Raw genomic sequence first — 494,530 nt, 5'->3', positions numbered from 1 at the left:
GGCCACAAGTCTGGTTCGAATCCATGGTACTATATATGGGCCCCTGAACATCACCTGATCTCTAAACCCCCAGACACACACACACACACACACACACACACACACACACACACACAACTAAATCATTCTTGGGATTGCTGTGGTAAATTGTATATAGTTTGGGCTTTTGTTGTGATATGACTAGGCCTTCTGATTTGTAATCAACTAAGAAAGCATTGACAGTTACTAAGCGCCTATGGTATTCTGCTACCAACCGAGTCACCGTGCAAAAAAAGTCTTATTCTCTCGAAAGGCTCCCATTTCACATGTTGACATTTCCAAACTCTGGGAGAAAGACTATTTATCAGCACATCATCAGTGTTGCCTGAATTGGTTGCAATTTACAATTGCTATCCTGGGTACTTTTTAATTATGAATTATTGTCAGCTTAGCTTTATCATTATCAGTTTATTTTGTTGTGGGTTGCTTGGTTAACCCTACAGAATATACTAAAACTCATTTGCATCAGTAGTATCCTGGGGCTATAATTTTCCAATAAGTAGACTCTGAGACATGTGTACATTGTGGTTCAACTCTGAGTCATCCATACTCCAGTGCTAGAGCAGATGTATACATAATCCCCTGCCCTGCACAAATTATCACTAATTTATTTTTCCACTGGAAAATAAGATTGGATGGAGTCAGTAAGTCAAGCAATTTTGCCCTAAGACTGATCAAAAATAATTTGAGATTCCTGCCTATAATACAGCCTCACTTCAAGAATCCTACCTACACTGAATATCCTACATAGGCAAGAAGCTGTATCTTAGCTGAAGCTAATATGCACGCACTCTTCCCCCCATCAATCTCACTTAGCTCTATTGGAAAAGTCAAGCGTTGCTGTGGATACTGAAACAAGAGCACTGCATTGACATGTGATGGCTGGGTACTAGGTGAACTCACTAGCTCAGATCCCTGCATCCACGCAAATCTACTTCGTCCCAGTAGATTCTGCTCTCAGCAGAAGACAGGCAAGTGGGTAGGAGTTGCTCACTGTCATAATTACAAAAACCAAATATCTGCAAACTGAAAAATTTAAGCTTAGACTAGCTCTAAAATTTGCTCGGGCCTCCTGCTTTCCTATTGTGTGTGTGTGTGTGTGCTCACGTGTGTGTGTGCATGTGTTTGTGCCATGTGTGCATGTGTTTCTGATGACAGCAAGCCTATTGTAAGTGTGCTCTAGGCAGGCTGAGCATTCCATACTCTATGCCAGAAGATCTTAAGGATTTCAGACATCTCAAATAGGAAGTCACCAGTTGATGTAACTCTGAAAATTTATGTTCTGCAGGATGTAAATATATGTTAGGTGAAAAACCATCACCATTAAATGAAGTTAGAAAATGTGAGACTGATGGGAATTAAATTTGCTGTCTTGGGCATTACTTTTCTTTATTTTCTAATGGGACTCCATGTTAGGGTTTCCTCACCTGATGCCTATTACAACTCTCAAAGGGAGACAAAAGACGACCAGTCCCAGTTGAGTTGAGCCATGGAAACTATTTGCTCCCTGAGAAAATTGCTGATTGAGTCCTGGGGAAGCTGTTCAGCCATTGAGCCTTTTGGCCATAAAGATTACAGGTATGGCCTGATTGAGTCTACAGCATGGTGGAGGGGCTGCACCCACAGGCAAGTGAGGCTCAGCACAGAGCTCATAGTCCAGTGATAAAAACCCTTGGAAAAATAAGCAAAATGTGTAGTGACTGCTGTAGAGAAGTGTAAAACACTCTAAAGAAGCTTAGATGTCATTTAGAAGTTTAGGTCAAGAGAGGTCTCTTGGCAAAGTGACATTTCATTTATTGTAGGGGTGGGACCGGGGTGGGAAGGGAAGGGGGGGGTCACATAAACAGTGCTCAGGGTAATTCTTGGCTCTGTGCTCAGGAACGACACCTAGTGGTGCTCAGGGAAACAGATGCCCTGCGTGAGATTAGAACCAGGGTCATCAGGATGCAAGGCAAGCACCTTAACCCTTATATTATTTCTCCAACTCTGGCAGAGCAACATTTTCTGTGACACCTGAATCATGAAGTGTCTCAAGTCAAGACTTGACTACCTTTACCTGGAGTGGGATGAAAGAGAAGGAAGCAGACAAGCCCCTGAGGGGCTAACCAGAGTACAGAGAGTGGGGAGAAGAGTGCTCAGAGCAGGCGCTAAGCACCTTAACGTTTATAAGGAAGATCCCCCTCGTCTGAGAGGGGAGATAGAGGAGAAGATGCCAAAATATGGAGGTCAGAGACTACACTTCCAGGTGCAGAGCAGGAGGGAAAAGAAGACTGGGTGCATCAACTTTTGTGTAGTAAAGGGGTGTGCACTGTTAGCTGGAAAGATACCTGACGGGAACCAGAGTTCCCAACCTTCTCGGCACACAGGAGCCCACCATCTTGCCACACCATGAAATGCTGTCCTCCAGGGTGCCCTCTGAGGGAGGGCCAAGGGAAAAACTTGCAGAGTGAAGGAGATTATTTCCTTTCCCAATTCACACAATTTATCTTGAACTGCAATGGCTGCAGTTCTGACTCCATTCTGTAAAGCCTACCAAAAAGTGGGGGTGGTGGGGGTTGGTGAGGATGCTTCACAGTTGGTGTCTTAGAATTATTTTGTATATGATGGAATGTTATTTGCACTGGGGTAGAAGGCAGTTGAAATGCCAGAAACTCTCAGAAATATTTGGGATTTGGGAAATCTTAGAAAGCCCCTCTAGGTTGGAAATCAGCTCCATAGGTGTCTTCCCCAGATGGGCTTTTTTTTTTTAATTTTTCCTTTGCAGAGTCCCCTAGTCTGACCAATCTGAAATCTTGTCTGAAGTTGTCACACTCCATCACCCCCCAACCCTGCCCCACGCAGGTCTTCTGCACCAGGTGGGCACCCGTTTTGGTGCTAGCATTTTAAAGGGCACTTAGGAAATTCTGAGAAGCTCCAATGATTAAGATAAATGATATTTTATCAGTAAAATGGACTTTTCATTTCTTCCTATCGATTTTCATGTTTTCACATCTTCAGACATGATTTGTTAGCCCAGGGCAACATTCCAAGACACACAAACGTCATTACAGCAGCCGCTTTAAAGAGTGCCATGTTTTATTGGGGTGGACAGGACAATAGATAAATATTTAATCTGTGACACGTTTGCTCCATATGGGAGCCAGGGTTGAGGCTGCCTGGTGCTCAGGCTATGCTGTATCTTCCCGTAAAGGCAGACAAGAGCTTCCCCACCTGCCCAGAAAAACACAGGGCCTGCCCATAGTAAACCTTTGCTAGCAGTTCTGAAAAGCACTTTCTGGAGGCCTTTTTCCACTCATGCTTCAGAAGTTACCCCATCTCCCCACTGTTTGCCATACTACTGGAGAATACAAACATTTGTGGAACTGGGTACATTTTATTTAAAACAATGAACAGTAAGAGAGCAACCCCTGAGCCACTGCTAATGAAGTTTCTGAGACCATGGGTCCCTCAGCCCTCGTTGGACACTTTGGGAAAGAGGGGAAGGCGGTCTTGGCTCCTCAACTGAGCCTGCACATCCTGTATCCTTGGTTTTCCCAGCCGGTTCCCAGGGTGTCCTCCCATCCCTGGAGTGGAATGACAAGGTACCCAGATCATGAGCCAGCTTGGCGTTGCTCGTGGGAGCCCAAGCTCCTCACCACACACAGCTGCAGTTCGGAAGTCCAAAAGGTTTACCGTCATTTATAAAACTGCCTGCTGCATGTTTTTGTGTATACATTGAATGTGTTCCTTTTTTTTCCGTTTTATTTTGGATCCACTCCTGGCAATGCTCAGGGCTTATTCTCAATTCAGTGACTCCCAGAGATGCTTGGGGGACCGTTCGGTGTCAAACCAAAGCCTCCCACAAATGCTCAACCTGCACTTCGCCCGTTGAGCTGTCTCTCCAGCCCTGGGTGGCTTTCTGATGGTGATGATGGGTCAATAAGAGGCAGAACTTTCTCTCCTGCTCTTTTCATGGTGGTTCCAGTTCCAGCAAGAAGAGACCCCATCCACACACCCACACACATTTAACAGCAGATGCTGCTAGGACACGTGGGATGAGACAGCAAACACAGTGGGACTGGAAGAATCCCAGGCAGCTCCTGGGTGAGGCCCCAAACCACCCCTAATTGGAATGCAAACAGGTTGGGGAGTATTTGTGGATGCTTGCTCTGGGTTCAACATCATTCTACATAAAATGGAATCAGAAAGTGCCAGGTTTCCCCTCCACCCCCACTTCCCACCAAATGCAATTTTGCATCCTGATGGGGGTGACAGATGCAGTGCCTCTGAGTCATGATCAGAGAGCACTGGACACCCTTGAAGACCTTTGCTCAATTCTCCCAAAGATCCCAACCCCTGCAGTCATGTAAACTTCAGGGCCCATGTCATGTCCCTAGGAGCAGTTCATGTTCCAGACCTGGACTGACACCAGAGCCCTGTAACTCACCCTACAGCCCCATGAAACCTTGACATGATTTTTTTCTAAAGTCTTTCTTGTTGCTCATAACTTTACTCAACAAGTTCCAAGTGGATGAACAGAACCTTAAGGTTGGGGCTCCCTTGCCAACCATTTTGACCCTTTCCACACACACTCAAAACTTCCCTGTCTTATTCAGTCACCCCTTGGACATCTCTACCCTTCCTTCCCTGTTCCCCAGGAAGGAAGTCAGAGAAAGGACCCACAGATTGGGTGCTCGATCATGGCTACCTAGTGGATGCTTGATCCTGTCTATCTATTGGTCATCCAAGAACTTGATTACCAAGATTTCAGACATATCCCATTCTTCTGCTTCTCTCCCTCTCTCTGCAGCTGCTGTCTATACCTTCTTGGTGGGGTCTTTTCCAATTCACCAACCCGTGTGTAAATGCTCACTGGAGGTGTTCCTCATTCCTCTCACCCTACTGCTCTCTCTAGTTCCTTTCTTGTGGCACTTGTGTTCCACAACATCCCCTTGGATGGATTGCTCTGGATTCAACCTACTGTGCTCCCATGGAATAATGGGGGGGGGGGGGGGCAGGGATTGAACCCAGGGCCTGGCATGTGCCAGGCATCTGCTGTATCACTTCAGTCTCCTCCGTCATCAGACATCCTTTGTCTCTCATAGAAGCACCATCCCTTTCACAGGCGCCCAGGGATCTGAAACTTTCTGCTCTTTCCTCACTCCCCCTCCAACACAGCTAGTTAAGACTACAGATTGCCTTTTTTGTGAACCAGCTGTTTTGCACGGCACCCCTCCTCCTTTAGGCCCTTAATTATTTCCCCAATTGAGGCCTCCTCCTCTCAGGCCAAGGTATCGCAATTTTCAAATTCCTTGAGGGGGCTAGTCCAACCTGTACAAATTTCCTTCTTGTTTTTGTTGAAACCCAGTTCAGACCATCTCCCATCTCTCAAATCATACCAACAGGCATGCTTACTGAGCACTTACACGGATTATCTCACCTTCTCACCAACCTGACCAGCAAGGTACTATTCCCATCCTCATTTCACAGATGGAGAAAAGCAGGTTGAATCTCAGCAGTTTTTCACAGGCCTGTTGGTCCATGACCAAGCAGGACTCTGAGCCCAGGCAGCCTAGTAGCCGGTGTGTCCTGAACATGGTTCCATCTTCCGTAGAACCTGCAGTAGCTCGGACTGACCACCCGCAGCCTCTCTTTGCTTTGGCCTCTAGAATCCATTTCCTTCTTGCCTGACCAATCACTCCTCCTTTCCCTCCAAACAGATCCGTCTGTTTGCCAGAGAACCTCGTTTCCTGCCAGCAGCTGTTCTCCTCTTGCCTTGTTTTTAAGAGGAATTCCTGACACAACCAGGCTCTGCCTGATAAGGCTGTCACTCATTCATCTATCCTTCGGAGGTTCTGTCAATATTTAAACGTGGCTCCCTGTGCTGGGTGCACAAGAATACCACCAAGGACAAAGCCACCCTACTCACGTGACCTCCTGGTCCTGTTACTTTACTCTGTATCCCCAATCCAAACCCCTCATTGGAGCCAGGCTGTACCTCCTCCCATGCTCCCACTCTCTTCTTCCACAGCAGTCTCTACTGGCTCCCACTTACCCCCTCATCGCTAAGATCCAATACCACTTGGTGGTGCCACCTATAGCCTACTAAGGGCATTGCAAGGGGGCAGGGACTGACCTCAGGAAAGCTTGGGTCCAAGTCCCATTTGTTTTGGTTTTTTGGGTTTTTGGGTTTGTTTTTTTTTTTGCTTTTTGGGTCACACCTGGCGATGTACAGGGGTTACTCCTGGCTCTGCACTCAGGAAATACTCCTGGCAGTGCTCAGGGGACCATATGGGATGCTGGAAATCAAACCCGGGTCAGCTGCATGCAAGGCAAACGTCCTACCTGCTGTGCTATAGCTCCAGCCCCCCAAGTCCCATTTGTGCTGCAGGCTGTGGACAAGTCATGAGATCTGGGGCACAGACAGATCTCAGACAAACTCAACTGGAATCACCCTGTCCTACCTTGCCGTCTAAGCTCTGGCTTTGCTTACCTGCATTTCACAGGAGAAAAGAGCTTCAAAGCATTTCGCCAGCTGGGCACTCACCCAGACCAGCTCTGACTCTGAAGTCTTCAATCTCCCCACAATCCCTGCTCCCTTCCTGTTCTGTAATTCTGGGATGGGGTAGGGGCTGGGCGGGAGTGTGTGTGTGGAGGGGGGGGGCACAAGACACAGAGACGGGGGATACACTAGTGATGTGGGTTAAGAGCAAGGTCAAAGAGGGTTTTGTGTCAGACTGTGACTCAGCGCCTTGTCACATCTCAGGCCAGAGAATATAGCGGATAGGGCATTTGCTTTGCACACAATTTGATTCTTGGCATATAGTCCCCAAACCCCAGCAAAGAGTGATTCTGCCTGAACCAAGAATCAGGAATAAGCCCTGAGCACTGCTGGGTGTGACCATAAAACGAAACAAAGAAACAAATTTCACGTCTCCACTTTTGTGCTTGCTCTTGACTTTATATATTTATCTGTTTACCTAGACAGTTGGCAGCAGAGGGGATGGCAAGGCTCTCCTTAATTGCAGGAAACGCTGACCCGGCATGATAAAAAAAAGGTCTGACCAACATCCAAATGGGGTTCTTTTGAAGGGATGGTCTGTGTCATTTCCTGCTACTCAATGGTATGGGGGTGATCAGAGAAAGGACACAGGTATGAATTCCTGAGGGAACCTCACTTCCTCTCCCTGAGGGAAGTATCCTGTCATGGCCTGCTGGCGGGGATTTTGGGGAGGGGAGTGCTGTCCAACTTTGAACAAAAACAAGAATGCTGCAGACTAGAGAAGGGGGAGGCGACCGGGGCTGAGGCTGGGCAGGTACCCAGCTGGCACCCGCAGGGCCCAGGGAAAGCTGCCCACACTGTGGACGCCACATGGGGGAGGGACACTCAGGCCATGCACAGTCCAGGCAGGCACTCAGGGAGTGAGTTTGGGGAGGACAGTGCAGCAGGAGGAACTCAGCTGGGGCAGCAAGCCATAGGGGTACGGGGGGAGGGGGGCGGAGCGGGGTACCACCTCAGAACAAGGACCAGCCAGACCAGTGCTCTCCTTTAGTGTGTTTTGGGTGGGCACATCCAGGGGTGCTCAGAAAACATGGGGTGCATGGGACTCCCCTGATAGTATACAATCCAATCCTCTGAGTGCCTCTGGAGCCCTTGGTGAATGTAGGGGACATTGAGGCAGGAACTCAGCTCGTGAGTGGGTGGGAGGGCCTGCCCTCAGGTTCAGATGCTCCCACACACGTAGCCACCAGAGTTCTGCAACCTGAGTCACTGCTTTCCCATGAACCCTTCCCCCATTTTCCCCCTGAGCTCCCAGTCAAAGGTTTTGTTCCTGAGTCTGCCCCTGGGGATGTTGGTGGGCCCAGAAGTGGAGACTTAAAGGAACCAGCTTTGCTCGTCTGACTCCAGCCCAGGCCAGCCCGGCCCAGCTCCCTTGCGCCAAGCTCACAGCCCCACTTTTATGACCCAAGCCATGTGGAAATGGACCGATGCCATGTGTCTGCCTCCCGCACACACAGCCCAAGGGTGACTCACACTCGCATCTGCAGAAATGCTGCTTGGAATGCCACACTGGTGCATACTGACAGATCTAGCAGGAGGAGGAAAACACTGCAACCATTTTTTCCCAAATTCCCCTATGCATCCGGCAGTCCATTTATACCATCACAAACCCACCCAGGTTAGATGCAGAAAGACAGACATAAGCACATGTTCTAAGTATAGCCAGAATCCCTGGACATTTCTATCTGGAGCAAAAGACCTGAGTTCCAGGCCTGATGCCTGCAGTTGTGTGTTATCAGACAAGTTACTTTATCTCTCTGAGCCTTTTTGACTGCACTGGGGTGACAGGGGACCTTGCCATTTGTTGAACAGGGCTGCATTCTGCTTGTCTGACTCAGGAAGTATTTCCTATCCACCCCCCTCTTCAGTCAGTCTCCTTTGGAGCTGGGCTCCAATTGCCATCCCAGCATAAACCATCCCAGATCATCAGGACCTTTCTAGAGCCCAGAATTGGTTAAGATGATTAGATGATAAAAATGACTGTAGAGATTATAGGCCTGGGGGCAGGGTTTGAGAGATAGTACAGTTTACAGCGGCCGACTCAAGCTTCATATGGTCCAGGACTAATTCCTGAGTACAAAGCCAGGAGTAATCCCTGAGCACCTGAGCACTGCCAGGTGTGCCCCAAATGAGAGAGAGAGAGAGAGAGAAGAGGAAAGGGAAAGGGGGGAGGGAAGAAATGACAGAGGGAGGGAGGGAGAGAGAGAAAGAGGAAGAGGAAGACAGGGAGACCAGAGACCAGGGGACCCAGAGCATTGCTACAAGTCTCAGGCTGGGCCAAGAGTCACACTCTTACTCCATTCCTAATACACACCATAGCAGACATGACTAATCAACAATTCAGCACCCCTCATCCCCCGCCTCCAACAGATATACACACATAGACTAGTAATGTCTGCTGTGAGTGGGAGGGAGGCAAGGTTAGAGAAAGGAAAGCAGGTCACAGCTGTGACACTGCAGAGACCCTGTAGCCTACTGCCCCTCACATAATTAGAGCAGGGCTTCATTTTAGTTTGGGGGCCACACCTGGCTGAGCTCAGAGATAACTCCTGGAGGTGTTTGGGGGACTATATGTGATGCCAGGGATCCAACTTGGGTCAGCCACATAGAAGGCAAATGCCTTAACCCCTGTGCTATATCTCTGGCAGGGATTCTTCAACTCTTTCCTTCAGCCACAACTTTCCACCTGAGAAATGCAACCGAAGCAGGCACTACCAGAAGCATCTTGAATTCATAATGCATTTGAATTTATTTCTCAGTTGTTGTGTTTTCAGACACCTCTTAACTGTTGCCAGTTTTTTTTTTTGCAACCCTCACATTGAGTGACATGATCACATGTGTGATTACAACTCAGAAATGGGGCTTAATTAACACAAACTGCAGAGCCAGCACCAATGTGTGAAGAAGCTAGAGCATAGGGTATCAATATAGGGTCAAAATCAATGCCCAAATATGTGAACATTGCCCATTTGGGTCAGATTCCCACTCTGAGGCCAATTCTCTGTTGAGAGTGGGGATGGAGACAGTGGGAGCAATCCATCAAAAGATGGCCATTACCCTTCAAATGTGAGAAATTCTAATTCCCTGCTAGCAGAGAAAAAATAAGGTTCTACTCAGATAACACTATTGTCTGTGGTCGAAAACCAACACCTGAGTTCTGGAAGTTTGACAGGCCATGTGGGAGATGAGCAAGCCCAAAGATGTTGAAAGACACGGCCAAGATGACACTCTTGAGAGAACTGGAACCATCAGCGTCAGCCCTTCCCCCTTGGGCACTCAGTCAGATTCTAAGGACTTACACATTCCCCATATGTGATGCTAGGGATCCAACCAGGTCCACCCGCCAACCCCAAATGCCCGCAGACCCAGAACAGGGCAGTCCTGTAAGATAAGCCAGGACCCTTTGGCCAGCTTCTAAGAGCAGAGAAGCAACCACAGTGAAATCCAGAAGGCCCTTCAGTGAAGCCCGCGGTTTGGGAACAACGCTGCTCAGTCCTAAATGCTTGGAAGTCCTTCCCTTTTGCCTTCAGAATTGCTGGCAGCCCATCCGTGGATGAGCACTCAGTGACAGACCTGGGTTCTCCTGTGCTGGGGAAACCAATAGACCAAGTCCCTCCTCTAGAAAAGTCCACAGAAGAGAACACCTCAGACCCGTCCACCCCCCACCCCTGATCCCATAGCAATCCCCACTCCACCATCAACACAGTCAAAGAAGCTAGGGCCCCTACCCCCACCCCTGGGGACCCCATGTGCACTCAAAGGCTGGTACCTTGCTGCCATGCAGTCGTCATGTGGGCTCCCTCTCCCAGCACTCAGGGGGGCCCTGGAGACCCCTGGAGACCCCGTCCCACAGTTCAGCTCCTCTCCGCTCTTACACCTGCTCCTGCCAGATGCTTTCCCTCATCTATGGTGCCCACTTCCTGTGCTCCCCACAGGTGTGTGGTTTCTCCCCCAGATGCTCCTGCTTCTCTGGAAGTCTCCTGCACCTGCGTCTCAGAGCTTCCTTCCTAGGAACGGGACGGAGGGGTGCGGGGTCTAAATCAGCATTTCTCCACCAATAGTTTTGTGGCACCCCTGGGCACTGTGGACCCACGGGATATTCCAGGGGAGCTACAGGTGAAAGATGTGGAAATAATTAGGAGTCAATCAGTAGGGCAGTGGCGGGGGTGAGGGGGGGGGGGGGTACTGTTGAAAAAAAAAAAGTGAAGAACCACCAGGTCGAAGCTTCGAGGATTGATTCATCCAGTCCCCTCAGCTCCCAGCTGGAAGCGGCTTGTCCAAAGCTGCAGAGCAGAAGGCTAGTAAAGCTGGCCCCCTTGCCTCTGACCCCAGGGCCCTCCCAGTTTGTGGGACGATGCTAAAATCGCTGACATGTTTGGATGCCTCCTTTGTGCATAAGCATTTCCCTAAGTCTTCAGCGCACAGCTGTTATGAATGATCTGCCTGAGGTCCCACAGCTTGGACATGCTGGAGGCAGAGTCCCACCCCACTCCAAGCCGCTCACAAGCCAGAGCTCTTTTGCACTGTCCATCACTGAGCCTCTGGCTGAGGAGACCCCAGGGAATATGGGGCTTTGAAGGGTTGATGAGGCATGCCAGACCCTGTGAGTTCTGTCCCCCGCTTCCTCTGGGTAAGGTCCCACGGGAAGGCCCCATGTGGAGGACGGGTGTGCTCCCAGGGTCCAAGTGGCCCATGTGGAGAGTGGCCCCCTCCCTCACTCATTTTTGCAGCAGGAATTCCCGCTCATTCCTCACGGCAACCCCGGCCAGCTTTCCAGCTGAGGAATGCCTGAGACTGCAGAATCAAGACTTACACCAAATGGCCTGCTTGCTCTTCAGGGATTTCCTTCACAATGACAGAATGTGGCACCCTGGTTTCTGTGGAGTGGGTCAGATCATCGTGACTGGGAGCAGTGGGAGTCTCCCAGGATGATTTGAGCATAAGAGGTTCATTATGTATCAGCCAGGGAGGAAGAGGAATAACCTCTTCCTAAGCAGAGAAGGAGCTCCAAACCTTCTGGGAAACAGCATGGGAATGTCAGAAAGGACAGAGGCTCACCGCGCAGTCAGGAACACCATGGTGCCCGCTCGAGCAAATCTATGAACAACGGGAGGACAGTCTTACAGTGCTACTGATGAAGACCAAGCAGACGGTTCAAAAGGGTTCTACTATTCAGTCTTCACTGGCTGATCCCAGCTGGGCAGCAGCCTGGTGTTCTTATCAGTGGTTCTGTTTTTGCCCAATCAGAGCCAGTAGAATGTAAAGAAGCTTCTCCCTAAGAGAGGCAATCACACCCTCCAAACTACAAGCCTCAGGCCAGCCTGTCTTTGATTTTCTTAACCCCAGAAGATTCTTCTCAGTTTTCAGCAGGGGATGGTGGGGGCGGGGGAGGGAGGAAGAGGCAAAATTGTGTATAAAGGACTTTGTCTTTTTTTTTTTTAATTTAATTCTTATCCGAGAGTTATGTTCCTTCTATTCCCATTTTGCCGGTAGAAAAACTGAGATTACAAGAAGTAATGGGATTCAGCCAAATCTGTAGCACAGCATTTGATGACCAGGATCAAATGCAGGATTTCTGCCACTGGTCTTCCTAGCACCCTTTGCTGTCTCTTAGGGCTCTATAGGGCTCTTCTTGATGACTTTTCAGAGTTCCTCAGGGAAGAGCACCAAGGCAGAACATTCTAGTTTGCAGACTCTTTCTGCATTTCCCACACAGGCAGTTCCCCCCCACCCTCCCTCCCTCCCCCTCGCTGTCCATATTCCTGTTTCCTGGAATTGGAGTGAGAGAATCAACTCAGACAAGCCTACAAAGTAACACACCCCAGAAGTCATCTTCATCTGGAAAGAAAACAAATGTTCTATGTGAGAAGCCCAGACCAGAATGAAACTCATCTTCTATTGAGATTCCCTATCTGGACTTGGGAGAATACAGTAGCTCCATCACATCCCCCTTGGGCCCCAAAGCTTCCCAGTCCCCTACATGGATTTGGGATGGTGCCTCCATTCTAGACATTCCAAGCAGCCTCAATGAAAGGAAACAGAGAGAGCTGTGTCCCCCAACTCCTCATCCTGACCCCCAGTGTCTTCTTCCTCCTGTTTGAAACAAAAGACACCTTTCCTGTGACATTCCAGCATGTCTCCTTGGTCTGGCCTGAGTTTCCCAGCCACCCTTAAGCCAATCACAGCTGGAGAGGATGAAATCACCAAAGGGACCACCCTGTAATTCTAACATTTATCCCTGAATGACAGACACTGACCTGAAGACTTAAAATCAACCAGGGATCTTCCAGCAGGGGGGAGAGTGCTGGGGGTTGGGAAGAGCTGACCATCTTGGGTTTCTGTAGATGCTGTTTTCTCCACCCTAAAACTGAAAACAAATAAAACAGAGATGGACAAGAACTGAATGATTTGAATACTTATCTGGTGGACTTTCCCTAGTCTCTTGCTCACTGCCGTAACTCCAGGAGTATCCAAAACAATGTTTGATGCGAGCATAGTGCTCAAGAAAGCAGCTCAGAATCAGGGAGATAGTACGTAGGTTACAGTGCTTACCTTGGACACAGGGGGCTCTGGTTTTATTCCAGAAATCCTATATGGCACCTTCAAAGCCTACCAGGAGTGATCTCTGAGGGCAGAGTCAGGAGTAGTTCCTGAGCACTGCCAGGTGTGGTTGCTGGCTTTCTCTCCCCAAATAGCAGCTGAGTTGAACACAACAAATATTTAACTGTTACCTGCTATATCCAGCAATTTGGTGAGTTCTGGGGCAGAATGAGACAGTCTTCATCTTGAGTTTATAATCTGATACTTTTTGGTTATTATTATTATTTCATTATATTATTATATAGTATTCATTTGCTGGGCTGGAGCGATAGCACAGCAGGTAGGGCATTTGCCTTGCACGCAGCCAACATGGCCAACCCGAGTTCGATTCCTCCCCCCTCTCGGAGAGCCCCGCAAGCTACCAAGAGTATCTCGCCCGCACGGCAGAGCCTGGAAAGCTACCTGTGACATATTCAATATGCCAAACACAGTAACGGCAGAGCCTGGCAAGCTACCTGTGACGTATTCAATATGCCAAACACAGTAACAAGTCTCATGAAGGAGCCGTTACTGGGCCCGCTCGAGCAAATCGATGAACAACGGGAGGACCATGATTCATTTGCTGAACACCCATAATGGACTAGACATTTCAGAAAACTTTAGTGTTCATTAAATATAATTTTTTTGGTATAGGTTTTTTTTTTTTTGGTGGGGGGGTGGAGATATCAGCATGGTGTTTTGAGGCTACTCCCAAAGGTACTGGTGACACCATTCTGTGCTCATAATCTAGCCCAGGCCTTCCTCCTGCCCTTCAAAGTTGTCTCCTGAGTTCCAGGATGACTTTTTATAACCCATTTGGAAGATAGGAAAATAATGTTTAAGGACAAGAAGCATTTTGCCCAAAATTACATAATTCTTGAGTTTTAGATCTAGGAACAAACTGGGGTCTGTGTAATCAAGGCCCCTCCTTACTCAAAGTGCCATATTCTCCGTGACTTCCCCTCCTCTTTGCCCCCATTATTCCTTCTTCCACCTTACAAATAAAAACTATGAACTGCGGAGCCAGTGTATGGACGTAGAGGTCTCAAAACTTATTGTCACAAAAACAATTTTTGTTCGTCTCCCCTTGTCTTATTTGCTCTACTCAATGAAGATTATCCTCACACTCCCAACAGACCCAAAGTTCAGTGGTTTCATCATTTTCTTGTGGCTCTTGGCTATCTGAATGCCTCACATTATGTTTGCAACAAAATATGTCAAAGATGAAAATGTCTGTCTACTCCTAATCAGTGACTTCTGCCAGGGAGAGAAGAGGGTGTGGGGTTCTTCTTCTGACTTCACTTGTTTGTTTGTTTGTTTGTTTGTTTTGGCAGGGGTTATACCCAGCAGTGCTCAGAAATTACTCTTGTCTCTGTGCTCAGGGATCACTCCTGGCATTGCTTGGGGGACCATAGATGGTGAAAGGGATGGAACCAGATCAACTGTATGCAAGGCAAATGCCTTACTTGCTATACAGTCTCTCTGGCCCTCTCGTTACTTTTTAAATTTATTTATTTATTTATTTATTTTTGCTTCTTGGATCATACCCGGTGATGCACAGGGGTTACTCCTGGCTCTGCATTCAGGAATTACTCCTGGTGGTGCTCAGGGGACCATATGGGATGCTGGGAATAGAACCCAGGTCAGCTGCGTGCAAGGTAAATGCTCTACCCACTGTGCTATCGCTCCAGCCTCCTTTCATTACTTTTTAGATAATGACTTTTCCTCTGCTCAAAATCACTCTTGATATCTGGTATACAGAAGAGTCACCCCTCTGACACCAGATGTCTGATGGGACCTGACGCCATGATCTGATGAGAAGGACATTTGCTGAGGGACCACAAGTGCAGATGAGATATTTGCTGGACAGCTTTGCCCAGAAGTGCCTTTCAGAGTGTCACAGGGTGTAGGCTCTAACAGGCTTCAGGGTGAACACAGACCCTTCTTCAACAACACAAACTGCTAGACTCTGCTTATGTCTGTCCTCAGAATCCATCTCCCTCTCTGGGTTGAGGATGTCCTCACACTGGTCTGCTTTCATTCTGTTGGCAAATCCCAACAAGTGGGGATATAGGCTGTGAACTAGCCCTTTGGAAGCCTATTTGAAAGGAAATTCCGTAAACACCCCTTCTTAAATCCCAAGGATTCACACTTCTGGTCTCTCAGTGCCCCAGGCCATTGTGTCGGGATTCTGAAGCCCTTAAGAACACATTTCTCAACCAGAGGTCATATGGCCCCTTGTGAACCCTTGCCCCTCCACAGGATGTTCCAAGAGGGGTCACAGGTGAAATTTGTGTAAATGGGAAACCATGGCACAAGAGTAAGGGACCTAACAACAAGATCGGGAGGAAACAAGAAAGCAAACAAGGTCAGAAGGGGTCCAGAGTTGGAAAAAGTTGAGAAACACAGCCTTAGAGCAGATATTCTTCTACCTGAGTATATCCAATGAACCTTTCCTCCCTCATGTGGGAGAGGTCGTTTCTGAACACCTTAGTCTCATGCTGCTTGTAGGAAGATCTTAAAGACCTTCTGGGGGAAACTGAGCTAATAACCCTCTTCTGGACTTCTGGGATTCCACAGGTCTAACACAATCTGCTCAATGTGAGCATTACTCTCTCCGTTCCCTAGATCTTTTGCTGTCTGGGTCTGTCTCCTCCACGCTGTCCCATTAATTCTCCTCATCTCAGTCTCTTCTCCTGAAGGTTGGTTCTTACTTCCAGTAAAAACTGTCGCATGCTGGGAACTGAAATCTGTGAGTCAACCTTGGTCCAGTTCACTGCATGTCCTTCTTTCTCAGAACAAAGATTTATACAGAGCCTTACAACTGAGGGGTATTAGGGCAGAGACTCAAGCTCTCCAAGACCCAGTTTTCTCCTCTGTAAAATAGAAAGTTATGGACAGAATAGTTGAGATCTTTTGTGTAGGGGTCCGGCATAAAATAGACTGGCATGTTGTTGGATGTAAATCTATGATAGTGTCAGACCATGCAACCCACCGAAAATAAATAGGCTCAGAAGGCTTAGCCTGTGGTTCTTGCATTAACCTGAAATAAACATCTTCTGTATTTCTGGCTGCACTGAAAAGGTTTCCTTCACCACACCATATCAGTTGGAAAAAAAAAAAAACCCAGAAGCTTGGAAGTTGGGGGGGAATGGATTGAGGGCAGTGAAGTCAGCCGGATGCTAGAAGTCCAGATTGCCTTTGGCTTGGTCTAGATTTGAGGGAAACCTGGAATTACTGCGATTTCATCACAGCAGCTGGTCCAAGATAAACCTGCCAGAACCACTCAGAGGCCAGATCTGGATTGCAGTGATAGCTGGGGCCTGCTGAGCAGCAAGGAGAAACTATTTATCTGACATTTTTTTCAACCCCGACCAAGAATTTTCTTTGGCTCAAAATGTCGTTGGGATGAGTTTTCATCTGCATGGCACTCATTGAAGGATCCATGCCCCCGAGAGCAGAGCCTTCTTAGAAAGACCTCCATTCCTCAGCCTCCTTTCCATGTGTGCCTCCTCATGATTTGGAAAGAGTTGTTCATCCTGGAAGACTAATCCTCAAGCCTCCTTGGTGCTTGGACAGTGCCAGAAACTCACAAAGAAGATCTCTCTGAATCCACTTCGCACTCAGGCCCTGCAGGCCCGGGCAGCAGCAAAGATGGCCACCAAGGAACAGTTGCCCTCCTTCCAAATTGGCAGCCTTCATCTCATTGAACCCATGTTAACCAATGTGGCACATTTTAATACATTTCACTGTTTCAAGCTGTGGCAGTAAATTAGAGTGTGAATCTTCTAAACAGCTGCTTCTAGAGTGGCTATCTGGAATCTCTGAATACTTAACTTTTGGGTGCATACTAAAGGGGAAGTTATCTATTTTATATTCTTGGAGGGACCTCAGGACAGTCTTGACTGAACTAAAATATCACCATCTTCTAATATGATCACATAAACTCTCCACTTTTCAAGCAGGTAGCATTTGGGGCTAGTATGAACATTCAAGGAATAGAAAATACTATATGGGGGCAATAATCTAGAAGGTTTCCTGTCATACCAGTTTTATCTGCTTCTCATCAGTCACCTGGAATAAGGTGTGACCTTAAGAGTCAGTTTGTTGTATTTCTTTGGCTTATTGTTCTTAAACTGTTAAAGTTAAGCACAAAGATGGTTTTTGCTAGAAAGCTGTCAAGGCCAAAGACTAGAAATCATTTTTGTTTGTTTTGTTTTGTTAATGTTTGTTTGAGCCTCTCAAATGCTTCTCAGGAAGTCCAGAGACCCTACTGGTGACTCTCGGCCAATTGGGTTGGTGTTTAGTTGTGAAGGGCCTGAGGATATGATGCTGTTCAGGGGTCTTCAGGTCTTCACCCTGTGAATGCTTTGGAGACCATGTGGTACAGGGAATCCAACTATTCAACTATCTCCTAGACCCATAATTGTCGTTTTTGTTGTTTGTTTTGTTTGCTCAGGGGTTATTCCTGGCTCTGCACTCAGGTATTACTCCTGGAATTGCTCTAGGAACTATAAAGGATGTCTGGTATCAAACCTGGGTTGGCCATATACAAAGCAAGTGTCCTACCCATTGAACTATCACTCTGGCCCCTTTTGATTATTTTTGAATCCCACACAGTGGTGCTCTGAAATACTTATAACTCTGTTCTCAGAATGTACTCTTGAGGTAAAAGAATTAAAACCTAATGTCTTTCAGGTGAAGCATGCATTTATCTCACTGAGCTTTTTCTCTGACTGAGAAACAATTTAAGTGTTCATCAATAGGGGACTGACTAAATCAATTATGACAGATCCAGTCAGTGGGATGTCATGTAATCATTTTAAAAAGAATGAAGCATTAAGAATTAACAATAAGTATTGTTAAAAAGCAATCCCAAGAACAGAAAATGGAAACAGACGGAGTGTAGAGGAAGGAAGGCACTTTCTTTACAATGTGGCAGCAGTTGTGAGCCTTCTTCAAATCCCTGGCACCACATATTGTCCACTGGGCATTGCCAGGGTCATTCCTAAGCACAAAGCCAAAAATAGCCTCTGAGTATTGGCAGGTGTAGCCCCAAGTCTCCTACCCCCAAGTAAAATATAGAGGACTCAGCGGCAGAGCACTTGTCTTATAAGTATAGACCTGGTTCATTCTTGACATGCCCCTCCCCCCACAAATAAACAAATAAATAAATGAGTGAACAAATAGAAAGCCTAGAAGTTTAGAAGATGCTGGTCATATTGGTTATCTGCATGTAAGAGATATAGTAGTATAAAATTTGGAGAAAGAGGGGGCAAGCGATATTACAACTGGTAGAACATTTGCCTTGCACGCAGTTGATCTGGGTTTGATCCCCAGAATCCCATATGGTCTTCTGAGCACTTCCAGGAGTAATTCCTGAGTGCAGAGCCAGGAGTAACCCCCGAGCATTGCCAGGTGTGACCCCAAAAGCAAAAATCAAACAAACAAAAACACCCCCAAAAAACAAATTTGGAGAAAGAATGCATTTTTGTATTATCTATTTTTGCATGTTTTGAATTTGTAGAAACTGTATTACCATGTATGCAATAATAAAATGATTGATTTGTTCAACTGCAGAGTTTATCCCAAGAAAAGATGTCTGCCCCAGTCATTTGATTCACACCTAAGAGCTCTTATTTGCTAAATAATTTACTCTGCAGTAGCCTTCATGTGAGACAACTCCCAATACCTCTCCTTTGATTTTCCCGTCACAACAATCCTAGGAAGTATGTTTTACTATCTTCATTTTAGAAACAAGAATACCATGACTCCAAGAGTTTAGAAAATTTGCCTGAAGTTATATAAGGCTAACTTGGAATCCAAGTTCAGTGGACAATAACTTTTCCACTGCTCCTTGGGGTCCTCTTTTGGTCCAACACTCCCTCATCACTGTTCCCAGGACCTTGGCAGAGAGTCTGGCACCCAGGAGGTGTCTAATACAAGCTGGATGAATGATAAACAGAAAATCAAGCAAGGAGAACAAGACTACGCCAAGAATTCCCTACAAGGCATTTTATACATGTTCAAGCATCTTGGAATTGCAGGATACCATCCCACTGAGATTACTTGCAAGACAGCGACCTTAATTTCTGATTGCTATATTCTGTTGCATTTGTTTTGAAAGAGAAAAATAGTCATACTGTTTTGACTTACACCTCACAAAGCCTCTCTTTGCTTCAGAATACATTTCTGGGGGAAGACGATTTCATAACAAGGAGAACGAGGAAATGTGGTTTTCATTAGACTACCTTTAAAAATAACTTTCTTCCGGGTGAGAGCATATGATAAAATAGGATCTCTTTTGTCTGATCTTCTGTTTTTCTTCACAATCATTAAAAAAGCCCAAAAAACTTGGCCATTCCTTTCAGGGTGCATTTGGGCCCCAAACAGTTAAACAAGCAGCCAGTTTCGCTTCCTTGCTGCCTCCCAGCCAAGGAGATGAATGGAATGTTCATGAGGTCGTTTGGCAGGCTTCCACATTCCTATGGGAACGTTGCAGCAGCTAGAGCTTTGGGACACTCAGGCGAATGTGTGGGAGTTCTGGGGGCAAGCAGCAAATGATCCAAAGTCTCAGAAAAATGCACGGAGGGCATTGGGCCCGAAGATGCTTTGCACGACCAGCAAAGTCTCTACCCTTGCTCCAACGGATGACAGGGGCAGGAATCAGCATTGTCCAGTTCTTCCTGACAGCAGCCCCAACCTTGGATGGGGTCTAGTGCCATTGTGGATGGGGATTCATTCAAAGAATCCCACCAAAGCATCCTGCTTTGTCAGCGGAGCTGTAGGCTTATTTCTCTATTGTTCATTGAAAGAAAAGATGCCCAATTTCTCCTCACCATGCCCACCTTCCCTGCAACTTGCTTGTCCACCTCCCCGAAGAAGGTCTCAAACCCAGGGGCATTTTCATTTCCCTCAAGTGTTTCCTTGTTTAGTTTAAAATGTTCTGCACAGAATTGGTTGGGATGGGAGATGTGTGCTGAAAGTAGACAATGGACCAAACATGATGACCTCTCAGTATCTGTATGGCAAACCATAATGCCCAAAAGTAGAGAGAGAGTATGGGGAATATTGTCTGCCATGGAGGGTAAGGAAGGGCGGTATACTGGTGAGATTGGTGGTGGGAAATGTGCACTGGTGGAGGGTGGGTTGTTTGATCATTGTGTGATTATAACCCAAACATGAAAGCTTGTAACTATCTCAATGATTCAATAAAATAAAATTAATTAATTAATTTAATTAAATGTTCGCCACAGACCAGGTGAGCTCATCTAAATTCCTCCTCATAATTCGCTCTAAGTTTTAGAAAAGGCCACATCTGGGCAATGATGATGGAGGACATATGATTTTCCATTTAAAAGCAGAAACTGTAATCTTCACATCTCTCATCCACCCCAAGAGCAGCTCATAAGAAAATGTGTTGCCACTACATTAAAAAGAAGCTTAGAACATAGAATCAGAGACTTCTGGGTGTATCCCAAAGATCTCCTCTGCCTCTGACCCTGAAAGAAGAGGAAGACATTTGTATTCATCTCCCTTCCCATGTGGTTGCCATGTTAAGCCTGTGGAAGAGTTCTGTGTGCTGACTTGGGCTGTCAAGGCAAGTGTCTTACCTTCTATACTATCTCCCCGGCCCCAACTTGGTCTGTCAAGAGAAAACTTTGATTCAGACTTAACAGCTAAACTTGGTGAAAACTCTGGTGGTGTCCCAAGGGAAAGGAAAGAGTGTGAGGAATGAAGAGAGGGGTCTTTCTGTCTGAGAAAGCACTAGAACTTGAGTGCTGTGTGTGGAGAGTATTGAACACTCCACATGTGTTTAATCTCCTAACGTTAAGTTAGCTATGTAGCTAAGTCCCTGAAATTTCATAACATGATAAATCAATGATAAAACAGAGTTTAAAAGACTACTATACTCATTAGGCTAGAGTATGAAGGGAGTGGAGGAGGGAGGCATTAGGAGGTAAGGGGTTTCTTTCTTCTTTAGCTCTTATCCCTGGGGGTTACAAAAAGACATTCTCCATCCCTTTTTCAAAGGCTAAAAGATAAACAAAGGTCACTGGCTGTTCCCTAGTTGGTAATTAATGCCCTGGAAGGAAAAAAGGCTGTCTCTCCCAGCAAACTAGGAGAAGCTTACAAGAAAAGAACTATTTGAGTGGAGAAAGAGTTTTTAGGTAAGGTAGCACCTTGGCTTTGTTGGTACCATAAGACATCCAACGTTGAGGACCATTTTAGACGAGAACAAGAAGAATAAAGTAATTAAGACAACAGGAAATGAGATTAACAAACTATAGAGATGGAGTCTTCTACCCAACCCAGGTTCTATTCTTCGAAACAAACTTCAACTCTGAATCTAAGCCACAAATATGGCCCCCAGCTATTGCTACAACCTCATCTGGACATGTGCCCCACTCCCTGCCCCCCAACTCACTGAACACAAGTGGACATCTGGCCCAGATTGAATGAGATGCTCCTTTCCAGGAATTAAGATTTAGGATGCGAGCATGATGGTTGTCCTTTTGATACTAAAGAGATATCATTTGGGACTGGAGAAATACCCCCACAGGCCCAGGACCACATGGCTCCTCCACCATGTCCAGCAGAGCACTACATCACCAGGGCGAAGCAAATTGCTGTGTACCTTGGGGACCCCCAAATAAAGAAGCCTGAAACACTCTCTGTAAAGGGAGTAGAGGAATGAAGTGATCAGGTAAACAGAAAAGGGAAAGACCACATGGGCCAGGCAGATCCTAGAAGACCCCAATCCTCACTGCTAAGGGCATTTTTGCTCATACTTGGTAATACCTTGGATCCTGGTGTGTGTGTGTGTGTGTGTGTGTGTGTGTGTGTGTGTGTGTTGGCAGGGACTGAACCCAGGGCATGAACTTTATCACTGAACCACATCCCTAACCCCACACGTTTGTTCTCATAATCTCCCACCTTCTCATTTCTTGAAACCATTATGTTTGCTATTACTTATAATATGAAGGAAAGTTGTCTACTGGGTCTCAGGATGGGATTGTGATTGTCCTCATCTGGTCTGGACCATCTTCTCTCACAAGCCCTGTAGGGTTCTTTATAAGATGACCCCTATATTGGAGATGTTAAAAGATGAAATGAGGGGTCGGAGCAATAGTTCAGAGGTTGGGGTGTTTTCCTTGCATGAAACCAAACCAGGTTTGATTCCCAGCTCTCCTCATGGTCCCCAAAACCATCAGGAGTGATCCCAGAACACACAGCCAGGAGGAGGCCCCGAGCACTGCTGATGTGGCCCCCAAACAAACAAATGAATAAAAAATGAAGAAAAAGAGGGAAAAAATAAAATGAGACACTATGGTTTTTGGGTGTCTTTCAAATGCTTTTCTTGGATTTCCACATGTCCATAGTTTTTTTGGTTTTGTTTTGTTGAACCATTGTGAGATACAGTTACAAAGCTGTTCATGATCAGGTTTCAGTCATACAATGTTCCAACACCCATAGCCCACCAGTATACATTTCACACCACCAATGTCCCCAGTTTTCTTCTCTCTCTCTCTCTCTCTCTCTCTCTCTCTCTCTCTCTCTCTCTCTCTCTCTCTCTCTCTCTCCTTTTGGGAATTATGAGGTTTGCAGTATGGATACTGAGAGGTTATCATGTTTGTTCCTTTCCCTATTTTCAGCACACACACAGTTTTTATCCAGAGTGATCATTTCCAACTATCTTTGTCATAGTGTCACCTTCACTATCCCAACTGCCTTCTCCCCCCAGCACTTGAGTCAGGTTTCCAAATGTGGACCAATCCTCCTGGCCCTAATGTCTATTGTTCTTGGGTATTAGTCTCATCCCACTTCTGGGTCTATAACCGTAGGACACAAAAGCACACAGCAGAAATGCCATCTGCAATTCTATGGTCATTGCAGCACTATTCACAATAGCCAGAATCTGGAAACAACTCTAGTGTCCAAGGATAGATGACTGGATAAAGAAACTATGGTACAAATAGGAGAAATATTACTTTATTGTTTATTTCATTTATATATACTGAAATAATGGATCATGACATTCTTTTCCACTATCAGCCTTTTTTAGTTATTAATTTTACTGCTATTATTTCTGTGATGTTATCAATCTTTAAAGGGAAAACATATGTTCAAAGCCTACTGTTATTATTTATTAATCATTGTTTATGAATGTTTAATTATATAATTATATTTTAATATTAATTCATATTAATATAATTTAACCAATTAAACGTAATTTAAAGAGGGAGGAAAATAAACAAATCATTTTTAAAAACGAAGTGGGGTAAAAGAAACATTATGTAGAAGGAAAATCTTGATAGCTCATTTTATTTATTTTATTTTTTTCATTTTTTATAATTATATTTATTGAATCACTGTGAGAACAGTTACAAAGCTTTCAGGTTTAAGTCTTGGTCATAAAATGAAACACCCGTACCTTCACCAGTGTCCATTCTCCACCACCAAAAACCCTAGTATACCCCCATCCCACTCCCGCCCCATACATGTGGGGCAGATGATTTCCACATTACTCTCTCTCTACTTTGATTACATTCAATATTTTGACACCAGACCCACCATTATTATTTGGGATTTTGCCCCAACACACAGATCTGCTGAAAAGGCAACAGTAGACAATTTGTTTTCTATTGCTGGTTATGAATAACATATGATGTCACGCAGCTGCAGTAGTGGCCGCGCGATTTTGAAATTCCAAAATTTTAACAATTAAATCTGGAGGGATTTCTGCCAAAACCTGCTGGGTTCCGAGATTTGTTCCTGAGTCTCTGGGATCATGCCCATTAAGCAGCTTGATCAGGAGCCTGAGAGGTCATTCTTGGGGGGTGACTTGGGGTCTCGTTGGGGTGGGGAGGAAAGAGCTGGCTCCAACCCCATTCCATGAGGCCTCGTGTGTCTCATCACTGCGGGTCCAAACCTGACTATCCAATGGCCTCTGGAGGATGACGGCCACTGAGCAGCCAAGGGGCAGGAACAACACCCTTTTCCCCCTGGGGTGGCCCTGGCAACAGTAACCTACTTCAGGGTCCAGACACATTTCTGCCAAAAGCTGCTGGGTTTCAAGATTTGTTTCTGAGTCTCTAGGATCATGGCCGTTAAGCAGCTTGATCAGGAGCCAGAGAGGCCATTCGTGGGCGGCGATTTGGGGTCTCATTGGGACAGGGAGGAAAGGGCTGGCTCCACCCCCATCCCGTGAGACCCAACGTGTCTCGTCACTGCAGGCCCAAACCTGACTGTCCAGTGGCCTCTGGCAGATGGCGGCCACTAGGTTGCCAGGGGGAACAGGCCAAACCACAAAACCTATTCTCACTGGGGTGGCCCGGCGCCAGTAACCTACTGCAGGGACTGGATGCATTTCTGCCAAAAGCCATTGGGTTCCGAAATTTGTTTCTGAGTCTCTGGGATCATGGCTGTTAAGCAGTTTGATCAGGAACCAGAGAGGCCATGCCTCCAATTATATAGCTGAGCTGGAGGTGGTTTGTGGGTGTGTCTCCCACATACCTAACTTTTGGCCGTTTACTTTTTTGGTAAAGTTTGCCCCAAGTTTTTGGGGTCTGGCCAAAGGCACAGCAGCAATTTTGGGGTATCTGGAAGTCTGAAGGCGCCATCAGGCTGCTGATGCACTCACCTCACAGGTATAGATTGACCTGCTGGCGGCACCATACCCCCGATAGCTCATTTTATTCTATCAAATACTTGCAAGGGCTTTTTTATGTGTCAACAACCATCCAGTTCTTTACAATGACTAATTCATTTAGCTTCATAACAATCTTATAAATATGGGTATACTACGACTCCAATTTTAGAAATGAAGAAACTGGTCCTTGGTATTAAGCTTGCCACAAGAGGAGGGGGTAGGGCAGTTAGGACAGAGAAGGGACCACTATGACTATGATAGTTGGAAATGATTACTCTGGAAAAGAACTGAGTGCTGAGAAGAGATAAAGGGAGATACATGATAACCTTTCAGTACCTGTATTACAAACCATAGTGCCCAAAAGAGGAGAGAAAGAAAGAGACAGAGACAGAGAGAGACAGAGAGAGAGTGTGTGAGGGGCAGCTGTCTGCTATACTGCCATAGAGGCAGGCTGGGGAGGTGGTGGGAAGAAAACTGGGGACAATGGTGGTGATAAACGTACACTGGTGAAAGGAGGGGTATTAGAACATTGTATGAGTAAAACCCAATCATGAACAACTTTGTAACTGTCTATCTCATGATGATTCAACTAAAAAAAAAATTAAAAAAAAAAGAAGAAAAGAAGAAAAAAGAAATGAGGAAACTAAGGGAGCTGAGAGTAAGGTCAAACAGCAAGAGTTCCTGGAAGAAGAGGACAGGTGAGTTCAGACTTAACTGAGTGTTTTCACGGGCCCTGCCCTTGCCCTGATGCTTGTTGCATTCCCGGGAGTAACTAACATTCAGCATACAGCAATGAGATTGTTCTGACTCCGAATACTACAACATTAATATGCAGAAAGTGGACAACTTTCAGAACAAATGTGAGATTATTTATTTCCTGGCATCACCCAAACCAAACCAAACAAAAACCCAAATTTTTGATTATTATTCATGACTCATTAAGAATCTCAATGGTGTCATTGAATCCATGGAGATGGGCCTTGGATGGGAATATGGTGACAGAGGACATGCTTTTATTCAAAGAGACAACACTATGTGAAGGGGGCAGGAATGGAATGTGGGTCACTCGATTGAGAATAAAAGAGCTTGAAGAAAGTGGACCACCTGTGGGACTTGGTGGTAGGCCATCTGGCCATGTGGAGACATTGAATAGTGACATCTGACCCAACAGACAGAAAGGGCACAAATAGCCCACACAATCCTCACAGGAAGTCATCTGCCGGACCCTCTCTTCAAATCTTAGCATCAGTGCAAGCAGAATGATTGGCAGACAAAGTTTTAGAATAATTTCATCTTCACAAACCCTAAAATCACCCGAGAAAATTCAACTATTTCTTACTTTGATCAATGAGGAGAAATGGACTAATTGAATAGGATTGGGGGAAAGTTGTATTACACATAAACATATTAATGAGTCTATAAATGTGACTTGATCAAGTGACATTACCACTCTTCACTAGATGTGACAGTAGTTTGGTGTGTATCCTAAAATTCAGGGTGAAATATTCTATATGTAAACAAATATTTATATAGGTATGAATTCATGAGTTGAGACTAAAAAAGAAAATAATATAGTAAGGTTAAGAAGAAAGGAGGGAGACAAATGACATTAATTATGTATTAACAAGGCCCTGTGCTTTACCTTATAAGTGTTGATTCAGGAATTCATTAAGACAATAAAAGAAAGCCTAGAAATACATTCTCCCTTTATAAAAATTTAGTATAATAGCCAGCACACTGAAGAATAGTGATAGAAACAGTAGGTCTCCACTTAAAAAGCAACCAATTTGGGGCTGGAGCGATAGCACAGCGGGTAGGGCGTTTGCCTTGCACGTGGCCGACCTGGGTTCGATTCCCAGCATCCCTTATGGTCCCCTGAGCACTGCCAGGACTGATTCCTGAGTGCAGAGCCAGGAATAACCCCTGAGAATCACCGGGTGTGACCCAAAAAAGAAAAAAATATCAACCAGTTTACAAATCCAAACAGGTTATATGAAACATAGAATAAAACCTAAAAACAAAAGAATTGGGCTGAAGAGAGAGTAAAGTGAGCAGGGTGCTTGCCTTACATGGACTAGACGTGGTTTTGATCTCTGGCACCACATATGGTGCCCCCAGTCCTACCTGGAGTGATCTCTGAGCCCTGAGCACTGCTGGGTCTGCCATAAAAACAAACAAGAAACAAAGCAAAAACCAAAACACCTAAAAGAGTTAGAAGAAAAAAATAGCATATTTTATCATTCAGGGTGGGGAAAACACAAAACTCATGTTTGAAATTACTAAAATTGATAAATCTGATTATAAAAAGTTTAAAATGTTTAAATTTGGGATTTGGGGACTAACCACAGCAGTGCTCAAGATCTGTTTCTGGCTTTGTGCTTAGGAATGACCACTGGCAATGCTCAGGGAACCATATGGAACTCCAGCAATCCAAATGGGCTTGACCACTTCAAGGCAAGCACCTCACCTCCCGTGCTGTCTCTCTGACCCCATCACTTTCCTCCCACTGTCCATCGATTTGCTCAAGCGGGCCCAGGAATGTCTTCAGCGTGAGACTTGTTGTTACTGTGTTTGGCATATTTAATGCGTCATGGCTAGCTTGCCAGGCTTTGCTGTGCAGGCGAGATACTCTCAGTAGCTTGCCGGGCTTTCCGAGAGGGGGAGAGGAATCGAACCCGGCTTGGCAGGCCAGATGCGCAGAAGGCAAACGCCCTACCGCTGTTCTATCGCTCCAGGTGCATGGCCGTTCTTAGTTGGTGGAGCGATTTGTCTGGTTAATTCCGATAACGAACTCTGGCATTCTAACTATGTGACCCCAGAGCAGTTGGAGTCCCCCTCTCTGACCCTAAAATTTTTTAAAGTTAACAACATTACTATAGGGACTGGAGCAACAGTACAGTGGGTAGGGAATTTGCCTTGCACACCTTGGACCTGGGTTCGATTCCCAGCATCCCGTATGGTCCCCCGAGCACTACCAGGAGTAATTCCTGAGTGCAAAGCCAGGAGTAACCCCTATATATCTCCGGGTATGACCCAAAAAAGAAAGAAAAATTATTATAATTTAAATACCATGATTACACGAGTTAATGTTTATGGTATTGATGTACAAAGTTACTGTACAACACCAAGAGAAAAGTATCTATGAACCTCCACCACTGTATAGTTCTTAAAACCTTTTGGGGAGAGGGGGGTTGAGGGGCACACCCTAGTCAGGGCTTACTCCTGGCTATGCACTCATTAATTACACCTGGCAGTGCTTGGGGGTCCATGTGGAATGTTGGGTATCTACCAGGGTCAGCCATGGGCAAGGCAAACACCTTACCAGCTGTGCTATCACTCCAGCCCTTGATTTTGTTTTTTTAGACCACACCTGGAAGTGCTCAGGGCTTTCCCCTGGCTTTGCTCTCAGGGATCACTCCTGGTGGGCCTTGAGGGAAACCAGTGGAGCAATAGGGATCAAACGTGTGTCGACCACATGCAAAGCAAGCACCCAATCTACTATACTATCTTTTCAGCCCCTATTCTGTTGCTTATTATTTGCAGCAGTTCTATAAAGATTATATAAACACTTATTAGTGAATACTAAATTATTTTTGCTGAAAGAAATATAGGGTAAGATTTTATACAATCCTTCAGTCATGACATTTTTAACTACTGATCAATATATATCTTGCTTTATGTGTATCTCTGTTTAAAGACACCTCATTTAGTAGATTGTTAACTCATTTATGTTGAACTCATGGCCAAAGAACTATCACTCAGTCCTGAGCAAAGCTTATCTAACACACATATTTCTTTGTAAGGTACATCATAACCTTCTTGTGCTTGAGAACACTAGACAGCTCTTCAGCAATGTACTTGGGGGCCATTTCAAACAGTGAAATCATCAACAAATAGCACAGAAATGTGAAAAATGGGACACTAAATAGGCCACAAAAGGGACACTTGTTTATAGTACTAGAGCTGAAAGAAGGCAGAGCGTCGCCTTGGTCAACCTTAGCTGAGAATATGCACTTGTCAGGCAACTTGAGATTGTCACCACTCTTGTGTGTCTACAAACAACAACAAAGACATTGTGAGCATTTATTGGCAGTAATAAAACAAAATTTAACAAGTAGATGAATGTGAAAATATAGATCTGTGAATAATAAGGATAGCCTCTGGTTAGATTCATAACTCACATTGCAAACTAAGAAAAATTCCAAGGGGCCAAAGAATTATTTTAGAGTGTAAAATAAAACAATCATATAGTAGTAGAGAAATTAGTGGACAATTATCTATATGATGTTGGACTGGGGGAAGACTTTTCAAAATAATACAATCTGGGCTGAATAGCTCACTCAGTGAGCTAGAGCACATGCTTTGCATGCAGGCGGTCCACATTATGGCACCAGGACTGGAGTGATAGTACAGCAGGTAGGCTGATTACCTTGCATACAGCAGACCTAGCTTTGATTCCCAACATCCTATCTGGTTCTTCAAGCACCACCAGGAGTAATTCCTGAGTGCAAAGCCAGGAGTAACCCCTGAGCAATGCTACATGTGACCCACCCCTCCCCAAAAAAGGAATCCTGGCACCACATATTGTCTTCTGAGCCTTACCAGGAGTGATCCCTGAGCACCAATCCAACAATATTCCCTGAGCCCAGCCAGATATGGCTTAAAGTCCAAATTCAAAACAAAATGGGTGGAGATATAGTACAGGGCCTAAGACACTTGTGTACCAACTCTGGTTGACTTCCTGGCACCTGGCACCTCAGCATCTCTGGGTACAGTCCTGGGCACCCTGAGCACTGTAGGGTGGGGATGGGCAGGGTGGGTTTAAGAATGCTGGGTTATCTGCAACACCACAACCTCTGACTATCACATTGAATTGCTGGTCTGGTTGCCTGAGAATCCTGAGAATTGCCAAGATTGGTTCCTTGAAACTTCTGGCAGATTGGGAGCTCCCATCCCTGAAAGAAAGTCTAAATGCCACCATATAAAAGTTGCTAAACTTGATTAAAGTAGAACAAGCATACAACAATTTTTAAGGTTAAAAAAAAGAACTACTCATTGCAGCACTCTTTACAATAGCCAGAATCTGGAAAAAAACCTGAGTGCCCGAGAACAGATGACTGGTTAAAGAAACTTTGGTACATTTACACAATGGAGTACTATGTAGCTGTTAGAAAAGAGGAAGTCATGAAATTTACATACAAGTGGTACTACATGGTAAGCATGCTAAGCAAAATGAGTCAGAAAGAGAGGGATAGACATAGAAAGATTGCATTCATCTGGGGAACATAAAGTAACAAAATAGGAGACTAACACCCAAGAATGACTGAGATTAGTACCAGGAATTTTGCTCCATGGCTTGTATGCCAGACACACTTGCTAGGGGAAAAGGGAGCTCAGATAGAGAAGGGAACATCAAATAAAGGGTGTTGGGAGAATCCTCCCAGGATGGGAGAAGCATGCTGAAAGTAGACTATAGACAAAACATGATTGCCACTCATTGCCTCTTTTGCAAACCACAGCACCCAAAAGGAGAGAGAGAACAAAAGGGAATGCCCTGCCACAGAGGCAGGGTGGGATGGGGGGGTGAGGGGTGGGAGGGATACTGGGATCTGTGGTGGTGGGAAATGGGCACTGGTGGAGGGATGGGTATTTGATCATTGTATAATTGAAACCCAAGCACAAAAATTTGTAAGTCTACAACTGTACCTCATGGTATCTCACTAATAAAAATTTTAAAAAATAAAAATAAAAAAAATTAAATTAAATTAAAATTTAAAAAAAGAACTACTGTAGCCAAGGTAAAATTTAACTTACTAAATAATCAAAAAAAAAAAAACCAGATGAATGACAAGGAGGAAACTGTAATATATATGAGGGCAGAAGACTAATCTTCCTAGAATCTAAAGTGCATTAAATGTAAACAAACAACAACAAAAAATCTAAAGACCTCTGCATTCTCTGCAGGTCCACAACCAGACCTCACACCAATTACTTGTTCTTTCATCTTCAAGACCCATATTCACACTTTGCACCCATGATTCTGGTCACCTTTTCTTTTACCTTGAAACACATCATAGTTCTATTCGTTGTATCTCATACTGCACACACTTAAACCTCCAGTCACTGTGTGAAAACCAATAGGGAAGTAAAAGAGCAACACTCATCCTAATCGGTCAAAGAGCTCCCACAGGGGAGAACTACAAAGATTCACCCTCAGAGCACAGCAGAAGCCCACTGAGCTCAGTGAGTGAAGATAATAGCACAGAGATCTCTACCAGTACCAACCAGCTCTGTAACCTCTCAGATAATGACCATAGAGACACCAGGTTGAGGATGTTTAATGACTTCAAAGAAACAATGGTAAAGATAGTTATCCAATCAAAAAAAAGCATAAGAGCAGATGAGAAAGATACAATTGTAAGAGACAAAACTAAAGAATGTGGTAGGTGAAACAAAAATCTCAACACAAGGCCTCAGCAACAGAGTAAAAAACTGAGAAAAAAAAATCATTGGGTTCCAAGATAAGATGGAGGAAACCTCTAAAAGAGAAAAAAAAGAAAAGAAAAAAAACAGAAGGTGGAGAAAAGACTGGGGGGAAAAATTACTAACACTCAAAAGAGAGCAATAAAATGAGTTCAGAAAGATCAATACAAGATTGAAAAACTGATCAGAGTCCCTGAGGAACAAGAATGTGAACTCAATAGAAAAACAACACCAGTCAAGGAAATCATAGATAAGAATTTTCCAGAGCTGGGCTGGAACAATAGCACAGCGGGTAGGGCATTTGCCTTGCACGCGACTGACCCGGGTTCGATTCCCAGCATCCTACATGGTTCCCTGAGCACCGCCAGAAGTAATTCCTGAGTGCAGAGCCAGGAGTAACCCCTATGTATTGCTGGGTGTGATCCAAAAGGCAAAAAAAAAAAAAAAAACCAATTTTCCAGAGTTGAGGAGTGCTGGCACTCAAATTCAAGAGGCCTGAAGGGTCCCAGAAAAACTAGACCCAACTAGAAGAAGTCCAGGTCACACTGTACTTAGAAGGACAAAAAGTCAAAGACAGATACAGAATATTGAATGTAACAAAGAAGGAACCTACATGCAGAGGAACTACCATAAGATTCACAGAACCATGCTACTGTCCAGAAAAGAATAGTAGGATGTATTTAAAACAACAAGAAAAAACAACTCAGTGAAGTGAACATCTCATCAAGAATATCCTATCCAGCTAGACTATCATTCAGATTTGAAAGAAAGATACACATCTTCATGAACAAGCAATGGCTTAGGCAATTCATAGCCTTGAAACAAATTTCACAAGAAATACTAAAGGAGTTCTTTAAGAGATAAGATAAATGTCGCAACACTTCATCATTAAGTATGGCATTTGCTCAGGGCACTTATGGTTGCCCCCTACTAGATTAAGAAAGGTCTGTTTATTCCTAGCTTACTGAGGGTTTTATACTTTTTAAACAATAAATCAATGTTTTGTTTATTTTGAATGTTCATTCTACATCTATTCAAGTGATGTTTTACATCTATAGAGAATTTGTCCTTTTACTTATTAAATTTTTTAACATAAATCCAACATTACCTTTTCTTTTTATCACCGTGAGGTACAGTTACAGACTTACAAATTTTCGTGTTTATGTTTCAGTCACACAATGATCGAGTACCTATCCCTCCACCAGTGCCCATTCTGTACCACCAATGATCCCAGTATCCCTCCCACCACCCACCATCCCTCCCACCACCGCCTCTGTGGCAAGCGCATTCACTTTTGCTCTCTCTCTCCTTTTGGGTGTTGTGGTTTGCAATACAGGTATTAAGTGACCATCACGCTCAGTCTATAGTCCACTTTCAGCATGCATCTCCCATCCCAAGCGGGATCTTCAAGCATCCTTTACTTGGTGTTCTCTTCTCTATCTGAACTGCCTTTTCCCCCAGCATGTGAGGCCAGCTTCCAAGCCAGGGAGCAACCCTCCTGGACCTTATTACTACTATCCTTGGGTGTTAGTCTCCCATTTTGTTACTTTATATTCCACAAATGAGTGCAATCCTATGTCTGTCCCTCTCTTTCTGACTCATTTCACTTAGCATGATACTCTCGATGTTGATCCACTTATATGCAAATTTCATGACTTTATCTCTTCTAATAGCTGCATAGTATTCCATTGTGTAGATGCACCAAAGTTTCTTTAACCAATCGTGTGTTCTCAGACTCTAGGGTTTTTTCCAGATTCTAGCTATTGTAAATAGTGATGCAATGAAAATACAAGTGCTGGAAATACATGGGTAGGATTAGAGTAGAACTAAGATTAGAATATGCAGGGGGAAAAGGACTAGTGAAACCGAAGTTGGAATGATAAAAGCCATCCCACAAAGCCACAAAGTAAGAGTTAATTTTCTTTTTCTAATTTTTTTTTAAATTTTCACTTTCCTTGTTGCTGTTGTTGTTTTGTTGTTGCTGCTATTGTTTTTTCATGACCTGCAGTGACACCCTCTTGGCTGGCTGCTCACATGACGCCTAATGCAATGCTCATGGGAGTTTGCACACTTTGGTTGTGGTGCTCAGAAGATCACACTTCATTGTAACCAGCTGTCACAAATGACTGCAGTTGCGCTTGCAGGATACTTCCAGGGACCAAACCTGCAGGGCAGGTGATACACCACTAAGCCCTACCCAGGCCCTCACTATAGATTTATAGTGAGCAATGGGCAGATTACCATTAAATCCAACAATTCCACTCTGCCATATATACCCAAGAAAAAGTAAAATATATAGCCACTCAAAGACTTCATGTGAATGTTCACAGCAGCTTGATTCATAATAGTCCCACATTGGAAGCAACCTATGTGTCTATCCAGTGATAGATAAAATCTATGAATGGTTAGGCAAAATGCAGCATAACATATAGCAGAACACTATTCATCAGGAAAAAAGGAATAAACTACTAATATATGCCATGTCATAGAAAAACATTAAAAACATGCTAAATGAAAGACATATGAGACTATGTGTTATGTAGAGCTGGAGAAATAGCATAGCGATAGGGCGTTTGCCTTGCACACAGCCGGCCAGGTGAGCTGGGTTTGATTCCTTCGGCCCTCTCAAAGAGCCTGGCAAGCTACCGAGAGTATCTCGCCTGCACGGCATAGCCTGGCAAGCTACCGGTGACATATTCAATATGCCAAACACAGTAACAACAAGTCTCACGATGGAGACGTTACTGGGCCCACTCGAGCAAATCGATGAACAACAGGAGGACAGTGCTACAGTGCAGTGCTATGTTATGTAATTTCATTTATATGAATTGTCCAGAAAATTTAAAGATAGCAAACAAATTATCTTTTTGGGGCTGGGTAGGGGGTTAATTGTCATTAGGCAAGAGGGATATTATTGGAGGAAGGAAAAAATTCTAAATATAACTAAAAGTGGTGATTGCACTACTCAGTAATGTTACTAAAAATCATTGAAATGCACAATTGTTATGGGTAAGTTTTACAGTATTATAATACTTATCTCAATAAAGTTTATACATATTTTAAAATAATAGATTTCTGATATGTAAACAATAATTAGGAAATATGTGATAGAGGAAAAGATTACATTCAAGACCATAGAAAATCATAAATTATCCAGAAATAATATAGCAAGAAATGTTTGGCACTTACACAACACTACAAAATTCTACAAAAAAAAGAAAAACCAATACCACATCTGAGTAAATGAAGATAAATACCTTGTTTTTCTTAAAAGTAAATTTTTCCTAACTCAAACCATAAATCCAATGTATTCATAATTAAAATTCCATCAGGATTTCTTTAGAAGAGAGAACTTAAACAAAATAATTCCTAACTTCATCCAAAATTATAAACATATGAAAATAGCCAGGAAAAATCCTTTAAAAAATAAGAAAGAAAAAGCCAGAATGAGCATATCCTTAAAACATTAGTATCATAAAACTACAATCCTAGAATAGTACCTTTAAATTTATAGGCATATCACTATCTATAAAGTTACAATAAAAGTTAGTAAATTATCAAATAAATATTGAAATTCAATATATTACAAGTAAAATTACAAAACAAAGAAAAATATGGAACAGTAAAAAATATATGGTTTTTGGACCCAAGTCAAGTCATTTGGAAAAACATAAAGCATTATTCTGACCTCACTTCATGTGCCAAAATAAAATCCAGATGGATGCTATTTTTATAATAACTGAATGGAGAGAACATTGCTAAGCAGTTCACGAAGATCAGTGACTGGAGAAAAAGATAAGTAGCTGCAGTGTAGCTAGTAGTACCTGAGACTCTGTACCAGGCAGTTTTCTTACCATTTTACAAGTAACCATGTAAACAAACCACACAACAACCTAATGATGAGGGTGTTAGCACTAGGTACCTCCCTAAACTGGCCTATTGGATTTCCATCTTTTCATCAAATGTCTCTCACCTATCTCTGGATTCTTAGTCACTCGCTCTGTGCTTCCCCAACCACTTCTGCCGAAGCACTCAGTACAGACTCTTATATTTCTGTTGCCTGAGACTGGTAGACCAGCAGTACCTGGAGTGTCTGGCTCCCTCCCACATCCTCTAGCATTGGATGAAATGCTGATTAACAGATACGGGATCTGTTTGCCAACTGCAACTAGAAAGTTTAATAGTGCAACTCATAAGTGAGGAAAAATTAGCATCCACTAGGGCAAATGTTCACTAGTAAACACCAGGAAGTGGGAAGGTAAAATTTTTGCTTCATTCTTTTATTCATTGACAGTTCTGAGACTGGTTCTATCTATCTACAGTTCTATCTGGAGGCATCTTGCATCCGTCATATAAAGCAATAGCATTTAACCCAGGCCCATATCCTTTTATTAAGGCATCTAGTATAGAAGATCCTTTTCTTTCTGGTGAAAACACAAACTCACAGAGAAATAGGATAACTTGCCAAAGGCCATCCAGCTGGTTACCCTCATAGCATTTGTCACAATGCCAAAAAAACTGGAAACAAGACAAATGTTCATCAGTAGTCCAGTGGAAAAACAAATTCATTTCTATCCATGCAATGGAATATTACCTATCAGGGAAAGTCAATGAACTGCAACTACGTGCAGAACATGAATGAATTATATCACAATATTGAATTAGCCACAGAAAAATGCACTCAAATTTCTTTTATATGAAGTTCAAGATAATTGAGACTAAACAAATCATTTAGTCATACACAGATATAAGATACAAGTATGAAAGAAAGCAGGACACTGATTGTCACAAAAATCAAGGTTATGTTTCCTAAGGAAACTGAGAAGTGCTTGTGATCATTTGGGAACACAGAGAGCTTTTAGGACCAGGCAGTTTATTATGTCTTGAGGTTTCACACATACACTTAATTATAGTTTATCAAAATGCATGCATAATTTACATAATCTTCCCTGTGTGATAACCTATTTGGGAAAGGCAGGTACACCCAGCAGTGCCCAGAGGCTACTCTCAACTGTACTCAGAAGGACTCTATGATACAGGATATCAAACCTGGGTTGACTACATTTAGGGCAAACACCTTACCACTTTACTCTCTTTTTTGGTCCTAACATTATTTTTTTAAATAAAAAAATAAAGATTCAGAAAATATGGTCTCATTTATTTTTCACATTTAAACCTATTTTCAATGTTAAATAGACAAAAGTAGAAAAACTCTAGAACATTACATCAACTTCCTAATTTACAGTGGTAAAATTACAGGGGACTTGGATTGTGAATTTATAAGAATTTCATGGCCTGTGTTATGTTCATTTTATAAAACGCATATATTTTAAAACACCCAGGAAAAAATATCAGATTGTGTGAAGCTAGTCAACTTTCACCCAAATAAGTAAATTGAACATTTTCAAATTTTTCCATATTGCTTACTACTTTGTTGGGATTACTGAGAATTGGATTTCAAAGTTCTTAAATTAAGATCCCCAAGGAACACCTATTATGAGTACAGCCAAAATCCAGGTGCTGACAGTAACTCTATCCGCAGTTCCCCCAATCATATTCTATCAGTTAGCTGACCTGTTATAAATAATTCCTGGCTTCTCCAGACACATCCCAGAGCTTTTTCCAAATATAACAAGAACCAAAAACATTCCAAAATTTACAGAGCCTTGTAACTTTCCAGTCATCAACAACCAGTCAGTAGCAGACAGTGGCAAGATAATGTAGAAAGTGTAAAATTTGTAAACATAGATTAAAATCCATGTAACCGCCAAATTTAATCAGCTCTTGAGAAAGAATCCCGTCACTCTATCTATAACTCCAATGAGATTTTTCTAGTCCCTAGTGTGTTTTTTACAAAATTGAGTTGTCACTCATAATATCTAATTTCAATTTCATAGATGACTTCATATTTTTTCCTTTTTACTAAAAAAATACTCCAATCATTTCCATTTGTAAAATATGAGACCCCAGTCCTCAGTCCCTTAATTGTTTGCTATCCCAAATAATAGAGGCAAGTAACCACAGGTGACCATAGTTTCAATCACTGCTGGGGTTTTTTGTTGTTGTTGCTGTTGGTTGGGGTTTTTTTTTTTTGCTTTTGACATTTGCCTCTGACCCTTGCCCCCTTTCCCAGAAAGTAAGAGAGGTTGCAGGCTGATCTGAGGAGTTTCCTGATTTCCATGGTATAAACACTCCACAAAGAACCTTTTCAAGCTACCTGCCAAACATCACTGACCACTGACTTGGGAAGAAATACACAGTTGCTCTTCACTACAGAGACTTTCTCTTCTTGAGTTTCAGTAGACATAAACCTCTTAAGAACACAGATAACAGCAAAATGTAGCAAAATAAATAGGAAGTGATGAGGAAGATTGCTTTATTTTTAGCATAATTACAAGAACCAGTTTATCACATTTGATTTTTAATCATGACTTTCAGTTTTTCTGACTTTTGTGTCAAATGTGTTCATCAGTTCTTTGTCAAGGTGTAAAAGACCATGTCCTTAAACAAACAAACAAACAAACAAACAAAAAAACATTCTTTCTCCAATCTCTTCATACTACACTGTTCCCTGCACTTTACCATTACTATGCTAACAATACTTTTTCTTGGCCAGATACTTTTTTCAGGATGCAAAACAAGCACAGGTTGTGAGAATTAATGGCTTCTGGATATATGTGGAGTGGAATTTATGGAAATGGTAAGACCACTTCCATCAAGTCTAGCAGATCTCCAAATGCATATGATTTGTTGATATTTGGAGTCAGTTTAGAGTACTAACAAAGAAAGCACTTCTGTGTTTTCAAAAGAAAAGTGTAATTTGGGATGTGTATTTTTATCAGCAGTGCAGCTGGAAGAAATTCCTGCTCAGACTTTGGCATATGGTCTCTTTAGCTTTTAGCATTACACTTTTTGCATATCTTCATGGATATATCAATGGGAACAGATAACAGGCAACATATGGGGTCCTGCTAATAAGCTACCAGAATAACAAGCAGAGTGTTTACTATGTTCTAGGCACTGTAACCTAATCTCTTACACATACTGCCTCATATTTAATCCTTGTAATACTACTGTGCTATAAGCATTGGGAGCAACCTCCAACTTCATCTTTTCATGAGGCTGGATCTCCATGGGAGCAAAACTCTTGAATGCTCTTGTTCATCCCCTCCTGCTTCCTGGGGGGGATTCACTCATACCATTGGAGAGTTGGGAAAAGCGCTGGACATGCTTGGCTCAATCACACACAAAACCATTCTTTGATCTGCCTTCCTAGAGAGAGAGGACGCATTTTGTTCTGTTTGCTGAACCTCATAGAAGCTTAGTGGAGCAGAGCTACCCTTAGAGAAAAAAACTAGAGTTCCCATTTCTGCCTGTGCCTGGTATGTTAAATATTGAGGTGCAGGATTAGAAAGGCCATTATTTCTAAACATACTTTTTTAAAAAATACAATTTTGTTGGGCTGAAGCTATAGCACAGCAGGTAGGGCACTTGCCTTGCACGCAGGTGACCAGGATTTGATTCCTCCATCCCTCTCGGAGAGCCCAGCAAGCTACCAAGAGTATCCCGCCCACACAGCAAAGTCTGGCAAGCTCCCCATGGTGTATTCGATATGCCAAAAACAGTAACAACAAGTCTCACAATGGAGACGTACCGTTACGGTGCCCGCTCGAGCAAATTGATGAACAACAGGAGGACAGCACTACAGTGTTACAATTTGGTTAGTAGTAAAGCAACATTTTGTTATCTATCTAAAGTCTACCTTTTTAATTCATTTGAAAATTCTATGGGAAATTATTTGCTGATCTTTTACAATCATCAAAGTAGTATGTTAGTATCTCCAGTTGAAGTTAAACAAATACAAGCAATGAGTCAACTTATTCAAGGTTTCCTCCTGCTCATCAAAGACAGAGCCTGGAATTCTCACTCAGCTATGTCTAACCCAAGACCAAATAGTTCACCATCATGCCTCACTAATCCCCATCATTTCACTACTCCTGTGGCTGGTCTTCAAAAGTTCCTCCATACCTTTTAGACTCAATGATAACACCATCTGAGAAAAACCCATCCTCTCCTAGTGCTACTTTCCCAATCCTCCTGGACAGTTAGTGAGTCCAGCCTTTGTGCTCTTTGTATAGTTTCCTATCAGAGAGTGTGCATTCATGTAGTTTATGATTAATTAATTTATTTTTCTAACCCTTATGTCAAGAACAAAGTGGGTTCCAGTTTGATTTTCATTAAATTATCCACATACAAATTATCCACAAACAAACAAAATTAATGCAAAATTTTCCACATCCCTGTGATAACAAGATCTATACAGACTCAAATATGGACTTCACTGCACATCTGAAATTATGGGTCCTCCCTTTGCTACATTTGGTTTGGTAGAGGGGAGGGGGTGTAATTTAATTTTATTTGTAGATTTTTGGGGGCCACACCTACAGTGTCAGTAGCTACTCCCAACTCTGTGCTTCGGACTAGTCCCTGGCGGTGCTAGGGATATGTGATGCAGGGAATTTGGTTCAAGGTCATAGCATGCAAGACAAGTCTTCATCCCCATACTATATCTCTTAACTTGAGGGGGTTATTTTTTAATTTGTTCAAGTACCTTCTTGCTCTTACTTTGGGAAGATGTTGTGAGGGCTAGATGAATAGCACAGGGGTCAGGGGCCCTTTCTTTGCATGAGGGAAACTCCTGTCTGATTGTGTTGGCTTTACATGGCCCCTGCCCTAATGCTCCAGGGGGTGACCTTGGTGGTCTACCACACCAGAGGGACAAGCAGTGCTGGTGCAGTGCCTGAGCTGTGCCCAATCTTCAGGCTTTCAAAGTGAGCCCATTAATTAAGTATCACCAGGAGCGGCCTCTGAACTCCTTCAGCACAGCTTGCCCTCCTCCACTCTGGCCCAAGGGGAGAGGGCTAGAGAGATAGTGAGGCGGTTCTGGCAATTACCTTGCACATATAGGCTCTGGTTTGAATCCCCTGAGTGCTGCCAGGAGTAATCCCTGAGCATAGAGCCAGGAGTATGCCCTGAGCAATACCAGAGTGGCTGCCCAAAATAGACAAAAAAGGCAGAGGGAGAAAAGAAGATAATGTGCTCAATGGCAACAAATTGGAATACACAATGTCCATTAACACAGTTTTATTGAATTTGGTTTAATGTTACCCTGAGTTACTACATACAGGGACTCAAAATAATTACAACCTTGATAGAACACGAAAATAGTCTGAATAAGTATGACCACTGACCAAGCACCTTTCAGGTGCAAAGCCCCATGGTAAGTAGTTCATACTGTTCATGTTGGAATGCTGTGAGGTTAAAGGTTTCTGTGTGTGTGTGTGAGAGAGAGAGAGAGAGAGAGAGAGAGAGAGAGAGAGAGAGAGAGAAGAGAGAGAGAGAGATTAAGTATTCCTAGGTCCATTTTACAGATGGAAAAACTGAGGTTCAGCAAGATAAAGATGTTAGTCCACTGCCACATACCAGTAAGTAACAGCAAAAATTGAATCAGAGTTGTCTGTCTCTGGGGCTGGTCTCTTTCCTAATCCTGTGCCCTCTGGAACATATAGCCCTATTGTAATGATTGGAAAAAAGATAATGGGGGCTGGAGCGATAGCACAGTGGGTAGGGCGTTTGCCTTGCACACAGCCAACATGGCCAACTAGGGTTCGATTCCCAGCGTCCCATATGGTCCTCCGAGCACCACCAGGAGTAATTCCTGAGTGCATGAGCCAGGAGTAACCCCTGAGCATCACCGGGTGTGACCCAAAAAAAGCCAAAAAAAAAAAAAAGATAATGGATGGGCAAGGGCTTGGAAAACCCCACTAAGAACTAAGCATGCAAGTGATTATGAAGATTTGTTGAGAGCAAAGGCACTGTGATAATAGCTCTGGGGAGGGGGAACAAACTGATCTGGCTGGAATTCAGGGATATGTCCTATTATGTAATTGCTCCAAATTCAGTGTTTTATTTTGTTTTTTTAACAGTGGAGAGGCAGACCCTCCTTTTTTTGTGAAATAGTCTTCCTATCTGGGAACAAAAACAGGAGAGGTTGGTTTGGTTTAAACCAGTTATTTCCTCTCAAGACAAACAAAAGGACCGGGTGGAGTGGTACTGTTGTCCACTTGCTTTTGGGTCCAAGACATTGATTGATTCCGGACCCTACTCAGAGTGAGAGCAGAAACTTACAACACATGCTCAATGTTTTTCCATTTAAAATACATTTCCAAAACACAATAGGGCATGCATGTTTATTCTCTGAAATATCGCACAGCAGAACGCACAGATTGTTACATATGTTCTGAATGTTTCACCAGACTCAGAGGCAGAGAAAAGTCTTTTGTTCTTTCACCCAATAAACATTTATTGAATGATTTCTATATGGCAAGAATTGTGCTAGGCATTAACTAAAGAACAAGACTGGACCCCAATTTTCAGAAAACAAAAATTGGATCAAAGACATAGACCTACATACTAGTTTAATGTTATTATGCAACAAAAAGGCAACACGTTAACATTTACTGCTGTGCCAGTTTAAAAAAACTGAATGAGGGAGTATGGTACCACCAGCAGGTCAATCTGTATCTGTGAGGCGAGTGCATCAGCAGCCTGATGGCGCCTTCAAACTTCCAAATACCCCAAAATTGCTGCTGTGCCTTTGGCCAGACCCCAAAAATTTGGGGCAAAGTTTACCAAGAAAGTAAATGTCCAAAAGTTAGTTATATGGGAGACACACCCACAAACCACCTCCGGCTCAGCTATATGATTGGAGGCATGGCCTCTCTGATTCCTGATCAAACTGCGTAATGGCCATGATCCCAGAGACTCAGAAACAAATCTAGAAACCCAGCGGCTTTTGGCAGAAATGCTTCCAGTCCCTGCAGTAGGTTACTGGTGCTGGGCCATCCCAGGTGGGAATAGGTTTCGTGCCTTGGCCTGTCCAGAGGCCACTGGACAGTCAGGTTTGGGCCCGCAGTGACAAGACACGTGGGGCCTCACAAGATGGGGGTGGAGCTGGCCCTTTCTTCCCTGTCCCAACAAGACCCTGGGTCATCGCCCACGAATGGGCTCTCTGGCTCCTGATCAAGCTGCTTAATGGCCATGATCCCAGAGATTTAGAAACAAACCTTGAAACCCAGCGGCTTTTGGCAGAAATGTGTCCAGACCCCACAGTAGGTTACTGTCGCCGGGCCACCTCAGGAGAGAAAGAGTGCTGTCCCTCTGCCTGCTCCTCCTTGGTAGCTCAGTGTACGCCCATCCACCAGAGGCCATTGGACAGTCAGGTTTGTGCCCACAGTGACGAGACATGCGGGGCCTCATGGGATGGGGGTGGAGCTGGCCCATTCCTCCCTGTCCCAACAAGACCCAAGTTGTCGCCCACGAACGGCCTCTCTGGCTCCTGATCAAGCTGCTTAACAGCCATGATCCCAGAGACTCAGAAACAAATCTCAAAACACAACAGCTTTTGGCAGAAACGCATCCGGACCCTGCAGTAGGTTACTGTCGCCGGGTCACCCCAGTGGGGAAAGGGTGCTGTCCCTCTGCCTGCTCTCCCTTGGCGGCTCAGTGGCCACCATCCATCAGAGGCCATGAGACAGTCAGGTTTGGGCCCGCAGTGATGAAACACGCGGGGCCTCATGGGATGGGGGTGGAGCCGACCCTTTCCTCCCTGTCCCAACGAGACCCTGAGTTGTTGCCCACAAGCGGCCTCTCTAGCTCCTGATCAAGCTGCTTAACGGCCATGACCCCAGAGACTCAGAAACAAATCTCGGAACCCAGTGGCTTTTGGCAGAAATGCGTTTGGACCCCACAATAGGTTACTGTCGCCAGGCCATTCCAGGAACAAATCTCGGAATCCAGCAGGTTATGGCAGAAATCCCTCCAGATTTAATTGTTAAAATTTCAGAATTTCAAAATCGCGTGGCCACTACTGCAGCCATGCAACAACATATGTTATTCATAACCAGCAATAGAACATAAATTGTCTACTGTTGCTTTTTCAGCAGATCCTGGTATTGGGGTATGGGTCTGGTGTCAAAATATTGAATGTGTTCAAAGTAGAGAGAGAGAGTGATGTGGAAATCATCTGCCCCACAGGTAGGGGGAGGGTGTGAGATGGGGGTATACTGGGGTTTTTGGGTGTGGAGAATGGGCACTAGTGAAGGTACGGATGTTTCATTGTATGACCGAGACTTAAATCCGAAAGCTTTGTAACTGCTCTCACAGTGATCAGCTTTGTAACATGGGGATAAATAAAATTATAAAAAATGGGGGGAAAAAAGTAAGTGGAGTTTATGCCCAATTCAATCAGCTAATCAGTGGCTGAATAAATAGCAGTATTCCTACATAAAAAAATAAAGAAATAAACAAAAATAAATAAATAAAAGAACTGAATGAAAATGACACTTCTTATCTATAGTGGCTCCTTCCAAGAGATGACTCTTGTGCTGATTTCTGATGACCAAACAGGAATGTTACACCCAACCCCTGTTATGTGTTTTGTCACTCATACTCTGCATATATCTCATGCTTAGACATACTCTGAATATTATTTATTTTAATAATTATTAAGTACGTAGTATACAGAACACTGTGTAAATACTTTTAGGTATGTTTCTATCAAAACACATTATATTGAAGAAAACAAGATACATTCAAAGTACTTTTAAATAAACAATAGTGGGGGAAATATGTGTACAATACTATCTATAAAAGGCCAAGAATAAGTATAAAGTCTGAATGTAATAGAAAATGAGGTCACGATCTACCTTAAGAAGATGGAGGGAAAGAACAAATTAAACCCTACATATATGGAAGGAAAGAAATAATAAAATCAAGATCAGAAAACAACAAACTTAAAAATGGACCCCAAAATGGGTTATAAATGTGTTCATAAGTAAAACCACAAAAATTCATCCTCTGAAATGATTCATAGAATTGTAAAAACTCAAAGCTGGAGCAATAGTACAGTGGGTAAGGCACTTACCTTGCATGTGGCCATCCAAGGTTCCACCCTCAGCAACACATATGGTTCCCCAAGGTCTTATAAAGGTACTAAGGGAGGATCATGAGCACCATCTGGTGTGGCCCCAAAACAAACAAACAAAAAAATTAAAAAAAAATTTTTAGCTGACTTTCTCAGGAGTAAGAGGGAGTAGACACACAATGCCAACCCAGAAATGAATGAGGAGGGGCTGGCTTGTTCCTCAGGCCCATGCTCTTCCTCAAACATGTATCCCCATGTTTCTCACTTGCCTATTGCTGTCTCCTTACTTTCCCGTTTCCACATTCTCTCTCTCTCTCTCTTTCTCTCTCTCTCTCTCTCTCTCTCTCTCTCTCTCTCTCTCTCTCTCTCTCTCCATCTCTCCCTCCTCTAGTTTTATTTAGCAAATTCTTTTTTTTTAACCTGTGGTGGAGAGTAAAAGTCTGTTCTCAGCTGGGACCCTGCAGGGTCTACCCCAGAGCCTCATTTATTTGACCCTGTCCTAGGGCTGTTTAAATGCAGTTATAATCGGAGGCATTCCATTTAACTATTAATGAGTATATTCTATTCTAGACCTCCTTGGCAAGGGTAAATAAAAAACAAATGATAGACTATTAATAGTATTTTTAATTTATCAGTTACCCAGATTCTTTGAAGTAAACAAATTATTTTGTTTCATTTTTATTTTTGGGCTACACCTGGCAATACTCAGGAGTTACTCCTGGCTCTGCACTACACTCAGGAATTACTCCTATTGGTGCTCAGGGGATTGTATGGGATACTGGGAATCGAATCCAAACTGGTTGGATGCATGTGAAGCAAATGTCCTACCTGTTGTATTATCTCTCCAGCTTCACCTGTTTTCTCTTGAATGTACACTTCTCTCTTTCTCTCACCTTATAGCTTTCTAAATGAGTTTCAATAAAAGTTTTAAAAATGAATTGAGGGGCTGTCTATATAAGATGCTTCACACATTAAAATGACAATTAGGAAATATTATGAAGAACCATGATGCTGACAAATTTGAAACTGATGAAATGGAAAAATTCCTGAAGAACTGCAATTTACCAAAGTCAACTGAAGAAGAAATAGCTAATATAAATAGATCCATATTTTCTCTTACAAAATATATCTTGTTTTTCATTTCTTATTTGTCTATTGGGATTGTCTTTGTTTTGTTTTGGGATCATATCCAGAGGTGCTCAGGCTTCTTTCTGTCTCTGTGCTCAGGGATCACTCCTGGGATGATGCTGCCAAGGATTAAACCAAGCTCTGCTGCATTAACCACTATACTATCACTGGACTACAGAATTTATTTTGTAACTGAACACTCCCATGGATGTGTGTATCTTCCCAGAGCTCATATATTAATGACTAACCCCAATAAAATGGTATTAGAAGGTGGGAGTATTGAGAGGTGATTAGGCCATGAAGGTGAAGCCCTTGTGAATAGGATTAATTATAAGGTCTTATAAGAGGAGTGAGATACCCCTCAGCTCTGTGAAGACAAAGTAAGAAGACACCTATCTATGAACCAGGAAGCACCTTCACTAGACATTTAATCTGCATAATGACCTTGGACTTCCCATTCTTGAGAAGCATGAGAAAGAAATATTTCCAGTCTTAAACAGTCTGAGACTAACAACTTATACAAAAAAAATTCTATGACTCTGACTCTCTGAGTTAATATTCACACACTCAAAGAAAAAAATAGTACAAATTCTAAGCAAACTCAGAAAATAGAAAATGAGGCCGGCATGTCCTGATACTCAAATATGACAAAGACATTACCAAAATAGGAAGCTTTAGATAATTGCTCTTTATGAAAATGGATATAATATCCTTCAGAAATAACTCTCAAGGGCCTGGGAGGTAGCTCAATGGACTGAGTAATCGTCTTGCATGAGGAACCCCAGTTTTCATAACAATACCAACACTGCAGGGTTCCCCAAACACCACCAGGAGCAACCCCTAAGCACTGAACTGGGAGTTGGTAGGTGTAGCCTGAAAAAATATGTATATATATATATAAATTTCTATTTTATTTTAAAGGAATATTTTAAAAGGGTAGATAATCATAGGGATTCCTAGAATTCAAGATTGATTAAGTATTTATAAATCATAATTTTATCACATTGATAGGATATCATGCATTTCAATATCTCTAGAGAAAGTCACTTGATCATTTGATGAGTTGACATCCCATTACTCATCTATTTGCTCGAGCAGGCGCCAATAAAGTCTCCATTCGTCCCTGTTGTGTGCTAGCGTAGCCCAATGGCATCTGCTTGCTCCAGGAACACAAAGAGCCTCAAAATGTTCCTTAAGGGTCTTGACGAAGAAGTCTGACCATCTTGTAGGTGGATAGTCAAGCAATCTTTTGATGTCCCGTGGAATCCAGTCGGTAATGGCTCTAGTCCAGCGGTCGTCTCAAAATCGCATTACATGTCCAGCCCATCTGATTTTTGATGCCTTGGCAAACGAGACAGCATCCTTGATTCTTCACCATCGATGGAGGTCAGAACTCCGGATTCTTTCTCTCACTTGAGTAAAGTGTGATACTCCAAGCATAGCTCCTTCGATTCCTCTTTGGGAGACCTGAATAGCATTCTCATCCTATTTTTGTAGAGCCCAGGTCTCTGAGGCATATGTTAAAGTAGGAAGAACAGTGAAGTCGAAGAGATGTGCCCGGAGCTGGAGGTTCTTTATCCTCTTAGCTATTTCTTCGACGCTCTTGAAGGCGTTCCATGCTGCTCTCTTCCTCCTGCACAACTCAGGTTCCAGGTCGTTCATCATGTTGAGTTCTCGACCTAGGTACACATAACTGCTGCATTTGGAGATGTTCGTCCCATTGAGAGTGAATGGTATGTCTGGAACAAATCCATTTCTCATGAACATTGTCTCCGTGAGATTCAGCTGCAGTCTGACCTTTCCACACTCACAGTTGAAGTCAGTTAGCATTTATGCTGCTTGGCTAATGTTTAGTGTTATTAGAATGATGTCATCAGCAAAACGGAGGTGGTGTCGTTACCAACCATCTATCTTCACTCCCATTCCTTCCCATTCCAGTCATCGCATGACATTCTCGAGAGTGGCACTGAAAAGTTTCAGTGAAATGGTATCACCCTGCCAAACCCCTCTCTTGACGTCGATGATCACTTCCTTGTAAAATGGTGAGATCCTGGTAGTGAATCCGTAATACAGTTCATGGAGGATCCTAATGTATTGAATTTGAACATCCTGTTTGGCTATGGCTTCGATGACCGCTTCAGTCTCAACAGAATCAAAGGCCTTCTTTAAATCAATGAACAGAGCGGAATCTTGAACTCTCAAGAAACCTCAATGAGCTTGGCTACCATGTGGATATGGTCAATCATGCTGAATCCTTTTTGGAACCTGGCTTGCTCGCATGGTTGTCCTTCATCTAGTGTTCTGCCAATCCTATTCAGGATGACTCGAGTAGACAATGTACAACAGGCAGATCAGGCGATAGTTGCCAATGTCATGGATGTCTCCCTTCTTGTATAGTAGAACGGTCCTGCTGGTTTTCCATTGGGACAGAAGTTTGCATTCAGACATGTAGCGTGTGAAGAACTGATCCAGTGTATTGATGAGTACTGATGGCAGATTCTTCAGGTGTTTGGGTCTGACCTTGTCTGGGTAGGGTGCTGTTCGCTTCTTCACCAATGAAATTGTGTGTTGGATTTTGGAAGAGAGAATGTTGGGAATTACATATCCATCCTGCAGAATTTGGTATGTGGGCAGGTGGATGTGGCTATCAAAGAGATCTGAGTAGAAGTCATGGATAATCTTCTCCATTGCCCTTCTGGAAGATGTGATAGATCCATCACGACATTGGAAGGCAGTCATCTTGGTCTTGTAGTTGGTGAAGGACAGGCGGGAGTTGTGAATGCTTTTCCTAGATTCTGCTGCATTGGCTAGCATGGCTGCTCTTCTCTCTTTAAGGTCTTCCTTTATCACTTCTCTACACTGCTTTGTGAGTTCATTCGTTAGCCTGAGGTTTGTGCCCAGCCATGTTGGCAAATGAGCTTAAGACTACTAGTAGTAGTAGTCCTCCACTAGAAAAAGTATTTGGAAAATTTCAATGAACATCCATGGCAAAACAAACTTTGAACAAATTAAATATAGAGAAAAATTTCTCCAGCCAAAAGCAGTATTACTTGCAAAACAGTAAGTGTAAAATAATGCTGAAAGTAAAGAAAATCTAAATAGAGAGATATATTTTCCATGATTGTAAAAGTCAATATTGTTAACATATCAATTCTTTCCAAATCAATAGGTTTAATTCTATGCCTATAAAAATCTGAGCAAAATACTTTTAGATATTAATAAGGTTATCCCCAAATTTTCAAAGGATAGAGAAGATTTAAACAATTTTGAAAAAGAACTATCTTAAAGAACTTACATTAAGATATACTAAAAGCTAAAATTATCAAGACACTATGGATTATGCCTCTAGAATACATGCAGTTGCACAAATATATTATCTCATATTTTAAAAAGATAGTATGTGGGAGCAGAGCGATAGAACAGCAGGTAAGGCATTTGCTTTGCATACGGCTAACCTGGGTTTGATTCCGGCATCCCATATGGTCCCCCATAAACTGCCAGGAGTGATTCCTGAGTTCAGAGCCAGAAGTAACCCTGAGCATCGCTGGGTGTGACGCAAAAAGCAAAAAAAAATTAAAAAGATAGTATGAGAACTAGATAGTATGTGACCAGTACAATAAATGCTTGTCTAGTATGCAGCCAACCCAGATCTATCCCTGATTATCCCATATCTATCCTATGGTCCCCAAACCTCACCAGGGGTGATCCCTAAGTAGGGAGAAGGAAGGAAGCCCTGAGTACTGCTGGGTGTGGGCTAAGAATAAAAATAAAATAATATGGTATGGTTTTGGTGGGGGTTGCTCCCTATCAGTGATGAGAGGTCCTGGGGGCCACTCTGAGGAATAAGTGATGTAGCTATCATTGGTGTAGAAGGCCAGACAATTCAGTGCTTCCGACACTTGGAGCCACCAAGTACTTGGACTAGCAGTGCTTGGAGTGGCATGCAGTCCTGGGAATCAGATGGGCCTCCCACACACTCCAGGCCTCTGAGCTCCTCTTCCTATTGTCCTGGTCAATTTGCTTTTAAAAGTGTTGTCAAAGTAATTCAGTGAGAAAGAAATAGCCATTTCAACTAATATTGTTAGAATGACTATTTGTAAAACCACAATCTTGACTCTTCCCTTAGACACAAAAATCAGTTAAAAAATTGTGCTAGTGGGAACTACAGTTATAGTATAGGGAATAGGCCCCTTGCCTCCCCAGCATCCCATATAGTCCCTGAGCACTGCCAGGATTAATTCCTGAGTACAGAGTCAGGAGTAAGTTGTGAGCACTGCTGGGTGTGTTCCCAAAACAAACCAAACATTTTCCTCATAATTATTAAATAATATTAAAATAAACAATATCAAGGATTTTAATATTGACTTTAATATTATATAGCAAAATGTGTATTATATAATACATTTTATATTTTATACTGGCGCAGAGTCCAGTGGCATGGTTATGGAAGCCTCATTTTATGCTCCCAGGCTCCACACCAGGCTGTTTTCACTCGGGGCACCCCAGAAGGGGTTGGTGAGAGAGAGAGAGAGAGAGCCCTTCCTGCCCCAAGGGACCAGCCCGACAGCTGACCTCCACAACTCAATCACCGCCACTCTCCAGGTCACTTTCCACACACTCGGGCTGAGTCTCATGCATGAGTAAAGTCCCATGGAACCCAGGTAATATAAAACTTTGTGACGTTGGGCTCTGGGCTCAACGGGATCGGGGAGCAGAGATCCTCTGCCTGCTTCCTCCATACTCTGGCAACCCAGGAGTCATGCCCATAAGTCACTTCCTGCGGCTCCAAATAATCTCCTGATCAGCCACCATCCAGAACCCATGGCTGCTTCTCCTGGAAGGGAGCATAAAATGAGGCTCCCTTAAACGTGCCACCAGACTTTGCACCAGGTTGTTTTCACTTGGGGTGCCCCAGAGGGGGGGCAGTTGAGAGCCTTCCCCACCCCAAAGGACCTGGCCCCGGCAGCCAACCTCCACAACCCAACTACCACCATACTCTAGGCCACTTTCCACATGTTCAGGCTGAGCCTCACATATGACTGACACATTCCTGGACCACGCGGCCACTTTTGTTGCTACATGGCACATCAAAAGACACTCCCTACTCATTTCCATAATTACCATACCATATTTAATGGGGATCAGACAGTAGGCAACAAATCACAGAAGGAAATATGTATATATGCCTATATGCATATTTTCAGAGAACACTATAAAGGCAATTAGAGGCTACCCCCAAAGCCTCCATCCCCCTCAGAGTCAACTAGCTACCAAGGGTATCCAGCCCGCATGGCAGAGCCTGGCAAGCTACCCGTGGCATATCGATATGCCAAAAAGAGTAACAATAATGGGCCTCAACGGTCTAATGCTCTTCGTGTTCCTGGAGCGAGTAGACGCCGTTAGGCTACATAGCAAGTGACAGGGATGAATGGAGACATTACTGGTGTCTGCTTGAGCAAATCAATGGGCAACGGGATGACAGTGGTACAGTGATATTTTATACTATAAAATAATTTTTATTTTATTTTTATTCATTTAATTTCACTTACTTTTATTTTAAGTATTTACAAAATGTTTATATTTTATATTATAATGTTATATATTATAAATTATGTGTAGCACTGTTGTTCATTGATTTGCTCAAGTGGGCCCAGTAACATTGTGAGACTTGTTGTTACTGTGTTTGGCATATTGAATACATCACGGGTAGCTAGCCAGGCTTTGCCGTGCGGGAGAGAAACTCTTGGTAGCTAGCTGAGCTCTCCGAGACGGGTGGAGGAATCGAAATCAGAGGAATTGAACTGGGTCAGTCTTATGCAAGGCAAATGTCCTACCCACTGTGCTATCACTCCAGCCCATAAATTACATGTAATAGATTTTATTATATAATAATATTTTATATTATGACATCTTTCATAATTTTGAACTTTGAAATTTGTATAGCTCTTAAAAATTAAATATTTTGCATATATTAAAATATTTAACATTCAAATAAAATAATATCAAAGTGTGATTATTTCTTGATAATTAATTATTAATAATTAATATTTAATTATTAATCTTCTAAACTTTTAAGAAAATATTTTCAAACCAGAGACAAAGACCAAATAAATGCTAAGCACAAAGAGTAAAATTAAAAGTTATACTTCACTCTGAAGATCTAGTACAGGGGGTTAGGTGCCTGACTTGCATAGAACTGTCCTAGATTTGATCCCAGGTATCATATATGGTCCCTTAAGCACTTCCTAGAGTGATCCCTGAGCATACAGCCAGGAATAAGTCCTAAGAAAGTTGGGTGTGGCCCCAAAACACTTTATACATATAACATATATCACACTGTCACACTGCCGTCGCATTGTTGTCCTGTTGTTCATCAATTTGCTTAAGCGGACACTGGTAACGTCTCCATTGTGAGACTTCTTGTTACTGTTTTTGACATATCAAATACACCACAGGGAGCTTGCTAGACTCGGCCATGCCAGCGGGATACTCTTGGTAGCTTGCCGAGTTCTCCGAGAGGGATGGAGGAATCGAAACCGGTCAGCTGCATGCAAGGCAAACGCCCTACCCACTGTGCTATCGCTCCAGCCCATAACATATATACTTAATCAAAATAAATAGCCATTGCTGCCTTTTTACAGGAATCATTAGATGCATATTAATATATAGGATTATATTCATTCTTACATAGTATGTCTGTAACTATATATCCAAACATAAACACACACAAGTACATCTGATAAGAAATTTGCATTCAGAATGTATAAGGAACTCCTCTACTACTCATTCATAAAATGATCAATGATCCAATTTTTTTAAATTGGGAAAATATTTGAACAATAAACTTACAAAAAAGAATATATGAAAAGAAAAGCTATTAAAATAATATGATTAAGTTTCAGACAGAGTGGTTCAAATTAAAATCATGAGATGACCTTACCCGTGAATGAAAATAAAATTAAAAATACTGGCAATACTAAGTGTTGTCAGGGATGCAGAACATCAAAACTCTAACAATGCTGATGAGAATGTAAAATGTTACAATTTGAGAAACTGTTTGTATGACTCTTAAAATTAAACATTTTACATACAACCTATCAATTCCATTCATAGTTATTTGCACAAAATAAAAAAATATTAAATCAAAGAAGTGCATACAAAAGCTTTTTGAAGCACTTTTTCATAATAGGTCAAAACAAAATGCCACACCAAAGTCTATCAAAAGGGATAGTGAATTAATAAGTTGTTGTATATTTACATAATAGATCACTACTCAGTGGCAAAAAGAAACAAACTATTGATATATGCAACAACATGGATAAATCTTGATAGCATTATGCTGAGCCAAAAAACCAAGACCTAAAGTGTGTATATTACATGGTTCTATTTATATAAAGTTCTAGATGAGGCAAAAAATAATATACCATGACAGAAGTAGGTAGTAGTTATGTGAGATTGGAGTGAAGTGGATCCCAAAGTGGTACAGGAAACCATTAATGATAATGAAAATAGTTTTTAATTTGATTGTGGTGGCAGAGGTATATACATATGTGTCAAAACTCATCAAACTATCCATAAAAAATATGGAAATTTTTTTTATCTATCTAGAATTGGCTTAAAAACAACTTGTCAGGGAGGAGGCAGGGAGCTAGTACAGTGGGTAAAGTATTTGCCTTGTACACAACTTTTATCTCCATCAGTACCCCATAGGGTCCCACATAAATCACTCCTAGTCTGCCAGGAGTGATCCCTGGGCAGAGAAGTAGGAATAAGTATGAATAAAATCAGGTGTGGCCCAAGCATTCTTCTCACTGCCTCTAGTCTCCTCAAAAAATATATAGGACCAGGGATATGGCTTAAATAGAAGTCACATGCCTTGCAATGTAGAAAGCTCTGAGTTCAATCTCAAGCACCACATGGTAAAATATGGCCTTCCAAGCAACATCAAATGGGCTCCATAGCAATCATCATTCAGAAAAGAGAAACATTTCAAGCAAAGATGATATGGGACACATATCATAGACTGGTTGTCAGAAAAATAGCAGTCAGGGGCCAGAATAATAATACAGCAGGTAAGGCACTTTCCTGGCATGCAACTAGTTCGGGTTTGATCGCTGGCATCCAATGTGGTCCCCTGGGCACTTCCAGGAGTGATTTCTGAGTGCAGGGCCAGAAATAACCCTGAGCACCACAGGGTACCCCCCTCCCCCCCAAAAAATGGCAGTCAGATTTCAGCTCTTGATTCCCAAGATGTAACAGTAGATAAATCACTTTATCTCTTAAGTCCTCAGTATCTATATAGTGGAATCATTGGTACTTATATCAAATAGTCACATGAGGAGTAAATGTACTTCTATCAATTTATGCATATTTACATGTGCTAAGAAAATGATATGCCAAAGTGCTCGATAATGCAAAGTCTCCTCATGTTAGCCTCCACCGAGGAGATAAAAGAGGCTGTGGTATTTCTTAGTGACATTTAGTCCGCCCTTCGGAACCAAACAGTTCCTAAGTAATTATGGCCAGGAGTCACAGAACAGGCCAGCAGACTCTACTTTCTTCCCTGGATCATAAGACAAAACACAGGAAATTGTGGCTTGGCAGTAGTTCATAGATAAAAGGAAAGTCTAAGGAACGGAACTGTAGACGGAGCAAAAGATGGGTAAGAAGTAGGGAATGGAGAAACAAACCCGACTGTGGATAACAAGGCTTTTCCTACCTGCTGTGATTCCCAGTCTTTTCTTCAATTCCATGACCGAAAATCTCTAGGTAGCCAAGAGTGTTTTTAGGGCAGTATCACCTGATGGAAGGCAAACATCCATGGAAGTTTCAGTTTTTGGCCTGAAGGACAAATTTTCCCTTCCATGAGTGCTATGATCCTTGGTAAGAGAGAGGGTCTCTGGTCCATAATCTCCTCATCCCTAAAATGAGGATAATAAAAGAACAGAGCTGATCAGAGTGCTCTGCAGATTAGAAAGCACAGGCTTCCCTGGAGATGTGTTAGAAACTGGATGAGAGAGACAAGAGTTGGTGTGAATGTTGGCCAGGTATTAGGCATGGTGTATACAGGCCCTTCCAGGGGCAGATCCAGATTGGACCAGAATGTTCCCTCTGCTGCTTGGTGAAACAACCCAACCTCCCCACCCCAGTCTTTTTTTTTTTTTTTTTTTTGCATTCTGGGTCATACCCAGCCGTGCTCAAGGGTTACTCCTGGCTCTGCACTCAGAAATTACTCCTGGTGGGGCTCAGGGGACCATATAGGTTGCCAGGGATGAAACCTGGGCTGGACGCATGCAAGGCAAATTCCCTACCTGCTGTACTATCGCTCCGGTCCCCTCACCCTGGTCTTCTATATACTCCTTAAGATGTCTATGAGTCATGAAGGCCTTCATCCTCCTTGACCTTGGCCCATTGCCACTTTTCTCCTGCAGATTCTTGCTCAGTTCTATCTGACTGTTCCTCCTCTTGGCTGCAAACCCCCCCAGCAGAATGTGGGTGTGTCCCCCCTGGGAAGCATTGCCTCACATGCTGGGTGTTCTGAGAAATGTTTGTCCTGTATGGACTTACTAAATAACCCTGGGGGGCGCCAAGGCTGGCTGTCCCACTTGGCACAGGAAGGTCCCATGGTGGCCAGCCACTAGGGAGAGCCTGCCTCTAATGCCCCTGGGAGTTGGAAAACTATTGAGCCTTCCTGGTTGGAGAAAAATCTTGCAGCAGCCTAGGCCAGTGCCTGGAACATTGCATACTAGAGGACCTGGATTTGGAAAGTGCTTTGAGAAAGGACATTTGTGCACACCGAAGGAAAAATAATTGCCAATATCCTGTTTTCTCCTTTCTCATCAGCACGTTGATGTTTTTCTTTGCCTTTCCAGTATATGCTTTGAGATTTGCTTTAGGATCTGTAGTTGAGGGAAGATGGTTGTGAACTGAAGACTGCTCTCTCGTAATCATGAGAACTCGGATAAGTCTCTGCTTTTCTGAGCCTTGTTTATTAATACCATTTTTACTATTCATTGGCTGTGTTTTCCCATGCCACAGTGCCAGCGTTTTTTTTAATTGAATCCTTGCAATAATTGTATGAAGGAAGTTCTTAAGAGGCCTAAGAAGAAATTTGCCAGAGATCTCCTCCCTTCCGTCTAATCCCAGCAGCCTCCACATCTGACCTCTGCCATATTAACAGGCTCATGCCATAGCTCCTGAAGTTTATGACTGCATGTGCAGCCAAGGAACGGATTTACTCCTAAATTTCACACTGTTTCTGATTATACACAGTGTCATTGGGTGAAGATGGACAGAGTAAGAAAAAAAGCAACTCTGAGACTAAACCTTCAGAGCCTTACAAGCGATCTAACTACAAAGGCTTTCTTTGCACAGTAAGAAAACTGAAAAACCCATGGGAAGACACATATAAACCCACAAGGTTCGGTGAGCAAAAGCAATAACATTGAAGGCACAATCAACTCCAACCAGTCAACCCTCAGAAAATTACTTTAGTGACACCATGGTCGGCCTCTCCTTTCTCATCCTTCTCAGTGCTGCCATGTCGGTGAAGCCTTCAGGGTCAGGTGAATGAGACCAGTTGTAGTTACTGGTTTTGGCATATCGAATACACAGCGGATAGCTTGCCAGGCTCTTCCGTGCGGGCGGAATACTCTCGGTAGCTTGCCAGTCTTTCCGAGAGGTATAGAGGCTTTTGGGGTGACCTCTAATCCCCCTTGTAGGTGTTACCATATTTGAACCCTATCAAATATGGTACGACAATTCCAGAAGACAGGTATTTAGTGTCTTATGATGTGTCGCGCGGCCGCTTGCGGGTCTGGAAAGCGTCCTGGAGTGTGGCGACGGCTGGGTAGTGGAAGTAGTGTCGAGAGTGGAAGTCTGCCAGTGGGGTATTTATCTGGGTAGGGTGGGTCTCCTGTGCACAATTCGATCCCTGGGTGGTTGATGGAAGCAGACAGGGCAGGGTAGGGTGGGGCTCCTGATTAGAATCCCTTTGTCACCTGTGGTGGTGGGAGCAAGCAGAGAAGCTCTGTCCCTGGGTCCGGCGAGCCTGGAGTCCAAGGTCTCAGAGAGTTCCGCTTACCTTGTTCTGTGGGTCTTCAGTTGTGCGTCTGAAATGATCGTCTGTACTTTCAATGCACGTACGCTAGCATCAGATGCATCCATCGAGGACCTGATGGTACAAGCGCGAATGATCAAGTACGACATCATTGGTCTGACCGAGACAAGAAGGCACGAATCTCACCATGCCGTTTTCGACACTGGAGAAGAATTGTTCCTCGGAACATGCGATAAAAGAGGTGTTGGAGGCGTTGGTGTCCTTGTCAACACAAACTTGGCCAAGAGCATTGATTCATTCGAATGCCTAACAACCCGAATCGGACGTTTACATTTGAATAGATGTGGCTCACTGCCTGCAGTTTCTATCTTCGTTGTCTACGCACCAACATCTCATTATGATGAAAGAGAAATCGAGAAGTTCTACATGGAGCTAGAGAAGTTCTATAAAGAAGACCACACCTTCTACAAGATCATTGTGGGTGATTTTAATGCCAAGATAGGACCGAGAAGATCAGCTGAAGAACTTCACATCGGAACCCATGGCCTAGAATGGAACGAACAGGGTGAGAGACTGTCTGAGTTCATCATGTCGACCAAGACCATTCATGGTAACTCACAGTTCCAGAAGGCAGAATCTAAACGATGGACATGGGAGTCTCCCGGTGGACGATTCCACAACGAAATAGACCACATCATATTCAATCGACGGTTTTGCCTGACTGATGTCGCTGTTGTCCCAAAATTTCGAACGGGATCGGACCACCGTCTCCTTCGTGCAAAATTCTACTTCACAGAGCGGGGAGAAAGGGCTGCAAAGTTCAAAAAGAGAACTCCCAGAACGACCACCAACTGGGAACTCTTTGGTACTATTGCGGCAACATGGGAAGATGCCATTGTTGACAACATTGACGAGGAATACGATCGACTGGTTCAGCACCTCCATGAATGTGCGAGGAACGCCAAGAGAGAGATAGCCACAAAAAGTCGCCTATCTTCGAAAACTCTTGAGCTAATTCGCCAGCGTGGTTTGGTGCATGCCTCAGGCAACCGCAAGCTAACGTCCGAGCTTGCAAAGCAGTGCAGAGATGCGATCAAGGAAGACCTCAAAGAGAGAAGAGCAGAAGTACTGGTAGATGCGGCAGAAGCTGGGAAAAGTATTCGTAACGCCCGCCTGTCCTTCGCCAACTATAAGACCAAGATGACTGCCCTCCGACGTCCTGATGGATCCATCACATCCTCCAGAACGGCAATGGAGAAGATTATCCATGACTTCTACTCAAATCTCTTCGATAGCCATGTCCACTTGCCGACATACCAAATTCCACAGGATGGGTATGTCGTTCCCAACGTTCTCCCTTCCGAAATCCGACACGCCATTTCGTCAGTAAAGAAGCAAACAGCACCCGGCCCAGACAAGGTCAGACCTGAACACCTGAAGAACCTGCCGTCAGTACTCATCAATACACTGGCTCGGCTCTTCACTCGCTACCTGTCTGAATGCAAGGTTCCATCTCAATGGAAAACCAGCAGGACCGTACTACTGTTCAAGAAGGGAGACATCCATGACATTGGCAACTATCGCCCGATCTGCCTATTGTCTGTCATCTACAAGTTGTTCACTCGAGTCATCCTGAATAGGATTGGCAGAACACTAGATGAAGGACAACCATGTGAGCAAGCAGGGTTCCGCAAAGGATTCAGCACCATCGACCATATCCACACGATAACCAAGCTCATTGAGGTTTCTCGGGAGTTCAAGATGCCGCTCTGCTTAACGTTCATTGATTTAAAGAAGGCCTTTGATTCTGTTGAGACGGAAGCGGTCATTGAAGCCCTAGCCAATCAGGGCATTCAAGCCCAATACATCAGGATCCTCCGTGAGCTGTATTGCGGATTCACTACCAGGATCTCACCATTCTACAAAGAAGTGATCGTTGATGTCAAGAGAGGGGTGCGGCAGGGTGATACCATTTCACCAAAACTCTTCAGTGCCACCCTCGAGAACATCATGCGACGACTGGAATGGGAAGGAATGGGAGTGAAGATAGATGGTCGGCAACTACACCACCTCCGCTTTGCTGATGACATTGTTTTAATAACACCAAACATCAGCCAAGCGGCACAAATGCTGGCCGACTTTGACCATGAGTGTGGAAAGGTAGGACTACAGCTGAATCTTACGAAGACAATGTTTATGAGAAACAGCCTTGTTCCTGACGCCCCATTCGCTCTCAATGGAACGACCATCTCCGAATGCAACAGCTATGTGTACCTAGGTCGAGAGGTCAACATGACAAATGACCTGGCACCCGAGCTGCGCAGGAGGAAGAGAGCGGCTTGGAACGCCTTCAAGAACGTCGAAGAAATAGCTAAGAGGACGAAGAACCTCCGGCTCCGGGCACATCTCTTTGATTCCACTGTTCTTCCTGCATTAACATATGCCTCAGAGACCTGGGCCCTACGCAAACAAGATGAGAACGCCATTCAGGTCTCCCAAAGAAGAATAGAAAGAGCTATGCTTGGAATATCACGTTTCACTCAAATGAGAGAACGAATCCGGAGTTCTGACATCCGTCGACGATCAAGGATCAGGGACGCTGTCTCATTTGCCAAGGTGTCAAAAATCAGATGGGCTGGTCACGTAATGAGATTTAAAGACGACCGTTGGACTAGAGCTGTTACTGATTGGATTCCATGGGATGTCAAGAGACTGCGTGGCCGCCCACCTACCAGATGGTCAGACTTCTTTGTCAAGATCATGAACGATCGGTTTGAGGCCCTCCACGTTCCCGGAGCGAAGAGATGCCATTGGGCTACACTAGCACGCGACAGGGACAAATGGAGACGTTACTGGCGCCCGCTCGAGCAAATCGACGACTAACGGGAAGTTAAGTGATTAAGTGATTAAGTGACACCATGGTCAGCAAAACACAAGAAAATATGAGATTCAGAATGAGAAAAAGACAAGTATAAATGACAAAAATCAAGAGCATGGTAGGTGATAAAAAGAATATGTTAGGAGCTCTGAGCAGCAGCAGAATAATGACAGTTAAGTAAAAGATTGATAAATTCCAAGATGAAATGGAAAAAACCTTTTGAAAGTCTGAAAAGAGATGAATAGCACACCATAGTACTACGGGATAAGCTCAAGAGGAACATTATATGAACCATCAGACTTCCTGAGGATCAGAAAGGTGAATTTAATTAAGAAACAATAGTTAGGACTGAAGAAATAGTATAGGGGTAGGTATTTGCCTTGCACAGAACTGACCCTGGTTCCAACCCTGGCACTACAGATGGTCTCCTGAGCCCTGCAAGGAATGATCCCTGAGCGCAGAACCAGGGTAAGCCCTGAACAGTGGGCAGGTGTGGTCCAAAACCAATCAACCAACCAAACAAACAAACAAACAAAAATGAAGCTTCCTTTAAAGGACAGGATGGATTTCCCAGCATGTGGCATTGAATATGGCAGTTTTGGTGTTAATGACTGCCCTCTATTAAGTGGGTTTTTGTTTGTTTGTTTTTTGGGTCACACCCAGAGATGCTCAAGGGTTAGTCCTGGCTCTGCACTTAGGAATTACTTCTGGCAATGCTTGGGGAACCATATGGGATGCCAGAGATGGAACCTGGGTTGGCCGCTTACAAGGCAAATGCCCAACCCGCTGTACTATTCTCCAGCCCTGCCCTCTACTAGATTAAGAAAACTTGCTAAGGGGCTAGAGCAATAGTTTGTCAAGTAGGGCGTTTGCCTTGCATGCAGCTGACTTGGGTTCGATCCTCGGCATCCCATATGGTTTCCTGAGCACTGCAAGGAGTGATCCCTGAGCGCAGAGCCAAGAGTAACCCTTGAGCATCGCTGGGTGTGACCAAAAAAGAAAAAAAAAAGGACTTTATACTTGATCACTTGATATCCCGTTACTCAACAATTTGCTCAAGCGGGCGGCAGTAACTTCTCCATTCATCCCTGTTGCATGTCAGTGTAGCCCAATGGCATCTGCTCATTCTAGGAACACAAAGAGCCTCAAACCAATCGTTCAGGGTCTTAACGAAGAAGTCTGACCATCTCATAGGTGGGCAGCCATGCGATCTTTTGATGTCCCGTGGAGTGGAATCCAGTCAGTAATAGCTCTAGTCCAGCGGTCATCTCTAAATCTCATTATGTGTCCAGCCCATCTGATTTTCGACACCTTGGCAAATGAGACAGAGTCCCTGATTCTTGAGCAACGATAGAGGTCAGGACTCCAGATTCTTTCTCTCATTTGAATGAAGCATGATTCTCCAAGCATAGCTCTTTCGATTCCCTTTTGAGAGACCCGAATAGCATTCTCATCCTGTTTTTTCAGGGCCCAGGTCTCTGAGGCATATGTTAATGCAGGAAGAACAGTGGAATCAAAGAGATGTGTCTGTGTTCTTCGTCCTCTTAGATATTTCTTTGACGCTCTTAAAGGCATTTTATGCTGCTCTCTTCCTCCTGCGCAACTCAGGCACCAGGTCATTCGTCATGTTGACTTCTCAACCTAGGTACACATAACTGTTGCATTCGGAGATGGTCACTCCTTTGAGAGTGAATGGAACATCAGGAACAAGACTGCTTCTCATGAACATTGTCTTTGTGAGATTCAGCTGTAATCCAACCTTTCCACACTCACGGTTGAAGTCGGTCAGCATTTGTGCCGCTTGGCTAATGTTTGGTATTATTAGAATGATGTCCTCAGCAAAGCGGAGGTGGTGTAGTTGCCGACCATCTATTTTCACTCCCATTTCTTCGCATTCCAGTCATCACATGACGTTCTCGAGGGTGGCACTGAAGAGTTTCGGTGAAATAGTATCACCGTGCCAAACCCTCTATTGACATCGATGATCACTTCTTTGTAGAATGGTGAGATCCTGATAGTGAATCCATAATACAGCTCACGGAGGATCCTGCTGTATTGAGTTTGAGCGCCCTGATTGGTTAGGGCTTCGATGACCGCTTCTGTCTCAACAGAATCAAAGACCTTCTTTAAATCAATGAACATTAGACAGAGCGGCATCTTGAACTCCTGAGAAACCTCAATGAGCTTGGTTATCATGTGGATATGGTCGATGGTGCTGAATCCTTTGCGGAATCTGGCTTGCTCGCATGGTTGTCCTTCATCTAGTGTTCTGCCAATCCTATTCAGGATGACTCGAGTGAAAAGCTTGTAGATGACAGACAATAGGCAATGTTGTGGATGTCTCCCTTGTTGTACAGTAGAACAGTCCTGCCAGTTTTCCACTGGGACTGAACCTTGCATTCAGACAGGTAGCATGTGAAGAGCCGAGCCAGTGTATCGATGAGTACTTATGGTAGGTTCTTCAGATGTTCAGGTATGACCTTGTTTGGGCAAGGTGCTCTTCATTTCTTTACCGATGAGGTGGCGTGTCAGATTTCAGAAGGGAGAATGTTGGGAACGACATATCCATCTTGTGGAATGTGGTATGTGGGCAGCTGGACGTGGTTATCAAAGAGATCTGAGTAGAAGTCATGAATAATCTTCTCCATTGCCCTTCTGGAAGATGTGGTATATCCATCAGGACGTCTGAGGGCAGTCATCTTGGTCTTTTAGTTGTTGAAGGACAGGTGGGTGTTGTGAGTGCTTTTCCCGGTTTCTGCTGCATCTACCAGCACTGCTGCTCTTCTCTCTTTGAGGTCTTCCTTGATCGCTTCTCTGCACTGCTTTGCAAGCTCGGACGTTCACTTGCGGTTGCCTGAGGCTTGCGCCAAGCCACGTTGGTGAATAAGCACAAGAGTTTTCAAAGACAGGCATTTTTTTGTGGTTATCTCTCTCTTGACATTCCTCGCACAATCATGGAGGTGCTGAACCATGATTATGCGAGGAACGCCAAGAGAGAGATAACCACAAAAAAGTCAATCGTATTTCTTGTCAATATTTTCAACAACGGCATCTTCCCATGTTGCTGCAACAGAGCCAAAGAGCTCCCAGTTGATGGTTGTTCTGGGAGTTCTCTTCTTAAACTTTGCAGTCCTTTCTCCCTGCTCTATGAAGCAGAATTTTGCACGGAGACAGTGATTCAATCCCGTTTGGAATTTTGGGACAACAGCGACATCAGTCAGGCAAAACTGTCAATTGAATATGATGTGGTCAATTTCGTTGTGGAACCATCCACCAGAAGACTTCCATGTCCAACGTTTAGATTCGGCCTTCTGGAACTGTGAGTTACCACATGAATGGTCTTGGTAGACATGATGAACTCAGTCTCCCACCCTGTTCATTCCATTCTAGGGCATGGGTTCCAATGTGGAGTTCTTTGGCTGATCTTCTCAGTCCTATCTTGGCATTAAAATCACCAACAATGTGGTGGGAATGCCGACTGGTTCAACCCTTTTGGAAAACAGTATGGATGATTCTCAAAAAATTAGAAATTGAGCTCCCATTTGACCCAGCAATACCACTCCTGGGAATATATCCCAGAGAGGCAAAAAAGTATAGTCGATGTGACATCTGCACTTGTTTGTTCATTGCAGCACTCTTTACAATAGCCAGAAACTGGAAGAAACCTGAGTGCCCAAGAACAGATGACTGGTTAAAGAAACTTTGGTACATCTACACAATGGAGTACTATGTAGCTGTTAGAAAAGACGCAGTCATGAAATTTACATACAAGTGGTACAACATGGAAAGTATCATGCTAAGCGAAATGAGTCAGAAAGAGAGGGATAGATGTAGAAAGATTGCATTCATCTGGGGGATATAAAGTAACAAGATAGGAGATTAATACCCAAGAATAGCTGAGATCAGCACCAGGAAGATTACTCCATAGCTTAGAGGCCAGCCCGGCATTCTAGGGGAAAGGGCAGCTCAGTTAGAGAATGGAGCACCAAATAAAGTGTGTTTGGAGGATCCTTCCAGGAGGGGAGATGCATGTTGAAAGTAGACTATGGACTGAACATGTTTGCCACTCAATGCCTCTTTTGCAGACCACAGCACCCAGGGGGAGAGAGAGAACAGAAGGGAATGCCCTGCCACAGAGGGAGGGTGGGATGGGGAGGGGTGGGAGGGATATTATCCATGGTTGTGGAAAATGGGCACTGATGGAGGGATGGGTATTTGATCATTGTATAATCGAAACCCAAGCACAAAAAATTGTAAATCTAAAAAAAATAATGAATGTGATCAAAATAGAGAGAAAGTTAAGTGGAAATCATCTGCCTCACAGGCATGGGGAGGGGTGGGGTGGGGGGTGTATATTGGGCTTCTTGGTGGTGGAAAATATGTACTGGTGAAGGGACGGGTGTTTGATCATTGTATGACTGAGACTTAAACTTGAAAGTTTTGTAACTGTTCTCATGGTGATTCAACAAATAAATTTTAAAAAAAGATTCTAAAACTGAAAAAAAACCTTCAGAGCATTATTATACTTATTTGCAATAAAAATAAATCTCAAAAAGTAAGTAAAGTAAAGTAAAGGCCCTCCCGTTGATCGCCGATGGGCCCAGTAACGTCTCCATTGGAGACTTTGTTGTTACTGTGTTTGGCATATCGAATACTCTCGGTAGCTTGCCGGGCTCTCCGAGAGGGGCAGAGGAATCGAACTCGGGTCGGCCATGTTGGCCGCTTGTAAGGCGAACGCCCTACCGCTGTGCTATCACTCCAGCCCTTAAAAAAAATAAAATCACCAACAATGATCTTATAGAAGGTGTGGTGTTCTTTATAGAACTTCTCCAGCTCCATGTAGAACTTCTCAATTTCTCCTTTATCATAATTGGATGTTAGTGAGTAGACAACCAAGATAGAAACTCCCTGCAGTGAGCCACATCTATTCAAGTGTAATCATCTAATTCGGGTTGTTAGGCATTCAAATGAATCAATGCTCATGGCTAAGTTCGTGTTGACAAGGACACCGACACCACCGATGCCTCTTTTGTCATATGTTCCAAGGAACAGTTCTTCTCCAGTGTCAAAAACGGCATGATGTGATTGATGTCTTCTCGTCTCGGTCAGACCAATGATGTCAATTTAATCTTTTGTGCTTGTACCATCAGGTCCTCGATGGATGCATCTGATGCCAGTGTATGTGCGTTGAAAGTACAGACAGTCATTTTTGTTTTCCTTCGTTTTGGCAGTCTAGTTCGGCTTTGAGATTTTTTCAGCCTCTCCTTCCACATCCTTCTCAATGCTGCCATATTGATGGCTCCTTCAGGGTCAAGAGAATGAGACCCATTGTGTTTACAGGATTTGGCATATCGAATATGCCATGGATAGCTTGCCAGGCTCTGCCGTGAGGGTGGGATACTCTCGATAGCCTAAAAACACAAATAAACTTTACAGGTGTTCCTATTCAGGCATATGTGCTGGTATGATACTCTCAGTAGCCTGCCGGGTTCTCTGAGAGCGAGAACTAGAGAATAAGAAGTCACTTCTGGGAGCTTGGTGTTATAGTCTCTTTTTACATTTTCAATAATTGCTAAGGAATTTTATACATTTTCAATAATTAACATCTCATTTATATTGAATATTCTATGTTTAGTTTTTTTCTATTAATCTATTCTATGATTAGTTTTTTTACATCCAGAGAGATTTTTATTAAAATATTTATATATTAAGTAAACAGTAATATCTATAATATTTAATATTAATCCAGTATTTTCATTCTTAAGATAAAATACACTTTCTACTTTTACAGGCTTATTCATATTTTCCCTTTAAATTTCTTAATTATATTCACTCTTATTAAATTTTACATTTATAAGATTATCCATGATATGGTTTCTTTAGATTATCACTGTTACTGTCCTCCCATTGTTCATCGATTTGCTCGAGCGGGCCCAGTAATGTCTCCATTGTGACACTTGATACTGTGTTTGGCATATTGAATACGTCACAGGTAGCTTGCCAGGCTTTGCTGTGTGGGCGAGATACTCTCGGTAGCTTGCCGGGCTCTCCAAGAAGGGCGAAGGAATCGAATCTCGGTCTGCCAGGTCGGCTGCATGCAAGGCAAATGCCCTACTCTCTGTGCTATTGCTCCAACACTCTTTAGATTATATACCTAAAAAATAAGATTTTGAAAAAAATGTTTTATTTACAATTTTGTGGAATTTTAGGACATTCCAGAGAGCCCGGCAAGCTACCGAGAGTATTCGATATGCCAGACACAGTAACACCAAAGTCTCCAATGGAGATGTTACTGGGCCGGCTCGAGCAAATCGATGATCAACGGGAGGGCCTTTACTTTACTTTACTTTACTTGGGACATTAGCTCTATGTATTTATATATATGTAAGTGTTACCACCTACACACACACACACACACACACACATGCATAAAAATCTCTCTCCCACAGGTGGGGAGAAAGAACATATTAAGAAATCAACATTTGGGGGCTGGAGCAATAGCACAGCAGGTAGGGCATTTGCCTTGCATACGGCTGACCCAGGTTTGATTCCCAGCATCCCATATGGTCCCCCAAGCACTGCCAGGAGCAATTCCTGAGTGCATGAGTCAGGAGGCCAGGAGTAGCCCCTGTGCATTGCCAGGTGTGACCTAAAAAGAAAAAAAAAATCAACAATTGATCAAAGTCATCAAAACTGAAGATTTTTGTCTATCAAACTGACTTACATGGGGATAGGGGGAGTGCACTTTGGAAGGGGTCCTTGGGACACTGATGGAGGATGGAGGGAAGCAGCTCCCTGGTGATGGGTCTGGTGCTGGAATGATGTCTGTATAAAAAGTGTGATTAACAGTAATGTAAATCCTGGTTCCTCGATAAAAATGGAGGAGGAGGTGAAGGAGGAGGAAGAGGAGGAGGAGGAGGAGGAGGAGGAGGAGGAGGAGGAGGAGGAGGAGGAGGAGGAGGAGGTGGTGGGAGATGAAGATGAAGAGGAAAAAGAAGATGAGAATGACGACAACAATGACAATGACCGGAGTTTCATCAAGCACAAGGACCTGAGTTTCATGCAGCTGAGTTTCATGTGCCTTAGTCCGTGGCCCCTAAGCATCATGCTTCACCTGGCCAAACATTAAACCTTCCCACCTGACTACCAACATGGGTTGGCTCCTTAAGCTCCGCATGTCAGATAATGCTGAAACTCTCTTCTATTCCAATGTACTCTTACATTCAAAAGTCATACTATTAACCATGCCTTCTGCCAATTTCCTTTTTCCCTTCCCACGGTTTGCCTAGGGTCACACATTCAGTTGCATGCCAGCACAGTTGGTTGCAGTAGCCAAGCAGAAGTCAAACTGGGAGATGAGGTGAGATGGTGTCGGGGACTGAGTTTCTGACCCTGGCCATCCAATGCTGTCCTATAACACTAAGCATCACACCTGGGCCCTTACCTATTTTGAGTTTGGTTGGATTTTGAGTTTGGTCTGGGAGACCACACTTTGCGATGTTCAGGGACTACTCTTAGGTCTGTGCTCAGGGATTACTAGTAGTGGGGCTCAGGGGACTATATATGCTGCCAGGGCTCACACCAGGATTTACTGTGTGCAAGGGAAACACTTTAAGCCCTATATTGTTATATCTCCGGGCTGGAGCGATAGCACAGCGGGTAGGGCGTTCGCCTTACAAGCGGCCAACATGGCCGACCCGAGTTCGATTCCTCCGCCCCTCTCGGAGAGCCTGGCAAGCTACCGAGAGTATTCGATATGCCAGACACAGTAACAACAAAGTCTCCAATGGAGACGTTACTGGGCCCGCTCGAGCAAATCGACGATCAACGGGAGGGCCTTTACCTTTTACCTTTTATTGTTATATCTCCAGCCCTCACATATTTTTTTGTTTTTGTTTTGGGGCCACACCTAGTGGTATTCAAATCCTGGATTTGAGCTCAGAGATCATTGCTGGTGGGCTTTTGGGGAGCATATGATGTGCCAGGTATCAAACCAGGGATCAAACCCATGTTGACCATGTGCAAGACAAGCATCTTGCCACTGTACTATAGCTTCAGCCCTGATTTAGTTTTTATTTTATTTATTTATTTTTGGGTTTTTGGGTCAGCGATGCTCAGGAGTTATTCCTGGCTCTGCACACAGGAATTACTCCTGGCAGTGCCCAGGGGATCATATGGGATGCTGAGGATCTAACCCAATCACCCTACCCACTGTACTACCACTTCCGCGCAAGACCTCACATAGTTTGCCTGTTAAAATTTAAAGTTATTCAAATAATCATAGAGAAAATTTATATTCAAGATTGAATTCAAGGTCACAGAATGACCATCTTAAGATGCTTTGCTGTAAGACTCCCTCCAGGGAGGACTCTGAGTAGGAGAAGCATGGTGAGCCTAAGGGCAAGGTCCCATGAGGGTTCAGCTCGGGGAGGACACATGTCAGGGCTTCCCTTATCCTGCCTGGAGTGAAGTCTGTAGTACAGCCCCTTTTCTTTCTGACCACGCCTGTACCCCTGGGCAAGGCCTCCTTGCTCAAAGAGCCTGATGAAATAGTCTCCACTTCTTGACTCAGCTGTGTAGACTCCAATCCCTTACCATAACCCTTTCATATATCCAAATTTTTCTCCCTTCTCTTTCTCTCCACAGGCCCTGAGGCTGCATAATTTATAACAGGTAAAATCTGGAGCCACAGAGTGATAGTCAATTGTGCTATATCCTTATTATGTTCATTGTCACTTAAATTTCAATAGTCTTGAAAAATATATACAACTCAGGACTGGAACAATGGTACAGTGGATAAAATGCTTGCCTTATAAGTTGCTGACCTTAATTTGACCTGTGGCATCCCAGATAGTCCCCTGAGTCCACTGGGAGTGATCCCTGAGTGCAGAGCCAGGAGTAAGTCCTGAACATCATCAGGTGTGGCCCCAAAAGGAAATTAATTAAACTGAAATAAATAAAACTCAAACTGCCTGCCACTGTTCACATGATTGAAAGGCTCAAGGACTTAAGACTTCAGGTCCAATGAGATCCAAGTATTCTATAATGTGATCAGGCACCTGCCTACTTCCAGCACTTTCCTCCGCATATGCTTCATTCTCAGTCAGTAAAGATGGCCAGGAGTTGATTTGAGCTTTCTGATGGATTCATTACCCCCCAAAAGCAAGCAGTTTCTTATGGATGAGTTTGGTCTATGGCTCCCTATTTCTGTGATTCAAATGGGCCAAGTCAAAGGATAGCTAGGGCCTAGGACCTAAGAGATCGTTCAGTGGATAAGGCAATTACCTTTGCAGGTTGCTGATCCAGGCTTGATCCTGCACCCTGCATATGGTTTCCTCTCACACTTCTCCTCAGCATTGCTAAGTACCTGAGCACAGAGCCAGGAGTAAGTCCTGAATACCTCTAGATGTGGCACAAAATTACAAACAAAATCCTGTGGTTTAAAAATATTTATAAAAATATTTATAAAGAAAGGACAAAACTCAGAGAAGATGATAGATGTTGCTTAAATTGTAGAATGTCTGCCACTGTTTGAAAAAAATAAAGGATGTATAGGGCCAGAGCAATAGTTCAGCAGGCAGAACATTTGCATTGCATACAGTCAACCTGGGTTCTAACCCCATTATGGTACCTTGAGTCAGCCAGGAGTGACCCTTGAGAGCAGAGGCAGGAGTAAGCACTGAGCAACTCTGGGTATATCCCCGAAACAAACAAACAAACAAACAAACAAACACCAGGTAGTGCAGGAGTTCAGGAGGAGTTCAGGCATTTGCCTTACATTCTGCTGACCTTAGTTTGACCCCCCCCCCCAGCACTGCATATGGGACCCCTAGCATCACCAGGAGTGATTCCTGAGCACAGAGTCAGAAAGAATCCCTGAACACAGTTTGGTGTACCCACCCCCCAATAAACACTGTAGCACTGTCCTCCCATTGTTCATCGATTCGCTCGAGCAGGCACCAGTAACATCTCCATTGTGAGACTTGTTACTGTTTTTGGCATATCGAATATGACATGATAGCTTGCCAGGCTTTGCTGTGCGGGCAGGATACTCTCGGTAGCTTGCTGGACTCTCCGAGAGGGATGGAGGAATCAAACCTGGGTCGACCGTGTGCAAGGCAAATGCCCTAACCGCTGTGCTATTGCACCTCCCTGCCCCCCAAAAAGGACTTATATAAATGTAAAATGATTTTGGGAAAAGGAATTCTGCCTTTATTTATTTATTTATTTATTTATTTATTTTTGTAGGAGTACTGCTATTTATTCAGCCACTGATTCGCTGATGGAATTGGGCATGAACTCCACCTTAATTTTTTTTAATTTTTTCTGCCTTTTTTAATGCTGCATTTCCATCACCTAGAATAATGTACAATCAATATTTGTTGAATGATAAATCTCCAAAGCACACTTTTAATTAAAAAAAAAAATGTTATGTACAGATTACTTCCGGGCTGGAGCAAGAGCACAGCGGGTAGGGCATTTGCCTTGCACAAGGTAAACCTGGGTGGATTCCTCCATCCCTCTCGGAGAGGCCGGCAAGCTACCGAGAGTATCCTGCCCACCCGGCAGAGCCTGGCATGCTCCTTGTGGAATATTCGATATGCCAAAAACAGTAACAACAAGTCTCACAATGCAGACATTACTGGTGCCCGCTTGAATAAATTGATGAACAGTTGGAGGACAGTGCTACAGTGCTACAGATTACTTCCATTCATGTAAAACAGAGTCCTCTGTACATAGTACAAATGTAGAGAAACAAGATTAGAAGGAGTACAGAGAGATGATTTTACTTTTCACTTTTTATACTTATATAGATGCTAGATATTTTTCCCCTAAAATAAGAAAAACTAAAGTCCTAAGGCCAGTATTATTTCAGGGTCTGGTTTTTAGCTTCCAAGTCACGTGTTCCTGGAGCAGAATAGCCACACCTCATGTGGGAATCACTCTGCCCCTCAAGCCCATTTTAGTTTTACTGGTGATTAAGTTTTGCACATTTTACTCCGTTTTAATAACTGGGCTTCTCACTTTTGACCCAGCACCTTTGACATGAGAAATTTAATGTTGAGCTTTTAATTAGTCATTCCACAAAATGCCATCTCTTTAGTCCTTCCATTTCCATCCCTGGAGGAGTGGTGCATCAATTTCTTGCTGACTTGGTTTCATTGGTCGTTCTGTCCCCATCCAGGTAGTTCTGCAGAACAGCAGACTGGCTTCTGGGTTGAAGACCACAGGAAACCTTCAAGCCACTGGAGTTATATAAGACACAAGAACAAGAGAAAAATTATCACATGTTCAGCATGTTTGCTGTTTGAGCCACTATGACCAGAGTAAAAATTCTTTATTATTTTCTCTCTTTTATTATTTTTTGTAGCCTAGAAGGGAAATGAATAAAGACATACCTTCAACCCAATAATCTCCCCAAGACCTTGTCTTCATGTCCCAAAGTTTAATTATCAGAACAGTATTATTTTCATTTTAATGAAAGGAAATAGCTGTGAATAAGGTGTCTGAGGTCACACAGCTAGGGAGTGGCTTTGGCTCACACTGAAGTCTCCTTGGCTAAAGTTTATTCACGCTTGTTCAACTATAGCAAGCAGCTTCCAGGAGATATAAATTGCTTACCTCAAACTCACCATATCAACTTCGAACTAAAAAAATTCACCCACAGAAGGAAGTTTCTCCTCTAATCTTATTGCCTCTGCAGATCCCATAGATGATTATGCTTCCAGAGAATTAGGTCCTAAATATCCCAAAGCAAAAATAAACATTTTTTAAAATAATAAAAAATATAGCTCAAGATAACTTTCTTAAAGGTTTAAAACTACATATTGAAATGGCACATACTGCCCTTAAAGCAATGAACTTCTTATAATCTGCAATCTGTCCCAAGTCAATCTTATTCAAAACTGTAAATCAGAGGGCCAGAGCAATAATACAGTGGGTAGGATGTTTGTCTTGTATGCGACCATCCCCAGAAGCCCATATGGACACTCAAATACCACCAGGAGTAATTCCTGAGTGCAGAGGGAGGAGTGACCCCTGAGCATCATAGGGGTCACCCAAAAAGCCAAATAAAATAAAATAAAATAAAAACTGTACAGCAGCTGGGCTAGAGTGATAGTATAGCTGGTAGGGCGAGTATTTGCTTGCATGCCACTGACCTGAGTTCAATCCCAGAATCCCAAATGACCCATCAAGAGTCATCAGAAGTAATCCCTAGCACAGAGACAGGACTAGGCTCTTCACACTGCCACATGTGTCTGGGGGGCAGGGAGAGCTAAAAGGACTCATACTTATGGTTTGCATACACAAAGCCTGAGTTCTGCATGGTACCCCAAGCACTACTGGAAACAATCCCGAAGGTCCAATCTGGGAATAAACCGTGAGTACCCCTAGGAGTGGCCCAAAACTAGACCAAAACAAAACACCAAGCAGGAAATGCAGCTGAATGGTAAAGAGCATGCCTCACATGTATGACTCTCTGGGTTTTATCCCTTGTGCTACACACACTCACATAAGAATCTAGTAATAAGTATAATGTAAACTCTGTATGATTTCACTGAAAACCACAGAGTGTTATTGAGAGAAATGAAAATAAAAAATCTAAATAAATGGAAGTTATACCATTTTCATAAATGAAACATTTCATATTTTAAAGAGAGCAATACCTTCCAAAATGATCTATAAATCACATACAATCTTGGTAAAAGCATCAGCAGTGATTTTTATTGGAAGGTGGGAGAGAATAGACAAGCCATTTTAAAATTCATATGAAAATGTAAAAGCTGAAAAAGGTCAACATAAAGTTGAAAATGAAGCATAGTTGGAAGAACTAAACAATCAGTAACCAAAAAAGTTATGTAAGTAAAGGGGGACTGAGGAGACAGCTCAGGTGGCAGAAGAAAAAGACCCAGCATCTATGAAATCCTGAATCCTAACCCCAGCATACCCCGCCCCCACACACATTGTACATGTATAATAAATTACATGGCAATTGAATTTTAAAGCAGATATAAAATGTAAATGTGGGGGCTGGAGCAATCATACAGAGGGTAGAGTGCTCGCCTTGCACGAGGCCGAACTGGGTTCGATCCTGGCATCCATATGGTCTCCCGAGAACCTCCAGAAGTGATTCCTGAGTGCAGAGCCAGAACTAACCTCTGATTATCATTGGGTATTACCCAAAAACCAAAATCAATGAATGAATGAATGAATGAATAAATCACTGTATCACTGTCACTGTAATCCCATTGTTCATTGATTTACTCGAGAGAGTGCCAGTAGTGTCTCCATTCGTGTCAGCCCTGAGATTTTAGCAACCTCTCCTTACTCTTCTTTCCCAGCACTGCCGTATTGGAGGCTCTTTCAGGGTCAGGGGAATTGTTACTGTTTTTGGCACATCGAATATGCCATGGGTAGCTTGCCAGGCTTTGCTGTGAAATAAATAAATAAATAAATAAACAAAAAAACAAACAAAATCTGTGTACAAGGAGTCAGATAGGCAGATCACTTTCAGAGGATGCACGTCTGGATTTTATTTCTATTAAGTGAGGGTAAATGAGCTCTTCAAGGAAAATTTGTTGAACTGACTTTAGTAAGCCAGTTCCTTTTGTAATTTAAAAAATAATAGGCACTACATAATCAAAAGAACAAATGCCTTTCTGTAAATGTCCATTAATGATTTGGAAAAGTCATAAGAGATCATATATTAAACTTGAATATTAGATATTTGATATTGGGTGAGTCAGTTTTCAATGAAGGCTTTTCCCCAATCTAATGGTGTGTGGTCCAAGACAATGGAACTAATTCTGTACTTCAGCTGTTACCTAGGAAGCACCTGAGTTTCAATAATTTCCTCAGGTTAGGTATATATTTCACATGTTCCCTTTATCTATACAAATGGCCCTGGGACCTCACTCCATTGTGATTCTGCAAACAGTACAGCCAGTGATCTGAAATCAGCTGAATATACTAATAGCAGCTCCATTAGACCTTATCTTTCTATTGTGCTCTTAAAATTAGTATTTCTTTCCATTATAATGAAAAAACCTCCATTGATTGCAAAAGCAATGCCTGATATTACAGCATGATTACCTTTGGAATAAATTGAATACTGTATTGTCCAGAATAATTATCATTTTAAAGATATTTCAGTCTGCAAGATAGGAAAAAAATCCTGTCAATTAGATAATATCCAATAAACCAATAACTAAGCTGTACCAGTGCATTAAACATAATTAGCCTTAGATTTTAAAAACTATTCCAAGGCAAAGTAAAGTCATTCCCAGGGAAGATGTTATGATTGCCAAGTGCAGCTCTAAGTCATTCTTGTGCTTGAGACAGACTAAGATCCAAAGGAGAACTTGATGTTTAAGACTATTGCACAGATAATGCTTTTGCTTTTCATTTGTTTGAGAGCCTCATCCAGTACTACTCAGGGTTTATTCCTAACTCTATATTAAGTGATAACTCCTGGTGGAACTCATGGGAGTCATGGGACCTAATGCAATGCCAGAGATGAAATTAGGGCCACCTGAGTGCAAGACAGACACCTTAATCCCTGTATTATCTCTAGGGTCCAATGTTTTTACTTTTTATTGCCCTCTGTGCCCACTATTAAGCTTAGTTCATATTGCTGTCACTTAATAGATGTGTCTTTGTCCATTTGGGTAGTTACAATAAAATGCCACACATTACATGGCTGATAAACAACAGAAATCTCCCTCATTGTTCAGGAAGCTGAACGTTTGAGATCAGGATGCCTGCAGGATGAGATTCTGTGTCTGCTGAGAATTCAGTCCCCAGCTCTTAAATGGTCATTTTTTTGCTGTGTCTTTGTATGGTCAAAGGATCTAGGGAACCCTGTGGGGTCTTCTTTACAAGAACTAATCCCATTCATGAGGGCTGTGCCTTTATTATCAAAGAACTTTCTGAAGTCCTCACCACCCATTCTCATTGCATGAAACATTCGGTTTTGATTGGAATTGGGGGCTGGAGGGGACATAAGTAGTTATTAACAACACGTTTCTCCCTATAGGCTGTATCTCTACCCATCCATGCTACCATCAAATCCCACCACAATCAAATCATTTTTATTTTTATTTTTTATTATTTATTTATTTATTTATTGAATCACCGTGGGAAAGGTTACAAAGCTTTCAGGTTTAGGTCTCAGTCATGCAAATATCAAACACATTTCCCTTTACCAATACTTATTTTTTACCATGAAGAACCCCAATAGAACCCCACCCCCCACCCCTCCCAGTCCCTGTGGGGCAGATGAATTCTAGTTAACACTCTATCTGCTTTGATTGGATTCATTGTTTCAATAAAAGATTCACCACTATTATTTAGAGTTTACCCCCCCCCCCCACAAATCAGACATGCTGAAAAAGCATTGTGAAGTGATTTGCTTTCTACAGCTGGGTTCAAGAATTAAATGTTGGTTTTGGATTTCTGCTATTTTACTTATTGGCCCTGGAAGTATTTCTACTGAAAGTCAGATAGTTAAGAAATTGGTTTCTGTGCTCTGGAGTCGTGGCCGTGCTGGAGAGCCGCTAGTGGGGGGCAACTGGTGGCCTCGGTAGGGCGTGAAGGGTGGACCGAAACGCCCCCCTTCCCATGAGGTTTTAGTCGCCCCCACTCCCCCGGCTCATACCTGCTGTCCACAAGATTCCCATGCAGCCGCCATCTTTCTTTCCAGAGAGGAGAAGGCGACTGGGGCAACACCCTTTCCCCTCTGGACAGACATGATGGCCTGGATTAACGCATAGTCCGTTCACTTTTCTGCTCCAAGCTGCCGGGTTCTGCATTAAGTCCTTGTGCTTCTGGGGCCGTGGCCGTGCTGGAGAGCCGCTCGCGGGGGGCAACTGGTGACCTCGGTAGGGCGTGAAGGATGGACCGGAATGCCCCCCTTCCCATGAGGTTTTAGTCGCCCCCACACCCCCGGCTCATACCTGCGGTCCACAAGGCTCCCATGTGGCTGCCATCTTTCTTTCCAGAGGGAGGAAGGCAGAAGGGACCAACACCCTTTCCCCTCCGGGCAGACATGATGGCCTGGATTAACGCATAGTCCTTTCACTTTTCTGCTCCAAGCTGCTGGGTTCTGCATTAAGTCCTTGTGCTTCTGGGGCCGTGGCCGTGCTGGAGAGCCGCTCGTGGGGGGCAACTGGTGACCTCGGTAGGGCGTGAAGGACGGACCGGAATGCCCCCCTACCCATGAGGTTTTAGTCGTCCCCACACCCCCGGCTCATGCCTGCTGTCCACAAGGCTCCCATGTGGCCGCCATCTTTCTTTCCAGAGGGAGGAGGGCGGAAGGGACCAACACCCTTTCCCCTCCGGGCAGACATGATGGCCTGGATTAACGCATAGTCCTTTCACTTTTCTGCTCCAAGCTGCTGGGTTCTGCATTAAGTCCTTGTGCTTCTGGGGCTGTGGCCATGCTGGAGAGCCGCTTGTGGGGGGCAACTGGTAACCTCGGTAGGGCGTGAAGGACGGACCGGAATGCCCCCCTACCCATGAGGTTTTAGTCGTCCCCACACCCCCGGCTCATGCCTGCTGTCCACAAGGCTCCCATGTGGCCGCCATTTTTCTTTCCAGAGAGGAGAGGGCGAATGGGGCAACACCCTTTCCCCTCCAGCAGACTTGATGGCCTGGATTAACGCATAGTCCTTTCACTTTTCTGCTCCAAGATGCTGGGTTATGCATTAAGTCCTTTTGTTTCTGGGCTGTGGCCGTGCTCCAAACTTAACTCTGATTTTCAGGGAGAAACGTTGGGTGGTTTACTTCCCATGGTTCACTTTGTATATAGAGAGATGTCGCGCGGCCGCGTAAGTCGCGTAAGCGGCCGCGCGGTTTTGAGGAAAAGTCCTAGTTCCCGCATACTCGAGCTGTGCTTGTAGAGGATTCTGGTCACCGGGGTTCCATCTGGGGGAGGCGGGATGCGGTACCTACCCCATCTGGGACTTCCCGATGATTTCGGCTCTTTTTGGAACATGGTTTTTTTTTTTTTCCCTTCGGGATCTGTGGATCCCGCCCTCCATGTAGTCCTTCTCTTCGACTGAATGCTTTAAAGATGGCGCTGGGGGGCGGGCTGTGGGCGTGACTTCCGGAATCTGAGGTTACCTGGGAGTTGTAGTCCCGGCAGATTTGAGGCAAAGTCCTAGTTCCCGCATACTCGAGCTGTGCTTGCAGAGGCTTCTGGTCACCGGGGTTCCATCTGGGGGAGGCGGGAATCAAATCATTTTTAAAAAGCATAACGGGCCATCCTTTTCCAACCTAGTGTCTCTGGCTTCGTCAAAGGTTGATTAGTAAGGGATTCAACATCTGCAGATTTTTGTGGAGATATTTAACATTCCAAGTTGATTTTGCTTTGGTTTAGTTAGGTTTGATTTTGGTTTTATTTTTTTGATCAACCCACTCGTGATGGTGCTCTGGCCTTAGTGTTGACTCTGTGCTCAGGATTACCCCTGTCAGTGCTCAGGGGACCATATGGGGAGCCAGGGATCAAACCCAGTCAGCCACATGCAAGGCAAGTGTCCTACCTACAGTCTTATCTCTCCAGTCCTGAATGGAATTTTTAACAGCACATCAATCCAGTGGCTTTGAATGATTTTTTTGGGTTCATATAGCACAGCAGGTAGGGCATCTGCCTTGCACGCAGCCAACATGGCAGACCCGAGTTCGATTCCTCCACCCCTCTCGGAGAGCCCGGCAAGCTACCAAGAGTATTCGATATGCCAGACACAGTAACAACAAAGTCTCCAATGGAGACGTTACTGGGCCCGCTCGAGCAAATTGATGATTAACGGGAGGGCCTTTACTTTACTTTACTTTACATATTTTTTACATTTCAACAAAAAAAATAATGGCTTCAGCATACTCATGGCTATAGTTTTTTAATACATATTAAATTAGCAATAAAGCATTTAAATAATAAATTTCTAATTTTCTTGATTTTTCTCCCTAGAAAATTTAAGTTTTGTTAGTAGTTCCAACACTAGCTGTACATTTACTCTGCTTAATATATAATGTACATGAGCCATACACGTATCATATGAAGACATTATTCTACTATCTTGTATTCATGTGTCCAATTTCACATTATTAAACCCTTGCAGCAATTGTAAAAGCACATATTATCAATCAGATATGTTCATGATCAAGAATAATATACATAGGGGCCTGGTCGACAGGGTGCTTACCTTGCACACAGCCAACCCAGGCACAAATCCTTGCCATCCTATATGTTGTCCCGTGAGAGCCAGGAGTAAGTCCTGAGCAAGGGAGGGAGGGAGGGAGGGAGGGAAGGGAGGAAAAGAGGAAGTAATGGAGGAAAGGGAGGAAAAGAGGAAGTAAGGGAGGGAGGGAGGGGGGAGGGAGGGAGGAAGGAAGGATAATCTATATAAATTTATCCTCAGAAACTCAAATATTTTGACGAAGACATAATTAAAAGAGGAAAGAAATATCTGAAGTGGCTTATTATTTCACCATCCTGATCGAAACCTTTTAAACTTTGTTACCTGTTCAGACTCAAATTCTCATTTTTGATTTGTTAAATATGACTAGCTCTATACCAAACATTCAAAATTCCCTTTCTTCTTCAAGAATGTAGAGTTGCCACTAGGAAATAGTTTACTAGCTCTGATTGCAACCAAAGATAATGAATGGAATGTGAACAGTTCTTTTTATATTATTATTGTTGCTGTTGTCATACTTATAAAGCCTGTGAATATGGGATGGTTATAGAAAAATATTGGACAAACAATTTTTGACTGCTCACAAAATTTCTGTAAGATTATTTTATTATCCCCATTTTATGAATGAACAAGCTGAGGGTCAGAGTGATTAAGTAATGTAGTAAGTCAAAGGGATAATACTCTATTATAGAAAGTCTAATTCTAAAGTCCACAATTTTTTTTTTTTTTTTTTTGCTTTTTGGGTCACACCCAGCGATGCTTAGAGGTTACTTCTGGCTTTGCACTCAGGAATTACTCCTGGCGGTGCTTGGGGAACCATATGGGATGCCGGCGATCGAACCCGAGTCAGCCGCATGCAACGCAAACTCCCTACCCACTGTACTACCACTCCAGCCCCTAAAGTTCACAATTTTGACCAGCACATGATCCTTTTGTCTTTGGCCAGGATCTTAAAAAAGCAAGTAGGATAAAGTTTTATTTACTACCAAAAAAAGAAAAATAAGAGGCAAATAGTGCTCCTCTAGCCCAGGGGATGGCACAGTTATACAAGTATAAGAATCTGGGTTTCTGATTAGCCACAGGGAAGAAAGTTGCCTATTAACCATGCTCTGTTACACCATGTTTCTTTAGGGTCTGATGGGTCAATATAAGAGATACATGCAACAGGTGTTTATGCTGGTAGATTAGATATCTCAAAGTGCCAGGGAGGATGCTAAATATAAATTTCATGCTGAAAATACATGCTCAGCTTGGCTTTTACAGAAAAACCCCTCTTGCAGCTGGAGAAATAATACCGTGGGTCGGGCACATGAGGAAAGAAGGAAGGAAGGAAGGAAGGAAGGAAGGAAGGAAGGAAGGAAGGAAGGAAGGAAGGAAGGGAGGGAGGGAGGGAGGGAGGGAAGGAGGGAGGGAGGGAAGCCCACCATGCAGCAGTTAGATTCTAACAGAATCTCAGGCACACCCTCTTCTATTGGCAGAGTATCTTTGGAACTTCCACCTGGAATTGCATCTCACTCTTTGATCATGGATCCTTTTGGCTAAGCGTCATAAAACTTGTCATCTTTTTTTCACCCCTTTGGGGTAAAAATGCATCTTTACTGTTTATGACTGTGGTCTGATTTTCTCTCTTTTCAAGCATTGTATTTGAGAATAGCTAATGAAATTCTCTCTCCAGATAGCTCTTGCTGGAAAGTGCCATTTTTGAAGAAACATTTTTTTGGATCATGGAGCCTTGGGAAATACCAACTTGCATAGGGCCTACATAGTTTAGTATGTATTGAGTAAAAAATACTTGTTCCTGACGTTCCATTCGCTCTCAACGGAACGACCATCTCCGAATGCAACAGTTATGTGTACCTAGGTCGAGAAGTCAACATAACGAATGACCTGGCACCTGAGTTGTGCAGGAGGAAGAGAGTGGCTTGGAATGCCTTCAAGAGCATCAAAGAAATATCTAAGAGGACGAAGAACCTCCAGCTCCAGACACATCTCTTCGATTCCACTGTTCTTCCTGCATTAACATATGCCTCAGAGACCTGGGCCCTACAAAAACAGGATGAGAACACTATTCAGGTCTCTCAAATAGGAATTGAAAGAGCTATGCTTGGAGTATCACGTTTCACTCAAATGAGAGAAAGAATCCAGAGTCCCAACCTCCGTCAATGCTCAAGAATCAGGGACCTGTCTCGTTTGCCAAGGTGTCAAAAATCAGATGGGTTGAACACGTAATGAGATATGGAGATGACCGCTGGACTAGAGCCATTACCGACTGGATTCCATGGGACGTCAAAAGATCGCGTGGCCGCCCACCCATGAGATGGTCAGACTTCTTCGTCAAGACCCTGAACTATCGGTTTGAGGCTCTTCGTGTTCCTAGAAGGAACAGATGCCATTGGGCTACGCTAGCACGCAACAGGGATGAATGGAGACGTTACTGGCGTCCGCTTGAATAAATCAATGAGTAATGGGACATCAAGTGATCAAGTGAGTTAAAAAGAAATAAGCTGTTGTGGGTCTTCATGTTCCAACAGTAATAAGCTGAGCCTTGAAGTATGGGAAAGAATTGAAGTGCAGGGAGGGAAAGGGTTATTTCTACTTGAAGAAACAAAAGGCGAGGTTGCCAGCCTTATGGGAGACATATGAAGCATATGTCTAGCAAAGGAGACTGAAACTGTCAGTGAAACGTTTCAGAATATGAGAAACCACACTGCAGTTTTAGAACTCAAAATAGATTTAAGACTCTAGTTTATCATTGCCCAAGATCAATTATTTAGTATGATAGTATAATTCTAATTATTAATAATTTTATCTCAATTCAAAATATTAGGAGAACCTGTGGTTAGATAATCTGTTTTGTGAATATCATCAAAGTACTTTTACATAAAGCTGTCTCAAAGACTTCATTAAGTGAATATACAATATAAATTTCCAAAGAATAATGCAGTATACAAATTTTTCCTATCTTAGTGATTAATGTTCTGCTCTCAAATATATTACAGCAACACAATCAAGATAGAATGTTCTAGGAAATAGAGGTTATAAAATGCTGCTCTAGGGACAGAGCCCTGGTGGGCTAGGGCAGGGTATTTGCTTTGCACATGACTGCCGTGGTTTCTATCCCAGCCTTCTATATGCTGGGATTGAAACTCAGAGTACCACCAGGAGGAATTTCTGAGTTCTGAGCCAGGAGTAACCCCTAAGACCCTCTGGTGTTCCCACCACAAAAATGAAGACAGAAAAAAATGAAAAGAAAAAGGATGTTAGGAAACAGTTGAAAATGAGCTTTATAGTCTGATCTGATCTGGCACAGGAGTCCTGGTGTCAAGAGAAAGAGCAGGACTACAAGCGGAGATGTTGAGTTCTCAAGATCCATGGAATCCAGAGATACTGCCTAACAATATGAAGGGAAGGTAGGAACTCTTTCTATATCGGTTTACTATTCCCCTATTATGTTCCAACAGGCGGTCTGAGAGCCTCATCAGCTTGTGGAAACTTCCAGCGAAGAGGACCTTGTATCTTGCAAGGCTGACTCATTGCCAGTCTCCCACTGTTATTTACCTTGTTGACCTTCCAGATTTAAGAAAAATGGAAAAGAGCTTCTGAGATCTATGAGATGCTATCAAGTGTATAAATATTATAATTATGGGAGTGCCAAAAGGAAAGGAAAGAAAGAGGTAGAAAGAATAGTTGAAGAAATAATTACTCAAAATCCCCAAACATTTATGGGAAAAAATTTATCTCAAATAATTACTCAAAATCCCCAAACATTTATGGGAAAAAATTTATCTCTCTGAGGAACTCTGCAAGTACCAATCAAGTAAATCTAAAGAGAGTCCTACCTCTGGTATCAAACTTTCAAAAGATGAAAACAGATGGCTAATCTCCAAAGGATGCCAAATCACACCATCTCACAAGTAGACCAGACTCTGGGCTGAAAACTCTGTTTTCTTGGGATGAGGGCAGGCTGAGTCCTTGTCCTGCCAAAAGATTCAGTGCCACACCCGTACCTGACATCCCCTGTCTTATAAACAAACGGCGCAGCTCCACAACTTATCTCAGAAATGCCAAGTGGCTGAATCATCCAGTTCCCCTCCAAATTTCACAGTGCGGACGGCCTATAGAAGAACAACAAATTTGATACAGATATTTATATTTGAGAGTTGTGTAGAAGACACTAAGTTCCATGAGGAAAACCAATAACATAGAAGGCTCAATTAGCACCAACCTGTTCAGTAAATCCTCAGTCACTTTAGTAACACCATTGTGAGATATAACAATTTTCACGAACTTTCTTTTACTGAACTATTTTTTGATAATACCATTTGCTATTTTGTTGTAACAAGCAATAAAATGTAAGTTATTTTGTGTCTGCTAAGGGGTTAGGTGGGAAACTGGGAACACTAGTGGAGGGAAGGTCACACTGTGTGGGACATTGTTGGAACACTGAGTGCTTGAAACAACTGTACTATGAACAACTTTGTACACCATGGTGTTTAAGTAAACTTTAAGAAAACAACAAAAAGACAAAAACAGAATCTTAAAAACAGCAATAAGTAACCCTTTATCTGCAAGCAATCTTTAATAAGATTAACAGTTTATTTCTCAACAAAAAGATCAGAAGACAGGAGGAAATGTGATAAAATATTCAAATACTGGAAAAAAAAGATTCTCATCTGAGATTTCTATATCTAGGAAAACTTTGCTTTATAAATGAAGGAGAAAATAGGACATTTCTTTTTTTTTTGTTCTTCTTTTGTTTTGTTTTGTTTTGTTTTGTTTTTTCTTTTTTTATTAGTGAAACACCATGAGGTACAGTTATAGGCTTGGGTTTCAGTTATACAATGATCAAGTGCCCATCCCTCCACCAGTGCCCGTCATCCATCACCACGGGTCCCAGCATCCCCCCCACCCCCCATACCCCCCCGTCCCATCCTGCCTCTGTGGCAGGGTATTCCCCCTTGTTCTCTCTCTCTTCTTTTGGGTACTGTGTTTTGCAAGAGAGGCTTTGAGTGGCAATCATGTTTGGTCTATAGACTACTTTTGGTATGCTTCTCCCACCCTGGGAGGGTCCTCACAACACCCTTCATTTGGTGCTCTCTTCTCTATCTGAGCTTCCTTTTCACCTAGAACATGTGGCTGGCCTTCCATTCATGGAGCAAAATTCCTGGTACTAATCTCAGCCATTCCTGGGTGTTAATCTCCCTTTTTGTTGCTTTATGTTCCCCAGAACTTTTTTTTTTTTTATAGGAGTACTGCTATTTATTCAGCCACTGATTAGCTGATTGAATTGGGCATGAATACCACCTTATTTTTTTTTTAAATTTTTATATTTATTTATGGAATCACTGTGGGAAAAGTTACTAAGCCACGATTTTGGATTACTGCAAAGAGCCAGATAATTATGAGATTGGTTTTTGTGTGTTTGGTGTTATGGCCGTGCCGGAGAGCCGTTTGTGGGGGGCAACTCATGACCTCAGTAGGGCGTGAAGGACCTACCGGTACAGCCCCCCGTCGGCTCGTACCTGGCTTTCCCATAAGCTCTGAGGCAGCAGCCACCTTGCCTCTGGAGCCTTGGCCGTGCCAGAGAGCTGCTTGTAGGGGGCAACTCATGACCTCTATAGGGCGTGAAGGATGAGCCGGTACCGTCCCCCTTCCCAGGAGACTGCAGTTGCCCCTTCACCGCCGGTTCATACCTGGCTTTCCAATAAGCTCTGAGGTGGCAGCTACCTTGCTGCCAGGGGAGGAAAAGGCGGAAGGGAGCAACACCCTTTCCCTCCTGGGAAGGTATGGCACCGTAGTTTAATGCATGGTCCATTCACTTTCCTTTTGCAAGCTGCTGGGCTCTGGACTAAGTCCTTTTGCCTCTGGAGCCATGGCCATGCCAGAGAGCTGTTTGTGGGGAGGCAACTCGTGACCTCAGTAGGGCATGAAGGATGAGCCGGTACCACCCTCCTTCCCATGAGACTGCAGTTGCCCCATCACCGTCGGCTCATACCTGGCTTTCCCATAAGCTCTGAGGTGGCAGCCACCTTGTATGCAGTCCAGATGCATTTCTGCCAAAAACCGCTGGGTTTCAAGATTTGTTTCTGAGTCTCCAGTATCATGGTTATTAATCAGCTTGATCAGGAGCCAGAGAGGCCGTTTGTAGGCGGCGACTCCCGGTCTCGCTGGGATGGGGAGAAAGAGTCGGCTCCACCCCCATGTGGTGGGGCCCCGTGTGTCTCGTCACTGCAGGCCCAAACCTGACTGTCCAGTGGCCTCTGAAGGATGGCGGTCACCAGGCCGCCAGGGGGAACAGGCCAAGGCACGAAACCTATTCCCACCTGGAGTGGCCCAGCGCCAGTAACCTACTGCAGGAACAGGATGCATTTCTGCCAAAAGCCACTGGGTTCCAAGATTCGTTTCTGAGACTCTGGGATCATGGCCATTAAGCAGTTCGATCAGGAACCAGAGAGGCCATGCCTCCAATTATATAGCTGAGCCGGAGGTGGTTTGTGGGTGTGTCTCCCACATAACTAGCTTTTGGCCGTTTACTTTCTTGGTAAACTTTGCCCCAAGTTTTTGGGGTCTGGCCAAAGGCACAGCAGCAATTTTGGTGTATCTGAAAGTCTGACTTTGCCATCAGGCTGCTGATGCACTCACCTCACAGGTATAGATTGACCTGGTGGCGGCACCATACCCCTGAAAATAGGACATTTCAATGAAAACTTTTTAAAAAGTGAATGGGCTTTGTCATTAAAATCACTATCACTATCACTAACCAAGTGTGCCACGGTTAGCTTGTCAGGCTTTGCCGTGCCGGCGGGATACTCTCAGTAGCTTGCTGGGCTCTCCGAGAGGGATGGAAGCTTTTGGGGCAGCATCTAATCCCCTTTACAGATGTTCCTAGTCAGGCATATAGGCGGGTATGATACTTTCAGTAGCCTGCCAGGTTCTCTGAGAGTGAGAACTAGAGAATAAGAGGTGATGCGGCCGTGAATGAGGCCCCACACTTCCAGGAGCTTAGTTTTAGAGTCTCTGGATCCTGGCCATTGATGGAGTTACACGGCAGTTGGTGGGTGTAACTGTCTAGCTATTGGAAGCGGGGAGCTGGGTGGAGGAGGCCCAGTCCCGAACCGAGCAGGCTTGGAGATCTCAGCCCCAGGTCCCGCACACCTGGGTTCCTTTGCCCATTCCTCGTCCAAGAGTGTGGAATGTGATCTCAGCATGGCTTTGGTTGGATCCCGGAGATCTTCAGCTGTCGGGGCTCTGCTGAGGGCGGAGAGGAAAACTCAAACCACCCTCTTTCAAGGGGCCCCGCTGAGGACAGCCAGGCACAGGGGCAGGAGACTCTGCCTTGTTCTCTTCTGGGAGCTTGATTTTTTGTTTTTTGTTTTTAATAAAATAAAAATGTTGAAATTAAAGGATACCAAACATTAATATTATACAAAACAGTAATAAATATACATTTCTGGTAAAGATAACAACATGGTTCAATATCAAAGATAATGTAAATATGCTTTTGCTTATTCTTCTTCTTTGAGAGTCATAAAACAATAATTTTGAATTTATATTGATAGTTATGCAATATATAAAGATGTAATTTACATAAAAATAATAGCACAAATTGAGGGTATGTAATAAAATAAGAGTAAAGTTTTTGTATACTATTGCAATTAGTAGTAATAAAATTATAATTATGAATTAAAAACTAATTTTAATGCCTATAATATCACTAAAAATGCAAAAATAGTGGTTAAATAAAAGTACAAAAATTGCATAGGACCATGTTAAAAGTGAATAAAGTGTAAGTCTTTCTGTCAATTCCTTCCTATTTGAAATTCTGCTACTTCAACAGCTAAACATGGGTTGGGACTATCTAATACGTAAACCAATTTGGGGACACCAGGTATACCCATTCTTTTTTTTTTTTTTTTTTTTTTTGCTTTTTTGGGTCACACCCAGTGATTCACAGGGGTTACTCCTGACTCATGCACTCAGGAATTACTCCTGGCAGTGCTCGGGGGACCAAATGGGATGCTGGGAATCAAACCCGGGTCAGACGCGTGCAAGGCAGATGCCCTACCTGCTGTGCTATTGCTCCAGCCCCATCTACCCATTCTTTAAATGTTAGTAAAATTCATCTTTTTAAATAAGAATAAAAAATAATGCATAGGACCTGTGCAAAACAAAATCTTGGGTATAAATCTAACCTTACCAGTAGTAATATGTAGGATAACATTGGTTTGTCCTTTCTCCCTTGCCACGGAGAGCTTAGGTTTATTGGTTACACCCATCACAGTCACTTCCATTCCTCTGTATTTATCTGTAAATTCTTTGTGCTCTCCTCCCCAACCAATTAATCACCTTTCCCCCATAATCAGATTCTGTTAACTTGTAAGAACAGATCTTTCTAAGGAGACTGAACTTGTATTGTAAGTTATGTATTTTACAGTTTACCTTTAAAAAATGTCCTTTCTGTATGGACATAGGAATATAGTTAATATTATGCTTTGTAACTTGGGAGTTGATTGTTTTTGGCATATCGAATATGGTTAGCTTGTCAGGCTTTGCCGTGGGGGCACGATACTCTCGGTAGCTTTCCGGGCTCTCTGAGAGGGGTGGAGGAGTCGAACCGGAGTCAGCCCGGGTCAGCTGCATGCAAGGCAAGTGCCTTGGGAACTCAATTTATAGTTTTTGTAGGAATGTGCATATTGTCTTCCAAAAAGGCTGGACCAGTTGGCATTCCCATCACCACTGAATAAGAGTCCCTTTCTCCCTGCATCCACACCAGCACTGGTTGTTCTTGTTCTTTTTGATGTGTGACAATTTCTGTGGGGTTAGATGATATCTCATTGCTGTTTTGATTTGTATTTCCCTGATATGATGAAGAGTACTTTTTTTATGTGCCATTTAGTCATTTGAATTTCTTTTTTGAGGAAATTTCTGTTCTTCTCCCCATTTTTTGATGGGGTTGGAGGTTTTTTCTTGTAAAGTTCTACCAGTATCTTGTATATCTTGGATATTAAGGCCATATCTGTTGGATATCTAGTGGATAACTAGAATAAAACTCTTTTTAACAAATACTCTGAGACCAGCATTAACAATAACATTGACAAAGAAATTAAAAGATATAAAATTGTATTATTTACGAATATGGAAGCAAAAATCCTAAACAAATATTGGCAAGTCAAATCCAGTATCCTATAAGAAGACTTATACATTGTGACAAAATGGATTGGTAATTCAATTGTTTCAACATATAAAACTTGTTTCAACATATAAAAATTAATATAGCATACCATATTAATAATATGAGGATGAAACATTATCATCTGAATAGATGAAAACAATCCTGAGAAAAGTAAAAGCACGAGATACATTCTTCTTGATTTTCAAATTTACTACAAAGCTACAATAATCAAAATAGTGTGGTACAGCATTAGCATAGACATACATATGAATGGAAACAGATTGAGAACACAGATACAAACCCATAAGTCTACTTCCAATTAATTTATTTTTGTTTGTTTTAGAAGCTATACCCAGTGGTGCTCAGGGCTACTCTTGGCTCAATGCTCAGGAAATTGCTCAGGGTGATGCTCAGGAGACAATACAGACCTCCAGCATTCAAAGAAAGCACACTAGCCCTTTGAACTATTTCCACAGCTCCCAATTACTTTTTGACCCCTGTACCAAGACCATTCAGTGAGTAACAAAAAGTTTTTAACAAATGGTGTGGGACAATTGGCTATTTACATGCAAAAAAATAAAACTGACTCTTTACCGCACATTGAATATAAAAATTAACTTAATATAGAAAAAAAAATTTCTTCTCCTATGTTTATTGCAACACTGCCCACAACAGCCAGAATCTGGAAAAAACTCAAATGCCCAAGAACAGTTAAGTGAATGAAGAAACTGATACATCAACATAATGAAATATTATGCAGCTGTTATGATATATGAGGTCATAAAATTTGCTTATTCATGGATGTACATGAAGAGAATCATGCTGAGTGAAATGAGTCAGAGTGGGAGGATAGGCTTAGAATGATCACTCTCATTTGTGAGACATAAAAAATATATATAATATAAAAATAATACCCAAAGGGACAGAAGGTCTGGTCCATGGTTGGAAGCTTGCCACAAAGGGGGTGGGGTGGGCTGGGAGTGGAGTTAGAACAGAGAAAGGATCACTGTGACAATGATAGTTGAAAATGATCACTCTGCTTTTTGGGTCATTCCCGGCGATGTTCAGAGGTTACTCTTGGCGGAGCTCGGGGGACCAGATGGGATGCTGGAAATTGAACCTGGGTCGGCCGCATGCAAGATAAACACCCTACCCACTGTGCTATTGCTCCAGCCCCAGAAAATGATCACTCTGGACAAAAACTGGATACTGAAAGGAGGGAAAGTTATTGCATGATAACCCTTCAATAACATATTGCAAACCACAGAGCTAAAAGTCAGAGAGAGTGAGAGAAAAAGAAAGAGGGAGAGAGAGAGAGAGAAAGAGAGAGAGAGAGAGAGAGAGAGAGAGAGAGAGAGAGAGAAGTGTCTGTTATAGAACCAGGTTTGCAGGAGGAAAGGTGGGAGAGAAACTGGGGGCATTGGTGGCAGGAAATGTACACTGGTGAAGGGGGGGTATTGGGACATTGTATGACTGAAATTCAATTATGAAGAACTTTGTAACTGTGTATCTCACAGTGATTCAAAAGAATTTTCTATTCTATCGCTAGCGGGTAGGGCGGGTAGGGCGTCTGCCTTGCACGCAGCCAACATGGCCGACCCGAGTTCGATTCCTCCGCACCTCTCGGAGAGCCCGGCAAGCTACCGAGAGTATTCGATATCCCAGACACAGTAACAACAAAGTCTCCAATGGAGACGTTACTGGGCCCGCTCGAGCAAATCCACGATCAACGGGAGGGCCTTTACCTTTACCTTTTATAGTCAAAGTGACATCTGCACTTGTGTGTTTATTGCAGCACACTTTACAATAGCCAGAATCTGGAAAAAACCTGAGTGCCCGAGAACAGATGACTGGTTAAAGAAACTTTGGTACACAATGTACACAATGTACACAATGGAGTACTATGTAGCTGTTAGAAAAGATAAAGTCATGAAACTTACATACAAGTGGTACTACATGGAAAGTATCATGTTAAGCGAAATGAGTCAGAAAGAGCGGGATAGACACAGAAAGATTGCATTCATCTGGGGAACATAAAGTAACAAAATAGGAGACTAACACCCAAGAATGGCTGAGATTAGTACCAGGAATTTTGCTCCATGGCTTAGAAGCCAGCCACACATGCTAGGGGAAAAGGGAGCTCAGATAGAAAAGGGAGCACCAAATAAAGGGTATTGAGAGGATCCTCCCAGGAAGGGAGAAGCATGCTGAAAGTAGACTATAGACCAAACATGATTGCCACTCAATGCCTCTTTTGCAAACCACAACACCCAAAAAGAGAGAGAGAACAAAAGGGAATGCCCTGCCACAGAGGCAGGATGGGATAGGGGGAATGGGGGGTTGGAGACATACTGGGATCCATGGTGGTGGGAAATGGGCACTGGTGGAAGGATGGGTATTTGATCATTGTATAATTGAAACCCAAGCACAAAAATTTGTAAGTCTACAATTGTACCTCATGGTGTCTCACTAATAAAAATTTAAAAATTAAAAAAAATCATAGACCCACAATTTAAAAAAAATTTTTTATTTAATTTTTTGGTTTGGGGCCACACCCACCAGTGAGTGCTCAGGGGTTACTCCTCATGTGCTAAGGACCCACTCCTGGCAGGCTCAGGGGACTAATTAGGTGCCAGAGATCAAACTCAGGTGTGTCACATACAAGCAAGCACTCTACCCACTGTACAGTCTCTCCAGCCCCAACTACAAATTTATTATATAATTCAATCCCAGTCATTCTATTCTAGGTAACTATGCAAAAGAATTGAAAATGTATGTTTACATGAAAACTTAGGTGCCTTGTTGGAACATTTAATGCCTGAAACAACTGTATTACGAACTTGGTAAATCATAGTGTTATAGCACAGCGGTAGGGCGTTTGCCTTGCATGCAGCCAACATGGCCGACCTGAGTTCGATTCCTCCGCCCCTCTCAGAGAGCCCGGCAAGCTACGAGAGATTGCCGGGCTCTCTACCGAGAGAGAGAGTATCTCGCCCGCACGGCAGAGCCTGGCAATCTCCCCGTGATGTATCCGATATGCCAAACACAGTAACAACAAAGTCTCCAATGGAGACGTTACTGGGCCCGCTCGAGCAAATAATAATAAAATTAAAAAAAAAAAACTTGGATCCTTATAGAACCCTACTTATAATAGCCAAAAAAAAAAAAAAGTAGAAACTGAAACATCCATCAATTGATAAATAAATAACAAATGGGTAATTCATATCAAGGGATATTTTTGGTTCATAAAAAGAAATGAAATACTTATTTGTGCTACAAGATGGGTGAACATTAACATTATGCAAATTTTTAAAAAGGCAGACACAGAGGTCCACAAACTAAACAATCCCATTTATATTAAATGGACAGAAAAGGCAAATCCATAGAAATACAAAATAGATCAGTGGTTGCCGGTGTCTGAAGGACAGAGGAGCAAGGAGTGGCCGATCATGAGAAATGAGATTCTCTTTGGAGTGATGAAAATTAAATAGCTTTGTAGTGGTCATAGTGGCATTTTATTGTGATTATGCTAAAATAAAAGCACTGAATTACAGACTTCAAAAGGAGAATTTCATGGATTTTTTTCTCAATATAAAATAAACAAAAACTCAGAAGGCATGCTCACCCCTTGAAGAGAATATTCCAGCAATGTAGCTAAGGGCAAAGGAATATAGTTGTCTAAGCACCTTATTTCCTCTTTTGACAATTAGACATGGTACCATTACCCCTGCAGGCTTGTGGCCCAGCCAGCACAGGTGCTACTTCAAGCCTGGAGCCTTTCTCTCTGTAAGGACTCTCTTCTGAATAGAAATCTCTGTGCATGGAGCATTGCCTTCTGTCCAATCTGGACGTGTTGAACCACCAGATGTTTTTCAGGTTGCTTGCTGTGGTTTGTTTTCTTTCTATGCCCTCTCCTTGATCAAAGTCCTGTGCTAGAGGAGAAAAATAACATTTATGGAAGACTGATTGCATGTTAGATTCTGCTCTAAAACATCTTATTCAATTTACATCTCAAAAAAAAAACTGTCTTGAGATTGGTGTGTTTATTTCCACTTTAAAGGAAGAGAAGCTGTTGCCTGGTTTACCAACGCTCTCCAAGTCATGCCATTAGGAAAAACAGGGATCAAGTGTTGGAGAACATATGGAGAAACAGAAATTCTTGAGCACTGAGGGTAGAATTTAATGGAATCAATTCTTTTGGGAAATGCTCTGGAAGCTTCCTTAAGGAGTTAAAGAGAGGGGCCAAGGAGGTAGCTCAAAGGACTGTAGCACCTGTCTTGCATGTGCAAAGCCTTGATCTGAGTCTCTTGCACCATTCTTGCCCCACTCCAAGCACTGTGTGGTTTAGCCCTAGAGACCTGCAAGCATCACAGAGATTGCCCTGGTGTCCCAGCCTCTCTGGGTGGGAGCAGAATTACATCACTAGAGCTGAGCATTGAACTGTCTAAGCGAGTTGGATAAGTATTAGCAGAAGTGATCCCCCCACCCCAGGCCTCCTGAGCATTGCTTGGGAGGTCCTTCCCCCACAAAAGCTAGAGATAAAACCACTACCATAGGATTTAGTGATCTCACATTTGTCTAGTTATTCAAAAAATACAAAAACATTAACACAAAAAGTTAGATCCCCTCCCCCCCCCAAAAAAAAGTTAGATCCATCCCAGTGTTTATTTTGGCACCATATATGACAACAGTAGTGTGTAAGCAACGGAAATGCCTAGTCGCAGATGGATAAAGAAGCTGAGGGAAGGGGCTGTAGCTATGGTAAAGTGGATAAGGTCCTTGCCTTGCAAATGACCCACCTGGGATCGATTCCCAATGTCATTTATGGTTCTCTGAGTCTGCTAGGAGTGATCCCTGAGCAGAGCAAGGAGTAAACCCTGAGAACTACTGTGTGTAGCCGAAACTTTTTTTAAAAGGAGGTGGTACATTTATACAATGGAACATTATTCATCTTTTTTTATTAAAGTGAAATTTTGTCATTCTCAATAAATTGTAAGAATCTCAAGGGAATTGTGCAAAGAAAAATAACTAAGAAGGAAAAAGACAGGTATTGGATAACTACTTGTGTGTGAAATATAAAATTGATGAACAAATAAAATGGAATTAAAATAAAATCCAGTTGACATTGATAACAGAACTAAATTTACTGAGGAGGGAGAAAAAAGAAAAGAAAAAAAAGGAAAACAAAAGTACAAGTAATACTGGGAATCAGAAGTTTAGTATTTAAGAATATGTGGTAAGGGGGGCTGGAGCAATAGCACAGTGGGTAGGGTGTTTGCCTTACACGCAGCCAACCCGGGTTCAATTCATCCCATATGGTCCCCTGAGCACCACCAGGGGTAATTCCTGAGTGCAGAGCCAGGAGTAACCCCTGTGCATCACCTGGTATGACCTAAAAAGCCAAAAAAAAAATGTGTTAAGTGGTAAATAGTGGGATGAAAATAAATAAATATATAGACATTGTATTAGTGCTCAGGGTGAGCATTATGTGGCTTAAATTACTAACTTTAGGCATAGAAAAGGTAAGGACTTGGATTAAAATAGGTCTAGTTCAAAAATACCCTAAATAACATTGATGATATTTCTCATAAGTTTCCTAAATCATAAATCCACTTACAAAATATTTATTTAGCAGTTGCGGGCACACCCACTGATGCTTAGGGGATACTTCCAGCTCGCTGCTGCATGGGTGGTAGGGGCAGGTCAAGGACCTGAGGGTTCATATTTAGTGTCAGTGATAAAACCAGGTTTGGCCATATGCAAGGCGAGCACTTTAAGCCTTGTGCTATCTCTCTGGTCCTTCATTCCCTTCATCTGTAAATGAGAGAAAATGCCTTTGTGGTGGAGAGTTTTTCAGAATCAAGTAAGATACAGAAGATGCCCTGGCTACAGATCCAGCTTCCTTCCTCACTCCTTGTTTTCTGCAGTTGGGTCCCCAATATCACAGGATAAAAGGAATGAGAGAGAATGGCAGGATCTGCAGTCCCAATGCATCACAGGCAAGAGGCATGTACTCTCACACTGAACCACACCCTTAAGCCCAAGATTAATATTCTTGTTTTTGTTTGGGGACCTCCCAGCTGTGCTTAGGGCTTACTCCAGCCTCTATGCTCAGGATCAGTCCTGGTGATGCTCAGGCAACCATATGTGGTGCTGGGGGTCAAATCTAGGTCAGCTACATGCAAGGTAAGCACTTCACTCACAATACTATCTCTCCAGCCCAACCCTTGCTATCTTGTTTTATTATTTTAGGGGCCACACCTGGTTTGGGGCCACACCTGGCTATATTCAGGGCTTAGTCCTGGCTCTGCATTCATAGCTCAGTCCTGGCAGGGCTGGGGGAACCATATGTGGTGACGGGGATCAAACCCAGTTTGGCCCTTGTTCAAGGTGAGCACCCTACCCACTGCACTATTGCTCCAGCCCTAATGTTTGCTATCTAAAAGAAGCAGTAGCTATACTTGGAGTGGAAGATAAAGAGATCTTTGGTATTCTAAATCCTCCCCTCCCTTAGCCCTCCCACTTCTCTTCTCTGAACCTGTCCAAGCTACTTAATATCAACTTTATCAAGAGTATGTATTGAAATGTAAATCCGCAAGGAGCAGGACTGAAAACAAATGATCAGTCTTGGGGTTGATGTGATAGTACAGTGGATAGGGTGTTTTGCCTTGCATGCCACAGACCCAAGAACAAAACAAACAAAAAGCATACCCATTTCTGTACATACTTGTCAATCACAGCATTTAACTTGCTCACTGGGTGCTCCTGATACATGTAAGTTCATACAGTTGCTCATCAGGCACTCCTCTCTTCTCTTTTTCTTTCTCTTTGTGTCTTCTCTGTGTCTGTCTGTCTCTCTCTCTCTCTCTCTCTCTCTCTCTCTCTCTCTCTCTCTCTCTTTCACACACACACACACACACACACACACACACTCACTCACTCATTCACTCACATGCTTTTCTTGCTGTTTCTGAGTAGTCAGCCCTAATGGCTTCATGGAAAAAATGGAAGGGGCTTCATCCGGACTTCTGCTAGAAGATTTCCCCTCCCCGCCCCTCATCCCCTGCCCCCAGCCCAATCTCTCTTCTCTGTTCTTTCATGAAAACCTCACTGACAGGCCAGAGACTTCACCCAGCCCTGACAGAGGGACAGAGACAGAAAACGGTAGAAACAGGAGAAGTTTGTTGGGTCGTGCTCCTAAGAGGACCCTGCTGGCCCCAGGCAAGGCTGGAGTAGAGCTGCACCCTGGGGGAAGCTAAGCGGGATTTTCTTGGGCAGGAAAGGTGACAAGACTAGTTGGAGTGGTACAACTGGTAAGGCTGGGATACAGCCTGGGCTTGGGATGGGCCATAAACCCTATCTTAGAGGACGGGAGAGGGCAGGGTGATAGTTGATTCTGGGAATATTCATGTTGCAGCAGTCAGCCACCATTTGGTCCCAAGCACACCTTACACTCAACAATAAATAAAAAATCCTGCTCAAATCTCTCCACCCCCTCTGGGTCTTCTCATAACTGGCTTTAGCTCGCATCCCAGCTACATCTGGTCGCAATGGAATGTGTTTATCAGTCTTGCTGCAGGGGAATGAGGTCAAACAGCCTGGTGCCCTGGTGGCTGAGGAGGCTTGTACAAGCTTGTGACATGTCACCCACAAGTGGTTGACATGATATTTCAATTTTTTATCTTCTGGTGACTCCTATCAGAGTCAGAATTCCTTTGCATAAGCCCCACCTTCCAAATTCCTGCTTCTCTTAATCATCTCAATCCTTTCTTTTCAGGTCAGTTTATTAAGTTCTGCATTTAGCCTCACCTTTATAAAATAAGGTTGCTAATTTTTTAAAATTTTATTTGGTTTTGGAACCATACCCAGCTATGCTTAGGATTTACTTCTGGTTCTATGCTCAGGGATTGCTCCTGGCAATGCATGGGGATCAAGACCAGGTCAGTCACATGCAAGGAAACATCTTTAACATCTGTACTATCTCTACATCATTCCCTCGGGTTTTTTTTTTTTTTGGCTTTTTGGATCATATCTGGCAACACTCACAGGTTTATCCTGTCTCTGCGCTCAAGGGTTACTCCTGGTGGTGCTCAGGGGACCATATGGGATGTAGGGGATTGAACCCAGGTCCGCAGCATAGAAGACAAATGCCCTACCCACTGTACTATCACTCTGGCCACTCATTACTAACTTTTGACATTAAAGCTCACAGTAATCACTGGTCCAGTTGGGCTCCCTGGTACAGCTCAGGAAAAGGATGTGCCATTCCCTGGGAGACTGCATCGCATGGCTGAGGAAAGAGAAAAGCTTTCTTGCTAGAGAAGTTGAGTATTACCCTTCACTCAAATTTTCTTTTTTTTTTTAAATCTGTGTAAAAGCTAGCTATTAATATCCACCTAGCATTGATAAGAAATAAATAAAGAAACACAATAGGTATCATAGTAGTTAGACACACTGTCATTGTCGTCATTGTGGTCATTCTCAGGATGGCAAGGACCAGCTGAGGAGGAGCTCACTTCAAAGCACATTGCTATTCTGCTGTTAAAAAAATTAACTACAAGCTGTCTAAACCTCAAGAGTGTATGCACCCTTTATATACATCCACTCAACCTCTGGAATTTGAGTTTAAAGAAATAATCCTGGGGGCCAGAGTGCTTGCCTTGCATGAGGTCAACAGGTTTGAACCCTGGCATCCAATATGGTCCCCCATCCCTGCCAGGAATGGCCTCTGAGTGTAGAGCCAGGAGTAAGCCCTGAGCACTGTGAGGTATGGCCCCAAACAAAACAAAACAAAAAGATTAAACTTGAATGTAGAATAAAAAAGGTAAAGGCCCTCCCGTTGATCGTCGATTTGCTCGAGCGGGCCCAGTAACGTCTCCATTGGAGACTTTGTTGTTACTGTGTCTGGCATATCGAATACTCTCGTAGCTTGCCAGGCTCTCCGAGAGGGGCGGAGGAATCGAACTCGGGTCGGCCATGTTGGCTGCGTGTAAGGCGAACGCCCTACCCGCTGTGCTATCGCTCCAGCCCATAAAGAATAAAGTTGCTCAAACTGAGATGATTCACTAGTTTTTCCTTTCACCTTTGTGAATTGACTTTTCATTAAACTCTTTTCAGTGCAGGGGTTGGGGAATGGGGGTAGATGTCAAGATAGAATTAAGTGTGCAAAGATTTTAGTTGAACAAAGAGGTACAACCAAATCCTGGGAGGACAGTCATGAGACCATAAGTACCAGAGACCTAAATGCTGGAGTGATGGAGCTGAATGAGGGTAAAAGCATCGAGACTATGATGCAGTTTATGAAAGCTATGGCAAAGCCATCGGAAATCTCTGAGCCAAGATCAGTTGTCACTGTTGATCTGCAACTCCCAAGAATGGATGTGCCTAAGTGCCCTTGCCATGTGCTGTAATTGCTAGGAGCAGCTCACAGAGACCGAGTCCAGTTACAAACACAGTGATAGACTTGATCGCTCAGAAGTTGAACCCTGGGCTGGTGACCTGCCCTGTACTTGGAGTTCTGGTAGGTGCACTCTTGGATCCACCACACCAGGATAGGGACTGTGGGGGAAGAGGAAAGCATCAGTCAGTGGACATGGTGGCTACCGACATGCTCACTTTTCGGCAAATAATCCAACTTCATCCATCTTTCCTTCTTAGATATTCAGCAAGCATCAAACTCCACTGGCAAATGAATCTGAGTTGCTGAGAGAGTGAGCAACATTAGTGAGTAATACCTAGAAGGCTTTGGTGAGAACATGAGTCTTAGGTTTAGATGCCTGAGGGAATCTAGAGTTGTTAATGATTTGATGCTACTTTTGCCCAATGAATTTGGTTAATGGGTTGGAGAGCAGAAAGGGAAGAAAGAAAGAGATGTTGTATTGTAGACCATGAGGACCTTCTCAGACTCAGGATCCCACATTACAAAAATACCTCCCCAAACAGAGAAGTCCAAGGCCCTTGATATCTTTAACTTTTTTCTTTCACCAGAGCTATTTGTCTTATCCCATCATGAAATGAAGCGTAACTAAAAGTAATTTGTATCAGTATTTTTCCATAGGAACTTTAGAGGGAAGCTGACATGCATTCATTATTCACATAAGTGAATTAGGGCCAGAGAGGTATAGGGTGTGCTTGCCTTGCTCACAACCAACCCAGGTTCAATCTCTGCCATCTCATAGGGTTCCTCAAGGCTCCCAGGAGTAATCCCTGAGCACAGAACTAAGATTAACCCCCAAGAAAGGTTGGGCGTTCCTCCCCATAAACTAAAAAATGCCTAAGTGAATTTGTGAATTTAGTGCATACTTGTGCATGCGTATATGCATGTGCGCCGGAGCGCACGCGCGCGCGCGCGCACACACACACACACACACACACACACACAGTGCCAAGGATGTAAGTACTCCTATGTAGTCAGTCACAGTATAATCTGGGATTATACAATGCAATCTGGGGAAGAAGGAGCCTATGGGTCCACAGGTCAGATTAAACACCATAACAACCAAATCACTGAAGCTTGCTGAGTCAGGCAGCAATTTCTGCTTAATAGACCCTTTAAGTCTCAATCATTGCTTTGAAATACACACATCAGCATGTGATACTCACAGCTGGAAAAGCCAGGAATCCAGCTGCGGGAGCATAAATGGCTGTCTGTCCTGTGCACTTTCAGGATGTGAATAAAAAGGCCACTGGCCTCCTTAGCATCTGTAAAGTATGAGGCTGAAATAATCTTGTTTGTCTGTTTGGGAGCAATACCTGGTGCTGTTCAGGGACTATTCCTTGGCTCTGTGCTTAGGAGTGAACAGAGTTATGCTGATGCACTGTATGTATTGCTGGGGATTCAAACCAGACACCACCTGCTACCTGAATGTCACCCAAAAGGCAGCTTCTTGGATAAATAAGAGGGTAAGAAAGGACAGTGAGAGGTTTTTTTTTTGGTCTGTTTTTGGTTTTTTTTTTGTTTGTTTGTTTTAGAGTTTTGAGGGCCATAGAACCTGGTATCTTGCTATCCAAAGAGTTGGCCATATGGATGCCAGGTTTCTGGGGCAGCTCTCGATCATGCAGATTCTGGTCCTAATCCCACAAACACATCCATGCTTGTCAGACCTTGTGTCTCTAGATGGGGTGTGGAAAATAGGGACGCAAATCTCATTACACGTGCCATTTTTTGGCTCACACCCCCCAGCCAGGAATAGTAAGGCAGGTCATAGGGGACATTTGGGACGTGCCTGTAAAAAGAGTAGCCAGAGCCCAGGGCCTTGTCTGCTAGGCTAAATAACTTGAGGAGGAGTAGGGGAGAACCCAGGCAACCAGGGCTGTGGATTTTATTTTCCCCTCTTGGAGGGATGAACAGTCTCTGTTAAGGACACCCTGATAAAGGTTCCTATCAGAGCTGTTGCACTATTGAAACCCAGGCCTCCCTTCTACCCAGTGATAGTCCCACACAGCTGAGTCCTTAGGAGCCTGACTTCTTATCTGTCATTTCCTCCCAGTTCTGCCCTGGGCATTTTCACAGGCTTGCAGTAGTCCTTAGCTTCTAGCAGATCATAGTCTCCAGTTTCCCTGCTCGCTTTCTTCATGCAGAACTGGTGGCTTGCAGGCCTTCCCTGGGATTTTGATGTACGAATAGAAGTAGAAAAATATCAGCCTGCTTCCCACGCTTTGAGTTAATTTGGATTTTGGGGGCCAAGGCACACGAAAGGCTCTCTAGCTCAGCTTTCCTGTGGCAATGGCTCTACATCACAATCAATTCACAATCACACAACCATCCTGTTATTCGTCGATTGCCCCTAGCAAGCCCCAGTAACGTCTCTTCGTCCCAGCCCTGAGATTTATTCAAGGCTCTTTCAGAGTTAGGAGAATGAGACCCTTCATTGTTACTGGTATTTGGCATATTGGGTACGCCACGGGGAGTTTGCCAGACTCTGCCGTGTGGGCAGGTTATTCGGTAGCCTGCCAGTTTATCTAAAGTAGGAATGAGATAATAAGATGTCATAATAAGATGTCGCACGGCCGCATTCGGTTCCGGGAGCTGGGTTTTATAGTCTCTGAGTCTTGGCTGTTGATGGGATTACACGGTGCCAGGGGGCCAGTTGGTGGGTGTGACCCCCGCCTACTGGAATTCGGAGGATCTGGGTGGAGGATGCTCAGCCCCGATCCGAGTAGGCTTGGAGATCTCCAGGCTCTACATCAGCCCCTTGTAAATCCATATACAGAGTAACCATGTTATTCAAACAAACTCAATCAGGACATCTAACAAAGCAGAAGTGTCTCTGATTTTATGACTTCAGAACTTTTCATAAAGGTAAGGAATTATTTAGAAAGTTTCTTTTCAGTGGAGTGGATTTAATGTATTATAAATAATACATTAAAAATCATTCTTAATCTTTGTCTTTCTGGAAATGTCATGACCTCTTATCTAGTAAACAAATTTATCCATGTTGCTTAAGAAGCAAAAGTGAGAATGTGGGTTCATTGAATTTCTGTGCAAAATAAGTTTTTAGAAAAATTTCCAGACCCCACCTCCCAACAACTTTACTTTCTTTCTAGAAATCCCTACAAGACCATAGATCTCGTTGACCTCAAAGCCCCAAACTGTGATTGTATTGTTTAATGGTTCTGTTTCAATGGGCCAAATAGAGCATCTGGTAGGTCCTCTGTGTTTGATGGAATGAAAGAACCACTGTGCATTGGTCATTGCTCTGCCTACACACCCATTGGAAAATGAAAATAAAATAAAATATCTGAAGAAATATCACATTTTATTTTAATGGTCTCCAGTCTAAAAGTTCTCAACCCATTAACTATACTCCATTTGATACTAATTTCCTTTTTTTTATTATTCTCCTATCTATCCATTCATTTGATAAATGCCTACACTGGGTCAAGTACTTTGATAATCAAATATCTAACATACATGGGCCAGGTGATGGTGATCTCTGAGCACAGAACCAGGAGTAAGCCCTGGATACTACAATATGTGGGACCCAAAACAAAACAAAACAAAACAAAAGACAATAACTAAGATACAACATGCATTATGAAGATAGAACTGAGCTTAACATGCTTAAGGAACTGAGAAGTAGGTGAGACAATTATGCCAATGGGAAGAATAACAAAGAAATTACTTCAAACTGAAGTAAGGGAAACCAGACTAAAATTCCTGATTAGGGGCTGGAATACAGCAGGTAAGGCACTTACCTTGCACGTGGCTGACCTGGGTTCAATCCCTGGCATCTCACATAATCCCCCAAGCACCACCAGGGGTGATTCCTGAGTGCAAAGCCAGAAATAACTCTTGAGCACTGCCCTGAGCACTGCCAGGTGTGCCCCCCCCAAATAAGATAAAATTCCTGATTAGAAACTTTAGATTTTATTTTATACTTAGTAAACAATCATCACGTTTATAAATTTCTTTTTTGTTTGTTTTTTGGACCACATCTAGCAGTGCTTAGGGCTTACTCCTGGCTCTGTGCTCAAGGATCACTCCCAGCAATGCTCAGTGGACCTTGTATGGTGCTGAGCTTGGCATCTACTAGGCAAATGCCCTATCTGTAAGACTATCGCATCATCCCTTGGATTTGTTTTAGTTAGAGAGGAGGTAGTTTTCTTTTTTAAAAATGATTGTTTTGAAAGAAATTCCATTTAAACCAAATAGGTACCAAGTACATTTCATTCTTATAAATTTTGATTTATTTATGGCTTCTACTCTTATTGATTCTATAATTTAGGATTTATTCATGGCTTCTACTATTATTGATCCAACAAGTTAGGAAACTTTCAATATATTTCAATATATTTTTTAAGTTTAATCTATGCACAAGATCTTCTCACTTGTTCTAGAGATGGTGAAGTAAATAGTTGATCATCTTTAATTACTGTTCAAATAATAGGATAATTTGTTTTCAACCAATCATACTCCTTTAAGATTCTTTTCACAAGACCTTTTCCCTAAGTTTTAATCATACTGCTTTTTCTCATATTATTTTCATTTGATTCATCGATGTTTTAAGAGCACTCTAAACAACTACAACTCTCCTATAAGTGCTTAAGTAATCTGAGTTTTACAGAATGATTGTCTTTTTAATATACTTACCTACAATGTAGTTTGTGTTTAAAAAAAACATTTCTTAAAGTCATGTAATACACTATTCTAGAGGCAACTTCCTAGAAGCCAAATTAAAAATATATATGTATATATATATATATATATATATATATACACTCATCCTTGAAAATCTGGGAGAATGTCTATATGCACAATACTTACCAGTAGAAAGGAGAATTAGAGCAGAAAACTCCACATGATCAGTTCCTGCTGAATGTGCTGCAAGAACGTGGACATTCTGAATTATTATGGAAGACTCAAAAACATAAATATTTAAGAGCCCTCCCCGTTGATCATCGATTTGCTCGAGCGGGCCCAGTAACGTCTCCATTGGAGACTTTGTTGTTACTGTGTCTGGGGGCCTTTTGGCTAAGATCAAGTGTAGTATTTAAGAGCAAATGGTAAAAAAAATAACTAGCCAAGAAGGATTAAAAGGATTTGATAAATAAATCACTTGTGCTGTCCAAAGAGTAATCCTTAGTTAGACAGGTTGAAAAATTAAAACAAGGGGCCAGAGAGAAGTACAACAGATAAAGGCCCTTGTCTTACATGTGGCCTAGCCAGGTTCAATCCTTGGCACTGCATATGATCTCCTGAGCACTGCCAGGAGTGATTCCTCAGCACAGAGCCAAGAGTAAGCCCAGAGTACAGCAAGGTGTGACACAAAGACAAAAGAAGAAAACAGAATCTCAGAGAAGCCTGGGACATCATCAAGTGCATTATCCTATATGGAATGGAATTATTAAGAGGAGAGGAAAAAGAGGACAACCTCCCAAAATCTTTTTTAATTGATATATGAAAATTTCCAAAATATAATGACAAACATTAATCTATGCGTAACAGAAGGTCATTTAACAAACCCCAATTAGAAAAAATATTGAGAAGCATATCTGGACATATGAAAATCAAAATGTTAAAGGACACTGAATATTTTAAAAACGGGCTGGAGCGATAGCACAGCGGGTAGGGCGTTCGCCTTACAAGTGGCCAACATGGCCGACCCGAGTTCGATTTCTCCGCCCCTCTCGGAGAGCCCGGCAAGCTACCGAGAGTATTCGATATGCCAGACACAATAACAACAACAACAAAAAGTCTCCAATGGAGACGTTACTGGGCCCGCTTGAGCAAATCGAGGATCAATGGGAGGGCCTTTACCAAAAACAGGAAAATTTTAAAAAATCTATTTCTCTATCATTTAAAAATGAAGACATTTTCAGTGGCTGTAGTGATAGTTCAGTGGGTAGGGAGCTTGTCTTGCATGTGGCCCACCCAGATTCTATTCTTGGTATCGTATATGTTCCCCTGAGCCCCACCAGGAGTGATTCCTGAGTGCAGGAGTAACTCCTGAGCACTGTTGTATATGTACACCCCTTTGCCCCTCCCACCAAAACCAAAAATGAAGACATTTCCATATAAATAAAACCTAAGGGCATTCGTTGTTGGCAGATGTAAGAATTCCTATGAATTACCATCTGAAAAGTTCATCGATTCATCAATTTGCTCCAGCGGGCCCAGTAACGTCTCCATTGGAGACTTTGTTGTTACTGTGTCTGGCATATCATACGTCACGGGGAGCTTGCCAGGCTCTGCCGTGCGGGCGAGATACTCTCGGTAGCTTGCTGGGCTCTCTGAGAGGGGCGGAGGAATCGAACTTGGGTCGGCCATGTTGGCTGCGTGCAAGGCAAACACCCTACCGCTGTGTTATCGCTCCGGTAGGGCGTTTGCCTTGCACGCAGCCAACCTGGCCGACCATCTGAAAAGTAACCATGAAAATGACTTCCTGAAGCTCATGGTACTGGTCTCAATTTTTCTTAAAGGAGAAATAAGCCAATGTGATTTTATGCAGGCAGAATCTCCTGCCCCCGCGCCAGGCTGTCTTCAGTGGGGCCCCCTCAGAGGGAGGTGGGTTGAGTTTTCCTCTCCGCCCCAAGCAGAGTCCTGGCAGCCAAAAACCTCCAGAACGCAGCCGCAGCCATGCTCAAGACCACTTTCCACATGCTTGGATGAGCCTCACGCAGGAAGGAACGAACAGAGGAACCCATGTATGCCGGACCCGTGGCTGAAATCTCCAAGCCTGCTCAGATAGGGACTGGGCCTCCTCCACCCAGATCCCCTGTTTTCCAGTAGCTTGGAAGTCACACCCACAAACTGCCCCCAGTGCGCCAAGATCCAGAGACTATAAAACAAAACTCCCAGAAGAGAGGAATGCAATTTTTCCTGGAGCAACTTCTTATACTTTAGCCCACTGATGTACTTAAAGCAGCACAAAGGTGTTTGGTTTTTAACATTCTTGCTTGTATTCTCTTACATACCAGCTTAAAGATTAGAGGTCGCCCCCAAAGCCTCCGTCCCTCTTGGAGAGCCCGACAAGCTACTGAGAGTATCCAGCCCTTACAGCAGAGCCTGGCAAGCTACCCTTAGCATATTTGATATGCCAAGAACAGTAACAATAAAGGGTCTCATTCCCCTGACCCTGAAAGAGCCCCCAACACGGCAGCTTTGGGAAGGACGAGTAAGAATGAGACAAGGATGAATGGAGACATTATTGGCACCCGCTCGAGCAAATCGATGAACAACGGGATGACAAGTGATACAAGTGATACAAGTGATTTTATGCAAAATGGTGGAGTAGGCAGCTAATAGAGTTGCTCCTTGGATCAAAGCAGTCTATGAATAGGGAATTACTATTTGAATAAATTCCTTTGGGACTTAGGGTTTGGTTTTGTTGTTGTTTTGAGATAGCAATAATATATTTGTTTTAGAGAAACACTTTTACAACTCTTCAAAGTATCTATTACCACACCACAACCACTAGCAATGTCCCAATATCATTCCAACACAGTCCAGTAGATTTTCAACTTCCTCTGGGAACCACAGCAGTCATGGTTTATGAATTTCTTTCCATTTATTTTTCCTGTTCTGTACTTTGCTTGTCCAAAACCCACATATGAATAGGATCATCAGTATTTTTCTCTTTCTCCTTCTGACTTTGAATAAACTATTTTGGAATTCCATAACCAGATTACTACTGATGGTCACAGAGTGCATACTTGAATTGATATTTTAAAAATATGAACAAGTTTATGATAATAAAATTTAAATAAAATCATCAAGATAACTATATTACCAAAATTTATTCTGAAATAGAAAACCTGCATAAACCAAAAGCTACTGAAAATATTGTATTAGTAGTTAAATGCGCCTTCCCTTTAGAAAGCAAAGCCCTGTGTGCCATGAGTGAGAGTTATCAAGCTATTTAACTTTCTTGTTTGTTTGTTGTTGCTGTTGTTTTTGACTTTTTTTGGTCAAACCAGGCAATGCTCAGGGGTTACTCCTGGCTCTGCATTCAGGAAATCACTCCTGGCAGTAGGAAGCCTAAAACTTGATCACTTGACATCCTGTTACTCGTTGATTTGCTTGAGTGGGCACCAGTAACATCTCATTCATCCCGTGAACATCTCAGCATCTCATTCATCTTCGTGCTAGTGTAGCCCAATGGCATCTGCTCGCTCCAGGAACACAAAGAGCCTCAAACAGATCGCTCAGGGTCTTGACAAAGAAGTCTGACCATCTTGTAGGTGGGCAGCCACGCGATCTTTTGATGTCCCATGGAATCCAGTTAGTAATGACTCTGGTCCAGTGGTCGTCTCCATATCTCATTACGTGTCCTGCCCATCTGATTTTCAACACCTTGGCAAATGAGACAGCATCCCTGATTCTCGATCTTTGATGGAGGTCAGAACTCTGGATTCTTTCTCTCACTTGAGTAAAGCATGATACTCCAAGCATAGCTCTTTCCTCTTTGAGAGACCCGAATAGTGTTCTCATCCTGTTTTTGTAGGGCCCTGGTCTCTGAGGCATATATTAATGCAGAAAGAACAGTGGAGTCAAAGAGATGTGCCTGGAGCTGGAGGTTCTTCATCCTCTTAGCTATTTCTTCAATGCTCTTGAAGACGTTCCATGCCGCTCTCTTCCTCCTGAGCAACTCAGGTGCCAGATCATTCGTCATGTTGACTTCTCGACCTAGGTACACATAACTGCTGCATTCGAAGATGTTTGTTCCATTAAGAGTGAATGGAATGTGAGGAACGAGTCCGTTTCTCATGAACATTGTCTTCGTGAGATTCAGCTGCAGTCTAACCTTTCCACACTCATGGTCGAAGTTGGCCAGCATTTGTGCCACTTGGCTAATGTTTGGTGTTATTAGAATGATGTCATGAGCAAAGCAGAGGTGGTATAGTTGCCGACTGTCTACCTTCACTCCCATTCTTTCCCATTCCAGTCATCGTATGTCATTCTCCGGAGTGGCACTGAAGAGTTTCGGTGAAATGGTATCACCCTGCTGAGCCCTTCTCTTGAAAGAGAATTGGAATTGGAAGCCCATATTTTTTTTAAAAAAAAGACTGAAAAAGAAGAAACTCAACTTTCATGAGTCCAATTAAACACTGGTACCTAGTCAAGAGTGGTATAGGAAAAAAAATTAATGGATCTATCTCTCCAGTAAACTCAAAAGTCCTTCAACAGTTGATAAATAGAATACACTATCATAGCACTGCACTGTCATAGCACTGTCATCCCATTGTTCATTAATTTGCTCCAGTAGGCACCAGTAACATCTCCATTGTGAGACTTGTTGTTACTATTTTTGGCATATCAAACACGCCACAGGTAACCTGCCAGGCTCTGCCTTGTGGGTGGGATACTCTAGGTAGCTTGCCAGGCTCTCTGAGAGGGAAGGAGGAATTGAACCCAGCTTGGCCATGTGCAAGGCAAACGACGTACCCGCTATGCTATGGCTCCGTCTATGCTATCATATTTAGAATTTATTCAAGAATATAGGGATCAAAGATATAGCAGAGGGCTTAAGGGACTGGCCTAACAAGTGTCTGTAGCCTGACTTATTTGAATTCTGGTATCACATATGGTCCTCAGAGCACTGTCACGAGTGGTCTCTGACTATAGAGTGAGATGGCTCCTGAGCACAGCCCCAAACACTGCAGTGTCTTCCTCCACTCCACCCCGACCCCCCCCCCCCAAAAAAAAAGGGAGTTAGTTTAAAGGGCTAAAGACGTGCCTGACACGCTGAGGTTGTGGTTTACTTCCTGCTACCACATAGTCCCCTCCACACTGCTTGGAGTGGTCTCCAGGTGCCCTGAAACTCCTGAGATTACCTTCCCAAAGGATGCATATATAATTTCAAATTAAACCTCTTTTAGGGAGTCAGAGTGTCAGTACAGCGGGTAGGGTGTTTGCCTTGCAAACGGCTGACCCAGGTTCTATCCCATATGGTCCCCAGAGCATTGTCAGGAGTAATTCCTGAGTGCAGAGCCAGGAGTAATCCCTGAGCATCACCAGGTGTGAACCCCCCCCCCAAAAAAGAGAAAACCTCTTTTAATTAGTTTACAAGATTGATATTTTTTTAAAAATTTTATTTATTTTTTTTATTAGTGAAACGCCATGAGGTACAGTTATAGACTTATAAGTTTTTGTGCTTGGGTTTCAATTATACAATGATCAAGTACCCATCCCTCCACCAGCACCCATCCTCCACCACCATGGGTCCCAGCATCCCTCCCACCCCCCATCCTCCCCATCCCACCCTGCCTCTGTGGCAGGGCATTCCCTTTTGTTCTCTCTCTCTCTCCTTTTGGGTCCTGTGGTTTTCAAGAGAGACATTGAGTGGCAATCATGTTTGGTCTATAGTCTACTTTCAGCATGCTTCTCCCATCTTGGGAGGATCCTCCCAACACCCTTTATTTGGTGTTCCCTTCTCTATCTAAACTTCCTTTTCCCCTAGCACGTGTGGCTGGCCTCCAAGTCATGGAGCAAAATTCCTGGTACTAATCTCGGCCACTCCTGGGTGTTAGTCTCCCATTTTGTTGCTTTATGTTCCCCAGATGAATGCAATCTTTCTGTGTCTATCCCGCTCTTTCTGACTCATTTTGCTTAACATGATACTTTCCATGTAGTACCACTTGTATATAAGTTTCATGACTTCATCTTTTCTAACAGCTACATAGTACTCCATTGTGTACATGTACCAAAGTTTCTTTAACCAGTCCTCTGTTCTCAGGCATTCAGGTTTTTTCCAGATTCTGGCTATTGTAAAAAGTGCTGCAATGAACAAACAAGTGCAGATGTCACTTCGACTATACTTTTTTGCCTCTCTGAGATATATTCGCAGGAGTGGTATTGCCTGGATTCCTATCATCTCACAAAGCTGAATCAAGAAGATATAGAGTACCTGAATAGACCTATTCACATTAAGGAAATTGAAACTGTAATCAAAAGTCTTCCCAAAAACAAAAGCCCAGGTCCAGATGGATTCACTAGCAAATTTTTCCAAACATTTAAAGAGGACCTATTGCCAGTTCTTCTCAAGCTTTTCCAGGAAATTGAAAAAAAACAGAAACTCTCCCAAACAGTTTCTATGAAGCCCATATCTCTCTAATACCAAAAGGAAACAAAGACACCACAAGAAAAGAAAACTACAGGCCCATATCCCTGATGAACACGGATGCGAAGGTTCTCAACAAAATACTAGCAAATAGAATTCAACAACTCATCAAAAAGATCAATAAAAGAAAAGTTAAAAATCATATGATCATATCAATAGATGCAGAGAAAGCATTTGACAAGATCCAGCACCCATTTATGATGAAAACCCTCGCCAAAATGGGAATATAGGGGACTTTCCTCAATATAGCTAAAGCCATCTACCACAAGCCTACAGCAAGCATCATCCTCAATGGGGAAAAACTGAGATTCTTCCCTCTAAGATCAGGGACGAGACAAGGATGTCCACTCTCTCCACTGCTGTTCAATATAGTACTGGAAGTACTTGCAATAGTGATTAGGCAAGAAAAAGATAGTAAGGGCATCCAGGTAGGGAAGGAAGAAATCAAGCTCTCACTATTCACAGATGATATGATACTTAGAGAACCCTAAAACCTCTACCAAGAAACTCCTAGAAACAATAGACTTGTATAGTAAAGTGGTAGGCTATAAAATCAATACCCAAAAATCCATAGCTTTCCTATAGGCATATAGTGAAAGAGAAGAAAGTGACATGAAGAAAACAATCACAATTGTGCCCCAGAAAAATCAAGTACCTGGGAATCAGCTTAACTAAGGAAGTAAAGGACCTGTACAAAAAAACTACAAAACGCTACTTCAGGAAATAAAAGAGGACACAAGGAAATGGAAAAATATCCCCTGCTCATGGATGGGAAGAATTAACATTGTCAAAATGGCAATACTTCCCAAAGCACTGTACAAATTCCATGCGATCCCTATTACGATACCCATGACATTCTTCAAAGAAATGGAGCAAACACTCCTGAAATTTATATAGAACAATAAGCCCCCATGAATAGCTAAAGCAATTCTTGGGAAAAAGAAAATGGGAGGAATCAATCTCCCTAACTTCAAGCTCTACTACAAAGCAGTAATAATTAAAACAGCATGGTACTGGAACAAAGGCAGAGTTGCAGACCAATGGAACAAAGTTGAATATACTGACATCTCCTCCCAAACATATGATCATCTAATCTTCGATAAGGGGGCAAGAAAAGTGAAATGGAGCAGGGAAAGCCTCTTTAATAAATTGTGCTGGCAAAACTGGATAGCTACATGCAAAAAAGTGGGCTCAGATCTCTGCCTAACGCCATGCACAAAAATAAGATCAAAATGGATTAATAGATTTTTAGAAATTATTACTAAATTCTAGTTTGACACATACAAAAAACACATGTTTGTTGCAACAAATATGATCGAACTTTAAAAAACATTTAATCAAAAATTTTTTAAATAGTGACCATATACATTGCATATTACTTTAACCATTTTATGGGTACAGTTCAATAATATTAACCATCCTCATATACACGATCATCACGATCACGACCACCCTGTTGTTCGTCGATTGCCTCGAGCAAGTGCCAGTAACGTCTTCTTCGTCCTAGCCCTGAGATTTTTTTTAAAAGTACCATATTCAAGGCTTTTTCAGGGTTAGGAGAATGAGACCCATCATTGTTACTGGTATTTGGCATATTTGAGTATACCACGGGGAGTTTGCCAGACTCTGCCGTGTGGGCAGGTTACATTTGGTAGCCTGCCAGTTTGTCCAAAGTAGGAATGAGATGATAAGATGTCACTTCCGGGAGCTGAGTGTGATAATCTCTGGATCCTGGCCGTTGTTGGAGTTATACGGCAGTTGGTGGGTGTAACTGTCTAGTTACTGGCAGGTCCAGTCTCAAACCGTGCAGGCTTGGAAATCTCAGCCCTGGGTCCCACACACCTGGGTTCTTCTGCCAGTTCTTTTATGCGTGAGGCTCATCCAAGTGTGTGGAGAGTGGTCCCAGCATGGCCTTGGCTGGGCCCCGGTGGTCTTCAGCTGTTGGGCCCTGGTGGAGACAGTCAGGCATAGGGTAGGAGACTCTGCCTTGTTCTCTCCCAGGAGCTGAGTGTGATAATCTCTGGATCCTGGCCGTTGTTGGAGTTATACGGCAGTTGGTGGGTGTAACTGTCTAGTTACTGGCAGGTCCAGTCTCAAACCGTGCAGGCTTGGAGATCTCAGCCCCGGGTCCCACACACCTGGGTTCCTCTGCCAGTTCTTTTATGCGTGAGGCTCATCCAAGTGTGTGGAGAGTGGTCCCAGCATGGCCTTGGCTGGGCCCCGGTGGTCTTCAGCTGTTGGGCCCTGGTGGAGACAGTCAGGCACAGGGTAGGAGATTCATATTATTGTATAAAAAATATATTGTATATATTGTATAAAAAATCTCCAGAATTCTTTTAATCTTGCAAATCTGTAACTGTATTCATTAAATAATGACTCTTTACTCTCCTTCCCCCAGTTACTGGAAACTACGATTTTACTTTTGGTCTCTATTGATTTGACTAATCTAGGTAAGTCCTAGAAGTAGAATCATATCAAATTAGTCTCTCCTTGACTGGATTATTTTACTTAGCAAAATGTACTCAAGGTCTATTTATATTTTAACTCATGTCAGATATTTTCCTTTTTAAGAGAAAATAGTAGAAATAAATAGAAGAGAAGTAAAGGACACAGTGAGAAAATTTAAGACACATATAATTGGAATCCCAAAAGTAGATGAGAAAATATACAAAAAGCACAATTTAACAATATCGTAATCCTAAATTCTAGTCTTCATGAAATATATCAAACCACAATATATAGTCCTATAACCTCCAAGTTGATTAAATGCTATTTTCTGGTTATTGTTTTTCAGTTTGGGGGCCACACCTGGTAGTGCTCAGGGATTACTCCTGGTAGTGTCTCTGCATTACAGGTCACTCCTGAAGGGCTCAGAGAACCATATGTGGTACCAGGGATTGAACACAAGTCAGCCACATACAAGGCAAGCAAGCTACCTGCTATACTATCATGGTGCCCCCTGGATAAATACTTTTTGAAAAAAACTATCCCTAGTAATATTATTGCCAAACTGCTGAATTATAATCTCAGCAGAGCTAAATACTTACAAAAGTCACACTGCATAAAATAAAACATGGAAGAGTAATGTATAAGCAAATAAAGAACTTAACGTACCTTACCCTCAAAATAAAAAAGTAAAACCTAGTAAACTTTTTTTCAATCAACAGAAAATATGTAAGTTAGAAGAGAATTTAATGAAAGCTTTAAAATATTTTATTTTAAATTTCAAAAATCTGGGAGGCCACTCCTGGCTCTGTGTTCAGGGGTTACACCAGGATTTGAATCATTGTCATAGCTACAGCTCCAAGCAAGGCAAGTATCTTAACCTCTGTACTATTTCTCCAGCATCTGATGTATTTAATGGTAAAGAAATATTCTAGTTCATGCTCTAGTGACAGTACAAAGATCGTGGGACTTCTTTAACTTGCACACAGATAAATCCAAACCCCATACAGTCCCTTCAGTCCTGCGAGGAGTAAGTGGTGAACACAGCTGGGTATGTTCCAAAAACAAACTAGCAAAAAATACATTAAATACAAGTGGATGAAATGATCAATTAAAAGATGCTGGGGTCTTGCAATGGCTGAATGAGAAAAGCAAAATTAAGAAAGATTCTTACTTTTGAAGCTAAAGAAGAACATGAACTCAACAAAAATAGCAAAGAAGACAATTGCAGATCAGAAGTCAATAAAATGGAAAGCAAACAGAGAGAAACATAAAGCCTAAAGTTCTTTGAAAAGCTGTTTATTGGAAACCATTAATAAGTCCATGGAAAGACTGATGATAAAAAGAAGGCATAATTATTTGGATTTTAAGAATACTTCAGATCCTATCTTATAAAGATAAGAAGTCATTAGGGATGAGATTACAGTAATATCTTTGATGACTAATACAGTTCTTAATAAACAAAAATTTAAAAATGAAAGGGAAAATTAAAACAGTTTCACCAAGTGTATAATTTCATTTGAATTTTAAAACTTTCCAGGGAAAATCCCAATTTAAATGTTTCACTTTTGAATTCTTCTAAATAATTAATATAGAAATGTTGCTAATTTTACAAAACCTCTGAGCTCATAAAAATTTCTAATTCATCTCATAAGTTATCACATATACATTTTTTATTTTGGGACACATCTAGGGGTGCTCAGGGATCACTCCTAGTTGGACTTGAGAGACCATATGTGATGTCAAAGAACAACCAAAGTCAGCTGCATGGAGATAAGGCAAGCACCTTATTCACTGTACTGTCTGTCTGGCTGCATGTCAGCTTAATTTTGATACCAGATCCTGAAAAGGGATTTGCAAGAATAGAAAATTACAGATTACCCTCTCTCATGAAATCAAACACATAATCATAAATAACAGTAGCAAATTGAATAAAAATATGTTAAAATAGGAAAATGATCAATTAGACTTTTTCTAGGTGTACAAGTGTATCGGTTCTCTTTTGTTTCATGAAAGTGAATCAATACTTCATGGCTAAAATTAAATGAACTTATTATCTCACAGGACTTTGAGGATGGCTCAGAGTTCCTGCCTTGCATGTGTAGGTCACAAGTACAATTCATGGCACCATCCCCATACACCAAGAGCAATCTGGGCAACATTGCCATTTGGCGTATCGGGCGCCATAACAAAATTTGCCAGCTCAGGTTATATGTAATCAAGTGTATTACCTAACTGGGCATCGTAACTGAAGTGTACAAGCATCCCAGTTAGGTCTGTGCCACTGGGCAATCCATTTAACCCAAAAGTGAGCAAGCAGCACAGCGGAAGTGTGCTACCCCTCCAAAGTACCTGTGACACACCAAAAGTCTGTGAGCCCCAAAGAGCATCACCATAACACCAAACACGTGTGCTTTTCCCTTGGTTATCACATCAACCAGGACAAATGAAGGGAAGGGGAATAAATAGCATTTTAAAATAAAGTAAAAATAAAATTTATATTGAAAACAGGGTTTGAGAATTGCTCAGGTGGGTGGCGTTTTCTGCTCAGCATCTTTCATGAGGCTGCAGACAGTATGTCAGGTGAGGTGACAGATATCTGGAGGTTTAAGAGCAACCAGATGATAAACTACTTCCAAGCAGATCACTCGGAGGGATGTTGGCAGGAGAACTTGCCACATAAGAGGGAACACAAAAAGACACAGATTTGATGTTTCCATTACCAAAGAATTTCTAGAAATAGCAAAATTTTACAAAGCACTTCAAAGCTTGTCTAGAGACTAGAATTGTGAGGATGAACTGCAAGGAGAACAAGAAAACTTTTGGGGTAGTAGTTTGTGAAGGTATCTTTTCAATTATATTATTATATTATTCAAAAACCCAATAAACTGTACATTCAAAATTGGTGCATTTGAGGTATATAAATTGTTTTTCCCATTTGATCACTTATTCCTCTTTCTCATTCTTCACGTCATTCTAAAATCCATTGAATAAAAACTGCCTTGCTTCACTTAAAAAAAAAAGAAGTACATCCACCATCCATTAATTTGTTGAATCAGTTATATTAACCAATATAATTAAGGACATGAATAAAATATCTAAGAATTAGACATGTATCTTAATAAATGTAAAAAAGTTTTCGATAATATACAATAGAATATAAAGTATAAAATATTACAGCAGGGACTGAAGAGAGAGTGCAGTGGGTAGGGCACTTGCTTCGCACACACCAATCCTGGATCAGTATCTAGCAGGTTCCCAAGTCCCACCGGAAGTGGTCCCTGAGCGCAGAGCCACAAGTAACTCCTGAGCACAGCTGGGTATGGCCACTCAGCACCCAAAAGGAGAGAGAGAACAAAAGGGAATGCCCTGCCACAGAGGCAGGGTGGGATGGGGGAGATAGCAGTGGGAGGAATACTGGAATCAGTGGTGATGGAGAATCGGCACTGGTGGAGTACTCGATCTTTGAAAACTGAAACCAAGCACAAAAATGTGTAAGTATACAACTGTACCTCATGGTGTTTCACTAATAAAAATGAAAAAAAAAATCTCATCTGGGGGATCAATACTCGAGATTACCAGGAAATCTGCTCCAGAGTGGGATTCCATCTAAGGGCATACTGCTTTCTCCCCTACTTAGCTAGTAATCCATTTAAACAACCGTATTAAATTTATTTCTTAGTAATATTTCTAGTCATTAGGTAGGAACACAGCAAAAGATATATTAAGTTTAAAGGGTGGCTCTTCCTGGGGACATCTCGCTATATATCTCAGACTACAGTGCTCAGGTCAGGTCAGTCTTTCCTAACCACAGCAGTGTCCTTTTTCAGTTACATCTTTTTGGGTCATGACAGTTTGTTTCATGACCGTGCTCTTAACTTATTATACTTATGATGCTTAGTGTGTCCCTTTTAATGTCAGGGTAGCTTACTGCTTGCCTGGGTCCATCCAAGTCCCTCGCCAGGACCCTTCTTTTGAGGGGTATTAGGAAGTAAGGGCAACTGAGGCTTAAGTCAAGTAAATATGATGGATAAAGGTAAAGGTAAAGGCCCTCCCGTTGATCGTCGAGTTGCTCGAGCAGGCCCAGTAACGTCTCCATTGGAGACTTTGTTGTTACTGTGTCTGGCATATCGAATACTCTCCGTAGCTTGCCGGGCTCTCCGAGAGGGGCGGAGGAATCGAACTCGGGTCGGCCATGTTGGCCGCTTGTAAGGCGAACGCCCTACCCGCTGTGCTATCACTCCAGCCCAAATATATGATGGATACACAGGAGTAAATATTATTGAGTCAATTAACTCCCATGTTACAAAAGCATAACATTACTGTCTTCCTATGTCTATACAAAAAGGACATTGCTAAATCATACAAAGAACATAAGGCAAAGAGAAAAGTAATATAGGATTATTAGTTCCTGGTGGAATTGGGTGTGCCTCAGGAGCACTGTGGTGGGAGTAATTCAACAAACCTAAGCTCCCTGCAGGAGATGCAAGGACAAACCAATGTCATCCAACATTTTAGGCTACACCTGGCAGTGTTCAGGGCTTACTTCTGGCTCTACACTCAGGAATCACTCCTGGCAGACTTAGTAGACCATATGGAATGCCTCTGATACAACCTGGGATGGCCACAACAAGGCAAGTGTCCTACCACTGTACTATCTCTCTGGCCCTGTATATGTAATGTTTAAACAGGCAAAACTAAAGCTGGGACAGATCTCAGAATAATAATTATTTATAATCATGTAGGAGGTAAAGAAGAGAAAATATAAGGTTTTAGGTCACTTACTCACTTGATCACTTGACATCCCGTTTATTCATCGATTTGCTCAAGCGGGCACCGGTAACGTCTCCATTTGTCCCTGTCGCATGCTAGTGTGGCCCAATGGCGTCTGCTCGTTCTAGGAACACAAAGAGCCTCAAACCGATCGTTCAGGGCCTTGACGAAGAAGTCTGACCATCTCGTAGGTGGGCTGCCACGCGATCTTTTGACGTCTCGTGGAATCCAGTCGGTAACGTCTCTAGTCCAGCGGTCATCTCCAAATCGCATTACGTGTACAGCCCATCTGATTTTCGACACTTTGGCAAATGAGACAGCGTCCCTGATTCTTGACCATCGATAGGAACTCCGGATTCTTTCTCTCATTTGAGTGAAACGTGATACTCCAAGAATAGCTCTTTCGATTCCTCTTTGGGAGACCTGAATAGCGTTCTCATCCTGTTTTCGTAGGGCCCTGGTCTCTGAGGCATATGTTAATGCAGGAAGAACAGTGGAATCGAAGAGATGTGCTTGGAGCTGGAGGTTCTTCATCCTCTTAGATATTTTTTTGGCGCTCTTGAAGGCATTCCAAGCCGCTCTCTTCCTCCTGTGCAACTCAAGTGCCAGGTCATTCGTCATGTTGACTTCTCGACCTACATACACATAACTGTTGCATTTGGAGATGAATGCAAGGTCTTAGGTAAATATAGAAAAGTTTCATACCTTGAATAGGGTACTGGACATATAAGTATTTAAAAATTTGATTACATGCATAGTAACTACATCTTTCCATATGTAAATTGTAGTTGCTTAAAAACACTTTGAAAATGAACACTTACTACATTCACAAGCATAATTAAGAGTATTGTTTTTATTCTTTCTTATTTCTTGGACTGGCCTCTGAATTTATAGTGGCAGGTTTTAATAATTTGTGGGAGGGCTAAGGGATATTTTTATGAGGTCCTGAAGTGTGATCAGGGAGCTCAGTAGCCATTTCCAGTGTCTAGTGATACTTGGACTGCCCCTGAAGCTAGAAGACTTATTGTTGGTTTCAGGAGGCAGTGCTGTTTGGTCCTGGGTGTACTGGGGTCTACAGGGTCATCCCAGTAAAGCTGCGCAGGTGGTGGTTAGTGCTGGAGACTAAGATTGGGGTCTTGTACATACCAGACATGCATTTCAGATCTTTGAGGTATATCTCCAACCTAAGGTATATTTTTTAAATTGTTTAAAAACATTTTAAATTGACTTTGCCCATTGGGAAAAAAATCTATGGTTAAAATTCTACTCAGAGGTGAAATACTGAAAGTTTTTCCATCTATTTCTACATGAAAATATGACAAAGGTGTCCACTATCAATATTGATTCAGTTTTATACTAACGATCCCAGTCAGTGCAATAAAGAAAGAAAATAAAAGAGTAAAAAGAATAAAAATCATCGCTAGTCACAAAACATAAGCATATAAAAAAACTAGAATCTGGAGAAAATAGAATTTGGAGCCGGAGCAATAGTACAGTGGTGAGGGGGTTTGCCAGCTAACCTGGGTTAGATACCCAGCATCCCATATGGTCCCCTACGCACTGCCAGGAGTAATTTCTGCGTGCAGAGCCAGGAGTAACCTCTCAGTATCCCACGGTGTGACCCAAAACCCCTCCCAAAAAAAGAAAAAACAGAATCTTCAGAAAATTTATTAAAATTATTAAGTAAATTTAGTATGTGACTAGATTTTTAAAATCTATATGTAAAACACATCTTTTTACTTATCAACAAGTAATTTTTATTTAGAAATGCAATTTATATTCAATGTTATCAAATACATAAAAATGTGTAGGAAAAGAGATTGAAATCTCTGCTGCCGACTGAAAAATACTGTGAAAAAAATTTAAGACATGAATACTGATTTTCTTTTAAAAATGTAATACAAAATAAAATATGTCAAAGATAAAACCACATGATCATATCAATTGATACATATAAAGTGTCAAAATGTATTTACTTTTTGAAATAAAAAAACTAATAATTAAGGATTTTTTCCTCATCTTGATCAAGAGCATATATGACAAACCTGTATATCTAATACCAGACTTAGAAGTGAGAAACTGTATATACTAAGAAGGAACAAATAGAAACTTAAAAAAGTAGAAAAGTAGAAAAAAGTAGAAAATTAAAAAAAAAGATGTCTATCACAATCATTCATATGAAAAATATAATAAATTAAAGCTCATTAAAATAAAATATTTCCTATCAAAATCAAGCAGCAGGCAGGAAAAAAAGATGTTTACAGAGTTACAAAATTCCATACAGAATATATTCAAGAAAATTACCAAGCAAAAGTTAGATCATATCCATAAAAAGACCTAATATTTACTTATATATTTATTTAATGGGGCATGGGAGTTATTGGGCCACATCTGGCAGTGTTTCGGGCTTACACCTGGCTCTGCGCTGGAGGAACCCTATGTGATGCAGGGGATGGAACTGTGGCCAGTGGCCAGCATGGCAAGTGTCTTAACTCCAGTTAACTACTTCTCCAGCTCCCAGCTAAATTTAAAGAAAAACACCGCAAAATTAGATGATCAAATCACTAAGAAATGGATAAAGGTTATATAATATCATCAATAATCAGTAAAATCAAATCAAAATTAGAATCAAATACCACCACAATCTTCTTAAAGGATAGAGAAAAGAGCTGGATGAGATCAGAGAGTGGGCGGGGCACTTGCTTTGCGTATCACTGATGCAGGTTCTATCTCTGGCACCACATATGGTCTCCTGAGCCCTGCCAGGAGTGATCCCTAAGTGCAGAGCCAGGAGTAATTCCTGAGCATCATTGGGAGAGAGGGAGAAATGAGGGAAAGAGGACAGACCAAAAACAAAAAAAAGTGTCAATATTAATGTGAAAGAATTTTCATACATCATTGAACAAATTTCAATTTATATAACCACTATAAATTGAAGTTATTTAAAATTATTTATTAGAGATTGTTTGAAATTATTTATTGCAGCTGAAATATATATATCTGTGACCTGGCAATTCAACCCTCAAATTCATACCCTACAGAAATAATTGTTTGAGGCTGGAGCTATAGTACAGCGGGTAAGGCGTCTTGCACGTGGACAACCCAGGTTCCATCCCCAGCATCCCATATGGTCCCCTGAGCACTGCCAGGAGTAATTCCTGAGTGCACAGCCAGGAGTAACCCCTGTGCATTGCCGGGTTCATTGGTGGTGGAGAATGGGCACTGGTGGAGGAATTGGGTACTTGATCATTGTATAACTGAAACCCAAACACAAAAATATGTAAGTCTAAAAATGTACCTCATGGTGTCTCACTAATTAAAGAAAAAAAAACAGAAATACATTTAATTGTAGGGGAATTCGTATTATAAAATGACATTTGCCTGGGGCTGGAGAGATAGCACAGCGGGTAGGGCGTTTGCCTTGCACGCGGCCGACCCAGGTTTGATTCCCAGCATCCCACATGGTCCCCTGAGCACCGCCAGGAGTAACTCCTGAGTGCAGAGCCAGGAGTAACCCCTGTGCATTGCCAGGTGTGACCCAAAAAGCAAAAAAATAAATAAATAAAGGGAACATCTTAATATTTCAAATAAATCATTTAAAAAATGACATTTGCCTATCTAAAGGCAAGAACAAAACTGTTACTAGGACAGCAAAGCGGTCATGGAGGGTTCGGGAAGGGGGTAAGATGATTTGAATGTTTGCTTTATATACTGAATACATTTTGGAAAGATTAAATGTTTAAGTTTAATTGCTAAAATGTTGTGGGTCAGTGGCTGGAGCGATAGCACAGTGAGTAGAGCGTTTGCCTTGCACGCGGCCAACCCGGGTTCAATTCCCAATATCCCATATGGTTCCCCCTGAGCACCGGCAGGAGTAATTCCTGAGTGCAGAGCCAGGAGTAACCCCTGTGCATCACTGGGTGTGACTCAAAAAGAAAAAAAAATTGTGGGTCAGAGTATGGCAAGCAGGGTACTTGCTTTGCACATGGCCAACTTGGGTTCAATCCCCAGCACCCTATATGGTCCTCTGAGCCCACCAGGAGTGATTTCTGAGTGCAAAGCCAGGAGTAATCCCTTAGCAGCACCAGGGGTGGCCCCTAATCCGATCACTATCACTGTCGATTGCCTCGAGCAGGCACCAGTAACGTCTCCTTGGTCCTAGCCCTGAGATTTTAAAAACTGCCATATTCAGGAACGCCCTACCCGCTGTGCTATCGCTCCAGCCCATATTCAAGGCTCTTTCAGGGTTAGGAGAATGAGACCCATCATTGTTACTGGTATCTGGCATATTGGGTATGCCACGGGGAGTTTGCCAGACTCTGCCGTGTGGGCAGGCTACCGAATGTAGCCAGGTTGTCCAAAGTAAGAATGAGATAATAAGATGTGGCACAGCCATAAGCTCCCGGGAGCTGGGTTTTATAGTCTCTGGGTCTTGGCTGTTGATGGGATTACACGGCGCTGGCACTGGGAGGCAGTTGGTGGGTGTGACCCCTGCTTACTGGAAGATGGAGGATCTGGGTGGAGGATGCTCAGCCCCGATCCGAGCAGGCTTGAAGATCTCAGCCCTGGGACCCGCATGCCATTGTTCCTCCGCTGGTACCTTCATGCGAGTGGAGAGTGGTTTCAGCATGGTAGTGGCTGGTTCTGGAGATCTTCGGCTGCCAGAGCTCTGCTCGGGGTGGGGAGGAAAACTCAACCCGCCCCCCTCCAAGGGGCCCTGGCAAGGACAGCCAGGCACGGGGGCAGGAGACTCTACCCCTAAAACAAACAAACAAATAAATAAATAAATCTCCCCAAACTAAAAAATATTTGTAAGAAACAATAGGAAAACCCTTTTAAAATGTGATATAAAACACAAAAGCCACAAAAGACTAATACATTTTTATCACTGAAGATAAGAATTGATTATCTCAATGAAAACATCATTAAGTCAAAAGAAAAGTAAATGAGAGAAAACGTATTTGTACCTGTTTTGGAAGGGTCAGGCCCAGAATGTAGATCAGTGTTAAAGTGCTTGCTTTACACATGCTGACCTGGGTTTGATCCCCTGTACCCTGTGTGGTCCCCCCTGAGCCTGCCAGGAGTGATCCCTGAATGCAGATCCAGGAGTAACCGTTGAGCACTGTTGGGAGTGGCCCCAAAACAAACAAAACAAACAGAAACAAAATGGAGTAACTTTACAGTGGAGAAGCATTGAAACACCTTCTAAACAAGGAATGAGCTTAAATACCATCACCAATAACAGAACAAATTGAAGGCATGCATGACATGACAGGATTGAGAAGAATAGACAGCACTACTCTTGCGATCTGCCTGCCAAAGATGGGTGATCGAGTCTAATCATGAGCCAAACCAGTTGGAATTATTTAATATTGCTGTGTAATTGCACAGAAAAGACTAAAGAAAAGGCCATCTATAATCTATAGTATTTGGGTACTGTATTTGCTGCAGTATATTCTCATGTTTTCTTTGTGCATTCATGGAAGTCACACATACTTTAAATTATAAATTATTAACTTATCATAGGCTTTACAATTTTATCATAAATCTTCCTTCAGACTAATAACATTCTTCTTTACATAAAAAGAGATTACTTACTGCTTACATCAAGTCAGCAATAAGGCGGAGGTCCAGGCCAAGTTTTGTTTGATCCCAAAGCCTGTGCTATTTCTTCCTGTGCCACCCTCACTCCCTGCCCCCAAACAGGAAATAAAAACAACAGATTTTCTTTTCTCACCCACCAACATGTACCAATAATGCCACTGATGCTTGCCAGCTGTGCTGCTCTTTGCAGTTGCCGGTTACACATTCACACCCACGTTTCCAGACTTTTCCAAAGACATGAATTATTTTTTAATGCACCACCTTCATCCTCAGGGCATTTACATGGCTCATGCTGTCACGGTTGCCATTTTGAAATATTCTTTTCAGGAGGTTTATTTCAAAGGGTGCTGTAAGGTTTATACCACTGGCCCCTTTTAAAGTGATGACAGGATGTGTCAGTCTTTAACTCCATCAACCAACATTGGATTCTGCATCTAAAGACTCTTGGGAGTGCAACGATGTGAATACTAATTTTTTGCTGGGAAGCACTCTGAAATTCAACGAAGAGAAGATAAATATTCACACAACAACACATAGGTACACAGGTCAGTCTGGGCGCAGCAATGGGAGTCCATCCAACAGGACGACTTTTTGTCAGAAAGATTTCCTGGAGAAGGAGAGACGTGGGCTCAGTCCCCAACAACAACAACGGAAAGGATGTGTGGAGATATTTCTGGCAAGAGAAAGGATTTCGATAAAGGTGGAGGGACAGAAATGATGTAGATATGTGCAGTATTTCAAGGGAAGAGATGAGTATGATAGAGATGACAAATAAATGTTAACAATTAGACCAGCAACTGATTTCGGGAGCCTTGAATGCCATCCCATGACCAGTTTTATAAAATGAGAAGTACTTGGGTAGGATGAAAGGTAGGTCCAGTGTGAGAAATCAAAGCAGTCTCCAGGGTCCATTGGCAGGAGAAGAAGGGGAAGGTGGAACGGCCTAAAGGGTCTACTAAGTTTATTAACAGCTTGGGGAAGCTTTGCTTAGTTGAGGGCTTAGGAGACAGTGCTGATAGAGAGAGTTGGATGGAAAGTACGGGGAGAGAATAATTAGCAAAGCAAGTTGCCCAGTGAGCTAAAGGGCATTGGAATAAAATAAAACATCAATAATTTTTGTTTTCTTTTGCATTTGTTTTAGGCTACACTCAGTGGTGCTCAGGGCTTACTCCTAGCTCTGTGCTCAAGGATCACTCCTAGTGGGGCTTGGGGGATCATTTGTGTGGGGGGGCGCACTGGTGAGGAGGGAAATGGAGGGATGGAAACTGGAAAGGGGCAAAGCCAAGAGAGGGTGAGAGCTATTGATTTGGGTTCAACACCTTCGGGGCAGCAGTGAAGGAGTGGTATGGTTCAGAGAATGGCGTTGCTTATGTGAAGTGATGTTGATGAGTCAGAGGGTAGTTGGAGAAGGGGCTAAAAGATGAGAAGCATCCACATGAGATCCAAGTCCTTTCTGGAGCCTCAGGATTAGGGATCACCTACCACAAGTGAATCGGGGATTTCTCTACCCTCTCTCAGAAGCTGTACTCCAATCCTCCCTTTTGTCTTCTTCCGAGGCAGCTCTCTAGAACTAGGGTTCTCTATGTGTCTGGCGCTACTGATGAGTTGAGTTTTCCATAAAGATACAAATATCCTATATAGACACTTTTCCTTATGGTCAATATGGTCACCACTATCACATGTGACTTTGGGACACATGAAAAGTGAGCAGTGAAATTAATAGACTGGCTGAATTTTTTTTTTTCAGTTTTGGAGGTACACCCAGCATTGCTCAAGGTTTACTCCTGGTAGTACTCTGGGGACCATACATAGTGCTTAGGATCAAACCTGGGTCAGATGCATGCAAAATAAGAACTTTTCCTACCTTTCCAGTTCCAGGATTTTAATTTTTTATTGAATTAATAGCCAGAAATGATCAACAGCCATGTCACTAGACAGAGCAGTTATTGAATTGTCCCCTTATCTTAAGAAAAGGAGTAGAAGAATGTAGGGGTCAGCAAGAAGAGTTTGTTATTAAAAGACAAAAGCTTTCCAGTGATTACTCTGGCTGACATCCCAAAAGTAGGTTTGTAGCTTCAAAAGCTCCACATCCTCTTTATTTTTTTTTTTAACGGGAGATGGGATATGGGATATGGGTCATAGCTAGCAGTGCTCTCGGAACCATATGTAATGCCAGGAATTGAACCGGGGCCAACCATATGCCAGGCAAGCATCTTAAGCCCTGTACTACCTCTCAACCTAAGGATCTGTTATTTTAACTTTTAAAAATTTTGTTACTAGATTTGGTGAAAGTTCTCATCTATGGATAGATAGTGCAGGCCTTGAATTCACACACCTGGGAAGTCAACTGAACCATCTAAGAGCAAACGTGGAGATACAGGGACTATCTCATTCAGAATAACTCCTATGCCTCTTGTATGGTCCTGAGGTGGAGATATAAAGTCCTAAAAATAGTTCCACCTTAGCATCAGAGATACCTGGATTCAAAGTTTGTTTCTTGAACAAGTGCAACAACTTTATCTATAAAAATGGAAAGAAATATATTTACCTATAATGATGTTTGCAAGTATTACATATAATAACATATTTATTATCCCACAGGTTCAACGGGTAATGGGAATAAAAAATAAAAAATAAAGCAAAACAGGTATAATTTTTGTTCCGCTAACTTATGTTCTAATGTAGAAAGACAGACATTAATTAAACAATAACAGATAGATGCTATATCTTTGTACACTGTATCTTTATAACATAATTATATTATGTAAAATCATAGACTGTGATAATTCAGGAATGAAGCAAGTAGGTGGGTAATTTAAAATACAAACAACAAGTCTCACAATGGAGACATTACTGATGCCCGCTCCAGCAAATCAATGAACAACAAGGGGACAGTGACAGTGCTACAGTGTCTTAGAGACTGAGGCTAGAGTGATAGTATAGCAAGTAAGGAGCTTGCCTTGCAAGCAGGTAACCTGGGTTCAATTCCTGGCATCCCATATAGTTTCCCACACTCAGCCAGGAGGGCTGGAGCGATAGCACAGCGGTAGGGTGTTTGCCTTACAAGCGGCCAACATGGCCCACCCGAGTTCGATTCCTCCGCCCCTCTCGGAGAGCCTGGCAAGCTACTGAGAGTATCTCGCCTGCACGGCAGGGCCTGGCAAGCTCCCCTTGACGTACTTGATATGCCAAACACAGTAACAAGAAGTCTCACGATGGAGACGTTACTGGGCCCGCTAGAGCAAATCGATGAACAACGGGAGGACCGTGACCGTGACTGTGACTCAGCCAGGACTAACTCCTGAGTACAGAGTCAAGAATAATCCCTGAGCACCATCAGGTGTTCTTTTCCTACTCCACCCCCCAAAAGCCCAACAACAACAACAAAAATATATGTTTTGGGGGGAAATAATGAGATGAACTGTAAATAATATAAGGACACTGACTGAGAGTTGTGGACACGCTAATAGTTAAACATTTTTTAAAAGCTGAGTTTGATAGGGGCTGGAGCAATAGCACAGTGGGTACGGTGTTTGCCTTGCATGCAGCTGACCTGGGTTCGATTCCCAGCATCCCATATGGTCCCCTGAGTACCGCCAGAAGTAACTCATGAGTGCATGAACCAGGAGTGACCCCTGTGCATCATTGGGTGTGACCCAAAAAGAAAAAAAAAACTGAGTTTGATAAGGAGATGAATGGGGATGGGTATGGACTTTGGGTCATCAACGGAAGGACACTGATAGTGGGTCTGGAGGGGAGCTTTGTATGCTTAAAACTCCATTAACAGATTGTAAATCATTGCCCAAATAAAAATGAACAAACATTAAATAAAAATGAAAACACGCTAGTAAATTTTTGGAGGGTATTCTCCATTAAAGGACAGAAGTATATGGGTTAATCCCAGTGACCTGCTTCTAACAAGTAGAACATCACAGAAGTGATGCTATGTGGCTTCTGGGGTTGGCTCTTGGGAAAGATGCAGCCTCTCTGTGTTTCTCTCAGTCCACTACCTTTTGGTTTTGTGTTTGAGTCCCCACGGTGTGAAGAAGCCCAAGAAATATGGAGAAGCCCATATAGGGAGAAACTGAATCTTGTTAGTATGAACGAATATCCTTAACATAGAAACTCCAAGCCCAGCTAAATCTTCAGATAGCTTCATTCCTGATTAACAGTTGACTGTAATCTTGAGAGAAACTTCAAGCCAGAATTGCCAAGTGAAGCCATTTTCAAATATCTGATCCACAAAAATCTGGGATAAAAAGTAATTCCTACTATTTTAAGACATCACACTTTAAATAATTAAATAAATTTGTTAACTAGCATGAAATAATTAATTCTATCATGTTACTGGCCTTTGCCTTGCTCACAGCCATTCAATTCCTCCACCCCTCTTAGAGAAACTGACAAGTTACTGAGAGTATCTCGCCCGCAAGGCAAAGTCTGGCAAGCTACCCGTGACATATTCAATGTGCCAAACACAGTAACTAGTGCCACAATGGAAATATTGGGCCTGCTCAAGCAAACTTGATGAACAACGGGAGGATTGTGACAGTGACAGTGACTGGTAGTTTGGTAAAGTGGAGCTCAATGGAGAAAAGAGTGCTTCCACCTCTGCTCCACCCACCTCAGCCACTTGCTCTTGAGGAAATGTCTTGCTTGAGTCAAGACTGTAAAACCTGTGGCAAACACCTACTATTCAACACAGATGCTCGGTCCCCACAGCCCCACCAGGCAGCCTTCAAGCTGTGCTTGAAGTCCAATCGTTGTGCAGAGCAGGGAGGTGTTCCCTGCCACTAGGTTACTCAGGAAGCCATGGGCTCAGGTTGGAATGAGGAATTGCTCTTTGCAGAAAAGGAAAGTCAGGTCTTGGTAGAGGCATTTATCACTTTCTCTCACAGAAAAGAATTTCAGAAGAAGGTGAAACAGTGAAGCACGATAGTTTTTTTTGTGTGTGTGTGGGGGGGAGGGTTCACACCCGGAGTTGCACAGGGGTTACTCCTGGCACTGCACTCAGAAATTACTCCTGGTGATGCTTGGGGAACCATAGGGGATACTGGGAATCGAACCACAGTCGCCTGCGTACAAATCAAATGCCCTGCCCACTGTGCTATCGTTCCAGCACCAAGGATCTCTTTATTTTTTTCTTTTTGTGTCACACCCAGCGATGCTCAGGGGTTACTCCTGACTCATGCACTCAGGAATTACTCCAGGCGGTGCTCAGGGGACCATATGGGATGCTGAGAATCGAACCCAGGTTGTCCGCATGCAAGGCAAACGTCCTACCCGCTGGAAGCACGATAGCTTTCAGTGAATGGAAATTAGAAACATGGGGATTTGAGCGTGGGGAGGGGTGGAGGAGGAAGTGGTGGTTCTGGGCCCCAGGAGTAGGAAGGGGCCGCAGCTGCAGCCTGGAGTAGAGGGCTGAACCATCACCTGAGTCATGGCCCAGGACTCCTGTTAGACGTGGAGTTTGGTTCCCAGGCGGTCAACATAGGGGGAAGACAGTGAAGATTTGGGACACAGCCCTGCTGGTGTATGACATCACCAGCCTACAATTCCCTGGCTGCCTGGCTGACAGATGCTGCATACGCTGACCACAGACCCCAATGTCGTGGTCATTCTCTGCAGCAACAACAAGGACATGGCCCCAGAGCGTGAGGTCACTTTCCTGGAGGCCTCCCGTGTCGCCTAGGAGAAGGAGCTTGTGTTCCTAGAATCAGTGCTCGCACCTGCGGAAACCTGGATGAAGACTTCCTGAAGCGTGCCTGTCCTATCCTGAACAAGATGGACTCAGGAGAGCTGGATCCGAGAGGATGGGTTCCGGCACCCAGTCTGGGGACTGTCCCTGTGCCAGCTGCTGTAGCCTCAGAGGGTACAGCCATTGAGATCTGGGAACCGGCTCTCTTTATCCCAAGGAGTAGCCTTGCCTTCTGGCTGGGACCTGTACACAGGCCCCAGAGGCCTTGCCCCTGCTTGCCTCCCTTTTCCTGCCCGGGGACAAGCTGTGCCCCCACCTGCACACCTTTCCTGGTCTCGTGAGGCCTGGCTGAGGGGCAAAACTGAGCCACAAGGTTGCGGATGGAGGAACCCCATACCTGCTGTTACTCCCTCTGTCTTGGCTGACCCCTGCCTCCCCTGAACTCCTAACCATACAAGAGTTCCCCAAGAGGGAAAAAAAAATTCTCCATGAATGGGGCCTTGCAAATAGGGAGCTTACCTTTCACATAGGTTCAATCCCCAGCATTGCATATGATATGCTAAGCCCTGCCAGAAATGATCCCTGAGCATAAAGTCAAAAGAAAGACCTGAGCACCTCTGAGAGTAGCCCCCCCCCCCCCAAAAAAAAGGAAGTTCCCCAAGCCTGATATCAGGCTTGGTAAGATCCCAGCCCTCCGCCTGCCCTGTCACTGAGGGGTATATGTTCAGGAAGCCTGTCCAACCCCTCACTACTGCCCACATGAAGCATTGTTTATACCAAGGAAGAAAAAAGAAAGAAAGGAAGAAAGAAAGAAAGAAAGAAAGAAAGAAAGAAAGAAAGAAAGAAAGAGAAAAAGAGTGAGAGAGAAAGTGAGAGAGAAAGAGTGAGAGAAAGAAAGAAAGGAAGGAAGGAAGGAAGAAAGGAAGGGAGGGAGGGAGGGAGGGAGGGAGGAAGGAAGGAAGGAAGGAGAGAAGAAAGAAGAGAAGAAAGAAGGAGAGAAGAAAGGAGGGAAGGAAGAGAGAGAGAGAAAGAGAGGAGAGTAGAAGAGAAGAACACATATTCAAGAAAGAACATGAGATTCTCTGGAGTGGAAACAGCCTGTTTTTTGTTTTGTTTTGTTTTGTAACTTGGTTTTTACAAAAAAACAAGGACTAGGTATATTACTTCCTAAAAGTGGATAGCTTTTAGGAGGAAGTTATACACAATTCCTCCAAATGTTTTTTTTTTCCTGGAATTTTCTGCATACATAGAAATTAATATGGGCATTGCCACAGAAAAGCCTTGTACTGTTGATGGTTTTTAAAAAATAATCTCATCCTTTGCACATTGATCAATCTTTTCCGAATCTTCTGCAGCTTGTCCTTTCCTGAAGGATCCACCCTTTCCTGGGTGTGGGTTTTAGATTTCAGCATCTGGGTGGTGCCTCAGTTTTTTTTCTTCAATGACCTAAGGATTTGCATACAGGCTTTTGGTCTACTTTCGGAGTTGGGGGGAGTAAATAATACTCACTTATTAAGTAATAATATTTAATAAGTAAGTATTATTACTTCTTAAAAAGCAACAATAGGAAATCACATGATAACATTAGAAAAGACCTACTTACCTGATGAAATAACACCTGAGCTAATAAAGTGAGAAGAATTAGTCTGGATAAAGAAGAGGGAAAGGCTTTCCCCGGAGGGAACAACTACAAGCAGGGCCTGAAGGTAAGTGATAAATGTGAGGAACTTAGAGTTAGCCAGGGGAAGTGATGCAAGATGCCTGATAAGTTAGAGAGGGGTTGGGTCATGAGGAGTTCATAGATTGGCTTTTCCTAAATCTGGTAGAACACTCAGTCCATGGGAATGTATCAAAGTCAGCATCTAGGTTTCTGGTGCATTCTCTGGAGTTGCTAAAACCCAACGAGGTTCCTGTTTCCACCAGAAATTTATGGTTTTAGTTAAGTTGTTTGACATACTTTTGAAATACCCAGATGATATTATCAATCAAGTGATTAGATATATACCTCTAGAGTCCTCAGAGAGGTATGGACTATACTGTACATGTTTGGAAGACAACAGCAAATAGGAATTGAAACCAAGGGAATCAAATTAGCCAGAGTTCACTGGAGATGAGATATAAAAGTGAAAATAGAAGAAAACCTAGATTCCAGAACTACCAGGTTCCATTTATTTATTATTTAGGGGTCCACACCCAGCAGTGTGGACTACTATAGTGAGAGCAACTGCCAGCTCAGTGCTTGGGTGGGGGTGGGGGGTGTTGCTCCTAGAGCTGTTTTGGCTCAGTTGTGTTAGGGATAGAATCCAGGGAGAGTGCACAATCCACCGAGCCTACCCATTTCACAGACAACTAAAGGAGAATGTAATAAAATAGTCAGATTAAAGAGGGAGAAAAACAGGAAACTGAAAAAGGGAGATTGATATAGGGAGCCCAACTTTGTCAAATGATACAAAATGCCAGGGACAAAAGACCCTGTGAAAGCCCCACGGAGCTCCAAGTGCTAGGAGGACACCAGCTTTGATTGACTGAGGCTGAAGTGTGGGAGACAAGATAGGGAGGCTCTGACAATTCATTTCAATTGTTTAATTGTGTCAGGGAAGAGAGAGGATAGTGGCTAGGGCTAGTGATAGGGCTAGTAGATGACATTTTGGTGTTGTTTTAGAGCTGGAAGTGGCCTCCCTATGCTTAAAAATCAATGGAAAGTGCCCAACTGAGAGTAGAGTTGGAGATCAGGGAGAGAAGAATGAAGCTTACTGAAAGGATGACTAAAATGCAAGAAGGGCTGGAGTGATAGCACAGAGGGTAGCGCATTTTCTTTGCATGTGGCTGACCTAGGTTCGATTCCCAGCATCCCATATAGTCCCCCGATCACCGCCAGGAGTAATTGCTGAGTGCATGAGCCAGGAGGAACCCCTGTGAATTGCCAGGTGTGACCTCCCCCCCAAAAAAAAGAAAAAGAAAAAAAATGCAAGAAGGAATAGGAATCAGATCAGATCAAAACAGGGTAGGTGGGGCTGGAGCAATAGCACAGCGGGTAGGGCGTTTGCCTTGCATGCGGCAGACCCAGGTTTGATTCCCAGCATCCCATATGGTCCCCTGAGCACCGCCAGGAGTAATTCCTGAGTGTAGAGCCAGGAGTAACCCCTGTGCAACGCCAGGTGTGACCCAAAAAAGCAAATAAAATAAAATAAACAAAAACAAAAGAGGGTAGGCATTTGACTACTGGGGGCTCTCCTTGAACATTTATTTTTAACTTAAATATTTTAATTTAATATATATAGAAAAGAATGCTTAAACAAACTTGTAACTCAATGCATTTATATTGAATATTCATATAAACCAGAGAAGAATATCACTTTGCCAGTCTTCCACCATGGATTTGTTGGTAATTACTTTATGTCCTTCACAGCTAGCATTTTTTGGTTTAGTTCTTCCATCGCTCTTTATGTCCTCAATATTATTAAATTTTGCAGGTTTTTTTAATAAAATTTTATACAAACATAATTATATCAAAGACTCTCCTACACCCAGCAGTGCATAGGGTTTACTCCTGGCTCTGTGTGCAGGCATTTCTGCTAGAGGATTCAGGGGACCATAAGTAGTGCTGGGAATCAAACCTGGGTTCGAGGCAAGGGTTTTATCCCCTTTTCTCTCTCTCCAGACCCCCAAGATTATTTCATGCTTTTACTCAGGTACATATATGTTTTAATTTGGGGGAACACACGCAATTGTGCTCAAGGCTTACTCCTGGTTCTGAATTCAGGGATCACTTTTGGCAGGGCTCAGGGAACCATACTGGATTCTGGGGACCAAACCTGGGTCAGCTGCATGCAAGACAAGAGCCCTATCCACTCTACTTATGCCCAGTCCCTATATATATATATATATATATATATATATATATATATATGATTCAGCCATGTTTTGCTGTACTTCAATCATTTTTAATCCTGTAAAATATTCCATAGAAAGTACATATCACTCTTCATGTATCCTTTCTACCATTAGTGGATATTCGAGATGTTTCTTGTTTAGAGTTATTACAAAAATGCCCAGTGAACATTCCTGTACGTTCTGGTGCACATGTACATAAATTTCTCTTGGGAACACTACAAACTGAATATTTGGGCCATAGAGTATGTGTACCTTCTGCTTCCATAGGTGATACCAAACTTTTCTAAAGTGGGTGCACTATTTTTTGTTGCTGTAAAACAAAATGCTCAACTTTATTAGAACTGAGATTTAAAAGCATCGTCATTTTTAATATGTCACAGCACTATCTTACTGAAGCAAGGTCTATTTTTAGAGGTAAAGTCTTAACTGCCCCGTTTTGGGCTGCTTCAGAGTTTCTTTCTCAGCATGATTTGTTACCAGTAGATTGCTATTTCGTTTATTTTATGTATTTATGTATTTCTTTATTTATTGTTTTTTGGGTCATGCCCAACGGGGCTCAGGGCTTGCTCCTGGTTCTGGATTCAGGGATCAATCCTGGTGGGGCTCAGAGGACCATATACGGGGGTGCCGAGGATCAAACCCACATTGTCATGTGCAAGGCAAGTGCCCTGCCTGCTGTGCTATCACTCTGCTCCCTCGCTTATATATCTTGGCTAATAAAAATTGTTTTAGTTGAAATATATTTAGAGAGGGGTTTGATCCCTCTGTATACTCTTTCCAAATTTTCTAACTTTTTTCTAACTAAGTTAGAAATAGTTTTTCTATTTCCAGAAAACAATTCTAAGGTGATGGGAGTTATTACTGTGATTCTCATTGTAGTTTCTTCTCCTCCACCCCATCTTTCTTTCTTGAGTGGGGGCACACCCAGCGGTGCTGGGGCTAACTCTTCGCTCTGTACTCAGGGAGCACTACTGGAAAGGCTCAGGGGACCGTATGTAGTGGCAGGGACTAAACCCATGTCAGTTGTGTGCAAATGCTTTTTCCACTGTATTACTTTTTTGCTGCTTCTTCCTCTTTCTTTTCCTTCTCCTTTTCTTCCTCTTCTATGCTTGACTGTGTTCAGGGATCACTCCAGGTAGGGCTGAAGGGACATATGGGGTGCTGGGAACCCAGCCAGGGTTGGCCACATGTGAGGCAAGCACGTTACCTGCAGTACCATCTTTGGTCCCATGCGATTTTGTATTATTTATTGCATGCAAACTAAGGTTAAATGTGTTAGTACCTGATGGTGAAAAAAACTGCATAAAACTAAATATAGACTCAGAAAAATGCGTTTAAGACTATGGAAATGTGAGTAAATGAAATCTGTGGATGGTATTGTCCTCTCCAGATTGTGATATTTGTGTTTGTGTGTGTGCGCGTGTGTTTGTGTGGGGGTGTTAGTTGATTTTTGTTTTAGGGTCACACCTGGCCCTGGTCAGGGTTCACTCCTGGCACTCTGCTCAGAGATCACTCCTGGTGGGACTCCAACCTGAGCTGGCCCTGGGCAAGGCAAGTGCAAGGCAAGTGCCTAACCCCAGGACTATCTCTCTGTGATGACACTGAAGTTTTGGAAGAGATTACCACAGGGGAGAAACTGAAAAATGTTAACAAAGAATTTCTCTGTATCGTTCCTTTTAAAACTGCAGGTGAGACTCCAACTCAACAAAAATTGCGCTAAAAATACATTAGTGTAAGTTGTTTTTAGAAAATGTACTATAGAAAGTCACATTGGAGATCCCCCAGTCATTCATATTGAGCAAACCCCCGTCCCGCGCCACACCTGATACTCTGATGGAAATGAAATCGCAGATTTCAGTGATCCCAGAGTTAAGACTGTTGTCCCCTACATAGAGTCAACTTTTCTCAGCTAATTTCTTTCTTTCTTTTTTTTTTTTTTTGGTTTCTGGGCCACACCTGGCGATGATGCTCAGGGCTTACTTCTGGCTCTGCACTCAGGAATCAATTCTGGTGGTGCTGGGGTGAGGAGGGCGGGCACACTCCATGGGATGCCCAGGATTGAACCTAGGTTGGCTGCGTGCAAGACAACCACCTTATCACCCGCTGTACTATTGCTCTGGCCCTCAGCTAACGTCTGATTTACCCACTAGGTCTACTACTGTCCATTTCTATCGGTACCTCCGAAGAGAATATTAGTCATTCTTTTATTCCAGGCGGGCGGACACACACACACACACACACACGCATACAGAGTGAGTGACGCGAAGAAACATTTTAAAACTTAGGGAGTTAGGGAGCTTTCCATTTTTCTCGAAAAGTGCACGCCGCGGGGAGGCGTGCATCGAACTTCTCCGGCGCTCAGGGCAGGGTAGTTCCGAGTCCCGTAGCCACCCTTTCTTTGCTCGGCTGAAGGTTTTCCTGGCCCGCCAAAGGGCCGACTGGGACCGAACTTCGACTCAAGTGGGAAGAGAAGCGAAAGACAGGCGGCGGGCTGGGGAAGCCGGAGAAGGCGTCCGCCGCGCGGGATGAGCCACTACCTGAATTTGGAGAAAAGAAACTTCCCCGCGCCCCGCTTCGCGCGTTTCGCGAGTCCCGGAGCAGAGAAGCGCAGCGCCCGAAGCCCGGGGCTCGCCGAGTCCTCGGCGCGGGCGCCGCCACCTCCGAGCCGCCCTCCCGCCGCCCGCCCCGCCCAGCTCGGGACAAAGCCCGGAGCCCGAGCCGGGAGGCGGGAGGGCGGCGCCCGCGCGCGCCCCGCTCCCCCGTGGGCGCCCGGACTCCGCCCCGCCGGCCGTCCGCGGGGAGCCCGCGCCCCAACGGCGAGGCCGAGCGCGCGCGGCCCGCCCCGAATCCCCATGACGTCACCGGCGGCGGCAGGCCCCGCCCCCGGCCTCGGGCGGCAGGCCGCATGACGTCACCGAGGCCCCACCCCTCCGGAGCGAGTTCGGTCCTGGCGTTCATTTCATTCCTGTCCTCATTCCGAACATTCTTAGCATCGCTCGCGCCGCGCCGCGCCGCCCGAGCCGAGCCGAGCCTCTGCCGCCGCCGCCGCGGCCCCGCCGCCCGCCGCGGGCGCCCACCAAAGCACTTTGCAGACTCGCTTCCACCCTGCGGGCCAGTCCGCGCGGCGGGGCCCGGGCCCGGGGCGGCCGCGTTCCGGGGACAGGCCATGCAGTGAAGCCCCCGCTCCCCCCGCAGCCCCCCGCGCCCCACCGCCCCGTCCACCTTTGCCCAGAGCCGCGGGCAGCAGCCCCGCGCGGCGCCTCGCCGGTCCCGGGGCAGGAGCGGTTCTAGGCAGGGTGGGGTGGCCCAGCCCGGGGACCGGGAGCCGGGGAGGGCGCCGGGCACCGAGCGCAGGGCGGGGGAAAGCGGCGCCGAAGTTTGCCGCGGACTCGCCGGGCGCCGCGGCCGCTGTCTTCGCCGAGGTAAGTTGGCGCGCGGGGCTGCTGGTGGGGGGGGGGGGGTCCCGGGGGTGCCGGGGGGCGGGGGGCCGGCAGCGCGTCGACTTCGGGCCGCTCTTTCTCCCGCGGCGTGGCTTTGTGTGCGGCGGGCGGGCGGGCACGCGGAGGGGCCGGGGCCGGGCACCCCCCGCTCCCGCCTCCCCGCGCCCCCTTCAAGGTGAGCGGCCCGGCGCGGCCGCGCGAGTTTCCCCGCACGCCAAGTTGGGCCGCGCGCTGCGGAGCCCGCGCGGCAACAGGCGGCCCCCGCCGGCGGCCCGGGAGGCGCCCCCCGCGCGCGCCGCCGCACGCACCCCCGTCGCTCCCTCGCACCCCCCGGCCACTTTGCACGGGGTTTTCTCGGACTGGTCTGAAGTTCGGAGCCAGCGCGGGCGGGGAGAGCCGCGCCCGCCGCCTCGGAGCCCGCAGCCGGCCAGACCTCCTTTCCCGCCCCCTATAACCTCCCTCCACCCGCCCAAAACTGCGCCTCTCCGACCGCCGCGGCGCCCGGGGTCCCCCGAGGCCGGCTGGGGGTCTGCGCCGACTTGTGCTGCTGGCGGGGGCTTAGCTCCTTCTGCTCCAAGATGAAAGGAGGCACGGCGGTCTTTGCCGCTTCTCCAGGACTGTTGCTGCTGCCGCCGCCGCCGCCGCCGCCGCCGCCGCTTCATTGCACATTCAAGTGGAAAATTTTTAGGAGTCAGCAGAAACATTGTGTCCAAAAAAGACTGACTCGCTCTTACCACTAAACCTTGGAGGAGACTCTCCCTGGAAAACTTCCCTTCGGTAGGAAATACTGGGGGATTTGTTTGTTTATTGGAAGAGAAATGATCCCCAGGAGAGGGGAAAAATCAGGGTGCACTTCTAGTCTTTGTTCCTATCTGCAACACTTGTTTTCAAAAACTCCAAAGGCCCGCTTTAAAGAAGTTCAACTTCCATGATTTTTTTTAAAAAAGTGTATTTTTCTTAATTAAAGCAACATTTTTAATAAATTGAAAACAATGGGAGGCTCACACCTCCCTTATTCTCACCCCACGAAAAATAAATAAAATCCAGATCTTAATTTTCTTTGCTTTTTAATTGTCTTTCTTTTTAAAGATTTATTTAAAGTTGAGTGGTGTCACTGTATAAAAATATTTATGAAACAATGAAATGCCAGCCACCAGCATTTCTCAGGAGGCTTGTTAACTTCTCAGAAGCAAGTGGCTGCCTGTGATTTGCAGAAATGAAAATTGACCTCAGTAAGCACTGGAAACTTAGGGACAGATGATGTTCCAGGAGTAGGTAGTGTAAAAAGCCCGTGTTTTTAAAACACTGCCTTAGAGAACCCAGAGCCCCGAACAGATTAAGTCTGCAAAACTATCAGGCTTCAGAATAGTAAGAAAAGATGTTTAAAATGCTATAGACACTGCAGAAAAATAGAAGGCATTCCATCTTGGACAAGCCACCCAACGTGTTTTTAATTTCTCATCCTACACCTGTATTGCTTAGCGACATTTGCAGTGGTCTGATGGCTCATGGTGTGCCTGGGGCCTGCAGGTTAGATACCTGGATGTCTCCTCACCAGGTATCATACCCCCATATTGGGCATTGTCAGAGGCGGGAGTGCTCCCTTTCCTCTGCAGCACCCTGCAGTAGATCTTACTGGTCTCTCCTTCTCAGTAGCTTTTTCCCCCCTGGGGTAGTACCAGAGGCAGTGGTTGGGATACTGAATTCAGGCTGGCCTAGTGTTTTATCCTGACAGGGTCAGATTGGTGGTGCCGGGTGAGCAGGAGGGTCTTGGGGCTCATGCACATCTGAATACATAGAAGGGCTAGACTTAGATCCAACTTTGGTAAGGCTCTTTCCTCTTTAGAAGGAAATAGTAGAACTAATAACAGGGTGACTCGGGAAAGACAGATGGATTAGTTGAACCTTTGTCAACATCGAGGTTTGGGATTGTTGATTTTTTTTTTCAGGGAAAGGCTTATTTTTCTAATCTCACTATTTCCATAAATGGTCACAGATATTTTTGTTTAGTATTTCTTTGTACAGCTCCGTGTTGAACTCTCAGGTTTCAGATTTTAAACAAGAGTTTACAATTCTTTTATTTGCTGTTGGTGTACAAAAAAAAAAGAAAAGAAAAAGAAAAACCTGATAAGTGATATCCATTTACTGGTTCTTGCTGATGGTATAAAAGTACCAGTGTAAAACCATTTTATTTATATTTTAATAATAATAAGTATCTTATCCTCAGAGTTAGCAGTACATTAGAATACCATTTCTTTTTCATTTTCCCAAGTTTGAAACAAGGAAATCAGTGTGCCACTTTGCCTTTTACACTTTGTAAAAATCTAGAAAGGAATCTCCCATAGATTTCTTCCTCTGTGTGATCTCTTTAAAGTGAGAAGTAGGACTCTATCCAGAAAACATGCCTGAGAGAGATATTGGAAGTTAATTTTTTTTCCCTTTTCCCAAAACATAAACTAGGACTCACCACAACGTATATCGAATGAAATTTAATTTAAAGAGGGAGGGCAACTAAAGTGAATTTAAGCCAAATAGAAATGAATTTCTCACCAAGAGGTGGTACTTCCTTGGATTGTGGTACAGTTTGTGCCCCAGCAGCAAACTAATTACAAGTAAGGGTGTGTGTGTGTGTGTATGTGTGTGTGTGTATGTGTGTGTGTGTGTGTGTGTGTGTGACACACGTGTGCATGCGGGGAGGGGATACAGCCTGGAAAGTCAGCTTCCTTCTCTCTCTCTCTTCATTTCCCCTGTTTTGCAAGAATTATATATTCATTACTTACTCACTTATTTGGAGGACTGGAAAAAAGGAAAAGCAAGTCATCAGAAAGATGTTTTTGTTGTTGTTTGAGCTTCAGTCTTTAATAAATTTTGAATTTTGCTGGTTCTGACCATGTAAACCAGCAAGTGTAAGTTAAAGGACTTTTTCCTAATGAGAAAATTGGAGAAAATCTACTTGTAGTTTATCATTGGTGTCTAGATTACATTTGTAGTTAAAATTTCAGTAGAAAAAGATGCAACAGAGATACAGAATGTATAGCCCAGTTGCTTGATAGGCCTTAGAGAAATGAGCTGTGCCATTAATGATACTTGAAATGGATTAATTTACAGATCCATGGCAGTTAGTTGTATTAAGAACCTGTGTATCTGTGGGATTACTCCTCTTTAATCTCATGTGCTAATATGTGTTAATTGTGAGCATAATTATACTGCCTGCAAATGAATATTGTGTTTTATTGCTTAAAATGTTGGTGCAAATAACTGCATGTGTGATACATATATGTAAAACATGTAAAACAGCCATCTACAGAAGGCAGAAGATAGCACATTTAAGCTTATTTTAGGCATGTTATGTCGTTCCCAATAGATTATAAAAGAGGAAAAAAATTGCTGGGTGCAAGCATCACTTAGAGGTAGGATCTATTTAGAGATGAAACTTTTTGAGTGTTTTCTTAAAATACTGAAGAAAACTGGCCAGAGCAAGTGTCCAAGTCTCTCCGTATTACTGCAAGAAAATCAGGGACTCATCTCTCTGTTGATAAATGCTTCCTTCCCTTTGAGGATTCGGTGACTGAAACTGAAGAGTCCTGTCTTGCTCTGAACTCTGCAAGAGAAGTGTATGGTTAGCTTACTCTCCTTTGACAAACTTAGACCCTGCTCTTGGCAGCTACTTAGGGCTGACCCATGGCTGGAGTAATCTTTTAGAGCTGCGGGGCGCCTTTTAAAATTTTATCTGTAGAAGCCGCAGATTATCTTGTGGTATTTAAATTAGATCCCAAATCATGTTTGAGCAATTCAGTGATGTCTTACATTCTTTCATATTCACAAGGGTGATACAATCAAGTAATTCAGGTCCATCCCTGGTACTTCAGGGTTGGCTTTTAAAAATACCCAATTAAAATACCAATTTTAGAACCTGTTGTTTTTCAGTTAATAACTTTATATTTTTGAATCTGGGAAATTCAGAATCATTTTCTTGGATAGTTTTGGATATGCTAGAATGTATGAATCTAAATATCTGGAGAATTTGGATATGTGTTTTGTTTTAAAGCTATTTAAAACAAAGTATTTAATTTATTTTTTTAATTTGTGAATTATTGAGAGTCTTCAATTTGAAAAGTCTTCTCATCAGAAATGTCTTTGATTCTGATCCATATTTGAACTGATATCTGAAATGCAACCATTTTTACAGATATAGCTGAGCTTTCTGATGGGGGAGGGTAAGGGAATTTGAATGGGTGTATTTTTATTTCAGGTATAGCAGATAGCATGCCCCAAAGAGTGCGTTTCTAGAATGATATTTCTTATAGAATGGGTCACCTGGAACTTTGAAATTTGCCCTTTGCCCACTGACTTTTAGCATGTTTGGGAGGGTTCTTAAAACATTGTTTTCCATAGTCTCAGAGCATTGGCTAAATGAAACCCTCAGTGTCTTGTTTCTGATTGGATTGGGACAGGCAAGGGAGTATCTTTTCCACTTTTCTAGCAGGTTGAAGAATGAATCCATCCTGACTATATTGTTTCCACTCCCCCCCCCCCCCCAGTTATTTAAAATAAATATTTTCTATATGGATGCAGTGCTTTCTACTCCAGTTGTAGTTTGAAGGTTAGAGCTTAGTACAGGAAAATGGGTATAAAAGAAAAGAGAATTTAAGGAACTAGACAGATAGTTCAATCAATAAAGCGCTTGCCTTGTATGTGGCCAACCTGGGTTTTATCTTTGGCATCCCATATGATCCCCTGAGCACTGCCAGTAATGATTTCTGTGTGCACAACCAGGAGTAACCTCTGAGAATTGTCAGGTGTTTCTCCCCCCCCCCACAAAAAAAAAGAAAAGAGAATTTATTAATGAACCTGATAAAACACCCATCATCTCCAGTGAGAAATTTTGGCTTCTGACATTTGACAGGTTTTGATACAAGTCTAAAGTGAATGAAATGCCACTCACTGGGAACTATACAACAATGACGTGTGCTGTTGTTTCTACTGATATATAAACTGAAAAACTGCTGCTAATGGTGGGAAATGTTAATTATGTGAGAACATATTGAACTTATATTCTTTGGCATGAACTTTTTAAAAAAATGCATGAACTATGCTGCTTTTTTTACAGGCACAGCTTTCTAATTATCATAATTCAGTTCAGCTCCACTCTTGGATGGAGTCCAAGTGCAATCGCAATTTAACTTGAAAGGAGGTTTGGGATTTTTTTTTTTTTTTGGTACTGAGAATGTTTAAGAAAATTTGAAAAGTTCATCCAAGAATGTTGTCTGCTTAGGTGTGGATAATTGGGGGGAGGAAATGACTGCCTCACAATAATAGTTAACTAGATCTGAGTATTAGGAAAATGGCAACTTTCCCCCCCTGCTCTGCACTATATCCAGACCATCTTCATTTTGCACATTTTCACATAACCAGATGCTGCATGTTGCTGAGTTCTCTTTTAAAATTGGTGTCTTTTACCTGGTCTCCACCCCCCCACCCCAATAAATGAATATTTTGTTACCATCAGTGATTCAATATCTGTATAGATAGGAAACTCAAGACAATAGAAGGAAATGCAAAAATCTCATGAGTGTATTTGGTAAATCACCATAATTTTTTTTTATACCAACTAACCCTGTAGGAAGTGTTACCTTTCTACCTATACCTTGATGGCATTTTAGGGAGAGGTCATCTTTGACAATCTTCCTAACTGGGTCTAGTATCCTTAACATTTCCTGTGATCTAAGTGTCTTTTTCAAAGTTAATGAAGTCCAGACACCAAATCCTCTGTGAAGTCAGTTTTAATTGGAAGAAAGAACAACTTTTAACTGGACCTTCCGACTTCTCGTCCAGTCTGTCTTCTCCTGCTAAAATGCAAAGGGAACCCGTGGAAACCAAATGACTTCATTTGCTCTGGCACTTCAGAGCCGAATTCACTTCCATGGTGGTGAAATAAAAGGAGCCAAGTGTTTTAAATAGCCACTCCCCAAGGCCGCCCGGCCTGAGTGTTTTGAGAAAAGGGCATTGTCTGCCTGCAGCTCGAACTGGGAGCCTGCCGGGGCTCACCCTCCCCCACCAGGCAGCTCCGTTTCTGAAGTTGACATCTGGTTTTCTCTCTGTGCACCTGATGTGTACCCACACACGTGCACACACGCGGTGTGCCCGCATGTGTTCTGCCACTGACGTGTGCTTTTGAACACTTCAGTGTGTGTGTGTGTGTGTGTGTGTGTGTGTGTTTCAAGCTCTTCTGGATAGGGGAGGCAGGCATAAGCTAAGAGCACAAAATAAAAATGTAAACACAGGAGCCACCCCACATGCCACTGCTGCCGGATTTCTCTCCAATGGCGCTCTCTGGGAAGGCGTGCCTATTGTTGTGGCAGCAACAGGCCGCAGAAGTTGGGGCACCATATGGCGGATGTGGCCTCAGATAAGCTGTCTGCTAATTTAGCTTATCAATAGCATTTTGATATGCTTCATTTTCAGATCACCCTCACTGTGCTGGGGGTATCTCGGGGGCTGACTGACTGATTTGAGACCATTGTGAAGTGATGCGTCCTTTGGTGGAATCTCTTTCAACCCTTTTCCACTGTCTTTTCATCTCAAAGCCTCTGGGAGACAATGGTGGTTGGAGTTTGAAAGAGCTCCATCAGCTGAGGAAACCTTCAGCATCCTCTTGAAATCTGGGACACTGATCAGGTATTTCCACTGAAATATAGAGAGAAGTTACTGAATGGCATTTTATATTGTAAGGGCAAAAAAAAAAACCAGCCCAAAATTTGCTTTTGTTTTAAATACTAGCGATAAGGCTCATATTCATTATGATTTTGAGGTTAGCTATAAGTTTAAAATATAATATAATTTCCTTTCATCATTGAGTTTTATTTTAATCAAAAAATGTAAACATGCTTACCATCTGTATAACTGAAAATCAGGGTAGGTGTTTCCAATTTGGAGGTAAGAAGGTGCTTCCTTTAAGACTAGAAATTGTTAAAGAGGGACATGTTTATAGAATACCTCTGCTCAGATTCAGTGAAGCTGAAATCAAAATGTAAAATCTCTTGTGCTGGGGAAGTTGACAGGGAACTCTTGCCTGAGGTGGTGAAGCAAATATTGGGCGTCTCCACGCATGAGGTGGCTCAGTGGACATTTGGTGAAGTGTGTCACTGTGTTTTTTAGCCAGGGGAATCTCATTCCACAAACATTTGTGTTCCTAATGTGTGCCAGGCATTGGAGATGCCAAGAAAAAACTGTCCCTTGTCACCCCGTCCCTATCTATAAGCTTTCAACCACCTTCTGCCACATTTTGACATTGGTATTTGACATTGGTACATGGATCCTCTTACATGAAAAATTCAGAATGACTTTTTTTTTTTTTTGAGCCACACCAGGTAATGCTCAGGGGTTACTCCTAGCTCTGTGCTCAGGAATTACTCCTGGAAGTGCTTGGGGGACCGTGTGGGATACCCAGATTAAACCTAAATTGGTAGGGTAGGCGGTGCCATACCCACTGCCTTATCCATTTGGCCCCTCAGAATGACTCATGACTCAGCCCCATGGATTCTTTTTCCCATTTTGGAAGACCTTTCTACCCAGGCTTCTTAAACTTTCCCTATCCCTTCTTGCCCCTCAGAAATGCACCACAGGTGGTTGAGCACTTGTAAGGAACACCTCAGATTAATGAGGTGGTTGAGTTTGAATTAATGTTTTGTTTTTGCACATTTAGAATCCTTCCATTGTCTCCACATTTCTTGAGAACCCCTCCATGTGTGTTTATGCAAACCCATCTGGGGTCATGACCCCAGAATTTAAGAAGCCAGTCTCTAGCCTACCCATAGGTCTTACCTAGCATGTGTATTACAGCCTCCAAGAAACTTCCCAGGCCTGATCATTGCCCCAGGAGATCAAGAGGATTAGGGAAGGTGAAAGGCTTCTGCATTTCTAAGAGACTCCACAGTGGTGTCTGCCTCTGACTGAGAACCATTGACTTAACTATTATAATTTTTATCCTCAGATCGAATCAGACTGAATTGGCCAGCACACCTAACTCAGAATGGGGCTTTTCTCTCCTGCGATTTGTAAGACTGTCTACCTTGAATACTTTATGAAGTATTTATAAATATTCAGCCTTTATGAAGGTCACTGAGATGTTCTTGATCTGTTTTTAAAAGCACACCGTGCAAAACTAAGGTCACATCTTTCTAAGCTTGGAGAAGCAGTAAAATGAACACAGCTTCCGTGTCCACCCGTGCTGGGCTCTCATCATTTACCCGCTGGGCATGTAGACGCTGTTCGTAGATGGGATTCCAGAAGGGGTTTGGCTTTCATCACTGGGAGTATAAGGGCTGATTCTCCTTTGGCTGCTTGCAGAGGTTATTCTACTCTGTGATACTCTGTGAATAGTGAGGGCACTCTTGGAGCCCCTCATTTGAGCTTCCCTTGCCCATGCAGCGTGAGAGGACCCTTTCACGTGGCGGGGTGGGGGGTGGGGCGGAGGGCGTGGCGGGGAATGTCAGCAGCAGTCAGGAACTGATCCTGCGGCCCATACACCATATGGAGCTTTTTGTCCTGACATCTTTCCCCTCCATCTTGAGCATTTGGAAATCCAGATGCTCCCAGTTTTTGCAAGAAACTGCTGCTTGTCCCTGGACATTGAGGCATTGATGGTACTTCTGTATGCAAGGAATTTGAAGTTGACAGTTTAGCTGGGGGAAACAGTGTGCAGAGAGATCATCGTAATGTGGTAAAGTGTCACTTATGTTTCATCAGTTCCAAGAACCGATTTGCCCCCATATTTGATCATTTTTAAGGCTGACGTGTGTCCTACAAGCATGGTGATCATGCCTCGTGATGAGGTTGCTCAGACTCATCAATACCAGAGAATGAACGTGGAGAAGAAAAGCCTGATTGTAGATGCAGGAATCTCTAACTATGCTCTTACTGTCACCAATAGGATTGTTTTGTTCTGACTGGGGTGTGTGTGGTGAAAGTGGGGGTGGGCCACACCTGTAGGTGATCAGGTGACCAGTGGCTGTGCCTGACTCTGAACTCAGAAGTCACTACTGGCTTCTGATTAGGGAACTCTATGTAGTCCTGGGATCAAATTTGGGTTGGCTGCATGCAAGGCAAGCACCTTAACACAAGCACAATTTCTCAGGCCCCCAGTATTTCCAGTGAAGAGGCAAGTAATTTGTGGAAACTTTCCATGCATTTGCTTTTTAGGTATATATTACCCAATTTATTTTGCTTCTATTTTTCTCTGTGTATGTGCAAGATTGACACATGAGTGAAAAAAAAAGTTCAATATGTATACAGTATGATTTCCAAGTGATAAGAAAGCATTCTGGTATGGTTTGTTTTGCAATCGTATTTCTTAGAAATAAAACCATGCTGCATCTAAGAAGCAGTCAGTTTCTTAGAGATGGTGAGATTTTGATGAAGCATGCTTGTATCTCTATCCAAGAGGACCCAGGAGACAACTTTCCCTCTCTCCCACCCCACACTCCCCCATGTTGGGGATGGAACCCTAGCTTCACACATGCAAAGCATATGCTCCAGTTCTGATCTGAGATTTTACATAGTTGACAGGGTTGTTTTGTGGGAGTGGACTTTCAAGTGGGAGAGGCTTCATCTTCTTACACATTTGTATTATTTTGGAGCATGAATTCTCTTGTACACTATACAAATAAAGGGGAAATTTACTTCATGGGAGAAATGCTCATGAAGTCTCCAAGAACTGTGATGTTAGAGTTTGAAGGAAAAGGATTTTATTCTCTCTCTCTCTCTCTCTCTCTCTCTCTCTCTCTCTCTCTCTCCCTCTCCCTGTACTATTATTTTGGAGCGATAGCAACAAAACAGTAGGACGTTTGCCTTGCACGCAGCGGACCCTGGCTGACCCGGGTTCGATTCCTTCGCCTCTCGGAGAGCCTGGCGAGCCACACAGAGTATCGCGCCCGCAGGGCAAAGCCTGGCAAGCTACCCGTGAGGTATCTGATATGCCAAAAACAGTAACAACAAGTCTCACAATAGAGACTTTACTTGTTCCCTCTCTAGCAGATCAATGAACAACGGGAGGACAGTGCTACAGTGCTACTGTTTTGGAAATTGAATGAAGTTGTTTCATTGTTTTATCTGTAAAGAACAACAACAATCCTCCCCCCACCCCAAAATCCTGTCTAGAATAAAGAACTCAACCCTTCAGTAGTAGCAGAGGTTTATTGCCTGTCACAGATCCACACTCCCTTTTGAGGAGCAGGAGAGAGGGAGGGTGGGAACGAGTTAACTGGGGAGTGGGAAGTTTCCCAGTACTGGTTTGGGAAAAGACAATTCAATCACATTGGTTTTAAAACCCAGGTTTAGAGTTGGACAGACCCTCGTCAAAGCACTTACTGGTTAGACTTGGACAGATTACTTCCTCTCTGAGCTTTTGTTTCCCCCATCTGTAAATATCAGCTAAATGCCTCCTATCTGCCACACACATAGTAAGTGCTTGGTAAACAGCAACTTCATGGGTTATCTTGCCTCCCAGGTCTTCACGAATTTCCTGCCAAGTTAGCTTGGACAGTGAGTGCCCCTAAAATACTCAGGGTTGGGACAGTTACTTAGTAATGCTGGACTTCTGGTCTCATGCAGAGATTGAAATTCCAGAGACAGACATCCCATAAAGTCCTTGGCCATTAATCGCTTTGAACCATACTTCCCCTATTAAAATGGAGGAAATCCATCAGTAAATGCATAGTATTTGAGGTCATTCCTTTGGCAAACGTGTTGGCGTAGCTGCACAAATTAAGTGGAACTATTTCACAAAGTGGGTCACATATTGTGCCTTTGCCCACCCAAAAGACAACCTCCTCTATAGATTTTTGCTTGAAAGCCACACTCTTAAATTTGAATTGGTTTTGAAAAGTCTTCTTTAAAATAGTTACAAGGAATTTATCGTGTGTGTGTGTGTGTGTGTGTGTGTCTGTCTGTCTGTCTGTCTGTCTGTGAAGTTGGATATGGGCCACACCTGGCAGAGCTCAGTAGCTCTGTGTTCACAGGTTGCTACCGATGGTGCTCAAGGGACCATATGTAGGTGGTGCCAGAGATCAGACTAGGATTGACTATTTCCTTACATGCTGTACTATCTCTCAAAATCTTAGAACTTATCTTTTCATAGAGAAACAATGTGTAGCGCCCTGCACCCACCATCAAAGCCACGGTGGACTCTATACACTGGGGCATCAAGTTTCAGGGAAAAGAGAACAAGAGGCACAGAAATACCCTTTACTTTGATGCCCCATTGCACTTAAAAATTTATAAATTTTTATTTGGTTATTGTTTTTGGGCTACACGCAGGTCTTACTTCTGGCTCTGTGCTCAGGGATTACTCCTGGAAGTGCGCAGGGACCATATGCAGTGCTGGGTAGTTAGTTAACTGTGTGCAAGAGAAGCACAACTTCCCTGCTCCTTGAACTTCTGATATGTTCATAGGGCAATAGGACAGGCCTCATGACTTTCCTGTGTCTTCTGTTTTTGCTTCTGGAACTTGGGGCTGATGTTTTGTTGAAGGGAGGTGGCAAGATTTAATAGAGGTAACCTAGGTCTTCAGGTGTGACTGCTGTTAAAAGGCAGGTCTGGAATTCAACTTTTCCTCTCTCACCAGACTTTTCTGGACTTTCAGTGTAACCCAAGTAATAATTCACACTTACGTGTGAATGGCAGCTTGTGCCTTTGCCAATGTAGCCTCATATTTAAGGGTATGTTTGTGAATCTAGAATGTGTGTCTACTTGTCCGTAGGCTCTTGGTGGGTAGCTAAATCCTTTGTAGATGCTATAGCATAGAACAAAGGCGGATGCCCTAAAGTGGTTCAATTTAGTGCAGCTCCCTCCTTAGGCTTTGGATTGTGCTGGTGTGCTCATGATTATAGGCTGGAGCATTCCTGGAGAATAATCTCAACTGTTACCATAGCTTTATGTGAGCAGGAATGGAGATCGCTTGCATTTTATTGATTTCTCCTATTGCCTCTTAATCAGGGCTTATAGAACTGCGTTTTAGCTAATGAGTTTCCCACTCTTTAAATTAAAGATTAACATTGAAATTGTTGAGGGAGATGAGTAGTTTTCTTGGTAATGGAGAGGCAGGCAGACCGTTGAAGAGAGTAGGTGGGAAAATTTAAGCACTCTGATTTACAAACCCTAGTTTGCTAAAAGACAGTGAGTTATGGACTTAAAGAGGGCGATTTTTATGGTGTGTGGAGAATATGACAGACAAAATAAGATACCGACTCTGAACAGTGTCACAGTGCACTCAGGGCATCCCCAGCATACTTTGCCATGTGTGTGTATTTGTTTTTCTGGTTAAGTTATGAAGATAAATAGTTGAGAGTAATAGTCTTATGAGTTTACATTTCAGCTAGCTGCCTGGATAGCAGTGAGGGACCCAAGAAGTATCTTTTTATTTTTTTAGAAAGAATAATGTCAGCCATGAAATGCCTTCTGATAAAGGTTGGCTGTGTTAACCACCACAGAGCTTTAAACTGCGCAAGAAAGAAACTATAAGGGAGAAGCCGCAAAGCTTCTGCTGGCAGAAGCTCCCATGTATGGCCCCCAAACAAATGATACTAAAACAAACACACAACAACAACTACAACAGCAACAGCAATAACAAAATCCCCTCCCAAAACTAAACCCAAACCCAAATCACCACCAACCCAAACTCAGACCAATAATACAATAGACAGAAAACCCCAAATGGGTATGAGAACTTAATCTTAAAGAATATAAACTAGGAGGAGATCTTAAGGAAGAGAAACCAGGAGGTCACAAGTTAGTTACTGAATTTAATTTTTTTTTTTTTTTGGATTTTTAGGGTCAGACCTGGCAGTGTTCAGGACTTACTCCTGGCTCAGAGCTCATGGATCACTCCTGGCAGGCTTGAGGAACCATATGGGGTGCCAAAGAGCTGTACTCGCTCTTTCTCACTCTGTGAATCTGATTTGTAAATTGATTTAAAGTGGGGACAAAATAGTGTAGGAGGGAAGGTGCTTGTCTTGCACACAGCTGATGCAGATTTAATCCCCTATGGGGATTACATATGGTTTCCCGAGTTTTATCAGGGGTCACTTCTGAGCACAGAACCAGGAGTACTATTAGATGTGGTATAACCCCCCACAACCCTAATATAAATAAAATGAAGAGAAAGTCAGATTGCTTTACACTCCAAGTTTCATACATACTCTGTTCTGCCCGGCTCTCTTAATTGCAGCTTGCTCTTATTCCTGTGTTCTACTTAAAATATTTTTTATTGATGAAATTCTCTGGTTTACAATACCACACCCATCACCTTATTCCTGTGTTCTTCCACCATTTGCTGACTGCCTTCCTCATATTCTTTGTGCCTATTCTTATCCATTTGGGTTTTCCAAAAGGCTTGTCCTTTACTGTCCCTTGTAGTGTTTGTTTACTGGGTACAGTACTGCCCATTTGGGTGCAATCCTTGATGGCATCCTCTTCTACTCTAAATATGTACAGGTTTGGACAATAAACTGTTTGGTCCCATTAATAGGAAACTGTTGAGAAAACTGATAACTTTTAATTGAGCATGAGTGAAAAATCCCAGGCAGGTTGGCTGCCTTAGTGGTATTGAGCTTATGACACTATTATTCTTGAAGGTGTGTCCAGGCTGTGTTTGAGACCAGAGCTACAATGAGAGTGAATTTCAGTAAACCACTTTTCTTGTGAACCTGTACTAGTTTCAGACTGTTTTAAACAAACTGTCTGCCATTCTCTGGATCAGCTAATAATATTTTTAAAGGGTTCTCATAATTCATAGGCATGATTCAGTGCTGGTTCATTTCCTTATAGACAAGCAAAGCTTAATTTAAATAGCTTTCCCCAGGGGAATCCTGAAACTTTTATACTATGTGAAATTTGGGGATTAAAGATTGTATTTTATAACCTGTGCCTTTTTAAAAAAAATTAAGTGTCTTTATTCACCTTCCTTATGTTGGTGTCAGTATAGGGAGTGTACACCTGATTCTCAGGGCTTACTCTGACTCACTTCTGGTGGGGCTTCAGGGACCATAAGCAGTGCCCTATAGGGACTGAGCCCTGGTTGGTTGCTTGCAAGGCAAGTGCCTTTCTCTCTAGCCTCACAACCTGTGCTCTTGATACTTGTGATGTTAGTAGGTTTCAGACTCACTTATCTTTGTTCTATTGACTGTGTGTGTGTTTGTATTTAAATATAAAAGGCAGGGGCAATTGAGTGGAATTTCAGAAACTTAAGACATTTTAGCATTTGTCCCAAACCAAAAGAAACTGTAGCGACAACACTGTCTTTGATTGCCAGTGACTGTGTTTGATCCCACTGACTGTCAGTAGCTTTGTCTAACAGCATTTTCCAGATCTGGTTGAAGCAGTGGTGTCTGGGTTTCTTGGACTCCCTTCCTGATGAGAAATGGATGTTTCTTTGTTAGAATAGTTCCTGGGGATGGGTTATTTGAGGGTCCTCCCTGGGCTGTTGTCTTAGTTCCTCCATATCCAGCTGGAAGATACCTGGACTGGACACCCCCAGCTGTTAACTCCCCCCACCCTCCACCTTGGGCAAGTTACTTAGAAATCTTTGGGTTTTTTTGGGGGGGGGAAGATAAGGCTGGGCCACCTGCCTCTGTCTCCTGCTTTAGTATTTAGCTTTAGATTAAAGAGATAAAATGAGTGTGCCCTTGCCTTTGGGTGAAAGGTCCTAAAGCACCTGTCATTTGAGTCATTCTCCCCTCCCTAAACCAGGTTTGTGGAGGAGGTGCCTAACTTCTGACAGACCTCTTTTAGTTGTGCTAATTCCTGGCAGAGAGAATTTGGATAAGAAAGGAAAGCTGACAGTTCTGCAACCCATTCTTATATTGCTGCCTCATTTAAACATGATCTCCCTTTGTAGTAGAAGAAAGTAAAGCTCAGAGAGGCCGTAATCTCTCCAAGATCACACATCCATCCAGTTGATGAGAGCCAGTGTTTGGAGCCAGTTCTTAGATCTGTGACACTATAGCTGCTAGCTGCTACATGACTGCGTACAAAACCACAAGATTGCATATTAAGTCACACAAACTACAAGTCATACAGGCTACAGGACAGCATATTAAATCACTTTTCATGGGGACATTGAAGCAGAGATGAACTTCCCCCTGTGTGTTGGCCCATGAAGGAGGCATGCCCTGTTCTGCTCAATGTCCTTGTTGGCCACAAAACGTTTCTCTCTGCCTTCAGAGCAAACATGTGACTAAGGCCCCCACATGTTGGGCTTGATCCAGGCAAGTGTTTCCTAGTCGAATTGTCCCAGCCTGTTCATTTGTGGTAGTGAGAGGAGGCAAGATTCATGTTTCCTTTTGGTTTCAGTTCTCAACCTTTCACCTCTCAGACTGGTTCTACGAGGCATTGATACTGAGGGCAATGCCGCTGAATGTGGGGTGGATCAACGTGGCTCTATAGGTGTGCTTGTGAGTGTGTGTGGAGTAGGGGGAGTAGGGGGCGAGGAGTGGGTGTTGATGTGGTTTGGAAACTTGAGCCAGACCTGCCAGTTTATCTGGTTTTCCTTTGGAATGTGCTCTCTTGGCAGGCAGTCAGAGTTAAGTTAGCCCCCTCCACCACCCTGCAGGCCTGGATATGGAAATGGCCTGGCCCTGGGTTTCGGGAGATGACCTTGACTTCACTCCTTGTCAGTGGGAGTTCTCCAGAATCTGGGAGATGGGGTGGATTTCTCCCCTTGGCACCCAGGGGAGTGGCTGGAAAGTATGTCTCACACTCATAGATGGTGTGCAGTGGCAGGGGTGGAGGGTGCAGGCAGTTAGCCAGGCTGTCCTTCATCATCGGGCAAAGACCTTAGGGGCTTTGGAACAGGCGTGCTGTCTCTCTGACATCCTGGTTGGCTGCTGTGAGAGTAGACTGGTGGATGCAGTCTTTTCCTCCTGTGTTCCTTGTTGTAGTGACTGGGCAGAGGGGTCAGCACTTTCTGCGTCATTTGCTCTTGTCTTCTCACCCACTTCTCAGTACCCACTATCTCCTTTTTTAGTCCCATTAAGTCTTTGACATTTCCAGGTGCTGTTCTCATATTTCTAGTGGTCCTCATTTTGTTGTATTCGCTCTAGTGGCCTAATATTCCCAGTTCTGCTGTGATCTTGGGTAAGTTACTTTATATCTCTGGGCTTTAGTTTCCCCATCTGATAAATGAGAAAGATACTAACGCTCCCCTGGGTATGAGTTTTAATTGAAATATGATGAGTTATGAGTATGAATCGTCCACCATGAGACTCTCCAGTGGTTTCCCCAGTCCATTCTGAGTTTTGTTGTTGTCTTACTTAGGGGGTCGGGAGCCATACCTGGTGTTGCTTGGGGTCGACTCCCGGTTTTGTGCTGCCAGGAGTGTTGAGGCTGAAGCCAGAGTCAGCTGCATGAAAGCAAGGACTTAGACCTGTATTGTCTCCCCCATCCCGGTCTCTTCTGAAGTTTCCTGCCGCATCTGCTGTCTATTTCTCTGTCCAAGATCCTGAGGGTTTTGTCCTGACTTGAATGCTCCAGTCTGACAGGAGCTCATTTATTTGCCCATTTTCCTCCTTTGGGTTTAGTTTTAAGCATTCCCCCAGATTGCCTTCTTGCTGGATTTCCTTCTGTATTGTTTTTCTCTTCCCTCAGACAATTACCCCTTTGCTTTCATACTTTCTGTTCTCATACTGGGAACGTACACACACAGACACACACACATACACACAAATCCCGTACATACACACGTATACACACATAATGCATACACCAGACATGTATACACACATAATACACATATCACACACACCCATATATACCCACATACATACACATATATTACACACATCACAATCACATATACACATAATACACATATACACACACCATACGCATATCCCACACACATAATACACACCACTCACACCCCCCCACACATAATACACACACCACACACATCACATACATACATATATGCACACATACATAATTCACACATCACACTCATACACACAGCATACATACACACATACACAGCATACATACACACATATACACACACCATATACACACCACATCCCCCATACATACACACACATAATACACACACCACACACACACACACATACACACACACATCCCTTTTTCTTTTCCCATTGCTTTGAGGTCTCAGAGACTCTGTCCCTGCAGTTCCTCGGGTTTCACCAAAAATGGTCATCAGAAAAGCACCACTTCTGTTCTGCTATCTTTAACACTGGAGAGTATTGAATCTTTTGGCTTCTAGAGTTAACAGAGTTAGTAAGATTGTTACTATTTTGAAAAGACTTAACTCATTCTAAGTCTTATTCTTTCACTTCTTCCACATCTCTGTGACCTTGATCAACCTCTTTAAATGTGAACTCCTTTTTTACTTCCTGGTGAACTCCATTTTCCTTACTTGTGAAATGGGCATTTTACGGATATGCCTTCCCACTGGCTTTTAGTGAGGCTTGACTACAGATTAGCACAACACTTGGCAGCAAGTCAGTGTCCTATAAAAAGGAGCTGCTGATTATAATTAGGATTGTCATCACTGTCACTCAGTAGACACAGATTAGAGTGCCAAGTACTTCTTCCCATAGCATCTCCATTTGTTTATTTATTTATTGGTTTTAGGACCACACCAGGTGGTGCTCAGGGCTTATTCCTGGCTCTGTGCTCTGTGGTCATTCCTGGCAGTGCTCAGGGGATCATATGCAGTGTGGGGGATGGCAGGCCACCTGCAAGGCAGCTGCCTTACCCTTTACGCTCTCTGACCCTCTTTCTCTTTAAGGGAGTGAAAAGGCAAAGTGTCTTTGCTTTAGAGTTTCAATTTTTTTTGTGGTGTGGTGGAAAAACTCATTTCAGCAGAGGCCAATGAACCCCTTATAGTATCGTTTCTTAACAATAATCATCACCTCACAGCTGTCCCCCAGACCCAAGGCTCATCTCCTACCTCGTGATTTTGAAGCAATCTGAAATGTTGTACTACTTCATCTGTAAAGAGTCTTGCATGTGTCTTTATTTTTTTAATTTATTTTCTAAAAATTTTTATTAGTGAAACATCATGAGGTGCAGTTGTAGGCTTACAAATTTGTGTGCTTGGATTTCAGTTGTACAATGATCAAATACCCATCCCTCCACCAGTGCCCATTTTCCACCACCACAGGTTCCAGTATTTCCCTCCTAACCCCCATGCCCCCCATCCCACCCTGCCTCTGTGGCAGGGCATTCCCTTTTGTTCTCTCTTTCCTTTTGGGTGTTGTGGTTTGCAAAAGAGGCAATCATGTTTGGTCTATAGTCTACTTTCAACATTGCATGTGTCTTTAAAATAGAACGCCAAGTACAATACTGATGGAGGAGCAATGATGGTGAGTCTCTCTGCTCATCAGTGGTTCTTCAATATTTTTTCTTTCTTTTGCTCTATTGGCCACACCTGGCGATGCTCAGGAATTATAATTAGGATTGTCATCACTGTCACTCAGTAGACATGGATTAGAGTGCCAAGTACTTCTTCTCATGGCATCTCCATTTGTTTATTTATTGGTTTTAGGGCCAATAAATAAACAAATTTCGCTCTGCTTAGAAATTACTCCTGGTAATGCTTGGTGGACCATATGGGATGCCAGGGATCAAACCCTGGTTGGTCGCAGGCAAAGCAAGCCCTACCTGTTGTATTACCTCTCTGACTTTTACCTGTTTTCAAGAAAATATTGAGTAATAACAGTGATCAGACTTTGGGTTAGAAAATAGGAAACTTTATTGGGAAATAGAAAAGAAAGAAACTCCCCAGCTGGAGAAGAACATACTATATGGCTAAGTTAAAAGGGGATTTTGTGTAGTTCCTTTTAAATGAAAATTAGGTTCTTTGCATTTTGTATTGGATTACAAGTGTGTCACAGAGAATGCACTGATTTTTACAGATCACAGATCACAGATCATCCTGTTATTCGTTGATTGCCTCGAGCAGGCCCCAGTAACGTCTCCTCCATCCTAGCCCTGAGATTATATTCAAGGCTCTTTAGGAGAATGAGACCCATCATTGTTACTGGTATTTGGCATATTGGGTACGACACAGGGAGTTTGCCAGACTCTGCCGTGTGGGCAGGTTACATTCGGGAGCTTGCCAGTTTGTCAAAGTAGGAATGAGATGTCATAATAAGATGTCACGCAGCCGCATTCGCGGCCGCGCGGTTCTGGGATCTGGTTTTTATAGTCTCTGAGTCTTGGCCGCTGATGGGATTACACGGCGCCAGGGGGCCAGTTGGTGGGTGTGACCCCCGCCTACTGGAATTTGGAGGATCTGGGTGGAGGATGCTTGACTCCAATCCGATTTTTACAGAGTGGACTATTTAGTTTAGGGTCTTTTTGGTTTGCTTAGGTATTGCCGATTATCTCTTAGTCTCCAGTAGACCTAAGTTCTGGACCAGAATTTATGATGTTGGGAAATTGTTAACTTCCCTTCCCAGAAAGAGATCAAGATTTTATAAGGAATGTTTAAAATGTAGACAGATATAGGATGGGATCTTGGGGATGAAGAGTGTTATGATGATGAGGACAGCTAAAATGGAACTTCTGGCAAGAAGAAATGGAGGTTCCCTCCTGTAATACCATGGTCAGTCCATATGTTAATACAAATTCCTTAATAGCAAATATCTAATCACTGAACAGAATCCTTATTGCCCATATCCATGGTTAGTTTGTTCAGATCAGAGTACATATGAGAGCAGCAAATTGTATTTAGTTTTTCTGCTTTTTAATTTTGGGGGATGAGGGCCTCCCAGATTGTGTTCAGGAAGCCCAGGGGCGTCCTGGTTTTCAGTAAGCCTGGCTAGTGTTCAGTGCAAAGACCTGAGAAAAGATTTTCTCTGGTGGTTATGTTTCTTAAAGCTTTTTAAAGATATCTCTTTCTCCTTTCATCTTACTATGAAAGCTTCATGGTTTCTCATGCAGAGTTTCCCTCAGTCTGGATTTCGCACTTGCTTTTTTGGGGTGCTATTTGTCCAGTTCTGCTGTCCTTTGTATTTCCAATAAGTGGGAATTTAGATCTAGAACCTTGAATTCAGATTTTTTTGGACAAGAATATTTCATAACTAGTATTGTGTGAGAAAGTACATTATACCCAGTGGACTTTCTCTTCATGATATTAGCAGCCATTGTTTATGATCTCTACCTGTATCTATAATTGCATGTACTCTGATAATATTTTAGGTTTGTTTTTGAAAGAAAAAACAACTCTGGCAATGCTCATGGGTTACTGGCTTTGTCTCAGGAATCACCACTGGCAGTGCTTGGGGACCATATGGGATGTCAGGGATCAAACTCTGGTTGACTGTGTGCAAGGCAAATGCCTTACCTGTAGTACTATCTCTACAGCCTGTTCCAGTTTTTTTTTTATTACATTTTTATTAGCTAAACTACTATTATGAAGGAAAACCATCATAAATTGTTTGGCTTACTTGATACATAGTTTGTACAGGAAAGACAAGTTTCTGGTTTTCTTTTTTCAGTGATAGACTTTAAACTATTTAATTCTTTGTAGTTCTATTTCTCACTGATGCTTAAATTGTACTCTCTTTAAGCTTTTTTCTCTAGTTACCTTCTGCGTTCTTTTGAATTGATCCCAACAGTTTTTAATTGCTATTTATCTTGCATGATTTTTGGTTTTAGCCTGACCCATCCCCCAACCCCTTTTATTGCGGAGTTTTAGATTCTTTTAGTGATAGGTCTTATTTTAGGCCATATATGGGGGCTGGAGTCCCAACTTTATTTACCCCAACCCATTCCTTTAAAATTGGATTTCATTTACCATGTCAGTTTTGGTTGAATCTAGTCAAAAACTTTGCATACCTGCTTGTCTAATGGTGACCCCTTTGATTCTTATTTGCCATTTCTATAATTGTGCTTGCCTTCTTGTCATTTTCTCCCTTAATAAAAAGGGCAGAGAAATAATCTATGGACAGTGCATGGTTAGACTCTACATGGAAAGCCAAAACTTTGTACAGTAAGTAGGCTTCACAGGAGACCTGAATCATTGCTTTCATGCTTGCCTACTGGATAGTTGGTCCTACCCCTGTGTAAATTAACTGGAAGTGAGAGATTCCTCATGAGTAGCTCAGAGTGGTAATAATCCACTCTGAGCCATTCAGACAGCAGGCGGTATTTCTATGCGCTGTTGGAGTCATTTATAGACTTGTTTGAATAAATTGCTGGTTGAGTTCAGTTTTATGTCTCTCCTTAAGTATTTAAAATAGAACATAGTTAATCTACCAGCCATTAAAGAAATGCATCACTAATAACATTCTTTCATAAGCTAAAACAGTTTTAGAGCTTTGTTGTTTTAGACAGATTTATATGCACTGGGACCCAGATAGAAAGAACACAGCCATTGTTGTGCTGTTGGGAATAGGACAGTAAGCTTATAAGTCTAAAATGAGTGTTTTTTGTTGTGTTGTTTAACCAGTCTGCTATTAAACTTATTTTTAGTAATTCCTATCTTTGTTTCTTGGAAAACTGTTTTATGCCTGTGTTGGTGCATCACAGAATATGTACTTAGAAGGGAAAAAAAAAAGCTCATGTTACTCATGTTTATGACAGGCCGAAAATCTCTTTTGAGAGGTCCCATTCAGGCCTGGAGTTTCAGCTTCAGGAATACATTTTTGTTTTGTTGGTGAAATAAAATTGTGTGCGTTCATTGTTTATGGTCTCCAGGGCCTCACCACAGAGTGAATGCATGGTCTTGAAATAAGCCTCATTCATGACATCCCTGAGAAATTACCTAGTGTCCTAATGTGTGAAATTTGGGAGACTCATTTGAAAACCACTCTTCCCTCCCTCCTTTCCTTCCTTCCTTCTCTCTCTTTCGGCAGCAGGCTTCATGTAATAGAGCCTCTGTATGAAGAAAAGTACAGTATTGAAGGCTTCTCCCCTCCCTTTTCCTCCTTGGGCCCAGAGCAAAGGGTGAGGAGCCCTGTAATTCACAAGGCAGACCTCTGTAACCCGAGGTAGACTTCGTTTCATAAAAGGAATTTATTCCATTGTGGCCCCGCGGCTTCCTAGCATAGGGGAGGCTGGAGGAGGCAAGTGGTAAAAGCTACCAAAGAAGAAGCTGGACTGCTGCCACTGACGTCATGTCCGTAAATCTGTTGGAGGAGCCCAGCCTGCCTGCCGGTCCCTGCACTTTGGCCTTGCCTGGTAAACTGTCCTCACAGCTTCCTCTATCCCCTGCCCCCAAACCAGCTTACTTTGTTGTTATTTTTGCCACCCCCGCTGGTGCTCAGGGACAGCTCCTGACACCGTGGCATGTTCCTGGGGGACTGCTCCTAGTGGTGTTCAGGGGACTCTGGGAACAGGGGACCCAACCTGGGCCTTCTGGATGCAAAGCTTGTGCACTAGTCCTCTGAATCATCTTCCCAGCTTCCACGTTTGTTTGTTTGTTTTCTCTGCCTCCTTTCTCTCTCTGCAGCTTGGCTTGTTTTGAAACCTGCACACATTTTCATACCTAGTCCTGAAACCAGCTCGTACCCGTATGGAAGGGCAGAAAAAACTCCCATCCTCCATGGGCCGGGGAGGATTGAAAACTCTTCCCCAGTGGGACTTCTCTGTGATGAATGAATCTCTGGGAATGTCATGGAAGCAGCTAGCAGAGTTGAGCTACTCCCAACTCTGTTCTTTTGGAGTGTTCTGCTCTTCAGGATACTGAGAATGGGATGGAGTGGGGTGGGCAGAGATCGGAAGAGTAGGAAGCAGAGATTGAGAAGGGAATGTATTCAGAAAGAGAAGCTGGGTGCTCATGGGGTGCTCATATTAAATTGTGATCTTCCATGAGGTTAGTTTAAGAGAATACATTCTACTAGGAGTTCACCATTAGCCTTTGTTATTCATTGGGCAGCTAATCTTGAACTCTTCCCTACTTTGCATCTGTGAAATATAAGCTACATGTTTCTTTACATCTTGGGTATTTAGAGTCACAATCCCAGATGTGTCTGAATTAAAATATGGCTGTGCTAGATCTATTTTTACATCTAGGGGAATGGTGTTTAAAAATAAACTGCATCCCACCTGTTATCCACTTGGGGAAGTTTTGGACGCTGTCAAGTCACGGCCCACAGATCAGGCTTTTGATTCTAACTTCAAATGCGATTTCCTGCCCTGGGTGTGGTGTTTTCAGTGTTCCAGAGACCACGCTCTCCCTTGTTTCATTTCGCTGTGAATATCCATTTGCAAATAAGAACGAAATACAGGTTCAGATTGGTTTTGAAGTTACTGAATCTTAGGGTCAGAAACACACTAAAAGCAGTATCTTATCCATGAATCATTTGATGAGTCAGTTCCTGAAACCACTACAAGCCTCATAGTTCTTGGCTACAAGCAAAAGCAGGAAATCCAGGCTTCAATAACTTCCTTTCCCAGTCCTGGCTGTAGCCGCGTTGGTGGTTAGGTTCTGCTGCTTGCCTTTGTAAGCAGTAGGAAGATGTCTGTCTGAGAAACAAAGGTGCTCGAGTCAATTTACTGAAACTGTTTATAATTTGTGGTCTTGCTCTAAGTATCAGGCCGCACTGGTAGATGCAGCTCAGCCATGCAGCCCTGTTGAGCCCCACCAGGAATGGGGTAGGCTCTTTCCTCTGAAGGGCCTCAAGAAGTGCATGGCAAATATTTCAAGGAGCTTTAGTGTACCAGTGAGTCTAAAATCTTGTGGGCATGCAGCAGACATGAGGCTGAAAGCTCTGGATTCCATATGTATAGCTGGAAGTATCAACTTCTTTTGTTTTGTTCTTCTAATTGAGAGACAGAGAGAGGGAGGGCTCGGCTTGCCAGTCCACCGGAGCTCTGGTCTGTCTCTTGCTTTTGCTTGCAGTTCATTTCCTTCATATATAGGGTCTTGTGTGTGTGTGTGTGTGTGTGTGTGTGTGATTTTTGCAGTTTTCAGGGACGGTCTTACTGACTTTAAAGTCCATTTGAAATAATTTTATTCAATATTTTATATATACGTTATATATGTATTTTTTGTTGTTGTTGTTACCATTTTTTTGGGGGGAGCCATATCCATGGCCATACCCAGGATTACTTCTGGCAGTGCTGGGTATCAAACCAGAGTGAGCTGCATGTATGGCGAGTGCATTAATTCCTATCTTTCTGGCCCTTTTATTTAGTATTTTAAAATGTAAGGAAGAAATAATAGGTGATTGCCTCTCAGAGTAATGATTCTCCTTGTCCTTATGAATAGTGTTCACTTCACCTGGTATCCTTTTTTTTTTTCTTTTTGGGTCACACCCGGCGATGCACAGGGGTTATTCCTGGCTCTGCACTCAAGAATTATTCCTGCCGGTGCTTGGGGGACCATATGGGATGCTGGGAATCGAACCCGGGTCGGCCGTGTGCCAGGCAAACACCCTACCCACTGTACTATCGCTCCAGCCCCCCACCTGGTATTCTTAAGTCTGGGCCCACTCGGGGGACGTCCTCGCTGTGTGGGGTTGATACTCACTGCTACTTGATGCTTTGCTTGTGAATTCATTGACTTTCAGTTTGGAAAAAAAATAAAATCGAGTGTGATGCGTTTTCATTTATCAACTCCTCTGTTCATTTCCTACACTAATTGGTGTTGGCTAGCTGTGGGAACTGAGAAAATGGGACTGAAAGTTCACTTCATTTTCCACTCTAGATTTGTATGGAGTCACTGGAAGTTCTGATAGGAGTCTAAAAATAGAGTGGGGAGCCAGGCCCCATGAAAAGACAAGGAAAGGCAGAGCAAAAAAGAAACTTTGTGCAGTCATATATTGATGTTGTCTTTTAAATTGAGTTTGTTTCCAAATCATAACTGGCAATAGCTCAGAAAGGTCACATTTTATTTCAGCCCTTGAAAAGGATAAAATAAAAGCAAATGCAAAAGTTTGCCTGCCTTGTTAATGAGGCACGGCTGATTCAGAGCACAGCCGGCCCCGTGAGTGCCACTTTGTTCTGTCATTGGTATTTTGTATTTGGGTGATTTTCTGTTCAACTTCAGTCTAGGCTAATAAGCTGTTGAGAAAGTTGTGCTCATTTTTGATTTTTAAAGGATTGTCGAAGAGTTATAATAGCGAACATTGGCTTTCCACATTTCAGCTTTGTACAAAACAAACAAGCAACCCTTAGTTCTAAGTGAGTTTGTTAGGAAATCACTAGAAATATATTCCTCTCATTAAAATAAGAAGAGTGATGGTCTAAACTCGGGGGAGATTTTCCCTTATGTCGTGAGAGAGAGCCAAACCCAATTATTTTTATTTGTCTTGTATTGATCTGAGAGGTAACTTCTTTTAATGTAGATTTCAGGCTGGGAGTACAGACTGAATCTTGAATTGCTTACCATTTCTGGACCAACATGTTCGAGGCCAGGGATTGATTCATTAATTAAAATCAATGTAAATGGATTTGTAAGCCTCCTATAACAGATTATCTTATTAGCAACCACACAGAGCCACTCATGATCGGTGAGGAATGTTTGTTGCCCGAGGTGAAATAGACCTCAGCTGATGGACTCTGGGGCTACCTGATGAAAATCCCATTGGCTTTTGTAAGGAGAAGTCTTGCTCATAACCGTCAGCGGAGCAGTGTCTTCCTATGGAGAACTATAGGGAAGACATTTATTAACTGCCCCCAAGTCTTCTGTTCTGCGTGTGTCCCTCATGGTTGCATCCCTCACTTCTGCACAAAGTCTCGAGAACATTTTGCTATATTTACCAGGTTCTGCTTGTTTCTAGGTAAAATGCTTGCTAAGAATCCTCCCTTAAAGAAAGGAGGGAAAATTCGGGGTGGGGGGTGGGAAGGGAGGGAGTCCTATTTGATAACAACGAAATGCTTTGCTCTCTGACCTAAGTCACTAACAAGCAAGCTACAGAGAAGACATTTATCTGCTATTTGAAGATATGGCTGTATAGCTGTGCCTCCTTGGAGGGATGCTAAGAATACAAGATGGTACCTTGGGAAAATCTTGTGACTTTTAGCAAAGGTCAGAGTTCAGTATGCGGTTGTCATTTGTATTTTTTGTTATCGTGCGAGACGGGTAGGTATCATCTGCCGTTGGAGCAGCTCACCCTCCTTCTCTCTGATGTCTGGATCAAAGGGACCTCTGAACTAAGCTGAGTTAAACTCTGTCTCCTGAATATTTTGGGATTGACACAGCAATCCTCATCTATCTTTGATGCTCACACTCTAATTTTGGAGAAAGCTAGCTGGGGAGTAGTTGTTTGACCCATGTGTGCAGAGCAGCATGGAATAAAGTGGCTTTGTAGAGAGTGAAGAACAAAGCAGTTATGAGAGGAAGAGAGGAGAGTCTGTGGGAGTAGTCTTAGTTCTGGATGGTTTTCCATAGGCTTTAAAAAATTTTCCCTTGCAGGTTTGCTGCAGTTCCTGATTTCAGGTCTCCTGATGGACCCTTTGACATTTTATTGAACTCACATTCTCTTGGCTCCTCCCCCATAACATAGGTTAGTGGGAGTGGGTTTCTTTTAATTGAAACCTACTGTTCACCAGCCAATTCGTGTGCTTTGAAATAAGCTGTGTGTGGTGTTCTGGATAGGCTCCACTCCCTGAAGGCAGCGTGGCAATGGGTGGCATCTGCTTGGTTGGTCCTGCAGGGCTGCGTTTCCTGACCCCACTCTCCATTATGGATTAAATCCCAGGGTGCATCATTTGGATGTTTAGCTAACTGGGTGGAAAGATTATGGGTTATTCCCTCTCCTGCATTTCAGACGGGAGTCATGCAAGGCTTCCATCAGGCCTTTCTGCTGCCTGGTGTGCTTTGTGGACAGAAACTGTGTGGAGGGCTGGAGCGATAGTACAGCAGGTAGGGTGTTTGCCTTGCACGTGGCCGACCTGGGTTCCTGGGATCCCTGGCATCCCATGTCATCCCCCCAGCACTGCCAGGAGTAATTCCTGAGTGCAGAGCCAGGAGTAACCCCTGAGCATCGCTGGGTGTGACCCCAAAAGAAAAAACAAACTAGAAGCTGTATGGGGCTTGGTTCAAACGTGGCAGGTGAGGAATTTCCCCAGTCCTGCCCTGGGGTGCTGAGCAGTTCTGGTTGGCTGAGCACCCGAAAGGAGGCAAGCCAGGTGTGTCATTAGACCTCAGCATCCTGCTTGTTGGTGCCTCCTCTCTCTCTCCCTCCTGTCTCTGAGCAATATGAAAGGCATGCTCTCTTTGGCAAATGCTTTCTGATGGTCAACCCAATGTATTTATTGTGCACGTGCTTCAAGCTCCTTCAGGGAACCTTCCATGTTCTGTGGATTCTATTAGCAGATAGATTAAGTAGCGTATGCCTCTCACCAGTAAGAATGATGCCAGAATTGACATGCCTGCTCCCTTCACTGTTTCCTAGGTGGTAGTGGCTGTTTATTTACTTTTGACAGGGGTGGAGTGGGAGTTGGGGGGTGAGGTTTGGGGCCACACCCTGCAGTGTTCAAAGCTTACTCCTAGGGGTCGCTTCTGTCAGCTCTGTGGGGACCAAAGGTGGTTATCCAGGTGGTTATCCAGGTGGTGCCAGGGATTGACCTGGTTGGCTACAGACAAAACAAGCTGGAAGGAAAATTTAGATGAAACTTAAAATTGAGAGTTAATGAGGTAGTTGATTTGAAGAAGGTAGGGTTTTCCCACATACGTATGGATAAGTAATCTCTGATAATGGAGCCAAATTCATACAAAGGAGAAAGGAAAGCGTCTTCAAAAAAATAGTACAGTGAGAACTGGGCACAAATGTGCCAAAAAATGAAACTTTCTCTCTGTTTAGCACCACCAAAAAAATGAATTCAAGGTAGATTATAACATGGGTATTAAACATAAAGCCATGTCATACATAGAAGAAAATGTAAGCAATAGCCTCTAGGAGGACCCTATTAGAGATTGTTTGGAGGGTCTGTTACACTGGCAAGGGAAACAGGAGCAAGAATAAACAAATGGAGCTACATCAAGTTGAAAAGACCCCATACCACAGAACAAACACCCACAGAAAGCAAAAAGGCAGCTGAACAATTGGGAGAAGATACTTGTGTGTCATCATGCTAACAGGGGACTGATATCCAAAATGTATAAAGAACTCAACACAGCTACATCTTATGAAAGTGTCACTGTAGCACTGTCCTTCCGTTGTTCATTGATTTGCTCTAGCGGGAACCAGTAACTCACAACAAATTGTGAGACTTGTTGTTGCTGTTTTTTGGCATATTGAATACATCACCGGTATCTTGCCAGGTTTTGCTGTGTGGGCGAGGTACTCTTGGTAGCTTGCCGGGCTCTCCGAGAGGGAGAATGAGTCAAACCTGGGTCGGCCCCATACAAGGCAAATGCCCTACCCGCTGCACTATTGCTCCAGCCCATCATAAAAGTGAGCAACCCAATTTTAAAAATTGGCAAAAGAGCTAATCAGAAACTTCACCATAGAATCTGTACAGGTGTTCCATGGACACAGGACAAAAATGGTCAACATCACTTTTTAGAGAAATGTGAATCAAACCATATGAGATGTTGCCCCATAACAGTGAGAATAGCCTTTATGAAAAATATTGGAAATAGTGAATGTTAGTGTAGATGGCAGTTGTTGGGAATATAAGATGGGGTAGCAGCTGTGGAAAATGGTATGAAGGTTCCTTAAAGAGTGAAAATAGAAATGTCATATGGCACAGTGATACACTCCAAGACATCACCTGAAGGATATGAAAACTCTTATTTATATTCAGAGATTATTTATCCATACGTATGTGGGAAAACCCTACCTTCTTCAAATCAACTACCTCATTAACTCTCAATTTTAAGAGGTGGTTATGAAAGCATTATCCGTAATAGACAAGAAATCCACCTAAATACCCATTGAGCCATTGAGGGAGAATTGGAGAAGAAAACTGTGCGCTCTCTCTCTCTCTCTCTCTCTCTCTCTCTCTCTCTCTGTATATATATGCTCTCTCTCTGTATATATATGTATGTATATCCACTCAATGGAATATTATGTTGCCATCAAAAAGATGAAACTATGTCCTTTGGGATGGAGTGGATGACCCTTAATATGATTATGTTAAGTACTGTAAACAAAGAAGGCTGTTACTGAGTGGTTTTGCTCATATGAGCTAAAGTGAAGCAAATGAACTGGCAGAAAACAGCTAACTCCTAGAGTCAGTGAAAACTAGTGGTTACTGGAACAGAAGGAAGTGGTGGAGGGATTATATAGGGACCTTTTTGGTCATGGCTGGCACAGGAACTTTGGTGGCACAAGTGGTGAATTCCAGACACACGTTAAGCTCTACCTCTGAATTTCTTTGCTATTGTCAGCCAAAGAAAACTCATTTTTAAAAAGGGAGTAGGGGAAGAAAGATTTGTTTTGGAAAATCCTTGTCATGTGGCATAGCAGACAAATATACATAGATAGGAAGTGTTTTTCAGTTAAAGCTGTATATGACATTACACCTTACCTGTTTCTTTCTTTCTTTCTTTCTTTCTTTCTTTCTTTCTTTCTTTCTTTCTTTCTTTTTTTTTTCTTTTTGGGTCACACCTGGCGATGCTCAGGGGTTACTCCTGGCTCTGCACTCAGGAGTAACTCCTGGCAGTGCTCAGGGGACCATATGGGATGCTGGGAATTGAACCCAGGTCAGCTGCATGCAAGGCAAACGCCCTACCGCTGTGCTATCACTCCAGCCCCCTGACCTTACCTGTTTTATTCATCAGATTTAGTTGGTATATTTAGAAAATAGAAACCTGGATTAAGTTTTTTTCTTTACATGAGGAATGCGTGGGAAAGGGGCAATAAAAATGATCAGGATGTAGATTTCTGATAGTAGCTTGTGCGTCTCAGTGTCATATATCTACACATACATGTATATACATGCACATATAATGATATAATGATCACGATCACGACCATCCTGTTATTCGTTGATTGCCTCGAGCAGGCCCCAGTAACATCTCCCTCGTCCTAGCCCTGAGATTTTTAAAAAGTGCCATATTCAAGGCTCTTTCAGAGTTAGGAGAATGAGACCCATCATTGTTACTGGTATTTGGCATATTGGGTACGCCACGGGGACTTTGCCAGACTCTGCCGTGTGGGCAGGTTATATTCGGTAGCCTGCCAGTTTGTCCAAAGTAGGAATGAGATATTAAGACGTCGCGCAGCCGCGAATGCTATAATGAATGATATAATGAAAAGTATAAAAATGATGTTCATATGGTACTTTATTATTATAATACACATAGTCCTTTTTTTTTTTTTTTGCTTTTTGGGTCACACCCGGCGATGCACAGGGGTTACTCCTGGCTCTGCACTCAGGAATTACTCCTGGCGGTGCTCAGGGGATGCTGGGAATCGAACCTGGGTCATCCACGTGCATGGCAAACGCCCTACCCGCTGTGCTATCATTCCAGCCCCCACATAGTCCTTTTGATAGATTAGCACCTTTATTCTTTATAACAGTTTGGTTATTGTAAGGAGGAAGTGAAGTCTAAGATTAGGAGGCTGGTTCAGCATCACACAACCAGTAAGTGGTTAAAAAATGAGTGAGTGGATAAGCCATAACTGAACACCACTTCAACCTGCTCTGTGGACCTCTGCTCAGCTTTCTCCCCTGTGTCAGCCTTATTGTGGGAGGAGAATGTTTTGAACAGGATTCAGAAAGGTGATGTGTGTGTGTGGGGAGGTTAAGCTACCACAGTTCTCTCTGCAGTCGGTACTCACCATTCACTCAAAGTTCATAATTCTCTCTGCAGTATACAGATACCAGAAGGAGCAGGAAAGAACTCATATGATCTTGTCTATGAGTGTTATCAAAGAATTGGAACCTGCATTTTAAAAAGATTCCAAGTGCCAAATGAGTAGTATTCATATTAAGATTTGAGAAGCACCACTCATATCTCAGGGAAACCTCATGATACTACATAGTAGGAAATCACACGTTTCTTTTTTCTGGGTTTATCATTTACCTTTAGACTTCCTTAGTCATACATTTTCCATGTTGAAATGAATTTTAAAATCAGAAGTGTCAATCTGTATAGTAAAGCACACAACCCCTGGTGGGCACTGCAACTGTTATGGGGGCAATACAGCTGGATGTGAGACCTCGCCATGCACTGTAATCTACTGTACAAGCACCACAGCCAAGTGTGATGCAACCCCTCTGGCCTCCCCCAGCCATCACAGCAGCAAGCAAGTGAAGGGTGGGGGGTAGGGAGTCAACCACATAAAATACATTAGGGTTGATTCTGTCCATACATTTATTTGTAATAGTATGAAGAGGAAGTGAGGATCCAGGCCTTTTAGTGTTATACTTGTCCCATAATATATCCTAATGTTTTAATTATGACCATTTTGTCATATATGTGGGTTTTGGAGTTTGTTTTTGGTATACTTTGCTGTTTTCATTTGGTGTAATTTTATAGTTTCACATGGTTGAATTGGTACCTTTTTATGCAACTCAGTGTCTGCTTGGTGACAAGTTTTATATCTTACACACTCATCTCAGTTCTCATCATTTCCTTTATTTATTTATTTATTTATTTATTTATTTTTTGTTGTAGGATCTCACCCGTGAGGTGAGTGCTCTAATGCAGAGCCACATCCCCAGCCCTCCCTGGGTTTTTCCAACAGATTTATTGATCTGTTCATGTAATTTGAGAAGATACCTTCTCGACCTCCACATGGTTTTCAGAAACTGTTTTCATTGGCCTTCCGTTAAGTTTAGAGTTTAGTTTGTTTTGCACTATTTAAAAACAAACAAAAAAACAAAAAAACAACTTTGTCTTTCCTGAGTAACATACTAGTAATGAGAACATTTCCCAGTTGTAGTTACACCCGCCTAATAATAGCAGGAATTCATAAGACTGTTTCTTCCTTGAAGTTTTATCTTTGGAAGCACATTCCCTCAACAAACCATCATAACCAGTAGGTTCGTGTCCCCTCACCTCCTGACCCCAGCTCTTTTTTTTTAAAAATTGATTTATTTATTAGTGAAGCACCATGAGGTACAGTTGTAGACTTACAACCTTTCATGCTTGGGTTTCAGTTGTATGATGATCGTACCGGTGCCCATTCTCCACCACCAATGACTCTAGTAGCCCCCTCACCCCTTCCCCCCATTCCCCCACCCCGCCCCACTTCTGTCGTAGGATCAGCCCAGCTCTTGCTGTAGGTTTTGCTTATAATTATCCCTCCCAGTGAAGTACTGGTGTCAAATGTAGGGCCACACATGAGATATGTACTCTATAGTTTGGCACATCCTGGCCCTCTCTAAGCATTCTTTTTTTTTTTTTTTTGAGGGATACATCCAGTGGTGCGTGGGGGCCCATGTGGTGCTGGGAATTGAACTGGGCCTCTCATAATTAGTCATTTAAGACATTGCTGCTTTCACTCCTTACTTACTTTCTTACTTTCTAAAGGCTGAGCAGAGGCTGAGCCTTTTGGGATATCTCTTTAGCCCTTCTACTAGCATTCTTAATTTTTTTGAGGGAGAAGGGAAATAGGGGCACACATGGGTGTGCTCAGGCTTGCTCCTGGCTTGCATATGACTCCTGGAGGTGCTCATGGGAACATATGCTGTTGGAGGGACCAGCCTGGGATCAGCTGCATTCAGATAAGCACCTTAACATTACCCTGTACTATGTCTCCAAGTCTCTGCTAACATTTTATTTTATTTTGGATTTGGGGCTCAGCACTTACTCCTGGCCTCATTCTTTATTAAGGACTGAGTCCTTAGTCAGAGATCAGTCCTGGTGGGCTCAAGGGACCATATGGGTGCCTGGGATTGAACCTGGGTGGGGCACATGCAAGGTAAATGCCCACTCCATTGTACTGTCACTCTGATCCTGAGAACATTATTTTAGGTTTCGGATTATGGGCCATACCTAGCACTTCTCAGGGCTATGCCTGGCTCCCAGCTCAGAGATAACTCCTGTCTGTGCTTGGGGGACGATATGGAACACCAGGGACTGAACCCAGGCTGGCTCTGTGCAATTCTCTTTAATATCTCTCTGTCTCCTTTTGCTAACATTCTTAATAGCCATAGTGATCTTTAAAAGCTTTTCCTTATATGATGGAAGAATTTCTCGAAATCATATTATTTGATTTTTCAATTATTTTTCTTAACACAGAGACAGTAAATGTGACCTCTTTGATCAGTCATTTAAGACACTGCTGCTTTCACTCCTTACTTTCTGATTACGGGTCTATCTTTGGAACAAAACAAAACTCTTATTTGTGAAGTCTTTCACATACTTGGTGCCGAGGGACTTGGTTTTGTAGATTATAAATATTTGGTTGATTTTTCTTTCTTCCTTTCTCCCCCTCTCTCTCGCTTTCTTTCTTTCTTTTTTTAAAAGTGAAACAAGATAGTTTTTAATTGAACGAAACTTGCTTAGAAAGATGTAAGAGGAGAGAAGGAGGGGAAACGTATTCAACAGGCACAGTCTTCTCCAGGATGGAAATAAGCGAATAAAGAGACAAGCAAGTGAGGTACATATTCAAGGGAGAACACAAGCCTGGAGGACAACCTCAGTTGATTTGTTTTCAATCTGAATTATTTTGGAAACAACCTAGTCGCCCCATCGTGTGATTCTGTCGTGGGCTCCAGGGGATGGTTGAAGAGAGCAAGGCCTAGGTGAGCAGTGGCCCGAGCAGGTTTCCTGGAGAGGTCAGCATCTGAGCAGAACCAAAGCCAGTCACGCTGGCTCCCTGTTGTCTCTCTCACCCACTTTGGGGTTGTGTTTGCTTCTGTGTATGCACAGTGGACACTATTTGAAGAGCCGGTATAAGCCTGTTGTATTTTCTTTAATAAAACTGCATTTATCCTTGTGTAGACAGATTGTGTTCTTAGGATCTAAAATTTTTCGAACACACTGCAAACTGTTTACTTAGATTTTTCCCCCCGTTTCTTTAAATAAAGGCTTCCTTCAGTTTATCAACTTGAAAACTGTTGGAAGTCAGCTGAAAAACTTGGCCAAAGGGAGAAGGTATTATCTTAAAGTGTTTGTAATTTGGTGACTGTATTTTGAAGGGATAAGGCTTTATTGTTTTCCAAAAACTGTCACAAACCATATTTTAAATAAAACACAAACTGAGATTTCTCACCTAAATTTGCCCCTTAAAAGAAAAATCTGGGGAACAGGTTTGGGAAAAAAATCACCACAGTATGATCAACTAAATGAGATGTTGATATGTTGAAAATCTCTGTGCATGAGGAGGAAAGTTATGTACAAATGATGCTGAAGCAACACAAGGTTTGTGGGTCCATTTATAAAGAATCTTTTGCATCTGCACTTCATTCTGTTACCACAGATTCAGTCAACCATCATCCACAGGAGTATGTATCTGTGCATGTAGAACCTGTGAATTCTGAGGGATTACTCTAGGTTATATGTGGGTTTTCCGTTGTGTGGGAGCTGGTATCCCCAAATCCTTCCTACTTCCAGAGTCAGTGGTAATTGTAACAGTTCATGCTTGTGTGTTCTCATGTTTGGGAGATGTTCAAGGATGATGTGAAATTTCAGTGTCTGTGTTTTGCCCAAGTCTGTATGTGTGTCAGTGATGAGGATTCACATAAGAATATAAACTCTGGGCCAGTTCAAGGAACTGAAGGAATGCTAGGCTGGAAACAAAAAGGGTTTGATTCATTAGGAGAGTGTTCCAGTCTTCTGTAGTAAGTGATGTGGTAGTGAGGCAAGGATTCTGCCAAAAAGGTGACAGCCAGAGAGGCTGAGGTCCATTTGAAGCTAAAATAAAGGCGGTGGCGGGGGCGGGGGGAACCTTGGAAATTTACATTGGAAATGTGAGTTGCTGATCTTTATGGTCTCCTCAATTATGTATGCTGCAGTACAAATACAAAGGATAGATTTCTGTAAGAAACCCTAGCTAAGAAGTGATCAGGTAATGCAGCAACTGTCCACAAACATTTGGTTGTAGGAGGGAGTATGGTGGAGGGCTGCCTGGTGCAGCCCTTGAGAGTTAGCTTTCCCCTCGCCCATCTCTCTCTCTGGCTGGCCCCAGAACCCTTCTTTTGATCTGCTCACAGACTTTGTAAGTGGAGAGTGAGCAGGAGGAGGTATAAATCAGCAGGTTTTGTTTTTTTCTGGATTTCTTTATCCCTGGTGTGCTACGGAATGGGGAACTCTGATGTCAGTGTCAGGGTGTGTGTGTGTGTGTGTGTGGTGAGGTTAGGGGGGTTTTGCCTCCTGGTCTACCCCTTGTCCCAGACTCTTCATGCTTTCTATTATCAGTGCAATGACAACTACAGGTATTGGTGATACTGGCTGGGACCTGCCTGCAACTGGGCAGTGTGGATGTTGATCTTCATGTCTTGGAACTTTGTGAACAAGGATTCATAAACTCTATTTCCCTGCACTCATTTTCCAGACAGGTTCCTGCCATAATTTCCTCTTTCACTTCATGCATTCTGTTTTATATAGTGAAGACAAATCCTATTTGATTCTTTAAGTAGAGGGAGTAGGGGTTGCTTGGCCATTTTAGAGATGGAAAGGTTGAGGTTCAGTCAAGCGCCCCGGGATATGTAAGGAGCAGCGTCCAGTAAGGAATCTTTGCCCAGTGCTTTTGTGACTCAGTGACCACTCCAGCAGCATGACCTTTTACTTTCTTAGGCTGTGAGCTGCTGTGAAACTTCTTTCTCCCCTTCTTGCTGTTTCTCATCTCTGAAATTGTTTACTTCCTATTTCTCCTGAAGCTACTGGCTTCTCCACTAGTCTTCTCTGAGACAATGACCCAACCCCAGTGTGTTTTATGTGGCTCACTTAGTAGCTGTATCATCGTTCACATTCATTATTCAATAATATTTCTATAGCAGTGCTTAAGGGCTGGCATCTTTGTTGTTCACTTGTATGAAATTAGTATTATCCTTCCCATTTAATGAGTGGGGAAGTGGAGGCACTGAGAAATTAAGTATCTTGTCCAGAATCACACAGTTTGCAGGTGTCAAAGTTGGGATGCAGACTCGGATTAGCTTGTTCTAAGGATCAGATCTTAGACTCCCATACTCAAAGCCTCTTCTACAACTATCTGCTTCATCACCCACCCAGTGAATGCCTTGTCCCGAACATGATAGAAGATCTTCCCCCTAATACTCCTTCCCCCCATCCCACTCCTCCAGTGTGGTTCCGGTTTATCTTTCTACATTTTCACTCTGTAAAGTGTCCTTCCTACAAATTGGACTCTTGTCGGTTCTTTGCAGTTTCCTGTACTGACTTCCTGGTAATAGAGAATAAGAGCTTTGGCCACAAATTTTGCAAATTGGGCATGCTGGAATTCAGTTATTGCATGCTTTGAGGAATTTAGTGACCATTGCCCAATGGTCTGTATATGGGCTAGTAAATATGCACAACCATCTTCTAAGCAGATTGGCCAGTACCCCCAATCTTGGGGCTGGAAGGATGGCTGATGCGAGTTTGAATCATGGCACTACATATGATCTCCAGAGTCCTTTCAGGAGTGACCCCTGAGCATAGAGCCAGAAATAAGCCCTAAAATACCTTCCCCATCCCAAATCCCTTGGAAGCGACTGACCCTTGATATGTTCTTTTATAAAACTGCATGGCTTTTGTGTCATGAAGTGGGTTAGGTTTGCAGAACTTGACTGTTGCTAAGTCAGAGAAATATATTTATGGCTTAGGACTGAGTTGGCCTTGTGATCTGTTGTTTGGGGAGCTTCCCTCCATGTCGCTAGGCCAGAGGAAGATGACACATAACCAGGTAAGTCTTCGCCAAACCTAGTGAGAATGTGGTAGACTACTCAGTGTGGGATATGGAGTTTGTTGTAGGAGACACTTTTGTCCCTTGAGAATTTACAGATAAATGTGAGACCTGATGAACCCAGTCACAGTCCGTCTACTGATGAGAGAGTCATAGTTCCCTCTTCTTACCTCCTGGCCAACCACTTCCAGCCAAGAGTCCTGTTTCAGTCACACTCAAGCAATCTGTTGGAAACACATGCCTTTGCCTCTACCCACCTGCATCTACATGCGACATCACTTTTGCCATTGTCCAGCTCTTGGCTTATGTCTGAAGAGCTGAATGTACAAAGTTTCATAGAAGCCTTCCCAATCTGACAATGTTTAACTAAACCAGCCTATCATTTAGTCCCCTCATAATGTCACTGTTTTAGCATTAATCACATTGTTCCATTTGTGTTGGTCTTACCTCTTTCTCTCCCTCTGAGCCCCTTGAGGGCAGGAACTTGATCTTATCTTTGTATCTTGCTTGGCTCACAGCATGCTTGCACAAGCCTGGGTATTTGGATATTGTCGTACTGGCTGATATTTACCAAGTGCTGTAACTTATATTAACAGAAGTAAGTCTTGGTTAAGGGATAGGTCACTCATTCTTGTTATTGGTAACTCTTTGGTATCTGTAAGAGTCTTGCAGAACTTCACAAAAGGAAGATATAGTTAATGCTAATCAGGATCTGGGCCAGAGAGATAGCACTGTGGGTCAGGTGCTTGCCTCACACTTGACTGACCTGGGTTCAAACCCTGGTAGCCCATATGGTCTCTTGATCCCCAAGAGTGATCCCCTGACAACAGAGCCAGGTGTAAACCCTGAGCATCAGTGGGTGTGGCTCAAAAAACTAACAAAAATGCTAATGAAGACCAGCACCATATATGTGCCAGCCTTTTGCCTTGCAGGTTAGATCGCTAGTGGATGGATATCTGTGGCATGACCAGCTTAATGAATGAGTCAGTAAATGGATGAACTCCATCTTCTGGGAAAGAATGAATGGACCAAATTTATACACTGTTCTGAGATTGAATTTGTTGGGTGGCTAAAAGGAGGGTGGAGACGAGAGCTGTGAGCCGACAGACGCTCTCTGGGAATCCATGTCTTTCCTTTCTAGTTATTTCCATGTTTGAGAACCAGCAGGTCTTTTCTCACAGTTTCCAGGCTTCAAGTTTTGACCCTTTTTTTCCGAATTGTAGAATTCTGCCACCATGTACCAGTGCAAGCTGGAAAATGCATTCCTGGCTTCAATGTTTGCATTTCACCAGCCTCTCTGAGTGTTCATTGTAGAGGCGCGGCAAAGAACCTGGAATGTGCCCCTGAGTTCATGAATGCCCCACCACAATTGCTCCTACTTTGAAGGTCCACCCTGATGGAGCTGTGATGCTGCGGCTGCCAGCTTTCTGTTTTCAGTTGCACATTTATCCTGGTAAACACAAGAAAATCAGTTCTTTTAAACACTTGACACTGAATTGAAGAAAATTTTTGTGTTGTGAAAGCAATAGTCACAAACTTTGCATAAATGCTTGTTTGTATACGAACTGTTAGTCAAAAATAGCTGTGTTGTATATGATAAATTGTGCTTATTAAGTAGAGAACCTTTTAGATGATACTTACTATACATGTAATTTACAATGTGTTTGTTATACTATGATGTCTTTATTTTTAAGAACTATGTGTCATATGGATAAGAGTTCTTAGAAATTTACCTTTTCATACCCTAGTTTGGTTTGCAACTCAAGGAAAGGTTAATCTACAAGTATTTCAACTGTGATCATAAGTCATTTATTGTAATTATAATTATTAATATTATTTTGCACTGACTCACAAAGAATCTCCATTGCCTGAATATCTCAGGTATAATCTATCTGGTTGTCATGGGTTATGCATCTGGCTAAGGCATTTAAAAATAAATTGAATGAGCCCTGTTAGGCAATATGGGCTTGTGTTCTCACTATGCTTATTTACGGAGGCTGGTAGAGTGGCAATGATGAAATTGAAACTTAGCTTGAACTTAACATTTGAAACAAAATAAATTTGACTCTTTTGAAATTTTGCATAACTGTCTGTCAGAACCTGGTACAAAAGTATCTGGAGATTTTTAGAGCTGACCTCACTGAAAACTGAATTATGTTCTGTTATATTTGAACAATATTTTCTTCCAGAAAAAAATTCTTCAACTAGTCAATGAAATGACTTTTCAATTCCCTCAAAATTGAACATTCTTAATAATAAATACTGTTTAATTTGGAATAAAATTTTTCTATTATACTATCTCAGATTTCTAAGTTTCTTTGAATGGACTTCTGAAACTGCAAGAAACAGTTTAACTAGGTGCTATTTGCAAGTATGTGTGAATTGGGATTTTCTGTATATTCTAGGCAAAACGAAAGGATGCTTCTTTTGTGATTTAAATTTATATTCATGAGAATAGTTTCACTGATATTTCTATTAAGTACACATTGTAACAATATGAATTCTAATACCACTTTTAATCTGTTTTATATAGCTTATATATTGAGGTCATATATGGGTGAAAATTTTCTTTGACAGAAAATGACTTACTGATAACAATACACACACCATATATTTTTTTGTTGCACTCCTAAATAGTGCCCAGGGGCACCCTCCTGATTCTTTTGTGCCAGATGGTTCAATGCTTTAGCCCAGTGGTGCTGGGGGCCGCCGGGACAACCCAGGTTGTGCTTGGGGAATAATAGCGATTTTGTAAGTGGAGCTTCTGGGTTGCGCCTGGAAAGTTTATGGAACCTCTTGTTGGATTCTTCGGATCTTCAGGCGTCAGGTATGGCTGCGCTAGATGTGACATCCCTCATGCCACGTGTCCTGCCTGACTGAATACTCCCAGCTGGAGTGGAGGGTCAGCCTGGCTGGCCCCCATCCGGCACTGTGGCTATGCCACAGCTCACATTCTTCACGTGAGAGATTTCTCAAGGAGGGGTTTTTCTTCTTGGAGAAGTGCTAATGTCATTTTCACTTTCCACTGGTCGAAAACCTAGCTGAGGGCATGTGACTGGTCCAGGGGCACCTCTTTCCCTTGGTCCCAGCACTCTGTTTGTCCTGCAGCATGGCCCTGCAAGATCTTGGATGCCGTGCCTAGGAGGAGTGTTCTGTTCCGTACAAGTTTCTCCAAATTGTTGACTAGCTGGAGGTCTTCCAGAGAGCTTAAGTCAGGGGAAGCAATAATGTTTGTGATAGTCTTTTTAGCCCCAGCAGAATGCCAGCAGACTTGTTTACTTGTGGTGCAGTACTTGTGTGACTGGGTGTTTGTCTCACTCCATGTAAAGCAGTGGATGTGTTTTTTGAAAACACGGGACCCAAGACCTAGGATCACCCTGCCACTCCTCGTGCTTTCTGCTTTGGCAGGCTGCCTCTGTGTGTCAGAAACAAAATCCCTCCTCCCCAGGATGGGCTCGAGCTATCTGTAAGCTAAGGAAGGCACATGCTGTGATGGAACGATGGAGCTTGAATTCACTCTCACCAAGTCTGCGCTCCAGAACTCAACCACTTCACTCTCCTGGCGACCTTCTCACTTAGTTCCATCACGCGGAGATGATTCTTTCAGTGCTCTGCCTACTTATTCTTGGTAGATTTCTACTCTCCTAACCTGCCTAAGTTCTGCTCACCATATATGACAATCATTTATGTATTTATGTCCCCACCGTATAGGGACAATCATTTATGGCTCTATGGCAGAGAGGAATATCTGCTAGAGAGAGGATGGTAGCCTATGATGTGGGAGGAATTAAGCACAATTATAGGCACAAGTGAAAGCAGATTAAATCGAGGTTCTTTAGACCCCATAGTCTTGTTATTTCAAGATAGCCACACTCATCTAGCACAGGGAGAGGTCAGGCTTTCAGAATTCAACTGTATCCTTAAGTAATATGCTTCTTTGTAGTGAAGTCCTTAAGAAAATGTGGGAGAGTTCTTCTGAAGAACCTAGTTTTCCCCAAATTAAAGTTTTGATGCTGTAAGTGTTGGTTGGCATTCACACCGAGCATAAGTAAACAGCAGCTTTTCCTTCCTAAAGGAGACAGGCGGCCTGAAATCTTATGCTTGACTGTCGGCAGAGGGTTTTATCTTAAGAAACTTTTAAAATCTATTGTGAAAACATACTCTTGGCATCAGCTGTGCTCATGCAGTTCCCAAAGTCCCAGGACAAGAATGATGAGGACACATACCCCAGCTGTAACATGGCTCTTTCCTGAGTGGCGAGTGGGTTCCGTCTCTGTCTGCCGATGAGGGGCCACTGATGAGTGCTTTGCTTTATGGTCAAAGCCTGAACTCCAACACTTGTCTGTGGACCAGCCAGTCTTTTTTATTCAGATCTCTGCCATTAGGGACCCACTGGCATAGCCTAGAGTCGACCCTGGCAAGGCTCTTGAACCTGCATCAGGGATACAAATATGCCTGCTTTTCTTGAAGACAGAATTGGTGAGGTGAGAGTGAATGAATGCCAAGGACATATTTGTGGGTCCGACTTTGTTCTATTGAAGGTCTGAACTCCATTCATCTATGGAGGAAGTAAGGGGTCGGCGGGGTGGGGGAGGGAAGGAATTTATTTGCCATTGGCAGGGGTCTGGTCGCGTAGCTTTTCTGGGGCGCATTTTGATATTGGGATTACAGGGATTACAGTGCCAGGTACTCATACTGGGCCCCAGAGTTCTGTACCATCGAATCTGTCTGTACAAGGAGGTGCTCCCCCTCCTTTGGTGCGGCCACACCACCTGGTAGTGCATAGGGGTTCCTTTTGGCAGTGTTGGGGGGCCAGGTGATATGGGTCAGGATCAGACCCAAGCTGAATGCATGGAAAATTTACATTTTGAGTTCTCTGTTGCTATTGAGGGAACATTAAAACATTAACCAAAGAATATTTAAATAAATTCCAGTTAGCCCACATTATAAAGCTGTTGGAAATTAGGTTAACATATATATTATTTTTCCTTCTCATTTTGGGATGCACTGAGCTATGCTTAGGGCTTATTCCTGCCCCTGAACTCATGAATCTCTCCTGGTGGTGATGAGGATGCTGGGAATCGAACCCAGGTCAGCCTCATGGGAGGCATGCCCTCTACCTCCTGTACTATAACTCTGGCTCATCATGGGCCTTCTTAAACAAAAAGTATCTGGCTGGTTTAGTTACTGAAACATTTCTGGTTTTCGTTTTTGAAAAGCAGCTTTTCTATATTTTAATGTATAGTAATGCAACATACTTCTTCCTAAAACTTAAGTGGCAGGCATCTTTGGGCATGGACCATGTGCTGGGTTCTGGAGATATAAGGATGTATGAGAACCACTAATGGTTCAGAAAGCTCACAGGGAAGTGAGCTGTGCAGTTTTTATTATTCATTTATTTATTTTTCCAGGTGAATGACTTCAGCTTGGTGAGGGTTGGCTGAGAGAGGGCAGGCAGCACATATACTGGGCATCAGTCAGCCAGGCAGTTCATTTCTTTTTTTTTTTTGCTTTTTTGGGTAACAACACCCGGTGATGCACAGGGGTTACTCCTGGCTCTGCACTCAGGAATTACTCCTGGCTGTGCTCAGGGGGACCATATGGGATACTGGGAATCAAACCTGGGTTGGCCGCGTGCAAGACAAATGATTTACCCGCTGTGCTATCGCTGCAGCCCCAGTTCATTTCTTTTTTTTTTTTTTTAATTTATTTTAATTTGGGCTGGAGCAATAGCACAGTAGGTAGGGCATTTGTCTTGCACGTGGATGAAGTGACCGACCCGGCCGACCTGAGTTCGATTCCTCCGCCCCTCTCGGAGAGCCCAGCAAGCTACAGAGAGTATCTCGACCACACAGCAAAGCCTGGCAAGCTACCTGTGATGTATTCGATATGCCAAACACAGTAACAACAAGTCTCACAATGGAGACGTTAGTGGACCCGCTCGAACAAATAGATGAACGATGGGAGGTCAGTGCTATGGTACTATTTTAATTTAATTTTTATACAGTAGTTCACAATATTTGATTGCATTTAATATTCCAACACAAAACCCACCACCATTATACCTTCCCACCACCATATTTTGAATGTTTCCATCCCAAACCCTTCCCCAAAGCAGAACTGAAATATTATTTTATTTATTATATAATTTATATATTGTTATATAATATATTATTATATAATATATATTATTTTGTACTGTTTGTTATGAATAAACCGCAGAAAATGCTCCAAAAACCTTTCCTGAGAGGAGAGCGTGTGAAGATTGTTGTATTTCACTTAGGGGCCATTAAGCCCTTAGCAGTGCATTTCTTTGTTAAGACTAAGCACCTGTCTCACCAGGCACTGTCATGGGCCTAGGCAGAGAGCCTCCAGCAAGGCTGCTGAGGTCTGTTCTCTCAGAGTGTATATGTCAGAGAAAGGACCAGCATATCACAAGTGATCTGTGCAGTGAGGGTGTTAGGAAGGCAGTGGTGGTATAACCATGACTTAGAGAGCAGTAGCCGTTGGGGAGGATTTGATATGCCAAGGAGATGACAAGTATTAGTGGCAGGAAGAGATGGAGTTCCATTCCAGGAAGAGGGTCTAGCTGGTCCTAAGGTAGAACCTCCTCTCTTTCTTTCTTTCTTTCTTTCTTTCTTTCTTTCTTTCTTTCTTTCTTTCATTTTGCTTTTTGGGTCACACCTGGAGATGCACAGGCTCTACCCTCAGGAATCACTCCTGGCAGTGCTCAGGGTACCATATGGAAAGCTGGGAACCGAACCGGGGTCGGCCACACGCAAGGTAAATGCCCTACCTGCTGTACTATGGCTCCAGCCCCAAGGTAGAGCCTCTGAGCGAGTGTGTGGGTTATTTCTGGGAACCTACTGCCCTTGTGGGTAGCCAGTGTATTTGGAATGGTGTTTCACAGACTCCACTGCAAAAGCCATGTCTAGGGCTGTAGATTCTATTGGTGAACGGCTGGCCTGCAGGACTTGAAAATTGGGAAGAGAGATGATTGGGTTGATGGCTTAAAAATTCCCTCTGACTTTGTGGCTGCTTTCACAGGGAAAGAGCAGGGTGGGTGGGTGAGGGCATCCAGGTGGGTATGTGTGTTTGGTGATGGAACACGGTGTGCATGAAACCCTATCATTAACAGCATCGTAAATCACCATGCCTCAGATTTAGAAACTGCAGTGGGGGGGGGGGAGAGACCGGAGTATCAGGGGGAGATTACTGGGGAGACCCTGCGTGGGAGGAAGAAATGAATCGCAGAATCTGAGACCAGTGATGACAGCAGCTCAAAGTCTGGCCAGGAGTTGGCAGGTTCTGTAGTTGTGAAATAGGATTTGTTCATGAGGTTTGTCTGATGCCCCCTGACAGTTTGCGGGTGGCCTCATTCGGGAGTGAGCTCAGTTCAGATTTTCCCCAGCTCACATACTACAGACCATAAGGGTCTTTAGGATTGCCGTGGACAGTGTGCCGGCGCCTAGGCTGGCAGGAACCCTGAGGCTGGTCAAGTCCCCTTCCCGGCTGCCGGTCGCCACTTTCGCCCGTTGGCAGCCTTTGTATTGGGGGGAGGGGCTCTCTTACCTATCCCCTGAAGTCTGCAAACAGGTCCTTTGACCTTTCAGCCTTTACTGAGAATCACTACAAGGAAGCTGATAAAGAAGCAAAGGTAACAAAGTAACAAAGGTAAAGTAGCTTAAGTGGCAGGGTAACAAATTAACAAGGTAACAATGGCAGTGGGGCTTGGGGTCCCAGAGCTCTTTCAAAGGCATTGTCCTGAGCCTTGCTCCTAACTTCTGGGGCTCTGGCTTCCCAGTCATTTCTGTTATTCTCTGGGTTGACAGTGCCAGACCTTCTCCCCTCCCCAGCCATTCTCCAGGTGTCCTAACTGCCTTCTCCAGGAACGTGCAGTCAGCCCTGTGCTGGGCGTTAGGTGTAGTAAGGCCCTCTGGGCTCCATGGGAAGTGTTCATTTCTGGGTCAGTTTAGTTTGCACCTTTTGAGGGACCCTTAGTGCACTAGTCCTGTAGGACAGCTTTGATTTTTTTTTTTTTTTTTTTTTTTTTTTGCTTTTTGAGTCACACCCGGCAATGCACAGGGGTTACTCCTGGCTCATGCACTCAGGAATTACTCCTGGTGGTGCTTGGGGGACCATATGGGATGCTGGGAATTGAACTTGGATCAGCTGCATACAAGCCAAATGCCCTACCCGCTGTGCTATCACTCCAGCCCCAACTTTGATATTTCTTTGGGGGAATTTTGTTCCTCTTCTGCCCAGAGATAATATAGAGGTTGAGGCACTTGCCTTGCATTTGGCTGTGGCCCTTACAGTGGTTTGAATTGTGACACTGAATATTGTCCCGGGAGTACAGAGCTAGGAGTGGTTTCCAAATCTCTGGTTATATGCCCATTCACCGGCTAGAGCACCCCCGCTTCCTACCCTCCCTTCCTTCGTGGAACACTGTTCATATCTCTCTTGACATAAAAATGTCAAGGGCCCTCAGATCTCCTCCCACACGCGGTTCTCAGGATAACCGTGGCTGGTACTGTCTGCTCCCTTGAGGCCTTTTTCGCTTTTCTGCACTCCCAGAGCTGTAGTCAGTGCTTATGTGCAGATCACTCTCCGCTTAGTTCTGCTGTTCACCTGTGTAGTCCTGGGCAAGTGGTCAAACTATTTCATTGTCCCCACTTGGCAAAATAGGAAAAACAGCATACTTGATCTCAGAGATTGATTAGCGATGACATTTAAATGTTACATGTAAAGTACTTGGCACATTGGCTGGACTGTATTAGGTGCTAAAATGGTACCACCAATGTACCAAGTCTCACAACTCGTGCATTGCTGTTGCTCCTGTGCTTTCTGCCCTGGAGAAATACATTCATCTGGGGTTACAGGGGGAAAAGTCAAATAGGAGATCAGTTTTTTTTTTTAATCTTGGTGAGAACAAATCTAATCCATTGGCTTGGGGTTGATTGTGCAATTTTAACTTGACAACAATCAAGGGGCACCATCTGGGAAGGCTTCCTGGGGGGACGTCAAGTCTTAAATAGCACTTGGACCTGAGCTGACAGAGAGAAACATCAAACTGGGACCCCAACTGAATTGGAAAGGCCTCTGGCCTTCTGTCTAGTCGGAGACATCTCAAATAGAGGGCCAGATTTTTCTTAGGGATGGGGAAAGGAACTCTGCAGTCTACACGAAGAGTCTCCAAACCCATATGCACAGGAAGCATTGTCTGCTTCGTGCAGACAGATCAGGCGGCGGGAGGGTTTTCAGACCTTGAGTGAGATGTCTGCTATGCAGACTTCAGAATTTCAAAGTCATGGTGGGTTATTGGCTCTGGGTCCTTGGATATTAAGACAAGGACTGCTATTAATGTTGGTAAGGTGTATTAAAAGTGTTCTGATGCTCATTGTATTTACTATTATTTATACTTTGGGGGAGCCACACCCAGCAGTTCTTGGGGAACTCCGTCTTTTGGCTTTGAGCTCAGGGTGTCACTCCTGACAGCGCTCAGGAGGCCTCGTAGTGCTGGTTGTGGCTGCATGCAAGGCAAGCGCCTTAACCGCTACACTCTCTCTGCGGTCCCTATTTTGTTGTTAAAGGGGATTCCCAAGTTTAAAAAACACTGTGGAACATAGATTTTTGCCTCTTGGAACTAGAAAGCTAATATGGGCAGCTTTGCAGATCGCGCAGGGTAGCTGAAAGCTTTCGGCTGCAAGTGACAGACAAACCAGCGCAAACTGAACTGGGAGTGTGAGCTCTTCTTTTCTCTCACAGGACGAGATGTGCTGTGCTGTGCTGTGCTGTGGTGGGGGATGGGGGGGTCAGTGCGGTGGGTGTGTGATGGCTCCATCACGGGCCTCCGAGTTCCTCCTCTCCTGGCCAATGAAGCAAAGACAGTAGAACAGCTTTTAGCATCACACCTTACACCACGGCCGAGAATTATGTTCCTTGAGTCTCTTCTGTTGACAATGAAAACCTTTCCAGTTGTTGGCCAACTCTCAGCTGCCCTTCAAACATCACTGGGCGTAACGACGGAATAGCTCATTCCCAGCTAGGAGGAGATTGTGGGGAGTGGAATTATTACAGCGGTCAGGATCAGGGGCGCCCTTGGGTGGGGGAACACATGAACTGCCTCAGGACTCTGCCTGTGGAAGAGTGGAGGGGTGAAGTGTTTGCGCAGGTAATATTGCTGATCTCAGACAAGAAAATGCCTTTCATAGCATGTGGATGTGGGGAGGACAGCTGCCAGGTCAGCCGAGAGAAAACTCAAGCTTTCATCCCCAAGGTCTGTTTTCAGCTCCTCTCTGCTGAGAGACAGAAACCTCTCAAGCAGTTGACAACTGAGCGTCCAGGTGGCTGAGAGTGGTGGGCGGGTCTGGCCAGTGGAAGGGCAGAATCCTCACCCAGAGCCCTTGCGTTGCAGAGTCAGCTCAGGATCCAGCCACTTAGCCTCCACGTGGTGCTTCTAGGAGCAACTGGGGGCAGGAGGGCTCTACCTTGGGGTGGGGGTGGGGGAGAGCACATCTAGCAGTGCTCAGAGGCTAATCCTGGTTTTGTGCTGGGGTTGTCTCCAGGTGGTACCTGGGCCTCCTTACAGGGCTGGGAATCAAATCTGGGCCATGTGAAGCCATGCACTCCATCCTGCTGAGCTAGTTACTATTTGTACTATTATTATTATTGGGCTGGAGTGATAGCACAGCGGGTAAGGCGTTTGCCTTGCACAAGGCCGACCCAGGTTCGATTCCTCCGTCCCTCTCGGAGAGGCAGGAAGCTACCGAGTGTCCCACCCACATGGCAGAGCCTGGCAAACTCCCCGTGACGTATTCGATATGCCAGAAGCAGTGACAAGTCTCACATGGAGATGTTACTGGTGCCCGCTTGAGCAAATCTATGAACAACGGGAGGACAGTGTTATACAGTGGTATTATTACTATTATTATTTTGCTTTTAAGAATGAGAGCCTACCATGTCCTGATATAAGTACCAGATGAACTCATTTCTCTTTCATTTCCTCCCTTATTCACCTAGCCGTATGATCATTTTCCAGGACTGCCCTAGCAAAGTGCCATAGGGTGGATAACTTAAATAATAGAAAAGGATTAATTCATGATTCTGAGGCAGAAATGCCAGATGAAAGAGCAGGCAGATTTGGGCTTTTCTGAAGCTCCTGTGGTGGGCTTGTGGAAGGTCCCCTTCCCGCTATGCCTTACATAGTCCCCTGATTTCTTTGGTGTCTCCAGCTCCTCTTACCACAGGGCCAGCATCACACTTTGCTTTTTTTCTTTCTTTTTTCTTTTTGGGTCACACCCAGTGATGCTCAGGGGTAACTCCTGGCTCTGCACTCAGAAATCACTCCTGGCAGAATGGGGGACCATGTAGGATGCCGGGGATCGAACCCAGGTGGGCCTCATACAAGGCAAATGCCCTACCTGCTGGATTATCACTCTGGCCCCCACACTTTGCTTTTTTGCATGAAAATATTTCCTCACTGTTTTGTTTCTTTAACAGACCCTACCACTGCTTGGGAAAATTAGAAATAATAGTGGTGGAAAGGTGAAATGTTGGTGGGATTGGTGTCATAATATTGAATGTAACAAATCTTCATGAACGACTTTGTAAAAATAAATAAATAAAATGACAAAAAAATAAATAAAAGCCCCTATCACTAAAGCTGTCAGCCACATTAGGAGGACCTGGGGGGTGAAGGTTTCAACATAGGTGATTTAGAGACACATTGTTGCTGATGAGAGTCCCACAGCTGTCTGTGGCATGTGTGGTAGGCACACAGGAAGCAGGGCAGAGACACCTGGCTGTATGGGGGGTCTTGGATGGGGAGTCTATGGTGTTTAGTCACCAACTCTGGCTCTTGTTAGGACTAACATACATAGTATGAGGTCGGCACCTCCCTCTCACATGCCTTCCTGACCCTCCTTTGCCAGAGATATGATCCCAGAGTAGAATCACCATCAGATGCAGTGCTGCCAGCAGAACAGCCGAGACACCCTTTCTGGTGTAGGGGGGCTTCTTGAGGGAACAGAGTGGAATTCAGTCTGAGCCAGGGGCCAGCACTTGGGTTTCATTGGCGGCGGGGAATGTGATGGTAGGGAGAGCTGTGTTTCCCTAAGTACCTGGACACTGGCACTTTAACTTGTTTCTGGAAGCTGCAGCAAACCCTCCCTCTCACTGGGGGAGCTCAGGGTGCTACACCTGGACAGCACATGGTCCTCTGGGAATAGAACCTGCCTTGGCCCCTGACCAGGAGCCAGGACAGGGATGAAGGGTAAAACACAGAGGCCCCGTTCAATTTGAATCAGAAAAACCATCTACATTGTTAAGTTGAAATCTTGATTTAAATTTCAGAGAGTGAACTTTGGGGCAAACTAAGCTAAATACTAAATACTAAAGAGCGTGTTAACCAGGGTCTGTGGATCTGTCTTATTTGTGAAGTCGGATCTGTCGTCTTATTTGTGAAGTCGCTGCTCATTGACCGAGGTCAAGAGGAAGGTGAGAAAGGAGGATAAAAACATCCCTAAATAATTTGTTGTATAAAAACTAAACTCCTGATAAAGGAATAGTCTGTTCACTTCCTAGTTCACCCCTCCCACTCCCTCCCTTTGAAACTGAGACATCATTCTCCTGCTCCCCACTCAGAGACCTCAGAAAGGGCCCGAGGCCCAGTGACTTAGGAAGAACTTCCTGTGCTTTCTGGCATTTTGCCTGTCAGCTTCCCGCTGAGGCTCAGAGGGAGGCATGACTTCACTCTGGGGAGAAACTCCTGTTCATTCTCTCCGCTCAGCCCACATTGCATTGAAAGCTCAGGAGACAAGAGAAACGCCAGACCCCAGTCCTCCTCAGTTTCTCACTTAGGGAATGGGGGTGTTTCTGCAGAGGCTGCCAGGGAGAGCAAGGCTGGAAGTGTGAAAGGATTCCTGCAGGGCCTCTTCTGTTCCCGTGGTTGGGGGCAGATGCTGCTGCCGAGTCGTGGGCAAGAACCATCGATCAGGGAAAGGACATGTATATTTTTCTCCTTTTAGATTTTGTCAGGGACTGAGCTCTGACAGTGATCTGGCACTTGCTTTTTCTGGTAAGGGCCCAGCTAATCAATATTTTTACTCTGCAAGGCATTTGGTCACAGCGGCCCTGGTCAGCTCTGCAGTGATGGTGTGAAAGGCTCCGTGGACAGTAGACAATATGCAAACCAATGGGTGTGCTCCAAGGGCGTTTTCCTTATGGATACCGAAATGGGAATGCTCTGTGGGGCTGATTGTTCTTACGATTACTTCAGCCATTGATAAATGCAAAAACCGCTCTTCATTCGAGTCATACAAAACAGATGGCAGGCCAGATTTGGCCTTTGATCTAGCATTTGCCAACCCTGTTGTCAGTCAGCAGCAGAGACCATTAGAGGACTAAAGTCTGGCTCTTGGCCCCGATGTGGGGATTGATTGCCTTCCAGCACTGAGGTCACTACTTTTACAGCTCCTACTTCCAGGTGGATCAGTCTTTTTTTGGGGGGTCACACCCAGTGATGCACAGGGGTTACTCCTGCCTCTGCACTCAGAAGTTACCCCTGGCAATGCTCAGGGGACCATATGCGATGCTGGGAATTGAACCCCGGTCGGCCGCATGCAAGGCAAACCCCCTACCTGCTGTGCTATTGCTCCAGCCCCTGAACCACAGTCTTGAGCAGTGAGTATCACCTGCCAGTTTTCTGGAATGCAGATCCATCCCAGAGTTTGATGCAGAAGGGACTCCTGTGTGAATAATATGTAAATCTTTCTTAGAGCACGAGCCATCAGCAGTCTGGAGTCAGGGAGTCAGGATTATAATAAATGTAGTTTATAGTGATCATAGGCTACGATATAGGGAGTAATTTGGTCTAATAAATAAGTAACCAGCAGAACTGAATGTGGGACAGTTATAAGTCTCTGTTATCTTGCTGCCGTCTCGGTACAGCTGTGTGTTTGGTGTTGTGTTTTGAAATGGAAAGATCCGATTAGGTTTGACTTTCTGTCACCAGAGTCTTAGCTGCCCCTGAAACTTGGGTCAGAGGCAGGACCCTTTGTGCCTGGCTCTCCTGACTGATGGAGGCTTGGCGGGTTATGGATAGAAGATGTGCTGGGTGAGGCGGACAATGGGATTATACTCCCCACAGAAATCACTCCTGGACTGAGAATCAAGTTTGCACGTGTGCCCTGTAGCATTCCTTCTTGCCGAATGCTGGAAGATGGGTGGTTATTAGGTTATATCAAAGTGGTGTTTGCTTTAATGCATGCTTTTCCTTCAGTAACCCAATAATGCAGGGGGCTGGGAACAGAGGAAGGTGATGACCTGCGTATTTGTGGAAGTTGGAAGGCTCTGAAAGTGGAGGAAGCTTCATATGGTGTTCGCTGGGATTGTTCTGCATCCCAGCCCTTGCCCCAGATCGTCATAGCTTTGGCACTGAGGTTCTGGAGAGGTAGTGGAGTGAAGTGGTCCAAAACACTGGGCTCAGACTGCCTGGCTCCTGGCTCCTGGCCTACCTTCCCGCTGTTGCCTCTGGGCAAATGACTTAACCTCCCTGTTTACCGAATAGTACAATGGGGGTATTAACAGGAGTATCTACCTCATGGACTGTTGTAAGCGTGAAATGAGTTAATGTTTACAAGTGCTAGGAAGGATGCCGTGCTCAGATGCCTTTTTACTGAGATAAAGGAGGAGGAAATGATCACCCCCCTCTTCCCCAAACTCATGGTACTTGACACAGGTTAAGGATGGTTCAGGCAGTAAGGCACGGTCCCTCAGCACCCAACCCCTTCTTCCCACATCTCCTGAGTCTCTCTTAAGGAGACTATTGTGAGCCGCCCTGGAGCACTCCCAGGGTTCTTGGTAATTTGGATCTGGATGATGAGCACTCCTGGCATGGCCCTGCACATGTCCTGGACTTGCTCCCTGTGGGACCTCCAGCTGGTCCCTCATCTCTCGGAGAGTACAATATAGAGAAGGGACTATCTTGGGGGCATCAAAGGAGATCATGTGAAATGACATGAGCTGACAAGACCCCATCAGGCTGTTACCAGTTTGCTCGCTACTTTGGCGCATCCTCAACTCCCTGCTGCAGCCTCCATGGAACTGAAGCTTGATGTCATGTTCTTAGCAGTTCTTTGGTAAAGATTTTAATGAACTGTACTGTTTTGAAGTGGAAGAAGCATACTATGGAGTTATGCAGGAGAGAGAGAGAGAGAGAGAGAGAGAGAGAGAGAGAGAGAGAGAGAGAGAGAGAGAGAGAGAGAGAGGAGAGATAGAGGAGAGAGAGAAGGAGGGAGGGAGAGAGAGATAGGTGGGGGTTAAACTGTGAAGCATTTGACGAGCAGTGCCAATCTTGAGCTAAGAGCTCTGTTTTGACAGTCATGCTTTGAGAATCAAACGTCAACACTCTTGTTGCACCAGTGAAAGGAGATCAGGCTGGGAGAAACGTGCATCAGGAATTAGCACTGTAGCACTGTCCTCTTGTTGTTCATCGACTTGCTCAAGCGGGCACCAGTAATGTCTCCATTGTGAGACTTGTTACTGTTTTTGGCATATTGAATATGCCACGGGGAGCTTGCCAGGCTCTGCCTTTCGGGCGGGATACTCTCGGTAGCTTGCTGGGCTCTCCGAGAGGGACGGAGGAATCAAACCAGGGTCAGCCCTGTGCAAGGCAAACGCCATTCCTGCTGTGCTGTTGCTCCAGCCAACACTCTTGTTGCCTTAGTGAAAGGAGAGCAGGCTGGGAGATACGTGTATCAGGAAGTATGATCTAAAATGAAAACATAAGCCCTTTCACTTTGCACACCAGGGTTTTGGTATATGGCATAGGTTGAGGTTTCCCTCATCTGCAAACTCCTTATGGCCTGGTGGCAAGTTTGCAATCCCAGAATCCATTGCTCTATAAATAGTTACTAAGGTGATTTGAATGATAGATTTCTTTTGTTTTTGGAAAGGCTCTTTGAAATCTAACTTAAGTTTTTGGTGGTGGGTCTTTAGGGCAGAGAGACTAAGTGACTTTACAGATCTTGGCAGTAATTGGCCAAGGAGGAGCTCCATGCCAGCTTCTTTTCCTGGTGAGGGGGTATTGCTCATCATATCATGTTGCTCTTCTAATTAAATTGTGGATAATGTCTATGGCATGCTTAATCTCCAATTAGACAACTTTATGGCTCAATTTACATTTAATGTTAAATCTAATGTGGAAATCATTAAAAAGTTACATCCCTGGGGAGAGAAATAGGTACTTATTCTCTGCCTATTAAAAATAACAAGTATATGCCTTGTGTTAAATTCATGAAGGGTCTTTCTTTCTCTCCTTCTCTCTCTCTCTCTTTCTTTCTTTCTTTCTTTCTTTCTTAATCTGGAATGGGAAAAATTGAGAATGCCGCACTTGTTGGAGATAGTCTGGGAGCTGGTGAGTTGGGGGAAATGTTTAATGTTACATTAGATTTTAAAGTGCTTGAAGTCACCTTTGCAAGCAGATATCATTTGCCACAACTTGATTTTGTGTTTACTTTGTGCCTAGTCCATTAAGGGCATTGTTTTTATTTAATCTTCAGAACAGCTATTTTAGAGTACATCTTCGAGCCTTTAGCAGATAAGAAAAACAACTGAGGCTGGAGAGATTAGTGTCTTGCCGTGGCAAATGACAAAAGTACCATTTGGATTCTAAACCCATTAGATCTCAAACTCTTTCCTAGATTGTGTTTCCCTAAGGGCCTAATGATTACAACCAGTGGTGCCTTGCAGTGGCCTGAGTGTAACTGCCACACCCCAGCCCACCTCCATTCTAAAATGTCTGCAGCTAATGATAATCAGGGGAATGGTATCACCACCACCATAGATGCTTTAAGGAAGAGAGATGGGCTCAGAAGTGACCAGTTAAGAGTCTCACGGTGTCCATATAGTATAGGGACAGCTTCTCAGCATGTCCAACTCCCCCAGACTTTTCCTGAGGCCCACCAAGTTGCCTCCTCTGGGAAGCCCCTCAGGGCTTTCTCAGTATCTTCTGTCCTGAGTTATGTGCATTTCTTTTGGACCCTGGATCCTTTGTGGGATCTTATTTTAGACTTTTAATTTCTTATATTCTCTTCATGTTTTTGCTACCCTGTATTTAGGTAGACTCCAAAGATTATACTTTGGAGTTCAGACTCTTACCTATTGCCTGGGGCTTGGACAAATCATTTAGTCTTGGTTGCTGGTTCTTAGTTTACTGGGTGTTGGTGTCATTGTGGTTCCTTGCAAGGACCTTGAGAGTGACAGTGTGGAGCTCAGTGCCTGCTGTGCATTCATTAAAGACTTCTTTGTCCCCTGTCTATAGAATCAGCATCCCTTTATGGATAGAGGGATGGGATCCGGGAGCACCCACACCTTTTCTGACTCTTGCTGGTGTCTGCTCTTGATTCTCTTAACTGTGGCTCACGAGTATGCACATTGCAGATCCTGCTGGGGTGGTCGGCCACACAATGACATTGTGGAATTAGACGGATAATCGCCACTCATTTCCACCTCAGTATCATGGGGCTTCCCTCGCAGTGTCAGCAGATGTACAAACCGGCCACCAAACTCAACGGTAAAAATGGTGGATGCCGATACTGTCTCAGCCCATTTGATCATTCTTTCAACAAGCGTTTTGAGTACCTATTGTGTTAGCAGCACTATGCTAAGCACGAGATATGTGAAATTGGATACTGTCTGGTAGCCCAGGAGTCATTTCACCAGAAGAAAAAAGACAACACATCAGTTCTATTGCATCCTCCCATCTTTTTTTTTTTTTCCTTTCCCATATCTGGCAATGCCCAGGGCTTACTCTTGGCTCTGCTCTCAGTGGTCACTCCTGGGGTATTTGGGGGAACCTATGGGATGCCAAGGATTGAACCAGCGTTGACCAAGTGCAAGGCAAATGCCCTCCCCTCTGTACTATCTCTATGGCACCACCATCTTAAGAAGAATATTAACTCTTTGGGGTTCAGTGTTCATTTATGCTAGAACGTGTTTCTGAATATGAATTAGTTTTTCCACATGCAGCAAAAGTGTGCGGAGTGTTTGAGATACAAGCTGGTTGTTTGAATTTGGCATTTGTTTGCCTCTAGTTGTTCTCAAATATTGCTCTGCCTAAGAGTGGCCTGGAAGGATGGTCAAATGAGATTTAAGAGCTTCACTCCCCGATATTTTGGGGAGACATCAGCCAGCAAGCTTGGACCTGCAGGACAGGTAAGTTGGAAGCAGGTGATTTGTGAGTGAAACAGTACTAGAAGAAACCTGAATAACCTCTTCATTATATCCAGGAGGAAACTGTTTCCTCAAGAGGGAAGGGATTTTAAAAATTAGAAGCCTCCTGGTGGATGAACAGGCGAGGACATTGGCACAACATAGGCCTGGAATCTCCTCCGGTCTTTGTCCTTTTGTGGCTTCATGCAGCCTGGGATGGGTCTGCTGCTTCTTTGAGTACTTCTCTCCTCCTTGGCCTGCCGTGCTGGCTGGGAGATCTGACCAGAGAGACCCAGGCAGAGGGAGGATAGAGCCTCACCGCAGATCACACCGTGCCAAAACCCTTAGCATGTTGCTTTCCATAACTTTCAGTGCATCCTTTGAATCTGATGTGAGCTGAGCTGCTGCCCCTGCACCCTGCGATTTCTATTTCACAAAATAAAATGCTGTGACCACAATAAAGGAAATGAAACAAAAGAAAAAAAAGTTTACCCACAAGCTCACCATCCTAACACAACTGTTTTCATTTTTCCTTTTAGCCCTTGTCTGTACACAGGCATATTTCTATATAGTTGTAATCATATGTAGACTCAATTTTGTATTCTGCTCTTTTCAGTAAATCTTAAGTAAATGTTTTCCAAATGGTTACATAGTCTTCAAGATGATTTTTAATGGTCTTACAATCTATCATCTCACAGACTGAATTTACTTAACCATTCATCTCTTCTTGGGCATTCATATTTATTCCCTACAGTTTTGTGCTATTATAAATAATATTTGGAGGTAAGATTTCATTTTTATTATAGAACAATGCCTTTGTATGAGTGCCTTTTTTAAAAGCATGCTTTCTGGGGCAAAGGACACAAACCTTTTTTGGTTTGTGATGATATTACTAAATTGCTTTCCAAAAGATTTATGCCAGTTTACCACCAGCAATATACATAGGTACAATATCAGCTTCTTGACCTGCTTGAGTATCTGTCAGTTTTGTAAAGGTTTGACTCAGTGGTGCCCAATGGCTTGAAAGGAATTTCTTCAATGATGGTGAGATTGAATAGGGCATTATTATTATTATTAGGTCTTTTTAATACTCTTTGTCTTGCTATAGGCAGGAAGGACCATATGAAGTCAGGTTTTATGCATAGAATTTTCTAAACTCTTGAATTTTTGCAGCTAAAAATACCAGGGACCAAAGAGATATTCCTGGGGTAAGGTACTTACTTGCCTTTCAACCCAAGTTTGATTTTAGGTACTACACTAGGTCCTTTTAGCATTGCCAGGAGTGGTCCCTAAGAGACAGGAGGGAATCCTGAGCACTACCGGGTGTGTCCTTTTCAAAGAGAGAGAGAAGTTAAACAAAATCAAACCAAAACACAGAGCCCATCTGTATAAGAACAACTTTGGACCTTCTCTACTGTGGGATCAATTGTGATCCTCAATTTTTTGTAGGTGGCCAGCTAATGAAGGGATATTTGAGATGAGAAGGATCTGTCTTCTCTCTGTACAGCCCTGTTTTCTCCATCTAACTTTCCCTGATTTCTTGACTCCCTTCCCGCCCCCCCATAATCCTCCTTATAATCCCCCCACCCCCCTGCCCTGCACCATCCCTTTGGAGACAAACCATGGAAAAGACCAGCATTGTAGTTGTGCTCCTTCAACTTGCAAGTCGAATGTTGTCTAAATGATGTAGTAACGGCCCAGAGTAAAGAAAATCACATCATTGTAACAAATTGCCTTTGACTGCACTGCAAAAGCCAGAGTCTCCTGTGCAATGATAGAAAAGGGTGTTGGAGGGTGTAATCTTAGCTCCTGGGGAAGGGCGTCCAACTTGTTTTTCAAGTTGGTCTTGAATAACTTTGTTCTGGCTGGAATGCTTGCCATCCCCAGCATGGTGGCGTTTGCATGATGTCAAATCCTTCCACTGGCTGTGCAGACCCAGGGCAGAGGTCTAGCCTGGTCATTTGTCTGGGGGAAGGAATGAAACACCCCCACAGCCTTTTTCAACAGTACCGATCATCTTCGGCGGGCTGATTCTTACTCCCAGGTATCTTTACAGTGGCTCTCAGAGTCGCACCTCTGCCTGCATGTGGGACCACGGAGGAGCAGTCCTCAGGCAGGAGGTGGGGTTTCTGGGTTGTCAGGGCCCTCTTCCCGGTAGAGTGCTGCCCCAAACGCTCTGCAGTCTGATGTCCCTCACAGAGCCAGGTGTATGCAGATAAGAGAAGGCCGTGGCTCTATTTCAGTTAATTTGTTAATGAAACAAGACGGAGCGCATTTTCCCCTCCTGCACACCTCTTGGGCTGTTTGAAATGAGGCACAATTAATTTATTTGTACTGTCTGTGGAGGCGTATGCCAGCTAATGTAGTGCGAGAGCTTTTATCTTTCTGTTTGTAATGAAGAGGGGCAGGCTGCTGGCAAATTGACAAGGATTACTGATGACTCATTCTCGGACAGCAAAGTGCTTTCTTCTGAAATAATAAAACTCACGCACACGCGCGCGCGCACACACACGTACATGCGAACCTAGTTCCTTTTTGAAATAGGCAGAACCAGTTTGGGAAAGTTCAGGCGTTTCTGAGCTATTGTTGGAGAAAGAGGGTGAGCGAGGCTATTTCTTGTTGCCTGGCTTGGCCTAACTGGGGCAGGACCCTAGAAGGCCTGGCCTTTCTGGCACAGAAAATATGCCCCCCCGCCCCCGCCCTCGCTTCCCCCTCAATCTCAAAAGGCTGGCTCTTTTGTGCCGCCTTTGTGTTCCAGTGAGCTGCTCTCCCCAACATCCATCTTCCCAAGGAGCCAGGCTGCCAGATGCCTGGCTTACCTTACGCCTGCCCTTCTTGGCTGCTTCCTATCTGAGATTCAGAGGCAACACCTTGGGGGCTTTGCTTTGTGGCTCCTGTTCAGTGGACCTGTTTGATTTTCGCTCTGACTATCCTTTCTCTCTCCTTTGTGTGAGTGCCCCTGCCCAACTTTGGGTGGTGGTTGTGTTGATTGTGGGCTGTGCTCTGGCTACCTACTTTGACTTTACATTGAAAGCGAACATTTGTTCACGTTCCGCGAAGTAAGGCATCCACCCTAGCTTTATAGCAGCTCTTCGAGTTGATTTGATTGTTATCCCCATTTTTTTGGTCGAGGAAATGGAGGTGTATGAAAATCAAATAAGAGGCCCATGAACTGTCAGCTATATGCGAAAAAGGGTGATGTCATTGAGAACCAGGACTTTGGAGTCTCAAATCCATTAAAAATCTCTGATCTTTTAATGGAATTCATTCAGACCAACTAAGCAATTCCAGAGTTATATTTGAGCAGATCTACATTATTGTAGACTCAGTGCAGACAGTTCACAAGGTAGAAAACCTGAGAAACAATGTATTTTGATGATTGTTGTTTGTATCCAGAGAAATAAGCTGTACTTTGTGTAGCTTAGAATTGCTACATCCTGTGTCTAGTGCCTGGCAAGCTGTCGGTGTAGAGAGGGCTAACTGGACATGTCCTCGTTGATTCTGTCACCCAGCTGTAAGCAGCACCCACCTTGAGGTTTGGCCTAGTTGACTATCAGAGTTGGAAGCAACCATGGAGATTTTATAGACGAGGAAACTATGGCTTTGAGAGAGACTTTGTGGCGGGAGGAATTCCATGCATTTATTCAACCCATCCATCCATGCATCTGGCAAATATTTATCGAGCCTGTGCTGGCCTGGGAGATAAGACTCAGGCTGTGAATGAAACAGACACAGCCCCGTCTTTAAGGAACGTACAATAGTGGGTAGGTAACACGGCAGGGCAGGCACATACAAAATGGCTTGTCAGAATTTTGATGAGTGAAATCAGGGTAATCTGGGCACAGAGGAGTGGCACAGATTTGGGGAGCAGAGGTGCAGATAGTCAGAGAAGTTTTCCTTGGAAGAATGTTGGAAATGACAGTCCCCAGGCTGTGTGGGACGCAAACCCGAGTCCTGTAGGCATGAGCTTCCCATGCGGTTCAGAAAGAGAAGGGGCATGTGAACTGAGATGTGCCGGGATCGTACCATGCTCACTGGTTTTCAAAGACAATACAGAAGGATAACAGAGACTCCTTGCAAGATATCTCTTGTATCGATTACAAGTTGAAATGAGACTCGATGTGTTGGTGGAATCAAATAAGTGACTGAAAGTAGTTTAAAACATTTTATTTTCTTGCAGTCTTTTCATGAGTGTACTAGAAAATGTTGTATGAGCCAGATGGCTTGTGTTGTGTGTCTGTTGAACTGTTGAAGGGGGGCGGTGGGGAGAGAGGGGGAGAGAAAGAGAGACAGAGACAGAGACACAGAGAGAGACACGGAGACAGAGAGAGAAGAGTACTCAGGAGAGGGAGTGAGACCTCAGGAGAAGGGAGAGAACCAAAGTTCAACAAAAGGAGTTGGGCTATGATCTGGGCAGAGGGTCGGGAGTAAATCAGGTCTGTAAGCTGCTGGTAGGTCTTTATTCACATTTCTGGATAGGTATGCTGTTCTCTCTCTGACATGATACCGTGGGCTTCAGTGTGGGTGTGGGTGGGATGAGGAGAGAGGCAGAATACCTATAAAAAGCACATTTCACTATGAGCTGTGGTTATTGTAATCAGACAGTTTGGGACTGAGATAAGATGTACTATACAGAGAAGTGATAGTAAGGTCAATAAATTGAGCCAGTGGTAGAATAAGAGGCTGGTGGGTGGATAATGCACTCAGGACACAGTGATTTTCATACAGGTGTGAGATGTGGGTAAGAAAATTCCTATCTGCTGCTTTTGGCTTGCTCTGCTCCAATAATTTTCTTACCATTTAACTTTGTACCCAGACTTTCATAATCCTATTCCTTGTTTTGTTTGGTCCCAGTGGCCAACAAGGGCAGATTCCCTTCCCTTCCCTTCCCTTCCCTTCCCTTCCCTTCCCTTCCCTTCCCTTCCCTTCCCTTCCCTTCCCTTCCCTTCCCTTCCCTTCCCTTCCCTTCCCTTCCCTTCCCTTCCCTTCCCTTCCCTTCCCTTCCCTTCCCTTCCCTTCCCTTCCCTTCCCTTCCCTTCTTCCTCCCTCCTCTCCTCCCTTCTTCCAGGCATTGAACCCAGAGCCCCATACATCCAAACTACTATGGAGCTACACATGGCCCACACAGTGTTTATGAGTCTCTTTTGGACAGTGAAACTGAGGAGCTTTGCCTGGGATCCTACTAGTCCTGTGCTAATGTTAGCTTTTGATGTTGCACCTGTATATTAATTACACTTTGGTTTCACTGGTGCAGACTGTGTAGAGCAAATAGATAGCTCTCCCCTATCAGGAATGTCCTAGGCTAATCGGAATGCTCCCAAGAGGGCTCCTGGCAAGAGGCAGTTTGGCAGGGCCAAGCAGGGGGTATTTGAGGGACGTGAAGTAACTGTGACCTGGCCTGAAGGAGGCAGGCAGGCATTGGAGTGGGAGATAGCATCTGATACTCATCCCTTTGGGCTAGTCTTGTAATAGCAGCAGATAAATAAGCTGCCTCCAGTGTGTTCCCAGAATATCTCTGTCTGCAAAATGTCTTTGAGAGGATGTTTGACTTGCAAGCATGTGGTTGATAAAATAAATACATTTTTAAAATGTAAACCTCTCCATGAGAGGTTTTAGCCTCTTCTCTCCCCAGGGGAAAATAAGGCCCTCCTTAACCTTTTTTCTTCCCTGAGTGTAGATTCTTGCCATGCTTTATAGGAATAAATATTTTTGGAATGTATCACCTGCAGAAATATAAAAGGGAGCTCTACCCAAACCATGGGCCACGGTGTGGGTGGGTTCTTGATGGTTTGTCAGCAGCTACTCATCCTGACACCTGCAAAACATTTGAGGTACTGGCCCATGGCAGGAGGAGCTGGGCTTTAGGAAGCATTTAAAGTGTTTTAAACTGAATTTTTTTGGCAGATAGCTGGAAGAGACAATTTCCCCCTAGGATCGGGAGAGTCTTAATAGTCAATGATACCTGCCTCAAGCGGTTCTTGGCACGTAGAAAAGGGCCTGGTGTAATGTGGATACTGAAGATGCAGTTGTTGGGTGAGTGAATAATTGCATCAGTGAGTGAGTGAGTGATGGTGTCTCAGTTCTGGGTTTGGTGATCCTGTTAGATGAGAATGTCCGTTTTTCCCTCTCACAACTTGGGGGGAGTCTGTTGTCACCTTGTGAGCATATAGAAGTCTCCTGGGGATCAGGATAAAATGAAATTCCAATCCTACGGGTCTGGGTCATAGCATGAGGATCTGAATTTTGAACAGGCTCCCTACATGATGCCGTTAGTTCTGGTTCATAGGTTGCACTTTGAGTAATAGGGTTCTATTAGGGTTCAGTCAAGTCAGCAATGAAGTCTTTTAATAAATTCCTAGAAACAACAGGAATGGTAGAAACCTTGGTTCTCATTGCAAGAAAAGGAAAAAAAATCTTATTATTTTGCAGTGAAAAATAAGACATCCTCAGAAACTGGAGAAAACACCAAAATATTATTATATTTTGCATTTAGAGAAATAAAGTAGAAATAATGAAAAGCTTTTAATGGTTGTGATGCGTGTGCCACAGCGCAGAATCAAGAGATCTTGGAATACAAAATTGGGTCTACTTCTTATCCCATGGGGCCCCCAGACTTGGGAGTCCATCCTCTGCTCAGATGCTCTCCAAACAGAGAGTAGTCCTGCACCCCTAGCTCTCAAAGGCAAGTTGCCAGCCTTTTGGTCAGGAGGTGTCCTGGGATAGGGTTTTGCATGGATGAGTGATTCTGAGATGTGGTTAATGATATTCATGGGCTCCACTTCACACAGCAGTGCACCTGAAATGCTGCACTATCTTATAACTAGTTTGCCTTTGTTTTACCCACTGAACTGGGTCCATCACACTTGACCACAACTTCCCTCCTGTTTTATTTGCATTTGTTACCGCATGCAAGAAAAGTAGCTCCTCTCACTGAGCCAACGTAGGATTCATATTCATTTATCACTCATAAAACTTTTATGAAGCAATTACTATATGCCAGTCACTGCAGGGATATACAAAGGAATGCGTCACCTCTGCTTAGATAGCACTTTATTGTTTACAAAGCTTTTTCAGAGGCTTTATTTTGAATTGTCAGCAGAACCTTGTGAGGCTAGAATGTGGCTTCAAACTCCTGTATAAATTTTATTGCCATTTCACAGATGAGGAAACTGAGGTTCCTAAGGACTGAGTGACTTACCCAAGGCCGACTCCCTTGTGGTCCAGTACTTTTGATCAAAAGGTCCAACCTTTGATTGTTGTTGGGGGACCATGTTGGGGGACCATTACGACAATACACTCCTGTGCTTAGGAGACCATGTGGAGCTGGATCAAACTCAGGACCTCGTGAGTGTCAGCCACATGCTTTAACCTTGTGAGGGTGGTCCCAAATGTACTGTTCTTACTATGTTCCTTGTGGCCCTGAGCTGATGAGCACTGAGAGGCTTGATTGCGGATTCAAAGTTGAAGGAGGAGGGGCTGGAGTGATAGCACAGATGGTAGGGCGTTTGCCTTGCACGCGGCCAACCCGGGTTCGATTCCCAGCATCCCATATGGTCCCCCAAGCACCTCCAGGAGTAATACCTGAATGAATGAACCAAGAGTAACCCCTGTGCATCACCAGGTGTGATGGAAAAAGCAAAAAACAAACAAACAAAAAACAAACTTGGAGGATGAAAAATAGAGGTAGTATGGATTCTGGAGCAGGGAGGGCCCAGGCGGTGTTGAAGGACTTGGAAGACAGCCCATCAGAGGGAGCCTTTATGGTTGTTCTGGAAAAACCACCCCGTACTTGGAGTGCTTGGAGTCCAGATTGTCTTAAAGCACTCACGCGGCATAACTCTCAATGGGGCAGACCCTCACTGCCCAAAGGCCTCACCATTCTCTCGCTGACCTCAGGCAACCGCTCTGCTTCTTTACCTGTGAATCTATGTCCTCCCTCCCCTGCTGAACCGTACAAGTGCAAATCTAACTCCCCTCTTCCTGTGTCAGCCATTTCAGCTTTTTATTTGAGAAATCTAAAATAATTAAAATAAGTTAGGACATATGCCCATCATGAAACATTGAAAAAAAAAAACACAGAGAAGCATAATCTAGAGAAGTAAGAAAGAAAATTTAGAACAATCGATAATTTCACCACTCATAGATAATTAATGTTTATAGCTTGACACGACATAGTCTTCTGGACCTTTTTCGGTGCAGTTTTTGATGTGTGTATAGATGATTGTTTTTACAAAGTGAATTATACTCTTTGAGCATAGTATTTTGTCATTTTCTTCTCATTGTAAATAGAATTTTATTGCTACTTTCATATCAATGAATATTTATGAAATTGCCATTGGTTACATATAATTTTGTAATTGTATATGTAATTTGTTTTGTCAGATATTTTGCCAGCTCTCTCTCATTTGGTGGCAATTACACCAGGCAATAGTAAATGTTTTTGTAGCAATCTGAGTGCCTCTAGCGTTGAAGTGAACTCTGTTATCTGTTCCCCTTGGAATGGAATGGCAAAGCAGAGGATGTTTGGAGATGTCCTCCTTCCTCTGAGGCCTCTGTGGTACTCATTCCTATTCTGCTGGAATGTGGCTTCAAACTCCTGGTCGCTTTCTGAAATACTCCCGCTTTGGGGCGTACATTAAACCTCCCCGGCACACCTGCATTTATGGGATCCAGGTAAAAGCGTAGTTTCTATGTTAGATACAACATTTCTAATAAGGGTGCACTCATTTGTGTTTTTCGCAGCCTCACATACATCTGTCCACACGCCTGATAAGTCACTTGGTCATTATATCCTTTGCAATAGTAGGAGGAGCAGACTGTGTCTTCTTACATGGTCACTGTACCTTCCAACCTCTGGTCACTGGTAGTTCCAGCGCCAAATGATCCAACTAAAGAGCAATCATTTACATCTTGGTTTTCCTCACAAGATCGGGAGTTCTTGGGGGGTGGGGGAGATCATTGTTCTCTTTAAAAGCCCAGTCTCAACTTCCATTTTAATTACTGTTAAGTAATTTAGTACCCAGAAAATGTGGCTATTGTGAATACTTGTTTTGATTGAGCTCTGGGGATGAAGGACTAGTGGGATTATCATAGTGATTAGAAATACAGAGGATTGGGCTTGGGTGATAGCTCAGTGATCAAGTCCTTGCTTAACAAGTGGAAGACACTGACTGATCCCATGCACTGCATTGTCTCCCCTCAATTCCAGATGTAGCCCTGGTGACCCCCTTACCCTACAACCCCTCCCACCCCCCACAAACATATGTACACACTGCTACTACCATAATACCAGGTATGGTTCTATTGGCTTTGGAGACCAGATACAGCCATAGTGGCCCTCGAGCACCATTGGCTTGAGCCACTGTCAAGCTTGGCCAAGAGCTGAGCATTGGTGGAATATCTCTGGAGCCCAAGCACTGCTGAGACTGTTGAGTATGGTCTTCTTCTTCTTTTTTTTTTTATAATAGAAAGGATATAGAAATTTCTGACTGAGTTGCTTCCAGTAAGGTCGAAGAGACACAATCCTGGGTAACAGTGAAGTTAAGTGTTGACACTCATTCTGTGCTCAGGAACGGGCTGGTTGTTGGGATGTATCAGCCTGTTTTTGTAATTCTTGATGTTGTGCAGGGAGCTAGGAAGAGGGGGATTGTCCATGGCAGTGAAAAACTGAGCCGGGATACGAGAGAGGGCGGAGAAGGAGTCCTCTTGGGCCATCTGTTTTCTAGATGAGCTGACAGAAAACCACCCACCCAGATGGTGAGAATTGTGTTGAAAAAATGTTTGCACAGAAGTCTTATCTTATGGTTCTGTGAGGCTACAGAGCAAAAGCTGCCCTTCCTTGCTCTGTTTTTATTCTTTGAGCTCAGGGCTCACAAGTTAGGACTTGCTCATGATTGATCACCCTTAGATCAAAGGCTGAATGGAAACCAGAACCCAGACCCCAGATTCTTCTCCCTAGGCCAGGCCTCTAAGCCAGGGTCTTGGTGTGGAGGCAGCTGATGGTGCCTTTGTTGACTCACTTTGGGACTGCCTTGGGCCCCATCAGCAGTGCTGAGTCTCAGATCCCTCACTCATAAAAGGAGGGTAGTACCACTCTGCTTGCCTTTTGGCTGTTGTGAAACACATCCAGAACGATGCAATAACATGTAGACTCAGCTTGGGGCTCAGGAAACAGCTGATCCTACATTTCGTTGACTTAAATGACAAGAACCTTTGCTGCATTTCTTGACTTCAGAGAGGTAAGGGACAGGAGCCTGGATATTCCACCTCCATTTCTCTGACTGTCCTCCCCACTCCCCCCACCCCAGCATAAAGGCAGTTCTGAGGCCCCTGATTCCTACCACCTGACAGGTTTCAGCATTCCCGAAACCCTTATCCACCAAGCAGGGGGTTTTCCTCAAGGAAAGGAGAAAACTTGTAAGAGAGTTTGATCAACTCAAGCCCTGTGCAGGGGGGACATCCAGGAAACTTCAAGCCTTTTTCATTGGGACTAACCTACTAATTAATTTATACTTGTAAGATTCCAGCTATACCTAACAGTTATTCTCCTGACTTCCTTCGTGTACATGAGGGCATCTACCGGAGTTCCCTTAACTATTATCTTACTAAATCGCATACACAGTGCGTGAAGGTACATGTGCAGGCACAGTGATATGCATGCACAAATATGTGGTCAGAGCTATAGCTATAGAAGTATACGATTAAACAAATGAAAACCCCCCAAAGAAAACGGAAAGTCTGGGGTCAAAAGATAACTCAAAGGGTTGGGCCTCATGGTTTATGATCAAGTATTCCTATGCTGCATCTATTTCATTTCACACAGGAAATTCTAAAGGGAGATGGAAAGGAAATAACTGTAGCTAGTTGTCCAAAGAAGCTGAGGCCACGCTGAAGAGCAGTATCATGAGCCACAGTGAAACTGTTCAGGTGTCTGACTCGGGATTTCATGTTTCATTTCTGATGTAGAATTACCAATGGCTTCCATTCCAAAGGGTGGCAGCCTTCTCCTTTCCACAGAGCTCACTGGTGGATTCATTCTCTCTCCCTCTCTCTCTCCCTCCCTCTCTCTCTCTCTCTCTCTCTCTCTCTCTCACTCTTTTTTTTTGGCTTTTTGGATCACACCTGGCGATGCACAGGGGTTACTTCTGACTCTGCACTCAGGAATTACTCCTGGCAGTGCTCAGGGGACCATATGAGATGCCGTGGATCGAACCCGGGTTGGCCATGTGCTAGGCAAACACCCTACTCGCTGTGCTATTGCTCCAGCCCCCACCAGTGGATTCTCTTCTCTTACCCTTCTTTCTTTATTCCATTTCTGTTTTGGATCACCCCCTCAGAGTCTTTTCATGGGAAAACAAGATTCTTCAGGAAGGTTGAGAAAAGGAAGATGAAGAAGAAGCAGGGAAGGCAACCATGGGCAAGGAAGGGGTTAACGACTTCTGTTTCAGACATTTCTATCTTATGTAGGAGAGCGCATAAGAGAACACAGGCATGCAGATCATTAAATGGTGCACAGCTACAACTTCAGGAGTTAAACCCTAGGAGTGGGCATTCAAACCCAGATCCAGTGGCAGAGTAAGGCTCACTACCCAAATCCAAATAAATCCAGACTCATGCAACACAGGTGATTCTGCCTGCCGTCCCTGCCACCTCACTGTTATCCTGCATTTATTTTTTAAAGTACCTACTGTGTGCTCTGCACTGTTCTGGATTCTGAGGGCATATCGATGACCCAGGCAGATTTATGGACCGTGTATATGCTCTGGCCACTGAAATCATGTTCCCACTTTCTCAGCACAATTTTTTCTCATTGCAGCTACCAAGTTGCATTAGTGTTATGCAGTAAACCATAGGTTCATCTTTGGACTCTGAGATCTTTGAAAGCAGAGCCTGTTTATTGCCATTTATATCCAGCATAGAGCCCAGCCTGAAGCTGGCTGCATGCCTGTCTGAGATGCACTGAAAGAATGCTTGTATGTGTTTTACAACATACAACTAAAAGTGAGCAGTTCAAGTACCTGCCACTTCTGAATTTCAGTGTGCCCTATGGAAGCAGCACATTGCAGCCAGGCATTGTAGTCATCTATGGAGGTGAATAAGGTGGCCCCTCAGGAAATTCATCATTGTGTGTGAATTGTGACTAAAATCTCCTTTAAAATGTTAGTGTGATGGTGGTAATTGTTATTGTCAGATTCTTCTCATGAATCAGCATGTGATATAATGAAATTCTAAATGCATTCCCTTCTTCATTACTATCTCCATTCAAGGTCTGTATAACTTATCAAGACCAAAGAGAGCTTTTTTATTTGTTTTTTTAGGCCATACCTAATAGTGCTCAGGGTACTCCTGAATCTGTGCTCAGGGTACTCCTGACTCTGCTCAGGGATCACTCTTGGCAGGGCTCTTGGAACCATCCAGGGAGCAGGATTGAAAAGGTGCCAGGCACCTGCAACACAAGTAAGTTACCTGCTGGTCTATCATTCTAGACCTAAATATCAGTTTCCAAAAAGTGAATTGATGGTTATATGGGATATGATGGTATCCAACTGGTTTCTTAGATTTCGAATCCTCATAAAGGAACATCATAGACAAAGCAAGAGGAACAAAAGCAGGAGCTGTTTCTTTGAGATACAGTGCAATAAACTTGCTTCTCTTAAGTGGGTGGCTACGAAGATTTTTGAAATATATTTCAAATTTGCCTATTAATTTCTTTCAAAGTATACTTTTTATTAATACCTTTAATATTAAAATTGGAGCTAGAGAGATAGTACAGGATTAAGTCACTTGCCTTTTTTTAAAAAAAATTAAGGTACTGTGATTTACAGTATTATTAATGATGTACATAATTCCAGCACCGCATCTATCACCAATATACCCTCCTCCCTTAACCAAGGATCCCAATGTTCCTCCCTTTCAAGACACCTCCCTCCCACCCCCACCCCAAACACACATACACACACATACTCAGTTTTTTTTTTCTTTTTGGGTCACACCTGGTGATGCTCAGGGGTTACTCCTGGCTCATGCACTCAGGAATTGCTCCTGGCGGTGCTCAGGGGACCATATGGGGTGCTGGGAATTGAACCTGTGTCGATCATGTTGGCTGCGTGCAAGGCAAACGCCTTACCCGCTGTGCTATCACTCCGGCCCCACAGACTCAGTTTTGTGGATCATTTTTCTGTTACCTTTGGCCTTTTGTTGCTACCTTGCTGTTAAGTCCCATATATGACAGCTCATTCTCTGTCATTTTCTTGTCTTCTGACTGATTTCACTCAGCATGATATCCTTTAGTTCATCCATATTGCAGCAAATTGCATGATTTTATCTTTTCTTAAAACTGCATAGTATTCCATGTATATATACACCACAACTCCTTTTTTTTTTTTTACTGGAAACTTTTTTTTTAATTTAATTTTTATTAGTGAAACACCATGAAGTACAGTTGTAGACTTGTGCTTGGGTTTCAATTATACAATGATCAAATACCCATCCCTCCACCAGTGCCCATTTTCCACCCACCATGGGTCCCAGTATCCCTCCCACCCCCCATTCACCCACCCCACCCTGCCTCTGGCAGGGCATTCCCTTTTGTTCTCTTTCTCCTTTTGGGTGTTGTGGTTTGTAGAAGAGGCATTGAGTGGCAATCATGTTTGGTCTACTTTCAGCATGCTTCTCCCATCCCGGGAGGATGGATCCTTCCAACACCCTTTATTTGGTGTTTCCTTCTCTATCTGAGCTCCCTTTTCCCCTAGCAAGTGTGGCTGGCCTCCAAGTCATGGAGCAAAACTCCTGGTACTAATCTCGGCCACTCTTGGGTGTTAGTCTCCTATTTTGTTACTTTATGTTCCCCAGATGAATGCAATCTTTCTATGTCTATCCCTTTCTTTCTGACTCATTTTGCTTAACATGATACTTTCCATGTAGTACCACATGTATGTAAATTTCATGACTTCATCTTTTCTAACAGCTACATAGTACTCCATTATACACCACAACTTCTTGATCTATTCTTTTGCCATTGGGCTTTTTGGTTGTTTCCATATCTTGGCAGTTGTACTAAGTGCAGCAATGAACATAGATGTCATATAGCTTTTTGGATTAATGGTTTTGTATTTTGGAGATAGATATTAAGGCGCTTATTTTGCATGTGACCAACCCTGGTTCACTACTTGGAGAGACTCCTAAGCACCCCTAGTGTGGCCCAACATCCTCACTCCCAAATCATACAAAATTTTGATCATCATCACTATTATCTTATCAAAAATAGTCTATATGTGCATGCACATACTTAAATAGTATTTGGCTGGAGCAGTGATACAGCAGCTAGATATTAAAAATAAAACTACCTAGAATACCTTGAAAAAAAATACAGCAGCTAGAGTATTTGCCATACCCATGACCTGGGTTCAATCCCCGGCTCCCCATAGATCCCTGAGTGCAGAGCCAAGAGTAAGTCCTGAGCAGCACTGGATGTGATTATACATATATTATATATATAAATATATAACAGTATTTTATGGGACTTTAAAAAGATTTATGTTTTTCACAGTTTAACCCTCAGTGGATCTGAAATCTGCTTGGTCAGGTAGACAGAAAAATAGAGTAGAAAGAGAATCTTCTTATGGAGAATGATTTGCAAGTCCTGTTTCAGCCCCCTGAGTTTATTGAAGACAAAAATGAGGCCTACATGCAGGGGGATGTGCGGGGGGCTAGAGGGAAGGAATTTCTCAAGGTTATATTATGATGTGTCTAATCTGGCCCAACAGAAGTTAAGCCTTTTGGAGTTAGATGGTATGTTTACCCGTCTCCTTCTCTTTCATTGGTTTTATAAAAAGGATGGTCTGGACAAACAAAAGACTAAAGGGGAAAAAAAATTAATCACACTCTCTAGTTCCATATGCCCCCTGAATGTGACCTTTTTAAATCTGAGATCCTCTATCAGAACCTAAGGTTCATGCAAGAATGTTGCTTTACTGATTAGGGTGTGCAGAGAATTCACATCATTTACATTAGAGTCTTTCCTTGTCATTTCAGCATTACCTGTTGGGACTTGTAACTCAATTATATAAATATTTCACTTGAGGTTTTCCCTGAAGCTCAAGTTAAATTATGTTAGAAGTCATAAATGACATGTGTTCTTCAGCTAAGGTGCTTCACACTGTCAGCTTGTTGCTTTGTGAACTTCAAATGCAGACGAACCCTGCTTATGGTTGCCTTTTTAGCATGACTTGTAGTGCATAGTAATTAGAGAGGGAAAAGAAAAAAGAAAATGAGGGTCACAGGAGTGTGGCTCAAGTGGCACAGCACGTGATTTTTGCATGTGAGGCCCTGGAATTGGTTCCTGGGACCACACAGTGTGGCTCGCTAGTACCTCTAGGCCTGAGAGCCACCAGGAATGTCCCCCACAACACAATAATGGCAGCAGCAACAGTAAAAGGGAATTGTAGGGGCTGGAGCACAGCAGGTAGGACGTTTGCCTTGCACGCAGCCGACCTAGGTTCGATTCCCAGCATCCCATATGGTCCCCCGAGCACTGCCAGGAGTAATTCCTGAGTGCATGAACCAGGAGTAACTCCTGTGCATTGCTGGGTGTGACCCAAAAAGCAAAAAAAAAAAAAAAAAAAAAAAAGGGGGGGGGGGGGAAATGTACTTTGTACAGTTGTAAATCTAATCTAAAAGTTTGCTCTCCTTTGTGAAAAATGCATCAACAGACTTGGAACTATGTACAGGAGAACAGGTTTAGGAGTGAGTAATTGCTGGGGCAGAAACATGGATAAGAAGAACTCTAGGAGCCAGAGCCATGGCACAGCAGGTAGGGCATTTGCCTTGCATGTGGCCCACCCGAGTTTGATCCCTAGCACTCCACATAGTCCCCTGAGCACTGCCAAGAGTAATTCCTGAGTGTCGAGCCAGAAGTAAACGGTTTACTCCGCATTGTTGAGTGTGTCCCCCAAGAAACAAACACACAAAACAAAAGCAAAAACAAATCTCTGTATGTACTTGTACTTTAGAATGAACAATGGAATAGGCAAGTAATAGCCGTTGTCATCACCCCTCTGCCTTCTAAGCTGCTTCCTTCAGTATGAATGAAGGTTTAACTGACTTATGTGTTCTAGGACAAAATATAAAGCTCAACAAGCTGAGTGCATGCTTTGCATGACGGAGACCCAGATTCAACCTCTGACCCACGTGGTACCTGAATGCAGTGCTAAGAGCATCCTCTGAGCACCGATAGGTGTTGCCTATTAAACACATTTTTCTTAACCCCAAATTAAAAAAAAATTTTTTTTTTTTGCCTGACAAGGATCAAATGCAGTTGAAACTTTTGCTTCTATAAAGAGAAAAACATTGTCTTGACATCAAGAGATTTTGAGTCAGCCATGTAATTTGAGCCTCTGCTCTGTTGCCCGATACTTAGTGTGTGTGTGTGTGTGTGTGTGTGTGTGTTTGTTGTCCCCCCCCCCCCCCCCCCCCCCCCGGGCATAAGAAGAAGGTGGGCATAGAGCATTAACTCTGTAGGTGTTTGTGTTCTGGAAGTCAGCTTGCTCACAAATAAATCCTCTTTTTCTAATAGAGGAACAGCAGGAACCTGTCTAGGAATGGACCCTCTCCCTTTTCGTTTCAGATAAGAAAATCTTTGAATTTTCTATGAGTATTAACTTGACTTTGTTAACGTTTTCTTAAGACAGCCCTACATGCAGGCTTTGAAAATTAGCAGAGTCTTTTAGCTCTTTTTTTCTGGAAGTTAACTGTCTGATTCAGTACTATTAAAGGTGATGTGTATTCACACAGGGTCTGAGGACACACACAAGGAAGGAAGACAAGGATGTCCCAACCCCCTCCCCGTGGCCTTGGATGCTAGGGGATTAAAATAATTGGCAGGCACTTGCAAAGGGGCTCTGATAGGAGTGGATGGTGCTAATAGAGCAAACACCTCCCTCCCCAAAACTAGATTGGGGTAGCCTGGAAACCTCTCTGTAAAAAGTGATATTCCTGCCCAGAGGGAGGAGTCTCAGAAAGTTATATGAACAGCATCTCCTGTGGAGACTCGCCATGTGTGGGAAGCATCTATGGGATAGGGGCTACCTTCTGATTCTCTAGGAATCATTTTACTAGGCCTGTTTTTTTGCTTTGAGTTCTTGTATCATCCATCTGTCACGGTCACGGTCACGGTCCTCCCGTTGTTCATCGATTTGCTCAAGCGGGCCCAGTAACGTCTCCATATATTTATAAATTCATGCATTGTAAAGTGAACATGACATACATTCGCCATCTTAACCATTTATTTTTTAAGTGTGCAGTTCAGTGGCATTAAGTACATTCATGTTGCTTTGCTACCATTATCACTAATCATCTCCAGAACTGTTTTCATCTTGGAAAACGGAAACTGTGCTCATTAAACAGTGACTCCTCATTCCTTTCTCTCTTAGCCTCCGGCAACCGCCATTCATTCTACTTTGTTTCCCTGAATTTGTGTGCTCTATGGACCTTATGAGAGGCCACCCTTTGCCTCTCTGTCTTCTGTGAATGACTCCTTCCAATTAGCATGTGTCTTCCAGGTCTCTTTGGGTTGTGGCATGTGGCAGAATTCACCTCCTGGTTAAGGCTGAGCACTGTTCAAGGTCCCAGTTTATTTAAACCCCAAGCGTGTGTGAAATATTTACCAACCAACACATTAATTAGCTCTCTAGTCCACGTGCTTGACCTTCTCTCCCTCTTTCCTCTGTCTCTTCCTCCTTCTCTGTTGTTACCTTCCAGACCATGGGCCGGTCACAAGAGATAGAAAGAGAATACCTCTGGGGCCAGAGCGAGGGTAGGGCATACGGCAACCCGAGTTTGATCCCTGGAATCCCATATGATCCCCTGAGCATTGTCAGGAGTGATTCCTGAGTGCAGAGCCAGGAGTAATCCCTGAACCTCACTGGTGTGGCACACATGAGAGGAGAGGGGAGGGGAGGGGAGGGGAGGGGAGGGGAGGGGAGAGGACTGTCTCTTTGGGAGAGCAACTCTAACAGTACTAGACAATTATCAGCGGGACAGTCGTGATATGTTTAAAGTGCTGTGGGTGGGACCTGAGTGGAAACCACAAATGCTGCATAGGAGAGCCAGATTGGCTTTGCTGAGAGAGGTGACATTTGGAGTGGCCTTGGATGGATGCGTGGGTACTGCCTAGGTGGCTGAGGGGACGAAAACCCTTTCAGAAAAGAGGAACAGTGTGTGGCAGCTAGGCAGAGCAATGTAGTTGGTCGACCTGACTGAGGCTCTGGAGTCAGGCTGTCTGTGTTCAGACTCTAGCTTTGCCACCTGTCTGAGCAATGAGGGCAATTTATTTTCTCTCTCTCTGGTTTGTTTTCTCATCTCTAAATGGAAATAACAGTCCTTTTCTTGGATTGTTTTGAGAATTAAAGAATCTACATATAGAATGCTTAGAACAAAGGCAGGTAGAGATTATACGCTCTTGTGTTTGGCTACAGTAGTGTTTGAGGATCATCTTGTCCTTAGGTTGTCCCAGAATCAACTGACTTGGTGTGTATGTGTATGTATGTGTGTGTGTTTGAAGGTTGTGACAGTTTTTATAGTTAGTGATGATATTGAGTCAAGTTTGAGTCTTTAACTTTTTTTTAAATAAGTGGAGTCATTTCTTTAAAATTTGAAAAACAGGGTGGGAAATGCACACTGATGAAAGAACGTGTGTTGGACCATTATATGACTGAAAGCCAATCATGAATAACTTTGTAATTGTATACCTCACCGTGGTTCAATAGGTAAAGGTAAAGGTAAAGGTAAAGGCCCTTCCGTTGATCGTCGATTTGCTCGAGCGGGCCCAGTAAGGTCTCCATTGGAGACTTTGTTGTTACTGTGTTTGGCATATCGAATACTCTCGGTAGCTTGCCGGGCTCTCCGAGAGGGGCGGAGGAATTGAACTCAGCTGGAGCGATAGCACAGCGGTAGGGCGTTTGCCTTGCATGCAGTCGACATGGCCGACCGTGGTTCAATAAAAAAAAAAAATTGAAAAAACAAAAGAAAAAAATTAAAAGACCAAAGTCTGTAATGCTGAATTCTAAAGTAGTAGCTGCTTTTTATTTTAATTTTATTGCTGGAGCGATAGCACAGCGGGTAGGGCGTTCGCCTTACAAGCGGCCAACATGGCCGTCCCGAGTTCGATTCCTCCACCCCTCTCGGAGAGCCCGGCAAGCTACCGAGAGTATTCGATATGCCAGACACAGTAACAACAAAGTCTCCAATGGAGACGTTACTGGGCCCGCTCAAGCAAATCGACGATCAACGGGAGGGCCTTTACCTTTACCTTTACCTTCTGTAAATTAATGCATACAAGTTGTAATTACATATGGATATACACTTATTTAAATATTTTTGTGCACATATCAATATGCATTTTACAATATTTACACACCCATGGGGCTGGAGCAAGAGCACAGCAGGTAGGGCATTTGCCTTGCATGCAGCCGACCCGGATTCGATTCCTTCGCCCCTCTTGGAGAGCCTGGCAAGCTACCGAGAGTATCTCGCCCGCACGGCAGAGCCTGGCAAGCTACCCGTGACGTATTTGATATGCCAAAAACAGTAACAACAAGTCTTACAATTTGTTGTGAGACTTTACTGCTGCCTGCTCGAGCAAATCGATGAACACCGAGAGGACAGTGCTACAATGCTACACATGCATACATATATGCATACTATTTTGATTTTCCTTAGCATTCAGGAGCTGTGAGTTTCTTGATCATTTCCTTATTAATAGTATTTTTAATAATTTTATAATGTATATCTGTGATAAATTTCATAGAAATTTACAAATCATAATTTTTCTATGAAATTTTCTCTTTTGATAAATTTCTTTCTGTGTGTGTTTTGGACCACACTCAGGGATATTCAGGGCTTTCTTCTGACTTTGTACTCAGGGATCACTCATTTAGGGTTCAAACCATATGGAGTACCATGTATCAAACTCAGGTTGACTGCATGCAAAGCAAGTGACTAATCTGCTGTACTATTGATTTGGCCCCTTCTTTGGATAAATTTTATAGGTTTAGAATTATTGGGTCAAGGGATTAAAGCTTTGAGCTTCTGAAGTATTATCATTTGGCTCCTCACATCTTCACACCCATGACATGCTCCCTGTATCATATTCCCAGAAGAAGCTATTATTGTCTTTAAAGTTTTGCTCATTAGGAGCTTTAAAATACCACCTGAAGCTTTCTTGAACGAGCCACTGTTGTCCCTGAGTAAGGGATATAGATGCATATTTTGCCCAGGCTTATTCTTCTGGCTGATTTGTCCTTTTATCTCATTGCTGGTTGTGAGTTGTGATGGTGGTGGTGGTGCTGGTGATGGTGGTGGTGTGTGTGTGTGTATGTTTTAAAAGGTTGTTACTAAACTTACAGTGATGGAATGGATTCAAGCTTGATTTAATTTCTAATACAAGTTTGTATCCACTTTTAATACGATTTGGACTGTTGGTTTGCCATAAACACTACTGTGTGGGGAAAATATTCAGGTGCAGACAGTTTTAGAAGAAGGGCAAAGATGCCCTCACCCCAACAGCTGCGTTTCTAGAGAAGGAGAAAGAAACTATAGGGTTTGCTGTGTACATGCTCTGCTTGGAGCCCCAAGGAAAGGGTCTGGATTTTCCCCTGCCTTGCTTTTTAGCTGCCTTTTGCCGTGAACAGAAAGTTGGAGGGACTGTCCTTGCTCCAGCTCTAGCAGTGTGGCGTCTTCATTCTTTGGGTCTCTTGTTCCTCATGTCCCAACCCCCAGAAACACCATACAGAGTCAGCACACAGTAGGAAGCTTGTTTTTACACCTACTAGACTAGAGATTGGAATGGGCCTTCTCAGACACCCTTCTCTCCTCTCTAGTCCCCTCTACTGTATCCTTACTAAGAGGTCTCTTAGCAGTTTCTTGATTACTTCCAGTGATGGTTCGTTCATTATCTTACAAAAACAAGCCTTGGGCTCAGAGTTTGAATATGAGTTTGAGTGTCAGTAGGACAACTGAGTTAATGATTTCATTGTCTTTAAAAGCCAAATATTAGATACTGTAATATTAGATCTCTACCTAATATAGCTGTGATGAACACTACATGAAATAATGAAAGTCCTGACCTAATGCTTCCTACACAGTTGTGTGAAATACATTTTAATAGCTTTTAGCTATGAATCTCATTTCCATTTAATACTATAAGGAATTTCTTTGGATTTTCATCATTTTATTTTGTGGTTATCTTGCAAATCCAGAAGTGTTTTTGTACCCATCAGTTATTAACTTGCTGATCTGCAGAGTTGCTGCTAAGCCTTTTGTTACTTTCAGGAACTTGGAGTGTGCCTTGAGTGATGGACATGAAAATGGCATGTTTTTTGCCTACCTCTGGTATGCCAGGATCCCAGCTGTTGGGCTGATCAGTGCAGTGGGGCACCCAAGCCAACACCTTCTTAGTTTTTAGAGTTTGAGGGGCATAGCTTGATTGTCCAGGCTTTTTTCCCGGAGCACAGGAAGGTGTTCCCAGCATGGCATGCCCAGTAAGGAATGGACAGTCATTCAGAGGAAGAGAAATTCTTCTTCTTCTAGGTACCTGATCCTTTCTACAGAAAATAGCTTATCTCCACCACATAAATTAAGGGTAAAGATGATGCTTCCAAGTGCATAGTGATATGGTTATTCCTCCATTTTTCATTGTGACTCGTTGCTGTTATAGGTAAAGCCAGAATGGGGGTCTGAATAGAGGGTGAGCAGTACCAACTCTTATTCTTAAACCCCATTTGACATTTAAGCATGATTTTTTGGTAGTGTGTGGGGACCACACCTAGCTGTGCTCAGGGCTTACTGCTGACTCTGACACAAGGATCATTCTTGGTGGGGTTTGGGAATATGGGGTGCCAGGAATTGAACCTGGGTTGACTGCATGCAAGGCGAGCTCCCTACTTGCTATTTTATTTCTCCAGCCCCAACATTTCAGCATTTTTGCTTTAACTTGCTGAGTGTGGTTGATAATCTGAGTGTTCCCTAGAGTCTCATGTGATTGAACAGATTACTTCTGTCCTCAGGGATCCAATATCAGTGGTACTAATCCTAGGCCATGAATCTCACAATTCTGATTTTCATCTTTGTCTGACTCATCTCACTCACCAGGTCTAGAATAACTCTGGGGCAATAGCTCCCTGCTAGACCTTGGTAGATGCTTCTTGTTGTCTATTTCAGTTTTTTTTTTTTTAATCAAATGTCAGAGAGTTTAATGAATTTACAAAACAACACTGAAGTGTTGATCATTAAGATTTTTTATTATACATATATATATATTTTAGGGGGGTCACACCCAGCGATGCACAGGGGCTACTCCTGGCTCTGCACTCAGGAATCACTCCTGGCGGTGCTCTGGGGACCATATGGGTTGCTGGGAATCGGACCCGGGTCGGCCGTCCATGCAAGGCAAACGCCCTACCCGCTGTGCTATTGCTCCTCCCTCCATGGTCATTAAGATTTTAAACAATGGATTCCCAGGTACTGTTGGGAGGGATTAACACATTTACAAAGCAAATCTTGAGTTCTAAGTTCTTCGAAGGAACTTAAAATACTTAGCCACAGCAGTGAAGGACATCAGTACCCAGCTGGAAGGGTTGCAGGCCACCAGGTGAACTGGGCACTCATTCTTGCCCTGTTGGCTGGTTGGGCGAGCTGGACCACAGGAAAGGGAGGAGCTCAGAGGAGGGGGTGAAGCAGGCCTGGGCAGTGTCAGTAGTTGAGCCCCACATCTTCGTGCAGGTGAGGTCCTGGTGGGGTGGGACAGGACAGAGCACATCTGAATTCCCACCAGCAGGTTCTGGAAAGAGTTAGGTCCTCCTCTTTTCCTTTCTGTGTGATGCTACAGCATGCTGAGGGGACTTCTGCTTTGTTGGGTTTGATGCTTTCCCTGAATGCAGGTACTTGGGAAGAGTCATGTTAGAATTTAGGGGTATCTCTCTGGGAAGCTTGGAGACAGTCCTTCAGCCAGAAAATGCTGCAGTCTTCATCTGTGACTTCTAATTTTTCCTGCTTTTTGGACTGAGAAATCTGTACATAGGATTATAAGGATGTTTTAAGTTAATGGTGAAAAATTGTACATCATCTAAATGTTCAGCCCTGGAGAAATAGTTAATAGCATTTCCACATGTGGAATGCTTGACTTCTTGAAAATCATGAAAACAGAATTTTTGGACATAAGTGGTTGCTAAGTGAACTGTTGGGTGAATGCTCAAAGAACCAGAAACTATAGGGAGCAGTAAGTTATTCGTGTAAGAAATTACAAGGGAGCAAAGAGCTAGTACAGGGGTGAGGGCATTTGCCTTTCATGAGGTCAGTCCCAGTTCTATCCCCAGCACCTGGGCTCCTGAGCACAGAGCCAGGAGTATGTCCTGAGCACATATATTTGTGGCCATCACCCCATCCTCCCCTTCCATAAAGTGAAATTAAAATGTATCATTAGCCTTGACTACTATTTGATTCATTTATTTTTAATGGGGGTGGGAGGCAGTTGTCTAAGTGGTGCTCAGCAGGCCCCGGGACCCCACTGGTTATTTTTGGTCATCCAGGACCCAAGGATGGGGTGCTGCTCGGGTCCTGCGGTTTAGGATTATCTGTGCTTGGGGGCCTGCAGGTCTACCCTGGTGGTGTGCTGGGACCATGTGGTGCTGTGAATCCAACCCAGGTCAGGTATATGGTGGACATGCACCCTAATTACCATAATGTCTTCAAGCCCCTGGGTTAAGTTTATTTTCTACAAATTTCATCATATATATATATGGTAAAAGGTAAAGGCCCTCCCGTTGTTCGTCGATTTGCTCGAGCGGGCCCAGTAATGTCTCCATTGGAGACTTTGTTGTTACTGTGTCTGGCATCTCGAATACGTCACGGGGAGCTTGCCAGGCTCTGCCATGCGGGCGAGATACTCTCGGTAGCTTGCCGGGCTCTCTGAGAAGGGCGGAGGAATCGAACTCAGGTCGGCCATGTTGGCTGCGTGCAAGGCAAACGCCCTACCACTGTGCTATCGCTCCATTACTCTCTAAGTCTGAGCTTTCGAAGTCATATTGCTCTCTAAGTCTGAGCTTTCGAAGTATTCCCTATGCTTTGTGCAGCGGGTAGGGTGCTTCCTTGCCTCACACTCTACCAATCATCCAGATTCAATCACCAATACCCCATAGGTTCCACGGCCAGGTCTGGCCCCCAAACATACACAATAAACAAGTATTGCATAATTTTTAAAAGGAATCTCAAGTTTTAAGACTTAATTGTAGAATCTGTGGCCTCAGATGATAAATTGGAACTGACAGCAACATTGGCGGTTGTATTTATTACCTGCAAAGGAAGCTGCTGACTCGCTGGGATAAAAGAGGCTTGGTTCACCTCCTCCTCCTCTATCCTCCCAGCTCCTCCGGGCTTCCAGGCTGCAAGGGTTCCGAGAGGCCCTAATGGGCTTGTTGAAAGGCTCTACTTGGCTTCTTATTAATGTCCCTCCCTGAGCGGTGCCGTGCTCTGCTCCGCTGGCTAACCTTGTCAGAAGGTTACCCGTGGCTCTCCAGGCCTCAGCTAATTTTAAACCCGGCTTGCCAGTGCCGTGGCGTGGCATTGCTCTGCAGAGACACGAACAGCTCCCTGGGAGACACGGCTGGGGAAAGATGAGCCGCGTCCCCGGGTGTTTCTCCTCCTCCTGTAAGTGACCAGGCACGCTGAACAAGCAGAGAGCTGGGATGATAATGAGAGCTTTTATGGTAAAAAAGCAAGCAAGAAAGAAAAAAGAATGAAAATTCAGGATTATTAAAGATCTTTTAGCTATGGCAATGTTGGGTGATAATTGCACGGTGTGGTGTGACCTGCATGAGCCTTGTGATTTCAAAGTGCGAGGAGGAGCACGGTGGAGGTGGAGGAGCAACTGCCCTTCCCGGAACTTGATTCTGCTTTAAGGAGGAAAACTGCCGTGAATTTCACTAGCTGGTATCCTCTTAAATTTATAGAATTCAGACTGTTGGCAGTGGGCTTCTTCTTGAACTTTGTATTGCCTTGATGGGGGAGAGAGCTCTTGCTTAAAAGTCAGAAGCAATGAAACTCACAGAATCTATTTTGTCTGCATGGTCTACTGGCTGCCACTCCAGACTCATTTCAAAAGCCCCTCCTCCCCTCCTTGTAAAAATAATTTTTGTTTTACTATTGCAGTAGAGAGGGTCCCACTCAGAACACTTCTGTGCTCCATGATACTTGTAGCTCTGATCTTTTACAGTGAAGCATAAATCAGTAATTGTAAGACAGTGTGACCGTGGGGACTCTGTCTTAAATGAACTTAAAGTGAACTTTTTAAAGAAAAGCACAGAAAATCTGGTGCTGCTGGTCCCCCCTTCCGGCTCCCCCCAACTTTTGGAATGTTTTTCAGACTTCCTCACCCCTCTCCACTCCTTGTAGCTGTGATTCTGACGGGCCTGTTAGACCCGGCTTCTTTCCCAGAGAAGGCATGAGACTGGGAGAGGGCCTGTGCTCCAATCCCAGGTGGTCGGTGGGCAAGGGCTGGGGGGCTCTACTCTGCTGTAGAGGAGCATCTTTTCTTAGAGCTGGGTCTCTCTGCCCATCCTCTTATAAAGCAGTTGCTAGGAGCAAATTAAAGAAGCTCTGTACATGGAGTAAAGCAAGATGAAAGCATGCGGGATGGAGAATCAATAACCTGCTCATTCACCGAGTGGCAATTGAAGTTAACTTTATGTGAAGTCCCCAGGCTGGGTCAGACCACATCAAGCCAACAAGGTTCCTGCAGGAGGAGAGCACAGCAGTGAACTTTGATTTTATTTTAGGGGGGGAAATGCATAGAATTTTTCATTCTTCTCTCTCTCTCTCTCTCTCTCTCTCTCTCTCTCTCTCTCTCTCTCTCTTTGAATGTCTCTCCCCTTCCATATATTGAACTAGCTTTGTCACGCTTGAATTTAGTTATTTAGTTTTGAGAAAAATCTGAGTCATAGTTGGAATTTGTGGAATGGGAATACTCGATAAACTCTTCCCTGATCCAAATCTGACTTTTCATAATAAATGCGAAGTAAATGAAAAACTCCTCTTCCTCTTGCGAAGCAGCTTCAAAGGAGTGAGGGGTTCTAAGCTCATGTGGATGGGATACTAAATGAATGAGTTATTGTAGGAGCTGTCGTGGGGATTGTAAGAGTGTAGTTAATGGATTTAAACCACATTTCTTGAAACCCAGTTTCTTGGACTCCACCTCAAACGTCTGCTCTTTTTCTTCTGGGCTTCTCCTTCTTGCCTCTTCCCACTGCACTTGGCCTGCCTTGTCTGTCGGCCTGCAGGCCCGCTGTTATTTTTGTGGTAAGCTGACACTTGGGCCCCTTGAGGGGTGAGCTGGCTGAGAGCTGAAGAGGCAGGCTCCCAGGCTGCCTGCTCCAAGGCCAAACAGCTGCGCTGGACTGGGGGCTGGGGGCTGAGGGCTGGGGGCTGGGGGCTGGGGGCTGGGGACCAAGGAGGGGCGTCAGCTCGGAGGCCCCTCCTCCTCCCCCCTCCCTCCCGGCTCCCTAGGTGACTGGCCTGCAAGGAGCTGGGCCTGTAGAGTTGAGGTGGAGGCCAGAGGCTCTCTAGTCAGGTTTGTCAGAGACTAGAGGAAGATTTCAAAACCTGTGAGTTTTTCATTTCTGTGGGTCAGGCCTAGAGTATGCCTGAGGCTGTCTTTGTGATTCCTTAGATGAGGATGAATTTCGTAATAGTCACAAAAACTGTATTAATATTTCATGTTAAACTAAATTCAATTATTTACTATGCTGGGGTGAAGAAATGAACTGGACAAAGGCGCTAAAAAAAATCTTGTAGTCAAGCAAAAATAGATATCTCAACAGTAATTATTAATTAGTTATACATATTTGTTTAATTATTTGAGAAGTTGCAGTGTGCAGGGCATACTTCTAACCCATTAATCTGTAAAAACAATGCTAAATAATATACATAATGAGTTGGCGGGTTGAGACACCTGTAACTACACGGATGATCTCATGTAAATTTTTTCTTCTTTTTTTGCGTTTTGGGTCACACCCGGCAATGCACAGGGTTACTCCTGGCTCTGCACTCAGGAATTACTCCTGGTGGTGCTCAGGGGGCCATATAGGACTCTGGGAATCGAACCTGGGTCGGCCATGTGCAAGGCAAACGCCCTACCTGCTGTGCTATCGGTCCAGCCCCCTCATGTAACTTTTACAATAGGTGGATAATGCTATTTATTTCCATATTGCAGTAGTGGTGAGGGGATATACTCTTCCATAGAGACGCATTCCCAACCTTCTGTGCACTTCATGCATATTTGGCTTAGTCTCTGTGTGTTTGAATGATGCTGGGATTGTACCTAGCACCTCACACCTTTTTCTATGTATTTATTTGCTCTGCCATTTAGAACTTCCCCAGACACAAAGTATGAGCCCTGTAATACTAGGGGATACCCACATAGAAAATACATAGCTTTAAAAAAATTTGTTTTGTTTTGAATTTCAACAATCTTTCTGGTGGGAGAGAGACCATGTAGGGATGCCAAGGAATTTACTGAGCAGCAGGAAAACTTAAGAGAATGTGGTGGGGACTAGCGATATAGTACAGCAGGTAAGGTGCTTGTCTTGCATGCAGCCGACCTGGGTTCTATCCCTGGCACCCCATGGGGTCCCCCAGACACTACAAGGAGTAAGATCTGAGCACAGATCTTACTGTTTTAGAGTCTGGGCATAATTCTAAAACAAAACAAACAAAAAAAGCAATTGTGATGTAGTGCATCAAATCTGGGGCTGGAGTGGAGAAATTGACGAATACTCTCATCCCCCACCCCACCCCCTCCGGAAAGGTCAGTGGCTTCAATATGAAAGGATCAAGAGACATTCATTTACTTATTAGCACTATTGGTGAAAGGAATGTTTGCTTGGGAGCCCAGGGGATTGAAGGGTAAAGCCGGCAGCTTGCCGTGTCCAGCACCTTGGTTGGGGCTGGAATGCTAGATATTGGACAGGCACCCAGAGAATCAGACTGAGATCAGATGGTCATGGCTGTGGGTGCGCAACTATTTTTGGGGGGCTGTAGAAGGAACAGGATAAGCAAATTTTAGATGTACAACAAAAGTCATTTTGGTGGAAAATGTTACTTGTTTTTCTTGGGTGCTTTAACAGTCACCTTCTTCTAAATTTTTGTTTTGTGTTTTGGGGTCCATACCTGGCAGCGTCTGGGGGAACCTCAGAATGCCAGGAATGAATCCAGGGTCTCACACCTGCAAGGCTGAGCCACATCTACAGCCCTACACATAGCTCTGTCATGTGGAAGAGTGACCTTGAAGGTGTCAGCGGCCAGTAGGCCAGGTCTATGTGTCCGAGGGCTTGAATTTGTTTGCTTTTGCCTTTGGGCCTCTTGTTCTTTCAGTCACATCCTGTGTATAGTGTCAGTCGCCATTGCACCAAGTGGGAGACTCAACCCTTAGGATTGAGAGGAGGACCTGAGGGCAGGGCCCCAGAAAGAGCTAGCTTTCATGTCATTTTGTAGTATCATTAGAAATGGATTGCAGTTAGGGAGGAACCAAGAGTTCATTCTTTCCTTGTTTCTCTCTCAGGGTTAGCAGATCCTCAGGAGGAAAAACTTCCCAAGGAAATAACCATCTAGACCCCAACCCTTCCCCTAAATATAAGGTTGTGTGTGTCTGTGCATAGCTTCAAACGTGACGATTGAATCACTTTCTGCGTGTTGTTGCCCTTCTGCTTGGTACAGTAGGTGCCTATGCTGTGGGGGTCTCAGGGAGGAGGAGGGAGGTGACTGATGAGTGCAATGTTGCTTCCCTTCAGCGCACTCAGAATGAAGCGAATGTGACAAGTAGATTCTTTAGTCCTGCATTCAGGGTTGGAAACCTCAGTCTTTGTGTCTGCACCTCTCTCTGCCTGGGCACCCTGCCCACTGCTTGCTCTTTCTCATAGGCTGATCAGAGCAGGTGCAGTGTAAGGAGAAGGTAGTGATTGTTGTTGACTTGAACGGATGAGTTATTGTCTGAAGTTGGAATAGTAGTTACTCACTTCACCCACCTCAGGCACTCCACAGCCAGTGCTGAGATCCCTTTCAGTTGCTGAAGTTGAACTGCGCAGAAACTAAGCTCCAGGGGCTATCTTTGAAGGATGGGGGTGGGGACAACAATGAGGTTTTCACTGAACTCTGAATTCAGATCTCTGTTCAGAGGAAAATCTGTTTCACAGCTGCTCTATCACCGTGTCATCACAGTGTGGCAGGTTGTGCCTCTCGTTTGTGGTGGTATCAGTGACAGAGAGTGGCCAGGAAGCATTTGTGAGCAAGCAGGGTCGGGTATTTTGGTGAGTTTGGACATTTGCGCATGTTGGTCTCAGCTGGCCCTCTGTAGACATGTGTTGCGATATGGGGGATCCACTCCCCAGGCTGCCTTTCCACATGACCATACTGCCTGCCTGCAGCCCATTTTCGGGCAGTGCTGGAAGCCAGAGTCTAATGATCATTTTATTATTGGCGCCATAGACCACTCGGCCATCCTGATACCCTCGTTTATTGGAATTGCTGAGTGACTGGGCACTTTGTAGTTCATCCTCTGCTCTGGATGATGCTTACCTAAGCACACCTGTGTAAACTCATTGTCTTTTGGTGCATTAAAACCCCTTTGTAAGTTTGGAATGCTGTAAGTTTGGGATGTGCAGCACTGTTCATTTGAATCTATCTAGACATAGCTCTCTGTAGCACTAGCACCGTCCTCCCGTTGTTCATCGATTTGCTCGAGCGGGCCCAGTAACGTCTCTATCATTAGACTTGTTGTTACTGTTTTTGGCATATCGAATACGCCACGGGGAGCTTGCCAGGCTCTGACCTAGCTAGAGATAGATAGACATATCTATCTAGACCCTATATTGCAAATCACACTGAAAATGACAACATTTTAATTCCACATTTATAAAAATGATCTGTTCCTTGTCCTTTTACCCCCAAGATACACACACACACACACACACACACACACACACACTCACTCCCTGACAGACACACAAGATGGGACTCATTCCTAGTCCCTTCCATCATAGTGTGTACAATCTCGTGCTCTCTCTCTCTCTCTCTCTCTCTCTCTCTCTCTCTCTCTCTCTGTGTCTGTCTCTCTCTCTTCCCCTCTCTTCACCCCCATCCTCTCTCTCCTCATGGTTTCCTTGTTTCCTTTGTGTGAAACAGTTCAAACCTTTGGCCAGATATGTAAGGTCCCTTGTGTTCAGCTGTACTTATTTTTTCTGCCTCTGCCTTAACCTTCTGCTCTCTTTCTTCCCTCCACCTCTCCACTGTCCTCTTTTCTGAACAGGTTTCCCTGTGCTCTTACCCATATTAGTCCTAGAAAGTCTTGCAAGAACTCCAGACCAGCCTGAAGAGTGCCTCCCAGGAGTCTCCTGTGTGGACACAGTTCCTTTTCCTTCTTTTTCCTATTCTCATTTGTTTTTCCTCTGACACTTTTTGGTTTTGTTTTTTGGGTCACACCCAGCAGTGCTCAGGCTTACTCTCTGCAAGGAAATGCCTAATCCACTGTACTATTTCTCGGGCCCCTCATTTGATATCTTAAATTTACCTGTTAATTTATTCATCCATGGAGCCGTTATTTTAGGCATCCATTTAAACTTTCTCTCTTTTGCTTTATTTTTTGGGCCACACCCATCTGTTCTAAGGTTAATTTCTGACTCTGCAGTCAGGGATCAGTTCTGATGGGCTTGGGGGACCATATGGGGTGCTGGGGATTGAACCCACGTTGGACGTATGCAAAGTGAGTGTCTTACCTGCTGTATCTTTCCAGCTACTCTTTTGTAAGTTAAAATTTTGATTTTGTTTTTGTTTTTTTGGAGCCATACCTGGCTGTCATCAAGGTTTCCTCCTAGCTCTGAGATTAGGGATCATTCCTGGCATGGTTTGGGGGAACCATATGTGTTTCCAGGGATTGAACCTGGGCTGGCTGTATGCAAGGCAAGAGCCTTATCCGCTCTATTCTCTCTCCAGCCCTTAGTCACCAATTTTGGAGAGCAGTTTCTGTGTGCCAGGCATTCTGTTAAATGCCAAAGGCAGACAAATACCCAGAGGCACAGACTAACTACCAAAAGAGCTCACAAACTCACAAAAGTGATGGACACGTAAACAGATGATTCCTTTGCAGCAAGCAAGGGCAGTTCATTTCCCCGGGCAGCGGCAGCAGAGGTGCTGCTGTAGAAGAGAGGGCAGGGTCCCGGTGGAGGCACTTGAAGTCTTGAAGGCTCATTAACTTACTTCCTGCAGGAAGGGTGTTCCTTGAGGGCAGGAGAGAATAACATTTTTTTTTTAAATCTTCATCTCCTGTGTGCCTGGCACCTGGGTAGGGAAGCGTGGAGGAGGGGTGGTTTCAATTATATTTTACTTTGCTTAGTTGAAACTGATAAGTAGGAAAGAAATGATTTCTCCTTTGCATCTTTACCTTGACTTGTTTCAGAATGAACTTAAAATGTTGCTGTGAGCATAGAATACATTAAAGGTGGAGAAAGGAAGGGAAACAAAAGAATAACTGTGGGGACCTATGGTAGAGTGGGAATGAAACCAGATTTGCTGACCAAAACAACCCTGTGCTTTCTGTGACATCTGCCAGTGTGGCTCAGTGCACTTTGGCAGCCAGTGGACAAAACCTAAGCCTTGTCGGTTGACCACAAGGTGAAATCAGTAACATTTGTTATTGCATTTTCCTTAGCAGTTTTGTTAAGATCATTGGTGGGATATCATGAGCATCATTACCGACTCAGAGTAAAAACCAGTGCCTGATCATGGGATGTTTGTTAGCCAACAGATAGAATCATGTATGCTCAATACATAAAAGTATAAAATGCGTCTTTATTTGTGAAAAATACCTAATACAAGTAATGTTCAGAGCTTCTGAAGTAAACCTCAGAGGTCACTGTGTAATTAGCAAGGTACTGGAACAGATTACTTCCAACTTTGTTCAATCCTGCCTCATTTCTTTTTGTGGGAGGAGACGGATGCAGGGAAGGGGTTGGGCCATTCATAACTGTGCTCAGCGCTTACTTCTGACTCTGTGTTCAGGGACCACTCCTGGTGGAACTTGCCGGGAGACAATATGTAGTTCCAGGCCTCAAAACAGGGTCAACTGCATACAAGGCAAGTGCCCTTAACTTTCTAGCCCTTGCTTCACTTCTTTATCTAGTATCCTATTGGTTTATATCACTGGTCTTGAATTATGGAGTTCACATAAATGCCATTTTGTCCCTAAGGAGCATTATGACCAAGCTTGGAAGTCAAAGAATACTCAGTTTGAAGAGTGTTACAGAATCTGTGATTTCTCATATCCATTAGAAGTAGGAATTTCAAGGCAAATGAACCAAACCCAACACTGCCACAAAAAAAAGATACCCAGCTATCTGATGAGTGAGTGGATGAAAAGGAGCAAATAGTGTTGTGATGAATTGTGTTCTTGGTTCCTCTTAGTTGGTAGGAAGAGAAGAGTTTTCCTTGTGTGTGTTGGAGCCTAGATTTGAATCCTTTGAAGAGAGTGCTGATGAGATGAGATCCATGTGGATGCATGGAATACTGAGAGAAAAGTTGCATGCTGCTGGACCTAGGAGGGCTGACTCCCCCACTCAGCACTTTAAAATGTCCTCTTGTTGCAATTGTTAATTGGTTTCTGGCCAGTGAAGAGTGAACTGCACATTCACTAGCTGCTTTTGTTCCCCAGGGTGCTTTGTGAATAACCCAGGGGTAGGTAGACACATCAACAGGTGGATTCAACATCCTAAGTGATAGAAGCAGGAGTAGGTGGCCTTGGACTATTTCTTTTGAGTAGGGAGTGTTGTTCCTGATGCAACAGAACTTAGAATTGCGAAGCAGCCCAAGAAGCTGCATCTGGGCAGGTCACTTGCTGGGGACTCAGAGTCAGTACAGAGCCAACATATCATTAAGTTGTCTGGCAACAGGCTGTGTAACATTGAGTGTACTGGCCTTTTGATATCCAAGGCATGTACCTATAGACTAGCCTGGCCACTTGGGGAACCAGTACTCTGATTGTACTGGGCCTACTTGTTAGGCAGTCCTTTGGGCCTGGAACTGAGATGGACCCTATAAATTGTTTGTCTGCGTGATTGATCAAATGCAGTATATTTATTTACCTAGTTTATTTCTTTTTAAAATGTACGCCATCTACTTTTGCTATTTTTTTTACCTCCTTTTCCCCCAAAGTCCTGGGGAGCCCAAGGCCCACTTATGGTAATAAGTGTTCTAGCAGTGCTGACCGGATGCTTCCCAGTCTTGGGGCTATGGTGCTGCTTTGACCCTGGTAGTGCTGAGGACTGCAGGGGGTGCCATCCAGTACAGGGGACAGAACTCATGGCCTCACATCTGCAAGATAAGTGCTCCAGCCCTTTGGACCTCAACTTTTCGATTTTCAACTTGTATTTATTGTCATTTTCCCCACATTCCCCCCCCACCCCAACACACACACACACACACTTTTTTCCCTGTTTCTTTCATTTTGGTCCTTTGTATATATTGTCATTGAAGACGCTGTTACAATAACTAATAGTGAGTCTTACCAATGGAAAAAGTGGTGTCGCTCATAGTTTAGTGGAGTTTCATTTACCAGGTATTTGTTTTCTTTGTTTTTGATAGGCATCATGGTTGGTGCGTCTACTCTCTTGAATGTTTATTGACTATTCTACAGACCGGTTGGAATCAAGGAATTGATTTGGGGTTTTCTTTGACTTCACTATGGGGAAAGGGCCTTTGAATTTTCCTTTTGGCATACTGACAGCTACTTTTGCTAACACTTACAGTTCCCCAAGTGGCCAGACTAGTCTACTCTCTTTGAGCAGAAAAGAAGCTGCTTTTTTCTGGGTTTAAAAGTTTTTCTTGATGTTAAATTGTTTACTTCCTGGTGATCCACCACTCAAGTTGCAGATCATGTCATCCACATTAACTTGTACATCTCAAAATCAAGTCTTCACTTTGGCATGAATGGGTTAGACTGCCTGGACCTGAGTCTGTGACCTTGTGCTTTGTAAAGAGTCTATCTACTGATGGAGAGTAGTGATTAGCTTGACTGGTGGTAGCAATGGGAGAAAGGAAGGGGCGGGTTTTCTTCTGTCAGTAACTAACCTTCATTAAGGGGGTAGGAAAGGTGATTCCCCTAAAGGCTGGTAATAGAGAGCTGCCTAGCATGAAATCAATCAAAGCCTTTCTTGAGCTGTCACCTGGACAAGTACTTAGAGCTGATGGAGCAGAGAGTTAATCAAGAAATCTCAGGAGGGTAATGTTAAGTCCTCTAATGGGGTAGTCAGCATCGGAGTCTTGGTGAAGAGATATTGGCTTGTTGATGGATACTGTTGATCTGGAGGTGATTTTCAAAAATGAGAATGAGTAATTATCCACTCCTTCCTGCTGAAATGAGAGGGAGCCTGTTGGCAAGTGGAGGATCTGACATCAAGGCTGCCTCTGACTCCACAGCAGATGGGCCTCACATCACGGTGTTGGTATTTGCTGAAAGTTCTGCTGTCTAGCTAACAGTGGCTTGTGTTCTGTACCTCCAGCTCCCTGGAGGCTGCCTTCAAATCCAGACTGCCAGTTCTCACCTGTATTTCTCAGGCCACTTGTTAGCAAGTTAGTGTCTGAAATGGTAGGAAAATAATCACTTGCCCCACTTTGCATATGCAAAAGCAATTAGCCACCATTAATGCCTGACATTCTTCCCAACTGCCCAGGGAGATGAGTCAGTAGCATCATTATTCATTAGGAATTAATTAGACCATGCTTGTTGTCATTCGTGGACAGAGCTGAGAGTTTATTTAGCACTGCTTGCATTCTCTCCCTTGGAAATCCAGCCTGGTGAAATGCTGTCATTGACGTGTAGTGCAGGTCAGACGACGCATGGAATTTGAGTATGATCTGAAGAAATGACTCCACGATTCAAAGTCTGTTACATGCATGACTTTGGTTACCTTGTTTAGTCCTCTGGACCTCCAAGAACAATACTGAATAGGAGTAATGCAATGCTTAAGTAAGATTTAGCAGATACCTCTAAAGAAGAAGGTTGGATTTTGATTTGAGAAATAAAGCGCCTTTTTCCCTATGCTTTTATTAAAGGGTAACATTTATCTTGTGAGAAAAATTTGGACTTTCAAAAAGATTATAGTGACCTTTGAGCCATAAGATGCTTAGTAGAGTTGTCTGTTAAAATTTCATTTCAACTATGTGATTTCCTTTTATTCCAAAAATGGCTCTTATCCATGTCACTTCTACATTTTCTTCAGCTCTTACAAATGTTTCTTAGCCTTTCTATTAGTTCTGCTCCCCAAATGTTGCCTTTTTCATTCGCCTACTCATTCAAATTTGCTTTGCTAGTATTTGAAACCTCTTTCTCTCTTTAGTTCCTAATATTTATGTCCGCGTTCTGTTTTCTCTCTCATGAATTCTTTTAAAGCTGTTCTCTTCTGGTTCTTATCTTCTCTAGTGGATGAAAGGAAGGGGAAATGGAGAAGTGCCTCCAAATGTATCTCGAAAGTTAATATTTCACTAAAATTGGAATACTTCTTTTTTCTTTTTGGGCCACACTCAGTGTTTCTCAAGCCTTACTTCTGGCTCTAAGCTCAGGAACCACTGCTTGGCTGTGCTTGGGGACCATATAGGATGCTGGAATTGAACCTGGGTCACCAAATGCAAGGCAAGCACTCTACCCACTATATATTCTATCTACTGTACTCGCTCAGGTAGAATTAGCTTACGTCTTAGAAGACCCTTACAATATTTATTTCAATACGGGGGGATTAATGACTGTAAGTAGTCTTTATTAGTAAATTTAAAATTGGGTAAATTAAAAATTGGGTTGTCAATTCCTGGTTTCTCAAATTAGATCTAGTTCAACTCTGCCTTGTTTCATCCTCTGTTGATTTCCTTCAGGGACCTGGGTCTACTCCTGGCAGTACTCAGTTAACCAGGCAGCACTTCACTGTAAGGGTCCAAGACAGTAATGATGTGTGGACCCAGCACTGCTTGGCAGCCACCAAGACCACATCTGATGGTGCTCAGAGGCTTCCAGGGTTATACCCAGTGATAGTATAACCCTGGAAGCCTTATACTAGGCAGTGGAAGTCACATCAGTGTCAGAGATAGAATTTGAATCACATACTCATTATCCTGGTTTCTTTCCCTTCCCCTCTTTTGGAAAAGTATACTTTAGTAGTATACCTTGGCCAGAGGCAGGGTGAGCAGTGGGGAAAGGAGCTGAAACTCTTTCCTCTTAAGGAAAGATTGGGTGATATGTCCAATCACAGTTACCAAAGAATGTTTATGTAATAGCACAAAATAAAATAATGTTTCTGTCATCTAGCTGTTAGTTCCGTCTTTCATTGAATGTTATGCCAGGTCCTCTGCTAGCATTGGCATCCTATGTGAGTGTAATAGTTCCTGTTTTCAAGGACATGAGGGTGTGGATGGGAGAGCAATGACAGACCAACTTCCTATGCTCTGTTAGAGCCAGGGTGTAGGGGAACACAAGGGGATGGATCTCCATGTTGGTCTCCTTGAGTGTTGAGATGGAATCTTTTCCCATGGTGGGGGTATGTGGTGGTGGGGGTGCTACAACAGTAGTCTAGTCCTGGCAGTTACTCAGAGACAGTAATTCCCGGGCCAGCTCTTTCCTATTGTTTTTTCAACATTGACTAACACAAGCTGTAAGGACTTCTTTTGTGTGACCCTTATGGCATTTCATGGCATTTCATCAACCATGAGAGTTAGTTAAAACTGACAGTTTTATTTAAGAACTATTAAATCACCCATACGTGGGTGAGATACTTACCTTACGAGAGACCCAAAGTAATTCAGATGAAGGGAGCAGCAAATTCCTGTGCCATGTGTCATATCCCTTGTTCCTTCAGTAGAATTGGTGTCAGAAGCACCCACATTTGACTGTCTCACCCACTTCTTCCCCCAGGCTTTTATATGAGAATGTGTCTTGGTTTACTGTATATATATGATGTCATTCCACTATACTCGTGTTACCTTTCTTGAAGTGTCAGTGGGTAATTGTGAAAGAATAGTTCATTTACGGAGTATGACTCTTGGGGCACTTAAGAGGAATATTTGGGTCAATGGAAACAATTCTTTATGGAGTTCATTATAGTATGACTGGAAAGAGTTTAGAGAGAAAAAAGAGCTTTTAGAAACATTTTAATGATGGAAACTAGACACACAGAGGCTGCACAATGTATTTTCAATCAGTAGGAATTCCTTTCTCTTTCCGAAGCATTTACATTTTATAATGATCCCCCTGAACCAAAATTTCTGGAAAAATATGAAAACTATTAATCTGTAAATATAAGTTTAGAGTTAGATAAGTGCTAGAATAGAAATAAAGGTGCTTGTTACCAACTTAACTTTTCACTAAGTCATCTGAAAACCTTGAACAAGAGGATTCTTTGTAAATTTATTTTGCAAAGGGAAGCCATTAGGGAAGCTGCTCCATTTCTCTTCATCCTGTTCTCAGTAGGTGTTTGGGCATCATAAGTTACATACCAAACTGTAGTAGTGGTAGGCTTGAAAATAAACCTCTTTTCTTGGTTTTACAGGTGTCAGAGAACCTTTATTCTGTATCTCACTAAATATGATGGTCATCTATAGTAGTGGAGTTCCTATAACCCCCTACTGATTTTTTTTAATTGGAATTGAATTTGTTAACTACCAATTTTTAAACAAAATTCTGAACTTTGAGAGGTTAGCTAGTTTAGTCTAGCTGTGTGGCCAGTGGATAAACCAGGTTTGGAATGTCGATCAGTTTGAGTCTGAGTACCACTTACCCCTGCCTCTGTCCCTTAATATTGTGTTTTCATTTATTGATTGAGGGAAAATTGAATTTAGGTGAGGACATCAGTTCTGCTGGCACAAATATCCTATGTGTAATTAATTCGACTAGATTTTATTGTTGGCAAAAGCAGGTACCATACGTTCAGCAGGTAGATTGGGTGGTTTTTATCCAGGTTCACACGTTGTTAGCACACTCCTTACGTGTGGTAAAGACACTCAAAGTCACTCAGTATGAGGATGACGTCCAGGAGGAGGTGGATTTCGAGCTGAGTTGGAGGAGAGCTGAGAGATGCAATGCCAGCAGTTATTTTGGTACCTAGTATGGGGAACTTTTCTCAGCCAGATGCAGTCTTGTGATCAGAAACTCTGCCCACACAGGGCCTCATTTTACAATTAGGTTGTAAAACTAAGGGCCCATCTGTGGATTATGTATCTGGTAGCTTCTGGGCCTATGTCCTGGCTTCTGTCCAGAGTAGGTAATTCCATCCTTCTAAGCTCCAGTTGACCAAATTGCAAGAACCTGGGCACAGCCTGTGTAGAAACTGAATTAAAAAGCCTGTGAGTGTTTGGAATAGTGCTTGTACTTACTGAGTGGATAGATTAATTAATGCTACCAATGTTGTATTCTACAAACAACCAAAGGCTTGTGAGTCTTAGCGTCAGAAGTAACCTCAGTGATCTGTCTGTAAGACTCTGCAGTTCAACTAGCAGAACATTTTATGTTGAATGAGTATCTTATTTGGAATTTGCACAGATTGGTTCTACACACTCCCTGGGTGATAAATCTTCAGAGGTTGTTTCATGCTTAAGGACATTAAAATCGACAATTATGAGTCAGAAAGATCTTACCAACTTGGAATCATGGCCCAAGGTTTAAAATAATGGAGTTTAATACGAATAAATATAAACTACTTTTAATGTCTAAACCAATTGCAAGGAAGGAATTAAGGAACAATATTTGGAGCATGGAAACTTAGGGTTTTATAGGTCATATGTCTGTGTCTGAGTCAAATTTATTGAGGGTTGTGGACCAAGTGGCAGGCATCATGGAAGAGAAAAAATGAATGCTGTCTAGTCTTGAACATAATCAGGAACTTGGGAATTGTACTTGTCATACTTAAAAGGGTGTCTTTGTGGGAAGATTTTTCTCCCTGAATAAATGAGTAGATCTTTAAGGGGTATATGAGTAGAAGTTTACAAGACATGAGCTTCAGTTTAGTGTATGGAAGAATTTCAACATGAAATGGTATGAATAAGGTAGTAATGGGGAAGTGGTAGGTTGTTGTCATTTGTGATATCTAATATAGGCTCTTCAACGTCATGAATTGATGATGCCGAGTGTCTAGAGGAGATTTAGAGTATTGGATCAGGCATATCGGGTGTGATATTTTTTGACCTGGAGACTTGGAGTCTCTCAGCATATGGTAATGTTGTGTTTTTCTGAGACATGGTTCTGTCACTTGGCCCTCCATCCTGATGAACTCCTCCCTGTTCAGAATGGTTGAGAGCTGGGCATATCCACTGTTTGCTTTAAAATGTGTCTTCTTAAAGTGCCTACCATAGAGGCAGGTGGGGTGGGCATGGAGAGGAGGGAGTGGGAGGAGAGATATGGGGGACATTGTTGGTGGGAAAAGCTACAATGGGTGTTGCAACATTGTATGACTGAAACTGAATCAGGAACGCTTTGTAACTATCTCATGGAGATCCCATTAAAAAAGAAAATTAAAAAATGTCTTCTTAAAGTGAAATTATACTATTGCTTTGAGTACACTAGAACTCAAAGACTGAACTGCTTTTTCTGGTATGTGTTTGCTTTTTTTTTGTTGATTTGTTTTGTTTTGGATAAGGTGGACAGAGAGGGAAAAATGACTTGGTCACAATTCAGTTCACTGTGTCCTCTAAGTTACTCTATTAAACTGCTTTGGCATTAGCACAGAGTATAGGTGAGATCAGGGCTTCTTTAACCTTTATCACTCCTTTGTGTCTGGAAAGGTTTTATGCAACCCAGCGTGTATGAAGCATACAAATCAAATAGCTACTGTTAATAAATCATAATTTTATTTTCAAACAAATTTTTCATGATTCCTCACATTCAGTTTAAGAAACTAGGGCGTAGGTAGACAGAGAGAGTACAGCAGACTCAGTGCTTCCCTTTTCCACAGCCGACTTGATAATGAACCCCAGCACCCCATTTGGTCACTTGAGGAGCACCAGGAGTGTTACCTGAGCATTGCTGGGTGTTGCCTTAAAACCTAAAAGCAAAATCAAAACAAACAAAAACAAGTAGCAGCAGTAGCTGGGACTTAGTCGTCGTTTTCAGTCACCCATCTGTGGGCTCATGCATATCTGCAGGTGTTAAAAGATTGACAATCACTGGGCTAGCAATTTATAAGGATCAGATCCCAAAAGCAACAACAAAAAATATATGTGTGTGTGTGTGTGTGTGTGTGAGCGATAGTATATATATATATATAATATATATATTATATATATATATATATGCACAGCGGGTAGGGCGTTTGACTTGCACGCTGCTGACCTGCGTTCGATGCGTTCGATTGCTCTGTCCCTCTCGGAGAGCCTGGCAAGCTACCGAGAGTATCCCGCCCGCACAGCAGAGCCTGGTAAGCTCCCTCTGGCGTATTCTATATGCCAAAAACAGTAACAGCAAGTCTCACAATGGAGATGTTACTGGTGCCCGCTCGAGCAAATCGATGAACAACTGGAAGACAGTGCTACAGTGCTATATATATATATAAATGTATATTTTCCTCGAAGATTTGGGGAAATATATTTTTATTTCTTCTACTTTAAACTCCATCAAATGTGGTGCGCTACTCTTGGAGGATGAGTGGTGTGAGGTATGGGATGTCGCAAGGCCGTGAATGCGGCCGCACGGTCCAGGGATAGGTTTACTTGTGGGTGAGGCTGGGCACGAGTGTATGGAGAGTAGCCATGAGCATGGCGGAGGTTGAGTTCTGGAGAAGAGAACACTCTTTCTTCTGGTATACCTTATACCTTAACATTTGGCTGTTTTAAAAGTTCTGTGCAAATGTACCTGTGTTGGTAAGAGTGAGTCAATATTTTGAGTTTGAATGCTGCATCAGCATTGACAAGTGGAGAGAACTGAGTTCCTTTCATCCAGATACTGCCAAGTCAGGACACCTGTCAGGGCCAGACACTCAGAGCACCCACTGGCCATACCATGAATCGTGTGCCTGCACCTGGTATCTCTTTCTACCCATAGAAGGTGGAGGGAGGGCCAGGATGCAGTGGGGAGAGAGGAGGCAAGCAGACAGGTTGCGGGCTCTTACTCTCGGGTGACTGTCCTGGAACAGTGCTGGTGACCACCAGCATCTGCTTCCCTCCTGTACCTCTCTGCTAAGGTTGCAGCATGACAGGGCAGAGGCAGTGGGAATGGTTGTCGCATGAAACTCTCCTTGCTCAGCCCTGTTACCTCCCCTTTTATTTTTAATCAGTTCCCAGGAGCAATTGTCCTCCTCTTTCGGGGGAAGCCTTGATTAATGGTCCTCTTGCCTTTTCAACAAAGGAACATTGCTATATGAGTGTGCAGACTGCAGGGGTTACTGGATCCGATCATTTTCACATTGGTGTTTGTGCCGTTTGACATTTGTTTGGAAAGCTTATCCCTGTATGACCATAGGTCACATGCATTATTTAAGGGGAGTGGAAGCTCTGAGAAAGATTCCTCGCATTTCTGAAAGTTTCAGTGCCACGGATAAACAAATGAAAGTCATAATTTCATGATCAGCAATTTCACACGAGTAGGCCCCCAAACAGAGTATCCTGTCTGGGCGTAAAGGACTTTTGCCCAGGTGTTGGCCATTGTGGCCCTTGATACAGCAAAGGTGGAAATGGGAGACAGTTTAGCCCCAATATATGGTTATGGTCAGGAAGCTGAGAGTGGCAAGTGGCCTAGCTGTATAAAGAAAAAGTCGCACAGAGAAAAGCTGTGTAACAGCAGACATAGGTCAGCTGGCTTTGCCATTGTAGTAGAGTGGGTATTCATGGTGGCAAAACAGTCTCCCTGCTTCCTTTCTCTCTCTCTCTCTCTCTCTCTCTCTCTCTTGCAACCACCTTGCATCTTGGTAAATCAGTGTGACAACTACTGAGATGTTTGACATTTAAAATTATGTCAGTTGCCACTGTGAGGCAGACGTCTTTTGTTTTACTTTATTTTCTTTTAAACAACCTGTTCTGCTAGGGAGATTGGATCATCATCGAGCAGAAGGGTTCCTGGGAGATAGTAGGCACTTAGTAAATGTTTTTGCATGATTCATGAAGAACTTGCAACTCAGAGTGAGTTATGTTCTCAGATGAAAATTTCCCCTGGTTTTGTGAAGATTATCCAGCTTCCGCCCGCCATCATCTCTCTGTGAGTGCCTAACACAATCCATAAGGAACAACAGCCACTTGGATCTCAAAACCCGTGTTTTCGGCTTGGAGTTATTCTCCAAGCGAGCAGGCAGCTGAAGAAATCTGCAGGGAAACTAGTAAGAGCCGCCTGTTGGTGGTTACCTTGTCCTTACCAGATTCTTTCATTTCTCTCTTAGGTTTATTTTCTTGAAAAGGCTCCAGGCTTCGGCTTGGAAAATCCAACCGCCAAAATTGAGCCCAGCAGCTGGAGCGGCAGCGAGAGTCCTGCCGAAAACATGGAAAGGATGAGTGACTCTGCTGATAAGCCCATTGACAACGATGCTGAAGGGGTGTGGAGCCCCGACATTGAGCAGAGCTTTCAAGAAGCATTGGCTATCTACCCACCATGTGGGAGGAGGAAAATCATCTTATCAGACGAAGGCAAGATGTATGGTAAGTAGTGCGGAATGCGCCTTTAAAATGCTGTCACCTGCTTTTGTTGTCATGTCCTGATTGTCACTTCTCTTCTCCTAAAACCATTCATTGTCTTGGGTTGAATGCTCTTTGCATAATTTAAGTTGAGCATCCTGGTGGAGGATCATTGAGAATAAACCCCCTAATCACTCCCTGGGGGTTTCTTCTTATACAGGCTCAGCAGTATTCTACCAAAAGCCTTCAAGGTGCGGGAAGGAACACAGAGTTTCTGAGACATACACAGACAATAAGTGTGGGCATTTGCTCTTCAGAATGCACACGACGCTCTGGAGTGCTTGCACTTTCCTGGGAAAGTGGGGCTTGGCATTCCTCAAAACAATGTCTCTTGTTTTGCCGAGAAAGAACTAGCAATTTAGATGTTTATGTGTGAGATATCTTCCTTTTTTAAGAATCAGAACTTTTATTTATTAAAAAAAACAAACCAGAACAACCAAACACAACTCATACTGACTAGGTAAAACATGCACATGAATTGATCTGATCTTTAAACCAACCACCTGTTTGCTGCTTTGATGTCGGTTTGTAGTTGGTTGGCCAGACGGGGCATTAATGCTCTTCACCCCCAGGACTGCTCTCTCCGGTCCTCCCTTTAAGGTGACGTCTAGCAGGAGGCTCTGAAAGAAACTCCAAGAGTGCCCAGTTTGGTCAAGACCGGGTAACCGGAGGGCATGGGGTGCCAAAGGTAACAGCACACATCCATCCACAAGTGGGGGGCTTGCATGGTGGGTTTGCGTATTCCCTCCTTCTTCTGTAAATGCTTCCAGCTGCAGACTGTAGTTTTTGGCTGCTTACCTTTTGGGAAGCAGATGGCAGGTGGCTTGCTTGTACATTCTGCTCTTCTAATTGCGCACATTGAGTTGACAGAGTTTGCATTGTAGCCGAGTCTAAAAGAGATGCAAACAAATAACCTAAACTCAACAAGAACCGGCTCAGCAACCTACCTGAGGTTGTTAACTTATCAGGGGAGTGATTTATTTCTAAATCATTTGAAAGCTTTTCCATAATAGGGTGTTGTACCTTTAATCTCTGCCTTCTCTCTCAGGAGCCATAGGAGGCTGCGGTGCTGGCTAGCACACACAGTTACGGAGAAAGCAGATGGCCGTGCAGCTGCCGCCAGCTGTGCCCCCCACTCGCCCGCCCCCTTCGAAACTCAGATGATGTAATGGAAACAAGGAAAATTTTTGCTTTCTGTAGTGCTGTAGTCCTTCAGCCTGTTCGTGTCACACATGGGAAAGGGAGAGAGGAGCCCTGTGGTTTCAGCTTTTGTGTGGTGCTCTCCTGTGATCCTCTGTGGCCAGAGAAGCTTCTTCAGATTTAGTGAAATGATTTGTCTACTGCTGTGAGCAGAAAGTTTCAGTGTCTCTGGTTGTCTCAGTGTATCTGTTTTCTGCCTTTCCTCTGTCGAGCTAGTTGCTTGGGGGGGGGGGGGGGGTCTTTTTTTTTTTTAAACTAAAATGCTGGGCCCCTCCTTTTTCAAGCCAGAGGAAAACACTTTAATCTTTGAGCCTTCTTTGAAGCTGGCTTTAGGAGGAATAGTGAAGGTGGCTTTGGGACACTGTATCTTTGTCCAACTTGGTTTGTTTACCCAGAAGTTCTTTTAATTTAAAACGTCGCCCTAGTCTCTCACACCCTGATCTGGAATACTGACTGAGACCTCTCGTTTCTTAAATGGAATTCCCAGGAAAGACGCCAGTCATTCTTTCAGGAATGAAGTTTCAGGGATGAGAGCTTCTCTTACTAAGAGAATGAGCAACAGAGCCCAAGTACTTTTTCAAAAGACAGTTTTGGGCCCAGAGAGATAGTATAGAGCTATAGGGCACTTGCCTTGCATGTGGCCAACCCAGCATCCCATGTATGTGGTCCCCTGAGGTCCCCTAGGCATGATCGCTGACCAAAGGGACCAGGAGTAAGTCCTAAGCCCTGCTGGGCATGATCCCAAAATAAACAAAAATACATTTTGGTATTTTATTTTTCAAGTAGAAGTCATAATAGGTTGAACCATTTTTTCCCGTACTTTTATCACAAAAATAATTTTGTTTGTATGTGTTAAAATAATTGTGTAAATTCTTATTGGTTACTGGGTCTCAGAGGCAGCTCACTAAGGAAAGGAATGATGAGAGGCTTTGAGGTCTCCTGCTGGCTGTGAACGTGGGCAGTCCCATTTTGGTCTGCCACAAGGCAGCTTCCACCTGTATTTAAAGAGAAAAAAGAGGGTGAGGTGATTGTTATTCATAGGTTCTTTAAATTTTCCTATTTTTTTAAATGATGTTGTATTTTGATGATTTCTGCCTTTGTAAGGCTGATCAGCCCCTTCATAAATAGGGTACTGCTGTGGTTGCAGATCGTTAATACACAGGGGAGTCTGATTGCGATTGCTTTTTGGATGTATGTATTCTCCTGCCACTTTTTTCTTTTTGGGTCACACCCGGCAATGTATAGGGGTTCCTCCTGGCTCTGCACTCAGGAATTACCCCTGCGGTGCTTGGGGGACCATATGGGATGCTGGAAATCGAACCCGGGTTGGCTGCGTGCAAGGCAAACGCCCTACCCGCTGACTATCACTCCAGCCCCACTCTCCTGCTTCTTTTAAGCCAGCATCATATGTACCAGCTAGGTTGGAATTAGCTGGGGCAGCCACCCTGAGCATGAATTTTTCAGGATTACAAATGTAGGGCTTGGTGTCCTGGTTGGGGTGCAGAGGGTGCATTTGCTACAGTGGCCTTGAAGCTGCCCCTACCTGGAGACAGCCACCAGGAGGACGAAACAGTTCTCAGTTCCCGCTCTTCTTTGGCCAGCATGGAGGAGCTGTGCTTCAGCTGTCCTGTTGGAAATCAGCAGGACTTGGGGAGAGGGAGACTGGATTCCTTGCGCAGGAACTGCCGCAGCTCCCCAGGAGCTGTCTGTGACCTGCCTGTGACTTGGAGGGTGAGGGAATGTTGATTTGGAGGCTTCCACAGTGAGGTCCCAGCTGTGTGGGAGTTAAGTCCTGGGAGTAGGGAGAGAACAGATCCACTTTGCAATCCGTGACCCTGGGCCCGAACTAAACTGGGAGTGGAGGTTTCCTAAGGTTCTCAGCATACTTTTTCTGGAAGGATTTTGAAAAAAAAAAATAATAAGAATAATAAATTGAAAGCATTTTGGACTCCGTGGAGTAAAATCAAAGTAATTTAATGCCTTTTAGTGAAATGCTGAGTGTTTTTAACTGGGAGGGGTTCTTCCCTTATTTCTGAGTGTTTGTAGAGTGCACTGTGATGTCACTAATCCTGAGCCATTGGAGAAACAAGGTCAAGTACAATGCTGATTTATTTTGGTAATGAAATTTCATTCGTGGTTGGCAGTAGGGCAAATGTAGTCTTATAGAGGGGGAAGATGAAAAGTGCTTTTTATGATGAGGTTTGGGCCATTATAAGAGATGAATTAATCCTCACTGCTACCTGGATCTGTGGGGAAGCTGAGACATTATGAGGTTGGTCTCCTTGTGGGCAGATTACTTCTGCCTCAGCCACGCCATGTGCAGGCAGTTGTTCTGAGAGATAATTAGAGGAGGAATGAGACATCTTTGACTTTGCACCCGAGAGCTCGAAAACTCTTACTTTCTCTCTGCTTTTTTCTTTGTTTTTTTTTTTTTCTTTTTGTGTCACACCTGGTGATGCACAGGGGTTACTCCTGGCTCATGCACTCAGGAATTACTCCTGGCGGTGCTCAGGGGACCATGTGGGATGCTGAGAATCGAACCTGGGTTGGCCACGTGCAAGGCAAACTCCCTACCCGCTGTGCTATTGCTCCAGCCCCTTTCTGCTTTTATCTTTACTTGCTTTCACATGGCTGTGTCTCTTTTTCTCGTCGGTTATTGGGAGGGGATAGCAGGAGAAAAGGAAAGGAGTGAAACTCTGGATGAGCAAAATTGTCTGGAATTGAATTTCACAGGAGCAAGCTCTAGTTTAAAACAAGACACAAGAGTGAACACCAGGAGTCTCTGGGTGTATTTCTGTCGTGACTGAAAACCCCCACCTGGTGGTGTGGTCAGATATCTTCCCTCATCAAACCAGGTCAGGCATGGGAGTTAACCCTTATTGATTTGTTTGCTCTGGAGGCAGAATAATGTAGCACTTAAAATTTTGGACTTTGGAATTTATGTGAATCCTGGCCCTGCTATTTCTTGAGATAAGACTTTGTGCAAGTTGCTTCTCTGTGCCTTCATTTTTCCCCCCCAACTGCAGAAGGGATTTTAGTAGGGCCAACTTCCCGAGGTTGTTGCAAGAATTAAATGGGCCAGTTGTAATGGTGGAATCCCCTGCCACTTTCGAACAGTGTCTGGCATACAGGGAAAGCTGCATAGATGCTTTGCTGTTGAAAACAAAGAAATTCTTCTCAGCCCTGAGTTGGATTAGCGACTTTGCACACAATTTCCATCTTGTGGTTGCAAGATGACGAAGTCTTTGTGGACGAGGAAGCCGAGGCCTGGAGGGTTTTTGAAATAGCTTGTTCGTGACCAAGTATAAATGCTGTAGCAGGAAGGTTACAAATCCAGGTCTGTCTGACTCTCAAATCTGGTCTCTTGCCTTTGTGTTTTTTTTCATTACTTGTTAATTCAACAAATGAGCTTTGAGGTTGCCGGTGTGGGGAGTTCTCACTGGGGATACAGCCATCATCCACACCCACAGGGTCCCAGCCCTCACGGAGCAGTCACAAGTTCATTAGCAGGAAGCACTGACCTGAGGGCAGGGCTGTGTGCCAGAGCTTTCTGGGAAGTCTGAGGGCCCTTTGAAGATGGTCACCTTATTCTTAGCCTTTGGAAGCCTGTTCTGGGTCACGCATGTCCAGGGCATTGAGCCCAATGCTGGCAGGAAGAAGGTGTCTCAGATAACGTACCAAGAAGGATGCTAGATCACAAGGCTGGCATTGATGGTGGCCAGAAAGATGTCTGGAAGATTCTGGTGTCCTGGAATCGCCGCCTGGGCAGAGCATCACAGGGCAGACAGAGGCTTTCTCTGCCCATGAGTAGTTACTTTCAGGGTCCGCTCGAGGGAGGTCCCTTTCTTGCTTGGATGCCAGGCTCCTCACTAACCCTGGAGAGCTGCCTGTGAGCACCTGAGAAGGTGAGGAGGAAAGCATCCCTCACCCAGCCTTCCGTTGACTTATTTGTGGCCTGCCAAACCAGGGAAGCAGGGGCCTACAGAATCATGTCAGCCTATTTCACAGATGGGCAGGAAGAGGGAAATGGACGTTTTAGTTGTTTTAGAGTGATGGTACAATAGAGAAAGAAACATCAGAATGAGGTTCAACACAGATGCCCCCGGGTCCACTCAGCAGCGTGAACAAAGCAACTGAAGTTTGTGCATCTTTTGGCTCCTCTGGATCTTAGAGAATGGGCTCAGGCAGCCCAGGATCAGCAATTTGTAAGAGTGTGGAGACTTTCGTAGTTTGTCTTTGTGGACAGACGGTGGGGCCCGTGTCTCTGGACTTGCCCAGGGGCCCCAATGCAGATCTGCTATGGAATCTGACCTGAAACTTGTCTTCCTTTTTTTCTTTCTTCTTGAACATGAGGCCGCATCTTCTATTTCCTCTCTCCTTCTGACCCTCGGTTCAGGGTGTTGTTTTAAGTGACCTGGCTAAGAAATGTGAAGCACAAAGAACAGTGTCCTTTTAAACACAGGCTAGCATCAAAGATGTTGCCTGATGGATGTTCCGGAGAAAAATGCGAGAGCAGGGAAAAGTTAGAATCAGCCAAAGAAACAGATTTAATCCAGCAGGCCTCCCCCTGCCTACGTGTCAGTGATGATTACGGTGACTGCATGCAGACAAGGCAAGGTGGGGAGAGCTTCAGAGCCCAGTGGAAGGACTGTCTAGAAAGAGGGAGAAATGAAGGGGATTGGATAATTAATGGTTTCCTTCCGTTGAGATAAAAGGGCATTTATCCAGACAGGCAAAGTAGTAGAGTAAGGGTTAATTCTGGAATCCTTAGAACAAATGAGTAATGGGGGGTTTGGAAATAGTTTGGCTCCTGTGTGAATACCAAAGCCAGCATCATCAACGCTTTGATGGGGAAGTTTGTGGGGGGCATGCAAAGGTTTTTGCGCAAGGTGTGAGCACTTGTGTAAGCTGGTAAAAAAATAGCCAATTAGGATGGCTCTAGAATTGGTCAGAGGGAGAAAAAGGAAAGAAATGTTAAATGATTGCCACATTATGTTTTCCAGTCCCTTGCTATGGCAATGAATGAGCCCCGAGATTCAGAAATCATTCATTGGGAGCCAGCATCTGTGGTCGCGGCTGTGAGTGGAGAGAACGGATATGAAATAAAATACCTCACCTATTGAACTGCTGCTTTTGCTTGGCACTTTCTCTTCGCTTCAGAATATATTAGTTTTAGCTCCTCATAACAACATTCTGATGTAGATATCAGAATTATCCCCATTTTACAGCAGGGGAAGCTGAAGCCCACCGAGGTGGAGACCCTTGCTAAAGGTGATGCACCAAATCAGCGGTGCAGCCGATGTTTGATATCCTGGCAGTCACTATGACTGTGATATTAACACAGACGAAGAATATTTTGTACTAGACAGATACATTGGGGATCATTTACAACTACATGTTTAGATTTGAGAATGTGAGAGCATGGAAAGTCATCTCCAGCCAAAGAAACGGATTAAATCTGGAATAACTTTGCTTCAGAATGGGTCACTTAATGCTTTGACTTATTTTTTGTTTTAGGGGCCACACCCAGCAGTGCTCAGGGGTTACTCCTTTGTTTTCTTTTTTTCTCTTTTTGGATCACACCCAGTGATGCTAAGGGATTACTCCTGGCTCTGCACTCAGGAATTACTCCTGGAGGTGCTTGGGGAACATATGGGAGGCCGGAGATTGAGCCCGGGTGGACCGCGTGGAAGGCAAACACCCTACCGCTATTTTATCACTCCAGCCCAGTGGTTACTTCTGACTGTACTCAGGGATCTCTCCTGATGGTGCTCAAGGAATTGAATGTTTTCACTGCCAGGAATCAAGCCTAGGTTGGCTGTGTGTAAGGCAAGTCCTTAACCCCTGACTAGCTCTTCAGTCTTTATCATTTTGTGCTTTCCTTTTTTTTTTCTTTTTGGGTCACACCCAGTGATGCACAGGGGTTACTCCTGGCTCTGTACTCAGGAATTACCGTTGGCAGTGCTCGGGAGACCATATGGGACGCTGGGAATCAAATGCTGGTCGGCCATGTGCAAGGCAATGCCCTACCCGCTCCCGCTGTGCTGTCACTCCATCCTGCTTTTCATTTTTTTAAACTTTGAATTATAAACTATTTTTTAAATATATAGACAGTGGTGGACATTCTCTTGGAATGCATGTTCGTGTTCTGTCCCAGGGTCGTTGTATATACCTTCCAATGGCTTCTAGAGGCAAGGTTAAGACTTTCTCCTCTGCATAAGATGGTCCAAGGAGCAGAGTGAAAAAGGCACAGAGTCCAAAAGGAACCAGTCTCTGGTGCTCTTTCAGTTGAAGTTGCCCCTCGGCCTGACCTTGTGTCATGAAGGGCCATGAATGCCGTGCTCTGCTGTGTGGTGCTCCTGCTGAGGGCAGAAGGAAGCAGTTCTTCAGCCCATGTTTTACCTGGCCGTCCCCAAAGGTGTCGAGACCAGTTCGATGGCTATTGAGTCGTCCATGGTGGGAGGATGAGCTCTAAGTGAGGGTACTGGGAGTTATGGCAGAGACATTTCAGAGATTAAACCAACAGGATTGTCTGGCCTGATGTGATTTGTGAAAGAGGAGTAGGAGTTGAGATGATTTCAGGTTTCCGCTTCTGGGTGCTGGGGAGCTGATGGAAGGAACTATTAAATAACATGGGGAGTGGAGACAGGAGAAGCAGGTTTGGAGAGCAGAGAGGAATGAGGAGTTTGGTCATGTGCTTGAAGGACTGGTTGGCCATTCAGATGAAGACGACCTGTGGAAACCCCTGCTTTGAGCTCAGGCAAGCTGGTGGCGCAAGGGCTGGCGGGAGCGCCCCATCTGAGCCTGGGCAGTCACAGCCTGTGAAGCTTAGCTCAGCTCATGGCTTCTCAGGAGAAAACTAGCCAGGCCTGAATATACTTTAAAAATCTTTTCCTCTCCTTTCCCTTTGTTGTTGGTGTGAAGACTGTGGCTCACACACTGGGTTGCAGTCTTACACTAAGTTGAGGTGTTCAAGGCACACACTTTGTTATGGTACCCAGGGATCCCAGCAGGGAAGTAGTGCAGCCTCATGCTGGCAAGTGGAAACAGCCTCACTCTGACCAAGCAGTTCCCTGTCACTGATCCTCATCTCTGGGCGCAGGCAAGGATTTTAAAAGGAGTGTCTGAGCAGTAGAAGAGTTAAACAGATACCTTTTGAAGAAAGACAGATATACACCAGTGGTTCCCAAGCATGACCACCATCAGCAGAAGCCCTCGACAAGCTGAAAAACGGCTGAGCAAAAGCCGAATCCAACCAAACCGAGTGATGGCTGTGAACACTGCAGCCAGTGTGTGCCACAGTTATCACAGAATCTTGGGGAGTATGGCCTGGGGAAAAAAAATTTTTTTAAGCCCCCTGGGTAGTTTGCGTAACCAGCCAGATTTGAGAACCATAGTGCTTAACGACAGCCTGGATCCAAGGGGGACCAGTCCCCCTATTTAGAATTTGTTAAAGAAACAAATGAACAGAAGGAATGAAACTAACATTTGGAATAGTCCTTACAAGCTTTGGGTGCAGGAATAAACTGCATGAGTTTATGCTGCTTCTGTGCTGGGAAGGTACATTAGCATGAGCCTAGGGGAAGCTGGACAGTTGCTTCCTTTTTTTAATTGAAAACTTTATTAAGATCAGTATAGAAGCACATATAGTTGAGAACTAATACAGAGATCGTTTGTACTCTTTGCCCATTTTTTCTATGGGACAAAATTTTGGAAAACTAGTCACTTCACAATGAGGATATTGATCTCAATACAATTCATTGATCTAATGGATTCATTTTTTTTCTCCATTTCCACATATGTGTGAGGTTGTGTATTGAGTTGTGTACAGTGTGACCACCTGTGTAGGTTTGTGTTTCCACGGTCATTGTGATGCTGAGAGCCTCAATATATCACAGATGCCCGGTGTTGCCCTCTCATGCCTTCTTTACCATTTCCACCCATCTTATCCTGAATTCTAAGCACTCATTAGTTGATTTATTTCTGAAAGTTTGTCATTTCAGATGCTATAGTAGAGTCATCGTATGCAAACTTTTGGGATTGACTTTTTTTCTATGTAGTGCAGTTCCTGAGAGAATCAACCAAGTTGTGTGTATCCACAGTTCCTCTGTCGTGTTAAGTGTAAGTCATCTGCAGTATATGGATATACTGTCTTGTGCTTTAACATCCACCTACCTATTCCAGAGCATGAGGACTAATTCCAGTTTCTGGCGATCATAAATAAGACCGTGCTGAGCATTTATGTGTGATTTACACATGAGCATGGTTTTTACATCTGTGAGATAAATTTCCAGGAAAATTATTGCTGGGTCATATGGTATGGGTCATTAAGTTTTTAAAAAATTTATTTTATCTGACCAGTGTTTTTCCAGAACAGCTGTGCTATTTGACATTCTCACCTGCAATCTAGGTTCTCTGTATGCTCCCATGTATTTGTTGCTGTCACTATTTTTTATTTTTGTCATCTTTAGGTGTGTGATGATAGCTCATGTGGTTTTAATTTGCATTTCCCTAATGAATAATGATGTTGAACATCTTTTCATGTGCTTATATGCCATCTGTATGTTTTCTTCTGTGAAATGTCCTTTTATGTCTTTTTCTAATTGAATTATTTATGTTTTTACTGTTGAATTTGAGGAGTATTTTTGTCAAGCTATGCATCCTTTGATGAATATTCAGTTCAAATATACATTTTCCTTCTCTGTAGTTTATCTTTTCATTGTCATCGGGGATGCCACATACTAAAAGTTTGTTTTTATGAACTACAGTATATTTCTTTTTCCATTTATACATTCCATTGTTGCTGTTCTGGGGCCACACCCTGTGGTGCTCAGGGGTTACTTTTGGCTCTGCACTCAGGAATTACTCCTGATGGTGCTTGGGTGGCTATATGGGATGCCAGAGATCAAACTCAGGTCAGCTGCATGCAAGGCAAGTGCATTACCTGCTCTCCTCTATATAGTATATATAGTACTATATATAGTATATGTACCTATATGTATAGTATATGTAGTAGTATATACTATACTATCTACTATCTCTCCTCTATACATTGTACTTTGATATCAAAGTCTAAGCATTCATTGCTATGCTTTTAGTCTAGAAGATTTTTACTGTGTTTTATCAACAAGGCTTATAGTTTCATGTTTTACATTTAAGTTTATGATCCTTTTTGAATTTTTGTATCAGAGATTCTATAAATTTGGGGGACTCCCAATAGCATGCTTATTTAATCTTTTGCATTCTATCTTTGGGAGTCTGAGGATTACTCCAAGAGATTCTCAGTCAGGTAATTAATGTGGGCCTTATGGTTCATTGACTGGGCTCTAATGGAGGTGGGGTAACCAGGATTAACCTGAATAATGCTTTAGGGAATATACATTTTTGAATATTGAACTCGGGGCATTGTGCATGCTATACATGTGTTCCATTCCCATGTGCTATCTCCCCGGTCCATGGTATCTTTTCATTCCCCCACCTACAACCACTTGAGAGTTGTCAAAAATTGACATCTCAGTTCCGAAGTGCTGGTGAGTGCCAGGCTTTATGTAAAGGGACAACATGAAGAAAAGAGGGACACTATGAAGTTGGGGAACTAGTAAGTCACATGAGTGCTTCTCAGCTGAGTTAGGAGAAGTTTCAGGACAGGAGGCTGTGGTCATGCCTGGGAGAGGCAGCATCTCGATTAGAAGTGGGAAGATTTCAAATGATGAGTTTCAAGGTGTGGCTACAAAGGTGGTGAACTGATAGGAGTGTAGGCGATGGTCCCTGGAGATCAGGAAATGAAACATTGGGAGGCTCATCAGCCTTGGGTTGATTCATCACTTCATTGTGAAAGTCGTAGTAAGGTGTGAGTTTGTAAATAAACGTAGACACATATTGGAGTTTAATTCCTATGAAGAGGACATGACTCTCTTGAAGAGAATGAAAAGAGTGATGTTAAGTAGGTGAATGGTGTGGGCCTAGTTAAAAGAAGGTGATATAATATTACAAAAACACTAACATTCTCTCTTTTGCCCATATTCTTTGCCTGCCCACAACCACATATTTTTGCTATGTGTCACTGGACCAGCCATTTCAGCTCTTCTGTACCTTGTTACCACAATCTGTCAAGTGGGGCAGATAGGTCAACAAATTTCTCCTTACCTCTCAGCAGTGTTTGAGAGAAAAATGCAGTTAGGTATAAGAAAGTGCTTAGAAGTAAATTTGTAAAAACTATCTTTCATGAGGTGCAGCCCATCCAGGCCTGTTGGAAAAGGTAAGAAAGAATATTTTGAGGTTGTCCCTTAGGATTTGGTAAGATAGAGGTGTTGAGAGTAAAGGATTGAACTGAACCTTTCTTTTCAGGGATTCTGCAGAAGTTGCACTAGAGAGGGGAAATCCAAGGCAGACTTCTGGATCTGAGTCACAGACGACGGAGGGAACCAGAGGCCCCTATTTCTCAGCAGAGCCCAGACTATCCCATAATTGTGGCTTGCCAAGGGGGAGTGGATGGATGCTCCTGTTCTTAGCAGTACAGCTTCGTGTTCTGACATTGTCCTTCTGTTCTCCTGCTGATGGCTTCCAGAGCTTTGGCCCCTTGCTCCTTGGTAGTTATGGACTTCATTTCACTTGAGAGCATTACCAGTTTCTTATTGCTGTGGCCAGACCTTGGTGCACTGTAATTGTGCAGTGGTTAGAGCCTTGGTGGCCACGGCAGCCCTGGTTTGAATCCAAATTCTAATTTCTTATTACTGTTACGTATTTTCCTCTCATTCCATTGACAGGGCAAGTATTTAAAGGGGCCATTTTGCAAGTTAATGTTATAACAATTGTGTATATCCCTTTAAGAAAAATGCTATCTTAGAGAGCTTTCACTTAGCAAATTTAAATATGAAGTATTGTGTGACTAGGATCATAAAAGAATCTGAATCAGGAATTGATAACATGAATAGTTGTTGCCACAGAGTGGTGAGATTATAAAGGAGTTACTCCTTTTCTATTATGCTTCTCCATTAATGGTTATATTTTTTGTTGCTGTTGTTGATTTTGATTTTGGTTTTTGGTTCACAACCGGAAGTATGTTTGGGTTCACAACTGGAAGTGCTTAGGGCTTACTCCTGGCTCTGTGTACAGGGGTCACTCCTGGTGGTTCTCAGGGAACCACATGTAGGACTGGAGATTTGAACCAGGATATTCGAGATGCAAGGCAGGTGTCTTACTCACAGGACTATCTGGAGTTGCTTTTTTTTTTTTAAACTATAGTGAATATATGTTGCTTTTAGAATAAAAGGTAAAGGTAAAGGTAAAGGCCCTCCCGTTGATCGTCGATTTGCTCGAGCGGGCCCAGTAACGTCTCCATTGGAGACTTTGTTGTTACTGTGTCTGGCATATCGAATACTCTCGGTAGCTTGCCGGGCTCTCCGAGAGGGGCGGAGGAATTGAACTCGGGTCGGCCATGTTGGCCGCTTGTAAGGCGAACGCCCTACCCGCTGTGCTATCGCTCCAGCTGAGTTCGATTCCTCCGCCCCTCTCGGAGAGCCCGGCAAGCTACCGAGAGTATTCGATATGCCAGACACAGTAACAACAAAGTCTCCAATGGAGACGTTACTGGGCCCGCTCAAGCAAGCTTTTAGAATTAGAGAAAAAATATGTATAATCGTCAGGCTTCCTTTCTCTCTCTGATTCTAAGTAGGAAAGACTCAATATTAAAAAAATGTAGAAAACACCAAGAATTAGAAGTCCCCCAGTTTGGCCTGGTTCACTGGGGTGTGCTATTCCCTGGGACTACTGCAGTGTCTGGTGGGCCGGAGAGTGGACATAGGGGAGGAGCTGGTGCCAGTGAACTCCCTTGTCAGTGTGTGGGTGGCCAGGGCACTAGTCTTAGGGGACAGGTGGCCAGAGAGTGGTGGTGTTGGAGCCAGGAAGCAGGACGGGGTGTTCTTATTATAGGTTTTAGGACATGGGTTCAGGAGTTCAACAGGTGCCCCAGCCAGCTGGATCTGCCAGTCAGCTGTCCAGACTAATAGTGGCATTATTCTGACATTGGTATCTAAATGGTGAAAGGGTAATGGGAGGAAGAGGAAAATGCTCAAATCTATTCTTCCCATATCTACAGGCTCATGGTGAAGTACTACCCCAGACTGAGCAGGAATGAACATATCCCCTCTCTGCTGCTGAACCATTGTTCTTCCTTTAAACCTTGTGACATGCTCTTGTACCCATGGCTTGGAAACATGTCCATGGTTTTTGTTTTTGTTTGATGAGCATGTGATTCTATTGTAATATATCCTTGGTAAGTAATGTTGTATGTGTATTTGCCTTTGGGTAGAAGTAGGTGGCTCTTAATTGTATGAAGTTTTTTGAAGATTACATACTATACTATAAATTTTTTCTCAGTTTTATCATTTGCTTCAATCCCAGACATGTTTCATTTGCTTGGTATTTACCTACTGTTTATTATTCTGTCTTCCCAGCATTCCTTCCCAGCAATACTTCAATTCTAGGTAAATAAAGGCATCAAAATGTTCTTGAAATCCCACATGAATAGTATTTCTCCAAAGCCTTTTTGCGTATCAGTACCCTCCCTTTTCAGACCTGTTTTTAACCTTTTTACCCATTTTTTACTATGATCTGAATGGTGTGACAGTGGAACTTCTTGAATTCAAGACATCAGTTCATTAAAAATAAAAAAAATGCTTTGTACCTTTTTAAATAGCCAGTGGAATTGGTCATTAGCTAAAAATTTCCATTAACATTGTTCCTTTGCAAAAACCAGAAGGAACTTTTTGGCTACTTTAAGGAGCATACTGTGGAGAATATATAAATGATCACCCCAAAGCTTTGCAGCATTGGGACAATATTTACCATGTTAATGAGCCTAGTCTCCCGTCCCCCCGCCCCTCCACACACACACTCATACATACACACACTCAGTTGCTCTCTCTGCCTGCCTCTTTCCCAGGTCTGCCTCTCTTCTCTGTGACTTGCTTGCTATTGTGTTGAGACCAGGCTTTGGCAACTGTCTCTTGGATGAATGGTTCTATTACAAACACAGTAGCTTCCGTGACAGCTCAGAGGAGATTGTTGTTTATGACTGCTTTTATTGAGAGAGGTTTGGTGCACGTTAATGTCCTGATAAAGACATTTGTACCTATAAAGTAGCCACAGCCTTAAACATATTTGATTGTGAGTAAGGTATTAGGGCTGATGACATGCCAGATGTGAGGTATCGGATTGCATGTTTATTCAACTGTTATTGCAATCTCTGTACTCGGATGTGCCTTTGTATTTGCTGTCTCACAGCAACACACAGAATGCACTGGTGATATGATCCTGGTTATGGAAGATGCTATTTGAGTTACTTGGAACGTAAACCATGTATATTAGGAAGCATTCTCTCAGTCCCCATGTGTCCTGAGACCGCAACCATAAACAGTTGTTAGGTACAGGGAACTACCACGTGGGATAACCACATGCATGGGGACAGAGGCCTTTGAGAAGGACAGATCTTAGTAAGACCTGGTCTGACCAGGTCTTGTGACAGAGATTCATAACAAAGGAAAGAAGGAGTTTTTTATTCGGTAATTGCAATGTGCCAGGTATAAAACTAAACACCACCAGCTCATGTAAGGCTTGCTTCAAATCTTAGAAATGGCTAGTGTTGTTATTCCCAGGTTATCCATTAAAAATGCCAAGGTCCAGACAGGCTTAGCACATTACCAAGGGATACACAGTTGATAGCTGCTGGAGCAGGTCACAGTCATTGAGGGCCTGGCACATTTTTATTGTTTTTTGCTTCTTTTAAGTTCTGACAGTTCTAGAACCTGGGCTCCTCTGGGCTCGGTGTTCTTACATTAGTCCTAGATTGGAAGGGTTTTGGTTCTGAGTAATCAGTCAAAAGGAGAAAACAGACTTTCCTTGTATCTGAGACTCTTTCATCCAGTGTTCTGCCTGGTAAACACTGACTGGTCTTTCAGAACACTGTTTAAAGAAAAAGGACCCTTATCTAAACCTGCTTTAATCTTTGTCTTTTGTATTTCCACAGAACATTGTTAAATGCTTTCCAGAGTCATCTAAAATAAATGTAGGGGATTGGGAGCTGGAGTAATAGTACAGCGGGTAGGGGTGTTTGCCTTGCACATGGCTGACCCGGGTTTGATTCTCAGCATCTCATATGGTCCCCTGAACACTGCCAGGAATAATTTTTGAGTGCAAAGCCAGGAGTAACCCCTGTGTATCACGGGTGTGACCCAAAAAGCCAAAAAAAATGTAGGGGGCTATCTTTGGCAGTGCAGAGGTGCCTTGGGCCACTCCTGGTGGTGCTGGTGAGTGCTATAAGGCATACATTACCTGGGATTGAACTCAGGGCTTGGCACAAGTGTTCCATCACTTGAGCTATTCTCTAGGACCTCAAAATTACTTTCAGTGTGAGCTGGAGAGAGAGTACATTGGGTAAGGTGCTTGCTTGTTATGTAGCCAACCTAGGTTTGATCCCTGGGACCACATATGGTCCCTTGAGCCCCTCCAGGAGCGATCCCTGTGTGTAGAGCCAGGAAGAAACCCTGCTGGGTGTAGCTCAGAAGCAAAAACAAGAGCAAAATCAAATCTCTTTTTATCTTTTTGTCTCTGTCCTCATCCCTTCAAGTGCAGGTGGTTTGATTCTTTCTTCACATCTTTAACCCTTAGCATAGTGCCTGGAACTTTTTTAGACCCTCAAATCATGTTTGAGGGGCTGGAGCCATAGCACAGTGGGTTTGCCTTGCACACATTTGCCCTGCACGCGGCCGACCCGGCTTCAATTCCCAGCATCCCATATGGTCCCCTGAGCATCACCAGGAGTAATTCCTGAGTACAGAGCCAGGAGTAACTCCTGTGCATCGCCAGATGTGACCCAAAAAAGAAAAAAAAACCCCAAAACAAAAAACAAAAACCATGTTTGAATTAGTAAAAACTGTTGGTAAAAATAAGTCCATACTTTATCTCTAGAAGGGGCTCTTTCCCATGTTCTTATCATCATTATTACATCTGTTGCATTCAAATGAAATACTAAGGGCAACAATTAGAATTTCATAGATAAGAAACAGACCAGAGAGGTAGCTCAATGGACTGAAGCTGGTGCTTTTCATGCTGGAGGTCCACGTTCTATCCCAGGCACCTCCTGGTCCCTTGAACACCACCAGGAATGATCTCCAGGCACCAATCTGGGATAACCTGAGTATGGTGAGGTGTCACCTCCAAACCGAAGGGAACGAAAGAAAGAAAGAAGTGGAGGCTTCAGCACAGGAAGTTTTTCTTTGGAACATCTTATCTTGAGGAACATCCTGGTGAAGCAGGAGTTTGTGTGGGCTCTGCACTCCACACTCCCATGCCTGTACACTTTCACGATAGCCGTGCTGACCTGTGCCTGAGAGGTTGCGAACAAGAGCATTTTATTTACAATTTTACAGTTCACCTCCCAGTGATTCTGCCCAAATAGGACACTCAGGGCCTATAAAGGATTGCTGGGTGCCATTTGATTATTGTGGTGAGTTAATCCTACCCTCTGACTGGATTTTTATAGCAGTAGTAAAACATATCTCTAAAAGCCAGTAGAGGGGCCAGCAAGATAGTACAGCAGGTAAGGCACTTGCCTTGTATGCTCCTGACCTGGGTTTGATCACCTGGCATGCCATATGGTTCCCTGAGCTACTCCACAAGTGACCCCTGAGAACAGAATCAAGAGTAAGCCCTGAGCACCACCCAATGTGGCCCAATCCTTATCCCTGACCCCCAACAAATAAAATCCCATCTCTAACAAGGATTTTTCCCTCCTACTACATACATGGCATGATTTGTTAGCTTCAGTAAGTGGTGTCGATGTGTGCATATTACGTTTTTTTTCCCTCCCTGTAGGCTCACTTTGATTTTAGTCTTAATGGTCTAAACACCGCTTTCCACCCGTGATTATTCTAAGCTGACATTGTTGATCCTGAATGATTCCCTTATGTGGCACAAGGAACCAAACACCCAGTCTAGGGTCCACAAGAATGGTAGCTTGGGGCAGGTTACCAGACCTTTGTGATGACCAGATAAGCCTGGTCAGAATCACAGGATCTGGTTTGTAATCATTTAACCTCCCCTTATCTTTGCAGTGACTGGTGTATGAGGGGTCTTGTTTGTTGGTCTATCAGAGTTGGGACTTGTGAGTTTAAATCCCAGCTCTGGCTCTTCACTGGTATATAACTATGTGTGCTAGTTCCTCATTTAATAAAAGTGGCTAATATTAGTACCTGTCTTGTGAATATTAAGTGAGATTATGCATTAAAGTCATTTGCCTCCCTAAGTCATTTTTTTGAGAACATCTGTTTCTCAGTAACAACATGAAAACAAGACAAAGACATCAGAATAAAAGGAATCTACAAACAAAAACTTATTATGAGTATAAATGTAGAATCTTTAACATAATACTAACAATTGAATATTGTGAAATATTAAAAGGATTATGCATCATGACCAAGTAAGAAATATTCATGAAATTCTAGGTTATTTTAAGATCTAAAATTAAATAATATAAACCATCAATAAAATGAAGTCATATTATCATTTTAATAGATGTAGAAAAAGCTTTTGATGAAATCCAACAGCTTCTTAGAAAGCAAATATGCAACAAATTAGTAATTGACGACAGTTTCCTTATCTGATAAAAATTTTATTATAAAAACCCATAGCTAACAACATACTTAGCAGTAAAAAGACTTTTCTCCTTAAGGTTAGGGGCAGGATAAGGATTTTTGCTTTTACTTCTCCTTTTCCATCATTTTCTTGGAAGTTCTAGCCAGAAAAAAATTAGTGAAGAAAATGAAACAGAAAGCACCTTTAGTGGAAAGGAATAAATAAGACAATTTGATCTTGTACAGAGGAGCAAAAAGAAAAAGAAGGGCTATATTAGGATTCCATAAAGGTTAAAGAAACGTTAGATAAATACAAAATAATTATATTTTTATATATTAACATGTACAGTATGAAAAATAAAAGTAAAATAATAATTTTATTTACAATAGAAAGAAAAAGGAGCAGTAGAATTAGAAAATAAGTATAAATAGTATAAAAATTTTACTTCAATACTTATAAAATATTGTTAAAATAAAATTTCAAATACCTGAATAAATTGAAAGGCATTCAAAAACATCAGATTTTGGATGTTTTAATATTGATAAAATAGCCGTCCTCTTTAACAGCTGACTTCTTTATAGATATTGACAATCTTATCCTAAAATTAATATGGAAATTTAGCGGTTCCAAAATAACCAAACAGTTTTGGAAAATAAGGGCAAAGTTGGAGTATTCATGTCTCTTTATTACAATTTACCATAAAAATATATAGTCTGAATCAAGCTGGACATATACATTATACATTAATGAAATAAATCAAAAGTCCAGAAATATACCTTCACACCTGCGGATCAATTGATTTTCTCCTCCTCTCCTTTTTTATTGATTATTAGTTTACAATGCTGCAGAATTCCAGAGGGTAGGGATGAATTAATTTCAGCATTTGTATTAATGCAATTCAAAGTAGAGAGCAATTGTTTTCTGACAAATGGTGCTTGAACTATTGAATATCCACATGTGGAGTATGAAGTTCGACCCCTTCCACACAATAATGTATTCCACACAATAATGAACTAAAAATAGATCATGGACATAATGTGAGAGCTAAGACTATAAAACTCTAGAAGAAAACATAAGAATGAAGCTTTCTGACCTGGGCTAATACAAAGATTCTCAGCGTATATGTGATAAAAGTGAGAACAGATACGTCAGTACTTCTTAAGAGTGATCATCTCTCATTCTCCAAGGACTTCCTTCAAGAATTTAAGATAACCTAAGAGTAGAAAATAATGTTTAAATTCTCATTTGGGTAAAGGACTTCTGTCTAAAATATATAAAAGACTTTTCAAGTCTAATATCTACACATAATCTAATTGAAAATAGGCAGAGTATCTGAACAAATATTTATAATAAATATACAAGTGTCAGGTCTGTAGTGACAGTACAGTGGGAAGGGCTTTTGCCTTGTATATGTTGACCCAGGTTTGATCCCTGGCACCCCATATGGTTTCCTGAGCCAGCCAGGCATAATTTCTGAATATAGAGCCGGAATGACCCATAGACAAAAAAAATTATACAAGTGGCCAATAAGCACATTCAAAGATCAGCATCACTAGCCGTCAGTGAAGTAAACATTAAAATCACAGTGATATAACACTTTATAGTCACTAAAAAAGCTGAAGTTAAAAAGAATGCGGGTGATAACTATTATTACAGACATGGAACAACAAGACCCCTCACTCATTACTGGTGGATTATTAGCTGACACCAGCCTGGAAAACAGTATAGCACTTCCTCAACATTCAACAGAGTCATCATAAGACCCAGCCATTCTCCGTATAATGTAAAACTAAAAGAAGGATAGCTAGATGTTCCCATAAAAACTTGTATGGAAATGCTAACACTAGTATTTTTATAATAGCCAACTAGTGGTAAGATATGTCTGTCAGCTTAGGATTCTGCTAATAAATTGTGGTGTATCCAAATAGTGGACTATTAGCAATAAAAAGCAATAAAAATGATGCATATTATTGAACAACTCTCAAAACATATAAGTGAAGTACATGTATGAATATATATTGATGCATATATGAATATGTATTATGGGATTCTGTTTATGTGACATATCCAGAATAAAGCCTTTTTATAAAATAGGAATAGGGTAGGGGTTCCCCAGAAATGAATGCTTTCAGAGCGATTGGGTGTAACTGCTAAGGGATATGGAGTTTCTTTGTGGAATAATTAATATGTTCTATAATGGGGATACTTACACAATCCTTTGAATATACCAAAAATCATTTAATTGTACATTTCATTTTATTTGTTTAGCTTTTTGGGTTTTTGGACCACGCCTGCCATTTTTCAGAGCCTATTCCCAGCTCTGTCCTTGTGGTCACTGCATGCAATGCTTAAGTGATTCACTTAAATATTAAGTGTCAGGGATCGGTTAAACATGGGCCTCCTGCATACAGAGCATTTGCCCGGCCACTGAACTAGCTCTCAAGCCCCTGCATCGTATACTTGATATGTATGGGTAAATTGTTTATTCTATAAATTATCTCAATAAAGCTGCTCCATGTATATCTGTCCTTCTGTATGGATGCCTTTATACCTGCTGCTTTGAAAGCAGTCTCAGCTGTGTAAACTCTTTTCCTTTGGTTTTAACCATAGTAAGCTGGAAGGAGAGAGAATGCTGAGAAAGCAGGTGCTTCTGCCAGTCAATTCAGATATCAGAAGAATGAGAAGGTGGATGAATCTGTGTCAGGTTGAAGCTTGGAACCAGATGATGATTTATGAAAACTGATGTAAAGTTTTGGAAGCTCTGTGGTAAAAATGCCTGGCATTAAGTAGGCTCCCTAAGCCTGAATTTAACCACTCTTTTGTGTTTGGTTTTGTTTTGGGGGCCACATCTTGCAGTGTTCAGGGATAATCCTGGCTCTGCACTCAGGGATCTTTCTTGGTAGTGCCAGGGATCAAATCTGTTTGGCCCCATAACAAAGGAAATGCCGTACCTGTTGTACTGTCTCTTCAGTCCCCAAGCTACTCTTTAAATGTGGCTGGAGGTATATCTCCATGACCAAGCACTTACTTTGAATGCCCTGGGTTTGCTTTCAAACAGTCGTTTCCTTCCCCCCTCCCTCCCCCTCAACAAAAAGTGGTTGAATTTGGGTCTTCGAATTCAAAGGATTGAAATATCACTAAACCAGATGTTTGTCACCAAACAATCATTCTTAGGGTGATAAAAGCCTGGAGTTTTGTGTCCAGAGGTTATCAAACCAGATGTGTCTGTTTTCTTTTTAAATCACAGAAAGTATAACAAAGACCAGGGTTTTCATTCTGTTGCCATGTTATTTTCTCAGCAAGATCTTGGGGGGAAACTCAGTTTTTCCTGGTCAATCTAAGACAAACAGCTTTGCTCTTTGCAGCACGCCTTTGGCCTGTGCATATGGCCCCTCCTTAAGAAGAGATGACCAGAGCCCAGCCCTCACTCTGTGGAAGGCAGTCCTTGCAGAAGCTTCCTGTCAGCACGAAAGGTGCCCCTTGCTGGTCACCACTTGTTCCTTCCTTAGTTAGAATTTGGAAAGCATGTGCCAAGGAGGCAGGAAGGTTCTCTGCTCAGATGCATTTATTATGCAGACATTACTATGTCTCACAGTATTTTCCCCAAGAATCTACCATGGGAGAGATTTTCTTCTTTCATTGTGGGAGAGAAACAAGTCAGGTGCTTTCCAGATGTTTGGGCCACACACTAACACCCCAGGATCACATTATACTGAGTAATGGACTAGAATTCAAAACCAACCAGATCTATCTGGCTGCTGTGGCAATGTGTTCTGAAGTTTACCCCTAGGCTGCATTGCCTCTCAGGGATGGACAAAGCACAGGAAGAAATGACTTGAAAGTTCTTGGGGATAATAGTTCTTGGGGTAATAGTAAAGGAGTTGGGAGAGCCAGAGTGTGGGGTGCTGAGAAGGGTGGACAGAGTAAGTGGGCTTAGGTGCTAAGAACTGTGGAGAGTGCAACCATGGTGTAAGGTATCATGCAGTTGCATTTGAACATAAAGATCATCTTTCTGGGTGTAGGGAGCACATTCCTGGAAGGGAGTGAGTACTATTGTTTTTGAGCTATTCAGCTAGTATTTGAGGAGAGTTGTTTTGGAAGACAACTGACCCATAAGAAAGCTGAGGTCACTGCTGTCCTTGTGGCAGGAGGGGGAGGGTTTACACTAGGTCGGGGACTGAGGGAGTGACTGGGAATGAAGGGGATGGGAAAATTTTGCAGACACACCCATGGTCTGAAGGCTCATCTGGCAAGGGAAGCGATGAAGACGTTTCAGCTGTAGAGAGGTGTGCCTTTAGAGAGACCAGGAGGTTGTTCAGTAGGGAAGGGAGATGGCGTAGAATTGGAGTCACAGGTTTGAGTTGATGGAGTTTGGGGGTGGCTTCCTGGACAGGAGGTATTGGGAGAGCCAGCGGGCTTTTGGAAGTACAACATTCTGGATTGAGAACAGTTTGGAAAACAGTTTCTCAGGGGTTGAAGTTGAGACCTTGAAAGTGACTGAGCTTGTTTAGGAGATGCAGAAGAAGCAATGAGGAGGAAAGCCGTGAGGGCCCCATCTAAAGCATTCACAGTCTTTCTCTCAATGCCAGCCCATACACATTTTGTGTGTAATATGAAACCTTACAAATACTGGAACAGGGAGTCCAAATTCTTGTGCTAAGGTCAGAAACCTTCAATTTTGTCTCTTGGTAGTGTGTGGATAGAAGTGTGGGTGCTTCACCAGGCTCAACCTTTAACAACATGTTAGTGATCTCTTACAGAAGGACTTAATAGCCCCTGGGTGAAATACAACAATCTCCACACTCTCTCCACTAAGGATACTTTTTTGTAGCATTTCTGATGGTTTTTCATAACAAACAATACAAAATATATTATTTCAGTTCTGCTTTGGGCAGGGATTGAGGTTTGGGATGAAAACATCCAAAATATGATGGTGGGAAGGTGTTATGGTGGTGGGATTGGTGTTTGAATATTAACTGTAATCAGATATTGTGAACTACTTTATAAAATAAAAAAAAATTTTAAAAATTAATCATGGCAATCTGGAAAAGAAAAAGAAGTGTGGGTGCTTTCTTTGAAAGTTAATGGGATGCTGAATGTCTTGGCCTGTTCCATTTTGTGACTCCCTAGGGTGAGTTAATGGGCCAGACCCCATCCAGTGTGACTCCTTCCTTCCTTACGCCCAGTCTGCTCCAGGCTCCCAGTGCCATTTCCTTCCTCCTGGGCGCCGGCAGGGTGGCAGGGCTCCGTTTGGAAGTTTGCCTTGTAAGGCTGACTGAGAAACGCTGACTTGCAGTGTGCCACGGAGAGAAGGGACAGGCTGTCCAGAGCCCCTGGCATGTGTATTTGTCTGGTGAGGGGAGCATCATCCCCCACCCCTTTAAAAATCTGCTTCAACTTGTTCTCCTAGGGCCCGCTTGCCTGCGGGTTGAAGACTGGAGAAAACCCAGAGACAGTAGGTGAGAGCTGTCAGAGAAGCAGAGCCGGCCCTGCCTCAGATCAAAGCCGGGCTTGTCAGTCATTCGACACCCTAATGTGGGGATGTTTCTGCACCAGACTGGGCCTCCTGCTGGCCTGGGCCTGGGAACTGAGGGACGGACGTGTGGACCTGCATGTGCTCCTGTGGCCCAGGCTGGTGGAGGTGGGATGAGGAGTGGTGGGAGGAGAATAAGTGCCTCTCCCAGCTGCTGTCCTGAGTTGAGAATGGGCAGAGCTGGAGCCCTTGGCCCCCACTCTCCTCGCTTTTGCTGGAGGCAGTCACCACCATGGGTGCCCTTTCCCCAGTTCCAGTTCTGGGGGCGAGCTAGCCTGGCTTGCTCACAGCTACTCCTCCATGGCTCTCTCCTCAAACATCCTGGGGTTCGGGCTGCAGAGGTCATTCCCAATTTGGCTGGTGCCTAGAGTGAGCATATAAATGAGTGTCGATCGTGGAGGATAAAATAGGGTAGTGTTCCTCAGAACCATCCCTCTTAGGCAAACGAGAGCCTAAGAGAGGCTTCCTGCCTAGACTTTTGCCTAGAGAAAACAACTCCAGGCTCTGTACTCAGGAGTTGCTCCTCGTGATGCTTGGGGGACTATACAGGATACCAGGGATCATGCCCCAGTCCAGGGCATACAAGGCAAGCATCGTACTCACTGTTATATGGCTTCAGCTGCTGGGCTTCTTGCTTTCTGTTCCATTCTTTCTGTCTCACCTCAGGGGGTCCGCCCTGGATCCCACGGCCCACGTGACTTAGCCAGGGTCTTACAGAGCCAGGGTCCTTAGAGATTCCGTGTACAGAAGAGAAACATTGATAATCTCCCCTGTGAGCAGGCTCTGGATGGGCAGCTTGGGACTCATCAAGGAGAACCTGTACCTAAGGCTCTGTGACTTGGCTTCTGGATCTTTGAGTCTCAGTGGCTAATGTGGATGACAGTGAACATCATTTATTATTAAGTTTATCGAAAGCTCCAAATTGTTACTATGTATGACCCGTTTTCTCTCTCATGGGGCTGATAGCATACGGATAATGGAACAGCACCCCACTTTGAGAGCCTGTGAGTCCCAGTAAAGTGAGGAAGGCTACTGTAGTCACTGAAGTGAACATTCCATGGAGAACCCCGGCGTCTGGGCTCCTGACAGGAGGGACCAAGGAATAAAGGGCTTGTTTCTCCTCGGTAGTTTGTCTGTCTGTGGTTTCCAGGCACTGCAGGGAGGGTGTGGGGAGTGAGAGCAAGCTGGGCTCTGGGACCCAACCGGGAACGTAGGTTTTCTTTTGGAAGATGAGAACTGGCCTAGTTCTTCGCCTGCCTGCACCCATTTTTCTCTCCAAAGCTGTTAATTCTCTTTCTGTTCATTTTTCTGTCTAGACTACCTTGGGGTCTCATTGGGAAAGTTCTGTGTGGGGAAATGTCTTCTCGTACCCCTGCTTCCATGATATAATCTGACTGGTTTGGATTGTTCTCTCACTGGTGTTAGGAGCAGGGTTTAGCAAATTCAAAGAGTTCCCCAGTTTGTTTTCAATTGTAGATCAATTAAAGATACTTTTAAAAACCCTTTGCTACGATTGCATGTTTTATGTTGATGTGAGTTAGTTGGCCTGGTCAGATTGTGCTTTTCTCTGGAATGCGTTGCTGACACTCAATGTGCTCTCTTCACATGGCAGATTTGACTAAAGTGTCAGCTTTCAGTGAGATGCCGCTCTCAGGGGCCAGGTTATCACTGTGAGCAAAACAGACAAGAGTTTCTTGAGATGTTGTGTCCGATTAGCCCCGTTCCCCTCCCTCCGCGTTGCTGTTGGAATGATGGGGTTGCTTGCACACTTGAGTTGTGGTGCCCATACACACTTGGTCATGTTGACGCCAATTATCCCAGATGGCAGTGTCACCTGTATCAGGCTCAGCACCTGTGAGGTGGCGCCAGGAATCCAGCTCCCAGCCTCACACTCTCAAGGCAGGAGCACTGCCATTTAACTATCTCTGCGTCCCAGCACTGGATTTGAGTCTTTGAGTCTTTTGGATGCATACTGTAAAATAAATAAAAATCAAAAGAGAGGCTGGAGCAACAGTACAGCGGGTAGGGCGTTTGCCTTGCATGCAGCCGACCCGGGTTTGATTCCCAGCATCCCTATGGTCCCTGAGCACCACCAGGATTAATTCCTGAGTGCATGAGCCAGGAGTCACCCCTGTGCATCACCGGGTGTGACCCAAAGAGTTAAAAAAAAAATCAAAAGAGTCTTTTAGTGACTGATGACCAAACTGAAAGTCAGCCTGCAGCCTGCTTCTCTTGCCCTGTCCTCAGCAGGAGGCTCTGAGCGTGGAGACTTCTCATTTAGAGTGAAGGGGTGTCACCTCCTGGGCATGGTAGCACATCATAGGATCTTTATTTTCTCCCATCTTCTTCTGCAAGAGTGAAAAGTTACTACTAAAGAAGGGGAGGGACATGCTCAAATTCTTTGGTTTTGCTTGTTACTTTTTGAGATGCCTAGTTTAAGGATGGTTCCTTAAAATTTCAAAAGAGATAGTGACTGACTATATATCCTATGAATTTCGGAACCTTCAGAGATAATAATTCAGCAAAAATGCATCTTTTTTTTGTTATTGTTGGTATAGGAGTAAGTTTTTCTTTGGAATAATAATATAAATTTAAATTGAGAGTTGAAGAGCTTGAAGGGCTTGAACGCATGTTTTACCAGTCTTTAAATGGAGCTGGATATATACTGGAGCATTTCTCATCGTTGCTTACATAAAATATAATTTTTAATTCTAATAAAACAAGCATACTTCACATTTGTAGTGAAAGAATTTAAGATTTAGGGGCCAGAAAGATATAGCAGTGGGTAGGGTGCTTTCCTTGCATGCAACTGACCTAGGTTCAATAATCAGTACTCCATATGGGCTCTGAACACCACTAGGAGTAATCCCTGAACTCAGAGCCAGGAATAGTAAGCCTTGAGCACTGTTGGGTGTGGCCCACACCCCATTAAAAAATTTAAAACATATGCCATTTTAGTTGATAAAATAATTATGTGCTTTGGAGAAAAATACCAACACTAAATAAGATTATTTTAAGTGTTAGCCAGTTTTGATGAGCTATTTTTGTAATTCTGAAAGAATACTTGTTAAGTACTCTTGACAAGCCTATTGACTTCACAATGACATACTGGTAAATTAGCTTTAATAAGAATCAGCAATAAAATTTTCATGTATATCTGTAACATTTGAGAAGATACATAAATACGGTTGTTAAAATGTACACTGTAGACAATACAAATGTGAAAATAGAGTCTAACACGAGTGTTGTGAAGACTGAATTAAGATTGAGTCAACATCAGAGTAAGAACTAAGCAGGTGTTTTGAGGGGCTGCTCTGGGTCATGTCACATGCTGGGGATGAAGAATTCTGAATTGCAGGGTGAATTTTTTTTTTTTAAAGGATGATGCATGCTAGAACAGAGGTGTGTGTGTTGTGTAATCAGAAGGTAGGCTTTTTGGATAGTCTAGTCTAGACTAGTGATTTCAGCTATTTTCAGCTATTTTCTTAAACAAGGATTAAAATTCACTATAAACCACTTTTATGCAATTGAGATTTTAGCCATGATAAATTAAGTTTTTTTTTTTTGTCATCTCAGCTTGGAAATACAATAGAGAAAGAAGAACATTCCTTTTAGAGTTAGGAAGACAGAGTATCACCTGCCACCTCTGCCTGTTTGTCCTGGATGCTAGATTCCTCTCTGTAAAATGGGGATCATAAAATTGCTTTGTGGAGAGGACGTGCCTGTTCAGTGACGAGGTGACTCAGGTTGGTCCCTAGTTCTCAGGGACTACTAACTGCATCTTCCTTATTGGCATCACTTTTATTTCCTCCTGACTGAAACCATGTAATTAATAATATTGATTTTCACATACAGTCACATTTGAGTTTAGGGTAATGCAGTGTGTATCCTTTGAAAGCTTGAGATAGAGGAACAGACAGGAAACTTTGGCTTAGAATGGGGAAGGCAGCCCCCAAAACTGTGATAGCTGTGCCATTTTCCTTGACATCACCTTCGGGGTGGCCTTTCAGCCAGATTGATAATTGGTGGCAGCGTGTTCTCAAGCCCTGAGTCTCCTGGGCCGCTGTTCCATGCCATAGATAGGTGGTGAGATGAGCCTGTGGCACCAGGAGGCCTGAGCCTGGTGGGCTTGTGCTTGGGCTCAGCTGGGCTGCCAGAGGCATTGCTCTGAGACTGACTTGCCCAGGCCTCAGCTGGTACACAGACACTTCTTCCCTCTAGCAGATGTGCCCCCGTGGAAGCCGGCAGCCCTGTCAGGCCAGGATTATTCAGAACCCAGCTCCTCCACTAATATGTATTTACATATAATATACTATTTATTATATATAATAGAAAATATATACACAATAATGTATATTATATATTTATATATAATAATGTATGTATTCACAAAATACATAGCACAGAGCAGGTAAGGCGTTTGCCTTGCATGAGGCCAATCCGGATTTGATTCCTCCATCCCTTTTGGAGAGCCCGGCAGGCTACCGAGAGTATCCTGCCCACATGGCAGAGCCTGGCAAGCTCCCCGTGATGTATTTGTTAATGCCAGAAATAGTAGCAACAAATCTCACAATGGAGACAGACGTTACTGGTGCGCACTCAAGCAAAATTGATGAACAACGGGAGGACAGTGACAGTGACGATATATTATGTATTAATGGTGAGCAGCACCAGGTCCTCCAGATGCAAAGCACCCACCTTACCCCTGAGCTGTCTCCCGCCTTCTGTGCAGCTATTGCAGTCTGCCATTGCTTGTGAAACTTTCAGCCTTAGAGTTGTGTGTGTTGTGGTAGGCTTCTACTTCTTCCCTCTGCAGACGCTTGAGTGCTGTCACGCCCTGCATCCAGAGGTAGAAGCTGATCCTGAAGAGGGGTGGGGATGCCTTTTCACTGCAGTGCCATCTATCCCTCACCCCTTGCCTCACCCTCTCTGAAGATCCAGACCATAGCTCTTCCTTTTCTCCCTGCCTCGAGGGGATAAGTGATAGTTGGACATCAAGGATATGTAAACTCAGCCAGTGCGTTTACTGCTCTTGGACAAACCAGTTTATCTCTTTGTTTCCTCTCATATGCAATAAAATGTCTGAGGGCTGTTAATTCCATTTTCATCTCTATATCCTTTCAGTATAGTAAGGACTGAGTAAATTAACACTTAAATTTATAAAGTAGAGCGGGGCCAGAGAGATAGTACAGAGGCCAGGGCCCTTGCCTTGCATGCCTCTAAACCAGGTTTTCTCTCCCAGACTGGTGCACAGGAGTGATCTCTGAGCACAGAGCCAGGAGTAAGCCTTGAGCACTGCTGGGTGTGGCCCCAAAGCAAAAATACCAAAATTAGTAAGGTAGGGATGCTGTGCACCGTATCCCGGATTTGTGGTGAGGAAGATAGGAGTTTTATTTAATTCTGTTACAGGGCAAGGGCACCCATGTATTTCTCCAGAGAGTTGGAGATGTTCTTTCCATATCCTCAATATCAAAGATCCTCAGATACTTAAACTTAACACAGAAGTCCAATTGAATATCTTCGTTTATGAGTCAAGCCTATACAGATGTGTCTCTTGGTCTCAGGAGGTGTTTTGACTAAGGATATAAATAAATAGCTAAAAAGCATGTGAGAAGATGCTCAGCCCCAATGGCCATGAGGCAAATACAAAGTAACCAGAGAGAAAGTGTCACTTCCCTCCTTGCTAGAGTGACAAACATTAACAAGTGCTGGTGAGGATAGGGACCAACTGGAAACCTCACTATCTGTTGGTGGGATTGTAAAATGGTATAGCCCCTTTGGGAAACAGCTTAATTCCTCCAAAGGTAAAGGGTGGCGTATCTCCACTTCTGGAGGTCTGTGATATTCCTAGCAGCATCATTCTCACGTGCTCTGTGTGAATGTACTAGTTTCCTCTGTGGACTGGACTTCCTATAGAGATTTGTCAGGGATGGCTGGCTGCCCCATTGAGCCTGTCCTGGGGGCCAGCGCGTCGGAAATGCCTCCACATGGTATAAGTCTCAGGGAACAATCTACATTTGGTCTGTGTCGAACACAAATTCAGTGATTGTCTTGCAGGGCTGCTGTAGAAATCCTTATCAACAGCAGGTATCAGATGTTTCCCAGGCTGTGGTTTCCGGCATTCCTTGCAGGCAACATGGGAGGGCCCCTTCTTGGTATGTTGTGAATTGCTCTCAACACTTCTGCTTTGAAAGATGAATTCCTGCTCTGGTGGAAGATTCTGGCAGTAATGGGATATCTCTGGGAGGTACTGATAAGGGCCTTTTCAGGAGCAGGCAAAACCTTCTGGAAGTTTCTTGTGACTGAGATACCTCATCAGCAGGCCTTTTCCTGATGCTGACCAGTCATGGTTTGCCCGCTGGCGTCTGTGGGAGCAGAACATCTTAGCTGTGTCCATGTTGAGAAGTTGATATTAACTTCAAGGAGGCCTCTGGATGGAGAGTTAGAACCAATTTAAGCCATTTTACTAGGCAACCATTGTCCTGCATGTGAGATAGAAATTACTTACTCTTACAATAAATCCATAATGAAGTAGGGGGAGATGTTAATAAATAAGGCTAATGGCCCTAGGGACAGTAAATCCAGTCAGCAGCCTTGTTTATTTGTGGAACACCAGTGGATTGTTTATCAGAAGCATGCTAAACACAAACTTCTGCACAGACCTCAGTGTATAATTACAGAAATCTAAAGATGCAAGACTACCAAAGGAACAAGTGAGCTGGACACAGACTCAGTGCCCACTGAGAGGAGGAAAGGTAGATAAACAGAATGCCCCCACTCCACCCCACCTCTCCCGACCCCCCACCCCCCATTGGAGGTCCAGTTAGGGATTCAGGGGGGAAGCCCTTGTGGCAGGACCCACTGCAGTCACTGCATAGATTAAAAAGATTTCGGTGAGTCCAGAAAGAAATAGGACAAAAGTGTTTTAAGGTAGATTTTCATCAAGCTTTGTTTGGTAGATAAGTAGTAGCTTCTCCTGCTCCTGGGCTGGGCATTTTTCTCTTTAGATAGTGGTCATTGACCCCATAAATGTTTAGAGGGTAGGGCCACCTAAGGCTATTAGATGAGTAACTAGAAAAGGAAAAGTAAAGGGAAAGTTTAAAGTGTACTAGGAAGAAAGTTGGGGCCTACATAGAAAATATAGGTGAATCTGAAAGCTTGTTAGTTTCATTATTAACTTTTTTTTTCTTTTTTAGGTTTTGCCACTTTTGATAGAAACCTGTTTGGATACCTATCCCTGTGACGGTCACTGAAACTTTTATTTTTGGGGGGGTCATACCCGGCGATGCACAGGGGTTAACTCCTGGCTTTGCACTCAGGAATTACTCCTGGCGGTACTCAGGGGACCATGTGGGATGCTGGGAATCGAACCTGGGTTGGCCATGTGCAAGGCAAACGCCCTACCCACTGCAGTATTGCTCCAGCCCCGGTCACTGAAACATTGATATGGAATTGTCTTCAGGACTCCACTGCATTAGAAATTCTGGCTTAGAACCCCATGTCACGATGTGTACAGCTAAGTTTTAGTGGGATAACTCTGTGCAAATTTTCCAAACTCTTGTTAACATTAAATATGGGGAGTTACATTGAACACATGTGGATGCTTTGAGGATTAAATAAAATATGTAGTAAAGTGCCCAGAATAATGCCAGGAACATGGTAAATGTTTAAGGATTAGTTTCACTGTTTCGGTTATAATGTAGTAAATGTTCTCATTTGGAATTTCTAGATTTAAGCACTCATTTTGTATTTTTCCTCTGATCATAATATTAGGAATAATTGAAAAACAAAATAATGAAGATTAAATTCCCATCATCTGGAACTTAATCACTGTAATTTTTTGTTTCATATTGGCTAGTTTTTTCCATGTCTGTTATACATTTTTTTACATATTTAGACACTGGGATCAAATTTAGATTTTTGCATAACATTGAAAAAATATGTAAAATTATTTTTTAAAATTACCTAGGATTTTGTGTATGTGTAATTTATACAGCCAGTTACCACCCCCACCCCCCATTTTTTGGCAATTAAAGCAATTCTTCCCTTCCATAAATAACTGTAGTCAACGCTCTTGAGTAATAAACCTATTTCTTTAGGACCAGTTCCAGGAAGTGGAATGGCATGGCCAAAGAGTGGATTATTTTCTTTAGAAGCTATGATAATATTGCCAAATTACCAGTGACCACTTCACTAAAAAAATGATGAAAATGCTCATTTTTACTAGTCTGCAATCAATGCTGCATATTTAGGTTTAATAGAAAATACCATCTTTGATTAATAGTTATGGTTATAGGTGAACTTAATTATATGTTTGTATTTGTGTTTCTTTTATTGATTGTCTAGTTGTTTTGTTCAGTGTTCCCATTAGCATTTTTTTCTTATTAATTTGTAGATGTTCATGCCTGTGGGGCTCAGGTACTGAATCTGACATTTTACTCCTTTAAAAGGAAGATATCCACTGATATCAGTGGGGCAGAAAGCGTGGGGGAGACAGCTCAGAGTCTGGAATATGGACCTTGCACAGGTGAATTCTGGGGTTTCGTCCCCGGCACTGCCTGCCTGTCTCGCTGACATCCCCAAGCGTCACTACGCCTGAGTGCTGAACTGTTCTGCTCACAGCATTGCTGGGGATTGCTGGAAATGGCCCCCAGGCCTCTGCAGACTGGTGGGCAGACCCTCAAAAAATAAAGGCAAAAGAAAGACACCCAGAATACAGAACATGACCCCAAAGAAAACTCTTCCTGCGTCCTTCCGAGGTTCAGGCCCAGATGGATCAGTACTGACCCCTATCTGCACGCCCTTGGGAGTCCCTTTGTGATTACTTGCTGATGATAACTAGAGCCAAGTACAGCAGCTTTTCTCGGAGTATGCTTTGAAGAGTGAGAGCTGACTTTAGACATTTTGCATATATTATTTTTGTGCATGTCTATAAAAAGTACATTAGAAACAACCTCTGGTGTTGATGACCTTGGCTAATCTGGATGCACTGGGTTGGGAGTGTCCAGCATGGTTGGGTGGATGGGTCATCCCCCTGGGCTCTGTGACCACTCACCTCTGGTGTAGGCCAGGGCAGATATAGTGGTTCTGGTGATTCTTCCCTAGGAGATTCCCCTGACCTTGATTCTCCTCAGCTCACTGCTGGTCAGAACCATCTGGGCCAGAAGGGGCTACCAGGTCTCTGCCGGGCCTGTAATTGTTCCCATTCATAACAGAACTGGGCGGCTCCTGCAACCTCTTAGGAGTGTCTAGGTAGGAGTGTGGGCACATGATGGGCCCCATTGCTGAGGAGTTGCCTCCGAGAACAGGGTCTGCGTGGCCACGTTTTTCTTGAGTGGGAATGCTCATTGCCTGGTGCAGTGACGGGGGAAAGGGAATCTGTCCTGCGCTAACCATTGGTATGGGCACCTTCTGCTACCCTCTGGTGTAGTCTCAGCTGCTGCCTAAGAGAGAGGTCCATTGTTGTGTCCTGTCTATTTGCTAGGGTTGCCACAAAAAGGACCGCAAGCCGCATGGTTCCAAGCCTCAGAAAAGGAGGCTGGAAGTCTATAGTCAAGGTGGCAGCATGACCAGATGCTCACAGGGACATAAATGTGTACAAGTGTTCCTCTGGCCAAGTCCTTGTCCCCTCGTTCCTGATCTCTGCCTCTGTGGTCACATGATATGTTCCTCTCGTGTCTTTGCCTTGTCTTTTGAGGACCCCAGTCATTCTTCCCACTCCATTATGACCTCAGCTCTACTAATAACATCCACCACAGTCCTGTTTCCAAATAAGGCCACGGTCCGAGGTGTTGAGACTGGGACTATGACATAACTTTTTTGGGTGCATAACACTAGCATTGTACAGAAAGACACAAATTACAGAGGAGTGTTAACTTGCCATGGTCAAGGATATGTTAGGGCAGGATTCTAACCCATTAAGAATGGCCTGAGACTGTTTCTTTTCCCATGAAACTTGGAGCATTCATAAGAAGACACTGGGATGGTCCAGAGAGATAGTACAGTGGCTAGGACCCAGGTATGATTCATGGCACCCCAAGGGTCCCCTGAGCCCTGCCAGGGATGATCCTTAGCACAGAGCCAGGATTAAGTTGTGAGCATAGCCAGGTGTGGCCCCCAAACCAAAAGAAAAGGAAAGAAAAAGAAGAAAGCAAAATGAAGACTGGGAGCCGATGAGCAGGATATCTTCGCTCCTCTGTGATCTGGGGACCAGCAGCAGCAGCAGCACTGCCTGATGAAGTTGGAAGTGCAGATTCTCTGGGTGCACGTTCAAGTTGGTGAAACTCCAGGCTCAGCACATGCCTGCTTCTCAACCCCGCTGTGTCATGGAATTACCTGAGCGGCTTTAAATCAACAGAAACTCTGAAAGCAGCGTTAGCCCAAGTCATTTGAATCAGGTCTCTCATGGTGGCAGGCAGGGTCTCTCACCCCCCACTCCTTCAATCAGGCCATTCTGACTCACTTTGTGAATTAGATTCCACTGGTTTTGAGGCGGGAGAGAAGGTCGCAGATGCCCACTTCTAGGCACGCAGAGGCACTTCAGTGCTGAGTCTGAGAGTTCTCTCCACAAGGCTCATCTTTGACGTTCTTAAAAGCACAGAAGCTGCGGAGAGCAGTGGGGATGATTTGAGCAAGGACAGACTTATCAGAGCAGAGAACTGGACCCTGCATTTATGGGATCAAATTGAAAAGAAAAATTGAGAAAAATCAACTACCTCCCCCTTAGTACCCCCCCCCCCCCCCCCCCCCACCGCCAAACCCATTGCAGTGTCTCAGTGTCTCACTGCATTTTGTGATTCACAGAGAATCATATGACTTTGGGTGCAGCATAGAGGACTTGCAGAGCCCCTTGGCAGCATGGTCATTCTGGACCTCTCAGTCACCACTGGTGTGTACCCAGAACTCACCTCGGGCAAGGGACTGCCTGCCAGAGCATTGCAGCTCTCTCTTCATGGCCACCCAGGGGTCTTTCTTCATGCCTCTGGTCTTTGGCGTTTGGACACTGTGGAGGCATCTTCCATTCAACCCCACGTTTGTTTCCTTCAACTCTTCAGTAAGGTCCTTACAGCCCAGATTATCTGTCTGTCTGTCTGTCTGTCTGTTTCTCTCTCTCTCTCTCTCTCTCTCTCTCTCTCTCTCTCTCTCTCTCTCACACACACACACACACACACACACACACACACACAGAGTAACAGCTGGCTGTCTTCAGGGATCTATTCTCCTTTTCCTTCTGGGAGTTCCCTCCACTTGGCCAGCTTCACTTCTATCTCAGTGCAGAATGCTGCAGGTCCTCCTCCAGGTGGATGTGCTTCTGTCCAAGAAAGCAGTGTTCACAGACTTTCCTCCCTTGTTTCTCATTTCTGTTTTACATGTATCAGCATGTCCTCTCTTATGCTTTTCAAAAACCCCACATCTTCCCAACCTTAGCCTCCATCTAGCTGGGTGGGCTATAGGTGCAGACCCTAACTCCTTTGTTCTCCTTTGGGACATCTGACACCTTTCTGTTTTTCTTTGGCGCTCCTTCTCACCGCCTAAGTCCTAATTTAATTGCCTGATACCTGGATTATCTGGTATACTTCCTTCCTATCACTGCCATATAAATAGACATTCTCTCTGTTTAATGTATGCACTGTAGCACTGTCCTCCCGTTTTTCATCAATTTGCCCGAGTGGGCACCAGTAACGTCTCCATTGTGAGACTTGTTCCTGTTTTTGGCGTATCGAATACGCCAATGGGAGTTTGTCAGGCTCTCCGAGAGGGACGGAGGAATCAAAACCTGGGTCGGCCATGAGCAAGACAAATACCCTACCCACTGTCCTATTGCTCCAGCCCTAATGTATATTCTATGCAAATGTGTTTGTATTTAAGTCTACTTGACATCATTTATAAATCTGTGTATTTTGTTCCCCCTTTCTGTATTTATCTTCTGCACTACTGTCTCCATAACCTCAGCTCCAATCCCACCATCCAATTTGCTTCATCCTACTTGTCTTCTGAATCCTTACTCTGATATTAGAGTATAGGAAGCAGGTCTTGTGAAAGGGTACTCACTGCTGACTGGAAGAGGTGTGTGCCTATCTTATAGGTCAGAGGTATTTGTTTTGTTGTTGTATTGGTTTGGGGGCCATTTCCAGCATGCTTAGGGCTTACTCCTAGCTCTACACTGGGGCTTGGGGGTACCATCGGGTGCTGGGGATCAAACCCAGGTTGGCCACAAGTAAGGCAAGCAATTTTCCCCTCTGTACTATCACTCCAGCCCCTAGTTCAGAGTTCTTAAATTCTGTCCATTTTAAAACTTATTTTTGTCCAAGAAATGCAAAAAAAGAACACACCCAGAAACACCTCAGATTAATGATGCTGTTGATTTTGAATTAATTTTTGGTGGTCATAATTAAGAAATCTTTTATTGTTGTCAAATTTTTCTTTTGCCCCTCCCCCCCATTAAATTACATGATCAAATACACAGTTGTATTTGATAGTCTAAGAAGTTAGGCTCTAGATCACCACCTGCCCTTTCTGTCTGGGTGAATCTGTACCAGATCTTCCCATCTTGACCTGATCTTTCCCACTCACCTTTCATGAACCTGTTTTTTCTTTTTTTTCCTTTTTTCTTTTTTTCTTTTGCTTTTTGGGTCACACCCAGCAATGCACAGGGGTTATTCCTGGCTCTGCACTCAAGAATTACTCCTGGTGGTGCTCAGGGGACCATATGAGATGCTGGGACTCGAACCCAGGTTGACTTTGTGCAAGGAAAACACCCTACCCGCTATGCTATCGCTCCAGGTCCTCATGAACCTGGTTTTAATTTCGCTAACATTGATTGTAACTCATAATATGCCGGCACTTTACTGCTTCATATGGAAAGCTCCCTATGGGCAGAGGCTGAATCGTGTTATTCTGTCATCTTCAAGGTCTGGAATTTCATTTCTATTTGCTTTGTGGTCCCTCCATAGCAAGACATTGCTCTGTACCAAGTAAGAACTCGGTGTCTTATGGCCAAATAAGTGCTTGAAGAGTATTAGAACCTGTGGTTCGTATATTTATTTAAACGTGCGAGCTAAGAAAGCCATATGGTGTGTATGCCAAAGTGTTAGGCTCTCATCTGTAATTAAAAAAAAAAACACTTTGTATTTACAGTTGAGCTTGGCACCAGATCAGCACAGATTTCTCCTCTTTTGGTATAAAAGTTGTAAAACCTGGAATGATCTGTTTCCATAAGGGAGCATGAACTCTTTGGAGGGAGTGTTTTTTTTGCGATTCTGGAGGCCATATCTTCCCACCAAAGCTGGGGGAGTATTGATCTGCTCTCAGTCTGTGATTGAACTTGCTGTTCCCTCTCCTCCTTATCCCACTAACACCCTCTCTGATGTGAGGGAGTTAAAGTCTGACTGAGTACGTACTGTGGAAGGGTGAATGCATACTACTGGGCCAGAGACATAGCACAAGAGTTAAGGCCCTTGCCTAACAAGCAGCCAACCTGGGTTTGATCCCTGGCCACATAGGGTCCCCCAAGCCCTTCCAGGAGTGATCCCTGAGCACAGAGCAATGAATAAGCCCTGAGCACTATTAAGTATAGTCCCCAAACTCAAGACACCAAACAAAAAAGGAAATACACATTACTTTTTCTTTTCTTGCCTGCCTATGTAGGTAGCTGTCAAATTAGAAATATGCCTGACTTTACAAATATTAACTCAGTTAAGTTGCACAACAACCCTGTGACATGGGGACTCTCCTCATTATCCTCATTTTATAGATTAAGGAATCTGGGTGTACAGTGGTTTGAGGGGCTTGTTGGAGATCACACACATTACAGGGCAATTAATTTTAAGAATCCTAAAACTTTGATATTTATTGACCTCCAGTAATTATCTGGGTGGCACTGTATCTGTTATTCTTCAACAGAGATGCCTTGTTCCCTGAGTTTTATATTCATAAATCATTATATAGTTTCTTTTCAGAGAGAACCCTAGTTTCTTTTTTATGGTCAAGGCTGTTATTGTGTTTTTCTCCAAGATTAAACGCAGTTGTGTATTTACATTTGCATGCGTATGTATAATACATATATCTGCATTTTGAGATTTAATGGGAAGATTTTCTCAGAGTGCTTTACAGTTTCTAAGTGCTGTTGTAGATATTATCTCCTGTAGTTCAATCACTATGGTAAGAAGGGCTATTTTTAATTTTCATTTTACAAATGAAATGAGCAACTTAAGGAGGTTAAGGACTGGACTCTGGTCTTAACATGATTGGTACATTGGAATTTGAACCCAAGTTTTCTTAATCCTTGACTTTTCCTGCACTAATATGTACTGTTTGTAACTTGAGAAACTCTGTAGTTTCTGTTTTTCTTAACATGCTTTATTTTTCAAAAAACTGGATCGACAGTGATTCATGCCCATATCCCAGGCTTATATGGCAGATCGTAAAAGTAAGGATATTGAAAAAGTAATCTTTTTGAAAGAGGAGAACTTATCAGATGTGGCAAGAAATTTTTTTCTTTGATAACTAAAGGACATCAGTTTTTTACGGTTTTTATTAATAAGCCCTGACACCCCAGGGGAATTCATGCATAACACTAATAATTTCATCATGTCTGCTGAGGGGGCATTCGCAGGTTTTCAGGGCTGGGCAAGAGAGAAACTTAAGAAAGGATTTGAAAGTGGAGTATTAATACACACTTCTGATATACCTTCTGTACTTCCAAGGCTAGAAGATCTTGGGACTGGAGCGATAGCACAGTGGGTAGGGCGTTTGCCTTGCATACGGCCGACCCGGCTTCAATTCCCAGCGTCCCATATGATCCCCTGAGCACCGCCAGGAGTAGCTCCTGAGTGCAGAGCCAGGAGTAAACCCTGTGCATCGCCGGGTATGACCCAAAAAACAAAAACAAATACAAAAAACCCAACAAAGCTAGATGATCTTCAGCAGGAGAGTCTGCTGCTGTCAGCTCCAAGCAGGAGAATGTGTGAGTCAGATCCTGGTTTCCCATCTAGCTCAATCCATCACTCTGCTCTGTGATCTTGCATAACCCCCTGGAAACTCTAGCTCTCTGTGCAGTTTAGCATAAAGACTTCTCTGGAACTGCCATGTGCCTGGCACGGTAACAGGTATTCCAGATATACAGATAAATCAGATAAGTTCTCTGCTCCTAGAGAATTCGTAGACCAGTTGATGGAGACGGGAAATTTGTTATTGCTCCTGGGGTGCTGGAGGTCAGCCCAGGGAGCCAATATGGTGATGGGAGGCAATAAGCCATTATGGAGAGCCTGGATATGTGTCAAGGAAATTTTCCTAGAATGCTGATAGAATTTCCTTCTCTCCCTCAACTTAATTTCTTAAGCAGTGTCCTAAGCAGTGTCCCCTTTCACCCTCTCTACTCAGCTTATAAATGGGGACATTAGGGAAGGTGATGGTAGGCAGTGCTAGCACAAAGAGGAAGGAGAGCTGCCTGGAGCCGTGCCTTACTCCTCTGAGAATACATTGTTTGGGTCTCTGAATCTCCTTGTGCCTACCAGTGTCTGCAAAGATCATGTGTTTCTCCTAATTGAGGTTTCATCTTACAGATTCATAAATATAGCCAGTGTTTGTGTGTGACCTGCTCTGAAAACGTCTTGTGAATGGAGTTGGTTGCATTGCTTCTGTGTGTTTACTCTTAGCATTAGCAAGATGCCTGGCATATATTTTTGACTGATGGCTGGGTTGGGGGGGGGGTGGATGGATGGATGAGGTTAGCTGATTGACTATTTGCTGGGTGCACAATCTAAGGAGTACAAAGGAGATAGAGACTGAGCAGAGTAGGGGTATGAGATGCTGTGGACAGTGGCTATTGAAATTTAATCCATACAGGAAGAGACTTGGGCTGGAAGCCCTGGTGAAAAAGATGCCATCTGCAAAACATAGCTTAATTCCTCAGTTTCATATCCATGAAACTAAGACTGGATTTGACCAAAGGTATAATTTGCTCTGTCGTTTCTAAAATTTCTGAAGTTAAGCTGGTGATTGGAATGATGGGTCATTCTGAAGAGAAGAACCTTCTTGGTAGCTTGAAAACAGGCCTTGATTTAGCCTGAAAATCATTTTTGTTTCTTTATTTTATGAGTTTGATCCTGTAGCACTGTAGCACTGTCCTCCCGTTGTTCATTGATTTGTTCCAGTGGGCCCAGTAACGTCTCCATTGTGAGACTTGTTGTTACTGTGTTTGGTATATTGAATACGTCACAGGTACCTTGCCAGTCTTTGCCATGCTGGTAAGATAGTTTCGGTAGCTTGCCAGGCTCTCCGAGAGGGGCAGAGGAATTGAACCTGGGTCGACCTGGTCCGCTGCGTGCAAGGCAAACGCCCTACCCGCTGTGCTATCACTTCAGAAATATAGGCCTCCAAATAGTTTTATCCCAGTTTCCAGAAAAGCAATAAATTATTATAGAATTTTAAGTTGAGTGCTGTAAGCTTGAGACTAGAGTAAATACTTTTCTGGAGCATGGTGAGACATCCATGGGGTGGTCAGGACACTCTGGGGCTCTTTCTGATGATTCTTGGCCAAGCAGAATGGCAGTGGGATTACCTAGGTCACTCTTGCAGTGCTGAGGGTCTCTACAAGCCACATGTGGTGCCAGGGATCGAATTGGAGATGGCTGCATGCAGAGCATATACCTAAACCCCTGTACTATCTTGATGGTTCCTAACACCTTTTTTTTAAATTGGTGGTTGTACTTTGGGGTGTGGGGGATGGAATGCTATGCTTTTGCATGTGCTCCTCGTTTTTGAACCATCTCCCTAACTCTAGAGTAAATCCTTGAATACACAGAATTCTGCCAGTGATCTCTGATATGAGTATTATTGTCTTTATTTATTTATTTTGAACTGCAAACAAAAGTTCAGCTAAAGAGCTGGTAGAACTGGAGCCATGGTTTGAACCTAGGCTAGGATGCTGAAGGTCTTCAATGTACCTCAGTATTGACAAATCACTGGAAGGTGTTTATGTATTTTCATGGATTCAAACCAAGAATGCCATTGTTTAAGTTAATTCATAATTACCACTTGCTTCATTCCAGTTGGGGAAGGAGGGAGGTTGCCTGTAAACTATATTGAACAGTGCTTCTTGGAAGCTAATATATATATACACACACATATATATATATATACACACATATATATATATTTGATGTATGCATGTATATGTGTATCTATCTGTGTCTGTATGCAAAATGAACCACATAGGTTGAGTTTGACATTTACTCAACATTGATATATTTAGTTTAAACTGAAATTAGGCAGATGACAGGGCTGGAGCCACTGTATAGCAGGTAGGATGCTTGCCTTGCATGTGACCAGCCCAGATTCAGTTCCTAGTATATATATAGTCCCCAAGTCCACCAGGAGCAGTCCCTGAGTGAAGAGCCAGGGGTAAGCACTGAGCATTGTTGGGTGTGGTCCAAAAATAGGAAGAAAGGGAGGGAGGGAGGAAGAGTGCCCCCCCACCAGGTGACTTGAAGTAAGTACTGGGTGTTTTGTTAACCCTTTTCATATTTCTGTGAGTTTAAATATTCGTGATGAGAAACAAAGGTCAAAGCTCATAGGTCAAATAGCTCAAAGATCAAACCTCCAGAACAGAGCATTTCAATCTCAGGGCAGTGATTCTAACCTCTAAAGATGAGACCATGTTCGAGGTCACTGGTTCAGCCTGGGTGGTGTCAGCAGATCAGTGAAGATACATCACAATGAAGTTTGGTGGTTATTATTTACTGAGTGCCCACAGTGTGCAGCTTAGAAATATGGAATGGTTAGATGTATTGTTTGTTTTGTGAAGTAGTGACTTTGTTCTCATGAAGAAGACAGTTTCAAAGGGGCAGAGATTTATCTCTGCCTTGATTTGGGGAGTTTCTATATTGTCTTTAATAAAGCACAAAAAGTAAAGTATACGCTTTTTAAATACATATTTTCTCCCTGACCCTTCATTTGTATGGATGAATTTTGTTTCCAGACTGGGAGGAGGAGGAAGAGAACATGCATGACGGTGCCTGGCACCCAGGAGACAGAGAGTTGGTGCCCAGGAATCTCCATTCCCCCGTCCCCTCCCTTGCTTCCCCGCGAGTTAGGCACTGGTGGCCAGGTGCTGTTCCTCCAGGTCAAATGAAGAAAATGCACTTTTGTCATTTCTTCAGGCATGCAGCGAGCCAGCCGGGTCTCAGGTATTCGAGATATGAACGATGTGCCGATTGCGCAAGGCTTGAAGCATTGCTCACCCGGAGATACAGAGGCCTGCCTGCCCAGAGCCCTTTGTTCTCTTGGTTGAAAGCAGTTAATTAGCAACTGTCTCCATAGCAACTACCTCATAGTCCAAAAACATTGTCTAGTTTTTCAGTTTAGCTTATCACACTGTTTACCTGAAGGGCTTTTCACCGCTCTGAGTCTCATTTGAGTTGGCGGTGTGCCTATTGGGAAGTGAATTGTCAAGATAGAAAAAACACCATGGTAGCAACGTGCTGGGGAGCCTTCTCCCTAATAGGACTGACCTGGGCTCTGAGTTCTGTGAAAACATAAGTTGCGAGGGCCTGACATTTTCAAATATATATATACATATATATGTATATACACACATATATGCACGTGTTTGTGCATATGTATATATATAGTTTGTCTGCCAGAAAACTGCCATTCTTTTTCCCAGGACCTGAATTATGGGGATTTTTTTCCTCCCCTTTCCCTGAGAGGCTTTCTAAGCTCTTTAATATTCCCTGTTTACAGTACATTTCCATTATTAGTCATCTCAAAACCCCGGGTGCTTGTGGCGGCTACACATTCGAGGAAATTTCACTTCCCTTGAGGGTCTTGGCATTTCTGAAGGGCCTTGCATGAAGGATTACTAGGCTATGTGTGAATTGGACAGAGTGGCTTTGTTTTTAGTCATAACGAAGAGCACTCTCTTCCTTACCTGTGGTTTAGATGGTTTCAGTCATTTGTGTGTGAGAAAAAAGACAACGTCAGACAGCCTGTTGGCAAATGAGAATGTTAATAAGAATAAGAAGAAGAATAAGTGCAAGCGACAGATAGGAGGTAAAAAGGAAAGAAGATGATACTTTTTGAGGGTCTGACATGGGGTCCCAATGCCAGTTACAGGTTCTCCCATACTCCTGACAGCAACTTCGCCAACTAGGTAGGTTCTTATCCACATGTCAGAGACGGGAATGAGTGTTCTCAGGAGAGTTCTTATCCAAGATGGTGGAATCCTTCAACCAGGGGTGTTCTGCAAGGCAGCCAGAACATGGCTGCAGAGCTTCTGAGCCAGGATTTAACTGTGGGGTTTTCCTGTCTTTGTGCAGGACTAGGACTGGGAGCCGTGTGCCACGCACAGTTGTTTTGCTCAAAGTTGCTGAGTAGGATTTGGTGGTGTGTATGGTAATGAGATCCCTAAGTTTGCTCAAGAAAATTCGTGCAAGGGGCTGGAACAGTAGTACAGTGGGTAGGGTGTTTGCCTTGCATGCGACTGACCCGGGTTCGATTCCCAGCATCCCATATGGCCCCCTGAGCACCGCCAGGAGTAATTCCTGAGTGCAGAGCCAGGAGTAACCCCTGAGCATCACCAGATGTGACCTAAAAAGCCAAAAAAAAAATAGGAAGAAAATTTGTGCAAGTCCAGCTCATTGAAGGTTTGTATGAGTCTAAAGATTGAGCAGTAGCACAGCAGGTAGGGCATTTGCCTTGCACGAGGCGAGGCCAACCCAGGTTCTATTCCTCCATCCCTTTGGGAGAGCCTGGCAAACTACCGAGAGAATCCCGCCCGCATGGCAGAGCCTGGCAAGCTCCCTGTGGTGTATTCGATATGCCCAAAGCAGTAAAAAGTCTCACAATGGAGATGTTACTGGTGCTCGCTCAAGCAAATCGATGAACAGCGGGCGGACAGTGCTATAGTGCTTATTTTAATTGATTTCATTTATTTATTTATTTATTTGGTGCTCAGTTACAGGAGCCACCGCTCATACCTAGGGCATGGCTCCATCCCTAGGGGCCATTCCTTAGCAGTTCCTGTGCCTGGACGGTGGTCACTGGCTGGTCACTGGCAGGAAAGCCTGGTCGAGAACCTTGTTCTACACCTGGCTTGACACCGTGTTCACTAGCAGCAAAGCGAACGGGCAACATGAAGGCAGCTAAAGATCTTTTAATAGGTTGTATTTTGGGGCCAGAGAGGTACCACAGCAGGTACAGTGCTTGTCTTGCACTTGGCTGACTTGGGTTCAACACCACATGTGTTCCACAAGCCTTGCATAATGAGGACTAAGCCCTGAATGCTTTTTTTGTAAGCTTGTTTTGGGTTTGGTATAAAAAAAATGAAATTGATGTGCTTTATGACGTTTCCATTCTTTAAGGACCCTCTTGGAGAAAGTGCCTTCCTAACTTCATTATCTGGCATGGAACTCAATCCAATAGACCATGCGTGGGCACCAACCTCCTGTAATTGTGGGCTGGAAACAATGGCATTTCCTCAGAGGTGATCACTCAGACCTAGTGAACATTATCTAAGAACAGCTCATGCCAGGCTAGCTTCTTTTCTTTTTTTTTTTTTTGAAGAGCTTATTAGAGTCATTGATTGGAAAACTGCAGTTAACAATAGGGGATAAACCAGGCATTTGGTATGTTTTGTTTTTGTTTTGGGTGCCAGGAATTAAGCCCAGGTCCTCATCTATGGAAGCATGTGCTCTCCCACTGGTCCCTTGGTAGAGTTTTTAATCAGATCTACTTTGTGAAAAAATAGACTCATAGTTATGGGCCAAACTCAGAGACTACGATTCTGAAACACAGCTGGTTTTATGCCTGAGGTTGATGGTCAGGTGGTAACATTGGAGATGTGCTCAGGGTTGCCACACCAGCTGACGTTTGTATGGTGTCCTGGTTGAGATAAGATGGGGCCTGGAGGGGACTGGAGCGATGGCACAGCGGGTAGGGCATTTGCCTTGCGAGTGGCTGACCTGGGTTCAATTCCCAGCATCCCATATGGTCCCCCAAGCACTGCCAGGAATAATTCCTGAGTGCATGAGCCAGGAGTAACCCCTCTGCATCGCCGGGTGTGACCCAAAAAGCAAAAAAAGAAAAAAAGGGGGGTGCCTGGAGGAGGGTGAGCAGGCTCCTGGGAGATGATTCAGAGTCTGAACTCTCTGCCTGTGCTGGAGAGGAGAAGGGTTCATTAACAAAGAGGATAGTTCAGAGGGATAAAGTTACCCAGAAGCCCAGTACAGACAGAGAACATGTGACTTGGAAACTCTATGTTTGCTGACAGTGAGACACACAAAACTCATAAACATGAATTCTGCAAAAGGGAAATGTCATCTTGACCTGTGTTGAGAGAAGGGAAGGAAGATCACCAGACTGGACCAGGCCTGCAGTGGGGTGATCTGTTCTCTGCCTCTTTGCCACCAGTATTAGATCCCCTTTCTGTGTCCTCTGTGCTCAATGTCTTGCTGTGTGTTGGCGAAGCAAAAGTAGACAAAAGAAAGTCCTCGTTACTTTACTTGGGGGAAGAGAGACTACACCTAGCATGGAACCCGAGATGTGGTGCCAGGGATGGGACCCTGGTCTCCAAATGCCAAGCATGTACTCCAGGCCCTTTGAGTCCTCTCCCCAGTCCAAAGTTCATTTTATAGAAAATGTGAATGTTATAGGGCTTGATAGAGAAAAACAATGCAGGTGATAGAGGAAAGACAACCACCAGGTACACAAAATCAATGAAGTGATAGGAGGCATGTGAGCAGCATGAGTGGAGTCGGAGTGGTGCTGGTGAGATTTGGTCTAGCTTAGAATACACTTAACAAAGCCGTGATAGTTGTTTTCAAACTTGGGAATGATGCACGTGAGTCACAAGGAACCTTTTAACTCTATCATGGAAACACTCAAACATTTTGACCAATTATAAAAGGTTATTTAAACATTTTTTTTATTGAATCACTTTGTAAGAGTTAGACCCTTACAAAGCTGTTCATGGTTAGTTTTCAGTCACACAGTGTTCCAATAACCATCCCTCCACCAGTGTACATTTCCCAGTACCAGTGTCTCCAGGTTCCCTTCCATCACCCCCCATTTCACCCCCAGCCTGCCTCTATGGCAGGCACTTTTCTTCTCTCTCTGTCTCTCTCTCTCTCTCACTCGCTTTTTCTCTCTCCCTCTCTTTCTCTTGCTCTTTTGTTTTTGCTCTCTCACTCTCTCTCTCAAAGGTCATTTTTAAATAGGCCTAAAGCAATTTATGTTGTAAAGGTGTCTAAGTTTCAGATTAAAAATAAACAGGAGTCCAGTGACCATTTAGTATTTTGCTGTGTAGATCAAATGATATAATAGCACTGCACTGCACTGTCCTCCCGTTGTTCATCGATTTGCTCAAGCAGGCCCAGTAACGTCTCCATCGTGAGACTTGTTACTGTGTTTGGCATATTGAATACGTCATGGGTAGCTTGCCAGGCTTTGCCGTGCGGGTGAGATACTCTTGGCAGCTTGCCAGGCTCTCCAAGAGGAGTGGAGGAATTGAACCTGGGTCAACCTGGTTGGCCGTGTGCAAGGCAATGGCTCCAAGGGCTGGAGTGTAGTAGGCTTTGCAGGAGCCCCAAGTTTGATACACAATACTACACAGTCCCCCCAAAGCACTTCTAAGTATTGTCTCCCAAAAAACGTGCTTGTGATGAGAACTCTTAGGATTTACTTTCTTCACTTTCCTATACATTTTACAGTAGTGTTAGTTGTAGTCTTTATATCATTTGTATCTGATATCCTTAGTATTTGTTTATCTTTAAAAAAATGGGGTGGGGTGCACACCCAGAAATGTTCAGGGGGTTCTCCTGGCTCTGCACTCAGGAATCCCTCCTGATGGTCCTCAGGGGACCATATGGATGCCAGGGCTGACTCTGTGTCTGTGTGTGTGTGTGTGTGTGTGTGTGTGTGTGTGTGTGTGTGTGTTTGGGGGCCATACCCAACTATACTTAGAGCTTACTCCTGGCTCTACTATCAAGGATGGATCCTGTCAGAGCTCAGGGGCGGTGCCCAGTATAGAACCTGGATTGACTGCATGCAAACAAGTCCTCTACCCATTGTATTATTGCTCTAGCTCCCAGGTTACGTAGACAATTTTAGTGTTTCTTCTATTCTTTAACTAGGACTTTCGCCAAGTGTTTCTTGATGCAAGAATTGGCAAAGTGTCTTAATAAGTTTTGATGGTCTGTGTGAACTTCTACTTTATTTACTTTTAAATTGAGGGAGGGGGAATCCCCAGCAGTGCTAAGGAGGTCCAGGGTCCACTCCCAGTGACTTTCAACTCAGTTGTGTGCATCTGACTGTTAGGTTCTTGGGCCAACAATGCAGTGCTGCTTGGCCCAGACCACACTGGAAGGCTTCCAGAGCTACATCCACTGGTGCTTGGCGATGACGTATGTAGCTGGGGGTTGAACTTTGTCCTCAAGCATACGAGGCATGAGCTATCTCTCTAGCCCCAGCGCTTTTGTATTTGAATGTGACAAGATCTGCTCCATATATTCATCAGGCCTGAGGCAAGAACGTAAGAAGCTTATATGCTGTATATCTACTTATTTGTAAGTTATGAATCAAGGTAATAAACCGTTAAATAGGACTGAAGACATAGTACAGCATGTAAGTACTTGCCTTGCACCCGCCTGACCTGAGTTCAATCTAGGTACTTCAGCTTGTCCCTTAAGTCCTGTCCGAAAGCCCTGAACATACCAGGTGGGGCCCCAAAACCCAGAAAGTAAAAAATAAACTGTCCGCTACTGTTTTGTAATCTCCTACCTTGAAAGATACTGCCCTCGTAGTAATCTGGAATCATACAAATTTGGGGGCTTGCCCCTTCACTTTTTGCTTCTGTTTGTCATTCATCACCTATATGTATGGATACCCCAAATAGTACGAACCATTCTCCACTCTCTGCCTCTTTAAAGCTGCTGCTTCTATGCACATAAGTGCTTTATTTTTTTGTTGTTGTTGTTTTTGTTTTTAAAGATTCAGGAAAGGAACAGCTTAGGTCTTGGAAGTAGAGTATGGTTAGGCTAGGAATTACAAACCTTTTAGGTCTTTGGTCCATGCTCTAAAAGGGGCTTTCGGTGGGCTCTCCCCACTGGTTCCTCAAAAATACCTTGCCTAGAGAGAGGAAGTTTGGCTGAAAGAGAAGCAGGAGACTTATAGTCATGGATCTAGGGACCATGCCCAATAGGGATGTGAAAATGACCGGTTTCAAGATGGGTGGAATTATTACCAGCTGACATTGAAGCATCTAAACTTTAGACTGAATGGTATCAAAAGTGAGTTGTTCAGTTGATTTATGGGACTTTTGCCACTGAAGTTTCTGATGAACTAAATCTTGGGGTTTGAGCAGTGAGTAAACACCATTTGAAGAGGTGGTCATCATAGGTCAAGTTTGTATCCTCTCATATCTCTTATTTTGTAGGTGTACAAACCATGTATGATGAAATTCCTATAGCTGTGAAATTGCCTATAAGCACTGCAGGTTGTACCGAACAGTCACACACATTGGTGGCTTGATTCCCATAGGCAAAATCATGAGGCTGATTGGGAAAAGAATTACCAAATATAGCCAGCAATAAGTGAGTTGCAATAAGAATAAAATATAATGCAGTTTTCTGGCTAAACAAATTGCATTTTGTTCACTTTTTTAAAAAATGATGTGAAATCGCTGAGGAAAAAACACTGCCTTTATTCAGTTTCTAACAATAAAATACCCAAATAGAAAAGCCCTTCTTTCTTGCTAAGATTTTTTTAATTAAAAAAAATTATTGAAGCCCCGTACATTATAAGGTTATAATGTTATTCATGATTGAGTTTCAGGAATACAGTGTTCCAACAGTCTCTTCAGTGGTGTCCACTTCCCTTCCCCAATGTTTCCCAATTTCCCTCCCTTTCCCCAGCATGCCTCAATGACAGGCACTGTTTTCCTTTTTCCTTCTGTCATCCCTCCACCACTCATCCCTCCACCCCCATTCACTTTTTTGGCACTGTGGTTTACAATATTATTGCTGATTTATCTCTTACATATCACTTTACCTCCTTTCAGCACCTATTCCTGGTCCAAAGTGACCATTTTCCTGTATCATTGTCATATATAGAGGGCCCTTCACTAACCCATTCCCTCATTTTCCCAATGGCAAGCTTCCTTCTAAGGACCAATTCTTCTGCTCTTTGTTTCTCTTGCCTTTGGGTGTTAATTATTCTCTTCTTATGTTTCTTTATATTCTGCATATGGGGGAGATTATTATGTGTCTGTACTACCCTTCTGACTCACTTGACTCAGCATGTTACTCTCCAAGATCCATGCACGGATCAGCAAATTGCATGACTTATCTTTTCTTACATATACATATGGGCTGGAGCGATAGCACAGCAGGTAGGGCATTTGCCTTGCACGTGGCCGAGCAGGCCGACCCGGGTTCAATTCCTCCACCCCTCTCAGAGAGCCTGGCAAGCTACCGAGAGTATCTCGCCCGCATGGCAAAGCCTGGCAAACTCCCCGTGACATATTCAATATGCCAAACACAGTAACAAGTCTCACAATGTTACTAGTCCCGCTCGAGCAAAATCGATGAACAATGGGAGGACAGTGACAGTGACAGTGACATATACATATGGTGTATATGTACCATAGCTTCTTTATCCAGTCATGGATTTTGGGGCAGTTGGATAGTTTCCAGATTTGGGCTATTGTAAATTGTGCTGCGATGATCATAGGAATGCAGATGTCTTTTATGAATGGTGCTTTTAGGTCCTTGGGTTATATTCCCAGAAGTGAAATTGTTGAGTCTATGAAGATTGAATTCTTAGTTTTTTGAAGAATGTGCATATTGTCTTTCAAAAAGGTGTACCAGTCACTGGAACAAAGGCAGAACTGCAGACCAATGGAACAGGGTTGAATACACTGACATCTCCCCTCAATCATATGCTCATCTAATCTTTGATAAAGGTGCAAGTAATGTGAAGTGGAGTAAGGAAAGCCTCTTTAATAAATTGTGTTGGCATCACTGGACGGCTACATGCAAAAAAATAGGCTCAGAACTCTGCCTAACACCATGTACAAAAGTAAGATCAAAATGGATTAAAGACCTCAACATCAGACCAGAAACCATAAGGTACATTGAAGATAAAGTTGGCAAAACCCTCCATGACATTGAAGCTAATGGTATCTTCAAAGATGCCACGCCACTGGCCGAGCAAGTGAAAACAGAGATAGATAAATGGGACTATCTTAAACTAAGAAGCTTCTGCACCTCCAAAGAAACAGTGACCAAAATACAAAGACAGACTACAGAATGGGAAAGGATATTCACCGAATACACATCTGACAAGGGGTTGATATCCAGGATATACAAAATACTGGTTAAACTCCACAAGAAGAAAACATCCAACCCCATCCAAAAATGGGGCAATGAAATGAACAGAAACTTTCTCAAAGAAGAAATACGAATGGCAAAAAAGCACATGAAAAAATGCTCTACATCATTAATCATCAGGGAGATGCAGATCAAAACCACAATGAGATACCATCTCACACCTCAGAGACTGGCCCACATTCAAAAGAACAAAAGCAACCGATGCTGGCGTGGATGTGGCGAGAAAGGGACACTCCTTCACTGTTGGTGGGAATGTCCACTGGTTCAGCCCTTCTGGAAAACAGTATGGACGATTCTCAAAAAATTAGAAATTGAGCTCCCATTTGACCCAGCAATACCACTCCTGGGAATATATCCCAGAGAGGAAAAAATGTATAGTCGAAGTGACATCTGCACTTGTTTGTTCATTGCAGCACTCTTTACAATAGCCAGAAACTGGAAGAAACCTGAATGCCCACGAACAGATGACTGGTTAAAGAAACTTTGGTACATCTACACAATGGAGTACTATGTAGCTGTTAGAAAAGATGAAGTCATGAAATTTACATACAAGTGGTACAATATGGAAAGTATCATGCTAAGCGAAATGAGTCAGAAAGAGAGGGATAGACATAGAAAGATTGCATTCATCTGGGGGATATAAAGTAACATAGTATGAGATTAATACCCAAGAATAGCTGAGATCAGCACCAGGAGGATTACTCCATAACTTAGAGGCCAGCCGGGTATCCTAGAGGAAAGGGCAGCTCAGATAGAGAAGGGAGCACCAAATAAAGGATGTTTGGAGGATCCTCCCAGGAGGGGAGATGCATGTCGAAAGTAGACTATGGACTGAACATGTTTGCCACTCAATGCCTCTTTTGCAGACCACAACACCCAAAAGGAGAGAGAGAACACAGGGGATTGCCCTGCCACAGAGACAGGGGGGATGGGGGGATGGGGGTGGGAGGGATATTATCCATGGTGGTGGAAAATGGGCACTGGTGGAGGGATGGGTATCTGATCATTGTATAATTGAAACCAAAGCACAAAAAATTGTAAATTTACAACTTTAAAAAAAATAAAATAAAATAAAGGGAAAAAAAATCACTTAGAATGGGGAAGGGAGAGATAGTGGAGACCCAAAAAAAAAAAAAGGTGTACCAGTCAACGTTTCTATGAACAGTGATTAAGAATCCCCTTTTCCCTGCATGCATGCCAACACTGGTTATTGTTGTTCTTTTTGATAAGTGTCATTCTCCCTGGTATGAGGTGATATGCATCTCATTGTTGTTTTGATTAGCATTCCCCTGACGATTAATAATGTAAAACATTTTTTCATATGCCTTTTGGCCTTTTGATGTCTTTGAGGAAGTTTCTGTTAATTTCTTCTCCCCATTTTTTAAAAAAAATTAAATCACTGTGAAATACACAGTTTTAAAGTTCTTCATGATTGAGTTTCAGTCATACAATGTTCCAATACTCACCCCTTCACCAGTGTACATTTCCTACCACCAGTGCCCCCAGTTTCCCTCCTTCCACTCTCCACCCGGAGTCTGCCACTATGGCAGGCACTTTCTCTTTCTTGCTCTCTCACTCTTGCTCCTCTTTCTCCCTCTTTCTCTTTCTCTCTCTTTCTCTCTCTTCCCCCCTTTATGATTTACAATATAGGTACTGAAAGCTTATTACAATTTTTATGAGGTTAGATTTTTTCTTGTAAAGTTCTACTAGTGCTTTTGATATCTTTGATTTTTAACCTTTTATCAGATAAATGATGAGAAAATAACTTCTCCCAGTCTGTGAGCTGTCTTTGTATTCTAGTCATTGTTTTCTTTGAGGTACAGAAGCTTTTTAAAAATTTTTTTTATTATTGAATATCCATGAGATAGACCACTACAAAGCTGTTCATGACTGGATTTCAGTCGTACAATGATCCAGCACCCATCCCTCCACAACTATACATTTCCCACCCCTAATGTCCTCCATTTCCCTCCCACCATCCCCCAAAACTTTCTTCCCCATTCCCCACAGCCTGCCTCTATGGCAGGACACTTTTGTTCTTTCTCTCTCCTTTTGTGCATTATGGTTTGCAGCACAGGTAACTAAGAAGTCATCATGTTTGTTCGGGTGTTCAGTATTTTTATTGGGAGGGTAAGGCTTGAATAGTTTTTTTAACTGGGTAGCAATTTGTGTTGTTGATGTGACTGCTGAGGCTTCTAGAAGTCAGTGAAGTGGGGAAAGGTAGCCCATCCCAACCCTGAGAAAGTCTGGAAATTTCAGTTACAAAACCCACACACCCAAACTTTCAGTAGATTATATCTCGGTGTGGTCTACCCTGAGATGATCGCATCTGGCCGGGGGCATGGCTGTGATTTTGGATTGTGGAAGCAAGCAGCTGCTGATGGCTTGTTCTTGACTGGCCCACTGACTTACCCACCCCCTTCAGTTTACCCTGGTCTGTTCAGCATTACAGGGGTCCAAGATTAACTGCGGTTTCTTTTTAATCTTTTTTGAGATTTATTTATGGGTTTCTGAAACAAGTCTGGTAGAAGAGCTTCCATGGTGCTGCTGGAGTTGGTTTGTGAGGGTGACTGCTGGTGAGAAACTTCTTAATTTAATATAGTCCTATTTGTTTATTTTTGGCTAGTGTTATTTTATCCTTAAAGATGTCTCTACACCGCCAGGAGTAATTCCTGAGTGTATGAGCCAGGAGTAACCCCTGAGCATCGCCGGGTATGACCCAAAAAGCCAAAAAAAAGAACACCCCAGTTGTTTCTAGCTTCAGTGTCATGAAGTATTTTGCCTATGTTTTCCTCTATATACCTTAAGGATTCAGGTATGATATCAAGGTCTTTAATTCATTTCGGTATGACTTTTTTTTACGGCACTAAGAAAAAGGTCTGATTTCTTTCTTTCTTTCTTTCTTTCTTTCTTTCTTTCTTTCTTTCTTTCTTTTTTTGCATCTTTTCCCAACATGACCTGTTGAGGAGGGTTTCCTTGCTCCACTTCATTTTTGTTATTGTTGTTGTTCCTTCATCAAAGACTAACCATCTACCTTAGGATTGCTTTCTGGATTTTCAATTTGATTCTATTGATCTGAAGATTTGTCCTTATTACAGTACTGTGCTGTTTTAATTACGATGGTTTTATAATACAGTTTGACATTGAAGAAAGTGGTGCCTCTGATCTTATTCTTCCTTTTCTCAAAGATTGCTTAGACTCTTCAGTAGGATTTATTGTTCCATATGAATTTCAGGACTATTTGATTTATTTCTTCGAAAAATTTCCTGGGTATCCTTATGGGGACTGCATTGAAACTGTATAATGCTTTGGGGAGTATTGCAGTATTTTTGTTTTGATGTTGTTAATCCTTCTAATCCATGAGTAGGCGATGTGCTTCCATTTCCTCTGTCCTTTATTTCTTTAACAAGTGTTTTGTAGTTTTCTTTATGTAGGTCTCCATTATTTTGTTAAGCTGATTTCTAGGTACTTGATTTTCACAGGCACATTTGTGAGTGGGATTTTTTTTTTTAAGCTTGTCTTTTTGTCTTTTTTATCTATCTTTTCTTGCAAAGATTTTTAGAAGCAATAATTTTTGCATGTACAGTTGAGTTGGTATGAGTCTGATGGGTTTCAGTTCTGTGCAGTATTCAAGGAAAGTACAACTGGTCGGCCTTTAATATTTCCTTTGTGGAATGCCCTGCCACAGAGTCTGGGTGGGGTGGTGGGGATGGGGTGGGGGTGGTGGACGGATATTGGGATCATTGGTGGTGGAGAATGGGCACTGGTAGAGGGATGGGTACTTGGTCATTGTATGACTGAAACGCAAGCATGGGAGTTTGTAAGTCTGTAACTGTATCCCACAATGACTCACTAATAAAAAATAGCACTGCCCTGTAGCATTGTCCTCCCATTGTTCATCAGTTTGCTCGATCGGGCACCAGCAACATCTCACAAAAAATTTTGAGACTTGTTACTATTTTTGGCATATCGAATACATCACAGGGAGCTTGCCAGGCTTTGCCATGTGGGCGAGATACTCTTGGTAGCTTGCCGAGCTCTCCGAGAGGGGCAGAGGAATTGAAGCCGGGTTGGCTGCATGCAAGGCAAAAGCCTTACCTACTGTGCTATTGCTCCAGCCCAATAAAAAATAAAAAATATTTCCTTTGCAACAGGATTTAGCTGTATTTCTGTCGGCTGAAAGTAGTCTTGATGGAGACTGTTTCCAACAGCATATCCTAGAATGTCTTTTCATGGAACATGTGGAGATAGTAGAAAATGTTGAACTGTAATGATTGAGGTGGGTGCGGGTGTGGGTTTGGAAATCAGGGTCTGGGTCTTGCTCCTGTCACTGACACTCCTGAACTACGTATGTGGCCTCCAGCAAGTTACTTAACTTTTCTCAGAGCTTCAGTTTTATGTGTAAAATGGGTTGAATAATATATTAAAGGGTGACTGTAAAAATTAAGACATGTAGCTGAAGAGCTCAGCCCATAGAAAACATTCATAGAAATGGAAGATATGAATTATTATTAGCTTGTTTTTGTAAGGCAGACCCTCAGGTTTATATAAGATCCATGTTTTATTGCCTTTATATAAAATATTGAAAGAAGCCTTCCATGAAAAAATAGGAAACCACTAAGGAGCTGGAAGGAAAAATTCCACTGTGGTGATTGACCTGCTCCTGGAAGTTGCATACTCAGCAAGTTCTCAACTGACACTGTCACTGTCCTCCCATTGTTCATCGATTTGCTCGAGTGGGCACCAGTAATGTCTCTATTGTGAGACTTGTTGTTACTGTTTTTGGTATATCGAATACATCACAGGTAGCTTGCCAGGCTTTGCCATGGGGGTGCGATATTCTCAGTAGCTTCAGGCTCCTCCACCCCTCTCGGAGAGCCCTGCAAGCTACTGAGAGTAGTGCGCCCACACGTCAAAGTTCTCAGCATCTGCCCAGAATTGGTCATTTTTAATCATGTTTTCAGTATTATTGGCTTTGTGATTTAGATATATGTATGTACCACACTTATACACCATCCAATTGACCCTAACCCCCACCCCTCTTATCATCCACTCATCTCTTTTTCCCCCATTGATTTCTTTCCTTTCCTGACCTCATTTCTATAATCTAGGTTCCAAGGTAATATAAATAACCTTACTTTGATACCTTGCATTCCATTGCTGTGTTACTCTATAATAGCAAAGATAAAGTGAAACAGCCTTCCTATGACTTCTTCACTTAACTTTCCCAGCAGTTCTGTCCAAGTTGCAGGGAATAGCATGATTTCATGATTTCTTGTAGTAGTGTAGTTATTGTATACATATATACCATGCCTTCACTATCCACCCATCTTTTGTTAGACACCTTGGTTGCTTCCGTATCCTGGGAACAGATACCAAAAAGTGTGATTGTGAGGTCATATGGAAGCTCTATTCTTACTTTTCTGAGACTAAGGTAAAATAAATAATGTTTTGAAAAGCTAAAAATGACCAATTCTGGGCAGATGATGAGAACTTTGCTGTGTGGGCGCATTACTCTCAGTAGCTTGCCAGGCTCTCCGAGAGGGGTGGAGGAAACTGAAGCTACTGAGAATATCGCGCCTCCATGGCAAAGCCTGGCAAGCTACCTGTGACGTATTCGATATACCAAAAACAGTAACAACAAGTCTCACAATAGAGACGTTACTGGTACCCACTCGAGCAAATCGATGAACATTGGGAGGACAGTGACAGAGTCAGCTGAGAACTTGCTGAGTTCTCAACTTCTGTCCTGGACAGGGGGTTGTCATCTCACCCCTCTGCTGAAAGTCCTAAATAGCTAGAGCCCATAGATATGATGCATTGGTGATTTTGAAGGACATGGTTTTCCCCCTTTGAGAATAAACCAAAATAAGCTGAAGGGAAAAATCAGAAGTTCCTTTTCTAAGTGAAAAATATCATTCTCCTCAGAGGGGAAAGAATAAGGGGAAAATATGAGAAAGAAAACTTTTGTTTCTAAGTGCACTCTTCATCCCTCTCCCTAGGTAATGTGTGGCTATTGTTAACTGTAGTGATAGTGATTTATGGTGAAGTAGTCCCTCTTGGGAACAATCCAATAATAGCCTCACACAGGAACAGGGAAATGACAGGTCATAGCCCAAAAAGCCTTTCGTGAACCTGAGACTGGGCCTGACCGAAGGCATCAAATTTCTACTGGCACAACCAATCCTGTATCCCTACCTTTACTCCAGAACCTTCTTTAGAAAGGTCAGATGATCTCCAGGGGGCCAGAATCTGACCTTTTCTGGAGTAGCACAGCTTCATGAGTACCCAGTAGCCCCAGTGAACATAACTTCTCTGTTCTTGCTCCCCTCTCCCCTTTTTCTGTGGGGGCACTTTTGGGGGGTGCTCAGGGCTTAGTTCTGGCTCTGCACTTAGAGATAGCTTCTATTTGTGCTTGACTGACCATATGTGGTCCTGGGATCAAACCTGGGTCAGTCTTGTGCAAGACAAACACCTTATCTCTTGTACACTGCTCCTGCCCTCTTGCCCTCCTTTTAGCCTCAGTTTTCTCCTTTATCAGAAGGAAGGACAATTGTGCCCAATTTGCCAAGCTGGGAATAGAAAATGAAGCCTAATGACTGGGCATCCCAGGGAGCCCTAACCTCCTCCTTGGGCTGATGTGTGGGCCACAGTTGGTTCCACTGGTTGCCAGGCCTTCAATCACTAAGCAGCAAGCATGATTCACTGGACTTCTTCAACAGGTACACTTTCAGACTTTCTAACCTTACTCATTCCCAGAAACATGCTTTAAGTTGTCAGCTGTGGGTTTCCCCTTTCTTCTTGGTGTTCCAGAGATTAAACTTCAAGTTTCGGTATTTTTATTTGCCAAAAGGGAAGAGAGAATAGCTCGCACCATGTGTAGTTGTGGTGTGGATGAGATAATATAGGTGCCGGCTGCACGAGTCCAATAAATGAGTCATCAGCAAGGAAAGGAGGAAGGAAACTGCGAAACCTACTTTCTAGACCGATGTTAGAGAAGGCTTGAGATTTGTCCCCACGGAGAAACTGAAAGTGTCTTGACTGTGACATCAGTGCTGATTTTCTTTCTTCATGAGTGTGGAAATGACTTGTGTACAATTCTTTTGAACCCAACATGGGTGAATGAACCTGCAGGCACAGAGACAAGTGAGGAAGAAGGCTCTAAAGGGAGAGTGGTGGATCTTCATGGAGTCATTGAACACAGGCCCTGCCAGAGCCCAGGGGTCAGGGGAGCCTTAGGAGCCTTTGGTCATCTGTTTGCTGGTGCTTTGTGGTAGAATTCTTAGACACTTGATTCCCATTCTTCATGGAGGCACATGGACTCAGATGCGAAACCCTTCCTCTCCCTGCCGAGCCAGGGTACTCAGGATATGCAGAGCACTTTGCCTCACTCATCGCTTGTCCTCGACCTGCACCTGGCCTCATGCTTACCAGGAAGTGCCATGAGAGGAATGTCATCAGTGTGGTTGAGCCCTGGGGGATACATCTCCAGGTTGTCAAAGACCCCAATTTCTCGATCTGGCCCCAGGTGCCCCTTCTCCCAGCAGCCTTAGTCACACCTTTTCGGCACCTCCACAGATGCTGCTCTTCTTGACACAAAGTAACTCACAATGCTGCCACTTAAGCCTTTGGAGAAGCTGCCAAAATCCAACTTCCTATGTCGTGGACAACCACTCAGATCTGGGGAGACCTCTGCACAGGGGAGAGGTTAATAAAAATCTCTACTTCGGCTCCAGCCTTGGCCACACTGTACTGAGGCAGGAAGGCAGGAGGCACACTGAGGTCTCCGAAAGAGGAGGAAGTAGACACCTTGACTAATTAAGTAACTGCTAACAGGTGAAGGTGAAGGTGAAGGAGCAGGGAAGATTAGACACAAAGAGATGGAAGCTGGACCAGTTTTCCAGATGGGGTTTAAACCTAGCTGAATAACCAGCTTGAATTCTAAGACATATATGCATTTTTTTAAGTTTAGAGGTATGATGGAAGAAGTTTGGGCTTCTTGCTCACAGGACAGCTGAGGAGGCTTTGTCTTCACCTGTCTCACAGAGCACTTTCCCTTCTTTTCCAGTCTCTCTCAGTCCCGCTGATGTCTCCATAGACTTAGGACTATTGATGACTGGAAGTCGGTGCTTTTTGGGTAATTAGCACTGTGCTGCACCCCGGAGCTCAGGAAGTGGGTCTGGGTCCAACCCTCCATTGTCCATACGCATAGCACCTGGAACTCCCTCAAAGGGAAGCTCTTGGGAGAGCTTTTGGCTGTGGAGTCTTTGGTGGTTCTTCCTCTCTTACTCTCTCCTTGTCCCTCATCCTGAAATGCGTTCCCTGGGCTCCTGATTCTTTATCCCACCCACTAGCAGTCTGGGATGAAGACAGCTTTTCCTGGGTTGGTGAGATCATTGCTTTGATCCCAGCCAGTGAGACTGGGACTCATTGGTTACAGAGTGGCCGCAGACTACTAAAATGTTCTATGGCTTTGGAGGGCATCATCAGAAGCCTCCTCAGCATCCGTTCTCTTCTTTTGAAAGCACAAAGGCTAGCCTTTCTCCCTTGTTTGTGACATGATTTGGGTGGGATGGTCTCATTTGCAACTACAGAGATGGGTCATGATTGTGATTATCCAGGCAGTTTGTGTCCACAGTGGTTGGCTACCCAGACTCGGGGAAGTACAATAAATCCCCAAGATTGTTACTGGTAGGCTTTTGGAAACCCAAATTTTTAGCAGAGCAACATGTAAAGAATGAAAGCAGGACCTTGAGTAACATTAATTTGTTTAATGCCGGCCGAAAATAGGTTTTATCATCTCATTATCTTATAAGGAAACCACATCAAAGAGCTGCTGCTAGATGGGATTTCTGGGGCCTTTGGGAAAACAAAGCTTTCCTTTGGTGCAGGTTTTGTAGCATCTTGAACCCTGTGGATGGTGTGATCTGCTATCAGAGGGCTGGCCACTGGTTGCAGCCAGTATCCAGCCTCATGGGAGTCAGGTATATGGGGTCTTCTCACCTGCTGGTCAAGGTTTCTTAGTTGAACCACTATACTGCCTTCTACTGTACTTTACTTAAAATTGAGTTTTCATTGTCTGTTTCTTGGAACACAGTCCTCTTTCGTCAAGACTCCTTTTTGTTGAGAGTTTCTTGACGAACTTCCAACAAGGTCTTCTCCAGGTCCCTGCTATGACTGGGGACAAACACTCTTGAAACCTGGGACTTCTGCCTTCAGCTGTAGCAAGTAGGTCAGGAGCTTGGTTCTAGCTCCTCCCTTAGGGAATTAGGGCCAGAGAACTATGTCTGTGATTCCTCATGAAAAGTAGCCGGAGGTAGGACCCCTCAGCCAAGGGAACCCGAGCAAAAATCAGCTTGAAGAAGATCAGTGAGAGGCTTGGATTGCTAGTGGGGGCAGCCAGAAATCTACTGAAACTCTCAGAGTGATCAGTACAAATGATAATGTCATAAATTTGTCCAGTCCATCTGTAACCCCAACAGGGAGCACTCGGTTAAACTGCAAATTGGACAGCATTGCAGTGTCAATACAGGCTCGTCAGTAGGAAGCGTCCCAGTGTGGTGGGGCATTGCTAATGCAGAAAGCTGTACTGCATGGGAGTAGGAGCCTAGGAGGAAGCTGCACTTTTCACTCAGTGTCTCTGTGAGCCGAAAAGTGTCTACACACACAGTTGTTTTGTCCTAGAATGAAGTTGTAGGTTTTCACTGATCACAGATACTGTATATGGGAGTTGGGTGAGGGGGAATGGAAGCTCAGGTTCTATCACACACATACAGTATGCCTGGGATGTTGGAGATGTCATTTCTCCCAGAGGAGGTCGGCCATTGGCAACAAGCTGTCTTCAACGTATTTTCCTTTTGAAGCTCTTTCTGGTGAGCTGAGTAGAGCCCCTTGAAGCTTCTCTTGGGTGCCTGATACTGATGTTCATCTGTGATTGGATAGATTTCCTCACACAGTCGTTTGACGGCAGCCAGAGCTAACCACAGGGCCAGCTCCGTGCTCAGAAATGTTCTTTATGATGCATTTGGGCCTTTGCGCTTGTGGCTTTGGACTTGTGGTTGTGGACTAAGAAAATTGTTTCCTGGGTTTACAAGGAAGGTAAGGGAAATGGCCCTCTTGCCACCACTTACTCCGCAATGGTTCCTGTTGTGGCCACGTAGAGGGATGTGCAGGAGAGGTTTGCAAGAATGCAGGAAGAGCACATTGTTGCCTGCATGGCTAATTCCTAGCTGGTGCTGTCATTTTTGAGAAGTCCCCCAAAAGAAGGCAGTTGAAAGAATATTTATTCGCTGTCAGTACTGGGAAAGTGGGAATAAGAAGAGATATTTGTCTCTGTCTTGTAGGAGTTTTCAACTCATGCAGACACAGATCTGTAATAAATATGCTCAGTGGTAATGGAGGGGCAAGTTTCCATTCGATACACTGTCATTCAGAGACAGAGTGAAAGAACAGAATTCTCAAGCACTGTTTTTTTTTCCCCTTTCAAATATAGCTTCTAATTCAAAACATAAAACTTATCGAGAGAAAGCTTTGTCTTGGAGATACTGGACGCTCAGAGCTTTTTTTCGCTTCTCTTGGTAAGATGAATCCTCTGTGTTCAGGACCAGAGGAAGCAGTCCTGTATCCTCGACAAATCATACCCTGCAGAGAGGTAGAAGCTGAGTCCTTTCCTTGGTGTCTACATTCAGAACACCAAACAGAGTCCCCTAGTGAGCAGGTCATCTCTATATCCAGAGAGATTTTGAACACTAATTTAATAGAATAATGCCTCTCTGAGGGCACCTGGCAGACTGGAAAGAAGGAGCTCATGTAGCTGGTGCCTGTTTTGTCAAGCAAAGGGTTCGTGACCATGATGTTCCGAGCCAGGAACTTCAGGGTACATGGTGTGTCTGAGCAGGTCTGTGATATGGCAGAACCACTGCTGTGCAGATATGGCTGCCTATGTTGGTGGGCTCGAGGGGCACACGCCTCAGGAAGAGCAACTATGCCAGACAGCTGAGCTGGCCGAGACCTGAGATGCAGTTAGTCCTGGTGTGGATGTGCCCTCTTCTGGGGGCAGAGGAACTGGGGAAGCGGTTGAGGCAGGTGGGGCCTCCCTGGGAGTCCTGGCAGCAGTTTCTCCCATTTGGGATGCTCGAGAGATGAAAGGATGCCAGGGAGGGCTATGAGGTATTTTCCCAAGTGAAGTTGCTGAAATGACATCTCTCAGTCCACCCCTGAAAAATCCGCCTCTGAGAGAAGCAAGCAAGCCGCCGAGGGGGGTCAGAGTTGGGCCAAGCAGCTGAGATAGCATCAGCACTTGGGCCCACTCTGTCCTTTCTGCAGCCCCGACAGGCTGTGTGCCCCAAATCTAGATTTGGAAAGAAGTTGTTTCCCATGACTCTGTGTGTTTGTGTGTGCGTGTGTGTGTGTGTGTGTGTACACACACATGCATGCCCCCATTTTATTTCTCTATAGTGGTGCATCTGATATAAAGTGATGTTGAAGCCAAGAACTCTGCTTTCAGTTTCTGGGAATGAAACACAAGAACACAAGGCCCCCAGAGGCCCCTCTGTGAGGCAAAAGCTTTATGTGTGACTTTCACCCTAGTCTACGCCCGCCATGCACGGCTGGGGAGGGGCCTGTTCTTCCCTTCTCCGAAACACAGTGTGGTACAAATAGACAGTGATCCAAGGTTCCTGTGTTTTTGTTTGTTTGTGTAGTTTTTTTTTGTTTGTTTTGCTTTTTGAGTCACACCTGGCAATGCACAGGAGTTATTTCTGGGCTCATGCACTCAGGAATTACTCCTGGAGGTACTCAGGGTACCATATGGGATGCTTGGAATCGAACCCGGGTCAGCCGTGTACAAGGCAAACTCCCTACCTGCTGTACTATCGCTCCAGCCCCAGGTCCCTGTGTTTTGCTTTGGATTTAAACGGGGTGCTGTGCTCCTTCGCCCTGTGTAGTATCTGTTTCAATGTCTATTTGGGGAGCCACTTCCAGCAGCATTCGGGGGTCAACCGAGCTATGGCCAGCCATGCTCAGGGCACTATGCGGTGTTGGGGACCAAATTCAGGGACTTGCCACACAAGCTTCTGTGCTCTATCACTTGAGCCAAACCTTGGACCCCTGAAGGCAGCATTTGAGTCACCGCCCAAGGTGGGGGAAAGCTGGTGGGTCCTGCTGGGCGGGTTCTCCTTGGACACAGTTGGAAAGTGCTGACCACAAGCCTGGGGCCTTGAACAAGAACTATGAGGAGGGTGATTTTTTTTTTTTTGGTCTCCCCCCCCCCCCCCCCCCCCCCCCCCCCGCTTTGGCTCTGCATCTAGGGTCTTGACAGTGGACACAAACAAGCTGTTTTGGTAGCTGTTTTCTCATTCTTCTTTGCCTCCTGCTGCTTGCCGCCACCCTCACTGGTCACGGGGACCACTGGGGGAGGGCTGGACGTGGCCACGCTCACAGTGTCCAGCATTGTTTGCTGTGTGAGGAAGAGATGTCTGCTGGAGGTGGGAGACCACGCTATGCCTTCTGAAGCCTGGATGGAAGCCTGGGTGGGGCGGGGGCGAGGTGCTGAGTGGCCTGGGGGTGCCTGGGGAAAAGGGCTCTGTCTCAGGGCATGGCGTTCTGGGCCACTGAACTCGAGTCTGAGTGCTGGTTCCCCCTCCTGCAGAGAGTTTGTTTCCCCTTTGCAAAGGAAATATATGTGGCTCAGGGCCACCTTAGAAGGTTGGCGGAACCAGTCAGCCCTGAGGAGATGTGAGCCAAGTCCTCAGACACCCCCATCCCCCACCCCCCACCTGGAGCCCCGTGTGCCTCCTGAGGGGATTCTCTATATCCTAGAAGAAGTCCAGCCAGAAATGACCCACAGGCCAAATCAGTGGGTCAAGTTACAGAGCTGGAAGATCTTAGCATAAGTTGCCTGTTTTCGGTGCCCCTGGCAGTTGGCAGGGGGTCTCAAGGCTCAGACAGGTTTGGAAAGTGGGTCTCAGAGTGGAGAAAAGTGGGGATTCTAATCCGCAGCCCAGCCCCCCTCCACTGGTCCTAGCCCAGGTCAGGTCTGGGTTCGGGTGCAGTGTGGGTACCCACCTCCTAGTGGGCCCGGTGCATGCTGCTCCCTTTCACGACTCAGTAACAGCACCCGGACATGGGCCCCCACCCTGACAGGGCTGCTGACTAGGTGCTTAATGGAGATGTTGTTGCTAATAAACCTCTGTCGAAAAGGGAACGAGGCAAGCAGGCTGGCCAACATCAACGCCAGTTTTTGTTTATAGATAGGAATGGGTTTTATTCTGTGGGCTCCGGAGTCCCTGTCCCCAGACCTATAAACCGGAAATGGTGTGTGTCTCTCCCCCTATTTCCTTCCTTCCCGGACAATAGAGCTTAGGGAGGAGGGAAGCCCCTCTCCCCCAACGCACCACACACACACACACACACACACACACACACACACACAACGCCTTCCCGCACTGGCTCCACCCCGGCACTTACCATTGGGCTTTTGTGCTTCAGAGTTTTCGTTTGAATTAATTTTGAAAACGTGGCTATTAACTAGATGAATCTATGGAACAGAAGACAATATCCTGGAAAAATGTCCTGATGTGTACTTGTGTGCATTGACCTTCCTCCTTCAGGATTCCAAGGCATGTCTCTGGTAACAGGGTCTTCAGAGGAGAAATTAGCTGTCTGTCACCAAGTATTTGGTAGTTTCAGTTTTGGGTAGAGATTGGACTCTTTGTCACCCAGGAGGAACATAGAGGGTTGACAATATTAGTGCGCATGTGTATGTGTGTACAGGTAAGAGTGTATGTGGCATGTGAATGTATGTGTATGTGGTAGTTGAGTGTGTATATGTATGTGGGTCGGTGTTGCCACAAGTTCTTCAGAACATGGGTGAAGCACACAGGGAGCAAGTGCCATTCACACCAGCCCATCCTGGTTGTTGCCACCTTCTAGCTTGCTAAATACTTTCTGTCATTTCACCGATTCAGGGGAAAGAAGGAAGACAGCCAGTAAAGGTCTAGGCCAGACCCAAGTCTAATCCATTCAGGCTTGCTTTTATGTGGTACTTTAGTTGTTGGGACCTATTATCTTTTCAGAAGATGATGATGAAGGGTCCAGGCATGTCCTCTCTTGAGCCCAAGAGAGGGGTGATGGTCCTATCCCCTCTGCTCTGTGAGGCAGTCACTGGGGCCTGACAGTGTGCATCTCAGCAGCCTCCACCTGGAGCCAGGCCTGCACTGGGTTGACTTCACATCAGTCTAGGACTGATGCCCACCTTACAGTCTCCCTCTGATTCTAGTCCCTGAATGACCCTCTTTGCCCTCTGCAGTGTTCCATAGCGTTTGAAAACATTATACCTGTGATTCTTTAATTTGTGGTCCTGTTTTCGGAGCACTTGAGCCAAGGTTGTAAGACATTTGTTGCTGGGAATTCTTTATATTCTTCTGCATATTTATCTTTCAGGTGGTGTTGAGGTCAGACTCACGCAGGCCGTTTCAGGTAGTGTCAGTGCCTTACATATCATAAGGCGACTGAAGCAATTATCAGCTTGTCAGTGACATTTCCACATTGAGTAGGAATGTTGCAAACGAGAAAAGTAGCCCTTTGGGTAGCTGTTCTCTTGGTGATGCCATGGGCAGTGCGCGGAGGGTAAGTTTAGTTTCATACAGACTCCAGAAGGAAAGGGGGCATTTATGGCAATGGGCATTCATGTAACCCATCTTTTTGTATAGATCTTCCATGCCAGGGACAAGGATACAAAGGTGAATAAGGTCAGGCCATGCTCACAGGTTAGCACAGGAGACAGACTGGACACACAACACAGTATTCTCATGTGAAAATCAAGAGCCAAAGACTGCTGGGCCTTCCCTGGTTTTCAAGTACCTCCTCGCTCCAAGTCTGGCCAACTAGTGAGGAATGTCATTTACTTCCACCTCTGGTGGAGGCCTCTTTCTCAGGTAAACCAGCCTCAGTGACGTTCATGCATAGAGCGTACGTGAAAAGTCCCTGGTGTTAGCCAAGCTGCTGGAGCTGTAAAGATCAGCACCCACCCACCCACCCACACTGGCTAGAGACTCCAGTTCTTTCAGGCCAGCTCCTGGTGTTCGTGTAATAAGAGGCACTTGAGAGCAGGGATAGGTTGAAGCAGTTCTTCTATCATCCATAAATGAGCACATTTTCCTCTTGAGGGAGGGAGGGAGGTGTTGGGGATAAACATATGGTGGCCAGCCAGGAGGGGTATAAATTACCAGCATTTGGGATCTTTCTGTTCTTGTTTACAGAAAGAGACTGCATGGACTTACTTCCCAACTTGTTGATCTCTTATAGCCTGTTTGAATTATTTTTCCAGATTTAAACATTTTTCATCTATGTGAACAGTCCTTTCTACCATCTATCACATTTCATGTATTCTGTGCGCGTGAGTGCAGGCCTCTTCAAACGGTCGACTTCATCATCCGTGTCTAGAAATGAGATCTTGATGCCCCCAAATGAATTATGAAAAGCTTTTCATAGTAATATAATTGATCCACTGTTGGCCACACTTATAAAAAAATCAATGCAACGTGTTAATATTTCATGAGTGCCCACGTTGCCAGCCCCTTGCAATGGGCCCAACTAGAAAGAATGAGAATTGTTTCACAAGAGCCCAGCACAGGGACAGGGTGCCAGGAAAGAGAGTTTGGGGCTGACTTTAAAGTTTGAAGTGCAACAGGGCCATTGAAAAACAATCCTCTGACTCATGTCAGATAGTTATAATTATTTAATGTCCACAATGCAGCCTTGTCCCCGTGGATTTATACTGGAGAGGTTTCTTACCCACACATTGTGGTTATTAGCTCTAAAGAAAGCGGCATTTGTTTATGGTGACATGGGGTATATCTGCATGGCAAAGAAAACACTGCCGATTCTGTCTTCTTATGAAGAAGGCAGGAATTTGGCAGACAACCTGTAGGAAATTGGGAGACATGTTCTCATTACTTTTCATATATGTGGGTGGTTGAACCTAATAACCACTGAGCAGCATTTATTTTTAACCTTTGTCCTAAACTGCTGGAGAATGAAATTGCATGCTTACTTTTTCACATCCACGTGATGTTATACAACTGATGTGCTGCAAAGTGTTTGAGGACTTATAATTGTGCTGCCTCCATTACACTTGGGGTCACCAACACAGTCCTGGAACCTCGTTTACATTTGTATAAAGAGTAGGTTTGGAACAGTTGTCATGTGACCAAATCTCATTAAGCTTTTTCAAAGGACATGGATTTTTTTTCTTTCCTGAGTAGAAAAATAAAAGTTGAGGAAGTCGCACGTTGGGGCCTCTCTGGGGACATGTCTGGCTTGGAGATCAGTGGTGGTGCTAATGACCCAGAGTCAGGGCGAATGGCTCCTTGGGAGATGAAAGCCCTTTGAGTCTGCAAGGGTCAGTCAAGTCCAGCTCCTCAGAACCCCCTCTGTCTGCGCCCTCCCCAACCCTCCCCTCTTCCCTCACACGGAACTCTCATAATTGCCTTTGCTGTCAAATGAGATTCAATATCACTGGGTTCCTCCAGCTTAGAGGGCGACAGGGAGACATTGAACCAGAGCAGTGTGAAATTGTCCTGAGGCACTCACAAGCTGGGGGTGCAGATGCAATTTGTAATTGCACCGGAAATACTTGGAGCCTTTATCACACTTAGTGGTGGAAATGAGAAAATCTATGTGAGTCAGTTTAGGACTGACTGGGGACCAGTCTGAAGCGACTGAACCCTCTTAGGTTCTACAAGAGAACAGCAGATAGAAAGTAGATACAGAAAACAGGCTAGTGTAATGGAAAATATGGGAACTCTAATTAGGGCTCCTGGCATGGTCAGCGCTTTGTGTACTGTTTTCTGGCTCAGTCTGGGAGATCTGTAGGAATTGGGAGCACTCTTGATGGTTTGTGGAGATGAGAGAATGCTAGATTTTGGGATTGGGATTATCCTGGCAAAGCTTGAAGGTAAATTTTATACAGATGTGTTACTAAGAGTGAAGCAAAGGAGAGCTGATTAAAAGAACCATAAAGGTTTGCACTTGAGCTTCTTTGTTCCTTGTATTGGTGATGGGGAAGCTCCATGCTTGCCTTCTCTCTGGTGGGAAGCCCTGAGGTGCATCTACAGAGTGGATTACTCACCTCTCTAGGATTCACTTTTTTTTTTTTTTTGCTTTTTGGGTCACACCCGGCGATGCTCAGGGGTTACTCCTGGCTCATGCACTCAGGAATTACTCCTGGCGGTGCTCAGGGGACCATATGGGATGCTGGGAATCGAACCTGGGTCGGCCATGTTGGCTGCGTGCAAGGCAAACGCCCTACCCGCTGTGCTATCGCTCCAGCCCCTCTAGGATTCACTTTAGCATCCTCTATTTAAACAGCATCTTTATGGCTTCATACTCTTTGTTTTGTTTTGGGGCAACACCCGGAAATAGGCAGGGGTTACTCTTGGCTCTACCACCAAGAATTCCTCCTGCTGGTGCTTGAGGAATCAAACCTGGATCAGCCACTGCAAGGCAAACGTGCCCTACCCCCTGTACTATTGCTTCGGGCCCTCTTCATGCAATTTTACATGTGTATGTTATGTTTTACATTAGGGAAAGCATTTCTGAAGCAGTCTTTGTAATAGATTGACCCAGATTTAAATCATTTGAAAAGATGCTTAAAAATGAGTTTTTCATTGTTTCACAGACAAGTGAATGGCTTATTGACTTTTATATGATAAATACACATTTTCTTTTCCCACTCTGATTGTGAGATCTTAGGGGATAAGGACAGCTTCTCAGTGGGGTCGAATTAAGCAGAGGATCTAGGAGGTGGGGTGGTGACAATGATTGGGTGGGTGGTACCCAAGCCCTTTGCATGGAGGGGATGAGGTTAGAAGGAGAACAGAATGGAATATGAGTCATAGAGAGTATTATGTGCCATGCCTAGAAATATAAGCTTCTCTGTCAGTGCAGAGTTAGATGGCAGAGGTTTTAAGTTGGAGGAGTGTGGCATGATAGGGTGTGAATGAATTATGCTCAGGGCTCTTATCCTACAGTAATTTTCTTCAACCTACAGGACTCTAGTGTTCTGGGAAGTGAAAGATCTTCATCCTTACAGCATCCTTCATCCTAGCTGTATAGCTAAGAGCCAGTGGTGCCCCCGCACCCTCCTAGGGGCATCCAAAGTCTGAGTCTCTAACAGCACTTTGTCTCCTGAGAAGAAAGACACAGTTGTTTTTCCTTTCTTCCTCTCCTTCCGCCCCCAAAGTGTTCTCCTCCTTACCCAAACCATGACCTCAGACCTTAGGAGCTACCACTTAGACATGTCACAGAACTTCTTTGAGATCAGTTGTCTACACTGGTGATGAAATGAAAACAACCTAAAAGAAGGCTTTAGAGTAGGAACTCGCCAGGGTCATTAGACATGCTTGGGTTGAGAGAGGAAATGCAATTACATGGAAAAATTGAAATACAAAGTAGTGCCTATTCTGTGATGATGGCTACTGTTTTGGGGACAAGGACCACTTGGGGGAGTCCAGACAGATGAGAGTCATTGGCGTGTTAAGCCTCTGAGTGAATTCTATTCCCCTAAATTAGCAAACATTTATAATTACAATGATTTGGATGGACTGTTGAGATATATCAATTGAAAGAGATCAGATATGAACAGTTAGAAGAATGGCAAGTATAGTCCAGAAATTAAGCTGGGATCCTCCCCTTCCCCTGCCAAACAAAGGAACTAAGACGCATGCGATTCTGTCCAAGGCTATTGGCAGAGAAAGAACTTTAAGACAAGGGAAATTTTGCAGTCATCCTATGTGTCATATTGTGTGTTTGGGGCAGCAATGGGGGAGGTGTGGCTCATGCTTTGTTTAGTATTTGTCTTGGTCTATCAATGAAACCAGGATAGGTGACTCCTGGTGCTCTAACCCAGTGTGATTTCTGGTACACCATGGCCAAGTGTGTACAACCCCTGCAACCGAGTGTAGAATCCTCGGCAAGCACCACAACTAAATATAGAAATGTGTGGCTGCTAGCAATACTCAGCTAGAGGGTGTGCAACTGCCACAGCCAAAGTACGTGACCCTGGGCAAGCACCCATCTACAAGGTGGAGGCCATGGTCATTTCAGTAACAGCAGCAGCAAAGGGAAGGGAAGGGGTCTACCTGAATGTCTTCAGATGTGAGTGTCTTTGTTTGGGCTGCTCTACAGATTGCTGTAGACTATGGGGCTTATGTAGAGTAGGTATTTCTTCTTCGCTTCTCTGCAGCTGGGAAAGTCAAGACCAAGGCTCTGGTAGATTTTGTGTCTGGTGCCAATAGGCCTCTTGGTTCATACATAGCTATCTTTTCACTGTGACCTCACATGGCAGAATGGCAAGAATCCGGGTCTCCTCACCCACTTCTGTGTGCACCGACGTCATTCTCAGAGTTTTATCCTTATGGCCTATTCACCTCCCCAAACCCATCACCTGAGGAATCAGTATTTAGCATCCGAATTGACCTAGCACAGACACTGAGAAAACAATGTATGTGCATCCATCATGCACTTTCATAACTCTCATTTTAATTCTTACAAATACCTTATAAGATTGTCACCGTCGTGTATCTAGATTAGGGAAACAGAGGACCATGGAGGTGAAATCACAAAGGAAGGAAGTAGAAAAGAGCAGGATTTCGAGCAAAGGTTCCCAAGAGCCTTCCCTTTATCAACACACTAGTCTGTTAAATAATGAGGTTTCCCGAATAGGCTGGGTACGATAATACCCCACTTCATGGATTCTCATTGACTTGGTAACTTGTAGGATTCGTGTGCTATAGTGAGAAGAGACTAGCCTGGGCAAACAGCTCCAAGTTTAGCATCCAGAGACAATCCTGTGCTTAAGTGGAATCTCATAGTGCCCTCTGGACCCTTCCTCCCCCCGTGGTGATAACTCTTCTCTAGAGAAATGCCCCGGGTACATGTTGAGCCTCATGGATACTGGCTGTTTGATGCATTCTTGGGGACCTCAGGCTCTCTGGAACTTGATGAACTGTATGTTTTTATACAGAAGTACTATCACAGACCATGGCTCATACTCCATGGTCTTCACCTAGAGTAGACATCCAACACCCTCTTTTTCTGTGCAGTGTCTAGATTCTGGGACATTGTTACTTCCCAAACACCTCTCTCCTTCTGTCTGTCTGTCTCTGTCTCTGTCTCTTTTTCTGTCTCTCTGTCTCTCTCTCTCCCCTCCCCTCCCCAGCCCCTCTCCCCTCACCCCAACCACCCTCATTCTTAATGAATATAGCAATGAACTGAGCCCTTCTGGAGGATCGTGACTTTTCATCTTTTTGACTCCATAGTACTTCATGACTGCTCAATTGAAGCTTATTGAAAAAAGTAAAAATCACTTTATAGAAAATGCCCAGATTGATTTTTATGTATTTTTAAATGCATACATTTTTATGGACTGGCCTCCTCCACCCAGATCCCCCATCTCCCCCCACCCTCCCCACGTGGCATCTTGTAATCTCATCAATGGCCAAGACCCAGAGACTATAAAACCCAGCTCCAGGAAGCGCATGGCCGCATTTGCAGCCGCGTGACATCTTATTTTCTAGTTCTTACTCTGGAGAACCCGGCAGGCTACCAAGAGTATCCTGCCAGCACGACAGAGTCTGGCAAACCCCCCCCCCCCCCGGCGTATTCATTATGCCAAAAAAAAATAATAATGATGGGTCTCATTCCCCTGACCCTGAAAGAGCCTTGAATGTGGCACTTTCTAAAATCTCAGGGCTAGGACGAAGGAGACATTATTGGTGCCTGCCCAAGGAAATGGATGAACAACAGGATGACAGTGATACAGTGCTACATTTTTATGTGTTTCTAAATCAACCTATATGGAACCTTTCACCAAATTCCGATGGGCTGAACATTAGTAAAGTGTTTATGCTTATCTGTGGGAGTGAAGGGGCTTCCCTTCTCTGTCCTTCTCTCCTCTCTGCTTCCTCCATGCTCCCCTCCTCTGTTCCCTGCCTTCCTTGTGTTTCCTCTTTCTCCTTTTCCTTCCTTGCTTGACCTCAACTATGAGGAAGTGATAGGTCTAGTTTCTCATAGTCAAAGTCCTCTAGCAATGAAGTTAAGGACCTGGCAACTGGAGAGCAATTGTTATAAAAATGATTTACATGGATGGTGTACATGCCCATGGTCAGACGTAGGCTTTGGGAAAGGCAGGTGGCATGTGATGGGCACTCGACTGTCTGTCACATCCTCCCAACATGGGAACTCAGATCGTTTTTCCTTCTCCACGGAAGTTCACTAGCAGGTGGCAGGATGCAGCCCCACCTTAGACAGTCTCTCCTGGGAGGAAGATCGTGAGGGGAGTGTGTAGCTGGAGAAGAAAGACAGGACTAGGGCTTCTTCCAGGGGCGAGGACAGGGGTGTCCTAGTGCATAGCCCTTCTGTTCCTTCCCCCTTAATAGCTGCCTGACTGCTTCTCCCACTTGTGCCCTGGAGCTCTGTAGAAGGAACTTCCTTTCCTGAAGGGCCCCTCATCCTGGTATCAGTGTGGTTGCACAGATAAAATTAGCATCTGATTAGGCACGCCCACTGCCAAGAATGGTGCAATTATTTCATGATTTTATTTAATGACCATGCTCTTTTCAAAGCTTGTTGGGGGTAATCTTGAGAGTATGTCCTGATTACATGTTGTGTGGACTAGAGAACTGAAAAAGCAATTTAGTCCTAGCTCAGTCTAATTTGTAGATTTACATTTCAAGACACAATTCTTAGTTGGTAACTGTCCATTTTTTATTATATATATGTGTCATTTTTGCTAATTTGGGGGTAGGGTGGGGACAGATCCATAACTGGGCACTATTAACCAACCAGGGGATATCAGGGACCAGAAACTGGGGTTGGCCACATGCAAAGCAGATGTCCTTGTTTCCCAGTGTTTGTTCTCTTAGCACAACTCATCTGTGATGGCAGCGGTGAGGGCTGTCCTGGTTCTGGTTCTCCTTCGTCTTCTAATCAGCCCATCTCTCTGACTTCTGAGGGAATCACTGAATGATGAATAAGACCTTGTAGGACTTGTGTGGGGAGCTTCCAGATCTTTCTAAATGGAAAGCCAAATAGCAGGTCCTTGCTGACTGTGTATGATCCAGGACCAGGTACTGGGCTTTGAGCCTTTTTTTTTTCTTGGTCTATAAAATGTTACGAGTTTTGAGGCCAGATGTGCTTCTCTGGGCTATGCTGAGGTTTAAGTGCATTCATCCCATAACAAGCAGCTGCTCCATCAAAGGCGCTGCAGTTGGTTCCCAGGGATGAGGCAGGATGGGCGCTGATACTTTGAGGCTGCTATACTAGTAGGGATATTGAGGATCTCTAGGCCATCTTGACCTTCACCTTTCTGCCTAGAGATGCATTATATGAGATGCAAGTGCAGGACGAAAGGAAGAGCAGCGTTATCTTTACTTTTCCCTCAGACCTTGGTAGTAAATCAAACAAATGCAAAGACAATTGTGAGACAGGACTGCCACACTGGCGAAGCTACTGCTGTTAGGTGACAAAAACTCAAGCTAGGATGTACTAAGTCCAGTGTCAGATTTTCTTTCTCTTTTATTTTGAGCTACTGGAAGATGGGGGATCTGGGCGGAGGAGACCCAGTCCCTAACCAAGCAGACCTGGAGATCTCAGCCCCGGGTCGCGCATACCTGGGTTCCTCCGCCGGTTCCTTCATGCGTGAGACTCATCCAAGCGTGCGGAGAGTAGGCTGTGGCTGGGTCCTGGAGGTCTTCAGCTGCCGGAGCTCTGCTTGGGGCAGAGAGGGAAACTCAGCCCGCCCCCGTCTCCAAGGGGTCCCAAGTGATGACAGCCAGGCACGGGGGCAGGTGACTCTGCATTGTTCTCTTCCGGGAGTTTGGTTTTATAGTCTCTGAATCTTGACCATTGATGGGATCACATGGCGGGGGCAGTTGGTGGGTGGGTGTCTGGCTACTGAAAGACGGGGGATATGGGTGGAGGAGAACCAGTCCTGAACCAAGCGGGCCTAGAGATCTCAGCCCCGGGTCCCACATACTGGGTTCCTTCACTGGTTCCTTCATGCGTGAGGCTCATCCTAGCGTGTGAAGAGTAGTCTCAGCATGGCTGTGTCTGGGTCCCGGAGGTCTTCAGCTGCTGGGGCTCTGCTCGGAGCAGAGAGGGAAACCCAACCTGCCCCCCTCTAAGGGGCCCCGATGAGGACAGCCAGGCGCAGGGTTCATATTACTCTGAAATATGATGGGTAATGAACAAGTATATTAAAACGTGACTTTTAAATATTTAAAATATTTTAAATACTTTACAATATGGGGGAGGCAGGAGTAACCTCCCAGATCCCCCATCTTCCAGTAGCTAGACAGTTACACCCACCAACTACCCCACCGTGTAACCCCATCAACGGCCAAGATCCAGAGACTATAAAACCAAGCTCGCAGAAGCGAATGTGGCCACGAGACCTCTTATTGTCTAGTTCTCGCTCTCAATGAACCTGGCAGGCTACTGAGAGTATCTTGCCTGCATATATGCCTGAATGGGAACACCTGTAAAGGTGATTAGATGCTGCCCCAAAAGCCTCCATCCCTCTCAGAGAGCCCGGCAAGCTACCGAGAGTATCCCGCCCACACGGCAGAGCCTGGCAAGCTACCTCTAGCGTACTCGATATGCCAAAAATAGTAACAATGATGGTCCTCATTCCCCTGAAACTGAAAGGGCCCCCAATATGCCATCGGGCTACACTAGCACATGACAGGGATGAATGGAGATGTTACTGGCACCTGCTCAAGCAAATCGATGAACAACGGGATGATAGTGATAGTGATTATTTGAGCGATAGCACAGCAGGTAGGATGTTTGCCTTGCACGTGGCCAACCCAGGTTTGATTCTTCTGTCCCTCTTGGAGAGCCTGGCAAGCTGCTGAGAATATCCTACCTGCATGGCAGAGCCTGGCAAGCTCCCTGTGTCATATTCCATATGCCAAAAACAGTTAACGACAAGTCTCACAATGGAGACGTTACTGGTGCCCATTCAAGCAAATTGATGAACAACAGGAGGACAGTGCTACAGTGCTTTTTGGATTTGAGGTTGCACCTGGCAATGCTCAGGAGTTACTCTGACTCTGACTCAGGAATCACTCCTGGTGGTGCTCGTGGGGCTATATGGAATGCCAGGAATTGAAACCAGGTCAGCTGTGTGTAAGGCAAGTGCCCTACCCACTGTACTATCTCTGCGATCCCTAAAACTTATTTTCCACACCATCCCCCTTATTTGTTCATCCATTTGTCTTTCCTTATTAAATTCTAGAACTGCCTTATAGCATATATAAGACTGCTCATGAGAAGTGTGCACTCTGAGCACTGTTGTGTGAGTAGACCAAGCCTGTGTGCCTGGTGTATCTGCAGACTCCCTGGATGGTGGGCCTTCTAAGTGGGCTGCTGGCCGGAGGTAGTGTAGAGGACAGAGTGAAGGAGGGTCAGAGCCCAGGTTCTTATCTGGCGGTTGGATTCTGCAGGCTCCTCTGTGCTTGTGCACCGGCATCTAAACTTTTTGCCTTTCAGAGAAAATAAAGCTTCTGGGACCAGTGTGCCCTTGAAATGGTGATGGATGCTGTCTAAATGTTTCCATCAGGGAACCTAACTTTGATTTCTTTTTTTCAATCTTGGCTCTATTGAGACAGGAGACTTACTGTGACAGTTGCTGAGTGGGTACTCCAGCTGTAGGCTCCTCCTCTCCCAGGGCCTTGGGTAGCTTCTGACCAGCTGCCGCACATGCTGATGGCAAGAGTGGAGACCAGATCCTGGAGCCACCTTTCCCGTGCCTCTCAGACCTGGATACAAGGGCGAGTGGCAGAGGAGTTGGGTGACTCTCTTTTGCCTTGCCAAGGCCTGTCCACCCAAGGCTGCAGAGGAACTGGTAATGAGGTTGCCTTCGTCCAGCTCTACTGCCCCAGTTTGTCCTCCTTTGAGCCACTTTGCTTTTTACAATCAGTACATGAGATGGGGCTACTTTTTTTCATAGCATTAGTTTTTTTTTGGAAATTTTATATGTTTTATCTATAAGAAGACATTTTTTGCCTTTCTGATCTTAATTTAAAACACACACACTTTTTTTAAGTTTATATGTGTGTTTTTCATTTCCATGTGATCATGGGTCATTGGGATAAAAAAATATTTATCCAGCCCTGTTTCATAAAGACTTCAGGAATGATGATAACTGAGTGAATTATTTCATGCAAATTATGAATCTGATTTCCTCCCAATGTCTAGAACAAAGCAGGAATGTCTTCTCTTATCCACTCTTACCACTTTTTTTTCCGGGGGGGGTCACACCCAGTGATGCTCAGGGGTTACTCCTGGCTCATGCACTCAGGAATTACTCCTGACGGTACTTGGGGGACCATGTGGGATGCTAAGAATTGAACCCAGGTTGGCCGCATGCAAGGCAAAAACCCTACCCTCTGTGCTATTGCTCCAGCCCCTACTCTTACCACTTTTTTTCAAAAATTTTTTGCAGGTTAGGAAAGTAAATATATATTCAGATTGTAAAAGAAGCACTAAGTCTATTTGTGGATGAATTAGACCACTGTGCAGGAAATCTTAAGAAATATACATCCTTGTAAACACATATTCATATACATCACAGATTACTAAACCTAATTAATTTACCTAGCTTACCAAATACAATATTAATGTACAATAATCAATAATAATGCCTGAGGAAAAAATCTGAAAATGACATTAAGAAAACTATTCCATTCAATTTATCAATGAGGGGCCGGTGATGTATCTCAGTGGTAGAACCTTGTGTGTGTGAAGTCTTGGATTCATGCCCTAGCACTGAAAACAAACAAATTAGACAACAAAAATTAGCATCAAATGTAAAATTTTGAGAAATAAATTTCACAGTATAGATTTGCACACTGAAGATTTTGAGAAAAATTAAAGAAGTTCCAAATAGGGCCAGAGCGATAGTACAGCAGGTAGGGCATTTGCCTTGCACGCGGCCGACCTGGGTTCAATTCCTAGCATCCCATATCCTGAAGCACTGCCAGGAGTAATTCCTTAGTGCAGAGCCAGGAGTAACCCCTGAGCATCGCTATGTGTGACCCAAAAAAGAAAAAAAAAGTTTCAAATATGTTGAAAAATATTTCACATTCATGAATTGGAAGACTCAACATATTGGAAATTTTCTGCAAGTTTATTTATTTTTTAATTCAGTTCAACCCCTTTATAAGTCCCATCAGGCTTTTAATGGTAGAAATTGACAGGTTGCCCTTAGCATTTATATATAAATGCAGAGGACCCAGAATAAAGAAAACAGTTCTGAAAAAGATGAAAATTGGAAACATAATTCTTTTTTGGCTTCAAAACTTACTATGTAGTCATTCATGTTGCTTTGTGGTGAAGCATCTGCCTTAACATGTGTGTATATGTGTGTGTGTGTGTGTGTGTGTGTGCGTGTGTGTGCGTGTGTGCGCGTGCGTGCACGCACAGACACTGTAAAGCTACAGTAATCAAAACAGATGCTGCTGCTGTGAGGATAGATCAGTGGTGCTGAGAAATTAACCGTTATGCTTATTGTCAATTGATTTTTTTCTGCAGAGGTGGCAAAGTATTTAAATATAGAAAAGATAGACTTTTTAATAAATGATGCAAGCACAAATAGATATCCATATTGAGGAAACATTAGTTTAAGCCCTTATCCTATACAATACACAGAAATGAACTAAAAATGGATTGTAGCTAAAACAGGGGCTTCTAGAAAAAAAGTTGTAAAAGAGTCATAATGACACATGACCTAAGCAGAGAGTTCTTGGATATTACATGAAACCAGACACCAGGAACACAACCTGCCAAACTACTTCATTGAATAAATGAGCATCTCAGTAATCCTTGGCAAGCGGTGATCACTGGCCTTAAAAAAAAAATCTTAACTCCGTGGATAAAGAGTAATCACATTATTTCATTGTATTTTCTTCCTTGTAGTAAGGTTGAATTTTTAAAAATGTATTACCCATATTAAATGATGAAAATTTTCTGGGGTACCTATTTTTTTATCCTTTCTTTTCCAAACCTTCCAGGGGATAGCATTTCCTTGGAGAATACCTTAAGTGTGTGTGGCTGTGTGCTTTGAATTACACTCTCCCTTGTCAGTTGTGAGTCTCACAGGCCTCCATGATAATTTCTATTGTCTCTTTTGTTCTTCTGCAAATAGTATGAGTGACCCGTTTTTGAGAAATGAACACCAGAGAAGGAAAAAGACATAAACAACAATTAGATGGGACAGTAAATCATGTGGGATTTGATATCACCCTGCTTGGGTTCAAATCCTGCTCTGTCTGCTAACCAAATGTATAAACCTTGGGCTAATTACTTTACCAGATCAAGAGCTTAACTTCAGTGCAAAATGAAAACACAAAAATGACTTTTTAAAACTTGCTTAGAACATCAGATGAAGTTGTGAGCATAAAGGTTTGTCTCTGTAGCTGGCATTGGGTGTCTATTTCTAATTACTGTTCTTACCGTTTGGATTCCTAACTTCACACTCTCACTGTGGAGCTTCCCAGCCAAGGTTCTCACAGACATTCAGTGCCGTCTGCTGTTTTTCAAACACACTTCAATGGAAAGGTTGGAAACAAAGTCTTTTTGTCACCCCAGAGGTGATTTCCTTTGGGACAACTGTGCTCCCTCTGGTTTGAATTCATAAAGTAACTAAAGAACCAGTGGGAATTCCTTTCAACTCTGTCTCTGAGAATACCTCAGGGGGCTGGTGGATGGCACTCTTGGATTTGTTGTTATTGTTTTTAGGGCTGGGAGCATTCTACATAGAACCCAATGGATTTTTCTTGAGTGTAGAAGAATTAAGTGAGGTGAGAGCAAAGAATTTAGGCCTTACTATCTCTAGCAAACCTTGCTTAATCACACTTAAGTTCTAAACATCCATTTCCTGCTTCTCACCTTTTAATTTTCCACACTTTCTAAGCACCTATCTCAGTGCTAAGCAAAGAATAAGCATTTATGAGATGCTGGAATTGTTCCTAGCATTGTCTGAGTTGTCACTTAATTTGGAAACCATGATCCTGTCAAGTGGCCTTTATGTGCATAATTTTGTTCCCCTCTTTCAACAATTTATGGGAGGGAAGTTGAGAGATGAGGACACTTACTAGCCCTGTTTTACTAATAGAAAGACGTAAAGTTCACCTAAGTTAGTGGTTTGCAAAAGTGACATAGAGTTCCTAAGGGGGAGCAGGGTGATGAGCTCACATCTACTGCTCTCGGCTGTAATGTCATTCTGTGACTTCACGTGGCTTCTACTGCAGACCCTCCATGTAAGAGATGTCTTTGGAGCATGAGATTTTTGGCTTAGGGGAGGCCACGCATTCCAACCGCTGATTTGCAGATTTGTGGGAGGGGGTGGAAAATGTGTGTGTATGCTTTTTTTTTTTAATAGTTTGTTGGAGAATGAAAAGAATTGTAGGACCAGAAATATTTACTCCTGTTCCCACTCTCTGGACAAGCATTTAGGAACTTGACAAAGAGTTTGGCCTGCTTGGTGCCAGGAGCTCAAATGGATGCTTTTCACACCTCCACCCCTCCATTTTGGGCAGGAGTTGTTATATCCCTAGCCAATTTTTTTTTTAAAGAGTGCAAGAAAATGACATTTCCTGATAATGGAAAGTAGCAGTGGGTGAAACTTGAGCACTGTGGTATTGCAGAGAGTGTGTGACTGAGAAATGGAGCTGTTGGTTGATTTGGCTGAAGAATGTATTTGCTTGCATCATGATTGTCAATAAAGATCTTTAAATACCCCAGCTTGACTCTGGAGGGCTGAGGGTGCTGCCATGCCGCTGCTCCAGGATCTGATATCTTCCTGGTGAACATTCGATTCACAAGGACACTAATTATTCATTCTTCTTCAGGACAGCCTGCTGAAACAATTGCCCTGCTTGTTTGGTACTCAGTATGGCATCGGACAGCAGGCCTTTTTATGTAACTGATGGTGCTGTATGTTCATATTGTTCTTTATGTACTTATTTTATAGCTTATGCAGCAGACATTGGAGTCAATTAGCTTCTTGTCTTGCAAACTGGGCACTGCTGTTCTAGAACCTAGTTGGAAGGGTGTGTTGAGGGCAACCGGGGCAGACCTCTCTCTTTTCTTTTTGTTACTCCGTGGGTTGGTTTCAGATTACAGCTTTTTTATTGGCTCCTCTTTGCTGAGCCTTGATTTCAAAAGCTGGCATTTATGAGTTGAATTTCTTAAAGGCATAGCTTTCCCTGAAATTGAAGTCAAGCAGTGTACATAGCCCAATCTGCAGCTATGTGATTCCCCCCCCCCCCTCCCCCAAATTGAGGAACTTAGAAATGAAGGTGCTTAGTCTTGCTGAAATTAGAGGAATTGGGTAAGACAGATGAGGTGGTGGCATGACCACACCTGATAAAGGAGCATATCCTGACGACTATACAGTGTGTCACTTGCTAGGCAGGTAAGGTCAGAGATCCACAAATGCAACCAGGAAGAATACTTGGGAATGAGCGAGGGGCCCAGAGAAGACACTCATTCCTAAGGAATCACATTTCCTTGGTTGATTTGTCTCATTCATTGAACACCAAGATAGTTTGTTGCTGCCTTCCAGGGCTGATACTAAAGCCCCCAAGTCTGGGCTTTGAAGTTTTAGAAGCTTCTCAGTGCAAGCTTCTAAAGAGAAGGTGTCCTCTGAGTGGGGAAAACCCTATTCTCAGAGATGGGCAGAGAGTGGTACCCAACCTCTCCAGGCTTTGTCACAGGGAAGTGCTGCCTTGAGATGACCCTACTGATTCTTAGTGCCCGCTGCTTCTCTGTGTATAAAAAGCAAAACCATGAATGTCTTCCTTTAAAGACTCTGCTAATGAGCTGGAGAGTTAGGACAGTGGGTAAGGCGCTTGCCTGGCTTGTAGCCGACCCAGGTTCAATTCCTGGGGTCAGCTGCATATGGTGCTATGAGCATGCCAGGAGTAATCCCTGAGTACAGTGCCTTGAGCATGTACAGATATGCCCTGGGAACAAAAAACATGAAAGGTCCATTAGTATGTGTGTACCACATACTAATGATACTATAGATGCACATACATATGTACATTTATATACATATATGCACATAATGATTTTACATTAATTACAAATTAATTGTATGTATGGGTATGCTAATTGTATTGCTAACTATATGACATATACTCACTATTAGCCCCTATTGTAGCTACTGTAACAGCAAAAGAATGAGCCAGAACGTACGGAGATGGACTGGAGAGATAATACAGTGGGTAGGGTGCTTGCCTTGCATGTGGCCAACCTAGGTTCGATCCCTGGCAATCCATATGGTGCCTGAACACTGCCAGGAGTAATTCCTGACTGTAGAGCCAGTACTTCTGGTGATGACCCAACCCCCCCCCCCCCCAATGTAGGGAGAGTATATGAACCCCCCACTATACCTCACATCCATCCAGCCATTTGATCCTCTTACTCCATGGTCCTTTCTCTGGCTCAGCATCTAGTCGCCTCCTGCCTGGGCCCTCCAGTGCTGGTGGTATAAAGGTGATAGTCCCCTCTACTCCCATCCTCCCCATTGTGGAGGTCAGTTCTATTATGAAATGTCTTTGGCAGATGAAACTCTCTCTGCCTGGAATTTCCTCTCCTTCCTTCCTTGGCTCACATTCAGTCACTCAACTTCCAGGGTTTCTCCAAGAAACTTTCCTTGTCTGGTTTTCTTCCTCCTGCCTTTCTCTAGTTTGTCTTGTTTAAATCCGGTCCTTTTGTAGAACCTGTCTCAAGCATCATTTCTCCCGCGGACCTTTTTCCTTCAGAGCTTGCCCTTCCCCTGGCCCCTCTGCCATCTAAAGCCGTTCCTTGCCCAGAATTCCCCCAGTGCCCTGAGGTGATCTTAGATCTGCCTTGTTTACCAGTAATTGGGTACCTGTGTCTTCCCCTCAAACTCCTTGAGGGCGGATGCTCTGCCTCATTATCTTTGTGTTTCAAAAATCTCGCTCTGAGATTGTCAAGAAACACTTGTTTGAATACATTTTTTTTATTATAGATTCTCAAGGGGTTTTCTTCTGTTTTGAAAAAAGCAAAAGGAAAATACACTCTGTCATTAACTATTTCTGTTGGCTCTATAGATTTACGTTTCCTATTACAATTACTACTTCCTACTGAAAATCCCACTTGTTTTAAAGAGCATGGAACATTACATTACATTACATTACTCTCCAGGTAGGCGAGTCACTGCTTCCAACAGGTACAGGATGTAGGAACCCCACCCTTGTGTTCCTACATCAGGGAATAAACTGATTCTGGAGCTGTGGTGTGACCTACCCAGAGGTGCACATTGAGAAAGCTAGTGATCCGATCCCAGATTTGCATATTTCTCTGCTACCTTCCAGCTAGACACGCTGCTCCCCAGTAAATGATTAAGCAGGTTACCATGAACAAGCAAAAATGAATTAGTCTGCAGGTTTTGTTAGCAATTTTTTGTGTTAGATTTTTCTAAATTGGGAGCTCATAAAGGATCATCTATCATGAGATTAATAACAAGCGAACTAATAAAATCAAGAAGGAACACCATCAGAGGTAGCCTTTCAGTTTCATCCAGACACTTCGCCGGGTTATAAATACAACATAGAAACTGGACATGTAAGACTTGAAGCTTTTAGTACATCATCCTCAAAGCCAGAATGCATCTTTCTTAGTAGAGCCAGTGGAAAGTAGTAATGTTTCCAAGGTTGTGTTAATCTTTACATTCTCGGTAAGACCATCTTCCCCACCTCCCCTTTCCTCTGAGTTTAAGGTTTCCTTCTGGATCTTGCACTAATCATTAATAACTATACTGTGGTCACAGCTCAAAACTTTCTTATTGACACTTCAATCATTTTTAAAGATCTTGAATGTTCAACCTTTATAAAGCTAACCTTTTGCACTCTATTAAAATTTAAGAACTGCTTGATTCTCAGTGAATACCCCAGCTACTGGATCATGAAAGCATTACCTTGTGCCAAGGGCATGATGCAGTACACTCATTCCTTTTTAACAAATAATAAGAAGTTTGACTTTTCATTTACACATCCTGCCAATTGCTAACAAGTTTCCATCTCGTTCAAACACCAGATTGATCCTAAGAAATTGAAAATATTGATTTAACCCTCTGTCTGATTTGTACTGCAGGCACCTGCTAGTGCAGCCTTAGCACATTACAATTGCTTGCCTGTAATTCCTCAGGGGACCACTAATAACTACCACATCTGTCTTTTCATCTTCCAAAATTATGCTAGCAGTTGTCCAAGTCAATTGTGATTCATTTGATACTGCTCTCCTTCAAGACATATTGCAACCAAATAGACTTGCTCACCAGTAATATATCTGATGACATAGTTAGTTCTCGTTAATTGACAGAATGATTCAGGCTTTTATGGATGGCATTAATTGGTCCCTTGTGTCCATGCAATAATTGACCAGACCAAAGAAGCAGCATTAGCTCTCTCCTAGGCAGGAGTGTTGTGAGATGAGGTAAAGGTAGTAAGGATGACAAAATGTCTGTTTTTTTAATAGAGAATTTATCGATGAATTGGGAAAAAAAAATAGACTTTGGTGGGGAATTCAGATTATTTTAATGATGAGCCTTGCATTCCAGCCCATAAACCTGCATCTCCTCCCCTGTTGCCTTCTTCTGCTGAAACGTTTTATTGCAGGGGACAGTTGAGTCTAACTTACCAAAGCAGGACATTGCTGCACCTGAGTGGAGAGAATGGAAAACAAGAGGCAACTCTGAGGGGGCATTCACCATCAGTCACCCATTACACAGAGAATGTGAAATCTAAAAAGCTGGAATTTCTCCTGCTTTTTGCTCAGAGAATAATCCTACCTCAGAATATGTGCATAAATTGGTTCATCTTTTTCTGAAACTGAAATTCACTGCTGTGTGGAAAAAGAAACATTTGGTTTCCTTTTTTGTGTGACATAGTTCTTTGTGTGTGTGTGTATATATATATATATTCTCACAATCTAGCACCTCTGTTTTTCCCCTTTACTCTTTTACTCACATAGAATGACTTGAGATTTCTAAGGTCTAATACTATTTTGAAATTTCCTCTCTCTTTTTCTTTAAAGTACCTTTTCCAGTCATTTCCTAATTTCTCAAGGCAGATTTCTACAGGCTCTTCCTTCCACAGTTGGTTCTTTACTTGCCCAGCTAGACTTTGAGCTGCTTTGGGCAAGGGTTGTATTTGTATTCCTGACACATGTCATTATGTAAGGACTTAATAAATGTTTGCCAGATTGAGTTGCAACAGTTACTTCTTGAGGAATGAGAACTTAAAGTTTCAGTTGAAGCAAGAGGAGTTGAATAAAATTAGATATCAAGCAATCTGCATTATAGCCAGTGTCAGCAAGTGATGGGGACCTGATTACAGTTTGGTGAAAAGCAAACCATTTGAGGTGTGAAAGATAATTGACTCAGTTCCCATTTGGAGAGGGAAGGGTGAAGTATGAGTTATACAGAATAGATTTTTCTACCTTTGATTTACTTCGACTCTTCATCCTTTTTAGGTCATTCATTACTTATGCTGGACAGTGACTGAACAGATACTCGCAGAGACTGTGGACTTGTGAATATCTGACACAGTCTTATTTTAAGAGCGGTGCAATCTGACAGATCTGGGCTCAACCCTATGCTGTTTTTCAGCTGTACCTTGAGTGAACTCTTTTGTAGTCCAAGGGTCAGAATTGGGGTCCTGTAGCACTCGGGGATAATGGAGAGATCTTCAGAAAATGCATTACAGTGACTGCTGTAGGATGGTGTCTGATCTCTGTGAAGTTAGGTGTCACTCACATAGGACTGTCAGGCAGGGAACAGAACTCAAGTGTCAGGGGTAATGTACAAGACCCAAGCTTACGTTCCACTACTATGTCCCCCTTACACATACAAGCACTCCTGGAGTGACCTTGATGTCCCCTGACACTTCTGGGGGTGACCCTGGAGACCCTGAGCACTATTGCATGTGTTGTTGCTGGTCCCCCAGCACCCAAGGGTTGCATCACTGGGTTTAACCATGGTGGTTAGATGACTACCCTTGCTCAGTAGGCTGGACCATGCCCTAACATTGACCCCACTCGCCCAACCTTTGGAGTGTTTTGGGTTCCCTGAGTTCCCTGGACTCTACTTGGGAGACTCCTTCCAAAAAAGAACATAACTCAGAACATCATGTTATAGCTCAGGATAAAGCAAAGGGAGAGTAATAACGTGCTGATGCTCTGGTGGTAAATATATATAACGTCAGACCTTGGGGAATGGAGGTGGATGAGGGTTAATAGAAAGCAATGCTGCCGTTGTGATAGGTAGTATTTGATTTTCTTTGATTGAGATAGTGTCTTGGTAGAGCCAGTAGTTTTTACCCAATCTAACATTTTACACATAAATGGAGGTTTCAGGGCCAGAGAGATGGCTCAACAGACCAGAGTGCATGCTTTGCATGCAGGAGGCCTGGATTTGATGTCTAGCCCTGCATGGTCCCCAGAGCTCCACCTGAAACAACTTCTGAACACTGGGCTGGGAGTAGCCTCTTAGCATCATCAGGTGTGGTACTCCCACCCAGATTTTTTAAAAAATATTTTTAGAAGAATAAATATTTTGGCAGTAACATTTTTTCCCTGGAACTTCCATTTTGTGAATTAATTTATTTTAACTTTATTTAAACACCATGGCTCATCATGGCAGTGGGATTTTAACTAGAGAAAATTAGGGGCCAGAAATGTAGCTCAACTGGTAGAGTCTTATGTCCTCAAAGTTCCACATTTCATTTCCCAGCACATACCCTCCAGCTCTCCCAAGTATGGTCCCCACAACTAACAGCAACTACAACAAAATTTTAACAGTGAAATTAAAACTTGCCTTCTAAATTATGACTGGTCTAGAAGTATATACCTAACTATTCCAACTTACCATGGAATCACATCCCTATAAACCCACTATAAGTTCAAAATACTCTAAGTTGAACACCTTATCTTCCAAATATCATAAACGAGTTTGAAAAACATGATCAGACCATGATTGAAACTCTTCTATGTGGCAATTTTGGGGACAGAATAGTTTAACGTAAACCTGAGAATAGTGTTGAATATCTTGCATAATTTGCCAAATACTATGCTGTGAAAGTGCAAAACCATCTGTGGAGCATTGATTATTAACCACTATGATGACATATCTCACTGGGAGCTACCTAGCACCCCAAGACTATCTCACCCTTTGTGGGTAGCTTGCAAAAATATTTAAATTCAAAAGTTGAAGTCATATATCCAGTGAATGAGTACTGCTTTTGCACAGTTGTAAAGCTGAAGAGTCTTACATTGAGCCATTATGAGTTGGAAATGGTCTGTAACCTTTTGGCTGTCCTGTAACCTTTGAAACAAGGCAAACCCAGGACCTCAGCTTTTGGAAGCCAAGGGCTTGGCATCGGATAGGTTTTCAGTTGATGGGTAGCACTGTAGTACTGTCCTCCCGTTGTTAGTCGATTTGCTTGAGCAAGCACCAGTAACGTCTCCATTGTGAGACTTGTTACTATTTTTGGCATATCAAATATGCGATGGGTAACTTGTGAGGCTTTGCCACCGTTGATGGGTGGAAACTTTAACACTGCGATTTGGAGTTTTGTTTGAGCATAAAAAGCATCTTTTAAAGTGTTACTCTTTTGCAACTGCCAATAAAAGACAGTGGATACCTGTGGGGCATAAATGAGCTCAATCAGATAAACTCCTCCTAGACCCTGACTGGAATTGTTATAATTAGGGAATGAAAATTCAACTTTGAGCAGAGAGTGGTCCTAGAAAATTTTGGAGCCTAACAGACTTACAGGTAGTGTATCCTGGAGCTGGAGTAAGAGGCAGTGGGATTTAGAGAAATGCAGCTTAGAGGAAGAGGAAGATGACAGAAGAAAATCATTGGTTTTCACCAAATTGGAAATAATGTGTATGAAGCATGCCTTTTTTAATACCTTTGAATGCCGGCAAACATGAGTAATAATTTTACTCTATTCTTGGATGGGGGTCACAGCAGCAGTGCTCAGGACTTACTCCTGTCTCTGTGCTCAGGGATCACTCCTGACAGGACTCAGAGGAGCATATGGGGTGCTAGGGATTGAACCTGGGTCAACCACATGCAAGGCAAGTTTGCTACCCACTGTACTATTGCTTCAGCCCCAGTAATCTTACTCTTACGGGTATTTTATGGACCAGCTGAAAGATGGTCAGGACATTGTCGTTTTGTTGAGGTCAGCCATGGAAAACATCCACTCTTATCTGGCAGCTCCTTCTCCTAGTGTCTCTGCCTTAAGACTCTTTTAAAGGGCCAGAGAGGTAGAATACTTGCCATATAGTGTAAGGCTGGGTTCTACCCCTGGCACCTCAAAAGGAAAGAAAGTCTCTTGATAAATCTTTGTACTAGGGACATAGTAGGGTAAAGCTAGAGAGAAACAGCTTGTGTCATAGGAGGAAAGGTAGATCTAGATCTATTTTCCTTTGACTAGTATGGTATTATGAAATGCAGTTTCCTTAAATACAACAAACCCAGCCATGCTGTTTGCTTTTTTTACATCCAGAAACTTAAGAGCAAGTTAATTAATGCTGTGCATCCCATAGTGACTTTTTTTTCTCAAGCCAGGCACACGCGCGTATGCCCTAGTGCATACAGGCAAACAACTTAATTAACTTACTCTCCATCTGTAATTACCTAGAAATTAACTATTTATAATGTCCAAGAGTTTACATCACAAGCGTATTTTAAAATCTGTTTGGAATAATAAGGGCAGGCATGCTTGATCCTCTCTGCGCCCACTTAACTGTTAGTATGAAAAGTAACCTCTTCTATCATAGTCTTTAGTGGCATGCTTGGAATTATTACTAATTTCTGCAAGCACGCGAGATCACTTGTTTATTATTTCTCACTTCAAAATCTATTAAATTTTCATCGAGCTGCTTCTTTCTCTGCCAGTCAAGACCCTTAAATGGGGTGTGGGGTATTTCTGGCTGCAGTGAGTTCAGCGTTTCTTTGGATGCTGCAGACTCATTGTGTTAGCTTGCCAAGCCTACAATCGCAAAAGGCCACATATTGGGGAACCTAAACCAGGGGTTCTGGAATTTTGGGGGGACATGAGGTTGGGGTGGAGGCTTCACACTCACAGTGCCCAGGGCTTTCTCTTGCTCTGTGTGCAGGGACTACTCCAAGTGGGGGTCAGGGGTGCCGTATGTGGGGCCAAGGATCTAACTCAGCAAGACAAGCGCCTTACCTGCTGTAGTATCTCTCCAGCTCATTAACTGGAAGTTTCTAACCTTTATTCCACCTAAGAACTAGATCCAGTTCACACATAATGGTTGAAAACCACTGGCTTAAATAACAGAAGTTATTTTCTTACAGTTCTAAAAGCTGGAAACCCAAATTTAAGGTATCAGCAGGTTTGGTGTCTCCTGAGGCCTCTCTTCACGGCTTGAAGATGACCATCTTCTCACTGTGTCCTCAAGGACACGGTGTTCGCACAGTGCCTACATACACCATTTTTGTCATTTGTGATGCTCACTCTTATGTTGCAGTGCTCCTCCATTCATGGCTGTCTCCAGAGTGTCTGTTCTGATGGGGCATGAGGAGTCCTGATCTCACGGCCCCATGCTTGCAAGGCAGGTGCTGTTTGCCACTGAGCCATCTTCTGGACCACTTGGTGTTAAATAACAGATTTTCCATCTGAAACTTGCTTGCTGTTAAAAGCTGTTATTTCTTTTGGTTGAAAAGGGGACATTTTCTTGTTTCATATTTCATGCGACTTGACTACATGTGAGGATAAACCTTTTCTCCTTGCCTCAAATGTTTTCTCTTTTGTGAATTTGGCTTCAGTGTCATTTGACTAAGCTTTCTGTTGGTCCAGAGGTGCTTTGATAGAAACAATTCAGGGCAAGGAATTGTTTATCTCTTTTAACTGGCAGTGATGAATGTTGGAACCGGGTGGGTAGTTTCCACTGGACTGAAGGAGTAATTGTATTTAGAGCACATTTCAAATATGTTGGAGAAATTATAATGATGATGAGAATTGAATTTATACTGATTTGGGATTTAGCTAATATATGTAGTGGATTTGCTGCGTGCCAGGTGCTGTACCGGCTGATCTCATAGAATCAATCTTTTTATTGCTGCTCATGCTAGTTTTCAACGGGATTTTGAGTGGAGGGTCAGACTCTCTCCTGCAGCAAACATCCCAGTGTCTGTACCTAGGTTATGTGTGGCTTGGGAGGTCGGGGGGAGGGAGGCATGGGCTTTTGCCACCTGTTGGTCAACTCCCTCGTGTGAAAACAGGAATTTCCACTGATGGCATCTGTCACTTCTCATGTCTGAAGACAGAATTTTGAAAGCAGGACTGTCAGGGGCAAACAGCTATTTCTATGAATCCTGTGCAATATTTTTTATATAAATCTTTTCTTTTGTAACTTTTAATAATATTTAGGAGGATTCACTACTGAAGTCATTTGGGACACTGTATTGTCCTTCGACGATGCCAGATGTTGACAGTACTTTAGGGCTTTGAGTAGAACCCCAGGATGTCTGAGGTTTTAAGGCAGGGATGGAGAACATCCATCTGGTGGACCTTATGCTGATGAAATCATAGACTCTACCTCTGATACACTACAAGACAGACACAGATGCTTCTTATGCATTGCCTGTCTGTCTATATTGTGTGGCCCACAAATAATGTTATGTATATCCAGATGGCCCTTGGCAGAAAAAAGATTCCTACCCCCCATTTTAAGGGCAGAGGTCAACTTTCACTTTTTGTGTTTATGGGTAATGTCAGGGAGCAAATCCAGTACCTCCTGCATGTAAGACATGTGCTCTGCCTGAGTCACATCCCAGCCCTACCATTCACTTTTTGATCATGGAGTTGTTGTGATCAGAATAGACTCTGGGACATAATCCTAAATAAATGCAAAATAACTTTTTCTGATTCGGATAGATACAGCAGGTAAGGCCTTGCATGTGGTTGCCCTCGATTTGATTTCCAACTTTCCATATGGTACCCCAAGCACCGCCAGGGGTAATTCCTGAATGCAGAGCCATGAGTAACTAGTGAACATTACTAATGTGCCTTACACACACACACACACACACACACACACACACACACACACACACACCCCACTGCCAAAAAAAAATGAAAAATTTAAAGAATAGTCTAAGTAAAAATTTTCCAATTAAATCTGTTGAAAGCAAAGACAAGTGCCTGTTTCATACATTTGCTATTAGTGATGACGTATACTTTGAAGATAAATTGTAAGGACTAGAGAGATACTCCCTTTGTCAAGGTGCATGCCTGCTGTGCTATAGAACCCAAGTTTGAGCCCTGGTACCTCATAGTGTCCTGAGGACTGCTTGGTGCAGCCTAGATGCCCCCAGAACCACCACTGTACCCAACCACTGAGCTAACCAAAAATCCAGATCTGCCCAGTGTCACCAGGAGTGTTCCTTAACCTCTGAGCACTGCCTGGAACCCCATTGATTCCCCTGCCCTCCCCCCCCCCATACACACACACGATAAATTTTAACAAATCAGTAAAAAAAGTAGATACAAAACAAAGCTTTGCTATAGATTATTTCTGAAAAGAGAACTCTGATTATTCAGGGGAACTCAGTATTCCTTGGTTTTAAACTTCAGACTAGTGTCATTTGGCTTCTCTTTGTTTTTTTTTTTCATCTGTAAAAATAGTTGAAATTGTTGGGTGAAAATTTTCCTAAAGTATCTTCTTGTGCCAAGCAGTTCTGATTGTCTAAAATTCAAGTCTCTAAGAGAGTTCCCCTAAGTCCAGGCATTATGGTTAAGACGTTTTCATTGTCTTTTCATTGGTTTTAGTGATAATATTTTGCAATTATGAGGTTTGGATAGATGAGAAACCACACACATGGCATAAAAGAGTTTCTCAACAGAAAATCTGTGTGGCTCAACCCAGGGAAATGAGCTTATAAATTTCTTTTGACAGAAAACATGTCACTACACAAGCAGCTCATGAAAGACTTCTGAGCATTGCTTTTCATACTCTTGGGAAAATTCCCAAATAGTAAATTTGTTTTCAAAATAATATTTTCCTTCCTCTGGCTTATTAGTTACATTATTTTTAATATTTCAAGCTTTAGAAATAAGTCCTGTGCACATTGTATGGTTCTGGTCCATGTATTCACTTGACACATGGGGCATTTTTTATGTGCAGAGTAGTGATCTGAAGATTGAGATATTATTGTCCCGCACCTCAAGAATTAGTAGAGAAGGTGGTTGTGAGAAGAAACAAATGTGGCAGGGTGGTTAAGAATCAGGACTGTGAGGGCTGAAGCTATAGCACAGCGGGTAGGGCGTTTGCCTTGCATGCAGCTGACCCAGGTTCGATTCCCAGCATCCCATATGGTCCCCACCAGGAGTAATTCCTGATTGTAGATCCAGGAGTAACCCCTTTGCATCTCTGGGTGTGACCCAAAAAGAAAAAAAAAGCAGGACTGAGTGCAGAGTATAAGCAGGGAATTCCTAACCATAGGACTGGGAAGTGTTACTGAAAGTTAAATTGAAGTTTACATGCAGAGGGTTAGCATGTCTTGGGTGCACAAGACTACACATTAGAAAGTCCAGGAAAGAAGCATTGTAGGGAAGGGGATTTTTTAAAATGTTATTTTAAGAGTCATCACTCTGGCTGTAGCCATATGGAAGTGTGAAAGTGGCAGAAGATGGGTTACTTCAGAAATTTGGAAAGGAAATGGTCAAGGCCAAGGCCAAAGCAAGGAGGGCCAAGGGTTATGAATGGATCTGGGAGATGGATGTTTGTGCAATTAAAAATTGCATAAATACAGGGAGCCAGAAGAGGAAGCCATGTGTGACTGTGGGCTTTCTTATTTGTGAAAGTTGGTTGGTTAGCTGACCCTTGAACCTGGAGGGCAAGCATGCAATATTTAGATATGCAAAATGTGCCATTTTTTGCTAATTTAGAACCCTGCTCCCCCTCTTTGATGAAAACAATGATTAAAATTTGGAGGCAGTGGCTACTGGTGTCATGGTAAATATATCAAACTATATGCACATACACATACAGGAGTTGATAAAATTTTACTAATATAAAACATATGTCCACAGTGCACAAATACTAATAAAACATACAATGTTTTTGTTATACAGCAAATTCCATATAGTCAATGATTCTCAGATTCTCATGGAATATTTTCTTTCTTTTTTTTTTCTTTCTGATCTCATGTATCCATAGCCAGACAATCAGTACCATATATATTCTTAGTCAAAGCCTAGCACCCCTGGCTTTGTACAGATTGGCCCTATTGCCTCATCTCCCTTACTCCACTTGAAGCGTTGCTGGATACAGGCCCTGCTTTGTCATCACCCTCTCTCTAACCACGCACTGTTCAGAAACTGCTCTTGGATTTTGTTTCCATTCATTGCTCTCAAACCAATGACAAGTAGTCCAGGCATATGAGAAGTAGATGAATCATGTAAATCCCAGAGGAGTCCTTGATCCTTGAACCCCTCATCCCTCTGGTTGCGAACCATGTCTGTGAATGAGATTCTGAACAAACTAATGGGTGGGTAGCATGTACCACAGTTACCTGGCCTACCAAAATGCTGTGACTGTGTTTACAGCCTACACATAGCTTCATGTGTTCCTTGATGCAGTATAGCCCTCACCTTGCTTGATCTTTGTTGAGCATTTTAGGTGATTGAACCTTTTTTCGTTTTTCTTTTCTGGTTTTGGGGTCATACCTGGCAGTGCTCAGGGGTTACTCCTGGCTCTGCACTCACGAACCACTCCTGGCATTGCTCAAGGGACCATATGGGGTGCCAGGGATCAAACCTGGACCAGCTGTGTGCCAGGCAAGTGCTCTGCCTGCTGTACTATGTCTCCAGTCCCAAAGATTGAACTTTTAAAATGCTCTTCTCTTCTTTTTTATCCTTGCCTTCAATTTGTTGGACCAAGCGCATAACCTTTTGTTGTTGATTTTTATTTTGGTTTGGGCCATGCCCATATTCAAGCGACCATGTGGTGCTGGGGCTCCAACCCAGGGCTCTTTCATGAAACACAGGTGCACCAGCCCTTTGTGCCCTCTCCTTGACCCCTAAGTAAATCTCATTCCCCTCTCACTTTTCAGTCTGTATTACTGACCCTTTTCTTCTGTTCAACCCTCTATTCTATGTTGTTGTTTTTTTTTTTCTTCTTCCACATACACTGGATATGATGTTTTGCTCCCAAGATTCAGGTTCTTGACTGGTAGATTCTTGTCTCCCACTTAACCTGAATCTCTTCACCTCCAACTCTGCATCCAGCTGTTTGCTGGACGACTCCATGTTGGAACTTCTGAGCGTCTAATTCATAGAGAAATTCTAATCCTTCTTCCTTCCAGCCTCGCCTCCAATAAATCCCTCAATCTAATTTTTATTTGTTGGTTAGATTTATTCCTAAAACCCTAGTAGACTGTTTAAGCATTTCTTTTCTTGAACATATCTGATGGCATTGACCTGGGGATGCCTTCTAAATACATGGTTCATTCTAGCAAATGGGGCACATCCTCGGCTATTCCCTCACCACTTACATCATGAACAACCGCACCAAACAGATTCTCCCAGTTGCGCACTCACATTTGAAGGTCTGTAAATTATGCAGAAAGATCAGTCAACTTTTATAGAATGGAGATGACTGAGAAACATCTTTTTCTCTCAGCTTTTTCTTGTTTTCATTTTTCATAGTATGAGTAGCCCTCTCTTGGCTGATGTCATTGTGACTTCCCTGTTACACAGTGTGGAGGTCCTGTAGATATTAATAGGTCTACCTGCTGCTGAACTTCTTCTCTTAGGCATAGAAGGGCTCCACTGATGCCAGAAATCCTTCTTTACCATGGAGGTAAGAAAATGAGATACAAACTTTGTAGCAGGGGAGTTTTTACATTTAAATGGTATGACCTCAGGTATGGCAAAGAATTAAATATGTTGTGACTTTCCAAGTTCTGCTAAACCTTTGCTTGCAGACTAAATGTTTACAGAGAGAGCTGCACTGGAAATTTACCCTCCTTGTCCTTTAGCTCGTTTGTCCCTGAGCTAGACCTGTCTGAAAATTGAAATGCAATGCCATGTCTCTTCTCAAGTTATCAGTTGTAACTATCAGAAATTCATTAATGTCTGTTAAAGCCTTTTACCATAAAAGCATGCCCAAGTTGGTGCATGTGTGAGACTTTCTTGGGAAGAGAGATATTATTATGTGGATGCAGAAAGGAACTTACAACTAGACTATTTTTATGTGTATGTGTGTAGGGGGGGGGAGCGGGGAGGAGTTTTCGGGAGGATGAGTTATAAAGGGAAATCTTAAAAAATATATGGCTACTATCCATCTGCCATTTGCTTTGTATGCACCAAGGGACAGGTAGAGCTCTGTGGAGAAGTGTTTTTGTCTGATCCTTTTTGTTGTTTACCCTTAAGTCATGCCCATAACAGGTGCTCAGACGCCTTTGGCTTTAGAAAATGTATCTCAAGTCTTGGAACAGACTAGAAATGTGGTGAGGAAGGATGCAGGCCAGGAAATATTCTCAGCTTCCTGGTACACAAAAACTCACCATCATTTTTTCCCCCAAAAGGAAGCTCAGTGGTGAAAGTTATTTTGTTGTTGTTCTTCTTGAAGGGGTTGATTTAAATATTCTTGGATTTTCTTTTCTATTTTTTGGGGGGGAGGGTTCTTTTTGGGTCACATCCAGCGATGCTCAGGGGTTACTCCTGGCTCTGCACTCAAGAATTTCTCCTGGCGGTGCTTGGGGGACTATATGGGATGCTGGGAATAGAGCCCAGGTCGGCCATGTGCAAGGCAAGCGCCCTACCCGCTGTGATATCACTCCAGCCCCTTGAATTTTCTTAAGAATCCCTCCAATTTCCAATTCTCACTCTCATTTCCCCTTACCTCTTACCCCTTTCCACCACCACCACCACCACCCCCCCCCCAGCCTTCGCTGACCCTGCTGATCTCTGCACTGGGCTGGTCCCTTCTTATAACTAGCTACACATGTTTGCTGGGCGGTACACCTGTCTTCCTTTGTTTGGACCTTAGAAACTCAGCTCCTTCAGGGTTCAGAAATAATTAGATGAAGCAGATGATTGAAGGGCACCTGTGCCTTATGGTGGTTTCTCTGAAGTTTGTGTTTGGAAGGAAAATATAAGTAGAGAATAGAAGGACAGCACAAGAACTTCAGTGTCTATGTGTAGAGACATAAAGAGAGGTGTGAACTGTATCCCCTGAATCCCCTGAATTATGAACCAATAGTAAGTCAATAAAATGTGATTTACATTTTTTGGGGGGAGGGGGAAGTTTGTTGAACCACAACTGGTAGTGCTCAGGGATTATTCCTGGCTCTGTGCTCAGCAATTACTCCTGGTTCTGTGCTCAGCAATTACTCCTAGTGGTGCTTGGAGGATCATATGAGATGACAGGGGTCATACCCAGGTCCATCACATGCAAGGCAAACACCATCCCCATTGTACTATCTCTCTGCCTCAAATGTGATTTATATATTTTAAATTTTTAAGTGGTGAGATATCATCCTTGAGTAATTATGACTGAGGCTCAAAAGGTCACTGTCTCTAAAGTGAGTGGCTAGTTAATGACAGAATTCTGGAGTCTGTACTTTTCCATACTCTGCTGTTTATATGGAAGAATTTCTGAAAAAGTATCATTACCTCATGAAGCATAAGCTTCTAAGTTCCATGTTAGAGAGATGTAGTCCGTTTCCCTCAAGTGCTGACTTCTGGTGAATGAGCGGATCCCAGCCCCTCCAGTCATTCCTACGGAGCAAAGGAAAAACAGAATAACGTTAATCATGGGAGCCTATTACAATGATATATAACTTGTCATAACACATTATAATATTACAGCAAATATATTTAACTCACAGACTATTCTCAGGGGGCTCTTAACTCCTTTTAAAATCCTGCCCTAAGTCTCCAGCAAGGTTGTGCTGCAGAGTTCGGCGAGACTTTTGACCAACCATCATTACAAGAGTCACTTTTAGAAACCTCTGTTTTCCTGAGTCTTAAAGTATGTTTGGTTTTCCCAGCACCTTGAACAGGGGAGTTGAGATTTCACGGGTGTGTGTGTGTGGGGGGGGTGTTGGGGAGGAACTCTGGTGGTTGTCCCTCAGCTTGATGGGGAGTTGGAATTCTCCGTTGCCAGGGAAATCTCACTGCTGCCTCGTTTATTAGTGGAGGCTCAGTGAACTTCCGGAGGTGCTCTTGGCCCTGGCCTGTGTGTTCATTCTGGAGAAATGCAGGGTGGCTTCTAAGATATTTCTCTGTCCTTAGCAAGCCTTCCCTCTGGGTTCTTCTGAGCTCAGAAAAATTTTCAGCCATTGCAGAAGCCCAGATCTTTATCTGGTGAGCATTTGGGAAGGCCTTTCCTTTCTTTCATGTTTAAATTATGTTTATGCCTGCCTGCTTTGTCTAGTAAGTGAGCTCTCTCTCTCTCTCTCTCTCTCTCTCTCTCTCTCTCTCTCTCTCTCTCTCTCTCCCTTACTAACTTCTCTTCCTTCCTTTCTTTCTTTCTTTCTTTCTTTCTGTCTGTCTGTCTGTCTGTCTGTCTGTCTGTCTTTCTTATGCTGCATTTAACAGTTCTATTTAAAATAAAGGGAAAGTAGTGGAAACATTAAGTAACTAATTACTTTGAGAAACTTTTATACTGACTTTAAAGAGTTATAAGAGTCTTCCCTTTTCTAAACTTATAACATTCTAAACTTCATCCAGAAAGACGGTTTGTTTCTTCCCACTTTTTAGTAAGACACTTTTAGAAAATATCTCCAGAATTGTTTTTACTAAAACAATTTTACTAAAATAACTCCCTGGCCAGGCATATTAACAGTATTGGAAGTTTGTCTTCTGGAAGACTGGGAGGGGATTGGGATGGGGAGGTGGAGAACTGGGGGGGGGAGGCTCTTTTCAGCTAATTGTTTATCTGGAAGGATGCAAATGGTGGTTTTAAGCCTTTAAGTCATCCATCATGCCTGGCAGCCTTTATTGTCTCATTGTTGAGAGTGAGCCAAGTGAGACTCTTTCATGGGCTGGGGGGAGGGGCATGGATCCGGCTCAGCCAGATCTGTGTTCTTGCTGTGCTTGGACCCCGTTCCCTGGGAAGGTTAGGTAGACAGACCCAGAAACCCCCATTTTCTTCTGTCACATTAAAGTAGAAAGTAAGTCTAACTTGTTCCCCTTAGTTCTTCCAGTGTCTCCAAATTACTGTTAGTTTCTAAATGCATTTTTTGTAGATGTAATAAAATACTGTTTATAGTCAGCTACAAAGTAAGTAATTATAATGCGGCAAATGAAATTCAATATAGCTTTGTCGTGGTTTTTTGAATTTTAATTAAACCAGTCTTAGAGTAAATTATAAATGCGGCTGCTTTTGTTGTGACAAGTGGCATTGACAAAATATTAATCTAATGGGTTGTTATTCACAGAAGCTAAATGCCTTCCCGAGTCTGCAGGCTTTGGGTGTTTGTTTTTTGTTTTAATTTTCAGCTCATGCTTTTAAAAATCCAGAGAAAAGAATACAGTTTTGAAACCACATGAAATAAGAACTCCATGTATGGAATATTCCATCAACTATATCTTGCCAGCTACAGTTGCACACGTCTCATTTATGGCACTGAAAACTTTTTTTTCTTTCAAACCAGATGTCTCTGTGGTCACTTTTTTTGGTATCGTAAAACTGGAGCTGGGGTAAATAACCAACTGTGGACTACAAAGCTTAATATTGAAGGAATAATCAGCCCATGTTCCTATTAGATCATTTCCCTTTTACTTTGTCAATTACCTTGTGGTGTTCCTTTAAAAATGTCATTTTATTGGTTGTGTATCCATTTCTTAGCCAAATTGTGTAAGTTATTTTCTTGATAGTTTTTTTAATTTGAAATGGCATAATTGTTTGTACAGACTACTTTTAAATATATTTAGTGTTCAAAAATTATTAGTTTATTTGCTTTCTTCCATTATAGCTCAAAGCTCTTCTTGGTTTTCAGCATTCTGATGTTTAAAGTGGATGTAAAGAATTTAATTACAAGAGCAGTCACATTATACCTGCAGTCATTATTAATAAGACAAGTTCAATCCAAAGACAAAAATTTGTTTATCTCTTTTTACTGTTCCATGCTGACCTAGACTCCAAAAGTTAGAATAAAATCAATTTCATCACATGGCCTTTTCCTTCAATGTGTTAAAATTCCTGTTTGAAAAGTAAAGCCAGTTACGCTCAGGTGAGGGTAGGAATATAAAAATCTCATTAGTCAGTTTCCAAGTATGATTGTTGCCTGTACATTTTATCCAGAAGTTAAATTCTTACCTCTATCATCATCAGATGGTGGGGGGGCAAGAGTAGACAAAGTATGAGCAGTTGATTGCAGACATCCAAGTCTGACAGCAGAATCCTCTCTCTGCCACAATATGGTAGTGGAGCATTTGCTAACTTCAGAGTGCCAGATCAACCCCAATATTTTTTCAGAGATGCTAAACCTCTTGTAACTGCTAAATTGGATTTGTCACTGAATGAAGTATCAGCTGCTGTTGGACAAGGCCATGAAAGACAGCCGGCTGGCCCTTTGTAGGCAGGACTTACCCAACGATTGATATGTTTTAGCACTTTTGGGATTATTGTGATTAAGAGGAAACTATTTGAATGAGAGAGAAAAGGGGGTAAGGACGCACAGCCACAGCTGGTGAGCAGCATGTGTTTGCTGTGAGGAAGTCACCACTACGGCTTTCTCTGGGTTCCTGCCCTGATTGACGGGTATGAAATCTTTATAGGAGGAAGCAGTGTCCTCATTTCCTCTGGCGACAACTCTCCCGGCAGGGCAGCAGGCATTTGGAATGTGCAGGCTTGAGAATCTGGAATACTTTTAAAGCGCGCATGTGCACACCGGCGGCACACAGTAGCTAAATATGTTTGTCTACACACACAAGTTAATTGAGTTCACAGGAAGGGATTCGAGAGTAACAATGGTGTCGCTTTTCACTTTTCAACCCTAAGTTCCGTCACCTGCGTTCAGAGTCTACCTCCATGCAGTTTGTGTCTGGAGTGGACTTGCCCGTGTGGGATGTCTAAATGGAAACTGTGCAGCCAGTGGGTTTGTAAGCTGGAGCACCTGGCTGAGGGTTTCTTAAGTACAGAGCCTTCCTATCTTTTTAGATCAGGTTTGTTTCCAAGAACCACCTGCTCCGAAGAGCAGGAGTGCTTTGTGTACGGGTCTTGGCAGTGGCCTAGGCAAGCTGCTCAGAGAGGCAGCTTGTTGGGTTGATTGGAGTTTGAAGTTGCCCAGTACTTGGAAATACACATGGAATTGGTTGCTCCTCTGGCCGTCCTAGGGGGCTGTGGCCAGTTCATGCTCAGAGTTTGCTCAGCATACCGCACAGGAAAGAGGCTGGCTTGCCAGGTCCTGCAGAGCGTCTTTCCAAGCCTGTGAAAAGCAGGAATCATCCAGCAGCAGAGCATGCTTACAGCTGGCCCTTTGCTAGCTTTGATCTGCGAATCAGGCCGCACCATGAATGCCCTTATTGTCATGTTATGTGTACACAGTGTGTGAATTATTGAAAATAGGGAGGCCCAAGCCTCATCTGGTAGAGATTACAGTGCAGGCATGCTGGGCGAAGGTCTGTAATTGAAAATCCCCAGATGCTGTTTATTTGGCCTTTGTCACATGACCTGCCGCAGGAAGATTGCCTGAACAAAATGTTGCCTGCGAGGAGAGTAGGGCCCACCCTCCCCCACCCCCGAGCCTTCGAAGTCAGTGCAGTCTGTATACAGCTTAAACACCTGCCCAAAGGATTTTTAACGGCTTAAAACAGATTCGCTCATAGCATTTAAATAGAGAGCATCTTGCTTGTTGGTTTAAACTGCTTAAGCGATTGTTGACTTGTGGAACCTTCTAGCCACACAAGGGTTTGCTAGGTTATTTCGCTCAGAGATGTCTCTGCAGAAGAACCTCCAGGACTGGAGTCATGTAAGGATAAGTAGTGTAGGTGCTGCCTTTTTTTTTTTTTTTTTTTTTTTTTTGCTTTTTTGGGTCACACCTGGCGATGCGCAGGGGATACTCCTCGCTCTGCACTCAGGAATTACTCTTGGCAGTACTCGGGAGACCATGTGGGATGCTGGGAATCGAACCCAGATTGGCCACGTGCAAGGCAAATGCCCTACCCACTGTGCTATTGCTCTAGCCCCAGCTCTGCCTTTTCTTAAGAAAATCAAACATGTGCATAGTGAACAAGTTTGTAGAGGAAGCCATCACCTCAGTCTATGCAGTCCTTTTCTTTAAGAATATGATGGCTACCCACAGTATGTGGCCTTGAGTTAACTCTCTGTGTTGTGCCTGTTCATTCTTAAGTCTACCAAGGGAGAAGTTGAGATGTTTCTTAGAAAATTTGTTTTTCTCAGTTGTATCGCAAATGTTGCCCTCACTGTGGGTGGTAGATTGAGGCAGAATACTAACCTGAAATTGACAAAGATTCGCAAAGATCACAGACTGTAAGCAAAATAGATTAACATTGGAGGCGGAAAGTCTTTAGTTTTCTAACCCCTTTTCTCCTTCTCAGTCTTGACCGTGGCTGCTGCTCCCATCATTCTGGCATGCCTATGAAAGGGGGAGGGTCACAGGTATTGCCACATACTGTGGCCATTCAGCTGGTCTGTGAGTTCCTTGAAGGGAGGACCCTTGTGGTATCCTTCATTGTGTCCCAGTGCCTAGAGACATAGGGCTTTCTCTGCTCTTCCTGATCCTTCTCGCTTGCTATCTTTCTGCCTCTTAAAAAAAAACTTCAGCCCCCACTTCTATGTGCCAGTGTCACTTCTTAAATATTTTTTTCTTCCAAGAAGGGGTGCAATCAGCAGTTGCACTCTCATGAAGTGGCTTGTTGTCAGTAAGATGCTGGGTGTCAGGCTGTGGGTCCTGTCTTCAAGAGGCTCATGATTTGTCAAAAAAAAAAAGGTGAGTGCATGCACCTCCAGGAGGAATGTAGGTCTGTGCTTGAGTGAGCATTGGGTGAGCACTGTGCTGGGTGTGTACAGTACCCTCTGATGAGCTGAAGGGCAGAGCAGATAATTGCCAGGGAGTTGGGAAACACCATTTGAACTGGATCTTAGCAACTTAGGAGTAAGCATTCAGCAGACTTGAGTGGGACCTTGATGGCCGAGAGGGACAAGGGATAGGTTATCCATACAAGGAATAGCACCCACCACAACTTGACAGTGTGAGCAGAATAAAGCAGGAGAAAAAGCAAAATGGGGGGATCTGTGTGTAACATTCACACTTGTGTTTTTTTAAGGAGGGACTATAGTTTGCATAATACCTGGGTAATTTGAGATTTAAAGGGAAAATAAAAACTGGATTTTTATTCTGAATCTGAAACTCAGTGGAAAGAGATCATCTGTTTGGTTTTCTTGATCACCACCTGCAGTAGAAAGTCCCTTTCATAGGCCAGTGCTTGACTGTTGGCTTGTATATTGTTGATGTTTACTTCTGCTTTTCAGAAAGGGAAGTTGTGGCCAATACGGTAAGTAAATGACAGTAAGCTTTGCAACCAGGGAGGAAACATCTCCAGACTATTCTCTTAGACATTCTGTGGTATGGTTCCTCTCATCCTCCTAATTCTCATTTCTCCTGCTCAGAATGCGTAAGAATTGGGGTACGTTGCCAGCACTTTCCACACCCCAAAAAAGTTTATATACAGTGCAGTTAAATTCATAGGTTTCTGTCCTCTTCTTGGATTATTTTTCCTTACTGGGTAATTAGTAATGCTATCATAAGGGGTTGCCTTATTATATAAACAGTTTTCAAAGCTGCCAGTCAGAAGTTATAGTGAACTTGGAGGACAAAACTGACCACAAATCCCAGACCCCCCACTTGTTAGAATGGAACTTGGGCAAATTCCTGAATTTCATTACATCTTAGTTGTAGCATTTATAAAATAGAAGTATGATAGTGTGAAAGTTAAACAAGTGAGTATATAAAAATATAGTTGATGAGGCTAGGTATTTAGCATATTAGTATTGTCTAATTTTCTTTGTAACTTCATTTGGTCTCTACCTCCAACACAATATTCCATTTTAAGGGCTGCTGAGATAGTAACAGTGGTTAGAATGTTTGCCTTACATGTGGCAAACAAGATTTGATCCCCAGCATCCCCTGATATGATCCCCTGAGGACTGTCAGGACTGTGATTCCTGAGTGCAAAGCCAGGAGTAACTCCCTGAACATCGCCAGGTGTGGTTACCTCACCACCCCCCCTCCCACCAAAAAAAAAACCCCAAAACCTAAAACCAAACTCCACATCCCTTCTCTCCCCCCCTCCCCCCAATATTCCATTTTAACTTTAGTTTGGGTGCATTTAAAAAATGTTGCTTCAGTGATCATGGTTTTCACAGTAGTAGTGGTATTGGTGGTGGTAGATTTGGGGCTACTCCAGGCTCTATACTTAGGTTTCATTCCTGGCGGTGCTCAGGGACCATTTGAAGTGCTGAAGACCAAGCCAGCCTAGGTAGCTTGCAAGGCAAGTATTTACTCACTTGTACAATTTCTCCTGCCCAGTTTTTATATTATTGTTAAAGACTTGTTAAGGGCCTAGGTGAGAGTTTTCAAAACTTATTTAGGCACTTACTCCCCCCCCCCCCCAAATAAAATTACCACATAGATGCCCCCTGGAAATTTACCTTCTTGGGGCAGATGAGCAAAAAGCACACCTGAGTTGCCTAGTGGTCCTCCATCCACTCCCAGTCTTCTCAGCATCCCTGCAGCATCTTTCACTTTGGGAAACCTGGACCTAGATACTTGGTTTCTCTTTGTTTTCTGAGCAGCTGGCAGTGTCATGTGAACATCATTTTTAGCGAAAGCTTTTATAATTGACCTCTGTATAACTACTGCTGTAGTAGTTATAGAAGTTGATACTTGCTTTTCTATAGATGCATTTCTACAGTCAGAACTAAATTTTTAAAATCCAGGCAGGAGAGGGGGCAAACTATTAAATACAATGCTTGCAGCCTACTCAGAGAAATAATTTTACAATATGCCACAAATTATAAGAATTTTGGCCACTGTTAGGTTTTGGCAAAAATGTAATTTCTATTATTTTATTCATCGAAGAATCCAAATTAAAAGATTATTGCAGCAAGCAAGTAGCTTGCATGTTACGATACCACCATAAAGTGGTTCTTTCACTTGGAAACAATTTTTATGACTATATGATTTTGAAAATTTAGAGTGATGCAAAGATTTTTGAGAACATTTTCCGTGTAGAATGGAAAAGATGCTCAGTTACAATAACACTGAAAGTAGATGCCATCTGAGATGGTGTCCTGGGAAGAAAGCCTTTTAAACTCCTATTGGTCCCTCCCATTATCTGTTCAAGCAGTGAAAACATAGACCCCAAGTGCTGTGACATTACTGAACACTTAAAGAATCCCTTTAAGTCCTCTGTCTTTGTTGTTGCTGATGTGAACCACCACCCACCAAGGTGGGGCTTTGATTCCCATCTTTCACAGATGAGAAAATACAGGTACAGAGAAGGTAAGTGAGTAGCCCATGTTCTCATAGCTAATAAGTACAAGTTCAGCTTCCCCAGAATCATCTAGGCAATCATACACCTGAGTTGGAAAGCCAGAAAAGCAGGCATACAGCTGCACAGCCACCAAGAAAGATTTTCCATTAAAGACCAGCAGGTTGGGTGGTGTGTGTGTCTGTGTGTCTGTGTGTCTGTGTGTCTGTGTGTGTCTGTGTCTGTGTGTGTCTGTGTGTGTCTGTGTGTTTTAACACATTGAATGTGTGGGTTTCACACTTTTCTAAGGCCAAATAATTAATAAATAAACAGAGTGTTCTTAGCAAAGTTTTTCATTAACAGAACTTTCCTGGTTAATGTTGAGATTAGCTTTTCTTTGGATCAGGTCCATATTACTGTGGCATTTGGAGGTCAGTGTGGGGCGAAGGTACAGGGAGGCAAAAAGAGTATGTGAGTCACACTTGTGCCAACCCAAGAGAGCAGAATGAAGGCCTGGGAAATTTTGTGGCCTATCCCTGAAATAGCTGTCACAGTAAAAGGGCCCGTAGGTTTCAGATGATGGTGGCAGTGCGCACCGACTTCCAGCATTCTTTTCTATATCACTTTACCTGATTTTCATTTCTAGGAAAGGAGGGTGTGTGTGTGTGTGTGTGTGTGTGTGTGTGTGTGTGTGTGTGTTAAACATCTGTTGAAGTCCTTCTGAGTAGGTTCTAGATCCTACAATCAGAGCAGAGCAGATGAATTCTTTCAGGGAACAGCCCCGTCCTCTGAGAGGCAGGACTGTAGCACCAATGCAGCATGATGGGGAAGTGAGAAGCTGGGTTTGGAGGGCTTAGGGGATCATTGGGATGGAGTTTGAAACCAGAGAGAAGGGAACAAACACTTGAAGACAAATGGTTGCACAGAGGCACAGAGGTGTGTAAAAGCATGACGATGGCTTGGGAGCTCCATGAAGATTCTTGTATTCAAATAAAGGCCACTTCAGAAATGGGCTGTTTAGGATTATGCATTGGACTCAGGATTATCTATGATTCTTGTATTACTCAGTAACCTGTCAGTGTGGGAAACCAACATAATCAAATACACATGCCTACAAACGGAATACGGGAATTTTAGAGGCTATATACCTGAGAGGCTGTGGGCAGGGTATCCATTTGGGTTTACCCATTGATAGCAACCAGCTTCGAGTCCCATTAAATCCCATCCACATCCTGAATATGTGGGATGCAGGGATACAGAGCCTGTGGGTCCTCCTTTATGAAACCATCAGTCTGTGATGAAGGCAGGCACTCTGGCAAGAATGCCAGGAGTGAGCACAGAACTGCAGTGTGGTTGAGGGAGCTTTTTTTTTTTTTTAACTCTGATAAACTTTTATTACTATGTATTTTGTAATATCAACATTTTTTTTTATCACCCCTGGTCAGGGAGGGGAGCTCCAGGCACCTGGCTCCCTAGCTCACTCCTCTCCACATGTCCCATGCCCAGTGGCACATGTTTCAAGTCGAGTTTCATGGGGGTGACTCCCCCAAACCCATCTGAGCTGGACCGAGGTACGTGTTGATTGGTAGGCTTAAGGGTATTGCGACTGTGAGCAGAGCTTTACCCTGGCCGGATGGCCGGGGATCTGGTGTGCATTTTGATGGTCATAAAATGGATTAAGGTGATGGGGCAGGGTGGGAGGTGGGGATTAGCAGTGGTGGTTAAGTCGTGAAAATTAAAAATTAGATCCAGATGGTAGGACAGCAAATAGCATGCTCAAGCCATTTGACCTTTGGAATGTAGGCACTTGGGGGCGATGGATGCTCTTGAAGCAAGAGAGTGGCTGAAGCAGAACAGGTTTTAGGTAACTGTGTATAGGGTGGATTAGAAGGAGGAACAACTGGAGGCATAAAGTATTAAGGGTAGTTTAATTACTCATCAGAGGATTAAAAGATGACTTACCTCTTTATTGCTTCATAGAGTATGAGCCATTATAAACAATTGCTTCACTCATATTTATTTTTTCTAGACATAATCACAAGGACGTGTAGCCAACATACAGGAGGTGCATTGAATTCGTAGCATTAAATATTTTTGCTGGTTCCTTTCTTTTTGACTTTACCGTCGAATACAGATGTGTGTTTTCTGGGTTGTCCTGCTTAGATGAAGGGGAACATTCTGTTTTATGGGCCTTCACTTGATAATGTAATCAGCAGCCGTTGAGATAGAGAAGGGCAGGCTATAGTTAGGCCATGTATTTGAAAAGATATAGGGAATAAGTTTCATCTAACAAGAGGTTAACATAATTGTTGTCTGTGTGGTCTTTCTTCTAAAACTGATCCTCTCAAGGATCATGAGCAAATGCACACAAAGGCTGTTTTAAGGATTTGCCATGTTCATCTCCTGAAGGCCATCAGTTTGTTCTGTAAACCTTTCAGATTAAGAACACACAGTACCAGCCCCTGACAACCCAGAACCAGTTGCCTGGCCCTTTCTGGTGATTTTCCACATTGGTGCTGGGTTTTGGTCAATGATTTATATTGGAGATTAACCATGATACTGGTATCTAAACTTCCTCTTTGGCAGCACTCTGAAATGGAGTCAAAAGCTCTTTTTCTTGAAACTTGCTGAACCTCTGATCTTAACCCTGTATCTCTCTCTCCCACTCTGGTCTCCATCTGTCTTATGGACTCATTCAGTCCATGTCTACTCATGAAGAACTTGCTCTGTCCTTGGCATGAGTGCACATTGAATAGCAAAACACAATGACTGTACTCATGTGCAAATGTTAGATAGTGGCAGAGGTAGAAACTTCTCATGTAGTCCTTCAGATTAATGGAAAGTAGCATGTGGCTTGTGCCATGGAAGAGGGTATTGGGAAGGGTCGGGTGACTTTACCTATGCTCCTGAATGACAGACCTTTGCAGGTATTAGGAAACTTGTTAAAGGTGGAGAGATTTCTTTGTGCTTCCATAATGCCAGCACATTGCCAGTCAGTTCTTTCTCAGTGGTTCGGATCGGCCAGCTTTTGTGGACCTCCTTTCTTTCCCAGGGTTGCTGGGACAATGGGAACAAGGTGGAAGAGAAGGTTAATCATTCACTTCTCATAGTAGGTAGTGAAGACTCTTTACTGTCTCCTGGCAGTATCCATAGATACAGACTTCCTGAATCTTACAAGAATGGGTCATGAAATTGACCATGTCCTTCTCTCTGGCCTGTGACATAGGGTTCCAGTAGCATCCTCTCCCTATCTCTCTGCTAAATGCAGGTTCAATGCCATCTTGTAAGGGCTCATCTGTGAAAGTCCTCGGCAGCGGCTCTGCCTGTGTTGAGCTTGGCTGCTGGGACTGGAGGTCAGGCCTACCTTTGGAGAGCATCCTTTTCAACTCACTCAACTAGTCTTTCTTTTTCCTTTCTTCATTTATGCAGATGGTACAATCTCAAAATGGGTTGGTGGGATATAGGTGCCCCCCTTCTGTCCCTGGCTAGTCAGTCAGCACAAATGCACTGTCGACTGCTTGAGAAGGGAAGCTGAGGGAAGGTGAATGCCACACTTCCTATTCTCAATAACTTCATGATCTATCTGGTTGGAACCAAAACCTATGCTCCAGTGACAGAAAAGATGCAAATCAACAGCAAACAAACTTAGGGCAGAGGGTTATGGGAGTACAGGGAGTGGTCCCCTGCATCTGGACAACTCAAGGACAAGGTGTTTGAGATGTGAGTGGAGTCCAGACATGCAGAAATGGACATTGATGGTATAGACCATAGAAATGATTTGCAGTTCAGGGCTCAGGAAGCTCAAGGGGCTAGTAGTTAGGAACCTTCGCATAGTCCAGTAGTGCAGTGGGTTAGGTTAGGGCTTATGAAGTGGCATAGAAGAGCCTGGTCTGTAGCCATAGCCTTGCTACCTCTTTGGTATGGCTTTGGTATAGCAATGAAGAGAACTTTGAGTTTTCTTTCTGGTTCTCATTCTTGTGTAATGGGGAGAGGATGGGGAGACTCCAGCAAAGGGAAGGTCAACAAAGGTTTCCTAGGGGTGTATTAGCTAGAGCCCCAGAGCAATTCATCCTTCCATGGTATGGCTTTAGAACCTCAAACCTGGCTTCAGACAGGGAAGGAGTTTTCTTTGTTATTTCTGTCTTTGTGGCTCCCTGAATCCATTCAGTCACCAAGTGGCTCTTACATTGTTGAAGCCTAGTGTCACTGGACTACAATTTCTAGCCACAGACCCTGCATTTGCTCTGCCTCAAACATGACCTTGGGGCCGCATCCCATTACATACACAGCCCACAATAGCATTAACCAGTCTTCTCTCTGGGTAAGGCAAGTGCAGTGCAAGCTCTGTGTTGTTTTTTTCTGCCAGAATCTCTATTTCAGTCGGAAATTTCACCGCAATCTGGGATAAAGGAGAAGTCTTTGAGGGGCTCCCTCTCATCTCTGTCAGGCTATTCAGGATGGAGAAGAGAAGTAAAATGAAACCTGGATTGCACTGCCTGGTGAGGAGGCGGTCTGGCTGTTTCTGTCAAATACTATGGCCTCTGCTTCTGGGGAAAGCCGAGCAAGCTCAGCTGCAGAATCAGAGCCCGATGTGGGTGGTGGGCGTTTCTAAAGACAGCTTCCTGGCACAGAGCAGCTGTGGTATACTGGCACAGGGTGAGAAGGTGTGCCACCGGGGCCACCCAGCTCTGTAAGCTATTGCAATTGTCTAAAAAGAAGCAGGAAGGAGGCGAGTCCTGCGTGCTCTGGTGCTGAGTGGGGCACCCAGACACAACTGGACCCAAAAAGAGTGTGCAACAGTCAAAGGGGCAGGAAGGCCAGCACGCACGAAGCTTTATTCATTTATTTTTGAGTCCCAGTTTCTTGCTTGCATTTTTTTTCCCTTTCTCCCTTTTGGTTTTGGTCTTTGGGCCACATCCAGCTGTGCTCAGGGTTTAATCCTGTCTCTGTGCTCAGTGATCACTCCTGCTGGCAGGCTCAGGGGACCATATGAGGGTCTGAGGATTGAACCGGGGTCAGCCTTATGCAAGCAAGCTGTGCCCTCTCACCAGCCAGCCCCTTGCATATGAATTTTAAGCAATGCTGCTTTCTCTGTGTGGAATGATCTTCAACCCAGCCTCTTCTCTTTGGCCTTCTCTTTCTCTAGTGAATGAGAGGCACATGGAAGACTTTCAGGAGGAGCATGGTCACGTCTGCCCCTTCGAAATGCAACAGGAATCACAAAGTCAGATATTCCAGTGGGTGGCTCCATGGGAAGGCATGTGGAAGCCCAGAGAAGGGGAATTGTCGAGTCTGGGTGGGTAGGACACAGCGTCGACTGTCTGGTTAATTCTCTGAAGAACCTTTCTGTGGGAGAGAACTTTTTACAGTGAAACACAGGGGAAATTTCATTTATATTTCGCTTCTCTGGGGGGACTCTCTAGACTTCCTGAACTCTTCGAGGCCTATTATTTATTTCCCAGGCAGGTTATGGGATTCTCTTTTATGGCAATCATTGTCATTGACCTACAGCTGATTTGCTCTTTTCTTAGTCCATGTGTGGTACAGTGGACAGACAGGCTAGCTGATTTCTCTCTGTATCTTGGATGCACCCTGCAGCAAGTAAGGCACAATAAAGATGGTTTCCACATAATTAATTGCATGGTTCATTTAGGATTAACAAAGAATTGTTTTAGGGTCTGTTTAGCAATGTCCTGACTGACTACAAAGTTAATTTTGTGGAGAGTCATTTTATATGTAAGATTTATATCAAACACGTGTGTGTGTGTATGCATGTATGTATGTATGTATGTACATTTGTTTGTTTATGGGCTTGAGAGAACCTTCGAGAAATGATGAGGGTGAACCCCAACCATTCTGATCATATCTCTAAAACAAGACTGCCCTATGAACTAGAGGCAGATCCTTGTTGTGGTTCTAGGAGTAATTATGACACTGGATTTCTCATGCTTGGTTAAAGACTGGTTCACCGTAGGATCATGGTCCAAATCCCAGATTCTGGGCTATTGGTAAGTTCTAACTTAAAGATGAGCCAGCGTTTAATTTTTAAAAAAGAATTAATGCAAGGCACATTTTAAAAACAGATAAATCTAAATAAATCATCATGTTCACAAAGCCTTTATTAGGTCATTTTTTAAAAATGACATGAGTTGATTAACAGTATGTTTAGGGTGTGATAGTTACTTATTGTTGAATGTGAATATAAAATTGGAGTCAGTCATATGCCTGATAGCAAATTTAGTAGAAATTGTAAAAACTTCAAGAATCTTTGTGACTTCAAACATGGTATAAAAGAAGACCACAGATTTTTTACTTCTTTATGTTATAAAACAGGGACACGGTGAGCTTTCTGTGAAATCATGAATATAGTGTAATTTTCAAGAAATAGTAAATAATCACTGAGGGCCTCTTCTAGAAGTAAATTTTAGAATACTTTGGTCAAAGTATGAGTGGTCAAAATTATAAAATTCCAAGGAGTGCCATTTGCATAGATTCCAGGGTACCATCACATGTGGTTGTCCTGGATATTGATCTCATTTATTCAGTTAAATGCCAACAAAAATTAAAAATTAGTTGCATCAGTTCAAAGTCACACACCTCAAGCTATTCTATCACAGAAAATAAACAAGAATGGTCAGGACACATTTTGCCATCTGGAAGGTCCAGATAAAATTGCATAATACAGAGGCCTAGGTTTCTAACCCCAGCCCCCCTCACCATCCCCTACGCCCCCATTGTGGCCACTCAGACAGCCCTGCACGGGGTGCACAGTGAGACTCCATGCTGGAGGATGCTTGGCTCCTTGGCAGACACTGCCATTTAGGACCAGCTTCTGGTAATTAGGCACTCCTAGCTGGGCTCTGCTGTCAGCAGGCTTTGAAACAAATTGCAAAATCTGTACAACCATCTGATAGACGGATAAGTAGACCCGATGACACTACAGGGGATATTGGTAGTTCTCAAAAGTTTGAAAGAGAATGCTTGGAGAAGCAGTCCTCAAAAAAATAAAAAAACGGGATTTTGAGGCCCCTTTTCTGTGATCGGTGCATGAGTTCAGTCACAGAATTGAGATGTGAGAAGATCCTTACAGACTGGAGTCATCGGCTTCTTTTAATAGGAGAGAATGCAGTCGAAATACTTGTGAAGCTCTAAATTGAGATCTAGAAATCCAAGCTATAGATGAAAAGCTGTGGGTAAAGGCGAGGATATGCACCGAAATGAAAACGACCTAAAGTTCAGGCTGATAGAAGTTGATAGTTTAATGCCTCCAATGAAATGCAGTGTTCGGTTGCATTAGCAGAGGTAGAGCTTTCAGGTTGAGGAAGAGGATAGGAAGCAGTCTGCACTGGGCTGTCCGAGCAGGAGCATTACTGCAGTTCTGGACTGTAGGCTCTGAAAGGAAAGTAGACAAAGGAGGACCCCGGGATGGATGTGGGACTGTTCCAGAGTTTGTCACCGAAAACAAAGGAACAAGAGAGGTTGGGCTTGGGCACAGCTGCAGGAGGACTGAGAGCTGTCAATTATCTGACAGGCGGGTCTGGGCGAAAGTGATGAGCCTTGTTCTGGTTGAGAGCAAAGAGAAAAACTCCAGAGACAAAAGATACAGGAAGCACCCATCACAGAGGATCTATATTTATATTTTAATTTCTAAACATGTTTGAAGATAGAATGAGGACCAGGAATGTAGTTCTGTGCAGTAGAGCATTTGTCTTACAGGGCTAAGGCCCTGGGTTCAAACCTCATCATTAAAAGTAACAAAACACAACAAAAGTTTCTGTTTCAAATGTGCTCCTTTAGGCTTAATAGGATATAGAGTCTAGGGGTGGGAGTAAATCATCCATGCTTTCCATCCCCCAAGATTCCATAGTTTCTTAGCTGGCGGATGGTGGTGAGGGTATCCACATATTCTTAACACAGGCTCATGGGGGCCAGAATTTTGTAGGCAGCCACAGGAAGTAGTACTCTTTAGAACTCTGGAGACAAGATTTCCATAAAGACACCCCATCCCTCCCTGGTTCTCAATTCATGCTTTCCTCTCATAACTCAGCCCAGTGGTAGGGAGTAGGGGGGGCATAGTTGGGCAACATCCAGGAGGGAGTGTTGTTTTCTTCTGGTGCCCATTTGGTGCTGGTGAGACTTTGGGGAACAGAAGCTCTTGCCCTCTTCAGATGTGCAGTATGTCAGGGGGATAAAGCAGCATATGCTAATGATACAGTAAGCATTCTAGCTATGACCGTAGGCAGCTTCAGACCACTGTCTTGTATCACTATTTGTGTCTTTTTCATGGCATGTTTAGTAATGTGTTTTCTCTCTTAGCTTCAGGGGTAGATTTTCCTGTCATAATTATTTTAAGCCAGGTTATCTATTTGAGACTTAATGCTTTTAACCATTTTCTTTCTTTGCTGCCCACCCTGACTGAAACTTGTATATATATATGGTCTTCATCCTGTTAGCTGCTTATCATTGTGTGGTTTTGATGGCCACAGCAGTTCATTAACTTGTGTCTGTGAATCTAGCTAGCGTTACCACGGGTAAAATCCTGGGTGAGGAGGAATGAACTCGAAAAATGAGACTAGAATAGAACCAGGAGTTTGTATACACTCCCACTGATCCTTCCATGTATTTTTTTCTTATACAAATGACCACCCATTGCTGATCAAAGTTCAAAATCAAAAGCCCTTGATCCTAATGTCCCCTTGACAGTATTCTTGTAAGTAATTATTTTTTCTAACATTAGTACACACAACTGTAACTTAAAAAAACACTTTTCTTGTGGAGTTCATGCAAAATTCAATCAGCCTAATCAGTGGCTAAATAAATAGCAGTACTCTTACATAAGAAAAAAAAAAACACTTTTCTTGAATTCTAATTTAATTGTAGTTTACAAAATTGTTGTTGTCATCATGTTAAAGCCACCCAGCTTATTGTACATTCATCTTTCTTTCAGGTAGGAATGAATTGATAGCCAGATACATCAAACTCAGGACAGGGAAGACGAGGACCAGAAAACAGGTAAAACCACCTCTCTGGAAGGTCATGCATGTCAGCGAATGGCCCACGAGGCGTTGGCTGCAGTGGCTGTCTGTGCTTTGGCTCCAAGGAGCCCCCCGTTTGCCTTCCCTGTAAGGATGTCAGCGTGCAGGTGTCTCAACACTGGCTCCACCTCGCTGTTCAATAGTTCAAGTGACCCTGTACCATGTGGTGTTGGGTTCTAACCTCAACACATGGGGAAGTTTACCCCTGAGGACAGTCTACTGAACTGTTCCTGTATCCATTGCATTTGAAAACACGGCTTTCCGGAACCATGCATCTGCAAACGTTACAACCACTGCAGGTGCAAAAGACATATGTGAGTCCTGACATTTTGAGATTTTGCGCATTGTAAAACCCTGGGCTGATGTACGTGTTTAGTCATCATTTCGATGAACAAGTAACACTAGCAGCCGTGATTATTGGCCTGAATTTGATACCAAGTGATGTGTACCCAGGGAGCCCTCGCTCCCCCAACTACGGCCTTTTGTCAGTAGCTGCTGACTGAAGTGAAGTTGCTGAAAGACCAGGCTCTGTGGTTTGCTCCCCCCCACCCTGTCAGGACTCTGCTCTCCTTGTTCTTTCTGATATAAAGCAGCCCATGTCTCTGGCCCAGTTTAAAACTGGAGTGGATGAGAAATGACTGTTTTTCAAAAACAGAAAAAGAAAGGGTAAAAAGACCAAATAAAGCTCACAGATGATTTGTTAACAGAAAAAATATATATATGTATATGTATATACATAACTATATAGACATTGCTTTTCTTAAGATTGGCCTATGCTGATCAATCTGGTATAGATTTAAAAACTGTAGTCATCCCCAAAGGCAAGCCCAACTGCTGTCTTGTTAAGCTTGAGCAACAGATTCCCATTCTGTGCTCAGTGATGAGTTGTGTTCTGAGTGTTTACGATGGGGAGCGTTCCCCCAGCCCTGTTCCAAAGGCCTCCCTCTTCAGGAGCCTGGCAGCTGAGTCAGCAGCGAGGGCAGCGGGGTCTCCCCTTTCCTGTCCCCCCCACTCCTTCCCGCGCTCAGAATCTGACATGGTCTGTGGGGTGGATTTCGCCTCCACCCTGATCCCAACAATGACGGGCATCAAGTCAGTCATCTGAGAGCAAACTCTCTGGTGACAATCAGTAAACACGGGAGCCTGATGGGGGGTGAAGAGGAAGAGGATTGGGGGGAGTTCCTGCTACTCTGTACTTTTAAGAAAAAAAAATTGCAAAACAACCAATTGAAAAAGGAATGGAAATGAATGCAAGAGCAAAAAGGAGAGAATGTAAGCTCTCTTGGATTCTGCTCATAGAGCGGCTAGAGTGCTGGAAGTGAAGTCCTTGCCTTGCAGGCAGTGTCGCTGAACTTCTGAATGGAGGTTTCTAAATTTCGGAAAGAAGAGAGATCTGATTCCCAGTGCACAGAAAGTCAACCCGGCTGTGTGTGGGGGGTTGCCTATGAGTTCTGGTCATGTGCCCGACCCCTTCACTGGGGGATGCTTCTAAATTTAACCAAGCCCCACTGAAAGAGATGCAAATTTGTTTGCCCAGTAGAATCATTTGTTTTAGAAGCGGGTTTTGGCGTGCTTTCCACACCCAGGCATCCCGGGGCTGTTTCAGGCAGCCTTTGCTGATACCTCTCCAATGTGAATGTGCTGTTCAGCAAACCCGCATGGTTTTCAACCCAGATTTTTAACAGGATGGCTGGCTGGCTGTATTCACACTTTTTGCTTTGTAATAATATGCAAATCTACTTGGCACCCAGTCAATACCCAAAAGAGTGGAAGGATTAATGATATTTATAAGAGGGGGAGAAATCCCGCTCTGCTAACTGGGTCTTTCCATTTCTCTTTGAGATCTAATTTACATGTCAGTATTATTTTAACATTTGCTACAGAATCCAGAGCTCTTAATGAGATCAGAATACAACCAACAGCTTCAGCTTTTTGATGCTGCAGAATGTGCTAATTTATGGCGTCTCTTCTAAATTGGGGGTGGGGGGAGCGGGAGATTTTCCCTCCTGAGACCGAGAAGAGATGAATTTTTTTGTTTATCTCCCCCCACCTTTTAAATTTTATAAAGTAAACCACCCACGTTCCCCTTTCTCATCCCGTGCCCCTGGTTTCTTCCGTTGACAGATGTGAGAGTAGCCTGAACTTTCCTCCAGAATCCAGTCACTGCACTGGTGACCCAGTCTGAAAGCTTAGAGCAGCGCTGGGGGCTTGGTCTGGCTGGGACTGTGTATTCCTAACTGCAGAGCTTTGTTGAGATGCAAATAACCTCCCCCCACCCCCACCCCCCTGCCCCCCAAACCCTCCCAAGGAGTAGCAATTTTATATTTGATTTCCTTTTTTTGTTTTGTTTTGTTTTGTTTTGTTTCCCTTCATAAACCCGAACAATGTAGGTGTCTAGTCATATACAGGTCTTAGCAAGAAAGAAAGTTCGAGAAATTCAAGCCGCCATTAAGGTACGTCTGGCTTGCCCAGTTGTAGGGGGCTTTTCATCTCCATGGTTACAGGCTTTTCCTTTGTTTTCCTCCCTTCCCCTACCCTGCAGGTGTCTAGTCACATTCAGGTTCTTGCCAGAAGGAAATCTCGTGATTTTCATTCCAAGCTAAAGGTATGCGCTTTCCTGCTTTTTGGCTTGTGGTTGCTATGCATCTGACTTCCTGTTTTCCATGGTGACTGGTGAAAGCCTGGTGCTGGGATTCTCGTAACCTAGTTTCCTTGCATGTGAGAGCTGTTTACATTTCTTTGTGTCTAATCTCTCTGTTTCTGTACTAGCCTCACATTAAGCTCAGAGTGTGTGTGTGTATGTGTGTGTGTGTGTGTGTGTGTGTGTGTGTGGTGTGTGTGTGGTGTGTGTGTGTGTGTGTGTATGTGGTGTGTATGTGTGTTCCTAATAACAATGCAAACGCAGCAGCAGAGAGCTGGTCTTGATAACTTTTCGGCACAAAAAAACATGATTTAAAAAAAAAAAGTCCAAGCATGCAAAATTGGTGTAAAAATACCAAAAAATAATCACTCCCGTGTTAGTCATCAAGAAATTACTTTTTGAAGAATATTTAGAAATTATTTTAAGCTGTGTTTTTTCATGTAGTTTTAAGAATACTTATGAGAACTATTAGGTAATGGACCTTAAAAAAAGGACAAATATTAGAAATGGGGAAAGTCTTGCAAATGTTTGCAATTCCATATATCCTTAAGTTTCATTTCTTTTCCCTGCACTTCATGTTCCAGTCTCTTACAATATATTTCTAGCAAATATGGAGGCATGGACAGATTTTTAAATGTAAGTGCCTTCTACTCTTTGCCCCTTTCAAAATTTGCAGTAAAACACATGGACACCCCCACGCCTTATTTTAGAAATGCGAAGACACTAGTTCACTGAGGAATTTACTTTATAATAAAAATGAATCTGTAGTCCTTACTGTTTCCTTTTCCATTGCTTTTTAAAAAAATGATTTCACTGCCCCCCATACATGAGTAAATTTGTGTTTTTCTTTCCAAGGACAAAAGTGCGATTCCACAGCTCAAGTGGTGAGCCCGGGGATGCTTCCCACAGTGCTCTAACTTTTTTATTTTGATGCAGACCAGGCTGGCTGTGGAATCGCGTAGGGGCAGGCAGGAGCATCTGGGCGCCCTCTGCAGTGGGCAGCATGCTGGCTCGCTCGCACGTGTGGCTGATGGTGGCTGGCTTTTAGCTGCACTGGCTGAGCAGTTGGAAGACTAAGATAACTTTATAGATCCTGCTTTTTAACCAAAGGTGCAGTTCTCTCTATGTGGATATAACTACCCCGTTGTTTGCTCAAATCCTGACTCTGTTTCTAGTTTCTCTGAGCTAATGAATTAATGATGTACAAAGAAGCTGACAGGTATCACATGTGTATTTCCAATGTTATGAACCGCTCTATTTCTGCACTGTCATATGGTGCCTGTGGACAGGAGGGTCCATGGCCCTCCACCGGAGTCTCTCCCCGTAAGTGAAGGATAATGCTCTCCCCTTCAGAAGGGCTCTCTGGGAGATGCACAGAACATTCTTTTCTCATGTGGTGACTTCAGGAATCTTCATCAGTGGAGCCATGTCATCAGTCCTTTGTACACACTCACACAAACAAACATTGGCTTTATTTTTTTCTTTTCTTGAAAAAAAAAATTTGGACCATGGAGATGGCGCAGAGACACAGTGTGCATGTTCTACATGAGGAAAACCTGGGTTTGACTCCTGGCACCACATGGCACATGATCCCCCCCAGCACTTCCAGGGGTGGGGAGCGGGGGAGGGCTGGGGCTCAGAACCCCTCCTCCAAAAGAGATAGAGTTCCCTGCTCCTTCTAGCCCCCTTCCGCCTTGGCTTACTCTCCTTTAGGATAGGCATGGAGGAGGCAGCGGCCTAACAACTGGTACAGTTTGGGCTTTAAGGACCATCTTCTCGTTCCTTTCCCTCCTTCCTTCTCCTGCATTATTCTTGGACGGAATGGAATCCTTTGTCTTTCCCCTATCAGCCGACACCAATGGAGTGTCCTAAGTCTGGCGCTCATGGCAGTGAGCACTTGACAGCCAGCTTACACTTCACAGAGCTGGCTGTGTAAACTGGGCAGTGAAATGTAAGTCCCCATTGGATAAGTGTTCGCAGAAAGAACCCACAAAGAGTGAGGAGGGGAAGACTCAGGAATGAGCCACCCATCTGCCAGGCTCGGAAAGGGAAAGACCGCAGCTAGGGGCGAGCAGAGCCTCTGGGCTGTTCTCTCACTTAGATTCTCTCCTATGTGCAGTCAGTACACTGTGAAAATTGCGAAGGCTGAACATTTTGGCACCCAGGGCCCCTGGTGTTTCACTTGCTGAAAGCCACCAGGCCTGCTGAAGGGTGAGATCAGGGCCTGGATGCCCACCTTCCTGAACTCAGAGCCACCACTCTCTCGGAGGCCACTTATCGTGGAGATGGGGGAGGAGGGTCGGAGTTGGAGGGCTTCTCTTCACTATGTGCTTCAGAAAACCTCCGGACCCTCATGCTTCCTGGGAGAGGGGTGCAGTCTTGCTGCCAGCTCTTCACCCATCACCCACATTTCTATGTAAGGGGAACTTTAAACTTAGAGTCTTCGTTGTGGCTCATGCTGTGAGGGTGGGGTGTGGTCGTAAGGAACTCAGGTGGGTGGTGGTCGGAGGTGCTGCAGAACCTCTGAGTCACCGTCCTAAGTGTTTCAGGACAGTTCAAGGACAACAAGATTGCAGTCACCTGCCTGAGGCCATGTCATGGCCTTCACCTCCTGCCGGCCTTTCATCCCAAACTTTCCTTGCCAGCCAGTGCCAGGAAGCACCCAGGGCCCAGGGTGGCGAGGCTGACAGGGCACAGTGGGTTTGCCTGCCCCGTCAACCCTCTCCAGTTGGGTTCTCACAAACAGGCGACCAGTTTGTTTGTGGGAGGTGGGAAGGAGCAGCTTCACAGAGTTCACAGTGGGGTCGAGCTGATAGGAGTCTTCTCTACCTCCCACACTACCTAAGGAGATAAACTTGCTACAGAGAGTTGCAACATCCCAGGAACCAGCAAGGACAGCTTTTGGGGGGGATGGTGGTGGAGCTGACAAGAGGCACCACCGTGCCTGAGAAGATGTGCAGGTTCCTGGGGAGGCAGTTGGTCACCAACCATCTCCGCCCTCCCTTTGCAGGCACTGCCTCAGCCCGGGACCCTCCCCTTTCTTCCTGTGCTCAGAAATCAAAGGACTTCTTTCCTGCAGGGTGAACAGAGGCTTGTGGCCCTCCAGTAAAGACTGAGGCCAAGTGTGCCTTTCCCTGCCCTCCCGAAAAGCTGGAGGCAACATGTACTTGCTCCTAGCCCAGGCTCCTGCCAGAAGGACCGTCTTCCCTGAGCAGCCTTCTGGCCTCCATGGCTGTCTCCACTTCCCGGGGTGGGAGGATGCCTCAGCCTGCTTTGTTTGCAGACTTTACAGTCTTGTTTTAGAGCACCCAGACTTGAAGTTTCGGATTCAATCCTTATTTGAAACCTTCATGGTTCTTAATAAAAGAGTGGAAATGGCTTGAGCAGAAGCACCCTTAAAGCCTTAGCATTCTGGGTCTTCTGGCTCTCAGGTTAGTATTTGCCAACAAACCCCACTGCTGCAGGCAGAGGTAAAGGAGAGAAATGCCTGCTTCTCAGCTGCCCCACCCACTCTTTTTATTTTTAGTTTTTTGAGCCACACCCCCCAGTAATGTTCAGGGCTTCCTCCTGCCTCTCCACTCAGGAATTACTTCTGGGGGTGCTCAGGGGACCATATGGGATGCCAAGGATTAAACCCAGGTCAACCACATGCAAGGTGAACACCCTATCTGCTGTACTGTCCCTCCAAATGCCCCACCCACTCTTGCCAGGCATCTTATGTGGCCATTGAAGGCTCACAGCAGGGGTGGGTGGGGCCTCAAGGGCTGGAGTGCTTTCTATGCAGAATCCTAGGGTCCTCCCTAGCTCCTCCCCCACAGAAATATTCTCCGCCCTATCACCTGTTCTACCTTATTTCTTAGAAAACAACAGACTGAAGAAGAGGGTGGTGGAGGCTGGGTGTGTAGTTCAGTGGTAGAGGGCACACGCTCTTTAGGTATAAGATTCTGCGTCTGTCTGTGGCACACACACCCCCCAATAAAAAGAAAATAATTCTCATTGTTTTGTCACAGTCACAAATGAGTCATCCTCGCTATGAAAGCACACTCTTAAACATCTGCTAGAGTCGTTCCAAAGGTCACCCAGCCTTCTGCTTCTGCAAACACCAGTGGTTCTCAAAGTGCTTGTTTATGAGCTCGGTCACCCCAAAATGGGTGGACTTTAATTTTAATTTTCGTAAAAGGGAGAATTGTTTTATTAAAAGCTTAAGATTTCCACATAGATCTGAACTCTAAAGAGATCTGAACAGAAAGGATTACTTAATTCAGTCCAGCAAACTCTCCATCGAGAGCCCACTGTGTTCCGGGCTTGTGAGACGCCGGGCACGGAGGCTTGAATAAGCAAAGTCTCTTGTTCGAAGAACACTCAAATTTTCTGTTATTTTTGGCCATATTTTGGGGGAAATGCGATATTTCCAGCCGATTGTCCCCAGCTAGGGGAGCTTTTCGGCAGGAATTTTCGCAAAGCAGAACGGGAGCCTCTGAGTGAATGAGAAGAGTGCTCAGTGTGTGAACATTACCAGAGCCTCACCGAGGAGGTTTATCAGAACAGAGCAGGGGGGCAGAGTAGCAGGCAGGACCCTTGCCATACTTGCGTCCAATCAGAGTTTAATCCAATCCCCAGGACAATACATGGTCCCCTGAATTCCTCCGGGAGTGATTCCTGAGCACAGGGTCAGGAGTAAACCCTGAATACACGACTGGGACTGGTTCACCCCTCCCTCCAAAACAAAACAAAATGGGAACTGGAGGAAAAAGCAGCAAGATTGCTACCAAGAGGTGAGGGTGGATTGAGGAACCAGGCAAACCACTCTGTCCTGGGTCCTCTTCCTGGGAGGAGGCTCCTCTGTGGGTTCAGGGAGCCACATCGGAGTTGGTCCCTTTTATGCTTCAGGAAAAATAACTGGTTTCAGCAGCCAGCTAGGAGGCAGGCAGAGTGGAGTTGCAGGAAGATTCACTTAGGGTGCTGCTCTCAGAGTCTGGGGGAGAGTATGGTCGGGACGGGCTGGCTACAGCCCTCCCCAGAATTATTTTCCTCCCTGGCTGCCTCGTTACTCGGGGCTACTCTGCCTGCTTCACACTTTCTTTTAAAAAAAAAAAAGTCAATTATATTTAAACGTTATAATAATTAAATTGAAAGCATATGTACCAAAACTTTTCAGAAAGATTTTCAATAGCAATATTAAAATTGGGCTGGAGCAATAGCACAGCGGGTAGGGCGTTTGCTAGCACAAACATGGCTGACCCATGTTCTATTCTTCTGTCCCTCGCGGACAGTCCAGCAAGCTACTGAGAGTATCTCGCCCGCATGGCAGAGCCTGGCAAGCTCCCCGTGGCGTATTCTATATGCCAAAAACAGTAACAACAAGTCTCACAATGGAAACATTACTGATGTCCACTTGAGCAAATCGATGAACAGCGGGAAGACAGTGCTACAATATTAAAATACCTAGTTTAGGGACTGGAATGATAAAATAGCCTTGCACGCAGCCACCTCTGATTTGACCCCTGACACCCAATATAGTCCCCTGAACACCACCACCAGTGGAGCACAGAGCCAGGAGTAACTCCTAACACCACTGGGTGTGGCCCAAAAATAAAATGAACAAACAGAAACCCCTTAGTTTATGGGCTGAAGCGATAGTTCAGTGACTGGAGTACATGCTTTGCAAGTGGGAGGCCTGGGTTCAGCCCCCAGCACCACATAATCCCCCCCAAACTCTGCTAGAAGCAGCCATCGAGCACAGAATAGAGAGTAGCCCTGGTTTGGTCCCCAAACCTAAAGCCCCAGTTTAGTTTATTGAGTAAGGTTGGGTTCTCCTCAAGGAATGGCTGTTAACTCAGGGTATGTGCCAAGATTTACTGTGAAGCTTGTGTTTTTGTTATATTTAAAATATAACAAGAGAACAAGTGCCAAGAATATTAAACACCATATTTGTACTACCTAGTAACAGTTGTTTTCATTATGACATATTTTCTTTAAATTTTTAAGAGGAAGAAATCAAAGAGCAAAAGATTCGCCTTCTTATTCTGAATTTCCTTTCTCCATTCTTCTTCCCAGCTCCTTCCCATCTCAGTGTCTCTTCAACATTTATTTCCTGGAGAAAACCAGATGCTGTAGGGGCTGGAGTGGCAGCACAGTGGGTAGGGTGTTTACCTTGCACACGGTCGACCCGGGGGGCTTGATCCCCAGCCTCCAGGAGTAATTCCTGACTGCAAAGCCAGGAGGAACCCCTGTGCATCGCGGGTGTGACCCAAAAAGCAAAAACAAAACAAAAAAAAAACCCAGATGCTGTAGAAACTGACATTTTGCCCCATCGAAAATTAATTTCTATGTTGTGCTCTTTGTCTAATAAAGCCATTTGGTATTCACCATGAGACTTGTTCTCTACAGTACAGAGCACTCCTTGGTCAAGATAGACTTAGCCAACACATTGTGATCATAGGGAGAGATGCATGGGGCAAGAAAAATCTAGGGTGTGGTTGAAGTGCAGGGATGAGGTAGGTGATGAAGACACAGGAGCAGAGGCTGGTACGGGCAGGAGAAGGACTCTGCAGCCACAGTGGGTGTTCCAGGATCTGCTCTGATGGGTTCAGAAGATACAAAGCACTTGTGGCCAAAGCACCAGCATGGGATTGGGACTTTCCGTCTTCTCGGCTCTAATATCCAAGAGACATGCCAGAGCTAGAACTGCTGGGCTTAGGATGAGCACTTGGCTTCAAAGGCATTTCTTGGTGGTGTGAGGGCCATGTTTTTGAGCCCCCTTATCCAGGCAAAATCCTTTAGATCCATGACTCTTACATATCAGGTAGATTTTAAGTGGCCCTCATTGAGACGAAGGAAGATACTAGTTACAAAGTAGAAGATGACTTGGTACAGCCACCATAGCTCATAGGTCGGTGGCAGGTATGTTTAGGAATCCCGAGGATGCCAAGTTGACTTCTTGGGATCTGGCATCACCAGCACATTTCATTTACTGGCTCCCATCTCTCCCTTTCTGCTCACTCCATCTGAGCAGGCAGAGGCAGCAGCCTATCTGAGGAGACTGGGAGGTGTTGTGTGAGGGCTGGTGTGCAACTTGAAAAAGGATTCTGTAATTTTGACTTATTTTGCTCAACGGCAAACAAAATTCATGACTGTTTCCTAAGTCCCAGGGAGTTTCCTTGGCTTTATGGCCAAGCGTGCATTATACGTGGGGCAGTCTTGCCCTGCCGGCTCAGTTCCTGCTATGCTGTTTCTGCTCTGAGCCGGCCCAAGTGTCCTGAGAGATTATGCAGGCCCTGTCCCTGAGCCACAGAAAGGCTTTTCTTTATTTGCTGGCCTCAGACTCTTGTGTTGAGCCATGAGCAAATTCTGCAGATCACCCCTACCCTGTGGCATATCATCTACCCTCTTCTGCGTTCGGGTGAGGGCCTGACTCCAGACAGGACTAAGAGGAAGTGCAGGCTTCTAACCTCAGCTGGAATACATCTTCAGCAGTGGATATATCTGTGTCAGATCTCAGACATGTATTGACGAAAAGCCTATCCTTGCTCATATTGCCTCATCCCAGCAGAGCAGAATGAGGCCTGCGCATCTCTGATTGTGTCCAGTCGTTGGTGACTAATTTATGAGCTAAGTGTGCTCCCTGGGGCCATCTTCTTCATGCTTACCCTGATGGCCTTTCTGATTTGATTTCTGAATAGGCCATTCTTTCAATCTTCCATTCCTTCCCATAAGCACAGAGCTTCAAGTTCAAATGGTTGATTTAATTCTCTTGAGGAGTTCAAGAACTTGACTGGGGCATGTCTTAAGTTCACACTACTGAAACCTGGTTGTCCAGCCAGTAATTCCATCCATGAATGGGCCTGTCTACAGTGAAGACACACTTCCATCCCCGGGGGGTGGGGGGGATTCCCAGGCCCCTTGCCCCAGTCTCCAGTAAAGGGGCTGTTTGCTGCAGTATACCAGACAAAGGAAGTAACACCGTGACTTGGCCTCGGCATGTGATCTGGGTCGTGAAACACAGCGTTTACTGACTTACCCTAGTCTTTGGGGAGGATTTGTTTGTTGGTTTGTTGTTTGTTTGGGGGCCACATTCAGCTGTGTTCTGGGCCTACTGGCCAGCTGAACACTGAGGGATCACTCCTCGAAGGCTCAGAGGACTATATGAGGGCAGGCTATTGAACTTGGGTAAGCTGTGTGCAAAGCAAGCACCTTACCCGTTGTACTCTCTCCAGTCCCTTTGGAGGGAGGGGGCTCAAAAACATGACCCTCACATCACCAAGAAATGAGTCCCTCGAAGCCAAGTGCGCATCCTATGCCCACCAGTTAGAGCTCTGCATTCATGGTGTGTACCTTCTCTCCTCAAGCACAGTTTCATTATCTTGTTTTTAATGTAGTCAGGTTAAAATTGAGATGGAAGGCAGTTCATTCATTTCCCTTCCCAGGTTGTGATGGAATTAGGTCCTCTTGGAGTTTGACAGTGCAGAACTTAGAGACATTTGCAGAGTACATTTGCTTTTCTCAGTGAAATAAGACATGTCTGGGATGTCTTTTGAAGGACAACAGAAGCAGTGCTCAGGGGTTATTTTCCTGGCTTCACAATCAGGAATTACTGCGGGCAGTGCTCAGGGAACTTTATGGGATGCCAGGGATTGAACCCGGATCAGCTGTGTGCAAGGCAAGTGCCCTACCCATTGTGCTATCGCTCCAGCCCTCCTACATTTTTACCCCTTCCTGGAGAGATGCTCCTGGGAGGCAGCCTTCAGTGTAGACAGTGCCTGAGAGTCACATTGATTCTGAAGATTCTATATCAGGGCCTGGGCTCCTAAGTATTCCAGTCTCATGAAGGACAGAGGCTGGTAGGGCCCTTGCAGAGACAGCACCTCCACCAAATGGCAAGGCTATTGGCAGGGTGCTAAGTGCTTATAGACAGTTCTCAGAGCAGACCAGAAGGTGGTTGGTAGGCCCTGCTTTATAAATGAATTTGCAGAGGCTCAAATGGCTAAATTGCTTGCCCTGCATCACACATCTGAATTTGATCCCAGGCAGCCCAACTGGCACCAAAGTCCAGGTTTTTTGCACAATACTCGGCTCCCTCCTCTCTAGGTCAAGAGTGATGGCCTGGGGCTGGAGCGGTAGTACAGCTGGTAGAGCATTTGCCTTGCACACAGCCTACCTGGGTTCGGTGCCCGGCATCCCATATGGTCCCCCAACACCGCCAGGAGTAATTCCTGAGTGCAGAGCCAGGAGTAATCCCTGAGCATTGCTGGGTGTGACCCAAAAAGGAAAAAAAAGAATGATGGCCTCTTCCCTGGCCTGGGCGATTTTGCAAACTCTCCCTTAACTAAATCTTACCATGGTGTTTCTGTGTTTCAATAAACATAGAAAAGGAGTGTGGGAGCTAAACCTGACCCTGCTGCCAATGTGTGTTCCTCTGGCTTCTCCGGAGGGATTAGGTCAAAAGGGTGCCTTGTCCCCAACCTTCAGTCCTTGCATTTGTCCCAGGCTTCCTGGTGTACCTAGGAGTCACCAGGTGTACCTGACAAAGCACATGGATCCTCATCTGCTCTCCTTTATGGTGCCAAGCCCCACATCAGCATTAAAAGAAACACTATTGGCAATTATAAAATACTAAATATAGCTCGATACATTTTGAGAAGGAACAATGACAAAAACCTTGAAATTTTTTTCTTTGATGTGAATAGAGTCTTTGGCATTTGGAAGTACAATGAGAGAAATTAATTGCTACTCATTAGCTGGCGAGTCAGGAGAAGCGCGAATGTGCCTCCTCTCCTCGCATGAGCTGTGCCCTGACCGCAAGAGCCCCTTTCGTATTTGGTCCCGCTTTCTCTTAGAAAAAGTAAATTAGAGATCATGGCTAGAAAAATTCAAGTGCCTTTCATCCTTTCTCCAAAGCCATCATGGAGTTTCATGATGTTTATCTGCTCAGAGGCTATCACTAATTATCACAAAAGTCATGTAATTCCACTTAGTGCGAGATGAGTACCAGCATCTGCAAAATTTCCTTTTTGTAAAGTATTCTGTATTTTGTCTTTTCTTTTAAAAATAGTGATTTTTCATGCAAGTTGTCTACTTTCTCTTGCACTATATTGTTTAGTATTGGCTATGGGAATATATAGGTAGAAAAACATTGACTACCTAGTAGATTAAGGGCTTCTGAATACATGGCCTTTAGAAACTTTACTTATTTATTTTCCTGGTATCTCGGTAAACTTACATCAGGAAATGTGTTGACATCTTGTCTTTAAATTCTGAAATGAGGGGCCAGAGAGATACTTCAACAGGTAAGGCACACAACCAGCCCAGGTTTGATCCTGGACACCCTCTGTGGGCTGACTCCTACCAGGAGTGATCCCCAAGTACAGAGCCAGGAGTAAGTCCTGAGTACCACTGGGTGTGCCTTGCTCCCCCCTCCAAAAAAAAAAAATTCTGAAATGATGCCTTCCAAATAAACAGGAATACATTGACTTAGTATGCTGTTCATTAACTTATTGTAAATAGCAGCTATATTATAATACATGTAGACAAGTTACTTTTTTATATTATCTTTCAAATTTGTTTATGGTTAATGCCTAAACATGATAAGAATTGATTTTCCAAGATGATCAAAACCTGGGAAGCAGAGGAGAGTGGGAGAAAAGGCTCTCGTAATAGCCAAAGACTGGCTCATCAGCTGGCCCTGAATTTGAGGAGCAGACCACGCTGACCATGTGCCTTTGTGACAGGGCTGCCTTCTGTCATGCATTTTACGTGTAGACATATTCCAAACACTGCAAGCTTTTTGACCAGAAAGAGGAGGCAGGCGGTGGAACCCAGAATTGTTGCATCAGCCTTGCTCTGCCTCATGAAAAATGAAAGCTGTTTACTTAGTAGCAATAACAGTTTGCACAGCTTCCGGCTGAATAGTGTACTCATGGTACAGCCTGAATGGTGTACTCATGGTACAGCCTGTTGGATCCTGAGTGAGGTCTTTACAGGGTGGTGGACTGGAAAAGGGACAGTAAAGCCAGTAAAGTGGGTCTCGACATACACCCTTAGATAGAATGCTCTGTGGACCTCATCTCAAGCACCATTGTTCTCACTCCTATTGCACCTGCCCTGGTTTTGGTCCATATTTCTTTTCATTTTTGTAGGGTTTTCTTTTGGGGATCACACCCGACAGTGCTTAGCGATCTCTTTTAGTGGGGCTAGGGAAATCATATATGATGGATGCCGAGGATAGAATTCAGGTTAGCCGCATGGGAGTGAATGCCCTCCCTATAGTATCTCTTTGGCCCATGTTTGTTTTTGTTTGGGGGGGGTCACACCCTGCAGTACTCAGAGGCTGTTCCTGGTTCTGTGCCCAGGAGTGACCCTGGGGTGTGCTTGAGGGACTATATGTGGTACCCGGGATTCGAACCAGGGTCACGTTACCAGTGTAGTCTCTTGTAAGGCAAGTGTCTTACCTCCTAGAATATCCCTCCAATCCATGGACCATGTCTCTTGCTCCAAAATGTTTTCTACATTCCAGGTCATGGATCTTAAATTATGGTTTAGTTTTAAAAGGTGTGTGTGGGAAGGCATTTATTTTTCTTTCCCCACTCCTCTCCCCCAATATTTACTTTCTTGTGGTCATTTTCTTCATCATCTTCGAGTAGCTAAAATGAGTAATCAGGAGTTAGGGTGAAGTCGCCCCTGCCTTTTCCCTAGCACACATTCACATTTCTCTTGTTCACTCCTGCTCTCAAATATGCAAAAATATGCTCAGAGTATTTCCTGTGAGCTTAAAGCATCACAGACTTCAACACAGTATTGATTTAACAGTTTTTCAAGATTAAAGGGTGCCCCTCTTTCATAAGTTTCTTCTGCATCTCAGATATTGGTGTGAGGACACCTTGAATAAAATTAATATGAGTAGGGCATTTGCCTTGCATGCAGCCGACTCAGCTTCGATTCTTCTGTCCCTCTCAGAGAGCCTGGCAAGCTACCAAGAGTATCCCGCCCGCATGGCAGAGCCTGGCAAGCTACCCGTGCCATATTCAGTATGCCAAAAACAGTAACACAAGTCTCACAATAGAGACGTTACTGTTGCCCGCTCGAGCAAATCAATGAACAAGGGGAGGACAGTGCTACAGTGCTATTATTATTAACATATTGGGGGGGGGGTTCACACTTAACAAGTGCTTCCCCCTGGCATGGTGCCCAGACATTGTTCTGCTGTTGCTCAGGGGACCAAGAGGGGTCAGGGATCAAAAGTGGTGTTCCTACGTGCAGGACATGCAATCCAGCTCCTTGAGTCCTCTTTCTGGCCTATTCAAGTATCAGTTATTCCATAGATTATCACACCCCTCCCCTATTCTCCTTTAGTCTAAGGATGAGTGGTGAGAATAGAGTAGAAAATTGAAAAGTCGAGGATATCAGACTAGAATGACACAGAGAAGCAATTTCCTCAGGTCTGACAGAGTTAACATTTTTTCAAAACCAGGCATCTCTCTATGGGCAGCAAATGACAATTCAGAGACCCTTCCATTGAAATCGCTCAGCGAGACAGCCTTCATCCCCTCATTCTCCCCTTTCAGGATAAGTAGGTCTATGGCCAGGCTCTCAGTTCTGATTTCAAAATCTCCCTGGCATTGCTTATTATCTACTGGTTTACATATACATAGGTAATTTTACATACACACACACACATGTATACACACCTTTTAATTTTTAAATGTATAGCAGAGATAAAGGGCAGTTGTTATAAAATTAAATGAGTAGGCAGAGTGTCTCTACTACAAAAGATAGGAAATCACTGGAACAGACATTTTAGTCCATTTGCAGAAAATTGTCTATTCTCCAATAGGTAGGTCAAGTACAAAAAGAACCTCTACTTGAGATAAAATTTCGTCTCCACACTTGGCTTTCTATTAGGACAGGCAGTCCTACTTTTTAACACCTTTCTCTCTTTTCACTGGTGGGTTTTGGGCTACATGTGTTGAGAGGTATTTGCTTATAATGGAACTTGGCACACCTTGCTGCAAATACCAGTGGCTTTGGAGGAAAAAAGCCTTCTTTGTAGACAAAGAGAATTAGGTGACTTGCCCACGGTAATACAGTCATTAACCTCAGGCAGGCTGACCTTTAAGTGGTCATTTTGGTAGCTCTGGAGCAATTAATTTGCTCTTCTTTCTTTTGGGAACCTGTCTGAGTACTAAGTAATGTTTCTCTATTTAACAAAGGGAAAACACTAAGTTCTGAAACAGGGTCACCAGGACAGCAAAGATAATGCTGCCTCCTTGTTGACGGATACTTCTGCTCAATAAAGAAAATTTTGAGAGCCTGGGACATCATAGTTCAAGTGGTAGAGCACTCACCCATACATGAAAGGTCCTGAGTTTGATCCTTGACACCACCTCACTCTCCCAGCACCACCAGGCCGTTCTTATGGCCTTGGAGAACCACCAGCACTCCATCCAGCACTCTGACCCCTATTTTTTTTAAATCATTTTTTAACATTGAAGACTTTGCAGTAAGCCCAGCAAAGAGAAGTGACCTTAATGGAGCAAGAGTGAGTTCTGGATACAGGGGGCTTCTGTTCTTTCTGACCTGAACTTTAGCTTTCTCTTTATTTGGTGATAGTGATAGGGTAGCAGAACGCTCAGGGGTTACTCCTGGCAGTGCTTAGGGGTACCATATGGGATGCCAAGGATCAAACCCAGGTCACCTGATAATCAGGCAAATGCCTTACCTGCTCTACTATCTCTCTGGCTCTGTACTTGAGCTTTCTGAGTCTCTCTGCCCAAACACGTGCACGTGCACACATGCACGTGCGCACACACACACACACACACACACACACACACACACACACAAACACAAACACATTCTTTTGGGGGGGCAATCAGAATTGTCTGTCACCAGCATTTCATAAACATAAGCCTCGGCTGCACAAGAGGGACCCTTGGATGAGCTTCTGGGATAGAGCCAAGCACTCCACTGTTTTGAGTTGTTCCTCAGAATTCACATCAGCCAGCTGGGCAGGGGCTCTGGCCTGCCCTTTCCCAGGTCCCTAGCCCGGAACCTGGTGAGGTTGTAAGGCTTGTTCTCTTCTGGGGATGGTACCTAAGGTCTGACCCATGCCATGGGTTGAGTTTCAGCAAGCACCTTGAAGACGTTTAGAATTCTTGTGGTGGGTTCAGTTGACTTTGGGGCTGGAAACCAAAGTGACTGGTCCCAAGAGAAAATATTGATGTCAAGGTTCTCTTGATAAAAGAGGGAGTCAGTCTGAATGGACTTCTGTTTCTGTTGATGATCCAAAGATTACCCCTTGGAACATGGCAGGGCAGCTGACAGGTGACCCCACAGGGCAGCCAGTAGGGGTTTGACTGGCACTGTGTGCCTTAGACTGTTTAGCCGTGGGTCCTTTGCACACACCCAATGTATTACCATGCTCCCCTGCCTTCCTTACTCTGGCACTCTTAGTATTTAAAATGATTTGATTAGTCCACGAAAGGAACAGCTAACTGGGGAAGTGAACCCTAAGTTAGAGCATTTAGCACGTGGGACCTGAATGAGGCTAATGCCACCCCAGCAGATGTGGAAGCATCCCTCCATCACTCAGCTCCCCATGGCACACAGGACCCCAGGGTGTCATTTGCCATAGCATCTTCCCTTCCAGATGTTCACAGGGCCCCTGTACATCCGCTAAAGCTACCATGTGAGGCTCCTTCTGTTTTCAGTTGAGCCGGGGAAGTGTACTAAACTCAGCCAGGTGTGCTGGAGAAATAGTACAGTGGAGAAATAGTTCCAGGGTTCCTGCTTTGCATGCAGCCAACCCAGATTTGATCTCTGGCACCACAAACGGTCCACTGAGCCTGCCAGGAGTGATAACCTGAGCGGAGCCAGGAGTAAGCCCTGAGCACTGCTGGGTGTGACCCAAAAACCAAATAAATCAATAAGCTCAGCCAGGGGTACTGCTCGTTCTTGAGGGTAAGAGAAGTGGGCCCAGAAATAGCACAGTGCTTAAGGCACGTGCCCTGCACCTGGTGGGCACAGGAGGGATACCTGAGCAGAGAGGCAGGAGTAAGGCCAGGTGAGGCCCCAACCACCCAACTGCACCCTCAAGAAAAGGTATCAGCGTTCTGGTCCGGAGGAGACAGACAGAATGGGGGTGGTGATGGTGGGGGTGGGAAGAGCACCTAGTTGCTCTTTCCTGGGGAACCCTATTTTGGAGGCTGTGATTTTGTTGTTTAATTATCTTATGCACCATGGTTTACAATCTTTTGTGTGTCCTCACTCCCCCTCTTTGACACCTCAGCATGCCTGTTAACTACTTTTGAGTAAATAAAGGTGCCAGCCTGGAACTCACCTGGAATTCTTTGTCTTAGCCTCCCTTGGCCTCTACCTTCATGCACTAGAAGCCTCTGTGGCACAGACCCAAGGGGCCCCTCACTTGGGATATCACCATCCCCTCCACCCCACCCACCTGCTCCCCTCTTCTGCTCCCCACCCCTGCTCCCTACATCTCTTATAGAGACTGGGCTTGGGCTGGGTCCAAGAGAGAGGCTTCTCCTCACATCAGGCTCAGCCCTGCCTGTACCCTGGAGGGCCTGACCACGTCCCTATTCCTTTAGGAGAGCCCCAGAGCCAGCTCCCAAGAGTTGGGTTGTTTTTTTTTTCTTGCTCCGGACCCGCTCCTTGTTGGGTGGGCCAATCACAAGAAACGCCCACGCCTGACCAGGCATTGTACCCAGGTGTTGTTGGGGTACCTGACCTATTTTTAAACGTAAAGAATAAATATAACCCTGCTTTTCCAAGCAATCCTTTTAACACGTTTTTATTATTGTATCCAGGTAACAAGCATGGTAAGTATTTTCACCAAATTGAATATTTTTTTTTTTGTACTTTAGCTGTGCTTGGCAGACTTTTTGGCTAGCTTTGTGTCATCAGCCTTGGCTTTTCTAGAAAAGACCCACTTAGGAAAAGGAGAAGCCACTTCCCCGTAGCATCACCCATGCCTTTGGCTTGAGAAAGAACCCAGCAGCCTTGGCGCTGCGGCGGGGAGGTCTGAGGACGCATGTGCCCCGCCAGCATGCTGCATAGCCGTCTCCCCTCCCTCCCGCCCCCTGCACCCAGCCTCCCTCCCCCCCCCCCTCCCGCCCTGCTTCTGAGCCTCTGCCACCCAGTGTGTGTGGCCCTCCCCCACCACTCCAGCAGCCACTGAGCCAGCACACAGGACAGGGTCCCTGCTCTGGACGCTCCTGTCTCCAAGTGGCAGCCCCGCTTCCCTCCTGCCCTCTGTCCCCCGCAAAGCAGAGCCTTGGAGTTTCCTTTCCTGGAGCGTGTGAGGTCACAGCAGAGATCTCCCTTTTTGGAAGCTGGAAAAAAGAAATACATTGTCCCCTCTTCTCCACAGCTTCCCATCATTTTTAAAAATGGATTTGGAGGGAAAACACATTTTTAAAAAAAATTTTTTTTTTTAAATTTTTCTTTAAACCTGGCTACTGAGTGTTCTCAGTAAACCAGTGGTGAGTTCTGGAAGCTTAAGTGTGTTTTAGCCTCTGGCTGTGTTTATTTATCCGTGCATGTTTGCTTTTCCGGCCTCCTTTGTGGCTCTGTATTTCAGTCCCCGTGCTCGTGGCTGTGCCTGTGTGAGCTGCCGCTAGCCCAGCCACGCGTGCTGTCCTAAGTCTGTGTCCCTGTCGCCCCAAGGATCAGACCGCCAAGGACAAGGCCCTGCAGCACATGGCCGCCATGTCGTCCGCCCAGATCGTCTCGGCCACCGCCATCCACAATAAGCTGGGGCTGCCGGGGATCCCACGCCCCACCTTCCCGGGGGCACCGGGGGTAAGTCACAGCCGGAGGGGGCAGCAGGGGCCCCTTGGAGCGCGGAGTCCATGGACGCCTCCACCCTGCGTTCCTCATCCATCATTGGGTCAAGTGTGAGCTGCGGGGGAGGGGGGAAGGCACTTGGGGATGAGCTGATTCTGGGGGGCGAAGGAAGAAAGGGAGGGAAAGAAGGGGCAGGAGTCAGGGGGGAGGGGAGAGGGAAGGGGTGGAGGAAGGGGGGGCCCTGAGCCCCAGAAGCCAGGGAAGGAAGGAAAGCAAGGACCTTATCCATCTGGCCTCTCCTCTGCCACAGCTGTTTTCCTTGGCCCTGGGCTCTCAGAGCCTCTGTTCTCAAGGCCACTAGCCCCTTCCTGGCACAGTCTTCCATTACCATCTTCACTTTGCATCTGCCAAGGACTGAGAAGTATCTCCCCTCTTCTGCCACTCTCCCAGCACCTTAAATGCTCTTAGGGTTCCCCCCCCCCCCACATACGGAGCATGCCCAGTGACACCAGGACTCAAACCCAGGACCAGAAGATTGTGTTTCCTTCAAAAAAAAAAAAAGCCTTAGGGACGCCCCTAGATATTGCGGCTTCTCAGGGCCTCAGGCCTCTCTTTCTGAGATCTGACCGCTCTCTGCCTGGAGCCTAGATGCCATGCCAAGGGCGTGGGGCAGCATGGGACACGGGGCATTCCAGAATGACAGACAGGAAAACGGAGGTGTGCCTGACGTCAGTGAGTGAGATGGTGTGTGTGAGCCCTCCGCCTCATGCATGTCTGCCGGGTGCCCAGGACAAGGTGGCAGAGCCGTGCCTCGGTCTTCGCCTTCCGCTGCTTTCAGAGAGAGGCAGGAGAGGCCACACCAGTGTGCTAGGCCTTGGGTGCCTGCCACAGTCTTGTGCCAGGGGGACCACAGAGCTATGTTTCGGGAGGGCAGGGGGCGTTTGGAGGCAACTGTCTCTGGCTGGGGTGGTACAATGGCACCGCACAGCCATCCTGAGCTGGGATCCTGAAGCCTGTCGCATTTTTGTTTTACAGTTCTGGCCCGGAATGATCCAGACAGGCCAGCCAGGATCCTCACAAGAGTAAGTCCTCTGAAGGGCCTACCACTCACCTCAGCATGAGATGTTAGGGGTGTGGGGCTAGAAAGGAAACATATCCCGAGACCCCTACCTCACCAAGACTTCCGGCAGGCAAGAGAGCCCAAAACCTGGAGGGGCATTGCCAGCTCACTTCCCCCTCAGGGCCAGTGCTCACTCAGCTGGAAGCCGGAAGGCTCTCCCCTCCAAAGGGCCCGGCCTTGTGCGGCCTCGGAGCCTACAAGTCAGAATCCCCTGGAGAAGTGTCTGCTCAGGGAGCCAGAGCCATAGCACAGCCAGTAGGGCGCTTGCCTTCCACACATCCCACCCAGGTTTGATCCCCAGCATCTGGTATGAGCCCCTAGGAATGCCACGCATGATCCCTGAGCAGAGCTTGGAGTAAATCCTCAATACCACAGAGTGTGGCCCCCCAAACAAAGAACAACAAAAAGAAGTGCCTGCTTAGGGGACAGAGCCTGTTCCATTTTATCAGACTCACTACGGTCAAGGCATGTGGGAGAGAAAAGCTTCTAGGGGCAGGGAGACCGGGGAAATGAACTTGGTCAGCTGAAAGAGAGGACCAGTCTGGAATCAAAGCAGAAAGGAAGTTCTGTCCAGTGATGCTCAAAGGATTTGGAGCAGAGACTGGAGTGATTATACAGCAGGCAGGATGCTTGCCTTATACATGGTTGATGTCAGTTCAATCTCTGGCATCCTATATGGTCCCCCAAGCACTGCCAGGGATAATTCCTGAATGCAGAGCCTTGAATAAGCCCTGAGTATTGCTGGGTGTCTAACTCTCCCCTCCCCCCCCCAAAAAAAGATTTGGGGGCAACTTTGTCTGGAGAAAGGGATGCCTGAAGCACATCCCATAAGCGAGTCTTGTCTCTGCAGGGGGAAGAAAGAGGAGTCCAGCGGGGGTGTGGCCCCCAGCATCCTGTGGGCACCTTTCAGTGGGCAGGGGCACCCAACTCCTGGGACAGGCAGCGGATGTTGAGCAGGAAGGACAGTGGGTTGGTTCCGAAGTTCAGAGAGGCCAAGACAGAGCCTGGGAATACTGGCTGGTGTAGGCAAGGTTTCTAACTGTCCCCTCTCTGTCCCCAGCGTCAAGCCCTTTGTGCAGCAGGCCTACCCCATCCAGCCAGCAGTCACGGCCCCCATTCCAGGTGAGTTGACCGGCAGCCCCTCGTCCCTCGCTGCCACTCCCCTTCCTTGGAGAACTCACTCCCGGCCCTGTGACTGCACCTTCCTGAGGGCAAGCATTGACCTGGAGCTCATGAAGAACCTCGAGGTGTTGCCCTCTGAGACCTTTGCTGGTGGGATTCTAAAGAAACAGGCAGCCTGAGCTCTCCCACGGGGGCCATTGGCTCACACTGGCACGGGAACTCAGTTCAGGGCCTTCCTGACCACAGAGGGACTGACGTAGGCAGCCAGTAGAAGTTGGTCTCTTTAGAGGGGCATCTGCAGAACACAGCAGAGCTGCACTCCCTCCCAGAGACCCCTCACTGGCCTCCTCTCCCCCTCCTGCCCTCAGCGGTATAGGAAAGCTGGGCAGCCAGGATGCCATGTGGCATGTCTGAGACCCTGAGGCCCAGGGTTTGATCCCCAGCACTGCGGAAGGGGAAAAAAATGCTTGTCTGCCCTGTGGGCCCCTTTGTCTGGGACCAGTGTTTTCCAATGCGTTGATGTGGGCAGCAGCAGTAACAGTAGCCTCTGGGCCGGACCTTGAAGACTGCTGCATCTCTATGACCCTCAGCCAACCCTCAGCCATACCCAGCACTGCCAGACACCCGCTGAGAGGCTGCAGCGTTCTCCCCCGGCAGGCTCCAGGCCCAAGGGGAGGTGAGTGGACCGGCTTGACCTTGATTGCTCTTTCAGGGTTTGAGCCTGCGTCAGCCCCAGCTCCCTCCGTCCCTGCCTGGCAGGGCCGCTCCATTGGCACAACCAAACTTCGCCTGGTGGAATTCTCGGCTTTCCTTGAACAGCAGCGAGACCCAGACTCGGTGAGTGTGGCCGGGAGGTGTGTCTGACCCAGTCCCAAGACCTGCTTCCTTTCTCATACCCCTCCCCACTCTCTCTGCTTCAGGGAATGCCAGCCGGCAGTCCTGCAGTGAACTGAAAGTGTTGGGATGTGGCCGCACCACAGAGATTGTGCTCCATGCAGGAGACCAAAGACTTCATTCCCCAGCACCACGAAATAGTTTTTCTGGGACTGGAGAAATAGCAGTGGGGTTGGGGTACACATCTTGCATGCACAGGACCCCAGTTCTTTCTTTGGAAGGTAGTCCTGGAGGCCCCCGGCAGCACAGAGCTAGAGCTATATGGCTTCTGTGGGCCCTGCCTTGACCTGTCCAGATTGACTGGGAGTGGGCTCCAAGCCCCCAATCACTGCTAGTAGGTCCCCCTCCCCCAAGAAGTTCCTTTATTGGCAACTATGAGGAACTTTTTCAGAATTCTTATGGGGCCGCGCCTAACAGTGCTCCTGGAAGTGTCAGGGTGGAGCCTAAAGCCCCTACGTGCACAGCATGAGCTCCAGCCCTTTGAGCTGTCTCCCTAGTCCTAAGGCGCTTACTTTCGCATTGAACGAATGTTTTCAGATGATCTGGACCTCAGACTCCAGTTTGAGTGCTGATGGTGAAAGCACATTAATAGATACTCGTGTGGAAAATCCTCTACCCCTCTCGGAGAGCCCGACAAGCTACCGAGAGTATCCTGCCCGCATGGCAGAGCCTGGCAAGCTCCCCATGGCATATTCAGTATGCCAAAAACAGTAACAAGTCTCACAATGGAGACGTTACTGGTGGCTACTTGACCAAATCGATGAACAACGGGAGGACATTGCTAATGTAGGAGTACTGCTGTTTGTTCAGTCATTGATTAAGCTGATTGAATTGGACACGAAATCCACGTTACTTTTTTTATTTTTATTGTATCACCGTGAGATAGATTTACAAAGCTTTCATGGTAGAAATTCAGCCATACAATGATGGAACACCCATCCCTTCTCCAGTGCACATTTTCCACCACTTATGTCCCAAGTATTCCTTCCCCTCCCCCCCCCCACCCCACCCCACATCTAGGTCCTCACCCTGCCTCTATGGCAGACAATTTTCCCAATACTCTCTCTCTAATTTGGGGCATTATGTTTTGCTCAAATTTCCCCACCACCATTCAAGCCTACCTGCCAGGGGCAGATGCTAGATAATTTATTTTCCATTGCTCATTTTGAATATCATGAGAGCTCATGTGGCTGCGATTGTAAATGTAAATTCCTGGATTATAAATGGTTGGGTTCCAGAGACATCTCTGTATGGCACTAATCCATTTTGGGATTCAATTGTTAGGGCTATTGGTGCATTAAGATGGCGTCTGGAGGCAAATTGTGGGCATGACAGCCAGTCTTCTGGGGGGTGGACCCAGGGAGGAACAGCCCAGGTCCTCTGTCACCATGCGGCCTGGAGATTTAGTCCTGAACCTGCATACCTGGGCCTTGCTTGTGGAAGCTTTTGGTCACCAGAATTCCATCTGGAGTAGGCGGGGAGATTGCAGCTGTTTCATCTGGGGTGTCCCGGTGATATTGGCTTGGTATGGGGCCTGGAGAGATCTCCACAGCCGGCAACATTTAATGAGGCTTGCCACGTGGCTGGTGTGCAAAGGTAAAGTCTCTTTACAGTCAGATGAATAATAGATGCCAACTCCTGTCTTTCAAACCCAAACCTAAGCATTTAGCCGACATTTTCTCCTGCCTTTCTAAGTCTGTGCTTTCTGAAGATAACATCTTATTTCCACAAGGAGAACAAAGAAAATGGTACTTGAACAGTTAGAGATGGAAGGCAATGTATTCTGACATCCTAACCAGTGACACCGAGATCTGAACTCTTTGACTTTCTTTCCTTTCTATCCCTGCCATGCACCGTCTAGTACTGCTCATCTTGTTTCTCAACCAGGCCCATCACCTCTCCATCTATATGCAGGTGTTGGGCACTGGGCTATGAGTCTTCTTGGCCCCCTGCACACATGTGTCTACGTGGCAAAAACTGAACAACTTTGGGACCTTCATCTGAGCCTGCCCTTATTTTCTGTGTCACTCTACTGATCTCGGACTCCCTGTGGCTGAAAAGTTTACATCAGGGGTCTGGGGGTAGGGACCGACTCAGAGCACCTCTTCAGGCCCTTGAAATGAGCCTGCACCAAGATTCCCAGCAGGGTTCTAATCTGCCATTGTTTAAGGCCTACATTTGATGAGACCTCCGCTTGCCCAGCTCATATTTGCAAAACTCCTTATTCTTCCAGCATGCTTTGCCCCTGCCTGTTCCATCCTGTCCCCTTAACTGTTCTTGAGGTTGATGCTGTCTTTCTAACTGAAGATGTGGAGGAAACAGAGGTTCATTCAGTGACTTACTTGGGATGTTCAGCCAATGACCAGAGGACAGGAGCTCCAACCCCCTTTTCAGGGTGTTTGTTTTTCCAGACTGTCATGCTTAAAGGTCTGTTGAATTGTTCAAGTAGCATAGCAAGCTCCTTTGCAAACAAGTCTGTCTGTCCTTGCCTTCCTTTCTTCCTTCTTTCCTTCCTTCTACCTTCCCTGCCCTTCTCCCTCCCACTCTCCTTCATTCCCTCCATCCCTCCATCCCTCCCTCCCTTCTTCCTCCCTCCCTCCCTCCCTCCCTCCCTTCCTTCCTTCCTTCCTTCCTTCCTTCCTTCCTTCCTTCCTTCCTCCCAAGATGGGTATTGTTTTCCTGGTTAAAAGTCTACAAACTGTTGATCTCACACACCAATTTCTTTCATCTCTAAATCCTATACAGCTATCCTTTATGGTGGCTGGTCTCTCCAGCTATGGACCTCTAGGGTCCAGAAGCCCCTTTATTGGTGTTTGAGTATTTATTGGGCCTAACATTTTTGGGGAGGCGGTTGAGGAAGGCATACCCAGCAGTGCTCCGGGAGGCATTTCACTCAGTATTTGGGGAACCATGAAGTGTCGGAGATTAAACCTTGGGCCTCCCACATACAAAGCCTGTGCTCAGGCCCACTGAGTTCCCTCTTCAGGCCTGGGCTTGCCATTTTCAGTCAACTAGATTGCCCCAGCCTCTACTATGCACATTTCCGAGCCTCTGCTAATAAAAGGTTCCGTGTAGAGGGAGCCGCTTTGCTCAGCCAGTCCAGTCTGAACCCGTGTCAGCATATCAGCCCGCAAGGGGAACACTGGGGACAGGACATGTGAAGCATCATTACTCAAAAGGTCATTCCGGCATGGAGACTGCTAGGAAAGAAGACTATTGAGTGCTGTGATCACAGCGACAAGGGCGGGTTTGAGCAAGGGGTCTCCCTATCCTGAGAGGGAGTAGAGGATTGAGAGAGATGAGGAAGAATGAGAGGGAAGCACATGGCCGAGTGTGGAACGCAGCGAGAGCGGGAGATCGTTGGGTCAAGCCAGGCCCTTGACCTTCCAAGCAGGTCCTTGGAAAAGAGTTCAGAGATGTAGGTTTCATAAGCATTCAGACTTAGGCTGAATAGTTCAACTGCATTTTTCCTGATGAGTGAAAAGGCTTGGCTCTATAGATTGACCTCCCACACATGACTTCAAAGGCCCTGAAATAATGGAGTTTATGTTATAAGACAACACCCTTGGGCCTCTGAAAAAAATAATTATGTTTTAGGGACATGTGTTGGGGACTGACTGAGAGAAGTTGGAATTCATTTAGCAAATACTTTAAAAGCACATATTACATGCCAGCCAGCGTTTCAGATGTTAGGGATTCAAAAGCATAGAAAACTATATCCTTATTCAGCACTGAAGTCAGTCCTAATTCGGCACAGAAAATTGGGTCTTTGGAGCCTCCATTCTGGTGGAGCAGACAAACAAGGACCACCCACACCTCACCCACCACAAATGCTCTACACAACTCACACACATACACATACTGCAGTCACACACAACATACACACACTTAGATCCACACACCGCTTACATTCACACACACACACACACACACATTTACACATCGTGTCCATTGATAATGATTAAGCCTCATATAAAATAGTAGTCCTTCCCAGTTGAAAGTTACTTGCTCTCAAAATAGGTATTTGGATAGTGCATCCTAACATGTGTCTGGCTTATATTATAGTTTTAAATTGCTGTCACTAAGATGAAATTATTTTTCCTAAGTCTTCGCATCAACCTCAGTTGACGTGGCTTTTAGTATTCATATTATGAACATTTGCTTTGCAGTAAAATGCAAACAAGCCTGATGCATCCAAGGCAGAGTGTCAGGGTCCTATGAATTTGATTTTAGCAGGAGTGTAAAGGCCTGGAGGACGGTTCTTGTGCTAGAGAAAGTCAAGCAGCTCTTGAGCAGCTTGGACTTGAAGTGAGGGAGAAATAACAAGGTTTGTTAAGACATCATGGCAATGTCCAAAGCACCAGCCTCTCAGATCATGTTACAGATGCTTTGTTTTTGCACCCTATTCTATGGTGCTGCTGCAGTGAGGGTGGGATGGCCCTTCATGATCAACATCACACCGAAAACATGTAGAGTGGGAAGGTTTAAGAGTCTCCAACTCAAGAAATCAGTCACACACCTCAATTCTTGATGGCTTCCCATATTTTGATTTCACTGTACTTTTTTCTCCAACTACAGGAAACTTTAAAGCCACCTTAAATAAATTCAACTGGCACATTAGAAGTAATATTCAGTACTTAAAATTTAACATCAAAAATTAAATACGAACTCCTTAGAGAGGCCAACAAATGACAAATCCTGGCCCCTAAACCATTCTGTTCTTCTTTAAAAACAAATATACCCTTCCCCCTCTTCTTTGGTAATGATTTCAGGTCATAGGGTGATAACATTGACCAAAAAAAATTACTGAGTCGGTTCCTGTGTTGTTTTTTTCATTAGTGCTGTCTTTTACCCTTTTCACAACCGGATGAGGCAGGTAGTTCTGGTCCTTTCCCCTGAGAAGGCTGCGGGGGATTTCTGTCTTCTGTCGCACTTCTGTCTTACTTCTAACTTATAGTGAACAAAGTTCAGTGACTGTGGCCAGCTTTGACCCTGCCTCTGCCACACCATCCCAGAGGAGAGAAAACACCAGTACACACCTGCATTAACCACAGCTAACAGGAGAGTGTAGTTTCCCTAGTCCTTAGCCAAGTTGACCCCCCTTAGTTAACCAGTAAGTATGAAAATTCATTCCTTGGCTTACCGCTGAGTCACCATGGCCAGCACTAACTTCATAACTCAGCCTTCTCTACCAGTAAACGTGCCGTGGGGTGATTTCCACCTATGCATTATATATATATGTATATATATATATATTTTTTTTTTTTTTTTTAAATTCTGTGATGCAGCATGTGTTAGACTATTTCCAAGTGAAATTGGAAATAAATCTCAGAGTCAGTTCTGACTCCACATCCTGATATTGTGACCACTTCCTGAGATTGTGACTGGACTGGTCGGGTTCATTCATATCAGCTCAATTAGCTGAAGACCAAAAGCTGGACAGGCTTAAGGAGGAATAAAATATGGGATGAGCGCCCCCTGCTGACTCTGCAGATCAAAACCGGACCCAGCCCTTCCTCAAGTTGGTGGTTGTTTGTGTTGGTGGAGAACCAGCAAGTCAGTCCCTCTGTTACCTTTGGCTCCAGTAGAAACTAAGAGAAAAACAGCAGAGGGTGAAGAAAGGAAGGGAGAAACTGAAAAACAAAGACCATTTTAGAAGTGGTTAGTAGTGCTTGGAAATACACTTTGTACAAGATTTCCATTTTGTATATCAAAGGACTTGCAGTGTTAAGTATATCCTCCACGGGGGGAGGGGGGGGTGGGGGGGAGGGGGCTATTAGAAGATACCAATCTAAATGCAGGACCCAATTTTTGGAGTTTGGTAGCTGCTTCTTTAGACCAGTGGATACAAGACTTGTAAGCTGTGAACTGGATCCTGTTTTGCCTGGGGAGTAGTTTTCCTGGCCAAAGCCCTAGTGAGATTTCTCACCCTAAACCTGGGCTGGCGTCTGCAGGCCCCTACACACACACACACATACACACACACACACACACACACACACACACACACCCTGCTGGTAAACCCAACCTGTTTCCCAGCACCTGACTGCACATTTAATGCCTGCCATGGAGGCAGAACTAGCAGAACCAGAGGCAGAAAGAGAACATGTGAGGGTTTTCCTTAGGTAGGAACTGTACAGCCAGAGAAAGGTTTTTGAGATAGAGAAGGAGTAGCAAAGAGATTATTCTCCAGATTTTGAAGAAGCGTAGGCTTCTGGCAGAAGATCATTTCCTTGACTGTACCTAGTCCAACTCCTATGGAAAAGATCTTTCCCCGTTATAGCCATGCAGACGCTCGCCGTGTGCCAGGCATTTGTACTCAGTTGTTGTTCTGATGTCCAGTCCCTGAGTAAGGGAGACCTGGAGTAACAAGTATCGGGACCCTCCTCACTGGGAGATGGCCCTATCGGGGGGCCTACCCTGATGTCCTAGCCAGCTGACCAGTGAAGAAGCAACTCAGATGTGGCAAGGCTGCCTCCTTAGACATTGCCCCCCGCCCACATTTGCCGGAGCCCAGCTGGGCAGAGCAGGGTCCTTCGCCCCTGGGATCAAGTCGGCAGGTCAGGCTCTCGTTCCAGCCTGCTCTTCCTTCCTTTCTCCTCAGGGCTCCAGGCAAGGAGTGAGAGAAGTAGAGAAGGTTGCCACGGGCGGTAGAGCAGATCTTGCATCCTGTTTCAGTGCTCTAAGGGAAGGAGAAGGCTGATGTCTGAGTTCTTATCAGTTGTGTGAGCCTCGAGGCCAGGGGCTGGCTCAGGTCTGTGTAGTGGGTCTCAAAGGATCACTTAATTCACAGTTGGCAGCATCCCTGGACACCTGAGTGCCACAAAAGGTTTTTTTTGATCTCTCGATAGGAGATCAGACATAGCCGATTAGACAGATGGAGAGGATCTACTCCCCAGGTCCTTTGGACTCTATTGAAATGCACGTTGGAGCCAGAATATCTTTGTCATGATTTGCCTTAGAAGCTGGTAGGTACGTGATCAAAAGACCGCCAAGGATTTCTGTTTGCTTGTTTTCATTTTGGAGCCATACCTGGTACTGCTTAAATGCTTAATCCTGGCTCTGTACTCAAGGGTCCAAGTAGGACTCACGGGACCATTATGGGATGCCGGGCGTCAAACTTGATTTGGGCTTGTGCAAGGCAAGCATCCTCTCCACTCTGTACTATCTCTCCTGTCCCAAGACCTGGAAGGATCATAGAAATGAAGGATGACCTCCCTTCCTATCCCAGCCAAGCAGTTAGCTAGTGTTGCTAGTTTCTTAGGACTAGAGACAGTTGTAAGACTGAAAAAAGAGGGTTTTGTCCAGCTACAACATGACTTCATGTCTTCCCACCCTTTTGTGAGAGAGAAGAGGTGACCTGGCATGTCTTTCCAGAAGAGGACGGGTGCCATAGGAGAGGAAAGAAGCCGGAGGGAGGGGACAGGGGATTAGAACAGGGACTAGAACAGGGCACCGGCTAGCAAATGGGAAGTATAGAGAGGAGAGATGAAAGCTTCAGGACTCAAGAGGTCATGGAAATGCCTGCATTTTTTTTTTCTTTTTGGGTCACACCCGGCTATGCACAGGGGTTACTCCTGGCAGTGCTCAGGGGACCATATGGGATGCTGGGAATCGAACCCAGGTCGGCCACGTGCAAGGCAAACACCCTACCCACTGTGCTATTGCTCCAGCCCCAAATGCCTGCATTTTTGAAACTGCCGGGTTGGTGATGGGATTTGAGTAATCCCTGAAGGGGAAAGGGACATTTCTTGTCCTCAGAGTGAGTGTTGTTGAAATGAGTTTTTTCGGGGGAGAGGGGAAGAGAGACAATGAGAGTTCTCTGGACACAGCAGCCCCCGGCCCAGTGTACCGAGGGCAGGGTTGACTCTGGACCTGGTCAGATTCAGAGCCCGTGTTCGGAGGAATCCCAGGAGGCCATGGCAGCAGCCAGTTTCTAGGTGGAAGTGGTCATGTACCGAGCACTGTACTCGAGGGGATGAGGATGCTCCCTGGGGAGGGCAGGGTGCCAGGCTTTGGAGGGGAGAAGGAGGGATGCCTGCCCTCTGTGGGCTCCTAAGGAAACGATCTCTGCTGTGTGCCCAGGCTCGGGGCAGGCAGGGGCGGGGGGGGGGGGGGGGTTGTCCACAGCCAGGAGTCAAAGGGTTTTACCTCCTGGAGTGCCCCAGCGCCTTCATGTCTCAGTGGCTCAGGTAGTGTCAGAGTGTGGCACCTCCTGGCTGCCAGGACAGTGCCAGCACCCTTCCCAGCCAGAGGGAGTTCCTGCTCATCCCGGGAGAGCCTGCAGCTCACCCCCTGCTGGCGATGCTGCTGTTGAGTGAGGGGCAGGAAGGAGGGGGGCATCCTGGTGTTTGATCCTGGTGTTCCCGCACCAGAGGGTGGTACTCCCCAGAGCCCACCCGCTTTCCTCACTGGAGTGCTGCTGGGCTTGTCTCAGTGCTCACACATCTTTTTTGTTGATTTCATTGGGAATTTCACCCCTTAGTTGGAGTATTCGGAACAATCACGGGTGGTATCGGGGATCACAGAATTTCTCAGGGCTTGTACAGAGACACAGTGGGGCTGGGTCAAGCGCACAGCATCACTTTCACAAGTGCCTTAGCCAGTGCTGAGCCATCTCCTGGCCCCGGTAACCCCGCTCTGCAGGAAGGCAGTTACTCAGATGTGAAGCCAAGCGTGATTCAGTAGTTCCCTTTCAAAGCAAAATCTTACAGTTGCGTTCAAATGCCTCTGTTAGACTACGGATCCTGACTTGGGTTTGGAAACTGTGATCAGTGCAGCCCTAAGGATAGATGACACTGAGGGGGCTGGGGACCAAACGTTTGCTGGTTTCAGAGAAATAAGGGCATAAGGGTTGCAGTGTAAATTCCAGGCTCCCAGCACTATCCCTGCCTGTGTCCCGGCCAGGATTGAGAAACCCTCCCCTCCCCTCTCCGTCTTCTCTGGAGAAGCCTCCACAAGGCTAGCGGCTGCAGAGATGCTCGCTGCCTCTCAGAGCCTCATCGTCTCCTCACACTCTTGTCTCTAGAGCAGTCCTGCTCTTCCATCTCCAGAGAAGAGGCTCTTCCTCTCCCTCAGGGATGGACTCACCGGCTAACCTCCACAGAGGGAAGCTGCGTCCACCCACCTCTGGCCAGCTGCCTACAGTCCCAAGGAAAGGCCAGAATCCCTCAGTCCTGGTCTTCACTCGGACCTCTGAGAACAAGTCCTCCCATGCCACCCCTGCAGGAGTAAGGAAGCTGAAGCTCAGAAGAATCCTAACCAGCTCCTGATAGCAGGGCCTGGATGTCAGCTCAGCCTCCTTGGGTTCTTGGAGCAAAGGGCCAGACCCTGGGGTGGGGAGTGTGGGGGGGTGGGGAGTGGGAGGGTGGAGGGGGGGCTTCGGGCACTTGCTTTGCATGTAGCCGAGCCGGGTTCAGTCCCCAGCATCCGGTATGGTCCCCTGAGCACTACCAGGGATGATTCCTGAGTGCGGAGCCAAGGTAACCCATGAGCATCACTGGGTGTGGCCCCCAAACAAACCCTCACACAAAGGGGCAGAGCCAGCATCCAGCCTCTACCTTCTCAGAGGAAGGTCCAGGCTAGACCAACAGTTGGCTCTGCCCTGACTCCTGGGTGTTCTCAGATGTCTCCCCAGGCATGGGGTCCCAGCAGGACAGGGGAGGTGGATTGTGCGTGGTCAGAGGAGGTGGCAGCTCCCTGGGGAGTGGCTTTTGCAGCCCTTCCTGTGTCCGGCCTGCCTGCTCATCCACACCCAGCCGCACCCTCAAGAGGCAGCCTTGGGTGGCCTCGCTGTGTCTGAGCTGCTCAGAGCACTCTCCCTCTCCCTTCCTTCCCAGCGGGGAGGGAGGCAATTGAAAGCATCTGGAAATCTGCGTTTTATAGCCAGTTCACAGAGGCCCCAGCCTGGCCCCATCTGCTTTCCTTGGCAGATCAGCCCCCACCCACTGGCCTCCCTGCACTTAGCAGGGGTAGGGGCTTCCAGCTGGACTTCCATGGAGGGAGGGGACATGCACAGCACAGACCCAGTGGTAAGCGGGAGGCAGAGGGAGGGCACTACCCTGCACTGTGAGATCCAGGAAGGCAGTACTGACTCCATCCTCCTTTCTTGTCATGCTTCTCTCTGGGAAGAGCAGCCTGGAAGGGAAGAAACAGCATCTGGGGCCAAGGAGCCAAAATGGGGCTAGGGAAGCTCATGTCTCACACACGCCCCTCTCACACAGGCCGGGTGAGGGAGCCCATGCCAGCACCCCCCTGCCCACCAGCTCCACCCAGTCCCGCCTCTGCACCACACTCTCCGCTCTGGGCTCTGCAGCTATTTGCAGTCCCTGCCAGGCCCTGAGGCGGCCCAGGTTGCAGGAGTGCCCTGCGGGTGTCTGGACAAAGAGTTGTGGTAGACACAGCCCTTGAGCGGAAGCAAATGTAAGTGATCTGCCCTTGTTCTGTTCCAACTTGAACATTAGCATCCCTTGACATGAGTTATTTGTCTTGGTTTCTTTAAATTCCTAAGTGGATTATAATTTTTCTCCTGGTATTATTTGACAGCGGTCATTTTTCAAAGGTTTTACTGCGTTCTTCACATACTTGGCTCGTGGGGGGACAAGCTTAGGCGGAGACTGCCATCTGCAGGTGAGACAGTGTAGTGCAATGCCAGGAAGGTGGCTTCTCTACCTAGTAAAAGCCAAGCAAGGATTCATCCGAGGGCTCTGGAATGCAGTGTGGTTTCTTTTTTATTTTTTCCTTCTTTTTTTTTCTTTTTGGGTCACACCCGGTGATGAACAGGGGTTACTCCTGGCTCATGCATTAGCATTCAGGAATTACTCCTGGAGGTGCTCGGGGGACCATATGGGATGCTGGGAATCAAATCCGGGTCGGCTGCATGCAAGGCAAATGCCCTACCCGCTGTGCTATCACTTTAGCCCCGATACTCTTCTCTCTTAACCTTCCTTCCTATCTTCTTTCCTTACTTTCCTTTTCTTCCTTCCTACCTTCCTTCCTTCTTTCCTTTCTCTGTCTCTGTCTCTGTCTCTGTCTCTCTCTCTCTTTCTCTCTCTCTCTTCTTCCTTCCTTCTTTTCTTCTCTTTACTTTTTTCTGGGCCATACCCAGTGTTACTCAGGTACTACCAGGGCTGGGGGAAACATATGTGATGCCAGGGATTTGATTTTGGTCAGCTGCCTGCCAGGCAACTGCCTTAACCCCTCTAGTCTCTCTCCAGACCCACCTCTCTGAATTTCTGATTTCTACTTTGGGGAGCAAGAGGTGTTGCACCCATTTGTGCTAGGGGCTTACTCTTGGCTCTGTGCTCAAGGATCCGTCCTGACAGTGCTTGGGGACCATGTGGAATGCTAGGGACTGAACCAGTATCTGCCATATGCAAGACAAGTGCCTCAAATTCTGTACTGTACTTCCAGCCCCGCTTTCTGCTTTTGTATTTCCCTGTCGCTTCTGCTATTACCATGCCTGAATTTCAGATGATCCTGTCTAACGCAAAGACTCATGATGTTATTTGGGGGATGTAAATCTAGCATGGATGTAAATAATACATGCCAGGCCAAAGCCATGCCTTTCCATGCCTTATCTCGTTGGGTTTTCGTGACATTTTTCTGGGGTGAATCCTGTTACCCCTGCATTAGCAGGGGTTAAGATCTGCTCTTGAATTAACGGCACTTCTCAACCAGGGCATGTGGAGGCCCCGGGATATTCAAAGGGGGCCCGTAGGTGGAAACCATGCGAAAGAGGGAACTCTTCACAAGGTCTTAGGGGGCCATCTGGCCATTTGGGGATATGGTGTGTGGTGGAAGGTCCGGGTCCACGCAGGAAGGACACTAGGTCAGAACGAGGCCACAGTTGGAAAAAGGTTGAGAGACATCAGTGTAGATGAGTCCGCTAGAATGTGGCACCAACGCCAGGAGTCAGAAGCAAACCCATCAGCTATGGAATTAGGAGCTCGTCCCTTCTCTCCTCTCCTGTGTGGCAAAGGGGGAGGGCCAGGATGTGTTCAGGAAGGGACCTCGCATGGAAGCTTCAGGAATGGGAGAGCTTTTCAGGACTGTAGTCCCCTTTACTGTTGCAGTCAGGGTTCTCACAGTAGAGAGAGCAAAGGGGCATGTCCTTCCATCAGAAAGGAGCTGGTGATTCTAGGTGCTGCGGGTCCCAGGACACTGAGGATCGTGCCGGCTTAGCCTTGGCTCTCTGAGACCCTTAGGCACTCCCTGATACCCAGTCCCCTATGGAGTGGAAGCTGAGAAGACTCTGTTCTGGCCTTTAGGATCCTGGGAACTTGTGGCCAACAACCATAATAAATAACATAGACTACGACAAGGGGCCGGAAGGATAGTACAATGCACAGGGCACTTGGCTTTCAAGGGACTGACCCATGTCTGACCCACAGCTCCTCATATGCTCTCTGAGGCCCTGCCAGGCAGGAGTGATGCTTGAGTGCAGAGCTTTAAGCACAGCTGGATATGGTCCAAAAAAGAAAAAAAAATGTATGACTCTTGATATTCTTTTCCTTTATAATGCTTGCCTTTCAAAAATCAAAGCCTCCATGGTGTTTTTATATCATTTTTGATTTTTCAGTTAAGAAATTAGTACACTGGCTTTGTGTAAAGCCATTGAAGCACAGTGGGGAACCCCAATTCCCCCACATCCCAGTCATATCCCTTTGAGACAGCTGCCTACAGCCCTGCCAGCCATATCTTCATCTCTGATTTCCCTCTTCCTCAGTCACATGCCCAGGTAGCAGCAGCCATCAACTTTAGACAGTTCCTGTCTGAAATCGGGACTCGACTTTCTCACGCCTTTTCTGGCTCCCCCTCCCACCATGTGATCCTGTCACTAATTGTCCCGTCTGTGTCACAGACCTGTGTGAATTGTGCACGTACTATAGTTGACATGTGTTCTGTAAGAACCTGTGTTGACAGTGAACTACTTTTTTCCAGGGTGTGTCCTTGCCTCTTGTTCAGGACTCACATACCACCACCTTGCTCCCACACTGTCTCAGAACGCTCAAGCTCTTCTGTGGATAGTCATGTCAGCTGGGGACTCTTCCAGGCCAAGTTCTTTCAGATCCTTGTCCTTCTGGCCTGGCTGTACTCAGCTCCTTCCTTTATCCCTCTTCCCAGGTAGAGCTCCCAGCTCCCTCATTCCCAAGAACACGTCCTCCTCTCATCACTACGGAGGGTCACAGAAAGGCCCATCTTCTGCACCCTTCTCTATCAGAGAGTCTTTTCTGCTCTTCATGAGTGACAGACAACTCGCTCTGCTTCATGGTTTTTGCCTGAGACTTGTGAAACTTCATTCCTCTTGTCAAGGAGAATTCCACACGTGTTCTTCTTCCAAGTGGGAATTGCTGGAGCATAAGCCCACCTCTGTGAAAAGAGCAGGGTCATGCCAACTTAGACCATGGGATGTGCAGGAGGAGAGGTGTGGCTGCCTTAATCCCATTCTTCTAGAGAAATGTCCCAGCTTCCTAGTGCATGGAGTCCCTGTGCCAAGCACCGTGACTGGCATACCATGCACCTTGGGGTGCTGGCTTCTCCTGGACCCCATAGGAGAAATTGGCAGTGTGAGCACCCTTCCTCTTCTTGTCATCGATGAGTTGGTGATCCGGTACTTTGTGTAATTGAACAAGCTAATGTTAACCTCTGTTTCAAATATTGTGAAAATACATTCTTAAGACTTTGGCAGGCATGGACTGATTACCAATCACCCCATTTCTGTGTGCATGCACGCGCGTGTGTGTGTATGTGTGTCTGTGCCCTCCAAACATAAGGCTTTCACTAACATAGTTATCTACTTACACAATAGAGTTGCCCTTTTTGGGTTTTGTATTCCCCTTATAGTTTTGGGAAATCAACACCGCTGGGAAGAACTGGGAGAGAGGAAGGAAAGTCTTACCCTTATCTTCTCTGTTTAAAGAGGGGTGGAAAGTATCCTGGCCCATGGCCAGTTGAGGACCTGAAAATCATAAGGTCTCACCCAGGTGCAGGACAGGATAGACAGGTGTGTGCATCAGCTGCCCACTTCCCATCTCCCTGGATGATATTTTAAGTCCAAATGACCATTGGCAGACCATTCCCACCCCTATCTTTTAAGGAGACTGGCAAGATAAGGAAGTAATCTCACCAGAAAGTTTTCAGAGTTTTGGTTTCACTAAAGTGTGAATCCAAGTTTATCTGGTAGATGGGGGGGATGAAATGATGGTACAGTGGATGGGGTGCTTGCCTCGTATGCAGCTGACCTGGTTTGATCCTCAGCATCCATATGGTCCCCCAAGAACCACCAGGAGTGATTCCCGAACACAGTCAGGAGTAACCCCTGAGCACTGCCAGAAGTGACCCATAAAATAAAAACAAACAAAAAAAAATGTATGCAGTAGATGTTTTCTTCTGCCCCTGGATTGGGCAGAGGGTCTCCTGACCTAGTTCAGTTGAATTAAGGGGAGAGAAGGTCTATTTGTCCCAGTGCTGTAGCGTCCAGGACACCTTCATTTAGCCTTTGTATACTTAGAAACAGAGTCACCTCTTGGCAGGGGTGAAGCCACAGGCTGCCAGTCATCAGGGTTGGGTTTCAAGTCAGCAGCCTGGAAGAGGCAGTTTCTGCTCCCCTGGGGCAGAGACAGCCTGCCCTTCCTCAGCCCATCTCAGCCCCGGGCACCAAGGTAGCTTCCTCAAAATAGAAACTTTGAAAGACTCTGTCCGGCACATCTGTGAATCATTATGTCTGTTCTGAATTCTAATTTAATGTCTCAGAATATTGAAAATACTATTTAACTGCCCCATCCCTCACCCCCACCCCAAATCAACTTTCAGGAAAAGTAGAGCTGCAGGAGCAACAGTGTCTAGACATTTTCTCCTGGGAGACAGTGTGGTTGATGTTTGCAGCAAATGCACGGGCCGCCGCAGTGACATGAACCACGTTTTATTCTGAACTCCAGGACTGTTCCTGGGTGTGTGACCTCAGGCAAGTTCACTCATTGCCGAGCTTCAGTTTTTTCATCTGTAAAATGACTTCAGAAAAATTCACCTTCCACCTTGCTGTGAGGCAGGAGTTCCCTGTGGTCACATATAGAAATGCACACAGCCCAAACTGGACTTGAGCTCATCACGCTCTTCAGGTGAACAGCTGCTGCGCCTTCCTCCCCCCACACGCATGCAGGGACACACACACACACACACACACACACACACACACACACACACACACACACAACAACACACACACACAGAGCCTGTCAGGAGTGGACCATCTTCAGGGCTATAAATGGTCACATAACTTCACCACTTGCTCTCCACTCTTGGCTTACTTGTGTTGACTTATTCTTTGTTTGACAGGAAGGCTAACGCAGGAAAGTTTTTCAACTTCTACCCCAAGATCTAGTTAATCTCCCAGGATAGGGAACACTATCAATAGCAGCTCAGCAGCTATGGTGTGTCAGTCACATCTTTCCTGGCAGACCCTAGTGCTAACCCTACTTTATGAATCTTCAACTGTGTTGCTGTGTTACTCGTGTTCTGTTTCCCAGGAGGTAGGGGTGTGTGTGTGTGTGTGTGTGTGTGTGTGTGTGTGTGTACACACGCTGAGACTTTAGGTTCTTCTCTGACTGCAGTTTTTGGTGCATTGTACTCAACACTTTGCTTTTCAGCTTTACAGTTGTATCTTCATGGCCCTTGTTGAAGACTCAGCAGTTTTATATCCACTGAATTTCCTGACATCTTGACATGTAGAAGTCTAGACTGTGGTTCCCAAGTTCCAGTAACACATTGTAGGGGCCTTTCCACATAGAGAACAAAAGGAATTCCAAGTCTCACAACTTCATCTTTTTAGGAGGAGGGTAGTCAGGGGGCTTTTTCTTTTGGGAGACATAGCACCCAGCTGTGCTTAATTCTTACTGCCATCTCTGTGCTCAGGGATCACTCCTGGGAAGGCTCAGGGAAACATATGGGATAGCAGACATTGAACCCTGGTTGGCTACATGCAAGGCAAGCAACTTACCTACTGCACTGTCTCTCAGGATCCCAAGTCTCACCGCGTCTTAACTTGGCCCAGGTTCTGCCCTGTCCCGTGGGTGCCCCACAGGACAGAATGCTGGAGAGAGCAGTGCAAAGAGACTTATTCAGTGTGCAGGTACACCCCGGGCCCTCCCCACCCACCCCCCCCAACCCCACAGACTCTGTCCATTCTTTCCTATCTGCTCACTGCCTCCAGGCAGCACCAGAAAAGACAGGAAGGGCATCACCCAAGGTAGGTGGGACTGGGAGTCACTGCGGGTCAGAGTGGTAGGGTGGTTGAATGGCTGGACACAGATGACCAGGCTGGCTCAGCAGTGAGCAACACCTTGGCCCTCAGCCCCTGGAACGCTGGGCACCCAGAGAATGAACACAGAAGCCCGTGGCAAGTCACACACGCCTCATCTGATCCCTGATTGCCTTCTTCCCTGGTTCTCTGTCCCCAACCTCACCTGTTTTTTTTCTTGTGTTTTGTTTGGGTTTGGTTTTTTTCCCCCTCACTTTTTATTTACAACTGGCACTAGAAGTTCCTCAGCAATGGTGCCTCACACCCGTTTCTGTGGGCTTTCGTGTGGTTCTGACTAAAAAAAACATGATGTGAGATACAAACCTCCCATCGCCCAACAGGAGCTAGGGAAGGAGCTCAATGGGAGAGCTCTTGCCATGCATGAATGCGACCCTGGGTTCAATCCCTGGTGTTGCAAAATAACAACCAAAAAAAAAAAACCCAACCACACAAAAATAAGACAGGCCACCTCATGAACTCGCTGGGGCTACAAGTGAAATAGTGGAGTACCACCCCATGCTCCCCTCCCCCGTTGAAGTATACCCAGTATACAGAGGGCTCTACACTCTATGGTGGGCTCCAAATGGTCTCACTCTCATTGTCATTGAGCTGAGTACACTAGAGATAGAATTATCTGCTGGGGTAACCTTAGCCGTTTGCCACAGTTCTGCAAAAAGTCTTATTTTAGGCCATTGGGAAAATAAATACACTTGTCAATAGAATTTGGTGATTTTTCTTTAGCTCTTATTTATCTTAGTTTTCCTTAACTTCTTCATTGTCTCCAAGGCGCAAACGATAGACTGCTCACAGCTTGATTCCAGGATCCCAACCTCCTGCTCCTCATCTGGCTGATGGTCAGATTCACGTCGGGTTTGTAATGGGAATGTCTCTTGGTCTCTTACAGTACAACAAACACCTCTTCGTGCACATTGGCCATGCCAACCATTCATACAGCGACCCATTGCTTGAATCAGTGGACATTCGTCAGATTTATGACAAATTTCCTGAAAAGAAAGGTGGCTTAAAGGAACTGTTTGGAAAGGGCCCTCAAAATGCCTTCTTCCTCGTAAAATTCTGGGTGAGTAAGAAAGACACCGCTGGGATTTGGGAGGGTTTGGGGTGCATCTGCCAGATGGCCTGGGGTTCACAGGTGCCCTCCAGGACAGCCTCATGCTGGACTTGTGCTCCAGACACATGGTGCATCCTGAGGGCAGTTGTTGCCCATGCCAAAGAGCAGGGGACACAGGTGTCCTCTGGGCTTCGGGGCTCATGCAGGCAATGTCAGGAGGCTTCCCAGTTGGTGACATCACGGAAGCTGGGCACCATGGACACTTTCTACTTATATTCACTGCATTAAGTAAAGCGATCTGTGAATTCTGTTAGAACATGGAACCTAATGTGAGGCTAGGCTAAAGAGGAAGCCTCATCCTTCTCATGGTATAAGAGAATAAAGTGCAGAACACCAGCTGCACCTGTGAGAGGAGCTTTGCAATCCTTCCTCCCCTAGGCAGGCTTCGACCTAGTATTTCTGACAGTGACATTGGAGCACACCAGACTCTGTTTGTGTGTGTGTGTGTGTGTGTGTGTGTGTGTGCGTGCGTGCACGATAGAGTGAAAACAGGTGTTTATGTGTGCAAGTGTGTATTTATGTATATATGTGAGAGTGCATATGAAGATGTATGTGTGTGTATGAGTGTGTGCATGTATGTTTGTGTGTGTGTGCCCATACAGCATCCCCATTTCTCTTCTTCCACTCTTCCACCCGTCCAACTCCTCCTTCCTTTGACATGGAGGTGCCTTTATCCTAGCACCTTCCTCCCTGAAGCAGGTCATTGATTTCTGTTTGACTCCCATTGCAGTTCAGTTCTGGGGCTGAGTTCCAGGTAAACAGTAGTGTGTCTAGTTCTCTCCTGACTCTGACTGCCTCCAGGGAAACATATGCAGAGGGGACCTTCCATTGATGAGCCTGAGCCCTAGCTGTGGGCTGGGTGCTACACTAATGGTCCTTGCAGTGTTACGTGGAATTTGCCACATACTCAACCCAGGAAGCAGACTCAGACATTACTGAGGACAGGCTGAAAAGCTGGGGCCCTGGGGCCTCATACCCGATGAGGGTGGCTTTAGTGTCTCCACCCTCTTCCTGATTGTTTCACTCTGTGGCCGTGACCTGGGTTTCTGTCCACCTGACGTGTTTTATCTCCATTACTAAAGCAAGTGCCTTACATGAATAGGCCCAATAAGTGGGGCATAAATGGATGAATGTAGGAAAAAATTCTTCCTTGGTGTTGCTTAGGGGATCATAGGTGGTACCAGAGATTAAACAGGGGTTAGCGGTGCGCAAAGCCTTACCCTCTATACCATCTCTCCAGCCCTAGCAATCACTTCTAAATGGTGACTGTCATCTAGAATTTGAATGGTGGTTGGTTGCACTTAATACATGGTAACACACTTTTCGTATAGCCTACAGACCTTCCACAGTCCTCAGCATGCTTTCAGTGGGTCACTAAGATCATCACTGTTTCCACTGTGACACTCAGATATTTCCTTTTGTACTCCTGGTGTTCGTAATTATGATTCGACAGCTATGAGGAAAGACTGCTGAAGCCTTAGCTTAATTAGGCAGGTGTGCATGTTAGCAATGGGGAGGGGTTGGTGGGGAACAGAGGTCTGGGGAGATGGCTTAAAGGGAAGGCGTGCCTTCTTTGCGCACAGAAGTCCAGGATCAATTCCCAGCACAAGCGCCTCAGAGACAGCCCCTCAGCACCAAATGGGGCCTCTGAGCACTATCACGATTCCCAAAAGTCCACCCCCAAAAGGAACCAATCTGCCAAAACATCCTTTTTTGAATTTGATTACACCCCAAACCTAGGTATGCATTGAAAATAAATACAATGAAAGAAAATAACTTTGCCAAATATGAAATTTGAGCTTTCAAGTAAAAAATAAGACTTTTGGGAAAACTTCTATCCAACTTTGGTGAGCACCAGTGCTTTTTTCCTTTTCCTTTTTTTTGGGGGGGGGAGGGGCGTCAAACCCAGCAATGCACAAGGGTTGCTCCTGGCTTTGCACTCAGGAATTACTCCTGGTAGTGCTCAGGGGACCATATGGGATGCTGGGAATTGAAATCAGGTCAACCATGTTCAAGGCAAACACTCTACCCGCTGTACTATTGCTCCAACTCCAACACCACTGCTTTCTAATATTTAAAGATTTCCCTGATGAGATCTATAGCCAAAGTGTTTTGTTTGTTTTGGTGTATTCTGTAAGACAAACTAATGAATTTGAATATGAAGACTAAGGAAAGTTGTTGATTTGATTTTGTTTGTTTTCTTTTGTTTCTGGCTCTATCTGACAGTGCTCAAGACTTACTCCTGGCTCTGTGCTCAAGGAACCTAATGCAATGCCAGAGATTGAACATGTGTCAGCTGTGTGTAAGGCATGCAAGGCATGCATCTTACCCCTGTACTATCGCTCTGGCCCCAGTTGATTTGACTTTAAAGTCTACACTGTCAAAAGATCAACAAAGGATGTAGACAATTTTTATAAATCATGGATTCAAATTATGGCAAAATCCCCTATTTACATTGAAAATTAATAGATACTTATGGAAGACATGAACATTAATTATTATGGAAATAAATCTGTTTTATGGAAAAAAATTAAAAAATAAAGTCTACACTGTCATTTAACACCTAAGAAACTTCTTCCTATTAAGTTTTGGTTTTATATCACAGAGAGATAATCATAATCATCTAAATACACTTTTCTTCGATTTATATGAGGCTGGATTTTCTTCAGGTAATACGTCAAAATAAATTGAATTTAGAAACAGGTATCTGGGTGCCATCCCCCAAATCCCAGATCGTCCCCTAAACACCTCAGGAATAATTTCTGAGTGCAGAGCCAGGAGTAACCCCTGAGTATTGCTGACAAATTTTTTTTAATAATAAAAAAGCAAGGAAGAAAGAAAATCTAGGTATTCATTATGAGGCCATACATGAAATACATTTCAAAATATAAAAGCAGCACCTCTCTCTCTCTCTCTCTCTCTGACTTTTATTGCACATTTTTGTTGTTGTCTTGGGAACCTCATCTAGTGGTACTCAGGCTATTCCTGCCTCTGTCCTCAGGGGACTTTGCACTCAGGAATTGGTGTGTGCAGTAGTCCCACACACCAAACTGTGTTGGCTGCATGCAAGGCAAGCACCTGACCTCCTGTACCATCTTATATGGCGCTTTGGATTTGTTTTAGAAAATATAGGTTTGTCAAGAAGGAAATGGCCTACCTTAACTTGTTGTGAATCTATTCTTTGTAAAAGGTGTCATAAAATTTTTTTGCTTTAGTTTCTACTAGAAAAAAGTATAGATAGATGTGAACGAGGAAAATAAGTTCTTTGAAGTCCCCTCTAGATTTTGAGTAGAAAGGGGTCTTTTAGTTTTTAAATAAAAAGACTCAAGAGCTATTCTAGTGAAGGATACAAAAAGAAGCTATTTGTGCCAAATTAATTAAAATTGAAAGAGCTGGTGCAAATAAAATTATTTTTAGTGCTTTCAAATTATATAGCTTTGATTTTAAATAAGAATATTTCTTATAATTAACATCATACTTGCGTGTAAGTATAATGTAAAGTACTCAGGAAACTGTTTTTATTTTCACTTTGAAAATTTCCCATTTACTCAGTGTATAATTTTAATAAACACTTTCAGCGATGGCCTTTTCAGTCATGAGTCCCCAAATAATGAGATCTCGTGTGCAGATGTTTAGAGTATGGTGGCTGGATGAGCTGAGCAAATTTAGAAATAATTATCCTGAAATCAGCTATTAGCTTACTAAATTAAGATTTGCAGAATTAAAATTGAGCACTTTCATGAATATGGTAGAAGACATCACTCCTTCAGTCTAATTGTTAGGAGTACTTAACCTTGATATAGAAATTCAGTTGTAACTATATTAAATGAGGAAAGGCAATTTGAATTAGGCTTATAATTTGCTGCAATTTGAAATCTCACTGGCTTCCTCTAATGACTGAGAATTACTTGCACTTAGAATATCTGTCCCTGGTATGAGTGGGTGTTTTTTTAAATAGATTTAACCCTCCCATTGAAATATCATTTTCATTACAATTTGCTTAGCAGACTTTATTTTTGTATGAGTTACATGAATTTCAACTGAAACCCTGTATCCTGTCTCCTTTATCCTCCCTTTGCTTCTTTATCAAATATGTCCATATAAATAATTTTAAATTCATTCCTAAACAAGCCACAAATATAACCTGGAGTAATATATATTTATGTTGTTTTAGTCAAGACTTGCGTAAATCTGGTATCCTGCATTTCTTCTTTTTGAAACACTTTCCCATGCAGCCATAAGTCACTATATTTCTGACCATTTTTTGGAGACGGGATACACCCAGTAATTCTCAGAATGTACTTCTGACTCTACAGTACTCAGGGATCACTCGTGGCAGGCTCAAAGGGACCAGATGTGAGCCATAGATGGAACCCGGATTGGCTGTGTGAGCAAGCCACTCTATCTACGATACTATCACTCCAGTCCTCTCTGATCATTTTTAATCACTGCAAAAATTCTATTTAATGAATATATTACAGTTTAATCATTTTTATAACTATTGACAATAACCTAATACACAAACAGGCTTTTGTTTTGGTTTTGTTTGGCGTGGAGTGTCATTGTTTGTTTCTTTTTGGGTAGTGGGGGGTGGTCACACTTATCTGTATTCAGGTCCTTTTTTCTGCCTCTATGCACAGGGATCACTTCCGGCAGGGTTCATTTATGGTACCAGAGATCAAACCTGGGTCAACCACATGAAAGTCAAGTGGTTTGACTCCCATTACATATCTGTTTGTGTGGAGATAGGAAGAGAGTTACTTGTATATATCTGCAAATAGCCACGTTGTTTTCTAAAAGATAAGCAGATTGTTCCTTTGCTTTGTAAATTCCTCTGCATCTGTTACTTTTTTCTTTCTATTCAGTCTTTAATCCTTTATCCTTAGAACCAACACTTGAAAAAATACTATATTTCCTAAATTCTGAGCTGTACACTGCTTCCAGTTTCAGTGGTTCTAGAAGTGGGCTATTTCTCCTCACTGCTCTCCCATTCCTCACCCCTATACAGAGGGTAAGTCATGCCATCGCCTTGTGGAACCCTCACCAGTATAAATAGCATCTTACTGTCCCTCTGCCAATCTTTGTTGAATACTATGCATTGGTAATGCTCAAAAGATCAAGTGTGACTTTTAGCTTAGATTTGGGTACGTAAGTGAAATGTCTCACAGTATGGAACTTGTTATGATTGAGGAGACGTGGGGAACCAGATTGGTGGGGTGAGGCCAACATTTTGTCCTGGCAGAAAACCATGCTCCTGTTTTTCTTCATACAACAGTGATCAGGTGCTGTGTAGGCCCTAAGCAAGATGCCGCCCACCAGTGGACAGAGATGTGCTAGCGTTTCAGCCCTGAGACTCATGCAGATGGGTTGCCAGTGAGATGGCAGATCATGCAGCTAATTTAAGATAAAATGTCAGATCGCTTAGAATTGATCATAGAATTCCCAAAGCTCAGAGAGGTGGGTGTGATTCAGTCATGTGTACTGAGACAAAAAACCAAGTACAGCTTGAAGTTGTCTGTCAAGTCAGTTTTCAGCCACGTGAACTTTTTCAAATGATGACTCATTTATTAATAACATTCACTGAAAAAATAAACAGAGGCCATAAGTGTATAACAGGAGTTCTTAAATTCTGAACTGGAGAAGTCAAAATGGGAACCCAGGCCTGAAATTCTATTCCGATTCCTTGAGTTGCTTGAACACATTGAAAAGTAACAACAGGTTAATATGAACCACGGAGGTCTGTTCCAACCTTGTAGATATTGCTAGAATTGGATGAATATGCTTGATTCCTATACTGTCTGTTACTGTAAGGTGATCCATGTGTGGACGCCATAAAGAAATGAACTATATTATAGATTTAACCAAATAAGAAATGCCAGTGAAACAAATATTTTCAGAGGCGCCTCCAAATTCTGCACTCCACACAAAATAACACTGTGTGAGAACATCTGTCACTCATGTGTTGCTTATTACAGTCAATAACTGTGCAGAAGAATTATTAGAAGGAGGAAGGCTTAGTCTTAGAGCCTTGGATTAGAATAGTATAGAGGACATTAATATGAAAATAAATGGTATGAATGTGTATTTGGTGATCAAAAAATTCATATACATTTCATATATCTCTATTCTCTCAAACAATTATCAAATTACTGATAATTTTTGAAACCGGGATATACTTGTTACTCTATCTAGGATTGCTAATAAATGTTTTGCCCTTTTAAATTCTTGGGTTAACATCATGCAATGGAATTAAAAATATGTTCATTCAACTTATTTTCCTATTTTTTTAATTGTTTGGGGGCCACTCTCAGCTGTACTCTGAGCTCTGTGCTCATGGATCACCAGTGGAATTCGGAGGACCACATAGGATGCCAGGAATCGAACCCAGTTCGACCACATGCAAAGCTATCTTCCTGCCTGCTATACTATCTTTCCAGTCCCTCAACTCACTTTCCTAGTCTGTTTTTTAGGGACAAAAAAGAAAGACCACTTTTCCTAACTGTAAGCAAAATGTGAAAGATTTTATAAAACAAGGAAAACAAGTTGTCTGGGAAGAAGGCAACATTTTGAAGATGCTTTCATTCTGCTAAAAGTGACATCACATTTGTTGAACAAAACAAGAGCCACTATAAATAAAACAGCAGTTTATTTCAGGAGTGAGCAGGTGCCCATATCAAGTTGCCCGCAGACCCCCTTTGGAGTTTTGGCCTCTGTTTAATCGGATTCTGCTTGATTTGGGTTGGAATTGTAGACTTGAGTCTATCATTTTGAGCCAAGTGTCCCTGCAGCTATTCTTGGAGGAGGAAGCTATTAACAAAATGGAATAATTTCCTCCCCACATGTTTTTAACAGCTATTACTAAGAAAAGGGCCTTTCCATTCAAAACATTTGCCATTTCTCTCTACTTCTACCGTACCTCAAAATGTGTTCAGTTCCAGAATTACAAGAGCACTATAAAATGTTGGAGTAAGCGGAAGGAGGATGGGGAGAAATCCCACCATATGGAGTAGTGCTTATGGACCTACTAACATGTTACAGTCTTTTCAAGCAGACAAATTACACGATTGTCTCCACCCAGAGCCTGTCCTTTGCCAAACCATCTTGATAAGCAGATTCTGATATTTCATGTAGAGGTTTAGGGGAGTCAAAAACTTGCACAATCACCAACTTTGGATGACTTGGTTTGGGGAAAAAAAATCTGGAGCTATCGAACATATTCTTTTTAAATTTTTATTTATTTATTTATTTTTGCTTTTTGGGTCACACCCAGCAATGCTCAGGGATTACTCCTGGCGGTGCTTGGGGGAACCATATGGGATGCTGGGGATCGAACCCAGGTCGGCCACGTGCAAGGCAAACGGCCTACCGGCTGTGCTATTGCTCCGGCCCCTATTTATTTATTTTTTAATGATTCATCGTGAGGTACAGTAGCAAAGCTTTCCTGTTTGAGTTTCGATCATACAGTAATCAAACACCCATCCCTTCACCAGTCCCCATTTTCCACCACCAAAATCCCCAGTATCTCCCCCCACCCCCCATTTCATACCTTCCCCTGCCTATCCTGCCTGTGTAGTAGACAATTTGCACAATACTCTCTTTCTCTACTTTAGTTACCTTCGATGTTTTGAGACCAGACTCACCACCACTCACACCTGCTGAAAAGGCAATGCTAGACAATGTGTTTTGTATTGTTTGTTATGGATGCAATATAATGTTGCATGGATGCTCTAGGAATTCTAAAATGTTAATAATTAAGGTCTAAAGAGGTCACTGCAGCAAGTTGCTCGGGTGTGAGGTTCGTTTGTGTGTCTCTGGATCCTGGCCGTGTGGGAGCTTAAGTAGGTGATGGCCAGGCGTGGCTTCATCTCAGAGTCCCATCAGCAAAGGGGGAAGGAGGAGTGCCTGCTCCTCCCCTGTCCCATGAGGCCTGGAGTTTGGTGCCACTTTCACTCGTACCTGGAGTTTATCGCTGGCTTCTGGAAAATGGCAACCACCGGAGTTCCTAGAGGGCAGGTGGAAGGACGACAACTGCCCCCGTTTGGAACTGCCCAGCGGAAACGGTCTATTGCAAAGTCCAGGGCCATCTCTGCAGCAAGTTGCTCGGGTCTGAGGTTCATTTGTGTGTCTCACTATTTAACATATTCTGTACTGCTTATACTGCTATCTTGCCCTATTGCCCTAGCAGAACTGCACAGTTCCATTAATGCTCAGCAGTTCTGCTGGGAGCAGGCACCTGATGGTTGATTGAATTCGCTTCCTCCCGGAATTTACCCAGGAGAGGAAGACCTCCAGAGAGTGCCCCAAGCTTTCCCCAGCACTCCAGAGTTGCCGGTTCCTATAGAAACTGTGCGATTATGTGCATTCTTAGTAAATTGGTAGGGCCCTTGCCCATGATTACAAAGTGACCAGACTCTTTTTTGCCCCTGAAGAGCGGTGGTAACAGACATGACGTGAAACTCCAATAGTCTGTGTTCTTGACCTGGGTGGGATGGCAGCACCGTGGGAAAGGAAACTAATGGAAATGTAGGAGCAGACAGGGAAAAGGAAGACTTTTTGCCTGGGAGTACCCAGGAAGGGCACACAAAGGCCTGGCATTTGAATTAGATCCTGAAAGAATTTGATGGTTAGAACTGGAGCTGGCTGAGGTTTTCAGGCGAAGCTGACACTTGTGCAGAAACAGAAAGTTCCACCAGGGGGTGCCAGGGCGGCCCAGGGGCTGCTGGGTCTTCCAGAAGCTGGAGCCTGGAAAGAGTTGAAACCTGGATCCTTGTGGCTGTCACTTTATTTAAAGGGCCCAGAGATGCAGCTTGGTGGTATTGAGCCTGCCTCACATGACTCACATCCAGGGTTCAGTCCCCAGTACAATAAAGAAATAAATTTATTAAATAAAATGAATTCAGAGCCTTTCAGAATTCTCTGAACAAATAAGATGTAACAGGACAGCCTGGAAAGTAGGAGCAGAAACTTGATCTGTTTTTTTTTTTCTTTTCCCCCAGTCCCAGGAGTTTTTTCACAGAAAGGCATTTTTTGTTTTCTTCCCACCTTGAACTCTTGAGGCATCATGGCAGAATCTGAATTGGGAGTCGCCTTGACCTTGTGGGAGAATCCTATCTCTATTGCTTTTTGCCCTGGGTGGTGAGGGGTCCAGACTCTCCTGTGTGGGGCTGAGGACTCTGTTCCCTGCAGGCTGAGATGCTAGCCACTGCCCCACCCAGAGCCGCCACTGACCAGGGATTTGGGGTGAAACACTCTCTCTCTCTCTCGCTCTCTCTCTCTCTCATTTGATCCATTAGAGGTCTTAAGTAAGTAAGTAAAGTAAAGACCCTCCCATTGATCATCGATTTGCTCGAGCGGGCCCAGTAACGTCTCCATTGGAAACTTTGTTGTTACTGTGTCTGGCATATCGAATACATCTTGGGTAGCTTGCCAGGCTCTGCCGTGCGGGCGAGATACTCTCGGTAGCTTGCCGGGCTCTCCGAGAGGGGCGGAGGAATCGAACTCGGGTCGGCCATGTTGGCTGCGTGCAAAGCAAACGCCCTACCGCTGACACTTAGTGTTATGTCAAGCCCTTTCTTCCTCTGCAGGTAGAGACCCAAAGTATAGAGCCCCCCGCCCCTTTAATTTACTTCCCAAATGACAAAAGTGATGATAAAAGCTTTGGTTGGTTGGTTAGTTGGTTGGTTGTTTTGGGTGGGGGACCCACCCCTGGCAGTGCTTGGTAGTGTGGTGGTGGGGGGGAGGGGTTGGACCCTTTCTGTGCCATGCTCTTCAGGGCCTAGAATCTGGGCACACACTCCACCAATTGAGCTGTCTCTTCAGCTCCCGTGGCAGGATAATGGTATAAACAGTGAAAGCAATTCTAGAGACTGTGGGACAGAGTTTCTCAACCAGGCTTAGCAAATAAAAATCTCAGCCACCCAGTTACATTTGAATCTAAGGTAAATGACATAAACACACCAGTGTGTATGTATCACATGCCGTAATTGGGATATTTGGGTAGCAAGTTAGTGTTTGTTTTTCAATTGGGAGTCCTGTCGTTTGGTTTGTTGTTGGGGTGATGTGTAGGTACAGCTCCAAGCCTAGACACGGGCAGTTTGGGGGCCTTGGAGATGGGTGTCAGGGCTGGTGCTCACCAAGGGGCCAGCTAACTGGGGTGGGGGCGGGGCTGCTCATTAACCACCTCCCCTGGAAAGCAGTGGCCCCGTGTGCAGCTGCTTGGGGCTGTTTGGGTCTCCTGGGGCTGAGACCGTGATTCTTTCTTCCCTGCTACTGTGTGAAGTCACCTTAAATTGTATGGGAGATCTTAATTGAATTTTTTTTTTAATGAATGCTGGTATTTGTAGGAATCTGCAATGCAAACAGCCCTTCTTTCAAGCCCTGCATAGTGTAATTAGAGTGAGCTCTTTAAGATTCTTTGAAGTACTAAATGTTTATGAAATTCAAATAGGGGTGCCAATCTGCACAATAAAGGGGTTCTCGGTCATGTTTTCAAAAATCTCCTATTTTGTAGATGTAAATATATGCCATAATTAGTGGGCAGTAACTCGAAGCGCCTATTCTTATTTAAAACAGCTGTGGAGAACCTCCAGCTGCGCCCCTGTGGTGTGGGCACAGATACCCCAGTGTGCACCCCTGAAGACTAGCTACCTCCAGCGCCAGGCTGCACGCCCCCTCCAAGTTTATCCCTCGGGTCCCCCTTCCCAGTCATTGTTGTCCAGACGACCCTAGGGGCTGAGGAGTCTCACTCAGGTGGCAAATGGGTGCAGGTGAGTGGGGCTGCGGGTCTGGGAACCGCCAGCCTCCCCGAGTGCCCTCCCTCCCTCCAGGTTTCACCTGCCCTGCCCGAAGCCCCTGAGCCGAGTGCTGAGCCCGTGTCCATGGGTGCCGGCAGGGCCGCTGTGAGGCCCACGCCGGTCCCTGCCTGACCAGCCTCTCCATGTGGCAGGCCTGGCCCGCCGCCCACAGCGGGGCCCGGCTCCCGGTGCTGCCTGCCAAGGAACCAGATGCTGCCATTGGAAAAAATTGCTTCACAATTTGAAATCTTGGTCCTTTGATCATTACTCAGAGAGGATGAAGAGGAGAGGTTCAAAGTGGCAGTTTGAAAGCGCCAGCGTCTCGAGGCCTCCATCAGGGCCTATTATACTGTCTCTCTCTCTCTCTCTCTTGTCGGGGACAAGCCTCTTGATGTTTTCATTTTTGCAACCAAGTAATTCCTGCCTGACTCTTCCCAGCCCTCAGGATGGGAAGGGAGTGCCACAGCCTGCTCCTTCCCTGACCAGTCCCCCGTGCCCCCCACCCCCAACCCCTCCCATTGGTGTTACCTGCTTCCTCCGTGTTCCAGAAGGTTCTGTCCTCTGAGGACAGTGGTACTGCTGGGCCTTCTGAAGGCCCTTCTTTACTTGCCTTCTGTCTGGGTGCTCACATCCCAGCTTGTCGCTCACAGCTCGGGGTTTCCAGCGCCCCAATCCCCTACTCCCCCGCCGCTCCCCCCCCCCCCCACAACACACACACGAGGATCTTAGAACCCATACAGCTGACCAGACCTCGGTTTTGTTGTTGTTGTTGTTGTTTGTTTTCCATGCCTACAAAATAGCAACTTATTTTAACTTTTTTCCATTAGCACTTAGAAATGTGGCACTGTCCTCCTGTTCATCAATTTGCTCAAGCGGGCACCAGTAATGTCTCACAACAAATTGTGAGACTTGTTGTTACTGTTTTTGGCATATCAAATACGTCACAGGTAGCTTGCCAGGATTTGCTGTGCAGGTGAGATACTCTCAGTAGCTTGCCAGGCTCTCTGAGAGGGACGGAGGAATCGAACCCGGGTCAGCCACGTGCAAGGCAAATGCCCTACATGCTATGCTATCACTCCAGCCTAGCTAAAAGGTGATAAAAGTGTTATTTGTGAACCCCTATCAGTAACAGGACTGTAAACCACGTTGTAGAGATTTAAAAACTAAATACGTGCCAGTGGTAGAGGTAGATGGGGGGGGTGGGAGGCGAATGGGGTTGAAGGAGCATTGGTGGAAGAAAGTACATGCTGGGGAAGGGGGTCAGTGTTGAAACAGTGTACACCTGAAACCCAAACATGAAAAACTTTGTAATTCTGCAGTGATGAAATTAAAGGGAAAAAAATTTTTTTGACGCATTCAGACACATGAAATTAAACACATTGGTGAATAAATGGGTCAATTAAATAAGAGATGGGGGAAAACCAATCTTGTCTGATAACTAGTGGCAAAGTGAAATTCCAAGTGTATAAAAGGAGCATGATTTAGGGAAGAATTTAAGAAAATGGGATCTTGCTTTTCGGTGTAGGGCACTTGGTCGTTCTGGCTCCTGCCACAGTCCACTGTGTCATCCTGGCCTTGGACCACCTGCCTTTGCTTTCACATATGTGCGTTTCCAGAACTTGTCCACCTAAACCTTAGAGTCTTGCACTATTTCATAGCTTATGTATTTGCAGAACATTTATTAGTGATTGCCGTCTCTTTCTTTCCGGGGAGAATTCCCTAACGCTGCAGGGGCCCTGAGCCTGCCAGAGAACACGCCCTCCCTCCTCTGTGCGTGCATGCGTGCGTGTGTGTCTGTGTGACTGTTTGTCCTTGTGTGTGCGTGTGTATGTGTCCGTGTGTGTCTGTATGTTCGTGTGTGTCTGTTCCCATGTGTGTGAGTATGTGTGTCTCTCCGTGTATGTGTATGTGTGCATGTGTGTATGTGTGTTTGTGCGTGTGCATGCGTGTATGTCTATGTGACTGTCCCTATGTGTGTGTCCTTGTGTGTGTCTGTATGTTCGTGTGTCTCTGTCCCCATGTGTGTGTGAGTGTGTGTGTCTCCGTGTATGTGTGTGTGTTCGTGTGTGTGTGTGTGTGTGTGTGCTGCTCTCAGTGAGCTGAGCCACCATCTACAATAATAGGGTCCACGCCTGGAGTCTGACTAGAGTTTCTCTCCTGGTCAGTGTTTTCAATGCATAAAGGTAATGGCAGGCTTATTAGCTTTATTAAGAACAGTCCTTTGGGGAGCAAGTTAGTTGCAACCGAGTTCCATAGGCAGCACTGCTTCCTCTGCTGAGCCCCTGGGCTCTGGAAGCAGGAGGAGGAGGAGGAGGGCAGGGCAGTCTGTGCTGTGAGTCTGCTGTCTGAGGTGAGAGAAGCATCCTGAACTGAAAAGAGTCCCTGCACGCCATGCAGGAGACCCCATATGAGAAGAGTGGGAGGCTCAGAACTCAGTTCAGGCAGAGGCCGGTTGGTAGGAACGGGGAGTGGAGAGGGGAGACAGAGGGGCAAGTCAAAGGGAAACACACTCGTCTTGCAGACATACTCTTATATCAGCCTGACTCCACTAGACTGAGCTCAGTAAAAGCCACCAGGAGGCCAGCTGCCATGGCACTCTCAGTGGAAAGGGGTCTGGGAGGTGAAGGTTGCTATCACATAGGGAGAGAAGCATGGGCTGTGACTGTGCCCAGTGCGACCACAGGGTGGAATCCCTGGCACCCCGTATGGTTCCCTGAGCACAGCCAGCAATCATTCATGAGTACAGAACCAGGAGTAACCCCTGAGCACTGCTGGGTGAGGCCCCCCCAAAGCCTGAAAAATGTAAAAGAGAAACAAAAGATGGGATCCAGAGAGAGCATCAGTCAGTGTAAGACTTCGATGCTGAAATTGAGAAGCGGGGGTGGGGGGGGGGTTGGGGGGGCGGGCAGAGCCATAGTACAACGGGTAGGGCATTGGCTTCCCACACGACTATCCCGGGTTCAATCCTCAGCACCCCATATGGTCCCCTGAGCACTGCCAGGAGTAATTCATGAGTGCTGAGCCAGGAATAACCCCTGAGCACTGCTGGGTGTCGCCCAAAAGGCAAAATAATAATAATAATAATTACGGTCACGGTCCTCCCGTTGTTCATCGATTTGCTCGAGTGGGCCCAGTAACATCTCCATCATGAGACTTGTTGTTACTGTGTTTGGCATATTGAATATGTCACGGGTAGTTTGCCAGGCTCTGCCACACGGGCAAGATACTCGTGGTAGTTTGCCGGGCTCTCCAAGAGGGGCGGAGGAATCGAACTCGGGTTGGCCATGTTGGCCGCTTGTAAGGCAAATGCCCTACTGCTGTGCTATTGCTCCAGCCCTTATAATAATAATAATTGGGGGAAGGGGTTCAGAGTCAAGAATTATAGGAATAACTGGGGATGTAGCACAGCATAGAGCCACTTGCCTTGGACATGGGATACCCTGATATCTATCCCTGGCATTGAAGAAAGACAGAGAGAAGCTTGTTAAACAGCTGCCACACACACACACATACACACACACACACAAAAAAAAAAAAGAAAAAGAACTAACCATTAGATGGGAGACGCGTGCTGAATGTCGACTATAGATCGAACACAGTGGCCACTCAGTGCCTCTACTGCAAACTACAACACCCGAACGGGAAGAGAGAACAAAAGGGAATGCCCTGCCACAAGAGGCAGGGTGGGGTGGAGTGGATGGGGTGGGGAAGGTGGGAGGGATACTGGGATCATTGGTGGTGGAGAATGGGCCGGATGGATGGATCGGTACTCAATCATTGTATGACTGAAATGCAAGGTTGAAAGTTTATAAGTCTGTAACTGTACCTCATAGTGATTCACTAATAAAAAAATTAAAAAGAACTAACCACTAGGTCTGATACTTTTTAGGTAATTTTTTTTTCTGTAACTGAGAGTTTAGCCAGAGATAGTGCAGCTCGGGATATGACAGACATTGTAGAAAGAGTTTCCTTCAGAGGATGGTAGGCGAAAAAGTTGGTCCCTGTCTCCGAGAAGCAGGATCTCTTCAAAAGCCTAGTACTCCTGGGATTGCCCTACAAATCGCTGCTCAGAGGTTTTTTTGTTTCCTTTTGTTCTATTTTGTTCATACCTAGCTGTGCTCAAGGGCAGGCACCCAGGGGGGTATGCAGAGCCAGGGATCAAACCCAGGGCCTCAGACATGCAAGGCGAGTGCTCTGTGTTGAGCACTCTCTCATCCCTGAAAGTAGTTTATTCATTTTAACACTTTAGCCTGATGAACCCTCTTAACCTAACGTACCCCCCAAAGGATAAGATATGGTTCAGATTTGGTATTTGTTGGAAAGCTATGTACTAAGTTTTTGTTCCATTTTGTTGTATTTATTATTTGGGGGGGGGGGGTCGGTATCTATTTGTTGTATTTATTTTCTTTGTTTTTGTTTTGGGGGCCACCTGGTGGAGCTCAGGGGTCATGCCCAGCACTGCTGTGGCATCCATGTGATGCCAACAGGGCCAAGGCGAGCACCTGCAGCCCTTGCTTCTCTCCAGCCCAAGTTATTTGCTGTTGGAAAGGATCCTGTGGCCAGATGAAAGCTGATAACAGGGCAGAAATCATTCGGATCTTTAATATCAGCCTATTTTCTTCCCCCCCCCCCCCCTCATTTTCTTGCCTTCAGAACCATCTCAGCTAGGTTTGTCTTCAGTTTTCAGTTCGAGAAAATGAGTTGGTGGAGCGGACGATGAGCTCAGCACGAATCCCAGCCCCTCCTGATCTCACTGCCTTTGTTGTTGATTTAATGCTGGCATTCATTCCTTCTTTGATAATACCTTTGCTTGGGGGGAGTTCAGTGGCCACATTTCTTTCTGAGATAATTTGCAATATTGTCCGCTGACAGATAATTATCTTTCACATCAATACCTCCTCCTAGAGAATTCCCGAAGAGCAGCTGTGATATGGTTGGATAGCTACGTGATTATTTTCCATGTTCAAGAGTAATTACAAAGCAGTTGTAACGGCAAATTGGCTGTTTCCACTAGTAAATAGGGAAGTCTTTAAAATTTACACTGATAATTAAATATTAAGTTTTCTCAAACTGTTAGGGGAAATAAAGTTTAAAAGATTTTAAAACTATTTGTCCCTTTTACCTGCATTTCAATGCATAGACCTTAGGAGTCAGAAGTTCACCTCCTAGACATCTGTGTGTTGGGGCCAAGAAGATAGCTCAAAGGGCTAGGATACATGCTCACGTGCAAAAGGCCTGAGGTCAGCCCTTGATACCACACGATCTCTCGAGCACCAGTTGGAGTGACCCTTAAGTATTGAGCTAGGAGTAGCCCCCAAAACACAAAGCCAGGTACAGTCATCCCACCAAAAAAAAAAAGGAAAGAAGGAAGGACATTTATGTCAAAAGCATATTAAAAATATGTAAGCCCTAGGCACTGCCAAATGTGACCCAAAAAGCAAACAATAAAGAGGTTATAGTAGCACCATAATGTGTACAGTTTGGAAGCGCTGCAAATGTCTGTCAGTAGCAGAATGGCTAACCCCGGTATCTTTTATTCAGTGGGATACTCTGAAATAATAAAAATAAGTGAGGGCGGAGGCTTCCATATCTGGCACCCCGTATGGTCCCCCGAGCACCACCAGGAATGATCCTTGAGTGCAGAGCCAGGTGTGTGCCCTAAGCACCGTCCCTGGGTGTGTGTCTCCCCCCACGCCCCTCCAATAAAAAAGAACAAATGAGATACACATAGCCTGGAAAAATCCCATGTTGCAGTACTAATGAAACCGGATAAAAAGGAGTGAGTCTTCCGCTCTTCCCACTTCAAGTTCAAAACACATATGAAAACAAATGATAGTAGTTCAGGCTTCCAGACGAACTGCAAGGACACGTGCTGAGATGGCTTCTCTCCTTCCTCCAGGTGCTGGGCACATGGGCACAGTCACTTCATATAAATTAAACAAGAGGACCCAGGGCCTTCGTCCAGCGGGCAGGGTATGTGCCTTGCACATGGCTGACCCAGGTTTAATCCTTGGCACCCCATATGGTCCCCTGAGCTGCCAGGGGGTGATCCCTGAGGACAAAACCAGTAGTAAGCCCTGGGCACCATAAACTAGAAAGAAAAAAATTAAGTGGAACCCTTTCTGTAATGCCCCCCCTTTTTTTTCACATTAAATACTTTGATTTCATGTGAAAAAATTGTTAACCTTAATACCATTAAAACTGATCATTTGTTGAGATCATTTCTGAGCACAGGTTTTCTTAATGTATATGCTTTGGGCAACTTTATTTTCTTTAATAATCTCTGTCATTATTACTACAGATCATTCATCCCAATTAAAACAAACCATAGTTGGAGCTGGGGCAGTAGTACAGGGAGTAGAGAGCATATACCTAACCTGGGGTTGATCCCCGGTACCCTATATAGTCCCCTGCACACTTCCAGGAGTAATCCCTAAATATTGCTGTCTGTGACCCGTAAACAAACAAAAATCACGATTTGGGGGGCATTCTAAGGCACAGGGAGAAGGAGAAATGATTTGTTCTGGTTTGTGCTGTAAGAAAGTCCATTGTAGGGAAATGTAGGGGACAAATCATGTAAAGATTATTTCATTGTTATTATGATGTGTCGTTGATAAAATATTTTAGTGTGTCAGATTTGTGTTTTGATTTTATATATATATATATGTATATCTGCATCAGAGTTGCATACTTATGTTACTTAGTCATTATCTTTTTTTTCTTGGTGGTTCCAGAGTGACCCCCCCGTATCACATGTGTGCAAGTCTTTTACATGTACCATGGAGCCACATCTCCGACCCCTGCTTTTATCCTTCAATAAACATATGAACTCACTCTTGTATTCTTTTTGGAGTAAGTTCCTAGGGGTCTGGAGTCCTTTGCGCCAGTCTCTGTGGGCTGCCTTTTCCTGTGTCCAGGGAAGTGAAACGAGGAGGGGGCACACGTTTGCCATTTGTAGACAGAAAAGCTAAGAGATCTTCCTCCCAGGGTGTGAGCCATACCAGCCCAGCTCTTCTCCCCCATTTTGTTGGTTTTTTTCCTCATCATCCCTTAAGTAGTAACTTTGAGAATAGTGCCACCTCCTGTTTGATCTCTCAGGACCTTTCTTTTTTTGGGGGGGGGTCACACCCAGCGATGCTTAGGGGTTACTCCTGGCTCTACACTCAGGAGTTACTCCTGGCAGTGCTTGGGGGGGACCATATGGGATGCCGGGAATTGAACCCAGGTCAGCTGTGTGCAAGATAAACGCCCTAGCCACTGTACTATCACTCCAGCCCACTCTCAGGACTTTTCACATGATGTTTTTTTCTGCCTGGTTTATCACTGTTTTATGCATGTACCTTTTATGTTAGGTCACGGTCAAGTTCTCTGTCATGTTCCTCAGAGCCTCACAGAGAAGATTTGGGTCATGGAATGTATGGAGGACAGGGGAAGCAATCGTTGCCATAGGGAGCTTTTTGACCAGCTTTGCTGTCCTGCTTGACCCGCCTGCATATCCTGGGGAAAGTACCTGGGGGACAGGAAACACTAGGGGGTGCCCCCCCCCGCACTAGCCCTGCAAAGCTATCATTGTACCACCTTGGGCTCCACCTGGTCTTAATGCTCCCCACACTCCTTTCCAATGAGCCCTGCCCTCAGTCAGGGTTTGCTCATTCCAGGAAAGGAAAAGTCAGTCCTGACCTCTGCCTAGATTTTCCAGGCTCATTGCCTAATCTCACAAAAGAATTTCAGAAGGAGACTGGATGTGACCTAAGCCATTGTTGGGGCCTGGACCCCAAGCCCTGCCAGGAGTCAACCCTGGATGTGACCCAAGAACAAACAAAAAATGGGGGAGCAAAGAGGCAGCCCTTCAAGAAGAGGAGAGGGCCCTGAGTGGACTTCGGGGAAGGGACTGTTCAGTTGGTCTTTCCCAAATTGCCCTGCCCTGGAGTTCTGCGCAGGTCAGAGCTGTCAGGTACTGCTGTGTCACTTATGTTTATACTCTAGCATTTTGTTCCAGTTCAAGATTCTCTTCCCCCAGGGCACTAGTCTTCTCTGGGCCAGCCGGGCATCGTTCATTGTCTTCTCAAGCCCCAAGACCTGCATCTCTAAAGAAGCTTCAGTCACTGTGTTCTGGGCCTGGCAGGAGGCTGTGACAGTAATGCCCATGCTTCAGAGTGCATCTTGATTTTATTTCTTTCTGAAACTTATTGCCAGGGGCCCAGCTACCTCCCTGCCTCATAGGTTCTCATGAAAATTTGCCAAGTAACAGTTCTCTGTGTGATATGGCATCTATGTAAACCATTCACAAGAAGAATTTCCCTGTATGTGATGGTTTGTTTTTGATACACAAAACAAACTACCTGTCAGCTACCAATCCTGCTAGTCTTATAAATAACTCCGAAGATTAATGAATATGAGCCCAGTTCATAGACTGATCTCGGCACATACATAAGTGGCCTCACAAGACTTCTGATAATAAACATGTATTATTTTCCTGACCCTGAATCCGTAAACCATAAAATGAGATACATGTACATGGAGTTTGTCATCTCTAGGGGCCCTCCCGTTGATCGTCGATTTGCTCGAGCGGGCCCAGTAACGTCTCCATTGGAGACTTTGTTGTTACTGTGTCTGGCATATCGAATACTCTCTAGGGGAAGGGGGAAAAATGAACATTCAGGGGTTTTTATTGTTTGTTTGTTTTCTTTTTGGGTCATAACCAGGAATGCACAGGGGTTACTCCTGGCTCATGCATTCAGGAATTGCTCCTAGCAGTGCTCGGGGGACCATATGGGATGCTGGGAAGCGAACCCAGGTCGGCTGCTTGCAAGGAAAACGCCCTGCCCGCTGTGCTATTGCTCCAGCCCCTGAACATTCTGTTCTGAAATGACCGTTGAACTTGTTTCTAGAAGAGCAGAGCCCACGGCCTCCAACCTGTCCCTGCCCACCACTCACCCAGCCTGGATATCTCGCCCTGATTTTTGCTTGTTGCTGTGCTGCTTCAGATGAGCTAATAACCTGTTTTCATTTCCCATCTCACAGGCCGATCTAAACTGCAATATTCAAGATGATGCCGGGGCTTTTTACGGTGTGACCAGTCAGTATGAAAGTTCTGAAAATATGACCGTCACCTGTTCCACCAAAGTTTGCTCCTTTGGAAAGCAAGTAGTAGAAAAAGTAGAGGTAAGTGTCCTCTGTGTACTGGAACTTTCCCTCAGGGGCAGACTGTCTAGGCTTGGTTTGGGCCAAGAGTTTTTGTCTTTTGATTTGGGGGCCAAATAAATTTTTTTTATTTTTTCTATCCTTTTTTAATTTTTCCTGTGTTTTGTTTTTCTTCGTTTATTCTCCCTGTTTTTAAAGACAGGAGTAGCAGAGTTCATGGCTGCTGTGAAGTGGTTTCTCCTAAGGTAGAGAAATGTGATGGCCACTGGCCTGTGAGGTTTTTTGTTTTTTTGGTTTTTTTCAGAGTCAAGAAGGGTTTTGTTGTTGTTGTTGTTGTTTTTGTTTTTTTTTTTTTGGCTCTTTGAAGAACTGGGATTGCCTGGCTGTGCTCCTAGGTCTTCAACTAGACCATCATTTAACAGTAGTCACAGTTTTTTGTTTTGTTATTTTTTTTGATCTAAAATATATCATGCTTATTTAAAACTTTCATCTTGGGGCTGGAGAGATAGCACAGTGGGTAGGGTGCTGGCCTTGGGTACAGCTGACTTGGATTCGATCCCTGGCACCACATATGGTCCCCCAACCATTGCCAGGAATGATCTCTGAGCATAGCTGGATTTGGCCACAAACCAACCAACTATACAAACAAAATTGTCATCTTAGTTGGGCCAGAAGCATAGCTCAGAAGGATGGAGCACATGCTTTCCTGTAGGATGCCCAGGTTTGATACCCAGCATGACACAGTATTGTCCCCTGAGCAGTACTGAGAGTGACTACCAAGCACAGAGCAGGGAGTAGACCTGACAAAGCATCAGGTGTAAAAGAATCTGAATAAAGCTATCATCTATCCTACCCTTTCCTCTTGATTTTCTGGGAAAAAAAAAACCACTGTGGTTTCTGAGTGTGGCATTAAGTTTCAGGATGGTTTGATATTTTTAAAAATATAATCTACATAATAGCACAGTTGATAAACAAGTTATGTCGCAAAGTAAAATGGTTCTGCAGGAAACACTATGTTTCATATGTTTTGAAATCAGCTGGAGCGATAGCACAGTGGGTAGGGCATTTGCCTTGCACGTGGCCGACCTGGGTTCAATTCTTCGCCCCTCTCGGAGAGCCCGGCAAGCTACCGAGAGTATCCCGCCTGCAAGGCAAAGCCTGGCAAGCTCCCCGTGACGTATTTGATATGCCAAAAACAGTAACAACAAGTCTCACAATGGAAACGTCACTGGTGCTTGCTCAAGCAAATCGATGAACAACGGGAGGACAGTGCTACAGTGCTATGTTTTGAAATCAGAAACATAAAATATGATCAAATCCTCTTTCTCTCCCAGACGGAGTATGCAAGGTTTGAGAATGGCCGATTTGTATACCGAATAAACCGCTCCCCAATGTGTGAATATATGATCAACTTTATCCACAAGCTCAAACATTTACCAGAGAAATATATGATGAACAGTGTTTTGGAAAACTTCACAATTTTATTGGTAACTATTTTGTTTCTTTCTATTTGTCAAACTCAGTGCTAAGACTAGTGGAAAGATTTGAAGAAGTCCTGCAAGACTGGGACACAGCTTAGGCTTGGGCCACAAGGTGGCCCAAAATTCACAGCCCCTATAGGGAAAAGTTGAGTCTGATATGAGCTCAAGACTGTGGAAATGAAGGGTCCCATCCTGCTGGGCTCACTCAACTTGGCAGTACTGGAATTGGAGAGGATAGCAAAAAAAAAAGAGACATTCCTAGGGCCAGAGCAGGATTACAGTGGGCAAGGAACTCTCCTTGCCTTCAGCCTGTTTCAATCCCCCACACCCCATATGGACCCCCGGGTCTCATTAGGAGTGACCCCTGAGCACAGAGCCAGGACTAAAGCCCAGAGTATAGCAGGGTATGGCCTAAAAACAAAAAAGTAACATTCCCAGATTCCAATGCTGCCTGCACCTTGGGAAGGCCTGGAGAACTTGTAGAAGTTCTGGTAGCAAGGCTGCACCCGAGGTCAAGTTAGTAAGGGTAGGACCAGGCCTTTGTGTCTCTCTTAAGATCCCTAGGTAATTCCATGTTAGCTGAGTTTCTGTCTCAGCTTCGAATGGTATGCAAATCCTCAGCGAAGAAGCTACTTGCTAGTTTATACTTCAGACATTTCCGAGAAGCAACATATGTTAATATGGCCAAAATACAAGCTCTCAGAAAAAACTGCAAATTAGAGCAGAATGTCATGAGCAGGAATGTGTGTGTGGGGAGGTGGGGGAGCCTTGATCTGCTTCAGGGGAAGAGTATGATCAGAAATAATGGGAGCAGAGGGAGGGAAGTGTACAGGGCTCTGCAAAGCTTTCTGGCCCCCTGGACAGTGCTGTGTATGAGGAGGTACCATCCCCCAACTTAATTTTAAAACAAATTTCTTCGGGGGACTTGGGAAGATTATTAAGAACAGTATTGTCCTCAAAATATACCTATAAAATACCCAGTAATGAGTTTCATAAGGATCATTGTTAGAAAATAGCATTCCTTGATTAAGTGGAAGGAAAAATTCCCAAATAAAACTTGCTGGAAACAATTTTGCTAAAAATTTCAGCAAGACAATATTGTACTAAAAAATGCAGCACACACAAGTCCTGCTTCACAACTCTTTGTTACTAGGATTGAGTATTAGAATTGGTAGAGCAAGAATGATTTACCTGGAATTTTGGATCCAGTAAGAGAGTGGATCCAAACCACTCAGGAAGGCAGGAAGGAAGAGAGGGAGGGAGGGAGGGAGGGCTTCAGTTTGTACCCCAATCCCAAAATCTAGTTTGCAGTTCTTGCCCACATCTGTAGTATGCCCTACCAGTAGTTATCCAGATCATAAAATCCTTGACACTTAGCAGTAACTTTCATGAACCAATAGATGTAAGCACCAGCCACCACTGTAAAACAGTTTTAATTCATTGAAAACCTCCTGTCTATCAAATTCATCCAGGAGGTCCTAGCTCCAGTGAATAAAACGGGAGTTTCTGGGTGTGGGGTCCCACGTCCGGGTATGTGTTTATTTTTACAGCTCCCAGGAGGTGCTGAGACCTGTGTGCTGCTGCAGGACTGATGTGAGCCCCAGAGAGGCTCTGGCTCCAGACACGTGGTTGGCACACAGTCGGCACACAGAGAATGTTGCATATAACTTTCATGTATTCTAGGGAAGGAGAGAATCTGAATGGAGTGTTTGATGTGCCGTGTCTCTAAAATTTATTTATTTTGGTTCTGGATCATACCCAGTAGTACTCAGGACTAAATGCTGACTCTGCACTCCATCTCCTGACAAGCTCTGGGGACCATATGGGGAGCTAGGGATTGAACCTGGGTTGGCTGCATACAGTGCATGTCCTCTACTTGCTGTACTATTACTCCAGCCCTATGTCTCTTAAAATGAAGCTCATCAAGGGAGAAGTCTAGAAAACATGTTCTTTATAACCGTTCATTAGTATCCTCTCCTCTAGTGATTTCGGGTTGAGTGCTGACAGGTAGGTGTCCAATAGATGTTCTCTGTTGCTGTTTAAGAACAGATAGAACACCTTAGTTGTCAGGTGAGCAGGAAGTACGTATGTCATCCCAGTGTTAACATTAGGTAGTTCAGGAATTAACCAAAACTTTGAATGAATGTGCACCCTCTTCTGTCTCTTAGGAGGAAGCCTAGCTGTTTCCTAAAGCCAGTTCTAATGCCATAGAGTTATTCAATATGGGACAAGCATTCTTTGCTACAGAGGTGCATACTTAGCAGTCTGTATTGGCTGTTGCTGTGCATTTTCATTCATTGAGCAAAAACATGCATACAGGGGGTGAAGCAATAGCACAGCAGATAGGGCTTTTGCCTTGCATGTGGCGGACACAGGTTCAATTCCCAGCATCCTGTATGGTCCCCAAGCACCGCCAGGAGTAATTCCTGAGTGCATGAGCCAGGAGTGGTAACCCCTGTGCATTGCTGGGTGTGAGACCCCTCCCCCCAAAATAAACATGCATGCTAAACATTACACTAGTTTAGTGGGGAATACGGTGCCTGTTCTTCAGGAACTTAGTGTACACTGGAAGCCTGGGAACTAAAAAATATATATCATTCTACCTGTACTGCATACAGTACAGCAGTCTATGATGGGAAAGAATGAAGTAATTTGAGTCATTATTCTTCAGTCAGGCACTGCATCCTAAATTTGGGTGTCTAGAGGGTAAGGGGAACTGCAGGAGCGGAGTTGCCCGATACACCGTGGGGGATAAGCACACTGTAAAATGGACTAGGCGCGCGCGCTCTCTCTCTTTCTCTCTCCCTTTAAATTTTTTTATTGAATCACTGAGATAGACCATTAAAAGCTGTTCATGATTGGATTTCAGTCATATAGTGTTCCAGCACTCATCCCTCCACCAGTGTACATTTCCCAGCACCAGAGTCCCTACATTTCCTCCCATCATCCCCCACCCCCTGCCTGGCAAGTGTTCCCCCTCCTCTCTCTCTCTCTCTCTCTCTCTTTCTTTCTCTCTCTCTCTTTCTCTCTCTCTCTCTCTCTCTCTCTCTCTCTCTCTCTGTTTCTCTCTGTCTCTCTGTCTCTCTCTCCTAAATGTTTGCAAATTCTGAGCTGGCCTATCAGAAGTAACAGAGAGTCACAGAAACGTGTCAAGAAACAGAGTTTGTTTTGCTTTTAGGAAGTTCTTTCTAAGAGTGCCATGAGGAACTGAGACAGGATGAAGACAAGGTGGATGCAGGGAGCAGCAAGAAGCCTGGGCCAGAGAGCTCAGTTCTGAGTGAGGCTGAAGATGCGGCATAGAGGAGAGACCAGGTGAAGAGTCTGAGCTCAAGATGGGAAGCAGATAAATAGAGCAGATAGGCGGATAACTTCATTTGTATGATCATCTCATTATAATTTTGATGAGAAAAAGAAATTCTGGAAGATTAGACATTGAATGAAATGCGAGGACCCCCCCCCCTTTTAATTATAGGTCATTTCACTTAAAGCCACAGTTTCCAAAAGTCTATCAGTGATAGCCTGTGAAAACTTACTGTATTTCAGAAGACACTTTGAAAGGTAAAGCCTTAGGAACAAAAGGATGTATCATTTCATATTGGTACTTTCTACTTTACTCAGCATTAACTCTTTATTCTTACTTTACTCTTCCTTTACTCAGCATTTACTCTAGTGAGTCTGGGCACTGCCGGTGAATACAGAGGTGAGCAAGGCACTCAGGGAATACTGGCTATTGTGAGAAAAACATTCAGCACAAGTTGAGGACTAAGATTGGAGACAATTCCTAGAGTAAATGACGGAGACATTTGTGTGGAACAGAACATTAGAAGGTTGTATTTGTTGCAAAGAAGTCAGCTACTACCAAAAATAACAACACTTAATTTCCTTTTTGAGCTTACTTTTCCAGTGAAATCCTATCCGTAGGTTTTTCTACACATAGAAACTAGACCTCATAAAGATTCCAGGTGGGTTTATAATATCTTGGATTTGTACTGGATTGCTTAGAATGAGACTGGACAGATCTCTGTAATCCATTTATCAGGCTTCAGACTGTTCCTCTCCAGTGAAATCATGGTCACCAGAGCACAAGTGGAATATGCTTTCATCCATGTGTTATTTTCTTTACATATGTATACATCTTTTTATGTTTTAACAGGTGGTAACAAACAGGGATACACAAGAAACTCTTCTCTGCATGGCCTGTGTATTTGAAGTTTCAAATAGTGAACACGGAGCACAACATCATATTTACAGGCTTGTAAAGGACTGAACCTGGTTATTTATATATATAGATATCTGTATATATACACACACACATATGTGCACACACACACTCTCTCCATTATCCAAGGACTGACTGTAAACCTCACCACACAGGGGTGGGGCCCTGGCCCCAAGGTCACCCCAATTTTTCTAAATCCTATTTGAGTGAAGTCATTTTTTTTTTTTCATGTGTTCATACTACCATTGTAGCTGTGAAGTTCCGGTACAGTTGTAAAAAGAGAAATTGAGTTGTTCCTATGTGTTCTTCAGACCTGCAGCCCACAATTCCTCTGGAAGGGGGAACCTTGAAAACTCAGTCTCTGCAGAGACCTGTTTCTAATTGTGGTAGAAAATAATGAGACAGAGCATTTGCTATGGGACATTTACAGCCTTTATACAAATGTATTTAGTTCTTTTTTTTTTCAACATAAAATTCTTGTTTTAAGATACAAGTAAAATTAATCTTTAAATGTAAATGTAAATTAGTACACAAACTAAGAATCTTTAGACTTACCTTTGTAACTAATTAGGGTTAAAGTTATGAAAGAATGTAATTCACTAAATTATTTTTTAAATGAAACTTTTCTTTTTGAAACCAAATGTTAAAATATAGCCTTAAGAAATGCTTGGTAGAAATATGCTAATGAGACAAATTTGTACTTTTTTTCCTCGAGGTTAAAAACTAATCTCCTAATTCATTAAACTCTTAAACAGGTATTACAAAGGAAGAAAAATTCACCCCTTATCCTTAACATATATAGTATATTTAAAAATATAAAATTGTATTGTACTAATGTCATGATTGATTATTTAATGAAAAAGAGAAGATGGCTCTTTCTGCAATAAGTAGATAAATAATGAAAATCTAAATCTACAACATTTATAGAATGTGTGTGCAGTTATATTTTATCTGGGCAACCAAATTTTTTGAAATGAGTAAATATTCAAACCACTGAAATTTAGTGACATAAAATTAAAATTGGCATGAATACTGCACTGTGGGCTACAAAGTACCGAAAAATCCTGTGGCTGGGAGAAAAATTTGATCCACCATCCAGTAAAAGGCTCATCAGTTTTAGCATCTGCTCCCTAGAAAATTGCAAGTATCCTTCCTCACCAGCCTGTGGATAGATTATTTCTGATGATCCAGTATGCAGATTAGTCTGTTGTAACTATATGTGTATGTTTGTGTTGGTATATACATATAACATACACATATAGTCATTCAAAACATATTTATTGAATGTCTATTTAGTGTCACTCAGTCTGCTAGTGCTGATATGTATGTGTATCTCAAATCTGTGTCAGTAGGTCTAGATGCAGTCTCTTAAGAGCATCCACTTTCTTGACATCTCTCAATAAGTCATACTACTTTGTTTGTCTGGGCTTTGAGAGGCTCATCTGTTTAACTCTGCCCTTTCAAATATGCTCATCTGGGAGGAAGTCAATCTTCCCTGGAGAGAGTCAACTTTTCCGCCCAAATATTCCAAAGCATATCCCAGGCAGCATTGGTTAGCTATGGCCGTATGTCTTTGGCTATTTCCATAAGTGCTTCATTGATTGGGAAGGGGACAGGGCGTGCCCCACCCCCACCAGATTTCTCCATGAAAAGGGATAGTTTTATAATTATTAAGAATCAATTAACAAAGTAGCACATAAAATTCATTTTATGAGTTGTGAGCTATGTTAAGATTTTTTTCATTAAGCCAGAAAAAAGAAAACTTGATTCTGTCCCATGTAAGTAACAAAACCTCCCCTTCCCCTCCCTCCATCTGTTGTCTGCTGGCTTCTGCCCCATACCTGGCCTCTCCTACACTCATGCCACTGGTTACAGAAAGACCAGGAAAGAAAGTGCAACGCTCTCCCTGTTGAGTATGCTCTCATCCCCTACTCAGCCAGTGGGATGGTGCTGTCTTCCCCTCAAAGGGAAGCTGCCTTTGGGTCTTCGGGTCTTGGGAGCCTTCAGGGGTTGCTCCAGTGCCCACCCAAGCCCCTGAGTTTCCTCCACTATTATCCCATTAATGACTTTATGATCACCCCTCTTGGGGGTGTTTCTCTGGTTCTGGTCTTCTGCATCTTTCCTCAAGGGAACCCCCCACCCCCCGATTTCCCAGGACCATGACTGAAAGCCAGTGACCTTGTGTGACTCAAGGCACACCACTGCAGAATTTCAGGGATAGAGATCTCTGGTTCCTGTCCCCACCAGGGAGTGAGGCTCTTCCGTGCTGCCAGAGGGCTCTTGGGATTTATCTTGCAAAGCACAACTAGCCTGGGAGCCAGGAGCAGCTCTAGGAAAATTCTGTTGGCTGCAGAAAAGGGAAGACCAGGGCTGCTGAGCTCAGACACTCGGCTGGGCCTTCTGCGGCCTCCCTGCTAGCACCCCCTTTACCCAGAGAGTTAGGATTGGGGAGGGTATCATGAATACCCTGAGGACTGCTTTTTGTTCTTAAAAACTTCTAAGCCTTTCCCCCAATGAATTTCTTATCACCATCTTCTAAAAGTCTCTCCAGGGCAGATTTTGCTTCCCCCATCTTCACCATCAGATCATTTACCCAAAACTCTTGGTTTTATCTCTGTCTTCCTCCAGTCAGACCCTGGCTGGTGCATTAGAACTCACAGTGCCAGACCATCTTAGTTCTCTCATCTGTAGTTTGGGGCCTCTCCCAGTGTCAGCAAAAGCCTTTGAACCCTGTCCAGGTCTTCCCCAGGTCCCCACAGGGTGCTCCCTCCTTCCTGGTGGCCCTCCAGGGCCAGTTTGGTGCAGGATTTTCACATACTTCTGCTGCATTATACCAAGGTTTGTTTCCATAGTCAGCTCCAGGACACTGACATTCTCACCATTCTCGAATCCCTAAATGTCCATGTCATTCTTGAGACAACCCGGCTTCTCAGTGTGGCTCTGTGGTGGGCTGTCCTCTGCCCTATTATGTGTTTTACAAGCCCCCTAGATGCTGGGAGCACCCTCCACCTCCCAAAAAAAGGTCAACATGGAGCATTTCGTTACCATTCAAAATGTCCAGATGTGGCCTGTATCACATGGTGCACAGAATATCCCCCCATTGCAGCACAGCCGCCCTGGCTCCTCCAGTCCCAGATCCCACCAGGAGCATCTCTGTTTTCCCCAGATCACCCTGAGAAAGCTGCGCTCCTGCGAGTTTTGTTCCGGGGTGTCAGGAGCAGGCAGGGAGACTCGTGACATGTCTCTGGACGTGTCTGTGGTTCTTCCTGTTTCAGAATCCCCCCTTCACAGCACTCTCTCTTGCCCCAAGTAGTCTATCATTCATCCCTAGGAACATAGGGAATACCCAGCAATTCTGTTTAAAGAGTACTTCTCGTTTGATCTGCACACGTTAGCCTGCCAGTTGTACTTTTTATTTTTAATCCCAGCTGTTTCATTATTCCTCATAAGCTCCTGCATCTCACTATCAAATCTTTCATCCATTCAGCATATTTCCTCCAACCTTCTACTTTGAAACTTACACTCAGTGTTGTTTATAGAGTTGATGGAAGCCTCTAGAACATTGCATTACTAACAGGAACATTGCATCCCCAGCAGTGGAGGAAAGGGGTGGCTTCCAGCAGGGGGCATCCCCAGACTGGCTCAGAGAGAGAGAGAGAGAGAGAGAGAGAGAGAGAGAGAGAGAGAGAGAGAGAGAGAGAGAGAGAGAGCTCAGTCGCCTCCACTTCTGGTTGAAGTTCAGGGGGCGGGAGATGATTTGTCTGAAGTAACGGGCTGGAGTGGGGGGGGTAGCAGTTGAGTCAAGGTGAAGCTCCAGAACTCTAGCCACTTCATCTGGGGCCCCTTCCAGTAAAGGGGATCCTTTTTGGTGCTCATACTGACACTATCCCTGCAACTATGCGGACAGGGTCAGCTCAGAAGGGAGGGTGGTTCAGATCCCCCTTCTGCCAAAGCAATGGCATCATCACCCGATGCCGTCACTCCCACTCGAGGGCCCGTGGAGGCGCCACAGCGGATGGGAGAGCTGATGAGCCTTTTCATGTCCTCTCACCTGCCACAGGCTCCAAGTGAACATTGAATTTGCTCACACCCAGCAGCAAAGTCCCACACTCAGACCAGCCAACAAACAGCCCCGTCCCCACGACTTGGTGTTCAAGTCCCCAGATGACTTCTAAACCCAAGTCGTCTTTAGGTCTCAGGACTGTAGTGGCGTCAGCAGTTTGTTTTGTACAACTATAAAGTATTGAAATTCTAGGAGATGACGGTTAATTTTACAAACCAGGTACACACGATTTGTATAATTTTGTCTATGCTCTGGTACACTACATCTGTCCTAATGAAGGGTGGAACCCATTCTGTGCATTGGTGTTCACCCCTGTGACGTTAAGAGGCTGTGTCTGCATTGCATATTTCTTTCTGTTGATGTTTCTATGGCCAAGCCCTGCAGATGTCATTTCTGAAAAGCCTTAAATCGTTGCGATGTTACGTGTAGGGTATGCAGTGCAAAAGGCTGCCTCGGAACTGTGAGCCCTTTTCTAAGCTGGAAGCATTTCTCTTGCTACCGTTACTTTTTTAGGAAGTTTTACATTCAGAGCTGCCAAAGCGTTCCAGTAAGCAGTGCCTTAGTGATACTTAGTCGTGCCGCCTTTTCTCACAGTTTTCCACATCCATTTACTAATTGGCCCAGTGTTCAAAAGAGAAGGAGCCAAAAAAAAAAAGAAAAAGTTTTCCTTTTTGTTTAGTAAGCCCATTTTTCTCCAATTCCTTGGGAAACTGACTATTTGGTCAGAAATCTGAAACTGAACCTGTAGTATCAGTTCTGTGACCACACCCTGAAATGTATATACCAAAAAAACGGGAGGTCTTGCAACTTCATAGTTTACTATGAAAAGCAAATTGTACTTTTAATGTTGCCTTTTAAATTCTCGACCAAATACGTAGCTATTTGTGAATTTCTGCACTCTAGCATGAAAGTGCCTTTGGTTTGAGATTCCAGCTTAGAAAAGTGCTGCCATAATTAAGATAATTTGTAGAGAGACCAAAAATATTTTGAGATCACCGTAATGCCTTTGGTTTCCCGGGTTGAGTCACCAACCACAGGCCTCTGTTCACAAGAGCACGACGCGGGCCCCACCTTGCTGTGATCTACACTGCCACCACCACCCTTCACTGGGAACACACACAGCAGCAGGAGGGACCCCAGGAACTATGTGTGTGTGTGTGTTTGTGTGTTGGTGACCTCGGGGGTCCTCCCAACTCATCACCCCGCCTCCAAGGGAAGGAGCCTACACAGACACACACACACACACACACGAGACTCGGGCTGGTGGATGGATCTGTTCTCTCCTCGTGTTCCTGTTCCATCTCTGGGAGGCTTCCGCTCCTTCCTTTGACAGTGCGCACTTAATCTGGTTTCCAGATACCATGAGACCGTTCTGAAAGTTGGATGCCTCAAACCGAGATGACAGTGCAGAGTAAAAAAAAAAAAAGAGTTAGGGTCATTCCAATCCAAGTGTTCTTCTTTAGGACTCTGAGTGTTGTGCGTGAATGTGCTAAGAGAAACTTCCAAAGAGCACCACCATTCACAATTGGGCCTTTTCAAAGAATGGTTCAGCCCCACCAAAGGGCGACTCTTTAAAGTCTGTATTGTTGGTTTTGTATCAAATCAAAAGCTCATATCAATTAGGAAAACTGATAGAGATAAAGAAGAGGAGTGAAAAGGACACAAAGGCCAAAACACCAGCCAAACAATAGCCAGGGGGAAAAATACATAAAGATATTTCTTTACCATTATAGACTTTAAAATGACATCAGACAGCTTTGAAAGTTAGCCTCTGAACTCTTAAATCCAGATGTCCCATCTGTCTCTACCTGGTGTCTTTAAAATTACCCTCTTTGGGCTCTGGAATTTCAGGAGTGATTTCTATCCGCACCAAGTCATAGAAATGGCTACATGAAAAAATTAAAGGAAAGGAAAGGAAAATTACTTCACACATGTTCTAGTCAGTCTCTTAAACCCAGCCCCTCCCTGTCAGTACAGTCACACAACTTGAAAGAAATTAGCCAATATTTGATTTCTGCTTCTCTTTTCAACTGTTACTGTGCTTTGTTTGGGAGTAGTTTTATCTCATGGACTCACTGCTTAGATTAAGAATGGAGGTTTTGTGTTTAAAACATATTGCATCGCAAAGAACCATTTTGCTGAATTCACGCACCGTTAAGATGAAGTATTTGTATTTATTGCCCCATTTCCTTAGTCCTAACTTGTTTTTATCCTCTGTGACTTTGCATTGAGTCGTATGCCACATCTTGTGGCATCACTTTAGCATTTGTGACCCCTCTCATTCACCATTCACCAGGGTCCGATTCCAGTAGATTCCACCTCTCAGGTTGAGTCTCGTCTGCCTTTCATCATGAACTCATTTCTCCTTCCCCTTTCTCTCAGAGAGGTGCACAGAATCCAGGCATTAATAATTGGAAACCACTCTGATTTCCATCTTCCTTCCTTCCTTCCTTCCTTCCTTCCTTCCTTCCTTCCTTCCTTCCTTCCTTCCATTAGTAATTTTCTGTGATTGTTTCATTGTGTCAATTAGATTCTAAATGCACTTCTTAAAAAAAAATGCATCTCCCTGTTACCTCCTTCACTTCTGTGAGCCTTTTCTAATAGGGTCATGACTGCAAATGAGGAAGAAAAGTTAAAAACAAAAACAGTACGTGCCTCAAAAAAAAAAAACTACAAAAAAAAAAAAACCTTTGTAACATTTTAAAAAGAAACCTGAATAGCCTTTAATTCTTTAATATGCTTCGATTTTATGTACATCAGTTTTTGCCACGTGTATTTGTTCACATTCTAAATGACTTAATGGGAATCTCACGGTCTGTGTCTTTGTGTCACATGTATGAAATGGGCTCGTGACGTAAGCGTTTCATCTGGTCAGTGGTTCCTTTGATATTGTACTGCTGCCCTGAGTGGGCTCTGGAGCCTGCCTTTAGTAAGGAGGTTCCCCTGGGGTAGATGGAGCTATGGGAGGGTGGGGTCAAATTTTCACACTTGTTTTCTTAACCTATTTGCAGAAACCTTCAAAAGGCATTTGGTTAAACCTCTTGGCAGTACAGTATTCTTGTATTTGTTAATGTCTGTGTTTAGGTACTGGTACCTTTTTGTTTAAAAAAATGTTCTAAGTGTTGGCTTTAAAGTGAATTTATCTTTAGTATGATAGTTATATGAAAATTATAGGGTTTGTGTGCAGAGAATTTTTTTATAAAGTGCTTTGTAAAAAGAAAAAAAATGTATTCTAGCTTTCGCGGTACATATGTGTGATAACTTTAATATCCATGACAGTTAAGTGCAATTATTTCATCACTCTAAAAATGCTATTTTTGTGTCAGTTCCTGCAGGTGTTTTCATGTCTTTGCAAAGTGACACATTTTGATGCCTTCTTGATAAAGTGGTAGACATTTTGTAGCTTTCTAGAAACTTTGTATTCATACGGTATCAATGAAAAATAAAGAAAATGAAAGTGTGGGTCACCTCTTTTATTGACACAAGTGTATGTTGTTGGAAATGAATGTTGTGGGTGATTTTGTGAAGGACAGAATAAAGGAGGTCATGGCCCTGATCCTTCTGGCAGTGCCTGTGGAGCTCAGTCATCGGAACAGTAGGTGTTAAGTCTAGCAGAGTGTCTGAAGGACATCCACAAGTCCATTGTTCTGTCTGCCTGTCTCTTCTTTTTTTTTTTCTTTTTGGGTCACACCTGGCGATGCACAGGGGTTACTCCTGACTCTGCACTCAGGAATTATTCCTGGTGATGCTCGGGGGACCATATGGGATACTGGGAATCGAACCTGGGTCAGCTGCGTGCAAGGCAAACACCCTACCCACTGTACTATCGCTCCAGCCCCTCCCTGTGTCTTTAATGCTTTTTTAATGCGTGCTAAATATATGTACACACACACACACACACACACACACACACACACACACACACACACACATTGGCCTCAGTTATACAGACCCGCCCAGGCTGGGTCCCAGACATGCTCAGACTAATGTTGTTCCTTGTTCCATGAGTGAGCAGTTGGTCCTTAAAAACCAAAAATCAGCAGTTTCCCACAGAGTATTTATGAGCCAGGGTAAGACAGAAGGTGGGGAACAGAGGCAACTACTGCATGTTCTTGCCTCCATGGGGCTTGCAATCAACATTTCGGTTGCATGTTTGTTGAGTGTAACTTCACTCCTAGGATCATTGTAAGGTTCATCATTCAGGTATGTGCAATACAGACATGCATATAGGTCTTGGGATTCACTAAGCCATAAACTATGTTGGAATGGGACCAAGTTTTTGTATTGTTTTGTTTTGGAGGGATGGTTTTTGGTTTTGTTTTTGTTTTGTTTTCTTTCTGGGGCACACCCAGCATGTGCAGGGCTTATGATTGGCTTTGCATGCAGGAATCACTCCTGGAAGGGCTTGACCATATGGGGTGCCAGGCAAGTGCCTTACCTGCTCTACCAGCCCACATAGTTTCCAATAATTACACTCAAAGTGGTGACATTTCCAGTGATAGTGACATTATTGCCCCAGAGTCATGAATAATTAGAAGAGCTTTTTTGCTCAATGGAGATCCACCGACACAGCTCAAGACTGTGACTCTGGACCTTGGATCACAGAACTGGAAATACCTGGGATCCCTCCAGTTGTGACCTAGGCCTGAGAGTATGCTGTTCCACCTTTGTTTGAAATCTCGGGCCAAGCCTCCCTCACTTCTCAAGAGGATGAGAGTGGGACAGGAAACAGCACCATCCCAGATCCTACACAAAGGGGTGTTTTCAGCAAGCCAGATTTCAGGAGGGACACTCTTGTCCATGAGATGCTGAGAGTAGAGAAAAGGTAAGGGGGTTGGAGTGGGGTATAAGGGAACTGTATAGCTACTATTTCCTTTAATGTCTCTACTCTTCAATGAAGGGATTGTTGCCAACAGTCCAATTAGGAAACTGAGACCCTCAGAAGTTAAATCCTTGTTCAAAAAGGTACTAAGTGGAACCCTTCCTTGATGTTTTGGCTCTGCCACCCGCAAGGTGGCACCTTTCCCTGCTACCTGCTTCCCTGAAATTAGGTGTATTACTGTATTCGAAGCTTCCTTTACCATGCCTGACCTTCCAGGAAACTGGAGTTCCACAGAGTAGCACACCAGGAACCTTGGTGTGGTTGAGTGAAGGGTTGGGCTGAAGGAGCAAAACAGAAGGACCCACAAGAAGAGAATATGTCAGAAGTCTGATTCTTTTTTTTCCATGTGTCTACATCATTGGCTTCTGATAGAATCTTAATTTCTACAAGTGTTGTGTGATCCTGTGAAAACTTCTAAAAGTTTGTGTGTGTGTGTGTGTGTGTGTGTAGGGGGTGGGGGTGCAGGAGGGAGCTAGGAAGCTTGCAAACAGTACTCGGAGGGGGGGAGACCTGAAGGCACTCTCACTTTACTCAGCCAATCAGGCAGGACAGCTCAGTGCTAGAGCATGAGGATGTAGCGCTGCTGAGACCCTGTGCTGGTCGGGGGGCTCCATGCTACAGACCTGGTGATGCTCGGGGGCTTGAGGTGCCAGAGATGAACCCAGAGTCACCTCTGTGCTAGTTCCCTGGTCCGAGTGTTTTCAAAACTGCCTTTAAGAACTTTAATTCCATTTTAGTACCCCAAATGTCAAATGTATCTGGGTTGGTCAAAGATGCAAATAGATTCTAGCTGCATTTTTTCAGTAAACATGGTGTCATTTGCTTTGGCTCCTAGGAAACTTGGGCCATAAAAGTGCTGTCACTGTCACTGTCACTGAAGATGCATGAAAATGGTAAATAAAGAGTGAAAAAATGCAACAATAACACTTGAAAGAGGATGTGAGCATGGTCTGGCTGCAGTATCTGCCACCCCGTTGATTGCTAGGGTTGACCCAGTTGAGCTGACTGGCTGGGCGGGCCACTTCTCAGTGCTGTGCCTCTGCCCTCCCGAAGCTGTGTGCTTGACTAAGGACAGCCTTCCCCGAATACAGTCAGGCCATTCTTTGGTTGAGGGTTTATGAGTAGCTGCATTCACCTGCTAGAACCTTTCAAGCTTTCAAGTTCCATTTGTAAGAGAAAGTCGTGGGCTATTCAAGCTTGCAAGACTCCAGACTCATCTAATGAGGCTGTGTGTAGCATTCTGCCTTAAAAAAAAAAAAAAAAAGAAAAGGCCAATGTATCTCTATTATTTTCTTATTAGTTAATTAGAGAACATTATTAAAATTCATGAGTATTATTTCAAGATGATACATTTCAACTACCCAGGAAAAAATAAAGCTTCTGAATTTCTATGCTCCTAACAACACAACTTCAAAATTGTAGTGCAAATACATTCATGATCTTTATTACTGTTTTTTGTTTGTTACAGTGCCAAGAATCAAACCCAGATCTAAAACATATATTTCACAGGTGAGCCATGCTCCCAAGATAACCATTGTTATTTACAGATGAGAAACCCTCAAAAGTAGAACATAAACTTGAACAGCATAATCTAATGAATAGTGATAATTTACAAGAAAATGTACCAGACAATTGGAGATTTTACATTTTCATGCTCTCCTGGATATTTTTTTCTTGGTGAAGCAAGATAGTTTTTTTTTTCTTTTTGGGTCATACCCAGCGGTACACAGGGGTTACTCCTGGCTCATACACTCGGGAATTACTCCTGGCAGTGCTCAGGGGACTATATGGGATGCTAGGAATCAAACCCAGGTCGACTGCGTGCAAGGAAAATGCCCTACTTGCTGTGCTATCACTCCAGCCCCCAGAAGCAAGATACTTTTATTGGAACTTATTTAGAAAGATATGAGGGGAGGGAAAGCAGTAAATGTGCATTCAAAGAAAACACAGGCTTCTCCAAAGTGGAAATGTGCAAGCAAAGAAACATACAAGCAAGCAGGATACATATGGAAGGGAGAACATGGACTTGAAGAGCAAATCACCCATGGAATTTTTTGTGAAAAGTTGACTATGTCCCAAGTCAGGAGTCTGGACCAGGTGGCCTGGGCCCAAATCCTACCTGCTCCCTGTTTCTATAAATACAGTTTTGTTGTAAGACAGCTTCTACCATTGGTTTCTTTATTATCTATGAATGCTTTCATGCTAATGGTAGAGCTGACTAGTGGAAATATATTTTAGAGCCCACATAGCCTAAACTAAGTATTACCTAGCCCTTCCACAGAAAATTTAAATGCCATTTCTAACCAAAATCCAAAAATTTGCAGCCATCCTAAATCAAAAGGCAAGGTTATGCATGCAGTAGTCCTAAAAAGATGTGTGTTTTCTTTACAGCATGCAGATACTTGGGCTAATAGTTATTGCCCTTTGGCCTGACAGTATCCTTCCTCAAAAAGTTTTCCACTAGGATCCCCGGGTTTTGGTCCTATGAACAGGCTGAAGGGAAGGCTAAAGGAAGGTAATCCTTCATGCAGAAACTGACATGTCTTGCTATTTTATGACCTGAAGAGTCCTTCAATAGCTTTCATGGAAACCTGGCAATTTTTATCCTAACTTAAAAGGTCTATTAACTTCTCCACTGATCCTTGGGGGACAGGCTTCTTAGTGGCCTTTTTTTTTCTATCCTTATTTCTTTTCTTTTTTTGGGGGGGGGTGGTAACTTTTTTAAAAAAATTTTTTTTTTATTAGTGAAACACCATGAGGTACAGTTGTAGATTTACAATTTTTTGTGCTTGGGTTTGATTATACAATGATCAGATACCCATCCCTCCACCAGTGCCCATTTTCCACCACCATGGATAATATCCCCCCCACCCCATCCCCCCATCCCCCCCTGCCTCTGTGGCAGGGCAATCCCCTGTGTTCTCTCTCTCCTTTGGGGTGTTGCAGTCTGCAAAAGAGGCATTGAGTGGCAAACACGTTCAGTCCATAGACTATCCTTATTTCTTTGTCACTGCCTATTATGGTGATTTACTCTTTTGACTCCGATATTTAAGGACTGCTGCCTGGACTCTGCTGTTCCAGAACCCCATCACACACCCCGTTTCACACAACAGAGCCCAGTTCCCTTTCAGCACCCCATCCATCAGCCTTGGTCTGTTTGGGGTGTTTTCAACAAACCACATTTCAGGAGGGACACTCTTGTCCATGAGATGCTGAGAGTAGAGAGAAGGTAAGGGGGTTGGAGTGCCTCGTTCACTGTTGTCTAGTGAATGGAGTGGATGGAGTGTTGTCCTGGCTTCCAGGGATGCATATTCAGGTGGTGACATTCTCATCTTAAATCATAAATCCACACCGGGACCATTGCCTAAGACTTTTCCACGCCCTGCGGCGACCCTCTGCCTAACCAAAGCAGGTCCAGAATCTCCACCTCATTAACCCTAGGCTGGCATTTCCTTCAAAATTCAAGGCACATCAGTTGACAGGAGCATCCCCAGAAGTCTTCATAAAACATTAAATCCTAAGTAGTAGAAGACCATCCCATAAACAACAATAGCACAAAAAACTCATATCCAATATTGCTTAGTCTTGTGGCCTCAAGATTCCTTCCCAAGTGTGTTCCCCCAGTTTCTGCTGGGAGGAAAAAATATGGACTAGCCCATTCCTGAACCACTTTTGGAGATGAAAGCTTCCCCCAGAGCTAAGAGCCAGACATCATAATGATCAAGGTGAGGTTGCGTCTGCTCTTGGAGAGGCAAACATTTCAGTTCTCAAGGCACCTGTTTTAACATCTTGCCACATTCGTGCAGGGATGGCAGCTGTCCTCCAGCAAGAGCAAGGGGAGAGCAGGCTCAGAAGTTTCCAAATACTGGTTCAAAGCTATCTTGGTGATTTAGATCTACCCAAGGGGTGTAGATCTCTATGGTCCCCAACAGATGGCATTGGAGAAATGGGGAATAAGGAAAGTAGCACCCGAGAGAGAAGAAAGAGTGTGTGTGTGTGTTAGAGAGAGAGAGAAGAAGAAGGAGGAGGAGGAGGAGGAGGAGGAGGAGGAGGAGGAAGGGAGGGAGGGAGAACCCTCTTTAATATCCTATGGCTAGTGCCTGGGGTGATGGCTAGCACTGGTAGAGTCTGCCATGAGAAACTGAAGATGCCAGCTCCCCATTCCATGAGAACCTGCATAGCATAGAGTCTATCCCCCATCCCTCCAGCCCCACTCAAAGCCCACTGTCCCCATCTGATACTTTCTCCAGGAGCTGCATTCTCAGGCTGGAGTGTGGGGCGGGGAGGATTGCTCCTTGCAGAAGAAAGAAAATAAGTCCTAACCTCCCCTGGGTTTTCCAATTCTGTCACCTGCTATTGCATTTAAAAAAGTCGGGGGAAGATGGGCCAGAGAGATAGTACCGCTGGTAAAGCACTGGACTTTCATCCAGCCGGCCTGAATTTGAGACCTAACACACCATATGTCCCCTGAGCCTGCCAGGAGTGATCCCTGAAGAGCTAGGAGTAAGCCCTGAGCACATCTGGGTGTGCCCCCAAATAAACCCCTAAACCACACTTTTTATTGGAAGGTAATAGCAAAAGTATACATAAGACTGGTGAGAGAAAGGGAAATTATAAGGAAAGGAAGGAAATAGGCAAGAAGGGACAGCAACAAAGAAGAAAAGCATGGAGGACAGAGAAGGATGCAAGGGAGGACTGCGGAGCAGGAGGAGGGAGGAGGGAAGAGGAGATGGTGGGAACAAGGACTTTCCAGGAAGAAGACCAGACTAAAATCCTGGAGGCAAGAAAGCAGCTGACATAACTGGGAACGTGCATCTGAAAAGGTGGCATGGCTTGTGGGCCTGTGGACTATTCCTGTCCTGGGGAGAATTGACTCCAAGAGCACAAAAACTATCCTGAAAAGACATTCACACGCCTGTGTTCATTGCAGTGCTATTCACAATAACCAAAAATTAGAAACAACCCAAATGTCCAAGAAGAGATAACTGGATTTAAAAAAAACTGAGGCTATATATATGGAGGAATACCAGTCAGTTAGAAGAAAAGATGAAATCTGAGGCGGAAGAGATAGTAAACCAGGTAAGGCACTTGCCTTGCAAATCGTGGACCTGGGTTTGATCCTTGGCATCCCATCCTGTGAACACTACCAGGAATAATTCCTGAGTGCAGAGTCAGGAGTAACCCCTGAAAATTAACAGATGTGAATGAAGAAGGAGGAGGAGGAGGAGGAGGAGGAGGAGGAGGAGGAGGAGGAGGAGGAGGAGGAGAACCTTGCATGTATGACCCCTATCATTAACAATATTGTAAATCATGGTGCCTCAAATGAATATTTTTCTTCATTTTTCCATTTATTTAAACACTAGTTTACACAGTTGTTCATGACTCATTTGTCACAGGTGTTCACTATTCCAACACAAATCCCATCACCACCAGTGTGACCTTCCCTCTACCATTGTCCCCATTTTTACCAACTACCCCTCAAGTCTGTCCCCTTAGAGGGCACAAAATAATTTATTCTATATTGCTTGTTACAGCTAAATGGCTAATGAAATTATCAAAAAAAATACTTCAATGAAAGAAAATTTGTAGAGATCACTTTACAAATCTCACCATGGGTTCATGAAGTCCTTGCCTGAGGGTTTGCTAAATAAACTGTTCATCACAGGATGAGCAGCCGATGTCGTTGTTTTTGTTTATTAAGCTTAGTTGGCTTCTGTGTTACTTTCCCATCTACTTGGTGTGCTCCTACTGGGATGTTAGGATTGTAGAGTCCTCCAGAAACTCTAGGATATTTGGGCCATGAGTTTACAGGGCCATGGTTATGGGATGTGGGCGTGGCTTCTGCCATTTCTGGAAGAACAGGGGGTGGGAGGAGGCTGCCCATCTTCACTCCAAGAATTTTTTATTTTTTTTAAATTTTTTAATTTTTAAGTGAATCACCTGAGGCACAGTTACAGACTTACAAACTTTCGTGCTTACATTTCAGTCATACAATGATCTAGTACCCATCCCCCCACCATTGCCCATTCTCCACCACCAATGGATACACAATCTTCCCTCCCACCACTCTCACCCCACCCAGCCTCTGTGGCAAGGCATTTCCTTTTGCTCTCTCTCTCTCCTTTTGGGTGTTGTGGTTTGCAGTAGAGGTATTAAGTGGCCATCATGTTCGGTCTATAGTCTACTCTCAGCCCACATCTCCCATCCTAAGTGGGCTCTCCTAGCACCCTTTACTTGGTGGTCACTTCTCTATCTGAGCTGCCTTTTCCCCCAGCATGTGAGGCCAGCTTCCAAGCCGTAGGGCAATCCTCCTGGTAATCATCTCTACTATTCTTCTCACTTCAAGAATTTTCAACCTGAAGACTGGTGTACCTGAAATTTTCGGCAGTTTGGCATCTCGGCAGGATTAGCTGTGAGGCAGTGGAGTTGGGCCGTTGGCAGGCTGCAGCTGTGGGAGTGTGAGAAGCTGCCAAGGCTTGGCCTGGCCCCCTCTCGGGGGTGCTCCTGAGTTTTGGGCCACAAGACAGTGCTTTTTGGGTCACACCCAGTGATGCTCAGGGATTACTCCTGGCTCTGCAGGGATTAGTCCTGGCAGTGCCAGGGATCGAACCTGGGTTGGCTGCGTGCAAGGCAAACACCCTACCCGCTGTACTATCACTTTGGCCCCACCCATGAATTTTTATGGCTTGATCTCTTCCAATATTTAATCATGAGTCTGGAAAGCTGGACCGATAAATGAGCTTCCAAGGCAGTGGTTGTGTGATGATGTGGGCCTCAAATTTTTTTCTTTCCTTTTTTTTTTTTAAATTATTATTAGGGCTGGAGCGATAGCACAGCGGGTAGGGCGTTCGCCTTACAAGCGGCCAACATGGCCGACCCGAGTTCGATTCCTCCGCCCCTCTCGGAGAGCCCGGCAAGCTACCGAGAGTATTCGATATGCCAGACACAGTAACAACAAAGTCTCCAATGGAGACGTTACTGGGCCCGCTCGAGCAAATCGACGATCAACGGGAGGGCCTTTAAGTAAGTAAGTAAGTAATTGAGAGGCCCAGTGACAGGTCTCTGAGCCCGGGTTCTCATGCACATGCACGTGGCATGGCTGGAGACTAAGGAAAGCTAAAACAACATCAGGAAACCATTGAGGTATACAGTCCAAGTGACAAGATTTCAGAAGACTTATACTGGACTGGGCATTATGAAACAGAACAAGGGACATCCTACCAGGGGGATGAAGAAACCTGGACATTTGGGGGAGGGACCCAGACACATCTACTTAAGCTGCAACAACTACAACAACAACAAACTTTCAGTCTTCTAAATTTCATATTCAAATCTTTTCTACAATTCTCAAGAACCCACCGGCTCAGGAACGAACATCCACTTTTGCGCTGACACTTTATGCCTCCACCTCTAAGAGGGGGCATTCACAAGGATTCCGGGTCTTCTAGAGTTCCCTTCACCCCTTATTCCTAAAAGCGTTCCTGTTCTGTTCATCTTGGGCCTTAGCAGCTCGGTCGTGCCCCCAGCACCTGCGAAGTCAAACCCTGGCATCTGGTTTCCTTTGCGGTAAATCCTAGTTAGTCTGTGATGAATGAGAGGGACAGTGGCTGGCTACTGCTCTGGTTTCCACAGAGAGATACTTGACTCTAATCACTCTCGGCATCTGGATCTATTCCTTCCGTCTCCCCATCGAAGTGTGCTAAATTACCTGGTGAATGAGGCCATTAGTCCATTCTCACTTGGATAGATCTCCCCAGGGGGAATAGGAAAGTGAATTTCAGCCTACTCTTGAGTCACAAGTAAGCTCTGTTCTCCAAAATAGAGCCTGTTCAAATAAGGTGCTATTTGAATCTCAGTCTAGTTCCTGGATATGAATTGGTTTTCAAGGCCAGAATAAGGAATGCTTTTTTTTTTCATTTATTTTTCCGGGGCTGGAAAAAAAAACACATAGGAAACCACAATCGAGGCTAGATTGTATATACTTCATTATAGCAAAGAGAAACTTAAACCCCTGCAGTCTGGCTGAACAGGAGAGACCCTTTCCCCTACCTCCACTCTTAAACCCATTCTGTTAAATCCCAGACCCTCGGGGAGCTATGGAGACATCATTATAGATCTAGAAATCCAAGGTCGGAAGCAGGAGACAGAGCAAAGGCTATTCATGGATGTGGCCACCCTCAAAAGTGCTCACCAACTAATACTCTGTTGTTGCTATCCTGAAGTACATTTGGGGGAGTCATGAGGGTGAATTTCTGGTGGTGCTTGGCCTGGTGGTACTCAGAGGCTAACAAAATGGTGCCCCAAGGTGTGAATCAGGGTCTGCATTGCCCTATCACATTCTCAGCCCTGTCTGGAAATTCTAAATAAGTTTTCTAACTAGAGGCTCATCATCTCCCACCAGAACCCTCAGAATGTGTTCAGTCTTGGTGCACAGAATGTCTTCTTGGTGTATTCCTTTCTGGAAGGGTAGGTTCCAGACATCTAAACTCCTTTGGGATTTTAAACCTGGCACAAAACCTGCCAGAAACGCAGCTGTGATGCTGGATGAACTGCATCTATACTGATGGACAGCAGAGGGCAGCAACGTGCCACCAGACGGTTTCCTGTCGGAGGGTGGGGGATTTGACGCTGACTTTTCTGAAAATCTAAGTGGAGGGAATGAACCCTGGGGACTCTGGGAAAACAGGGAACAAAGCCAGGAATGGGGTCTTCTAAAACTGATTGCCTCTGCTTTTTAGAGCATCCCAGCAAGGGCTGTGTCTTTCATCTGAATTTTTCAGATAGGAAACCGAACTCCAGAATTGTCACTTAGGGATGGTCATAGAGAGTAACACGCTAAGTGTAATGAGTCAGAAAGAGAGGGACAGACATAGAATGACTGCACTCATTTGTGGAATATAAAACATCATAAAATGAGACTAACACCCAAGGACAATAGATACAAGGGCCAGGAAGATTGCTCCACATTTGGAAGCCTGCCATATGAGCTGGGGGAGAAGGCAGCTGGGATAGACAAGGGATCACTAAGTCAATGATGGTCGGAGGAATCATTCTGAATAGGAGATGTGTGCTGAAAGTAAACTAAGGACCAAACACGATGCCTCTGAGTATCTGTATTGCAAACCATGATGCCCAAAAGTAGAGAGAAAGAGGGAAACTGTCTGCCGAAGAGGCAGGGGGAGGGGTGGGACAGGATAGAGGGGGCTGGTAAGGATATTGGGTACATTGGTGGTAGAAAATGTACACTGGTAGAGGGATGGGTGTTCGATCATTGTATGATTAAAAGTCAAACATGAAAGCTTTGTAACTGTAGCTCACGGTGATTCAGTTAAAAAAAATTGTCTCTTAGTCTAACTTTTCCACAATGGAACAGTTATGAAGTGAAAAAAAAATAGAGTTTAACCCTGGTCTACCTCACTGCAATATGCAACTCTCTTCCTAAGGTCATTCTACAGAAAGAAAGAAAGAAAGAAAGAAAGAAAGAAAGAAAGAAAGAAAGAAGCAAGCAAGCCATTTATTCTTTGCCTTTGTTTTTTTTCTGGTGGAAAAAAAATCCTGCACTAACTCTCTTCAAGACCTGAAAACAGGAAAACCCGAGGGCTGTGATCTAGATTACATCTCTCATCAAGTAAAAAAAAAAAAAACACTTTGAAAAAACCATTCATAACAATTAAATTAATAATTTATTTAAAAAAAACTGTGCCAAGGATATGACTCAAAGGGCAGTGCATGTGCAAAGACCTAGATTGATCCCCAGTACTCCATTCCCAAGCCCAGGAGTGACCCTGATGACGCACCTTTAAACAAAGCCCCAATAACCCAATAGATTGCCCTGTTGGAAGAGAAGCTTCTCAACCCTAAGGAAACTGTGCTGAGCCCTTCTCAGTCACACTGTCACTAAGTCTGTAAGAATCTGACATGCAGGCTGGAGAGACAGTAGAGCTGGGAAGGCTCATGCCTTGTGCAAGGCTGACCCAGGACCATGGCCCTAATATGGTCCCATGAATCCTGCCAGGAAAATGAAATTTTTCACAGTGAATAGAAATGTGGTCATCCTATGGATTGCAAACCCCAAAGCATCTGTCATAAGTGAGAGGAGTGTGTCTGTGTGTGAACCTGCCCCCATGATGGTGAAAACTCAGCCCACGCTACTCCTTACTGTATTCCACTACAGAGCTGTTGCAGATTTTATGCCTTTTGTGTGTTTGTTTTTCTGCAAAAAGAATAATGGAGTGTGACCATTAATGTGAAGTTTTTAAAATTGCGCCAGTTTTGCTTATAAAGCATTTCTTACTAAAGTGTCTTTGGTGCAAGATTAAGATACATGGAAGACTAATGAGTATAATTAAAGCCAAAGAGTCCCGATGAGGCATATCAGTTCATTGTGACAGTTAAGTGAACATTTTTCTGGTCTGAAAAACAAAAGTTGATCTTTAGTTGATCTTTCTGTTGTTATTGTTGCTCTTGTTTTGGGACCACACTCAGTGATGTCCAGGAGTTACCCCTGACTCTGTATTCAGGAATCATCCCTGGTAGTACTTGGGCGATCATATAGGGTGCCGGGGATTGAACCCAGGTGATCCGCCTGCTAGTCAAACGCCTTACTGGCTGTACTATCGCTCTGGCACTGAACTCATTAGTTGTTACTGATTTGTCATTTGCTATGTTACACTTGATTACATTTGCTACAGTGCTGCTAAGTATGGACTTACAAAATTTAATCGGAGTTCAAATTTGAATCTGTACCTCTATCATTGGTTTAGTGATATGATGTGTCAGCCACTCACGCGAAGTGGTTTCTGTGTTCCCTGCCTTGGTCTGTCATTCTCAAGTCACTCCAGTGCATGAACCACAATTGTGGAGCTTCTAACTGTTCTGGTATAAGGTCCCAACTCTGTCACCTACATGCTTCCCAACTTCTCTGGCTGGTGCTTAGTACTCCCTCTGGGTGTTCGTTTGGGATCCCCATTCCTCATCCCCACAGTGCAGAAACAGCTCGAATGATTTTCAAAGGTTTTTGTTGCCACTCACTGGTAATGCACACAGCTGAGAATTCTAGGCCCCTGGCTTGGCTTGCAGCAAGTAAAAAGACAAATCCACACCCAGACTCCTCTCGAGAATACATTGCTGCTGTTTGCTGTGGAAGCTGATGAACAGAATTCTACCTTGCCACAATGATGCAGTGAAAGGCTATAAACCAGTTTTTGGACTGAAGTCCCAGGGCACAACAATGATGTAGCTCAGCTGAGGCATAGATTCTTTCATTCATGTCCAGCTTCTTTGCCTGCAGTGAGGGGCGGTAGGGAAAGGCCTCCCCAAGGGTTCAGAATTCGCCTTTCTGCCATCACTTGTCACTTTGGCATGTGAATTATCAGGAGCTGAAGTTAACAGAAGCCCTGAAGACTCAAGAGCAATGTTTATCACTCCATCATTACCTGGAAGAATGAAACTGGATGTAGTAAAAATCCAGAAATAGGATTTTTACCAGGAGTCACTTTTTCATTAGAAAAACCTGTCTATAGAACTTGACATACTACTCATTACAGAGCATCAGGTTTTCATCTCCTCCTCATAGGACCCCTCAACACCCCCCACCTGCCCCATCCTCTTCCTCAGCTCAGAATCCAGCCCTCAAGTTACCCCATTGACTTTAGACTCTACCTCCAGTGAATTCTCCATACATTTGTTTCTTTTCCTATGAATCAGTCTGACATTAATGTAAATGCTGGACCAGCCCTCCAAGAACACCCCCTACCCCACCCCGCCACCAAAAAAAATATTTCTTTCTTCTTCTACAGTGGCTAGAGAATGCAAGGCTGAAAGGTGGCAGCGGGCGTGGAAGGGGGAAGGGAGGATGTCATTGATTGGGACATCCAGGACCACCCAGCTGATTGGGCCTCTGACTAGCTATGGGTCTTCGAGGCTATTTCTCTGAACCTCAACTTCTTGACCTGTCAAAGAGTGATAATAACATTTACCACCAGAGTGTTGTAAAAATGAACAGGTGACTGGTCCACACACAGACGGTCTTATGTCAGTCTCTCACTGTTCACTCAGGCATCAGGAGAAAAGAGGCTGTTCTCTTTATGTTTCTGTTCCAGGTCATGCCAGCCAGGTGCTTTTGGAAGAAATAGATATATTTCAGATGTATATGTGACAACACAAATGTGTTCATTGACCCTGTTTGGGGACCTGACCCTCTCCTTAGCCCTTGGGTGAGGAGAGAACTGATCAGAAAGAAAAGGCTTCACCCCCAAGAAAAGGCTTCCTATGATGGTGGAAAATGTGCACTGGTGGAGGGGATGGGTGCTCCACCATTGTATGACTGAAACATAATCATGCAACTTTGTAACTGTATCTCACAATGATCCAATAAAACTTATTTTAAAAAAGAGAGAAAAAAGAAAAGGCTTCCTGGGGAATCTATATGGTTCACATGAAGAACATCAGGAAACCAAGTCCCCTTGCAACCTCCAAAGCAATTTCTGTGGCTGTGGAAAGGATTCCCACAGGTGCAGGCTTCAAGGATGGATCCCCTAAAGCAAGTGCCCAAGGACAAAGCCAGACAGCCCCTCCTGGGCTGGGACTGGGCTGTAAGTGAGACTGGGAATAGGTTTGAGCCAATTAGATCTGAGACACCACAAGGGCTCCTTGAAGAGTGGAGAACCTCCCCCACCCCATTCCATTCATAGAGTTTAATAAATACCCCCTCCGCTCACTCTCCCCCTCCCCCCAGCAGTGCTCAGGGAACCATGCAGTCTCACGCAGTCTCTTGCATGCCAAGCATACCCCAGTTCTCTGGCCCTGGGCCTTTTCTGTTTGTCTGTTTCCCTACATTAATTCAGGGAAGATCATCAGGGCCCTCATCCTTCTGTATGTGCCAAATTCTTCCAAATTCTTGATGCAGAGTCTTTGTTGGTCCATGGTTCCCAGGTGCTTCCATATTTTCAAAAGTGAAATATTGAGTAATAAATATGCTCAGAGTCAGAGTTGGAAATAGAAAGAGAAATTATTGGAAAGTAGAAGAAAAGAAAAAACCCTAGCTGGAGAGGAACTTAGCATAAGACTAAATCAAGTATGGTTCATTTATTTTGGTGGGGTTTTTATGGGTAAACTAAACCATTTGTTTTTCAGAAATGGCCTAATTGTGTTGCTAAATAAGACTAACTTCTTGTTTTCCTAAAGAGGCTGATAGGGACTGGATGTTTATTTGAGATCTTTCAGGTTATATATTCCGTCATATGCCCAGGTATTCACCCATTATTTCTTAGTTTCTGGTGAGACCATGGTCTGGGGCAGAATTTTCAGTCCTGGGGAAATTGCTAACTTTCCCAGTCTCAAAAGGAGCCCAGGAATTTGCAGGTATATTTAACAGGTGCAATAGACACTGCTAAAATCAAGCTGCTCAGAGCATCTGGTAAGGGGAAAAGGATGTTTCTTCTTTCCCTCTCACTCCCAACTCCAGTGAGATGATCATGCCAGGGGGATCAGGATAGCAGGATATGTAGACTAGAGTTCCTGGCACCCCTATGCTCTGATAGGAAGCCCAGTGCTCTTGAAATCTCAGGATACTGATGGGCACAGGCTGTTCATGATGCAGCTCATGTTGTTTTATAATTAAAGTAGAATGATCCAGCTCTAATTTTTTTTTTTTTTTGGTTGGGAGGATTGGAGGCAGGTGGCAGAGGTTTGTTTGTTTGTTTGGGTTTGGTGTTTTGGGTACCACACTCAGCAATACTCAGTGGTAATTTATGGCTCTGCATGTAGGAGTCACTCCTGGCAGTGCTCCAGAGACCACATGAGATACTGGGGATTGAACCAGTTTTAGCTCCATGCAAGGCCAACCTACTATATTATCTCTCTAACCCCATCTGAAAGGAGGTCTAAAGAAAAGAGTTTGGGGAACTGGGTCCTTTACCTGGATCACCCCTGGGAACCATATGAGATCCCAGAGATGGAACCCAAGCTGGCCACCTGCCAGGCAAGCACCTTATCCTCTGTACTCTCCCTCCATCCAACTCCAATCTGTGACTATGAGGATGGGTGTTTGTGAAGCCAGCTCTATCACTGTAGTTACCACATTGAAATTCAGAAACTGCCTCCAGCCTTCTTGGAAGGAGGCTGAATATGAAAATCCTAGAGAGATGCAAATTTAATCAAAGCTGTGTCACAAAAGAAGTTGATCTGTGTTTGAAAACGGATTTCGGCAGGGAATGTCAAACAGAGGACCAAGGCCTACTGTTCTAACTGCAAGGACAGCTATGTAAGGCGCTGGGCTGTGTCTTGAAGGCATTCATGCTCACACACTGACCTCTGAGCAGCAGATGGGTGGGTGGGTGGCCTAGGGCAGACAGGGCCTGGTGAGACTCAGTCCTGGAGGGTCGGAGGGCATTAAAGGGGGCTGGATTTCTCCCAAGCAAAGGGAACAGATTAAAAATGTGAGAACTTGACCCCTCACTCTTTCCTTCCAGTGCTTTCTCCTTGAATGCTCTCTTCCTCCCCGCCACTACCCTCTTTGAAGCTCTTGAAGGGTTTAAGTGGCATTCCAGGCGCCCCTTTGTCCCCCCAGGCCCTGCCTGCAGCTCAGCTTGGGGAAAACTCCCTCAAGTGGCAACTTGAAGTCCTTCCCTTCTGCATCTTGCCTTGGCCTTGGCACCCCTCCCTGTCTGATTTAATCACCATTTCTTCCTTTAATAAATACTTTTGACATTCCTATGCCACGAGCAATTCTTTTTATTTTATTTTATTTTTTTAAAATCGGGATTGCCTTCATCAATGCTAAGGGACCAACAAGACTATACTGAGTGTGTGGGGTGGGGAGGGTCACACCATGCTCTGGAGCAAACTCATGAACTTGCTCAGGAACTTGCTCTGATGCCCTCTTTTATTTATTTCTCCCTCTTTGGATTTTTGTTTATTGCTGGGCAGGGTATTTGGGGCAGGGTGTTTGGGGTGTTTGGTGCTCAGAGATCCCCTGTAAATGTCTCCAGTTTGTGGCCCCTCTTCTTTTAAAGTGGGAGCTGTCTGCGGAAGACCCAAACCCAAAAATCTCTTGTCATTGACGCCCCTTGCCCGGCACTAACGTAGAGTATTCACGGCCTCCCCATCTTTATTTTTTGGCTACTGTCCACGTGGACTGTCTTTTTTGTTTTGTTTTTTGTTTGTTTGTTTGTTTTTGGGTCACACACAGGGGTCACTCCTGGCTCTGCACTCAGGAATTACTCCTGGCGGTACTCAGGGGACCATATGGAATGCTGGGAATCGAACTCTGGTCAGCCACATGCAAGGCAAATGCTCTAGCTGCTGTGCTATAGCTCCAGCCTCTGGGACTGTCTTCTTAAGCCATAGGAGGGAATGACATTCATTCATCATGTCAGGCTGCAACAGCCCCTGGAGGGCATTATTGTCAAAGTATCTTCTCAGAGTATACATTTTCTTTGGGATTTGGTTTGGAGGCCAACCCAGCCACGTTCAGGGGTTTTCATGGCTCAGGGAACAATCTGTGGTGCCAAGGATTCAAATCAGGGTCACCACCTGCAAGACAAGTGTGTTGCCTCTGTACTTCCTATCTGCCACCCCACCACCACTGCACCTCCCACACCGCCCCCAGGATGTATTCATGCAAAGAAATGAGAAATTTTGTTCTAGAGTTGTTAGAGGTGTTTTTGTTGTTTTGTTTTTGATTCTTGGGCCACACTTCATGGTGCTCAGTGCTTACTCCTGACTCTGCATATAGGAATCACTCCTGGTGAGCTGAGGGGACCCTATGCATATCAGGGATTGAAACAGGGTCTGTTGCACGCAAGACAAGCTCCCTACCAGTTGTACTATTATTGTTCCGGTTCTCCTAGAGCTATCAGGAAGAGGTTGGTCTCCCAGCATCAGGCTCCAGGAGGCACAGGAGGTGGCTGCAGAGTGAAGGAGCTGGGTTCCCTGGTGCTGGCCTGCGCCACCGTGCCAGCCTCTCCCTCCTGGACCTCCTCCAGGACGCCCTCCACCTCAAGGCTGGGCAGCAGCCCCTCCACACTCCAGCCTCTCCCATCCTACACTCCCTGGAAGGATGATCCAGGAAATAATTGACAAGCCAACTCCCCTGACGTGGGCTCCTGCAAGCCTGGGCTGGTGGCTGCCGGCTCGGGTGGGGGTGCAGTGCTCTCCTGTGCAGTGGAGACACCCACAGATGGGAGTCCCCAGCCTGTTTTCTCCTGCAATCTCAGCACTGGATCTCCTATTCCAGCTGGGGGGCACGGGATGGGGCAGGATGGGGGGAGGGCGGGGGTGGCGGTGATCAGACAGAAAATTCCAGAAGCTGAAAATTCCTCCCAAGAGAACCTCTCCCTTCTCCCTTCACCCACCCCTCCCTTCTCACCCCCACCCCCACCCCAAGGTTCCAGTGAAGCAGAAATTTTAACTCTTCGGGGCAAATTTTCAAAGCCGAGTAACTACCTATTACACACTTAAATCCTGTTATTTGTTAACAGCATTTGAATGAGTAACTTGCTCCCATCGCTTTGAAAATGGGAGCCAGCGCGATTAGAGATGAAAAGTGCCCGCCAGGGCAGCTCTAGGGCCGGCGTCCCAAGGCTGCTGGAAATCACTCTCCAGAGAAGAACAGAGGAGGAGGAAGTGGCTGTCAGGGTGGGAACAAAGAACACCTCTTTGCTGTAGCAAAGATCCGGGACCCCCACGTGATCCCCGTCCTCTGGGGGCCAGTTTCTGAGAGGGCCCTGGGTGCTTTCTTGTACTCTTAGAAAAACAGATGGAGGCATTCCAGATAGAATTGGGGTGTCAGTGGAAAGAAGGGAATCTTCTTTCCAACGGCTCTTGCTAGGTTGCCTGCCTTAGTTATGTACTTCCCTCCCCTCCAGCTGTATGTGGTGGGTGCCTTTGCATCCAGCAGGTGACTGCGGTCCTCCAGGATGGAGAGCTGCCAGCCCCCTGCTGTCCTTGCACCCCAGATGGGGGATTGCAAAGCTATCTCTAAGGGAAAGGTGCTCTCGAGGGCCAAAGAACAATGCCACCGGAGACCCAGGAGGCAACTTCTTCCCCTGCCCACCCCCATCCCCACACAAACACCCAGAGCAGTGCTCAGCTCCGAGCTGGAAGCAGCAGGGCAGAAATCTTTAGGTTTTCCGAATTGACTGCCCAGGAGAAAAATCACATTTGAAAAAGTCCTGATGCACGCTTGTGGTGGGATGAGTGTTGGAACCTGGAAAAAGAAATTTTTTTAAGCTTTCAGTATTGGTAAACTACTAAGCACCTTCGGGTGTATACAAATTTTCCAAAATTCTACTCTGCTTGAAATCTCAGATTTTACCCTTAGCAACAACTACTGCCTCCCCAGTAAAGGTAACAAGTCACTTTACGTTTTCCAGAACAGGAGGGGAAAAGGCTTTCAAATACCCAAGTGTTGGTAACTATGTTTGTTTGAATTCTTTTAAGTAAAAATGGTCTTCCTGGTTAAAAATAAATAAGTAAGTAAATAAATCATGGTCACGGTCCTCCTGTTGTTCATCGATTTGCTTGAGCAGGCCCAGTAATGTCTCCATCGTGAGACTTGCTGTTACTATGTTTAGCATATTGAATACATCACCGGTAGCTTGCCAGGCTTTGCCGTCGGGGCGAGATACTCTCGGTAGCTCCCCAGGTTCTCTGAGAGGGGTGGAGGAATCAAACCCGGCTTGGCGGGGCAGGCTGCGCACAAGGCAAACACCCTACCACTGGGTCCTGCTCTGGAGGAAGGACCCACACGTTTCTTCCTTCATTCATTTATTCATTTTAGAAGGCACCCTCAGGGCTGCCTGCCTGGGAGGTGCAGGCCAGCTGGTTCAGTACTTGGGTCAAGACCCAAAGCTGCTTCAGTGGCACTAGTCACACACTGGGCAGTTCCAGGGGCCCATCTCAGGGCCACACGCAAGCCAGATAGACATTCTACCACCAGTGCCTCTTTCCAACCCTGCCAGCATCACCTTTTAAGCTCAGCCAGGGGATTCTAAAGTCAAGCCTGTGATGTCACATGGTAGAGATGATTCTGAGACTCGCAGGCCCTGGTCAGGGGACAGCAAGATTTATCAACTTCTGACTGGAAAAGGAAGTGTCCAAGCAGAGAAGACTTAGAATTCATCTACCTTTCCTGTGACACTGTGATGTCCTTTGCAACAGAATACTTCTTCCAGTGAAAGAGGGACTGTACAGTTTAAACTCAGTTAACTTTAACTTTGACTTTCAGAGTATCGAGAAAGTTTTTTTTAAAACTTTGGGTGGGGGAGCAGAGAGCTAGTACAGCACATAAGGAACTTGCATTGCACACAGCTGGCCCAAGTTTGATCCTGGCTCCAAAATGGGTTCCCCAAGCAGTGCCAGAAGTGACCCCGAAGCATAGAGCAAGGAGTAAACCCTGAGCACAGACAAGCATGGCATAAACTCCCTTCCTGCCAAAAATTTTTTGAGGGGAGATTATTTCCCATTTTGAAAAAAGGTTAAGGGGTAGCAATTAAGGGGATTCAGGCACTAAATTTGTACATGGCCTAAACTGGCTTGATTCCCAGCAATACATACAGTCCGTTGACCACCACCAGTAGTGATCCCTGAGCACAAAGCCAGCAGTAAGCCCTGAAAACGACCAGGTATGATTCATCCCCCACCTTAGCCCCAGTTAAGAATAATTTGTGCAACCCTTATGCAGTATTGATCCAGAAGCACTCATTGCTAATATTTTGTCTTATTTGTTCATATGCATTTATAAACATACACACATTTCACTATATGCACATACACATAAACACCTTTCCCATCTCTCTGTGTATGTGAATTGTATATCTTTGTTTCTGAACTAATGGAGAGTAATTACATCATGCCTATTCCCTATGCATATGCCTCCCCCCTTTTTTTTTCTTTTTGGGTCACACCCATCGATGCTCAGGGGTTACTCCTGGCTCTGCACTCAGGAATTACTCCTGGAAGTGCTTGGAGGACCGTATGGGATGCCAGGGAATAAATCCGGATCAGCCATGTGCAAGACAAATGCCTTACCTGCTGTATTATTGTTCAGGCCCCACATCACAAATCAGAAATCATCCTGTTATTCGTCGATTGCCTTGAGCAGGCCCCAGTAACGTCTCCTTCATCGTAGTCCTGAGATTATATTCAAGGCTCTTTAGGAGAATGAGACCCATCATTGTTACTGGTATTTGGCATATTGGGTATGCCACGGGGAGTTTGCCAGACTCTGCCGTGTGGGCAGGCTACATTCGGTAGCCTGCCAGTTTGTCCAAAGTAGGAATGAGATAATAAGATGTCATAATAAGAAGATGTCGTGCGGCCGCAAATGCGGCCGCGCAGTTCCAGGAGCTGGTTTTTATAGTCTTTGAGTCTTGGCCGTTGATGGGATTACACGGCGCCAGGGGGCCAGTTGGTGGGTGTGACCACGCCTACTGGAATTTGGAGGATCTGGGTGGAGGATGCTCGACCCCAATCCGAGTAGGCTTGGAGATCTCGGCCCCGGAACCCGCGTGGCTTTGTCCCTCTGCCAGTACCTTCATGTGTGCGGAGAGTGGTCTCAGGATGGTGGTGGCTGGTCCTGGAGGTCTTCAGCTGCCGGAGCCCTGGTCGGGCGGGAAGGAAAGCTCAACCCGCTCCCCTCCAAGGGGCTGCGGCAAGGACAGCCAGGCGCGGGGGCAGGAGACTGCACTGTTCTCTTCCAGGAGCTGGTTTTTATAGTCTCTGAGTCTTGGCCGTTGATGGGATTACAGGGCGCCAGGGGGCCAGTTGGTGGTTGTGACCCCCGCCTACTGGAATTTGGAGGATCTGGGTGGAGGATGCTCGACCCCAATTCGAGTAGGATTGTCCCTTTAAAAAGAAAAAAATTCAATCACTGTGAGATACACAGTTACAAAGTTGTTCCTGATTGGCTTTCAATGTCATACAATGTACCAACACCTGTCTCTCACTGGTGTACATTCCCCATTACCAATGTCACCAGTTCCCAGTTCCCCACCCCCACACCCCCCTACCCTGCCTCTATGGCAAGTATATTCTCTCTCTCTCTCTCTCTCTCTCTTCCCTCCCCACCCCCGCCTGCATCCCTTCCTCAATCTCTGCTTTTGACATTATGGTTTCCACTACAGGTACTGAAAGGTTATCACGTTTGTATCTTTACCTACTTTCAGCAGTCAGATCAATTTTTGTCCAGAGTGATCATTTCTACCTATCACCATATGCCCCTTTTCTACTTCAATGTGTATTTCCTAAAATTAGGGTTATTTGGCATCCCAACAACACTATGATCCAATCCACAAACCATATTCTAATTGTTTCAATAAAGTCTTTGCTAAGATCTCTTCCCCTTCCCTGTGTTGCTACGCTGATGGTGCTGTCTACACTCATCACATATTTGGTTTCGGTGCTCCTGGAGGGTTGCACTCCCAGCACCTCTTTCATTGTGATGCTCTTACACACCTGTCTGTGCCAGAGGCCGCCACCCTGCTGTGATTCTGGGTTCTCAGACAGCCCAGCTGTAAGGAGTATATTCTGTGCATGTGGGTCGTACCTGCAAACTGATCTGGTAGCCTCAGACTTGCAAGGGAGGTTGCTTTTGCCACGAGCCAGCTCTAGGTCCCTTTTTGTGTTAGTTTGTTTTGTGGACCACACCTGGTAGTGCTCAGGGGTTAATCTGACTTTGCATCCAGGAATCACCTCTGGAAGGTACAGGGGATCATATGGAATTGAACCTGTGTTGGCTGCATGCAAGGCCACCACTCCCCCCTGATGTACTATCACTGTGGCTCCAGCCCTAGGTCCCTTTAATAGAATTTTTTATTCCACTGCAGGATCAAGAATCATATGTTGCAATTTTTTATGATACAAAATAGAGATTAACATTAAAAAGTTCTTACTGCATTATAGAAGAAGTATACCTCTGTTATTAAATGTATGATTTTTTTATTTCCAAAATAAAAGTTGTAAGATTTTTATTTCTTGATTTTGGGGGGAGGGGACAGTGAGCCATATCTGGCAGGGCCATGGCCTTACTCCTGGTTCTGTTGCTCCTAGAAGAGCAAACCTGGGTCAATCATACTCAAGGCAAGAGACTTACCTGCTATACTATCTCTCCTGGTCCGCCCCGACCAGGGCTACGGCAGCCGAAGACCTCCAGGACCAGCCACCACCATGCTGAGACCACTCTCCGCACACATGAAGGTACTGGCAGAGGGACAAAGCCACGCGGGTTCCGGGGCCGAGACCTCCAAGCCTACTCGAATTGGAGTCGAGCATCTTCCACCCAGATCCTCCAAATTCCAGTAGGCGGGGGGTCACACCCACCACCTGGCCCCCTGGCGCCGTGTAATCCCATCAGCGGCCAAGACTCAGAGACTATAAAATCCAGATCCCGGAACCGCGCGACCAGATGCGGCCGCGCGACATCTTAACATAACTTTTTTTAATGACATCTTATTGTCTTATTCCTACTTTGGACAAACTTGCAGGCTATCGAATGTAGCCTGCCCACAGGGCAGAGTCTGGCAAACTCCCCGTGGCGTACCAAATATGCCAAATACCAGTAACAATGATGGGTCTCATTCTCCTAAAGAGCCTTGAATATAATCTCAGGGCTAGGATGAAAGAGACGTTACTGGGGCCTGCTCGAGGCAATCGACGAATAACAGGATGATGAAATGAAATGATGAAATGAAACTATCTCTCCAATCCCCCAAAGTCTTCATTTTGTTAGGAATGGGAGATTTCAGCTGAAAGTAGATAAAGGACCAAACGTGATAGCCTCCCAGTATCTGTATTGGAAACCACAATGCCCCAAAATAGAGAGAGTATGGGGGAAATTGTCTGCCACAGAGGCAGGGGGAGGGTTGGATAGGGGGATTGGTAGACTGGGGACATTGGCGGTAGAGAATGTGCAGTGGTGGAGGGATGGGTGTTCGATCATTGTATGGCTAAAACTCATACATGAAAGTTTTGTAACTGTATCTCCTGGTGATTCGATAAAAACATAAAAAAATAAAATAAAATAAAATTTCCTCCAGAGTCAGAAAGATGACACAAAGGGCTGAGTATATGCATTGTATGCAGATGGTTCAGTTTAATCCCTGGCACTGCAAGGTCCCCCACGCACTACCAGGAACAAACTCTGAGCACTGATCCAGGAGTAGATCCCAAGCATCACCAGGTATGACTCCAAAACAAAAAAAATGGTTCAGAGAGATAGAACAGTGGGTAAGGAGCTTCCTTGCACGTGTCTGATCCAGGTTCAAGCCCTGGCACTGCATATGGTTCCCTGAACCCTGCCAAGAGGGATCCCTGAATGAAGAGCTTGAGCACAGCTGGGTGTGGCCCACAAACAAAAAAAAAATCTCCCCAGCCCCCAAAAAATTGAAAAATTTTTTTTCAAATTTAAAAGATTTTTAAATTAAAAACCCTTTTGTGCTAGAGAGATAGTCAGTGGATAGGGCACTTGTCTTGCACAAGCCAACTAGGGTTTAATCCCTAGCACCACAAATCATCCTTTGAGCCCCACAAGGAGTAACCCTTGAACACAGAACCAGTAGTAAGCACAACTAGGTGTGACCCAAAATCCAAGAGAAAAAGATTAAAAAATGAAAAGGCCCTATGTGATTTCCCTTCGGCAGCCCTCCAGGCCCATCTGCCTTTCTCTGGTGTCATCTCTTACTATTCCCCTGTTCCTGTTCCCTCTGCACCAACCACACTGGCACTCACCTTTGTGTCTTCTTGAAGGTAAGAGGCACATTCCTGAGACAGGCCCTTTGCATTTGCTTATAATGCTGCTTTTCCCCATGACTCTCCCTTTTTTCAGGTCAACTATTTATCCATTTACTCTCCATCCTTGCTGTATCTCTAAGAGGGCTCTCCTTGTGCATTTTCGCTCTTCCACATCTGAGAGTGAGGGCTTTGAAAGAGATAGCTGCATAATAATCTTGGGTTGCTACAGTGCATGAGAAGTTGGAGCCCCAACTTCAACCTTCTATCATTAATCCCTGTTTTTATGAGATTTACAAGTAATAAGTAACCTAGTCAATATGTTTTGGATGCCATATCTTTGTTGTATTGTAATTATTTGTGAAATGCAGTCAAGGGCAACACAAACTTAATATTCTATTATCTAAATTCTCCCACCTTGGACCAGGAGCTGGCAGGGGGAAAATGATAATGATAATAAGGCAACAGGCCTAGAACAGGGTTCCCGGGCCCAATTCTAATGTGAAGGTGTGGAGGCTTCCCAATTTCAAAAAGTAATTCTCAGGTTGTAGAAGAATTTCACTGAATCTAGGAGAGAGATAGCATCGGATTCCACAGTAAATGGCTCAGTCCCTCCATTGCCCTGCACATCAGGTGCCAACTAAAAACCCCTCTTACCACCTGTGTTCCTGACCCACCTGCTGCACACCAGAGGTTCCCAACCTTGTCCTCAGGCTCGATTAATTTGCTAAAGCGGCCCTAGGAACTCAGGAAACCTATTCACTGTGTTGCGACCACACTCTCTGAAAATGTCTGTAGCTCAGGAGCAGATCAACGGAAGAGATGCTACAGCAAGATAGGAAGAAAAGGGGTGGAGCTTCTGTGCTTTCTCCGTGACCCTCCTCCCTCAAATCTCCAGGTGTTCACCAACCCAGAAACCTGGCAAAACCTTTAAGATGTAAACTTCATGACAAAGTCATGACTATTAGTTCTTGGCCAATGGCAATTGACCTTGACTTCTAACTCCCCCCTCTTACTCCCCTTCGGTAGGTCTGGGGGTTGGTTTGAAAGTTCCAAATGTCTCTGGAAATTTGAAGCAAACATGTGGACTGTTAAACTGCAAACACGTACCCTCGGATTCCATGCAGCCAAGTTGGCTGACCTCTATCTTACTTAAAAATTTTGTCACTTAGGGTCCACTTTCCAAGTTACTGAAAACTCAGCTTTTCTCAACCTTTTGCCTTTGAATAATACCAGAGATTGACCTTCCTGGCCTGACTGCTAAGCCAGTGCCTAGTGCTACTATCATTTTGTTTTATGATCGTTGTTAATATAATTTGCTAGCACTTGTCATATGTTGAGCCAGGGATCCTTTTAGAATAGAAAAGAGGCCAGAGTTCCCTGCTGCTATATAGCCAGGTTGAGGCTTGAGGCTATGGGCCCTTTCCAAATCTATTTTTTTCCTCTCTAGGGTGGGAAACTGAACAAGGATTTAAAACAAAATTTATTAAAGCACCATGGTTTACAAAGTCTTTCATAGTTGAGTTTTAGACATACAATATTACAGCTCCAATCCCACCACCATGTCAACTTCCCTCCACCAAGGCTCCCAGGTTCCTTCTCGTATCCCCACCTTCCGGCTGCATTCTTATGTTTTTTTGTTTGTTTTTTTTGTTTTGTTTTGTTTTGTTTTGTTTTTTGCTTTTTTGGTCACACCCGGTGATGCACAGGGGTTACTCCTGGCTATAAACTCAGGAATTACTCTGGCAATGCTTAGGGGACCATATGGGATGGTCGGCTGCATGCAAGGCAAATGCCCTACCCACTGTACTATCACTCCACCCCCAGGCTACACTCTTGACAGATACCTTTCTGAGTTCAGTTGTTAAAGTTTGGGTCTTTTGATTTCAGTGTTGATTGACTGAATCTGTGCTTTGGATATTGACTTTATCATTCCTTAACCCATCGTAGTACCTGGCTTCCCTAATCTTGCCCCTGTTGTTTCTCATCTGTCTCTTCTCCCTCTCACCTCCACTATTTCTGTCCTTCTCCACCCTGTATTCTAGGGCCAAAGTTGATCTGGGCATCCTCTATTTAAAACATTGCATTGTCCGATTATTCAACATTCCACATAGAAGTGATAATATCCTGTGGGTTTTCTGTCGCTTGCCCCCAACTCACTCTATAGGATAAATTCCAGATTACCTTCCTATATCAAGGCATAGACCCCCCCCCCCCCCCCCGCCCAAGGCAGAAAGTTACAGAGGCCCAAGGGTACCAGGCCTTCCTGTTTTATTGTCTGAATGAATTGTGCTCTTGGTTTCTCCCATCGCAGTGCTATGTTCCTTTTGGTTTGAAGAAATTAAGCCAGCTTTCAAAGCCCAGCTCTTACACACGATCTTACACACGATTGTGTTCATGTCAAGAGAAGGAACCCACCATTTTCCCCCTAACAAGGTGACCTGCTTCCTTGTCTCCTTACTCCTGGCGTAGGTAGGATCACTGACTCCAGCTAATCCAATTAAAATCTCAGGGTTTTAGCCTAAAAATACTTGGTTCCCTGCTTCCACAAAGACTGAGGTTGAGTGTGGGCAACCATCATTCATCCTGGAGCTGCCACCTGGAAGATGTTTCACAGTCACTTAGCTGATAGAGACCTGAAGTAGAGAAAGAATACTCACCTCAACTGCTTGTACTTTCATTGACTTGAATACTTAAAAGACCCTGATCTAACTAGAAGGAAGAATTGGTAGTTAGGAGACCACTTGTTCTTCTTCTTTTTTTTTTTAATATGCCAGTGATCAAATTCGGGACTTTATGCAGAAGGCGCAAGCATTGTACTGCTGAGTGACAGCCCCGTCCTAGAGGACTATTTGAATGCTTAATAAATACATATCAGTTTCTGTAACTTTGATCCTTTACCTGCAAGAAAGGTTGGATCTAAACTCATTCTGATAAGAGCCTCTTGGAATGGGATTCCAGCCTATTCAGATCCATCAAAAGTAAAGAGTTTCTTTTATCTTGAGAGCTACTGATACATAAGAAGAAATATTTTGATGAAAGGAAAGGAAGTAGGGCAGTGGAGAAAAGACTTGTGAGAGAGTGATACTTAAAGTCAGAGAGGCAGCCAACATGACTAAAGGTTGTTAGAAGCCTGTGAACTTCGGTGCTTTTCAGAGGCCAGGCACCATTTAATCCAAGCTATCATTATGACTACAAAGCTATTTACTTATTTCAGTGTTATTATTTAATGTAGTGAATCAAGCATTTTATGACTTGAAGTAACTTCAAAAATAAACCTTGATTCCCCCAAGTCATTCAAGAAGGGTTCAGAGTTCATTTCTGCTTAATAGATCAAGGTAGCAAATCACAATTTCTATCAAAAGGAAATGTTTAGAAATCTTGAGGGCTGGGCCTTTGACCGAGACATAGGAATTTGGGCTCATTGCCCAGCTCTTTCTTTTGACCTTGTTCATGACCCTAAGAAGTCACATAACCTTCCTGGAACCTCAGTTTCTCTCTATCGCTTACCTCCTTGGGCAAGCTGGATGATTAATAATGACATAGTGTTAGCAAAGTTTCTTTGAGGTCTTTGGATGAAAGACAACCTATAAACTTGGCTGAAGATTTACTGTCTCGTGAAAGGATAGCAGGCTAGAATTCTCCACTAGTAAATGTTGACAAAAGTAAACATTTCTCCATTCATCCTGGCAAAGACATCTATTCATCTACTGCAAGTATGATGAGAGAGGGTGTGTCCTTAGGTCATAAAACTTTATACTGATATTGCTTAAAGACATATTTTGGGCCCATATCTATGTTACCTTGAGTTATAACCAATGGATTAGCCATCAAACTTAAACTTATTAATATGCAATAATAGATAAAACAGGCATATAACAGTCTGGACAAAGACTGTTACCCCAAAATTTAAAAGCAGAATGCAGGTAAAATAAGAAAAACTAGGTGAGGAAAGTGAAATGTTATGTGAGATTTGTCCTGGTTGAACATTCTGGAAACTCAAACAAAAAGGCCTACATTGTCACATAAGAAGTTTGTAAGCGATTTCATAATTACCTTTAGGTCCTAATATTCAGGCTTATCATTAGTTTAGTCATTTATAGATGCTCAAACATGGCAACATTTATATTACCTGGCTCTGTTCCAACAGAGAAACTATGAACTAACTGTTTTCTGGGCTTTAGATGTTTTATTTGAAAATGAAATTATAAACCAGTAAAAAAAAACTACTATTGTATAGGCATATGCTAAGCACCAGACAAAATTGGCTATCTCTCAATTGTCTGTATTGTCTATATTGACTTATATTATCTAATCTGCTAAGATGGGTACTTTATTCAACTTGTGGCTTTTCAAAGAGGTGACAAAAAATTCTTTGCCCTGTCATTTACTTGATAAGCATTTACTAATCATCTATAATTTGTCACATGTTGAGAGTCAAGGAAAGATTTAGGGATTGGAGAGCTAGTACAGAGGGGAAGGCACTTGCCTTGCACGTGACTTATCCGGGTTCAGGCACTCTTGTCAGGAGAGATCCCTGAGTACAGAGCCAGGAGTAAGATCTGCACTCCACTGGGTGTTTCCCCGCCCCCAAAAGAAAAAAATATGGAAAAGGCATTTAGTCCTGACACCAGAAGAGCTCCCAATCTAGAAGAGCCTTATAACAAAGGAGTCTTAATTTTCTAGGATCTAAACAAGTACCATAGCCTGAGTGGCTAAAACAAAAGGATAGGGATTTCCCACAGTTCTAAAATCTGGAAGTCCAAGATCGAGGGGCCAGCCTGGCCTTGTTCCAGCAAGACCCCTCTTTGCTGACTGACTTCTTACTATGTCTTCCCGTGATAGCAAGCAGAGGAGGAAAACTCTCAAGTAACTCTTTGAAGGACATTAGTCATGACCTCGCCCCACTTCCTTGTGACATCATAGGGAGGGATCCTGCAGGGTTACAATATATGCATTTTAGTGTGTGCAGGAAGGTGGGGAGTTGCGGGGGACAACGACACACAAACATTCAGCTCATTATAAAATGATATAAGCTTGCTAGTTTGATCCTGTTTCAGCCACCAGCCACTGCTTATCTGTCAGCTACTCATGACATCTCTATGGTGAGTTGTCTGTATGTGTTGTCTCTAGTACCATTTTTCCTTTCTCTCTAAACTCACCCTAACCCATCACAACTTTGACACTCATTGAGTTAGTGAGTTCTCATAAGGGTCATCAAGGACCTTGATCCAGCGGGCAGTTCCTACTCCTCTCTCTTAACTTACAACAGATGCCTCCTTTTTCCTTAATATGCATCCTTCCTTGGCTTTTAGAACTCTTCTTTGTATTATTTTTTGCTTGACTTTGTTTTTCCTAACTCCTCGGATGCTCCTTGTCAGTTTTATTGACCAGTTTATCTTTTGCCCTGTATATTTAGTGTTGCAATATTCTAGGGCTCAGATCATGGCCCTCTCCTTACTCTGTCTATATCCACTTCCTTGACATAAACCCCTAGTACCAAGGTTTTCTGAAGCATCTTTAGGCATCTGACATCTATATTTATATTTTTGGTCCAAACCTGCAGATTTCATACAAGGGAAATGAACTGTCACTTGGTTTTCCTCCCTTGTATATAGAAGGGACTCCTGAAACCAACTTGTACAAACATGCACCCCTAATCTCACAAGAACCTGCACCAGTTGCAGCCTTCTCTATTTTATATGATTGTCACTCTCTCCTTCCAGTGTCTAAAGCCAAAAACCTTGACTCATTTTTTCACTCTTTTCTTTTTTTTTCCTTCCAGTTTGTTTGTATTTGAGTCACACCCAACTGAGCTCAGGTCTTATTTCTGCTTCTGTACTGAGGAATCATTCCTGGTGAAGCTCAGGGGACTATGTGGGGTGCCAGAGATCACACCCCAAGACAAACACCCTAACTTGTTATACTGTTGTTTCAGTATCTTTAGTTCTACCCCTTGCTGGACTTAGCAAATAGGACACAGTCCCTACCCACTATGAGCATGTACCCTAGCAAGAAAGACAATTATGGAAATATGTAATAGTGTATTGCAAGAAGTTTGGTGACAGAGAAGTAGGTGCTTAGTGAAGGGGATGTAATTCCTATATCTCTCTTTCCATGAAAATATTAAAGTTGTTTATTTTTTAACTATAGTGACCTACAATGAGGTTGGCCAATTAAAGTCAGCTATTAGGACCCATTTGCTTACACAATTCAATATTACCTTTTTATCTATGCCTTTTGTTCTTGTGTCATACCTATGAGCTCAGAGATAGAACTCAATTTCCCAGCATTAACCCAGGGACTCAGCCACAGTGGCTTGGCTGGTATTGAGTCCACAGAGTATGACAATGATTATGTATCCTGTTAGCATTGCAATTTCCCATGGATTTGATGCTAACTTAAGAGCTTGTTTGGAGGTCCAAGCAGGAGAGCACAGGTACTTGTGTATCCTCGAAGGAAGAACAGCCCGTCTCTATTTGGGAAAGGCTGTCCTCTTCAACTGAGCACACAGCTTTGGGAGGGGATGCGCATTGAGCAATGAAGGAGGAAGAATGCCTGCCCAGACAGCCAGATCAGCCGAATCAACCCTGGCGATCACAGCCAGATATCACAGCCAGATGGCCCTTACATCCTGATTTAGTGCTAATTTAACAATAGTCACTTTGAAAGCCTTAGTTGGAGAAATATCTTATCTTTCTTTCTCATTTCTTTTTGATTGCTCAGCGCTCCCCAATCCAGGTCCACCTGTATTTTTCCTTTCTGCCATTCTCTCTTAGAGAATGTCTTATACATACTTTCTTATACATACTTTCCATTTGTATATTCATCAAATGTATATACTGTCTTATACATAGTTTCCATTTGTATATTCATAACCAATGACCTTTACTATATCATTCTTTAATTAAAATAACTCCACAGACTCTTTATGGCATATCGAATAAAGTCCAAATCCATTCGCAACCAAGACCTTCCACACTTGACTTTAAACTTCTTGTACATTGTCTTCCAGGCTACTCCTCACCATGTCTGTCACTCGTGGAAAACACAGCATGTGTGTGCATTTGAACCTCGGTGCCCCTTCTCATGAGCTTTCCTTTTCCAGGAATATGCTTCTCCCCTTCTCCACTGAGACAACATCTCTCAGGCTCAAACCCAATCTCTCCTCTTCACAGTTTACTAGACTCTGTCTGAAGTAGTCTGTGTCCCCCTCTCCTCAGCTTTAGTGCCCCAATTCCTTGCTTCCTTGAATCATCTTTATTTCCACTTTATTTTCCCACTCTTTCACTGTGATGGAGCCTTTTGTTGGTGCTCGAGCAAATCGATGAACAACGGGAGAACTGTGACCGTGACCGTTTTTCTCTCATTGACTGAAGCATGGCGTAGTGGAAGAGTACAGCCTTTGGAGTCAGACCTGAGTTTAACGGCAGTTCTCTTCTTGACTAGATATGTAACTTTGAGTAATCCACTTGAATTTGAATCTCAGTTTCCTTACTGTTGAAATGGGAATAATAGCTATCTTATAAGGTAATTGCAAAAAAAAAAAAAAGACAACGTATATAGAATTGCCTGAGTACTTTACTTTAGTACTAATTTATGCTACAAGAGATCATGGCTTGTAGTCTTTACTTCACTTTGTGTCCCACTTGAAATATTATACGTAGCATGATCTAAAAACTTATTGATTTAATTTTGAAACAATATAATTATTGTGCATAACAAAAGAAGGCAGTCATTGAATAAGTAGGGACACCTTTTTCTGCAATGCACATGTGTAAAAGGAAACAAAAGAAAAGCTCAAGGTTCAAGATAGAGAGGAAGTCGGTAAAAAGGGAGTTACAAGTAGTATTTGATACTTTACCTTTGCAAGGGGCCAGATTATCAAGTTTGAGTTGCAATGCCCATCAGGGACAAGATAAGACCTTAAGCTCAGAACCCCGCATGAGCCTATTTTTTTCCAGGGCACATTCTAGAAAATGTTTGCTGACCTATAAAGATTCATGGTAGTGAAAAACTTTCCTCCTGAGCGTTTATAAAAAGAATCCCATTGTAACTAAAAGTTTATATTCACAGAGGTTTAAGGTTCAATTTCACACTAAATGGTGAGAGAACTTCAATAATTCACCGTGATACTGTCCATTGCTGGTAACAGGACTGTCAGAGGAAATACAGAAACTTTTTGAAGACACACAATCCAGGCTGCACAGAAGTCAACCCCACAGTTTCTCATCCCCAAATAACAGCCCACGATACAAAATTAAAAGACATAGAAGGAAACAATTGCACAGGAAATAACACAGGAAGAAATAAATAAAGCAATATCAAAAGCAGCAGAATTGGATCCCCCAGTTAATAATATTTACTGCCGTGATTAAGCCTGAGTCTGTCTTCAGAGACCTTGGAATCAGTCTGAAGAACAAGTCACTAAAATGATAAAGCTCTGACTGGAGAGAGAGCTCAACGGGCTGGTGCTCATATTCTTTAGGCGGAAACCTTGGGTTTGATCCCTTGAACTGTCTGGTTGTCTAACACCACCAGAAGTGACTTCCTTGCACATCTGGACATTGCCCCAAACTGGGGTTAGGGGTGTGTGTGTGTGGGAGGCATAAGATAATACAAGCTCCAAATAGAATGACTTCCTGAGTTCTACAGGGTAATTTAAATCAATTACTTTCAGAATATCATTTCCCTACAAAGCCGTGTTTTACTCAATAGATGACAAAAGCTTTTGAATTCCGCTCAGAACCTTTTGAGAATACAAAATTACAGTTTCCAGGCCAAATCTGTGATAAACCTTGGCTAAGTGAAGGCCCACATGAATGAATGAGGGAAGAATGAACCCAAGTCCTAACGCTGCAGGACCTACGAAAAAGATGAAGATGAAGGAGAAGAAAAAACAAATCCCATTTTCTTTCTGAGGCACATGTCCAGCTGTCTGGACAGCATGTTAAAAGGTCAATAATTGATATCAGGCACTCTTCCACCCTCCCACTCTTGATTTCTGGAGCTTTGCTTCTTACATCCAGGACAGCACCAACTCCCAAGGCTCCCCTCTCTTGAATGACCATCTCCCTTAAGCAGGGCATGTTGGCATTCTGTCTCAGACTAGAATTGTGACCTGAACAGCATCAATGCCCACCCCTCAGAAGGTGGCAGCTCTAAGGGATACTTGCTTCCCCAAACAGGTCTCTAACTGACGGAACAAAGTGAAGGAAGGGCATCTCAGCTATATGTTCCAGGAGAAATTAGGGTGAAAAAACTTTGTCCTCCTTCCAAAAACTCAACCTCGGAGTTTTCTGCATTCATTCATTCAAGAGATAGTTATTAGATGTCTACTTCTGTTCAAAGCTCTGAAGGTAGTGATGAACAAGACAAAATAACCAGCATCCCCAAGTATTTTTATTTTATTCGTATTAATGTATTTATTTATTTTTGCATTTTTAATCACACCCAGTCATGCATAGGGGTTCCTCCTGGCTCTGCACTCAGAAATTACCCCTGGCGGTGCTCAGGGGACCATATGGAATGTTGGGAATCAAACCTGGGTTGGCAGCGTGCAAGGCAAACACCCTACCCGCTGTACTATCGCTCCAGTCCCAGTATTTTTATTTTAGAAGAGGAAAAAATAATTTAAAAAACCAAATATATAGATAAGAATAATGCAGAATGATAAATACTTTTTAAAAATAAAAGAGAGAAAAGTGAGGTAGGTAGGGACCCCTGCCTTCCTCCCTTTATATCTACTATACTTTTCACCTCTATTGAACCCTAAATTTATGTTTGTGTTTGCTCTGTGGCAAGAAAACAGGACCCAGGACCTCACACATGCAAGGCATAACCTTTGCCACATTCCCAGGCCCTCTAGAACTTTTTTTTTTTAAGCTTCAATTTTTGAGCTTCCTGTCTTGGTTCCTACTATCTGCCTGGTGTCTCTTAGGGGCCTTGTGGGAGACTGAGTGTAAAGAGATACAATATTTCTAGAAATATCCTACTTGTGATAAGAACTGATATCACTTCTTGATTCCTTTATTTTTTTTACTAATACACACTCAGGGCAAGTTCTTTGTGAGTTTTAAGGTTCAGCAAACTGTTTATGCCACATTATTAATTTCAACATAGGAAAGATTCATTTCGACATAGAAAAGGGACCCTCTCCCGCCCCTACCTCGCTGCCCCTCCCCGCAAATTAACATTTTGAAACAAAGGCCTCGCTGGTGTGACGATCAAGACAATGATGAAAGCACTCACAAAATGTGAGCTTGTGGTCATTTCTGCCAGCAGCAACCTGGGATTCTTCCTGGAGAATGTTGCCAAAGGAACCCGAGAAGGGAAAACAAATCTTGTGAAAGGAAGACAAGCTCAAGTGCTGAAAGAACATTTTGCTGGGGGTGGGTGAGCAGGTCTGAGACCCTCCTCAGAGTTGATTGGGGGGAGTGCAAACTGCTCATACATCTCAGACTGTCCGGCAGCTAAAATAGGTCCGAGGGAGCAGCCGCCTGCCTGGCCCCTTCTTTGGCAGGTTTGTTCACCTGGAGAAGCTACCCAGTGCTCAGTGGAGCTTTCGGGAAACTCCGGATGGTCTCTGATTCTTGGCAGCGCCCACGTACAGACGTTTCCGGTGAGCCAAGAGCTCTGGTTGCAGCTTGCCGCATCCCTCTTATCCGGATCTCAACGCTCCACAGATCGCAACACTGTAGGGGAAAGTCTTTTATGCCGGAAAACTCATGGAGAAGAGCGGATTCTTTCCTCCAGGCAAAAGAGAAACAAAGATCCTATCTTTAAAATAAGATTTTCCAAATCTTTCAGATATGGTAATCTCAGTTCCTCTTATGTCTTTTATTTTTTTTTCTTTCTTTCTTTTCTTGGGCTGGGGTGATAGCAAAGCGGTAGGGCGTTTGCCTTGCACGCGGCCCACCTGGCCGACCCGAGTTCGACTCCTCCGCCCCTCTTGGAGAGCCCGGCAAGCTACCAAGAGTATCTCGCCCACATGGCAAATCCTGGCAAGCTACCCATATTCGATATGCCAAACACAGTAACAACAGATCTCACAATGGAGACATTACTGGGCCCTCTCAAGCAAATCGATGAACAACCGGAGGATAGTGCTAGTGTTATTTTCTTGAAGGGGCCTCATTTGATGGTCAGAGATTACTCCTAGTTCTGAGCTCAAAGATCACTCCTGGTGGTACTAAGGGATTGAACCTGGATGTATCGCAGGCAAGGCAACCGCCCTAACCACTGTGCTATCTATCCGGCCCTTCGTGTCCTATATCTTGAGAGTAAAAAGACCAATTCATTAAGGTCTTTTGTGCAGCTCTGCCTATCTCTCTCTCACACACATCTCTCTGGGTCCTCTCCCCAACCCTCTCTCTCACTCGCTTGCTTTCTCTCTCTCTCTCTCTCTCTCTCTCTCTCTCTCTCTCTCTCTCTCTCTCTCTCTCCCCTCCCTTCCTCTTTTCCTTGCCAACACGTGAAGTCAGTTTTATCTACATTATCATATTTTGCTTTTTAGGGAGAAATCTAAAAAAGACATCAAGTTTCAAATGGCTTGTGCTGTTTTCATCAATGTAGCATCATAAAAGGATTGTGGGTTGTATGGTACAGAAATTTCAATAGTCCAAACTGAGGGACAAAGGAAAACGTATAAGCTCTTAGATTTGATTGGGTAAAAATCCTTTGCGTTCGTAATCATTCACCTGCAATGACAAATGAAGACAGTTAGGCATCATTGCAATTCAAATTAATGAGGCATATGACAAACCACACATTGGTTACATAGACATACACTGAAATAACAAGGCCAAAAATCCTTTGTTTTTATGTTTAAGCTATACAAATGGGGACAAGTAGACCTCCTTCTGGCACAACCATCAAATATTTATTGTGCTTACCATACATAGGAAAATTTTACAACAATAAAGACTTCATGCTATTTCTTAAGGAGTTATATCTAGATTATGAATTTTGAAAGCAGAGGATCTTTTGGCAACTTTAGATCTATAAACAATATTAAATTAGCCCCGTTTACCTTTCATTCATGTTATTTCAGGAGTCAGTAGTTCCCCCCACCCCCATCCCCCCACCTTCTGTGTTCTATTTGCTCCTTCTGGAAGTACCACAATTGTTTATTTATTTTTTGGCTTTGGGTCACACCTGGCAATGTTCAGGGATTACTGGCTCTGTACTCAGTGATCACTCTTAGGGGGACTTAGGAAACCAGAGTGACAGAGATCAACCCTGGGTCCACTGTGTGCCAGGCAAGCACCTTACCCACTCTACTGTCTCTCCAGCCCACAGTTGGTTTATTCACTCATCATCTGAAGAACTGCACTGTTCACTTACAAAAATTAGTACCTTTGGGAAGAAGGGAGGGGAAAGTGCAACGTCAACATATTTTCATGGCCAATGAATTTTTAATCTTTGGGAAAGGGTGTAAAGTGAAACCCAAGTACATAAAATAGACACAATTGGAGTTTCATTAGCTGCTATGAGAATGGAGCGTTAGAGTCCTGTCTTCTCTAGTTCCTAAGAGACCTGCTTAGTAAACTCGTGCTCCAGGAAGTAGAGATGATAAAGTCTTCGGTCCATTTGGTGTTATTCTTTGTTGGTGCTTAATAAGCAAATATCTCCTTGGAGAACATGTGTCCATGACTGTTGTCTCCAGGCACTTATGCTGTTTACTCTGTGCACAGCTTTGTCAACTAGGTAGAACATTAATTTCATTAGGAGTATTCATTATAGTTACAGACTTCCAACAAAAAAGGCTTATCGGTAGAGTGCTATCATTTTTCAAGCTTACTAAAGCTTGCATCTATTTACCTAGGTTTCTGATAAAGACCTGAACAATAAAACCACAAATGAGCACACACAGCTAACAGAGCTCACCAACACACAAAGCTCAAGAAAAGGGGTATGAAAACAGAAAGAAATTAAGATTTCTTCAAATTTTAACATAGCTCAGAAATCTGGTTTCTTGGAAGACAACAGGGAATTGACAGACTATTGTATTTTCCTTGACAGCCATGCGGAAAGCATCTTATACTACTTTGTAGAAGCTGAGTTTCCTTAGTAAGAGCTTTGGCATAAAATATGAAATACAGGTCAGAGATATAGCACAAGGGTTAAGGTGCTTGCATTACACACTGCTAACTGCTGGCTCTGAGCTCAGGGATCCCTCTAGGTGTCTGGGGGAAACCTGGAGATCGAATCTGGGCAACTGCATTCAAGACAAATAATTTCATCTCTGTGATCTCTCTTTCTGGAGCCTTAAGTTAACCTTTTTTTTCTTTTGGGGTCACACCTGGCGATGCACGGGGGTTACTCCTGGCTCTGCTGTCAGGAATTACCCCTGGTGGTGCTCAGGTGACTATATGAGATTCTGGGAATCGAACCCGTGTCCACTGCATGCAAGGCAAATGCCCTAAGTGCTGTACTATTGCTCCAGCCCAAGTTAACTATTTTAACTGTATAGTTCAGTGGTACTGAACTACATACGTTAAGCAGATCTCATTGTTGAATGACCATCAACACCGTCTATCTCCAGGATTCTTTCATCTTCCAAAATTAAAACTCCATTCCTAGAAAATAGTTTCCAACCCACTCTGTCAGTCCTTGCTAAGTACCCTTCTAGTTTCTTTATGAATCTGATTACTCTAGGTACCTCCTAAAGGTGGAATCATGTGGTAATTGTCTTTCTTAAAATTTATTTACTGGTTTATTTCAATTGGCATAAGGCCCTCAAGCCTTATTCATATTGGACCATGTTTTGTATTTTTCTCCACTTTGAAATCTGCATCTTATTTATCTGCCGCATTCTATCCATTCCTGCATCTTTCATCTTTAGGTTGCTTTCTCCTGCTGCCTGTTGTGAAAAATGCTGTGATCATGAGTGCAAGTATTTTTTGGAGATCCTGCTTTCAACTCTTTGGGATATACACTCATGCGGAGAGATGTGAAGTTGTAGCATCATGTAGATGAAATATCTTTTATTCCACAGTTTTAATGTTTTTTTTTAGGTGGGGTAGGTATATATGTGGGAACATCTGGCTGTGCTCAGGGACACTTCTGGCAGATTTGAGGAACCATATAGGGTTCCAGGGATGGAATTTGTGTCAGCTACCTTACCAGCTATACTATCACTCTGGCCCACAATCGTTTTTTAATTAAAAAAAAAAATCCTTGGCGGGGCGCAGGGACCAGGCCCTCAAATAGTTCTCAGGGACTCTGGGGCCTTTTCTGGGTGATAGTCACTCACTATCCCTGGGGTCCAGTGCTAGGACCCATGGTGCAGTGTTGCTATGACCCTGTGAAATGGGCCACCAGGGACACCCTGGCAGTGCCCAGGACTGAACTCAGGGACTTGTGCTTGCAAGGCCTGCACCCCTGTCCCTAAGATATCTCCCAGCCGGTAGGGCGTTCGCCTTACAAGCGGCCAAGATGGCCGACCCGAGTTCGATTCCTCCGCCCCTCTCGGAGAGCCTGGCAAGCTACCGAGAGTATTCGATATGCCAAACACAGTAACAACAAAGTCTCCAATGGAGACGTTACTGGGCCCGCTCGAGCAAATCGACGATCAACGGTAGGGCCTTTACCTTTACCTTACCTTCTTTCAGTTGTTTGGTTTACTTCTTTTTTTCCTGTAAAATTCTTTCATATATTATAAGGTATAGCAAGGACTCACAGACTGACAATTCAGGGAATTAATCTTATAGTTTAACAATAGAGCTAAAAGAAAAATTGCCAGACAAAACTTTGTAAAGATGTGTGTCTTCTTTCCTATTCACAGAGGTAGAGCTATTAAGGAAGGGTTCAGTTGTGGTCTCGGTTTACATTTGTGTAGGTCTTCCCATCACAAAATCAAGTGTAAGGGATCCATAGTTCAGCCCAGGTTGAACCCAGAGCAGAGCCCAAGGAAACAAGGCTGCACTTCAGGAGAGAAACAAAGAGGAGCTTCTTCCCTAGCAGGGAAACTCACTGGCGACCTAGATGGACCCTCTTTGGGCTAATCTGGTCCATAGCCTTGCTTTTTGCTGCAGGCAGGGAGCAGGGATGGTGGGAAATCAAACCCGGGTCCACTGCATGCAAGGACATACTTCATTCTTTCCTAGTTAGGGAAAGAGCATCTCCTTTGAAAGATGTTCACATTGCTTGAAAGTTTTCTGTCTCAGGGATTCTGTTTAACTAAACTTCACTTCTCTACCATTTTCCTTCAAGGAAGTTGTCGAATTCTTCACTATTTATACCCATCACTAACACAATTAGGCTTTCAAACCCAGAAATGCGGTGCTGAAACATTTTCCAACTCAATTGACTTTACTGAGAAAAGAAAGCTCACATTCTGCTCCCATAAAATAGCAGCAACTCAAGCACAAGCCTTATATTATGTCCCGGGTAGAAAGCAGCTGACACGCAGTAACTCTGCATTGGAGCAGTTGGAGAGAAAGAGTTTGTTGCTCTCTACAATGGAGAAAAGCCATGCTTTGGGTCAGGGCTATTCTACCCTGAAAAGCATTGTGGGCAGGGGGACACGGGGGAGGAGGTTTTTCAGATGTGGCAATGAAGACACTGTCTCGTTCACACACTCATTAATAGTATCACCTTTCATTCATTAGGCAACAACGGATAATGAAAATGAAATCAAACAAAAACCCTTTTGACATCGTCTTCAATGGTGATGTCACTGGCCTTTGAGTGGAGGATGCTTTTCTGCCCCAGACATCTCTCTGACTGTGAGCACCCCACATTCCCAGGATGATTTGTGCATCGGGACCTAGTAGGTTTTCTTGAAACAATGACCCAAAATGTTAAATATCTTCTAGAATGTCTTTCAGACAGCTGAAGTCATTGCTACCTTATTCTCTTACCTAAACATTTCAATGCTATCTACCTACATCTGAATGTCACATCTGAATGCTCTCACTATGGACTTGATTACAAAGGATAAGCAATGAATTTGTCCCTACTCTGTTCTTTCTCTTTCCCATTTCCATCCTCCCAGGGGCACCTCTTTCTTATTATCATCTGCACCACCACGCTCTTGTTATGTCTTTCCTTGTCATCCTCTTGCCTGGCAGTCTTTCTCATTGCCACTTAGGAGGCCTACCATCCTGGACTCTGCACCTTTCCTCCTAAAACGTAGAAACCAACCTTTCTTGAGATACTGCTTTGAATGCAGATTCCTGGCCTACCTTCAGAGAGGATGAATCACTAGAGTGGGGCTCGGGGCAACTCCACATCAAGAGATACCACAGGCAATTCTGGCTCGGTGACCCATTGACCTCATCTTAAGAAACCATGACCTTGATTAGATTCCAATTAACTGGACTGCTCCCCCAAGCACTGCTCATTGTGGGCCCCATCTCACAACTCCCCCTTAAACCTCCCAAAAACAGAAAGAAAAAAAGTATGGGCTGGAAAGATAGTACCGGAGGTTAGGTACTTGCCTTGCATGTAGCTGATCCTTGAATACAGCATGTAGTTCCTGTGTAATCCTGGAAAAGCACCACACCTAATCTACCAAGAATTGCAAGGATTCACACCTTAAGCACAGAGTCAGAAATATTCCCCAAGACCACTCGGTGTGTCCCAAGCCTCATGCAGAGAAAAAGACAAAACATGTCTCTTTGGATGACAGCCCAGCATCTCTGCCCCAGAGAGGAGCTCAGAGTGAGATTGGGTCTCTTGGAACTAGGGTGGCAATTCCCACCTTACCCTCTCTGTGTGTAAGGAAAAGCAGCCAGACGTTCCTGTAAAGACAATTTGCCAGATTGTTTTCTGAAGTTAATCATTAAGAGGAACTAATTCAGGCTGGAAGTTCTAGTCACACTTCTGCCTGGCTCCAGGTCATTAAGGGCGGAAGTTCCTGTGCTGGGTGCTGCACTGCTGCCTTGAACCGTGTCTGACAGGTTGGCCAGGTAGAAAATTCCAGACAAAAGAGTGGCTCTCACAAAACTTTGAGAGCTGAGAAAGGGAAGAAACCTGCTCCCTTGGCCTCAGTTTCTTCTGAGAGAGGTGGATCTGTCTTAGGTTTTGTAGGTGGAAACTTCCAAGTCATCTGACAAGTCACCCTGGAGAGTTCATGTGAGGATGTTTCCCACAAGGCGTTTGTCGCTACCGTGAGATTTATACTGTCTTCATAAAAGCTCCCCTCTGCAGAGAAAGAAAGAAAACATGCATCGTGGCATGCATGCCTTAAAACCAGGTACTGAGCCAGACTCCTCTCAGCCCAGTAGTCACTTCATCTTCGAAGCCTGCTGAAATCAAATCTGAGTTATCTGAAGTTCTTCAGATGCCATGGAACCCAGATAGCCCTGCAGTGTAGAGCTGTATCTGCAGGATGGAGACATAGGCAGTGTACGGAGAGGTCATCTGAAGGAAGAAGACTTGGGATCCCAATCCAAATCCTTTCATTTTTCAAAATCATACACAGTAATTGTATAATGAGATAATGTTTGACTAAATTCTTTGGGTAAAATCATTACAGATGAAATTAAATTCTCTTTGATTCTCTCCCTCTGAAATCTCTCTCATGTTTCCAAGAGGCATTCACTGTGTTGAGTTGGTATTACCCCTGCCATGCTGTGCTTTGTACTTGCAACTGAGATATCTGTCCCACTGAAAAAACATGCAATGGTATTTTATGTGTGTATGTAATTGTGTTTGGTTTCTAAAATAGAAATGGAATCTCAGACTATATAAAGGTAAGGTAAAGGTAACAGGCCCTCCCGTTGATCGTCGATTTGCTCGAGCGGGCCCAGTAACGTCTCCATTGGAGACTTTGTTGTTACTGTGTTTGGCATATCGAATACTCTCGGTAGCTTGCCAGGCTCTCCGAGAGGGGCGGAGGAATCGAACTCGGGTTGGCCATGTTGGCCGCTTGTAAGGTGAACGCCCTACCGCTGTGCTATCGCTCCTTCTAAAACTTGTCTTTTGCCCTGAACAATGCATGTTGGAGATTTTTTATGACTGAAAATATAAATCAACTTTGCTGACTTTTGCTGCTCTGGGTATCTCTGAGACTGTTTAGCCCTCCTCTTATTGGTCAACACTTTCATTATATCTACTATTTTTCTTAAGTGAAAATGGTTCCTCTTTCCCTTTGATGTTATCCATTTTTATACGTTTTAATTTTTTGCAGTTCCAGGCATCTAATCTAAGGGCCTCAGATTTACAAAGAAAGTTGGTGTACTCCTGAGCTCCATTTCTGGGCCCCATTTTATTTATTTATTTATTTATTTATTCATTTATTTATAGCTTTTTAGGTCACGCTCAGCGATGCTCAGGGGTTACTCCAGGCTCTGCACTCAGGAGTTACTCCTGTCAGTGCTCTGAAACCATATAGAATGCTAGAGATCGAACCCAGGTTGGTCATGGGCAAGGAAAATGCACTATCCACTGTACTATCACTCTGCACCCCCCATTTTAATTTTTAATGACTATTACCATCTCATCTCCAAAATACACATATTGATTTATACCAAAAATGTCTGAGACATTGTCTCTTGGTCATCAATGTTACCAACTTTTAAAATGTTGTCAATGAGGGGGCCAGGGGAGAGAGTACAGTGGTGAGGTGCATTCTTAGCTGAATTCTAATGCTACCTGGACTCCCGAGCATTGCTGAGTGCAGTCCTGGAGTTCCCCAGCACTACCAGGTGTCACTGTGGAATCACTCCAGCAACAAGGACACAAGCTGCACGGCATCCGGGGCCCCGCGCATTGAACTGCAGACAAATGGGTCAGGAATCACTGGGGGATTCTCAGATCACCTGAACATACTTGAGCCCCCTTGTCAATATTAAAATGTCAATAAGCTGGCATAAGTTTTCATTTCATTTAGGTTATGGATGGGCATTATTTTATTTGCTAGTCATTTTGCTTTTTCTGTGATCTATCTGCAATCAACTTTGAATTCATTTTATATAGCTTCATTCATTTGGTTTTTAATTAAAATTTGAAGGTTTTTTTTATACAGCCCCAATTCTAATTTTTTGGCATCTATGCTGTAAGTACTTTCTCCTGGGTTGTTATTTGAATTTTAACATAATTTGTAGTATCCTCATGTAATTTTTTTAAAAAATAGAAACCTCCAATTTTGGGGTTGTTTTTGGGGGTGTTAACACCCAATGGTGTTCAGGACTGACTCTCAAGTGGATCTCAAGTGACCATCTGGGGTACCTGAGATCTGGTTTGAGCTGACTGCAGTGCAGAACAAGCATCCTACCTGCTATAACACTGCTCTAGTCCCTGAAGCCTCCATTTTTGATGTAGTTATATTTATAAACTTCTCTATTATGTACTGAGTTTTTATTTTGTTTGTCCATTGCTTGTTTATTTTGGGGCCACACCTGGTGATGCTCAGAGACCACTCCATCACTGGCGCTCCAGTTCTCGGGGGAACCATGCGGTGCTGGGGATGGAACCAGCATGTTGCTCTCCCACATGCAAAGCATGTCTCAGCTCTTGGGGCCATCTCCCTGGCCACTGTATTATGAATTTTTAAAAATTAAAGCAGTACTGAAAATCTGTCCTGTTTGTGAATGCCTTCTCTTATCCCTCGTCACAAGTGTATTCTTTCCTACAATAAAACTCGTGCATTTTCCTAGCTAAGTGTACTGCTTGAATCTGGGATAAGGGCTGGTAGGTGAGCAAAGACTCATCCATCTATCTGGAAGGCAGTCATATAAACTTTCAGTCATATCCAGCTGTGGAGCAGCAGATGGAATGTGCTTCTTGGACTGCCTAATGGGAGCAGTTCAGGTTGTAGCAAGAAGCTTCTCTGATATGGTAAAACAAAAAGAAACACTCAAGATGTGGATCCAGAAAAGGTATGCAATTGCTTTCTTCTGCAGGATGAGTAGGAGTTTTCCAGTTGTTTAAGAGGCATCCTAATTAGTGGGGAAAGCATGTACATGAACATGGGTGAATGAATATGTAGATGCTGTTCCAGATGAATGAGGTGCTGACTTGCTAGAGCACAGGATTTATTCATCCATCCATTTGTTTATTCAGTAGACACTGAGTAAACCTCGGATGTGCCAAGCACCAGGCTAAATGTAGATATGGAAGGAGAACTGATATGCTCTCTACCCTTATGGAGTGAAAACCCCACTAGAAATAGCCGCTGATAACAAAGCTCTAAGCCTGAGTCTTACCAACTCAAAGGAAGAGAGGCATCCAGGCATGGGGGGGGGGGGTGGCGGCTGTGGGGGGAGTGAAGGCATGATCTGGGCCAGATAATAAGAGAACTCTCTGCTCTCAACACCGTTGAAAGAAGATGGAACTCTCCCTCCCATTCATCACCATGCCCTGCCTCCTTCATTGTCTAGTCTCCTTAGTACCATTAGTTCCATTACAGACCCTCATCTCACCCAAAGTGACAGTCCCCGTCTTCAAAACAGCCTCCTTGTCCCCTATCTACACCCTGTCTCCTATTCAAATGGTGATTTTTCAAAATGAAATCTGATCATGCTTCTCTCTGTGACAGGTAGAAATGGAAGATAACTTTGGGATCTCTAGCATATGACATTACTCTGGCAATGATATCACCCAGCAAAAGGGATTTTGTATATGAGGGTAAAGCTATTCATCCATTCACCTTAATGGGAAAATTTCCAGGTAGATAATCTTAAATGAATCCAGCTCGTCAACTGCAGAAGACTTCCTCAGCAGGAAGCAATAGGAATATCAAGAAAAATCAAAGCAAGAGAAGATTCAAAGATTCCAACATGCTGCTGTGGATATGAAAATGAAGGGGATCCTGCACACCTTTGAGATGCTTCCAGAAACTGAGAATGACCCCCTAACCCTCAGTCAACAAGGAAACAGGTGACTCGGTTCTACAGCTGCATGAACAGGTTTCTGCCACAACCCGACAGAACTCAGAAATATTTTCCCTAGTGCCTCTAGTTGAGAACTTAATCCAGCCAATGCCTTGCCTTGGCTGTTATTTAAGTTATGAAATTTATGGTACTTTGTTACCCAGTAATAGAAAATACTCATACTACCCATCCTGCCCCATGTTTCTAGCCCTCCAATAAAACCTCTATTGTGGACTTAGCAGGTCCAAGCTTCTCATATTCATTTGAATTTTATTAGGCGTTTTAAGTCACCATTTCCTACATTAGAAAACTGAGGTTTACAGTGATTAAGTATTCTCCTAAGAACACCGAGTAGTGATAATTCTTAGTATGTTGAGTTTTTTTTTTGCTTTTAGCATTTTTTGCTCTTAGCATTGGTCCAAATTCTAAGGTATGTCATGTGATATTCTGACTGATTCAGTTCCTACCTACCCATTCAATCTTACTGGCTGATACTCTTTTTACTATGGATTTCTTAGAGCTTCAGTAACTTCCAGGCTTGCCCAAGTTCTTGACTTTGTACATAGGGTTCCTTCTGGCTAGAATGGGGGCTTCCCTGTCCCCTTCAATTGTGTCTCCTTCAGCTGACACAGTGTTTCTAGTCCAACCTAAGAAGGCACTTCTTCTAGGAAGTCTTCCTTGACTTTCCTAGGTTGGGTGATATTTCAACAATTTTTGAGAGACTAAAGTCTCTCAAAATGAGAACAGAGGACAGAAGATCCTGAGTTACACACTCCCTATTATAATGGAAGCTCCGTGTAGGCCAGGTCACTGATGAGCTCATCAAATCTCTTGTACAGCATGAGGAGCACAATAGGTACTTGGTAAATACTGACTTATGGAATAAGCAACAGGGAGACATCAAAGAGTTTGAAGCAAAAACAAAACAAAAACGGAAAGAAACAAAACCAAACCCAGTGATTTTACTTATCAGGCCCTTACTCTCAAGGGCAAGCCCTACAAATGAGATAATCCTCACCACAGCATTGGAAGTGAGGCGTCCTTCTGCCTGGTGAGTTTAGATTTCCTGACCTGGGAAGCTTAGCCCTGACCTCTTCTTAACCCCTGGAAAATGTCAGAAACCGTTCAAGTAATCAATAGGAGTCCTCATAGGGAGTTGGACAAGCTCTGGACCCTGAATTATTATAATTAGGTTATATATACATACATGTGTTTAGGTGTTTCTCTAAGGAGGTTGTGGGAAGATGGGGAAATGTGGAGAGTCACAGATACAAGGGGGGCACCAAAAACAGTCTCTGACAGCTCCCCTGCAGCCAGGAGACCATTGCATGCACTTCCCTGTAGACACACAGCCCCGCCTTGCAAACATTGCTCTAGACCAGGAGGGACGGAAGGTTTCTTCTGCTAGAGGCAGCATTTACAGTTCCTAACTGGAGGTCCTGCTACGTGGCTCATGGAGACTGCGGGGAGTCTGGGTGACCCTGGCCACACGAGGGGCGCTCCCCAGATTACGTAGTCTTGAAGGACCGGGAATCGCATCTGGGGGGGTGGGGGTGCAGAGAAAAAAGGAGAAAGTCAGTTTTAGATTGAAGGAAAGGTGCCTCTGGGTCAAGGGCGATCATAGTTGAACCCTGCCTGAGGGTGAGCTTCAGGCTCTACATGGCAGCAGCGGAGTCGCGGGGCTGTCCTCTTAGCACCGAGTCGCCGCGAGGGACCGGCACTGCGGGCGGCGGAGTCTACAGATGCCCGCAGAGCCGGACCGCTGCGCACTGGGCACGAGGGGCGCAGCCGGGCAGCGGGAGGCGGGTCTGGGCGCCGCGCCTGCAGCTCCAGGTCCGCAGAGCCCCGAGCTGGGATTGGGAGGGGGGAGGAGCCACATGGGGAGGAGCCTAACCCGGAGGCTGAGGGATCCCGGGGCCGCGCCAGAGAGGCGGGAGCCGGAGCCCCGGCTCGGTGCTCTACCAGCGCTCGCCGTCCCGGCCGAGCTTAGCTCAGCCCCTTCAACCCGCGCGGACGCTTGCCTCGGTGCGCGACTGGGGAGAAGGACGGGGGGTGTTGCCGGGGATTAGGGTCGCGGGCGTTCATCCCATCCTAGACTTGCCAGGCTGCCCGCGCTGCCCGGCGCGCCCCATTCGGACCCGGGCCGCCGCGTCCCCAGCGTCCCCTTTGAGTCATGGATCCTTCAGAGAAGAAGATCTCCGTGTGGATCTGCCAGGAGGAAAAGCTGGTGTCGGGCCTGTCCCGTCGCACCACTTGCTCCGACGTGGTGCGGGTGCTGCTGGAGGACGGCTGCAGGCGGCTGAGGAGGCAGCGCCGGGGCCGGCGGCGGGGGGCGGCCGGCGACCCGCCGGGCCCAGAGGAGCTGCCGGAGCCCCTCCTGGACGAGGACGATGAGGACGACGGCGAGGCGCTGCCGCAGGGCATGCTGTGCGGGCCCCCGCAGAGCTACTGCATCGTGGAGAAGTGGCGGGGCTTTGAGCGCATCCTGCCCAACAAGACGCGCATCTTGCGCCTCTGGGCGGCCTGGGGCGACGAGCAGGAGAACGTGCGCTTCGTGCTGGTGCGCAGCGAGGCGTCGCTGCCCAACGCCGGTCCCCGCAGCGCCGAGGCGCGCGTGGTGCTCAGCCGGGAGCGCACCTGCTCGTCCCGGGGGGCGCTGCCGTCGCGACCCAACCTGGCCCTGATTCAAGAGAAACAGCGGCGGGTGGTGCGCAAGGCCTTCCGCAAGCTGGCCAAGCTCAACCGGCGGCGTCAGCAGCAGCAGCAGCCGTCGTCGCCCTCGTCGTCCACTACTTCGTCGTCCACCGCCTCGTCCTGCTCGTCGTCGCCGCGGGCCACCGAGAGCGGGTCGATGGAGCACATGGAGACGCTGGTGCATTTGGTGCTGTCCCAGGACCACACTATCCGTCAGCAGGTGCAGCGGCTGCGGGAGCTGGACCGCGAGATCGACCGCTACGAGGCCAAGGTGCACCTGGACCGCGTGCGGCGACACGGAGTCAACTACGTGCAGGACACGTACTTGGTGGGCGCGGGCAGCGAGGTCGACTGCCCCTGCCCGGGGACGGAGATGGAGACTGCGGCGCCGCCGGCGGCGGCGGCGGCACCCCTGGACGGCGAGGCGCAGGCGGCTCATCTGGAGGAGCTGGCGCGGCGCTGCAATGACGTGCTGCGGCTGCAGGAGCAGCGGGCCCAGCAGGAGGAGTTGCTCGAGCGCCTGTCGGCCGAGATCCAGGAGGAGCTGAACCAGAGGTGGATGCGGCGGCGGCGGGAGGAGCTGACTGCGCGCGAGGAACCGGGCGGGAGCGACGGCGGCCTCGAGGGCGAGGTGCTGCTGGAGCAGGAGCGGGTCCGGACGCAGCTCAGCACCAGCCTCTACATCGGGCTGCGTCTCAACACGGACCTGGAGGCCGTCAAGTCGGACTTGGATTACAGCCAGCAGCAGTGGGACAGCAAGGAGCGGGAGCTCAAGGGCCTCCTCCAGACTCTGCACACGCTGGAACTGGCGGTGGTGCCCGATGGGGCTCCCGGCTCGGGCGCGCCCCCGCGGGATCCCGGACCCCAGGCCTGCGCCGCCGACGTGTGGGTGGACCAGGCCCGCGGACTGGCCAAAAGCTGTCCCGGCAACGACGAGGACTCGGATACAGGGCTGAGCTCCATGCACAGCCAGGACTCCGATTCCGTGCCCGTGTGCGAATCGCTGGTGTAGGAGGCGCAGGGCGGGAGAGGGCGAGAGGCGCGTCTCCCTTTGTAGAAGGGAGCAGCGGGGTGCAGGGTGGGGAGGGGTGGGCTCGGAGCTCCGGCTCTGGAGGCATGGGGTGCTGGAGGAACTCGGGGAGCCTGCCCCGCCACGGTGTCCCTCCGCCCGCCCTTCTGGCGCGTGGGGTGAGTGCTCAGGAAGTGTGGTGGGGTGTCCCATCCAAGCCCCATTTAGAGGGATGAAAGAGGGAAGAGAGGTTGAGAAGCCCCTTTGTTGTAAAAAACTCACCCCCAAGAAACGTGGTCCGAGCCTATTTTCAAAAGCAAAACAAAACAAACATTAGGGGGAAAAAGTATTGTGGAGATTTCAGGACTCTTCTGTATGGGAAGGACGATGGCAGCTAGAACTTGAGTTTGTGGCATAAAGTACTTTTAAAAGAAACACTTGGATGAAAAGTAAATTCCTTAAATGTTAATTGTAACTGTGAACGTGTTAAAACTAGCCAAAGAGGACACACTGGTGTTGGTCTCAGCCTAACTTACATCTTTGATAAAACCCATAGGCACCCAGATCCTTACTGTTTACATTTCTGCAGATTTGGGAAATACCCATCTGCTGAACTGCCTTTTATTTTCTTTCAAAGGCTGACCTGGATGAAAGTCAAGCTTTGTATTTCCTGCCAGTAAATACAGTATATGTTAAATGGGATCCTTTTCCCAAAATGATCATTTATATGTTGTAAAAGCCAAATAGGGCCCTTTGGAGATGGAATCCTATTAGATACAATCCCGGGTTGAAATGTAATCTTCGAGAATTGATTCTGTAAAAGGCATGTGGTGCTGTCCTTTCACTCAGATGGCCACTTCCTCACTCAGTTAACTTCAGAAAAAAGAACAGGGAAGTTACAGTTCTCAGATTTAGTATAAATGTCCTGATGAATAAACATTCTGACTGAAACTATGACTGGAAAGCAAAGATCTTTGTTCAGCTTTGACCTGAGCTGTATGATTTCAACCAACCATGACCTTAGTGGATTTTAACCCAAACCCAACAGTATCTTTGGTCTGAGATTAATTAGTTACTTGTCCAAATCTACCTTGAGATAGTGTAAATATCACAGCTTACTCGATAAGGCCTGAAAAGAAAAACTACAGTCTAAGAGTACACCCTGGGTGAAAAGTGTGATTAACAACAGCAGGTAGCCACAGATAAATGCATATAAAAGTATAAAAGTGAGATGACAACTTGAATTACTCTTGTCTGGCTCACACCTTTGCACATGCCAGAAGATGCAAATGTATCAGCTCTGGCTAGTGACTGATCCCTGGTGGGCACTCCAAGTAATTGTGCTGGTTATTTCAATGAAAACTTATCAGTTGTAGTCTTTGTCCCTTGCCAGGTCGAAGGAGCCTGCTGGCTCCTTGGAGCTCAGTATTTGTGAGGAATGTGGGATCTAATCTGTCCAGAGGAGGTGTGAACAATGGGGTGTGTGTGTGGTGCCAGACTGATGCAGAAGTCTGGTTTCAGCCTAACTGTGGAGGTGCTACTCCAGTTTCAACACTACAAGAGCAGATAAGAGTGCTGGGTTTTCCAGGCATTTCTTATTTTGGCCAGAGTGTGTCAGCCTGTGGCCAAGGAGTTGGGAATGGGATACTGTTCACCTGAGCCCCACAAGCCATGCGGGCTGCCCCCACTTTAGACAGTGTTCTTCTTCCCCTCTTCTGTATGCTACAACATGTATGGATGTTTCCAAATTTTCAAGTAAAAAGGGGCATGGAGAGGCCATTTTCTTCATTGATGTTTTCAAAAGACATTAGCTGGCAGCAGTTTTAGCTTCATCTGGTACAGACAACATCTATGTATTTGGTCTTGAGCTTGAGTAAGATGAGGAAGAGACCAGAAGAATCCCACTGTCCTGAGACAATCACTTGTCCCATAAATGCAAAGCCTAATGACAGCTTTCCTTTTGTGGCAGAGGTAAAATCCTCATTAAAGGGTGACAAACACAACTCATCTGAATGGTTTATTCCTGGCAAGGGCCTGACCTGGTGGTTTTAAAATTATGGTGCTTTCCCCCACCACTCCCCTGACAGCCCAGGGTAGAGGATGTGATTCTGGGGTATTTATTAACATAAAAAAAAAACCCTACAGAACTTAGCAGAATAGGGCATATTTCCTTTTCACTGTTCTTTGAAACTATGACAAGCTGCTGATGTTAGCAATGTAGCAAATGAGCCACATCACAGGGAGACCTGTGCTGCCCCTTTTCTAGAATCTTCCTGTCCTGCCTACCTGAAGATGCTTCTCTCCTCCACTCTCTGGCAGCAAAGAGTCTTTGTTTTTTAACAAAGACTGGCCTGGTCTGCCCATTTTTTTTTCTTCCATACAAATCTATTTTATCCCTAAAAGGCACTCTCTGTAGGCAGGGAATAAAGAACAAGAGCAGAATAAACCAAGGAGACAATAGTTTCTTTGACTAAAAGCTCCTACAAGCCTGAAAGAGGTGAAACATAGATGTAAAAAAAAATCCACCAAAAACCCCCAAACCACCAGCTCCAACAGTGCCGGTGCCTAATAAATACTACATTAAAATTTTTTTCACTTATTTTAAACATAATAATGGCAGTTGGGCCAGAGAGATAATACAGTGGGTAGGGCATTTGCTATTGCATGCAGCAGACCTAGGTTCAACCCATGGTACCCCATATGGTCCCCTGAGTCCCACCAGGAGTTCATACCTGAGCACAGGAACAGGAGTCATCCCTGAGCACAGCTGGGTGTGCCTCCCCCTCAAAAATCATGGCAGTAGTATTGATATGAAATATGTAGCCATAAATGCAATAGCGGCAGGATTTCGAGGTAGAGGGAAATCTCTTCTGTTCCCCTACAAAAATTCTAGAGAAAAAGCATCTAACAAGAGGTGAGCATAGAAGTGTGACCAGTGCCCTATTTCTGGAACTGATAAAATTTATTGTCTGTGTCACCTTCTCTGCCACTTCCCAGATGCACAAGATTCCCTGTTTATTTTCTTATAAATCAGGATAATGATGAACAAATTAGAAAAGTTAAGTACTACAGTTCTTAGTATGGACCTGAAAACAAACTAAATGAAAGTCTCTGAAAATCCTGTTACCACAACCAGCATGTGGTAATTTCCATCCAGACCTTTTGCATTAGGAACAGTTTATATTTTGCTTTATATATGTATACATTTATATGTTTAATAAGATTGTATATGTGCTTGGGTTTTGACGAGTTCCTTGTAGAGTCTTGTCCATCTGTTGGATGTACTACATGTAACTAACTACATGTACTACATGTAACTAACTACTCCCTTGTTTTTTTATGTTATTCCCCAAATTTTTATTTTATTTATTTATTTTTTTACTATTAAAAGGAACACTCGTTCACATACCTGTTTCTTAATTAATACCCAGAACAAAGAGTATGCACATCTGAAGACTTGATTCTTAGTGCCAAGTTGCTTGTCAAAGATTTTTCTATATTACAATCAGTTCTATGGCTTTCATCAGATACTATATTTTGTTAAGAGAACATTTGAATCAAAAAATTTTTTTTTCTTTTTGGGTCACACCTGGCGATGCACAGGGTTTGTTCCTGGCTTTGCACTCAGGAATTCCTCCTAGCGATACTTGGGAAACCATATGGGATGCTGGGGATCAAACCCAGGTCAGCTGCGTGCAACGCAAACTTCCTACATGCTGTACTATTGCTCCAGCCCTTGAATCAAAATTTTTATGAGTTGGTCTTTTGTGACCCCAGGTCCCCAGAGCTGATGAACAGACTTAAAAAGTCTTACAACAGAAAGGGAGGTCATTCAAGAACTCTGCTTTCTCCCCTTCCCAGTTCTTGTCTTGAGCTCTACAGAGTACAAGTACCCTCCTTCATCTCAAAGCTGCTTAAAGCTCCGTCGGATCAGAAAGAGCCAACATTCCACACGGGTTAAGAGGTTAAAGTTAAGAGGATTCACAGAGAGGAGACCAGATTTACAAAAAGAGAGTACCTAATATCTTTTTTGCTCTTGAATTTCTTGGAAAAGAGTTTCTTCAAAGGTGATGTCATAAAGCATATTTGGCCCGTGCTTCTCCCTACACTCCCTAATCAAAAAGTTAAATCAAAACAAATCAAATGAAAACATACGCCTACGGTTCATTAATAGCTTCTAATTAACAGTAGAGATTTTTCTAGGAATTTCTTTCTACCTGTGATACCACTCCTGAGCTCATCCTGAGATTCTTGAAAAGGGCAGATTGGATCATGATGATTTGGGGAAAATTCCCGCACATTTATGAAAATGTTTGTGAAACTTGTTCTCCTTGGTAGTGTGAGGGGGGAGGATGATCTTTTCTTAAGTGCTTTCCAAATGCTATGTTTGCATGCTGTGTTTTTTTTCTCTGCTCTCTTCTTGGAGGATCAAACTTTTTAGTGCCCACTTTTAAGCAACTGTGACCTGGCTGGGTAGAGAGTTGGAATTGGTGGTCTGCATGCAAGGCCTTACTTAGGACTTCATTGAGCTCATGCCCAGCGCCCACACAGGTCTGAGCGGTACTGCTACACCTAGCTGAGCACCCAATCTTTAGGAGTGTCCTCAGTGCTCCGGAGATCTGCCAGGGAATCCCTGCTCCTTTTACCCACCAAAAGAAAAAAAACCCAAAAAACTAACACTACCCACTTGGTAAGTAGCAGATACAGGATTCTAACCCAACCACTGTGTGCAATAAAACAAATGCTCAGCACACCCAGAACATTCCTCACAAGCTCCTGAGTCTGGGCACTGGGGAGGGTCTCAGTGATCCAGTCTTGTCCAAGTGTTTCCATTAAGGAGATGGAGTGATTTTCTCAAAATCTCAGAGCTAGTAGTGAATCTCTTCCAGGTAAGGATTAGAAAAAGATCAAAGAAAGGAAATCCCTATGTAAACAACTAGGCCTTTTATGAGATGTGAGGTCTTTTCCCACAAAAGCAATCCCCCCGCTCCCACTCCCCCTCGCACCCCCCTCCCAATGTAATACCTTTTGGAGCAGCATGAAGCTCCCAAAGTCTCAGTTTCATAGTCAACAACATAGAACCCACAGCCGGCAGGGCGCACGAAAATGTGCAATTTAGTCATGGTGGTCCCAACCATCGCTGTGCTGGGGCTGACCTAGGAACTTAGAATCGAGACCTTGTTTCTGGGTAGACTTCAGGGTACACAACACAAAAAATCAGGGAGAGAATGCTTGAAGCAGGAGACTGAGTTATTCCCAATTCCTTGCTACTTCAATCAAAGTTGCAATGAGCACAGACAGAAATAGGTGGCAGTGTTGGAAAATTTAGGTTTGAACCTCTAGACAGTACCCCAGTGACACACCAGGTTAGGCCCCTGAGTCCTCAGAGCGTCACCAGCACTTGACGTTGTCTAACTTTCTACTGTTTAACAGATTTGCCTAAATTAAAATTTCTTCGAATTCTACTAAAATTCTGAAATAGGAAGGCTGGAGTGATAGCATAGCGGGTAGGGCGTATGCCTTGTATGTGACTGACCTGCGTTCTATTCCTCTGTCCCTCTCGGAGAGCCTGGCAACCTATGGAGAGTATCCCGCCTGCGTGGCAGAGCCTGGCAAGCTCCCCGTGGCATATTCAATATGCCCAAAACAGTAACAAGTCTCACAATGGAGACATTACTGGTGCCGGCTTGAGCAAATCCATGAACAACGGGAGGACAGTGCTACAGTGCTCTACTGAAATTAACTTTTATATGCTTTTATTCCTTTGGGTGCTACTGCTATTAATTGACTATTATTATTGTTATCATTATTACTATTTTTTATTATTATCCTTGCCATACCCCCCTTGGCTTCCCCTTTCTAGCAGATGTACTTACATGTCCTCTATTGTTTTGTTTTGGGGACCATACCTGACTGTGCTCATGGCTTATTTCTAGCTCTGCACTCAAGGATCATTTCTGATAAAGTAAGGGGAGTATATGACATCCCTGGGAATTGAACCCAGGCCAGCGGCATGCCTTACCTGCTGTACTATCTCTCCAGGCCCACATGTTGTAAGTTAACTTTCCTGTGAGCCATAGAGCTAGTATATTTTCTTCTCTTTGTTCTTTCCTCCATCTTTAATTGTCCATGGTATATGTTATTGAAACATATCTTTGATTTTAATAGTCAGGTTTTGCATCACCATCCCATCTTATACCCCCCACCCCGCCCCTTTTGGCTATGATTTAGTGTTTTTCTTTAGGGTCATGAACATAAGTTTTATTTTTCTTCTATTAACCTTATATTTTATCTCTTTCGTTCTCTCACTGTTCTACTTGCTTTTTCCTCCCTGCATCCTTTCCTCTCTCTTATAATCACTCATTTATCATTGATTAAACAATAATTCTTTGACTCTTTTATCAGCTGTCACTCTGAAGTGTGTAAACTCAAAAAGACTGCGGCGGCTGCTCTATCTTTCCCGCTGCCTGCATTCGATAGTCCCATGCTGGTTCCCTCACCCTGGGGAGGTCAAGGGCAATGGGCAGGCGAAGGAAGGAATGAGGACCAGGCTGGTTGGTCTTAGTTGCAGTTTATTCCAATCCTCTCTCCATCCACTCCTGTCTCTCTCCTCTGCCTCCCCCATGCTACTTCATTCTCCTTCCTCATCCCCTTTATTCTCCTTCTGACTCTGGAATCTGGATCTGGATTCTCTTTCTCCTTCTCCTTCTGGAGTCTGGACCCTGATTCCCCAGCCCACTCTTACAGTCTAGTTAAATCCCAAAGCATGAGAGGTTTAGGTAACAATTACACGTAGGTGTGGTCACTATCAATAGGGGTAAAGTTCTTTCCTCGGGGAAAGCAGCTTGTAGGACAGATACTCTCTCAGCAGGACCACCCACCCTAGAACGGAATCCCCTGAGTGTGTTTCTCCTCTCCTTGTCCAACAAACATATAAGCATACATAATATAAAATATTTTGTACGGATACAGTAAGAAATACGTAAGCTTATAGGATTGCTCTTCTAGGGACATCTCGATCTCAGACTACAGTGCTCAGGCCAGATAGTCTTTCCTATCCCTAGCAGGGTCCTAGTCTCGTTGTTACTTTTGAATCATGACAGCATTTGTCTATGATCAAGCTCTTAACTTATAGTTAAGAATCGTGGCACTTTGTCCTGGTCCATTTCGATGCCAGGGTAGCTCACAGCTTGTTCTGGGTCCATTCAGTCCCTCATCGGGACCTTGCTTTTGGGGTGCTAGGAACTAAGGGCAACTGAGGCTTAAGTCGAGAAAGCAGATGCCCGGGAGTGAATAAAATTCAAAGCCAATTAAATCCTAAGTTACAAAAGCATAATATTAACTGTCTTCCTGTATCTATACAAAAAGGACATTGCTTTAAAGTAAACTATTCATAAGACATAAGGAGAAGAGAAAAGCAATATTTCACTCATACATTTAAGATCATAGATTTCTGAGGAATCTGACCTTAAAAGGTTAACAGAGTCTGATTAGGGTAAAAGCTGATTAACTGGTTGGGGAAGAGAGCAGAGAGAAGTGGTTACAGATAAACAAAGCAATGGGAGTGACTCGGGAGCACTGTGATGGGTGTAACCTAAGCTTCTGTGGCAAGGGAGAAAGGACAAAGCAATGTTATCCTACTCTGAATGACAGTTTAAATTCTGATTCTCTGAAATATAGAATTAATGTAGCAAGTATTTATTTTTATTTATTAATGTTTAAAATAAGATTGTCCCAAAGTGACTAATGACTTTTTTTTTTGGCTGTCTACTCATGTTTTTGAGGATATTATGAAATTTTGAGTTGAAAATAATTCAAAGCATTGTAGGTATTAACGTCACTGATTCTTCTTGTATTGTTTCAATTTTGACTAGTGGAGTCTCTTTAACTTTGGCTTTTTAATTCCTTTCATACCTTTCTAATAATGTTTCATCATTTCCTTTTCTCTTTGGTGTGTCGAGATGTTTTGGGCTCATGCCATATCCATATTCACATTAATATTCATATTCATTTTCATGTTCATGTTCTCTGTCCATGGCCAGAATTCAAACATCACTGTAAGGAGGCCAGATTCATTTTAGTGGGAATTTATACCTAAAAACCACAGTCTGGGTATTAGGAATTCTCATTGTCATTGGCTTAAAGTTTGCTTTTAGCAAGTGTCAGTAGAAAAAAAACCCTAGGAAATAAATTTTTTTCTTTTTGGTAATAAAATACAGATTTTTTTATTTGTAGGGTCTTTGTCTGGTATGGATACCATGTAAACACAGACTACAGATGAGGTTAGGAAGCATGTCTTCACTTTTGGTTTCCTGAAAAGTCTGAGGATTGTGGTTTATTTTTTCTTTAAATGTTTTGTAGAATTCAACAGTGAAGGCATCTGGTCCAATATTTTCCTCCTATGGAAAGCTTTTGATTCTGATTCAATCTCCTTATTTGTATGTAAGCTTTCTCCAGGTTTTCTTCCCCCCCCCCTTAATTTAGTATTTATGCATTTTATGCTCCTAATAATCTGTTTAATTTTATCCAATATATATTTCTTTCTTTTTGGGGTCATACTGATGACCCCAAAAAGATGCTGAGAGGTTACTCCTGGCTCTGCACTCAGGAATTACTCCTGGTGGTATTCGAGGGACCATATGGGATACCAGGGATCAATCCCGGGCCAGCTACATGCAAAGCAAATGCCCTACCTGCTGTACTATCACTCTGGCCCTCCAATATGTTTTTAATACCACTATATATTGTATTCTCTTGTAGGCCTTTATTGTTAGTTCTACAAAATCAGTAATAATGTTCCAGCTTTCATTTCTGATCTTAGAATTCAAGTCTCCTCTCTTTCTCTTAGTCAAACTAGATAAAGATTTTTTAATTTGTTGATTTTTTGTTTTTCTGAGAGGAGTGTGGGGGTTATTTGGGCTGCACCTAACAGACCAGACCCAGGGGCTATTCCTGGCTCTGCTCAAGCATGCCCCTGGAAGTGCTCAAGGGACCACATATGGTACTGGGGACTGAACCAGGGTGGGCCACATGCAAGGCAAGTGCCTTACCTCCTGTACTCTCTCTCTGGCCCCTTTGTTAATATTTTCAAGGAAAATAAAACCAAACGTGTTTGATTTAGTTGTCTTTATTGTCTATCTATTCCCTGTTTTATTTATCTCTATTATCATTTTTTTCTTGCTAGCTTAAACTTATTATCTTTCTTCCTCTAATTCTTTACACTAAGGTAAAGGTAAAGGCCCTCCCGTTGATCGTCGATTTGCTTGAGCGGGCCCAGTAACGTCTCCATTGGAGACTTTGTTGTTACTGTGTCTGGCATATCGAATACTCTCGGTAGCTTGCCGGGCTCTCCGAGAGGGGCGGAGGAATCGAACTCAGGTCGGCCATATTGGCCGCGTGTAAGGTGAACGCCCTACCCGCTGTGCTATACACTATAAAGCTAAAATGATGGATTTAGACTATTTTTTAATGTATACATTTTTAACTATACATTTTACTCAGTGCTATCTTTGCTACATTCCACAGGGTATGGTAGGTTGTGTTTTTTTTATTATTGTTTTGTTACCATATTTGAACCCTATCAAATAGGAAGAGCCTGGCAAGCTATCCGTTGTGTATTCGATATGCCAAAACCAGTAACTACAACTGGTCTCATTCACCTGACCCTGAAGGCTTCACCGACATGGCAGCACTGAGAAGGATGAGAAAGGAGAGGCCGACAAAATCTCAAGGCCGATGTAGGCTGCTACAATGAAGGAAGACAAAAATGATCGTCTGTACTTTCAATGCACGTACGCTAGCATCAGATGCATCCATCGAGGACCTGATGGTACAAGCGTGAATGATCAAGTACGACATCATTGGTCTGACCGAGACAAGAAGGCAAAAATCTCACCATGCCGTTTTCGACACTGGAGAAAAATTGTTCCTCGGAACATGCGATAAGAGAGGTGTTGGAGGCGTTGGTGTCCTTGTCAACACAAACTTGGCCAAGAGCATTGATTCATTCGAATGCCTAACAACCCGAATCGGACGTTTACATTTGAATAGATGTGGCTCACTGCCTGCAGTTTCTATCTTCGTTGTCTACGCACCAACATCTCATTATGATGAAAGAGAAATCGAGAAGTTCTACATGGAGCTAGAGAAGTTCTATAAAGAAGACCACACCTTCTACAAGATCATTGTGGGTGATTTTAATGCCAAGATAGAACCGAGAAGATCAGCTGAAGAACTTCACATCGGGACCCATGGCCTAGAATGGAACGAACAGGGTGAGAGACTGTCTAAGTTCATCATGTCGACCAAGACCATTCATGGTAACTCACAGTTCCAGAAGGCAGAATCTAAACGATGGACATGGGAGTCTCCCGGTGGACGATTCCACAACGAAATAGACCACATCATATTCAACCAACGGTTTTGCCTGACCGATGTCGCTGTTGTCCCAAAATTTCGAACGGGATCGAACCACCGTCTCCTTCGTGCAAAATTCTACTTCACAGAGCGGGGAGAAAGGGCTGCAAAGTCCAAAAAGAGAACTCCCAGAATGACCACCAACTGGGAACTCTTTGGTACTATTGCGGCAACATGGGAAGATGCCATTGTTGACAACATTGACGAGGAATACGATTGACTGGTTCAGCACCTCCATGAATGTGCGAGAAACGCCAAGAGAGAGATAGCCACAAAAAATCGCCTGTCTTTGAAAACTCTTGAGCTAATTCGCCAGTGTGGTTTAGCGCATGCCTCAGGCAACTGCAAGCTAACGTCCGAGCTCGCAAAGCAGTGCAGAGATGCAATCAAGGAAGACCTCAATGAGAGAAGAGCAGAAGTACTGGTAGATGCGGCAGAAGCCCGGAAAAGTATTCGTAACGCCCGCCTGTCTTTCGCCAACTACAAGACCAAGATGACTGCCCTCCGACGTCCTGATGGATCCATCACATCCTCCAGAACGGCAATGGAGAAGATTATCCATGACTTCTACTCAAATCTCTTCGATAGCCTTGTCCACTTACCGACATACCAAATTCCACAGGATGGATATGTCGTTCCCAACGTTCTCCCTTCCGAATTCTGACATGCCATTTCGTCGGTAAAGAAACAAACAGCACCTGGCCCAAACAAGGTCAGACCTGAACACCTGAAGAACCTGCCATCAGTACTCATCAATACACTGGCTCGGCTCTTCACTCGCTACCTGTCTGAATGCAAGGTTCTGTCCCAATGGAAAACCAGCACGACCGTACTACTGTTCAAGAAGGGAGACATCCATGACATTGGCAACTATCGCCCGATCTGCCTATTGTCTGTCATCTACAAGTTGTTCACTCGAGTCATCTTAAATAGGATTGGCAGAACACTAGATGAAGGACAACCATGCGAGCAAGCCAGGTTCCGCAAAGGATTCAGCATCATCGACCATATCCACACGATAACCAAGCTCATTGAGGTTTCTCGGGAGTTCAAGATGCTGCTCTGTTTAACGTTCATTGATTTAAAGAAGGCCTTTGATTCTGTTGAGACGGAAGCAGTCATTGAAGCCCTAGCCAATCAGGGCATTCAAGCCCAATACATCAGGATCCTCCATGAGCTGTATTGCGGATTCACTACCAGGATCTCACCATTCTACAAAGAAGTGATCGTTGATGTCAAGAGAGGGGTGCGGCAGGGTGATACCATTTCACCGAAACTCTTCAGTGCCACCCTCGAGAACATCATGCGACGACTGGAATGGGAAGGAATGGGAGTGAAGATAGATGGTTGGCAACTACACCACCTCCGCTTTGCTGATGACATTGTTTTAATAACACCAAACATCAGCCAAGCGGCACAAATGCTGGCCGACTTTGACCGTGAATGTGGAAAGGTAGGACTACAGCTGAATCTTACGAAGACAATGTTTATGAGAAACAGCCTCATTCCTGATGCCCCATTTGCTCTCAAGGGAACGACCATCTCCGAATGCAACAGCTATGTGTACCTAGGTCGAGAGGTCAACATGACAAATGACCTGGCACCCGAGCTGCGCAGGAGGAAGAGAGCGGCTTGGAATGCCTTCAAGAACGTCGAAGAAATAGCTAAGAAGATGAAGAACCTCCGGCTCCGGGCACATCTCTTTGGTTCCACTGTTCTTCCTGCATTAACATATGCCTCAGAGACCTGGGCCCTACGCAAACAAGATAAGAACACTATTCAGGTCTCCCAAAGAAGAATAGAAAGAGCTATGCTTGGAATATCACGTTTCACTCAAATGAGAGAAAGAATCTGGAGTTCTGACATCCGTCAAAGATCAAGAATCAGGGACGCTGTCTCATTTGCCAAGGTGTCGAAAATCAGATGGGCTGGTCACGTAATGAGGTTTACAGACAACCGCTGGACTAGAGCTGTTACCGACTGGATTCCAAGGGATGTCAAAAGAGCGGATGGCCGCCCACCTTCCAGATGGTCAGACTTCTTTGTCAAGATCATGAACGATCGGTTTGAGGCCCTTCATGTTCCCGGAGCGAACAGATGCCATTGGGCTACACTAGCACGCAACAGGGACAAATGGAGGCATTACTGGCACCCGCTCGAGCAAATCGACGACTAACGGGAAGTTAAGTGATTAAGTGATTAAGTGATTATTGTTTTGGTTTTGGGTCCTGTGCTTAGGGATCACTCTTGAAGGACTCTGAGGACATATGAGGTGCCAGGGATTGAACCTGGGTCCACTGTGGGCAAGGCAAGTGCCCTACCCACTGTACTCTTACTTTACCCCTGAGGTTGTGTTTTTCTTTGTCTCAAGGGATTTCCTCATTTTTCTTCTGTATTCTTCATTGATATGTTGGTAATTTAAGAGAGTGTAATTTATTTTTCACATATTTGTGAATTTCCAGTTTTCCTTCTGTTGCATGTTTTTTTTCAGGGGTCTCCTAAGTGGTGCTCAGGGACCCAGGGGCGACTCCTGGTGATTTTCAGTCATCCAGGCCATTCAGTTACTTTTCAGAACCTGAAAATTCCATGTATCTTGGGTTCCATGGTGCCAGGGATCATCAAAGCCATCCCAGAAGTTCTGAGGGTCCTCTATTGACATGCCCAGGGGTGCTCAGGGGGCCACATAGTAATAGGAAGTGAACTAGATCCTGTGCATGCAAGGCATCTCTTGTACTATTTCCTTGGGCCCTTGTCACACACTGTAAGTTTCCTTCATGATTTGAAAAGTTAATTTGTACTGTTTCAATATTTTATCATTTGTTAGGGACAGAGATGTACCCAAGAACAAAGTAGATATTTGAAGTCCTGGATTCAATCCCCAGCACCACAGAACTAAATAAATAAATAAACAAATAAGATTTAGTGAGACTTATATGGTCTAATGCAAGTTCTATCTTGGAGGATGTTCCATACATATATATTGCTTTTTGGGTCAACACCCGGTGATGCACAGGGGTTACTTCTGGCTTTACACTCAGGAATGACTCCTGGTGGTGCTCAGGGGACCATATGGGATGCTGGGAACCGAACCCAGGTTGGTCATGTGCAAGGCAAACGCCCTATCCACTGTACTATTGCTCTAGCCCCTGTTCCATTATATATATATATATATATATATATATATATATATACATATATATACTTTTTGGGTCACACCTGGCAATGCTCAGTGGTTACTCCTGGATCATGCACCCAGGTATTACTCCTGGTGATGCTCGGGGGACCACATGGGATGCTGGGAATCGAACCCGTGTCGGCCATGTTGGCTGCGTGCAAGGCAAACACCTTACCCATTGTGCTATCGCTCCAGCCCCTGTTCCATATATTCTTGAGAAAACTGTACAACTGCTGTTGTTTGTTTCAACATTCTACATATGTTTATTAGGTCCATTTGATAGTAGCATCATCTAAGACTTCCCTATTCCCTAGCCTATTTATCCTCCATCTAGTTTTAGCCATTATTTAAAGTGTTAGAATGAAGTCTACAATGGATACCATTATAGAATGTTTCCTTCTCCTTTTAATTCGGTCAGTGTTTGCTTTATATATTTGAGGCTCCAATATTTGGTGTGTGTAATCACTAAACAACTAGGAATCCCGAGGCTCTCTCTTGCCACCTGTGTTTGGTGGTCTCATGCTCCTTCCCCACCTGGATGGGCCAATGCCTCGGATAGACAAAGGAGGAAATGAGGGACAGGCTGGTTGGTTATTAGTTGCTGTTTATTCCATTCTCGCCACGATCCTGTTCCAATCTCTCTAAGCCCCTCATTCCCGTCTCCTCCTATCTCCCTTGCTCGTCTCTCCATGCTCAGATTCCCTGTCTTGGTCTCTCTAGTCTCTCCCAACCTCTCAGCATTGGGGGTAGCACAATCAACATATCAAGTCCCTTCCTGATCACCTGCAGCCAGGAGATCCAGATCAAGAGCAAAATGTCACCTAGGGGATCTTTCTCCTTTCCTTAGTCCATAACCACTTAAACATTCATCTCAATTCTACTTAATATAGTTATTTTGTATGGACACAGTAAGAGATACATCAAGCTTGTAGGGCGACTCTCCTGAGGACATTTCTCTATAGATCCCAGACTACAGTGCTCAGGCCAGATTAATCTTTCCTAACCCTAGCAGGGTCCTAATCTAGTTGTTACTTTTTGGGTCATGACAGAATTTGTCCATGACTGTGCTCTTAACTTATAGTTAAGTATCATGGCATTTTGGCCTGGCCCATTTTGATGCCAGGGTAGTCACAGCTTGCTCTGGGTCCATCCAGTTCCTCGTTGGGACCCTGATTTTGGGGTGCTATGAACTAAGGGCAAGTGAGGCTTAAATTGAGAAAACAGATGCCCAAAAATGAATATCATTCAGAGTCAATTAACTCCCAAGTTACAAAAGCATAGCATTAACTGGCTTCCTATGTCTATATGAAAAGGACATTGCTCTGAGTGAACTACACAAAAGATGTAAGGAGAAGAGAAAAGCAACATTTACAAGTTAACAGAGTCTGATTAGAAGATAAAGGTGACTGATGGTTGGGGAAGCAGAGCACAAATAAAGAGTTTACAGATAAACACAGAGAAATGGGAGTGCCTCAGGAGCACTGTGAATGGGTGCAAACCAATAAACCTAAGCTCCCTGTGGCAAGGCAAAAAGGACAAACCAATGTTATCCCACATGGTGCATATGTGTTTATAATTGTTCTAGATACTAAATATTATAGAATTAACTCTTTTATCAACATGAAAATCTTCCTTCCTTTTTTCCTTCCTTCCTTTTCTTTTTTTCTTTCTTTCTCTCTTCTCTTCCTTTTCACCACACCCAGCTGTGCTTGGGAGCTACTGCCAGTTTTGTGCTCAGGGGTCATTTGTGTGGTGCCCAGGGGACCATGTGGTATCAAGCTCAGGCCTCCTGCATGAAAATTCTTTACTCTGGCCCCTCTTGAATGATTTTTTTTAACTTAAAGCCTATTTCATCTTATATAGACAATGCATATCTCAATTTAATTTTGATTAATATTTGTATATACTATCCTTTTTGCATTCATTTTCTTTTAATGTATTAATGTATTGATCTAAATTAATTTGTCATATCCTCTATTTTCTGTAACATAATTTTATACTCTGAGTCTTCTAAACATGATTTCCATTAAACATTTAAAAACTTTAAACTTTCTAATCTACAATTTATAGTTTTTTCTCTGTATATAGGCCATATCTTCTTATATATTTTTGACCTATCTTACTCTGTGTGTGTGTGAGTGTGTGTGAGTGTGTGTGTGTGTGTGTGTGTGTGTGTGTGTGTGTGTGTGTGGACTATGCCCAGTAGTGCTCCAGGGTGATTCTTGGCTCTATGCTCAGGAGTGAGCCCTGGCATTTCTCAGAGATTCCTCTGAGCGTGTGTTCAGGGATTCAAACCAAAATTGATGGGAAGTAAGGTATGCACCTTCAAGCTTCTACTATCTCTCTGACCCATGTAGTACTAATTTTGATGAAAAGCTGAACATTTAAACTAGCAAGTCAGTCCGGAAGTCAGATTCTTTTCTCCCTAGGCTTGTTGCTACTGTTTATTCTTTATTTCTCTATTTTTCTTTATTTATCTTTAACTGAATCACCATAAATTACAAAATTACAAAGTTATTCATCATTGAATTTCAGGCATTCAACATTCCAACACCAATCTTTTCACCAGTGCCCACTTCCTTCCACCAGTTGCTATTGTGATTGTTTAGTTATCTATTTACTTAGTGATTCTTTTGAACTTTACAGAATCTCTAAAGAATGCACTTTTATCACAAGGCCACTGAAGTCTATGTAACAATAACTCACTGTTCATACCTGGTAAGTCAGAGACTTCCACAAATACTTTAGAACCGGTAACTCCCCAGCTTTTGTATGGGGTTGTGTGTGTGAGCTGATGCCTGCCCTTATCATGCACTGGCTCAGTTTACAACTCTGCTTTAGCCAGCTCTTCCTAAACTTAACAATCAGAGATGAGTGCTCAGGTCTTCTTTCTATTCCACAGTCTACATGCATATCCCTAAGTAGCGTGAAATGTCTGGATTTCCAGAAACATGCCAGAGCCTTTTCAAATCCCCCAATGGCTTCTTAACCAGGTCATGAATATGGGGTCTTGTTGAAATGTAGGGTCATGAAAATCTGGCAGCAATAAAAGATTTCTGAATGGGCAACAACCAAAACTTAACTCGAAACCAATGTGTTGTAAATTTAAGGTGTTTCTGGCAGTGCCCTTCGTGTCAGAGTGCTTAGTTGGAAAGGGGTCACAGGTGGGAGAAGTTTAAGAAACCCTGCCCTCCAGATAGCTTATGTTTCCTGTTAACCAACTGTGGTCAGTGGCTCCTTGTTCCCCAATTGCTATGCCTGCTTTAGGAAGTTGTAATGTTAAACAATGTCCTCTAATTGTATTTGACAAATATTCCCAGGGGAAAATAGTGTTTGCACTATGTGAGATCTGTGTCAGGCAAAATAAATAAAAGTGAGGGAACTGCCAGACAAGTCAAATACTGGCAATTCTCTGAGAATGATATTTTAATGAACTCCAAACCCATTCGCTACTGGGCGGTGGCTGCTGGTGTTGACTGGGATTATGAGACTGGTTTCCAAAGCTACTGGGGAATTGGGGAAAGAGAGTTTAAGTCAGTGAAAGGAAGCAAGATACCACAACTGAGATTCCAGCATTTTTCTTTAATGCTCTTTAGATTCTCACTGTAAGCTTTTGCTTTATATTAAAAATTCTGAAAAAGTTGATTTTGACCTATTTAGGGAGGGGGGCATGTTCTGTTCTTGCTGTTTTCATTGACAAGTGACTTTTAGGAAGTTGACCATGACTTTCCCAACCACTCCCACTTATAATATCTATGAAGAGGTATTTTTCCATCTCTTTTCCTTCTCTAATTAGTTGAACAAAATTTTCTTGCACTTATTTGAGAGTTGTATATTTCATTTTGCTTTTTGTTTTCCTTAAAACTTACTAAGAGCCATATTTAGACTTATATTTTCATAATACATAAATTTATCAAATCTGAGTTTTCTCCCAAGCAATGCAGCAGTATTGACATATTGCTTTCATTTTTTTGTTCTCTTTTCTTTTTCCTTTTGGTATCATATTATTTAAGTTATAAAAAAATTTTTTATTAGTATTTTTTTGTGGGGTAGGGACTAGAGTGATAGTATAACAGCTAGGGACTTACTTGCCTTGCTTGTCACTGATCTGGATTCAGTTTCTGGCACCACATATGGTTCCCTGAGCCTCTCCAGGAGTGATCACTGAGTGCAGAACTAAGAGTAAGCCCTGAGCACTGCTGAACGTAACCAAATTTTTTTCCTAAAAGTCTTTTTTTGGGGAGTTGAAGGCCACACCCAGCGGTGCTTAGGGATCACTTCCGTAAATGTTTGGATTCTGTATGTGGTGCTGGGAATTTAACCAGGCTTGGCCTTTTGCAAGGCAAGTGTTCTACCCCTGTTATATCTCGCTGGCTCCTAAAAAAATGTTATTTAGTTAACAATAGTTTTTGTTTTTATTTTTATTTGGATCATATTAAATGTATGCATTATCTTGTGTAGAATTGATATCTATATGCTGTTGAGGATTTTATCCTATAATAAGGTAATAAAGTGTAACAAATCACCCTCATGTTCAATGTGGCTCTAATAATTATCATTTATCCTTACTCATGAATCTATGAGTCAACTGGGGATTAGTTGAACTTGGCTTTGGTTGATGAGCTGGGCTTCAGTGTCTTTCATGATACAGGGTCCTCTGTATTTATTTATTTAACTTTTTTTGGAGGGGGCGTTGTGATCGCACCCAGGTGTGGGTTGTGGGTCACACCTAGGTGTACTCAGGTATGAGTCCTGACTCTGCACTCAGAGATCTGGTTCTGCCCACTTCTGGTGGATTTGGGGCGCCACATGGAGTGCTGGAGATTGAATGTGGGTAGCTGCATGCAAGACAAGTCCCACTGTACTATTTCTCTGGTCCTCTTTAGACTAGAGATGTAGAACTTTTCTATGGCTTTCTTTAAATTGGTAAAGAGGCATTGGTCTACATTTCTTTTGTTTGTTTTTGGCAGGGGAAGAGGAGCACAGTTGGCTAGCTCAGGGCTTACTCCTGGCTCTGCACACAGGGATCAGTTCTGATGGACTTGGAGAACTATAGTGGGTGCCTGAGATTGAACCCCAGTCAGCTGTGTGCAAGGCAAGCACCCTCCCTGCTGCACACTGCTCTGGCCCCACCTACTCTTTTCTTTTTAAAATTTACTTCTATGGGCCTTAGTTTGCTCAATCCAGGTTAACCTAAGAACTAATTGTGTGCTCTACACCAGGTCTACATTTTAGACCTGCAGTATCAAGGATAGGTAGAAAAGATGATGCTAAACTATTGAAAATACACTCCAAAACACTATTGGGATTTAAAATTGATTAAGTTATTGCTTCAATGCCTTTTTGAAACAGGAATTCCACTTTCAGTTATCTGAAGGATATTTTCACAAGTAGACAAGGATTCATAATGTAGACAAGGTTCATAATGCTCATGATAGCAATTTTTGCCATAGTATAATTTATAGAAGCAAATCATCCTTAATAGGAAACTGTTTATATAACATATTATGATTACATTATTTTACTTTATGCATCTATTGAAATCTGTGTTGCTGACATAAAACTGTACATATATATATATATATGTGTGTGTGTGTGTGTGTTGCTTTTATTGCTTTTTGGGTCATACCCAGCAATGCTCAGGGGTTAGTCTTGGCTCAAGCACTCAGGAATCATTCCTGGCAGTGCTTGGGGGACCATATAGGATGCTGGGAATCGAATCTGGGTCGGCCATGTGCAAGGCAAACACCCTACCTGCTGTGCTATTGCTCCAGCCCCCTCTAAATATATTCTTAAACAAATAATGCTTATTTATTTTTATAGTTATAAAAGTTACACAATTTGCCCAAAAGTTTCCCGGAACCAGTGGCTACCTAGAAGTAGTGAGTACCACTAGAACCACAATTGTGGAACCTCAACTTTGATTTTTCTTAAAAGTTTAAAGCTCCTTAACACAGTAACTGATTCCAAATACAGGACAAGAAATAAGTAAGATGGACATACTGAAACTTATGAACTATAAAAGAAGGGGCGTGTTAAAGATGTTGTGTTTTTTTTTCTGGTGGGGATGGGGAGCAGTAGGGGTATTGGGTCACACTCAAGCTTACTGCTGACTCTGAGCTTGGGGATCACTCCTGGTGGAGTTTGAGGGACCATCCGTGATACTAGTATCAAATCCATGTCAGTCACTTGCAAGGATGTACTTCACACTGTACTATCTCTCCAAGGACAATATTGGTTTCTAGCTAAACTGGCAGTGATGGGAAAGAGTAGATTTGAATCAGAAAAAAATTGCCAAGATGGATTGAAATATCAGTAATATAAAAATTTTGGGGTTCACAATATTAAAATTACAAAGAAATAAATTAACTCATTAATCACCTTTGGAGTTTGTTATTGTAGAAATAAGTAATAAAGAGAACATTTGCTATGTTTCATTGTTGTTCTTTTTTTTTGTACACAGTGTGTTTCTTATTCAATTAATGGTTTGATGGGAAAAATTTTTTCCTAACAAAAGAATTTCAAAGTAATAGGGTTCTGAGAGAGAGAGCACCAGATTTTCATATAGCAAGTTCAGGGTCAATCTTCAGCACTTCATGATTCCCTGAGCACTTTCAGGAGAGACACCTGAGCACCCAGCCAGGAATAGATCTTGAGCACCTTAGGATGGCCCCATCAAAATAAAAACTTTGATAAATTTCAAGTAATAAATGTAGAATAAATGATAGACTTAGAAAGATTACTTTATACCACATTAACACCTAATTAGTTTGTTAATTCAAGCAAACCAAAATTTTAAAAAAGATAATTAATGTTAAATAGAAATTAAGCTATAACAAAATTATTAAAGGTAAAGGTAAAGGTCCTCCCGTTGATCGTCGATTTGCTCAAGCGGGCCCAGTAACGTCTCCATTGGAGACTTTGTTGTTACTGTGTCTGGCATATCGAATACTCTCGGTAGCTTGCCGGGCTCTCCGAGAGGGGTGGAGGAATCGAACTCGGGTCGGCCATGTTGGCTGCTTGTAAGGTGAACGCCCTACCCGCTGTGCTATCGCTCCATTTAGATATGATAATGAAAAAATATTATGCTTTGTTATTTTGATTTTGGAACCACACCCAGTGAGGCTGTGGTGGAGGTGTAGATACTCCAAGCTCAGTGCTCAGGGAAACATGTGGCATGATGGATGATACTTGGGGATCCTACATTGAAAGCAAGTAGGATCTGAATTATATCTAAATTATCTCCCTAGTCTCTGAAATGTTTATGCTTTTAAAATGTTTTACTTGTTAGAAATACATAATAAAATACTTGGTGATATAATTTCTGAGATTTGCTGGAATATTCAAAAACAATCTTGGCACGAGGTAAAAACAAATCAAGCAAAATAAGCTGTTGGTGTTTGTTGAAAAATGGGTGTTGTGTTTAGGGGAATTAATTGTTTTGTTTTCTGTATCAGTGTATCCAACATAGTCACCTTGCCCACTGTACTAGCCTCAGGCCCCTGATTTGTAAATTTGATATTAAACATATTCATTAGAAATTGGTTGTACCAAAGTACCTTGCTTGTGAATTTATATTCTTTCATTCACATATTCATATATCCTTTCTCATTCACATAGTCATAAACAGCTACTTCAAGCACCCACTAAATGCTAGCCACTTCAAGAATAAGAGGATATAAAAATTAAATGACTAAAAGCAAGGTCATAGAACCCAGTCATCAGATGGTTCAAGAGTTGGGAAGAGGGAAGAGGAGGGACTAAGTGGGGAGTGTGGAAAGGCTGAGGTCTGAGACATTTGGAAGTTAGCCTCCTCGAACATGCTAATTGGCAGAGGGTGTGGGAGAAAGAGTAACATAAGCTGACTCCCAAGTTTCCAACTTGGGCAAATGGGCAGATAGGCTGGATGCCTTCCTTAGGTGGTGTGGAACAGATGTTGGCAGAGGACAGGAGTGAGAGGTGGTCACCCCTGTTTGAAATATGTTGAGTGTAGGGTCCCATCAGTATCCTCTGATGAGGGGACAAAGAAGTCGTTGACAGGGATTCCTAGCCCTAACAATGAGTTAGAGTGTGAAGCTAAAAGAATTGAAGACAAAACTCTGGAGAAGACTGATATTTTAAAAACAGAAGGAAAGGACTAAGGAAGAACAAAAAAGTAGGAAAGGAAGACAACATGAAAAGTAGGAAAAGAAGGAAACCACAAAAATCATGATTTTATGTCATGGAAATGAGTTTCAAGAGAAGGTGGCTACCTGAAGCCATAAGATTTAGAAATTTATAAATTCAACCTGGAGAAAGCAGTGCTAGTGGCTTGAGGAATGAGCAGAAAGTGGAAAGTGGGCAGACAAATAATGAGAATTTATTCAAGGCATTGGGATAAGGAGGTGGAGAGATGACTTTAGTGGTGATAGGACAAGGGTGTTGGAAGAATGAAAGGTAAGGGGGCTAGGGGGTAGGGGATAAGCCCCAGATATAACTGGAGAAGAAAGAGGGGCCAGAACATGTAGAGTTCATATGACCACAGGAAGGAGTTTGGGGTCTTATTCACTCCAAGAATCACTGAAGAACTTTCTTCAGGAGAATGACGTGACTGGGTTCCTCTGATCAGTCAGTGGATGTCAAAGAAGGGAACAGTGAGCTTCACGTTTCTCAAGGTAGAGAAGGTCTGTGATGGGGTTCCAGGGAGTGGATGGCTTAAGAAAATGGCTAAAGGTCAGGGTCTTGAAGTTTGAGTGACTAAAGATACTGGGAAGCACATCAGTATAAATATTCAGACCCACACTGATGTCAGCAATTGAAACAGGAATCGGGAGACAGGGAAAGGGTGGGGAAGAGAAATAAATGGAAACAATATAGTAGCTACCTGGGGATTTTGCAGTGAAGCAGGGGCTGGGGTGCGGAAGGGCAAATGAGTCCCTGGAGAAAGTCCAGTTTTTTTTTGTTTTTTTTTTTTTTTGCAGGGTGATGCAAGGTAAGCCTAACTTTTTTCAGGGTTTACTTTTGGCTTTGCACTTAGGGATCACTCCCTAAGTGGGGCTCAGGGAACCATATGGAGTGTTGGGGATCTAATCCAAGTTGGCAAGTTGGCTGTGTGTAAGGCAAGTTGCCCTACCGGCTGTTCTATAGCTCTAACCCGGTCCAAATAACAATGTTCTGCACAATGCATCTTTTGTTGTTTGTTTGGGGGGACATACCTGGAGGTGTTCAAGGTCTACTCCTGGCCCAGAACTAGAGGGAGCTTAGGGTGCTCTGTTAAGTAGTATCAGGGGACCATGTGGCACAGAGAATCAAACCCAAGCCTTCCGCATGCAAAGCACGAGCTGTCTTTTCAGCCCCCCGGTATCTTAACGGTTTCATCTCCAACCTCCACCCCAATATAGTCTCATTTGGGGTTCTCTCTTCACTCCTCTCTTCCTCTGCATATACTGGTGCCACCCATCTTGAACATCAACCTCTTCTTTCAACCCTGACAAGAATCTATGTTCACCCTTCATGACTTAGTTCAAATGTCACACTTCTACAAAATCTTTCTCAAATTCCCCAGGCATTTATAGAGCTGATATTGATTGAACATCTGTCAAGCTCTGAAAAAGACACATGTCCATTTGATCCCTCTTCTGTACCACCGAGGGAAGCTTTCTAGGTCTGCCAGCAGAGTATATGGACTGGCTCTGTGTCAGAGCTCCCAGACATGACTCTATAATCACCAAACCTGAGAACCAGGCTCCATTGGAATTTCATCAACAGGAAGGGCTGGGCAGGTTTCTTCTCATTTCCTCAGCCCCCATTCCAATCTCAGGAACCTTAGTAGCTATAAACAACAAGGGCAACTACGTGTGCAGTACACTAGTCTGTGAAGCAGACTTCTTGAGTCATTATGATGTAATGGCCAGGTTTAACTTCATATATTGCAAGTTAAATATATGTTTTCTAACTTCTGAGTAGCTGAGTGCGTGGCTCTGTCTGGACAGCAAATGATTTTCAGCAAAAATCATTTGCTTTGCTCCAAATAGGAAGGAAATGAAAGAGAATTTTGATGAGGGGCACTTCCCTTGAGGTAGAGATTAAGTATTTGCTGGCACAAGTAGCCTATCAGAGGTCAATATTCACTCAAAAAAAGTTGTTGATGGTGCCAGAGAGATAGAAGAGCAGGTAGGGTGCTCGCTTTGAATGTGGCTGACCTGGGTTCGATCCCTAGCATCCCATAGGGTCCCCTGAGCATCACCAGGAATAATAACCTAAGTGAAAGCCAGAAGTAACCCCTGAGCATTCCAGGTATGGCCCCTAAGCAAGCAAATATGCCCCTCCACCCCATAAAGAGTTCTTGAACTGAGTACTAGTGCTGGGTCTGAGTCACTCTCTGCAATAACGGATCGATTTGAACCCTCCCATCCTGGCCCCTGAGAGCTGCTAGTCCTCACTGTTGGCACTGCTATTCCTCACCTCTCTCTCTTACTCTCTCTTGGCCTGACCATGACCACTCATCCTCCAGTTTTTAGTCTTTCTCTCTTTTTCTGGAAACTCATGGGCCTTGGCAGATAAGAGGAGTTGTCTGCTAAATACCACTCTTTTTTTCTTTCCTATGGATAAACTCGTTATATTTTGGTTATGATGTATAGTATGATATATGTGTACATATAGCAAGTTATGTGTGTATATATAGAATATGTATATATGTATATATAGCATACTATATGTGTCTACATGTAGTATGTGTGTATAGTGTGTATAGTTTATTATTATGGCTAATAGAGTTCATTTTTAATCTTCCTCTTATTTAGGGGTAATGAAACTGGCATAAGCTAAGTACCTTACAAACTTGATTTAGTGGAGAGTGGGTGCCTATTTGTCCTCACTCTGTCTCTTTCTTCATTTCTCCACTTTAGATTCAATGACTGGTGCTCTTGAAGCCAAACCAAGAGGCATTGTTAAATGTATGAACCATTAAGAATGCTAGTGTAATAGATTTATGAAAAATGTTCACCAGCACTTATAGGGACATCAGAATGACAATGAGACTTCAGCTCACACCAGTGAGACTGCCACATATGAGAAAGCACTAGAAACAATCAGTGTTGGTGGGGATGAACTGAAAAGGGAGCTTTCATTCACTGTTGGTGGAAATGTTGTTTGGTTCAGCCTCTATGGAGACTTCTCAAAAATTAAACATAGAACTTCCATATGATTTACAGATTTCATACCTTGACTTCTACCACAAGAAAACAAAAATATTAACTAAAAATGACATATACATACCTATGTTTATTATAACATTATTTATAATAACTATCTAAGATTATTATTATCTAAAATTATTATCTAAAATTATTATTCTATTATTAAGATCCAAATGTCCAATCACAGATGAGTGAATAAAGTAGCAAATAAGTGAATATATATGTACACATACATATATGACATATATACATACATATATGACATATATACCTATATATGACATATATATGGCTGGAATACTATGTAACCACAAGGAAAGACAACATCTTGTCTTTTGCTATACTTGGATGCAGTTAAAGGTGGTCATATTAAGCAAAAAATAATGTAATAGGAAGAAATATATCCGAAAATCTTCTTACATGTGATACATAAGGAACAAAGCAAAGGAATGGGCAGTAGCTAATGACAAATACCCTTTGGGCTTGACTATGGAACTGAGTATCTTTAGTTACTTGAAAGTGGAGTAATCATCAATTATAATTATAGCAAACAATAATTATAAATAAAAATAAATAAAATAAAAATAACAAAGGAGAAAGATAGTAGAAAGCTGGTATTCTGATAACCATAAAATGATTCTAAAATACTGGAATGGCCAACCTCCATTATTTCTCCATTATTTCTTCAGAAGAAAAACAAACAATTTAGTTTGATATTCTGTGTAATAGAATCTAATTCTGATACAACTTCCAGTCTACTTTACCCCTATTCTTAGTAGCACTATGGAGCGTTTTAATTGTCTGTCTGTTTACTATGAGAATATAAGTTCCATTCTGAGGACAGGGATTTCTCATAGTCTAGAACCGCACCTGGCACAGAGTACATCCTCTCTGTGGACCACTGTATTGTAAGAGAGAAGAGTTTGAAGCTCCACTTTTGAAGCTAATATAAAAAATGTTACTGTTACAATGCCTTTGTGCTATTAAGCTTAACAAATTTGTCACTACACACTTAATAGCTCTTTTCCCCATAAGGCTTACACTTATGAGGAATCTATTTGCCTTTCTCTATGTTCTATTGCCAGTATCTAGACTAATGTCAGTACATAGATAGTCAATAAAAATTCAGCAATGGAGTTTTGATTTGCTAGAATCCTGAGCAAGAGAGGGGTAGCTGGGGGAACCAGTCCAGGCTGGCAGAGGTGGGCTCAGCGAGGGAAGAAGTCCAAGCAAAAGTGTCAGATAAGGACTAGACTCTGACTCCCAAGAAGCTGGATATAATGAAATCTTTTGGAAGGAGCCTAGGTTGGCAAATGGTCAAGCTTCCAGGAAGAGCTGGAGACTTAGGGAAGGATGATGTTTGATTAGCTATCAAGGGTTATAGTAGCATGAAATAACTGGCTTCCCTCTTCCTGAGCATGTCTGGTGACTGTCACCCAGCACAGCATTCGTAGATATCGATGCTCATTAAGTAAATTTGAAAAAATGGTAGGAATTTCAGCTCGAGAGCAGACCAGGCAGAGACCTGGGAGGAAGAGATTATCTTGGGTGTGCTTTTCTGTGGCTGAATATAAGCACCCAGCTAGGAAACAAGAAAATCCAGTATAGTGCAGCATAGCCAGGTTATAATAGGCTCCTATTTCTAAGCTCAAGAGTTTCTACAGGGGCCAGATAGTACAGTGGACAGGGCATTTGCCTCACACGAGGCCAAAATGGTTTTGATTCCTAGCATCTCAGGTGGTCCCCCGAGAACAATTAGGAGCAATTCCTGAGTAGAGAGCCAGGAGCAACACTTGAGCATCACCAGGTGTAACCCAAAAAGATCAGAAAAGAAAAAAGAGTTTCTACAGTATTTTAAAAACAATACTGTCACTAAAGTATTTAGTAATCATTTTTTAAAAATTTTATAGAATCACCGTGAGATAGTTACAAGCTTTCATATTTGGGTTACAATCACACAATGATCAAACACCCATCCCTCTACCAGTGCACATTTCCCACCACCAATATCCCTGGTGTACCCCCCCTTTCACACCCTCCCCCTGCCTCCGTGGCAGACAATATTCCCCATAATTTCTCTCTAGTTTTTGGCATTATGGTTTGTAATACAGATACTGAGAGGTTGTCATGTTTGGTCCTTTATCTACTTTCTGCACACATCTCCCATCCCGACTGATTCCTCCAGCCATCATTGTCTTAGTGATCCCTTCTCTATTCCAGCTGCCTTCTCCCCTTTGCTATTGAGGAAGGCTTTCAGCTATGGAGCAATCTATCTGTCCCATGTATCTACTGTCCTTAGGTGTCAGCCTCATGTTATGTTGTTTTATACTCCAAAATGAGTGCAGTCCTTCTATGTCTGTCCCTCTCTTTCTGACTCATTTCACTTAGCATGATACTTTCCATGTCTATCCATTTAAAAACAAAGTTCATGATTCATCTCTCCTGACAGCTGCATAATATTCCACTGTGTAGATGTACCAATGTTTCTTTAATTAGTCATCTGTTCTAGGGCACTTCAGTTGTTTCCAGATTTTGGCTATTGTGAACAGTGCTGCAATGAACATATAGGTACAGATGTCATTTCTACTATGCTTTTTTGCATCATCCTCGGGATATATTCCCAGAAGTGGCATTGCAGGGCCATATGGAAGCTCAAGTTCTAGTTTTTGAAGGAATGTCCATAATATTTCCCAGAAAGGCTGGACTCATAGGCATTCCCACCAACTGTGAAAGAGTGTCCCTTTTTCCCCACATCTACGCCAGCACTGGTTGCTTTTGTTCTTTTTGATGTGTGCCAATCACTGTGGTGTGAGATGTTATCTTATTGTTGTTTTGATTTTCATATCTCTGATGGCTAGCAATGTGGAACATTTTTTCATGTGCCTTTTGGCTATTTGTATTTCTTTTTTGAGGAAACTTTTCTTCATTTCTTCTCCCCATTTTTTGATGGGATTGGAGGATTTTTTCTTGTACAATTCTACTAGTGTCTTGTATATCCTGGATATTAATCCCTTATCAAATGGGTATTGGGTAAATATTCTTTATCATTCTGTGGGTTCTTTCTGTATTTTGTTCACTGTTTCTTTTGAAGTGCAGAAGCTTCTGAGTTTGATGTAGTCCCATTCGTTTATGTTTGCTTCCACTTGCATGGTCAGTGCTGTTTCATTCTTAAAGATGTTTTTAGTTTCAATGTCGTGGAGAATTCTGCCTACATTTTCCTCGATGTATCTTATGGATTCATGTCTGATATTGAGGTCTTTAATCCACTTTGATCTGACTTTTGTGCCTGGCATTAAACAGAGGTCAGAGTTCATTTTTTTGCAGGTCATTATCCAGTTTTCCCAGCACCGCTTGTTGAAGAGGCTTTCCTTGTTCCACTTCACATTTCTTGCTCCTCTGTCAAAGATTAAGTTGTCAGGGCTGGAGCGATAGCACAGTGGGTAGGGCGTTTGCCTTGCACATGGCCGACCTGGGTTCGATTCCCAGCATCCCATATGGTCCCCTGAGCACCACCAGGAGTAATTCCTGGGTGAAGTGCCAGGAGTAACCCCTGTATATCGCCAGGTGTGACCCAAAAAGCAAAAAAAAAAGGATTTAGTGGTCATATATTTGGGGGTATGTGACAGAATATTCAACTCTGTTCCATTGGTATGCAGGTCTGTTTCTAGCCCAGTACCATGCTGTCTTAATTACTACTGCTTTGTAGTACAGTTTGAAGTGGGGAGGGTGATGCCACCCATCTTCTTTTTCCCAAGGATGGTTTAGCTATTCATGGGGGTTTATTGTTCTATATGAATTTCAGGAGTGTTTTGTCTAGGATTTAGTAATCTTTAGACAATATACTTACTGGATGATTTTAGGCAGCAAAAATATGATTTAAATATTTTCCAGAAGACAAACCTGGTATCAAAGAGAATGACTATGTATTATAGTCAGAAGACTAATATAATGGTCTTGGGTGATAATAATAACAATAGCTTAAATATTCAATTAACCTATTACCACCTACATCTACTTTCCTATGCTTTTGGTAATGTTTCCATAAAGTCTGAGGAGGAATAGGCATTAATAATAACTAACCAGGAATTAGAGTTGGGTAGACAAGGGGAGTGATCCATTGTATGGGCTCTGAGATCACGGTCCTCATTGGAAGGGACAATTCCATTTCCTAGCTAGGAAACTTTTAATAAGTACTTAACTCTCGTCTCAGCCACTTGGTTCATAAGATAAAGTTAATGATAAAACTATTTCAGGTTTAGATGAGGCGTTAATGTGTGTGTAAAGAAAATCAGAAAACTTCTTTTCAAATACCCATACTGTACGATTACTATCAATACAAATTGCTTTGAGGTAAGTGATGGTTATTTTGTTGTTGTTGTTGTTGTTATGCCAACTGATTGTATTAAGAGATGCCCAGATATTTGACAAAACACTGCTTCTGAGGTGTGTCTATGTGGGTGAAAACAATATCTGAAAAAGTAAAGTTCCCTGCCCTCCCCAGTGTGGGTGGACATCATCCAATCCACCAATTGATTGTTAGTAGAACAAAACATTGCAGGAAGAATTTATTTCCTTCTACCTGATTGCTCTAAGGAAATCTTTTCCTGTTCTCAGTGCTCCAGATTCACAAATCTCTGAACTCAGATTCCATTACATTGTTGACTTTTTTGAGTTCCAGGCTTACAAGCAACAGACTGTGAAACTTATCAGCCTCCAGAATAACACCCACCATTCTTTATACTAAGTCTCTTTGTATTTCCTCTTGGTTCTAGTTTCTGGAGAACTTAGACCCATAATGGGAGGCCATTTGTGATTTACAAAACCACAAAGGAAAACATTATTCCAGCTGGAGGGGTTGGGAGAAGCAGAGGAGAAGGGATGTATGTGCGTGAATGGGATGGTTGGCAAAGAGGAAGAAAGACATTTCAGACAAAGGCAAGAGAGTGTGCAAAAGCAAAAGAGAAACAAAGGCCATTGTATTGTAAGAGAGAAGAGTTTGAAGCTTCACATGTGCAGGAAGACAGAGCACATGGTGTTAGCATGATAGTATGATAAACTGTGCTGAAAAACCTAGTGTTGGAATGTGTAAGAATAGCAGATTGGTTGTGTCAAAAGACGCCTCTGGTGGCCAGGTGTGGAGAAAAGAAAGCATGTGCTGAAAGTTCAGGGAGGGAGGTAAGAAATGGCTAGGGGCCAGACTCAGAACAGTGTTTTTAGAAGTGGAGATGAGGAAATAGACACAAAACGTTCTTGATTTGGAACAGACTGAGCTTAAAGCTTGGAGGTAGGTGGTGAGGAAATGAGAAGTGAAGAGGATTCAAAGATGATAGGCACTATTCATTTAGACAAAGAACTGAAGTGGTACTTGGACTTGGGTAAGATGATAAACTGAATTTGGACATATGGGACAGGAGGTGCTTTTCAGACACCCAGGTGGAGGTGGGCAGAAGGTGATTGAAAAATAAGTTTGAGTTAGGAAAACCAAATGGGAGGCTGGTGTTAGAGGGCAACATATTTGTAAACAGCTGGCACTATGGGAGGGGAAGATCTCTCATATGAAGGATGCATTAGAGATACGAAACATCTCACAATAGATTATGTTGTTTCATTGGACACATTCACAAAGTCCTCATCCAGAATGGCAATATGAAACTCAGTTGATATGTTTGCAACTTTCAACCCAGAGAGCACAAGAGCTGGAACTAAAATCGGTTTGGGTTTTCACTAGAGAGGTCCAGGCACTAAGGTGTTGAATAATATTAAAAAGAGTGAATAGCAA

General features: G+C 44.1%; 2 protein-coding genes and 1 pseudogene across 5 annotated transcripts; 2 read left to right on the top strand and 1 right to left on the bottom strand.

Moving 5' to 3' along the window:
- Nucleotides 1–70,708: 70,708 nt before the first annotated feature.
- Nucleotides 70,709–70,873, bottom strand: LOC130025637 (uncharacterized; annotated as a pseudogene).
- Nucleotides 70,874–132,726: 61,853 nt separating this feature from the next.
- TEAD1 (TEA domain transcription factor 1) lies at nucleotides 132,727–415,310 on the top strand. Of its 4 annotated transcripts, XM_056115973.1 has the most exons (13): nucleotides 132,727–133,111; nucleotides 230,487–230,742; nucleotides 342,061–342,125; nucleotides 344,539–344,601; nucleotides 344,691–344,753; nucleotides 361,467–361,601; nucleotides 362,622–362,668; nucleotides 363,767–363,828; nucleotides 364,541–364,665; nucleotides 381,924–382,097; nucleotides 401,966–402,106; nucleotides 403,420–403,572; nucleotides 407,720–415,310. In XM_056115973.1, the coding sequence occupies exons 2-13, from the start codon at nucleotides 230,586–230,588 to the stop codon at nucleotides 407,831–407,833; spliced, it is 1,299 nt and encodes a 432-aa protein (XP_055971948.1). In that variant the 5' UTR covers nucleotides 132,727–133,111; nucleotides 230,487–230,585; the 3' UTR covers nucleotides 407,834–415,310. The 4 variants fall into 4 exon arrangements, with proteins under 4 accessions (XP_055971948.1, XP_055971949.1, XP_055971951.1 ...); XM_056115974.1 differs by lacking the exon at nucleotides 344,539–344,601; XM_056115976.1 differs by lacking the exons at nucleotides 132,727–133,111; nucleotides 230,487–230,742; nucleotides 344,539–344,601 and adding an exon at nucleotides 325,892–325,979.
- A 47,055-nt stretch (nucleotides 415,311–462,365) lies between these two features.
- RASSF10 (Ras association domain family member 10) lies at nucleotides 462,366–464,019 on the top strand. The gene has a single exon (XM_056116211.1). It carries the CDS (start codon nucleotides 462,454–462,456, stop codon nucleotides 463,984–463,986), a length of 1,533 nt encoding a protein of 510 aa, XP_055972186.1. The 5' UTR covers nucleotides 462,366–462,453; the 3' UTR covers nucleotides 463,987–464,019.
- The last annotated feature ends 30,511 nt before the right edge of the window (nucleotides 464,020–494,530 follow it).

Source organism: Sorex fumeus, unplaced genomic scaffold (genome assembly GCF_029834395.1).
Source record: "Sorex fumeus unplaced genomic scaffold, SorFum_2.1 ptg000030l, whole genome shotgun sequence".
Lineage (NCBI taxonomy): Eukaryota > Metazoa > Chordata > Mammalia > Eulipotyphla > Soricidae > Sorex > Sorex fumeus.
The sequence above is the reverse complement of the archived record's forward strand: the minus strand, read 5'-3'. Positions and strand labels throughout refer to the sequence as shown.

Excerpts from the sequence above, each read along its gene's own strand:
- TEAD1 (XM_056115973.1), top strand. The coding sequence starts at position 230,586 with ATGGAAAGGATGAGTGACTCTGCTGATAAGCCCATTGACAACGATGCT. Across the intron at positions 344,602-344,690 it reads AAATTCAAGCCGCCATTAAG|GTGTCTAGTCACATTCAGGT; the intron begins GTACGTCTGGCT and ends CCTACCCTGCAG. Across the intron at positions 382,098-401,965 it reads TCTTCCTCGTAAAATTCTGG|GCCGATCTAAACTGCAATAT; the intron begins GTGAGTAAGAAA and ends CCCATCTCACAG.
- RASSF10 (XM_056116211.1), top strand. The coding sequence starts at position 462,454 with ATGGATCCTTCAGAGAAGAAGATCTCCGTGTGGATCTGCCAGGAGGAA.